This window comes from Euleptes europaea, chromosome 1, assembly GCF_029931775.1.
Source record: "Euleptes europaea isolate rEulEur1 chromosome 1, rEulEur1.hap1, whole genome shotgun sequence".
Classification (NCBI taxonomy): Eukaryota; Metazoa; Chordata; class Lepidosauria; order Squamata; family Sphaerodactylidae; genus Euleptes; species Euleptes europaea.
Window position 1 is genome coordinate 4,067,537 of NC_079312.1, and position 576,716 is coordinate 4,644,252.

Genomic DNA, 576,716 nt, shown 5'->3' on the forward strand with positions numbered 1-576,716 from the left:
CCGTTTTTGCTGTGTGCTCACGCCAGGGATGGTAAAATGACCCCACTGATCTTTCTTTTGACCACAGTGTTGGCCTGGTCTTAATTTCCTAGACCACAATGAGGACCTCTTTCCCCTCTCCTTTGCTTATCCCCCCCGCCCTTCATTATTCAAGAGAGGCAGCATGCTGTCGTGGTTAAGAGCGATGGACTCTAATCTGTAATTTCACCCAGGCAGGAAAAGAGAAACTTGGAACAACTGTGTTGCTTTGTGGTTGACGGTGTCCATTGTCTATTCTTTCTCTTTTGTTGTCTGTGGCAATGTTTGTTACTGTACAAATGGTGACTCTGCTGATGTACTCAGCTTGGAATTTTGAAAGAACTAAGAAAGTTAGGAGGAGAACACTCTAAAGACTGTTTGAGCTTAACCCCTGAGCATTTACAAAATGCAAACACAGCCATTACCAAGCAAAGCAGAAATCTCTTCCTATCTTCACACCAGGTTTTTCTTTCTTTCAGCAGGAGGTCTGTGGGAGTCAGCAAATGAAACAAAAGAAACCCCAGTGATGGAGAAAGAGGATACATCTTCAGATGAGAAAGATAAGTTTGAGTATTTGGATGCACTGAGGAAGGAGAAGGGAAAACACTCACCTAAAGGGAGGAATTATTTCAGTCTATTACATGGGGGTAACTCTGTACTGCAAAAAATATACCAAGGAGACAACAGGAATGAGCGCACTGCAAGCAGAGAAATTTTCCCTGAAAAATCAGTTATTGATTTGCAATGGAATACCTCTAACAGAAAGAAACAATATAAATGTGTGGAGTGTGAAAAAAGCTTTAGGGGAATGGATAGTCTAACTTTTCATCAAAGAATTCACGCTGGGGAGAAACCATATAAATGCCCGCAGTGTGGGAAAAGCTTCAGCCGGAAGGATAGCCTAACTTCCCATCAAAGAATTCACACTGGGGAGAAACCATATAAATGCCTGGAGTGTGGAAAAAGCTTCAGTCATAGTGGATACCTTACTTCTCATCAAAGAATTCACACAGGGGAGAAACCATATAAATGCCTGGAGTGTGGGAAAAGCTTCAGTCAGAGTGGAGGCCTCACTTGTCATCAAAGGATTCACACAGGGGAGAAACCATATAAATGCATAAAGTGTGGGAAAAGCTTCGGATGGCGTATTCAGCTTACTTCCCACCAAAGAATTCACACAGGGGAGCAACCCTATAAATGCCTGGAGTGTGGGAAAAACTTCCGTGACAGGAGAACACTAATTTGCCATCAAAGAATTCACACAGGGGAGAAACCATATAAATGCCTGGAGTGTGGAAAAAGCTACTGTGTTCGTGGAAGCCTTACTTCTCATCAAAGGATTCACAGTGGGGTGAAGCCATATAAATGCCTGGAGTGTGGGAAAAGCTTTAGTCACAGTGCATACCTTGCTTCCCATCAAAGAATTCACAGAGAGGAGAAACCATATAAATGTGTAGAGTGCAGGAAAAGCTTCAGATGGAGTAGTCAGCTTACTTCCCACCAAAGAATTCATACAGGGGAAGAAACCTATAAATGCCTGGAGTGTGGAAAAAGGTTGACTTCAAGTGAGAGTCTTAATTTGCACCAAAGAATTCACACTGGGGAAAAACCATATAAATGCCAGAAGTGCGGGAAAAGCTTCAGATGGAGTGACAAACTTACTTCCCATCAAAGAATTCACAGAGGGGGAAAACCATATAGATGCCTGGAGTGTGGGAAAAGCTTCAGTCGGAGTGGAGGCCTTACTTCTCATCAAAGGATTCACACAGAGGAGAAATTATATAAATGTATGGAGTGTGGGAAAAGTTTCAGATGGAGTAATCAGCTTACTTTCCACAAAAGAATTCACTCAGGGGAGGAACCCTATAAATGCCTGGAGTGTGGGAAAAGTTTCCGTGACAAAGGAACACTAATTTGCCATCAAAGAATTCACACAGGGGAGAAACCATATAAATGCCTGGAGTGTGGAAAAAGCTTCAGTGTTCGTGGAAGCCTTACTTCTCATTATAGGGTTCACAGAGGGGAGAAGCCATACAAATGCCTGGAGTGTGGGAAAAGTTTTAGTCACAGCAGAAACCTTGCTTTCCATCAAAGAATTCACAGAGGGGAAAAACCATATAGATGCCTTGAATGTGGGAAAAGCTTCAGATGGAGTAGTCAGCTTACTTCCCACCAAAGAATTCATACAGGGGAGGAACCATATAAATGCCTGGAGTGTGGGAAAAGCTTTCGTGAGAAAGAATCACTAATATACCATCAACAAACTCATACGGGGGAGAAAACATATAAATGCCTGGAGTGTGGGAAAAGCTACAGTTTCCGTGGAAGCTTTACTTCTCATAAAAGAACTCACACAGGGGAGGAACCACATAAATGCCTAGAGTGTGGGAAAAGCTTCAGTCGGAGAGGAGGCCTTACTTCTCATCAAAGGATTCACACAGGGGAGAAACCATATAAATGCCCAGAATGTGGGGAAAGCTTCAGATGGAGAGGAAGCCTTACTTCTCACCAAATAATTCACACACGGAGGAACCTTATAAATTCCTGGAGTGTGGGAAAAGCTGCCATGACAAAGGAACACTAATTTACCATCAAAGGATTCACAAAACTTCAGTCAGAGTGAAAACCTTACTTTCCACCAAAGAATTCATGCAAGGGAGGAACCATATAGCCTAGAGTGTGGAAAAAGCTTCAGTGTTCATGGAAACTTTACTCCTCCTGAAAGGATTCACATGTGTGAAACTGTATAAATGCCTGGAGAGTGGGGAAAGCTTCACATGTAGTAATCAGCTTAATTCCCAGTGCAGAATTCACAAAAGGGAGAAACTACCGTATATAAATGTCTAGGCAGATCATGAGAGGGAGGGCAGGATGGGTTTCATCAGTGCTTGACTCTTGTGGCCCTATCTTACATGCCCAGGTAAATGCTGATCACCACTTTGAGGTCAGATCACCACTTTGAGGTCAGGAAACAATTTTCCTCCAGGCCAGATTGGCTTGGTATCCTGGAGGGTTTTTTTTGCCATCTTCTTGGCATAGAGTAGGGGTCGCTGGGTGTGTGTGTGTGTTGGGGAAAGTAGTTGTGAATTTCCTGCACTGTGTAAAGGGTTGGATTAGATGACCTTGGAGGTTCCTTCTAACTATGATTCTATGATTGTGGAAAAAGCTTCAATGTTCGTGGAAGCCTTACTTCTCATGAAAGGATTCACACAGGGAAGAAAGCATATACATGCCTGGAGTGTGGGGGAAAATTCAGTCACTGTGACAGTCTTACTTCCCATCAAAGAGTTCACATGGCAGAAGCTATAGAACTGTGAAAAGACATTTAATCAAATGAACTGGATCACATAATTAGAACGTATCATAGAATCATAGAGTTGGAAGGGACCACCAGGGTCATCTAGTCCAAATTTACAATTACTTCCCCCTCCACATCCCCAGTGACCCCTACTCCATGTCCAGAAGATGGTAATAAAAAAACCCTCCAGCAGCACAAAATGGCTTCTGAAAGTGGCGGATCCAGCCACAAAATGATTACAACAACTTAACTTCAGTAACACAGTGTCTATCTTTGTGCTGAGGTGGCAGCTGCTGCCAAAGCAACTCTTTAAAATACTGCATAGCCAGTCAAATCTCCAATAGTCAATGACTGAGATTCCAATGCTACTCCCTCAGCATTTTAACCACAGGGAGTCATCATACTGGCCTTTGCAAGCGGGCAACATTTCAGACTCCCCCAGGCTAACTAACTGGCAGTGGCAAGCATCCTGTATAGATAGGGATACTGTCCACTCTTCTCCTCGCCTGCAGGGAGGAACACAGTTAACGCAGAGAAGCAATGCAACACAACAAGGACAAAGAGATCATGAAGAAAGACACAGTTCAGTCCTGACTTGCAAAATCCACCGGGGGTGGGGAGAGGAATGGAGAAAAAGGCCACACACCACCCTAGCCCCTTGGGGTTATGATAATCTTCTATGAAGGTCACCACATGTGGTCTGATGTTCTTCAGGCACTGAATTTAAAATATGTGCTAGCAGTGAAACAAAACCATGTTCTCATAATATGAACCAGTGTGGTGTAGTGGTTAAAAGTGGTGGGTTGGAGCAGGGAACTTTAATCTGGAGAACCGGGTTTGATTCCCCACTCCTCCACATGAGCGGTGGATGCTAAACTGGTGAACCAGGTTGGTTTCCCCACTCCTACACACAAAGCCAGCTGAGTGACCTTCGGCCAGTCACAGCTCTCTTAGAGCTCTCTCAGCTCCACCTACCTCACAGGGTTTCTTTTGTGGGGAGGGGGAGGGAAGGTGATTGTAAGCCAGTTTGATTCTTCCTTAAGTGGCAAATAAAGGCGGCGTATAAAAACCAACTCTTCTTCACAAAAATAGAAGAGATAAAAATATACTAATGCACACAGATCCTGGTTTCTTCTGGTTAAGGTTATGATACATCGATTCTATAGGAAAACAAAACTAAATTTAAAAAGCCTTTTGCAATAGAAAGACACACAAGGCTTTATTCTTATTGAATTATCAATTTAAATGATAATAGCCGTTTTCAAGATGTATTCTAGTCTGCCTAGTGAAGTTACTCCTACTCTTTGATAATTGTGATGATTATGTTATTTAGCTAAGATTGAGAAATTTTAGGAGACCTGACTTTTACTGCATTTTATTGGATCATTTTTTCTCTGTACTTGTAGGATTAGTTGAACTTGCCTAATAAAAACAGCATGCTTCATTTCCAATAACATGGTTATCTCTATGATGTTTTTTTTCCAATCTGCTGAGAAAAAAATCTGATGTTTGACCTCTAACATTTCATTGTGCTGCAAGAGATGAGTCTCTCTCAGAGTGCCCTGCGTAGTAGGAGTAGGGTTGCCAATTTCCGGTTGGGAAATTTGGGGATTTGGAGATTTGGGGTGGGGGGCCTGAGGAGAGGGGGCTTTGGGGAGGGGAGGGGAGGGACTTCGATGAAGTATAAAGCCATAGAGTCTACCAAGTTGGCCATTTTCTCCAGGCTGGAGATCAATTGTAATAGCAGGAGATCTCCAGCCACCACTTGGAGTTTGGCCACCCTAAATAAGATCCTAATGGATGATTCTGCATCTGAATGAGGCATTCATTTATTTGTTTGTTGCATTTATATCCAGTCCTCGTTCCTGGCAAGCCAGGCTCAGAGCGGGTCACAACACAATCATAACATTTTAAATTCCCAAGAGCTGAGTTCAGCGCAGATCCCTTGCTGGGTGGGGATTACATAATGCACCACAATGATGTCAGCATTAGAGACCACTGCTCTTTCCTGACGTTTCGCCAGCAGCTGTGGCAGGCATCTTCAGAGGAGTAACACTGAAGGACAGTGCCTCTCAGTGTCAAGTGTGTAGGAAGAGTAATATATAGTCAGAAACCCCTTTCTGACTATATATTACTCTTCCTACACACTTGACACTGAGAGGCACTGTCCTTCAGTGTTACTCCTCTGAAGATGCCTGCCACAGCTGCTGGCGAAACGTCAGGAAAGAAAATACCAAGACCACGGTTACACAGCCCGGATAACCTACAAGAACCAATCTCCTAACCAAATTTCGCTCTGCTGCTTCTGTCTTTTTCCCTTGGGTCACCTGTAGCCATGCCAGATGCCACCCACTTGTTTTGTATTAACTAGTGGAATACTGAAAGATCGTATTGACGTTTCTAGCCCTCATCAAGGTTGTAAACCTGCACTTCATAACACTGCCTTCTGAAATCCTAGACACCGGAAGGGATGTGAAAGAGGACTCTGTACTGCAGTCCTTACGCGAGAGGCTTTTGAATTCAGCGCCTTGTGGTTTTTCAACACTTGCTTTTCAATTTGAGGGTTTCTTTTTCAAAGTGACCTTTTCCTTTGGTGTCAGAAGTCTTGAGGGGGGTCCTGTGAATGGAAAGGCAAAGCCGAAGATCCCACTGGGGAAAAATTAAAGGAGAAAGCCAGCCGAGCCTCGCCTTCCTGCCAAAGCCATCAGGACAGGCTCCAAACCCAAGACTTAAAACCTCTTTGCAGTCAGGCAACCCCACCACCCATGACTTCTCATTTTCCCCCTTTTCCCCTGCACCCCCCACCCCTCGGCTGGGGGAAATCGTTATTGACTTGATGTCGGGCGGCTTTTGTCTGTCCTTTTCTGAGATGCTCCGTCTGCATTTTCTCTCCTGGGTCCCCCTTGGACTGGGGAGAGGCTCTCCGAGGGTGAACGAGAGAGGCAGCCAAATTCCAAATTGGGTGGGGGGAGGAGACGACCACCGGAAGGCCATGTCCGGTGTCCTCCCCCCTTGCCCCCAGCCGCATGTCCCGGGCTTCGGCTCCAATGGCTGGGCGGGCATCGGCCGGGCTCCAAGACGGTTCGCGAGCGGAGACTCTCCAAGCTCCTGCCCTGAAGATCTTGTGGGACTCTACGGTGCCCCCAGCCCCAAACTTAGCCGGTGAGCTCAAGGGGGCTTTGGGAGTGGGGTGTGGTTTGTTGCAATGCAAGAGGGAAAGGAGGGGGAGGCACCACCTGGCGAGAGAGAGAGAGAGCCCCCCATCCTCCTTCCCCAATAGGTCCCCCCCTTCATCAGCGAGATACCTTCAGTTCCTTTGTGCAGAGCCAGGAGGTCCCTGCAAGGGATGGAGAGGGAAACTCGAACCCGGCGCCTTTGGATGTTGGTCGGGGCTCAAGTGGCTGCAGGTTCCTGAGGCACATTTAGGAAGGAGAGGCCTCGGAAGGACAGAGAGAAGAGGTGTGTGTGTGTGTGTGGGGAGCTGGGGCTGAGATTCAGGCTGTGGGGTGGGGGGAGAAGGAGGGAGCAGATGCAGGAGGGGCTGGTGGAGAAATTTGGGGGGGGAGAAGGATGGGGCACATGCAGAAAGGGGGGAAGAGGTGGGGTCCGAGGGTGAGATTTCGAGGAAAGGTTGGATGGGGCAGGTGCAGGAGGAGTTTGGCAGCGGGTTTAAATGGGGGGAGGAGAGGGAAAATGTTGGGGTGCTGAGGAAAGATCTGGGGGAGATGGGAATGGGGGTGTTAAGTGGGAAGGCGGACTGTGACCCTGCAGGCTCCAGAGACCCACACAAAAGAGAACCTAAAGAGTGGAAAGGGGGGTATTTTGAGGATGCCTTCCTGCTCAATGAATGTCCTTTTGACTTTGGCTAATGGATGCAGGTGTGTTAGTCCTTTTCCATGCAGGCGATTTGCTCCAGGTTTGATGCTTTTGAGAAATGAGGGGTATTTTTTTGTGCTTCCCCACAGCATTCGTGGAGCATTCTGGTGCCTCCCGGAGTTTCCCCTGGCTTTTCTCCCATCTTTTCCAAACCTGCTTTGCTGTGAAGTTGAGTTTCCCAAGCACACAAACCTACTCCTTAGGTTGCCCCTCCCCCCCAGTTCTTCCTCTTTCTGTTTGCAATCCCAGTTCTGCGAGGCGTGGGCCATTTTTCTACTCTACTGGGAATGCAGAAAGGGGCGTTTTTCTTCCAAGCCCCTGTACATTAATAACTGTGATTCCTTCTTTGCAGTCTGTAGGAAAGAGACACAGTCCCTGTCCGACACGTGTGTAAATTTGGGCCTCAGGCTCATATCCAGGAAGAAGGGCTGGCAGAGGCCTGAGGTTGGGGAGAGAACTGCATGAATTCCGGCACTTTTCTCCTGCTTTCTCCATGCATGGATTGAAGGCAGCTTCACTTGAGACTGCGGGTGAAGGAACACGTTTTCCCTTCTATTGAAATATCCCTGACACAGGAAAACATCATGGCCAGCGTAGGCAGAGAGGCCAGGAACTATTCCTAGGAGGGCTAGTTTTCTCAGCGCGGGGACATTTTCATTCCTAGCTGGCATCTCACACCCGTCACCTGAAATCAGGCAGTCCTTCCCCTCCCCTCAGGGCTCTGCCACCCACTGCATTCCCAGCATGTTCTCCTAGTTGTGTGGGGCAGGCGAGGAGGTCTTGGCTTCCCTAGGAGGGGAGAAGAAAGTGGTGTGGCTTCAGGCAGGGTCAAGGAAGACTCACTGCCCTGGAGTGGATTTGCAGAGGTTGAGAGGAGGCTCTTTCTGGAGGGGAGGGGGACAGATGAATAAGGAAGGTGGGAGAGTTCCCCCTTATAGAGTGGCTGGGAGAGACTTCCAAGCCTTCCTAGATCAAACGGAGTCTCTTGAATTGCACCCTAAAGCTAATCCGGAAATATGTTCCCTGAAGGGGCTGGCAAAGAAGATGTGCACCCCAAAAAGGTTTTTTCCCCCTCCCCTCTTTCTTTCTCTCCTTCTCCCAGGCAGCAGAGAAAAGACAGCCTTGATGCCTTCTCTACCATCTCCTCCACGTGGTGAAGGGAAAAGAGCCACCATGAAGCCAACTGAGGTACGTTGGTGGGTGGGTGGGTGGGGGTCTAGTGGGGACGTGTGGGGAGGATGGCAGTGATGCCTTCTTCTCTGTTGCCAGGCTCAGAGGATCGGGATCCTTCCCCTTGGTTCCGGCGCTGCAAGATGTGGAGGTTGCCCACTGGGGAGGCAGGGAAATGGTGCCACCCCTGTCTGGCATGGCACCTGCTGAGAAACCCAAGCAGGAATCATGAAAGAATCCGGGGCTGTGAATTTCCCACATAAAATGGTTTAGACAACTCTGGCCTCTTCCCCACAAGGCTGCTAGACCCCTGAGACTGAGGACAGCCCTTCTGCCCCCCAAATGCCCCCAAGGTGGGCTGGAGGGGGGGCAAAGGTCCCTGGGACAGATTACCTGATTTGTTCTCGTTCTGGGGATCTGCATCAAACTCAGTTCTTGGAGAGGCGAAGGGAGCTGCGCAACCACCCATTCGGGCTGTTTAAGATACATTATCTGAGAAAGACATTTAATTGTGCTGCAGGGGATATTAGAGGTCAGGTGTCAGATCTTTTGCCAGCACAACAAACAGAGAAGTTGGGGCTAATGATTTTAATTAAAATAGAGCAGAACTATACTAAGCAAAGATAAACAGGTGCAAACTAATCATACATGTCCATAAAAAATGCATGCTATAAAAGTCATATCTCTTTAACATTTCTCAAATGTAACAAAATCCATAAAAATCTACTGACCAAGCCCGTCAATCCTTCTTCATTTTACTAGACCTCACCCTAGTTTGGCTATGGAGAGCTCTTGGCTTTGGCTCAGAAAAGAGCCTGTGCCTTTAAGAAAAATGGGGGGCAAGCCCCCTAGCTTGAGTGTAGGGAGGAACTTGGCTGAGGTCCAGGAAGAGAAGTAGCCAAGAAGACAAAGATTGGCATATGATTAAAATCATGAACATGCGACATCCCTGTGGGGATCTTTTGGTTGCTCTCTCTGCTGGTCTTTACTGACTCTGTCCTTGGTTTTCCTCCCATGCACCAGCTTTCCAGGGATGTAAAGAAATGCTTCCCTCTTCTTCTTCTTGCAGGGCGGGGTGTCCTTTGAGGAGGTGGCTGTGTACTTCACCCAGGGGGAGTGGGCCCTGCTGCGCCCCGCGCAGAGAGCTCTCTACAAGGAAGTCATGCTGGAGAATTATGGGACCGTGGCCTCTCTGAGTGAGGATCCTTTTGTCTTTTGCTGACGTCCTCTTGCTGTGTGGAGTGACTTTAAGGTGGTCCTTAATGGGGAAGGATGTGGTCAGGGAGTCTTCCCTGGGCCCAGTGGCTGATCTCTGCCACCCTCTGTGTTCTTCCCTGGCTTGGAACTGCTGAATTGATGTGCTCACAAGCAATTTATAAATTTTTGTGTGTTTTTTCATGATCAAAAGAACCTCAGATTGCCAAACCTGACCTCATTTTCTGGCTGGAGGAAGAGGAGGAACCATTTCTCTTCGCTGCTGATGAAAGGGCAGGATTGGCAGGTACCTGCTTAGATATCTGTCGTGGGACTGTGCATTCTCTACGTTTCCTTTCCATGGGCTGGTAGATTTCCACAGCCTTTTTTATCCTCACCATTTGAGTTTCTCCTCCAAAGAGCTTGGCTGGGTTGTGAATGTGGAAATGGTGCCTCTAGATCTTAAACCTATGGTGTTAGGTGACTTCCTTCTACCAACTCAGATCACTCCCTCCGCCTAGCCGAGAATTGTCCATTCTGAGTGGTCTTTCAGGCTTGGGTGTTTCTCAGCCCCTTTCCACCTGAGATCCCCTTAACTGGAGATGCCAGGCCTTGATCCGGGGATGCTGTTCCTGCAGTGCCAGTTGTGTTTCTCTGCAGACCTGACCCAAAGCGGTTCTCATGTGAACACATTTCCCCTCAACACTACTACACAGAGCAGTGTTGTAAGTGATTCAGAAGTCTTTAGCAAATACAGTATGCCAATATAAAACCCAGTCTCTTCCAGAGGAAATCCTGGCTTTCCCCGCGTCTTTTAAACCCTAGCCATGATTTCTCTCTTCGAAATAACAGCCTATTGCATTTGTAGAAGGGGTCTTAGCGAGAGGGGGGGCCTTCTCAGCAGATCCTGGAGTGGGGAAGGGGATGGGGGGGCAGATGAATTGGTTGCTCTTGTGGGAGGCAGGAGTGCTTCTCATTTCAGCATTGGTGCAAGATTGATAGCTGCCCCTCTTTTTGCAATTCAAGGTGAATTGAAAACAAATTCTCATCCTCTTTTTGAATGTAAACTTGATCCTTTAGTTTTTCCCATTCCAGCTTTCTTCCCTTTTTATTTGCTTAAAAAAGGGGTGCTAGAGCTAACGCCTTTGGGGAGGGTGCCCTTCTGAGGATGGGTCATTCCAGCCCTGGTGGGGAAACTATGTGAAAACAACCTTGCAGGCCCTTTTTTGCCACTGGGAATGAGGGATTGATGCTGCTGGCATTGATTTCAAGTTTCTAGACCTCAGCAAGGAGTTCACCTGTTTCCAGCCTTTATCCCACTCAATAACTTTTGTTGTTTCGCAGAGCTGCCTCCATAGGCCTCTAAGAGGTTTACAGTTTGCTTGCCTGAAACAGACTCTCCTTAATAGTATCATAATGTCCCCCTTTTACTTCTGCCAATGCAGAGATAAGGGAAAATTCTTGGAACCCCTCTGGTTAGAGATATTCTCCAGAATGCAGGATCATGAGAATGAGGCCTTTTTTAAGTGCAGAGACAAAATGACACCCGTTTCAGAAAGAGAACTGTTTATCATACAGAGTGTAGCATATGATGGGTGTGCAAAAAAGAAACAGTTGAACAGCATAAGAGTATACCATGTGAGCATAACAAAATCCAAGATATAAAAATGTGTCTGTCTCTGCACACTTTACTTACCTCTGTGCTGTTTAAATACAGTGACCAAATTTAAAAGGATATTGCAGAGCTTGAGAAGGTAAAAAAAGGAGCAACTAAAATGATTAGGGCTAGAGCAACTGCCCCATGACGAGTGGTTAAAACGCTTAGGGTTGTTTAGCTTGGAAAGAAGGTGGCTAAGGGGAGACATGATAGAGGTCTTTAAAATTATGCATGATATGGAGAGAGTGGACAGGGAGAAGTTTTTCTCCCTCTCTCATAATACTAGAATGTGGGGTCATCTGCTGAAGCTGGAGGGTAAGAGATTCAAAACAGATAAAAGAAAGTATTTCTTCACACAATACATAGTTAAATTGTGGAACTCTCTGCCTCAGGATGTGGTGATGGCTGCCAGCTTGGAAGGCTTTAAGGAGGGAGTGGACATGTTCATGGAGGAGAGGGCTATTCATGGCTACTAGTAAAAATGGATATTAGTCATGATGTATACCTATTCCCTCATGATCAGAGGAACAAACTATTATATTAGGTACTGTGGATGGAATACAGGCAGGAGAATGCTGCTGCAGTTGTCTTGTTTGTGAGATTCCTAGAGGCACATGGTTGGCCACTGTGTGAACAGACTGCTGGACTTGATGGACCTTGGTCTGATCCAGCATGGCCTTTCTTATGTTTTTATGTTCTTAGGTGTGTGGGGGTCATTAGCTGAACCATCTGAGCATCTCAGGATGCAGAAAGAGGATGTAGATTCAGATGACAAAGTCCAACTGGAACATTGTGATGCACTGAGGAATGAGGAGGGAAAGCGAAAACACTCATTAACTTCCCACCATAGGATTTATATGGATGAGAAACCATATAAATGCCTGGAGTGTGGAAAAAGCTTCAGTCAGAGTGGATACCTTACTTCTCATCAAAGAATTCACACAGGGGAGAAACCGTATAAATGCCTTGAGTGTGGGAAAAGCTTTCGTTGGAATGGAAGCCTTACTGTCCATCAAAGAATTCACACAGGGGAGAAACCATATAAATGCCTGGAGTGTGGAAAAAACCTCAAGCGAAAATATTTATTAACTTCCCATCATAGGATTCATACAGGTGAGAAACCAATTAAATGCCTAGAGTGTGGGAAAAGCTTCAGGCACAGTTCGAATTTTACTGTCCATCAAAAAATTCACACGGAGGAGAAGCCATATAAATGCTTGGAGTGTGGAAAAAACTTCAAGCGAAAAGATGTATTAACTTCCCATCATAGAATTCATACAGGTGAGAAACCATTTAAATGCCTACAGTGTGGAAAAAGCTTCAGTTGGAAAAAAAGCTTTAGGCAGCATCGAAGAATTCACACAGGGGAGAAACCGTATAAATGCCTAGAGTGTGGGAAAACCTTCAGTTGGAATGAAAGCCTTAGTGAGCATCAAAGAATTCACATAGGGGGGAAGCCATATAAATGCCTGGAGTGTGAAAAGAGTTTCAGGCACCATTCAGCGCTTGCTTCCCATCAAAAACTTCACACTGGGATAAAACCATATAAATGCCTGGAGTGTGGAAAAAGTTTCAGTCAGAGTGGGCACCTTACTTCCCATCAAAGAATTCACACGGGAGAAACCATATAAATGCCTGGAGTGTGGGAAAAGCTTCACTCAAGTTGGAAACCTTTTTGTCCATCAAAGAAGAATTCATAGAATGAAGAAACCATGTAAATTTCTGGAGTGTGGAAAAGCTTTCAGTAAGAGTACACACCTTACTTCCAGTCAAATAATTCACACTAGTGAAGCTGTATAAATGGCTGGAGTGTAGAAAAGGCTTTACTCATAGTGGAAGCCTTTCTTATATTCCATAGTTAAGTATAATTAGATAAAAGGCTTCAAAGATAAATAGCCAAATTTTGAGAACTTGCAAACCACAGCCTAGCTCCACCACCAGCCTCAATTGTTCACTCCCCTTGGGCATTCTGTGTAGGAAGCGAACCCAAGGGCCAGATCACTTATTGTGCCAGAATCCCCAGCATCCACTGCAACACCCAGCAACCAGGGAGGGGTTACTGCTGATGTCCCCCAGAGTGGCAGAGAGGGTGTAGCCGTACCCCCCCCCACACACACACACAGCTCCTTGACCCCCGTTCTTTTCAGAGCTAGAGGACAGGGAGGAAACAAATAGTGAGTGGGAAACCATAATATAGGCCTGTGATGTAAATAAAGTTAAAGATGCCTGCAGTGTCTTGGGAAGTGTCAGCCCCAGAGAACTTCCCCCCTTAGAAATGTATGCCTATCACTCCTCCAAGCAACCTCCTCATAGTGGTTGGTCTCGTGGCTCAAAATCCGCCCCTGAAAGGATCCCCTTTGCGCTCTGTACCTGGCTTAGAGTACTTCGCCCAGTTATGACTCTTCTATGTGGCAGTGGCTGAGCTAGTCCCACTGTACAAGGGAAGATTGAAGGCCCCACCGACTTCTTCTGTACAGTGAAGTTTTTCAGGGCTGATCCAAGTTACCATAGAGGAAAACCATAAATGTTGTCTAATTCATCGAGCAAGCTAACGAGACAAGGAAATGACAGTGAAAGAAAACCAAATTGTGTTGACGCAAAATTGGAACACTCACAGAACGAATCCTGGTTCTGGGTTTTCATAGCAAATTCTTTTCTTCAGCACAAGCTTTAGGTGCATCCCTTCTTTAGGACGACACAACTCTGCAAAAACCTCTTTCCCAATAGGGAAACATCCAACACTTCATTTTAAAACAAATTGAATGGACATGGACATACTTTATTAGTGGCAAATAATAGTCCTTGCCCTCCTTTCATCTTGACTCATGAAACATTGATTTTGCTGTCAGCCTGTTTTTGCCCTTTTATTATATTTTTGTCAACTACCCCCCTCCCCAATTACCCTTTGAACCCTTCTGACTTTTATCATTGTAGTCACTTTTCAATAAGCTCCCCCTCCATGTTTTAAGTCAGGGGTGGGGAACCTTTTTTCTGCCAAGGGCTGTCTGGATATTATAGCATCATATGCGGGCCATACAAAACCATCAACTTAAAAATTAGCCAACCAAGCCCCAAGCAGGCAGCTGCCCCAGATGACCCCCCCCCCCCGGCGCGGGCAAGCAGGCAGGCAGGCATCCCACCTGTGGTGCGCTCGCCAGGCTTCAATCTTTCTGAGCGAGAGATCTGCCAGGACCCACAAAGAGCCAGACCAAATGGTTCCCCGGGCCTTAAATGGCCCCCGGGCCTGAGGTGCCCCACCCCTGTTTTAAGTAGTCCCACTCTCCCCAATTGTTTACAGTTTCACAAGGTGTAATTGGTCACAGTTTAAACTTTTACCACACCACTTACACATGATACCAATTTCCTTGGTCACAGCCACTGTAGTTTATCACTCTCCAGCCTCAGCTGCAATCTCCCTGCTAGCATTTTGACAGGTGGCTGTCCACTATGCAAGACACGATGCTGGACTAGATGGACCACTGGTTCTGTCTTATTTTTTTTCCTCCTTCTTAGCTACCACCCTCATACTAAGAGCAGAAGGATGAAGGGTGTTTAGTTCTTGCCCTTCGACCGGCATCTCTGGCTATACCCAGATCTTAATACAGGAGAGGAACCATATGAATATGGTTCCTTAAGTGGCAGAGAAAGTTGGCATATAAAAACCAACTCTTCTTTTTTACAAAAATGGAAGAGAAAAAAATAAACTAAATTTAAAAAGCCTTTCCCAATGGAGACACACACAAGGCTGTATTTCAAACTAATTGAATTATCAATTTAAATGAGAACTGTTTTCAAGATGTATTCTAGTCCACCTAGCGAAGTTACTCTTAGATAATGGTGATGCTTATGCTATTTAGCTAAGATTGAGAAATTTTAGGAGACCTGACTGTTATTGCATTTTATTGTATGCATTTTTTCTCTGTGTATTTGTAGGATTAGTTGCACTTGCCTAATAAAAACAGCATGCTTCATTTTTGATAACATGGTTATCTCTATGAATTTTTTTGTTCATTCTGGTAAGAAGAAAATCTGATGCTTGACCTCTAATTTTTCATTGTGCTGCAAGAGTTACGTCTCTCTCAGAGTGCCCTGCGTAGTAGGAGTAGGGTTACCAGCTCCCAGCTGGGGAATTTGGGGATTTGGAGATTTGGGGTAGGGTGGGGCCTGAGGAGGGGTGGCCTTGGGAAGGGGAGGGATTTCGATGGGGGGTATAATGCCATAGAGTCTACCTTCCAAGTTGGCCATTTTCTCCAGGCTGATCTGTGTCTGTTTTTTTACAGAGGCCTCTTCGGGTGTTTTTACTTCCTCACCCACCTTGTGAGGTAGGTGGGGCTGAGAGAGTTCTAAGAGAACCGTGACTGGCCCAAGGCCACCCATCTGGCTTCATGTGGAGGAGTGGGGAATCGAACTCGGTTCTCCAGATGAGAGCCCACCACTCTTAACCACTACACCATGCTGGAGAGATGCTGCTGTTCTCTGGGAGCTCAGAAAAGGTGCCACGGGTTGTCCTGGTAGCAGAAGGCAAAGGGGTGTTCTCAGTGTCCCTGGCATAGAAACTGGGCACTACAGACCTGATACGACAGCCATGGCAGCAGCCAGGCTGCTGCGTAAAAGCCAGGAGCCAGGCAATGGGGAAGAGAGCCTGACAGAACAGCTGCCCACAGAACGTCAGGTGGCAGAAAGTCCAGAAGTGAATCCAGAGCAAGGAGGGCTCTGGAAGATGCCAGGCTGGGTACCTGACGTGGGGGGAAAGAGTGGTGTGGGGGCACAAGGACAGATGAGGCCAGAAGGTCCCTTAGAGGCCAGAAGGTCCCAAAGCCGTGAAGGACCCCGTTAAGTCCTGCCCTATATTCCAGACTCCCCACCTTCTCCCAGCCCACCCACTGGGGATGAGTCTTTTGCCTGGAGTGCTTCTGTCTTTTTCCCTTGGGTCATCTGTAGCCATGCCAGATGCCACCCATAAAGATCGTCTTGAAGTTTCTCATCAAGATTGCAAACCTGCACTTCACTTGAGTGTTACCCCACTTTGTATTCCCAGCCATGTACAAAGAGTTTGAAAATGTTATAAAAAACATCGCTTTAAAAGGGTTTTTTGATACAACGGCTAATAAATGGTTGGAAGACGTCTTCACAGCTAATGGGGCCAAACAAAGTGCGAACAGTCTTTTTTACAACGTTTTCAAACTCTTAATACATCGGTGGGAATACATAGAAAGTGTGAACAGTCTTTTTTACAACATTTTCAAACTCTTAATACATCGCTGGGAAAACACGCGCGGTAACAAAGCCTTCTGAAATCCTAGACGCCGGAGGGGATGCGAAAGAGGACGGTGTTCCAGTCCTCAAGCAAGAGACTTTTTAATTCAGTGCGTTGTGGTTTTTCAACACTTGCTTTTTAATGGGGACGTACTAAAACGAACGACAGGCGAGCCCATTAGAAACAACGGGAGAGGCTGCACAGCCCATTTAAGATAACAGGAGCCTGGAGCGTCCATAGCCTTGAATGGGCTCCAGAGTTGCAAAGAAAATGTGGAATGGGTTTTCCAGCGAAGTCTCTAAGCCCAGATACACGGCTCTGGTGGTTTCTTTTTCAAAGTGACCTTTTCCTTTGGTGTCAGGAGTCTTGGAAAGACCCTGTGAATGGAAAGGCAAAGCCGAAGATCCCACTGGGGAAAAATTAAAGGATAAAGAAAGCCCAGCCCAGCCTTCCTGCCAAAGCCATCAGGACAGGCTCCAAACCCAAGACTTAAAACCTCTTTGCAGTCAGGCAACCCCACATCCCATGACTTCTCATTTTCCCCCTTTTCCCCTGCACCCCCCACCCCTCGGCTGGGGGAAATCGTTATTGACTGGATGTCGGGCGGCTTTCGTCTGTCCTTCTCTGAGATGCTCCGTCTGCATTTTCTCTCCTGGGTCCCCCTTGGACTGGGGAGAGGCTCTCGAAGGGTTAAAGAGAAGAGGCAGCCAAATTCCCAATTGTGGGGGGAGGGGACGACCACCGGTGTGTCCTCCCCCCTTGCCCCAGGCGCGTGTCCTTGGGCTTCAATGGCTGGGCGGGCATCGGCAGGGCTCCAAGACGGTTCCCGAGGGGAGACTCCCGCCCCGAAGATCTCCTTGTGGGACTCTACGGTGCCCCCAGCCCCAAATCTAGCCGGTGAGCTCGAGGGGGCTTTGGGAGGAGGGGGGTTGCAATGCAAGAGAGTAGGTGAGGGTGCATCACGAGGCGAGAGAGAGAGAGAGAGCCCCCCATCCTCTTTCCCCAATGGGTCCCCCCCACACACACAATGCACCGGTGAGAGATCCTCGGCTCCTTAGCGCAGAGCCAGGAGGTCCCTGCAAGGGATGGAGAGCGAGACCCGAACCCGGCGCCTTTGGAGGTTGGACTGCAGGTTCCAGAGGCACTTTTAGGAAGGGAGAGGCCACGGAAGGAGGGAGAGAAGAGGAGGGGAGAAGGGGGCGAGAAGGAGGGAGCAGATGCAGGAGGGGAAGGGACTGGTGGAGAAATTTGGGGTGGGAGAAGGATGGGGCACATGCAGAAAGGGAAGAGGTGGGGTCTGAGGGTGAGATTTTGAGGAGAGGTTGGATGGGGCAGGTGCAGGAGGAATTTGGCAGGGGGTATTAAGCGGTGGGAGGGTGGGGCAAATGTTGTGGGGGTGCTGAGGAAAGATCTGGGGGAGATGGGAAGGGGGGTGTTAAGTGGGAAGGCGGACTGTGACCCTGCAGGCTATGGAGACCCACACAAAAGAGAACCTAAAGAGTGGAAAGGGGGGTATTTTGAGGATGCCTTCCTGCTCAATGGATGTCCTTTTGTCTTTGGCTAATGGATGCAGGTGTGTTCGTCCATTTCCATGCAGGAGATTTGCTCCAGGTTTCGTGCTTTTGAGAAATGAGGGTTGTTTTTTTCCTGCTTCTCCAAAGGATTCGTGGAGCATTCTGGTGCCTCCCGGGGTTTCCCCTGGCTTTTCTCCCATCTTTTCCAAACCTAGTGAAGTTGAGGTTCCCAAGCACACAAACCCACGCCTTTGTGTGCTTGGGTTGCCTCTCCCCCCAGTTCTTCCTCTTTCTGTTTGCAATCCTAGTTCTGTGAGGCGTGGGCCATTTTTCTACTCTACTAGGAATGCAGAAAGGGGCATTTTTCTTCCAAGCCCCTATAGATTAATAACCACGGTTCCCTCTTTGCAGTCTGCAGACAAGAGACTCTATGCAATTACTAGATAGCAGGTGTGTAAATTTGAGCCTCAGGCTCAAATCCAGGAAGAAGGGCTGGCAGAGGCCTGAGGTTGGGGAGAGAACTGCATGAATTTCAGCACTTTTCTCCTGCTTTCTCCATGCATGGATTGAAGGCAGCTTCACTTGAGATTGCGGGTGAAGGAACACGTTTTCCCTTCTATTGAAATATCCCTGCCACAGGAAAACATCTTTGCTATCTGGCAATTGCATAGAGACAGCTATACAGATGTTGAGAGAATATTGTGCCAGCAGGAGGCGCGCTTTATCCACCTATTTAAATCTATTCATCCCTCTGGCTTAAATTCAGTATTGGAACTTTCTTGTTATTTATAAGTATAATTTCTGAAAGGTATATAATTGATTGAACATATTGTCACAAGGACTGTACATTTACCATATCTTTAATGGACATATGATGCATAGTATTGTAGATAATTATCACAACATTGTTTATCATATCCCTAAGGGACATATGATGCATAATATTGTAAATATTTGTCATAATGTTTGTTTAAACCTCAGGAAGTTCAATGTGATAGTTGAAAAACAATGGGGTTGCTGAACCTAGGTGAGATCAATAGTAGCGCTAGAATATTTACCATAATATTCAGGAGCCTTTTTAGGCAATTGTTTTATAGCTAATACTTACCATAATATCCAGAAGCGTTTGTTGGGCAATTGTCCTGTAAGTATGGAAAGATAACAGCAACATATTAGTATTAGGAATAGACACTAAGTTTTAAAAGGATACTTACCTAAGAGAATATAGTAGTATATTTACTACACCTGTTGATGCTCTTTAATGTATATATACCAAGGTAGAGACTTTGTAAGTCACATGACTACAAGTCTATTGTCAAGAACTGCGAAATTGCGGTCAGGTAAGATGACATACATGGGATTGTTATTGGGAGTAACTGTTAGACTACGGGGAAGTTTGTGAAAAAATTTTTATGGATGGCAATAATTCATTATTATTATTATAGATGGCAAGATATATTTAGGTCTGAAGAAGCAGAAATTTATACCCGAGAAACAAGATTAAAACCCAGGATCTTGTCACGCTTCATGGAGCAATTTGCGCCTTGTGAATAATGTCAAATGGAACAAATCTTCTGTGAGCATTATACATCTTCATCAGCAGTTTCTGTATAAGCAAGTGTTAACAGCAACGCGGAGCTCCAGAGGGCATCTCACAACGTGGTGACTTGCGGCAGCCGGCTAGAGAAATATTTTGTTCCAAATTCCCTGGAGTTTTAAGAGCCTCACAGTGGAAAGTCTTACAAGTCATTCAGTTGGGAAGATCTGTATTTATGATATATGGTTCTAAGTTGTACTGTATTGTTATAGATATATTATTTACTGTATGTTCTACTTCACAAGTGGTATAGTTTGTATTTTATAACTCAATAAGATAAGAAGAACTGAAATACAGAAAGAAATTGCATAAAGTGGCTGCGTGTTGATATGTATTTTCCTTTGGAAATTTACCCACTGCATTCCCAGCATGTTCTCCTAGTTGTGTGGGGCAGGCGAGGGGGTCTTGGCTTCCCTAGGAGGGGAGGGGAGAGTGTTGTGGCTTCAGGCAGGGTCAAGGAAGACTCACTGCCCTGGAGTGGATTTGCAGAGGTTGAGAGGAGGCTCTTCCTGGAGGGGAGGGGGACAGATGAATGAGGAAGGTGGGAGAGTTCCCACATATAGAGTGGCTGGGAGAGACTTCCAAGCCCTCCTAGATCAAATGGAGTCTCTTGAATTGTACCCTGAAGCTAATCCGGAAATATGTTCCCTGAAGGGGCTGGCAAAGAAGATGTGCATGCCAAAAAGGTTTCTTCACCCCCCCTCTTTCTTTCTCTCCCTCCCAGGCAGCAGAGAAAAGACAGCCTTGATGCCTTCTCTACCATCTCCGTGTGGTGAAGGGAAAAGAGCCACCATGAAGCCAGCTGAGGTACATGGGAAGGGGGGGGTCCACTGGGGAGGTGTGGGGAGGGTGGCAGAGATGCTGCATTCTCTGTTGCAAGGCTCAAAGGATCGGGCTCCTTCCTCTGACTTCTGGCGCTCCAAGATGTGGAGGTTGCCCACTCGGGAGGCAGGGAAATGGTGCCACCCCTTTCTAGCATGGCATCGGCAGAGAAGCCCAAGCAGGGCTTTTGAAAGAATCCTGGACCATGAATTCCCCACGGAAAATGATTTAGACAACTCTGGCCTCTTCCCCACAAGGCTGCTAGACCCCTGCGACTAAGGACAGCCCTTCTGCCCGCCCAAATGCCCCCAAGGTGGGCTGGAGGGGGGGCAAAGGTCCCTGGGACAGATTACCTGATTTGTTCTCGCTCTGGGGATCTGCACCAAACTCAATTCTGGGAGAGGCGAAGGGAGCTGCGCAACCACCCATTCGGGCTGTTTAAGACATTATCTGAGAAAGACATTTAATTGTGCTGCAGGGGATATTAGAGGTCAGGTGTCAGATCTTTTGCCAGCATGACAAACAGAGAAGTTGGGGCTAATGATTTTAATTAAAATAGAGCAGAACTATACTAAGCAAAGATAAACGGGTGCAAACTAATCATACGGGCCCATAAAAAATGCATGCTATAAAAGTAATATCTCTTTAACATTTCTCAAATGTAACAAAATCCATAAAAATCTACTGACCAAGCCCGTCAATCCTTCTTCATTTTACTAGACCTCACCCTAGTTTGGCTATGGACAGCTCTTGGCTTTGGCTCAGAAAAGAGCCTGTGCCTTTAAGAAAAATGGGGAGCAAGCCCCCTAGCTTGAGTGTAGGGAGTAACTTGGCTGAAGTCCAGGAAGGAAGCAGCCAAGAAGGCGAAGATTGGCATATGATTAAATTCATGAACATGTGACATCCCCGTGGGGATCTTTTGCTTGCTCTCTCTGCTGGTCTTTACTGACTCCGTCCTTGGTTTTCCTCCCATGCACCAGCTTTCCAGGGATGTAAAGAAATGCTTCCCTCTTCTTCTTCTTGCAGGGCGGGGTGACCTTTGAGGATGTGGCTGTGTACTTCACCCAGGCGGAGTGGGCCCTGCTGTGCCCAGCCCAAAGAGCTCTCTACAAGAAAGTCATGCTGGTGAATTTTGGGAATGTGGCCTCTCTGGGTGAGGATCTTTTTGTCTTTTGCTGACGTCCTCTTGCTGTGTGGAGTGACTTTAAGGTGGTCCTTAATGGGGAAGGATGTGGTCAGGGAGTCTTCCCTGGGCCCAGTGGCTGATCTCTGCCACTCTCTGTGTTCTTCCCTGGCTTGGAACTGCTGAATTGATGTGCTCACAAGCAATTTATAAATCTTTGTGTGTTTTTTCATGATCAAAAGAACCTCAGATTGCCAAACCTGACCTCATTTCCTGGCTGGATGAAGAACCGTTTCTCATGATTGCTGATGAAAGAGCGGGATTGGCAGGTAGCCGCTTAAATATATATCGTGGGAATCTGCATTCCCTACGTTTCCTTTCCATGGGCTGGTAGATTTCCACAGCCTTTTTTATGCTCACCATTTGAGTTTCCTCCAAAGAGCTCGGCTGGGTTGTGAATGCAGAAATTGTGCCTGTAGGTCTTAAACCTATGGTGATAGGTGACTTCCTTCTATGAACTCAGATCACTCCCTTCGTCTAGCCGAGCATTGTCCAATCTGAGTGGCAGAGGCTTTCAGGCTTGGGTGTTTCCCAGCCCCTTTCCACCTGAGATCCCTTTAACTGGAGATGCCAGGTCTTGAACCGAGGATGCTGTTCCTGCAGTGCCGATCGTGTTTCTCTGCAGAGACCTGACCCAAAGCGGTTCTCATGTAAACACATTTTCCCCCAACACGCATACACAGAGCAGTGTTGTGATTCTGAAGTCTCTAGCAAATACAGTGTGCCAATAGATTTCTCTCTTTGAATTAACCGCCTATTGCATTTTATCTGGAGCAGCCTGCTGGGAAGCCGATTTAATACCCCAAAATGGGCAGAAGGGGTCTTTGTGGAGGGGGGGGCGCTTCTCAGCAGACCCTGGAATGGCACAGGGGATGGGGGGGGGGGGCAGATGAATTGGTTGCTCTTGTGGGAGCCAGGAGCGCTTCTCCTTTCAGCATTGGTGCAAGATTGACAGCTGCCCCTCTTTGTGAATGTAAACTTGATCCTTTAGTTTTTTCCTATTCCAGCTTTCTTCCCATTTTTATTTGCTAAAAAAGGGGTGCTGGAGCTAAAGCCTTTAGGGAGGGTGCCCTTCTGAGGATGGGTCATTCCAGCCCTGGTGGGGAAACTGTGGGAAAACAACTTTGCAGGCCCTTTTTTGCCACTGGGAATGAGGGATTGATGCTGCTGGCATTGGTTTCAAGTTGCTAGATCTCAGCAAGGAGTTCACTGTTTCCAGCCTTTATCCCACTCAGTACCTTTTGTTGTTTCACAGAGCTGCCTCCATGGGCCTCTAAGAGGTTTACAGTCTGCTTGCCTGAAACAGATTCTCCTTATTAGTATCAGAATGTCCCCCCTTTACTTCTGCCAATGCAGAGATAAGGGAAAATTCTGGGAACCCCTCTGGTTAGAGATATTCTCCAGAATACAGGATCATGAGAGTGAGGCCTTTTTAAAGTGCAGAGACAAAATGACACCAGTTTTAGAAAGAGAACTACTTATTATACAGAGTGTAGCATATAATGGGTGCACAAAAAAAGAAATAGTTGAACATCATAAGAGTATACCATCTGAGCAACCAAAATGATCAGGGGACTAGAGCAACAGCCCTATGAGGAGCGGTTAAAGCACTTAGGGCTGTTTAGCTTGGAAAGAAGGTGGTTAAGGGGAGACATGATGTCCTTAAAATTATGCATGATATGGAGAGAGTGGACACGGAGAAGCTTTTTTCTCTCTCTCTCATAATACTAGAACGCTGGGTCATCTGCTTAAGCTGGAGGGTAAAAGATTCAAAACAGATAAATATTTTTTCACACAATGCATAGTTGAATTGTGGAACGCTCTGCCTCAGGATGTGGTGATGGCTGCCAACTTGGAAGGCTTTAAGAAGAGAGTTGACATGTTCATGGAGGATAGGGGTATTCATACTACTAGTCAAAATGAATACTAGTCATGATGCATACCTATTTCCTCCATGATCAGAGGAACATGCCTACTATATCAACTGCTGTGGTATACAGGCAGGAGAATGCTGCTGCAGTTGTCTTGCTGCTGCAGTTGTCTTGTTTGTGGGCTTCCTAGAGGCATGTGGTTGGCCACTGTGTGAACAGACTGCTGGACTTGATGGACCTTGGTCTGATCCAGCATGGCCTTTCTTATGTTTTTATGTTCTTAGGTGTGTGGGAGTCATTAGCTGAATCATCTGAGCATCTCAGGATGCAGAAAGAGGATGTATATTCAGATGAGAAAGACCAATTCGAACATTGTGATGCACTGAGGAATGAGGAGGGAAAGCATCCATATAAAGGGAGAAATACTTCTGGTCTTGTATCAGAAGGAGAATCTCTACCGCAAAAAATCTACAAACAACAGAATGGGAATAAGTGCACTGCAAGCAGGGAAATTCTTAATATCCAATGGAACACCTATGGCGGAAGAAAAATCTATAAATGCCTGGAGTGTGAGAAAATATTCAAGCGAAAACGCTCATTAACTTTCCATCACAGGATTCATACTGGTGAGAAACCATTTAAATGCCTGGAATGTGGGAAAAGCTTCAGTCACAGTTCGAATTTTACTGTCCATCAAAGAATTCACAGGGAGGAGAAGCCATATAAATGCCTAGAGTGTGGAAAAAACTTCACCCGAAAACATTTATTAACCTCCCATCATAGGATTCATACAGGTGAGAAACCATTTAAATGCCTCGAGTGTGGGAGAAGTTTCAGTTGGAATAAAAGCCTTAGTGAGCATCAAAGAATTCACACGGGGGAGAAACCTTATAAATGCCTAGAGTGTGGGAAAAGCTTCAGTTGGAATCAAAGCCTTAGAGAGCATCAAAGAATTCACACAGGGGAGAAACCATATAAATGCCTAGAGTGTGGGGAAAGCTTCAGTTGGAATAAAAGCCTTAGTCAACATCAAAGAAATCACACAGGGGAGAAACCTTATAAATGCCTAGAGTGTGGGAAAAGCTTCAGTTGGAATCAAAGCCTAAGAGAGCATCAAAGAATTCACACAGGGGAGAAACCTTATAAATGCCTAGAGTGTGGGGAAAGCTTCACTTGGAATAAAAGCCTTAGTCAACATCAAAGAAATCACACAGGGGAGAAACCTTATAAATGCCTAGAGTGTGGGAAAAGCTTCAGTTGGAATCAAAGCCTTAGAGAGCATCAAAGAATTCACACGGGAGAAACCATATAAATGCCTGGAGTATGAAAAGAGTTTCAGACAAAGTTCAGCGCTTGCTTTCCATCAAAAATTTCACACTGGGCTGAAACCATATCAATGCCTGGAGTGTGGAAAAAGTTTCAGTCAGAGTGGGCACCTTGCTGTCCATCAAAGAATTCACTCGGGGCAAACCGTATAAATGCCTGGAGTGTGGAAAAAGCTTCACTCAAGTTGGAAACATTTTTGTCCATCAAAGAAGAATTCATAGAAGGGAGAAACCATGTAAATTTCTGGAGTGTGGAAAAGCCTTCAGTAAGAATACACTTTACTTCAGTCAAATAATTCACACTGGTGAAACTATATAAATGGCTGGAGTGTAGAAAAGGCTTTACTCATCGTGGAAGCCTTTCTTATATTCCATAATTAAGTATAATTAGATTAAAGGCTTCAGAGATAATTATCCAAATTTTGAGAACTTGCAAACCACAGCCTAGCTCCACCACCGGCCTCAATTGTTCACTCACCTTGGGTATTCTGTGTAGGAAGCAAACATGTGCCACTCTTCAAGGGCCAGATTGCCCACTGATCTAACACCCACTGCAACACCCACCAACCAGGGAGGGGTTACTGCTGATGTCCCTCAGAGTGGCAGAAAGGGTGTAGCCAACACAACACCCCCCACAGCTTCTTGACCCCTGTCCTTTTCAGAGCTAGCAGACAGGGAGGAAACAATTAGTGAGTGGGAAATCATAATATAGGCCTGTGATGTAAATAAAGTTAAAGATGCCTGCAGTTTCTTGGGAAGTGTCAGCCCCAGAGAACTGCCTCCCTCAGAAATGCATGTCTATCACCCCTGAAGAAGTGAGCTGTGGCTCACGAAAGCTCATACCCTGCCAGAAAATATGTTTGTTAGTCTTTAAGGTGCTACTGGACTCTTGCTATTTTCTATCACCCCTCCAAGCAGACTCCTCATAGTGGTTGGCCTCATGGTTCAAAATCCACCCCTGAAAGGATCCCCCTTGTGCTCTGTACCTGGCTTAGAGTATTTAGCCCAATTGTGACTCTTCTATATGGCAGTGGCTGAATTAATCCCATTCTACAGGGGGAGATTGCAGGTCCCACTGACTTCTTCTGTACAGTGATGTTTTTCAGGACTGGTCCAAGTTACCATAGAGGAAAACCATAAATGTTGTCTAATTCATCGAGCAAGCTACCAATACAAAGAAACGACAGTGAAACAAAACCAAATTGTGTTGACAAAAAAATGGAATAGAGAAATGTATGCAAACCCACAGAAAACGAATCCTGGTTCTGAGTTTTCATATCAAATTCTTTTCTTCAGCATAAGCTTTAGATGCACCCCTTCTTTAGGAAGACTCAACTCTGCCAAAACCTTTTCCCAATAGGGAGACATCCAACACTTCATTTCAAAACAAATTGAATGCACATGGACATACTTTATTAGTGGCAAATAATAGTACCAGACGGCCAGTATAGAAATAAAATAGATAACATAATTGGAAGCAGAAGATGGAGAAGCTCTATTCTCTCGGCCAAAACAAGACCAGGAATCGACTGCAGTACAGATCATGAATTGTTAATATCGAAAATCAAGATAAAGCTTAAGAAAAACACCAAAAAATTCATAGCACCAAAATACAATATTCCTGAAGAGTTTAAAGACCATTTAAGGAACAGATTTGCATTACTGAGTTCAAGTGACTATAAACCTGAAGAACTATGGGGGGAAACTAGAGATATTATCAAGGAAGAATGTGCAAAGACTATTCCTGTAGCCAAAAGAAATGAGAAAATTCGATGGATGTCTGAGGAAACTCTTAAAATTGCCAAAGATAGATGAGAAGCAAACGTAGAAGGTGACAGAAACAGAATCAAAAGTCTAAGTGCAACGTTCCAGCGACTCACACATAGAGACAAAGAGACCTATTATAATAACCAGTGTAAAAAAATAGAAGAGAACAACAAAAAAGGAAGGACAAGAGATCTGTTCCACAAGATCCAAGAAATCAAAGGGAAATTTGAAGAACTATACAGAAGAGATGAAAGGATAACAGATTCTTTCCAAGAAGAATCTTTTGAAGAAGAACCTACAGTTTTAGAAAGTGAAGTGAAAGCTGCACTGAGAGCAATCGGGAGAAACAAATCACCAGGAGCAGATGGGATATCAATACAGCTATTCCAAGCCACAGAAATGGAGTCCATCAAAATCTTGACAACAATATGCCCACAGACTGGAAACGATCCATTTACATTCCAGTTCCCAAGAAAGGAGACATTAAAGATTGCAGCAACTATTGGACCATTGCATTAATTTCTCACGGAAGTGATGCTCAAAATCTTACAGCAAAGGCTGTTACCATATATGGAACGAGAAATGCCTGATGTTCAAGCTGATTTCAGAAAAGGAGGCACTAGAGATCATATTGCAAATATACGCTGGTTACTGGAGCATACGAGAGAATTTCAGAAGAAAATCAGCTTGTGTTTCATAGATTACAGCAAAGCTTTTGACTGTGTGGATCACAAAAAGCTATGGCTGGTTTTAAAGGAAATGGGTGTGTCTCTACATCTGATTGTTTTGATGTGCAACCTGTACTCTAGACAAGAGGCCACAGTTATAATAGAATATGGAGAAACGGAATGGTTTCCAATTGGCAAAGGTGTCAGACAAAGATGTATTTTATCTCCCTATCTCTTCAATCTATATGCAGAACATATAATTAGGAAAACTGGATTAGATTTAGATGAAGGTGGAGTGAAAATTGGAGGGAGGAACATTAATAATTTGAGATATGCCGACGACACTACATTATTGGCAGAAAATAGTGAATATTTGAAACGACTACTGCTGAAAGTTAAAAGAGAAAGTGCCAAAGCAGGACTACAGCTGAACATCAAGAAAACAAAAGTAATGACTACAGGAGAATTACACAACATTAAGGTTGACAATGAGGAAATTGAAATTGTTGAAGACTTCTATTCCTTGGCTCCACCATCAACCAAAAGGGAGACTGCAGCCAAGAAATCAGAAAGAGATTGAGACTGGGAAGGGCAGCCATGAAGGAGCTAGAAAAGATTTTGACGTGTAAGGATGTGTCACTGGCCACCAAGACTAGATTAATTCATGCCATCGTATTCCCTGTTACTATGTATGGGTGTGAAAGCTGGACAGTGAGGCTATCATATTTTGGTCACGTCATGAGACGACAAGAGTCACTGGAAAAGACAGTCATGCTAGGAAAAGTTGAGGGCAGCAGGAAAAGAGGAAGACCCAACAAGAGATGGATTGACTCAATAAAGGAAGCAACAGCCCTCAATTTGCAAGATCTGAGCAAGGCTGTCAAAGATAGGACATTTTGGAGGACTTTCATTCATAGGGTCGCCATGAGTCAGAAGCGACTTGACGGCACTTAACACAACACACACACACAATAGTCCTTGACCTCCTTTCATCTTGACTCATGAAATAATAATTTTGCTGTCGGCCTGTTTTTGCCCTTTTACTATATTTTTGTCAACAACCCCCCAATTACCCTTTGAACCCTTCTATCTCTGTAGTCACTTTTCCATAAGCTCTCCCCTCCATGTTTTAAGTAGTCCCGCTCTCCCCAATTGTTTGCCGTTTCACAAGGTGTAATTAGTCACAGTTTAAACTTTCACCACACCACTTACACATTGTACCAATTTCCTTGGTCACAGCCGCTATAGTTTACCACTCTCCAGCCTCAGCTGCAATCTCCCTGCTAGCGTTTTTCGCAGAGATGCTCCTTATTCGTGAGGGAACCTTCCTTCTCATGAGGCCATCGCCCTTAACATATAACACCAGCCACAACTTAAATCTTGTGCATAGACGCCACACTCGTGACTCTCTCAGTAACTTTGATCTTGCCTTTTTCTCTATCACCTTTCTTTCTCTGACATTTTTTTCCTCCCCTATCATTCTTTCTCTTCTCTTCCTCATTTCCCGCTCAGCTTTGTGATCGCCATCTGTATGTAGGGAGGAAAGGAGCCATACTAGCCCTTCTGTCTTTATGCACCCCTTCTCTTTTATTCTCATATATGTCATTCTGATAACGCTCACCCTCTCTTCAAACCAGAAAGCCATACCATCTCCTTTCCTCTTACACAGCCCTCATCAGTTATACCATTGTAAAGTAATGGGCTTATCACTCCTCCAATAAGGGTAACTTGTCCTAACAGAACAGAACAAGAAACAAAGCCCTAACAAGCTCCCATTTCCCTGAGCTTCATACCCACATTATCAGGTCCTGAGGAGGGGTTTAAGGGCCTATTTCCTCAGTGATGATATCAAGTGTTCATTACTTTCATTGTATGTGTGCATGTCAACCTGTGTATTCTCTGTACGTCCATTTAGCTATGTTTGAGAAATGTTACAAGAGACACTGTCCTTCAGTGTTACTCCTCTGAGGATGCCTGCCACAGCTGCTGGCGAAACGTCAGGAAAGAAAATACCAAGACCACGGTCACACAGCCCAGATAACCTACAAGAACCTATGTTACAAGACCTGTTTTTTATTGCATGCATTTTTTCTGTAATTACAGAATTAATTTGTACCTGCTTATATTTATCAAGTTTTTGCCTAAGGAAAAAAAAATCATGCTTTAGTTTAAATAAAATAATTAACGTCTGAGCTGTAATATTTGGCCAGATATTTAATGTCTGACGAATAATCTTTCATTGCGCTGCGAGAGATAAGTCTCTCTCAGAGAGCGTTTGCCTTAAACAGACCTAAGGGGAGATGGATTCTGCAGCAGAATTCAGCTAACGAGGCTTCAACTCTCCAAGAGCTGAGTTTAGTGCAGATCTCTAGACAGGGTTCAAGTTAAATAATTCTTGACAATGATTTCAGCGCTGGATAGGGAAATGAACATTAGTTGAAAAAAATTGCAACCCCTTCACGGAGATCTGTCTGAAACTGCTTACATCTGTGCCTGCCACGTTAGCCTACAGAGCTCCTGCTTTTCTTTTGCCACAACAGCACGAGTCAGGCAGGGCTGCTGAGAGCCCCCATGGTTCAAACACACTTGTCTAATTTTATAACTTCTATACAACATACATACATATGTTGAATTGGCAGAAGAATTGGTTTTATACCCCACTTTTCTCAAAGCAGCTGACAATCGTAATCCCTTCCTTTCCCCACAACAGGCACCTGGTGAGGTAGGTGGGGCTGAGAGAGTTCGGAGAGAACTGACTGGCCCCAGGTCACCCAGCAGGCTTCACGTGGAGGCATGGGGAACCGAACCTGGCTCTCCAGATTAGAGTCCACCACTCCTAACCACTACACCATACTGTGTGCCGAAATGGGCTGTCATTCACAAGGACTTCAGATCACAATTAATGTTTACTAAATACATCAGTAAGAAGGTCTATTTAAGCTTACCCTTGTACCTTTAGCTAGCAAAAAAGCAGAGGCGAACTGATTGTGTAGTAGTGTTGGGTGAGAAGGACAGGGATAATTGGGATTGATTTAACTGACATTTTCTAAAAAGATTATTTCATTTGTCATATTACATGGAGCTTAATGTCTACAGTAGCAAAGTTGTGTTGACAAACAGATATTAGATGTCCCATCTACACAACTACAACCCACGGCCTGAACAGTGATTAAAATGTAATTCAATTTGGGGGGAGGGAGAAGGAGTTCTAACTTCTGTTCCATAACTGTAATCATTAATACAGATTAACATCCCATTACCATGCATATAAATCAAGGGGAGGATCCTTGTACTACTTTGATGGATCATAGGGAAATATTAACACGCTCACACACCAGTTTCTTTTCATAATATTAACAAGGGTTTGCTGCTATGCTATGCTACCATTAAGTATATTCTAAGTTGCCAACCAAGAATGAGAAGGAGTTGAGACCAAGACAGATAAATAACAGGGGGATTAGAATGGGAGAGAGTGAAATGGAGGCATATCATGAAGGAAAGAGAGCAAAATGAAGGAAGAAGGAAATTGTGGAAAAGAGGGAGAGAAATTAGGAAAAGAGAAAAGGTTTTATTTTCAACAGCATACTCACAAGACTACCCCTTTGCATGATCTAGCTGAGCAGACAAAACAATGGAGCTGGGTAGAAGGAAAGGAATTACCCTGGGCATGTAAGAAAGGCCACAAGAGCTAAGCACTGACACCACCCTTCCTGCCCTCCCACTCATGATTTGCCTAAGTTCACAGAATCTAGCCTCTGCTTAACAACCTTCAAAGAAGGAGAGCCTACCACCTCCTAGGGAAGCCTGTTCCACTGAGGAACTGCTCTAGCAGTTAGGAAGTTCTTCCTAATGTTCAGCCAAAAACTCTTTTGATTTAATTTCAACCCGTTGGTTCTGGTCTGACCTTCTGTGGCCACAGAAAACAACTCCGCACCATCCTCTCTATGACAGCCCTTCAAGTACTCGAAGATGGTTATCAAAGCACCTCTCAGTCATCTCCTCTCCAGGCTAAACATACCCAGCTCCATCAACCTTTCCTCCTGACCCCTCACCATCTTCGTTGCCCTACTCTGGACATTTTCCATCCTGTCAACATCCTTCTTAAACTGTGGTGCCCAAAACTGAACACGATACTCTAGGTGAGGGTTAACCAGAGCAGACTCAAGTGATATCATCATCACTTTGCGTTGCCTTGACTATACTTCTGTTGATACAGCCCAAAATCGCATTTCACCTCTCATATCACCTCTCAGTCATGTCTACCTCACAGGGCTAGTTTTACCAATTAAACTTTTAAGAAGTTTGGAGGCTTTGCTCCTTTGGCTTTTGACTGCTTGGGATATAGAAAAGGAGCTGGTGGTGGCTACCATACTGAGGTGTGAGGATTTATACCCCAGATTTTGTTAATTTCATGAACGAGAACTCACTGGCCGGGTTGTCCTGTGGCTTCTCCACATGGCGAAGTGCAACCTGGGCCCCATGGCTCATCAAACAGACCTCGATTGTTTCATGGTGAAAATGGCCGCTTTTCAAGGTGGACTCTGTGGCATTATATCCCACTGAAGACCCTCCCCTCTCCAAACCCCTCCCTCCTCAGGCTCCACCCCCAAAATCTCCACGGATTTCTTAGCCCAGTGCAGGCAACCCTAGATGTGACTGAACTACGATTGCCTTTTAGCTTCTCAGGTGTTTGTTGACATGTATGTGTTTGGGAAGGTGCAAAATGATCTAAGGTTAGTAGTTACTGTAATTGAGGGTAATGGACAATGGAAATTCAAATCAATATAGGGTATACTTGTTTCCTTCTTGGATGCCTTGGAGACCAGAGATATTGGGGAGGAGGTGATAATTCAAGAAAACCCTTCTCCTAGAGCGCCTTCCCTTTTCTGTTCTGGGCTGAGAGGGGAAAGGAGAAGGATGTGGACAGCTCTGGGACAAGCTCCAACAGCAGTGGATCTTGTCCCTCTCTGGGTCCCCAGTTTTGCTGACGGTTGCAACCAGCCCCGAGAGGCTGGTTTTGAATCCTGGGGTGCTCGCCCTCTGTGGCCAGGGGGTTGCTCCCCTTCTGATGCTGAGGGGCAGCTGCCTTTCCCTCCACAGCAGGTGACCTTCTAGCCCAAGGCCCTCTCCCTCGGCTGCTCCCTGCTGCAGTTTGCTTTATCTCTGCTTTTCAGGGGAGTTGCCCATCTCAACCACAGCCTCCCGTTTTAATATCAGCGGTTGTGCCATAGTGTAAATGGGTCAAACTTCTAGACTAATCCAAAGTTGCTCAAGACACTGACTTATATTGAAAAAACACTAAAATTATGCAATGTATAATGCCTCTAGCTACCATAAATATTTTAAAACATTCAGCATAGACAAAATGCAGCAATGTTCTTGCATAACGGCCTCATACAGGACAATCCACTGGCCAAATGGAAATGAAGATATTGTAATCTTGAGAGGTTCTTTTTGTACGTACAATTTGTTAAATAAATGAGTTGACTTTGTGGAGAGTAATCTCAGCCCAGCCTTTAGATATTAGATTACAATTAATACCAGAAAATATTATAAATGAATAATTCTTCAAAAGTGGAAAGCAATGGCTGCATCATAGTGAAATATGAGCTGAAGTATATATACACTTAGGTGGTTTGGGTAACAATAGGTTCAGGACAAAGGCACTTTACCTTGTGGTTCAAGGCACTTTACTCAAAAAGCAACTAAATTGTGGACTCCAAGTAGACATAAGGTAAAGGTCCCCAGTGCAAGCACCAGGCCATTCTTGACCCATGGGGTAATGTCACATCCCAACATTTTCTAGGCAGACTTTGTTTAAGGGTGGTTTGCCAGTGCCTTCTCCAGTCATCTTCCCTTTACCCCCAGCAAGCTGGGTTCTCATTTTACCGACCTCGGAAGGATGGAAGGCTGAGTCCACCTTGAGCCGACTACCTGAAACCAACTTCCGTTGGGATTGAACTCAGGTCGTGAGCAGAGCTTTGGACTGCAATACTGCAGTTTACCACTCTACATAGCTGTCTATAAAAGGGGACTAGACCCATGCATGGAGGAGAGGTCCATCAATGGATATTAGCCATGGCGACTAAAAGGAACTTCTGTAGTCAGGGACAGCAAACCCACGAAAATTAGTGTTAGGAGCCTTTGTACCCCATTGTTGGCCCTCCAGATTATGTGGTTGGCCACTGTGCAAGACAGGATGCTGGACTGGTCCTATCCTGCAGGGCTCTTCTTATTTTCTTCCTCCTTCTAAGCTACCACCCTCATACTAAGAGCAGAAGAATGAGCGGTGTTTAGTTCTTGTCCTTCGACGGGCATCTCTGGCTATGCCCAGGCCTTAAGTACCTGTAAGAGGAGAAACAAACTCAGCCAGACCTGAACTCGGCTACTGATAGCCAGCTAGCAGCGTTTTCCCCCACTCCTTCTCCTCTGCCAGTCGCAGTCTGCCAGCCAAGCTCTAGTACATCCTTCCCCCAATTTGCTCTGGGGGCCAATTGCAGACTGGATCTGCCTAGTGGCTACGATTTAAAAGGGAATGCCATCTTGTTTTATTATAATATGAAGTATGGAATTTTAAAGTATATTTTAATTGATGTTTTACTATTATGTTGTGGCCTGCTCTGAGCTCAGCTTGCCGGGAATGAGGGCGAGATATAAATCTAATAAATAAATAAATAAAATACTGAAAAACAGCCAGGTTGATGAAAAATGCCAAACTGAGGCAAGTATAGTGAGGTAAAGCAGATTTGGGAGACCAAAGGGTTTGCTTTCCTCCCTTGCACTTTGGTTTGGGGAGAGATAGCCTCTCTTCCCGCCATCCGCACATTGGACCAGCCTGAAGGGAATGAAGGAAAACACCTGCTACCAATTTGGTCACACCTCCCTGTGCCTAGGGAGAACGGACACGAGGACATCAATCCAGGCCTTCAAGGTAAAGGGTTCTGACCACGGCACTGCTTCAACAGATGACCAGATCCACTTCTAACCCTAGCCCAAAGATCAAATCCAGCATGTGTCTCGGGAACTGCTTGGTGTCCTGCTGGGTTGTAGGGCCTGTTACAAACTGGGAGAACCCCAGTGCCACCATGGAAGACACAATGTCTGAAGCCTGTCTCCCCAGTTCTAATGGTGTTCAGCAGCTCCTGAAAGCCGTCAGCCTTTAATCTCCAGGCCACCCAGCAAACTGCTGAAATTGCTGCAAGGGTTCCTACACATGCCTGAACCTCGGCCGTAAACACTCAGCAGTTCCCAGTCTCCCCCTGCAGCTAGATAGTAACTCGGCCCCATTTGATGATGTAAGAATAAGAAGATGTTTGCAGGGGAGGCAAGCGGATAACCCCCAACTGAGTCCGGTTGCACCAGCAGTAACCAGTTCTTGCAGAAAACACCCAGTTCAGTTCTTCTGAATTAGTCACAGGTCTCAGTTGCTTACAATGCTGGAAGGCCATCTGCCAGTCATCCACCTGGAGGAGCCTCCGGAGCTAATCCCTGACTCTCACTGGGGAAAACCTCCGGAACTCCAGTGCTGCTGAGAGCTGGTTTCTAACTTTTATTTGGGGGCCTCTACCGATGATAGACCTCCGGGGTTAGTCTTCTGGTCTCATCCAGGACTAACTACCAAAGGCAGGCACTGCTCCAGCAGACAGCGTCCGATCCAGTCAGACCAGCAAGGCAGCACTGAGTCCTTCTGACTAGATGGAAGTCAGCCAGGCTATGGTGCTATCAGACTGTGAGACCTCTAACAATTCCCCTGCAGTTCTCATGCAATTCAGGGGTAGATGATAACCTTATTTCTTGCTATTGCATCGAGGGACTCCAACTCCAGATACTGCTAATGTTATAACAGTCAAAGCAAAAAACTTAAATTTAGGGACAAAAATACCAATAGGATGGCAGGAGCTCTCACTCGCTGCTTCTACCACAGTGCCATCTTGGAGATGGGTGTTGCAGTCGGTTTTGAACAGATGATACAAATTCATTAGCAGAAAAAGACCAGCTCTGATATTCCCACCACCATCATTACCCCTAGACAAGCTGCTCTTGGAGAGCAAATGGTGAAACTGAGCATGGGCCAGATTGAGGTAGCATAGGAAACAAATTTGAAGGCTGGCTGGAACACATGAGGAAGTAATTCATGGGAAGCCACAAGCAGATAGCCGTTGGTCTCTTCTCACATAGCGGTCTTTCCTGCTGTGAATGCATAAAAAAGGAAGCTCAGTAAGCATCATGGAACTCCTGAGGGAAGATCATTAGAATCAAAGAACTGGATAGGGAAGCCAAGGTCACCAGGGCCACCTGTCAAGAGACGGGTTCACCTAGCAGACTCTGGTCAATCAAGAAGCATTGGTTCAAGCTTGGGCCTTAACCTCGGATTCTCAAAGAGTGAGATAAGGAAGATGGGAGACTGACACAGGTGGCCTACGCATTTCATCTCGTTAGTACAAGGACCCATGGGTGGGAGACAGTCCTTGCTTAATAAGGCCCTGCCAATGTGGGTTGTTTTGCTTAAAGGTAGATCCTTCATTCTACTCAATGTCCTTTGTCTAGATTACATCTACCTTTGGGACATCTCTTGATTCTGGGTGGGCCATGTTATCTGGAACACCTGAGACCTCCAATGCCCCTCCTCCCCAGCCCTTTCCTTATTTTCACTTGCATACATACATCCCTCCCACACCAGTTCAGGTGTGACTGCATGGTTCACCCAAAAGCCATTGGAGAACAAAGGCAAAATCAAGAACCCAGAAGATCTTCACAGAGGCAGATGCAAAACTCTGGACTGACCCCTCCAAATGCATTTTGGGAAGCGCAGTAAAAGGGTTCATCTTCACTGCTCTGACCGGTCATCATAGTTATGTCAATTCCTGTCCTCCCCTTCAGTGTGAAGTCCACGTAAATCAGCAAAATAAAGGTGTTTCTATTTCCAGGAGGCAGCCCCACTCCGACTCACATACAGAGCACCCTTTGGGCCCCTGCCCATTTCTGGGGGTCTTGTAGACCAGACTTTGCCATTTTATCCTGGAGCCCCTCAGTTATCATCTGCCACATTTCTCCCAAGCCAAGACATCCATCTTTTGAAGACCTCCATCTAAGGAGAGTTTTTTAGACGATCAAACAGATTTTGCAGGTTTTTTTTAAATATGTACCAATGACCTCCCTAATATAGTAAATACTCACACAATGGGTTTGCATCAATTAACAATATCATTTCCAAAATCCCAAGAAAACACTAAACTTCAATGGCACTTTAAGAATACAATAAAACTATCCAAGAAAATAATTCTACAAGAGACATGAAAACGACCTATGAATACTTGTACAGTTCAGTAATAGACCGACAGATAACCGGCCTGTAATCAACAGATACTTCAAGGACAGAGTTGGTCACTCACTTGGTGGCACTCTACAGGCTGCCTGGTAGTACCTTCGCCTTCTCCCTGAAGGACAGAATCAGAAAGAAATATCCTAAAAATAAGAGTGGCTTTTCAATGGAACTGATTATTGCAGGGGGATCTCTCCCCCCCCCCTCACTGGAAGTCTTCAATAAGAGACTGAACAGACACCATCCAGGGATGCTCCAGCTTTGGGTTTCCTGCACCGTACAGGTGAATTGAACTAAAAGGTCCCTTCCAACTCTAGGACTATGACTAGGCCAAGGGCTTCCAGATGGAAAGAATTAGAAAATTGGTGTCAGAATTGGTGCAATATTCAAGCTGCTAAAAGGATAGGTGGACGGGGAAGAGGACCCTCCCCCAACTCCCCCCCACCCCCATGAACATATGCTTACTCACAGACTCCTCGTTATTATTGAGAGTTTTGTTTTTAATTTGAAAACAAAAATGATAGAAGGCATACATGGGCCCAGCCATAGAGAGCATGACTTGGATTGTGAAGGTTCATGATAAGTTCTGCGTCAACGGCCACATACTGCATGACCCTCCACATGCTGCCCAACCTATAAGGGGAAATATGGCAATTGAGGGTACTGCCAGATTTGAGGGTGCCAGGAAGCCAGTGACATCAGCATGTTCTCCATAAGAGTATCCCACAAAGGGAGATGCACACACAAGCAGAAGTATCCAAAAGTTACTCATGGAAGTAGAAGACGATCCCAGCCACAAACAGACCTGCCACCGCTCCCGTGAGGACCCCCACAATGAGCACCACCTTGGACAATCCTGAAATGGGAAAAAAGAACAAAAGGATTGTCGTGAGCCCCAAAACATCTTCCCATGTGTCCGAAAGGCGGGACATACACAGAATTAGGTAGGGGGGGAAAGAAAGCAGAATGTGCCCCCAGAGAATAGGAAAGGTAGACCTGGAAGCTTCCAGTGCCTCTCTCTTTTAATTAATCCTTTGGTGACTTTTTCTATACATTCCAATTACAAACTATATAGAAGAAGAAGAAGAAGAAGAAGAAGAAGAAGAAGAAGAAGAAGAAGAAGAAGAAGAAGAAGAAGAAGAAGAAGAAGAAGAAGGAGTTGGTTTTTATATGCCGACTTTCTCTGCCACTTAAGGGAGAATCAAACCGGCTTACAATCACCTTCCCTCCCCCTCCCCACAACAGACACCCTGTGAGGTAGGTGGGGCTGAGAGAGTGTGACTTGCCCAAGGTTACCCAGCTGGCTTCCTGTGTAGGAGTGGGGAAACGCATCCAGTTCACCAGATTAGCCTTCACCTCTCATGTGGAGGAGTGGGGAATCAAACCCAGTTCTCCAGATCAGACTCCACCGCTCCAAACCACCGCTCTTAACCACTACACCACGCTGGCCCTGCCCCCAAGGGGGAACTTTGGAGAGGCTAGAAATCAATGGCTCAGCCTCCCCCCACCTTTTCTAGCTTGCAAGGCAGTCAAGAAACTGGGGGTAAAAATCACTTTAAAGAGAAATAAAGTACCGTAGCAGTTCAAGAGGCCCAGGCAAGAGTAGAGACGATTTAAGGCCAACAACAGAATAAAATATATACCTTTCTCTGTGTTTATGGACTATATGTCAAAACAGGGAAACTGTTATCAAATGGATGAAGTAGAAGAGTCTTCAGAAGGAAAAACTGTTACGGTGGAGATTTCAATGGAGTGACGAAGGTTAAATTAGAACATCTGATAATACTGCTTCCAGATCTCTTCCAAAGTCTTCTCAAAACTCAGTCAAGAAAGACATTTTATGAAGGTTCAGTGATGTATGTATCCAAGGCAAAAATAATCTACCTTTTATTCTGTGCCAAATAATATTTTAGGGTATATTTCTGGTTCTCCCAGAAATAATGGCACAAATTCAGGATATTTAAATCGGGCCCAAGACTTTTGCAGTTTGTGACCCCGTTACAATTGGGTGGATGCTCAAAGGGATTACCGTAGGCTGACAATTGGGTATGTGGTAGGGTTGCCAACCTCCAGGTGGGAGATGATCTCTTACAATTACAACTGATCTCCAGACTATATTTATTAAATCCTGAGAAAACTCCCTGAGATTTTAGTTCATACAGCCATTTTCTTTATTTATTCATGATTTTAAAATATGGACCACAATAATTACAGAAAGGGTGAACAAGGTTATTTCTAAACTGGTAAACCAGTTCTGCCTTTTTGTTACTTATGAAGGAGTAATAATCTTTACTTTATGACAACACATCCAGCCTGAACACTGATACATGTGAACATTCCATGACTTTGAATACATGTGAACATTCTATGACAACTAAGATACATGTGAACATTCTATGCCAAACTAATCTCATATCTTTTTTTTGAAAGAGTGACAAGTATGGTAGATGAAGGGAATGCTGTAGATGCAGTGTGCCTTGATTTCAGTAAAGCCTTTGATAAAGTCCCCCATGATCTTCTTGAAACAAAGCTAGTAAAATGTGGGCTGGACACTGCTACTGTTAGGTGGATTGGTAACTGGTTGACCAACCAAACCCAAAGGGTGCTCATTAATGGCACAACTTCATCCTGGGGAGGAGTGACCAGTGGGGTACCACAGGGGTCTGTCTAGGGACCGGTACTATTTAATATTTTTATAAATAACTTGGATGATGGAATAGTGAGCATGCTAATCAAATTTGCAGATGACACCAAGTTAGGAGGGGTAACTAATACCCCGGAGGATAGGGTCAGAGTTCAGAATGACCTTGATAGACTGGAGAGCTGGGCCATAAGTAATAAAATGGATTTCAATAGGGGGAAGTGTAAAGTACTTCACCTAGACAGAAACAACATAAAGCACAGGTACAGGATGGGAGGTAGTCGGCTTGACAACAGTACATGTGAAAGAGATCTGGGAGTCTTAGTGGACCACAAACTGAACATGAGTCAACAGTGTGATATGGCGGCTAAGAAGGCCAATGCAATTCTGGGCTGCATCAATAGGAGTATTGTGTCTCGATCAAGGGAAGTAATACTACCACTGTATTCTGAATTGGTCAGACCTCTCTTGGAATACTGTGTCCAGTTTTGGGCTCCACAATTTAAGAAGGATGTTGACAAGTTGTAGCGTGTCCAGAGGAGGGCGACCAGAATGATCAGAGGTCTGGAATCCATGCCTTATGAGGAGAGACTTAAGGAGCTGGGTTTGTTTAGTTTGGACAAGAGAAGGTTGAGGGGAGACATGATAGCCATGTTTAAATATTTGAAGGGATGCCGTGTTAATGAGGGAACTAGCTTGTTCTCTGTTGCTCCAGAGACTAGGACACGGAGTAATGGATTTAAACTAAGAGAAAAGTGATTCCACCTAAACATTAGGAAGAACTTCCTGACAGTGAGGGCTGTTTGATGGTGGAATGTGCTGCCTCGGAGGGTGGTGGAGTCCCCGTCTTTGGAGGTCTTTAAGCAGAGGCTAGATGGCCATCTGTCGGGAGTGCTTTGATTGTGGGATCCTGCATGGCGGGGGGAGAGTTGGGGTCACTGGGGATGTGAGGGGAGGTAGTTGTTAGTTTCCTGCACTGTGCAGGGGGTTGGACTAGATGACCCTGGTGGTCCCTTCCAACTCTTATGATTCTATCACACCAGCCTAGCCTAAAGCCTGTAGGAAATAGAGCTTTAGCCCATTTGAAGCAAATATAATTATGTACACAAGTTTATTGCTTTTAAGTGAGAATAGAGACAGTGCATTTGAGAATGAACGCAGCAACCCCTCAGCCTCAGACAATGTCATAATCACTGCAGCCGATATGCCACACCAAGCATAGGCTATAAATGAATTCCATTATCTTTTAAAAAGATTACCATGTTGATTGCAAACACAGCTCATTTACAATTTTTTTGTATTTTGTATTTTTATAATATAAAAACAAATACAATAATAACAAGAAAATAAAAAGAAATTACAAGAGTATCAATTATACAAAGTTATAAAGTTCAACAAAGCCAAAAAATACCCTTTTGACCCTCCACCCCTTAAAAAGTGACCCATCACCTGACTTCCGCAGAAGTGTCTAAACAGTTTTGAAAATTGTTAATAATAAAGGTGGTTCTATTCCACAAACCTGGAAACAGGCAAATATAGTATTAATACCAAAATTGGATACAGATTTATTGGAAGTTAAGAACTTTAGACCTATTTCATTATTAAACAATGATTATAAATTATTTGTTGATATTTTAGCCACAAGCTAAAAAAAATACGGTATTAAATGAGTATAAAAATAAAATCAACCCCAATTACCATATATGCTCGGGTATAAGCCGACCCGAGTATAAGCCAACCCCCCAAATTTGAGGGCAGAAAAGGGAATTTCTTATTGACCCGCGTATAAGCCGAGGGTCAATAAGAAATTCCCTTTACCGGCAATGCTGCGCTCTAAAATGGCGGCCGCCATTTTAGAGCGCAGGGATGGTCTCGCCCCTGCCCCAGGTTGCCCTCCCGCCAGCCTCCCGGGCCCTCCCGACCCACCCCGACCCACCCCGACCCCAGTGCCATCCAAGGGGGGGAGGGGGAAGATCCCCTGAACCCCCTACTCACCGGGAGACGCGGCGAATCGGCGGCAGCGGCGCAGCCATCCTGTGCCTGCAGGAGGCCCCCCCAGGCCGCTGCCGGCCGCAGGGAGCGGCGCAGGCGCGGCGGCGGCGCGGCCTGGAGGGTCCTCTTGCCGGCCCAGAAAGGCTGCTGCCAGCTGCAGGGAGCGGCCTGGGTGCGGCAGCGGCAGAGGCGCGGCCTGGAGGGGCCTTTTGCCGGCCCAGGAAGGCTGCTGCCGGCTGCAGGGAGCGGCGCAGGCGCGGCGGCGGCGCGGCCTGGAGGGTCCTCTTGCCGGCCCAGAAAGGCTGCTGCCGGCTGCAGGGAGCGGCCCGGGTGCGGCAGCGGCAGAGGCGCGGCCTGGAGGGGCCTTTTGCCGGCCCAGGAAGGCTGCTGGGTGCGGGTGCGGCGGCAGCGTGGCCCTGAGGGGCCTCTTGCCGGCCCAGGAAGGCCACTGCCGGCTGCAGGGAGCGGCCCGGGCGCGGCGGCGGCATGCCCCTGAGGGGCCTCTTGCCGGCCCAGGAAGGCCGCTGCCGGCTGGGGAAAGGTGCGCGGGCCCGGCGGCGATGGCAACGGTAAGTTCCCCCCTCCCCCCTCTACCGTATTGACCCGCATATAAGCCGAGGCCGGCTTTTTCAGCCCTTTTTTTGGGCTGAAAAACTCGGCTTATACGCGAGTATATACGGTAGTTAGGGGGGGAAATCCCTCTAAATCCAAGCTTATACAGTTAGAAACTGGAAGCCACGGCACAGGATTAGGTGGCACAACAAACAAGAGTTGAAGGCAGCAGAAACTCTTTGCGTGGGATAGCTGATCCCCAGAAACTCTTGAGTAGACCCTCTTTGGTCTCTTCTTATGCTTCAGGCACAGAAACTAAAAAAAGCAACAAAATGAGAGCTTTGAAGTCACCACGGAATTGTCAACATGCATCAAAATCAGAGGGTGGAACACAAAGGCAGTCCTACCTAATGTTTTGCTAAAGCAGGGGGCATCTCAGCCACACAGATCAGGCCACAAGCAGAGAGCAGGTGCCAAAAATGGACCGACTGAATAAAGGGCAGAAGTCGTTTTAGTGAGGAAATGACTCCACAGCTCCACAGTTACTGACAATGGCTATAATTTCGTTGATGCTCAGAGGCTACCCTAAAAGGTTGCAAGACTCTGTTTTCAGGTGAAAAACCAGCCGTGAGCAGACTTTGCCAAATTGCAAATGGCTGCTGGCCTATCAGACAACTAACTGTTCTTGCGAGAATGCAGAGTGCTCATGGGACTCAGAAGATTCTGGAACTGAAATCCTAGCATTTCCCAGCAGGTAAGGGCAGTGACAAAACAACAGGAATTCCTTTTGTGAGAGGAAAAGGAGGAGTCTCTCTCTCTCTCCACTAGCCATAGGAAAAAGAAAACCGAATTCTGGACTCATTCCCCTCTTTTAGGAGCTTCTGGGTCTGCCGTCCCTGATGATAGAAGTGTTATCTGAGTTTCATGTTGGAAACTTCATTTCCAGGCATGTTGGGGCCTGATTTGGATTGGGGCCATAGGAGACCAGGAGCCTTTAGCTTCCTGCCACACTGTTTGCCTGATCTGAAATGGCCCCAAGTAACTCTTCTGTGCGTCCTAATTGGGCCAGCGCGTGTCTGGAAATTAAATTCCAAGCACAGAACTCTTAGAACAAATCTATCAGCAGGAAAGAGTTGGAAACTAGGAGCTTAGGCTCCAACACTATATGAGTTTTTTTGAAAGATATTTTTCTTTTGCACCTTCGTTAGTGAATGTTTTCTTGGCAAATAATTTTCTTCCAATGACTTTTAATTAATTTTTTGTTTTTACAAAGTCGGTGTTCATTCTCCTCCCATATACATGCCTAACTTGGTACATGCTAAATTTGGTGGGGAGACACCTCCATCTTGATTTTTTAAATTATTAAGATAGATTTAGCTCCTGACAACTGACCCCACACTCAGAGTAAATGGAAGTGGGAAGCCAGCAAAAACCAGTAGAACTTCAATGTTTATTTGTTTGTTTAATTAACAGGAGGACTACAACCGATTTCTATCTGCTGCTGTTGGAAGGTTAAAGGTTTAGGTTCCCTGGAGGTGTAGAGAACAGGGCTGAAATAACACACATAAACCCTCTTAAAATCTGGGCACATTTCCCACAGAGTCTGTCTCAAGAAGGGTCCCCCATTTCCAAGACTGGTACCAACTGACACCCCTGCCATAACACACTTACCATTGCTGGAGGTGTCAGACCCCTGGTCACTTCCTGCAAAAGTGGTGAGGGGGGAAGAGTTAAAATCACTTGGTTAATTGTGGAGAAGGCACTCCGAACCCTTCAGCTCTGATACAAACACCACACACCCCTCCCCATGGTTTTTAGAGGTAAAAAAGCACATGCTGCAGAAGATCTGATCCTGGATCCCTAACAAAACATATAATCTGACCCAGATGAATGGATTCCAAAGGCGTACCAAAGGGTGGGGAGGGGCTGTGGCTCAGGGTTGAGCCTCTGGTCCCAGGTTCAGTCCCCAGCATCTCCAATTATTTATTTTTTATTTAACTCAATTTATACCCCGCCTTCTCCCAGGAAAGATGGTAGGTGATTTGAAAGTCCTCTGCCTGAGACCCAGGAGAGCCGCTGCCAGCCAGAGTAGACAAGACTGACCGTGATGGGCCAAAGGGTCTGGTTCAGGATAAGGCAGCTTCATGTGAACAAAGAAATGGACAGAGATTCCTGCAGAATAACCAATTTACTTGGAACCTGCAGCCAGAGGTCATTCTGATTTGTGTGCACACCCCACAGGGCCCTCTTTTCTTTTTTCCAGCCCCTTGTCCCCAGCCTCTTTTTCTCCCCCAAACCCACCCCCCATTCCTCAACCTCAAGGTAGATTCTCCCGCAACTCCCACTGTCTCAAATCCATGTCTTGCCTGTTTCCTTGGTTCCAAACCCAAGGTCATCACCATCATGAAATCTCCCTGGACTCCAGGCCCTTTCTCTCCCCAACCTCCAGGCCCCTCTATCCATGTCCTCCTTTCCTGCCCTGTGGGACTCTTTGTCACTTTTGGACTTCTGACATCTTCCTGCAGCTAACTATTCATTTTTCTTACAGAAGAGCCACTGTTTGACAACATAAATCATCAATACATCTAATTCTCAACACGGCCCCATGTTGAGCTATGTTCAACCCCCTTCTGCCTGTTCATGTGGACTCTAAAATGACGGGAGGGAGGGGTGACTTAGTCCTAAAGCTGCACACGGCATCAGAAAGGGGGGGCTTTTTGTGGCCCCTTCTGTGCCCAATGGGAAATTCCCTCTCAGAGTCTCATTTCTGCCTCTGGGGCTTGATCTTCCAGGTTATAACTCTCCATCCTGAGTGTTAAAAGACCTTGGAAGGTATTTTAAGGCTGGCTTTTTTTCTCCTCTCCCCTTTTGGATGAAGGTAGTTTTTACAGGTCATGTTTTACTGCTTGGTGTTGTTGTAAACTGCCTGGAGCACATTGTGGGGTAGGCAGGACAGAGACACCTCAAAAGCCTTTATTTCCTTTTCTCCTGTAGTTTGCCTTCTAGGCTGGCTCTCTGTAGTCCCTGCCTGGATCAGGAGCGACCTGGCTGTAGATGGACTGAGACCCCCCCCCTTCTTTCCCTGGACCACTTAAGTGGGTAGGGAGGGCTGTGAGTCTGTCATCTGATTCTTCAATGGACCCCTCCCCCACCTGCCCCCAGCTTCTGTGCTGAAGAAACACCCCAGTGAAGAAGGGACAGGACTCACTTGCTGTTGCTTTGTAGCCCTTCTTTTGCCGTTTTTCTGCAAAGAAAGAACCAGGAAATTACAGTCAGCAGGGGCACCCAGAGACCATTCATCCACACCCTGTACAGTGAAGCCGGCCCATTGGGTTCTCACCCCCCACCCACCCGCAGGTGTCCTCCGGTCCCCCTTTAACCAACTTCCACAAGTCTCCCCAGGCTATTCTTGGTTAGAGAGAACACAGATGCCACTCGTTTACCCTTACAGAGGAACAGAGAAATGACCCCCCTCAAGCATCAGAGCCAGAGTCATGACTAGACCCCCCCCACACACACACACACACACACAGGCAGGAGACAACTGTTTAGAGACACCGGGGAAGAAGGGAGAGGAGCAGTCAGACCTCCTAGAATCATAGCATCAAAGGGCAATTCCTTTTTACAGTGAGAAATGGAAACCAATGAGTCTTCACGATTCAACAACAGCATTTCCGAGAATTCTTAAAATATATACAGTTGTCCTTCCTTCAATTGTGATGCGGAATTAAAACAATTGAAACAATCCTTTTTTCTAGTACACGTGCCTATTTAAAACTGTTGGGAGACTTAGGGTCTCCAAGGTGGTGAACAATCAAAACACAGGAGTAGCCAGCTTTAAAAGGGGATTAAATAGGTTTATGGAGAATACCTCTATCAGTGGCTACTGGCCATAGTGGCTCAAGGGAACCTCCACATTCAGAGGCAGTAAACCCCTGAATACTAGTACTAGGAGGCAAAGTCATGGGAAGACCTTGGACTCTGTGCCCTATTGTTGGCCCTCCAGAGGAACTTTAAAATATTTATAACGATTAAATAAAACATATAACATAGAGACACAGTACAGGGAGGAAGGCCAATGAGAGGGAACACCAGACACTGAAGTCTGTGGGGCTTCATTAATTCCCAGTGGGTTTAAGTTCTGGAGGAAAATCCGGCCAAGGGGCAAGATGATCCCATTTGCCTTCTATCACCCTGAAAGGTAGGTTTTGTAGGTTTTCCATGAGAGTTTTATTCCACTCTCTTGTGTAGAAACCCCCTGCCTCTGCCTCATGGGGGTGGACCAGATGACCTTCATGCCAGAAGAAGGAATTCCAGCCAGGGCTGTGGGGAGACCAAATTCTGGGCCCCTCCTTCCCCTCCCCTCTGTCTGAGGCACTTGAGGCCTGGGGGGAAAGGCCTGCAACCTGCCCTACTGTTGACATGTTGGGTGGGAGATTTTAGTGTTGGTTTCTTGTCCTGTCCTATCTGCTTAGTACGACTTTTGCTGTGATCTGGCTGGGGTCCTGCCTTGCAAGAGAAAGGTGGGTAGAAGCATTTCAAAATATACTAACAAAGAGTTACCCAGTCCATGTTCAAAATGCCAGGATGTGGGGCAGGAGTTGTGGGTGCCCCTCAGATCTGCGAGAATCATCTGCCGCTGCCAGGGGCCCTCTGTCTGCCACCCCACAATCGTCAGTGGGGATGTACTGCAACAATCACACAGATACAGAAACACACTCTGCCCATCCAAGGCATTTCTTGTTTACTTACTCCTGTAGAAGAGGACCCCAATCCCCAGCAGGTTGACAGCCAGGACCAGCCCTCCAAGGATGCCCAGAGAATGCCCCAAGTTGGATGCTGAGGATGAAAGGGAGGGGAAACTATCATTATTCCGACTGGCAGCAGCTCTCCAAAGCTTCTGGTAGAGATTGTCCTGCCAAAGGATCTTGGGCTGTTGGAGGAGGCAGGTGTTGTCTTTAGCAGCCAGCATGGTGTAGTGGTTAAGAACGGTGGTTTGGAGCAGTGGAATCTGATCTGGAGAACCGGGTTTGATTCCCCACTCCTAGACATGAGTGGCGAACTGGATTTGTTTCCCCACTCCTACACATGAATCCAGCTGGGTGACCTTGGGCAAGTCACAGTTCTCTGAGCTCTCTCAGCCCCACCTATCTCACAAGGTGTCTGTTGTGGGGAAGGGAGGGCGATTGTAAGCTGGTCGGATTCTTCCTTAAGTGGTAGAGAAAGTTGGCATATAAAAACCAACTCTTCTTCTAGAACTTTCTGCGTCCAACACAATCCACACACAGCTCCTGCCCCTACGTCACCAGATATCAGCCCCCAGAGCCCCCCTGGACTTTCTGCCACCAGTTCCTTTAATATGGGGGAGCAAGCAACTGGCTAGTACCCCATATACTATACAGGGTCCTACTGGGGGATGCCATTATAAACTGTGAAACTGCTAAGGTGTGTCTGCGGGGTGTCTTTTCCTGGAGTCCCTCCTTCCTCCTGGGCAAAAATCCCCCTTCCACACTCTGCCAGCCCCCCACTCCCAAGGAGGCCAGCTTGCCTCCCCACTCGGTCTCTCACTTGGATCTTCATAGGCCAAGTCCAGGGGCTCCAGCAGGCCGTCATGTTCCACCCGGCACCGGTAGCGGTCTCTCTCCCTGGGGTCCACTTCGATGCTGAGCCAGGTGTGGTAGGTACCGTCGGAGTTGGGGAAGACACCCCCCGTGAAGGTGTCTGGTTTCCGGTCCTCCCCATCCTTCATCCAGGTGACCTCAATCTCCCTGGGGTAGAACCCGTGGGCTCGGCAGATGAGGGACTCCCGGCCATCGTAGCCTGCCTTGCGAGCTACCTTCGCTGTTGGAGCCTCTGTGGAAAAGGTAACACTGGTTTGTATTAACAGAGGACAATCTTTTGAGGCTGTCAGGATGGAGGGTGGCACTGAAGGGTCCCCACGGGGTCATCCAGTCCCACCTCAAAGGTTGGATGTAGCAAACCTTCAGCATCTCCAAAGGATGCAAAACTCCACAGGAGGGGATTCTGCAACCTATCTCAGCATCTTAGTCATACTTGGGAATGGTGCTCCTTTGATTTGGTTCTTTGGTACCTGCTTCCTGTATCAAGCCAGCATTCCCCCATGCCCCCATTTCCGTGTTCCCCGTTTAGCCTTGAAGCAGATAAATAGCCGGAGTGACTTGAGAAATCCATTGTTAACTGTTCCAATGAGTTATGGATCTCTGGTTCTATGCCCAGAAATCTCTCAGGACAGAACACTACAGCAACGGCTCCTTTTTGGAAAGTATAATTCTATGCTCAGAGGAATGTCCTGCTGTAGCTGGTACTTAGCAGGCGATGCTCCAGAGTCCTGTATTTGCCTGTGTACACATATTCTCTGTAAGATGGTTAACACCCTGTGACACGGTTGAATCTCTCAGATCTTAAATTCAGCAAAAGCTCTCTCTCTTCTCTGCAAATCTCTGGGTAATAATCTTAGAAATTTCAATTAATTTCTAAATTCAATTTAGGTAGAGGAGAAATGTTATGTATGCTCATCAGTTCTTAATTCCTATGACAATTGCCCAGACTCCTCCATACTGAGCTGTCACAATTTTTGACATCAAAAGCTACAATCTTCTCAGGGAGGGTGGAAGGGAGTAAAAGGCAGGTGCACACAGATCCTCCAGATTTTTTACACATAGGGAACCCCCCTCCACACAGACACTCCCCCACAAACTGACCAACTATGCATCAACTCGGGTGTCCTTAGACTGGATCCTAAAAATCACGGCTCTTACACTCCATGCTGCTACTGGAGTGCAAATACATGGAACCTCTCATTTTGTTCAAGCAACCTTCTAAAATCTACTGCCAGTTCAAAGAACACACCCAAGTTCACAGGCTACACCTGAGAAATTATGGGAGGGGGTTGTGGCTCAGTGGTAGAGAATCTGCTTGAGATGCAGAAAGTCCCAGGTTCACTCCGCGGCATCTCCAGTTACAGGGACTAGACAAGTAGGTGATGGGAAAGACCCCTGCCTGAGACCCTGGAGAGCACCTGCCGGTCTGAGTAGACAATACTGACTTTGATGGACCAAGGGTCTCATTCACTATATGGCAGCTTCATGTGTGTGTTCAATACTTCATGGTACAAACACTATATGGTGCAAAAACAAGGATCCAAAGCCTCATGGAACCTCATGATTTTTTGAAGGAATCATCTGAAATAAACTTTAGAATTACAAATTACATCCATCTCCACTGAGTGTTCTGGGGGGAAAACAGAGATCCAGTGCTTTGTGGCTCCTCCACAGATCAAAAACTTGGATCCAAGGTACGAATCCTCATGGATCTTCACCGTTTTTCCATGAAGTCCCACAAAACTCACTGCCAGATTACATACCACATCCATTTCCACAGACTGCCTAGCAATCAGCACAGGTCCACCACTCTGCCAAACCCACTCAACAAATAAAACATGGATTCAAGTCACGGATCCTCCCGAATTCATATGATTTTTACAATGAAACATTAAACAACAAATTGCTTTATGGAACATTTACATTCCAAACTCTAACTAACGGGCCTTTTAAAAAATATTGCAAGAGGATCTTATAAATTTTGCAGAAGGCAAAGTTATTCTAGCGGGTGACTTCAATAGTGTTATGAATAAACGGATGGACAGGTTGCTCAAGAAATCAGACACTCCTACTCTGCCTTATATGTCTAGTAAAGCATTCAAGGTATTGATGTTAATAGATATTTGGAGATTGTGTAAGAAAATTAATAATATGATAACTGTAATCCAAGATGAAAAGGGAATAAGAATAACACCTCGTCCATAAACAAGGAATGAATTCATCTTGTATTACAAAAATTATGTGCATCACAGGAACCTGCTGAGGGCCTGTGTGGCCCTTCCCCACTCTATGATTCTGTGATATTGGAAGTCGGATAATATTCCCCAATAGAAGAATGAATCATGAAATGTAAAGAAACCTTTTTGGTAATCAAATGGGCAGTCTTAGAAAGAGGGAAGGGTATATCTCAGCTAAATAGAGTTTGGCAAACTCCTTTGTGGCTATCACCAAAAGAAGCCTTACTTAGACAGCAAATGATACATGAAAACAGATGGATAACATACCAGGATTTACACAAAACGATTGTAAAATGAAAAAGAGAAGAAATAATGACAGAGGAATTGGTTTCTCTATGCAGGGGATTCTGCAGCCTGTCTCAGCACTTTGTCAAACCTCTGAAACTACAATTAACAGTAAATTCTATCACAGAACCACAGTTTCAAAGGGAGCTTTACTCTCGAAAGCTCACACCCCGAAAATCTGGTTGGTTTCTAATACGCTGCTGGGCTTAAATCTAGCTCTTCTACTGTTAAAAATGCATGTTATGTATTTCTTATATGTGTTTTTTTGTGTGGCGGTTGCTTCTATTGGAATTTATTTTGGTTCTTTGGTACCTGCTTCCTGCAACAAGCCAACATTTATCCCTGTCTCAGTGTTCCCCATCCGGCCTTGAAGCAGATAAACAGCCGGAGTGACCTGAGAAGTCCACTGTCAACTATTCCAATGAGTTATGTATCTCTATGCCCAGAAATAACTCAGGACAGAACCATTCAGCAATGGCTACTTTTTGGAAAGTATAATCGTATGCTCAGAGGAATGTCCTGCATTAGCTGTTACTTATCAGGAAATGCATCAGAGTCACATGTTTTCCTGCGTAAGCATGTTCTGTGTAAGATGGTAATACCCTGTGACACAGTTGAATCTCTCAGATTTGCCCCCCCTTCAAGAAATCCTGGAGGCTGGAAGGGGGTGGGGGGAGAGGGTCTTTTGGCACCCGCCTACAGCCAAGCCCCTCCCCCCCACACACAATGGATGTGCCTTCCCTCCTGCTATCTGCAGTCCTTCTTTCCTTCAGACCCTTGGCCTCCCAAGCACTAGGGGTGGGGTGGGGGACAGAGGGAAAGGGGATGACCAATCAAAATAAATTAGAAAGGCGTTGTTTCAGTTGAGAGGGGAGAACATGGGCCTATCCCCCCCCCGCCGTACAGGCTTTTCCACATGCCTGCCCAGCTCTGGGGCTGCATCCTCACAGGGCAGAAGGAAGTGGTACTCGTCTTTAAGTGCTCGGCCCCCCTTCCAATAAATCCTGGAGGCTGGAAGGGAGTTGAGGGAGAGGGTCTTTTGGCACCCACCTAGAGCCAAGCCCCTCCCAGCCCCTCCCGCACACACAATGGATGCCCCCCCACCCGCAGGCTCCTCACCTGTCCTCAGTAGTGTCTCCTTCCCATAGTCCAGGTACCTCCGCAGCCACTCCACACATTCCTCCTCCAGGTAGGACTTCCAGTATATGGTATTACGGGCATCAGCATCCCAGTTCCTCTTGGTCTGTAGGGCCTGGGGCACGGGGGCCGTCCAGGTGAGGGTCTGCATGTCAAAGGCGATGAAGTCCTCCCCATCGTAGGCGAACTGGAGTTTCCCTCCCGTGGGCTGCCTGTCCGGCCCCACCTCACAGCCGTACATGAGCTGCAGGTTGTGGAAGCCTGGAAGAGACAAGCAGAGATGGGGGAGTGGGTGTGTTGGGGATGTTTGTGGGGGGCATCTCTCCCTACCCAAGAAAGGAAAATAATATGGGGAGTGGGGGCTTGAAGGATCTTCAGAAAGGCAAACCCCTCCTATTGGGGTCTTACCCCCTATTCCCAAAGTGGCTGCCCTGAAGGAGCTTCACATACCCCCCCTCCTCAGGGACCTGCTTCTTAGGAGAACAGATTGGGGGGGGTGTGATTTCTTGAAAAAGCTCCACACAAATCATGGGGGGGGGTGTTCAGGAGCAAATGTCTCTCCCCTCCAGTCTGATTGAATGTGGTTTCTGTACACTTGGGGGGATTTCCTAAGATAAAAAAGGATATGGGGGGTGTCACTGGCTTCAATCATGTATAGGAAGGGGAAGACCCCTTACGCCTCCCTGTTTAGGGTCCTCCAGTGGATTCCGGAGGAGGGTCTCTCTTCCTTACACCAAAGGGATGCTTTTCTCTCTTGCTGCTCCCTCCCAAGGAGGAAGTGAGGGGATGAGAAAGAGTCTCAAAGTTGCTATGGGCGCAAAGGTAGCCCCTCAACTATCTCTGCCCCACTGCAGTATTGCCCCCAATATCCCCACTACACCACCTTCCTGGGTGCAAAAACTCACCCCAGAATCCTCTACAAGCACCAGCCATGACCGCCGCCCCCCACATGCTATCATTAATGGCACAAAAAATAAACCATGTCTTGGCACTTAAACTGAATTTAGGTCTTGCTACCGGCCTTCCCATTCCTCAATTAAGGCCACAATCCTCTGCACTGCACTTTTTTGGGAGGCAGATCCGCTGGGCTTTCTTCTAAGTAGACAGTTATATATTCTTGGCCTGAACCAGTTGACTCAACACAGTCAACCTGTATGATCAAGTATTACACCTCATTAATCAGACAGAGCTAAAGATTCAGGACAAAACCAGACGCAAGATTAACCAGTACTGTATTATTGCTAGAAACAAACCCGTTAAAGTACTCAAGAGGTATTTATTGCTAAGCTGATCTTGATGTGGGAAATGGCTTCCCAATATGGAGCAAAATCCAGGGGGGGCTTCAGAAGAAGCCCTGCTGGAACAGACCAAGGCCCATCAAGTCCAGCAGTCTGTTCATACAGTGGCCAACCAGGTGCCTCTGGGAAGCCCACAAACAAGACGGCTGCAGCATCATTATCCTGCCTGTGTTCCTCAGCACCCAATAGGCATGCTCCCCTGATACTGGGTATAACAGGTGTGCATCATGACTAGTATTAATTATGACTGGTAGCCATGGGTAGCCCTAAGAACATGTCCACTCCCCTCTCTTAAAGCCTTCCACGTTGGCAGCCATCACCACATCCTGGGGCAGTAGAGTTGCCAGCTCTGAGTTAGGAAACACTTGGAGATTTTGAGGGTGGAGTCTGAGGAGGGCAGGGTTTGCAGAGGGAGGGTACTTCAATGCCATAGAGTCCAATTACCAAAGTGGCCATTTTCAGGGATGCAGCAGTTAAAGGGAGAAATCTCTGAAGAGGTCAATTTAAGGAGTGGGGGGAGAGAATAGCCTCGGGAGGACTCCAGCCCTGAAAAATATTACCATATTGTTTCACTGCAAAATTAAAAACCACTTGCTTTCAGGGTAGATGGCCTGCCAAGGGATCCCACCCAGAAATACAAATGGAAAGGAGAAATGCTGGAAAGAGTTCTAGGTGCCAACTGGCAGGTCTGCCTTCCCTCTTTCAGAATGAGAACTCTTCTGAAGAATTCAAGCCCAGGGTTGGATCATATTTGGTCTCGGTGTGTGTGGGAGGGGTGGGGGGTTCTTTTCAAAATGGCAAACTCTTGATGTACAGTAAGATTAAAGGTGAAACTAATTATCTGAACAGTAATTACTAAGAAGCTTTGTTAGGGAACAAATGGAATATATATATATATTCCTTTCAATCGTCTTCATATTTTGGCAGGGCTTCTATGCAACTTATTAAATAAAAATTTGATGGCTGGATGCCCAGGGTTTGGTATTTGGTACAGTGTCACAGTTCTTGCCAGAGAGAAAGTACAGAGAAATTTCCAGCGCTTTATTAAGGGGAGGGAGATATTCTCTGGCTGCCCTCTCCCCACTCACCTCCACTGCTCTGGTTGAAGCGATTCCGCATGGTTGCCAGGTCTGTTCTGAACAGCTCCTCATTACCCTGCAAGATCATGCTCTCCTCCTCCCAGTACTTGGAGTCCACCTTACTCATCCAGGGGGCGATGGGTTCCTTCTTGTGGGTGTGGCTGTCATAGCGAGCGATGGGCTGGTCGTCCACATAGCCCACAGTCATGAACTGGGGAAGCCCCAGGCTGGACTCAGACAACCCCGTGTAGAAATTCCTGAAGGAATGCGAAGTGGAGCCTGGAAGTAGAAGAAGAATTGGGTTTTTTTATGCCGACTTTCTCTACCTTTCAAGGAGAATCAAACTGGCTTACAATCGCCTTCCCTTCCCCTCCCTATAACAGACGTCTTGTGAGGTAGGTGGGGATGAGAGAGTTCAGAGAGAACTGTAACTAGCCCAAGGTCACCCAGCTGACTTCATGTGGAGGAGTGGGAAAACCAACCCAGTTAACCAGATTAGCATCTGCAGCTCATATGGAGGAGTGGGGAATCAAACCTGGTTCTCCAGGTTAGAGTCCACCGCTCTTAACCACTACACCATGGGGCAACAGAGAGAAAGGGGGCAGAGTTAAGGGGACTTTAAGTGATAACTCTCCCAGACTCACAGGGTGTCTGTTGTGGGGAAGGGAAGGAGACTGTAAGCTGCTTTGATTCCCCTTCAAAGGTTTAGATAAACAGGGTATAAACACGAACTCTTCTTCTTCCTCAAAGGGGTTCTTCCAGCCCTTGGGAATTAAAAGGGCACCTCCCAGGTTCTGGCCCAGAAAGCGGTTCTGGAAGCCTAAAGCAGTGTACTTTCTGCACTGCGTAAGAAGAGTACCCGAGCTGGATCCAACCATTAGACAACCTGAACCATCACCCCCTTCCTAGTAGCCGCCACTGGGATGCCAGAAGGGAGCTCCCGCACACCTGCAGGCTGCTCCTCCCTAGCACGCTGCAGTCAGTGTCATTCTCATTTTGAACCCGGACGTCCCAGCCCTAGAGCCTTATCTACTTCTCCATGTGTGTTACCCTCTTTCCAATCCACCTATTACCCTTGCGACTTCTGGTGGCAGTGAGTTCCACAAGCCAGGCACTCAACGACTAAGGGAGCAACACTCTGGACTGTCCGAGATTCGCTCCCCATCAGTCTCCTAGTCCAGGAGCAAAGCTGCGGCCCACTTTCTCTCCCATGTGTGTGTGTAAAGTGCCGTCAAGTCTCAGCCGACTTATGTGTGTGTATTAAGTGCCGTCAAGTCGCTTCCGACTCATGGCGACCCTATGAATGAAAGTCCTCCAAAATGTCCTATCTTTGATAGCCTTGCTCAGATCTTGCAAATTGAAGGCTGTGGCTTCCTTTATTGAGTCAATCCATCTCTTGTTGGGTCTGCCTCTTTTCCTGCTGCCCTCAACTTCTCCTATCATGACTGTCTTTCCCAGTGACTCTTGTCGTCTCATGACGTGACCGAAATACGATAGCCTCAGTTGAGTCATTTTAGCTTCTAGGGTCAGTTCAGGCCTGATTTGATCTATAACCCACTGATTTGTTTTTTGGGCGGTCCAAGGAATCCGTAACCCTCTCCTCCAACACCACATTTCAAAGGAATCTATTGTCTTCCTATCAGCTTTCTTCACTGCCAAGCTTTCACACCCCATTTTGGGGTTTTCATGGCAAGAGACTAACAGAGGTGGTTTGCCAGTGCCTTCCTCTGCACAGCAACCCTGGCCTTCCTTGGTGGTCTCCCATCCAAATAGTAACCAGGGCTGACCCTGCTTCGCTTCTGAGATCTGGCGAGGTCAGGCTAGCCTGGGCCATCCAGGTCAGGGCTTTCTCTCCCATGGACGCACTTTTATCAATTTCTGCCCCCTCGACTGTTTTTCCTCCTAAACCAGTGGTTCCCAACCTTTTTTTGACCAGGGACCACTAGGACTTTTTTGTTCGGTGCAGGGACCCCAAAGTTCAAAATAAAAATTCTGAGAATTGGAAAATAAACTTTAATCATAACTGTGAGTGAAACATTAAACTTAGAATTATATTTGAATATATATATATTTATAATAGAGAACTTTTAATTGAAAATATTAATTTATTATGGGTTTATAACTTTGTTTCGCGGGCCTTAATTTAGTTCTCACGGACCCCTGGGGGTCCACGGGCCCCTGGTTGGGAACCAGTGTCCTCAACGAAGACGATCCCAACTTTTTCTCCTCTTCCCCCACTCCCCCACCCCCCAGCAGGCGTTCCGTTCTCAGGCAAAAGGAAACATCAGACTACCCCCAGACCCCTGCCCCGGAGTCGACACTGAGCTCAGGGGTCGCATTTTTTTTTTGGGGGGGGGCCCATTTGGGAGAGGCGTCCATCCTCTCCCAGTAACCCCTCCGCGCGCAGCAGACTTTTGCCAGGAACTGTAGAAGACGGGGAAACGACGCGGCCTCGGCCCGGCCCCGAAGCGCTTACAAACGCCAAACATTAAAGAACTTTGCAAAGAGCAAAGCCCAGCCCCGTTTGGAAACCAAGGGAGGTTCTTCTACACCCCCCCCCCAGCTTTGCGCATTACCCCTGTGCAAATTCAACCCCCTCCCCATATGGGGGATTTGGGCCCCCAGGGACTCACCGGAGGACCCCATCAGCAGGAGGACGACGCCCCCCAGGAGCCAGAGCCCCCGCACGGACCGGTTCATCTTGAGTCAGGGAACAGCTTGTGGGGAGGAACGCGGAACGAGAGCTGATTGGCTGGGGGAGATATTTTTCCACCAATAGGTGCAACGCACTCCGAATTGGTCAGTAGTCGCTGGGCAGACCCGCCGCCGGCAGCCGGGCGCTTGCGGGAAACCGAAAGTCGGCTCTGAGATGGGCTGGGCTGGGCTGGGCTGGGGAGGGGTTCCCCCTTGTTGACTCTTCGTATAGGCGGGTGGGGCTTCCGCGGTGAGGCTGCAGGAGGCCGTGCAAAGGTCTTTGTGCCGGGGGGGCGGGGGGGAAGGAAGCAAAGCCTTTTGCAAACCCTCGGTAAGGTTCAGGGCCGCTCGTTGCATGGGCAGCGCCGAGCACCTCCAGGAGGGCGGCCGCACCACCAGTCACCAAGCAGGCTGGACGAAACCCGCATTTCCCCCGCGGCCAGCAGGGCAGGCAAGCGGCCGGTGCGGAGCGGCGTTTCTTGGCTGTGCAGCTTTACAGCGGCAGGGAGGTCGCTTGGGGGGGGGGGTCTTGCTTCAGGAGAAGGTCCGCCAAAAGAGCTGCTCTGGGCTTTTTGCTTTTTAAGCATTTACTGCCCGGGATTCCCCCTACCCCTCTAGCCAGCTTAGCTTCATATGTGCAGCTCTTTCCAGATGTATATTCCAACCATTTGAAATTATCTCCCTTTGCTCTCCCCACCACAGTAATTCCTCAAGTTAAAGGCAAGATACATACCATACCCTCATTAGCACATTATCTTGATACTTACAGGACAATGATTAGCACATTACTTTTGCAGGACAGTACTCAGCTCAAACCCAACCCCTTTCTGACTATATATTACTCTTCCTACACCCTTGACACTGACCTTCAGTGTTACTCCTCTGAAGATGCCAGCCACAGCTGCTGGCGAAACGTCAGGAAAGAAAATACCAAGACCACGGTCACACAGCCCGGATAACCTACAAGAACCAATTAAAGGCAAGAGTCCAGGAGCACCTTAAAAGACTCACAAAAATATTTTCCAGTAGGGTATGAGCACTGCAAACAGTGAGCTGTGGCTCACGAAAGCTCCTACCCTACCAGAAAATATTTTTGTGAGTCTTTAAGGTGCTACTGGACTCTTGCCCTTTTCCACTACTGCAGACAAACGAACACGGCGACCCACTGTGAATTATCCTCAAGATAACATTCCCTCAAGTCAGTATCCAATTGCCAAAGCCAACACCTGTAACGTTTGGTCCCTTTCTGAGACCCCTCGTATGTAACACCTGTAATGGCACCTCTCTGGAGCGCTTTGAGGTGACATTTGTTGTGCTGCCTTTCTTAGCGTTTCCTACTTATTTTCGCAGCCATCAAAGACTCTCGCCTGAGACTCCGTCTTCAAGTACTTGAAGAGGGTGCCGAGTTGATTTCTGTTGCCCCAGAAGGTTGGAACAGAACTAACGGGTTGAAATTAAATCAAAAGAGTTTCCATCTAGACATTAGGAAGAACTTTCTAACAGTTAGAGCGGTTCCTCAGGGGAACAGGCTTCCTCTAGAGGCGGTGAGTTCTCCTTCCCTGGAGGTTTTTAAGCAGAGGCTACGATGGCCACCTGTCAGCAATGCTGATTTTATGACCTTATGCAGATCATGAGAAGGGAGGGCATCTTGGCCATCTTCTGGGCATGGAGTAGGGGTCACTGGGGGTGTGGGGGGGAGGTGGTTGTGAATTTCCTGCATTGTGCAGGGGGTTGGACTAGATGACCCTGATTGTCCCTTTCAACTCTATGATCCTATGATTTTTTAGCTGGACCCAAAGAACAGGATATTTTATTTGTATTTGGTAGAACAACATCAAGAAGACAAAACATCAATAGGACAAAAATAATGACTACAGGAGAATTACTCAACTTTAAGGTTTACAATGAGGAAATTGAAATTGTTCAAGACTTTCTATTCCTTCACTCCATCATCCACCAAAAGGGAGACTGCAGCCAGGAAAGAGAACGCATGTGTGGGCAGGTGTTGGGGATCTACGAGGCCTTCACCCCTTCTTCTGGCTCCATTTTCTTCCACCCATTCAGCACTGCAGCAGAGACACGTTAGGTGGGCCACACCCATTGCCAGCTCCATGCCTTCCAAGAGTTGCCAACCCTGCCTGCTTCTATGCAATCTAAGCCCAGGGAATGAGTGTATAAGAGTGGGGGGAGGGAGGGTCTTCCAGTTCTGTGGGGCTCTCTCTTGAGCGGCAGAGGCCAGAGCTGGCTGGGTCAGTCGATTCCTTGCATGCATTTTTTTTAACCTCCAAAGAATCATACATGATTCCATATGGTCACGGCAACTGTGGGGATCCTGCAGGCAAAGTTGGAAACATTTATTTATTTACATTTATTTATTTATTTATATTTTAATGCTGCTTTCCCACCCCATCAGCGTTCACATGGCAAACATAAAAACTGTTAAAAAAGGAGTCTCAAAGCGGTTTATAATCACTTTCCCTTCCCCCCATACACTACAAGCATCTTGTGAGGTAGGTAGGGCTGAGAAACTTCAGAGAGAACTGTGACTGGCCCCAGGTCACCCAGCAGGCTTCATGTGATCCCAGGGAACTGATCCCAGTTCTCCAGAATATAGTCTGCCACTCTTAACCACTATGTCATGCTGTTCAAATGTCCCCCCCCAGAACATTAGAACAATTAAAAATACATTTAAAATAGATAAATAATTCAGTTAAATACACATACAACACAAGAAGGAGGGTCGGTAACCATTACTGGGGACATGCCAAACAAACAAAAAAATCGATCAAGCTAACAGGAGGCACTAACAGGGAATTCTGTGTGGGGGTTTGGCAGGGGAGTGCAGGAAAGACTGAACTGCTTCCAGTATGGATCGAAGCAACATGGCTAGTGAGGGAGCAGAGATAGTGACCTGCAAAGTCTGCACCATGTTTGTCTTCTTACCTGAGGGTAATGGCAATTACATTTGCAGCAAGTCTAAGTTGGTAGCCCCACTGGAGGAGAAGATACAGGGACTTGAGACACACTTATCCACACTCAGTTTCATAAGGGAAGGAGTTCATGGACAGAATGCATGAAGCACTCCTGAAAGGGAAAAAGGAGAAGGAAGAGGAGAAGGTATTTCAGGAAATGGAGGTGCGCCCAATACAGGAAGAGGGCATGTATTGAGCAGGAAAATCAGGAGACATTCTGAGCTATTGCTAAGCAATTGGTTCCAGGATCTTCCTATAGATACTGGTTCTGGATCACTGGAACAAGGACAAAATTCTCTAATAATAACTCTTTCAACATTTCAGGCTGAAGCTCTGTTTAGGAGGCCTTTTAGAATGAACATATTGTTTAAAAATGTTTTCTTGCATTTTCTTGCATATAGGGAATATCTTTTTGCTGTGGCAGTAGCTGCTGCCAAAGCAACTTTTAAAAGAAGTTTAAACAGAAGCCTTGCTGGGCAAAAGCTCTCTGGCCCTGCCCACTTTCTGAAAACACTTGGTACATGCCAGGAAAAATGTTGGCGGCCACCATGATGCCTATGGGCACTATGCTTGGGGACACCTGCTCCAAAGTTTAAAAACATTAAAACATCAGCAGCAATGCCACAGCAAGCCAATAGGAATAAAGTAGCAGATGAGAAAGGGGGGGGGGAACCACAGTAAAACTAGCTGAGGGTGTGTGGGGGGAACTTAACGGAATGACTGTTGCTACTGATTACCATTTCTTTGCCTTGACCGTTTAAAAAAAGTTTTTAAAACCCTGGCTGAAAGAGGCCAGCTCCCCTCCCTCACTCCAATTTTTTAAAAAGGCTATCCGTGGCAGGGAATGGTGGCTGCAAGGGAGACCGTTCTGCATAGTTCTTTCTCCCTTCTGCTGTGAAAGTCTGAGTGGCAACAGAACATCCACGTCAGTTTTCCCCTCACTTTCCTTGCCTCAGCCGTCCATTTTTCATGCTCAAAAAATTGTAATAGGTATAGCTCTGTCGTTGTTATGCCATTATAACTATCTTCTGCAACAAAACACCAGTTCCCGGCTTTCAGGCTAGAGGAAGAAATTATCTAGCCTTTTCTTTGCAGAGATAAGGAGACGTCTGCCGCCCTAATGCTAGACCTATGAGCATTTTTTTCAAAGCCTGAAAAACAGCCCTGTAGTAGCAGGGGGGAAACAGGAGCCACAGAGGGCTGAGGTAAGGAATATGGTGCCAGAGAGGGCAGGCCCTGAAAAAAAAAACACCTTCCCATCCACACAGCATCCAAAGGCACTCTTGGTTACAATCTCTTCCTCCCTCCCCCCAAAAAAACCATATAAAATGAGGTTTCGGAAAGAGTAAGCAAGGGACAGCTGGAAACATGGTGAACAGTTTGGGGAAAGTTGGGGCAAACCTCTGGAAAGACTCTGGGGAGGGGGGGAATCCCCTCAGCAAGAGCGGGAGAATAGGGCTGAGGAGCCGGTCCCAGTCTCCTCTCAAAAGTCGGATGCTGCTATCTCCCGCTTCTGGGCAGTTCCGGAGAACCTCCCCGAAGCCGTCAAGAGGAGGTGGGGGGAGGCTCTTCGGCAGGAGCGGGGGGGAGAAGCTCTCCCGTCCCAGGCGACGGATGAGAATGGTACCCATAAGGACAAACACTACGTCCCCCTGGAGCTGCGGCGAGAGGTATTGGAATGGAGCCACAGTTCCAAAACGGGGGGGGGGGCATTTCGGGTTTGTGAAATCCTTGCACCTAGTAAGAAGGCAGTTCTGGTGGCCGGGGATGTGCCAGGACATCGATGTGTTCATTAAATCTTGTTCTGTGTGTGCGACAAACAAGCGCTTGATGGGGAAGCCCCCGGGATTGCTAAAGCCCCTAGAGACTCCAGAGGTACCCTGGCGGGTGATTGGGATGGATTTCATAACCGACCTCCCATCTAGCCAGGGGAAGACGGTTCTGTGGGTGATCACGGATATCTTCTCTAAGCAAGTTCATCTCGTTCCGTGTGAAGGAATGCCATCTGCACACAAACTGGCTCGCTTGTTTGTACACCACATCTTCAGACTGCACAGCTTTCCGCAGAAGGTTGTGAGTGACAGGGGGTCCGTGTTCGTGTCAAAATTCTGGAAAGCGTTTTTAGGACTTGCGGGAGCCATGGGGGTTGCCTTTGATGGACGATCCTTGGAGAACTGGAGGGTCAGTTTGCGATTCTCCACCAAAGCCACCAAATTTATCCATTCCTCTACTGACTCAGGGTCTCCCAAGGTTAAGCAGCCGTCCAGCACTTCCCAGCGTAGTCCTTTGCGGAAGTGCTGGACCTTGGTGGCTTCGCTCCACTCCGTATCTTGCATGATAGCGATAAAAAGTCCTGTGCGTACTCACTCACTGAGCGGGTCCCCTGTCTCAAACGACGCATGGCAATCTTCGCCTTCTCCCCCCTATGGGGATCCTCAAAATGGTGTCACAGAGCAGACAAAAATTCCTCTAAGGATTTCAAAACCCTGGGCATAGTTTCTGCCCCCGTCACTGCCCATTCTACCGCCTCTTTCTCCAGAAGGCTGATCACGTACCTGACCCGAGCTTCCTCCGAGGCAAAAGTCTCTCCTTGGTCCTTCATGAAGCCGAAGACGGAGTAGGAAATGGGGCAGCTGTGCACTGGATCCGTCAAAGGACACTTTCAGATCCCTGGCAGTAGGGCGTCTGGGCGTGGGTGCCTCCCCACAGATGAGCGGTTCCGTAGTGGGCTGCGAGCTTGCTTGGGGTTGCTGCAAGGATTGTCTGAGCTCACTCACAGCCCCCATAACAGCAGCCAAGTCCCTCTGCAGAGTCTCCAACTGAGTCTGCAGGTCCCGGTTCTGTAGAACCAACGTCTGGTTCTGTCCGCGTAGCAGAGTAGCCTCCTCTGCGGTGAGGACTGGAGTGCGGGCGAGCAAGGGCTCCTTCCACCACTCTCCAGGAGCGACCTCCCAGCTTCACTCTTCCCCTTCTCCATACCAAGCGGTTAGCGGTCCTCGGTATAACTCGCCCCATGGTTCCGATGGTGCCCATTCGCCGGTTACGACCCTCTGTCGCTGTCCGGCTTCCGAGGACAAGAAGGTCCACGTCGGCCTCCCAGGGACATCGGTAGGCACGGGCGGGCGCTGTTCCTGGGTCGCTTCTTCCCGGCCAACCTCAATATCAATGACGGTCTGCTGGAGGTCCTCTCCCGTGGCGAGTGGATTTGAGGATTGGGCAGACATACTAATACTAATTCCTAACACAAAATAAAAAAGAAGGCTGGTGATTCTAACCTACTGTCAAACTCCAGGACCTCGTTGCATCTCAGGAATAATAAACTTCACTCCAGACGTTGCAGAGAGTTTAAAAGTTTTATTAAGAAAGCAAACGAGTTCAATGGTCTATACAACTTAAGGTTAGAATAACGACAGGGATTTTACAGATCAGCTTTATAGGATGCACACACTAGAATTGTTTACACGTAATGGCTTTGAAATGCAAAACATCAGAGTTCTCTCAAACTTCAAGAGAGAGAGGGTTCCGGCAAAATCACACCTTGAGATCAGAGCAGATTTACAATAGGAAGGCTACTTTGAAATGGAGACATCGGAGCCTCTGGCCATACCACCTTTCTCCCAAACTGAAGAGACTTTCCCACGGGACCAGAAGGTGTGTGTGTGGGGGGGAGGACACGGAGCTTGCTATCCGGGGCTCGATTGCGTGCCCTCGCTGACAGCTATCTTAGACTTGATTCTCACCAACAGGGAAGAACTGCTCGATGAGGTTAAAGTAGTAGGCATCCTGGGTAGTAGTGACCACGTACTCTTGGAATTTACAATCTTGGGGAGAGGAAAACCTGTACGTAGTCAGACATGTAGGTTGGACTTCAAAAGAGCAAATTTTAACAAACTTAAATTTATGCTAGGTAGAATCCCATGGTCAGAAATACTTAAGAAGAAGGGAGTTCAAGAAGGTTGGGCGTTTCTTAAAAATAAAATACTGAAGGCGCAATCCCAAACCATTCCTATGAGAAGGAAAAATGGGAGGAGCCTAAAGAGCCCAGGGTGGCTCCATAAACAGCTTTTTAAAGAGTTGAGAAATAAAAAAGACTCATTTAGGAAGTGGAAGGAGGGCCTTATAACCAAAGAGGAATATAACTAGCGCTTGTAGGGAGAGTGTTAGGAAAGCTGAAGCTCAGTATGAACTTAGGCTAGCGAGAGATGCTAAACGCAACAAAAAAGGGTTCTTTTCCTGTGTACAGAGTAAGATTTAGAACAAGAACAAGATAAGCCCATAGCGTGGACCGGAAAGTGACATTGTAACAGGAGATGAGAGAGGGCAGAACAACTCAATTCCTACTTTTCCTCAGTCTCTTCTCATGAGGGAAGCGGTGCTCAACATGGCATAAACAGAACATGTGATGAGGGAAGGCAATTGCAGCCTAAATTGGCATTGGGGTAGTGCACAAACACCTGGTTTCTTTAAATGAAACAAAATCCTCTGGGCCAGATGAATTGCCCCCAAGGGTACTCCAAGAACTTGCTGATGTAATTTCGGAACCTCTGTCCATTATTTTTGAAAAGTCTTGGCAAACAGGTGAGGTGCCAGAAGATTGGAGGTGGGCAAATGCTGTCCCTATCTTCAAGAAGGGGAAAAAGGAGGATCCAGGAAACTATCGACCCATCAGCTAGACTTCTATACCAGGAAATGTGTTCGAACAAATCATCAAACAGTCAGTCCTTGAGCATTTATAGTTTATCTAGATTTCAGTAAGGCTTTTGATAAGGTTCCACATAGTATTCTAGTTGACAAATTGGGAAAAGGTGGGTTAGATCCTATTATTGTTAGGTGGATTGCAACTGGTTGACGGATCGTACCCAAAGAGTGCTAGTTAATGGTTCCTCAAATGCATAATTATAGGATGGGGGAGACTTGTTTGAGCAGTAGTGCGTGTGAAAAGGATCTTGGGGTCTTAGCAGACCAAACACTGAACATCAGTCAGCAGTGTGATGTGGTAACTAAAAAGGCAAATGCAGTCTTGGGCTGCATCAACAGAAGTATAGTGTCAGATCACGCGAAGTGATGGTATCACTTTACTCTCCTCTTGTTAGACCTCAACTAGAGTACTGTGTTCAGTTTTGGGCACCACAATTTAAGAAAGATGTAGACAAGCTGGAACGTGTCCAGAGGAGGGCAACAAAGATGGTGAGGGGTCTGGAGACCAAGTCCTATGAGGAAAGGTTGAAGGAGCTGGGTATGTTTAGCCTGAAGAGGAGAAGACTGAGAGGGGATAAGATAACCATGTTCAAATACTTGAAGGGCTGTCATATAGAGGAGGGTGCCAAGTTGTTTTCTGTTGCCCAAGAAGGTCGGACTAGAACCAACGGGTTGAAATTAAATCAAAAGAGTTTCCGTCTAGACATTAGGAAGAATTTTCTAACCGTTACAGCGGTTCCTCAGTGGAACAGACTTCCTCGGGAGGTGGTAAGCTCTCCTTCCCTGGAGGTTTTTAAGAAGAGGTTAGAATGCTGATTCTGTGACCTTAGGCAGAGAGGGAGGGCATCTTGGCCATCTTCTGGTCACTAGGGGGGTGGGGGGGAGGTAGTTGTGAATTTCCTGCATTGTGCAGGAGGTTGGACTTGATGGCCCTGGTGGTCCCTTCCAACTCTATGATTCTATGAACATCTCCTTAGGGCTCAGGAATTTTTTTCTCCCTCCAGGCTATTTGGGAGTCAATACAATCAACAGTCCAAAAACTAAACTGAAGCAAAGCATAAGTGTTAACATGACTCAATAAATAATGCAACCAGCAGTTCAGAAACTGAGCTGAAAAACTGAACTTGTCAATAAATAATGCAAAATTACACAGTAATGCAACCAGCAGTTCAAAAACTGAACTGAAAAACTGAACATGAGTCAATAAATAATGCAAAATATTGTCGAAGGCTTTCACGGTCAGAGTTCATTGGTTCTTGTAGGTTATCCGGGCTGTGTGACCGTGGTCTTGGTATTTTCTTTCCTGACGTTTCGCCAGCAGCTGTGGCAGGCATCTTCAGAGGAGTAACACTGGCGAAACGTCAGGAAAGAAAATACCAAGACCACGGTCACACAGCCCGGATAACCTACAAGAACCAAATAATGCAAAATTACACAGTAGGATCCTGCTTATCGGCAGGATCCAGCTTATGCAGTACAAACATACCTCGGGCATATTTCAGGTTAGGTTCCTGAGCTCCGCAATAAAGCGAATATTGCAATAGAGCAAGTCACATGAATTTTTTTGTTTCCCGGTGCATGCAAAAGCATTATGTCTAAAAACAATGTACTGTAATAGTAATGAAAAAGTTTGAAATATTGTGAGAATTACCAAAATGTGACACAGAGACACCAAGTGAGCACATTCTATTGGAAAAATAGCACCGATAGACTTGATCGAAAATGCAATATCTGCGAAGTGCAATAAAATGAGGTATGTCTCTAGTATAGACCACTATCCAAATAACTGTGAATCATTTTGTACCGTGCTTCCCCCAAGGCCTGCATAGAAATGCCCTCTTGAATAACTGAGTTCGTGCATAGTTCGCTGAAAGCCAGGAGAGCAGGAGCCTTCCTGACCTCCTCAGGCAGGTTGTTCCGCAAGCTGGGGCCACAACGGAGAAGGCACTTGTACGGGCAGTTGCTGATTTTGCCCATTTGCAGGCTGGCACCCGCAGAAGGCCCTGCTCAGACAAGCAAAGCTGTCGTGGCGGAGCGCTGGGAGTGACGCAGTCCCGCAAATATGGGATTCCATGTGGTGAACCAGGTAGAGCGCTGGACGCCATTGCCTGAAGGAAAGAGGGAGAGGGAATCAGATTCACTGGGGGAGTTTCTGGGGAGGGGGCTCCAATCGCCATGGCCCCTTTTACACTCCCATTTCCCCCCCACACAAACCCTCCTTCCCCATCAGTTAATGTGACATTAAACATAGAAATCAACCATCACATGGAAATAAACAAAAGTATGGAAAATCTTTTTACTTCTCCATTCCCCCCAGAGGCAAGTACAAGGGGGCTGACAGAGCACCCCTTCCATCTTTGAGATGGGGGTCCCAGCTCCCACATACTTACGTGAGACGGAGCAATCAGACCCCTGGTCACCATCACCTGAAGGAAGGAGAGAGAGGGTCAGGTCCACTGTGGGGAGGGGCCCCCCAATCGCCACAGCCCCCTTTGCACTCCCATTTCCCCTCACACAAACACTCCTTCCCCATCAGTTACTGTGGCATTAAACATAGAAATCAACCATCACATGGAGACAAAAGTCTGGAAAATCTTTTACTTCTCCATTCTCCCCAGAGGCAGGTACAAGGGGGTTGACAGAGTGCCGCATCCATCTTTGAGATGGGGGTCCCAACTCTTGCATACTTACGTGAGACGGAGCAATCAGACCCCTAGTCACCATCACCTGAAGGAAGGAGAGAGAGGGTCAGGTCCACCGGGGAGGGCCCCCCAATAGCCACAGCCCTTTTTGCACTCCCATTTCCCCCACATACAAACCCTCCTTCCCCATCAGTTACTGCGCTATTAAACATAGAAATCAACCATCACATGGAGACAAAAGTCTGGACAATCTTTTACTTCTTCGTTCCCCCCAGAGGCAGGTACAAGGGGGTTGACAGAGTGCCCCATCCATCTTTGAGATGGGGGTCCCAACTCCCACATATTTTCGTGAGCAATCAGACCCCTGGTCACCATCACCTGAAGGAAGGAGAGACAGGGTCAGGTCCACTGAGGGGGGACTTGTGGGTAGGGGCCCCCCAATCACCACAGCCCCTTTTACACTCCCATTTCCCCACATACAATCTCTTTTCCTATCAGTTAATGTGACATAAAACTTGCAAATCAGGCATCACATGGAGATAAACAAAAACCCAGAAAAATCTTCTACTTCTCCATTCACCACAGAGGCAGATAAAAGGATCAGGATTTGAGCCTGTTGTTCAAACCAAAGCCTGCAGTTTGCTAAACAACGAGTGAGGTGGTGGATGGGAGGAAGGGAGTGTCCACACACCTGGCTATTCTGAGTGTGGATTTGGGCTTCAACAGGAAAAATGTCCATATTCACACAGGCTTGTGTCTGGGGTAAATGATCTATGACCAAAGGAGAAGGGGGGGGTCCCTGAAAACCATATCACTCTGCTGGGATCTTGGCAAGCTTTTCTCCAACAGGATCCACAGACATGAAGACCCCAGACCCCTTCAGCCTCAGCAGGGAATCTGTGCGACCCACCCCTAGGACTGCAGGCCCTGCCTAATAGATTTCCCTCCCTCCTATCCAGTAGTCCCTACCCATGCAGAAACAATAGTTCAAGAGAGGAGAGTCACTCACTCGATGTAAATGTGTAGCTGCTCTTTACTCGTCGTTTCACTGCAGGGACGGAATCAGAAAGTCAGAGCTGGAAGGGACCCCAGAGATCATCCAGTCCCATCTACAATGACTAAGGACCCTCCCTGCCAGAAGCTTCCCCACCCCCACCCCATCTCTCCCCCAACAACCTCTAAGATAAGGAAAACCCACCAAAACTGAGTAGCATCAGGAAGCCCTTTCCCCTCCCCTTCAGCATACCCTTATTGTCCAAGTTGGTCCTTCCCTCCTTTGGGAGCTCAGCATCAAACGTGGGGGGGCGTGGCTTTGAGAGGGCAGAAAAGGGACGTCTTTCAGCCATCCATGGAGAGGAATGTAGACTCTTCCAAGTGAGACTGGGCTGGCTCCCCAGGCAAGAGACTGAGCCCCTTAACATGTGTGACAGATGGGCAGGGGCCGTGACTCAGTGGTACAGCATCTGCTTGGCATGCAGAAGGTCGCAGGTTCAATCCCCGGCATCTTCAGTTTAAGGGACTAGGCAGGTAGGTGATGGGAAAGACCTGTGCCTGAGACCCTGGAGAGCCGCTGTCGGTCTGAGTAGACAATACTGACTTTGATGGGCCCAGGGTCTGATTCAGTGGAAGGCAGCTTCGTGTGTGTGATGTGCAGTCAAGTCACAGCTGACTAATGTTGACCCTGTGGGATTTTCAGGGCAACAGAGGACGGTGGTTTGCCATTGCCTGTCTCTGAATAGCAACCCCGGGCTTCCTTGGTGGTCTCCCATCCAAGTACTAAAAGGATGTCAGTGCCAGGAGAGGGGATCCACATCAAGAATCACACATACACTTTGCCCCATCAATGCTTTCCCTGTTTACTTACTCATGTAGAAGGTGACCCCAGCTCCCAACAGGACGAGAGCAACCATAACTGCCATGACAATGCCCCAAATGAGCCCCAAGTTGGATGCTGAAGGGAAAAGATCATTATTCAGACTGGCAGCAGCTCCCCAAGGCCTCAGGCAGAGATTTTCCAACCAGACAATCTCAGGTTGGTGGGGGCGGCAGACATTGCATGTAGAAATTTCTGTGCATAACAACACATCCCACACATAATTCCTGCTCCCCATCCACAAGAGATGGGCCCTCAGAGCCACCCTGGACATTTGCCCCCAGCCCCTTAACACAGGGGTACAAGCAACTGGTCAGTACCCCCAAACAAGCACAGGGGACTATTGGGAGATGCTGCTCTAAATTGCAATGTTGCTGGGGGGGGGGGGGCTTTTCTCCCTCCCTCCCATGACAAAAAATGTAAAACCTTACTAGAGCTAAAGAAGAGCCACCTAGAGCATCCAAGATCTTGGGCATCTGGGGTTTACATCACAATGACCCATTCATTTCCACTCCATATTGGACTATCCTGACAGACTTAATCCCTTTTGGACAAAGGACAATCTGGTTTGGACCAGACCATTGATTCATCATGGAAGTTCAGATGGGGGTGCTTGATGGGAGTGGGACTAAATTTTATGCAGCTCTGCTTGGTAACAGCAGCCTCTGACATCAGAGAGGGGGCTTTGCTTGGGATTTGCTAAATCTGCTTGTTAACTAACAGAGGAGGCTGGCTGAGGTCCAATTCCATTGACCATAAATATCTGTACATTTAGGATTTTCCCTTGTCTTCAGTTTTCTGTCTTCAGTGGAAACTGAATCCACAGGAGGTTGAGTAGGGGTTATGGTCTCCTTCAACTTCTTGTTGCTGCAAGGAACTCTGCTCTTGCTCTGAGGAACCTGCTATGGACTAGGTAGGGTGTACTTAGCTGAGTCAGTCCAACTTTATTACTTTTTAAAAAAATCTCTGTGCTGTACGTTGTATGTCTTCCCTGTATTTTTTTTTGCTTTGCCCTCTTTCCACCACTTTTTTGAATACAGCCACCCTTTCCCCTTTTTCTTAAATCTCTTTTACAATAAACCTTTTTTTTTATTAAGACTTTTTTTGGCTTCACTTAGTACAATGTATTTCTCTGGGATACTACTCTGAATCTCTTCCCTACATGCCACACTGCACAGACGCAACCTAGTTTGCTATAAGATATTTTTTAGGGTTTCTACTCGGTTGTCTGCTATTGCTCTAGTACTGGGTCAGAAGGTGACCTTCTCAGCAGGTGAATCTAGATGCCCTCGGGAGGTTCCTGTTTGGTGGCAGCCGGTTACCAGGGTGCTTTCCAGGGAACCCCTGGTTTTGGGGAGTTTCTCAGCAATGAAATCCCCCTCCCCCTTCCTTCCATACTACCCCCTTGCTCAAAAAATCACCTTCCACGCTCTGCCAGGCCCCACCCCCAAGGGGGCCACAGCCTCCCCCTTTTCAGCCTCTCACCTGGCTTCTCCCAGGCAAAGGCCACAGGCTCTGGAAAAGCATCATGTTCCACGTGGCACTGGTATCTGTTCCTGTCCTTGGGATCTATGTTGATGCTGAGCCAGGTGTGGTAGGTTCCATCTGAGTTGGGGACGACACGCTCCGTACTGTTGAGCTGGTCCTCGTCCCTCTTCCAGGTGACCATGATCGCTTTGGGGTAGAAACCGTAGACACGGCAGATGAGGGTCTCCTGGTCATCGTTGCCCTTGTTGCGTGCCACCTTCACCCTTGGGGGCTCTGTGGAAACGGCACCATTAGTCTGTGTTAACAGAGTATGTAGCCTGCTGGAGGGGGGTTTCTGACTGGTTCTCTTTGTTGTTTTATCTACCTGTAGCTAGCTGAAGGTGATTGATTGATGAGGGGTGTTGATTGCTGAGGGCGAGCCGAAGGGCGAGAGCACAAGAGCACCAGGGCTCTTGCCCTGGGGCTCTTGGCCTGGGGGCGCTGTAATATTTTTTATGTGCTGAGGGTTTTACTTCTTCAAGGAGAGAGCCTTGAAAGGAGGTTTGCCAGGGGAACTATCAGAGTAGCCTAGGAAAGAAACTTCAGCAATTGATCACAACACTGTGGCTAGTGAGGGATATGAGGCAGTAACATGCAAGGTCTGTGCATGTTTGTCTTTTTACCTGAGGGTAAACAACAGGAGCAGGAGAGTAAGGAATCTGAACAAATGGAGGTACAGACAACACAGGAGGAGGATGCATGGAAGAATGTGGCCCACAGGAGTAGGAAAATCAGGACACATCCTGATCCTCTCTTGCTCAGCAGTTGGTTCCAGGATCTCCCAATAGATACTGATTCTGGACCACTGGAACAAGGGCTATCCCCCCAAAGCGTGAAAGAAATTTCTCAGGCTCCTGCGCATGAGAGGACTCGATCTTCCGCCCCACAGTTTAGGAAGAGGCGTGTTCTCGTAATTGGGGATTCCCTCCTGAGAGGGGTAGAGTCTAAAGTATGCCGACCTGATTCGTCCCGAGAGGTCTGCTGTTTACCGGGTGCACGCATCCAGGATGTGACGGAAAGGGTAGGAAGACTCATCAAGCCCACAGATTATTACCCTTTCTTGCTTGTTCATGTGGGAACAAATGATATTGCCCGGCATAGCCCAGAATGTATTAAAAGAGACTACATGGCTCTGGGTGAGAAGGTGAAGGATTTGGGGGAGCAGGTTGTGTTTTCGTCAGTTCTGCCTGTTGAAGGTCGTGGCTTAAGAAGGGAAAGACGAATACTACAAATTAATGACTGGCTGCATAGGTGGTGTCGTCAAGAAAGGTTTGGATTTCTGGACGATGGCTTATGCTTTCGAGAAAAAGCCCTTCTGTCAGGGGATGGTTTACACCTCACGAGGGTAGGAAAAAATGTGTTTGGTGAGAGCCTTGCACACCTGATCAGGAGGGCTTTAAACTAAATCCTATGGGGGAGCGAGACAACAACTTAAAGCCTTGTATGCTGATAATACCTGGAGACGAGAACAATAAAGATTTGCAGGGAGTGGCATGTATGCAAGGAAACATAAACTCACAGGTAAGTACAGAAACAAAAACCTCGGGCACATAAACCACAGATTCTGATGCTTGTACACTAATGCGCAGAGTATGGGAAACTTGCAGGAAGAACTCGAAGCCCTAATACAGGAAGGGGATTTTGACCTAATAAGCATTTCTGATACTTGGTGGGATGTCAGTCATGATTGGAATATTAAGATTGAGGGGTACAACTTGTTTAAAAGGGATAGACTGATAAGGAAGGGGGGAGGAGTAGCACTGTATGTCAAAGATGTGTACACTTGTGAAGAAGTACATGAATCTGAGCATGGTAGTGCAGTCGAGACTCTATGGGTAAACATAAAAGGGTGTCAGCGAGGGCATCCAGTCAGGCCACGGATAAGCAAGCCCCGTCCCCTTCCCACCCCCCGTTCTCATTCCTTTGCTTGCCAGACATTAGCATTTCAATAAAGATCAAAAAGCTGTCAAAAATGTGCATTCAACCACAGCCACTTGTCCTTTCTCGGATATGTTATATCCCCTCACGGTTTGACCATGGACCCTGAGAAGGTTCAGGCGGTCTGGGAGTGGGAACCCCCCAGAACTCACAAGCAGGTTCAGCAGTTCTTGGGGTTCACAAATTTTTATAGTGATTTTATCCAGGACTTTGCCAAAATAGCCTTACCGATCTACTTAAAACCAAGGGGAAGGGGCAGGAGGCTACCTTTGCGCAACCTTGGTCTGACTGGTGTCAGGCGGCATTTGAGACTCTAAAGAGGCGCTTTACGTCCGAGCCTGTTCTGGCTCACCCAGATTGTTCAAAGCCGTTCACCCTTCAAGTTGATGCCTTGGAGAAGGCAATGGGAGGTGCGCTCCTTCAGAGGGACGGCCATGGGGTACTTCGACCCTGTGCCTATTTTTCAAAGAAATTCTCCGGCCCAGAGCTAAACTGGCCGATAGGGGAAAAGGAAGCCATGGCTATTAAGCATGCCCTTATGGTATGGCAGCAGTTCCTGGAGGGGGCGATTGAACCTTTTGAGGTCTGGACAGAACACCGAAATCTCGAGGCTATATTGGGTCAGCGGAAGCTATCGGCTAAACAGCTGCGCTGGACGGACTTTTTTCTCCAAGTTCCGTTTCAACATTAAACACATGCCCGGGAAGGAAAACTGCCTGGCCGACAGGCTGTCCCGAATGCTGCAATATGAATGTAGAGTCGACCGGCTGGTGGGATCCCCTTTTACCCGAGAACACCTGGGCTTAACTCCGGGGGGGAGGGTAGCGCAGGAGTTCTAACCAGAGCCCAAACCCATACAGCGGCGAGGGAGTCAGTTCCAGGCTCCTCTCAAGAGAGGGCTGCCCCTACCCCCTCATCCCCCGTAGTCCCAGGGGATCTTCCGGGGGCAGTCACAGGGGAGGAGAGTCCTCTCAGCAAGAGTGGGGAGATAGGGTGGAGCCGGTCCCTGATTCCCCTCAGGAGTTGGTTGCCTCTACCCCTCGATCCTTGGCAGTCCCGGAGGACCTCCCAGAGGCCGCCAAATGACGATGGGGGGAGGCTCTTCAGCGGGAGCAGGGGGATAAGTCTCTCCCATCCCAGGTACTGGACGGGAATGGTGCCCACAAGGATAAACACTACGTCCCCAAGGACCTGCGGCGGGAGGTGTTGGAATGGTGCCACAGTTCCAAAACGGGGGGGGGGTATTTCGGGTTTGTGAAGACCTTGCACCTAGCTAGCCGACAGTTCTGGTGGCTGGGGATGCGCCAGGACATCGATGTTTCATTAAATCTTGCCCAGTGTGCGCGACAAGCAAGCGCTAAATGGGAAAATCTCCTGGATTATTAAAGCCCCTAGAGACTCCAGAGGCACCCTGGCGGGTGATCGGGATGGATTTCATAACTGACCTCCCATCCAGCCAGGGGAAGATGGTTCTGTGGGTGATCACAGATCTCTTTTCGAAACAAGTTCATCTCGTCCCATGCGAGGGAATGCCCTCTGCACACAAACTGGCTCGCTTGTTTGTGCACCAGATCTTCAGATTACACGGCTTTCCACGGAAGGTCATGCGTGACAGGGGGTCAGTTTTCGTGTCAAAATTTTGGAAAGCATTTTTGGGACTTGTGGGTGTGCAACAGGGTTTGTCTTCGGCCTAACACCCGCAGACGGATGGGCAGACCGAAAGGGTTAACACTGTAATAGAATGTTACTTGCGCTGTTTTGTTAATTACCACCAGGACAATTGGGTCGACCTGCTGCCCTTGGCGGAATATGCGGTACGCTCTGCAACTGGTCTAAGCCCTTTCAAAGCGGTCTACGGAATGGAATTCGGGCCCTTGGGGGCCATACCCCTCCCGCCGGGCGGCGACCCCCCCCCGAGGTGTCAGTGTGGGCCAACACAATGAAGAACACTTGGCCCTGGCTTATAAAAAATTTGGAGCAGGCAAAAGAGAGATACAAGGCGCAGGCAGACAAACACAGGGCGCCTCAATGGGAATTAAAGGTCGGAAAGAAGGTTTACCTCTCCACCAAAAACCTCAGGTCTTTACGTCCGTGCCAGAAACTGAGTCAAAAATTTGTGGGTCCGTTCCCAATCTCCCGGGTCATCAATGAGGTTACTGTGGAGTTGGAACTGCCAAGAACCTTACAGGGGGTGCACCCGGTATTCCATGTGAGTCTGTTAAAACCCTTTGTACCGGCACCTGAATGGCACCCCGAACCCGCCACTGCCACCCCAATTATGGTGCAAGGGGAACAGCACTTTGAGATCTCCAAGGTATTAGATTCTCGGGTGCGAAGGGGCCAGCTGGAATATTTCGTGCATTGGAAATACCTGAATTCCAGCCATGATGAGTGGGTGTCCGCTGTACACGTAAAGGCCCCCACCGTGGTAGTGGAATTCCATCGGCTCTATCTCGCCAAACCGAGGAGTTCCAGGGAGGGGTCTTTGGGGAGGCGGAGTGTCAGCAAGGGCATCCAGTCGGGCCATGGATAAGCAAGCCCCATCTCCTTCCCACCCCCCGTTCTCGTTCCTTTGCTCACCAGGCATTAGCATTTCAATAAAGATCCGCTGTGAGATCTCTGGCGCCTGGAGCCCAGAGATCGCCCGGTCGTTTGCTAGTCAATCTCACCAGGAGGTTTAGTAGTGGGCAATCAAAGGCGAACACTTCCTTGTTGTCACCTTGTATCCTTTCACATTCAAAACAACTCTGCTGCACCTCACCCTTTCATGTCCTACCGTCGATGTAATCAATTGTATTGTATGTTCCCTATAAAGATGACCTGTAGTTCCCCGTTCTGTATTCTGACCTTAAGTTCGTATAGACCTACTGAACCCATTTTGCTTTCTTAATAAAAACTTTAAACTCTCTGTAACGTCTGGAGTGCAGTTTACTATTACTGAAATGCAACGAGGTACTGAAGTCTGACAAAGGAATAAGAAATCGTTATATTCTCGTGGGGGTCTGCTATTGACCGCCAAACCAGGCAGAGGACTTGGATGGGACGCTCCTAGACCAGATCACAAAGTTCTCAAAGAGACAGGACATGGTGGTCATGGGAGATTTTAATTACCCGAATATCTGTTGGAAGTCCAACGCTGCTAAAAATGCAAGATCCAATAAATTCCTGACTTGTCTTGCTGACAACTTCCTATTCCAGAAAGTGGACAGGGAAACAAGGGGATCTGCTATCTTAGACTTGATTCACACCAACAGGGAAGAACTGGTGGATGAGGTTAAAGTAGTAGGCACCCTGGGTAGTAGTGACCACGTACTCTTGGAATTTACAATCTTGGGGAAAGGAAAACCTGTAAGTAGTCAGACGTATAGGTTGGACTTTAAAAGAGCAAATTTTAACAAACTTATGCTAGGTAGAATCCCATGGTCAGAAATACTGAAGGAGAAGGGTGTTCAAGAAGGGTGGGCATTTCTTAAAAATAAAATACTGAAGGTGCAATCCCAAACCATTCCTATGAGAAGGAAAAATGGGAGGAGCCTAAAGAGCCCAGGGTGGCTCCATAAACAGCTTTTTAAAGAGTTGAGAAATAAAAAAGACTCATTTAGGAAGTGGAAGGAGGGCCTTATAACCAAAGAGGAATATAAACAAATAACTAGTGCTTGTAGGGAGAGGGTTAGGAAAGCTAAAGCTCAGTATGAACTTAGGCTAGCAAGAGATGCGAAACGCAACAAAAAAGGGTTCTTTTCCTATGTACAGAGTAAGAGTAAGAACAAGGACAAGATAAGCCCATATCGTGGACCGGAAAGTGACATTGTAACAGGAGATGAAGAGAGGGCAGAACTCCTCAATTCCTACTTTTCCTCAGTCTCTTCTCGTGAGGGAAGTGTTGCTCAACATGGCATAAACAGAACATGTGATGAGGGAAGGCATTTGCAGCCTAAATTGGCATTGGGGTAGTGCACAAACACCTGGTTTCTTTAATTGAAACAAAATCCTCTGGGCCAGATGACTTGCACCCAAGAGTACTCAAAGAACTTGCAGATGTAATTTTGGAACCTCTGTCCATTATTTTTGAAAAGTCTTGGCAAACAGGTGAGGTGCCAGAAGATTGGAGGCGGGCAAATGTTGTCCCCATCTTCAAGAAGGGGAAAAAGGAGGATCCGGGTAACTACCGACCCATCAGCTAGACTTCTATACCAGGAAAAGTGATCGAACAAATAATCACACAGTCAATCCTTGATTATTTAGAAAGGATGGATCTGATCACTAAGAGCCAGCACGCGTTTCTCAAGAATGCTGTAGACATAGTTTATCTAGATTTTAGTAAGGCTTTTGATAAGGTTCCACATAGTAGTCTAGTTGACAAATTGGGAAAATGTGGGTTAGATCCTATTATTGTTAGGTGGATCTGCAACTGGTTGACAGATCGTACCCAAAGAGTGCTAGTTAATGGTTCCTCGTCCACTTGGAGAGAAGTGACTAGTGGAGTTCCTCAGGGATCTGTGCTGGGCCCTGTGTTGTTCAACATCTTTATAAATGATTTGGATGAAGGAATAGAGGGGATGCTTATTAAATTTGCAGTTGATACTAAATTGGGAGGGGTAGCAAATATGGTAGAAAGAGCCAAGATGCAGGATGATCTTGACAGGCTGGAGAAGTGGGCTAGAACTAATAAAATGCACTTCAACAAAGACAAATGTAAAGTTCTGCATTTAGGTAGGAAAAATCAAATGCATAATTATAGGATGGGGGAGACTTGTCTGAGCAGTAGTGTGTGTGAAAAGGATCTTGGGGTCTTAGTAGACCAAACAGTGAACATGAGTCAGCAGTGTGATGCGGTAGCTAAAAAGGCAAATGCGGTCTTGGGCTGCATCAACAGAAGTATAGTGTCCAGATCACGCGAAGTGATGGTATCACTTTACTCCGCTCTGGTTAGACCTCAACTAGAGTACTGTGTTCAGTTTTGGGCACCACAATTTAAGAAAGATGTAGATAAGCTGGATTGTGTCCAGAGGAGGGCAACAAAGATGGTGAGGGTCTGGAGACCAAGTCCTATGAGGAAAGGTTGAAGGAGCTGGGTATGTTTAGCCTGAAGCGGAGAAGACTGAGAGGGGATATGATAACCATGTTCAAGTAGTTGAAGAGCTGTCATATAGAGGAGGGTGCAGAGTTGTTTTCTGTTGCCCAAGAAGGTCGGACCAGAACCAACGGGTTGAAATTAAATCAAAAGTGTGTCCATCTGACATTAGAAAGAATTTTCTAACAGTTAGAGCGGTTCCTCAGTGGAACAGGCTTCCTCGGGAGGTGGTAAGCTCTCCTTCCCTGGAGGTTTTTAAGAAGAGGTTAGATGGCCATCTGTCAGCAATGCTGAAACTGTGACCTTAGGCAGATGATGAGAGAAAGGGCATCTTGGCCATCTTCTGGTCACGAGGGGTGTGTGTGGGGGAGGTAGTTGTGAATTTCCTGCATTGTGCAGGGGGTTGGACTTGATGGCCCTGGTGGTCCCTTCCAACTCTATGATTCTATGTCTTCTGAGGCTGGCAGGGTAGAGACTTGCCTTGAAGGGATCCCATGTGGTCATCCAGTCCCACCCGATGTGCCAAACCTGCAGCATCTGCAAGAGACCACGGAAGTGGATTCTTCAGCCTACACTTTGAAACTACATGGTGCTTCTGAGACTGGCCCAGTGACTTCCCTCAGAGTTTTGTGGTAAATATCCTTTCTTAATCCACATTTCTGTTTTTCCCCCTAAGTGATCTATAATATTCACTTCGGTGAACCAAGCAAGAAACACACATATATACACACACCTCAGAAATACCAAATAAGGCCGTCTGAGATCTACTAACCAGCCTGGTCAGCATCAAAGAGCCAGGAAAAAAAGGATGCATCCAGAAATTTTAAAAATTACCAACGCCCTGCTGGTCCAGGGGATGGGGCGGGGGACTGGTCATTTCTGTAGGACTGGGGCAGGGAAACTGCAGGGAAACCTGCAATGTGAAAGCCCCGTTGCTGCTGTCCTTAAAAATTCATGAGCATCCATGTTTTGCTATGTGCTTTCTTGTGTGATGGCAATAATTTTATTATTTATTTATTTACAAAATGTGTATCCTACCTTTCTGCCCTTAAATGGGCCACCAAGGAGGCTAACAATATAAAACACAGGTAATAAAATCACATTTTAAAACCATTAAAACCAACAACCCAACACACAAAATTAGATCCAGATGGGTGACCGCCATAGACGTCAAATTAAACAAGTTGGGTTTTACACCCCTAGCTTTACTTCAGTTAGGGTGGGAACAAGCTAAGTTAATTATATCCCAAAGGATCAAAGACATCGAGAGACAAACAGGTCTAGCAAGGGCGCCTCTATTCACTGCACCCCTCCATACTAAATACATCCTAGAACCAGCAGCCTATCTCCACTATCTAGAGATAAATAATTACAGAAGGACCTTTACCCTGGCCAGATGTGCAGCCTTACCATCTGCTTTGCTTGAGGGGAAATATAAGAAGATACCCTGGGAAGAGAGATTCTGCCCCTGTAAATCAGGGGACTTAGAAACTGTTGAGCATGCCCTCCTGAACTGCAATTTCTATACATTACCCCATTTGAAGTTTACTGAGCCCCTATTATTAAAGGAGTCTCTGATAGGATGGAGAAACTTTTGAAAAAACATAACCTACAAACCGTGTTTAAACCCACCAAGAAAATACAACAGATGCTACGATCAGCAAAAGACAAAAGAGACCCCCTCACCTCTGCAGGAGTATATCGTATACCTTGCAGCTGTGGACAAATTTACATTGGGACAACAAAACGCAGCATACAAACAAGGATAAAAGAACATGAAAGATACTGCAGACTTGGCCAACCTGAGAAATCAGCAGTGGCTGAACATGGACTGACACAAACAGGACACAGGGTCTTATTCCAAGACACTGAAAGACTGGACAATTCTACCAACTATTTTGTCAGATTGCACAGAGAAGCCATTGAAATTAATAAACATCAGCACAACTTTAACAGAAAAGAAGAGAGTTTAAGAATGAATAAGGCTTGGCTTCCTGTCCTGAAAACCTCCAGACTAACAAAGACTAGTCAACAATAGCCATGCAGATTAGCTTTGGATTTCACATATTAACAGATCACTTCAGGATACAATGGTTCCATATTAACACACCACACCCTCATTAGCACATTATCTTGATACTTACAGGTCAATGATTAGCACATTACCTTTGATACTTTTTGCAGGACAATGATTCAGCTCAACCCAACCCCTTTCTGACTATATATTTCTCTTCCTACACACTTGACACTGAGAGACACTGTCCTTCGGTGTTACTCCTCTGAAGATGCCTGCCACTGCTGCTGGTGAAACGTCAGGAAAGAAAATACCAAGACCTCGGTTACACAGCCTGGATAACCTACAAGAACCAATGAACTCTGACCATGAAAGCCTTCGACAAAATTAAAACTATTTAAAAGGCAGACGTCAAATACATACAAAACAGCTATTGAAACATTGGTTATGAAGGAGGGATCACTGAGAGAATGCTGGCAGAAGGTAGTAACATGAGGGGGAGACGAGTCTTCCTGGGGAGAAAGACGGTTTCTGGTGCCATGACCAAGAAAACCCTCACCCAGGTTGCCACCCAAAGCAGGGCCTCCAAAGAGGACCATAGTAGTTTGATGGGTTAATGAGGGAGTCGGTGGCCCTTCAGGCTCATTGGTCCAAAACCATACTGGCCATGATCAGTGGCTGGATGGCCATCTGTCGGGAGTGCTTTGATTGTGGGATCCTACATGGCGGGGGGAGGGTTGGGGTCACTGGGGATGTGGGGGGGAGGTAGTTGTTAATTTCCTGCATTGTGCAGGGGGTTGGACTAGATGATCCTGGTGGTCCCTTCCAACTCTATGATTCTATGATTCTATGAAGTTCCAAAATCCAAAGATTTTATGGTGTTCTCGGGGGATAAGGTTGCGAGCTGTAATATGACGGTGGAGTTATGTGGTTTCCATGTAAAAATCATATGGATTTGGGAGAATCCTTTTAAAATCATACAGCTTGCCCTTCCAGGGAAAAATGGCTATGGGGAAGGCTGATTGCTCTCCACTTAACCCTCTTTAAAACTCTAAAACCCCCCCCCACATTTGCACCTATTTTTCCTGCCTTGTGCCTGAAGATGGGCCAGACCCCTAGCCATGGGGGTAGAAGGGACTGGAGGGAAGCAGGCAGAGGAAAAGGGGATAATCAATCAAAATAAATTAGCAAAGTTTTATTTTAATATAGGGGGGAAACACTGACGCCTCGCCCCACACACATACCTACCTCATCCAGGCGCCTGCCTGGTTCTTGGGTTGGATCCACCCACAAGGCAGAAAGGGGTAGCAGAGTCTTGAGGTGGGCACGGCAGACTCTACCATATTCACAGGTGGGGGGCAGAGGAGGAATAAGTGCTCAGTCCGCCCCCTATAAACATCCTGGAGATTGGGGTGGGGGAGGGAGAGAGCTGATGCCCCAGGCAGGGTCTTTTGACACACGGGAAGCGTCCAGACATGAGCCCCTCCTGCTTACCTGTCCTCCGCAGGGTCTCGTTCCCGTAATCCAGATACCTCCGCAGCCACTTTATGCAGGTCGTCTCCAGGTAGGACTTGTGGTACTGTGGAGCAGCCTGGAGGTCATCTAGCTTCTGCATTAAGATTTTGGCCTGGGGCATGAGGGCTGTCCAAGTGACGTTCTCCATGTTGAGGGACATGCAGTTTTCCCCATCATAGCCATACTGCCAGGACCCCCCTCTGGGCTGCCCGTCTGGCCCTACCTTGCAGCTGAACATTTGCTGCAGGGTGTGGAGACCTGAAAGAGATATGTTGTGGAGGGTATGTTGCCCCTAAGCATTTCTCCTCTGTTCTAATCTCGCTGATTACAATATGCATTGTACCTCTGCATCCTGACTCCTTTCTTTGCAAACCCCTCCCACCTTCTGACTGGAAAACAAGGGCACAGGAATCTCCATTCCTGCTTGTCTCTGATGAAGGGAGCTTTGACTCTCGAAAGCTTATATATCCTGGAAATCTTTAAGGTGCTACTGGACTCAAGTCTCATTCTGCTACTGCAGACCAACACGGCTACCCTTTGAAACGATCCCCCCCTCCCCGATTTCTCTTGCACTTGCTTCTCAGCAGACTATCATTTATATTCTGAAAGTGTCATGTGACCCTGAACCATTTGGCTTGAACCATTTGACTCAACGCAGGAAATACTTACTTCGGGCAAACAGTAAAGTATTAAGCCCCAACAATAATCAAACAGAGCTGGTGGGGCTTAAAAGTTAAGGACAAAAGTAGAAGCAGGACTAAGAAATAGTGTATTATTGTTGAAAACAAATCCATTAATGTACTTGGGTGTTCCCCTGACCTGGATGGCCCAGGCTAGCCCAATCTCATCAGATCTCAGAAGTCAAGCAAGGTCGGCCCTGGCTACTGTTTGGATAGGAGAATTCCAAGGAAGTCCAGGGTCGTGATGCAGAGGCAGACAATGGCAAACCACCTCCAACCACCTTACTTGGCCTGGGACCTTCAGACCTATGGGATTGCCTCTCCTGGTATATCCCCCCTGAGAGCATTATGCTCGATGAACAGCAACTTACTGGTGGTCCTAAGCCCACGGAGTGTGCGGCTGTCCTCAGTGAGGGCCAGGGCTTTTTTGGTACTGGCAGAACAGTCTTCCAAGTAACATCAGGGCCCTGTGGGACCTAAATGAATTCCTCAGGGCCTGTTCCGCCAGGCCTACAACTGAGGGCAGCGCAAGTTCTTTCTCCATTACTATCATTGCTGGCTTCCCCATCCTCCCCCCAACTTGGTTTGGGGGGGTCCACTGCCTGACCCGGTTTTCCCAGTACCTACAGAATCATAGAATCAGAGTTGGAAGGGACCACCAGGGCCATCAAGTCCAACCCCCTGCACAATGCAGGAAATTCACAACTACCTCCCCCACACACACCCCTCGTGACCAGAAGATGGCCAAGATGCCCTTTCTCTCATCATCTGCCTAAGGTCACAGTTTCAGCATTGCTGACAGATGGCCATCTAACCTCTTCTTAAAAACCTCCAGGGAAGGAGAGCTTACCACCTCCCGAGGAAGCCTGTTCCACTGAGGAACCGCTCTAACTGTTAGAAAATTCTTCCTAATGTCTAGACGGAAACTCTTTTGATTTAATTTCAACCCATTGGTTCTGGTCCGACCTTCTTGAGCAACAGAAAACAACTCGGCACCAGTACTTGAACATGGTTATCATATCCCATCTCAGTCTTCTCTTCAGGCTAAACATACCCAGCTCCTTCAACCTTTCCTCATAGGACTTGGTCTCCAGACCCCTCACCATCTTTGTTGCCCTTCTCTGGACACGTTCCAGCTTGCCTACATCTTTCTTAAATTGTGGTGCCCAAAACTGAACACAGTACTCTAGTTGAGGTCTATGATCCATGACAATGAATGGAGCGGGTGCAGAGGAGACCAAGCCCTATGAGGAAAGTCTGGGAGACTTGGGAATATTTAGTCTGGAAAAGAGACGGTTGAGAAAGTTGACATGATTGCTCGCTTTAAGAATTGGAAGGGCGGTCACTTAGAGGAAGGCAGAGAACTGTTCCTTTTGGCAGCAGAGGATAGGACTCGCAGTAGTGGGTTTAAATTATGGGTGGAAAATTACTGGCTGGATATTATGGGAAAATTTTTTTACAGTAAGAGTTGTTCAACAGTGGAATTGGCTACCTAGGGAAGTGGTGAGCTCCCCCTCACTGGCAGTCTTTAAGCAGCGGGTGGACAAACAGTTGTCAGAGATGCTGTAGGCTGATTCTGCATTGAGCAGGGGGTTGGACTAGATGGTCTGTATGGTGCCTTTTAACTCTATGATTAGATGATTCCATGATTTTACATGGCCTTTACTTCCAACCATCATGGCTTTCGGCAATAAGTTTACTTCTGTCTTTTAATTTAAATCCAAGAACAAAACCCACATAATGCCTTTTATTCAGACCAGATAAGTGCCGGTAGTTGTAATTTTTGAAGGAAAACATGTCATTTGTGGTTTCGCTAGTATCTAAGATGGAATTAATATGATCAATAAAGAGCTTTTTCAAGATTAAATATAAATGTTAAAGGTCTCATTTATAAAAAGTAATTCTGTAGTTCAAGTGGGAGGGGGCAAGTGTCAGACTAGTATCTGGGAGACCCGGGTTCGAATCTCCACTTGTGCCATGGAAGCTCGCTGGGTGACCTTGGGCCAGTCACAATCTCTCAGCCTAGCCTACCTCATAGGGTTGTTGTGAGGATAAAATGGAAGAGGGAAGAATGATGTAAGCCGCTTTGGGTTCCCTTTGGGGAGAAAGACAGGATATTAATGCAGTAAATAAATAAATAACTCTGTGAAGTGCAAAGGGAGGGGGCTTCTCTCTTGGGTGGAGACCCCTGCCCCCTCCTTTCCCCTTCCTCCTAAGCAGCAGCCCCTCTCCTTTTCTTGCGCTGGGGAGGAGGAGATGCTCTGGCCGCCCCCCTTCCACTCACCTGTGCTGCTGTTCTGATCCTGCAGAGATGCCAACAGGGCTCTGAACCGCTGCTCATTGCCCTGCATGATCGGGCTCTCCTTGGCCCAGTACTGGGGTTCGTCCTGCTCCACCTTCCGCATCCAGGGGGCAATGGGCTCTTTCCTGCGGGTGCGGCTGTCGTAGTGAGTGATGAGCTGGTCGTCCACATAGCCCACAGCGATGAACTGGGGCAGCCCCGGGCTGGGCTCAGACACTGCTGTGTAGAAATTCCCCAGGGAATGCGAGGAGGCTGGAAAGGGGGCAAGTAAGAGGGAGAGAAAGGGGGCAGAGTGGGTTTTTAGTTCTGTGTTTGCAACTCTTGGTGCTTTATTTGCCAATCCAGTCACTCACAGTGATGACATCTAAACAGAGGCACCCCAAAATTAGCTTTGGACTATGTGGAAACGGAGCCCTGCAAGTAGGGTTGCCAACCTCCAGGTGGTAGCTGGTGATCTCCCGCTATTGCAATTGATCGCCAGCCGATAGAGACCAGTTCCCCTGGAGAAAATGGCCGCTTTGGTAATTGGATTCTATGGCAGGAATGTCAAACATATGGCCCCTGGGCTGGAACCGGCCCTTTGAAGGCTGTGATCCAGCCCGCGGAGCCGAGCCAGCTCCCCTCCCCCCAGCTGCAGAGGTTTTTTTGCCTCTGCGGAGGAAGAAGCCTCCATAATGGTATCACTGACAGTCCTTTCTGGCTGGAGTGGAGGTTGTGTTTGTGTGGGAAAGGAGGGGAGGGGAGGGGCATGAACTATGCCTATGGGGCAGAGAGTCGCATTTAGTAAAAGAAGCCTGTCCTGAAAGCTGGGAGGAAAAAAAAAACGGAAGCGCCTGGTCTGCCCTCTTTCCTTGCCTGCTGGAAAGCCTTCCCTATGACCAGCTGTTTGGTAGGTCAGCTGTTGGGCGCGGTATCGGGGCTGAGCCTCTTGCAAGCTCCCAACTTCACGTGGGTAAGGTGCTTGCTCTGCAGCTTGCTAGGCTAGAGAGGAAGTTTGTGCTGGTTCCCCCCACCTTGTTTGGGAGATCGATCTGAGCTCAGCTTGCAGGCTCCTAAGCCCATGTGGGTAGGATACTTGTACTACAAAACATCTTGCTAGACTACAGGAAGTTTGTGCTGATCACCCCCCTTGTTGTTTGGGAGAGCGATCTAAATGCTGCTTGCAGGGTCCCAAGTCCACCTGGGTAGGGTACTTGTACTACAAAACAGCTTGCTAGACTACAGGAAGTTTGTGCTGACTGCCCCCCTCCGTTTTTTGCTTTTTGAAATGCTTGCAGAAAGTGTTGTTTGGGAGAGCCATCTGAGCACCGCTTGCAGGGTCCCAAGTCCACCTGGGTAGGGTAGTTATACTGCAGAACAGCTTGCTAGGCTACAGGAAGTTTGTGCTGGTTTCTCTACTGCAGAATACCTTGCTAGGCATTTATTATAAGCAGTTTGATTTAAATTTGGTTGTCAGCTGCTTCAGCTTTAATGAATAAATAAATAAATCAACCTAGAGATGTCACTAAGTTTAAAGAAACCCAATTCCATTTTTTGAAATAAATGTTTCACATGAAAATGTGCCATGGAGTTTGTAATCCAGAGTTTCCCAGATCAAATAGAGAACAGTGAAATTGTAAATCTGACCCAATTTGTTGTTTCTGTTCTGCAGATGTTGTGCAATGAACACATAAAAGGAGGAAAATCAACAAAATTACCTCTTTGTTTTCTTTTTAGATATGGAGGTTATTATATAGTATGATGCTTCTGAAAACATGAAAAGAGGATTGTGGATATCAGTTGTTCAGGTGCATAAAGAATAATAATAAATTGTAATGTGTGTTTGCAAATGTTCATTTTATCATACTGAGACCAACTCTTTCCTATGGTTAATAAAGGAAGCACACCAAAGGCAAAATGATAGATGTGAATTTGCTGTTCAGTACCCTGGTACCTAGCATTACATTATGGTATTTATTTACTTGTTTTTTGGGGAGCCTGCAAACAGAGCTCAGATTGATCTCCCAAACAAGGTGTGTGTGTGTGTGTGTGGAGGGAGAACCAGCACAAACTTCCTCTAGCCTAGCAAGCTGTTCTGCAGTATAAGAACCCTACCCAGGTGGACTTGGGACCCTTCAAGCAGCATTCAGATTGCTCTCCCAAACATCAAGGGGGGGGGGGGACGGACCACAAACTTCCTCTAGCCTAGCAAGCTGTTCTATAGCAGGAAAACCTGCACAAACTTCCTCTAACAAGCTGTTTTGCAATACAAGTATCCTACCCACATGGGCTTGGGAGCCTGCAAGCAGAGCTCAGATCGATCTCCCAAACAAGGTGGGGGAACCAGCACAAACTTCCTCTCTAGCCTAGCAAGCTGCAGAGCAAGCACTTACGTGGAATTGGGAGCTTGCAAGAGGCTCAGCCCCGATACCGAAACACCTAATATATTCGGCATGCTCTTCTGATACTGTAGAGAATAGGAATGCAGCATGACTAGTATTCATTATGACTAGTAGCCATAGATAGCCTTCTCCTCCATGAACATGTCTGCTCCCCTCTTAAAGCCTTCCAAGTTGGCAGACACCACCACATCCTGGGGCAGGGAGTTCCACAATTTAACTATGCGTTGTGTGAAGAAATACTTCTTATCTGTTTTGAATCTCTCTCCCTCCAGCTTCAGCAGATGACCCCGCATTCTAGTATTATGAGAGAGGGAGAAAAGCTTCTCCCTGTCCACTCTCTCCATACCATGCATAATTTTATAGACCTCTATCATGTCTCCCTCAACCACCTTCTTTCTAAGCTAAACAGCCTTAAGCGTTTCAATCGCTCTTAATAGGGCAGTTGCTGTAGCCCCCAGATCATTTCGGTTACCAGCGCGGTGTAGTGGTTAAGAGTGGTGGTTAGGAGCGGTGGCCTCTGAACTGGAGAACACGGGTTGATTCCCCACTCCTCCACATGAGCGGTGGACTCTAATCTGGTGAACTGGGTTGGTTTCCTCACTCATAACCATGAAGGCAGCTTGCTGACCTTGGGCTAGTCGCAGCTCTCTTGGAGCTCTCTCAGCCTCACCTAGCTCACAGGGTGTCTGTTGTGCAGAGGGGAAGGGAAGGTAATTGTAAGCTGGTTCGATTCTTCCTTAAGTGGTAGAGAAATTCGGTATATAAAAACAAACTCTTCTTTTTCTCTGTACCTTCTCAAGCTCTGAGATACCCTTTTTTAGGTGTGATCAGAACTGCACACAGTATTCCAAGTGTAGTCTCACCATAGATTTGTACAAAGGCAGTATGATAGCAGCAGTTTTCTTCTGTATTCTTTGTCTAATTGTGGCCAGCATGGAATTTGCCTTTTTTACAGCAGCCGCACACTGGGTTGACATCTTCATCTAGCTATCCACTACCACCCCAAGATCCCTTTCTTGGTCTGTCGCTGCCAACATAGATCCCATTAGTGTATATGAGAAGTTGGGATTTTTTGCCCCAAGATGCATCACTTTACACTTGCTCACACTGAATCTCATTTGCCATTTTAATGCCCATTTCTCCAGTTGTGTTGGGGATTAATACGAAAGGGACTGAAAATAAAACATCCATTATTATAATGCCCCTGTGTAGATCTATGGTGTGGCCTCATATGGAACACTATATACAGTTCTGGTCACCATATCTCAAAAAGGACATGGGAGAGCTGGAAAAAATACAGAAGAAGGCAACCAAGATGTTTAAGGGGTTGGAACACCTTCCTTATGAGGCTGGAGAATCGGAGACATTTCAGTTTATAAAAGAGATGACTGGGGGGGGGGTCATGATATTGATTTATAAAAATATGCATGGGATGCAGAGTTGACAAAGAACTTTTTCTCCCTCTCCCAAAATACTAGAACTCAAGAGCATTCAATTAAGCTGATATGCAGTAGATTCAGGATGACTAAAAGGAAATATTTCTTTACACAGCAAATGTTAAAAAATGTGACATTCGCTGCCAGTGAATGAAGTGATGGTCACGGATAGAACCATCCTTCACAAATCTGCTTGAAAAGTGGATTAGACAGATTTGTGAAGGACAGTTCTATCAGTGGCTATTAGCCCTGGTGACTGAAGGGAACCTCCAAGTTCAGAGGCAGTCAACCTCTGAAATCTCTGTGCCAGGAGGCAATATCAGGGGAAAGCCTTGCCCTCTATGCCCTGTTGGCTGGCCCTCTCGGACAACTGGTTGGCAGCTGTATTTGACAGGATGCTGGACCAGATGGTCTTATGCAGCAGGGCTCTTCTTATGCTCTTACGGAACGGATCCCTGCGGTCTGGACATCAGTAGTAATTGCAATTCCAGGGGAATTCCAGTCCACTCCTGGAGAGTGCCAACCACACCGCTTTGTGTTCCTGACATGTGTCAAGATTTCCCGGCTCATCTCCGTCTCCTTGCCCAGCCGACAAAGCACATTGATACGGCAAAACAGGGGTTCGTGGGGGGAGAGAGAGACCTGCAGATCGTTATTCAAGAAAACAGTTTATTCTGGCAGCTGCGACCCAGAGCACTCTACCGAGTAAAAATCTCTGAGCCCCGATCATACTGAGGAAGGGATATTTATCCAAATTCAGGGTACGCTGATAGCATTCCAGACATAGAGGCGGCGCAGTACAGTTCAGTTCTATCCAGTTTCTCCTATCAATGTTTATAGTTCACTCTGACTCTCCATGACTCTTAACCCACTTCCTTAGCACACAGACATACAGGGATATTCTGCCCAGCAACAAGCCATTCCCTGGCTGTCCTAATACATTTTACAGAAAGGAAAAGAGATTATTACAAATTGCTAAATCAGTGGATCTTCCATAGTCAGGGGAAGTCTACCTTGCTGTCACATTCCCCCCTTATGATACAAGACATACATATAAGGCTTGTCAATCATTCCTGTATTCCATTTCATCATACTTTCTATCACAAAATACACATTCCAGAACCCTCTTATCTCAGTGAACCACTCACTCCACCACTCAATCGACTTCCCAATTCTCATTCTGACCAACTTTCTAATTCCCATCCTGGGCACAATTAATTCTGGTCATCCTATACAGTCTTAACAACTGATCTCACAAATACATCCCATCTCAAAATACGTTCTTGCCACTAAAATCCAACAAACAATTTCCACAATAAACCAGTTGTTGTCTTCTGAAACACAAAGGCCGTTACAATAGATCCAACAAACAATTTAACAGCATTAAGAAGCCAACTAGGCCTGGCAACATTACAACTTAAAGAATGGTAGTGTGTGGGTGCTTATGCAGACTCTTGTCAGTTGAAGGCAAGAGGAAAGTCAGAGAAAAGACAGAGGAAGGGGACATGTCCTCACGGCTAAAGGTGAGATTCTTGCACCTGCTTATGTACACAGGCAGTTGATAGGGCCACAGGTGAAATACCTTTTTCTGTGGCAATAATCCCAGGAAATTCCTGGAGGTCCCTAAAACAGCTTTATTGAAAAAAATCCAAAACTTAGGAAGGACAGTTGGAAGAAGCAGGAACACATTTGAACAAGATACATTAATGGAAGAACACACAGACTTCTAAGACATTGCAGAATGCATGATACATAGCAGCAACATCAATCCTGCATTGGTACATTTTATAAAACAACACCAACATCCCTTTATCCTTTCTTCAAACAAAGCATCCCAAAAATCAAAAGTCCTTTGTCAACTTTGAATGGAAACATACACAACCTTTCACATTAGTCATACAGTTGAGATCATTACAAAGAGAAACACCAGATAACTCAGGCAGTCTAGAATAGGCATGACTGCCACAGAATCAGAACTAAAAATCACCAGAGTCTTTCCACAGGAGCTGTAAAACAAATGAGTCTGAGACACAAACAGAAACAACTGAAGCCGCCCCCCTTTGCTACTGCAGGGCGGGGGAGACAAATCCACAGTCTCAGGCAGGAGGCAGGAGGCCCCTCTCGAATGACTCCCAGTCTAAGCCACAGGAACAATGTTAACATATAGATACAGTCATTTGCTGAAAAAAACTTCATCTGGTATCAGGAAAAATAGGGTACGTTGAAATATCTGGAACCAGACTGTAAAAGACAAAAATATCAAGAGCCTACACAGAGTGCCCTTAATGTCTATAGAGCTTAGCTGAAAAAGTAGAAAAGCACTGTCCTTCAGTGTTACTCCTCTGAAGATGCCCGCCACAGTCTCTGGCAAAACGTCAGGAAAGAAAACACCAAGACCACGGTCACATAGCCCTGATAACCTACCAGAACCAATAGAAAAGCAATGTCCAAAGGCAATGTTCATATCAAAGGTTTTTAAAGAAAGGAGTGGCTGGAAGTAAAACCTGGAAAACTCAAAAGACAATTAATTCAGTTATTGCATGGAAAAACTGTTGACATAGAGGGACCTCATAGAGGACTTCCCTCCCCCCTTCACCTGTTTTCTGACACACAGGAAACAGTGACGCTGTTATGCTCAAGAGAGCTGTTGACAGACCAAGTAAATATCTCAGAACCTAATAAGCAACCATTGTCACTTCGCCCAAACACTCAAAAATCTTCTTTGCTTGCTTCCGGCCATCAGGAGAACAGACCCCAAACCCAAAAGATGTTTCTCGTTGCTTGTGGGGTGGCAATTTCTGCAAAGTTCTTGCCAAACCTCATGAACTTTCCAAGCCTCCTCAAGCCTCAAAAGGGTGTTTTCCTCCTTTTTCAAGCACATCCCAGGTGCTGCACAGACCTTGCTGTCACAACATCAACCCCCCCCCCAAATGCAGGGCGGGGCGGACACCCCTCCTTTGCTCAGCGGCCTGGGTGCAAACCCTGCCCCCTCCCTCCTGCACAATCGTGGCCCCCACGCAAGAACTCACCGGAGCAATCCTCCAGCCAGGGGGCGACGACCCCCAGGAGGAGGGGGAGGAGGAGGCAGCGCCCCCTCCTCATAGGCATCAACATCCCCGGAGCGAGAAATCAGCCTCCGCGCTCCTCATCCTAGCAGCGCTTTCTGCAGGGAGTTGCACGGAGTTGCTCCCGAGTCCGCTCGGGATCGGCCCAGGGTTCCGGAGTAAGAGGCGTGATTGGCCGAGGGGTGAATTTCCCTCCAATCGGAAAGAGGCGCTCCGAAATTGTCAGTAGTCGCCGGGCAGATCCGGCGCCGGCAGCCTGAGCGCTGGGATGGGGAGCGAAAGTTGGCTCTGGATTGGGGAGCCTCGCCGGGTTTCGGGAGGGGGAGCCCGGCGGGGGGAGGGTTTCCTTTCCGGGCACTGAAAAGTCAACCCTACGGCGGCGCCTGGTACGTGGGGCCTGAGACAAACGGGGCTCAGGTGTGACCTGGTGCTCGCATCGCGTCTCGTGTGAACGGGGCTGCCGCGCGTGCAAAGAGGCTCCCCTGCTGGGTGGGCGCCGTAGACGGCAGACGTACTGTCGGGTGCCCTTTGAGGGTAGGGTTGCCCGGTCCCTCTTTGCAACCAGCGGGAGGTTTTCGGGGGGAGAAGGGAGGGACTTCAACGTCAAGGAGTCCAAGGAGCCCCTCTCCCCCGAGCCGGCATGACTAACATATCACATAACCACAAGCAGGCCCAAGACAACACGCGAAATGCGCGGAACTCTGCATTGCTCGCGTGAATTTCAGGGGTGGCATCCACACGCGCCTGCCTGGGGCGTGTCATCCCTGCAGCTCGTCGATGGAAAAGCCAAAAGCCGCGTCCCAGGCAAAATTCTCTGGCCTGGTGTCATGGGCGAACGCCTGGGGGCACCTCTTCTGGTGCAAACTTGGAAGACTGCCTCCCCCTCCCATCCTATCCCTAGAGCAGTGATGGCGAACCTTTTAGAGGCCGAGTGCCCAAACTGCAACCCAAAGTGCCCAACCCAAACTGCAACCCAAAGTGCCCAACCCAAACTGCAACCCAAAGTGCCCAACCCAAACTGCAACCCAAAGTGCCCAACCCAAACTGCAACCCAAAGTGCCCAACCCAAACTGCAACCCAAAGTGCCCAACCCAAACTGCAACCCAAAGTGCCCAACCCAAACTGCAATCGCCAAGTGCCAACACGGCAACTTAACCTGAATACGGAGGTTTCCTCCCAGCTCGGCAAGGGGGGGGGAGTCCAGGGAAGGGGGGGCTTTGAAGAAGCCCTGCAGGCAGTGCGGAGCCCTTCAAATCCCCCGGCAGGGAGTCCAGGGAAGGGCTCCCTTCAAAGCCCCCGCGCGTGCCCACAGAGAGGGCTCGGCGTGCCGGACTTGGCACGCGTGCCATAGGTTCGCCAACACGGCCCTAGAGTAATAAAAAGAGACGAGAAGGGCCATTTAGAGTTTCCCTCTACATTAGGAAGAACTTTCTAACAGTTAGGCCCACTTTTCACGGAAGGTTTTGATGCTCTCTTGCCACGGACCAAAAAAAAAAAAAAGATTTTTTTTTTTTAATTGCCGCAATTTATCCCCGTCAATCTCGATGTAGTTTTGGTTTTTCATGGGAACAAAGGGCACAGCTCCAGCGCAAAAAACAAGCACCAGTCCCTCTGGTCTACATTTTTCTTCCACCCTCACTATGTTCTGCTTTTGGAACAGTCAGATTCCAAATTGGGGGGGGGGGGGCAAAGCAGCGCTTTCCTTAAAGCTTCCCTCTATTTTCTATACATGTGGAACCCATTGCCCTTTAATGACAGACAGGATTTTTTGGGGGGGAGGGGGCAGGAATTACATCCATGTGCCCAGAGAAGTGTTTAGCTGAAAGTGGGAATGGAGCAGCTCCAACCTGTGCCGATTCAAGAGGAGTGCCTTGGATTTACCGCTCTCTAGATGCACATTATCCCCATCTTAATTCTCAAAACTCTTCTTGGGGGCTGATTGTTGAGTTCTGAGAATTTGGATGGGAAAAAGGTGCATCTATAGAGCGGCAAATCCAAGGGAAAACCTCCCATGCATAAATGGCCACTGTAAACCTCTTGCATTAAAGCAATTCCCAGAGTATGTCCCCCCCAGAAGGCCCCTGGCTTGCTCGCCGGCCCTGATCCGGCCCCAGTGCATTGTGAGAGAGAGGAGGGTTCCTGGCTGGCGTGCCGGTCCAGATCCAGCCAGTGTGCATGGCAGGGGGGGGGGAGAGCAAAGAAGGCCCCTAGCTTGCGCGCCAGCCCTGATCCGACCCCAGTGCATTGTGAGAGAGAGGAGGGCTCCTGGCTGGCGTGCCAGTCCCAATCCAGCCAGTGTGCATGGCAGGGAGGGGGAGAGGAAAGTAGGCCCCTGGCTTGCGCGCCGGCCCCGATCCAGCCCCAGTGCATTGTGAGAGAGAGGAAGGATCCTGGCTAGCGTGCCGGTCCCAATCCAGCCAGTGTGCATGGCTGGGTTGTGCATGCAGATTCACTCATTCTGCCAGGACACCTGTGACTGATGAATTCTCAGTTCATTCAGTACCTGCAACAGTTAGGCACTTTTCAAACATATATAAAAAACAACAGCTTTGCCTGAGATTGAATAGCATCTCCAGCAGCAAGAGGTATGTGCTTAGGTATGAAGCCTGCTGTATTTGGGGAGGGGGGGGGCAATCACAGCCATCCTTTCTAAATGCTCAAGGACTGACTGATGATTTGTTCTAAAACTTTTGCAGGTACAGATGTCAAGCTGACAGGTTGGAAGTTATCCATATCCTCCTCTTTCCCCTTCTTGAAGATGGGGACATCATTTGCCCGCCTCCAATTTTCAGGCACCTGTTCTCCAAGAATTCTCAAAAATAATGGATGGAGGTTCAGAAATTAAATCTGCAAGTTCTTTTCGTACCCTTGGATACAATTCATCTGGCCCTGAGGAGTTACAGTGCATTCCTAAGGAAGTTACTCCAGTCTAAGCCCATGCATTTCAATGGGCTGAGACTGGAGTAACTCTCCTTAGGAATGTGCTACCCCATGGTGATTCTAGGCCGCAACTCCCTTCCCTCATCATGTGTTCTGTTTTTGCCATGTTGAGCACGTTTCCGTCACAAGAGAAGACTGAGGGAAACAGGAATTGAGCAGTTCTGGTCACCCACAAAATATTTATTTATTTATTTACCTTTCTCACTGAGACTCAAGGCAGGTTACAGAATTATAAGAAATAGTTCAATAAAAACCTGTATAATACACACTATAATCAATGCAATAAAACTGTATTGCACAATTGCCCAATAAATAATGCCATGGACATAGACTACGATAGACCCAAATAAAAATCCCTCTGAAACGAGCGATGCCCCCCCCAGTGTAAACAAGAACACAAAAACAGATTCTCTGTGGTCCCGTTTTTGAAATCTGGTCAAAATCCAGGAGAGCTCACACTAAAACTGGGTATTTCTGTTCTGAAGTAACAGGGACAAGAGATGAAATGGCAAATGGACTTATCTCAAGCTACCAGGCTGCAGAAATACAGTATGTGTGTGTGTAAAGAGCTGTCAAGTCACAGCCATCTAATGGCGACCCCGGCAAGGGGCTTTCAAGGCAAGTGAGAAGCAAAGGTGGTTTGCCATTGCCTTCCTCTGCAGTCTTCCTTGGTGGTCTCCCTTCCAAGCACTGACCCCGCTTAGCTTCTGAGATCGGGCTATACCATGCTGCCTTTCCTCCCTATAACAGCAGGATACTTCACACAATGGAACAGTAGAATGCATACAACAAACAGTGACACAAAAGTGGAATACCAAATGACAGAAACAGGGCCACATATATGTGGCGTAGTGGTTAAGAGCGGTGGTTTGGAGTGGTGGACTCTAATCTGGAGAACTGGGTTTGATTCCCCACTCCTCCACATGAAGCCAGCTGGGTGACCTTAGGCTAGTCACAGCTCTCTTAGAGCTATCTCAGCCCCACCTACCTCACAGGGAGTCTGTTGTGGGGAGGGGAAGGGATTGTGATTGTAAACCAGTTTGATTCTCCTTAAAAAGGTAGAGAAAGTCAGATAAAAATCAACCCTTCTTTGTCTTCTAAAAGAACAAAGGAATGAAAAGGACCTAAATTTTCACTGATAGTTAGTGACAATGCTCCTATTCCCTTCGTAGAAATGCCCTCTTTCCCCTTTCTGTTTTACCTAGTTTGTGGAATGACAGATGCGCGGAAGCCGCCCTGACCTCTCCAGGCAGGATATTCCACAAGGTGTGGGCTACAACAGAGAATGTGCTTACATGGGTGATTGCTGAACCCAACAAAAGTCTCAACAAGATGTCCTGATCCACAGAGTCAAAGCTCCCTTCATCAGACACAAGCAGGAAAGAACGTCTCTGAGCAGAGGGGAAATGCTTGGGGGCAGAAAATTTGCATCAATAGTGAGATAAGAATCCTATGTCCCTGTTCAGCCCTGAGGGGATCCATGGTTCAGAACTTGTGAATAAAGACCTGACATTGTTCTGCATTCTGCAGCCACCCCGAGTGAGCCAGTTAGAGACTGGCTGATAATTGGCCACATCCTTCTCCTTCAGTCCTGGGTTATAAAGCATTGGACAGATAACTGCCTCCTTCAGCAACTGAGGAAAGACACCCTGAGTTAGTTATTGGTTTATAATTGGGAAGGACCATGAATCAGTAGCAGAGCATCTGCTTGGCAGGCAGAAGGTCCCAGATTCAATCCCCGGCATCTCCAGTTAGTAGGTGTTGTGAAAGACCTGAGATCCTGAATAGCTGCTACCAGTCTGAGCAGACAAGACTGGCCTTGATAAGCCAAAATTCCAACTCAGGATAAGGAAGCTTCATGTGTTCATAATGGACATCAGGAGCTACATCATCTGCATCTTCCAAGCTTTCAATAACCAGGATGGATGAGGGTCAAGAGAACAACTGGTAGTCCCCACGGATCCCAACAAGATCCTGCCAGCATTCATTGCACTGACCAGGTTGATAAGATCATAATATGCCTGTAGCATTGTACCGCTCTTTTTGTAAGTAAAAAGACACAGAGATGTCTCTGCCCCTCTTTCTGTAGTCCAAAAGTGAATGAAACCGTATGGGAACATAAGAACAGCCCTGCTGGATCCGAGGCCCATTGAGTCCAGCAGTCTGCTCACACAGTGGCCAACCAGGTGCTATTAGGAAGCTGTCAGGCTTCAGTACCCCATTGCATTCCAGTAATATAAACTTCACTCCAGACGCTGCAGAGAGTTTAAAGTTTTATTTAAGAAAATGTGAACGTGGTCAGTACCCTTACAAACATAAGGTTAGAATGCCAAGGCAGAGGAGATCATCTAACTATATAGAGAACACACAAAAGAATTGATTACACGTAGGCTTTGAAATGTAAAAACATCAGGTTTCTTTGAAGCTCCTAGAGGTGCCAGGATTCTGGCAGAACTGACAACTAGAGAACCGATAGCTGATTTACAACGGGAAGGCTTTGAAGTGGAGGTGTTACAGTCCCCAGCCTTCGTCCCCTTTCCCATGAGATCAAGAGGAGGGGGGGGGGGAGAACATGGAGCTTGTTCATCCCGAGTGCCCTTGCTGACAGAAGCCCACAAGCAAGACAACTGCAGCAGCACCATCCTGCCTGTATTCCACAGCACCTAATGTAATAGGCCTGCTCCTCTGATCCTGGAGAGAATAAGTATGCATATAAAAACAGCACTTCTTCAGTGAAAAGTTTTTAAACAGAAACAGAACCAAGGAAGTCTCGGAAGATTGACCAATGATAGCCAGATGGAAGATTGACCAATGATAGCCATGGATGCTCGACAGGATATCATAAGCGAAAGCATCAAGGATGTGCAGAAGTTCTGAGTGAGGGTTGTGCATTTCCTGGAAAGTCCAGTTGGACCTCCTGGGGTCCCTCTCACATGCTGGTGGGAAATCACGCTGCAAAAACCAAAAAAGAGAGAATGAAGGTCTAAGTTCACATTGTGGAAATGGGGGAGGGGAGGACAGAATCAACTGGGAGGAATGAAAAGGCCACCTAGACCGACCATCTGCTTTGAGACCACCTGGAAGAGGAGCCCCCGTCATCTGCCAACCCCTGACAAATCAAGGCACCAACCCACAGGAAAATTGGGCATTGGGAGAGAAGATGCCCATGCCCATCAAGAGATGCTTGCAGAGCCAATACCTCCAGATGGGATTTCCAGGAAATGAGCCAAGCTACTTGTGGCCTTCAGGGTCACTGGCTAGTCCAAGCTGGAGAAGAAATCCACACCTGGCTCCCAAAACATGGCCTGCAGTCAAGACAACTATTCAACAGAAGCCATTTCCAGGTCCCCGCAGGCCCCCCCCCCTTACCATTGACAGAGCTGTCCGATCCCCGGTTGCTGGCTGCAGAAAGGAAAAGAGAAGGGGAGTCAGGATCTTTAACTATGTGGGCCACTGGGAGGGGGCCTGGCCCACTCTCGCCCCTATCTTTCCCCCTCCCATCATAAGAACATAAGAAAAGCCCTGCTGGATCAGACCAAGATCCATTAAGTCCAGCAGTCTGTTCACTCAGTGGCCAACCAGGTGCCTCTAGGAAGCCCACAAACAAGACGACTGCAGCAGCATTCTCCTGCCTGTGTTTCAAAGCACCTAATATAATAGGCATGCTCCTCTGATCCTGGAGAGAACAGGTATGCATCATGACTGGTATCCATTTTTATTAGTAGCCATGAATACCCCTCTCCTGTCCACTCCCCTCTTCAAGCCTTCCAAGTTGGCAGCCATCACCACATCCTGGAGCAGGGAGTTCCACAATTTAACTATGTGTTGTGTGAAGAAATACTTCCTTTTATCTCAGTGGGTAGCCGTGTTAGTTTGTCTGCAGTAGTAGAAAAGAGCAAGAGTCCAGTAGCACCTTAAAGACTAACAAAAATATTTTCTGGCAGGGTTCCTTTTATCTGTTTTGGATCTGTCACCCTCCAGCTTCAGCAGATGACCCAGCGTTCTAGTATTATGAGAGAGGGAGAAAAGCTTCTCCCTGTCCACTCTTTCCATAAACCATGCATAACTGTATAGACCTCTATCATATCTTCCCTTAACCACCATCAGTTCTAGTCATCATCTGCCGCTGCAAATCAACCCTGACCTCAAAGCAAAATTCTACTCCAAACTAAGTCCAGTTCTGCAACCTGCAATTTAAACAAATCTGGTTATATTGTTGTCTTTGAATTTATTTCCTGTGCTTTTGCAATTCTTGTGGGGGGAGGATAGGACAAGGTGTTATTCCTACCGCTGACTCCAGGGAGGGAGCTCTCATCTCCTCAGGGCTTTCCTTCTCTGTTTTCACAAGGCTCACCCTCTCCCCTTCAGATCCGGCTGCCTGGTTTAGCCGGATGCAAAACGAGGGTACATTTAAGACCCTGGAAAATCTGCTTTTCAAGTCACGCACAGGCAGGTGGTATGAAAATCTGGACTGACCCCTCCAAACGCATTGTGGGAAAGGCCGTAAAAGAGTTAATCTTTAGCGTTTTGAGCCAGTTTCGTACCATGTCAACCGCTGTCCTTCCTCTCAGTCTGAAGGCCTTGTGAAGTGCCAAAAAATAAGGCGGGGGGGGGGGGGAGCCCACAGTTGTTTAGATGCTGCTAATTCCAAGAAGCCAAGATATCCAGCCTTTGAAGACCCCCATTTTGGGAGAAGTTCTTACATGATCAACTGGGCCTTGCAGGTTTTTTTTCCAATCTGCCAATGTGTGTGTGGATGTGTGTTAAGTGCTATCAAGTCGCTTCCGACTCATGGTGACCCTATGAATGAAAGTCCTCCAAAATGCCCTATCTTTGACAGCCTTGCTCAGATCTTGCAAATTGAGGGTTGTGGCTTCCTTTATTGAGCCAATCTACCAATGCCCTCTCTAATATCATCAATTTCAGACAATGGGTTTTCAGTGCAACACTATTTCATAAAAAGCTCTCCTCAGATACCAATACCATCTTTAAAAGCCCTTACTTCCAAAAAAGCATTAGATTTTGGTGGCACTTCAAGAGGACTGTAATTTTATTCATGAAGGCACATGGATAATTCACACGGTCCCCTGCTACCTCACCACCACCTCGGTGCTGACAGATACTTCAAAAACAAAATTAGGCACTCACTTGATTGTGCTTTATGGGCTGCCTGGTAGCTGCTTTGCCTTTTCCCTGCAGGACAGAAGCAGAGAGTCAGAGCTGGGTGGTACCCCCAGAGATCATCCAGTCTCATCACTTGCATTGAAGTGAGCTCCTTGGACCCTAAACCCTCTCTGGGAGTTGCTCTCCTGATTTCTTCCTCCAGGGAAGGACAGCTCGGGAACTTCCTGACCAACTATTACTTGCAGAGCTAAGATGTTTTGCTCAGAATATGTTTGGCTCCAAACTGACCTCTTGGGCTCCGAAGTTTCCCTGAGAAAAGACTTCCCTGCCACCCCTGGAGAGAAGAAGCAAAGATCCGTCTGCACATCAGACAGAATCAGACCCCCAGCTAGGAGGCCCAGCAGTTTGGGCTTTGGGGACTCACGGTGAGATTGCCAACTGACTAGAGGAAACTGGCCTGGCCCCCATTCTTGTGCCTTGAACAACCTCTGGATCTGCAGACGTCAGCAGCTGATGTTTTCACACCATGGAAGCAAGCGTGAACCTCTGCTAGTGTTTGCGGAATAATCCACTTGCTGTTAAAAAGCACATCCATAGAAGCCAGCAGAAGAGGTGGCAACCCAAGATCATGCCAAGGGCTGGCAAGAGGAGGGAGCAGGAAAGTCCCACCATCACAGTTATGCCCCAAGGCGTTGGCTAACAGGAGAGAGGAATTCTCAACCTCTCCTCATCCAGAAACACAACTGCATTCTTGGAGTGTGAGACTAGGTCTGAGGCGATTGAACCTCCCCTCAGCTATGATGTTCACTGGGTGATCTTGGGAAGCCACAGTCTCTCAGCCTTACCTACCTCGCAGGGTAGTAGTGAGAATATTATGGAGAAGGGGAAGACAAGGTATTCTGAGATACTTGGAAGAAGGACGAGACCCAAATGGAATGGACCAATCTAGATTTTTTGAAAGATATTAGGAAATTATTTCATCCCCAGAGGTGGAGAATCCAGTTCTGAAGACCACAGACTGGACGGGCGACCTTTAGCTGCTATTGAAATTGGCATTTGGGGGAACAATTCTGGGGTTTTCCAGATTTGGGGGGGGGTCGCCTACCATGAAAGTGTCTCATGGAAAGGGGAAGGCAAAGCATTTACTTACGGATGTAGACAATGATCCCAGCCACGAGTGAGGCAGAAACTGCAATCCCCACAAGCACTCCAGCAATGAGCTCCATCTTGGATGAGACTGAAATGGAGCAAAGACCATGATGACCACAGAAAGCCCCCAAAGACTGGCCCTGTGTTTGGGTTAGGCTTGCCTCTGAAAAGGTGGGCACTGATTTGGTAGTGGAAACTGTTTATGCATTTGTTTATTTTGATTTCTAGCCTGCCCTCAATCCCTGACCAAGGCCGGGCTCAGGGCAGGTAACAACAAACTGAATACAATAAAGCAATAAAATCATAATACGTCTTCCAGTTAAAATGATTAAAACCTACAATGATAATTAAATATATTGATGGCCCTTAATCAACAATATTGTCAAGTCACAGCCGACTTATGGTGACCCCATAGGGTTTTCAAGGCAAGAGATGAACAGAGGTGGTTTACCACTGCCTGCCTCTGTGTAGCAGCCTTGGACTTCCTTTTGGGGTCTCCCATCCAAACACTAACCAGGGCTGGCCCTGCTTAGCTTCCCAGATATCATGAGATCAGGTTAGCCTGGCCCATCCTCGTCAGTACAGCCAGCCTCTGATGGGGATGAAAAGTGATGTCAAGTTGCAGCCAACTGAGAGCCAGCGTGGTGTAGTGGTTAAGAGCAGTAGTTTGGATCAGTGCACTCTGATCTGGAGAACCAGGTTTGATTCCCCACTCCTCCACATGAGCAATGGAGGCTAATCTGGTGAACTGGATTTGTTTCCCCACTCCTACACATGAAGCTAGTTGGGTGACCTTGGGCTAGTGACAGCTCTCTCAGCCCCACCTACCTCACAGGTTTTCTGTTGCGGGGAGGGGAAGGGAAGGTGATTGTAAGCCGGTTTGATTCTTCCTTAAGTGGTAGAGAAAGTCAGCATATCCCCGTAGGGTTTTCAAGGCAAGAGATGTTCAGGTGTAGTTTGCCATTGCCTGCCTCTATATAGCGACCGTGGACTTTTTTGGTGGTCTCCCATCCATATACTAGCCAGGGCCAACTGTGTGCAGCTTCCGAGATCTGATGAGATCAGGGTATCCTGGACCAGCCAGGTCAGGGCAGCCACTGAATTAGGTGGTCATAATTGGAGAAGGGGGAGGAGTGGAGTAGAAAGACTTGCGTGGGCCCCTGAAGAGCAGGAATGAGTGGAGAGGCCTTTTCATACACATTGTGGCCATCAAAAGAACAGACCCTACCACTTTGGAAAATGTGCAAGATGAGAAGAAAAGTGTTGCCTAAAATGGCTCCACTATATTGCCCAGTTCAGGAGTCCAAGTATAGGCAGTGTGGGACTATGTGGAATTTTTCAAAGTTGGCCCATGCAGAAGATTTCAAAGCCTGTGTCTTTTAAAAGACCTTTGGTGGAAAGTGCTGTCAAATCACTCCTAACTTATGGTGACCCTTGTAGGTTTTTAAGGCAAAAGATGTTCAGAGGTGCCTTCCTCTGCATAGAGACCCTTGTCCTTCTTTAGTGGCCTCCCATCCGAGTACTAACCAGGCCAACCCTGCTTAGCTTCAAAGATCTAGATGAGATCAGGGTAGCCTGGTCTATCCAGGTCAGGGCAGCTTGTAATGGTGATGGAAAGTTCTAGTCGGGTTAGTCTGGCCCATCCAGATCAGACCTTTAGGGCCCTTAAAAGGTAAGAACATAAGAAAAGCCCAGCTGGATCAGACCAAGACCCATCAAATCCAGCAGTCTGTTCACACAGTGGTCAACCAGGTGCCTTCAGGAAGCACCACAAACAAGACGACTGCAGCAGCATTATCCTGCCTGCGTTCCACAGCACGTACATGCTATTCTGATAGTGGAGAGAACAGGTATGCATCATGACTAGTATTCATTTTGTGATTGTAAGCCAGTTTGAGTTTCCCTTAAGTGGTAGAGAAAGTCGGCATATAAAAACCAATTCTTATTCTTCTTCCCTCCATTAACATGTCCACTCCCCTCTTAAAGCCATCACCACATCCTGAGGCAGGGAGTTCCACAATTTAACTATGTGTTAAGAAATACTTCCTTTTTTTGTTGTTTTGAATCTCTCACCCTCCAGCTTCAGCAGATGACCCCACATTCTATTACGAGAGAGGGAGAAAAGCGTCTCCCTATCCTCTTTCCATATACCATGAATAATTTTATAGACCTTATGAGGTTATAGGGGAAGGAAGGCAGCATGGTATAGCCCAATCTTGTCAGATCTTGGAAGCTAAGCAAGGTCAGCCCTGGTTAGTATTTGGATGGGAGACCACCATGGAATACCAGGGTTGCTGTGCAGAGGAAGGCACTGGCAAACCACCTCTAAATGTCTCTTGCCTTGAAAACCCCATAAGGGGTTGACATGAGTTGGCTGCAACTTGATGACACTTTACACACACACATGAAGTTATAGAGGCTGGGTTTGTTTTCCTTGTGTCCTCCTTCCTTAGTTTTCCTTCCTCCCTGGGTGGAAATTCAACTGCTACAAGTTGCCACCCCCAAACCTACCCCCACCCCCACCCCCGGTCAATCTCTCACCAGGCTCCTCCCAGGCCAAGTCCAATGGCTCCAGCAGGCTTTCATGTTCCACGTGGCACCGGTATCGATCCCTGTCCTTGGGGTGGATTTTGACACTCAGCCAGGTGTGGTAGGTCCCGTCCGAGTTGGGGATGAAACCCCCATGAAAAGTCTCCTGTTCCCAAACCTCCCCATCCTTGGTCCAGGTCGCATCAATCTCCCTGGGGTGGAAGCCGTGGGCTCGACAGACGAGGGTTTCCAGGCCATCGTAGTCTGCCTTGCGGACCACCCTCACCACTGGGGGCTCTGAGAAAGTGGCAACATCGAAACACGTTAAGACAAAATCTTTCTGCTGGCTGGTAGGGTGGCCAACAGGAAGGAACACACCTGTGGCCATCTAGTTTCACTCCTTGTTAGGAGATTGGATATGCCACATTTGGAGCATCACCAAACAGTGAAAAATCCCAAGGGAGGCAATTCCCCAGCAACTTCTTATACTTTGATAATACTCAGAATCAAAACTCTGTAGCTCTGGAACTTACCTGGTGAGATCTTCCAGAGTTTGGGGTGAATGTCACCAGGCTTCCAGCTAAGTTTGTGAATATGTATGAGGCTTATACTGAATCAAACCCATCAACTGTCAATCTGTGTAGACAATACTCACCTTGATGGACCAAGGGTCTGATTCAGCATAAGGCAGCATCACATATTCAAGTAAAAGAAGAAGAAGGTTTTTATATGCCGACTTTCTCTACCACTTAAGGGAGGCTCAAATCGGCTTACAATCACCTTCCCTTCCCCTCCCCACGACAGACACCCTGTGAGGTAGGTGGGGCTGAGAGAGCATGACTTGCCCAAGGTCACCCAGCTGGCTTCGTGTGTAGGAGTGGGGAAACCAACCTGGTTCACCAGATTAGCATCTGCCACTCATGTGGAGGAGTGTGGAATCGAACCTGGTTCTCCAGATCAGAGTCCACCACTCCAAACCACTGCTCTTAACCACTATACCTGGTCTTTTGCATCACTTCCTGCCTGGTCCTTCTAATGGGAGTTACCAGGGATTGAACATGGGGACTTCTGCATGCCAAGCAGATGCTCTGCCACTGAGCCACAGCCCCTCCCTTTGGAGGCAGGGCGAGAGTTTTTATAAAGTGACTGTTAGTTTGATGTGCCACAACCCACATTTCGGCCCCCTCCTCCTCTACACCATGTAGATCAATCTTGGAACTTCATGCAAGGGGAAGGGAGACTGTAGAGTGATTCCCATTTTCCCCATCAAGCCGTCATCAGCTGTCTCACCTCTCTTCAGCAAAGACTCCTTCCCATAGTCCAGGAACATCTGCAGCCAGTGGATGCATTCTTCCTCCAGGTAGGTCCTGAGGAAGCGACTGTGTGCCAAGTCAGCATCCCACTGCCTCTTGGTCACCTGAGCGGGCACCACGGCTGCTGTCCAGGTAAGGGTCTCCTTGTCAAAACTGATGTAGTCCTCCCCGTCGTAGGCAAACTGCTCATATCCCACCCTGTGCGCATCCTTGGTCAGCTCGCATCCACACATGTGCTGCCAGATGTGCAAGCCTGAAAGAGATCCCCGGAGGAGGAAGGACTGGATTACTGCGTCTTCCAATTCATTGGAACCAACCTCTTTTGAAAGAGGAATAATGAACTAGAAGAGGGGTCCCAATGTGCCGCTCATGGATGCCAGGGTGTCGATGACACATAGAATCATAGAATGATAGAGTTGGAAGGGACCATGCAGGCCATCTAGTCCAACCCCCTGCTCAATGCAGGATCAACCTATAGCATTCCTGACAAGAGTTCATTCAACTGCTGCTCGAAGACTGCCAGAGAGGGGGAGCTCACCACCTCCCTAGGCAGCTGATTCCACTGATGAACATTTACCATAAAAACACCATGGAGAACTTGGACTCAACTCACTGCAACAATTCTGAAAGCAGGAACATGTCCCTGAACATTGCTGCAATCATCTCCCATATACTTCCTTCAATATCACTTCCAAATAACCAGGATAGTTGGAAGTGATATTGAGGGAAATGATTGGGAGGTGATTACAGCAGTGTTATATTGACTACATAATAGATATTAAAAAGAAGAGGAAGACGAAGAGTTGGTTTTTATATGCCGACTTTCTCTACCACTTAAGGGAGACTCAAACAGGCTTACAATCACCTTCCCTTCCCCTCCCCACATTAGACACCCTGTGAGGTAGATGGGAATGAGAGAGCTCTAACAGAGCAGTAACTAGCCCAAGGTCACCCAGCTGGCTTAATGTGTAGGAGTGGGGAAACAAATTCGGGTAACTACTGACTCATCAGCTTGACTTCTATACCAGGAAAAGTGTTCGAACAAATCATCAAACAGTCAGTCCTTGAGCATTTAGAAAGGATGGATCTGATCACTAAGAGCCAGCACGGGTTTCTCAAGAATAAGTCATGTCGGACTAATCTTATCTCCTTTTTTGAGAAAGTTATTATCTTGCTGGATCAGGGGAATGCTGTAGACATAATATTGTCGAAGGCTTTCATGGTCAGAGTTCATTGGTTCTTGTAGGTTATCCGGGCTGTGTAACCGTGGTCTTGGTATTTTCTTTCCTGACGTTTCGCCAGCAGCTGTGGCAGGCATCTTCAGAGGAGTAACACTGAGGTTAGTCTGGGTTACCTCCAGACTAACAAAGACTACAGTCAACAATAGCCATGCAGATTAGCTTTGGATTTCACACATTAACAGATCACTTCAGGATACAATGGTTCCATATTAACATACCACACCCCCATTAGCACATTATCTTGATACTTACAGGACAATGGTTAGTACATTACCTTTGTTACTTTTTGCAGGACAATGATTCAGCTCAAACCCAACCCCTTTCTGACTATATATTACTCTTCCTACACACTTGACACTGAGAGACACTGTCCTTCAGTGTTACTCCTCTGAAGATGCCTGCCACAGCTGCTGGCGAAACGTCAGGAAAGAAAATACCAAGACCACGGTTACACAGCCCGGATAACTTACAAGATCCAGCTGTAGACATAGTTTATCTAGATTTCAGTAAGGCTTTTGATAAGGTTCCACATAGTATTCTAGTTGACAAATTGGGAAAATGTGGTTTAGATCCTATTATTGTTAGGTGGATCTGCAACTGGTTGACAGATTGTACCCAAAGAGTGCTAGTTAATGGTTCCTCATCCACTTGGAGAGAAATGACTAGTGGAGTTCCTCAGGGATCTGTGCTGGGCCCTGTGTTATTCAACATCTTTATAAATGATCTGGATGAAGGCTTAGAGGGAATGCTTATTAAATTTGCAGATGATACTAAATTGGGAGGGGTAGCAAATACAGTAGAAGACAGAGCCAAGATGCAGGATGATCTTGACAGGCTGGAGAAGTGGGCTAGAACTAAGAAAATGCACTTCAACAAAGACAAATGTAAAGTTCTGCATTTGGGTAGGAAAAATCAAATGCATAATTATAGGATGGGGGAGACTTGTCTGAGCAGTAGTGTGTGTGAAAAGGATCTAGGAGTCTTAGTAGACCAAACACTGAACATGAGTCAGCAGTGTGATGCGGTAGCTAAAAAGGCAAATGCAGTCTTGGGCTGCATCAACAGAAGTATAGTGTCCAGATCACGCGAAGTGATGGTATCGCTTTACTCCGCTCTGGTTAGACTGTGTTCAGTTTTGGGCACCACAATTTAAGAAAGATGTAGACAAGCTGGAACGTGTCCAGAGGAGGGCGACCAAGATGGTGAGGGGTCTGGAGACCAAGTCCTATGAGAAAAGGTTGAAGGAGCTGGGTATGTTTAGCCTGAAGAGGAGAAGACTGAGAGGGGAAATGATAATTATGTTCAAGTACTTCAGGGGCTGTCATATTGAGGATGGTGCCGAGTTGTTTTCTGTTGCCCAAGGTTGGACCAGAACCAACAGGTTGAAATTAAATCAAAAGAGTTTCCAACAATTAGAGTGGTTCCTCAGTGGAACAGGCTTCCTCGGGAGGTGGTAAGCTCTCCTTCCCTGGAGGTTTTTAAGAAGAGTTTAGATGGCCATCTGTCAGCAATGCTGATTCTGTGACCTTAGGCAGATGATGAGAGGGAGGGCATCTTGGCCATCTTCTGGTCACTAGGTGTGGGGAGGAGGTAGTTGTGAATTTCCTGCATTGTGCAGGGGGTTGGACTTGATGACCCTGGTGGTCCCTTCCAACTCTATGATTCTATAAATCCAGTTCACCAAATTAGAGTCTGCTGCTCATGTAGAGGAGTGAGGAATCAAACCCGGTTCTCCAGATCAGACTCCACCGCTCCAAGCAGGGAAGGAAAGGATTGAAAAGAACCCACACATATATTCTCCCTCGTTTTCTGGGAGACAGAAGCTCCCTCCCTCTACCTTCTGCCCTTGCAAGAAAAGAAGAGGGGAGAACTGTGCCCCACTCATTCTCCTCTTTCACCTCCACTCCGATTGTAGAGATTCTGGAGGTTCAGCAGATCTTTCTTCATACTCCGCTCGTCATCCAGGGCATTGTGGGTGTTCCAGTCCCAGAAGTGGGGGTCATTCTTCTCCACCTTCCTTATCCAGGGCACCCGAGGCACTGCCTTTCTCATGATGCTGTCATAGTGTCCAACAAGGTGGTCGTCCACGTATCCCACAGCAGTGAAATGGAACAAGTCCTGGTCAGGCTCCCACGTGGTTGTGCAGAAATCGAGCAGGGAATGCGAGGAGGAATCTGGAAGAGGCAGAGAGTCGGAGTTATAGGGCAGAGTGGGGTAGGCTGCAGTCTCTGCTTCTGCCTCTGAAAAAGGGCTGAAAGGCCAGGAAAAAAGAGGAATACCTTGTTTTTCTCCCACTTTTCAAACCTTGGTCATTGTACACTAAAAACTCAAGCACCTTCCTCTAAATTATCCTTGCCCATAAGGAAAGATGGCATCCTCATAATTCTGAGAAATAATTTCTGGAGTAGCCATCTTCTCCTTTCTCAGACCTAGAATGTACCTTTAACCCTGCCTTGCTGTTTGAAAAGAAGGTTGGGGTAGTGGCTGTGAACACCTTGTATTAGCTGCATCTGGTTTGCCAACTCTGTTTTCCAAGACTCAGCCAATCTGGCCACATTTATTCATGCTTCTGTAACCCCACAAATAGATTACTGTAATTTGCTCTCTGTTGGGCAGCCCTTGAAGATAACCTAGGAACTGCGGGTTGCCCATTTTAAAACAGCCACATTTGCTGCCTTACTGTTTCCAAGTTCAATTCAAGGTGCGGTCGTGACCTTTAAAGGGCTTCATGATCTGGGATCCACTTATTTGAAGGACCATCTGTTTCCATACATCCCTGTGCACCAATTACAGTCATCAAGATAACAACAAGACTTATGAGATGGGAGAAAGATGGGTGCCTTTTATGTAGATTAGAATTTTTATTAAGATATTTATAAATTTTATTGGACTAATGGAACGGTTTTAACTTTTGTATTCATTACTGTCTTTGATTGTTATATTTCGGTTGTAAGCTGCCTTGAGCCTGGCTTCTGCCAGGAAAGATGTGGGATATAAATCTAATAAAATAAAATAAATCAGTAAGAAGAAGAGAGTTGGTTTTTATACCCCGCTTTTTCTCTACCTTTATGTGTGTGTGTGTGTGTGTGTGTGTGTGTGTGTGTGTGTGTGAAGTGCCCTCAAGTCGCAGCTGACTTATGGCAACCCCTTTTGGGGTTTTCATGGCAAGAGACTAACAGCGGTGGTTTGCCAGTGCCTTCCTCTGCACAGCAACCCTGGTATTCCTTGGTGGTCTCCCATCCAAATACTAACCAGGCTGACCCTGCTTAGCTTCTGAGATCTGATGAGATCAGGCTAGCCTGGGCCATCCAGGTCAGAGCTTCTCTACCTTTAAGGAGTCTCAAAACAGCTTACAACTGCCTTCCCTTCTCCCCTTCCCACAACAGGCACCTCGTGAGGTCGGTGGGGCTGAGAGAGTTCTGAGAGAACTGTAACTAGCCCAAGGTCACCCAGCAGGTTTCATGTGGAGGAGTGGGGAATCAAACCCGGTTCTCTAGATCATAGTTCGCTGCTCTTAACCACTACACCACGCTGGCAGCCATCTGTTGGCTGTCCCACCACTCAGGGTGGCCAGTCTGGCATCAGCCTCAGCCTGGGCTTTTTCCATCACAGATCCAGCTCGGTAGAATAGGCTCCTTGAAGAGGTGAGAGGGCCCCCCTCTTTGGTGATTTTCAGGAGGCACTCCAAGGCCCGCCTGTTTGCCAGGGCATTTGATGGGTTATGAATATCAGGCCTCTTTGGGGGAGATACTTGGGGATTGTCATTTTATTTTTGGTTTTAACTTGTTCTGTTTTAATCATTCCTGTAAGCTGCCTTGAGCTGAAAGTAGAAAAGAGCAAGAGTCCAGTAGCACCTTAAAGACTAACAAAAATATTTTCTGGCAGGGTATGAGCTTTCGTGAGCCACAGCTCACTTCTTCAGATACAGCTAGAATGTGAATCCATCTGTCTTTAAGTAGAGGAGAGTGAATTCAGGCAAGCATTAGTATGTAAATGTTAACAATATGTAAATGTGAATAGCAGGCGGGAATAGCAGGTGGTATGCAGAAGAGTCTGTGATGTCCAGGGGAGAGATGGGTGTGGAGAAATCAGCATTGGTAATGAGCCATGAATGCAAGGTCTTTATTCAGCCCAGGTAAATGCATTGTCTTTAGTTTGAATATCAACGGCTACCCACTGTGAATTGAGCTGAAAGGAAAGGAAAGGCAAAAATATTTTAATAAATATGTCATAAACAAACCCCAGTCAGTAGCAGGGGGGCCCATAGACCTGCCAGTACATGGCAGGAAGTCACATAACACCACAGTCATGTGGCAGAAAGAAGCGAGACTCTGAGCCTACCTGTGCTAAAAATGAATGCTCTCCTGGGATGTGTGATCTCACCTGGCTGTCCTGCTGATCCTCTCAGAGCATGTGCCAAAGCAGCATGATCCGCTTGCTCAGCACTTCTGCTAGGGGTCCCGGGCCAGTAGGCAGGGCTTCACAACTGAACACCATTTTAGAAGATGGCAACCTTTTGTGCACCTGCTTTGTAGTGAGGGCAGGGGCGGTGGTGTTGAAATCCCAGTTCCTTTTTCAGAAAGCACCTGCATCATTTAGTCCATGGTCCCCAGTGTGGTGTCCGTGGGCGCTATGGTGTCCGCAGGCACCTTTCCTGGCACCTGACAAGTGTTTTTAGAAAGTGGGCGGGGCCAGGTGGGGCTTTTGCCCAACAAGGCTTCTGACCAGCTATTGGAGATTTGATTAGCTTTGCAGATTTTAAAAAATGTTGGTTTGGCTGCAGCTGCCACCACAACACAAGGATCTTCACTGTGTGACTGACGGTAAACTGCAGCAACCATTTTGCATCTGGCTCCACCTCCTGAGGCAACCATTTTGTGGCTGCGCCCATCACACTGTCCCAGAAGTACAAAGGTGCCCACAGGCTCAAAAAGGTTGGGGACCCCAATCTACTACACAACTAGGAACTCTGAATCAGAGATCAATTTCAGCCTCATCTGGAGGAACAACCCTAAATCTGACTCTCCCCCACAATGCAATGTGCCCCACAGGCAACTGGGCTGGGTACAAATCTTGCTTTCCTCCCCCTGAAAATGAGGGAGTGTAGCTCCTTGCAGGTACTTACCAGAGCAGCTCCCCATGAGTAAAGCAGCTACCAGGAGCAAGGGAAACCCCCAAAGCAGACCCATCTGACATCTGGACCCCTAGCATCCCCCGCCTGGCTATGATTGCAGAATGGTGGGAACCAGAGAAGAAACAGCTGACTGAGAGGATGGACTCTTGCAGGATCCGGGGACTGAGATCAAAAGGCTTCACCTCAATGGTTCTGAGAGGAGAATCAGCACCTGCGGGGATGTATAAAGTTGTTCAGGGTGCAATACAGAGAACTCAATAAGCAATACATTCAGGATAAGAAAAATGGAAGGCCCCTAAGACTAATCACACATTCAGGTGTACAGAGAGCAGGGCTTGAGAGGCAGATCCTCACTGGTGGGGATTCAATCTTCTTAAAACTTGGGTGCCAATCTCTCTTTCACATCCCCCCACCCCGCACGCAGTTCACACCAAGCCTCAAGTGGAGTTTGCCAGGCCGCATGTGCATGTTTGTATGTTTGCATGCTGGCTCAGAGAAAATAGCACACAGGGAGAGGTCCTGGCTCAGTAGAAGAGCCTCTGCTTGGCATGCAGAAGGTTCCAGGTTCAATCCCCAGAATCTCCAACTAAAATGGATCACTCACAGTGGGTAGCCGTGTTAGTCTGTTTGCAGTAGTCAAAAAGGGCAAGAGTCCCGTAGCACCTTAAAGACTAACAAAAATATTTTCTGGTAGGGTATGAGCTGGTATTTTCTGGTAGGGTATGAGCTGGTATTTTCTGGTAGGGTATAGATCACATAAGAGGTAAAGGGAAGGGAAGGCAGCATGGTATAGCCCGATCTCATCAGATCTTGGAAGCTAAGCAGGGTCAGCACTTGGAAGGGAGACCTCCGAGAAAGACTCTGCAGAGGAAGACCATAGCAAACCCCCCTCTGCTTCTCACTTGCCTTGAAAACCCCTTGCTGGGATCGCCATAAATCGACTGTGACTTGACAGCACTTTACACACACACACAAGAGGTTATATGAAAGAACCATATCTGAGACCCTGGACAGCCACTGCTGTTCTGAGTAGACAGACTGATCCTGCTGGACAGATGGCTTGATTCAGTATAAGGCAGCATTGTGTGTGTTTACCTGTGACTTGTGACCTGAAAAACAATTTAAACCTTTCTTGGGTTCTGCTTCAAGAGCTGGACCTGTCTGAACTTTCCCTGTTCTCATTCCCCTTGACAAGGGCACCCCAGCCCCATTTCCAGTTTAAGCCAGAAAGAGACTAATAGAAGTGGTTGGCCCTGCCTGCCTCTATGAAGCAACCCTGGTATTCCTTAATGGTCTCCCATCCAGATACTAACCAGGACTGACCCTGCTTAGCTTCCCAGATGTGATGAGTTCAGGCTAGCCTGGGCTATCCAAGTCAGGGTAGCCTCTGATGGTGATGGAAAGTGCAGCCTAAGGTGACCCCTCACGGGGTTTTCAAGGCAAGAGATGAGCAGAGGTAGTTTGCTACTGCATACCTCTGTGTATCGACCCTGGACTTCCTTGGTGACTGGGCTATTCTGGGCCATTCAGATTAGGGCAGACATTCAGAAGCCTGAATTGCCTGCCTCTGCATAGGGACCCAGGACTTCTTTGGTGGTCTTCCATCCGAATATTGTGCAGGGCTGGCCCTGCTTTGCTTCCCAGTTGTCATGGGGTCAGACTAGCCTGGGCCATCCAGGCCAGGGCGGATTTTTCTTAGTTTTAAAAACCAGCCAGGTCCCCGAAGAGGAGCGCGGGCGCCAAGCGCTGCTTCCCTGTCCAGCTTGGAAAGGCGATCGCAGGTGGGAGATGGGGCTGTCCCCTGTGGGCCCCCCCACAGCACGCCCCCTCCCCACCCTCTGCAAACAGGAAAGGCAATGCAGCCCACCCTCGCGCCCCCCTCCAGAGCGACTCACCGGAGCAGCTGCCCCCTAGCAGGATCGAGCCTCCCCTGGAGACGGGGCGCGGAGGGATGCAGAGACAGACCCGGCGGCGGGGTTGGCGCGCGGGACTCTCCCTTTGCAGCGAGACGTTGCCCCCTTCGGCCAGCTGAGCCTCGGAGCGGCCGCCCCCTCCCGAAGGAAACGCCCTCGCCACCCCAGCCGCGCCTCCCTCTGGCAACTAGGTGCGGGGGCTCAGGGCAAAGGAGGCGGCGCTACCATTAGGCGAACTAGGCGGGCGCCTAAGGCGCAGACCTCAGAGGGGCGCAGAACTGGCCTGGGGGGCACCATTTGAAACAGATTCCTTTCTTGGAAAAAATGCAACTGACAATTTATATATATATATATATATATATATATATATATATATATATATATATATTTAAGATAAGTACCACAACAGTGCTATGGAATAGAATTAATTATAATGTCTTATAAAAAGTTTTGTTCTTTTATTTTTTTTCCTACAAGACATCTGTTTTTGAAATTGGTTAGCAATGGGAAGGGCACAAGTAGCCAGCCTTGCCTAGGGCGCAAACATGACGGGCACCAGCCCTGCCTGCCCTCCAGCCAGGCCGGGGCATTCCTGTGCAGCCCTCCCGTGTGTGTGTGTGTGTGTGTGGAGGGGGGGAGCAGGAACTCCAGGCCCCACCTGGAGGTTGGCAACCACATCCTGATGCCAGGCGCTGGCAAACAAGCACGTTGCTGGGGATGCCCATTGGAAGAACGCCATGCGGTGAGCTGAGTTTGCAAGAATCCCTCCAACCGCAAAGAGTTTCTTCTCCCTGGACTTCCCCGCCTGTTTCTGCTCTGATTTCCCAGAAAAGGCAAAAGGGAAGTCGCTTGCACAAAAGGAGCCTGCCGGATCTTCAGCTACACGGGTAGGCTGTAGATCAATTGCAATTCCTTTCAAACTCCAGGCCCCACCTGGAGGTTGGCAACCACATCCTGATGCCAGGCGCTGGCAAACAAGCATGTTGCTGGGGACGCCCATTGGAAGAACGCCATGCGGTGAGCTGAGTTTGCAAGAATCCCTCCAACCGCAAAGAGTTTCTTCTCCCTGGACTTCCCCGCCTGTTTCTGCTCTGATTTCCCAGAAAAGGCAAAAGGGAAGTCACTTGCACAAAAGGAGCCTGCCCGATCTTCAGTTACACTCAGCTAAGCTGCCTTGGCTGGCACACCCAGCCTAGGTAGTTACTAACACACACAAAAAGCACATTGAGCCAATGTATTCGGTTATATTAACACATGTACTTAATAAAGCTATAAATCCTATACAATAGTACCTTATACTTCCTAAGCAACCCTTACCCAACTGCGGGGGCATCCTTTAACCTCGGTGTTTCCCAGCCTGTGGGTCAGGGCCCAAAAGTGGGTCATGAAGCCTCTGAAAGTGAGTTGCAGGGCAGGTCCCTCTTCAGGGGTTGCCAGGTCCCTCTTCACTACCAGCGGGAGATTTTTGGGGTGGAGCCTGGGGAGGGCGGGGTTTGGAGAGGGGAGGGACTTCACTGCCATAGAGTCCAATTGCCAAAGCAGTCATTTTCTCCAGAGGAACTGAGGTTGGCAGCCCTAGCCAGCCTTCATTCATGGCTGCCCCTTTCCTTTCCATTGGTCCCATTTGTACCGTGGAAATCAAGATCGGACCCCTGAAACAGTATCTTGTATGTCAGGAGTCCCCAATTATTTTGAGCCTGTGGGCACATCTGGAATTCTGACACAGCACGGTGGGCGCAGCAACAAAACAATAAGAACAACTCCAATGAATAAATTCAATACTGTCCAAACAAATGCAATGGAAAATATGGGATATATGAACAGATAAATTGGGCAAATAGAATATGAGTCTTCAGGATAGTTCTAAGCCAGTCCCCAGTAGAGGACACACTGGGTAACTGAGAAATGAACCACAAACCACCAAGCATTTCAAATACCCTTGAAACAAAAGGTTGCAAGCATGAGAGCAAATTTAATGCATGTCAGCCAATCTAAACCTAAATGCTAAGCCATTAATTGCCACTTTTCTGCCCATGGCTCCATTTCCTAGCAAGCTTTCAGAGGGTAGCCGTGTTGGTCAGCCATAGAACAGCCAGATTCGAGTCCAGTAGCACCTTCAAGACCAACAAGATTGGGGGCGGGGGTATAGGTTTAAGGCTTGTAAGCCAAATGTGTCCTGCCTGACTCTGGGGTGAAACCTGCCTGCACACATATGAATTTCTGATCATGTTATTTATTTAGTTTTTGTTTTGTTTCATTTATTTGTTTTACTTCATTTTATACCCTACTGTCAGGCCTTTCCTGCTCTGCAAGTGGAGGTTTGGCAGGCTCAGGCCAGAGGCCTTCACGTCTTTGAAGTTGGGGTTTGGCAGCCAGCCTTTGTCAAGGCCAGGTTCTGGCTGCTGGTCAAGGTAACCGGTGGTTTCACTGTGTATTGCTGTCTTCGCTTTGAATGTTTTACATTGTAACCCTTCTGCTTTACTTTCATTAACGCCCTCTCCTGCGTGAGAGGCAGTTGGCTTCTTTTAATCTGTCTTTTGCTCCTAATAAATTAGCATAGCTTAGGATCACCTGCCTGAGCGTGTCTGTCTATGGGAAGCTAGGGATAGACGCCACAGCTGACACCTACCTTTCTCCCCAATGGGGGACCCAAAGCAGCTTACATTGTGCTCCTCCTGACAAGTAAGTTAGGCTGAGAGTGTGTAACTGGCTTAAGATCACCTGGCAAGCTTACATGGCAAAGTGGGGATTTGAAGCTGGATCTCCCAGATACTAGTTCAGCACTTCAGCTACTACACCACACTGGCTGTCATGTGGCCCTACTACTGAAAAAAACTTTAGCAATCATTCCTTGGATATGCAGAGAAGACCTCCCAGATTCTAGCCCTAGCTCTAGAAAATAATTTTTGGTCTAACATCACTTGACTGTAGTTAATTCTAGAACAGGATTCAACAACTGTTGTTTTTAGTTGCTTTTCACATGGATGATATTTGACGTCATTCATCATTCTGGTAGCCTTATTTATAGATAAATAAAAAGTCTGAAATGTGGCCTTTCTTCATGGCTCCAGGCACTTAGAGATCACAATTTCAAACTTGTAAAATAAAACCCAAAATAACGCCCCACTTCCACCCCTCAAAAGATGCCGGCACTCTCTGCCTCATTTGCTCTGCCTTGGCTTCCTGGTAGCAGCTGTTTGTTCGGTTTCCCTGTTGCCCCCTGCTTGGTTGTGAGGTTTCCAAAATCTGGTTTCATACCATCTTTTTGATCACGCCAAAGTACCTTTGGATGTGTGAATGGAAATGCGCACGTTATGGCATGTCTCACTCATGTCAGTGCCATTTCTCTTGCCTCAGCCCCACCCCATCAAACCACTTTTAAAAAATCAGTAATTGCCAGATCTTAATACCACAGTAACATCATGTCAAAATATTTGTACAATCTACTAGTTCCCAGCAACCATTTTTTAATGTAATTCTCCAAAGTCTAGCCTTTTTTCCATTGTTAAGTTAGAAGGGGAAATGTTCGTCCTGTATCTTTTCACTTATAGCTCCACAATGAAAAGAGCTAAATACATTAAAAAAAGAAAGCTAGGATGTAATAGACTGCAGCAACAGATTGTCATATTCTTATTGTGGTATCACAATAAACTGTCAGTTACCGATTTTTAAAGAAAGTTGACTAGTGGTACAGTAGGCAACCATGGGGAAAGTGTAGGAAGAATGGATAGGTAGATACTTTATTACTAATTTCTCTAATGTTGGGGTCCCTCCAGGCCCGATTGGCCAGGGATCCTGGAAGGTTTTTTTAACATTGCCATCTTCTGGGCATGGGGTAGGGGGTCACTGGGAGTGTGGGGGGGGGAGGCAGGTGTGATTTCCCTGCATTGTGCAGGGGGTTGGACTAGATGACCCTGGTGGTCTCTTCCAACTCTATGATTTTATGATTCTGCATTCACAACCAGTGATGACAGCTGCATGAAGCATTGCTGTCATATCAAAACAAGGTACTTTGACTTCAGTCATTGCCCCAACGTATTTGCCCAAAGAGTGACCTCCTCCTGAGGCCTGATGGAGCATCATTGTCATATGGAAAAAGCAAATGCTTACTTCAGAGCAGGAGAACAAACTGACATCTGCCCCATTAATCCTTACCCAACGAGGTGGCAAATCAGTCTCCCTCCCATATGATCCCCCTGAAGAATGATCTCCCCCAGAGGTCTGATAGAGCCTTCCCCATCCTTAGGGTTACCAGGTCCATCTTTGCCACTGGCAGGAGGTTTGTGGGATGGAGCCTGAAGAGGGTGGGGTTTGGGGAGGGGACTTCAATGCCATAGAGTCCAATTGCCAAAGCGGCCATTTTCTGCAGGTGAACTGATCTGTATGGGCTGGAGATCAGTTGTAATAGCTTGAGATCTCCAGCTAGTACCTGGAGGTTGGCAACCCTATCCATCCTGCGGAAACAAGAAGCCCTTTCTGACAGACCCTAATATACTATAGGCAAGGAGCTGGGACAGGGATTGCGCAAAGAACAGTGGGGTTCAAGCTGGGGAAAGGGGGGAGAAAAAGATATATCTTGTCTGATTGTAAGGTTGCCAACTGCCAGGTAGTGAAGGAAAAATCAGACACCTCTGTACAATTACCAAAGGATGAGAAATTCAGTACAGGAATCCAGCCATAAATGATGCCAAATATATTCTGGCTAAATCTTTACAGTATGTGGTAATATAACCACCAACACCATATATTGCCAACAACAAGTGTATTTTTACTTATTTGCAGGATGTTTCAACAGGTAAGTACACAATTAATTCCTTTAACTAGTAAGTATTGAAGCAAAGTTCACCAAAAAATGTCCTTTTAAGGTGTATTTCTTTCTTTGCAGCACAGCAGGCTATTGAAGGAGAAAAAGTTCACTAGAAAATGTCCTTTTAAGGTGTATCTCTTTCTTTGCAGCACAGCAGGCTATTGAAGGAGAAAACGATCGTTTCGGAGCACGAAGCCCAATTGAATTTTGTGCCAACACCTAACTACTCCTCCTTTCAAACCCGCGTAGACCTCTTCAAAATGCTTAGACTTGTAAAAATAAAAGATCATTTCAAAAACAAAAATACTTCTATGACTCCTTTTCGCCCCAAATCAAGATTTATTCCGAACACTAGCAATCCCATGATTACTGCTTTCCAGACGGCAGTTAGCAGAGACGTTGAAAAGCTAGAGAGGAGACATATTCCTAAGTATTGTAATTTAACAAATACTGAGAAGGCTGCATTGGAGGGACTTGAGACAGATAATAATTTGATTATTCATCCCGCAGATAAAGGTGGGGCTATAGTCCTACAAGACAAAAGTGACTTTGTGGAGGAAATTATGAGACAGCTGGGACAAAATGAATATTATCAAAAAATTGCTAAGGATCCAACTAACATTGTCTCCGATTCGATCATTAAAGTAACACAAGACGCAGTGCAGGATGGCAGTATTGATAATACCACTGCTGAATTTCTGGTTAATAAATATCCAAGAATGCCAGTACTATATACCTTACCTAAGATACACAAGCCAGGGAAGATTCCACCGGGAAGACCTATAGTATCAGCATCACAGAGTGTTTTGGAGCCAGTGGCACAATATTTAGATTACCACTTGAGACAATTTGCAGTAGATACTGAATCATTTATTAAAGACACCACTGACTTTATTAGGTATATTGAGAACGTCCAGCTACCGGGGGATTGTATTTTGGCCACTGTAGATGTGGTGTCATTGTACACAAATGTCCCTTTAAGTGACACCCGGCGGATCATTGTAAATTTGTTGGAATCCCGGGTAGATCCAACTCCTCCCACTAAGTTCCTGATTTCCCTAATAGACATAGTGTTTAAGAACAACTTCTTTAGATTCGATAATCAATTGTATTTACAAACCGGGGGTATTGCCATGGGCTCGCCTGTGGCCCCGACCGTTGCAAATATTTTTATGGTCGATTTTGAGAACAGATTTATTTACAGCGACCACCCCTTCAAACAAGATGTGTGGGGGTATCGACGGTACATTGATGATTTGATATTCTTGCTTTCCCCCAATGTAGTTTTTGAACAATTTTTAGGCTGGCTAAATAGCTGTGCCAATATCCAGTTTACTGGGAAATCGGACAAGATGCAAATACCTTATTTAGACACCATTGTATATAAGGACGTTAACAACAGATTGGCAGTGACTTTATATAAAAAGAACACAGATAGGAATGCCTTGTTACATTTTCAATCATTTCATCCCAGGCATATGAGGGAGAGTCTACCTTATGGGCAATTTTTGCGTATTAAACGCAACACTACGAGTGTAACTGATTATCAACAGCATGCAGCAGCACTAGAAAAAGCGATAGATAATAGGGGCTATCCTTCAAATGTCATTCAAAAGGCCAGATGGAAAGCGGATGGCATGAGTCGTGATGCTTTAATATATAATAACCCCAGAAATAAAGGTGCTGATAAACCCTTAGCATTTGCTTTACAGCATAGCCATTTATCGGGACAAATCTCTGGCATTATAAAACAGCACTGGCATCTGCTGGCTGACATCCCCAGTTGTGAGGTCCTTCCTAAGATAGGATACAAAAGAACAAATTCATTAAAAGATAGACTGGTACATTCAGATATATACAAAGATCCAAAGAGACATTCAGTTGTGGGACACTTTAAATGCAATCAATGTCTCGCGTGTAACTTTGCCTTGGAGGTGAAGGAGTTTAAAAGAACGGACTCTGCTTTTAATTTTGAAATACGTTCTTTCTCTAATTGTAATACGAAATATTGTATTTATTGCCTCATTTGTCCGTGCCAACTTATTTATGTTGGCTCTAGCATTCGACCGATTAAAGCACGTATTTTGGAACACAGGTCCAGGATCAGGGCGGGCATAACCACAGCCCCGGTTGTTGATCATTTTTTAAAGTGTAAACATAATGAGAATGATCTTAGATTTTTTGTAATTTGGCGGTTACATGCTAGTAGATTTAATAAGAGTGACAATGAAAGAATTCTGAGACGCAAGGAATCCTATTTTATACATATTTTGAATACCATGGCTCCTCATGGCTTAAACTTGGAGAACGATTTGTCTTGCTTCTTGTAAAAATGTACTGTCACTTTAAAAATCATTCTCTGATGTAGGAACGACAGCTGCCACAAGGCTTGCACACCGGATGGCTATTTAAGGTACTAAATGCATTGCTGCAATAATGCCACAGGAGTCCTTACCTGGAGTGGAAGGAATCCAATATCTTACCCCTTTGGGGAAGAATTTTGCACTTTAATCTTGAATATGGTATTCAGCTGAAACCTGACATTATGAATGGTGATGTATAACTGCACGCAGTATATATTTTTGTAAGTATATGAAGTAATTTTGTATGTATTTAATTATTAACTGATTTTTAATTGTAGTAAATTATTACTTAACATAGAATGGATGATAAGAAGCTTGAGACTATGGAAAAGATTTATTTATTGTGTTGTATAGGAAGAACTGAGGAAGAATTGGGCTTCGTGCTCCGAAACGATCGTTTTCTCCTTCAATAGCCTGCTGTGCTGCAAAGAAAGAGATACACCTTAAAAGGACATTTTCTAGTGAACTTTTTCTCCTTCAATAGCCTGCTGTGCTGCAAAGAAAGAAATACACCTTAAAAGGACATTTTTTTGTGAACTTTGCTTCAATACTTACTAGTTAAAGGAATTAATTGTGTACTTACCTGTTGAAACATCCTGCAAATAAGTAAAAATACACTTGTTGTTGGCAATATATGGTGTTGGTGGTTATATTACCACATACTGTAAAGATTTAGCCAGAATATATTTGGCATCATTTATGGCTGGATTCCTGTACTGAACTGCCAGGTAGTAGCAGGAGATCTCCGGCTAATTCACTGGCTCCCAATCGGGGGTCCGTGGACCCCCAGGGGTCCCCGAGAACTAAATTAAGGTCCACGAAACAAAGTTATAAACCCATAATAAATTAATATTTTCAATTAAAAGTTCTCTATTATAAAAATATATATTCAAATATTATTCTAAGTTTAATGTTTAATTAACAGTTATGATTAAAGTTTATTTTCAAATTCTCTGAATTTTTATTTTGAACCTTGGGGTCCCTGCACCGAACAAAAAAGTCCTAGTGGTCCCTGATCAAAAAAAGGTTGGGAACAACTGATCTCCAGCCGATAGAGATCAGATCACCTGGAGAAAAATGGCAGCTTTGGCAATTGAACTCTATGGCATCGAAGTCCCTCCCCTCCCCAAACCCCGCCCTCCTCAGGCCCCGCCCGCACAATCTCCTGCCAGTTGAGAAGAGGGACCTGGCAACCCTAATTGTAAGGTTGCCAGGCCCCCCTTGGCCACTGGCAGGAGAGGGGCGGGTAGAGGTGCCAGATGCAGGTTGGAAAACTCCTGGAGATTTGGGGATGGAGCCTGGGGAGGAGCAGGGAATGCAATGCCATGGAGCCCACCCTCCAAAGCATCCTTTTTTCCCAGGGGAGCTGATCTCTGCTATCTGGAGATGAGCTAGTAGTAGAAAAGGGCAAGAGTCCAGTAGCACCTTAAAGACTAACAAAAATATTTTCTCAGTGGGTAGCCGTGTTAGTCTGTTTGCAGTAGTAGAAAAGGGCAAGAGTCCAGTAGCACCTTAAAGACTAACAAAAATATTTTCTGGTAGGGTATGAGCTTTTGTGAGCCACAGCTCACTTCTTCAGATACAGCTAGAATGTGAATCAATCGGTCTTTAAGTAGAGGAACAGTATGTAAATGTGAATAGCAGGCTTGATGGGATTAGGTGTGATATGCAGAAGAGTCTGTGATGTCCAGGGAAGAGATGGGTGTGGAGAAATCAGCATTGGTAATGGGCCATGAATGCAAGGTCTTTATTCAGCCGAGGTAAATGCATTGACTTTAGTTTGAATATCAACTGTAATTCAGCAGTTTCTCTTTCCAATCTCCCTTTAAAATTCCTTTGTAAGAGAACTGCTACTCTTAAATCTGCAACAGAATGTCCTGGAAGGTTGAAATGTTCACCCACTGGTTTTTGAATATTGTGGTTTCTGATGTCAGACATCACAGACTCTTCTGCATATCACACCTAATCCCATCAAGCCTGCTATTCACATTTACATACTGTTCCTCTACTTAAAGACCGATGGATTCCCATTCTAGCTGTATCTGAAGAAGTGAGCTGTGGCTCACGAAAGCTCATACCCTACCAGAAAATATTTGTGTTAGTCTTTAAGGCACTACTGGACTCTGGCCCTTTTCTACTACTGCGGACAAACTAACACGGCTGACCCACTGTGCATTATCTTCATGGAGATGAGCTGTCATTGTGGGGGGTCCTCAGGTCCCGCCTGGAGGCGGGCATCCCTATGTCTTGTCCTCTGCCTGGCTCAAGAGGAAGCCTTCTGCCAGGGCCACCCCCTGGGCAATGGTCTCTGGGCCTCCTGCCCTGACCCAGCTCTGCATCTCCCCGGGGGGCAGGAGGGCCAGGAACTGCTCCAGGACCACCAGGTCCAGCATCTCCTCCTTGCTGCGCCTTCCTGGCTCCAGCCACTGGCTGCACAGGTAGCAAAAGTCCTGGTTGCAAAAGTCCTGGTTGCAAAAGTCCTGGTTGCAAAACTGCCCAAAGATCTGATGCTGCAATATCTGCGCTGGAGGTGTTGTTGCAGCTCAGGGTTTCTTGGTGCGCAAAATATCTTCCTTCTTTGCAGCCTGGAGAGCAGCATGCAAGCCTTTCCGTGCTCCAGGGAGGAAGGGTTAAAGGGACAGAGAGAGTCCGGATTCCTAGAGAAGGAAGGAGGGATTGTGAGGTCAGTTCCGGACCAGGCTGCCTTCCTCCCTCCCTCCTCCTCCTCCTCCTCCTCCTCCTCCATCGCCGTTGCGAGCTCCTTGCCGGGCAGATCTGGTGAGCTGGGCGCATTTGGGCTGGGGCGTTTGGGTCTCTCTTCTGGATCTTGCAGGAACAGGAGGGGTTGCAATAGGGGAAATGCCAGGCAAAGGAGAGACCCCCCTCCCCTGCCCTAGATGGGGGCTTTGGGGGGAGGCAGAGGTCATCTGGCCTGCTTGGGGAGGCTGGCCCCTGGGGGAAATTGGCTAAGTAGCAGGGACCCTGTTTTCCCCATGGAGGGAGGGGGCATCCCACTGAAAACATTGCGGTCACAGATGATCCTGAGTTACACCTGCCAAGAGCCACCCCACGGGCCCCTGGACCCAAATCCCCCCCCCCCATAACCCTAATTCAAACCAAATATTGTAACAAAACCCAATCATAATGCACAGTGGGTCAGCCGTGTTAGTCTATCTGTGTGTGTGTGTGTGTTAAGTGCCATCAAGTCGCTTCCGACTCATGGCGACCCTATGAATGAAAGTCCTCCAAAATGTCCTATCTTTGACAGCCTTGCTCAGATCTTGCAAATTGAAGGCTGTGGCTTCCTTTAGTCTATCTGCAGTAGTCGAAAAGGGCCAGAGTCCAGTAGCGCCTTAAAGACTAACAAGAATATTTTCTGGTAGGGTAGGTGCTTTCGTGAGCCACCGCTCACTTCTTCAGAAAACCCAATCATGCAAACACATCTTTTCTTTGCAACCCCTCTCCCATCTTCCGGCGGGGACAGAAGGACTCCGAGATCTCCATTCCACCTTGTAATCTGACAAAGGGAGCTGTGACTCTTGAAAGCTCGTACCTCCCTCCCCCAAATCTTGTTGGACTCGACTGGTTTCCTATCTAGCGTTATTCTGCTGTGGCTCAGCTTGGTTCAATCCCCGGCATCTCCAGTTAAAGGGACTAGGCAAGTAGGTGATCCGAAAGACCCCTGCCTGAGACCCTGGAGAGCCGCTGCTGGTCTGAGTAGACAATACTGACTTTTTTTTTTAATTTTTTTAAATTTTTATAATAAAACATAAACACAAAAAAGAATAAAAAAAATAAAAAAATAATACATTTAAAAACAACAACAAAAAAACATGTTCAGCGCACGACTTATCCACTAATACAATATTCAATTCACTAAATTCCATCGTACCCTGAATCCAAATCCCACCCCCCACCACAGTGCCCTTCACCATTGGACTTCCGATGGAGTGTTATGACATTACCAAATATATCTATAATTATATCATATTTAAAATCATATTATACTATAGTTCGTTAACTATACTTTTAAAATCCGTTTTTGCCACTTTGTCCCAATATGCAGTAGCCTTTAACCATGTAAATTTAAATTCCTCCATGTCTTTACCATGTAAAAAAACTGTAATTTTGGCCATCCGCATATATGTCCATAATTTTTCTCTCCACTCTTTAATTGAAGGTTTATTTGTTTGCTTCCATTTTTTTGCAATTGTAATTCTTGCTGCGGCAAAACTGTATTGACATATGACTCTATCACCTTTATCTAAATCTTTTTTTGAAATACCCAATAAACAAAAGGCGGGATCTCTTTTAATTATTGATTTAGTCAAATTATTAGTTTCCTTCAAAACTAATCTCCAAAACCTCCTTATTTTTTTACAAAACCACCAAACATGCATAAATGTACCTGTTTCCATACCACATTTCCAACATAAAGTTTCGTCATTTTTCTTCATTTTACTTAACAATACTGGGGTTATATGCCATCTATAAAAAATTTTATACAAGTTCTCTCTTATTTCATTTGAAATGGTAAACTTAAATTCCTTTTCCCATAAGTTTTCCCATATTTCCAGATCCATATTATAACCTAAATCTCTCATCCATTTCAACATCACCGGCTTAATCCTTTCTTGTTCTAAATTTATTTCTATAAGTAATTTATATACCCTCCCTATCAATCCTTTATTGCCCTTAGAAAGTATAATCTCAAATTTGAGACAATACTGACTTTGATGGACCGAGGGTCTGATTCGATCTAAGGCAGCTTCATGTGTTTACTGTGAAAAGAATAATAATTGTGCATTAAGTTATAAACAACAAGGGAAAAGGGACATAATTATTTTTTTAAAGGTTTTTGCTTAATTTATGGTTTACACTGTGCAGGATATGGTGCAAAAATAAAATAAAAGATTGAGCAGAATCCGTAAAATTCCCCAGCCAAGGGACGAAGGCAGAATACTGCAGTGTACTATCAATTACCGGGGAATAAGCCCCACTGAATGAAGTGAAGACATCACACTCTCTCAAAAAATAGTCAACCGAAAAAGTATTTAAAGAGGCTGTGGCTCAGTAGTGTAGCACACCTGCTCGGTATGCAGAAGGTCCTCAGTTAAACCCCCAGCATCTCTAGTTAAAAGGATCAGATTAGGAAGCTCACCCTGAGACCCTGGAGAGCTGCTGCCAGTCTGAGTAGACATTACCGATTCTGATGGACCAAAAGGTCAGATTCAGTATAAGGCAGCTTTGTGTGTGTGCATTCGATGCTTAAAGGAGAAGGAAAATTGGGGAGATGTGAAAAATTGGTTGCATCCTCTGTGGAGAGGAGGCACATTAACCAAGTCCCACAAGGTTTCCCTGAGGTGGCTGTTTCCTCTCCTCACCACAGGAGGCTTTCAGTTTTTTTTAATATCCCTATAATATCATTATAGGGATATAATATTATAACAAATAAATGTACCATGCTCTCTGAATTTCCAGCTTTCATTTAAAAAAAGGCCCTAGCCCTTTCCATTGTGGAGTTATAAGGAGGAAAACGTATCTCTACAATAGAAAGGGTTAGACACTTAGTTTAAAAAAAAAACGAAATGTGGGAATTTAGAGAACCTGACACACATGTCTCTGCAATTTTATCCCCCCCCCTCCGTCCTCCCCCTTTGGCGGCTCTACCTAGACTCTGCAGATGGGTGAGTCAAGAGGTTTGCAGATGATCCCAGATCATTCAGGAGGGAGAAACGTAGAGTCAACTGCCAAGAGCTCCAATGAAGTTCATTATATAAATAAGCTGACATTTCACTAAAAGATGATAAAATATTAAGGGATAGGCAGCTAAAATGCATATCAACAATGAAACTGGGTCAATAGTTTGACCAAGTGCCAAAGGAATTGATGTGGGGAGGGAGTTCTTGGGCTGTGGTACCCACAAGAGAAGGCCCTGCCTCTTTAGAAAGTGGGGCTACCCAGTGCAGGACCTGCAAGGGTGATCACGGTTGTATTCATGAAGCTTCTGAACTGGTTTCAAAGGTAACATACAGAAGGCATTTTAGTAATCTATCCTGATCACTAATGTACACTAATGGGGTGTGAGCAAGTGGTGGTTTACCGAGGCAAGCGTCTTGAGGTCAGGTGGCTAAGTGAAAGCAAACATTGCTAGAAAAAGGGGTGGAATATGAACCAGCCAGTATTAGAATGTCTTCATATAAATCTCAGGTGCAGCTGCATTTGTCCATCACTACATGCAGTTGACAGACTGTAGATTGAAGACAGAAATAGAGAACGTCACTCACTGTTGTCTTAATTTAGGGGATTCCTTGTTTCAGAATAGGGTGATGGCCACAAGCTTAGAGGGCTTTAGAAAGGAGGCTAGAGAAATTAATGGGGAAGGCCTGATGATGGCTAAAGGGACCCTCTCTGTGCTGTCCAGTCTGGAGACTGTCACGGTTTGCTCACAAAAAATCTTGTTGTCTTTGCAGGACTTAGGAGCTCCACCCTGTTTGCCTGACCAGGCCCGAAAGGAGGAATTTGCAGCATAACGGAATCGAAATAATAAATAAATAAATACATCTGTTAGTCAGGCTGCAAGCTGATAAGATGGAAGAGTATGAATTATCTGGCCCTGAAGCAGGAAAAGGAGTTCACACTCTCCAGGCTATGAAGTATGAGGAATTCCAGGAAAGCTCCGCACCAAAAATTCTGAGCACCAATACATCTTGCTCAGATGCACAGCCCCAGAGCTTCAGGCACTTTCTCTGCCAGGAGGCCAAGGGCCCGCGGGAGATTTGCAGCAGACTCCATGATCTTTGCTGTCAGTGGCTGGAGCCGGAAAGGTGCACCAAGGAGATGTTGGACCTGGCTGTCCTGGAGCAGTTCCTGGCCGTCCTGCCCCCGGAGATGCAGAGCTCGGTCAGGGAATGCAAACCGGAGACCAGTTCCCAGGCGGTGGCCCTAGCAGAAGGCTTCCTCTTGAGCCAGGCAGAGGACACAATTCAGGAAGTGCAGGTGAGAAAGTTTCCTCCTGGGATCTCCAAAAGGGCTGAAGATGAAACAGACTATCTTAAACCCCCTCCCCTTTTTAGTGCTGACCCCCCCTGAAAATCAGCCTTGAAATATCCTTTGCTGTACCCCAATCCTCGTCTTTCCCCTTGTTTGTCATCTTTCTCCTTTTTTTCAGGGTCCGTCAAAAGGGGTTGCAGATTTCCCTGAGGCAGAGTGGATTCCATCAGATCCAAGGCAGAGTTCACTGTTCGGGGAAGTACCTTGGGATGTTGAAGGAGATGCCAACTCTCTGGGTAAGGATTAATGGGGCGGGTGACAGTTTGGTCTCTGATACAAAACTGGGTTTGGGGATAATCACAGCTAAGCACCAGGAAAGGGGGAAGCAGAATAAATAAAGGACAAGATCAGGTGGATGCTCTCGAAAGAAGTACCGCAGCCACAGTCTCCAGTGGAGGTCTTCCACATCACCTACTACCTGGTCCTTTTCACTGGAGATGCCGGGGATTAAGCCTGGGACCTTCTGCATGTCAAGCAGATGCTCTACCATTGAGCCACGGCTCCTCCCATACATCCAACGTGGAGACTTTTGGAGTCAAGATTCTCTGTGTAGAGAGGGTGTTTCCCTGCAAAAAGCTGAACTATAAAATGCAGGTGAAGAATAATGAATTCATTTTATTTGAGCCCTTGTCTAGCAGAGTATCTTCTCCCCCGTAAGCACTCTAGGGCACTTTCACACAGCCCAAATAATGCACTTTCAATCCACTTTCTGTGCACCTTAACTATCGTTTGCAAGTGGATTTTGCCAGTTCACACAGTAAAATCCACCTTCAAAGTGCATTGAAAGTGTAATGAAAGTGCATTATTTGGGCTGTGTGAAAGCGCCCTATGACTGCCTCCCCAGAATTCTGATCCCTGCTGCAAATACCCATCAGTTTCTGGCTCTGGCTGGTTTCCATAAAGAAGCAGGGCTTATTTTTTCGGGGGGTGGGGTGGCTGGCTCCAGAATTGTCCCTTTGCCTGGAGTTTAAGATTATTTTCTCCCTTAAAACTCTGTGCATGTGTATTATTGTTTCTTGTTTGCAAAACAAGTGGAGGACTCATCATGTGTTAGGAAGAGCTGGTGCGTTTGGCAATTTTCATGCCTCACGTTTGAGACTCTGACTGGTGGTATTATGCTAGCTACTGTTGATTCATCATCACTGTTTGGGTGGTTTTAAACAGTTTTTTTTTATGTCTACCAAACTGTTGTTAGAAAGGCAGTCTCGAAATAAATAAGTGGAAATACTCAGGCATGAAGATTACAGGCAGGATGAATAAGAACCAATAAATTCGGAATAGATCAGACACAGCCATAGAAATGTTTTCCCCTAGGAATCTGTATGAGCTTAATGAGTTACAAGCAGGAGAATCTGTATGAGCTTAATGAGTTACAAGCAGGAGAAACTTACAGGGCTCCAGAAGTGGGAATCATCCCCTGGTCTTCAGCCAGGCAATAAGCAGCAGCATAAATATCTTCCATCCTCTCTTCTCTCCCTCACAGGTAGTGGCAGGATACTGCCTGGTTGTTCTGGGCCTCCCCCTCTCTGTGGAAGAGCTAAATCATCTTCTGTGCAGCCAGATGAGGTAGGGAAGAGATCCTAGGGGAGAAGGGCTGGGAAAAACCCAGATACTCCCAAAGGATCCTACAGGAGAACTCCCACACACCTCACCTTCATTCTCTGATAAGACTGTTATGTTCATTATCTGCGAGAAGAAAACATTTCTCTCTTCTTTCAGAGTCTGGTAACCTTTGAGGATGTGGCTGTGTACTTCTCAGAGGAAGAATGGGCTCTCCTGGACCCGGACCAAAAGGATCTGCATAAAGAAGTCATGGAGGAGAACTGCAGGAATCTGGCCTTTCTGGGTATGCCTCCCTCTTTGGCCTTTTTTGGCTGATACTATTAGTAGGAATTTCTGCTTTCATTCCTTGGAGCTTAGTTTAGTTGTAGGTCCGTGTTGGCGAACCTATGGCACGGGTGCCACTTCCGGCACGCGCAGCCCTCTCTGCCGGCACGCGTGGTTCCTCCAAGCCGCTGGCCATTCCGGCTCTGCCCTGCCCCGGATGGGGGGAAATGTGCATCTGGAGAGTGGCAAATCCAAGGCAAAACTTCCTATACTTGAGTGGCCTCTTTCTTTCTCCGTCTCCCTCTGTCCTTTTCTTTCCCTATTTTTCTTTCTCTCCCTCGCTCCATTTCTTTCTCCCATTCTCTTTTTCTTTCTTTCTTTCTTTCTTTCTTTCTTTCTTTCTTTCTCTCCCTCCCTTTCTTCCCTTTCCCCCTCCCTTCCCTTTCTTCCTTCTTTCCTTCCTTCCTTCTTTCCCTCCAGAGGCTTCTCGGGCGCCCTCTGGGTCGGTGCAGGCGGAGGGGCGTGCAGTCCTTTTCCACCTTTGAAGTGCCCACAAGCCATCCTCCAAACACCTTTCCATTTGTCTTGATATGTAGAGAGAAAACACTAAAGAACTAGTTCCCAATCTCCAGGTACTAGCTGGAGATCTCCTGCTATTACAAGTGATCTCCAACCAATAGAGATCAGTTCCCCTGGAAAAAATTGCCATTTTGGCAATTGGTCTCTATGGCACTGAAGTCCTTCTCCAAACCCCGCCCTTCTCAGGCGCCACCCCAAAAACCTCCCACTCATGACAAAGAGGAACTTGGCAACCCTAGCCTCTCCCTCTGGGCCCCCTCTGGGGGTGGTATTCAGGTTAAATCGCCGCATTGGCACTCGGCGATAAATAAGTGGGTTTTGGATTGCAGTTTGGGCACTCGGACTCTGAAAGGTTCGCCATCACTGTTGTAGGTTGTAGTTGTAGCTATTTATACTGGAGACCCCAAGGACAACCTGTCTAAAACTCGAGTGATAGCAATAACATGCACATGAACTCACCTTTTTGGTAAATTAGCAGAGCAGCCAACAGCCAATCAGGATTCATGTAAGGGCTGGAGGAGCCCAATGGGATGGTAGAGTGAAAAAAGAAATAAAGTTTCAGTTAAATAGGGTTTGAATCTTCAGAGAGGGAGACTGGCGAGATCCTGAGTCTTCAGAGAGAGATTGGCGAGATCCTGACTCAAAGTTCAGTGTGAGCAGGCTATACAAATGAACATGTGGAAATAGAGTTTACGTCTCCAGAGTGTTCTATTAGAGAGGGCGATCTGATTGTGTAAATTTAGGCAGATTGTGAGAGGGAAGGGAGGAAGGATGAGCCAGTGCTCTGCTCTTGTAGTGGTCCTTTCCTACATGCCCAGGGTAATGCCAATTGTCACTTTGGGGTCAGGAAGGAATTTTCCTCCAGGCCAGATTGGCCATGGATCCTGGAGGTTCTTTGCCATCTTCTGGGCATGGAGTAGGGGTTACTGGGGAGTGGTGGGGGTAGCTGTGAATTTCCTGTGTTATGCAGGGGGTTGGACTAGATGACCCTGGAGGTCCCTTCAAGTTCTGTGTTTCTGTGGCTGTAAAATTTCCCCCACGATTTGCCTCCTCAGGGTGCTTTCAAAAAATGTTGGGCATCAGGTGCCACCTTCTGCCTGTAGACTGGATCTTGTCATTCACAGCATTTTCCCCTACTACATATTTAAAGTTCTGGAAGAGGTTTCCTTCCATTGTTTTGAACATATAGGGCATATATGAGACTCTTCAGAATGACTGGTTTTGAATCCCTGATCATTTATCATTACCAGAAGTGCTGGAAATACTCAGTGTCTCTTTTGGGGTGTGTGTGTTTAAATTCAAATAAGGATTTCAGGTTTCCAAACTGAGCTCCCCTGCTGGGGGGTTGAAGGGCCGCAAATGGTGAGACCAGTTCCTTTATTCCACCCATCCGGCAATTTTATTTATTTATTTAAAACATTTACTAGCCCACCCTTCTCCCATGCAGAACTCAAGGTGGCTTACAATATAAATAAAACATTTAAAAAACTCGATGAAAGCGATATAAATAATACAACAATTATAAAAACACACAAAAAGTCAGTTTAAAAACTCCAATCGGAACTGCCAATAAATGAAAACCAAAATAAATCAAGTACTGTCCTAAATAAAATTGTCTTCAGCTGTCTTGTGAAGATTGGCAGGTGCACCTCCCACGGGAGGGTGTTCCATTATTGTATAATTGCAATGAGTTGTTCTGGTAAAGTCTAGCTAAATGTCACGCACTTGAGACTTCAAAATCTTCTCAGAGAGGAAACTAGGGAATCGCTGTGGGGATCACTGTCAGCCTAGAAAGTGGGCAGACAATGTGGGGTGTGTGTGAAGAACACGAACCAATGGTGGCAAGAGGAGGTCTGTGTAACATCAGTCCATATTAAATACAGTTGAACGTATGAACCTGCAATTGAATCCTCTAATCCTGCATTGTCAACAGTGACCTTCCAAACTCTGAAGTAGAAAAGGGTCTTTTCCAACCATACTACTAGAAATCCTAGGACATGGGTATTAATGGGGCCCTGAAAACCTCCCAGTTGACTTGGTTTAGCATGTTCATCTTGGAACAATGCTCTTTGTATGAGGATAAAGTAGCTACTGTGTGTAAGACTTGTTGACATAGGCGCCATCTGAAAAATAGTATCTTGTTTGCATTTCAGTTGTGAAACTACAAGGTCAAAATAGGTTAATTAATTGGTGGAAAACTCAGTTTCTCTCTCTTTATTCCAACAGAGAGGGAGAGCAAGAGAGGAGGGAAACAGCAGAGAAAGAGATCTGAAGCCCAACAGCAAAGGAGGAAGAAATCCGTTGCTTCTGAAGATTTAAGTTTCCATGGAATTCCAGTTCAAGAGGAAAGTCACAGAGAACACAAATGTTTAGAGTGTGGAAAGAGTTTCAGTCGGAGAACACGCCTTAATTCCCATGAAAGAATCCACACGGGGGAGAAACCATATACGTGCCCAGACTGTGGAAAGTCCTTCATTCAGAAGGAGCACCTCACTTCCCATCAAAGAATACACACTGGGGAAAAACCATATAAATGCTTAGACTGTGGAAGGAGCTTCAGTTGGAGCTCACACCTTTCTTCCCATAGAAGAATTCACACTGGAGAGAAACCATATATATGCTCGGAGTGTGGGAAAAGCTTCCGTCAGAAGGGGGGCCTCACTTCCCATCAAAGAATCCACACAGGAGAGAAACCATATAATTGCTCTGAATGTGGAAAAAGTTTCCGTCACAGCTCGAGTCTTTGTGATCATGAAAGAAACCACACAGGGGAGAAACGTTATAAATGCTCTGAGTGTGGAAAGAGCTTCAAGAAAAGCTCAAACCTTACTTCCCATCAAAGAATTCACACAGTGGAGAAACCATATCATTGCTCAGAGTGTGGAAAAAGCTTCATTCACAGGTCAAGCTTTGCTTCCCATCGCAGAATTCACACTGGGGAGAAACCATATAAGTGCTCCGAGTGTGGAAAGAATTTCAGTTTCAGCTCAAACTTTTATTCTCATCAAAGAATCCACACTGGTGAGAAACCATATAAATGTTATGTGTGTGGAAAGCGCTTCAGCCAGAGCTCAAACCTTACTTCCCATCAAAGAATCTGCACAGGGGAGAAACCATATATATGCTCAGTGTGGAAACAGCTTCAGTCAGTGGTCAATCTTTCCTTCCCATTAAATCTTACACATGGGGATGAAGTCCTATAAATGCTATGAGTTATGGAGAGATCTTGAGGCAGAGCTCACACCTTAATTATCAAAAAATCTGCATAAGGGAGAAACCACATATTTGCTCAGGGTGGAAAAGGCTTCAGTCAATGATTAAGCCTGGCTTCCCATCAAAAAATCCACACGAGACAAATCCAAGCTGTAAATGCCTCCTAATATCTGGCTTTCTGTATTTGGGAAAGTAATAGACTTTGGCTTCTTTACTTCAGGGCTTCTTAAGCAATTATGGACTCTTTAGAGCTCTGTCAAAGCTACTTCCACAGTGATTTTGCCACTGGGACTCTTCCGTTTGCCTGAGTGCAGTGATCTTTGCCATTCGGGGGAGGGACTCTTTCCCTGCTGATTGCCCTACACATCTCAGCAACTTGCAGGGCTGCTGATTCAGTATCCTTCTTGCCCTGCCAGGTGGGTTAGGATTGTGTAGTTCAGTTTTGCTGTAGTTCCGTTCCACTCAGTCCTGGAGGACAGGAACCAGAATGCAATGCTTGTAGATGGCTGCTTTGGCCCTTGGCCTAGTTTTTCCTAACCCTGATGTTCTTTTTGGAAAGATGGCAATCAAATAACCTTTGGATACCATGTGGGCAGGCAGAGATAAATTTAGCAGATACTGCCCAAATCTGCATTATTTTCTATGCTTCAACCCCTAACTGCAGGGGCAGATTTGGCATTAAAATCATCAAGAAAAATCCCGGGGGTGGGATAGAGCTTTCCCCCTGCCCTGGTGCTCAGTAAGGAGGCAAGTAGGTAGGCTGCAACCATGGCATTTACTGCAAGGGCACTGCCAGGTAAAGGGGCTGGCTGGATCAGGAAAGGCAAATTGTGCAGAGCCAACATCCCTGCCTGTGGGTGCAGGATGTGACCAAGCCCTGCTGTTGTGAAAATGGGACTTGGAGTGAGGAGGAGCTGATGCTGCTCTCTGCCATGGAAGCAGGAGGCAGGTGCCTGCCCTAGTCAAGGTCATTCGGCAGCCCAACTGTGGTGGCTCCTTGTCATGTCAGCTGGGCTGCTCCTTACTAGGTGCCTCTTCATAGCCTTGATTTAGAATAGGCTGAAGCTTTTGTGACTCAACCTTTCCTTCCTATCCCTTCCCTCCAATAATCAATGATCTCTTTGCCATTCAGCAGTAAATTTGCTACTCTGGCTCTCATTCCTGCAGTTCACAGCAGTTCTGTAGGACTTGTAGGCTGGAGATAGGATTTAGAAGGCTCAAACCAAAGCAATGATTCCTTCATTAGGTGTTTGGGAGTTGATCTGCTAGCGAGGGGAATAGAGGCCATCTCCACTGGCTCTGATCCAAGAGACTCTTAATTCCAGACAAATAGTTGGAAAGGGGCTGGGAAACAAACTTCAAGAAGAGGGAAGGATCTGTAGGTCAGGAAAGAAAATTGAAGTATCTTTTTTCAAAGCACTACTTCAGTTTTCTGATTTTAGAGGGGCTCCAGAGAATAACCATATTTAGCTCCCTGGAAGAGAAACTAAGGTAACGTCAAAGAGCTAGGAAAAACAATGAGATTACTGGTGCATTATGTGCACAGATATGAGCCCTGCTTCAGCAAGGAAAGAGCAGGATAAAAATCTAATAAAATTAAAATAAAATCCAGTATCAGAAACCAGGTAACGCCAAAGTGACACAAAACAATATGCAACCTTTTGAGTTCTTGAGAACTCTCCAACAGGCTGGATTTGGTGTGTGTGTGGTAAATTTCAGGCGCCGATCTTCTTTTGCTAGTGCAAAATCTTGATATCATGGCCTGAATCATACCCCCCCCAAAAACACACACATCCAAACTGATGAAGACTTCTGAAGAACTCAAAAGCTTATGCTGTTTCGTGTTACTTTGATTAGTCTTAATAAAAGGCATTATGTTGTTCCTGTATTAGGAAGAAGGGTGGAAGTGACTAGTTAACTCAACTTCATTAGTTTATTTTACCATTCAGACATTTGCTCAGTTTTATGTTTTGGCTTCTGAAAGGGCAGATTTATATGTAGTAGCTTTTATGCTGTGGTGTTTGTATTGTGATATTTTATTGTAGACGTTATGAGCCTCTTTATGTAACACTGTTTTTTCTGATGTTACTTGCTGTTTTCCTTTTTATTCTTTTTATTTTTGTAACCCGCCTATTGACCTAGAGTACAGGCTTTAAATAAACAAGCATAAATGAGAAGAAGTCTTTTAATTAAACTGTTATTCTTACAGTACTCACATAAGAACATAAGAAAGGCCCTGCTGGATCAGACCAAGGCCCATCAAGTCCAGCAGTCTGTTCACACAGTGGCCAACCAGGGGCCTTTAGGAAGCCACCAACAAGTCGAGTGCAGCAGCACCATCCTGCCTGTGTTCCACCGCACCCAAAATAATAGGCATGCTCCTCTGATACTAGAGAGAATAGGTATGGAGCATGACTAGTATCCATTCGAACTAATAGCCATGAATACCCCTTTCCTTTATGGATATGTCCACTCCCCTCTTAAAGCCCTCCAAGCTGGCAGCAATCACTACATCCTGGGGCAGGGAGTTCCATAATTTAACTATGCATTGTGTGAAAAAATACTTCCTTTTATCTGTTTTGAATCTCTCACCATCCAGCTTTAGCAGATGACCCAGATGACTCACAAGAGCTGATAATCAGTTTAGAAGATTTTTGTGATGCTTGAATACTTTTCTGGGTTCTTTAGCAAATTAATACATTCCTGTACTCATTTTGGAAGGAACAATAAACCTCAACAGTCATTATCTGCCATTCCTTTAGCTGCCCTTGACCAGTAGTGCCTACTATTTCTGTGCCTTGGTTTTATCACCTTATTCTATATAAATAAAGGGCTATGTCTGTCCATCTGCCTATGGCAAGTATAGCTCCTCAGAAACTAAAGCCAGGTACCTCAAAATTGGCTTTAGGATGATCATGGGATTTGCAGTTCCAAACGTGAAAGGAACTGGAATGTCTTGGCTCAGCCAGTTCCCAGAAACCCAGCCTCAAAATTGGACATTGGCTTGAGGATGATCGTGGGAGTTGCTGTACCAGTCATGAAAGGGGTCAGAGCATCCTGGCTCAGATCGGCTCCTCTGCTTTTTGCACTGGAAGCAAACATTTCCTATAATGATAAGTATGTTCAATATATTTTGTTTGGCAAAAGGAACTGTGCTGTAAGTGGTATCAGTTAGAACACCTGGATTTAACAACTTGCAACATATGGAGTTTATTAATTTTATTGACATAAATAATTATGCATTTTTATATATGGTGTAACATATCTAATGATACATTAATTTGCATAACAATTATATTCAACCATTTTACATACATTGTGAACAGCCCTAATAACTAATCAACTGTGGTGAAGTACTGTAATCTTGCAGGTGCATCTTGATACTAGCTGGTTAGCTACTCCAGCAATACTGAAAGGCTAAATTTAATTCTTACTTGCAATTAAATAACTATAAGTCCACCATTTCATGTGCTGTACTGGCTTAAGAGTGTCATGCTAGTATCTGAGGTATTCAGGTTCAAATCCCCACTCATGCCATGGAAGCTCGCTGGGTGACCTTGGGCCAGACACTCTCTCAGCCTCACCTACCTCACAGGATTGTTGTGAGGATAAAATGGAGGAGAAGAGAATGATGTAAGCTGCTTTGGGTTCCCACTGGGGAGAATGGAGCGGTGTAAATAAGAAATAAATTTATGTCAGGAATAAAAGAGATCCTACATTTTCATCTTAACCAGCTATAAGCATCATGGTGTTTACTAGGCAGGCTGTCAATTTTTAATGGGATCATTTAAAGGATACTCTTTGATCTAATCCCTTCTCTTTACTTTGCATTGATTTTATACTGGGTACTGATTTAATCAGGTTAGATGGGATAAGAACAGGTTTATTAAAATAATGTTGGGATTAGTTCCGTTCGCAAAAGTATGCACAATTTATTTTTAGATGGGAGAGGGAGAGGGGGAAGTCGTTTTATTGTTAAATTAGCTATACTATTTGTTTCTTATTATTATTACTGTTGTTTTTAATATTGGATGTTGTTCCTATGTTGACATGTTAAATGAAGAAAATTAAAAAAAATGTTAAAAAAAGAGAGAGAGAGAGAGAGAGAGAGAGAGAGAGAGAGAGAGAGAGAGAGAGAGAGAGAGAGAGAGAGAGCGCGGCAAATCCAAGGCAAACCTCCCGTCCGAGGGAGGTAATCCTAGAGAAACTGCGAGGAGGGAGAGAGGGAGGGACGGATGCTGGGGTCACTTCCGGTCCCAGACCCCCCTCGCTTCCGCTTCCGCACCAGCTCCACCCCGGGCAGGACTGGTGAGCTGGGTGCATTTGGGCGCAGAAAGGAGAGGTTGCAATGGGGGAAATGCAAGGGGTGGGAAGGGAGGGGGGCGCGGGAGGGGGGGGGTCTCCTCCTGAAGAAGGGGTGGGTGGGTCCCTAGGTGGGGGCTTTGGGTTGAGGCAGGTGCTGTCAGGATGGGGGTGGGGAGGGGGCTCCTTGGGGACAGGCCTCTGGGCCACAATGGCTAAGGAGCAGGGAGCGGAGGGCAGGGGTAGGGAGGGGGGGTCCCGAAGGAATCCCCCTGCGATCCGGTGCGGTTTAATGCAGCCGTGAAGGATCTGGGGTCTGCACACAGGGCCTCAGATCGTCCAGAGGCGGACTTACCGCATTAATAAATCAAAAAGAAAATGCTGGCTTTGTGGCCGAATGGGAGGCACGGACAACGTACTGTGTAAATGAACTTAATTTGGGAAACATTAAGGGATATGTGCTGATCTAATTCAGATTTTTTTGAAGTAAGTAAGGTACTAACGTTAAAAAGCAGAGTTTAAGGCGATGATAAAGGTGGTTTATTTCAATGAATGAGACATTAAATACAAAGAGAGAAATAAGAATATCAAATGGACAGAGGGTGGGGAGAGGGGAAGTCGACTATATATTTGTTTAATGATAAGATAGAAATTGTTTACAGTATATACAGTATGGAATGATATAATAGAATGTAAATTAGTTTGAGAAATAATTTAAAAATTTTTTTTTTTTAAAAAAAGATCATTCAGAGGCAGAAGCGGGGAGCAAAATGCAAAGCACTCAAATGATGTTCAGCTTACACCTAAAGGGATGCATGCTGCGGTAAAAGCTCTTCATCCCACTTAAGAACATACAAAGAGCCCTGCAGAGTCAGACCAGTGGGAGTCCATGTAGTCCAGCATCCTGTCTCACACAGCGGCCAACCAGTTATTCTGGAAGGACCAACATTAGGGCATAGAGGCCAAGGCCTTCCCCTGGCATTGGGATTCAGAGGTTTCCTGTGGAGACCTTGCCCCTTGTGCTGAGGTTTTCCTCATCGGCACTCTGCTGGATGCTGCTGCCTTTTACAGAATCAAATCCTTGGTTCATGGAGGTCATAAAAACATAAGGAAAGCCAGGCTGGATCAGACCCAGGCCCATCAAGTCCAGCAGTCTGTTCACACAGTGGCCAACCAGGTGCCTCTAGGAAACCCTCAAGCAAGACGACTGCAGCAGCATTGTCCTGCCTGTGTTCCACAGCATCTAATATAATAGGCAGGCTCCTCTGATACTGGAGAGAATAGGTATGCATCATTAGTATCCATTTTGACTAGTAGCTATGGATAGCCCTATTCTCCATGAACATGTCCACTCCCCTCTTAAAGCCTTCCAGATTGGCAGCCATCTCCACATCCTGGGGCAGGGAGTTCCACAATTTAACTACACGCTGTGGGAAGAAATACTTCCTTTTATCAGTTTTGAATCTCTCACCCTCCAGCTTCAGCAGATGACCCCTGGTATTATGAGATAAGTCTTATTCAACCTGGCAGTGGCTGTCCAGGGTCTCAGGCTGAGGTCTTTCACATCACCTCCTGCCTGGTCCTTTTAACTGAAGATGCTGTAAAGATGGAGTAAACAATCGATGAAGGAAAATTACATCTCCACATCTCTTTCTCCACCCTATGGGTCGGGGAATAATCCTGGTAACACCCCTGATCAAGTAGAAGGTATAAAGACCGTAGGTGAGGGTGGGGTGGGCTTCTACCAACTTGGGGTCCACTCGCCCCTGGATCTAACCCTGCTGCCTTCAGGCCTTTAGAGGCCTACCTCTGGGACCTGGACTCCATGGGGCACATTCTCTTGTCAGCTTGAGCAATTTTTCCTAAGCTGTTAGATTTTTGTTTTTTATTTCTGTGGTCTTTTCTTCTTCCCACAGGAAAGAAGTATACCTTTCCAAGGCTTTCTTTCTAAGGGCCAAGGAATTCCAGGTCTGGACAGGCCTGTCTTTTAGTTCCTGGGCCACAGTTTCGGCACTTTGCCCTCCACCCCTAATATTTCTCAGGAGTCTGAGGGCTGACAGGCCCACAAGCTTGAGAGGGTCCTGCCTCTTCAACTCACCCACAATATATTTTGGTAGTGTATTATGCAGTAGAGTGCATAATTTGAATCAGTAACGCTTTGGAGGCTGCGTCTTCCTACTGATAATTGTATACCCACTGGGGTGCTGAGAACCCATAGGAACAGAGGTCGGCTACTTAATGGAGACTGAACTAACAGAGACCACAGAAAAATTGGGAAATTTAGGGAAAGGTTTTTTGGGGGGAAACTCATACAATTGTTTATTCTTTTGAAATTAGCGCTACGTGCTAAAATAGCATTGGGTGCGGAACTTGGCAGCTCTCACTCACTTCAATATTCTGTGTATTTGCAATTTTGTTTCTGAAAAACTAAGCAAAACATTAAAAAACCTTGCTCTATTTCGTAATGCCAGAAGAACACCACTAGATGCAATTGAAGGACAGCAGATTAAAGGCTGACCAGAAAAAGGAAATGTCACTCGCTGGGGTCTTAGCTGAGGGGATTCCTTGTCTTGGAATGTGGTGATGGCCACTGGTTTGGATAGCTTTAGAAAGGGGAGCTTTCATGCTCACCTGTATGAAGTCTGTCACTGATTGCTCGCAAACAATCTTGTTGCTATTACAGGACTCGGGAACTCCACCTGGTCCTTAAAAGATGAATTTGTAGCAGAAAAACCAGATCTTTTGGCTGGGTTGGAAGCTGACATGATATGATGGAAGTGCATGAATTATCTGGCTTTAAAGCAAGGAAAGGACCTCATAATCTCCAGGCTGTGAAGAATGAGGAATTCTGGGAAAGATCTGCACCGAATATCCTGAGTGGGAACACATCCAGCTCAGATGACCAGCTCCGGCACTTACGGCAGTTCCACTACCAGGAGGCCGAGGGCCCCCGAGAAGTCTGCGGCCGACTCCACCATCTTTGCTGTCAGTGGCTGAAACCAGAAAAGCACAGCAAGAAGGAGATGCTGGACCTGGTGATCCTGGAGCAGTTTCTGGCTGTCCTTCCTCCAGAGATGCAGAGCTGGGTCAGGGAATGCGGGCCAGAGACCACCTCTCAGGCGGTGGCCCTGGCAGAAGGCTTCCTCCTGAGCCAGGCAGAGGACAAGATTCAGGAAGAGCAGGTGAGAAAGTTTCATCCTTCCTCTCCCCATTCCCAACATCTTCAGGCAATCATCCAATAAAAATTAAGTTATTTCTTTAGTTAATTGCTCACTGAGACTCAAGAATTATTACAGAGAAAAAAAATGTGATCACACAGTATAAGACATCCAGTGAACAAGGCAATATGACTAGGAATCCAAACTTCAGTGATGGGGGTGAGCAGCAAACTGCCTTAGGCCAGGGGAGGAGTGCAGAAAGTAGGATTACGAAGGCCAAAGACCATATAGTCAAAGCCAGATTATGCCTCCAAGAATCCCTGTAGCGGACTATGGACAGTCCCCTTCCCTTTTGTTCCATTCTGCACATTTGGCGCCATGATCGTACTGTGGGAGCACTCTAGACCTCTCCTTCTCCCTCCCTTCACAGGCCTTTGCCTGCCTTCCTCTGGTCCTAACGCCTGTTCCCCTCTCCTTGTCTGTTTTTTTCAGGGGCTGTCAGAAGGAGGCACTGATGACCCCAAGAGAGAACAGGCCTCGTCAGACCCCAAGCAGAAGGCACTCCACGGGGTGATCTCCTGGGAGGGTGACGGAGGTGCCACCTCGCTGGGTAGGGATGAATCGGGCAAGTTATAGCTCTCCTTCTCTAAAGGAAGCCTGGCATTTGGAGGGCCCTTTTACGTTTCCTTGGAATCCTCACCTCACCTAGCTCACCTTCCAAGGGTGTTCCAAATGTGTTTGAATTCAAAAGTTTAAGACTTTGTACTTCCAAAGTGGAGGCTTTTTGAGCCAAGATCCTGTTTGGAGAGAGGGTGTTTCCATACAGGAAACTGAAACATAAAATGCAGGTGAAGAATAATAAATTCCTTTTATTTTAGCCTTTATCTCATTCATGGACCGCTTCCTCTGCCTTCCAATATTCCATCCCCCAAATTATGATCCATCAACAAAGTTCAGTGCTACTACTAGCTGCTGCTGGCAACAAAAACCAATGTGGTATAGTGGTTAGAGTGCCAGAGTCAGATTAGTGAGACCCAGATTCTAATCCACACTCTGACATTAATGTTTGCTAGGTGGCCTTGGGCCAGTCACACACACCCTCTGCCTAACCTTCCTTACAGGGTTGTTGTAATGATGAAATGGAGGAGAGGAGTACCCTGTAAGCCACATTGGGCCCCCACTGGAGAACAAAATGGGAAATACATGAAGTAAATAAATAAATAGGGTAGTTTTTATGAAAAAGCAGGGTGTTTGGGGTGGTGGCTCCAGAATTATCCCTTCACCTTGCGCTCCAGATAATTTTCTCCCTTGCAGTTCTCTCTCTGTGTGAAATTGCTTCTGTTTATAGTACAAATGAGGGTTTGATGATCTGTTAGGAAAGGTAGTTGGTTTCTCTTTTGGCAGTTTTTATGTCGCACGTTTGTGATTGTGACTGGCAGAATTGTGTTAACTGCTGTTGATTTAGCATTAGGATTTTGGTGTTTTTTAACTGTTCTTTTTATGTCTTCATTAGAAAGGCAGTCTAGAAATAAATAAGTGGAAAAGGTCAGGCATGCAGATCTAAAGACTGGACACATAGGAACCAATAAATTCAGAATATATCAGACACAGTCAAATAAACGTCTTAGCGGAGAGAGGACTGTATGGTTTTAAGGCATAATTGAGAGTAACCAGTGGGGCTCTAAAGGTGAGAATCAGCAGCTGGTCTTCAGCCAAGCAATTAGCATCAGCATAAATATCTTCCACCCTCTCTTGTCTCCCTCACAGGTGGTAGTTGGACACTGCCTGGTTGTTCTGGGCCTCCCCCAAAGTTATCGTCTGTGCAGCCAGATGAGGTAGGGAAAGAACCCTAAGGGAGAAGGGTTGGGAACACCCTGGGTGCCTCTGAAGGATCCTACAGAACTCCCAAACACCTTACCTTCATTTTCTGATGAGGCTTTTATGTTCATTATCTGTGCGAATAAAACCTTTCCTCCTTCTTCCAGGGTCTGGTGACCTTTGAGGATGTGGCTGTGTACTTCTCAGAGGAGGAGTGGGCTCTGCTGGATGCAGGTCACAGGGCCCTGCATCAAGAAGTCATGGAGGAGAACTGCAGGAATCTGGCTTCTCTGGGTATGCCTTCCTCTTGGCCTTTTGTTGACAAATACTGGAAGGAGGAATTTCTGCTGCTGTTGTTTATATCAGTGCAATGTAGAAATGTCCCTGAAGACACATGCATTAGACCCATGTTCCTTAGAGATCCGTTCATTCAGTAGTTATATTTATTGATATCTAGTCATCGTAGAGACCCAAGGGCAGCATATCTGAAACTCTAATAAGGGCAGCATATCTGAAACTAATAAGATAAGACACCCATAAACTTACTTGGAATGCTAAGGAATAATTGTTGTGCATCTCTTCACTCTTCCTCTGCTTTCCCCCCACACACCCCACTCTTCTGGGTTGGCATATTTGAGCCATCTCTTCTCAGGGACATGAAGCTCTTACCTCAGAGCCCTTCATGGAAGCTACATTAGATGCCTTCAGACTTGGATGCAGGAAGGTGCCCCCTAGATAGCCTTTGGGGTGGCCTCCTGATGGGGGTTTCCTTTTCCTGTTCTACGTCTAAGAAGTACGCTGTTTACTCCCCCCCCCCCAGGTTTGCCTTTGCAGAGTGATTTCAAAGCATACTTTGTATTATCTACAGTGACCTTCCAAATTCTCAAGTAGAAAAGTGTCTTTTCCAGCCACACATACAGATATCCTTAAAGAGGACATGAGAATTAATCTGGCCCTGAAAACCTCCTGGTGGGCTTAGCTTAGGATCTCTGTCTTCAGGCAAAATTGATTCTAGGTTATTTCATTGGTAAAACCTAAATTTCTCCCTTATTTGGTTTTTCTCTTTATTCCAACAGAAAAGGAGAGTAAGAGAGGGCAGAAAGAGCAGCGAAAGGAATCTGAAACCCAACTGCAAAGGGGGAAGAAATCAGTTGCTTCTGAATGTTACAATTTCCATGGCATTCCAGTTCAAAAAGAAAGTCATGGAAGAAACACAGGGAACAAATTCCCTTTATCTGCAAAATTCTCACTTGGTAAATCAAGCCCTGGTGACCACCAGAGAATTAGCAATGAGGAGCAACTACTGAAATTGTCAGAGTATAGGAAGAGTTGGAGCCTGAGCAACCATCTTATTTCACACGAAAGAGTGGGCACAGATAAAAAGCCACACAAATGTTCAGAGTGTGGAAAGAGCTTCAGTTACAAATCACGCCTTACGTACCATCAAAGAACCCATACTGGGGAGAAACCATATAAATGCTCAGAGTGTGGAAAGAGCTTCCGTCAGAACTCAAACCTTCTTTCCCATCAAATAATCCACACAGGGGAGAAACCATATAAATGTTTAGACTGTGGGAAGAGCTTCAGTTACAATTCACGACTTATGTACCACCAAAGAATCCATGCAGGGAAGAAACTGTATAAATGCTTAGAGTGTGGAAAGGAATTCGCTTGGAGGTCAGAACTTAATTACCACCAAAGAATCCACACAGGGGAGAAACCATATAAATGTTCCAAGTGTGAAAAGAGTTTTACTCGTAACAAAAACCTTATTTCCCATCAAAGACTCCACACTGGGGAGAAACCATATAAATGCACAGACTGTGAAAAGAGCTTCAGTTACAGTTCACACCTTACTTACCATCGAAGAATCCACACAGGAGAGAAACTATATAAATACTCAGAGTCTGAAGACAGTTTCAAGAAGACCATCCTAGCTAAAGATGAATGTTCAGATTATGGAAAGTCCCTTGAGGACTTTGAGACAGTGACATTTTTGGCATATTCTACAGTTTTTCCAGAATCAAGGTGTGTTTTCAGTCAGCTTTAGTGATGTTGGGGTAGAAGGGAGTTAAGGTCACAATGAAGAATCTGGAGTTGCAAAGATCTCCTATGAGGTCCTGGCTCTCCAGAAGGTTTCCCAGATGTCTTTGTGACCCCAGATTACCCTGCAACTTAAATCTTGGCATCAGCCCTGTGGTTGTCTTGTATCATGAGTTGTGGTTCTGTATGTTTATCTCTGACTTTTGAGGAATTTTTTCCATTTAATTATGTGAATGGAAGGGAGAGCAGAAGAGGACACTTAAAGCTGATCTGATAGGTTGGGTCACCTTTCATTGAATCCTAGAAAAACAGAGTTGGAATGGTCTTCCAGCGTTATCTAGTCCAACCCCCTGCACAATGCAGAAAATTCACAATTACTCCCCCACACCCCAGTGACCCCTACTCCATGCCCAGAAGATGGCAAAACAACAACAACAAAACGCCACCCTCCAGTATCCCTGGCCAATGTCCCTGGAGGAAAATTGCTTCCTTACTCCGAAGTGGTGATCGGCATTTCCCTGGGCATGTAAGAAAGGGCCCTGAGAGCCAAACACTGATGCAACCCTTCCTGCTCTTCCTCTCATGATCTGCCTAAGTTCACAGAATCAGCGTTGCTGACAGATTGCTATCTAGCCTGTACTTCAAAACCTCCAAGGAAGGAGAGCCTCCTGAGGAAGCCTGTTCCACTGAGGAACTGCTCTAACTGTCAGGAAGTTCTTCCTAATGTTTAGCCGAAAACTTTTAATTTAATTTCAACCTATTGGTTCTGGTCCAACCATCTGGGGCAACAGAAAACAACTCCACACCATCTTCTATATGAAAGCCCTTCAAGTACTTGAAGATGGTTATCATATTACCTCTCAGTTGTCTCCTCTCCAGGCTAAACATACCAAACTCCTTCTACCTTTCCTCATATGACTTTAACTCCAGACCCCTCACCATCTTCATTGCCCTCCCCTGGACATGTTCCAGCTTGTCTCCATCCTTCTTAAATTGCGGTGCCCAAAACTGAACCCAATACTCTAGGTGAGATCTAACCAGAGCAGAGTAAAGTGTTACCATCACTTCACAATCACATCTGCCTTTTTAGCTACCACATCATACTGCTGACTCATTCAACATATGGTCATCTAAGACCCTAAGATCCTTTTCACACACACTACTGCCAAGACAAGTCTCCCCGATCCTATAATTACGCATTTGATTTTTCCTACCTAAATGCAGAACTTTATATTTATCTCAATTGAATTGCATTTTATTAGTTTTAGCCCAGTTTTCCAGCCTGTCAAGATCATCCTGTATCCTGGCTCTGTCTTCTACCGTATTTGCTAACCCTCCCAGTTTAGTACTGCAGTCAAAAGCTCTACTCATGACCTGAGTTCGATCCTGACGGAAGTTGGTTTCAGGTAGCGGGCTCAAGGTTGACTCAGCCTTCCATCCTTCCGAGGTCGGTAAAATGAGTACCCAGCTTGCTGGGGTAAAGGGGAGATGACTGTGGAAGGCACTGGCAAACCACCCCGCAAACAAAGTCTGCCTTGGAAACGTCGGGATGTGACGTCACCCCATGGGTCAGGAATGACCCTGTGCTTGCACAGGGGACCTTTACCTTTACCCAATTTAGTATCATCTGTAAATTTAATATACATCCCCTCTATTCCTTCATCCAGATCATTTATAAAGATGTTGAACTACACAGGGCTCAGGGCCTTCCTGTGAGGAAGGGCCGAGTAGTCTGGAACTCCTCATTTTAGTAAAAAGATGGCTAAAGGGGTATATGATATAGGTTTATAGACTTATGCATGGGGTGGAGAAAGTGCTGTCCCATAGTACTAGATCCTGGAGGCACCCAATGATGAGCAACAGACCCAGGACAGACAAAAGGATCATGTTTCACTGTGGTCAACCAGTTACTCTGGAGGCCAACCAAAATGGCATTGAGGCTGGGGCACTCCTCTGATGTTTCCTCCTAGCACTAGTATTCACAGGTTTGCTGCCTGTGAATATGGAGGTTTCCTTTAGTCACCAAAGCTTGTAGCCATTGATTCAGGCTTGGACCAAGTTCAAGATCGAGCAGCCCTAGAATGTCATGCATGACCTGTTTGTGAGAATCACATGCAATCTGGTTGGTGTTAAGGGTAGTAGTTTGGCAATTTCCTCATGAACCTTGGGAAAGATGAGCCAGGAGTTGAGTTTAATTGGTTATAAGGGAAGCCAAAGAGAACAACCCAATGCTCAAAACAGAAAGATGCTGAATTAGGGGGATTCATGTGGAATTTGCGTAGTTTCCCTTAATAATCAAATAGGATTAGATAGATTCATGGAGAATAGGTCTATCAGTGGCTACTGCCTCCACGTCAACCTCTCAATCCCAGTGCCAGGAGGCAACATCACGAGAAGGCCTTGGCCTATGTGCCTTGTTTTTGGACCTTCAGAGGAACTGGTTGTCTACTGAGTGAGACAAGATGCTGAACTAGATAGACCCTCACTGGTCTGATCCAGCTGGGTTCTTCTTATGTTCTTATAATATGCCTTGTACCTTTGCATCCTTTACAAGCATTCTTTACAACATCTGACTGGAATAAAAGGACTTTTCTAGTCATGTCTGATGAAGGGAGCGTTGATTTTGATAGCGTATACCCTGAAATTCGTTTTGGTATCTAAGCTGCTTTTGGACTCAAATCTGTTTTACCCTAGTCTATGATTGTGACAGAATGACAAACAACAATTTGTTGTGAATGCAGAAATTTCTTACCCATGTGTGAATGGAGGAGCAAGGGTGGAAAGGGGGAGCTTTGGGACTTCTAAATTAATTCCCATAGTCCAAACACAGCCATGGGACAAAGGTTTGCAGTCAAGTGTGTGTGTGTGTGGCAGGGAGGGACAGAATTAGGCTGGATGCTGTGCTAGGAAAAGCATGCAATAAAACCACCCCAGAGGCGATGCTGAAATCATCTCAGTAGCCAGAGTTTATTGCGACAGAATCAAAGGGAGGAAACATCTTTGAAGGCAGTTGCATTAATTCCGCACCAGCTGGACTCCAGGAGGTCTCCTAATCCTTTCCCCTCACAGCTTCTTTCTTTCTGCCAAGAAGTCGCTAAACCAGAAAAGGAAAAAACATTTTCAGCCCACCTTTCTCAAAACAGACTCAAGGACAAATTACAAGAAGCGGGGCCTTCTCGGTGGTGATGCCACAGCCCTGCCATGTCGTCCCTCTTGAAATTCCCCTGGCCCCCTTCTTTGATACCACTGGGTTATCCACTGATTGCTTTCTTCTGCTTTTGACTGACTCAATGTTTCATTGAATCGCTGTTTAAAGTTTTGGGGTGCTGAGTTAAGATCTAGCTATGGTTGCCAACTCCCCAGGGGAAATTTCCTGGAGATTTTGCAGTGAAGGCTGGGAGGGAGGAGTTTGCGGAGAGTCCTAAGCGGTGTACAGTGCTAGAGAGTTTCAGTCTACCTTCCAAAGCTGCCATTTCCTCCTCAGGAACTGATCTCTGTAGCCTGGAGATCAGTTGTAATTCTGTGAGATCTCCTGTCCCCCACCTGGAGGCTGGCAACCCTCTATCTAAGTTTTTCTGTGTATAATTTTTGTTTTGCCTTTGAAGAATTTCCTTGATGTGTTGGTCTGATTATTGTTTCAAGGCTCTGGGAGCCAGCGTGGCACTGAAGTGGTTAGGGTGTCAAACTGGTACTGGGGAGAACTGGGTTCAGATCCCCATTCAGCCACAAAGTTCATTTGGGTGGCCTTGACACAGTTCTGTCTCTTAGCCTAACCTACATTGCAGGGTTGTTGTGAAGATTCAACAGAGGAGGGATAACCACATATTCTGCCCAGAGCGTTTTGGAGAAAGGCAGGGGGGTAAAAGGCATAAATGTGTTTTGTCAGCCCCTGTGAGGTTTAGGAGGAAAGGGGTGGAAATGTTTATTCATTCAGATTCTGTCTGGCTTTCCAAGGCTCTGAGATCAGCTTCCAGAAATAATTGAAAGGAAATGGAATTAAGTCATGATTTAAAACACTCTTAAAATGGACAGTCAACCAATTGCATGAGAGAAGTCAGGTACAGGTGAGGAATTCCAGGTAATCTCATGAAAGCCAAATCTGTTGAGGCCAAGAGGCCCATTAACACCTTTCCTAGCACCCGCCGGAAAATGTTTTCAGAAAGTGGGCAGGGCCAAGTAGTTCTTTTGCTTCTGATTGGCCACTGGAGATTTGCTGATTTAAAAAAATATATGTTTTTTTGGCAGCAGCTGCCACCATAGCACAAGGATCTTCACTGTGAGCCTGAAGGTAAGCTGCAGCAGTCATTTTGTGATTGCAGCCACCGTGTGAGTCAGAATTCCAAAGAAAAACCAGAACCAACTGGTTGAAATTAAAAGAGTTTCCGTCTAGACATTAGGAAGAATTTTCTTAACAGTTCGAGCGGTTCCTCAGTGGAACAGGCTTCATTGGGAGGTGGTAAGCTCTCCTTCCCTGGAGGTTTTTAAGCAGAGGCTAGATGGCCATCTGTCAGCTACGCTGATTCTATGACCTTAGGCAGATCAAGAGAGGGAGGGCATCTTGGGCATCTTCTGGGCATGGAGTAGGGGTCACTGGGGGTGTGTTGTGGAGGTAGTTGGGAATTCCCTGCATTGTGCAGGGGGTTGGACTAGATGACCTTGGTGGTTCCTTCCAACTCCTATTATTCTAGGTGCCTGCAGGCTCAAAAAGGTTGGGGACGCCTAGCCTAGACTTCCAAAGCTGGGTGGTGGTGGAGAGAGTGTTTGTTTTCAGTTTTGTTACCTGATCATTATGGAATTTGGTCCTTTTTTGGGGGGGGGGGAGAGAGCGGGATCAAAGTGATAGGTAAATGAGGAAAAAATCCCATGGCTAACTGCAAATTTGTGGTCTGTAGTCTGGGTCTGAAGGAAAATAAACCAAAGCCAAATGTTAGTTACCTTCCTTGGCAATGTAAACTCACCTGTGTGCCATCTCTGTGAACCTCTTTACCAGCAGCAGCCCCTGCAAAAGAAATGGAGAGACTTGTCAAAGGCAGAAGGAAGAGCGGACCCTCCTTGTCTCCTACTGTCAGATAGGGCTTCTGACAGCATGACACCTACTCCAGGTGCGAGGACACCTAGCAGTGTGCTGCAGTGTTTAACATCAGACAAGGACTTGAGCATCCAAGGTTCAGATCCCCACTCTGCCATGCTGCTCACTTTAATCTAGTCACTCTCCGCCTGACCTACCTCACAAGGTCGTTGTGAGGATAAAATGCAGGAGGGGATAACCATGGAACTCCTTGGAGGAAAAGCGGCTAAAAACGAGATCGATGGGATGCTTCCACAGGGAAACAATTCTCTGTGTAGCTCTTGTTGCTGCTGTGGACGCAGAGTCATTCAGAGTTGCAACAGAGCATCCCCATGCAAGTTTTCCCTTCACTTTCTTTACCTCAGCCCTCTGTGGCTGCCATTTCCTCCCCATGCCATTGAAGGTCTTTTTTCAGCCCTTAAAATATTGGTAATATTAGTAATAGCTTTGTCACCCTGACCTGGCTGGCTTAGGCAAGCCTGATGTCATCACATCTTGGAAGCTAAGTAGGGTTGACCCTGGTTACTACTTGGATGGGAGACCACCAAGGAAGAAGAAGAAGAGTTGGTTTTTACATGCCGACGCTGGCTGTTGGGTTCAGGGTTGCTACGTGGAGGCAAGCAATGGTAAACTACCTCTGAACATCTCTTGCCTTGAAAACCCTACAGGGTCACTGTAAGTCGTATGCAACTTGACAGCACTTTCAACCAGCAATAGCTCCATCATGGTGGTATTTAGCATTATAACAGTCAAGGCTCTCATACGTATTCCCAGCTTTCATTTCTTATTTAAAAAGTAAGTCTTTAACTCTTTTAAGTTATAAGAAGAAACAGTCAGTGCCTTTCCTGTTAAACATCACAAGGACTGAAAACCTGAAAAAAAGCCTTTCTCATTGGGTTTGTGGGGAAATGGCAGCTGTGAAGTCTGAGATAAAGGAAAATGGTGCTGGTAGGCGTAAGATCTAAAATCAGTGAGCCCTTTACCATCCAGAGGAGGCTTGACTTGATATTCCCCAGAAGTCAATAGCAAACCAGCTTTGGGAAAAACAGCAAAGCAAATGGAAAACCTAGAACCAGAAAAAGTAGAGGGTGCCACCATGTGGTTAATTTTGAAAACCGTCGTGAAGTAAGGAAACCACAGCAGAGCAGAACATCCATGTGGGAATCACTACAGATGGGGGTGGAGGCTCAGCATTGCTCACTGGTCCTTCTCTCCCTGATCCGTTTCTTTTCCATTCCCCATCAACTTACCACTGCAAAGGGCCATAGCATCCTGAAACAGAAGCAAAAAGAGAGGAGAGATCAGTTACTGAGGTGCAAAGCCTAATTACCCTGACCTGGATGGCCCAGGCTAGCCTGATCTCATCAGATCTTGGAAGCTAAGCAGGGTCTGCCCTGGTTAGTATTTGGATGGGAGACCACCAAGGACGTCCAGGGTTGCTAAACAGAGGCAGCGCAGTCCCTGGACCCAGCCAGTACAGTGTGTGTCTGTGTGTAAACCCCAGGTTTGTTCAGTCTAGGAAACACAGAAATCTCTGAATCTCAGAATGAAAATCAGTCTGCAAGACCTGAGCAAAGCTGATAATGATAGGACATGGAGGAGATTTGGAGATAACCATCTTCAAGTACTTGAAGGGCTGTCATACAGAGGATGGTGCCGAGTTGTTTTCTTTTGCCCCAGAAGGTTGGACCAACGGGTTAAAATTAAATCAAAAGAGTTTCCGCCTAGACATTAGGAAGAATTTTCTAACAGAGTGGTTCCTCAGTGGAACAGGCTTCCTCAGGAAATGGTGGGCTCTCCTTCCCTGGAGGTTTTTAAGAAGAGGCTAGATGGCTATCTGTCAGCAATGCTGACTCTATGACCTTGGGCAGATCATGAGAGGGAGGGCACCTTGGCCATCTTCTGGGCATGGAGTAGGGGTCACTGGGGGTGTGGGGGGTAGCTGGGAATTTCCTGCACTGTGCAGGGGGTTGGACTAGATGACCCTGGTGGTCTCTTCCAACTCTATGATTTTATGATTAATTCATAGGGTTGCCATAAGATATGATTCTATGATAAGATGGAAGCAACTTGACAGCACTTAACACGTATGTATGTATGTATGTATGCATGTATGTATGTATCAAAACATTTATATTCTGTCTTTCCTCATGGTTCAAGGCAGCTTCCAACAATAGTTAAGACATGTTCAATTAAAATAATTTTTTTAAAAAAAGCGAATCCCAAATCTCTCCCCCTCTTTTCTTAAAAGCCTTGGCAAACAAGCAGGCCTTGCAGTGCCTCCTGAAAATCTGCAACTAGGGTTCCCAGGTCCCTCTTCATCACTGGTGGGAGGTTTTGGGGGCAGAGCCTGAGGAGGGCATGGTTTGGGGAAGGGAGGGACTTCAATGCCGTAGAGTCCAATTGCCAAAGCGGCCATTTTCTCCAGATGAACTGATCTCTATCGGCTGGAGATCCGTCGTAATAGCAGGAGATCTCCAGCTAGTACCTGGAGGTTGGCAACCTTATCTCCAAGGATGGGGCCCCTCTCACCTCCTCAGGTAGTCCTTTCACAGAGCTGGAGCCACAATGGAAAAGGCCAGGCTCTGGTCAATGCCAGACAGGCCACCCTGAGTGGTGGGTTAGCCAGCAGATGGCTGCCCGGTGACTGCAATTGGCACACAGGGACACATGGAAGGAGAGGGTCCTTCAAAACCCACCCTTCATCCCCACCTCCAGTCAGGTACCCAACAGGTTAACAAACCTGTCATAATACTCTGCGCTTTGTTTCAGGTTGCTAAAATCCTCGTCTGACTACATTGCTTGTGAGATGTCTCATCCTTTTGATTGCCTTGACTTAGACTGTGTAATCCACCTTGAGTCTCGCTGAGACAGGCGGGCTATAAATAATGTTGAGAAAACACTCACCACGTCTGCATGGATTGTAACATGGGGGCCAGCAGGGAGGGCAGATACAGGGGCAACATCTAGAGGAGAGAAAGAGCAAAGTCATGACATGGTGGAAGCTGGAAAGGACTTTGTGGGATTCAGCTGGTCCTGCTCTGTCCCCAGCAAATCTGTGGCCCTTAAAGCACCCCTGGCCTGCCAGGTGTTCGCCCTGCCTCTGCTCTTGCAGCTTTTCCTGTTGGCCCAAGAGTTGCTCAGCTCCTAATATTTTCCCCAGAACTTATATTGTTTTAAATATTCCCTACATGCACCTTATATTGTCTTGCATTGGTTGTGGTGCAGTCATAAGACCTTGAGGAAATGCCCCCCCCCCCGGCTGGTTCACCATATGTCTTGGGGGGGGCACACCAGCAAAGGGCACCATGGCTCCAGTGGGCATCAGAGAACCTTCTCTACCCCTCCCCTTGGAGGAAGAACACACTCCTAACATAGGAGTGTGGGGGTCTCTGTCATCTGGAGATAAGCTGGAATTCCTGGAGATCTCCAGCCCCTACCTGGAGGCTGGCAACTCTATGACCCTCCCCACCAGCATCACTGCCAGCAAAGTTTTGAGAAGGCTGCAGCACACACTTGGTTAGGATTGCCAGATTTCTCTTTGCCATTGGTGGGAAGTTTTTTGGGGCGGAGCCTGAGGAGGGCGGGGTTTGGGGAGGGGAGGGACTTCAATGCCATAGAGTCCAATTGCCAAAGCGGCCATTTTCTCCAGGTGAACTGATCTCTATCGGCTGGAGATCAGTCATAATAGCAGGAGATCCCCAGCTACTACCTGGACTTTGGCAACCCTACACTTGGTCCTTGGGTGTCTAGGCAGTTGGCCAGGGCCGTAACGGGGGGGGGCAGAGGCGAGGAGGGCAGCTGCTGCCCTGTGGCATGCAGAGAGGCGGCAGAACTGCCCCTCCTACCCGGCCCGCTCCTCCTGTTGGTTTCCTGCTCTTAAAACCAGTCACACACAACGAAGCCACTCACTGGCTAATTTCCCAGACCTGGACAGCCCAGGCTATCCCAGTCTCATCAAATCTCAGAAGCTATGCAGCATTGACCCTGATTAGCACTTGGATGGGAGACCACCAAAAAAGCCAAGGGTTGCTACACGGAGGCAGGCGATGGCAAACCACCTCAGTTTGTCTCTGCCCTGACCTGGATAGCCAGTGGCGGACTGGCCAGAGGGTCAGCTTGCCCGATGGCAAGTGGGCCCCTAATGAAGAGGGCCACCTTAAACGTTGGACAATATGTTTAAAATGGTAATGACCTTTTAGTAGCTTGAAAATATAATAGATTTATTTAAAATTGTTTATTTAGTTTTTTTAATTAAAAATTCAATTATAACAATCTGCATTTACATTTAGTATCTACTGTATACTGCCAGTAATATGTACAATATATGTACACTGTAATTACTAAAAAATACATTTATTTCGCAAAAAAATTTAATTGTACCTTTTCCCCAGTTATGTATTTTTTGAAAAATTTATTTATTTCTAATAAAAATTAAATAGTTGTGGGTGGGCCCCCTTTGTCTCCTGGCAACCAATATTTTTAGACCCAGTCCGCCACTGTGGTTAGCTCATGTTGTCCTGATTTTGTCAGAACTTGGCTGCCATATTATTTGCCCATACTTATGCATTGCTTGGATGGTGAAGGCTAGCCTGATCTCATCAGATCTCAAAAGCTAAGTAAGGTCTGGTTAATACTTGGATGGAAACTACCAAGGAAGTCCAGAGCCCCTACAAAGAGACAGGCAATGGCCAACCACCTCTATTGGTCTCTGCCCTGGCCTGGCTTGGATGGCCCAGGTTGTTCAGATCTAGCTCTTCTATTGCAGACCAACAAGGCTACCTTTCTGATACTGGTGCTTTAAAAACTCAGGAGATTTTACTTCAGCAGACGTTCTCGTGGACTAAAGACCAATTGGTCAGGGGCAATGGAAAACGTATGCTGGAATCAAATCTTGTTAGCCTTTCAAGTGCTTTAAAGTAGACACCTTTAAAGCAGACAATCCCTGACGGAGCTTTTCTGCGATTGCAGAACTTTCTGCCCCACCTGTAACTTGAGGCTTTCTAGTCCGCAAGGACTTCTGAGGGGCGGCACAACACACAAACTAAGCACCTTGGCTGTGCTTACACCTGGCCACCAGCGCAGCGTCGTCGGCATCAGCATAACCTGAGGTGGGGCAGCTGCCAAGGTGGGGCTCACTGCTACTGACCCTTTGCCCACATGCCGGCCCTGCCACCAGCCTGTGTGTCCTCCCCCCATCTGCTTGGTGCTCCAGCTAGGGTTCCCAGATCCAGGATGGGCAACTCCTGGAGATTTGGGGATGAAGCCTGGGGAGGACAGGTACTTCAGTGGGGTACAATGCCATAGAGTCATTCCTCCAAAGCATCCATTTTCTTCAGGGGAACTGATCTCTGCAGTCTGGAGATGATCTATAATTCTGGGGGATTCCCAGGTCCCACCTGGAGGCTGGCATCCCCATTCCCAACCTGGAGTTGGCAAGCCTATGTGGGGTGGGGGATCCAGAAACAAGAGATCTAGGGTTGCCAGGTCCCTCTTCACCATCAGCGGGAAGTTTTTGGGGTGGAGCCTGAGGAGGGTGGGGTTTGGGGAGGGGAAGAAGACGAGTTGGTTTTTCTGTGCCGACTTTCTCTACCACTTAAGGAAGAATCAAACCGGCTTACAATCGCCTTCCCTTCCCCTCCCCACAACATAATTCACAGTGGGTAGCCGTGTTAGTCTGTTTGCATTAGTCAAAAAGGGCAAGAGTCCAGTAGCACCTTAAAGACTAACAAAAATATTTTCTGGTAGGGTATGAGCTTTCGTGAGCCACAGCTCACTTCTTCAGATACCTGAAGAAGTGAGCTGTGGCTCACGAAAGCTCATACCCTACCAGAAAATATTTTTGTTAGTCTTTAAGGTGCTACTGGACTCTTGCCCTTTTTGACCTCCCCACAACAGACACCCTGTGAGGTGGGTAGGGCTGAGAGAGCTCTAAGAGAGCTGTGATTAGCCCAAGGTCACCCAGCAGGCTTCAGGTGGAGGAGTGGGGAAACCAACCTGGTTCACTAGATTAGTGTCCGCCGCTCATGTGGAGGAGTGGGGAATCAAACCGACTCTCCAGATCAGAGTGCACCACTCCAAACCACTGCTCTTAACCACTACAACACGCTGGCTCTCACCACGCTGGGAGGGACTTCAATGCCACATCCAATTGCCAAAGTGGCCATTTTCTCCAAGTGAACTAATCTCTATTGGCTGGAGATCAGTAGTAATAGCAGGAGATCTCCAGCTAGTACCTGGAGGTTAGCAACCCTAAAGAGAGCTGAAGGAAGAGTTCAGGAAAAGGCAGAAGGGACTGAGGATCAGGAATGCAGGGGTGGGGGAGGTAATGGAGGAGGGTGCTAGGAGAGAGGAGCCTGAGAAACTGAGCAAAGAGCATCTGGGAGCTGACCTGCTTTGACGGCATGTTTCTAGTCCTCAATTTTGAAATTCGAGGGTATACCATTGCTGCATGACGTCTCCCTCTTCCTCCTGCCTCTTGCTTCCTTTGATGTTTTCTTTGAAAACGATCACGTTCCCCCCGCCCCGGGGCTGAGATTTCTCTGTGTGTTTCTTATACACAAGTCACAGGGCTTTTCTTGGGGCAGCAGTTTGGTGTCAGGGACAGGCTAAGAAAGCTCATGCAGAAAAGAGCAAACACATATCAGAGACATGCAATATACGGCCAAGGTATGAAGCACATGGAAGACAACCTGTGCCCATTTTACAGGTGGGGAAGACTGAGGCTGCTCCCAAGGACTCCCAGTGAATCCGAAGCAGAAAAACCTTTTTTTTTTTTTTTACAGCAGGGGCACATTGAACCTGGCAAAAAAGCACATAAGGGCATGGGAGGGTCTGTGTCTCAGTGATAGAGCATCTGCTTTGCATGCAGAAGGTCCCAGGTTCTATCCCCGGCATCCAGTTAAAAAGGACCAGGCAGTAGGTGATGTGAAAGACCTTTGCCTGAGACCCTGGAGAGCCACTGCCAGCTGGAGTAGACAGTACTGACCTTAAGAACACAAGAAGAGCCAGTGGTCCATTTAGCATAAGGCAGCTTCATGTGTGTTTGGAGAGGGGCTGTAGCTCACTAGTAGAGCATCTGCTTGGCATGCAGAAGGTCCCAGGTTCCCTTGGCATCTCCAGTTAAAAAGGACCAAGCAATAGGTGATGTGAAAGACCTTGGACTGAGCCACGGCCAGTATGAGTAAACACTACTGACCTTGACGGAGTGACAGCCTGATTCAGTTTAAGGCAGCTTCCTGTTTGTTCATGTGTGATCCTATAAGGACAATTCTAACCACAAATGCAAGCACACTGCCCTTACACACACAGCACTTTTGCCTACGAATAACACAGAGAAACGTCTTCACAAAGAAATAAAAAAGGAGTCCAGCGGCAGGCACCTTCCTACTGAGCTCACTTCCTCAGATGCATAGGAGGGTAAATCCACCAGGCACCATTTATACGCATGGATTTGGACTCCAATAGATCTGGGGAAATGAGCTCTGACTTGAATATTATTATTCTTCTTTTTAAATATCCTGGGCTTTTAAGGTGCCCCTGCACCCCTGCTTGATTTTACCGCTACATCCTAAACATGGCTACATGCCTGGGATCATTTTCACAAGGAGCGTGGGATAGAAGACACCTACCATTGCCTACCTCTCGGCTTCCCCTGGGCAGAACTCTACAGACACCCTCTCCCAAGATCCTGGCCGGGTTGTTTCTGACACTTGGCTCCTTGGTTTCCCTTACCTGGTACCGCAGGGACTCATCAGGAAATAGTCTCTTCCACGTCCTAGTAAGAAACAGTCTCAACTGACTTCTTCCACTTCTGACATGAGCACCCAGTGTCAGCTTAAATAGCTGGCCAAGATTGCATAAAATTCAGCCATACCCCTGACCAAGGAGAGATGGGAAGGGCTGGACTTGCTCTATATGCTGTCCTGATTTCTTTTTCTGGACAGAAAGAGGAAGTGACCATCTGCCCCCTTTTCCAGGGAAGGGAGGCTGCCCCTAGCATGCTCTTTAAAATGTGTGGCCGCCCTGTTGTGTGAATAGGGCAAAGTGCTTTGGTATGTGTGAGTGGGTGCCCAGAAAAATCATATTGAAGCAGAATATACCCTGTGCCCTGTTCCACACAACAGGACGACCATGCTTATCAAGAAGAACACATTACCAGCCAGCATGGTGTAGTAGTTAAAGTGTTGGACTAGGATCTGGGAGACCCAGGGTCGAATCTCCACTCTGCCATGGGAGCTTCCTGGGTGACCTTGGGACCATCACACACTCGCAGCCTAACCTACCTCACAGGGTTGTGGTGAGGATAAAACAGGGGAGAGGAGAATGGTGTAAGCTGCTTTGGCTCCCCATTGGAGCTTTGGCTCCCCATATATATATGGGGAAAATAAATAAATCACACATGATCACCTCTTATGCACGGCTGATTGTAATGACTGAAAAGGCCTTTTGGTATGGTACTGAAGAGAGAAGCTCTCTGTTTCCTTGAGGTATTTTGCCTGGAATTATCTGGGACCCTATCCCCCCAAAATTACTGGTTTGCGCCCACTAAACTCTAGTATCAATCAATCAATCTTTATTAAAAACAGTCAGGGAGCTGTTCCTGATGGCAGTAGAGGATAGGACTCGCAGTAATGGGTTTAAATAGTGGGTGGAGAGGTACCGACTGGATATTAGGGATTTTTTTTAAAAAAAACAGTTAAGTTCATCAGTCAAATTGGCTGCCTAGGGAGGTGGTGAGCTCTCCCTCTCTGGCCATCTTCAAGCAGCGGCTGGACAAACTCTTGTCAGAGTTGCTCTAGGCCAGTGACGGCGAACCTTTTAGAGACCGAGTGCCCAAACTGCAACCCAAAACCCACTTATTTATCGCAAAGTGCCAACACGGCAATTTAACCTGAATACTGAGGTTTTTGCTTTTTTTGCTGTACTCATTTTTGGCTGTTCAAGACTTGGAGTCTACAAAAACACACACACAAAAAAAATGAAGCACCCAATACAAATCTATCCCTATACCAAAAATAGCTAACACTATTAGTTAACGCTAAAGAAATGGATATTCCCTGAATCAACAATCTACGGCAGTGATTCTCAGCTGGGGTTCCTTTTGAATTTGCAGACCTTTTGGCCTGCTCTGAAAAAGGCATCTGAGTGCATTTCCTACCTTTGATTCACCTCTGCTGTACATGCGTTGGACCTATCTAGTCCAGCGCCTGTATCTCACAGTGGCCCACATCTATAATAAGGAGGTAACACATCCCCATCAGGGCTTGTAACCCGTGATGGACTTTTCCTCCAGAAATTTGTCCAATCCCCTCTTAAAGGCATCTAGGCTAGATGCCATCACCACATCCTGTGGCAAGGAGTTCCACAGGTTAATTACATGCTGGGTAAGTGGGTGTTCCTCTTTTATTAGGGGATTTCACTAAAAGGTGGGAGGCGCCACAAAGCCCGCTCTGTGGCCCAAGCTCTCTGCTTCCCTCCAGCTATGCCACGCTGTGAGCTATGCTCCCCTCCAACCTAGCTCCTCTCCAACCCCACCAAGGGAATCACCTTCGCCACAGACTCAACAGGCTGCCGTCCGCGCCGCACCCTCACGCCGCATGTGAGCCGCCCAGCATGTGAGCCGCCCTGCTGCATGTGACAGGGGAGGGAGGAAGCGCTCCCATTGGGCTGCTGGGCAGAGGGGGGGTGATGTGAGAAATGCCCTCAGGCACGCGTGGAGAGTGGGAGGGGAGCAGCCCAGCCCCGTGTCCCTCCGGCTTTCTAGCAACGAACTCAGGCGATGGCACCCGTGCCAACAGAGAGGGCTCTGAGTGCCCCCTCTGGCACGCGTGCCATAGGTTCGCCACCACAGCTCTAGGCTGATTCTGCATTGAGCTTGTGGCTTGTATGTAGGGTTGCCACAGGTCCCCTCCTGGCCATCAGCAAGGGATGGGGAGTGAGGTTATTAGATCAGGTTGGGATAGTCCTGGAGATTTGGGGATGGAGCCTGGGGAGGACAGGGACCTAAATGTGGTACAATGCCATAGAACTCACCCTACAAAGCCCCCATTTTCTTTAGGGGAACTGATCTCTGTAGTCTGGAGATAAGCTGTAATTCCGGGAGATCCCCAGGTCCCACCTGGAGGATGGCATCCCTACATGGCCCCTTCCAGCTCCATGATTCTGTGATTCTGTCTCTCTTTAGTTTAGTCCCCCTTTGAAATCTAAGGCTAAGAAACAGTGCAAAGCCCTTCATTTCCAATAGTCATTCCCATAGCAGGAGAGAGGCTGGGAGCACATTCGATAAGAGCTGGAGAACTGGGTCTTCCAATTTAGAGGTTATGTTCATGCTGGGGTGAATGATGAAATAGCCAGTCTTAGAACAGATGCCTTTGAGTTATCGAGATCTGCTTTCTAGCATCTGTAAGCTGCTCAAAGGGCATGCAGAGGGCAGAGAGGAATCTCACCCCAGCAATAGTCTGGATTCAGCTCTATTCGCCCTCTAAAATCCTTCTACATGGAGGACCTCTTGACAAGCCTCAGGTTCCTGGAGGGAGCCACGCAGGACATGGGGTCTGTGAATTTTTTTGGGACAGGAAGACCCCTTGTTACCCCCTGGACTTGGTGGGGAGTGAGTGGGAGTAGGGTTGCCAACACTCAGCTGGAAAATTTCTGGAGATTTGGGGGAGGGTGGGGTCTGGGGCAGGGTTTGGTGGAGAGGAGGGACCTCAGTAGGGTATATTGCCACTGAGTCCATCCTCCAAATAAGCTATTTTCTCCAGGGGAACTGAACTCTGTAGTCTGGAGATCTGTGGTAATCCCAGGAGATCTGTGTGTGTCCTCCATGAATTTGTCTGATCTCCTTTTGAAGGCAATTAAAATGGCCAGCCCCTCGGTCTCCAGGCCAGCCCCTCGGTCTCCAGATCATCCTCGTTGCTCTCTTCTGCACCCGCTCCATTCTGTCCACTTCCTTTTTGAAGTGAGGTCTCCAGAACTGCACACAGTACTCCAGGCACAGCCTGACCAATGTGGTGTACAGTGGGACTATGACATCTTGCAATTTGGATGTGATGCCCCTGTTGATACACCCCAAGACCGCATTAGCCTTTTCTGCCACTGCATCACACTGCTCACATTCAGTTTACAGTCCACTTGTAAACCTAGATCTTGTTCACACACACACACACACTGCTACCCAGAAATGTATCCCCCATCCAGTATCTGTGCTTCTAATTTTTGTTACCCAGATGCAGAACTCTGCACTTGACCTAGTTGAATTGCATCTTGTTCACATATTCTGGAAGTGAGGCTAATAGTAGCCCAATTTTAGGGCTACTGATCTTGAATACTGAAAGACTAACAGATTCCCCGGAAGCAGCCCGTTGGCAAAATGTGTAGGGAATTATTAGCTGTGCAATAACATATATGTTTTTTTCTTCACTTGTACCGTCAACCCTGACCTTATTTTTCTTTTAAAGGAGCCACATACTCCAAGGGAACTGATCTGTGTAGTATGGAGATCAGTTGTAATTCTGGGAGATATAGAGGCCCCACCTGCAAGTTGAGGAGCCCCCATGAAGGAGGCCCCACATACAGGGGAGCCCCCATGGAGTTCCTCCCCACACCAACCCACCCTGGGCTTTCTTGGCTTCCCAATCTACCTTGGACACAGGGCCTCTGTTCTCACTTGACACACCCAGTCAGGTACTCCAGATAGCATTGAGCATTTTCCATGCTGTTCCAAAGACATGCTGTGGCTAGGGGGAGACTACAGGGGCCGTGGCTCAGTGGAAGAGCTTCTGCTTTGCATGCAGAAGGTACCAGGTTCAATCTCCAGCATCTCCAGTTAACCAGGTCCAGACGGTACGTGATGTGGAAGACCCTGCCTGTGAACCTGGAGAGCTGCTGCCAGTCTGAGAAGACAGTATTGGCCTTGATGGACCAAGGGTCTGATTCAATTTAAGGCAGCTTTATCTGTGTGAGCATGGCATAGTGGTTAAGAGCAGCAGGCTCTAATCTGGACAGCTGGGTTTGATTCATCTTTTCTCCACTTGACGCCCGCTGGGTGACCTTGGACTAGTCACAGTTAGGGTTGCCAAGTCCCTCTCCACCACCGGTGGGAGATTTTGAGGACGGAGCCTGAGGAGGGTGGGGTTTGGGGAGGGACTTCAGTGCCATAAAGTCCAATTGCCAAAATGGTCATTTTCTCCAGGTGAATTGAGCTCTACTGGCTGGAGATCAGTCGTAATAGCTGGAGATCTCCAGCTAGTACCTGGAGGTTGGCAACCCTAATCACAGTTCTTTCCAAACTCTCTCAGCCCCACCTACCTCACAAGGTGTCTGTTGTGGGGAGGGGAAAGGAAGGTGATTGTAAGCCACTTTGAGACACCTTAAAGGTAGAGGAAAGCAGGGTAAAAACCCTACTCCTACTCTTCTTCTGTGTAGGGTTGCCATCCTCCAGGTGTCACCTAGAGATCTCCCACTATTACAGTTGACCCCTGGAGAAAATGGCTGCTTTGGAGGGCAGACTATGGCATTGTCCCTTGCTGAGATCCCTCCCCTCCCCAAACTCCACCCTCCCTAGGCTCCACACAAAATCTTCAGGTATTTCCCAATCCAGAGCTGGCAACCCTATCTGTGTACAGCAGGCAGAGAGATAATGCAGGGCAGTCACACACTGGGGCCAGTTTCTCCAGGTGAACTGATCTCTATTGGCTGGAGATCAGTTGTAATAGTACCTGGAGGTTGGCAACCTTAGTCACAGTTCTCTCAAACTCTCTCAGCCCCACCTATCTCACAGGGTGTCTGTTGTGAGGGGGGGAAGGCGATTGTAAGCCGGTTCAATTCTTCCTTGAGTGGTAGAGAAAGTCGGCATATAAAAACCCACTCTCCTCCTCCTTCTCCTCCCCAGTGGGGAGAAAGAATGGCGTATAAAATATGTAAATTCCTTTTCCTTTTTGTCAGCCTTCAACACAGGTACCCGTTTTGTAAAATCATTTGAGCATCACGCTGGTGCAGTCGGAAGGTGTTTAGACATGGAGTCAGCTCTTCATTCCAGCTCTCTCTCTCCCCCCACCCCATACTTCCCTTACGTCAGCTTGGAAACTTGCTGCTTCTTTCTGCAGAATTCAGGTTCAGGCAGATGTCCCTCGATTGTCTGCCCTGCGGTTGACCGCTGTCGATTCTCTTGCACAATCTGGCGCCTCCTTCCTCCTTCTCCACGACAAAGAGTTCTGCATTATTAGGAAGTCCCTCAACAGTCTCTCTCAGAGGAAGGCAGAGCTATATGCAAGGTTGAGACCTACGCCACCGGAGGGGGTAGAGGTGGGGGAGAGGACAGGGTTACCAGATCCCAGTTGGGAAATCTTGGAGATTTGGGTGATGGAGCCTGGGGAGGACAGGGACCTCATTGGGGTACAAGACTCCACCCTCCAAAGTGTTCATTTTCTCCAGGGGAAGTGATCTCTGTGGTCTGGAGATGAGCTGTAATTCCGGGGGATCCCCAATTGAGACATGACCTTTTAAAGAATGCTGGTTGAGCAGCAGCTGAAGACAAGACTGAAGTTGGTTCCCAGTTCATTCCCAGTTCCTTATTTGGGGACAATTTAAAAGCTCTGCACCCCAACATAAAGTCTGGACCACCACACATAACATGCACTCCCACATTCAGGGGACTCTGCCCTCCAAGAGATTATATGCTGATTCCTGGTCCAAAGCCCAATTCTTGTGCCAGCTGCTCCAAAATGGGGGTGCCCCCAGGACAAATGCACCTACAGACATTGGGGCCCAGCTGCACCCCCAAAACAATCTTTGGACCACCCCACATCACACATCCTTACACTCCGGAGACTGTTCCCTGCAGGAAGACATACAGTGGTGCCCGGTCGAACTACTGGTTCTGGCACCACCAGCTTCTATTTGGGTTGCCACCAAGAAGCCTGTATTGCAAAGAAGATTTGAATAAGGAACTGGAACAGCTACTTGCCCTCTGCACCCCAAAATAAGGGTTTGAGCAACACACATCATCCACCCCCACATTCAGGGGGTTCTGACCTCCCAGAGGACATATTCTGGTTCCTGGTCCAAAGCCCAGTTCTTCTGCCAGCTGCTCCAAAGTGGGGTGCCCCCAGGATAAATGCACAGGCAGACATTGGGGCCCAGCGGCACCTCAAATAGGGTTGCCAGGTCCCTCTTCACCACCGGCGGGAGGTTTTTGGGGTGGAGCCTGAGGAAGGTGGGGTTTGAGAAGGGGAGGGACTTCAATGCCATAGAGTCCAATTGCCAAAGCGGTCATTTTCTCCAGGTGAACTGATCTCTATCTGCTGGAGATCAGTTGTAACAGCAGGCGATCTCCAGCCACCACCTGGAGGTTGGCAACCCTGAAGGAAGTGTATAATTTCAATTTGTTTGAATTAATCCTAGCATGTTAGTCATTCACAAGATAATGAAATGAGCACCAAAAGTATTATTCTATAAAGGCACAACTTTATAAGATAATATCATCAACAAGTGGGTGAGGTCATTGGTAAATTGAGCTCCTGGGGTGGGCACATCACGGGGCTATACTGCATCATGAAATCTGAGAAGACAAAAGACTTCGAAATTGTATAAAAACTGAGATGAGAGGCGTGACATTTTGGAAGAGTCTTGTTTTTTTTGGCCACGAGGCTGACTTTTCCCTTGCTAGAAAAATAAATTTACCTCTTGCTTCTAAAACCTGAGTTGTCTCCGTTCTTGGTTGAATCTGGCCAGAGAGCGGGGTGGCTTTTTTGCATCCTACAACCCTAACCTCAAAACCCCCTTCCTCTCCCTCCACAACAGACATCTTGTGAGGTAGGTGGGGCTGAGGGAGCTCTAAGAGAGCTGTGACTGGCCCAAGGTCACCCAGATGGCTTGTTGTGGAGGAGTGGGGAAACCAACCCCGTTCACCAGATTAGCCTCCACCGCTCATGTGGAGGAGTGGGGGAATCAAACCCGGTTCTCCAGATCAGAGCCCACCACCGCTCCAAACCACTACCCAGTCCGCACACCACTTCTGGCACCACAAGCTTCTATTTGGGTCGCCACCACGAGGCTTGTATCACAAAGAAGATTTGAATAAGAAACAGATATGATATGAGCAGCTGGCAGCTGACTCAGGAAGGGTAATTTTGGATACGCCTTTCTGTCAGATAGTAAAGGGTGACTCTGTTCTTCTCCCTTCAGGGACAAGACCAGGGTAATATAGTTAGCTCTTGAAAGAATTCAGACCTTGAGAGAACTCAGTCAGCCTGTTCTAAGGACATTTGCATTTTGCAAGCTGTTTGCCAGGCTTTCCATTACACAAACCTCTGCAGTTTGGGGTTCAGTTTATATGTTGTGTTCAAGCTCTACGTGGAATTAATTCTGCACATGTACACAAAATGCCATAATGATGTCAGAGACCGTGGCACCTTCTTCTTTTGGGGGCGCAGAGGGCATGTAGCTCTTCCAGTTCCTTATTCAAACCTTTGGAGCAAAGCCACTCAGGAGACCCCAGGGTGGGTTGGGGGTCTGCACCTAGAGTTGCCAGCTCTGCATTGGGAAATACCTGCAGATTTTGGGGGTGGAGCCTAGAGAGGGTGGAGTTTGGGCGCGTGGGGGGGGGACCTCAGTGGGGCAATAATGCCATAGAGCCCACCCGCCAAAACAGCCCCTTTTTCTCCCGGGGGAACGGATCTGGAGATCAACTGCAATAGCGGGAGATCGCCAGGGGCCACCTGGAGGTTGGCAACCCTATCTGCACCCCGTGCAATGCCCGGTTTTGCCCCCCAGCCCCGCCCAGGGGCGCACTGAATGCCCCCTCTTGCATTCTCCCCTTGGGGGGCGATTCTGTCCGAGGGAGGAAGGGTTAAAGGGAGAGAGTCCAAAATCCTAGAGAAGCAGCGAGGAGGGATGGGGGGGCTCTTCCGGCTCAGACACCCCCCCCTCCCATGGGAATTTTTTGCATTTTTGCATTTTTTGCACCGGCTCCTTCCCTGGCAGATCTGGTGAGCTGAATGCATTTGGGTGCAGAGAGGGAGGTTGCAATGGAGAAGGGGGAGGCAGCAAAGGAAGGGCAGTGGGACTCCCCCCCTACTCTCCTGGACAAGGGGGATGGGCTCCTAAATTGGGACTTGGGGGGGGGCAGGTGCTGTCTGGACGGGTGTGGGGAGTGGGCTTCTTGGGGGACAGGCCTTTGGGCTAAAATGGCTACAGAGCAGGGAGCAGAGGGCAGGAATCAGGAGGGGCTCCTGGAGGAATCTGCATGAGATCCAATTCAAATAGACAACAAAAAAAGGGGGGGGGCTCAACCATACCAGTACCCTCAAAGGCTCATAGAATCATAGAGTTGGAAGGGACCACCAAGACCATCTAGTCCAGCCCCCCTGCACAATGCGGGACATTCACAACAACGTCCCCCACCCCCAGTGAACCCCTACTCCATGCCTAGAAGATAGCGGGGGGGCGGGGGGAAACCTTCCAGGACTGCTGGCCAATCCGGTTGAGCTGGAAATGATAAAATCTTAACAAATATAATTATTTTATAGTATTTTATCATTTCCAGCTCAACAACAGATATAAAAAAAACACTAGGCCTGGGAATCAGGGTACATGTAAAACCACCAGTGTGGATTGTTACAGGAATATTCAACACAGCTGATGATAGACATAATATAATTGACCAACAGACCATACGCTTTTTGGCCTCTTGGGCCTCCCTCAGTGGTCACATATATAAAACATGATTATTAAAAACAGATCCAGAAATTAGAAACCCTTATACCTTGTGTGGCCAGATGTAAAGTAGTAGCACCAATCATAGCTCTTTACGCGTGGTAACTTGTTGTAAAATTATCAATGTTTCCAGATGTGTATCATACCAACCAGTGACAAAATTTATTGTGTATGTGTGTTAAGTGCCGTCAAGTCGCTTCCGACTCATGGAGACCCTATGAATGATAATCCCCCAAAATGTCCTATCTTTGACAGCCTTGCTCAGATCTTGCAAATTGAAGGCTGTGGCTTCCTTTATTGAGCCAATCCATCTCTTGTTGGGTCTTCCTCTTTTCCTGCTGCCCTCAACTTTTCCTAGCATGACTGTCTTTTCCAGTGACTCTTGTCGTCTCATGACGTGACTGAAAGACGATAGCCTCAGTTTAGTCATTTGAGCTTCTAGGGTCAGTTCAGGCTTGATTTGATCTATAACCCACTGATTTGTTTTTTTGGCAGTCCACGGTATCCGTAACACCACATTTCAAAGGAATCTATTTTCTTCCTATCAGCTTTCTTCACTGTCCAGCTTTCACACCCATACATAGTAATAGGGAATACAAAATTTATTAGGTAATAATAAAATTGATAAGTTACCATGCTTAAAGAACTATGATTGGTGCTACTACTTTACATTCAGAGGATGAAGCAAAGAGCTCAGAAGATGTTCAGTTTACACACAAGGTGATGCCCACTTTGGTAAAAACGGCCCTTTCCACTTTGATTCCTTGTAATAATTTCTACCCCCTATTCTCCACCTCTATATCTAAAACTGGCTGACAAATCTCCAATAATATAATTCCTTTCATAACCTTTCACAACCAATAAAATCTGATTTTTAAAAAAAACCCTGAACAAGCATGTTTTTAAACATTGCACTAAAAGTTAGTAAGTTATTCAGGTCTGGACAACTGAAATGCACGTGGACAATAACAACATAAGAAGAGCCCTGCTGGATGAGACCTAGGGTTGGGAAATACCTGAAGATTTTGGGGCTGGAGCCTGAGGAGGGTGGGGTTTGGGGAGGGGAGGTATAATGCCATAGAGTCCACCTTCCAAAAACAGCCATTTTCTCCAGGCGAACCGATCTCTGTCGCCTGGAGAACGTTGTAATAGCGGGAGATCTCCAGCCACCACCTGGAGGTGGGTAACCCTAATCAGATCAGTGGTCCATCCAGTGCAGCATCCTGTCCCACACAGTGGCCAACCAATGACTTTGGAGAGCCAATAACAGGACACAGAGGCCAAGGCCTTTCCCTGATGTTGCCTCCTGGCACTGGGATTCAGAGGTTGACTGCTTCTGAATGTGGAGGCTCTCTTTAGTCATCATGGCTAGCAGCCACTGGATGGAAAAATGCACCATGAACCAGCCTAATCCCCTTTTAAAGCTGTCTATATATGTGGCCATCACCACATCATTTGGTAGTGAATTCCACATTTTCATCACTCATTGAATATTTCCTTTGTTTCCCAACAATTTCATTGGATGCCCCCAAGTTCTAGTATTGTGGGAAAGGGAGAAGAAGTCTCCTCTATCTACTTTCTCTACTCCATGCAGAATGTTATAAATCTGTATCGTGTCTCTCCTCGGTGTTGCTTCCTGTGGTGTTGCAGCAGCCCTTTCGGCAGGAGGCAAAACTGCGCATTCACTATTCAAACTACTGTTAACTATGGTGAGCGCAGGGAGTTCCAGGGCTGTTGAGCGGATCAAGCTGGTCCAGAACTCCTAACAAATTTATTAACCTCTATCATGTCCCCTCTTAGTCATCCTTTTTCAGAGCTGAAAAGTCCCAGACTCTTAGGAAAGGTGCTCCAACCCCTTAATCTCCTTGGGTGGCTGTCTTCTGTGCTTTTCCCAACTCTGTGATGTCTTTTTTTCAGATATGGCACCCAGAACTGCATATGGTGTTTCATACATGTGTAGAGGGACTTTACAGTGTTGTCTGTTTTATTCTCGGTCCCTTCCCTTATCACCTGCACCGTGGAGTTTCCCTTTTTCACTTCAGTGGCACACTGGGTTGACATTTGTATCACGCTGACCACTACGACCCAAAGGTCTCCTTCCCTCTGAGTCTCAGCAAGTTCAGAGCCCATTAACATATACCTGACAGTGTGATTTTTTTTGTTTCAATGTACAGCACCTTGCACACAGCTCCACTGAACTTCATTTGTCATATTGTTGCCTGCTCACCCCATAGGCTGAGTTCCTCCTGAAGCTCTTCACAATCAGCTTTGATTTTCACCATCCTGAATAATTTTTTTGTCACCTGCAAACTTGGTCACTGCACTGCTCATCCCCAGTTCCATATCATTTATGAACAAATCAGATAGCAAAAGCCCCCAAATTGATCCTTGTGGGACCTCACTGCTCATTTTTCTCCACTGCAAGAACTGTCCAATGTTTTGACCTAGTGCCAAAAAATGTAAAAGGCTCAGTGCAAGGGGAACAGATGCAGAGAGGGAGTTCTGGAGCCGTGGTGCCACAGAAGAGAAGGCTCTGCCTCTTTAGAAAGTGGGGATGACCTCTGTTGATTGAATAAGCAGTCCCAGTCCTTTCAGTATCCTGGTCTCAGGCCCTAAAGGACCCCAAAGTTATACAAACAGGACTTTGAAAAAGTCAGTGGCCAGTCAAGTTTAGAGTCAAAGAAAGCACCATGTAGAAAACATTGCAGTAATTGAGCACTGGCCACTGATATACACTGATGGTGTGTGAGCAAATGGTGGTGGGCTGAGGAAAAGATCTTGAAGTCAGGTGGACAAAAGAATGAAAACATTATTAAGAAAGGGATAGAAAATGAACCAGCCACCACCAGAATGCCTTCATATACATCTCAGGGAGTCAGCGTGGTGTAGTGGTTAAGGGCAGTGGTTTGGAGCGGTGGACTCTGATCTGGAGAACTGGGTTTGATTTCCCACTCCTCCACATGAGCTGTGGAGGCTAATCTGGTGAACTGGATTTGTTTCCCCACTCCTACACACAAAACTAGTTGGGTGACCTTGGGTAAGGTACAGCTCTGTTAGAGCTCTCTCAGCCCCACCTACCTCACAGGGTGTCTGTTGTGGGGAGGGGAAGGAAAAGTGATTGTAAGCCGGTTTGAGTCTCCCTTAAGTGGTAGAGAACGTCGTCGGCATATAAAAAACAACTACTACTACTACTACTACTCCTTCTTCAGCTGAATTTGGAATACAGTGCATACTTTCATGGCCCATTTCAAAAAGGAGGTTGTAGAGCCGGCAAAGGTGCAGAAAAGGATAGAAATGTGAAGGCCTCGCTCTTGCTTTGATATTGGGAGTATCTGAAAAATTACCTGTACAAAATTAAGCAAAACCTTTCTCTCCCTCTCCTGTAATACTAGAAGGCCATCACCAGATGCAAGTGACAGACAGTAGATTAAAGGCAGCCCAGAAAAAGAAAATATTTGCTATGGTCTTTAGGAGATTCCTTGTCTCAGGATGAGGTGGTGACCGCTAGTTTAAAATCACGGGAAAGACCTTGTGGTGGCTAAATGGAGCCTCTCTGTGCTCTCTGGTCTGGAGACTGTCTTAGTTTGTTCACAAAAGACTGTGTTGCCTCCACAGGAATTGGGAGCCCCACCCAGATTGCCTGTCCCGGCCTTAAAACTGAACAGACAATGAAGGTGCATGAATTTTCTGGCCCTAAAGCAGGAAAAGGACGTAATCATCTAAAGGTTGTGAAGAATGAAGAATTCTGGGAAAGATCTGCCCAGAGGTTCCTTAGTGGGGACACATTCAGCTCAGATGCAGAGCACCAACATTTCAGACACTTCTGCTACCAAGAGGCTGAGGGCCCCCGAGAGGTCTGCAGCCAACTCCACCATCTTTGCTGCCAGTGGCTGAAGCCGGAAAGGCACAGCAAGAAGGAGATGCTAGACCTGGTGATCCTGGAGCAGTTCTTGGCTGTCCTGCCCCTGGAGATGCAGAGCTGGGTCAGGGAATGTGGGCCGGAGACCAGTTCCCAGGCTGTGGCCCTGGCAGAAGGCTTCCTCTTGAGTCAGGGAAAGGACAGGATGCAGGAAGAGCAGGTGAGAGGGTTTCATCCTGAACACAATATGGAAAGTACTACCCTACAGAACATTCCTATTTGTTGAGTTAATTTCTCACTGAGATCCTCCGGTCCTAATGCCTGTTTCTCTCTCCTTGTCTACTTTTTCAGGGGCCTTCAGCAGGAGCCACTGATGACCCCAAGGGAGAACAGGCCCCGTCAGACCCCACACAGAAGGCACTCCACGGGGTGATCTGGGAGGGTGACGGAGGTGCCACTTTGCTGGGTAAGGATGAATCGGGCAAGTTATAGCTGGGTCTTCTTCTCTAAAGTAAGCCTGGCATTTGGAGGGTCCTTTTACATTTGCTTGGAATCCTCTCTGGGGAAAATGTTGGTTTCAAGCTTCTGTTGCAGTTTCCAAATGTCTAAAATAAAAGAAAGTTATTTTTTGATATGCATTTTATATGTTGGCTCAGTGGTTGACCACCCACATCACATGCAGAGCTTCCAGATTCAACCTCCAGCATCTCTGGATAAAAGGATCGTTATCTTCACCTGAGACTCTGGAGAACTGCAGCCCATCCAAGTAGGCAAAGCTGACCTTGATGGTGATGGTTGCCAACTTGGAAGGCTTTAAGAGGGGAGTGGGCATGTTCATGGAGGATGGAGCTATGCATGGCTACTCGTCAAAACGGATACTAGTCAGGATGCATACCTGTTCTCTCCAGGATCGAGGAGCATGCCCATTATATTAGGTGCTGTGGAACACAGGCAGGATAGTGCTGCTGCAGTTGTCTTCCCAGAGGCACCTTATTGGCCACTGTGAGAACAGACTGCTGGACTTGATGGGCCTTGGTCTGATCCAGCAGGGCTTCTCTCATGTTATTCTGGACCAACGGTCTGGGTCAACCTAGCTCACCTTCCAAATGTGTTCCAAATATGTTTAATTTCAAAGTTTGTCAGAGGCTTTTTGAAGTTTTTAAAGTTTGCTGGGTGACCTTCAGCTAGTTACACACACTTCCTTCCTAACCTACCTCACAGGGTTGTTGAGATTAGGGTCCGCTATTTGGAGAAAAGTGGGCAATAAATAAATAGGATAGTTTTCATGGAGGAGCAGGGTGTTTTAGGTGGTGACTCCATAATTATCACTTCACCTTGCACTCCAGATAATTTTCTCCTTGTGTCTGTCTGTCTGTCTGTCTGTCTGTCTGTCTGTCTCTCTCTCTCTTTGTGTTTTTGAAATTGCTTCTGTTTTATAAGACAAATGAGGGTATGATGATCTGTTTAAAAAGGTGGTTGGGCTCACTTTTGGCTGTTTTTATGTTCCCCGTAACACACATTTGTGATTGTGTGATTGTGCCTGGTAGGACAGAATCTGTATTACCTTAATGAATGAGGAGTTACAAGCGGGAGAAACTTACAGGGCCCTAAAAGTGGGAATCATCCCCTGGTTTTCAGCCAGGCAATAAGCAGCAGCATAAATATCTTCCACCCTCTCTTCTCTCCCTCGCAGGTAGTGGCAGGATACTGCCTGGTTGTTCTGGGCCTCCCCCTCTCTGTGGAAGAGTGAAATCACCGTCTGTGCAGCCAGATGAGGTAGGGAAGGGATCCTAGGGGAGAGGGGCTGGGAACACCCCAGGTGCCTCCGAAGGATCCTACAGGAGAACTCCCAAACACCTCACCTTCACTCTCTGATGAAGAAAACCTTTCCTTCTTCTTTCAGGGTCTGGTGTCCTTTGAGGATGTGGTCGTGTACTTCTCAGAGGAAGAATGGGCTCTGCTGGACCCGGGTCACAGGGCCCTGCACCAAGAAGTCATGGAGGAGAACTTCAGAAATCTGGCCTCTCTGGGTATGCCTTCCTCTTGGCCTTTTGTTGGTATACACTAAACACTGAAATTTATGCTGTTGTTAGTTTATATCAATGCACTGTAGGGCTGTGCTTGAGGACAGAAGCGTCAGACCCACGTTCCTTAGAGATTATCTGTTCAATAGTTAAATGTATTTCTAGCTAGTCTGGATGTTGACAAGTTGGGGGATGTTGAAGGATGTTGACAAGTTGGCACATGCCCAGAAGAGAGTGACCAGAACGGTCAAAGGACTGGAATCTATGCCCTATGAGGAGAGACTTAAGGAGCTAGGTTTGTTTAGTCTGGAGAAGAGAAGGTTAAGGGGTGACATGATAGCCATGTGTAAATATTTGAAGGGATGCCATGTTAATGAGGGAACTAGCTTGTTTTCAGTTGCTTCAGAGACTAGGACACGGAGTAATGGATTTAAACTAAGAGAAAAGTGATTCCACCTAAACATTAGGAAGAACTTTCTGACGGTGAGGGTGGTTCGACGGTGGAATGCACTGCCTCGGGGGGGGGGGTGTATGTGGAGTCCCTGTCTTCGGAAGTCTTTAAGCAGAGGTTGGATGGCCACCTGTCGGGAGCACGTTGATTGTGGGATCCTGCATGGCAGGGGGTTGGACTGGATGGCCCTTGTGGTCTCTTCCAACCTTGTGTGATTTTGTGATTTTAGTGATTTTAGTCATAGTAGAGACCCTAGGGCAGCATATCTGAAACTCTAATGGTAAGGCACCCATACACTTACTTGGAAATGTAAAAAAAAATTGTAGTATGTCTTGTTACCTGAAATGCTCCTTTAATTGGGGAATTAGCTGAGCACACTGTAACTTACAATATTTATATAGCGGGATGCAACCAACTATATCAGAGCCCGTATTCTGTGACCTTAGAATAACGACAGAGACAGGAAATTCCGAATTAAGAGAGTTTATGTTTTCAAGCGTTCAATGATGCAACACAAACATACAGAGAATCTAGGAGTTCAAAAAGGGAGGAGAGAGAGAGAGAATAGCCAAATTTGGCAGGAATATGTTGATGGCTATACGGTACCTGTCCTGAGGCAGAGGTGTCCTGAGTTCCAGTAAGCCAAGATAAATAATCAAATATGGCAGGGGAGGGGGGGATAAAAAGGGTGCAGGGGAGGTCCCCTGAGTGTTCGAGTATGGCTGCCCACACTGACAGAGCTACAGTCAGTATGAAGGGGCAAGACCTAAGGAGAGAGGTATGGACTTTCAGGAGATCTCAGATATACTGTTTTCTGGGGATGGGGGACGGTGATTGGATTACCCTCGTGGCTCCCAAGCTAAAACAAAAGGATTAACGACCGGCTGCCGGGGTGGTGTGCTGACCATTTGGAAATCTATTCTAAATCCAGTGACTTGTGCAACCCCAAGAGAAAACAGGGAGTCTCTCTGATTGGCTTTAACGATCTAACACAATAGGCACAATCTTGCTTCATCCGGAGCTCGTCACTTCGCATGGCCGGAGGAGTGATTCCTTGCAGTTATCTTAATGTCTGTCAATGGTTGATTAATCACTGCTGATGATGCAAGGGGGAGGGGGGGCGTAGATGCAGGCTACGTGCTCTTGCGCTTTCTCTGACATGGCTTCTGCTGGAACGGAGATGCACAGGAAAATGGAGTCTCTCTGGTTTGCTGGAGGGGTTGACCTGTCCTCGTTTTCTCAGCTGCTGGCGGCTCCGGATACACAGGAGCAGTTGTGTCAGTTTCACTGGTGCGCATGAGAGCCTTCCCGTAGCGTTTGAGGCAGGCGCGCGGCTGGAACGGGGCGCACACGTATGCTATTTGGGGTTGCCATGACCAGTCTGGGAGATTGGCACCCATTTGGTAACAGTCTTAACTTTTCTGATTTCCCCCCTGACACTCCACTCAGTACTGAATTGGCAGCATTGTGGCAGCTCTTCTCAGGGACAAGGAGCTCTTACCTTGGAGCCCTTCATGAAAGCTGCATTAGATGCCTTCAGACCTGGATGCAGGAAGCTGCCCCCTAGATAGCCTTTGGGGTGGCCTCTTGCTGGGGGTTTCCTTTTCCTGTTCTATGTCTAAGAAGTACGTTGTTCATTCCCCCTCCCCCCCCCCATGCGATTTGCCTTCCTAGAGTGATTTCAAAACATGCTGGGTAAGCAGAGGCCACCTTCTGCCTCAAGACCAGTGCTTCCCATTCACAGCATTAATCCCTACTGCACATTTAAATTCTGGAAGAAGAACTGTCCATTATTTTCCACTTATCAGGCGGGTGTGCGCTGTTCCAGAGTGGCTGGTTTTGAAACACTGAACATTTATCATCACCAGAAGTGCTTGAAATAATCATTTTCTCTTTGTGGGGTGTGTGTGTGTGTGTTAAGTGCTGTCACATAGCTTCTGGCTCATGGCAAGCCTATGAATTAATGTTCTCCAAAATGTCTTATTAACAGCCTTGCTTGGGGATGTGTGTTTCCATATAAATTATTTCAGGTTTTCAAAGCTGAGCTTCCCCCCACCCCTGGTTGGGGGAAGGGCAAAACCCAGGCTCTGACAAAGGAGGGCAATTGATGGGTAGCTAATCATCGGTGTGGCAGGTTCCTTTTTGGTGTATCTGGTGATGTTCTTCTGGTAAAATCTAGCAAAACGTTGTTCACTTGACACTGAGGAGGCTTCTTAGAGGAGAAACTGGGAAATGCATTGGTCAGCCTTGAAAGTGGGCTCAGTGACTGGTATATAACATGTGGGGGAAATGTTTGCGTAATACCAGGCCTTATTTACATGCCATCATATGAATCAGCTGCTGAACCCTGTAGTTTTGTGTTAGCTACAGTGACCTTCCGAATTCTCAAGTAGAAAAGGGTCCTTTCCTTTCCCCCTTAGAAGCTCCTTGATGCATAAATCTTGAACAGCATAATTCTAAATCTATTGTTTAAAGGATATAAGGACTTAGATAAATTTTGCCACTGCCAATTTAACCTTAGGATTGCTGTAACTTAATAAACAGGGTATTACCTCAGACACAGAGTTACTAGTCAAAGCCATTAAAGGGTCTTTTCCAGTCCTACACACAGATATCCTTAAACAGGACATGAGAATGTAGCCCTGAAAAACTCCAAGTGGGTTGGTTTAGGATGCCTGTCTTCAGGTAAAATCAATTCTAGGTTAGTTCACTGGTGAAAAGATGAATTTCTCCCTCATTTGGATTTTCTCTTTATTCCAACAGAAAAGCAGAGCAAGAGAGGGTGGAAAGAGCTGAGAAAGGAATCTGAAGTCCAACCACAAAGAAGGAAGAAATTAATTGCTTCTGAATGGTCCAGTTTCCATGGCATTCCAGTTCAAAAAGAAAGTCACAGAAGAAATAAAAGGAACAAATTCCCTGTACGTTCAAAAATCTCAACTGGTGCCCATCAAAGACCAAGAAATGGGGAGCAACTTTTGGCAGAGTGTAGGAAGAGTTGGAGTCTAAGCAACCATCTTATTTTACATGAAAGAGTGGACACAGATGAAAAGCCACACAAATGCCTGGAGTGTGGAAAGAACTTCAGTCGGTACTCAAACCTTACATCCCATCAAAGAATTCACACTGGGGTGAGACCATATCAATGCTCAGCCTGTGGAAAGAGTTTCAGTTGTAAGCAGAGCCTCACTACGCATCAAAGAATCCACACTGGGGAGAAACCATTTAAATGCTTAGACTGTGGGAAGAGCTTTATTCAGAAGGCACAACTCACATCCCATGAAAGAACCCACACAGGGGAGAAACCATATAAATGCTCAGAGTGTGGTAAGAGCTTCAGGAAGAAGACCAGCCTTACTACTCATCACAGAATCCACACAGGGAACAAACCATACAAATGCTCAGTGTGTGGAAAAAACTTTGGTCATAAAGAGAGCCTCACTTCCCATCAAAGAATCCACACTGGGGAGAAACCATACAAATGTTCAGACTGTGGAAAGAGCTTTACTCATAAGGAGACACTCACTTACCATCAAAGAACCCACACAGGAGAGAAACCATATAAATGCTCAGAGTGTGAAAAGAGCTTCAGCTGCAGTTCACGCTTTACTTACCATCAAAGAACACACACAGGGGAAAAACCATATGAATGTGCAGAGTGTGGAAAGAGGTTCACTCAGAAGGATAGTCTCACCTCCCATCAAAGAATCCACACAGGAGAGAAGCCATATAAATGCTTAGAGTGTGGGAAGAGCTACCATCGCAACTCACACCTTACATCCCATCAAAGAATTCATACAGGAGCGAAACCATATAAATGCTCAGATTGTGGAAAGAGCTTTGTCTGGAGGTCAGAACTTAATTCCCACCAAAGAATCCACACAGGGGAGAAACCATATAAATGCTCTGAGTGTGAAAAGAGCTTCAGTCATAACTCAAGCCTTGTTTCTCATCAAAGAATCCACACAGGAGAGAAACCATATAAATGCTCAGAGTGTGGAAAGGGCTTTCGTAGCAGCTCACACCTTACATCACATCAAAGAATCCACACTGGGGAGAAACCGTACAAATGCTCAGCATGTGGAAAATGCTACACTGACAACTCACGTCTAACTTCCCATCAAAGAAGCCACACTGGAGAAAAACCATATAAATGCTCAGAGTGTGGAAAGCACTTCAGTCAGAATTCAAGCCTCATTTCCCATCAAAGAATCCACACAGGGGAGAAACCATATTCATGTTCAGCATGTGGAAAGAAATTCCGTCAGAGCTCACACCTTACTTCTCATCAAAGAATCCACACAGGGGAGAAACCACATCCACGCTCAGCTTATGGAAAACCCCTTGAGGTCTTTGAGACACTAACCTTCTTGGCATGATCTACAGTTTTACCAGAATCAAGGTATGTTTTCAGTTACCATTAGTGATGTGGGGATAGAAGGGATTTCAAACCACATTGAAGAACCCAGATTTTCTAAGCTCTCCTGTGAGGCCTTGGCTCTTCAGATGGTCTTCTGGATGTCTCTCAAGGCCCGAGTCTGACCTCAGACCAACCCTGCAACTCATATCTTGACCACAACCCTCTTGTTGTATGTTTGTCTCTGAGTTTTTCCAATGGAATACAGATTTACAGTGCAATCCTAAAGAGAGTTACTCCCGTCTAAGCACATTCATTTCAGTTAGCTTAAACTGCAGTTACCCTGTTTAGGATTGCACTATTAGGCCTGTTCATAAATGATAGGTGCATGAATAGCTACTAGCTGTGGTGACAAAAGAGAACCTTTATATTCAGTGGTAGCAAACTTCCAAATACCAGTGCCGTAAGACAACGTTAGGGGAAGGGCAACTGGTTGGCCACAGTGTGAAACAGAATGCTGGACCAGATAGACCACTGGTCTGGTCCAGCAGGGCTCTTCTAAGGTTCTTAATTGTGACTTATTCTCAACTTACAACAGACAGGGAGGGCAAAGTAAGATTTCCAGTTGGGCAAAGAGGAGATTCCCCCCTCCTATAATTGATTGGTAGTTGGGAGACTTCACTCTTCCTGCTGTGGGTGCCAAGTCCATTTCAAGGTGCTGCTGGAAGTGTTGGCATTGTTTGAAAAACCTGTTTGGCAGCATAATACACCACAGTAACCAGATCTTTTCTTCCCAGGGAAGGCCGCAGCCGGCTAACAAGCAGAAGCTGGTAAAGGGCACTCCTGGCCACAGCTGCTCAGTAGGTGGACCCAGTAGGCCTGGGTCCAGGAGCATACCCAGGCCTGTTCCTTCAAGGGGAGTGCAACCCCATCTAGAACTGGATACTCCTTAAATCCTGAGTCTGTCTTTCAGCCCAAGGAGCCTCAGAGGTTGAGATGGAAATTATAAAATGATAAAATCTTATAAAATAATTGTATTTATTAAGTGTACACAATAGATATGATAAAAAACACTAGGCCTGGAATACAGGCTCCATAGAAAACCACCAGTGTAAACTGTTACAGAAATATTTAACACAGTTGATGATGTATACATAATATAAATGGCCAATAGACCATATGCATTTTGGCCTCTTGGGCCTTTCTCAGTGCTCATATATATAAAACATTATTAAAAACATAACCAGAAATTAGAAACCATTATATCGCCTGCATCCCTGCCACCCTTGCTAGCTGGTAGCCCAAATCTCTCCTTACACTGCTAATTCCATCTTGCTACTTTTCTTCTTAAGATATTCTATTTAGAAATAGTGATTACAAGTTTCTCATACATATGCATACCTTTTGGTGCTCAACCAACATTCCCATCTTTTAACCATATCTTCACTTCTGTGAAGGTGGACATTCCTGCCATATGTAAGGTGCTTCAGCACTTCTGCCTCAACAGATAATATCTATTAGTAATGGGTTAGACAGCTTCTGATCTACACAAGGCCCTAAAATTGTGGAGAGCCCGCATGGTTTAGTAGTTAAGAGCAGCAGACTCTAATTTGGAAAACCAGGTTTGATTCCTCACTCCTCCACATGAAGCCTGCTGGGTGACCTTGGGCCAGTCACAGTTCTCTCAAAACTCTCTCTGCCTCACAAGGTGCCTGTTGTGAGGAGGGGAAGGGAATGTCATCATAAACTGCTTTGAGACTCCTTAAAGGTAGAGAAGAGCGGAGTGTAAAAGCCAGGCAAGTGGAGGGCATTCCAAAGGCAAGGTGCTACCACTGAAAAAGCCCTGAATCTGGTTGCCCCCTGTTCCATTCTCTGCAGGAGTGGGGTTCACAGTACAGTGCAAGAGGAAGCGTGCCCTACAAAAAGCCTGGCCCAAAGCTATGTAGGGACTTATAGATAAGAACCAGCACCTTGAATTGTGCCTGGAAACAGATGGGTGGCCAATGCATAAAAGCCCCTTCCGGCTGAAAGGAAGGCAGGCAGGCTGGGGTGGAGATGCCAGAGCTGTGTGTCTTTGAGAAATGCAAGGACTTGCAGACAAAGAAATATCTGGGCTGAGCAAGTCCTGGTCTGAGGGCCCCTGTGATGCAGTAGACCAGGTGGGGATAAGCAGGGACGGGTCTGGTCAGTGCATGGACCAGACCCCCTTCCAACTCTACAACTCAACTGAGAGCCATGACAAGAAAAGGGGAGAGGGAAGGAAAGTTGAAGAAGGCACTCTTTACATAGAATCATAGAGTTGGAAGAGGCCATACAGGCCATCTTGTCCAGCCCCATGCTGAATGCAGGATCAGTCTAGAACATCCCTGACAAGTGTTCGTCCAGTCTCTGCTTGAAGATTGCCAGTGAGGGGGAGCTCACCACTTCCCTAGGCAGCTGATTCCTCTGCTGAATTACTCTTACTGCAAAAAAAAAAAAAAATCCTGATATCTAACTGGTACCTTTCTGCCAGTAATTTAAACCCATTATTGTGAGTCTTATCCTCCACTGCCAACAGGAACAGCTCCCTGCCCTCCTCCAAGTGACAGACCTTCAAAGAGAGAAGGTGGGAGAGGAGGCAGTTTGCAGCTTTCTAGGGAGACTGTCAGGCAGAGGTTCAGTTTCCTCACATCAGTTTATTCCCCCAACCCAGTCTTTGCCCCTGGGCGGCCAGGCACAGGTGTTAATGCATAGAGGTGTCCCCCAATTCTCCTCTGTGAAATGGGAATGTTTCTGCAGTCTCTGCCCCTCCCCCCAGTTATTATATTTATTATTATGTTTGTTATCTTAATACGTGCAATGGATGAGAATTCCATCTTGGTTACAACCTGAATCAATCCCTCTCTCTTTCTTGTAACCCTTGACAGTGACTGAGATCCAGCATTACTCCCCACAGAAGACATGGGACCTCACAGCTCCTATTTGGATATGTGGATTAAAGAGGACAGAGAAGCCCGGGGTCTCACTCAGTGCCACGCATCTTAAACTTCATCAGGTGCTGGTGTTCTGCAACCATAATGTGACTCTGTTTGGAAAAGCAATGTGGGGAGGGGCTGTGGCTCAGTTTGTAGATCATCTCCTTGGCATGCAGAAGGTTCCAGGTCCAATCCCCGACATATCCAGTTAAAGGGACTAGGCAGGTAGGTGATATGAAAGACCCCTGCCTGAGACCTTGGAGAGCTGCTGCCAGTCTGAGTAGACAATACTGACTTTGATGGACTTATTCAGTATAAGGCAGCTTCATGTGTTCATCCACAAGTAGGTGATATGAAATATGGAAAAATGGAGAGCAATCTGGGAATTTACATGGAAAGCTACAGTTTGCAGCACCATGCTTTAAAGGTGTTGGTTTTAAAGCTCAACGTTGCTTGGGACCAAGGTAGCTGAGGGACTGTGTTCCCCCATACGTTCCTGTCAAGGAACTAAGATCACAGGGAGAGGCCTTCTTGACTGTCCCATCATAAGAACATAAGGCCCTGCTGGATCAGACCAAGGCCCATCAAGTCCAGCAGTCTGTTCACACAGTGGCCAACCAGGTGTCTCCAGGAAGCCCCCAAACAAGACGATTGCAGCAGCACTATCCTGCCTGTGTTCCACTGCACCCAAAATAATAGGCATGCAGCATGACTACTATCCATTCTAACTAACAGCCATGAATACCCCTCTCCTCCATGAATATGTCCACTCCCCTCTTAAAGCCCTCCAAGCTGGCAGCCATAACCACATCCTGGGGCAGGGAGTTCCACCATTTAACTATGTGTTGTAAGCCGGTTTGATTCTTCCTTAAGTGGTAGAGAAAGTCTGCATATACAAATCAACTCTTCTTCTTCTGAAAGCCCTGTTGAGGCTGGACAGGGTAGGATTAGCATAAAATCAGATATAATCAAGGAAGGTGCCACATGAAACATGATAAACGGAACTAATTAACATCTGCAAAGAATGGGTCAGGCGGAACTATTAGCTGCCAACTTCAGTTTCCACACTCAGTACAAGTGTTAATAGCTCAGAATAACTTATCCTTTATGAATGCTAATTAACACACTCACTTGGGAAGAACACCCACTGAGCACAGTGAGACTTACTTCTGAGAAAGCATGCTTAATATGGCACTGTTAATGTCTGCCCAAAGTTGTGCACTAGTTCCCTTCAACTGTATAGAATAAATTATGTCATGTTCTTCATTCTGATGTTTTTAGATTGTTTAGTTTCTATGATGGTGTTTGGCAAAATCCCTGGAGCTTTGGAGAGAAGAAGAATAAATAACCACAACTGATCATTATAAGAAGAAAATCACCTCTGCAACACCTTGGATGCTGCAAGGTGTGGCATCATGCGCAGGTGTGTGGTGAGAGAAAACATGTTTTCAGTAACTCCCCAAAGTGACTCCACACTCCAACGTGGGTCAGCAAGGGGGCAATGAGCTTGGCCTGAACTTTGCTGAAGGAAGAACTTTTTGAAAGATAAAAGCAAAAACTGAGACATTCTTTTGGGACGTGTCTAAGTGACCGCAAAACGTGGTAACAACTCCCAGAGGGGTGGCTGCATGAGTCAGTTTCAGGGAAAATAAGCAAGTATTTGGTGGTACTTGGAAGACTAATAAAATTTCGTTCCACCATAAGCTTTTGTTGCCTAGAGCCCCCTTCATCAGACACAGGAAGGAGGTCCTCACTTAAGAGACAAATAAACATAAAAATAAGGAAGAGTTTAGATGACCCCTGCTGCATCAGACCCGTGACCCATTTAGTTTAGCATCCTATTTCACACAGTGACCAACCAGATGCCCCTGCAGGCCCAACGAAGAGGACCGAGAGACCAAGGCCTTCCCCTGATGTTGCCTTCTAGCATTGGGTTTCAGGGGTTTCCTGCCTCTGAATATGGAGGTTCCTTTTACTCTTCCTGAAATCTTATCTTACCCTGTTTTAAAGCCATCTATGCTGTGTAAAGAATTATGAAGATACAGCTACCAGAAATGCATACAGTATTCCAAATGAGGCCATACAATCACTGTGTACATGGACAGATTACTCCTAGGAAAGTCTTAGGATTGCAGGCATAGAAATATAAAATTTCCAGGAACTTTGATTACCTTGCAAGCATCTATAGAGCTGCCATTATTCTCCCTGCTTTTGGAAACTCCATGCTTTTAGCATGCAACCGTAGACAGCAAGAGGTGTCTATCCTCCTGCCTCCCTTTGCACGCATGTTCAGCCGAGCAACAGAATGGTGACTAGGGTTGCCATTTGGTCACTGGCATCCAGAAGGAGTCTGGAAGGGCAGGGGAGAGATTGACATAGTGTTGGGTAATGCCATGACAGTGCCGGAAGTGATCCCAGAGTGTTGCACGACACTCTAGTAGTTTCCCAGATCTCTATGGTTTTTACGATAGAGATCGGGGGAATTCCTAGAGCATTGTGCAGTAGGGTGATCTCTTTCTGGGTTTCTTACTGGAAATGACATTGTGGTGTTGTGTGACACCATCCCCCCTCCTTTCGATACTGATTCTCCTGGTGTGCTACTCACAGTCTTTCCTGACCGCTATACCTTGTAACTCTCCGTACCCTTTCCGGGTGACATGACTCTGATGTCATGTGACTTCCTGTTATGTGCTTGAAGTTCATCCAAATGCATACACAACCAGACCTGAGTTTGGAAAATTTTGTTCAGGTCTCTTCAGAATTTGTTTTTACATTTGAAAAAAAATCAGAAAAATATCAAGGGGTGGGGGAAGTCAGGGGGATAATTTCCTTTTCTGATTTTTTCCAAATTTATTCTACCTGCTGCTATCTCTTCATATACATAATCCAAATTATTGAGAAATAATTGTAAATGGCAAGGCCAAAAAGCTATTAAATGCCAAAAAAATAGAGGGTGTAATATAATATTACTACAAAATGCAAATCATAAAAAGAACAAACAAGTTGTCATCTGGGCTGGCCTCCCCACCCCCACCCTTAGTTTTATCAATTATGCGGGGGCCCTAATTGCTCTGCCAGGCCCCCAGTGGGTTTATACTAATTACGCACCATCTTGTTTTATTTATTAATATTGTTATATAGTTTTAATAGTTTTGATGGATGATGTTTTTATGTATTTCTTGCTGCTTTTTATGGTCTTGTTTGTATTTCTTGCTTTTATGGTCTTTGTATTTTTTGATTTGTTGTTACCCACCCTGAGCCCGGCCTTGGCTGGGTTTTGAGGGCGGGATACCAGCCCAAATAAATAAATCAGTATTTGGTGTTATCATATGCCAAGCTATTTAATACCTGTAATGGCTGAGGAATCCCAGACCCTTGTTTAGACCTTGGGAAATAGTGTCAAGGTTCTCAGTGAATTAAAAACCAATCGTTTCATGCTGGAATCTCCCTTGGAAGTTCTTCGGTTGGAAAATTGTGACATTTTGGTCAGCCTCAGACTGTCCATTCCTGCTGTTGTGAATGTTCTCTCTACTTCTTTTGCTAACATTTGAATTTGATATAATTACGTCACACCCTATATTTCTTTTGTTTCATGGATTTTTGACTTATTTTTCTCCATAGCTATATGAATGTGTGTTTATATGCATCACTGCCAAGTGAATCACTGGGTGAAGGCGGGCTTTGTATTTAAGGTGCAACAAGACATCTCTTTATTTTGAACACAATGTGGATTAATTATTTCTGAACATTAAACACCAATGAAATAGCCTTCTGCTGAACCCAGCCCTTAATGCCAGCCTCCAGCCCAATCCCATCTGTAGTGCTAAGGAGTGGTTCTCCAAGGATTTTGGTAGAGGAGGAGAATGCATGCCTCTGCCTTTTTTCATAGTTGGGCCTTAAAACAGGCTGAGGCGTTGGATGGCTGTAATCGGTCCCTGATGCTGCTTCCACAAAAATCACTGCTTTGTTTAGTTAAAAAAAGCAAGGATTTGTTTTTTTTAATAAAACCTGCCAGAAGAACTGAATGACATTTTTGGATGCGTTTCCTAGCCTAGTGGATCAGGCAATGCTGATGACATCATATACCATGATTTCACCAAGGCATTTGACTACGTTCTGCCGTGACAGCTAATGGTATTGTCAGATGGATGCACAACGGAACATCAAATTGTACTTAAAGAATGCTTCCTGTGGCATAACATTTAATCTGGAGCGAGGTCTTGAGGGTCTTCTTGGGGCCCTGTACTCTTCACCTTATTCATCAATAATTTAGATGAATAGTTAAGGGAATCCCAATCCTGTTTAAGGGAGACATCAACATAGGGACATCAAATGACATAGAAGACAGAAATAAAATGCAAAATGGTCTAATGAACTGGAAACCTAGCAAAATGATATTTGACAGAGAAAAAGAAGGATTCAAATGCACAGGTATAGGATGGGAAATGTCTGGCTCAGCATTTTGTGTGTGTTAAGTGCCATCAAGTCGTTTCCAACTCATGGCGACCCTACGAATCAAAGTCCTCCAAAACGTCCTATCCTTAAGAGCCTTGCTCAGATATTGCAAACTGGCTTCCTTTATAGAGAGAATCCATGTCTTGTTGGGTCTTCCTCTTTTTCTGCTGCCCTCAACGTTTCCTAGCATGATTGTCTTTTTCAATGATTCTTGTCTTCTCATAAAGTGACCAAAGTGCAATAGCCTCAATTTAGTCATTTTAGCTTCAAGGGTCAGTTCCTGCTTGATTTGATCTATAACCCACTGATTTGTTTTTTTGGCGGTCCACGGTATCCGTAACACTCTCCTCCAACACCACATTTCAGAGGAATCTACTATCTTCCTATCAGCATAAGTACGGGGGAAAGAATCATGGAACTGCAACAATCCCAAGCTCAGTCAGCAATGTGACGAGGTTGCCAAAAAGGCCAATGGGTTTTCAGGTCTCATTAAGACAAACAGGGTTTCCGAGCACATTCCTAGGACCAGTGGAAATGTTACTTGAGGCACCATCCAAGTGGTGCCCAAATCAGTCTCCAAAGAATATACCCCTGACACCACCCCCACCCCTGAGCAAACATGGTTCTGCCCAAAGTGCCAGGAGCCATTTGGACACGATATTGTCAGTGGTGGGGAATCATAGAGTTGGAAGGGACCACCAGGGTCATTAAGTCCAACCCCCTGCACAATGCAGGAAATTCACAACTATCTCCCCCCCCCCACACCCCTAGTGACCAGAAGATGGCCAAGATGCCCTCCCTCTCATCATCTGCCTAAGGTCATTGAATCAGCATTGCTGACAGATGGCCATCTAATTTCTTAAAAACCTCCAGGGAAGGAGAGCTTACCACCTCCCGAGGAAGCCTGTTCCACTGAGGAACTGCTCTGTTAGAAAATTCTTCCTAATGTCTAGACAGAAACTCTTTTGATTTAATTTCAACCCTTTGGTTCTGGTCCGACCTTCTTGGGCAACAGAAAACAACTCGGCACCCTCCTCTATATGACAGCCCTTCAAGTACTTGAACATGGTTATCATATCTCCTCTCAGTCTTCTCCTCTTCAGGCTAAACATACCCAGCTCCATCAACCTTTCCGCATAGGATTTGGTCTCCAGACCCCTCACCATCTTTGTTGCCCTCCTCGGGACACGTTCCAGCTTGTCTACATCTTTCTTAAATTGTGGTGCCCAGGGAAGAAGGGCACAGTGGGACAGTGAAATGGTTGGGAATGGAAGGGTCTTAAAAACATTTCCCATTGCATTTTGGCATGCTTTTGGGCTGAGCTCCACACTCTTCCCTTCTCTTGAAGATCAGCTGGTCTCTTTAGGCACGATCAGGAATTTTTTGCATCTCTATGTTATTCACTGGCACAATCAACCTTTTTGCATCACATTTGTTGTTTTTGGTTATACAAATCAGACTCAGCCTGAGGGGTTGATGAGGCCCTAACTGTTGAGGTTCTGGAACTGACGTATTCATCTGCTACCATTCAGAGGGATAGGATCGTTGGTTATGGCTTACTGAAATTAAGGATGAGTCATGCACACACACAAAAAAGACAAAGTCCTTTGTCTTAGTAAAAACTAATCTTTACTAGATTAACTCAAGGGTAGTGTTCACTGGGAGTAAAACAAATAATCCTTTCTACATGGCTAAGTTTCCTAACCTTGCCAGAAGCTGGCAGGTACTAAGCTTACACACGAGTAGGCATTCTTGGAGAACAAGATTGCCTCTCCATCCTTTCAGGTTGGTATCAAAACTCAGGCTGGATACTGCTTTCTCTTCCAAACAAAGGATGCGAAAGCAGTGAACATGCAGATTGCTTGTGTACGTGACTTACAGGCATGATTGCAATGGTTACTCTGCTGACCATTTGGCTAACTAACACATTACATCATTTCCTTGAACTGGTCAGCATCTATACATTCATTATTAACCCTTGACTGTCTGACATGTAACAAAGCTCGCTACCTAATGCCCAACACTAACTGGGATTTGCAACATATGTGTGGGGTAGGGGGTGCATTGTTTAATTAGATTGGCATGCCCTCAGAGGCATTCAAGGCAAACACATGGTCTGTGGCCATGCTGAGCTTGGATTGTGCATATATAAAGTACCATGAAGTCGTTGCCAACTTACGACGACCCCCTCAGTATTCAATGCAAGTGAGTATTTATAACATCATTCGAGGGCCATACAAAATTATCAACTTAAAAATTAGCCGACCAAGCCCCAAGCAGGCAGCTGCCCCAGATGACCCCCCCACACGCACAGGCAAGCAGGCAGGCATCCAACTAGTGGCGCACTCAACCACCTGGTGGCGCAGGATGGTCTGTTGCACCAGCTGGGCGTAGCCGTCCAGCTGCACGCCAGAGTTGCTCCTGCTCCGCATGGTCGGGGCCAGATTCTACAGCTGGCTCCCGTTACCGCCACCTGCAGGGATGAAATGAGGACACATTGGCTAAGAACTCCCCCCCCACCGTGCATTCTGGCCCTGCCCCCTTTAACCCCTCCATTGTCACCACTTCCGCCCCAAGCCCTCTTGTAGTACAGAGGGAATACGTTTCTCCATGGCCTGGGTGGGAAAGGGTTAACACAGTTTCTTGGGCGGTCCTAGCAGCTCCATAACTTCTGCAAGGGGGGAAAAAAGGTTCGTTTTCTCAGCAAAACAAATTCCCCTCCGCCTTGAACAGAGGCTATTCCTGTCTGCGGGAGGGGGTGGATCACCAGTCTTCGATCCTTCTGAGCTAGAGATCTGCCAGGATGCATGAAGGGCCAGACCAAATGATTTCGCGGGTCTTAAATGGCCCCCGGGCCCGACGTTCCCCACCCCTGGACTAGAGAAATATTCTGTTCATGGTCTATGGCCATGTTGGGCTTGGAACCAGAGTATGTTGACCAAATAGAGCATGTTGTTTGGAAACCCATACAAAGAAGGAAGTCTTTTTTTTGTTATTTGTTTTGTTATTTGTTAAGATTGTGATTAATACTGTGGGTGAATTTTAATCATTGGGCAACCCTCCTTGGAACCGTCAATAAATTCCCCGTCAATACACTCTAATTTAACTCATCGATTTTGTGAAGTGTTTTCATTTTTGGGTACCGGGACATTAACAGATGGATTTTCCCCGCAGCCTCCATTTCTCCTTCTACGGCAGGCTAAGCAAGTTTATGCATCCACTGCGGTGAAATCGGGAGGGATGAGAATGACTGGTGCCTTTGCTCGAGACCTTTGGGAGCGATTCTTATGAAGGTCTTCAGGAAAGGGCAGGCCAAGCTCATCTTTCCCTTCAGTTCAAACCAGTTTTCCTGCCTGGGTAGGGTTGCCAAGTCCCTCTTCACCACCGGTGGGAGGTTTTTGGGGCAGAGCTTGAGGAGGGTGGGGTTTGGGGAGGGGAGGGACTTCAATGCCATAGAGTCCAATTGCCAAAGTTGCCATTTTCTCCAGGTGAACAGCTCTCTATCAGCTGGAGATCAGTTGTAATTGCAGGAGATCTCCAGCTAGTACCTGGAGGTTGGCAACCTTATGCTTGGGGGCTTCCCTGGGGCATCTGACTGGCCGTGGCTAGAAACAGGATGTGGGCTAGACAGATTTTGATCCAGCATGGTTTCTTCTGGGGTCTCCCTGACTCGTCTAACAATATGGAGTCACTCTGGTGGCATCTCGCAAACATGTTTCCCCCCGGTTGTGCACAGAATGACAGAAAGTCTACAAGAAAGTTGCATAAGCAACTCTTCCCTTATAATTATCAACATCATGGCGATTTCGTTTTTCTGCTCCTCTTCAGGGAATTCTACAGAAAGAACCTTCAAAAACAATTATGTAACCATCAGGGTCAACAGGAAAACACAACCATGTATTCTGGTGCATAAATACCTCCTTTCAACTCCAAGATTCTGGGTTTGGATTTCGGGCCAGAGTGAACGATGCGGCTGTGTGCTTCGATATTCTCCCCTCCAGATCTGCAGCCTTGGATCTCGAGCTACAGACTCTGCTGCCTGGGTCTAGAAAGCCAAGCCTGGCCCCTGCTGCTTGGCTGGGTCTGCCAGTGAGGGGCAGGCGAGAGGGAGGGGTCTGTTGGGGCCAGATCCAGAATGCTGGTGCTAGTTCTGGTGTTGGTTCTGCTGTTGATGCCCCATAACGTGTTCTGTCTCAAGCGGAAGGCAAAATGCCTATTGAAACTGACCAGGGATGATAATGATCCCCTGAATTATTATAGGCCAGGACAGGGGTCTGCAAACTGCAGCTCCTGAGCCGCATGCGGCTCTTTGGCCCGTTGAGTGCGGCTTTCCAAACTTGGTTCGGAGTCCCTGCTCTCGCGCCCGCTCGCGCCGGCAGCCAGGCTGCGGAGTTGGCGCACCTGAGAGAGAGCGTGAGAGAGAGAGAGCAGGCTAGCGGGCGCGCTGTCTCCCCCCCCCCCCCCCGCCGTGGAGAATGGCTGGGTCCCCCTTTCCCTTTTCCTCTAGCCACGCGATTGCTGGGCGGGCGGCTCGGCGGTTCCTGCCCCCCCTGCCTGCCTATTAGCTGTTGGGCGGGGCAGGCTTCCTTTGGTAGACCTGGCCATTTGGCTGAGTCCCATTGGGAGGCCATGTCTGCCCACTGGCTTTCTTGGCAATAGACCTGGACTCCGAGGAGGGGAGTAAGTCCCCCTTCAGAGGCCAGGTCTACCAATTGGCTTCTATGGGCCTCTGGAGGCCAGGTCTACTGCCAAGAAAGCCAATGGGTAGACCTGGCCTCCCAATGGGACTCAGCCGGAGGCCAGATCTACCAATAGGCTTTTATGGAGGTAGACCAGGCCTCCAGACGAGGACTCCAGACGGGGAGGGGGAAATGGCAGGGACTTACAATTTAATTTTTATCAATAAATAAGATCACTATTAAGTATGATATCAAGTTTTATTCAGTGTACCTATAGTTTAATTAAGACTTAAAACTTTAATTAAAGTTTATTAAGTTAATAAACAGTGTACCTACCTATATAGGTACCTACCTATATTGTCGAAGGCTTTCACGGTCAGAGTACATTGGTTCTTGTAGGTTATCCGGGCTGTGTGACCGTGGTCTTGGTATTTTCTTTCTTGACGTTCGGAAAGAAACGTCAGGAAAGAAAATACCAAGACCACGATCACACAGCCCGGATAACCTACAAGAACCAATATATAGTTTAAGTTTAAGAAATTTGGCTCTCAAAAGAAATCTTCGATGATATTTTGAAATCTCAATCGTTGTACTGTTGATATTTGGCTCTTTTGACTAATGAGTTTGCCGACCCCTGTAGGGAAACCTACTAGGGCCTTTGATAGGTCCAAATGAAACTCACCAGCCCCAGAATATTTTCCAAAAGAGGGGGGGGGGGAGACAGAGACAGTAATTTCACCAGGGACAGCAGTAAGAAGAGCCTGTGAAATTTGGATCAACTGGAACTGCATTAAACACATTACCATAGATTACTTACTGATTAATTTGGGTAATGGGAGGCTTGTGAAAGGAGATAGTATTCATATAAACATAATGCGAACCTATGATACCACCAATGACAAGGTCTCCTGGTGGAATAATTCTGTCTTACAGGGCAAAGCATATTCCATTGCCACCAGGGTCATCTAGTCCATCCCCCTGCACAATGAAGGAAATTCACAACTAGACCTCAACTAGAGTACTGTGTTCAGTTTTGAGCACCACAATTTAAAAAAGATGTAGACAAGCTGGAAAGTGTCCAGAGGAGGGCAACAAAGATGATGAGGGGTCTGGAGACCAGGTCCTATGAGGAAAGGTTGAAGGAGCTGGGTATGTTTAGCCTGAAGAGAAGACTGAGAGGGGATATGATAACTATGTTCAAGTACTTGAGGGGCTGTCATATTGAGGATGGTGCCGAGTTGTTTTCTGTTGCCCAAGGTCGGACCAGAACCAACGGGTTGAAATTAAATCAAAAGAGTAACTGTCTAGACATTAGGAAGAATTTTCTAACAGTTAGAGCGGTTCCTCAGCGGAACAGGCTTCCTCAGGAGGCGGTAAGCTGTCCTTCCTGGAGGTTTTTAAGAAGAGGTTAGATGGCCATCTCTCAGCAATGCTGATTCTGTGACCTTAGGCAGATGATGAGAGGGAGGGCATCTTGGCCATCTTCTTGTCACTAGGTGGGGTGGGGGGGTAGTTGTGAGTTTCCTGCATTGTGCAGGGGGTTGGACTTGATGACCCTGGTGGTCCCTTCCAACTCTATGGTTCTATGAACTACCTCCCCCCCAAATTCCCAGTAACCCCTACTCCATGCCCAGAAGATGGCCAAAAAAAAAAAGAAAAGAAAAATCAAGGATCCCTGGCCAATCTGGCCTGGAGGAAAATTGCTTCCTGACCCCAAAGCGGAAATTGGCACTACCCTGGGCATGCAAGAAAGGGCCACGAGAGCCAAACATTGAGGCAAACCTTTCTGTCCTCCCTCTCATGAGTTATGCTTGCCAGTCAACTGTCGCTTCCAATGCAAAAATGGGGGGGGGGGCTGAGGATTGTGTGGGCAAGGATGTTCCAATTCCTTTCATGCTTGGCACTTCAAAATTATAGCGGACTTTAATCGGGAGAACTGGGTTTGATTACTCACTCCTCCACATGAAGCCTGCTGGATAACCTTGGGCCAGTCACAGTTCTCTCAGACCTCTCAGCCCATGCAGAGGCAGGCAATGACAAACCATCTTTGAAGGTCTCTTGCCTTGAAAACTCTTCGGGGTCACCATAAGTCAGCTGTGACTTGAAGGCACACACACAGGGCTTTATCTTCTAAGCGTTATGTCAACCACAGCCTTCAGTTTGCTATACCTGAGCAAGGCTGTTAATGCAAGGCTGTTTTGGAGGTTAATTCATAGGGTTATCATAAGTCAGAGGTGACTTGATGGCACATAACACACACACTTGCAAATGACAGATGGCACATTATATTTATATAGAAGATAAGTTATGCCTGCCACAATCAACCATAGCTTCCACCGCAAATGGGGGGTGTCTGAAAATAACTGGGGCCAGAAAGGTCCAATTACCTTTGTTTGGGGTACAGCTACTCCCATCGTCATCCTTAGAGTCCAATTTTGGGACATCTCGTTTTATTTTCCAATGTGTTATGCCTGTCACAATCAACCATAGCTTCCAATGCAAAACATGGGGAGGTTGGGATAGGGGATTGCATGGACCAGGATGTTCTGATTGCTTTCATGTTTGGCACTGCAACTCCAACCATCATCCAGAACCCAATGGTCAATTCTGAGGTGCTTACATTTATTTTCTGAGGAGGTATGCCTGACCCACACAGACAGAGCTTTTCATTCATACAGAAGATTTATTTACTTTATTTCTAGCCCACCTTGATCATGGAGATTCAAGATATATTACAGAATCAAAACAATGTCCATATACAGCATGAGATACTCATTGAACCTTGCAATAAGACTAGGCTTACAGAATTACATAGATAGAATTCTTCTGGACAGGGCAAGCTCAAGAGTTTCCTGTATTGTTTCAAACTCCTTTATAAGAAAGGTCAAAACTTGTGGTTACAGTAGTACAGATTATTCACATGAAGGGACCCTCCCTGGCAACTGTGGCCACTGTGAGAAACAGGATACTGGACTAGATGGACCACTGGTCTGATCCAGGCCTCCTCTTGTGTGCTTAAATACAAGAGGTCTCAACATTCTTAACTGGAACACTCAGCTCCCTGATGACAAACAGTGTAATCCATAGAATTCACATCAGGTTGGAAGGCACTCACCCCACCTCCACCCCATGCACAGTCATATCTGAAGATCATCTTTCCCCAGTTGAAGAATTCTTCTTCACAACTAAATTATCCAGTGTTCCAAGGGAAGTCCAAGGAAAAGCACAAAATAACAGTCTAATCTAGAGGTCATTGAGGTAAGCTTGAGACTTCAGCAGAACAAGAAGTCAGGGAACCAGCCTAAACTTTGAAAAAGGGAAGTCTGAGCCACTGCTGATAATGGAGAATGCAATACTTAAGTCATACCCAGGAGCCCACCTGCTCTTTCACACTAAGTGGGATCTTCTGCTATCCATCTAGTCTACTCAACAACGTGACTTAAGTTTGGTCTGGAAGTACTCATCCCCACCCAGTTCTCGTACTGACCAAAATGCATGTGCAATTACTGAGGCTGAAAAAGAGAAACAGAGTTGTGTGTCACTCACATATTGACAGCTTAAATGGAGTAGGGGTTAAAGCGTTGGGCTAGTATCTTGGAAACCAAGGTTCAAATCTCCACTCTGCTATGGATGCTTACTAGGTGACCTTGAGCCAGTTATGGAACCAGAGTTGGAAGTGGCCATATAGACCATGTAGTCCAACCCCTTGCTCCAAGCAGGATCAGCCTAGAGTCGTGTTGGCGAACCTATGGCACGCGTGCCCAGTTTGGCACTCGTAGCCCTCTCTGCCCGCACGCACAGGTAAGTGGCTCGTCCGCCCCCTCAAGAGCCTCCTGTCCTGCACTTCAAAAGGCCTCCCGGGTCGTCTGGGCCCCTCCCTCTCTCAGCTGATCTGCAGACGGCTCAGCTGTTCCTCCAAGCCGCTGGCCTTTTCGGCTCTGCCCCGCCCATCTCTACCTCGGGTTCCCGGCGTGCGTGGTTCCTGCCTCGTGGTTCCTGCACTGCGCGTGGCCGGCTGGGGACGAAGGCATTGAACTTGGGCTGCTGGTGATGGGAGGCTGTCTGGGGCTGCCGGCAGGAAGGGTGAGTGCCGCGCCGGGAGAGGGGCTGCTGCTCTCTGGCCCCCTCGATCCCCCCCTTGCTTCTTCCCTTCCTTTGCATCAGGGGGCCCGCCTTCTCTGGAGAGAGGAGCCTTCCAGCCCGTCTGCTTCCCCCCCTCCCCGGGGATTCCCTCCATTGCAGGGTTTCTCTGGGGCTTCTTCTTGGACATTTATGCATGGGGGGGGGTCCCCCCTTGGAAGAAGAAGCTCCTCGTTTCTTTCTGGGCGAAAACGCACGTGAGGTTTTGCCTTGGATTTGCCGCTCTCTAGGTGCAAATTTTTCCCCATCTGAGTTCTCAAAACTGCACGGGGGCTTATTGTTGAGTTCTGAGAATTTGGCTGGGGCAAATGTGCTTTTGGAGAGCAGAGTTTTGAGAATTCAGATGGAGAAAATGTGCATCTAGAGAGCAGCAAATCCCAAGGCAAAACCTCCCATGCATAAATGGCCTTTCCTTTTCTTCTCGCCCTCTCTCTTGCTCCCTCTCCCCCCCCTCCCCGGCTCTAACCAAGCTGCTGGCAATTTTGCATTGTCCCCCCCCCCCCGCATCCCTTTTTTGCAACACCCCTCCCCGCCTTCTGACTGGGATAGAGGGGCTCGGGGTTTCCGCTTCTGCTTGTATCTGAGGAAGGGACCTCTGGCTCTCCAAAGAGAGAGGCTCTTTCTTGCCCGGGAGGTTTTGCCTTGGATTTGCCGCTTTCTAGGTGCACAATTTCCCTGTCTGAATTCTCAAAACTACATGGAAGCTTATTGTTGAGTTTTGAGAATTCGGATGGGGGAAATGTGCATCTAGAGAGCGGCAAATCCAAGCCAAAACCTCCCATGCATAAATGGCTAGATCTCTCCCCCCCCCCCGCAAATCTTTGTGGTCTCTAGGGTGCTGCAGGACTTGAACCAAACTATGCATGACTCCAAATGTGCGGGAATGCCTAAACTAAAACCTCAGTATTCAGGTTAAATTGCTGCATTGGCACTCAGCGATAAATAAGTGGGTTTTGGGTTGCGGTTTGGGCACTTGGTTCGCCATCAGGGGCCTAGAGCATCCCTGACAAGTGTTTGTCCAGCCACTGCTTGAAGATTGCCAGAGAAGGGGAGTCACAACCTCTCAGCCTAACCTACCTCACAGGACTGTTGTGAGGGCAGAATGGAGAACTGGAGAATACTGGAAGCCACTTTGGTCCCCATTGGGAAGAAAAGTGGAATTTAAATGAAGTAAAAAATAAAAATAAACATTGATCACACCACATTCCATGCCTCTGAATTTCTCTCTCTCAGATCTTTGGTGCAGGCATTAAAATGCATAGGCAGTAGAATTCGATGATTCCTGCAGGTTGGAAATCTCCCATGGCCTTCCTCCTAAAAAGGAGTTGAATTACAAAAGCAGAACCCCGAACTCTAAAAAGTGTTCCTGAAGGATATCATACTTGATAGTCCAGAAAGTCACTGAGAAGTCCAGCAGAAGCAGCAAGGTCATGTTTCTTTTTCCTCTTCCAAGGCAGTTTCCTTCTAAACACCATGCCTGAATTGTAACAAGTTTGGTCAGCTGCCTACGAAAACATTTTTGGTTGGATCCTACAAGTTTTTCTACTCAATATTTTGGTGGTTAAACAGGTTCCTTCACCTGTAGAAAGGCTGATGGGGTTCATAGAATCACAGAGTTGGAAGGGACCATCAGGGTCATCTAGTCCAACCCCCTTGGATGATTCTTAGTTGGCATGACCAAGAATGGCTGATTTCACATCAGCCCACAGTTGTTGAGGACATCTGACCTAAATATGGTTTGCTGAAGAAGAGTCTAATGTCTCCCTCAGTCAGCACACTGGATCGATTTCTTTCAATAAAGTTGCATCAAAGCTAACCCAGTTAGTCACCTTTCCACATCTAGATTTGAGAAGTCAGGATACACAGAGATCAAGAACACATTTAGTGGAATAAACTTGTCCAAGTGTCTTGTCTGAATCAAGTGTAAGTGTGGGTCTTTCGATGGGTACGAAGCCTGGCCTTTTGACTGAAGGCCATTCCACACACTGAGCATTTAAACGGTTTCTCATCCGTGTGGGTCCTTTGATGGTTAGTAAGGGTAGGCTTGTGACTGAAGCTCTTTCCACACTCTAAGCATTTATATGGTTTCTCTTCTTTGTGGGTATTTAGATGAGTATTAAGATTGGCTTTATGACTGAAGCTCTTTCCACACTCTGAGCATATATATGGCTTCTCCCCTGTGTGGGTTTTCTGATGAGAAGCAAGGTTGGCCTTCTTACTGAAGCTCTTTCCACAATCTGAACACGTATATGGCTTCTCCCCTGTATGGGTTTTTTGATGGGAAGTAAGGTTAGCCTTCTGACAGAAGCTTTTCCCACATTCCAGGCATGTATATGGTTTTTCCCCTGTGTGTGTGTTTTTATGGCTAGTAAGGTGGGCCTTCTGATTGAAGCTCTTTCCACACTGTAAGCATTTATATGGTTTCTGCCCTGTGTGACTATTTCGATGGCTAGTAAGGTTGGTCTTCTGACTGAAGCTCTTTCCACAGTCTATGCATTTATATGGTTTTTCCCCTGTGTGGATTCTTTTATGGATAGTGAGGTACTCCTTCTGACAAAACCTCTTTCCACACTCCAAGCATTTATATGGTTTCTCCCCTGTATGGATTCTTTCATGGATAGTGAGGTATTCTTTCTGACAAAATCGCCTTCCACACTCCAAGCATTTATATGGTCTCTCCCCTGTGTGGATTCTTTCATGGATAGAGAGATACTCCTTTTGACTGAACTGCTTTCCGCACTCAGGGCATTTATATGGTTTCTCACCAGTGTGGGTCCTTTGATGCTTATTTAGGTTGGCCTTCTGTTTGAAACTCTTTCCGCACTCTACACATTCAAATCTTTTCTCTCCTGTGTTGACTTTTTGATAGATAGTGAGGTACTCCTCCTCACTGAAGCTGTTTCCACACTCTGAGGATTTACATGGTTGTTCATCAATTTGAACTTCTTGATGTCCAGTAAGGCTGTCCATCTCTCCCTAGCCCTTTCCCACAGAAGTAACAGGTTCTGTCCTCCTGTTCCGCTTGCTTCAGCTCTCCTTTTCACCCTGTCTCTGTAGGAACAGGAGATAAATCAGATAAGGCAGGAAACAATGAACAATCATAATTAATTCTCATTTTGAATAAGAAACTGGAAAACACTAAGTGGGAAGGAAGACCTTGCCATGATTTCAATACTCCTTTTCACTACTGTTGTGACAAACAACGCAGTGTGTCTTACAGAGCACTATACTTGGAAGTTTTAGGTTTACTTCCTTAATAAATTATTTGCTTTCCATGTAAAAAGTCACACAAAATAAGTTTTTGCCTTGACTGCTGCACTGCCTGACAGTTGTAGTCCCTAAAGCAGGGGTGTCCAAACTTTTTTCAAAGAGAGCCAGATTTGATGAAGTGAACATGCATGAGGGCTGACCATTTTGCCTGACATTCTTAATTAAATTAATTAAATGCAAATTAACTATTTTATGCAAAGTTTATTGCAAACAGCATACTTATTATGCCCATAACCACAGACTGCACCACAAAAACCATGGCTACATTCCTTCCTTTCCCCAAAACCCCTTTAAGCTCACTGGACGCCCCCCAGCTTCTAAATCTCCAACCTTCCTTCTGGAGGGATTGTAAGCCATCCTTAAGGGTAGAGAAAGTGGGCATATAAAAACCAACCCTTCTCTTATTCTTTCCTTCTGACCTCTTTGCTCTCTGCTTGGGGCTTTGACCTCCGGAATGAACACGGGTGTCCTCTGCAGACTCGGCCCCGTCTGAACGCGCCTCATTTCCAAACACGATACATGCCAGGAGTCATTTATTTCCCCCACCCCATCCCTTCTTTCAAAGCAGCCACTTGCCTTGGAGAGACCTGCTGGGGGTCTGACTCCAAACACTTCCCAACCCCAAACCCAACCCCTTCTCCCCCTGCCTTTCCTTGACTCACAATCCCCCCACTCAAGACCCATCCAGTCTCTCCCCTCCTCCCTCCCACCCACCCTTGCAAATCTGGATCCCTCGCGAGGTGTCCGCAATGCAGGGAAGGGGCTGCATCTCACCCCCACCCCAGTCTTCTGCAGAGAGGAAGGAGGAAAAAGGAAAGCCAGACGGAGCAGCCCCCCACTCCCAGGCTTTTCGGTGTTTGTGTGTGTGTGTGTGTGTGTGTGTGGGGCTGTCTTTCCTCTCCCGGATTGGGGCCAGCCTCTGACCTCCCTTGTATTTCCCTTCCCCCCCGCCACCTTTCCCACCCTCGAGTCCCCCCCCCAACCCATCCTCAGGATCCCCCTTGACCCACTCGGGAGGAGCTGCTGCTGCTTTTCAATGCGTCAGAACAACAAAGGCCGCGTCCCCACGCGCGGGCTCTGGGTAAGAAGGAAGTGGCCTCTCTAGGGTTTCAGACTCGCTGGCCTTAATTCTGGGGGTTGGGGCTGAGACAGCCAATTTGAGGCGACCCTCCGCCCAAGCGTCGCCCCCTCGATTGGGGATGCAAAGCACAGGTGCAGCCCCCATGTGCCCTCTTTTCTCTCTCTGCAAAACAGGCTGGGGGGCTGTATTAAACTGGCCCAGGGGCTGCAATTGGCCCCCGGGCTGGACTTTGGACATGACAGACAGACAGAAAGAAACCTCTGATACAAGACAGAGAAAAAAATGTGCAAAGCACCAGAGGTTACAAGGCATTTATCTAATAACTTGTAGCTACTCCAATTTTTTTCAAAATAGTAGTAACAACAAAGGTTCAAATAAATTGCAAAACATATATCATAGTAGACGAATAATGAGAAAACGCAAAAAGCAAGTGTTGATAATATAACAGAACCACAACAGTGACAGGTCTGCTGGCTAGTATCCAGTTTCGATACCCTTCTTCGGGGCTGTAACTATAGCTATCATCAGAAATGAGGTAATTATCCTTTATGACACATAGGTAATATGAGACAATGAAGCCATAAATTCAATTAACACATACAGTGTAGATGACTATGGGCTAAAGTGGAGCACATTCCTGTCCACATGCTTACTGACACTTTAAAAAAACTCTAAAAGGTTAGTGAGACAGGATCTACCTTTACAGAAGCCATGTTGGGTTTTGTTCAGCAGGGTTTGCCCTTCTATATGCTTGACAATTCTATCTTTAATAATGTTTCAATTAATTTACTTGGAACAGACGTTAAGCTAACTGGCCTGTAATTTCCTGGGTCCCCCCTGGAACCTTTTTATAAATGGATCCACAATTCCATTTTTTTTACTGCTCAAAAACCAACAGGTCATAAGTAAAAAATAAAATACATATAAAACAAACAAAATGTCTAACATTCATTTCAGTTATTTTTATAAATGGGTGTTACATTAGCCATTCTCTAGTCCTCTGGTACAGAGGCTGATCTAAGGGACATGTTACATGTCATTGTTAGGGGTTCAGCAATTTCCCATTTGAGTTCTTGAAGAACTCTAGGGTGAATACCATCTGGCCCCTGTGACTTGTTAGTATGCAGTTTGTCAAGATGTTCTAGGACCTCCTGCCTTGTTACCACTATTTGCCCCAGTTCTTCATTCTCCCCTTCCCAAAACCTTGGTTCAGGAGAAGGTATCTGCCCTATATCTTCAACAGTGAAGACAGATGAGAAGAATTCATTTAGTTCTCAGCAACTGCTTTATCCTCCCTTAATGTTCTTTTATTCCCATTGTCATCCAATGGTCCAACCGCTTCCCTAGCTGGTTTCCTAATTTTAATGTACTTAAAGAATTTCTTATTGTTGGTCTTGATGGGTTTAGCGATATGTCCCTCAAAATCTTTTTTTTTTTTGCATCTCTAATTGTTTGCTTGCATTTCCTTTGTGTTTTTGTTTGCCTCGTTTGGGCAATCCTTCCAGTTTCTGAAGGAAAACTTTTCTTTTCTAATAGCTTCCTTTACCTTTCCCGTTAACAAGCGGTAATAAGACCTCTTGGACTTATTACCACCTTCCCTGACCTGCGGTATACAATCTAGTGGAGCCTCTAGTAATGAGGACTTGAGTAACCCCCAAGCCTTTTCCAGAGATTTAACCCTCCTAACTGTTCTTTTAAACTTCCTCTTGACCAGGTTTTTCATTTTAGAGAAGTTCCCTCTTTTAAAATCAAAGGTAATTGTGTGAGATTTCCCAGGCACTATCCCACAAACATATAAATTAAATTTGATGCCACTGTGGTCACTATTGCCAACTGGCTAAACACCATCCACATCCTGCACTACGTCACTGGCAACACCACAGAGTATTAAGTCCAGGATCACCTCCCCTCTGGTTGGGTCTGTGACTAACTGTTTGAGGGCACAGTCATTTAAGATGTCTAAAATTTTTATCTCTTTGGCTTAATTGGAGCATCCATTTATCCAGTCAATAGGAGGGTAGTTAGAGTCTCCCATTATTACTACTTCATCACCTTTGCATGCTTCCCTGATTTCATTCTCCATCTCTAGATCACCCAGAGACTTTTGGTCAGGGGGCCGATAGAACTTCCCCAGTACTAAATTACCTTTGGGGCCCGGAATTGTCACCCATAAGGATTTCTTGGACGAGTCTACTCTTTATTTTCTAGTTTATTAGATACTATGTCTTCCTTGATATACATAGCAACACCCCCTCCAATATGCCCTTCCCTGTCATTTCTATGGGGTTTGTAGCCAGGGATGACAGTATCCCACAGGTTCTCTCCCCTCCCCAGTTCTGATGAGTTATGCCTGCCACAAACAGAAAACCTGAGCTTCCTTTGCAAATAGCAAGAGGGATGGGAATTTGTCGCAATAACCTGGGCAAAGATGTTCCAATTCCCTTCATCTTTGGACCACCAACTCCCACAAGTATTCTGAAGCTGGTGGCCACTTTTGAAACTCCTAGCTTTATTTGCTGCTTAATTATGCCTGCCATAAACAAACAACTCTAGCTTCTATTGCAAACAGTGCAGAACGAATAGGGTGGGGTTTCTGGACATAACTTGGTTCAGGACGATTAATCACCCCTCATTTTTGGCACTATCTGACTTCCTTCTTTCTAGCCGCTATTTCCACATAGGGAATACATTGACTATGTGATAACTCATCGTTTTACACAATTATCATTGATCCATGGCTTTCATGGTCCAGAAATACAGAAGTCTGCATTGTAAATGAATCATTGCAGAGGCGAGATTAAATAATTTAAATATTTCCTCATCATCTGCTGTGAGAAACTGTGTGCGTTAAGTGCCAAGTAATCACTTCCGACTCATGGCGACCCTATGAATTAATAACCTGCAAAACATCCTACTGTTAACAGCCTTTCCCAGGTCTCGTTAAGTCCAATGCACCTCTGCTTTCAACTTACAGCTTAGTGAAAACGTCTCCTTTCCCTCTTCTCAGAAGGTTGAGGTAGGTTGATGGTGGAGGTTTGGTGGGGCCTGAGTTCCACCAGGCTAGTGCGAGAGCTGCAAAAAAAGAATGAGAGCCAGCGTGGTGTAGCAGTTAAGAGCAGCGGACTCTAATCAGGAGAACCAGCTTCAATCCCCACTCAATCCCCACTCAATCCCCATGAAGCCAGCAGCCCACGTGGAGGCCGGCTATTTATTTACGTAATTTATTTTTTAAACTTCTAGCCTGCCACCCCCGGCCAAGGCCAGGTTCAGGGCAGGTAACAACAAAATCCCAGTTACATACATTACATTAAAACATTTAAAATGATAAAGAATAGTGAAATTCCAGCATTAAAACCCCAAGATGGCACACAATACTTCCGGCACCTGCTGTGCCAGAATAGGAGACAGGCCACCCTCTCCAGCATAATTGTACTAACTACCAGACAGAATATGGGGGGGGGGGGGAGGTAGGAAGGCCAGCATTGATGACACCTGCGGTTGTCCTCAGTTATAGGCCTCATTATTTGTTCTCTGAGTATAACTGGAATACTTTCAAACAGAAACGTTTAGTGCAGAATTAGCATTTTAATGGCTGCAGTTCTGCCAAAGTTCAAGAACAGTTAACGCAGACTACTTGCTTGACCTGGTCCCATGGCTTTACATAATAGTTCACACATAACTCTGAAGGGTTTGTAGTTGACCAGATTCCTAGATACTGAACTACAGCCTAAGCCCAATTAAGGCCAGAAGATGCAGATATAGAAATCTGCTCATCACCACTAATGTTAAGTCCAATAAGCCTCTGCTTTCAACTTACAGCCCTCACACTAGCCTGGTGGAATTCACTGTCAAGTGAGACCCAGGCCCTGCTGGACTTGTAAGACAGAGATGTTCTACTGGGCCTATGGTTGAGGGAAGTGATGGTTTAGATCACCTGGAGTCCCAGCTAGACCCTCCCAGGAATTGTTCTCCCCAGTTGGTTGGTTTCTGCACAGTTGAGGAATACTGAAGACCCCTTCTTTTAAACTGTTAATTTTTTTAGAATTATTGCTAAATCCGGGTTTTATAATTTTACATTAGTTGTACGATTTTATAAATGATAAAATGTTGTCAGCCGCTCTGAGCCCAACTTGTTGGGAGAGAGCAGGATAAAAGTCAAAGAAACAAACACTCAGAAACATTCTTGGCTGTACAAATTCCTGCAATTTTTTGTGTTGTTCTAATTACTTCTGGCAATGGTTCTATGCTTATTGCAAAATGCAGCGCATATAGTGTGCACAGTTGTCTTGTTCCTCTAAAAAGAGGAAATGCATTTGATACTATACTTTTTTTTGTAAACAGGCTCTTGGATGGGAGTAAATTGCTTTTATAGCTTCTAGAGAAGTGCTAGGAATATTTTAACATTCAGAGAGTTTTGAATAAAAAATTCCACCAAATACATAAAATGCTTTTTCAGCATCAATAAAACTTAATGCTGTTTTCTCTTGCTTTATAAACATTCTAGTTAGAATTGTGATAGCCCTTCTTGTACTGTCAGACAGTGATCTGCCTGCTGATAATCCTGACTGGGTTCTGTGAATGTAATTACCAATTACAGTATCTGACAAAGGGAGCTTTGACTCCTAAAAGCTTATAGTCCCCCAAATAGTGTTGGTCTCTGAGGTGCTATTGGACTCAAATCTAGCTGTTTCTATTGCAGAACACCCTCTGAAACAATTATGGCATTTACTCTTTTAGCCAAAATACCATTGAATCTCTTATAATTGACATCTCTGGAGAGCTCTGAGTTGCATCTATGTAGTCCTTTAAACTACTCTAAGCCTAGTGATTGTTTCAGCTAAAGGGCGTAGTATTCTTTCTCTCACTTTGCCACCACCCCACACATTTTCTCTCACTCTTCCCTCTTTTTTCTTAATTAAGCTAAACCATCGTAGATTACATTTAAGGAAGGCTGTGATCACCTTATAGCACTGTCTCTTTTGGGTGATAATGAGGTGCACACTCTGAAAGTAATGCCAGCCTGGTCCAGGGCTGTATATTATAAGGATGTTCTATGATTTGGTTTGGGTAATATGCATTTGCTTTGGTTAACTGAATAGCTACATTTGATTATTTTTTTTTTAACAAAAAGAATTATTTTAACTACACCCCTTGGATGTGTATTTATACATTTCTACACATAGTTTAGCAAATCTTAGGTTGCATTTCCCCCCAATCATCATACATACCCAGGCTGACACTAAATGATTAGATGTGTATTTGAAATTTTATGTGTGCAAAATATATTGTACTAGACCACTGAAGAAGGTCTGAGGGCCGTAACGTGTATGGCAAGTGGTTTTAGACTATCGACCCTGTATCTGTTGCCATGTGGGTTTTTAGTATATGCATAAGCGCTTTTTAATAAAATATATTTCATCATTTTATTTAGATCTTGTTTCACCCATCATTTTGGGTACCCAACTTTGTTTTTAGGTTGGGTCTTTCCCCCCTCTGTTTTATCCAAGCAATATTGGCCTACTTAGTAGAATAAGGCATTCTGAAGATTTGCTATTAGTTCTCCAACATGCCATCTTTAAAATTAATTCACAGACTAAATAGGTCCCTGGTTTGACAAAGAGTGCTATGAGCTTAAGAAGCATGTGAATGGATTTTACTACATTTATATGAAGTATAATCTCAGGGTTTTGGGTGGTCATTGTATTACCAACTTTTAAAAGATTAGGAAAGTTATCACTGAGAATGGAACACCGAGCTGAAACGGAAGGATGGCATTTCCTCAAAAACAGATCACCATCCAATCCCTCTAAATTATTTTGGCACCTGACATCTGGTGCTTTAAAAAGTCATTCAGGTCCCTTAGATGGCTACAATACAGTCTGCATATGGGAGAAACATCTTTGTCCAATGTTTAATGATCACAGAAACTTTGGGACCAGAACTGCTCTACCATCTTGGAAGGATGCCCTCAACTGGAAAAGCTGATAGCCCATCTGGGATTGTGGAAGGCCCTGGGTCCAGCTGGTATTCTCCGAGCTACTGAAATTTTGGAGGACATTAATTTATAGGGTTGCCATAAGTCGGAAGTGAAACACACACACACACAATCAAATCAAATCCAATGTCAAGTGGTGGGTGACGTCTGTTTTTATGGGGTTTTCTGCTGTCAAATCTCAGCTGACTTATGGAGACCCCATAGGGTTTTCAAGGCAAGAAACGTTCAGGGGTGGTTTGCCATTGCCTGCCTCCGCATCACACCCCTGGTATTCCTTGGAATTCTCTCATCCAAATACTTGCCAGGGTTGAGGATGAGAGTATGTGACTGGCCCAAAGTCACCCAGCAAGTTTCCATGGCAGAGTGGGGATTCAAACCTGGGTTTCCCAGATCCTAATCTGAAAACTTAACCACTACACCACACTGGCTCTCTCGACTTCTCTTAGCTCATATTAAAAACTCCGGCAGAGTGCCTAAAATCCGGGCCAAAGAAATAATTATACTCAATCTAGGAAACAGGAAATAAAGAAGATATTGTCGAAGGCTTTCACGGTCAGAGTTAATCGGTTCTTATAGGCTATCCGGGCTGTGTGACCGTGGTCTTGGGATTTTCTTTCCTGATGTTTCGCCAGCAGCTGTGGCAGGTATCTTCAGAGGAGTAACACTGAAGGACAGTGTTACTTTAGTGTTACTCCTCTGAAGATGCCTGTGCTTTCTTCAGCTCTCAGCCAGCAAAGAAAACACACTTGACACTGAGAGACCCTGTCCTTCAGTGTTACTCCTCTGAAGATGCTTGCCACAGCTGCTGGCAAACGTCAGGAAAGAAAATACCAAGACCACGGTCACACAGCCCGGATAGCCTACAAGAACCAAATAAGATATTGCTAATGAACAACTAATCGGTCTCCTTTCTGTAAGGGGGAAGTTCTATGCAAACTGGGAGCCAATTCTGGGAAAAGAGAAAATGGGTTTTAGCCTCAGAGCACTGATTGGAGAGCGCCCATCTGAGGAGAAATACAGGAATTGAGGAGGGCAGAAACTGTTTGCAGTTTTTTATTGATCTCAGGTCAGCTTTGGGCCAAATTCCAAGGGAACTGGGCTGGATGAAGCCTACAAAATCTACACTGGAGAGCATATTGCTTCACTTTCTATGGTGTATTGAACACCTTGGTTCAAGTTTGCTTTACTAGTAAAAGACCCCCTCACTGTTTATTTATTTGCGTTATTTATAACCTGCCTTGGCTCAGGTTATTTTGAGGGGGGGAAACCCTTGTGCTTTTGATGATGGAAGTTAACACTTGCTGCTTGTGGCAGGCATAACTCCTCAGAAAATAAAGCTAGGAGTCTCAAAACTGGCCACTGGTTTCAGAACTATGCCAGCTGCAATCGCCAGGATGACAGGAATCAGAACATCCTGGCCCAGATTAGTTCCAGAATATCCACCTGTTATTTGCAATGGAAGTGATGGTTGATTCCCTAGAAGCCTGGAAAGTGGAGGCAGCACAGACAGAGAGGGTGAAGGATCTCCCTTTCTTCACACAGCAAACCTTCAAACACTTTGCAAAATAGGAGATCTTCCCTGGAATGCACATGGGCGTAATACTGCACAGTAGGGACCCCCAACCTTTCAACCAAGCAGGCAACTTTGGAAATCTGACACAGGGTGGAGGAGGCAACCACAAAAACCATCTCCACAGGAGGTAGAGTGAACCACAAAATCAGGGACAGAGGTTATACATAATTCCGATTGAAGCTCTTCAGCATTTTAGGTAGAAGCTTTAACAGGATGCTTTTAAAAACAAACATGTTGTTTAAAAATACAGTCTTACGCACACAAGCGTACATATTGAGCTAGCTAAGAAACACTCATCTGGCAGTATCTGGCAGATCTCCAGTGGCCAATCAGAAGCTCTCCTGGACAAAAGCCCCAGCTAACCCTGTCTCCCTTACAAAAACACTTGGCAGGCACCAAAAATGGTGTCAGTAGGCACCATGTTGGGGACCCAACTCTACAAGAAGCAGCCATGGAAGCTGTAGACCCTACACCACTGTATTGAAAACACTTGTTATTATAAGAAAAAAACATGGCCAAGCTACAATTTGTGGGTTAGCCTACGGAGCCCACAGGGCTCCTACAAAATAATACTGTGAGGTCATGGATCTACAAGATTAGGACTGACTCCCAGGACCGATAAATACAAGACAAACACATCATAAACTTACCTCAGATGCTGTTAAAAGGGATGACGTGTGCTTCCTTCAGCTCTCAGCCAGCAAAGAGAATGGTGCGTCCCGAAAGGGATTTTGAATAACTGGATCCTGTTTGCCTCAAATGAGATGGGCCTCTATCGATTGTGTCTTCGACGCAGAATGCAAATGCCGCACTGCTGGCAAATGACTGTGAGCCTGTCAGCATCCATACGAACATACATGAAGCTGTCTTATACTGAATCAGTATTGTTTATACAGTATCTGTATAACCTGTATAAACAATACTGAATCAGTATTGTTTATACAGGTTGAGTATCCCTTATCCAGAATTCTTGGGACCAGAAGTGTTCCATATTTTGGATCATTCCGTATTTGCATGTACTCAATGAGATATTTGGAGATGGGATCCAAGTCCAAACACAATATTCATTTATGTTTTTATACACACTTTATACACATAGCTTGAATGTAATTTTAAACAATATTTTAAATAATTTTGTGTACATTAAATTGTCAGAAAACAAAGGTGTAACTGTCTCCCCAGAATAACTGTATCAGCTGTTAAACAACAGCAAGAACAAACTAACAACAGCAGGTTTTCAGTCTCCACCCAGGATGCTGGGTATACTGTATTTTTTTTTTTAGGTGAGAAGAAACATCAGAAGCTTTGATGTTTTGGAGAACATTTTGGAGAACATTTTGGAGAAGACGTTTTGGAGAACATTGATAAATGTGTGTGCGCGTGTGTTAAGTGCCATCTAGTTGTCTCCGTCTCATGGCTACCCTATGAATCAATACCCTCCAAGATGTTGTAATTGTTAACAGTCATGCTCAGGTCTTGCAAACTGTTGGCCGTGGCTTCCTGTATAGAGTCAGTCCATCTCATGCCTGGTCTTCCTCTTTTCCTGCTGGGTCTTCCTCTTTTCCTAGCATGATTGTTTTTTTCCAGTGACTCTTGTCTTCTCATAATGTGACAACTACAATAGCCTCAGTTGAGTAATTTTAGATTCTAAGGAAAGCTCAGGCTTGATTTGATGTAGAACTGGGGCAACAGGGCTGTTTGATTATTTCCAAGTCCTTTAAAAAAAAATATCCCCAATAACCCCATATGCTGCCTTCAAAAACTCAGGGTCTCTCTCCTGCTCAGACACGAGGTGCCCTCCCCACAATCCGAGTGAATGCCAATTTGGGGGCTTGAACTGCGCTGCTTTACACACACTGACACAGTGTGGAAAGAAAAGCTGACTCCAGACGAGACGGAGTGCGGTTTGCCGATATGGGGCAGTTTCCACCTTAAAAGAGCTGGAGGGGGGGTAGGGTTGCCAGCCTCCAGGTGGAAACTGGAGGTCTTTTGCTATTATAACTGATCTCCGGATGGCAAAGATCTGTTCCCCTGGAGAAAATGGCTGCTTGGAAGGGTGGAGTCTATGGCACTGGATTGTGATGAAACCCGAGGGTTTCGGATTTATTTGAACAAGCTATAGCTTAGGGCCCCACTCTCTTGCCCCCCCCAAAAAAAATTTAAAGGAAAAAAACTGATGTACATTTCTAAAAAATAAGATAAAAAACAAATAAAAGAAAACCTACATACAGCAACATACATACAGAGAAACTGCTGAATTACAGTTGATATTCATACTAAAGTCAATGCATTTACCTGGGCTGAATAAAGACTGTGCATTTGTGGCTCATGACCAATGCTGATTTCTCCACATCCATCTCTCCCCTGGACATCACAGACTCTTCTGCATATCACACCTAATCCCATCACGCCTGCTATTCACATGTACATACTGTTAACGTTTACATACTAATGCTTGTCTGAATTCACTCTCCTCTACTTAAAGACAGGTGGATTCACATTCTAGCTGTACCTGAAGAAGTGAGCGGTGAGCGGTGGCTCATGAAAGCTCATACACTGCCAGAAAATATTTTAGTCAAAAAGGGCCAGAGTCCAGTAGCACCTTAAACACTAACAAAAATATTTTCTGGTCGGGTGTGAGCTTTCGTGAGCCACAGCTCACTTCTTCAGATACAGATATAGAAAATATTTTGGTTAGTCTTTAAGGTGCTACTGGACTCTGGCCCTTTTCGACTACTGCAGACAGCAACAGGGTTTTGTGTGGTGTAGCCTCCTACGATGTAAGCAATGGCCCCCGCAATTTCTTGGATAAAATACATATTTTGCTATGTGCAAATGGCTTTCGAGACCTGTTAGGTCCCTAAATTACCCTACAGCATATATTCAACGCAAAAAAAACAGCCACAACGTGTTGTGGACAACGGGCAGCTGGACATCTAAAAGCCCCCCCCCCATTCCCTTCAATAGCTTAGGGCCTTCTCCAACCTCAATCCGGCCCTGCACCCCCTCCCCAAACCCTGACCTCCCCAGAGCTAGCCACCCGGGGGGGGAGGGGGCTTTTAGACTGGGCTGCTCAAGGACACCCCCCCCAACTATGAAAAGAGCTGCAAGAGGGGTTTGCATTTGGACCCCCCCCCCTTCACCTCCACCCCCGGCCTGCCTTTGCCTCCATGCACGACCCCCTCCCCCATTTCCTTGCATTGCAACTCCCCTTCCCCCAAATGCATTTGTAGCTCACCTGGCTGGGGGGGGAGAGGGAGGGAAGGAGGGGGCGGCGGCCGCTGCTCCGCGTGAGAAAAGGCCAGCCTACTCGCAAAGGTCGTGGGGAGACAGGAAGCTCCCGCCCCGCCTTGGTCGCTGCCCTTCTAGGAATGCAGACTCGCTCCCTTTCCTCCTTCGGAGGACCTTCCCCCGCCCCCCTCCCCTCCCCTTAGCCAGAGATCGCCCATTGCGGGCTGGAGAGGGGCGGGGGCGTTTTGGAGGGCCGGAGCTGGGCTTGGCGCTGCTGCAAACTATATGGACCTGTATGCATGCATAGATTCTCCTTCCCCCCCCCCCCAAAAAAAACCCCAATGCAGAAAATTAAATTTTGCAAAGAAAGTCAAGCACCGGAATAGAAATCAGTATTATTCCCTCCCCTTCCCGGCCGTCTCGCCGTTAAATTATGCATTCATTGCATAATTAAATTATTCGTTGCATCGTTAAATTATGCATTCATTGCATAATTAAATTATTCGTCGCATCGTTAAATTATGCATTCATTGCATAATTAAATGATTCATTGCATCGTTAAATTATGCATTCATTGCATAATTAAATGATTCATTGCATCGTTAAATTATGCATTCATTGCATAATTAAATGATTCATTGCATCGTTAAATTGTGCATTCATTGAGCCTCCTTTTCCAAAACTCCCCAGTGCAGAAAATTAAATGTTACAAAGAAAGTCAAGCACCGGAACAGAAATCAGCATTATTTCCCCCCCCCGTCTAACCGTTAAATTTTAGATTCATAATTAAATGATTCATTGCATAGTGAAATTGTGCATCCATTGAGCCTCCTTTTCCAAAACTCCCCAATGCAGAAAATTAAATGCTACAAAGAAAGTCAAGCACCGGAATAGAAATCAGCATTATTCCCCCCCCCCCGTCTAACCGTTAAATTTTGCATTCATAATTAAATGATTCATTGCATCGTTAAATTGTGCATTCATTCATTGAGCCTCCTTTTCCAAAAATCCCCAATGAAGAAAATTAAATGTAAGTCAAGCACCGGAATAGAAATCAGCATTAACCGCCCCCGCCCCCAAGTTAAATTTTTGGCACTCGGCTTCCTAAAGAGGAAGGAAATGGGCTGGGGGATCAACAGTAGAGTCACTTTCCGGCCTCTCATCCAACCCCCTCCCCCCATGCACTTTTTCCTTTGCACTTACTAAATTCTCCCTTGCACTTAGTTTGGGAGACTCTATAGTAAGATCAGAAAAAGGGGCACGGTTTGGGTATTTTTTCCAAAGTAGAGCAAGGATTTCAGAAATTGCTGTGAGATCCTGAACACTTTTAACAGAAGATGGAGATTCTCCATGCCCAGAAAATGTGCTGTTTGCACAGGAGAGGCAAAATAAAACAAAATGTCTGGTGGCTCCTTAGAGATTAACAACATTTATTTCAGCATGAGATTTCATGCCCGGTTCTTCAGATATGTGAAGGGGAGATCAAACCAAGGGTTCTTGTTAGGGGGAAGATTTCCAAGTGGGGAGGAGCTGAAGCCGAGAGGCTTGATGTGAATTCGGGAGAAAATAAAAGGGCTGCACCTGTCACTGAGAGAGGAAAATATATTTTATAACTCAGCTAAAAATTCCCTAAAATTATATGACAGATTTCCCCTGAAGCCTGTTGGTGATACTATTTTGGATCACTCTGGTCAGGCCTGATTCAGGTTCAGGTGTGCATTTAAACCTAGTTAGCTTTCCTATACTGGATCATGTAACTGTTAGCCAGAGGTTCGCTATAGGTTCCTTCTGGGTATAGTACACAAGCAAATACTATTAGTGGGGAACTATTAGAGAGTCTTTGCTTCCATTCTAAGCCTGTTTATTAAAGCATAAGTATTGCATTCTTAACAGCCACTAAGTCCACAAAGCATTATACCATCCATCAATATCACATGGATAATTAATTCACAGTGGGTAGCCGTGTTAGTCTGTCTGCGGTAGTAGAAAAGGGCAAGAGTCCAGTAGCAGCTTAAAGACTAACAAAAATATTTTCTGGTAGGGTATGAGCTTTCGTGACCCACAGCTCACTTCTTCAGATACAGCTAGAATGTGAATCCATCTGTCTTTAAGTAGAGGAGAGTGAATTCAGACAAGCATTAGTATGTAAATGTTAACAGTATTGGTTCTTGTAGGTTATCCGGGCTGTGTAACCGTGATCTTGGTCTTGCTATACACAGTCCGGATAACCTACAAGAACCAATGAACTCTGACTGTGAAAGCCTTTGACAATATTTTGTTAACAGTATGTAAATGTGAATAGCAGGCGTGATGGGATTAAGTGTGGTATGCAGAAGAGTCTGTGATGTCCAGGGGAGAGATGGGTGTGGAGAAATCAGCATTGGTAATGAGCCATGAATGCAAGGTCTTTATTCAGCCCAGGTAAATGCATTGACTTTAGTTTGAATATCAACTGTAATTCAGCAGTTTCTCTTTCCAATCTCCCTTTAAAATTCCTTTGTAAGAGAAGTGCTACTCTTAAATCTGCAACAGAATGTCCTGGAAGGTTGAAATGTTCTCCCACTGGTTTTTGAATATTGTGGATTCTGATGTCAGACTTATGTCCATTTAATCTTTGTATAAGAGACTGACCTGTTTGTCCAATGTAGATTGTGGAAGGGCATTGCTGGCATGTGATGGCATAAATCACATTAGAAGAAGAGCAGGAGTATGAACCTGAGATAGTATGGCTGACATTGGTGGGTCCAGAGATGATGTTCCTAGAATCTATATGAGGGCAAAGTTGGCACCTTGGTTTGTTGCAGGCCTTGGTGCCAGAGTCCATGTTCCTGTTAAGTAGTTTATCATCATGGGTGAGAAGTTGTTTTAGGTTAGCCGATAAGCAAGAAAGGGATGCCCCCCCAGTGCTTCAGCGAGGGAAGTGTCACAATTCAGCATTGGTTGTAGGTTCTTAATAATACGTTGGACTGGTTTTAGTTGGGAGCTAAAAGTGACAACCAGAGGTGTTCTGTTGTCATTCTCTCCGGGCTTATCTTGTATGTGGTAAGTTGTGCCTGGGTATCATTCTGGCCTAATAAATAATTAAGAGAGAGCAATTGCATGACTCCATAAGAGTTTCTTATCCTAAAAGTGAGCAGGTCACAGGCAAGGAAACCTCTTCGGAGAAGATCAATACAACTTTCCCTATTAAATGGATTTTAAAATCATCTCCTAACAATGGCTGACTGTCCCACTTGATAAGGAGACACATTCCTGGCTAACCCATTGTCATATAACTTCAAATACCGGACAAGATTATCTGTACTTAAGATAACTTTTAAAAATATATAACAAAGGTTAGTTCATTCTCTATTGTTTTGCTTAACAAACTCAATTTAAAATAATAATTACAGATTTCTCATACATATGAATATGTTTTGGCCCTCAATAACATATCCCTTCCTTGAATCATCATTTCTGTCAAGTTGGACATTCTTGCAATTCTCCGACACTTCTGCATCTGGGTGTCAACAAATTGTCTCACTGATAATGTTTTCTTTTTTCTTTTTGATGTGAAGTCACAGCTGACTTACGGCGACCCAGTAGCATTTTAAAGGCAAGAGACGTTCAGAGGTGGTTGGCCATTGCCTGCCTCTGCATCACTACCCTTGTATTCCCTGATACATGAAAGAGCCCCGGGGCGCAGAGTGGTAAGCTGCAGTACTGCAGTCCAAGCTCTGCTCATGACCTGAATTTGATCCCAACGGAAGTCGGTTTCAGGTAGCCGGCTCCAGGTCGACTCAGCCTTCCATCCTTCCGAGATTGGTAAAATGAGTACCCAGCTTGCTGGGGGTAAAGGGAAGATGACTAGGTTAAGGCACTGGCAAACCACCCCGCAAACAAAGTCTGCCTAGTAAACGTTGGGATGTGACGTCACCCCATGGGTCAGGAATGACCCGTTGCTTGCAAAGGAGGCCTTTACCTTTACCTTTAATCTTCACAAGGCCATATGATTGTTGGCACTCTGTCTTCTTTTTATTGCTGATCAAGGCTATTCTATTCTGGGTCTCTAGACTCCCTTCTTGGCATGCTTCTCTGAGAAGCTAGGTTTATTCTATTTATGCGTGCCACAACATATTCTCTGATCTTCTTAGTCAAGTCCAGCAACTGTTCCCTTATATTTCTGGCCATATCTATGACAAAATGTGTAGGGAATTCTTAGCTGAGTCGCAAAATATTTTTTCCTTTAATTATACCATTGGCCTTGGCCTTATTTTCATCTCTTGATGTGAATTCAGCCACGGATCTTTCCAGTGTATTATATTTTTATTATATTTCAATCCTACTTTTCTTTCTAGTTGGGGACCTAGAATCATAGAATGGAATCATAGAGTTGGAAGGGGCCATATAGGCCATCTAGTCCAACCCCCTGCTCAATGCAGGATCAGCCTAGAGAATCCCTGACAAGTGTTGGTCCAGCCGCCGCTGGAAGACGGCCAGTGAAGATAAGTGACCATTCATGCCATTCCCCTCTTTTCCACTTAATTCTCACAACAGCAACCTAGTGAGGGTAGGTTAGGCTCAGAGGTAAGAAAACCTGAGATTTAGTCAAAATCCTATCACAGATTGTGATGAGCCCAAGGTCACCTGGCAAGCTTCCATGGCTGAGCAAGGGATTTGAGCCTGGTCTTCCAATGCATTGCACATGTGTCTGTTAAGTGCTGTCAAGTTGTAGCAACTTATACTGACCCCTGGTGGGGTTTTCATGGCCAATGATTAAGCAGAGGTGGTTTGCTATTGACGGCCTCTGCAGAGTCTTCCTTGGAGGTCTCCCTTCCAAGTACCGACCCAGCTTAGCTTCCAAGCTCTGGTGAGATCAGGCTATACCATTCCACATTCTATACCATTCCACATCCCAGACTAATGCAATAGGAGAAGTATAATACATCAGATCAACCGGGATTCACATTTAGAGCCCAGTGATCCAATACCCCAGTAAACAGCATTTCACATGTTAACCCATGATTGAGCTTCTTTTTCCTAATCCATTATTTCACTTTAAATATTTTGTTGCTATTGAGACATAAATGAGACGTTTTCAGTTCCTTTACTAAAAAATTCCTGATCCCAATTTTCTTCTGGAAGACCCACATCAGATATTCATTGACTGTTGTAATTCTTGAGTCGTAACACATCGTAGTAGATCAGGCAATTCACTCCAAGATGTTAGGTGTGATACAATTACTGCCATGCTGGATATGACAGAACTGGAAAGAATGGACTAAGAATCAGATGCTACCTTCACTTTGACCTTCACTTTTGGTCATTAGATGTTCCTTGGTGTTCAGGTTGGGCCTAAGGATGACGATGTAGCATTTGGGAATGAAGATGCAACCCAGCAGGCCAGCGCTGGAGGCCAAGATGGAGAAGACCTGCACAGCTACCATGTATTTCCCCCTCGTGCTCAGGTAGGTGGGAACAAAGGACACCCAAACACTGCAGAACACCAGCATGCTGAAAGTGATCAGCTTGGCTTCATTGAAGGCCCCAGGCAGCTTCCTGGCCAGGAAAGCCACCATGAATGAAATTGCGGCCAAGAAGCCTATGTAGCCCAAAGAACCATAAAACATGCCGACAGACCCTTCGTTGCACTGCAGTGTGATCTGTCCAGGCTGGGAGTGCATGTCAGAGTCTGGGAAGGGAGGGGAGATGCTTAGCCAGATGACGCAGAGGCCAACTTGAATACTAGAGCACAATATGACGATGGAGTTTGCCAGACTCTTTCCAAGCCACTTCCTAATCCCGCTGTTGGGCTTGGTAGCCATGAAGGCCACCACTACCGTGATGGTTTTGGCCAGCACAGAAGCAACGGCAACGGAGAAGATAGTGCTGAAGGTGGTTTGTCGGAGAAGGCAGGTCACTTTCCTTGGCTTGCCCATGAACAGAAAGGAGGACAGAAAAGAAAGCAGGAGGGAGATGAGAAGAATGTAGGTGAGGTCTCGATTGTTGGCTTTGACTACTGGTGTATCCATGTGTTTAATGAAGATTCCTAACACAAAACTTGTAATTATGGACAAGAGCAGGGCAAAGAAAGCTAGGCTGATCCCTAAGGGTTCTCCATAGGACAGCATTGTTACAGCCTTGGGGACACATTGAGTTCGGTCTTTGTTTGGATGCTGATCTTCTGGACATTTCTTGCAGTGTTCTGAATCTGGAAAGGCCAAGAGTAATTTGAACATCAGGAATATCTGCCTTACATCTACAATAATCTTTGTGTTCTAATATATGCTGGAGAATGATATATCAAATGTCCAGACTTGACAAAGATTGGTATCCCTCCATGTTCAGGGATAATGTACCTCTGAACATAAGTTCCTCAGGAGAGGGGTTTTGGCTTCTGTGTCCAGTTTGTGGGCCTTCTCCATCTGTCTGCTAGCATCTGTGAGAAAGTAACAAATAACATGGACCATCATTCAGGACCTGACATTGTGCAGACAGATAGAGATGGGCCAATTTTCACTGGTAGATGATGGTTTTCAAGCCCACCCTTCAGTCTAAGGAGGAGAATACACTTTGCCTCCTTGACTTCCTCTCTCTCTCTTCCTCCCAAGGCCATTTCATTGGCGTCACTCACCTTCCTGTGTGGAGATTGTCCCTTCTGAGCAGGGAACACAGTCATAGCAGCAAGATGGCTTCCCTTCCTGAACCTTCTTGATGTTTCCCGGGCGACATCTCTCAGAACACCTTGAATGGGGTGCAGACTAACCAGAAAGGAAAGCATCAGAGAGGAGAAAAAATTAGCATTTTTGTGGGTGCAAACATGTCACATCTGATAAGTACATAACATGGCCTTGGGTTGCCAGTCCCCAGATGGCGCTTGGACATCTTCAGGAATTACAACTGATCTGCAGATGACAAATATCAGACTACTCATCTCCAGACTACAGAGGTCAGTTCCCCTGGAGAAAATGGTTGTTTTGGAGATGCCCTGCTGAGGTCCATCCCTTCCTGAATTACACCTTCTTGCAGGGTCTACCCCCAAATCTCCCAATCCAGAGTTCGTAACCCTAACCTCTGATCTAAAGCCTGGTTTTACCACTTGTGAGGGGAGAAAGGGGTATCGTTCCTCATTTGGCAGCTGATAAAAGTGAGGAGAGGGTAGGTAAGAAGGTGGTGAGGGGAGGCGTTTGAAAAATTTATTTATTTTGGATGTAGGATGTCAGGCCTCCCAGAGCAAAAATATGGGGAATGGGGTTTTCTGGGGCTTGCGCAAATGAGGATGTTCCAGTTCCTTTCTTATCTCGTTTTGCAACTCTCACAATCATCCTCAAGCGAGTATGCAATTTTGACCCTGATGGGTGTGTGTGTGTGTGTATGTGTATGAGTTACGCCTGCAATAGTCAACCATAGTTTCCAGTACAAATGGGGGATGTCTAAAAATAACATGGGCCAGGATGTTCCCATTACTTTTGTTTTGGTCACAGCAACTCGTAGAAAGTGGAAATAGTGGGGGAGAGAAAATGAGATGACCCCCCACACACACACAAGTCTTTGAGATTTTTCATTTGTTTAAATTTTTTCCTAAAACCCTTGGGAGAGATCATAGATAATTTTTGAATTGGCTGTCAGGAAATCAAATAAACAAATAATCTGTTAGCAACACACAGCTTGGTTTTTCTTTATTCAGACCATGCTGTGCTGATGTAGCCATCTTGAGCCAGTGCCTGGATGCTATGGTTAAATGGCTAAGGGGGAATGAGTAGATTAGGGATGCCAGCTCCAGGTTGGGAAATACCTGGAGAATTTAGGGATGGAGTCTGAGGAGGGTGAGGTTTGGGGAAGGGAGGGACTTCAATGCCATAGCATCCAATTGCAAAAATGGCCAATTTCTTCAGGGGAGCTGATTTCTATCACCTGAAGATCAGTTGTAATAGCAGGAGAACTCCAGGCACCACCTGGAGGTTACAAAAAAAAGAGGGGGGGAGAGAAAGTTCATGCTGAATGAGGCTAATAGCAGAAAGAGAAAAGAACAGCACGGTGGCCAATTATGCTATTAAAGATATATTTTAATGCAACAATATTTTACACAAGATTTGTGCCAGATATCAATGAAGAATAACTACTAACAATACATGGGGCATATTGAATATACACACAATGAACACAGTGAACAGTCAATAAGAATGGATTATATATCTATAGTCAATGCAGCATTAATATTACAATACATGCTTTCAAACGCACTTTGTGCCCATAACAATTATTACAAAGGCAATATGCCAAAGAGAAGTCCACTGTACATCACTGCATAATTATCCGCAAGGTCCACTATGCAACATGGGATAAGTTCAGTAATTGAATAGATCACCAGCAAAAAGGAATGGCCATCTTCAAAGTCCTTTTTGAACCGTTTCTGCCTCAGTTGCAGCTAGCGGAGTGAAACTGACAAGAGCTCCTTATAGGCATTGTCTTGTGGAGCCAGTAGTGCAATAGTACCTAGGAGCAGTTTTCCAGTAAGGTCTGGCAGGAAAGGTTTCCATATGGTACCTTCGTTTAACAATGGCTTTGAGCATTGAGGGTTTGGGGAGGGGAGGGACTTCAATGCCATAGAGTCCAGTTGCCGAAGTGGCTGTTTTCTCCAGGTGAACTGATCTCTATTGGCTGGAGATAAGTTGTAATAGCAGGAGATCTCCAGCTAATACCTGGAGGTTGGCAACCCTAAACCCTACCCATTGTGCTCACCCTTGCTGACAGTGAAGAGGCCAGGGGTGTCATAATCCCAGGCCTGAAACTGAGGAATGGAGTAGCCTCAAGGCAGCCTTTCCCTCATACATGCACTGGCCTCCGACCTTGGTGTAAATTTTCCCTCTGGGACTCCATTTCCCAGATACCATCCAAGCCTGGGACTGGTCCTGGTGGAATTGGGTTGCCAGGTCCCTCTTTGCCACCGGCGGGAGGTTTTGGGGGCAGAGCCTGAGGAGGGCAGGGTTTGGGGAGAGGAGGGACTTCAATGCCATAGAGTCCAATTGCCAAAGTGGCCATTTTCTCCTGGTGAACTGATCTCTATCAGCTGGAGATCAGTTGAAATAGCAAGAGATCTGCTACTACCTGGAGGTTGGCAACCCTAAATTGGAGGGGAAAACACGAGCCAAAGAGACCGAGGCTTGAGAGAGAGAGAGCATATAAAATGGGGTTCAGGGAGGGAGGGAGTTCAGTCCCTGAAGCAGTGGGGAGTGAACTGAACTCTCACCCCAAGGGAGGTGTGTGTGTGAATCTGAGTGAAAAGGGATCACGTATTGAAACAGTGTTAGGAATCTAGTCAGATATCTGCACTAAGGAACTTTATTGATTTCCAGCTGGATTCTTCCCAGTTTTGCCCTGTGCGTTTGTAGTGTATCCTATAAGGCTATATAGTCCATCTTCCAAAGCAGCTATTTTCTTCAGGTGAACTGATCTCTGTTGTCTGGAGATCAGTTGTAATCCCAGAAGATCTCCAGCTACCACCTGGAGGCTGGCAACCCTACCTGTGTCAATGTTTGAAGTGGGATTTACTATGGGGCCAGGGAGGGTTCTCCAAGGAAGGTTGCCTACTCCAGGTTAGGCAATTCCTGGATATTTGGGGGTGAAGACTTAGCAAAGCAGGGTTCAGGGAGGGGAGGGACCTTAGTGGGATATAATGCCATAGAGTCCATCCTCCAAAGCAGACGTTTTCTCCACGGGAACTGATCTCTGTCATCTGGAGAGTGCTTGTAATTCTGGGCAATCTCCAGGCTCCACCTTGCCAGGATTTCCATCTCTGTTGCTTACTGCTTCCCACTGGTGCTCAGCTGGGCAGCAGGAAAATAAATGGGGGCCCAAATTGGGGGGGGGTGTCCAGCATGATGGCATCACTTCCAACATGATCCAGAAGTGGCATCATCTTGCCAGGTGACATTCAGCCATTTGCCCAAAATTCTATGGTTAAACCATTGGATTTTGGACAAGTGCTATAGTGCCATGCATGACATGATGATGTTGCTTCCAGGTTGCACAGTGTCACAGATATGGCCAGAAATATAGAGGAATAGTTGCTGGAGCTGACCAAAAAAATCTTAGAAAATGTCTCTCTGCAGAAAAACAAAGCTACCCTGGCTTCCCAGCTGGAGCATGCCAAAACAGGAGTTTAGAGAGACAGAACAGAATAGCCTTGGAGAGGGACAAGAAGCAAAGTAGTAACACAATTATATATCCTTGTTTAGAATAGAAGCTGTCTATCAATAGATATTATTTGTTGAGACCACAGTGCTAAGAACATCTGAGTAGGGTAGGAATATCCAACTTCACAGAAGTGGAGATATTGTTCAAAGATGGAAATCTTAGTTGAGGACAAAAAGATATTCATATGTAGACACTGTTAAAATAAAAAAGTAGGAAGAGTGAACTAACAATTTTAATATTTTAAAGAAGAAATTTCAAGTATAGATAACATATGGTATTTGAAGCTATAAGATGATTAGTTAGCCAGCAATGTGCACCCTGAACTTGTGGGACTGTTAGCTATGTTAGGAGATGATATTAAAATCCAATAAATAGGGGAATTTGAATTGATCAAGAGGTTCTTCTCAGAAGGAGGTCCATATTTGTGACCTGCTTACTGTTGGGGTGAGATACTTTTATGGACTCATATAATTACTCTCCTTTAATTATCTATGTAACAAGGATGGATAGATGCTATAATGTTTTGTTGATTTACTCGTCAGTATTAAGATAGCAATAATTATGTTTTAATAAAGCTTAAAATACAAGCAGGGAGATCTTCTAATAGTATTACCTGTATATTATACCCTTAATGAACCTAAAAGATTACTGAGGTATACCTCTGTGGGAAGGAGCCCCGTGGCGCAGAGTGGTAAGCTGCAGTACTGCAGTCAAAAGCTCTGCTCACGACCTGAGTTCGATCCCGACGGAAGTCGGTTTCAGGTAGCCGGCTCAAGGTTGATTCAGACTTCCATCCTTCCGAGGTCGGTCAAATGAGTACCCAGCTTGCTGGGGGTAAAGGGAAGATGACTGGGGAAGGCACTGGCAAACCACCCCGCAAACAAAGTCTGCCTAGAAAACGTCGGGGAGGTCGGTCAAATGAGTACCCAGCTTGCTGGGGGTAAAGGGAAGATGACTGGGGAAGGCACTGGCAAACCACCCCGCAAACAAAGTCTGCCTAGAAAACGTCGGGATGTGACGTCTCCCCATGGGTCAGGAATGACCTGGTGCTTGCACAGGGGACCTTTACCTTTACCTTTTTACCTCTGTGGGAAGTAGCAATGTCTAGCCTGAAAAGGAATTGAGAAGAAGTCCCAGCAGGGGGCGGGCAAGTGGTCAGCTAGTTAGGACTGTAAGGCTAGAGACCTTCCCACCCTTTTCACACCTCTTGTCTGTCCTTAGACTGATATTCTTAGGTCTAATTTCCTGCTTCTTCTTGGAAGACATTCTATCCTCTCTCTCCCCCCTTAACTACTTAGACAGCTAGAGGCTCTCAGCTTTCCTATCTGAAATTTAGTTCCCCAATAAAGAACGAGTCTGGCACTTCTTTGCCAACAAAAGTTATGGTTGCCCAGACTCAGTTAAACTGATTAAAATCAAGCACCTTGAAAGCCAGAGTTTGACTTCAGCAGAAAAATGTGAGATTTGTGTTAAAGCAAAAAATGTCAGACCAATCTTTTCAAAGGCTCAGAGAAATGGGAGAACACAGTGTCCTCTGTAGTTAATATACAGCAATATACAGTGAACCTTTTAAAACACACATCCCATCGGGAACAGATATCTGATGACTTTTATAGATGATTTTTCGAGATATACAGTGACCTACTTTCGCAGAGAGAAAAGCCAAGTATTAGACAAACTTAAAGCTTACATTGCTTTGGTCAGCCACAGGTTTCAGCACATGCCAATAGCCCTATGTACAGATAATGGAGGAGAGTATGTGGGAAATGAGGTGAAGCAATTTTTGACAGAATGTGGAATAGAACATTATCTGACCATGCCATTCTGTCCAGACAGGAATGGCCTGGCAAAAGAAAGAACAGGTCCTCACTGAAAGGGCTAGATGCATATTGCATGATGCAAAATTATCAGAAAAATATTGGGAAGAAGCTGTCAATACTGCAACTTACCTGCAAAACAGATTACCTACCAAGGGTACAAGTATCATGCCTTAGGAACATTGGTATAGGTATAAACCCAGTATGAATAATTTAAGAATATTTGGATCAAAGGCAATTGGCTACATTCCAAAGCAGAAGGGATCAAAGATGGATCTTAGAGCTAAAGGGTTTTTGGAGGATATGCATTGGGAGGCAAACGATACAGAATCCTTGACCCAGAAACAAAAATAGAATCATAGAATAGAATCATAGAGTTGGAAGGGACCACCAGGGTCATCAAGTCCAACCCCCTGCACAATGCAGGAAATTCACAACTACCTCCCCCCCCACACACACACACCTAGTGACCAGAAGATGGCCAAGATGCCCTCCCTCTAATCATCTGCCTAAGGTCACAGAATCAGCATTGCAATGATCAAAGAACGTAGAATAATTTGAAATGAGATGTTGGAGGAGAGTTTTATGGATACAATGAATCACCAAAAAGACAAATCAGTGGGTTCCAGATCAAATCAAGCCTGAACTCTGTATAGAAGCTAAAATGTCTAAACCGAGGCTATCATACTTTGGTCGTATTATGAGAAGACAAGAGTCACCTTAAAAGACAATAATGCTAGGAAAAGATGACGGCTGCAACAAAAGAGGAAAACCCAACATGAGATGGATTGGTTTAATCAAGGAAGTCACGGCCTCCGTTTGCAAGACCTGAGCAAGGCTGTTAACATAGTACGTTTTGGAGGTCATTAATACTTAAGGTTACCTAAGTCAAAAGCAGCTTGCCAGCACATAACATAAACACAATGTAGTAAAATGAAGCCAATAGATTTCCTCACCTGGTTTAACTGCTTGGGCCACAGAAGGGCATCCTGGTCAATGGTTATCTTTAGGTCTGAGGATTCCTGTCTCTCTACACTCCCCACAGTCACTCCAAACAAAGATCTATTGTGAAATCCTGTCCATTTCACAATATCAAAATTCACTGCCATGTCCCCATTCTCACCCAAATGCACTTCACCCTTGGAAGTATTGTAAAGAGGAACGTTTCTCAGGAAAGTGTGAATCTAGAGGGACAGTGAAAACATAAGCATTTAGGCTTCGGGAAAACTCAGATATTTCAGGACTGATTATTTAGAGGTCTAATCTCAGTGCAAGAGCTTCATTGCTTAGTAATACTTGCAGTGAGGTATCAGACACTGTAGCAGTGCAGATCACTCAAATGCAGAAAGCCACAGATTTCAGGCATCATTCAAGGGCATCGAATGGTCATTATTCTTTGGATTATCTGGCGGAGGGACCAACAGGCATGAGTCCTGGACTACTTGCCAAATATCTGTCTTAAGAGCTGAACTCTATGGACCAATAACTTTGCTGCATTATCTGCACTAGCAGTAGGGAATGTTATGGTCCAAGAAGGGATATGTCAGTGGCAGCCTCTATTGCAAGATTAATTCTGTTAGACAGGAGAGGGAGTTTTGAGGAGGGATTTTGGTGCCATGGCAAAGACCAGGAACCTGTGCAGCATCCCAGTCAGGAAACAGGAAGGGCTAAGTAAAAATACAGAGAGCTCCCCTGCCTATCTCCCATAGAGACAGACAGGTTCTCTCCCAGCAGTGAGGCATAACAAAAGGTCATGAAAGAAAACAGGAATTTCAGCCAGAGGCAAAGAAAGTCTCATTTTGACTAACAAAAATAAATTGGTCTTAGGCGCAGATTCTACGAAGTAAGCATGGCCATTCAGTTCAGTTCAGCTTATTTACAGTCATTTGACCAGCAAGTTAAGCATGGCTATTGAAAAAAGGAGGGAATCTGTGTTGGGGGCGGGGAGACACAGGTATAGCTATCACATCAGCATCTGAATACAAGATAACAAATGTTAAAATAAAATGATCAAATTAATTTTCAATTGAGCTTATTTAAGAGAGTTAAAGAATACCTGCCATGGCTGAACTCTAAGGTCTCTGGAAAAGATTTGCTTCGATTTGCGTGAATATGCAGTGTGTAAGGCCCGTGCTACAGCCAGGACAGCTTTAAAAGTATAGGAGTGGTCTACAGAAAGGATATTTTTGACCCCATCCTGGGATAGAGTCTCCAGGTTTTCTTTCTCTCTGCATCTTACTTTGCTTTTCACAGACAATGCAGGCTTTGAATAGCCACAATCAAACACTTTTCTCCCAAAGTGCCTGACAGCATTACGTAAGCTATGATCAGATTTTATTCTTATGGTTTTGTGGATGGGGAAAGAAAAAAAGCCATGGATGTGATCAGAGGATACAATATCGACAGGTAATTGGCGGCTGATGTCCCATAAGGCTGCTGCGATCCAGACCTTCCCCACAGGAGAGTTTATGCTACTTTCAACTGAATGATGTATATGGAAGAGGAACATTGCAAAATAGTGTGGCTCCTCATAGTACACGAGTACAGTGACATTTCTCCACAACTGAAATGCTTTGGAGGACAAGAAGTACCTTTTCACTTTGTCACGTTCAATTTCTAGTGGGATGCTCAATGAGAAGGCAGCACAAATGCCCTTACGGGTGACCAGAGGGGGAAAGATTCTCATGAACCGTTCGCCGTTATCAGAGTTTGTAACAAGAAGACCAATCCACGTCCATTGGAAATGCACAAGCAGTTGGATAATCCCCAGGTACTGTTGTTCCTCTTTAGGAAGCATCCGGTAGAAAAAAGGGAACTGAGTGGGATCATTAAGAACATGGGAAGCAAACCCATAACTGACCTAAGGAGGAAAAGAAGAGATGGGAGTTTCAAAGTGGTTTACAATCACCTCCCCTTCCCCTTCCCACAATAGGTACCTTGTGAGGTAGGTGGGGCTGAGAGAGTTTAGAGAGAACTGAGACTGGCCCAAAGTCACCCAGCCGGCTTCACGTGGAAGAGTGGGGGTTGAGGAATCAGACCCGGTTCTCCAGATTAGAATCCACTCCTCTTAACCACTACAGCACCATTCTTAACTTCTCCAGAGAGGTTAAGTGAAATTAAAATTAGCACTCTGCTAACACTTACTTGTGGAATTTTGTAGATGCCCATCATATTTGCAATCTGGATGGAGATTTCCGACTCCGTCCCTTCAAGAACAGCCGACAGGGTCTTCTGCCTTCCACAGTGATAATTTGGAATATTCTGTTGCCCTGTGGTGAGCAGGTCTAACATCCCATCATAAGTCATCCTTACATTGAAATAGTTACCATAGATGTCATAGCCCAGGGTGACATTGGGCAAGATCCTAGGATTGTGATTGATCTCCTGAGTGGCAAACAAGAAGGGCAGGATGGTCTGGTAATCTGGGGTTGTAAAACTGCAAAAAGAAGGAAAGTGTTTTGATTGAAAACTTCAATTCAAATCTCTGTGGGGTTTTTTACCCCATGTAGAACAAACCCATTGGTTTTATTATTTGAACTAGTCTCGTTTTTATCTCATTGTCAGTGTTGTAAACATAAAATAAATATTCAGAAGTTCCATTGAAAAAGCAGCTTTGAGGCAGAAAGTTTTGGTGTGCCTGAAATGCCTCCTCTCCAATCACATCACAAAGGCACTTTTAGACGCCAAGACTTACCTGCAGGATCATTTCTCAGATGTGAAGCAAAAATCCCATGTTCCGCTGCCAGAGAGGAACATATCCACAACATCTCCATATTCACATCCAGAATGACTGCCTTCATTCAAAGCCTCCCCCCTCCCCAAGATTCTTCCCTCCCTGCTGAAAGTTGAAGGCATTACTTCTGCAATTGCCTACCCTTTACTGGTTCCCACTCTAAGTCACATTTGCAGACTTAACAGGCTATTTCGTGGGGGACCTCAACGAAAAATCAACATTTTGCATTGAAGCAGAACCAAGGAAGAATGGTCTGAGCAGCAGTCTATATCTGATCACATGGCTCAAAAGGCAAAGAGGGATTTATTCTTTTGGTTAAGGTTCCCCCTAGTGAAACCTACTATCACCTGTAATAGCTCTAAGTAAACTTCACCAGCCCCAGAGTTTTTTCCTAAAGATAAAAATTAAACAGAGACAATTTCACCGGGGATAGGAGTAAGTGGATCCTGTGAAACCTGAATCAAGCGGAGTCACAGTAAATACAGCACCACAGATTACTTATGTAATAGTTGTGATAAAGGTAGGTTCATCAAAGGGGACAAGATTCAGAAGAACAATCTGTGTACTCACAATCCCACCAATGAGGTGGTTTCCTGGCCTATAATAATTCAGTGGTTCATAATAAAAGTTGAACAGATTCAGTGGGCACTTTGCCTTCAACATGCCTGAGACAATATTGTAGGGAAGCAGCAGCAGAACCAACACCAGAACCATCACCAGCATTCTGGATCTGGCCCCTACAGACCCTTCTGTCCTGCCTGCCCCTCAACGACAGACCCAGCCAAGCAGCAAGAGCCAGGCTCTGCTTTCTGGACCCAGGCAGCAGAGTCTGTCGTCTGAGAGCCAAGGCTTCAGATCAAGAGGGGAGGAGACCAAAGCACACAGCAGCATTATTCACAATGGCCTCAAATCCCAGACCAGAGTGCTCAGCTTCCTTTTTGGGTATTGCTCTTCCGACAAAACTGCCAAAGTAATTCTATTGCCTGACAATACCAAAGCTCAGAAGAGCTTTTACTTTGGCAAGAATGAATGCCCTTCCTTTGGCCGTTGTGAAGGGCAGATATTAAAAAGTGCCATCCTCAAACAAAACATATTGATGCTCATGGCTGTGGCGAGAATTCTTTTATATTGGTTTGGGTTAAGAAAAAACATTTTTATATTACAATCTATAGCTTAAGAAGCCTGTGACTGACCTCTGCCTTAAAGGGCACCGGAGATGGCATTTGGTAGGAGCAGATTAAAACAAAGCACACTAGTTGCTTGCAATTATGTTTTAGGGGGAAGAAGGTCATTTAGACTGGTAACAAGCTATCTGTTAGATTGGGGAAATTTGCTTAGGTACACAGGCTTCACAAACAAACAGTTGACAGAGACCCTTTTGAACTAAGTAACTTATTTGGGAACAGAAAAAAGAAAAACAAACAAACAAGATAAAGCCATGATTTGTGAAAACTCATCTCCTGAGGTATTTTACAGGAGGTGGTCGTTTGAGACCCCTTTCTCACGGCTCAACTTATAAAAGGCTAGTCCAGTTGCCTAGTCCCTCGTCCTTCCACGGAGAGACCACAGACCCATTGAATGGTTGCCATCTCTGTCTCTCTCTCTCTGGAAGTGACCCAGAGGCCTCTGTAACTGTTTGTCTGTACGTCAACTTGTGTGTGGGTATGTTAATTTATGTCTTATATATTTAGTCAAGTATTATTTTTCTCTTTGCCTTACAACCTTTGTAAGTTCAATAAACCTATATGCTTTACTGCTATGTGTGTGTGGTCTGAGACTGTCCTAAGTACATGGTCGGTGTTTCCTATTACATTCTCGGGCTTTGCTTTGGTAAGAGGCAGGCAGAGAAAATCCAAACACAACGAACTTAAAAATTCTCGCTTCAATGGCAAAGTTGAAACTATTGACCATATGATCATGGAGTGTCCTATATTTAATCAGCTGAGGTCCTGTTTAATGCCTTTATTTAAAAATATGGAAATGTCCAACGAGGCATCTAGCAGTATGAGGGTGTAGGTGACATGGCTATTATCCGATACAAATAATTCTGTTACTCTGTGGCAAAATTTATAGGGGCAGTAATTACATACCAAAAGAAAAACATTAAGTAAGGCATTTTATTCCTTTATTTTCTGCTCAAGGCTCTAACTGTATGAGCAGTACTAGAAGGTAGACAGACAGACAAACAGACAGATAACAGCTCCAAGTGAACCTCACCAGCCCCAGAGTTTTTTCCAAAAGAAAAAATGAAATAGAGATGGTGATTTCACCAGGGACAGGAGTAAGTGGAACCTGTGAAACCTGGATCAACCAGACTCACAATAAGTACCTCACCACAGATTACTTACGTAATAGTTGTGACAAAGGGAGGCTCATCAAAGGGGACAAGATTCAGAAGAACAGTCTGTGTACTCACAATCCCACCAATGAGGTGGTCTCCTAGCCTATAATAATTCAGTGGTTCATTATAGTTGACCAGATTCAGTGGGCACTTTGCCTTCAACATGCCAGCGATGACATTGTGGGGAAGCAGCAGCAGAACCAACACCAGAACCAGCACCAGCATTCTGGATTTGGCCCCTACAGACCCTTCTGTTATGTCTGCCCTTCAACAACAAACCCAGCCAAGTGGCAGGAGCCAGGCTCTGCTTTCTAGACCCAGGCAGCAGAGTCCGTAGCCTGAGAGCCAAGGTCTCAGATTGGGAAGGGAGGATATCGAAGCACACAGCAGAAGCATTCACGCTGGCCCCAAATCCCAGACCAGAGTCACAGGAGATATTTATTCAACTGAAGAACCAGCCGTATTTTGCTCTTGATTCTGATGATTAATGTAATTGATTTTGAAGGGTTTTCTGTAAGACTCCCTTGAGGAGGAGCAGAAAAAGAAATTGCCAAGAAGTTGGTAATTTTAAGGGGCAGAGTTGCTAATCCAATCATTTCTTGTGGACTTTCTGTCATTCTGTGCACTGATGGAGAAACGTGTTTGCGTGAAGCCACCAGTGCAACTCCATACTGTGAAATGAATGAGGGAGGGCAAGGAAGGAGCCATAATGGATTAGGCCAATGAGAGTCCGTCTAGTCCAGCATCCTGTTTCCATCCATGGCCAATCAGAGAAGCTCCCAAGCAGGAAAACTGGTTTGAATTGAAGGAGAAGATGAGCCCGGCCTGCCCTTCCTGAAGACCTTCATCAGAGTATCTCTCAAAAGTCTCAAGCAACAGCCTCAAATCTTTACACTTTAGGGGCTGCTTAAAGTAGGCTGGCCTGTCCTGGAGGCAGCAATGTTGGCTGTGGGAAAAATTCAGTTCTCATTACTCCCATACCCCAAGACAAAAACACTTGACAAAGTGCACGGGTTAAACGAGAGTTTAGGCATGTCGATTCAAGAATCCCTCTGATTTCCAGCCTTAATGCAAGTTTGCAAGAAGAGCAGACCTCCGTGAAACATGAGATATTTGCAGATCTACTTTTAATAGTATCTGCCCAATGTAATTTGTAGTTAATAAGAATTTTCAGCTTGCAATAAATTGTGAGTTGTAATATGTAATGTAAAAGTAATGGCTACTGGAGAATTACACAACTTTAAGGTTGACAATGAGGACATTGAAATTGTTCAAGACTTTCTATTCCTTGGTTCCATCATCAACCAAAAGGGAGACTGCAGGCAAGAAATCAGAAGGAGATTGAGACTGGAAAGGGCAGCCATGAAGGAGCTAGAAAAGATTCTGAAGTGTAAGGATGTGTCACTGGCAACCAAGATCAGGTTAATTCATGCCATCATATTTCCCATTACTATGTGTGGGTGTAAGAGCTGGACAATGAAGAAAGCTGATAGGAAGAAAGTAGATTCTTTTGAAATGTGGTGTTGGAGGAGAGTGTTACGGATACCAAAAAAAAAAAAAAAATCAGTGGGTTTTAGATCAAATCAAGCCTGAACTGACCCTAGAAGCTAAAATGACTAAACTGAGGCTGTTGTACTTTGGACATATTATGAGAAGACAAGAATCACTGGAAAAGACAGTCATGCTAGGAAAAGCTGAGGGCAGCAGGAAAACAGAAAGACCCAACAAGAGATGGATGCACTCTATAAAGGAAGCCACAGCCCTCAATTTGCAGGATCTGAGCAAGGCTGTTAAGGATAGGACACTTTGAGGACATTGATTCATAGGGTCGCCATGAGTCGGAAACGGCTTGACGGCACTTAACACACACACACACAATATGTAGTGCATTTACCCCGCCGAGGAAGGTGAAAGCCAAAATGCCTTTGGTGTTCTGGATAAACTGACTGAAAAAACACATGTTGGTCATTCTTGGCAAATTAGTAAAGTGATAAACACTCATCATATTATTGTCGAAGGCTTTCACGGTCAGAGTTCATCGGTTCTTGTAGGTTATCCGGGCTGTGTGACCGTGGTCTTGGTATTTTCTTTCCTGACGTTTCGCCCGCAGCTGTGACAGGCATCTTCAGAGGAGTAATACTGAAGGACAGTGTCTCTCAGTGTCAAGTGTGTAGGAAGAGTAATATATAGTCAGAAAGGGGTTGGGTTTGAGCTGAGTCATTGTCCTGCAAAGTATTAAAGGTAATGTGCTAATCATTGTCCTGTAAGTATCAAGATAATGTGCTAATGAGGGTGTGGTATGTTAATGTGGAACCATTGTATCCTGAAGTGATCTGTTAACGTGTGGAATCCAAAGCTAATCTGCATGGCTATTGTGGACTGTAGTCTTTGTTAGTCTGGAGGTTTTCAGGGCAGGAAGGCTTCCAATACCTGGTGCAAACTGCACCTCCATTCTTTGGGCAGAACCATGCTTGCTCAGAGGGGTGCCAGGGGGGTATTTCTTTGGAGACTGGTTTGGGAGCCACTTGGATAGTATCTCAGGTAACATTTCCACTGCTTCCAGGAAAGTGCTTGGAGACTCTGCTTTTCTTAATGCATCTTGAAATCACATTGGCCTGTTGGCAGGTTCATCACATTGCTGACTCAGGAGTGTTGCCGTTCTGTGATTCTTTCTCCACGTGAGTCAGGTATTTCCAATACTATACGTATGCCTTTGAGGCCTTCTGCAGAGCTTTGCATTCTTCTCTGTCGAATGTCATTTTGCTAGGTTTCCAGTTTATTAAGGTCATTTTGCATTTTTATTTCTGTCTTCTAAGTGGTTTTGTCTTTGGGGTTACTTCCAGCATTTTCGTGGCATTGCCCAACACTGTTTATGTAAATCTCCTCCTCTCCAGACTCCCACCAGTTGCCGGTGACCAACTAGTAGCTCAAGTCACCATTGTGTTGCTCCACCGAACATGTATGCAAAGGGGGCAGACATCTCTATCCTTACATACTAGAAGCCTGGTGTTTCCAAACACAGGGAGAAAAATGGCAGCTCTATAGATGCTTGTAAGATAATCAAAGTTTCTGGAAATTGTATATTTCTATCCCTATATTCCCAAAAAGACTTTCTTAGGAGTAATCTGCCCTTGTATAGAGTGATTGAGTGGTTTCATTTGAAATACTGTGCAAATTTCCGGTCGCTGTATCTCCAAAAGGCAAAAGGAAATAAATCTTTACATGGCATAGATGTCTTTAATGGGGTCAGATAGATGCCTGAAAGAGTAAAGGGAACCTCCATGTTCAGAGGCAGTATACCCCAAACCCAATGCTAGAAAGCAACATCAGGGAAAGGCCTTGGCTTCTGCATCCTGTTCATCAGCCCTCCATGGGAACTGGTTGGTCACTGTGTGAAACAGGATGCTGGACTAGATGGACCACAGGTCTGATGCAGCTGGGGTCATCTTATACTCTTCCATATTTTTATATTTATATGTCTGCTAAATCAGGACCTTCTTCATTGGTCTGATCAAGGGGGCTCTAGGCAATGAAAGCTTATGGTGGAACGAAATTTTGTTAGTCTTTAAAGCATTGGGGAGGGTCCATGGCTTAGTGGTAGAGCATCTGCTTGGCATGCAGAAGGTCCCAGGTTCAGTCCCCAGCATCTCCAGTTAAAGGGACTAGGCAAGTAGGTGATGTGAAAGACCTCTGCCTGAGACCCTGGAGAGCTGCCGCCGCTCTGAGTAGACAATATTCACTTTGATGGACCAAGGGTCTGATTCAGTATAAGGCAGCTTCATGTGTTCATCTATGTGTTCACCACCAGATTCTTGCTTATTTTTTCTGCAACTGACTGATGCAGCAACCTCTCTGGAAGTTGTTACTATGTTTTGTGATCATTTGGACATGTCCCAAAAGAATGTCTCAGTTTTTATTTTTATGAATTTCTTCCTTCAGCAAAGTTCAGGCCAAGCTCGTTGCCCTCTTGCTGACCGAAGTTGGAGTGTGGAGTCACTTTGGGGAGCTCTTGAAAACATGTTTTCTCTAACTTTGCACCTGTGCATGATGACCTTGGAGCAATCAGAGGGTTGCAGAGGTGATTTTCTTATAATTATCAGTTATGGTTCATTCTTCTTCTTCTCTCCAAAGCTCCAGGGATTTTGCCAAACATCATCACAGAACATAAAAAATATAAACATCAGAATTAAGAACATGATGCAAAACTTGTCAGATCCTGGAAGCTAAGCAGAGTTGGACCTGGCTAGGATTTGGATGGGAGACCAACAAGCAATACTAAGGTCGTGACACGGAGGCAGGCAATGGCAAACCATCTCTGTACATCTCTTGCCTTGGAAACCCTACAGGGTCACCATAAGTCAGCAGTGATGTGATGGCAAAAGGAAAAAAACACCCCCTGTCCAGCCTCACCAGTTAATGCTTTCAGTTGGTGAGGCCTGATGAAGTGAACAAGCTGCTAAGGAGCATGTGGTCCACTACATGTTGGCTTAACCTTTACCTCTCACGGCTAATGGTATCATGCTCGACTGGGTTGGGGGACTGGGTCAAGGAGGTTAAAAAATCAGCCTCTCCGTGGGAGGGAATAGTTTTGACTGCTTGCAGAAAAGATCTCAGGACTCGACTCGCCTAAACTACCACCCAGTAGCTAACATTCCATTCTTGGACAAGGTGCTCGAATGGGTAATGCCTACACAGCTTCAGGCTAACTCACAAGAGGCAAATTTCAAGCTGGACCCATTTCAAGGTGGATTAAGGTTAAAGGTGGATTAAGGCTTTGGTTAAAGCAGAAAGTGCCAAAGCAGGTTTACAGCTGAATATCAAGAAAACTACTGGGGAATTACTCGACTTTAAGGTGGACAATGAGGAAATTGAAATTGTTCAAGATTTTCTGTTCCTTGGCTCCATCATCAACCAAAAGGGAGACTGAGACGAAGGAGTCAGAAGGAGATTGAGACTGGGAAGGGCAGCCATGAAGGAGCTGAAAAAGATTCTTAAGTGAAAGGATGTGTCACTGAGGACCAAGATCAAGATAATTCATGTCATATTTTTTTCCATTACTATGTATGGGTGTGAAGGTTGGAACATGAAGAAAGCTGACAGGAACAAAGTTGATTCATTTGAAACATGGCATTGGAGGAGAGTTTTACATATACTGTGGGTGGCCAAAAAGATATTTAAGGGGGTTCTAGATCAAAGCAAGCCTGAACTGTCCCTAGAAGCTTATATTACTATACTGTGACTATCATACTTAGGTCACATTATGAGAAGTCAAGAATAACTGGAAAAGGTGATAATGTTAGGAAAAGAGGAAGACCCAACAGGAGATGGATTGACACAATCAGGAAAGCCATGGCCCTTAGTTTGCAAGACCGCTAATGATAGGACATTTTGGAGGTCATTCATTTTTAGGGTTGCCATAGGCTGGAAGTGACTTGTCAGCATTTAACACAGACACAATATTCTTTCGGAGAACCACCAAAACTGCACAAGGAATGAATCCGCAACTTCAAGGAGCTTTCTTCTCCAAGCTCCCACTGAAACCTCTATAAAGTACGGATTTGAAATCCTAATGCATGAATGTTAAAGTCCCCAGTACATACTCCTTATTGGTTCTTGTAGGTTATCCGGGCTGTGTGACCATTGTCTTGGTATTTTCTTTCCTGACATTTCGCCAGCAGCTGTGGCAGGCATCTTCAGAGGAGTAACACTGAAGGACAGTGTCTCTCAGTGTCAAGTGTGTAGGAAGAGAAATATATAGTCAGAAAGGGGTTGGGTTGAGCTGAATCATTGTCCTGCAAAAAGTATCAAAGGCAATGTGCTAATCATTGTCCTGTAAGTATCAAGTTAATGTGCTAATGAGGGTGTGGTATGTTAATATGGAACCATTGTATCCTGAAGTGATCTGTTAATGTGTGAAATCCAAAGCTAATCTGCATGGCTATTGTTGACTGTAATCTCTGTTAGTCTGGAGGTTTTCAGGACAGGAAGCCAGGACAGGACAGGTCTGGAAAACCTCCAGACTAACAGAGATTACAGTCAACAATAGCCATGCAGATTAGCTTTGGATTTCACACATTAAACGAATAACTTCAGGATAGAATGGTTCCATATTAACATACCACACCCTCATTAGCACATTATCTTGATACTTACAGGACAATGATTAGCACATTACCTTTGATACTTTTTGCAGGACAATAATTCAGCTCAACCCCCCCCTTTCTGACTATATATTACTCTTCCTACACACTTGACACTGAGAGACACTGTCCTTCAGTGTTACTCCTCTGAAGATGCCTGCCACAGCTGCTGGCGAAACGTCAGGAAAGAAAATACCAAGACCACGGTCACACAGCCCGGATAACCTACAAGAACCAATGAACTCTGACCGTGAAAGCCTTCGACAATATTTTTACATACTCCTTAGTTCATTACATCAACTAGAGCTTTGTGCCAAGCAGAGGCGAGTGTTTTGGTCGTCACAGTGCTGCACAGGCACAACAGGAGATATCGCGGCACACCACCTGACTTCCCAAGATGACTGTGGTCCTCCACCATTTGACCCAAACGTTCTTGGCTTAGGAGTAGTAGAAGGACTGGGCCCTTCAGTGAATTTGATTCAATTTCGGGGGTTTTCAGCCCCAGGAACTTATTGTTGACAGATAGAAAATTAAGCAGTGAGAGGCTGTACTTTGGGGACATTATTTGCCAATGTGCAGTGAACAATGTCCTAAAAGGAAGAAGTTGTAGAGCTACTTTTCTGTGTATTCTGCCCCCTGAAAGTGCCATTGGGGTGGAACATTTTTTATGTTGGGGATTCTCAGAACCAGCTGAAGGATGCCTAGAGGGAGGGAGGGGGGTGTTGATGCGTAGGCCTGGCTTACACCTGTGTAACTTGAGATCCAGGAACTGACTTCCTTGTCAACAACTCTCATGCTGCCCTTTCTGGGAAATCAGGTGAGAAATGCTACAAGGAAGTCCACTGAGAAGAAATCATTCCCAGTGAAGGAATTCATGCAATTCCTGTACGGTAAATGGATGGCATTCTTCTAATGCATGTCCTCCTTAGGAATACCATCGTTTCCAACGTCTGTCATCACGATAATGTTTTTCTCTTCTTACATTGCATTTTCGCTGACCATCACAGATGGGTCCCCTCTTGGGTTTCCAACCTCCAGGTGGTGGTGTCTGGAGATCTTCAGGTGACAGAGATCAGTTCACTTAGGTCACTTATGTATGGGAGGTTTTGCCTTGGATTTTCTGCTCTTTGGATGCACATTTTCCCCATCCAAATTCTCAAAACTCTGCATGGGGGGCTTATTGTTGAGTTTTGAGAATTCAGATGGGAAAAATTTGCATTTAGAGAATGGCAATTCCAAGGCAAAACCTCCTATGCATAAGTGGCCCTGGAGAAAATGGCCACTTTGGAAGGTGGATTCTATGGCATTCTACCCAATGAAATCCTGCCCAAGCCCGGCTCTCCTCATCCTCCAATTTCTCCAGGTATTTTCCTATTTGGAGCTAGCAATCATAGTCCCCTCTCCTTTACCACAATCCCAGGTGCGGGGAGGGATGTGGGTCCCTCTTTCTTTCTTTCTTTCTTTCTTTCTTTCTTTCTTTCTTTCTTTCTTTCTTTCTTTCTTTCTTTCTTTCTTTCCAGGACAGTCAGGTGGAGGAGGGGCGCTGCAAGGAACTCCTCGAAACTCAAACTGCAGCCTTCCCCCAGGAAACCCCCAGCATGCTGCGGGCTGCTTCGGTCCGCCCCCCCACTCTGAATCCCCTGGCAGCGCAGCAACAACAGGCGGCCAGCTGATCCGCCAATAGAAAAAAAAGGGCTCCGCGGTTGCCGGGTAGATCTCTCCTGGCGAAATCGAAAGCTGTAGGCCCGTGTTGGCGAACCTATGTCACGCGTGCTGGACTTGGCATGCCGAGCCCTCTCTGTGGGCACCGTCGCGTCTGCCTTCCCTGGACTCCCTGCCGCCCAGCTTGGGGGCTTTGAACAAACATTAATTGTTCAAAAGCATGCCAAATGCAAACTTTTACCTTTCAATAAAAAGTTGTTTGTATCATTGAAAGCTCTGCTATTGTGTTTTTCTTTTAAGGCAAAAGATGTTAATAATGTATGTGTTGTTTTTTCTAAACTAAAACCTCGGTATTCAGGTTAAATTGCTGTGTTGGCACTTTGCGATAAATAAATGGATTTTGGGTTGCAGTTTGGGCATTCGGTCTCTAAAAGGTTCACCATCACTGCTGTAGGCAACCTGTGACTTGCGATCTGCCCAGCAACCGCTGGCTCTAGTGGAGCTTTTTTAAATTATTATTGGTGGGTGATAATTGGCGAGGGAGGGTCATGCTATTTTGTAGCAAAGAGGATTCCAGCTGCGCGGGTAAGACATGCAACCGTCGGAGCTCGCTTCGCGTGGCGCAATTTTAGTGAGTATCGGGGGGATGCAAATATTTGGGGGGGTGCATTGCATTTTTTTTTTGATCTAGCACCTACTGATTGGTCTTCTTGGTGGTCCAGGGCATCTGTAAAACACTCCTTCCACACCACATTTCAAAGGAATCAACAAAATGCCCTCCTGAACCATTCCATTTTACACATCATTTTTTCCCAGAATGACAAAAGTGGGAGAGCCTTTCTGACCTCCACAAAATGGGGGCCACAGCCCGAGAATGTATGGGGTACGGGCAGTTGTTGATCTTCCCTTTTGCAGGGCGGCCCCTGCGCAAAGCTTCTGCTAGATGAGCAAAGCTGTTGTGACCAGGTGTTGCCTGGACTTTCCTGGAGTTCCAGCCGGTTTCCCTGAGGGCGGGATGGAGTAAGAGGTGATACCATATTCATGTTGTAGTGGTGCCATGAAGCAATGGATGCATGATTCTGTGGTCAGGGGCATGATATGGGATTTAATAGTGAGTCCGGAGGGGTGACCTAGGGCAAAAATTCTGAGGATCTGTGTTTTGGAACTGCGTTTTTGCGCCCTCCTGGCATCACCAAGCGGTGGATGAGTGGTTTTTGTGGTGCTGCCCATAAACTTAAGTCATGCGCTACAACGTGATGGTGGTTTTATTTTGTTTCACTAAAAATCATATGAATTCATGTACGAGGTAAAGGTCCCCCGTGCAAGCACCAGGTACATTTACTAGGCAGACTGGCCACTTATGCATGGGAGGTTTTGCCTTGGATTTGCCCCTCTCTAGATGCACGTTTCCCCCACCCAAATTCTCAAAACTCAACAATAAGCCCCCATGCAGAGTTTTGAGAATTCAGATGGGGAAAATGTACATCTACAGAGGGGCAAATCCAAGGCAAAACCTCCCGTGTGTAAGTGGCTTTTGTTTACGGGGTGGTTTGCCAGTGCCTTCCCCAGTGTCAGACTCTAGGACTCTGTTGCCTTTCAATAATCATCAACTTTACTCCAGACGTTTGCAGAGAGTTTAAAGAGGGTTTATTTAAAAGGGAGAGTACAGTAGTCTTAGGAAGGCATAATGTTAGAATAGCGCAAAATCATTTGGAGGGCATTTTTATAGAGTACACAAGCTAGAAATGTTTACAAGTAAACGCTTTGAAATGCAAAACATTAAAGGTTCCTCAACACCAAGAGATAGAGAATTCACACCTTGAGATCAGAGCAGAATTACAATCGGGAAGTTACTTTGAAATGGGGATTTATAGAGCCTCTGGCTATTGCACCTTCCTTCCTCCCTGGAAGACTTTCTCACGGGAAGGAAAGATGAAAAGAAATTCACGGAGTTCGCTATCCAGGGTTCGATTGCATGCCCTCGCTGACACTCCGCCTCCCCAAAGCCCCCCCCCCCGGGTTTCCCGGTTTGGCAGGGTAGTGGCGATGGAAATCCGCTACAAGGGTGGGAGCTTGTACGTGAACAGCGGACACCCACTCATCGTGACTGGAATTTAAATGTTTCCAACGCACGAGATATTCCAGTCGCCCCCTCCGCCTCTGAGAATCTAACACCTTGGAGATCTCAAAGTGCTGTTCTCCCTGCACCATGATGGGAGTTGCAGCTTCGGGCTCGGGGTGCCATTCTGGTGCCCGTAGAAAAGGTTTTAAAAGACTCACGTGAAACACCGGGTGCACCCCTTGTAAGGATTTGGGTAGGTCCAACTCCACAGTAACCTCATTGATAACTCGGGAGATAGTGAACGGTCCCACAAACCTTTGGCTCAGTTTTTTGCACAGGCGTAAAGACCTGTGATTCCTGGTGGTACACCGCATTAACCCTTTCGGTCTGCCCATCTGTCTGAGGATGATAGGCAGATGACAAACCCAACTATACACCTACAAGTCCTAAGAACGCTTTCCAGAACTTAGACACGAACACGGAGCCCCTGTCACTGACCACCTTCCTCGGAAATCCGTGTAGTCTAAATATGTTGTGCACGAATAATCGAGCCAGTTTGTGAGCTGATGGCATTCCTTCGCACGGCACGAGATGAACTTGCTTAGAGAAAAGATCCGTGATTACCCACAGAACAGTCTTCCCCTGACTGGATGGGAGGTCGGTTATGAAATCCATCCCAATCACTTGCCAGGGTGCCTCTGGAGTTTCTAGGGGCTTTAGTAATCCCGGGGGCTTTCCCATCAAACGTTTGCTAGTTGCGCACACAGGACAGGATTTGATAAACACCTCGATGTCTTGGCGCATCCCAGGCCACCAAAACTGCCTTCTTATTAGGTGCAAGGATTTCACAAACCCGAAATGTCCCCCCATAGTTGAACTGTGGCTCCTTTCCAATATTTCTCGCCGCAGCTCCCTGGGCACGTAATGTTTGTTCTTACAGGTACCATTTTTGTCCGTCACCTGGGATAGGATTCTTCCTCCCGCTCCTGCTGAAGAGCCTCCCCCCACTTTTTCTTGACGATCTCCGGGAGGCTTTCTGGAACTGTCCAGAGGCGGGAGACAGCAGCATCCGACTCTTGCAAGGAGGCGGGTACCGGTCCTTCAGCCTGGTCCCCTCGCTCTACTTGGGAGAGTTCCCCCCCTCCCCAGGGGTTGTGGTCGGAAGTTCCCCGGGGACTGCCGGGGGTGAGGAGGCAGGAGCGACCACCTCTCGAGGGGGACTCGAACTCGAGTCTTTTGCCGCCGCGCGGCTTTGCGCTCTGGTCAGAACTCCTGCGCTATTCCCCTCCGGAGTCAAACCCAGGTGCTCCCGTGTGAAAAGAGAACCCACCAGCTGCTCAACCTCTCATATTGCGGCATGCGAGACAACCCGTCTGCTAGGCAGTTTTCTTTCCCGGGCATGTGTTTGATGGTGAAGTGAAACTTAGAGAAAAAGGTCGCCCAGCGCACTTGTTTGGCGGACAGCTTCCGCTGACCCAAAATTGATTCAAGGTTCCGGTGGTCCGTCCAGACCACAAATGGCTCGGCCGCCCCCTCCAGGAACTGTCGCCAAACCGTGAGTGCATGCTTAATTGCCATGGCCTCTTTTTCCCCAATCGGCCAGTTGAGTTCAGGACCAGAGAACTTCTTAGAAAAATATGCGCAGGGTTTAAGTCTCCCTTGGTCATCCCTCTGAAGGAGTGTGCCTCCCATCGCCTTGTCCGAGGCATCTACCTGCAAGGTGAATGGCCTGGAACAATCCGGGTGAGCCAGAACAGGTTCAGAGGTAAAGCACTCCTTAAGAGTTTCAAAAGCCGCCTGACACCTGGCGTTCCAAGGCACCTGGTATTGTGCAAAAGTGGCCTCTTGCCCCTTCCCTTTGGTTTTAAGCAAATCAGTAATTGGCAAAGCTGTTTGAGCGAAATCCTGAATAAAGCTTCTGTAAAAGTTAGCGAACCCCAAGAACTGCTGAACCTGTTTGCGAGTTCTGGGAGGTTCCCATTCTAACACTGCCTGCACCTTCTCCGGATCCATAATTAAACCTTGAGGAGATATCATATAACCGAGAAACGACAACTGGTCCTGATTGAACGCACATTTTGATAACTTAGCATACAAATGATTGTCCCTTAAACGATGCAACACCTCCCGCACCAACTCCCTGTGCTCTGCGGGGTCCCTGGAGTAAATAAGCACATCATCAAGATAAACTATAACGCCCCGAAATAGGAGATCGTGTAGGACCTCATTAATTAACTGCATGAAGCACGATGGCCCCCCAGACAGACCGAAGGGCATTACCATAAATTCAAACAAACCATAACAACAAGAAAAGGCTGTCTTAGCTTCGTCCCCCTCCTTGATCCGGACTCTGTAGTAGGCTTCCGCCAGGTCAATTTTCGAGAAAACACAACCCTCCTGTAACGCACTCAGGAGGTCTGGGATTAAGGGAATGGGGTAGGCGTTAGTTTCTGTAATCGCGTTAAGCCCCCTATAGTCTACGCACAGTCTGAGATCAGATGTACCCTTCTTCTTCACGAAGAAGCAGGGAGAAGAAAACGCAGCCTTGGACGGCCGTATGAAACCCCGCTTCAAGTTCTTGTCCAAAAATTCTCGCAGCACTGCTTTCTCTTGAGGACTCATGGAATAAACTCGGGCCTTGGACGGTTTAACGTCCTTAATCAGTTTGATGGCACAATCCGTTGTGTGATGAGGAGGCAATAAGTCACAGTCCGTCCCCTCAAATACATCTGCAAAGTCACTATATTCCGGGGGCAAAGTGGGCGCTTCCAAAGCCGCGGCACTCCCCCCTTCGCCTTTGGGTAAGTCGTCCCGGCTATGTCTCTCGCACTGGGGAGCTCTAAACACCACCCGCCTTTGTTCCCAATCAATGCTCGGGTTGTGCCCCGCCAACCAATTGATACCGAGAACCACCGGGTAGGAAATCTTAGGAACTACCGTGAAGTGGATCTGTTCCCAGTGGTTTCCCACCCCCAACCACATCTTGCGAGTGCGCAAATGAACCGCCCCCCCCGCAGGTCACTCCCATCCATTTGATGGAAATGTAAGGGCTGGTCCAGTTCTCGAGTCCCAATTTTCAGACGTTCTACCACTGCCTGATCAATTAGGGTCTGGGAGCACCCGGAGTCCAAGATAGCCACGACAGCCACAGGTTCCCCCCCCCCCCGGGGATTTCGTAACACAACAGGTATCAGCAATGTCTCTCCCTGGTCACTCACCCTATACGGAGCAGGTTTGGTTTCTTCCGAGGGTGCCCTCCGTGCTGGTTCCCTCACAGAAGGCCGTCCTCGTTTTTTGCCGGCGAGGGACTTCTGAAACTACCTTGGGTACAACGGTTGTGGAGATCCAATGAGGTTTCTGCTTGCAGGGCCACCGTTCAGTGGCGACCGTTCATCCCCTCCGCTCTCCTGTGCTCCAGGTTCCGAGGTGGTGTCGACTCCCGCTCTTGGGTCACCCTGTTGCTCGTCCCTTCTGTCGACGTGCTGGTACATTTCGCCGCAAAGTGGCCCATCTTCCCGCACTGGAGACATGCTCCTTCTCTGAACCGACGCGCCCTGTCGAGACTGTAGACCCCTCGATGTCTTCCCTCTCGCCACAGGCCTGCTGCGTTGTCCCCTCTCGTGGGAGGGATAGGGGCCGTCTTCGAAGGACGATCTTTGGAGAACTGGAGGGTGAGCTTGCGGTTCTCCACCACGGCCGCTAAACTTATCTACTCCTCCACCGACTCTGGGTCTCCCAAAGTCAAACAGCCATCCAGCACTTCCCAGCATAGTCCTTCACGGAAGTGCTGGACCTTGGTGGCTTCGCTCCACTCCCGTATCTTGCACGACAAAGATAAAAAGTCCTGTGCATACTCACTCACTGAGTGGGTCCCCTGCTTCAAACGACGCATGGCAACCTTTGCCTTCTCTCCCCTGTGGGGATCCTCAAAGCGGCGTCGTAGAGCAGACAAGAATTCATCCAGGGATGCCAAAACCCTAGCATAGTTTCTGCCGCCATCACAGCCCACTCCACCGCCTCTTTCTCCAGCAGGCTGATCACATACCTGACCCGAGCTTCCTCCGAGGCAAAGGTCTCCCTCTGATCCTTCATGAAGCCAGAGATTTGGAGTAGGAAGTGGGACAACTGTGAGCTGGACCCGTCGAAAGATACTTTCAGGTCTCTGGCCGTAGGGCGTCTGGGCGTGGGAGCCTCCCCAACAACGAGCGGTCCTGTAGTGGGCCGCAAGTCCGCTTGGGGTTGTTGCGAGGACTATCCGAGCCCCCTTGTCGCGGTTTGGGCCGTTAAGTGCCTACACTCTTAGAATGTACCATTTACTGAGAAATGGAGTTATCTTATTCAGCGAGACACCACTAGACCGGAATCAATGGTTCCTAGAAACATGTTATTGTTCCTAGGACATCTCTTGAACACGCCAATAAATTTATAATAATGGACAAGAGTAGAAGTATATATAAAAAACACATTTATTTACATTATACAATATATGCTTTCTGGTTGCAAAGCCTTAAAATATCATATAAGGATAGACATCATTAGTCTTAAACATGTTTATGTAGCAAGTAATCATTCACATTCTCTATGCCTCCATAAAGGAGTATTTTAGTCAGAATATACTCATAAAGTATCCTTAGTGTAATGCACCTTCATTCAGAATATAAGGTTACAGAAATCCTGTCAAAATATGGTTAATTCTTTGGAGAAAGATTTGGTTAGAAGCATCCTAACTTAAACCATTCAAAACATCATAACATTTCTGTACAGAAGACACACTATACCTTGTTGTGTCATCTGTGTCATCTGGAGTCCTTTAAAGACTTCTATTAATATCCTTAACTGATCATCATTAAGATCAGGCATTGTCTATGTACATGCTATGCATGCTCTTTCTAGTTTTAGACAGCAATGCTGAATATATAAATACTATGTGTTAGCTTAAAGCTATTTACAGTCTCTTTGACTGTGCCAATCTGTGTATGTGCATTGTGCATATCTCACAGAGTACAGAAAGTCTCCTTTCCCTTCTCTGGTCTCTTGCTCTGAGGAGGTTCAGAAGTCCCTCTGTTAAGTAGAGGACGTTCTGACACAATCTCAGAGATCTAGCTATTATCCCTGTATTCAGGATGCTTCTTAGCATTGGTAAGCCAAATAGGCTTAGTCTGTAAGAATCCATAAATACAATGGACTCTCAGTGTTCCAATACATGGAAAGATCACTGCACTTAGATTCCTATTCAAAGAATAGGAATTCTAAGGGTCTCTATCCTCTTCTAGGAATAGAGCAGTCTCACAAGAAGACTGTAAGTAAGATATGTTGAAATATCCAGATCTTGATATTTCAAGATATCTCTGAAAACTTCTGTCCACGCAAGAACAGAGTTTCAATGTTTTACATCTCAAGCCTTTTGAGATGGAGGTACTACGCCAGACAGCTGCAGTCTGCCAGCCATAGAACTCTAAAGTGCCAGCTGGACTGTGGCTGTTATTTATACAATTTCTAGACCCATTAAGAGTGAAGAGTGTTCCTTTTCCCCTCTTCCTTAGCTCACAAAAGGGTACTTTTATTTTCCCTTTCTTATCCAATACCAGGAGCTTAGTGGTTTCTTCTCCTGTCTTATGTCCTTATATGGATTTCCTTCTCTTTCACTCCTCTGTGCCTAAAGTATAAACCCTTATTTCTGAGTTACATGATCAAGTTACATATTTAATTTCTATACCATCCTCTTCGTTAGGACTATACGCATTAAATGAGACTACTTAGAAATCTGTAGCACAACGTTTAACCATATAACTCATGAAACATAATTTTAGCTGACATTGTCACTTTGCAAAGTGTTTTGTTTACATTAGTTAGCAGGTTTGCATCTAGCAAGGTTACAGTAGAACAAGGAAGCATATTACTCTTATCTTGAGAGAACTTATAATGCCTTTAGGCTATATTTTAAGCACAATTACAACTATTAATGCACTCTTAGTACATTAAGATATCTTAAGACCTTGAAAAGGCCATTTAAGATACTGACATCTGGCAGCTAAGTCAGAAAGATGACTTTTACGCTGCCCCTTCAAGGGCAAGCCAGAGTAACTTTAGTAGTTAGCTTTGATAGAGCTAACCTTGAGAGTAGTCAGTCAGCCTGACACAGAGTTGCCTGTCAGCATGACACACTTTCATTTATACATTACACAATCCTCTGTATGTGTATGATGTGTTTAAGCTCTATATGGAATTAATTCTGCCCATGTTCACAGAAATACCATGATTATGTCATAGCCCGACACACCCTCACTGCCCCTAGAACAGCTGCCAGGTCCCGCTGCAGGGTGTCTAGCTGGGTCTGTAGGTCCCGGTTCTGTAGGACGAGCATCTGGTTCTGTCTGCGTATCAGAGTGGCCTCCTCTGCGGTTAGGGTAGGGGTGCGAGCGAGCGTGGGCTCCTTCCACCTCTCCCCCTCTCCATACCAAGCGGTCAGTGGTCCTCGGTATAAGTCGCCTCCTGGTTCCGACGCTGCCCTCTGCCGCTGCCCGGCTCCCAAGAGCCGGGGGTCCACGTCAGCCTCCCAGGGACATCGGTAGGCCCGGGTGGGCGCTGCTCTGGGGTCGCTTCTCCCCGGCCAACCTCAATATCGACGGGAGTCTGCCGAAGCTCCCCTTCCGCGTTGAGCGGAACCGAGGGTGGTGCAGACATCCTAATACTACTTCTAACACGAAAACAAAAAAGGTTGGGATTCTAACGTACTGTCAGACTCTAGGACTCCGTTGCCTTTCAATAATCATCAACTTTACTCCAGACGTTTGCAGAGAGTTTAAAGAGGGTTTATTTAAAAGGGAGAGTACAGTAGTCTTAGGAAGGCATAACGTTAGAATAGCGCAAAATCATTTGGAGGGCATTTTTATAGAGTACACAAGCTAGAAATGTTTACAAGTAAACGCTTTGAAATGCAAAACATTAGAGGTTCCTCAACACCAAGAGATAGAGAATTCACACCTTGAAATCAGAGCAGAATTATAATCGGGAAGTCACTTTGAAATGGGGATTTATAGAGCCTCTGGCTATTGCACCTTCCTTCCTCCCTGGAAGACTTTCTCACAGGAAGGAAAGGTGAAAAGAAATTCACGGAGTTCGCTATCCAGGGTTCGATTGCATGCCCTCGCTGACACCCAGTCATCTTTCCTTTGCCCCCAGCAAGCTGGGTCCTCATTTTACCGACCTCGGAAGGATGGACGGCTGAGTCATCCTTGAGCCGGCTACCTGAAACCAACTTCCGTTGGGATCGAACTCAGGTGGTGAGCAGAGCTTGGACTGCAGTACTGCAGCTTACCACTCTGCTCCATGGGGCTACTTATGAATTCATGAGGATCCGTTTAAATAATTTGGACCCATTTAAAATGATCTAGACTCAACTTTTTACCCAGTCCCCCTGGAGACTGGCATCTGGACTTTGCCCTGCTTTGCCCTCCACAGTCTCAGGTGTGCGGAGTGGCACTGCCCTTTCTGGGAAACCAGGTGACCTCTCCGAAGAGTCTTCTTCAGACACCACAAGGCGTCGCTGCATCCCCGCTTCGGAGCCTGAAGGCTTGTGCACCTGCGGAACTTCAGGACTCGTGGAGCGCAGTTGGGGCGCTTGGCTTTCAGGGGCAGGATTAACGAGGGGCTCTCGCCAAGCCCCCCCCCACAGTCTACCCCGTTCTCCCGCTTGTTATTCTCTCCGCTATTTCCTGAACCGTGAAGGTCTCATTTCAACTGGGGGTGGAGGGGGTGAGATCTCGGTTAGTCTTGGAATGAGCCCCCCCGACGTGTAGCAGTACAGGGGGGCTCTTAAGAACGCACCCCACTTTCCCCTTCCGCGGCTCAAACCAGGAGGGGTTTGATTCTTGCAAGGGGTTTGCGTGCGCGCTGCAGCTGAGCATTGCATGTCGGACCCATTGCCCTCTGCAAATGGGAGACCCTATTTAATCCCTCCCCCACCCCCCAATTCCTTACAGGAGAAAAAGCGGGGCAAAGTTCTTAAGGCTTCGGAAAGTGAAATTGAAACTTTGCGACCTGGTAAACGCCCATTCCCTCCCCCCTTATAAAGTGGTGCAGGAAAGCCCTCCAGAGGTGTTTCCAGTAAGTAACTTTGGTGTCTGTGGCCATTTATGCCTGGGAGGTTTTGCCTTGTATTTGCCACTCTAGATGCACATTTTCCCCATCTGAATTCTCAAAACTGCATGGGGGCTTATTGTTGAGTTCTGAGAATTTGGATGGGGAAAATGTGCAACTAGAATGTGGAGGTTTTGGAGCTTCTCCAAATTAGCCTCTCCAAATTAGGAGCTGATGGGGGGGTGGGCATCTGTAGTGTGGGCATGCAGTGCTTTGCTGTGGCAGGAATGCAGGGGAGGGGCTGGGATTTTTCCTGGCAGGAAGACCACCCCTCCTCAAAAGAAACAAACCATGCTGGAAGGGGAAAGTGGGGTGTGTTTTTGAGGTTAAAGAAATTGCCCCCCTCTCATTGTGAGCCTCTGCCCCCCGGGCCCCTCCGCCTGCGTCTGGACGGGGGGGGCGCAGGCGGCCGGAAACCCCCCCCAAGGAGCACCCCGCCACCCGCAGCCAGCACCAGCAGGGGCCCCCTCAACACGCCCCTCGCAGGCAGAGGGGCAGGAAAACCCTACCCCCCTCGTTTTCTCAGCCCGGAAGGGCCTGCCACGCGCCTCCAGGGAAGCTCCCTGGAGGTGCGCGCAGGGTCTTCAAACAGATCTGTGCCTCCCGGCCGGGAGGCACAGATTTATTTGAAAAAACCCCCAGCCCTGCCGGGAGACCCCTAGATCCTTGGCAACCCCCCCACCCCCTTCCCCAGAGTCCCGGCGAACGGGGCGGGGGGTCTGGAAACCCCTGTGCCCAGCCAACGCTGGCTGGGCACAGGGGTTTGGCAACCCCCCCCACCCCCTTCCCCAGAGTCCCAGCCAACGCTGGCTGGGCACAGGGGTTTCCAGACCCCCCGCCTCGTCTGCCGGGACTCTGGGGAAGGGGGTGGGGGGGGTTGTCAAGTCCCGGCAGGACTGGGGGGGAGGCTTCAAATAGATCTGTGGAGGGGAGGGTTCAGCTGAGATGTTAGTACCTTGTCTCTGTAAAGGGCCTTTTTAAAATAGCTGCACCCTGGGACCAAGTTCAGAATTAGATATATAGGTGAGTCAGCACAGCGCTTAACATTCTGTAAGGGGGGGGGAACAAGGTTGATGTTTGAAAAGGCAGATGGAATTGGGTGAAGAGAGTCAGTTTGATGGTAAGGGATGAGAAGCTGACAGAGTAAGCAGGGATAAAAAGAAAAAAGGCAGAGCAATCAATGTGGTCATACCTACCTAGGAAAGCAGAATGGAAGAAACTGAAGACGGGCGGGCCCCCAAACTGAAGACGGGAGGGCCCCCGACAAACAGCTGAGCTCCCCGTCCAAACTGAAGACGGCCGGGGGCCCCGACAAAGAGCTGAGCTGCGGCTGCAGCTCAGCTGAGAGAGAGGGAGGGGCTTGCCCCAGTGCAAGGAGAGGAAGGGCGCCAGTGCAGGCTTGGGGAGCATGGGTTTGGGGAGAAGGAGCACCGCAACACGGCAACACGCACAGCCCTAGGCAGACGCAAGGGCTCCGCACGTACCCACAGAGAGGGATGGGCGTGCCGCTTGCGGCACGCGTGCCATAGGTTCGCCAACACGGGTCTAGGTAGTATTTTATATGTTGTGTTTCGTGGAGCTTTTTTATCTAATTAAAGTGAGGAATATCACCAGATTTGCCTGTGTTTGGCAAGCAGTCTCTTGCCGGTGTTTTAATTTAATTTAGCTTATCTTTTCCTTTTATTTTCCTGTTATTTTATATTTCTGTTTTATTTTTATTTTCTTCTTAACCTTCTTTTTGATCTTTTGAAGTTCCTAATTTACTTCACCCTACCTTTGGGTGGTGAATCAGCCTGTAGGTAGTAGTTAACAGCTAATAGCAGTGTAAAATGTAGAAACAGCCAAATTAAGATATTGTCGAAGGCTTTCACGGTCAGAGTTCATTGGTTCTTGTAGGTTATCCAGGCTGTGTAACCGTGGTCTTGGTATTTTCTTTCCTGATGTTTCGCCAGCAGCTGTGGCAGGCATCTTCAGAGGAGTAACACTGAAGGACAGTGTCTCTCAGTGTCAATTGTGTAGGAAGAGTAATATATAGTCAGAAAGGGGTTGGGTTTGAGCTGAATCATTGTCCTGCAAAAAGTAACAAAGGTAATGAGCTAACCATTGTCCTGTAAGTATCAAGATAATGTGCTAATGAGGGTGTGGTATGTTAATATGGAACCATTGTATCCTGAAGTGATCTGTTAATGTGTGAAATCCAAATTAAGCCAAATTAAGGCTTGTGTCTGTGTGTGTGTGAGAGAGAGTGTTTGTGTGTGTGTGTGTGTGTGTGTGTGTGTGTGTATACACACACCGTTGGCCTGGCCACAGATTCCACCATCCCTGCTGAAAGCTAGGCCAAACTCACATGCTCCTTCCATGACCCAAGTCACGCTATGGAGCCATGTTGGTGAGTTTATGCAAACATGTTTTCTCTCTCTCTTCCCCTTGTGCACAAACCCAAAGGGAGAGTCGGAAATGTCACAGATGATCTCCTGTGGAATTATTCAAATCATGGTGATTTATTTTTCATCATCCCAAAGCTCCAGGGATTTCTCTGAAGTTCAGCTTGGAAACCAGTCAGGTCAACATCAGAACCAAGGGCAAGATGATGTAATGTCTTGCAACAGGTCTGGAAATAGGTATATATAAACTTCTTGTTACAATGAGTTCAGGGGATGAGATGTGTTGGGGTTGAGGACTCTGATGGTGTGAAGCTTGAGATCATCCCCTTTCCACCTGACTAGACTGAAGCAACACTGCTCAAGTGACTGAAGCCTCCGTCATCCCAGCAGACCCTGCAACTTTTTCTGTCAGTCTGTGAGAGGGACCTAGAATGATCCTCCAGCTACTTCTGCTGCTGCTGCTTAGAGCATGCATGGTGTGGGGTGCCAAATGCCCACTGACTGTGACAATGGATGAAGTAGAACCAGTTAATATCTTCCGACCTGGAGACCACGTCATCGCTGGACTCATCTTTGTAGGAAATACTACACTTCCCTTACGGACCTTCAGGGAGCCTCCCTTTGTCAAAGCGTATCAGTAAGTCAGTCCTTGGTGAAATTCTTAAAGGGATATGATGAGGCAGAGTTTTGGTTTTCTTCTTCTTTATAAGTGACAGTGTACCTCTGACACTTGGCCTCTGTGACACTTGGCCTCTGTATCCTGCGTCTACTAAATATTGAGTACATCTTGCTAAGTGTTTTTTAGTGGCAATTATAGAATAATGCATCATATAATGTGTCATCAAATTGGCAAAGAAAGAGATAGTTTGGGTGAGCTCACTACCTCACTACCACAGCTCTTTGAAAGCCAATGTCAGGTAGTTAATCACAGCAAAATAAATGAATAACCAGCAAAGAGCCTCCAGCAGAGAGACTTGTGAGATCTGTCCCTCAAAGACTGGCTGATACCTTTTTGTCCATAATGATGGGCAGAGATCTTCTTGATTCAGCATGATTAAAGCCCAATCCAATGCAGGTTTAGTGGAGAGTAACTCATGTTGGGGGGACTTTGGTTTGAGCAAACAGAGATCAGGCTGCCGGTTACTACTTTAAAGTATGTCTTTCACCTGAAATCTCACAATGTCCTTGTGTACCAGTACCCCAAAATAAGGACACCAGAATGGGTGTCAACTGCTTTATTTATGCCTTAAATGTGGCTTCTGGCCTGAATAGGCAATTCCCACTTCCCTAGATTAGCAACCCTAACTGTTTAGCAATGGAAGCTGCTGCAATCCTAAGCAGAAGTTTCTGGATTTCCACACATACCCCAACAGTGGGTTACCAACCAAAACGATACTGTGTGGTACATCATCCAGGTGCTGAGACTGGAATCCCTTTCTCCTCTTGGCTGCCACAAAAATCAATATTGTAGAAACCACAAAGGCTCAAGTCAATGGCCCAACAAGACAATATTACATGTATTTTTTGTTTGCAGAACCCCACTGATGTTGTGGCACCTCCTCTCCTTCTCATTGGCTATACAGGAGATCAATCAGAATCCCAGGCTCTTACCAAATAATATCACCTTGGGCTATACTGTCTACGAGAATGTTATCCTTTCCAGGCTGACCTATAATGCTTTGCTAGGCCAGCTCCCCTCTGCCCACGAGCCCATTCCAAACTACAAATGTGGCAGAAAGAATAATCTGCTGGCTGTTCTTGAAGGGTTCGATTCTGAAATCTCAATCATGGTTTCAAGCTTGCTGAGCACTTACAAAATCCCTCAGGTATGACTTGGGGAGGGGGCCAATATCTCAGAAGAAGGCGTTGGTGGGCACCTATATGTTTCGTGCATATATCAACTTGAGTTTTTGGGCGAGCAGAGAGGGGTTTGAGAGAGGATTTACTTCTTCTTGTTGTTCATAGAGATCACTGTTCACATGAGCTTCATCACTTTTTGAAACACTGTTTGTTTACTTGGGGAGGAGCAGTTTCACAGCAATGCAAAAAGGGACTGTCTTTCTTAGGTGACCTGTATGAATTGGAGAGGGGGCAATCTTTCCGAAGAAGACATTGGTGGATATCAAAATGTTTCTCATACATATCAACATTTGGTCCCATATGCCATTATGACATACCGGGTGCTGGGACAGGCCTATCACCCTAAGTCTTCAAACGTTATTTCTGGGGTATGTGCCTTAGTGAGGGTTACACACCTAAGGCAAAACCTGTTCCCAGTTTCTGACACTGGGAGGTTGGGTCACCACTGAAAGGGACCCCAGAGTATGTCACATCTGACTCAGACAGGTTCTGGGCTTGAGATAAACCCTGCCCTTCAAGAGTTTCCTTTTATCATCATGAAGATTCATGAGGCATTTTGCTCTTTATTGACATTTGTTTACAGTGAAGAAACCAAAATATGTCCTTTTTCATTAGGTCAGTCATGGTTCTCCTTTGGCAGTTCTTCAGGACAAAGCTCAGTTTCCTTTTTACTACCAAATGGCCCCCACAGGAAAACCCCAGTACCTGGGAATTGTCAAATTGCTCCTGTATTTCCAATGGACGTGGGTTGGTCTTTTTGCTCCAGATAATGATGAAGGAGAAAAGTTCAGGAGCACCATGATGGCTCTCATGCTCAAAAGCAGCATTTGTGTTGCCTTCTCACAGAGCATCCCTGAAAGTACTATCATGATGAATTTTTGGTCAGAGGAAAAACGTGGGCGCATGTTTTCTTTTCTCAGGAAGGGCCAATTGAATGTAGTTGTTTTCTATGGATACGTTGAACAGGTATTGGCTCTTGAACTAATCATACAAAAGATTCATTATACCACAAAAGTAGAAGCTGGTATAGTTTGGATCACCATCGGTTTGTTAGACTCCCTTATGAGCATGGCTTGTTCTGTGACTTCTGCTAAGCTCCCGATTCATGGATCTCTCTCCATCATGAGACAGACAAAGAAAAGGATGACGGATCACTATGCACAAGTATGTAGCCCACTTATGGTGGAATTTACACAGAAAGCATTTGATCCTTTCCATTCAAAGTCTGTTTTGTCTGTGAGAGGCCTCGGGAGATACAGAGAGAAGGAGAAGCTAGAGGCCAGACCCTGGGAGGCCCTTAAAGAACATCTGCTTACCAGGGCTGTCAGTGTTTACACCTCTGTCCAAGCAGTGGCACATGCATTACATGCTGCATACTCCTCCAGATTGGAACAGATAATGAGAGTGCATGGAGACAGACTGGGACATCAGCGAATCCAGGCTTGGCAGGTATCCATTTCCGCTGAATTAAGAATAATAAGCAGCAGTTTTTCGTAGGAAGGTTTATTGTCGATATAGACTGAGGTGGTTCTAAGAGAGCATTTCATACGTTTCTTAAAACAAAAAAATTCTGATTATTAGTCAATGTCCTTTTTTTTTTGCTCCCTTTGATGAATTTAAGAGACACCCACCCCTCATTAACTGTCCCCAGGGGCCTTATTTCCCATCCTTCTTACTTCAAGGGCACTCTCCTCCTTTCCACACACAGTTCTTTTCCTGACTGTGATGAAAGCTGATCTAAGAGCAGCCCGATTGGGCTAGTGTCCACACAGGGGCATGAGGTAATGTCCAGTATGAGAATACCTTATGGTTGTGTGATTAAGTACTGGATGTTTTTCGGATGGGTGTAGGTCAGACAGGGGGTGGCTCAAATGTTCCTGATTACTTGGCACTGAGCTGGAGGGTACATTAGATTTGAGAGGGATTACCTGTAACTTTTCTGAATAGCCCTTGATTGCTGATGGGACTAAAAGTCTTTCTTTCAGTTCCAGATGTCTGCAAGGAGTTCATTCAATATGTGGGGGAGGCTTGTCACAGCCCTGTACTTATAGGCCATATAGAAGCATATAAGAACATATGCAACAGATGAATTTGTAGCATTTTCCTATTTAAAGTTTTTTGTAAAGCCTTTTAGAGGCTTGATGCACTTTAAACTGGACAAGCCTGGACATGCCTGGGCAAGAGACTCATTTTCCTATTCAAGAAACAGGTCAGTGGTTCTAGCTTATGGAAAAACTGTTATCACTGTCTTTGTGTTGAAACGCTGGAAAAGTCCCTGAGAATGGAATGTAAACAAAGTGGTTGTTAAAGAAAGTGCCCTGTGGCCTGCCACTTTTGGCCCCATGGGGGAATGGCTCCCTGGAGAAATGGGTAACAGCAAAATAACCCACCAATCGTGGTTACATAAAACAGCAAAAGAAACACACACACACAGTACTTTTGGGTATAAAAATGGCCACAGCTTTTTATTGATCACAACAGAATGCAGCATTGGCGTAAAATCATGAGGTCAGATCCAAGTATCGGATCACCACACCTGTCATCCGATATATCGAAAGCATCGATAAACGGCCCAAACGGCTTGTTGGGCAAACCACCGGAGTAGCACTTAGATGGCCCCACCAGGACGGGAATCTGTGTGGAGCCAGTGCCACCTGGGATAGGAGCACCGAACACAAACCCCGCAGCTGGGCAACGGTGTTGTACTCCATCCCAAGACCCCTTATGGGGATCCCCACAAACGGGAAGGAAAGGCACATCTTCCCATCTTGGATCAGACCCCATGCAAAAACGCCAAAGAGCAGGGTTACCACCCTGCTCCCACCAACACTCCTACTGCTGTGACCAACAAAGTAGAGAGCCCTGAATATCGTGCAGCCACATGTCCTGACCCCAGTCAGACAGGTGCACTCCATCAGGGCGATACAGCTCCGGCATCCGGAATGAAATGTCAGTGTGGCGAATGACTGCACCCCCAAGTGACTCAATGAAGCGGCCGATGGCCCGGCACACCTTCTTCCTGGCAAAGTCCACTCTGTCTGGCTCTTCCGCATCCCGCCACACCCGCCTCTCCAACAGTTCGGACCAAAAGAGCCGGGTGCCCGGCAGCTCTGAATGCAAAGCACCAACATCCTTAGTAATCCGTGAGCTCAAGTCCAAGCCTGGCCATGCCGGCAGGTCGTTTTCTCCCAACTGAATCACTATGGCATCAGGAACCCCAAAGTGCTCCACGTTCATCCTCACTGACGACGAAAAGGAATCCCAGCACATCCCACGTTGTCTGATCCATCACACTGTCAAAAACCTCTGCAGCCCCAGCGCTCCCCCCCATCCAGATGATTTCGCATAGCACCCGGCCCAGTGTACTATGCCCCAAGATCCAAACCATCCTTCGGCGCCCTAAAACAGAAAAAGCAACAAAACATTGCCAGGAATGATTCCAGAAGGGTCACTTATGTAGGTATGTTTGAAAGGCCCTGGACTTCCAATGCCCGATTGAGCAAATAGCTTCCCTGGACAAACCGGAATCCAAAGCATAGGAGGCTGCCCCGATCCGGAAGGAATGAGTCCCAAATTCCTTAGGGGGCAACCCTGCCGCCCTGAGACAGGAGCAGACCACAGCCATGAATTGGTACCTGGTAAGAAAAGTACCATTTGCATGCAAGAGAAGGGGACCGGCGATGGGAGGATGAACCCATAGGTAAGCCCATAGTGTGGACACAGGGCAACACCGCCTGCCCCGTCATGGCATGAAGAGACACAGTCGCTCCCCGCCCGGACTGATCGGTCTTCAACCTCCTCACCCTGATGGTGAGTGAGGACTCACTGATCATGACATCCGCCCTCTTGATGGCACGCCCTGAGACATCCCTAGTGGAGGCCGGAATAAGCTCGCTGCAGCGGAAGGCGCTGTAGAAGGCCAATACGAAGGCAGCGGTGAACAGTTTTGTCTCAAAGGCTTACCAACATAGTGAAGGGAGGTGACTCACCAGTTGGCAGAGAATGGGGAAAGTTATAGGGCGCCTTGCATCAGGTGGACGGGGGGAGGCCCGCTTCCAACCCTTTATTGCCCGCTGTTTGGTGAATGCCCGGCAGGGGTCCTCGTGGCCGTACACCTTACTAAAAAGGTAATGGCAGCCGTGTGTAGAGACATGGTCTTGGGAGCCAGGCCCTGTAGCCTCATCCCCGCCAAGTATCTAAGGACCGTGTTCTGCTGTACAGGCTAGGGCTGTCGATTCGGTTCATCCCAAACTGAAAAACAGCCGAATTTCCCCTGATTCGGTGGTTTTTAGTTCGGATGGAACGGAACTCAAAAAAGGCAGGAAAACGGGGAGCTGAATTCAGGGAATTCAGGGTGTTTGGCGAATAAATTCAGCAAATTCGGGGTTTGGCGCAGCAGCCTAATCGTCAGTTAGTAAGCAGCATTCTCCTGCAGCCAATCGGTGGCCAAGCTGGGTCTTCTTCTGGCCAATCAGTTTGAGTGATTGAGTGCATGAGCCCAGCTGCTGCACGGCCCGGGAAAAGAAAGAGAGAGAGAGTATCTGTTTGTGTGTGAGAGAAATCCCCGTGGGTGGGGTGCTTGTGCACATTTGCTCCTTTCCGTGGCTGCTGCAGGGGGCGCATTTTTGGGGGTAGAGATCCCAAACTTTCAGCGGAGCTTCAAAGGACCCTTCTTGCGAGACCCCCCAAGTTTTGTAAACATTGGGTCAGGGGGTCCCGAGATATGGGGGCCGAAAGGGGTTCTCCCCTTAATGTGCATTTTTATTCCATTTAAAGCACAAATTTGCTCCTTTTCGTGGCTGCAGGGGGCGCATATTTGGGGGTAGACCCCCCAAACTTTCAGCAGAGCTTCAAAGGACCCTTATTGTGAGACCCCCCAAGTTTTGTAAGCATTGGGTCAGGGGGTCCCGAGATATGGGGTCCCCCCCTTTTCCCTATTGGGATGAATCGGATCAGCCAATCCTGTGTGCATCTCGAGAGCGGCAAATCCAAGGCAAAACCTCCCGTGCTTAAATGGAATCGTATTGGATTATCCAGTCCTCCCAGTCCCTCCTGATGGAACAGAAGACATCCACAGTAAGACCCCTTTTGGGGCTTTAATCTATAATTTTTCTCCTCTGTGTGTGTGTGGGGGGAAGCAGAGTCTGTGTGTGTGTGGGGAGGGAGCAGTTTCTGTGGATGGGGAGGAGCCAAAGAATGCATTTGCCTGGTCCCGAGTCCGATGCAAAAGGGGAAATTCCACCACCTCCTGCTCCTGATGCTTAGCTACCATGCCTCTGTCCCTTTCCATGGTTTGCAAACTCCCAGGCATCAGGTGTTGCTTTACAGGTTTGCAAACGTGTTGCTTTGCATGGTTGTGTTGCTTTGCAAACTTCTTCTGTCCCTTTCCATGGTTTGCAAACTCCCAGGCGTCAGGTGTTGCTTTGCATGGTTGCAAACGTGATGGTTTGCATGGTTGTGTTGCTTTTCATGGTTTGCAAACTTCTTCGCACCTGCCCCGCCCTTGCTCAGTTGTTTGTCGGGGCTGGGAGCTTTGAGTGGGCGGCAAGCTCTGCTAATTGCAAATGCACATTAAGGAGGGGGACTCCTTTCGGGGCCCATATCTCAGCTCCCGCTGATCCAATCTTTACAAAACTTGGGGGTTATTGCAAGAAGGGTCCTTTGAAGCTACGCTGAAGGTTTGGGACCTCTAACCGATCTTATGAATGAGGGAAAACCTGAGGACACAACTGAAGCCCCCCCTCAAACCAGGGAGAGAGAGACTCGAGGGGGCACACACACCCCAGGCAGAACGGGTTAAAGCCCCCTTTGGCTTACCCCACCCACCCACAGAAACTGCTCCCTCCCCCCACACACACACAGACTCTGCTTCCCCCCCACACACACAGAGGAGGAAAATTATAGAATAAAGTCCCCAAAGGGGTGTTACTGTGGCTGTCTTCTGTTCCATCAGGAGGGGCTGGGAGGACTGGGTAATCCAATATGATTCTATTTAAGCATGGGAGGTTTGCCTTGGATTTGCCGCTCTGGAGATGCATACAGCATCGGGTGATCCATTCATCCCAATAGGGAAAAGGGGAAAGCCCATATCTCAGGACCCCCTGACCCAATGTTTATAAAACTTGGAGGGTCTCTTAAGAAGGCTTGTCTGAAGCTATGCTGAATGTTTAGGGGCTGCACCCCCAAAAATGCACCCCCTGCAGCCACGGAATGAGAAAAGGGGGAGCCCATATTTCTGCCCCCACTGACCCCATCTTTACAAAACTTGGGGGGTCTCTTAAAAAGACTTGTCTGAAGCTATGCTGAAAGTTTGGGGGCTGCACCCCCCAAAAAAAGCGCCCCCCTGCAGCCACGGAAATGGAAAAGGGGAGAGGTAAAAGGGGTGGAGCCCATATTTTGGGACCCCCTGACCCAATGTTTACAAAACTTGGGGGGTCTCTTTAGAACGCTCATCTGAAGCTCCCCTGAAAGTTTGGGGTCTCTATCCCAAAAAATGCACCCCCTGCATCCACGGAAAGGAGCAAATGTGCACAAGCACCCCCCCACGAGGATTTCTCTCACTCTCTCTCTCTCCCCGGCCGGGCCGCGCAGCAGCTGATTCCTCCAGTACTTAATCCTGACTGATTGGCCAGAAGAAGACCCAGCTTGGCCACCGATTGGCCGGGGGAGGAGAATGCTGCTTACTGACGCCCTGAATTTGCCGAATTTATTCGTGAACTCCCAAACTCACTGAATTCGGCTCCCCCGTTTCCCCGCCATTTTTGAGCTCGGTTCGTCTTGAACTAAAAACAGCCGAATCAGGGGAAATTCGGCTGTTTTTCGGTTCAGGCCGAACCGAATCGACAGCCCTAAATTAAATACTCCCTGCAATATTATGTGTCTCCAATCGTCCACAGATCGACAGGGAAAGGGTCCGGGTGAGGATGTGCCTCCGGGGCTAACGTTTGGAATCTTGCCTCCTGAAATCGAGATAAAGCATCTGCAACCTGCAATTAATGCCTGGGATATGCTTGGCTGTAAAGGAGATGTTATGCGTGAGACAAGCCAATACAAACCTGCGCACCAGGCGCATCACCCGCTCAGAGCGTGAGGAGTGACGATTAATAACACGCACGACCGCTTGATTATCACACCAGAAACGGACCCTAGAATTGGATAAGTAAGGGCCCCAAATGACGACTGCTACCAGGATGGGAAAAAGCTCCAAGAATGTTAAATCCCTAAGGACCCCCGTTTCCGCCCACAACTGAGGCCATTGCTGAGCACACCACAGCCCCTTAAAATAAACCCCAAACCCGATGCTGCCGGATGCATCTGAGTGAGCTTGCAACGAAGGACTGACCTCCATGGAAGACTGCCATAGGGAGATCCCATTGTATACCTCCAGAAAAGTTTGCCACACTGAGAGGTCAGCTTTTATGCCCTTGGTTAGCCTGATCCGATGATGGGGGAACTGACCCCTGCGGTGGCCCTGGCGAGCCTGGCACAAAAGGCCCGGCTTGGACGAACTACCCTACAAGCAAAATTTAGATGCCCCAAAAGGACCTGTATCTCTTTCAAGGTGCATTTTCTCCTAGCCAAAAACAAGAAAAGAAGTGCCTGCAAAGCTGCCAGTTTGTCCTCCAGCAGGCTGGAAGTCCCGGCCACCAAATCCAAGAGGATGCCCAAATACACCAGTTTAGTGGCGGGGCCTTCCATCTTTTCAGGAGCCAGGGGAACCCCCAGCTCCTCTGCCAGCTCCCCGAATACCTTCAGACTGTCTGCGCAAGATGTGCTCCTGGGGGAAACAGAAAAAAGGAAATCATCCAGTAATGGGTAACCCAAGATGTACCCGCCTTCATCTTAAAGGCCCACTCGATGAAGGTGCTAAATGTCTCGAAGGCTGCGAATGAAACAGAACAGCCCATCGGCATGGCCTTGTCCACGTACCAAGCCCTGTCGAGCTTGAAGCCCAGCAAGCAATGGTCCCGTGGGTTCACCGGCAGTAACCGGAAGGCCGACTTGACATTGCATTTTGCCATGAGGGCCCCTTTGCCACAGGACCTAATGATACTCACAGCCTGGTCAAATGATGTGTACCGCACAGAGCAGAATTCGTGGGGGATGGCATCGTTTACCGAAGCGCCCTTGGGATATGACAAGTGATGAATTAATCGATACTCCCCAGGGGTCTTTCTGGGTACTACACCTATCAGGGAAATCCTGAGATTGGGAAACGGGGGGGGGGCAGAAAGGGGCCAGCCACCCTGCCGGCCACACATTCCTTCTTTACTTCAGCAGCAACCACGTCCGGCAACTCCCGAGCGGAGCGCAAGTTGGAGGCATCAAAAGGGGTGCGAGGGCCTACAAAGGGAATCCTGAAGCCTGAAGAAAAACCTTCCCACAGAAACCATGCCACTGACTGGTCAGGATACAGCACCAGTAATCTCTTTAGGGGTTGCAAACGCACAGGGGTTGGACACAGGAGCAGAGGGCCTACATCCCATCAGCACTATTTACTAGCACCGGAGGCATCAGCTGCAGTGGCTCCGGAACCGCCATCCTTCCTGCCAGCATTTGGGAGGGGGCGGGTCCGGCGAAAGGGTCTGGCTGTTATGCTCCCTGTTACAGGACAGCCTAGGGTGGGGCCCAAAACAACTGTTGCAGTCATATCTGCAGCGTGGCCAGCGGCACTTGCCCTGGTTATACTCCCAACACACCCGCCGGTTGGAATCTCTAGGGCCTGCCCTGTTTGGCCACTGGCCATCGGTCCCACCCTCGTCTTGGGTCCTACCCAGTGAAACCATGCCCTCTCTTTCATGAGGTCCCACCTCATGTGCTGGCTGTGCGAGGCCCTTTTCCTAAATGCCTCATCATATTTGATGGCAGCTGCCTCACCCACCAGCTCCCTGGCGTCTAACACATTAGCCATGTGGTTTGTTAAATGCCAGGCACGTTCTGGGTATGCAGCCTCTACCACCCCCCTAAAAACAGCATACCCTGCCATCCAGTTAAAAAAGGTATGCTCTGCTACGCCGGCCTTGCCCCTTGTCTTACAGGGTAGAGGTCCATCCTTCCCGTCATCCAAATCAGACTTCAGCAGCGAGAAGATATTAATGTAGTATCCATCCCGGATCCTTTCTCTAACTTTCCTGGATAGATGAATGCTGGGGGGTTCCTCCAAGTCTAAGAAAGCAGGTGAGGACTGCCCCGGACAGGACTGTGCTTCCGCTACCCACCCAGCCAAAGGGGAAGCCTCCTGGTCACCCAACTGGGAAGCCCCGGAACCCGTGCTGCCGTGACCCAATAACACCCCACCGTATGAGAAGAGTCCTCATCAGAGGATTACTCACCCGTCGACGACTCGTCCGAGGTAAAGTCCCTGGTCTGTCGAGTTCTGCGTCTCTGCCACCCTGTTTTTTTCTGGGACCTCAGGAGCCACCACCTCTGGAGCCGCTGTGCCCTCAGACAAGCTGGAAGATTGCTCCCATCGCCTCCGCACTGGCCCGGTCCCACGCGCCCCAGTGCTTGTGGAGGGGGCATAATCCAAATCAGAATCAGCAGGCGCCTGCGGTCCCTGGGTCCCTATCCATCCTTTCCATCAACCGGGCTACAGTGTCGGTTAACCCAACCAACATATCTGATGGCCGCTGCCTGTTAGATGCCCTGGCCAAGAAGGCACCAGCAGTGGGAACCTGCCCCCGCTTCCCCAAGACTGACACAGATTGGGACGGCCCGGCAGGAGTCTTGGCCGCAGCAGCTTTCTTGGAAGACCTGGCAGGAGTTTTGGCCCTTGCAGCTTTCTGGGGCAGCTTGGCAGGAGCCTTAGCCCCTGAGGGCTTGGCCTGTGGAGGGGCCTTGCCCTTTCCTTGAGAAGCCGCGGCCTTGTGTTTGGCCACATGGGCCTGTTTAGGAGGCATGTGTGCATTTGCAGTAGCAAATTGGCTCTACAAGGAACGGTGGAAGGCAAGCACAGCCAACTAATTCAACCAAAGGGCACTCAGACACCCACAATTCCCAAATAGTAGCTGCAAGCAGTATGTGATGCAATATACCCTATAATTGACTACCCTTCAGAATCAAAGCCAATTAATTAATGCCCAGAAGTTAATCGCTTGCAAAGCAGCTAGCAATCAACTGCTGGAATCCCAATTTAATACCTTGAGAATCAGAGCCAATCAATCAATGCCAAGAAGTTAATCCCTTGTGAAACAAATGCAGTCAATCAGTCAATGAATGCAGTCAATTATAGCAGTCAGAATCAATGATGCCCGCATGAATCAATGCTCATAAATTTATGCCACCCGTACAAAGCAATTCCCCCAAATCAAATGAGGAGACAGAAATCTCAGTCATGAACTGTGAATCAGCAGCCCCAAGAGTAATGCACTGTAGAAATATCTACCCAAGAATTGGGGGGGGGGTAACTGCTGGGCAGTGGGGGGGAGGTTATCGCAAGGCAGCACAGGCGCCCCGGCCAGAAAAGTGGGTCCTTTAAAACCCCAGGAAGAGGGGGGGGGCGCAAGCCACCCACGCACGGCAGTACAGCCTATAGCTTTTAACCCAAGGAGCACAGATCCAATATAAGGGGGGGGCGCAAGCCACCCACGCATGGCAGTACAGCTGCTTTAAAAAGCCCAGGAGCACAGATCCAATATGAGGGGGGGCGCAAGCCCACGCATGGCAGTACAGCCACTAGCTTGAAAAACCCAAGGCACAGATCCAATATGAGAAGATGGGGGGTGCAAGTGCACCTGCTGCGCCACTGTAGCACCTGAGCAGGAAGGGAAACCCGACTGCCATTAACACTGGCTATTTGCCCATCCACACACTGGAGCCCTCAGAAAGCTGTAGCTCCTGTTCCTCTGCAGTGCCGCTGAAAGAGGATGGTGACCAGCTGCGCGCCGCTTTTCAAAGGCACAGAGGGAGGCCGGGGGTCAGGCCGCCACCTGACATCATTCCCCCAAGCCTCCCTGATCGCCGGAAGACCATGGGGCCGGCGAGGTCTCGCGGGACAAGTGGCGCCCCCACCCCGCCCTTATGGCACACATCTTCTCCCTGGAGCCGCCCGGGTAAGTTCCACAATGCCTGACCTGTTAATTCAGGTCGGGTTTCTTCTCTTATAGCTTTTAGCTTGTGACTTCAAAGCATACCTTGAAGTTTAGAGTATTACCCTTGATGGGCTGTGAGAGACCGAGTCAGCTACAAGAGAAGTTCATGGTAAAACATTGCAAATGACATTACCTAATGGTGTTGTATAAATATTATACTGGGTTTAAGATTTAAATAAAAAAGATTTTAATAAAATTTTGAAAATATATTCATTTTTACCCTGTTCTTTAGGAGATGAAGATGTTGGTAAAACTAACCATTATAGAAGTATAACAAAGCTATAGAGTGACTGTTTAGTATATGTGGTTATGAGCAGCAGGTGACCTGCTGGAAGAGGAACTTCTTATATGGTAATGTCCAAGGAGTATGTGGCCAAATGAGCATGCGGTTGCGTGCATCTCAGAGTGCATCTCACAGAGCAGAGCAGATAAAACTGCTCTTGAAAACATATAAAAGAGGGACAAGATAGGCAGACAAGTTAGAGATTTCTAACAGGTTAGAACTCCCTGGCCTGAGGATTCTCTCCAGATCTCCATCCCTTGCGTGGGATGGAGGCTCTTAGAGCTACTTGATCCTTTCAAGGATTGAGGGTTCTTATAGCTTTCCTGTCCTCATGGACTGGAGGAGCTTAGATCCTTCCAAGTCTTTGTGCAGACATGGAAGTTCTGAGAGCTCTCTAGTTCCCTTCTTACAGCTCTCTCCATCCCTGTGCGGGCTGGAGGCACTGAGATCTCCTTAATCCTTCCATGGATTAAGAAGTTTTCAGTAAGATCTATCCAGCCCTTGCGTGGGCGCTCCAGTCCTTATGGACTGGAAGTTCTTAGACTTCCCTACCCTCTGAGCTAGGAGGTCTTACACAGAACTCTTTAATCTTGGCATGGATTAAAGGTTCATGGAGCTTTCTAGTTCTTGCATGAACTAGGGTTCATACACAGATCTTTCTGATCTTTGCATAGATCAGAGGTCTCTCAAACAAATGGAGAGGCTCATAGCCTCAGCCCTTGCATGGACTGAGAATACCCAGAAATTTCTCTAGTCTTTGCATATACTAGAAATTCTCAGAGACTCCAACAACAAAAGGAGGGTCTTAGAAATCTACCCAGTCTTAGCATGGACTGGGGACTCTCAGATCTCTCTAGTCCTTATGGACTGGAGAGTTTCAAAGATGACATGTTTGGGTAAAGTACGCCTACGTATTCTTACGATATTCTAGATACTTTGAATTAAGATACTTTTAACTAAATCAGATCTTATTTGCTGAACTAATGGAAGTTCTGAGAGCTCTCTAGTTCCCTTCTTACAGATCTCTCCATCCCTTGTGCGGGCTGGAGGCACTGAGATCTCCTTAATCCTTCCATGGATTAAGAAGTTTTCAGTAAGATCTATCCAGCCCTTGCGTGGGCGCTCCAGTCCTTATGGACTGGAAGTTCTTAGACTTCCCTACCCTCTGAGCTAGGAGGTCTTACACAGAACTCTTTAATCTTGGCATGGATTAAAGGTTCATGGAGCTTTCTAGTTCTTGCATGAACTAGGGTTCATACACAGATCTTTCTGATCTTTGCATAGATCAGAGGTCTCTCAAACAAATGGAGAGGCTCATAGACTCAGCCCTTGCATGGACTGAGAATACCCAGAAATTTCTCTAGTCTTTGCATATACTAGAAATTCTCAGAGACTCCAACAACAAAAGGAGGGTCTTAGAAATCTACCCAGTCTTAGCATGAACTGGGGACTCTCAGATCTCTCTAGTCCTTATGGACTGGAGAGTTTCAAAGATGACATGTTTGGGTAAAGTACGCCTACGTATTCTTACGATATTCTAGATACTTTGAATTAAGATACTTTTAACTAAATCAGATCTTATTTGCTGAACTAACCATGTTACAGATTTCTGTAACTGTTCTATTTTCTAAATGAAATATTATTACTGTTTTAAGGTTTGAAACTCATATAGAGGTATAAAATAGAAATTGCTCTAAAGATTGCTTGTAACATGAAACATGTTTAAGACTCATAATGTCTGAACTTTTGTAACGTTTAAAGACTTATGCATACACTTATGCATACACACTACAGTATGTTAAGACTGTACATACATATACATATTTTACATATTTTTTTGAAATTATTCAATAAAAAGCTTACTCTTGTAAGAAATTAGTTGAGTCCTGCTTAGTAGCTGTCTAACTGAATAAGATAACATACTTCTTCTCAGGAAGGGGTCAATTCTAAGAGCAGAGGCACTCGAAAGGCCCTGACCCGCTTCAGGCTGTGCTTACTCCCATTGTTTCATCAGTTCCCTGCCTTAAGTGCCAACCTTGGTCCTATATTTCTTGATGAAATACCAGGCAGCAGGGGTCAGGCCTAACCTAACCGTGCTGCCAGATAGATCAATGAAAGTTGAACTTTCCACATAGCCCAGTGAGAGGTGAGATTGTTGCATATCTCAGTGATGGTTGAAGGAGATGATTCTTAAAATGGGCTTTCCATATGTAAACCAGAAATCTTGCTAAGCTTCTAATCAAAGTAAGGAGACTGTCCGTGTTTTTAATGTTGGTGAATAGTTTGGAAGAAATCTGTTCAGGTCCAGGGAGGGCCTAGGGTTTCCATCCTCCAGGTACTAGCTGGAGATCTCCTGCTATTACAACTGATCTCCAGCCAATCAGGATGTGATGATGGCTAGTCAGGATGCATACCTATTCTCTGTAGTATCAGAGGAGCATGCCTATTATATTAGGTGCTGTGGAACACAGGCAGGATGTTGATGCAGTCGCTTTGTTTGTGGGCTTCCTAGACGCACCCGGTTGGCTGCTGTGTGAACAGACTGCTGGACTTGATGGGCCTTGGTCTGATCCAGCATGGCTTTTCTTATGTACGTTTTGGCCACGTCATATACAGAGAAAATGCCAAAGCCTGAAGGCCCCAAATGGATAAAATTATGACCAAAAAAACCCCAAAATCTCTATTCAGCTAGAAAGGTGGATTTCAGTTCTGTCAGGCTGTGGCCCTTGGTCTGCGGCAGAACCCCTGGACTTCAGTCGGGTAGCACCTTATAGAATTTGGGGGGTATGAACTATGGAGATTCAAAGCTCACTTTCTCAGATACAAGTAGGAATGGAGATCTCTGAACCCACTGTTAGATTTAAGGGTTCAGGGACCTCTGATCCTATTGTATCTGATGAAGGGAGCTTTGTTTTTCACGAGCTTATACCCTGGAAAGCTTATTGGTCTCTAAGAGGTTACTGGACAAAAATATACCAAATTATTTAAAACCAATTGGCCCCAATTTTAGATTTAAAAGTCTGCAGATTTAAAAAGCCCATCCAATTTAAAAGAAACAGGTTTTTTTAAAAAAACACATACCATTGAGACAAAACCAGAAGATTCATTAATTTGAGGAACTAATATTCTGAGGACTCCAGAATATTCATGAATATCAGAGGAAATCTATGATTGTCTAGAGTCACCGGTCATCCGTATCCATGTTGGGAAATTCTCGTAGATGTGGGGGCAGTGCCTGGTCCCAGACAATTTCGTAGAGAGCCAACGTTGTTCCCGTTCCAGTGCAAAATGAGCGCCTGTATGCAAATGAGCATTTAAGCATAAGTTCATTATAGCTTTGGATGCATATTTAAAAGTGCTGTTAAATAATGAGCTACTGATAGGGCAACAGCCTTATCTTTACCAGATAGCAAATATATACAAAAATAATTGTTTGAACATACTGGAAAGTATGAGATCAATGGAATAATAAAAGAAGACCTTAGAGGAGACTATAAATCAGAATTGAATATAAAATGGGTGTTTCTGTCTTTGCCTTTCCACACAGGCAGACTCTCTGTTCAATTGGACTATCTGAGAATCTGCCAAATTATTTGTTGAGGGGTAAGACGTTATGTGTGGCCAAGAAGAAAAGTCTATGAAAGGTTAGAATAGTTAAGAATTCAATAACCTGGAAGCACTGGACAAAATGGGGTGCTCCATCCCCAGAAAGAGGGCACAGATTTCCTTTTTGCATGTCTACATAATTCAAGAGGGTCTTTTTGTTCTAAATCTGTAAGGGTCTACTGGTATTTCCACTTCCAACTTATATTTATAGACTGGCCTTGATTCCATTTCCTTGTTAGGATGGAAAGCAATGGTAAAATTCAGATTTTTCCTACTAGACCAGGGTTTTCTTCCTGATGTTTTCAAATGGTCTGAGCTTGACCCTTTTGTGTCTTCTTCCACGAAGGCAGTAGATGAAAGTCTTTCAAGCTTACAGATTCCCTATCCAAGTTTTCCCTCAGACCCCCTTATAGTTATGAGTATATAATGAATTAATCAGAGTCCCCTGTATTCTAAATGCCGCTGTTCTCTCTCTGATTCTAGCTTCATCATTATCTGAGAAAATTACAGTTTTACAACACTTCTGTGGATCGAGTGGATTTGGATGAAAATGGGGACCTGGCAACTGACTTAGACATTGTGAATGTGATGGTGTTTCCCAATGGTTCCACCCAGATTGTGAAAGTTGGGAATATAGAAAGACAAGCATCTGGAGAGATAAAGTTGACCTTTGATCATCATGCCAAGGTGTTTCTTACGTGGTATAATGAGGTGGGGAAAATCAATTTCTTTCTACTCCTCTGAAAGTCATAAATGGTTTGATAATCTGACAGTACTATAGATGAAGAAAGAAGATTCCTTTGAAATGTGGTGTTGGAGGAGAGTGTTACGGACACCGTGGACTGCCAAAAAAACAAATCAATGGATTATAGATCAAATCAAGCCTGAACTGACCCTAGAAGCTAAAATGACTAAACTGAGGCGATCGTATTTTGGGCACATTATGAGAAGACAAGAGTCACTAGAAAAGACAGTCATGGTAGGAAAAGTTGAGGGCAGAAGGAAAAGAGGAAGACCCAATAAGAGATGGATTGACTCAATAAAGGAAGCCACAGCTTTCAGTTTGCATGATCTGAGCAAGGCTGTCAAAGATAGGGCAATTTGGTAGGCAGTGATTCCTAGGGTCGCCATGAGTCGAAAGCAACTTGACGGCACTTAACACACATACACACACACACACACCACACACACAATAGAAGAAGAAAGAAAGAAAGAAAGAAAGAAAGAAAGAAAGAAAGAAAGAAAGAAAGAAAGAAAGAAAGAAAGAAAGAAAGAAAGAAAGAAAGAAAGAAAGAAAGCTCATACCCTGCCAGAAATTTTGTTAGTCTTTAATGTGCTACTGGACTCTTGCTCTTTTCTATGTAAGAACAATGTAATTGTTATGGATCTTTCTTTGGTTTCTTATGCAGGGATGTTTCCCTCACAATCACATGGCTACTTTGGGTCTTCTTTTGATTATGCATGTATTTTCCAAACCTCAAAAGTCGCCTCAGTATCCTCATGCGTTTCATCCATGTTTTTAAATGAATTCAGAAAATGTGGGGGAAACGTGCTGAATTCCAACGAAGCCCTAAAGCAGTCCGGCAGTGATCTCTACGCTAACTACCCATGCATAAAATGCCATTATTTAAAAAGTAATCAAGGTGGTTTGATATCAGCAGAAGAAATGCAACAATTCATCCAATCAAATGCTTTATAAGACCTATAAACCATATGATTATCACATGAATCACTTCTCATTTCCCCCAATAATGCTCCTTGTCTTGATGCTTAGAGCCTGCCTGTATCCAGGTGCACCAAAAGCTGCCTCCCTGGGCAAGTGAAAGTGGTCCTGGAAGGAAAACCCATTTGCTGCTATGCCTGTTCTCGGTGTGGAGAAGGAACCATCTCCACTCAGGAAGGTGGGTGATTGAGGAAATGGGTTATGGAGCAAAGAATCAGTTTAGTATTTTCTGACCATTGTTTCAGGAATGTGTAACCATGGGTCTCTGGAGTATTGGTAAATAGTGGTTATTGTGAAGAAACATTCAGCATCACAATCTGTTTGTGTGGTCAATGGCATTCATATTTGTCAGCATAATCACAAGTGATATGGTCCGTAGTTTTCAGGGTCAATATTGATGGGCAAGTCGGGCTTGACGGGAGACTTGGAGAGCCCAACAGTAGGCCTTAGAACTTTCTCTCAGAACCTGCTGCATTCTCCTGGGATTTCACGGCAGCCGAGCAGATGTCCCACGGTAGACCAGTTAATGTCTCAGACATTTTACCTGGGAGAATATATGCCTGTGAGGATATAAGGGGAGAACTCCATGTATGTTTTTTATACTCTTGCGATCTTATGTCAAAATGAAGGGTGTAATACATACGTCATGATTTTCTCCTTGGCTTACGTTCAGCTCTGGATCTCTTCTAAAACATTCAGCCTGAGCTGGAGATCTGTCTAGCCATCAGTACTTTGACTGCAGCTCTCCCTTGTCTCAGTTCCTTAATCGATTTTGGTGCATAGCCTCCATCACCCCTTCTGGATGCACACCTTAACGTGGTGAGGGGGTTTGTGTGTGTCAGGGAAGCTGAGAGCAATACCGTAAGGGGTCTAGACTCTATCAAGAGACTAAACTCCTAGCAGAGTCACTCAAGACGGAATGGTCACAGCTGAGACACCAGACAAAGATGCATCCACTCCCTTAAGGGATCAATGGCCACATCCGCAGAAGAGAACAGGCAGTTCCAATGGGGATGGGGGTAGAGGAATCCCTGAAGGTTAGCTACTGGGCAGCAGCAGTAGTGGAAGGTGGCACTGGCGGAGGACCTTTTGTAGACAACGGCAGTGCCACTATCGCTAACCCTGGTTAGTACTGCGCAGAATAAGGCACTGGTAAATGACTTCTGGCCAACCTTTACCTTGAAAACCCTATGATGAGGCAATCCAAAATGAAAAAAAGATATAGTGCTGGAAGATGGGAACCCCCAGGTTGGATGGCACTCAATTTGCTACTGGGGTAGAGCAGAGGACAAGTACAAGTAGCACTGTTCTTACTGATGCAATTGGACTAAAGCCGAAAGGACATTCAGTCCTTTGAAATGTGGTGCTGGAGGAGAGTGTTACGGATTCCGTGGACTTCCAAAAAAAAAAAAAAAATCAGAGAGTTGTAGATCAAATCAAGCCTGAACTGACCCTAGAAGCTAAAATGACTAAACTGAGGCTATTGTATTTTGGCCACATCATGAGTCAACAAGAGTCACTAGAAAAGACCGTCATGCTAGGAAAAGTAGAGGGCAGCAGGAAAAGAGGAAGACCCAACAAGAGATGGATTGACTCAATATAGGAAGCCACAGCCTTCAATTTGCAAGATCTGAGCAAGGCTGTCAAAAACGGGGCATTTTGGAGGACTTTCATTCATAGGGTCACCATGAGTCAGAAGTGACTTGATGGCATTAAGACAACACACACACACACACACAGCCTCCATCATGTCCTCTCTCTGATCTGGTGCAGAAGGACAGGGGTGGAGTGAAAATTGGGGTCCACCTTCATCTAAATCTAATCCAGCTTTCCTAATTATATGTTCTGCATATATATTGAAGAGAGAGGGAGATAAAATACATAATTGTCTCATCATAGGGTTTTCAAGGTAAAGGTTGGTCAGAAGTCGTTTACCAGTGCCTTCTTCTGCGCAGTACTAACCAGGGTTAGCGGTAGTGGCACTGCCGTTGTCTACAAAAGATCTTCCACCAGTGCCACCTTCCACTACTGCTGCATCTTTGTCTGGTGTCTCAGCTGTGACCATTCCGTCTTGAGTGACTCTGCTAGGAGTTTAGTCTCTTGATAGAGTCTAGACCCCTTATGGTATTGCTCTCAGCTTCCCTGACACACACAAACCCCCTCACCATGTTAAGGTGTGCATCCAGAAGGGGAATTGTTTTCTTAATCCTACATTTAGTAACATTCCCCCCGCTTCTGTCCTTGGAGTTAAAGCAAAAAAATGCAAGAACCCTCATCCCCAAATCAGTCTTTAACCAGAAACAAATAGATAAAGGTAAACAAAAATTAAAGGCAGAGATTTTAAATCAATGAGGGAGATTTAAAAGAACTGTACTGATTAAGAAGAGTTACCGAGATTATGCCAACAATGACCTACTTACAGTAGAAAAGAGCTGAAGCAGATCAATTGCTGTGATAAGTGGCTGTTCCTAGATCTTGTATTTCACTAAGAAATCTTGCTTAACCAGCCACCTCAAGCAATGTTATCTTGCTTAACCAGCCACCTCAAGCAATGACACAACTTTGAATTGTTAAAATTCTTTTTTAATGTAAATGCTTCAATAATATTATTAAAAAGGTTAAAAACTCACTAATACATATGAAAAGTAAATTACTTGAGAAAATCGAACAGATTCTAACAAAACATCACAGATCTGAAATACAGTAAAAATTACAATGAAAAATGCAGTAAAATTACATACCCTTCAGTGTGTTATGCCAGGGATGATTCTTAATCAGATAGCATGCAAGCAATGTCTGGCAAAGAATATCCAATCTCCCACAATCTCCAGCCCCTTTACATACCCTTCCAGAGGTCACTGAATTAGCAAGAAATTGTTATGGAATAACAATTATCAATGAGACAAAACTTCCCCTAACAAACATCCTTCCCAAATTTGGATCTCATGTCAGACAAACAGATAACATAGGAATAACACCCAAGCATATTTCCTTTCTCAAAATAAATTCCCAGTATATAAATGATTCAGCTCAAACCCAACCCCTTTCTGACTATATATTACTCGTCCTACACACTTGACACTGAGAGACACTGTCCTTCAGTGTTACTCCTCTGAAGATGCCTGCCACAGCTGCTGGCGAAACGTCAGGAAAGAAAATACCAAGACCACGGTTACACAGCCCGGATAACCTAAAAGAACCAATAAATTCCCAGTGTTCCCACTTTTATCTTCAAGGCTTCTTAACCACAACAGACAAAAAAAGTTATTTTTCACATTTGACTTGAAAGCAAGAAGAAACCACGAAATCAGACTTCTTTTTCACGACTTTGTATTATCAACAACCTTGACAGGCTATTCCCACATATTGTATCTGACCTTGTTCTGTGGTTTCTGTGGTCCAACATCCTGTCTCACCAACAACTTATTTTTCACAGGTGTCTGCCTTTCTGCAGGCTCGCTTTTCAAGCATTACATTTTACCTTGGATTTTAAATCCAGGCTGCACTTTGTCAATCATCTATACCATTAACCATAAATGTATTGAAAACCATAACAAAGAAAAAGGTCCATTAGCATCTTAGACTAACAAAATTTCTGGTAGGGTATCAGTTTTTGTGAGCCACAGCTCCCTTCTTCAGATATTGCCAGAATGTGATTCCTTCTATCCTTAAGTAGAGAGGAGTGAATTAGACACGCAATACAAATGCAAATGTCAAAAGCACGTAAATGGCATTTGAAGGTGTGATTGGATTACGTGTGATATGCAGAGGAGTAGTAGGTGTGGAGAAAGTAGCATTGGTAATGAGACAGGAATGCCAGATCTCTGTTCAATCCAGGAGAATGCATTGTCTTGAGCTTCATTGTTATTTGTAATTCAGCAGTCTCTCTTTCTAATCTCCCTTTGACATCCCTTTGTAAGAGAACTGCTACTCTTAAAACAGCAACTGAATGCCCTGGAAGGTTATAATGTTCCCCCCACTGGTTTCTGAATGTTGTGGTTTCTGATGTCGGACTTATATCCATTTAATCTTTGTCACAAAGACTGGCCTGTGTCCAATGTAGAGGGTAGAAGGGACTCCTGTCTAATTCACTCTTCCCAACTTAAGGATAGATGGAATCACATCCCATCTGTCTCTGAAGAAGTGAGCTGTGGCTCTCAAAAGCTCATCCCCTTCCAGAAACTGTGTTAGTCTTTAAGGTGCTACTAGACTCTTGCTCTTTTCTACTGCTATGGGCAGACTATCACGGCTACCCATCATGATCAATGATCTATTTATTTATTTAGAAATTTTAACCTCTCTGGAGACCTCCTTGAGACAACTCACAAATAAACATAACTAACATGATTAAACATCCATGTAGGAATGATCCCTTAAAAAACAACCCATCAAGGACACGAACACACCATCAAATACCTTGCAGCCACCTCAAACAAGATTAATAAAATGAGCCTCAGCCTCAAAGCAGAACATTAAATAATTTGAAAAGATGGACGGAAGGGTGGACTGGAAAATTAACCCACCCTGGAAATTGTCGTCCTCATTGCCAAGAATGACTAAATGACTAAATGACTAAACTGAGGCTGTCGTATTTTGGTCACGTCATGAGACGACAAGAGTCACTGAAAAAGACAGTCATGCTAGGAAAAGTTGAGGGCAGCAGGAAAAGAGGAAGACCCAAGAAGAGATGGATTGACTCAATAAAGGAAGCCACAGCCGCCAATTTGCAAGATCTGAGCAAGGCTGTCAAAGATAGGACATTTTGGAGGACTTTCATTCATAGGGTCGCCATGAGTTGCAAGCGACTTGACGGCACTTAACACACACACAAGAAAACAATTGCAACCTGACACATAGGGTTTTATGGATTTAAATGCAGTCCTCATTATTGTGGATATGGAAGAGATGTACTTGATGCTGAAGTCCCTCTTCTTCTTTCCAGATGCAGACCGTTGCAGCAAGTGCCTAGAAGATCATCACCCCAACGCGGGCCACACTCAGTGCATTCCCAAGGATATTACTTTCCTATCTTATGAGGAAACATTGGGGATTGTCCTTGTTTTCTTGATTCTGTTCTTGTCCATAGTCACAGTTCTTATTTTAGGGATCTTCATTAAATACATGGATACTCCCATAGTGAAAGCCAACAACCGAGACCTCACCTTTATTCTGCTTGTCTCCCTCCTGCTTTCCTTTCTGTCCTCCCTTCTATTCATTGGTCAGCCAAGGATGGTGACCTGCCTTCTCCGACAAACTACCTTCAGCACCATCTTCTCTGTTGCTGTCTCTTCTGTGTTGGCCAAAACGATCACTGTGGTGGTGGCCTTCATGGCCACCAAGCCAGGAAACACAATGAGGAAATGGCTGGGGAAGAGGCTGGCGATCTCTATCGTCATTTTGTGTTCCACCTTTCAAGCAGGCTTCTGTGCTATCTGGCTGGGAATCACTCCCCCGTTCCCAGAGTCTGACATGCACTCCCATCGAGGACAGATCACACTGCAGTGCAATGAAGGGTCTGTGGCCATGTTTTATGGTGCTCTGGGCTACATGGGCTTCCTGGCTGCGATCTCCTTCACGGTGGCTTTCCTGGCCAGGAAGCTTCCTGGGACCTTCAACGAAGCCAAGCTGATCACCTTCAGCATGCTGGTGTTTTGCAGTGTGTGGCTGTCCTTTGTGCCCACCTACCTGAGCACGAAGGGGAAATACATGGTAGCCGTGCAGGTCTTCTCCATCTTGGCCTCCAGTGCTGGGCTGTTGGGTTGCATCTTCATCCCCAAATGTTACATCATTGTAGTGAGGCCTGATCTCAATTTCAAGGACCATGTCATGATGAAAAGTAAAGGTGGGAGTTGAACCTTAGTCCAGTGTTTTTCATTTTTGCAGTTCTAACCACCATGTTGACAGTAAACTTGTCTCACTATTGAACTCCCTGAGATGCTACTGAAGAAAAGTTCCTTCACGTTTGTTAAGTCCGCGTGGGACTTAACAAGGTTAAGGACACACGAGGTCAAGACGGAGTTCCAACAACAACGCTTTACTGTAGAGAAGAACAGAACTAGAGAACAGTGTAAAACGGTCCCCCTTATATGCCCCCCTGGCCGCCTGCGGCCACTCCCCCCCTGATCCATATTAGGGGGGAAACAACCCCGGGTTGCCAATGGCACGTGCCGGCTTAGGGCCATTGGCGTGTGCCGGCTGAGGCCGGCTGTGGCCAGTGGCGCATGCAGGCTTAGGATCCTTCATCGGGCCTCAAGCTCCTAAGGTTCCCCCTGCATATCGGCCTAACTATATACATACGTAACACCCCTGCCCCCTAAGTCCGGACAATGCAGGAACACACAAAGTCCTCGAGGTGTCTTGGTCATGCTCGTACTTGCTGAGAACGGCGCGGCGCTGGAATGGGTGCTGTCGGAGTGGGCGCTGCCTCTTGTGCGGTGGTTGCAGGTTCGGCTACGCTTGCCGCTGGAAGTCCTTCCTCGGCTTCGCATGCCGGCGGTCGCTCCGGGGTGCACTCGGCTTCCACAGACTCACTGAGCTCTGGCTCCGTGGCTCTGGGCAGTGCCGGGGTTTTCGCAGTGGTGGCAAGGTCAGGCACGTCTGCCAGGCGGCAGCGCAGCTGGTCGATATGTCGCCTTAAGACGTGACCTTCTGGTATGAGACCGGGCAGGTGGCTTCCTGGACCGTGGCCAGGATCCAGGCTGGCCCTGCTCCGTAGAGTCGGGCGTAGACCAGGTCGTCTGGCTCTACAACCCTCGGGGTGGCTGTTGAATCCTTTTGGGCCAGACACTCTGGCACGTGGTTGGGGTGCAGCCGGTTGAGCAGGGTCTTTGGCCGTCTGCCCATGAGTAGCTCGGCCGGGCTCCTGCCAGTCACGGAGTTTGGGGTGATGTGCTGGGTTTGTAAGACATTTGCCAGCCTCGCGTCCCAGTCGCCGTGGATGATGCGGCCCAGTGCATCTTTGGTCGTGCGCACCATGTGCTTGGCCTGGCCGTTGGTGGCAGGGTGGAACGGAGCATAGGTCATGTGGCGAATTAAGTTCTGTGCCATAAAGTCCTTGAATTCGGCCGACATGAATTGGGCCCCGTTGTCTGAGACCACCATGTCTGGCATCCCATGCATTGTGAAGAACTGGCGGAGCACCCGCACAACTTCTTGGGCGGTCATGGAGGTGACGGCCACCACCTCCAGCCACTTCGAGTACGAGTCCATGACAACAAGGAACGTCTTGCCCTGGAACGGCCCCACGAAGTCAACGTGGATGCAGGACAATGGATCTGTGTAAACAATCTGTGTATTAACCACAGTTATACCAAAAAATCAGCACAAGGGCTCTGCTTTTAAACATAAGATTATATTCACCAATTACAAGTTGCAAGTTTCCCTTATTCAAGTAGCACTATATACATTAAAATCAGAATAAAACATTTAAACAAGATAATACAAAGTGTTCAGTCACACCATTCAATTTCAGAATCAGTTACTCAAGTGTAAGCTGTAAAAGAGTCCATTACTCAAGTGTAAGCTGCTAGAGAGTCCAAATGAAATTCAAAAACAAACCAAGGTATAAATCATGCTGTGGCTGTCTTCCTGCAGCCAAAGGACAGACCAAGGTGTAAATCATGCTGCAGCTTCCTTCTTGCAGCCAAAAGTCAGGGATTCTGTATGGCTTGTGAGCATCAAAGTTCAAAACAAAAAGTCATACCAGAGTTATCCCGGTCAAGAACACCACAAATTAGAACAACATAAAGTCCAACTCAACGACACCCTAGGTTGGTGCTCGTTTCGTATGCTTCATCAGTAAGTTGGCTTTCCTTTTGGATATTTATCTGAATTCTTTGTGGGAAATTGCCCACGTTGTGTTATTCAGGTATGAAACCTCTGTGAAGAAAAATAAATTTATATTGCTTTTATACTACATTTCTTACTATGCAATGGTGTTCAATAGTATAATTAATGCTGTTAATTTTAATTAGTAACACATTCTCATTGCTAAATTGTAACAATCCCCCATTATACAATAATGTTGTTATTTTTATCATTACATTGCATTGCATAATTGTGTGGTCCCACACATACCTTAATACATTGTTTGATGACCAAATAAGGTTCTGTCAGTGTGTTATGTTCTACACCTCATACAATTAAATAGCATTATACAAGGGGCCATTGTAAGTAACAGCTGCTGATGATTACTGTTTCATCTTAAAGGTATATCAGGCTAAATAAAGTATTTATTCATTGAATGGCTTTATAAAAAGCAGGATAGATCAAATTCAGTGTTGAGACCTGCAGGCATCAATGTTTAAAACAGTTGTATAAAGTACATTTCCTTCCTGAGTAATATATTTTTATATCTTGAGAGGCAAAGGGTTTGGGAATATATTGCCAACTGACAAAGAAAAATAAATCAGGGTTAGAGTGACCATTATTAAGATAATGTGACACAAGTGGTGCGTCTGATAATTTTGTGCGAATCCTGGCCCTGTGTTCACCTATGCATAATTTGAGGGGCGGGACGTGGACCCTATGTACATCAAAGAACATGGACACAGAATTCCATAAATGACATTCTGGGACTGGCAGTTAGTAAATCCTTTTAAAGTAAATTTGAAGTTGGATGCCAAAGAACTAATCTCCTTAATAGGCAAACTGAAAACACAAGAGGAACATGATCCACACTTAAAGTGCCCCTAACATTGATGATTGGTTAAAACAGACTTGATGCCACCTAAGAAACCTATCTGTTTTTGAAAGAGATGGTTTTCCTCATTCCAAAAATAGGAAGATTTTTACATTCTGGTATGTCCTTGAGAATGTGCCAATGTCTGTTGACTATTTTCCTTATATCATATGTTAGATGATTATATTCAAGTGAGGCAAAAATGCGTTTATCTTTAGGTGTTGTTTGTCTGGTGTTATTCAAAAGAGATTTCCTGTCTCTCTTCCCATGCCATCTTGTAAGACATCTGCTGGATATCCTCTGTTTTTAAAGGTAGTTTTCATCTCTATAGCTGCTTGTAGAAAATCTTCCTCACGAGTAGCATTCAACAATTGGCTGAAGGGAAGATTCTTCCCGAGATGTAATGGATGGTGGGAAAAGAAATGTAACCCTGCACCTCTGTCTGTGATTTTCTTGAAAGGTTTCACTGCCACTTTGTTTTGTTCCGTTTTATAAACTGTCACACCCAGAAAGGAAATGTGGTCATTGCTGTGATTCTCTGTGAATTTTAAATGTTCTGAAAGAGTGTTGATCCAGTTGTAAAAGTTCAAAAAGTGCTCTTCCTTGTCAAAAATGGAAAAAAAATCATCTATGAACTGGTGGTAAAAAAGTGAGCGTGCAGAAAAAAAATCATGTTTGTATACAAATTCATTTTCAAAATTAATCATGAATAAATTTGCCACCGAGGGCGCACAGGCTGCCCCCATTGCAACCCCTTTCTTTTGTAGATACAGCTGTTCCTTGTATCTAAAAAAATATTGTCAAAAATAATATCTAAAAGAGATAACAAAAAATGAGTGGGAGGGTGTTTAGATTGTCTTCTGTCCAAGGTGTCTTGTATGATTGATCTTGCCTCCTCCAATGGAACATTCGTATACAAGGCACATACGTCTAATGTAGCAAGCGTTGCTGTAGCTAGCAGATGGAAATCCTCAATTTGTGTAATGAAATCCTTGGTGTCCATTATGTAGGAGTTGGTATTGCAGGTGAAGGGCTGCAAGAAAGAATCCACATATCGTGAGATAGGTTCTGTTAAACTGCCAATAGCTGAAATGATTGGTCTTCCTGGAGGATTGTCTAAAGATTTGTGAATCTTTGGCAAAGAGTAAAATATTGGAATTCTTGGATGTTATTGTCGAAGGCTTTCACGGTCAGAGTTCATTGGTTCTCGTAGGTTATCCGGGCTGTGTAACCTTGGTCTTGGTATCTCGGATGTTGTACAATGAGATTCAATGTGTGAAATCCAAAGCTAATCTGCATGGCTATTGTTGACTATAGTCTTTGTTAGTCTGGAGGTTTTCAGGACAGGAAGCCAAGCCTTATTCATTCTTAAACTCTTAAACTCTCTTTTCTGTTAAAGTTGTGCTGATGTTTATGAATTTCAATGGCTTCTCTGTGCAATCTGACAAAATAGTTGGTAGAATTGTCCAGTCTTTCAGTGAGCAAGTATCAAAATAGACCTAACCGATCTTATGAATGAGGGAAAACCTGAGGACACACTGAAGCCCCCCCTCAAACCAGGGAGAGAGAGACTCGAGGGGGCACACACACACCCCAGGCAGAACGGGCGAAAGCCCCCTTTGGCTTCCCCCCCACAGAAACTGCTCCCTCTCCCCACACACACAGACTCTGCTTTCCCACCCACACACACACACACACAGGAGAAAAAGTATAGATTAAAGCCCCCAAAGGGGTCTTACTGTGGCTGTCTTCTGTTCCATCAGGAGGGGTGGGAGGAGGACTGGGTAATCCAAGACGATTCCATTTAAGCACGGGACGTTTTGCTCTGGAGATGCATACAGGATCGGGTGATCCATTCATCCCAATAGGGAAAAGGGGAAAGGGGAAAGCCCATATCTCGGGGGGCCCTGACCCAATGTGTACAAAACTTGGGGGGGGTCTCTTAAGAAGGCTTGTCTGAAGCTTCGCTGAAAGTTTGGGGTCTGTACCCCCAAAAATGCGCCCGCTGCAGCCACGGAAAGAGAAAAGGGGGGAGCCGATATTTCTGCCCTCAGTGTGGATTAGATCCACTGGACCTGCTGATGCAATGTGTAGCAATGACTTGCACCAGCAGGGTGAACTGGATGAAACCAGATATGGCCAGTAGTATGAAGCAATACTGCAGGTGGGATAGACATGTGACTAGGCATGGGATATGTATAAAAGCAGCACAGCCTCAAAGGCTTATTGTTGGGGTGGAATACAGACTAAGCCGGAGGCGCTGGTCGATTGTATATAGAACTTTGGAACTGCACTGTGAATAAACTAGCATTTTTGTAGTAGCTACCGTCTGGTGGAGTTTCTTGGAACACCTGGCTAAACCCGCTGAACTTGCGATAGTGGACAGGGAACTAAAGGATCCCCAGAGCGTGCAGCCCCACTCCCTCCCATGCACATCTGGGGGGCAAGCATCCCTCCTCCTCCTCCTCCTCCTGAAATTACCCCACATCAAGCCCAACCCAGGATAAAATCTCCTCTTGGGAGGGAGCAGTGCACCGAGGCCTGAGAAGTGCTCTGGGTGGCTCAAGACAATGAGCCCGGCCAGAAATTTCTCTGCATCCTCCATGCAGTTCTTAGGAACCACAAATGGTATTTCTCGGCATAGAGACAGGGAGGGCTCCGCATTCAGTGACTCCACGTTAGCTTCCGTCCCTCCTCCCCTTCTGAACCGCAGGATCCCTCCTTAGACTCCTTGGGGCTAAAAGGACGAGGATTATCTGGGGTGGGGAAAAAGGGTCGAAGCCCGCCTTTCTTGTCCGCAGTTTGCAGGGAAATCGGAGTGAGCCTCGCTGGGTCAACAGATGCAGCCCTTCTGGCGGGGTGAAGCAAACTCAGCCCAAATAATGCACTTTAAGTCCTGGATAGGGTTGCCAAGTGACGGTTAATAGCAGAAGATCTCCTGCTAATTCAACTGATCTCCAGCTGATAGAGATCAGTTCACCTGTAGAAAATCGCCGCTTTGGCCATTGAACTCTATGGCATTGAAGTCCCTCCCCTCCCCAAACCCCACCCTCAGGCTCCGCCCCAAAAATCTCCTGCCGATAGCAAAGAGGTGTTGTGGACAGAGAGTATTACAGGCTCATATAGCCAGGAATCATATAGAATGTCAATTTGAAAATTGTAAATATATATATTTTATAATAGAGAACTTTTAATTGAAAATATTAATTTATTATGGGTTTAGAACTTTGTTTTGCGGACCTTAATTTAGTTCACGCGGACCCCTGGGGGTCCATGGACCCCTGGTTGGGAACCAGGGGTCTAGACGTTTGGGAGTTCAATAGCAGACATGCTGCTGGTCTGCCTAGAGAATCTCCCCAGAAGCATGGCACCCCCAGAGGTATGATGAACTTGATATATCTACTGTATTTCCACTGTGGGTAGCCGTGTTAGTCTGTCTGCAGTAGTAGAAAAGGGCAAGAGTCCAATAGCACCGTGTGTGTGTGTGTGTGTGTGTGTGTGTGTGTGTGTGTGTGTGTGTTAAGTGCCGTCAAGTCGCTTCTGATTCATGGCGACCCTTAAAGACTAACAAAAATATTGTCGAAGGCTTTCACGGTCAGAGTTCATTGGTTCTTGTAGGTTATCTGGGCTGTGTGACCGTGGTCTTGGAATTTAATTCTTGGAACTAACAAAAATATTTTCTGGTAGGGTATGAGCTTTCGTGAGCCACAGCTCACTTCTTCAGATACATTTCCACTGTATTTCCACTGTAACTCTTACTTAAGATGATCTGCTTATACTTTGAAATATTCTGTTAAGATTTTTCCTGACGATGTAACTGTAATTGTAACTGGCTTGAATTATGTTTGAAACGGGTGTCCCTTATGTCCTGATCCCACATTCTTTTATATTCTGAAGTATTTACAATAAAAAGGAATTTTTCTCGGAAAAGTTCAAAGCTTGTAGCTCTACTTATGGGGCATCTGGTTAAGCAAGGTAACTTAGTGAGATGCAAGACCTGGAAACCTATTTGCCTACACCGCTCTGACCGCGACAGGGGGACCTGGCCGCAGCAACCCCCTGGATCCACTTCCAACGCCCTTTGAAGGTGGATTTTACTGTGTGAACGGGCAAAACCCACTTGCAAATGATCGTTCAGGTGCAGCGGAAGTGGACTGAGAGTGCATGATTTGGGCTGGGTGAATAGCCCCAAAGAGAGGGTCTTTGGGGGCTTCTAGAGAGACACCCCAAGGGATAGATGGAAGGAGCCTCGGTTCCTAGAGTGGCCTCAACAAAGAACACCGCCTGACTTGCAACAGCCACTTCCGGCTGCATTGTGCGGGTGGGTGAACCACCGAGGAGGAGGAGGAGGAGGAGAGCACCGGGGGACATTAAAAAAAAAAAAAAAAAAAGGTAAGCAAGAAGAGAATATTTCCTTTGCAAAAGATCTCCTTGGTGTAGACAGTGGGAGAGTCGGGGGTGCGTTGGGGGTGTTGCAAAGACTCCTGCAAAATCTCTCTCCCCCCAAGACTCCCATGTGTGTGTGTGTGTGTGTGTGTGTTAAGTGTCGCCAAGTCGCTTCCGGACTCAGGGCGACCCTATGCATGATCCTGACCGCACTATGAACGGACCCCCCACTGCTTGTCGCAGGGGTCGACCTGCGCGGTCCCGCGGCGCGCTCGGATGGCCCTGCCGCACCTGAGCCGAATTCAGCGCTGCATTTGCAGCGGCCCCACCTGCGCTTCCCCCCCCCCCGCGCGCCCTTTCTTTTAACACTCCAGGCTGGCAGTTGAGCTTCTGTCGGCGCCTCCTCTGCTCAGACCCCTACAAAATGTGCACAAGCGCGTAGCAATTGGGAGGAGCCGGGCGGGATTTGCACGAGGGAGGGAGGGAGGGCGAGGAGGCCAGATGGGGAAAATGGGCATCTAGAGAGTGACAAATCCAATGCAAAACCTTCCATGCATAAATGGCCAGAGGCCATTTATGGAAGGTTTTGCATTGGATTTGCCACTCTCTAGATGCCCATTTCCCCCATCTGAATTCTCAAAACTCTGCATGGCGACTTATGGTTGAGTTTTGAGAATATGGATGGGGGGGAAAGTGCATCTAAAGAGTGGCAGATCCAATGCAAAAGCTTCCATGAATAAATGGCCTCTCTCTGGCCATTTATGCATGGAAGGTTTTGCCTTGGATTTGCCACTCTCTAGATGCCCATTTTCCCCATCTGAATTCTCAAAACTCTGCATGGCGGCTTGTGGTTGAGTTTTGAGAATAGGGATGGGGGGGAAAGTGCATCTAAACAGTGGCAAACCCTTGCATGAATTAATGGCCTCTCTCCCCCCCCCCCTGCTGCCCCCTTCCTTCGGAATCTGCAGCCCCAGCCGGCGCAGAGCTCATTTAAGCCCCAACCAACCCCGCCCAAGGGAAAGGGGGAGGGGGCATAAAGATCTATATGCAAAAGGTGAGCAAGAGGAGAGGGAGGGGTTTGGCAAGGCTGTGGGTGGGTTTCCGGCTGCTGGCAGGTGTGCAAAGGCCCTTTCCTTTCCTGGAGGAATCCCCGCGCGGAGAGCGGCCATAACCACAACTCTCCAACTTTCCCTGCAACTTCTGGTTTGTTTGTTTTAGTTCACTGTAGGCACGGTCAGCCGCCTGAGAAGTTGTTGTTGTTATTGTTATTGTTATTATTATCAACATTATTATTATTATTATTATCATCAACATTAATATTATTATTATTATTATTGCTGTTCAAAGGCTGCTCAAAGCAGGAAATGGTTCCGATCTTCCCCTGGGGGTTTTGCACCGGGAGGAAAACGGGGTGGGGGGAAGAGTGCGGAGAAGGAAGAGGGAACGCGGCTCTCAAGGGAAGAGTGGGTGGGGGGGAATCAGCAGAACAAGCCTCACTCGCAGCCTCGTTCATAACAACGGAAATAAAAGGGGGCTTTGGCTGGAGAATGAATGGGTGGCTTCTTTGCAAGCTTCAAATAACCATGCTTGACGATCCCTTTTGCAAAAAGGAGAGGGAATAACGACCCAACATTAATTCAAGTGCATTTAAAAAAAAAAAAAAAAAACCAGCACAGAAAATGGCCTCGGAGGGGAGGGGAGGGGACTGGGGCTCTTGATGGGATTAACCAGGGGGGCTCTGTTTCTCCCAAAGAGGTTTCCCATTTCCTCTCTAGAAGCTCCTCTTCCCTGGAGCCCTTCCTGGAATCTCGTCTCTGCAACTTCTCCTCTTTGTTTCTGCGCTTTCTTTCGGCTCAGAGTTGCCAGCTTTGGGTTGGGAAAGACCTGCAGATTTTTTTGGGGGGGGGTGAAGCCTGGGGAGGATGGGCTTTGGGGAGGGAACCCAACAGGGCGCCACCCTGGAAAGCAGCCATTTTCTCGGCAGAAAGTGATCTCGGTCATCTGGAGATCAAATGTAATAGTGGGAGAGCTCCAGGAAACCCCTGGAAGTTGGCAACCCTAATTCGGCTGCTGTCTTGCAAATTCTCTTTTGGTATTTTGTTCCAATCCTTCCTATCAAACTGGCGTGGTTGTGGGGTAGGCATGAGAATTGGTTTCCCATTAGCCATTAAAAAGCTGAGAAAGGTCATAGGAAAAGCCAGAAAGTGCTGCTGGTTACTTACTGAAACCTTTAGTAGTGTAATAGAAGCAAAGAATATCCATGCTCTCCTTCCTTTTGAAAGGAAACTATAAGCCTCTGCTATATATTTGCAGTTTATATGTGTAATTGGGTTTTATGTTGAATGATTCGGCATATGTACACCAATACCATCGTTCATGTGCTCCAATATGTCAAAGTCTGTAACAGTACCTTTTGTGGCAGGGTGGGGATTCGAACCTGCATCTCCCAGACCTAATCTGATATTCTAACCGCTGCACTACTTGCTCCCTCCTGCTCTTTAGTCAGTCATTCCAGTGTTTGCCTATCGTAGCAATATTAAACAGGAGTTTGGAAGACTAACACCCTTGATTCTAATATGAGCTTTCATGAATAAGAGCTCACTTCTTCAGATGCAGATGTCACGTGTATGTGTGTGTGTTTGTGTGTGTATAAAATCTCAGTGCAAAGATCAGTGTTGGCTTCTCTGGAAGTCACAGATCTGGCACTTGTCTTTACAGAAGAATCTGGCAGCGGAGGAAGGTGATCTGCTAGTTCAGGTGGAGACTCTTTGGAGCGGAAGGGAGGATGAGGAGAGAGCCGGACTCAGCTGTCCCTGAATCTAGAAAAGGCCTTGATGCAACCATAGCTGGGAGCAGAAGGGAACTATGTGAAGGAGCCATGCAGAAGAGCCTGGAAGACAACAACATCCTCCCTCCAGATGCGCATTACCAGCAGTTCAGGCACTTCCCCTACCAGGAGGCCGAGGGGCCTCGAGAGGCCTGCAGCCAACTCCACCATCTTTGCCACCAGTGGCTGAAGCCGGAAAGGCACAGCAAGAAGGAGATGCTGGACCTGGTGATCCTGGAGCAGTTCCTGGCCGTCCTGCCCCCGCCGATGGCGAGCTGGGTCAGGGGATGCGTGCCGGAGACCAGTTCCCAGGCGGTGGCTCTGGCAGAAGGCTTCCTTCTGAGCCAGGCAGAGGACAGGAAATGGGACCAGCAGGTGAGAAATTTTCATCTAGGTAGTGTGAGAGCACATAGGATAAGATCAAAGATCCCCTTGAAATCGATGATGATTTGCTGCAACTTTTTGGAAACCACCTTTTGTCTGTCTTCCTCTTCCCTTTTTCACCAACCTTCTGTTTCACGTATCCCCACTTCTGTTTCAGGTGCAGGAGAGGATGGCGCAGGACTCTTACCGCAGGCCAGCTTTTCCAGGTAAGATCAGAGTAGGTGTCGTTCCCACTGCAGGGCCGCCTTGAGCGTAGGGGGGCTGCTCTCATCCCCCTCACCCCGGGTCCTGTGTGGGAAAGATGCTCCACTCCAGCCTCTCAGTTTAGACATTCCATTTGAGGAAGCAGAAACCAATAATCTGTTAAAAATCTCAGTTAGGATAATTGGACAAATACAGTAGTGGAGTTGGACAGAACTGCTTGCAAAGCAGCCCCGGAGAGGGTGATATAATGGATACATTGGAGGATGGTAAAATCTTTTAATTCGAGAGCTTTTTGCTATCCATTTATCAACAGGGCAAAGAGTGTCCAGAGCTGACAAACCTAAGAAGGATGGTGCTAAAAGGGACAAATCTGATATATATATATCATCAGACAAGTTTTATAAATTTGGGAATTTGATACTGCATTATATTTTTATTCATATTATTTAATTTTATATTGGGATTAGTGTGTATGTTTATATATAGATTTGTTTGTATACATGTTGTAAGCTACCCTGAGGCTTGTTTTGGCGGGGAAAGAGAGGATAAAAATCTAATAATAAACTGCAGTACGTGACATTATTAATAATACTAACATGATTTTCATTTCTACTCTGCCTTTCTAACTGGGACTCTCAAGGCAGAATATATGTATGATTAAAAAAAAACACATTTGGTGAACAGAGTAGATGAGAATGTCAGGCATCCAGTGGATTCCAAGATAGGACCACAGTATTAGATTCAATAAGAATATTTCAATTTAACAACACAGAATATTTGGAAGATGGAATAAAGCACTGGAAGATTGAATAAAGTGTTTGGGCTAGGATTGTCGACTGGGGTGAAACCTGAAAGAAGGCATGCAAACAGAATAAAGATGGCATCTCTCACCAAGTCATCTCAGTACCATGTCAAGAGGGTAACTGCTGGTCCTTCAACTAAAGCAAGGCTGCCTTTTTCTGGATGAGCTAATAGTCTTTCCACATGGAAGGAGGTTCTAGGATTTGGTGGCTGTTTTTGTGTCCTCCTTGACCTCTGCCAGTTCCTTGCGTTGCAGAGTTCTTCCTTCTTATATCTGAATTCTGACCCATCAGACAAACAAATAGTTTTGTATATGATAACAGGACCAAGACTAGATTTGGCAAAAGCGTGGAGGCAAAAAGTGTAAGAGAAATGAGGATGCAGGCACAGTTGTGATCATGAACAGAGAGAGGGAAAATCTAATCCCCCCGCTAAAGAAGTGTAACACAAAGAGCTTGGAAAGTATAGAACACCTTCCATTGACCTTCTTATTTTTCCAGGTGATGGCATAAAGCCAATGATCCCTTCTTTGCCATCTCTTTGTGATGGAGAAAAAGTGGCTTCTGTGCAGCCAGATTGGGTAAGTGTGGACCTCTGGATCATGCCCTTGGGTGTCTCTCTGCCGTTCCCTAAGCCAGGAGGAATCTGTCTCCATCTCTTTCCCTCGGCTGCTATTTATGCTGCTCACTGGATAGAAAATGAAAACATCTGATAAAAGTTTGACCCCTGAGATCAAATATCCAATATAGTCCTTTTGGAATGCCCCTAAGAAGTGGAAGGGTTGTTACAAAGGAATTTCTTCTCTCTCTTTCCAGGGTCTGGTGACATTTCAGGAGGTATCTGTTCAGTTCATGGAAGAGGAGTGGGCTCTGTTGGATCGAGACCAAAGAAGGCTTCACAAGGAAGTCATGGAGGACAATCATGAGAATGTGGCCTCCCTGGGTAAGACTCTCATTTCCTTTGATTCAGAGATGCTGAAGGCAGAAACCATTCCTTCTAAGAAGGACCCCAGCTCTGTCCTGAATAGCCCAGATTAGCCTGATCTCAACAGCTAATGGAAGCTAAGCAGGGTGGTTCCAGGGGGGTACTTGGATGGGAGACCACCAAGGAAGTCCAGTGTCACTATGCAAAGGAAGCTCTATGTCAAACCACCTCTGTCCGTCTCTTGCCTTGAAAACCCTACAGCTGTTGACAGCACTTTGCACCACCACCATCACCAATAAGGATCCTTGTAGGGCTCTTCCAGTGTAGACTCTGAATAGGGGAATGTAGACGATATAAAGGCAGGCAAGGGAGTGGGTTCTGCATACTTACTGGACTCCGGTAGAATTAGTGTGGAAGCGAAAATATTGGTTTGTAAAGGAAAACGTCTACGACAGAGGAGGAAAGTCCACCCTCACCCCCTGACTACCCATTGGGGACTGAGCAACCTCATTGTTCCTCAGGGGTGAAAATCCATTGAACGGAGGGCAGGAGGGGGATTGGCCAAAGTAACAGTTTGTGGGATGTCAATGAGGCCTTTCACATTTCTTCTTCTTTGTATAGAGTTATATTCCGCCAGTTTCCTTGTGAGTTCTTGAATCTTTTCCCAATTGGCGTCTGCCTTCTGGTTTGCTGTATCTGCCGTTAGTTTTACAGCAGCCATGTCGACATGAATTTGTTGTACTTCTGTCTGGACAGCCTGAATTTTTGTTAGGATATTTTGCTCCATCAAGGTTAACATCTCTGACAGCTCTTTAAAATTCCTTGCCGCCATTATTCTTCAGCTGTCCGACTGTTATCTGTAACCGGTGCAACAGACACAAAGCTCACCCATAAATCTTCAACCTGCTATTTTCAAAGTTACTCTTCGCTGTAAGCACCTCCGTACTTTCAGTTTTCAGTTCTTTTTGCAAAACCTTAGGTTGTCAGTAGGTCATAAATTTTACAAAGAGACGGAGTGAGGAGTGAGGTTTAAGACGTCTTATCCGATTGAGCACATGCGCAGCCCCCCCCCCTTGGGCCTTTCAGAGCAGCCATGGAAAGAAGCATTTGAACTGATAACAACAACAATAATACTATTTGTATAGAGCCCTCAATATGCATTTTCCAAAGCTTGAAAAGACCTTTGCTTACATAGAGGACATTATACCCTTCCCCGGGACTTGAGGAGGATCAGTGTGAGGCAGAGGAGGCAGAAGGGATGAATTGGGGCCCTTCTACTGTGTTCATTCCTGTTACACTCGTGTAGGCTTAGACATGGCTCCAGATTCAGTCAAACGAGATGGCAGAACCCTGAGGTAACAAACAACTGGATTTCAGCAGGTGAAGTTCAGCTCTATGTCCTGATGAGCTTCACTTGCAGAATTCCTGCCTCTGAAGCTTCTCTGTTTCAGTTGGACAGGTGCATTTTTCTTATTCTAGGCTGGAGGGAAAGGGTAGCTCTATATACACTCGAGTCTGGTTTAAACATCTGAATATTTCTTAGAGTTGGAATGTCTGGAAGTCACTGGTCTGTTTCTTTCCCCTGAAGAAGGACTTCTGCTTCTCAAGTCTGATTCCATGTCCCAAGTGGAAGTAGCAAGAGATCCACTTGTCCAAGACACAGAAGAAACAGAGAGATCAGCAGGTATCCTCCTAATTGTGTGGTGGAAGCGGGTAGGACTTCTCTTGGGCTAAATTTCACCAGTTGGGGAACAGAGGGATTTCTCAAGAGGCAACAACCCGAGAATGGCCAGGAAAGCTTTCTTAAGTGTGAAGCTAATAGAGGAACAAAATGCTGGCTGGTTTGTACCTAGGAATGACTGGAAATGTTTATTGGGTGCTCAGCTTTAAAACACATTTATTTGCTGTCTGTTCACAAAAAAATAGCATAAGATCCTAAATACTGTCTAAACCATCAGTTTAAAAATCCAGGGGCACAAGAAGAGCATAAAAAAGTCACAGATTCTTCTAAAAAATTTCCTGAGAATGATCCTTAAATTTAAAGAAGACCCTAAAACAGCTAAAAAGCCCCGTGGCGCAGAGTGGTAAGCTGCAGTACTCTAGTCCAAGCTCTGCTTACGAGCTGAGTTCAGTCCCAACTGAAGTTGGTTTCAGATAGCCTGTTCAAGGTTCACTCAGCCTTCCATCTTTCCGAGGTCAGTAAAATGAGAACCCAGCTTGCTGGGGGTAAAGGGAAGATGACTGGGGAAGGCACTGGCAAACCCCCCCCCCCCCCGTAAACCAAGTCTGCCTAGTAAACGTCAGGATGTGACGTCACTCCATGGGTCAGGAATGACCCGGTGCTTGCACAGGGGACTTTTACCTTTACCTTGAATCACAGAATCTTAGAGTTGGAAGGGACCTTCAGGGTCATCAAGTCCAACCCCCTGCACAATGCAGGAATACCTCTCCCCCCCACACCCCTAGTGACCAGAAGATGGCCAAGATGCCCTCCCTCTCATCATCTGCTTAAGGTCACAGAATCAGCATTGCTGACAGCTGGCCATCTAACCTCTTAAAAACCTCCATGGAAGGGGAGCTTACCACCTCTCGAGGAAGCCTGTTCCACTGAGGAACCGCTCTAACGGTTAGAAAATTATTGTCGAAGGCTTTCACGGTCAGAGTTCATTGGTTCTTGTAGGTTATCCGGGCTGTGTAACCGTGGTCTTGGAATTTTCTTTCCTGACGTTTCGCTACCAACATACACTTTCTGCAAGTGTAATTAATGTTACCCTCAGGTAAAAAGACCAACATGCCACAGACCTTGCATGTTACTGCCTCAGCTCCCTCACTAGCCACAGTGCTGTGTGATCCATTGCTGAAATTTCTTTCCTATGCTACTCTGATAGTTCCCCTGACAAAACACCTTTCAAGGCTCCCTCCTTGAAGAAGTAAAACACTCATCACATAAAAAATATAGAAACTAATCAGTAGCTTACAGGGCCCCTGTAAAACAGCTAAAAAGATAAACCTTTAAAACGGCTAAAAAGAGCTTAGTTAAAGCCTAGTTGGAAAGAAATGTTTTCACCTGGCTAGGTCAGCTCCAGGCAAGTTTTAAGGAGGGGACATTCCCCAGATGAGGGGCCACCACTGGAAATTACCAGTCCCCAGTCACCACTTGTCTCAGCTCTGCAGGCTGGGCTACAGAACACAGGGATTGGGAGGCCAAACCTTTTGGGGAGTGGAGAGAATGGTGAGCTTTATAAGTTTGGGGCACAAATTGAGTCTCCTTAGTTCAGGTGTAAAGCTCTGCTCCAAACTCACTGTCCAGTGAATGCAGTCAGTTCTGTGTTCGAATATAGAAAGAGATTTGCTAGAGGTACCTCTAGTCCAGCCTCCTGTTTCACACAGTGGTCAACTAGAGTCCCTGGAAGTTTCTCAAATAGAGGAGCAGTTCCAAAGCATCCCTCTTTAGAGAGATACTGCCTCTAAATATGGAGGTTCCACTGACTACCTTGTCTCTGCTAGAACTACCCACCAGCTAATTCATACATGGCTGGATTTGTCTCTCCTTTAAGTGATTCCAGTTCTTTCATTATGAAGAGCGGGTAATGACATTCTTTACTTGATTTTTGCCTTTGCTTGAAGGTCTTACAAGTAGTTTATCTTTATTGCAGCGACTGATGCCCAGAAAAAGCCCAAGGGTGAACCACAACGCCTACGATTTGCTGAAAAACAGCAGAAGAGAAATACTGGAACAAAAAGGAAGAGGGGGAAGGAATGTTCTACTTCTCAAGCAGCAGAATCCCAGGTGCTTGGTACACACTGGAGAATCCACACTGGGGAGAAACCTGATAAATGCTTGCATTGTGGAAAGAGCTTTGCTTCAAGTCCAGAGCTTACTGCCCATCAACACATACACAGTGGGGAGAAACCTTATAAATGCTTGCAGTGTGGAAAGAGCTTTGCTTCAGGTCCAGAGCTTACTGTCCATCAAGGCATACACAGTGGGGAGAAACCTTATGTATGCTTGCAGTGTGGAAAGAGCTTTGCTCAGAGGTCAAAGCTTACTGTCCATCGGCGTATCCACACTGGGGAGAAACCTTGTAAATGCTTGGAGTGTGGAAAGAGCTTTCCTCAGAATTCACATCTCACTGCCCATCAATGCATCCACACTGGGGAGAAACCTTATGTATGCTTGCAGTGTGGAAAGAGCTTTGCTCAGAGTTCAAACCTTACTGTCCATCAACGCGTACACAGTGGGGAGAAACCTTATAAATGTTTGCAGTGTGGAAAGAGCTTTGCTCAGAGTTCAAACCTTACTGTCCATCAACGCATACACAGTGGGGAGAAACCTTATAAATGCTTGCAGTGTGGAAAGAACTTTCCTGACAATTCAAGCCTTACTAAACATAAGCATATCCACACTGGGGAGAAACCTTATAAATGCTTGCAGTGTGGAAAGAACTTTGCTGACGGCTCAAACCTTACTAGACATCAGCATATCCACGCTGGGGAGAAACCTTATAAATGCTTGCAGTGTGGAAAGAGCTTTGCTTCAAATCCAGCGCTTACTGTCCATTGGCGTATCCACACTGGGGAGAAACCTTATGAATGCTTGCAGTGTGGAAAGAACTTTGCTGACAGCTCAAACCTTACTAGACATCAGCATATCCACACTGAGGAGAAACCTTATAAATGCTTGCAGTATGGAAAGAGCTTTGCTTACAATTCAAACCTTACTAAACATCAGCATATCTACACTGGGGAGAAACCTTATAAAAGTTTGGAGTGTGGAAAGAACTTTGCTCGGAGTGCACATCTTACTTTCCATCAGCGTATCCACACTGAGGAGAAACCTTATAAATGCTTGCAGTGTGGAAAGAACTTTGCTGACTGCTCAAACCTTACTAAACATCAGCATATCCACACTGGGGAGAAACCTTATAAATGTTTGGAGTGTGGGAAGAACTTTGCTCGGAGTGCACATCTTACTGCCCATCAACGTATCCACACTGGGGAGAAACCTTATCAATGCTTGCAGTGTGGAAAGAACTTTGCTGACTGCTCAAACCTTAGTAGACATCAGTATATCCACACTGAGGAGAAACTTTATAAATGCTTGCAGTGTGGAAAGAGCTTTCTTCGGAATTCAAATCTTACTGCCCATCAACGTATCCACACTGGGGAGAAACCTTATCAATGCTTGCAGTGTGGAAAGAGCTTTGCTCAGAATTCACATCTCACTGCCCATCAACGTATCCACACTGGGGAGAAACCTTATGAATGCTTGCAGTGTGGAAAGAGCTTTGCACATAGGTCAAAGCTTACTGTCCATCAGCGTATCCACACTGGGGAGAAACCTTATAAATGCTTGCAGTGTGGAAAGAGCTTTGCTCAGAATTCACATCTTACTGCCCATCAACGTATCCACACTGAGGAGATACCTTATAAATGCTTGCAGAGTGGAAAGAGCTTTGCTTCAAGTCCAGAGCTTACTGTCCATCAACACATAAACAGTGGGGAGAAACCTTATAAATGCTTGGAGAGTGGAAAGAGCTTTGTTCGGAGTTCAGAGTTTACCGTCCACACTGGGGAGAAACCTTATAAATTATTGTAGTGTGGAAAGGGCTTTGCTTGGAGTTCAGAGTTTAGTGTCCATCAATGCATCCACACTAGGGATAAACCTTATAAACGCTTAAGAGTGGAAAGAGCATTGCTCAGAGGTCACAGCTTAACACCCATCAACAAATTCACACTTGGGTAACCATAGCCGTTTTTGGATTGTGGAAAGACCTTTCCTCGGAGTGACAGGCTAATTGTGCATGAATGAATCCACAACAGAGGAGGAGCGACATCATCGCTTGGAACGTGGATGGAACCATAAGTGTGATGCCAATTTTGCAAGATCTTCAGTTTTGTAAGATGCCAGGCATCTTAATCTAGACTTTTGGTGCTAAATTCAGCATTAGCTTGCTGGGCTGGAAGTAAGAATAATTGTTAGTGTCATTTTCTTTAAAAGAAACTTTTTTAAATGGTTACTGCTGGAGGAGAAAAAGGAATCTGTGAAAATACACACAGTAGGCCTGGGAGCGTTTGGTCACTGAGCTGATAATTATAGTAAAAGGCCTTTCTCCATTGCCCAAAAGAGAGAGAGAGAACAGATTCAACCGTGATACAATTTATGTTGTCATCTTTGCATTGATGGGCAACAGGATGAGAATATTATAAATTCTCCTGCTTCACTTCTTAAAAAAACATCAGAAAAATGCCTTTTTTTGCTCAGTACCAAGTTAATTTAATTGTATATGAGTATGTGGCTAAAATAATCTGTTTTATGGTACTGAAAACTGTATAAAAATGGTTAAACAATTCTTTTGGGTGTGAATAAGCGTGTCACAGGTTGTTGTGAGCTTTGGGACCTAACTGCTCAGTACACTATTCCAACATTGTGACAAATAGACATGCATTGAGGATTCATAGGGGCATGGGCCTGATTTGAACATGTATCGGTGAAACGTTAGAAAGAACTTCATGACCGTTAGATCAGTTCCTCTGGCTTCTCTGCGAGGTGGTGGGCTCTTCTTCTTTGGAGCTTTTAAAGCAGAGGCTAGATGGCCATGTGACTGAAATGCTGATTCAGTGGACTTAGGTGGTTCATGAGAGGGAGGGCAGGAAGGGATGAGTCAAGTGTTCGGCTCTTGTGGCCCTGTCTTACATGCCTAGGATAATGCCAATCACCACTTGAGAGTCAGGAAGGAATTTTCCTCCAGCCAGGTTGGCCGTGGATCCTGGAGGATTTGTGCTTTCCTCTGAGCATGCAGCAGGGGTCACTACGGAAGTTGGGGTGGGGGGAGGTAGTTGTGATTTGCCTGCATTGTGCAAGGGGTTGGACCTTGGAGGTCCCTTCCAACTCTATTCTTCCATGTTTCAAGTGAGGCCTGGATTATACAGCTGTTGAACTGGTATTGGTTATGGCATGTTCAGTTCTCCGCTGAAATGTTTGGAATATAATTTATTACAAAATGTGAGTTATTTGTCCTACCTCGTGAAGACATCTTATAGAGGGGTGCCACAGACCTTGTAGGGTTAATAGATTATCTGGTTTAGGAACAGGTTCTCTGCCCTGCTTGCTCCTCTCGCCAGAATTAGTGATCGTTTGACTAGACTGTGCAGTTCTGCCTCCTGCCAAGAGAGTTGCAGGATGAACTAATGGCCTGTGCATCCATCCTTTTTGCCAAACTATTCAAAATTTAATAATAACAAACATGATACCCCACCTTTCTCCCCAACGGGGACATTTGGAAAACTGAGTGCTGTTCTGGTCACTGTATCTCAAAAAAGACATCGGAGTGCTGGAGAAAATAGAGAAGAGGGCAACCAAGTTGGTTGGGTGGGGGGCTTGGAGCACCTTCCCTGTGAGGAAAGTCTTCAGATTATGGGACTTTTCAGTCTTGAAAAGGGCACCTGACAAAGGTTTTTGAAATTATGGCCAATTTGAATCTCTTTGTTTCAGTGTGGTGTAATGGTTAAGAGCGGTGGTTTGGAGCAGTGGAGTCTGATCTGGCGAACCGGGTTTGATTCCCCCCTCCTCCACATGAGTGGCAGAGGCTAATCTGGTAAACTGGGTTTGTTTCCCTACTCCTACACACGAAGCCAGCTGGGTGACCTTGGGCAAGTCACATTCTCTCAGCCTCACCTACCTCACAGGTTGTCTGTTGTGGGGAGGAGAAGGGAAGGTGATCGTAAGCCGGTTTGAGTCTCTCTTAAATGGTAGAGAAAGTCGGCATGTAAAAACCAACTCTTCTTCTTTCTTCTGGAAGCTTCTGTTTTCTTCCTGTGACTTCCATGGGTGTTTATCTCCAGGCTACTGTAAGTCACCTGAAATCCCACTCTGAATTCCCCCATGTGTTAGGAAATTGGGGTTTGCATACATGCGCGTGGAGTGAGGTGTTTCTCCTGCTTCTCCCTGCCTGTCTGCCACCACCTAGACTATCCTCCTGTCTGCTTGTAAGCCCTTGGCCCAATCTGAACCAAAACCACATCAGAGACAGTCAGGTCCAAAGAAAATGGTTTTACTGGTCAAATAGGTTAACAGAGCACAAAGAAAAGGTGACAGCAATGGAGCTTGCTGGCTTGCACTTGGTAATATAAAAGCATGAAAAAAGCAAGAGATTACAGAACACAAACAGCGCTGTGGTTCCCACAGCTTCAGAGAGTTCAGGTATGCATAACAGTCCTTGAGAGCTGGTCAGTAGAAAACGAAACTAACTGAGATACAGGCCTGACATTCTGCCCCCCTTAAGGCCCCCCCCACCTTGCAAGGGGGACGGTTTGTCAGGGTAGGCGGTGTGAAAGGCGTTCACTAGGTGTGGGGCGGAAACATCCCGTGCACGCACCCACTCATCGTAGGCAGGGGGGAAGTGCTTCCAGCGAATTAGATATTGCAGGGATCCATGTCGTATACGAGAATCCAGGATCTTTGACACTTCAAAATGTTCCTCCCCCACCCCCCACCATCACGGGTTGCTCAGGAGGCGGTTCCGGGTGCCACTCGGAGGAAGCGACATGAGGCTTGAGGAGACTGACATGGAAGATTGGGTAGATACGTCTCAAGATTTTAGGTAGGGTCTGTTCCACAGTGACAGGGTTAATGATCCGGGCAATGGGATATGGCCCTATGTACTTGGCACTGAGTTTGTGGCAGGGGCGAGTGGATCGCAGGTTTTTGGTGGAAAGAAACACCAAGTCTCCAATTTGAAAGTCTTTGCTGGGAGAGCGATGTTTATCTGCTTGAGCTTTATATTTGCGTTTGGCTCTGTCTAGGTTTTTTACCAACCAGGGCCATGTGTCGCGGAGAGCATGTGCCCAAGAGGCTACGTCAGGATCCCCCTCCCCCTCAGTTACTTCCATAGGGGAAAGAGGACCGAAGTCTTGACCATACACAGCATAGAAAGGGCTGAATCCTGTAGATTGATGTACAGCATTATTGTAAGCATATTCAGCAAAAGGCAACAGTTCAACCCAATCATCTTGGTGGTAATTGACATAACAACGTAAATAACATTCCAGTACAGCATTGACACGTTCAGTTTGCCCATCCGTCTGGGGATGATAAGCACTAGATAGACCCTGCTTCACCCCCACCAATTTGAGAAAAGCTTTCCAAAATTTAGCCACGAAACTACTTCCGCGGTTGCAGATTATCTTGTGCGGGAAGGAATGTAAACGGAAAACATGTGACACAAAGAGGCTGGCCAACTTGGGGGCGGAGGGAACACCCGCACACGGAACCAAATGTACCTGTTTGGAAAATAAATCAGTAACAACACATCACAGTTTTGCCCCCACTAAGTGGGAGATCAGTCATGAAATCCATGGCAATCACTTCCCAGGGTCTGCTGGGAATTTCCAGTGGTTGTAGCATCCCGGGGGCTTGCCTTGAGACGGTTTGACCGTGGCACAAATAGGACAGCTGTGAACGAAAGAGTCCACATCAGAACGCATCCCCCCCCCCCACCAAAACTGTCTGCGCAATAAGTGAAGGGTTTTCAGGAACCCAAAGTGCCCCGCAGTTTTAGCTCCATGGGCCAACTGCAGGACTTCTCTTCGAAGTATTTTAGGCACGTATAATTTCGAGTCTCTGTACCAACAACCACCTTGTTCAAGCAAACCTTGGGGTAAGGTCCGAGCCATGCGTTCGGCTAAGCATTGAGCACGAAGGGAGTCCAGAAAGGAGTTGGAGAGGATCACCCCCTCCCCCCGCAGAAGAGGGTGGATCAGGAGCTGCTGGCGATTGAGTGGGGGGGAATGGTTGCTGCGGAACGCCGGGTACAGGCGGCGCAAGGGGGGCCGGCGAGGGAGCCGACTGGTTAGTGCTGGAGACTCTTGTCGGCCACTGTGCGGTCTTCAGGCTGGAGCAGAGTTTGGGAATGGGTCTGCACGGCTAGTACGGGCAGAGCTCCTCTGTGTGCCGGGGTGAATAAAGAGTCGATCAATCTTTACTGGGTATTGAGGCAACCTGGATAGGGCATCAGCGAGCACGTTTAGTTTCCCGGGCACATGTTTAAGAACAAAACGGAATTGAGCAAAGAAGTCCGCCCAACGCTGTTGTTTTGCGGACAGTTTATGGGTCCCCGTGAGGGCAGCTAGATTTTTGTGATCGGTCCAGACCTCAAAGGGGACCCTAGACCCCTCCAGGAATTGTCTCCACAGAGTAAGGGCATGATGGACGGCTGATGCCTTTTTCTCCCAAATGGGCCAGTTCAGCTGGGCATGTGCAAACTTTTTCGAGAAGTAAGCACAGGGGTGAAGGAGACCGTCCAGTCCCCTTTGGAGAAGAGCCTCCCCCCCCCATGGCTACATCAGACGCATCGACCTGTACAATAAACATTTGGTTTGGGTCCGGATGCCGTAGTACAGGTTCAGAAGTGAAAAGCCGCTTGAGGGTTACAAAGGCAGATTGACATTGATCAGTCCAGAGTATTTTGGCATTGGGCAACATAGCAGAAACCCCTTTACCCTTTGTTTTTAGGAGGTCAGTGATTGGTAACGCCACTTGAGCAAAGTTGGGAATGAAACCATGGTAGAAATTAGCAAAGCCCAAAAACTGTTGCACTTGCTTGCGGGTGGAGGGAGGAGTCCAGTCCAGTACCGATTGGACTTTAGCAGGGTCCATGCTAAGACCTTAATGAGAGATTACGTATCCCAAGAAAGCCACTTTCTCTTGGTGGAATTCGCATTAGGCAGCTTTGCATAGAGCTGGTGATTACGCAGACGTTGCAAAACTTCTTTGACTAGAGCAACATGCTCCTCCATGGATTTTGAATAAATGAGGATATCATCCAGATAAACTACCACGCCGCGGTAAAGTAAATCATGGAGGATTTCGTTAATGAGTTGCATAAAGACCCCTGGGGCCCCTTTCAATTCGAAAGGCATCACAAGAAATTCATACATCCCAAAACAGCTAGAGAAGGCTGTGAGGGGTTTGTCCCCCTTACGGATACGGACTCGATAATAAGCTTCCACCAAGTCTAATTTGGAGAAAACGCGACCCTCTTGTAATTGTCCCAGTATGTCTGAAATCAACGGTATGGGGTAGGCGTTGGCTTGGGTAACTGCGTTGAGCTTTCGGAAGTCAATGCATTAACGTAGGTCACCCTCCTTTTTTCCGGACAAAGAACGCGGGGGCTGAGATGGGGGCGTTCGATGGCCGAATGAACCCTCGAGCAAGATTTTTATCCAAAAAGTCTCGTAACACTGCGTTCGGAAACGCTCATAGGGTAAATCTTGCTCTTAGTCAGTGTGCAGTCTTTTACCACCTCAATTGCACAGTCTGTGGTACGGTGGGGGGGGCTAAGCATCGCATTCTTTAACATCAAAAACATCCGCAAAGTCTCGGTACACCGCGGGCAAGGGTATCGGCGATGAGGCATCGGAGGTTAAAGCTGGAGCGGGTGGAGGCACAACCGTGACCTCGAGTCGGTGCTGTTCGCACTTGGGATTGGCAAAGGTAATAGTGTCAGCTTCCCAGACTATATAGGGACTATGGCCTTTGAGCCAATTAATTCCTAACACAACTTCGAACCGGATGGGGGCTATGGTAAAGTCTATTTGCTCCCAATGGGACCCGATACCCATCGCCGCTCACCGTGTGCGATGATCTACTGGTCCCCCCTTGAAATGGCTCCCATCCATCAGGGCGAATTGGACGGGAGCCGGTAGAGCTTCGGACTTGACTTTCAGGGCTGCAAACGTGGCCTCATTGATTAAAGTATGGCCGCAGCCAGAGTCTATAAGTGCTTTAACATGTAATTGGGGACCCCCTTTATAGTGTTGTAACACTACGTCCACATAAAGTGTTTTCAACCTCACTCACCATGACAGGAGCTTTGGGTTTAGCAGGAGATTCTGCAGGGGTCTGTGGAGACGCTCCATTCACCACAGACCGTATCCGTTTTTTGACAGGTCAGGAGGGGTTTCCAGGTTCAAAGCTGGAGAATTCCATTGGTTATCTTCGTCAGAAGAAGGAAGGCTGTCCCCCATTGGGGCACTTGTAATCCGGGACCCTACGGGGTCGCTTGGTGCAGGAAGGTTGGCCGATTCCTCAATGTGAAGTGCAGAGGGTGTGGGCCGTCCCGGCGCTGCGCTGCGGGTGGCCGCGGTGCCTCTGCGTTGAGGTCGTCCTCGAGCTCGAGGCGGTATGCTGGGGCGAGTGGTCTCTGGGCGCTGAGGACAAGCCGCTGCAAAGTGGCCCAATTCCCCGCAAACGAGGCAAGCCCCCCCCTGAAACCGAGTTTCGCGATCCAGAGGTGGCCGCGTAGGTTTTCGCAGGCTGGAAAGCAACGCTTTCGATGGGGTTTTTTGGGTGCTTTTGTCTCTGTTCCGTTGCCTGACCAGGGAAATGAAACGTCAGCGGCTCTCGACCTCCTCAGCTAGTAAAATCCAATCCTCCAGGGTCTCGGGATCACCCCGCATATATGACCAGTTCAGGATGTCAGGGTGTAAGGCTTCCCTGAAATAATGAATGAGGGTGGCCTCAGGCCAGTCCACTATTTTACTGGCAAGTCTCTGGAATTCATTTGCAAATTCTCGGACTGGAGAGGGGCCCTGTCTGAGTTGTAACAGTTCTGCTTTGGCCCGTTCCCCCATAAAGAGGTCCTCAAACCGTCTCCGCAAGGCAAACATAAAATTGTTGAGGGAGCGGATGGATCGGGACCTAGTGTCAAATTGGAGGACCATCCAGTCAGCGGCTTTCCCTGTCAATAAGGAGGCTACGAAACAAACTCGGCTATCCTCCGTGGGAAAGTATCGCCCCTGTTCTCTCATGTAACTGTCCACTTGATGCAGAAAACAGGGCAGGGTCTCGAGCGACCCATCATAGGTCATTTTCAGCCGAAGCTGTTTCCATTGGCCGGGCATGGGCTGTCCCGGTTGCACAGGTGCCCCGGGAATCGGTAGAGCCGGGGCTCCAGGGGCCGGCGGTTGGGCTGGCGGCTGAGCGGGTGGCTGGGCTGGTGGTTGAGCCGGTGTCCCTGGGCCAGGGAGAACAGGTTGTGCTGGGATCGGTTGGGCCGGGGCCGTCAGTGCCTGCTGTAAGCATTCATTTTCCCAGAACAAGCGTTCCATTTGATCCTGGAGGCGATCTACATGATCGTTTAACTCCCGGTTTTGGAATATTGTCGAAGGCTTTCACGGTCAGAGTTCATTGGTTCTTGTAGGTTATCCGGGCTGTGTAACCGACCACGGTTACACAGCCCGGATAATCCCGGTTTTGGGCTCGTAAGAGGTGCACTTCGTCCTCAGGACCACCCGTACGACGTGCTCGACTGGTCCGCAGACCAGTGGACCAATGGGAGCCGTCCCCATACAAGTCCTCCTCGTCAGAGTTGTCAGAGTCCTGAAGACGTTCTGCGAGGCGACGCGCGCGTTGGGTAGTGCGGGTCGGAGCAAAGACCGGAGAAAACGGACCCAACAAGGGGCCGGTCCACACAGTGTCTCTGGGGCGTACATCCGCTCGCGCCCATTCGGCAGCCAACTGCTGTTCTCTCTTCCGTTCGGCCTGAGTTTTGGCCGCCGCTTCTGACGCCTTTTGGTCCGCAAGAGCCTGATTGGCTTCGAGCTTCAAGGCGGCAGCCATGGTAACGATCGGCAGGAGCTCCTGCTCCAAAAGGGCGAGGAGCGGTCCAGATTCTCCGCCAAGCAGCTGTTGGACCTGGACTGCTAGTGCAGGTGCCCCAGCCCCGAAGGTTGGGGTCAACAACTGTGTTAGATCAGCTACCGTGGCATCGGTAGACAGTCCCACGAACAGTAACGCTGTTTGGACAGCAGTCCGTTGTGCCTCTGCTTGACATTCAGCCACATTTGGCACCAGTGAAACACCTTCCGGCGCTGGTCCCGCCATGGCTTGGGATATGGCAGGGCGGATTGGGGACACTGCCAAAGGTCGCTGTTGAGCCTCCTGCAAAGTCAACCTCGCCAACAAGCGAATTAAGGTGACCAGGTTGTCCTGGGCAGCATGTACTTCATCCAGAAGCCCGTCCAGGATCAAAAGGTCGTGGTAGCCGTCCTGATCCGAGTCCTCAGTGGTCCAAGGTTGTGCAGCGGCTAGCGACTGCCACTGGCCTCGAATAAGTTCCACTAGGCGGTTGATTTCCGCATCAGTCCGTATTGCTTCTAATAACACATCCCGCAGGAGGGTAGGGTCGTCAGGGCAAGTCGACGACCCCAGCAACAGGGCCCAGTGGTCCAAGTCCTCCAGGGTCTCACTAGGCGGCTCATAAAAATTGTGAAGGGATTGCTGTCACAATGTAAGCCCTTGGCCCAATCTGAACCAAAACCACATCAGAGACAGTCAGGTCCAAAGAAAATGGTTTTACTGGTCAAATAGGTTAACAGAGCACAAAGAAAAGGTGACAGCAATGGAGCTTGCTGGCTTGCACTTGGTAATATAAAAGCATGAAAAAAGCAAGAGATTACAGAACACAAACAGCGCTGTGGTTCCCACAGCTTCAGTGAGTTCAGGTATGCATAACAGTCCTTGAGAGCTGGTCAGTAGAAAACGAAACTAACTGAGATACAGGCCTGACACTGCTACCACCTTAACTAAACTAGTTCCTGTCTGTTTACCAGCAGTTGGGGGCTCAGTTAGAGTCTCTGTGTGCATGAGAGGATGGCTGCTCCGAGCTCCCACTCCCCTTTCTCTGGGCATGCTTGAAGAAGTGAACAGGTGTTCAGGTGAAGGTCTTTGAATACAGTCCGAATTTTTTAAAAAGACCAGACCTTTATTTACTGCTACAGAGTTGTAGGATCTGGAGCATCAGCACATAGGGAAAGACTTTCACAACATAAAGACTATAGGGATCTAGGGAAATAAAACACATGAAGCTAATCTAAATTTCCCAGAGATAAGGGAAGCCCTCTTAAAGCCTTCCAAGTTGGCAGCCATCAGCACATCCTGGGGCAGGGAATTCCACTATTTAAATATGCATTGTTTGGGGGGAAAATGTTCCCTTTACATCCCAATTGTGGGATGGGCATCTTGGTTTGTCATGGGATGGAAATGCTCGGGTGGGGTTTGGGGAGAAACCTAAGGAAGAATGTAAAGTGCCCCGCCAAACCAGCCAGTTACTCCAGGGACCACAGCTCAGTGTTAGAACACCTCCTTTGTGCTAGAAATGCCAAATCAATCCCAGCAAACTTAGAATCCTAGCGTTGGAAGGGACCACCAGGGTCATCTAGTCCAACCCCCTGCACAATGCAGGAAATCACAACTACCTCCCACCCCCCACACCACCAGTGACCAGTCATCATCTACCTAAGGTCACAGAATCAGCATTGCTGACATGGTACTACTATATCGCATAGATTTATTTGGCCTCTTTTTCTGTTTATAAAATAAACCATTTTTTGTTTAAGGGTCTTTCCCCCATTTTACTAATTGTTGATCTGCCTCTGTATTGTGGTATGCATAGGCTAACAAGCCCAAGTATAAAGGTTCCCTGAAAACATGTGTTCTGTTCAAGCGGAGTGGGGTGGGGGGAGAAAATGCCACAGTACATTTTAGCCCTAACACAAGTATACCGATTTGGGTAACAAGTCACAAGTGTTATAACTGATCAGAAGAGTGGGAACAGTGTATAGTTTCTGTGCAGAAACTGAAAACCAGGCAAGTGGGAGCCTTCCTCATCTCATCAGGCAGGCCATTCGGTGGGCCAAATACAGAGAAGGGACTTGGATGGTCAGTTATTGATTTTGCCCATTTGCAGGGTGACGCCCGGTCACCTTTTCTGGAAAAGAACATTGCGGGGATGGAAAAGGTGCAGAAGAGGGTAACCAAGATAATTAAGGGGTTGGAAGAGAGGCTGAAGAATCAGGGTCATAGGGCAACTGCCCTATGAGAAGCAGTTAAAACATTTAGGGCTGTTAAGTTTTCCACCTGGAAAGAAGGTGGCTGAGGGGAGACATGATTGTCTATAAAATTATGCATGGTATGGAGAGAGTGGACAGGAGAAACTTTTCTCCCTCTCATAATACTAGAACGCAGGGGTCATCTGCTGAAGCTGGAAGGTGAGAGATTCAAAGCATAAAAGGAAGTATTTCTTCAACCAACACATAGTTAAACTGTGGAACTCTGCCCCAGGATGTGGTGATGGCTGCCAACTTGGAAGGCTTTAAGAGGGAAGTGGATGTGTTCATGGAGGAGAGGGCTATTCATGGCTATTAGTCAAAATGGATACTAGTCATGATGGACACCTATTCTCTCCAGGATCAGAGGAGCATGCCTATTATCTTAGGTGCTGTGGAACACAGGCAGGATAAAGCTGCTGCAGCCGTCTTGTTTGGGGCTTCCTAGAGGCACCTGGTTGGCCACTGTGTGAACAGACTGCTGGACTTGATGGGCCTTAGTCTGATCCAGAGTGGCCTTGCTTATGTTCTTATACTATTTTCCGTTAAAAAAAAAATGACGACTTAAGAGGGGACGTGATAGGGGTTTATAAAATTATGCTTGGGGTAGAGAGAGTTGAGAAAGAGGACTCCCCCCCCCCCGTTCCCTAAATACTCAAACTCTAGGGCATTCAATGAAATTGATGGGCAGTAGATGGGCAGTCAGAAAAAAGGAAATACATCTTACCATTATGAATGATTAAAATCTGGAATTCACTGCCAGTGGCTGTAGTGATGGCCACGGGCATGGACGGTTTTAACGGGGGATTAGTCAGATTCATGGGGGATAGGTCTAGCAGTAGAGAGCCAGCATGGTGTAGTGGTTAAGGTGTCGGACTAGGATCTGGGAAACCCAGACTCTTCCATGGAAACATGCTGGGTGACCTTGGGCCAGTCACACACACTCAGCCTCGACCCTGTCAAGTAGTTGGATGAGAGACCTCCAAAGAACACCAGGGGCACAATGTGGAGGGCAGACAAACCACTTCTGAATGTCCCTTGCCTTGAAAACCCTACGGGGTTGTCATAAGTCAGATATGACTTGACTGAAAATAAAAAGGTCTATCGGTAGCTACTAGCCATGGTGGTTAAGGGGAGCCTCCATATAGAGAAAAACCTCTGAATACCAGTGCCAGGAGGCATCGTTGGGAAAGGCCTCAGACTCTATGCCCTATTTTTGGCCTTCCAGAAGAACTGGTTGGCCACTGTGTGAGACAGGATGTTTGACTAGATGGACCCTCAATGGTCTGATCTAGCAGGGCTGTTCTTCTAAAAGTGGGAAGCACAATGACCTAGCATGATGTCCTTCAAGATCTGAGGAAGCCATTTTGTGTATGGAACTGTGGCATGGGAGAGGAGGGGCTCCTGTCTCCACCTGACAAGAAACTGAAATGGGCAGAAAGATATAGAATCATAGAGCTGGAAGGGACCACCAGGCTCATCAAGTCCAACCCACTGCACAATGCAGGAAATTCACAAAAACCTCCCCCCCCCACATCCCTAATGACTGGAAGATGGCCAAGATGCCCTCCCTCTCATCATCTGCCTAAGGTCACAGAATCAGCATTGCTGACAGATGGCCATCTAACCTCTTCTTAAAAACCTCCATGGAAGGAGAGCTTACCACCTCCCGAGGAAGCCTGTTCCACCGAGGAACCGCTCTAATGGTTAAAAAATTCTTCCTAATGTCTAGACGGAAATTCTTTTGATTTAATTTCAACCCGTTGGTTCTGGTCCGACCTTCTTGGGCAACAGAAAACAACTCGGCACCATCCTCTGTATGACAGCCCCTCAAGTACTTGAACATGGTTATCATATCCCCTCTCAGCCTTCTCCTCCTCAGGCTAAACATACCCAGCTCCTTCAACCTTTCCTCATAGGACTTGGGTCTCCAGACCCCTCACCATCTTTGTTGCCCTCCTCTGGACACGTTCCAGCTTGTCTACATCTTTCTTAAATTGTGGTGCCCAAAACTGAACACAGTGCTCTAGGTGAGGTCTGAGCAGAGAATATTTACGTAGCTGTTGAGGGCTACAAATATGCCAGGTGCTGCTCCAAACTAATGTAACGTAGGTAAATAATTCCCTTCCAGGGGTCGTGGCAGTTCCTCCAAATACAATCACTAGGATTGCCAACCTCTCCTGCTGTTACAACTGATCTCCAGCTGATAGAGATCAGTTCTCCTGAAGAAAATGGCCGCTTTGGCGATTGGACTCTATGGCAATGAAGGCTCTCCCCTCCCCAAAGCCCATCCTCCTCAGGATCCGCCCCAAAATCCTCCCGCCAGTGGCGAAGAGGGACCTGGCAACCCTAACATTCACCCCCTATGCCTTGATTGCATCTTCGATGGATTTTAAATCATAGAATAGAATCATAAAATAGAAGCAGCGTTGGCAACTCTCGGAAGGCACGAAGCTGGCAGAGGGTGCAGCCCACCTGTTATGTCTCTGCTGCAGTACTAAGTAGGAGGGTGGGAAGAAAATGGAGCCAGAAGATGTGATGAAGGCCTTGTAGATCTTTGACACACACACACTCCCTTTAGGATCAGCATGACTTGGAGCCTGGGTTACCAACTCCCTGGAGGAAAAAAAAACCATCCTGTCCCCAGTGTTTCCACCTGCTCTCAGCCTGCAAAGAGAATGATGCTACTTACATGGGCTTTTGAGTGACATTCAGGCCAGGCTGAGCATTGTGTTTTTCCTCCCGGGCCCTCTGTTTGTTCCTTCTTCCCAGACCCATACAAAAAACTGGTGCTGTAAACTCACCCAGCAAGCAAACTAGAGGCCGTGAGCCTTCCAGTATCAAGGGCTGGCATGCCAAAGAGTCTGAAGATCTGGACCTGGATTTTTTTTCTTTTTTCCTCCTTCCTTTTTTAATGTTTGCCTGGTGCAGACTAGTTCTGATGAGCTCCAAAAGCTCACATAATGTTTTGTGCCATTTGGGTTGGCCCTAGTAAATGACATCTATCAATCTCATCATCTTCTACCTACCTACATTGGCCCTCAATAGTACGCCAAAGTCTCTACCCTGATTCTTTAGGGGATAGGATGATTCCAGCTGTGTCGGGAGGCCTCATAACCAAACACCAGTTAAGGATCTGGATCACTCAGCCAGAATCCCCAGAGATGCTAGAGATACCTGGGTTTTTAAGTACCACAGTCTACAGCGGCTGGGCAGGTGTGGGGTGTCAATTTCTCTCAGAAAAATAACACGGGGGAGAGGAAGGATAGCCCCCTCCAGTACATGGCCCTGATTCAGCTGAGCCCCCCCCCCCAATTCTCAGAGAAGATATCCTGGGATCTGATCGTGCACTTTGATCCCCAAGACAGATTTCAAGTGTGTTGACATTCCTGCCTCTCAGAAACTGGCTCAAACTTTCCTTTTTTATTTCTCAGAAAGCACCTGATGCTTTTTTTTTGGGCCAGGATAGGGATCAGAGGGAAAGGGGGGCAGAGAGGAGATTTTTGCTGTTGCTTGGCCTCCCTCCTGCTACTTCCTTGCATTCTCCACCCCAAAAATCTCCAGGTATTTCCCAAACCGGAGCCGGCCACCCGACTTTGCAAGCAAGGAGAGAGAAGCAAACAAATGGCAACTGTCCAGTTGAAAACATCAGGATAAATAAAATGGCAGGTTTTCCCTGTCTTTGGGGTTTGGATTTTGCCACGGGCCAGTGCGGCTACCTATGTCTTTTGACCAAGGAGAGGAGATTGTCTCTTGATAGGGAGAAGGCCCCTCTCATGCCTGGGCCCAGGGAGGGGGGTATCTCAGAAGTGGTTTCAGGACTTCCTCCTGATCATAGAATCATAGAGTTGGAAGGGACCACCAGGGTCATCTAGTCCAACCGTGCAGGAAATTTACAATTACCTCCTCCCCCACACCCCCAATGACCCCTGCTCCATACCCAGAAGATGGCAAACATGCACACACACAACACAACACCCTCCAGGATCCCAGGCCAAACTGGCCTGGAGGGAAATGGCTTCCTGACCCCAAATTTCTGACCAACTGGGGGAGGTGGGGTGCCTTTAGATGTGGTAACGAACCCTGCTGACTTTTCTAAAGCTCAGCTGGAGGGGAGCAGAGTGCCAGGGAATTTGCAGCACAAAAACAAAGCACCCGGACTGCTATTAGCCAGGATCATGGTGTAATAAGGCATAAGTTTTCCTTTTAAAACTTTAAGTGCGTGTGAACATAAGAAAGGCCCTGCTGGATCAGACCAAGGCCCATCAAGTCCAGCAGTCTGCTCACACAGTGGCCAACCAGGTGCCTCTAGGAAGCCACAAACAAAACGACGGCAGTAGCACCATCCTGCCTGTGTTCCACAGCACCTAATATAACGGGCATGCTTCTCTGATCCTGGAGAGAATAGGTATGCATCATGACCATTAGCCATTTTGACTAGTAGCCAAGGATAGCCCTCTCCTTCCTGCAAATGTCCACTCCCCTCTTAAAGTCTTCCAAGTTGGCAGCCATCACCACATTTTGAGGTAGGGAGTTCCACAATTTAACTATGCGTTGGGTGAAAAAAATGCTTCCTTTTATCTGTTTTGAATCTGTCATCCTCTAGCTTCAACAGATGACAGTAAGCTAACTGGCCTGTAATTTCCTGGGTCCCCCCGGAACCTTTTTTATAAATGTGTGTTACATTGGCCATTCTCCAGTCCTCTGGTACAGAGGCTGATCGAAGGGACACGTTACATATCTTTGTTAGGAGTTCAGCAATTTCCCGTTTGAGTTCTTGAAGAACTCTAGGATGAACGCTGGGATGAACTCTAGGACCAGATGAATACCGTCTGGTCCCTGTGACTTGTTAATTTGCAGTTTGTCTAGATGTTCTAGGACTTCCTGCCTTGTTACCACTATTTGCCTCAGTTCCTCATTCTCCCCTTTCCAAAATCTCTGTTCAGGAGAAGGAATCTGCCCTGTATCTTCAACGGTGAAGACAGATGAGAAGAATTCATTTAGTTTTTCAGCAATCGCTTTATCCTCCCTTAGAGTTCCTTTACTCCCATTGTCATCCAATGGTCCAACTGTTTCCCTAGCTGGTTTCCTACTCCTGATGTGTTTAGCAATATGCCCCTCAAAATCTTTTTTTGCATGTTATCGCTCCTAGGACATCTCTTGAACACGCCAATAAATTATAATAATGGACAAGAGTAGAAGTATATAAAAAACACATTTATTTACATTATACAATATATGCTTTCTGGTTGCAAAGCCTTAAAATATCATATAAGGATAGACATCATTAGTCTTAAACATGTTTATGTAGCAAGTAATCATTCACATTCTCTATGCCTCCATAAAGGAGTATCTTAGTCAGAATATACTCATAAAGTATCCTTAGTGCAATGCACCTTCATTCAGAATATAAGGTTACAGAAATCCTGTCAAAATATGGTTAATTCTTTGGAGAAAGATTTGGTTAGAAGCATCCTAACTTAAATCATTCAAAACATCATAACATTTCTGTACAGAAGACACACTATACCTTGCTGTGTCATCTGTGTCACCTGGAGTCCTTTAAAGACTTCTATTAATATTCTTAACTGATCATCATTAAGATCAGGCATTGTGTATGTACATGCTATGCATGCTCTTTCTAGTTTTAGACAGCAATGCTGAATATATAAATACTATGTGTTAGCTTAAAGCTGTTTACAGTCTCTTTGACTGTACCAATCTGTGTATGTGCATTGTGCATATCTCACAGAGTACAGAAAGTCTCCTTTCCCTTCTCTGGTCTCTTGCTCTGAGGAGGTTCAGAAGTCCCTCTGTTAAGTAGAGGACGTTCTGACACAATCTCAGAGATCTAGCTATTAGCCCTGTATTCAGGATGCTTCTTAGCATTGGTAAGCCAAATAGGCTTAGTCTGTAAGAATCCATAAATCTGATGGACTCTCAGTGTTCCAATACATGGAAAGATCACTGCACTTAGATTCCTATTCAAAGAATAGGAATTCTAAGGGTCTCTATCCTCTTCTAGGAATAGAGCAGTCTCACAAGAAGACTGTAAGTAAGATATGTTGAAATATCCAGATCTTGATATTTCAAGATATCTCAGAACTACTGTCCACGCAAGAACAGAGTTTCAATGTTTTACATCTCAAGCCTTTTGAGATGGAGGTGCTACACCAGACAGCTGCAGTCTGCCAGTCATAGCACTCTAAAGTGCCAGCTGTACTGTGGCTGGTATTTATACAATTTCTAGACCCATTAAGAGTGAAGAGTGTTCCTTTTCCCTCTTCCTTAGTCCTCAAAAGGGTACCTTTATTCCCCTTTCTTATCCGATATCAGGAGCTTAGTGGCTTCTGCTCCTGTCTTATGTCCTTATATGGATTTCCTTTCCTTTCATTCCTCTGTGCCTAAAGTATAAATACTAATTTCTGAGTTACATGATCACGTTACATATTTAATTTCTATACCATCCTCTTCGTTAGGACTATACGCATTAAATGAGACTACTTAGAAATCTGTAGCACAACGTTTAACTATATAACTCATGAAACATAATTTTAGCTGACATTGTCACTTTGCAAAGTGTTTTGTTTACATTAGTTAGCAGGTTTGCATCTAGCAAGATTACAGTAGAACAAGGAAGCATATTACTCTTATCTTGAGAGAACTTATAATGCCTTTAGGCTATATTTTAAGCACAATTCCAACTATTAATGCACCCTTAGTACATTAAGATATCTTAAGACCTTGAAAAGGCCATTTAAGATACTGACATCTGGCAGCTAAGTCAGAAAGATGACTTTACGCTGCCCCTTCAAGGGAAGGTGCTCAGCTCTGTCCCTTCAAGGACAAAGCCAGAGTAACTTTAGTAGTTAGCTTTGATAGAGCTAACCTTTTTTTTAAAAAAAAATAAATTTTATTGGTTTTTTAAAACTATAAATTCTCCATAATTTTGACAACAGTGTAAAAATAATATCACAATCACAATTATATTGAATGTTGTCTTAATTACCATTAAACATAAAGAAAAATAAAGCGACTTCCCCATCACCTCCATCTACCTCTTAATAAAGTGTTATTATCCTTCGTTAACATATACTGATCCTAGCATTAATTTCATTCTAAAGTTTCATGTTATATATAATTTTACATTTTGGATCAGAATAAAAAGTAACCTTCCATTATTCCCAGATCTTGTACATTGTTACAGTGATTCCTTCAATTCTCCCCTCTAGTTTCTCCAACTCCACCAGTTCTAACAGTAAAATGATTTAATCCCTTTATTCTGAAACCTTTGTCCCTTTCTATTTGGCTACCTCAAATTGCAGCCATTATAACATAAATTTAATCATACTAAACAACATTCTCTCCGGTATTTTGGGGATTCCTGTTTAATCAATCTTATTTCAGTGTAAATCATATCCCAAATCCATATCAAAAGTCCACCCATTCCAATATACCTTTATATCAATTGATAATCTATATAAGGAGGACTTATTTTTATATTCCCAAAATGATGTCTTAATCTTAATTCCACTACATCATTAATAGCCATGCCACCCGTCCACACTATCAAAGCCTTTGGATCCAGCAATCATGTTTAAATCAATCCTTTAACCATGGTCTAATACTTCCTTCTGTAACTGAAATAGGCCAGTCAGGTATGGGAACAGGATTTCTTTGTTCTCTCTCATTTCCTCAGACAGGGTACGTATCCAAAAATAACTCTTTCTGGGCTTCATCTCCATCGTGGCTTCAATCTGTATTCCTTGACCTGCTCTCTTCTTCCTTATATCCACACGTCGTTCCATGACTTTTTTAAATGAAAAGTCCATTTCTTGTATGTCTGATCTCTTTATCGCCGGCTGGTTGCTTTCTTGAACTTCTGTCTTCTTCTTTGTATCCTTGTATTCTTCCATGACTTTTTGGGCAGAAGAGTCCATTGCTTGTATGTCTGTATTTGTGGTCATCGTTTGAATTTTCAAGACTTTTATGTCTTCTATAACCAGATCCAACTTCTGATTGCATACCTGTGATGATTGGTCAAGAGTCGTCATCATTGAAATCAGTTGAGCCATCTGTGTTGAAATCTGTTTTAATTGTTTAATTGTCGCCTCAGAATGTTTAGCAAGCATGTCCTGTACTTTTTTTTCCATGGTTGAATTCTGTAAAATTCCCTTTGATTTCATAGGAGCAGGGCTATGTATTAAGCCAGATCAGGGGGAGGTTCCAGAATATGTAACTTAATTAAAAATTTGCTGGTCATCTAGCAGGAGTCCATCACATATAGTTGATAGAGAATACTTCATTGACCAACTTAATATCTTTTTCGGGTTGAAAAAATAAGTATTTAAACTTAAAAAGAAAACTTTTTTAAAATTGAAAATACCAACGAGTTTCCAGACGCTCTAGATCGGCTAAGCCAGGAAGTATTTCAGGAATTGCCTCATCGTGGACCTTCTATCGTCTCTTCTCTATGGTTATTACCTTCAGGAATGGTTTTGAAGTAACACGAGTAAGACGAATTTCCGGTCCTACGACCTTCTTCCTGTTGATTTTGTAGAGGAGTGGAGAGGGGTGTTGGGTAAAGCACAGAGTCTTCCGGTCAAAGAATCCTCTTAGTTGTAGACGTGGCTGGAGGGCCCCATGCAAATTCTCAAAGATTTCTCCCTCCCCTTCCTTTAAGAACGCGTCGGATTGGCAGATCTTACGTCAATCATTCAGGCTCGTTGTTTTAGTTAAAGTTGATCAATTTGATAAGGCTCTTGCTACTTTGTCTGATGGATCTCATACAGCAAAATCATCCAGTTCAATTAAGGGAGAAAAGCGGTTACCAGGAATGTTTTCTTCAACCCCCTGTTATTTGATAACGCCAGTGAAAGACGAAGGGTTCTTATCTACTCACTTGGGCGCCCGGAGGTGAGGCTTTAATCTTGATATAGTCCTTATGATGTTTATAGGGTGCTGGAGGGTAGAGTCTAAAGCCGAAGTTGCGCGCTGGCGATTTCAATCCCTTCGTGCCCACGGGACCAAACGTCTGAAACTCCGGGGGACTTAGTAAGCTCCCTCGGAGTATTCAGGAGGTCAGACCGCATATATGGCTGCAGGGAATTCCTGCCTCTCAGCCCACTTGCAAGGGCTGGGTTGGGGTGCGGTAAAACACCCCAAATTACACGCAAACTTGGATTCTCTCCCAGGAGCTCCTGGGAAGACGTAGCACTCAGCCCAGCTCAGCACCGGAAGTTCGATAGAGCTAACCTTGAGAGTAGTCTGTCAGCCTGACACAGAGTTTAGCCTGTCAGCATGACACAGACTTTCATTATACATTACACAAACCTCTGTATGTGTATGATGTGTTTAAGCTCTATATGGAATTAATTCTGCACATGTTCACAAGATACCATGATCATGTCAGGGCCTGTCATAATGGTAAAGTCCAAATATAGCACGGAATAAATATCAGACGCAATGGGCTTCCGGTAAAATCCTCATTTTAACGGAAGCCCATTGCGTCTGATATTTATTCCGTGCTATATTTGGACTTTACCATTCTGGATTGTCTATCATTGTACACCTGACTTATTCTTGTACACACTCATTTTGTATTCTAATTGTGTATTAACTTACCGGCTTAGGGTCAATGGCACATGCAGGCTTAGGATCCTTCGTCGGGCCTCAAGCTCCTAAGGTTCCCCCTGCATATTGACCTAACTATATACATACGTAACACCTTTGCCCCCTAAGTCCGGACAATGCAGGAACACACAAAGTCCTCGAGATGTCTAGGTCATGCTTGTACTCGCTGAGAATGGCGGGTGCTGGAACGGGTGTTGTCGGAGCGGGCGCTGCCTCTTGCATTGCAGTTGCAGGTTCAGCTGCGCTTGCAGCGGGAAGTCCTTCCTTGGCTTCGCATGCTGGCAGCCGCTCCAGGGTGCGCCCGGCTTCCACAGACTTGCCAAGCTCCGGCTCCGCAGCTCTGGGCAGTGCCGGGGTTTTCGCGGTGGTGGTGAGGTCAGGCGCGTCTGCCGTGCGATGGTGCAGCTGGTCGATGTGTAGCCTTAAGACACAATCTTCTGTGGTGGCGTCCCAGTATGAGACAGGGCCAGTGGCTTCCTGGACCGTGGCCAGGATCCAGGCTGGCCCTGCTCCATAGAGTCGGGCATAGACTGGGTTGTCTGGCTCTACGACCCTCGGGGTGTCCGTTGAATCCTTGTGAGACAGACACTCTGGCGCATGGTTGGGGTGAAGCCGGTCGAGCAGGGTCTTTGGCTGTCTGCCCATGAGTAGCTCGGCTGGTCTCCTGCTGGTCACGGAGTTTGGGGTGATGTGCTGGGTTAGTAAGACGTTTGCCAGCCTCACGTCCCAGTCACCGTGGATGATGCGGCCCAGTGCGTCTTTGGTCGTGCACACCATTCACGCGGCCTGGCCTTTAGTGGCAGGGTAGAACGTAGCGGAGGTCACGTGGCAAATTAAGTTCTGTGCCATAAAGTCCTTGAATTCGGCCGACATGAATTGGGCCTCGTTGTCCGAGACCACCGTGTCTGTCAGCCTGTGCGTTGCGAAGAGCTAGCGCAGTACCCGCACTGCTACTTGGGCAGTCATGGAGGTGATGGCCACTACCTCCAGCCACTTCGAGTACGAATCCACAACAACGAGGAACGTCTTGCCCTGGAATGGCCCCACGAAGTCAACGTGGATGCGGGACCAGGGCGTGCGCGTTGATTCCCAGTGCTGGGTTGGTGCGTGCGGCATTTCCGGTCGTGACTCCTGGCAGGGCTGGCAACGCTTGACCCATTCCTCCACTGCGGCGTCGATGCCCTGCCACCACACATAGTACACGTAATTGTGGAACTTCTTGAAGCCAGCCATGCCGGCGAGTGCCTCCCGGTCAATCTGGGCGTAGTTGCGCTCCGCCAAGGAGAGAGTCCGGGAGTAGAATGCAATCGGGGCCTCCCGACCATCTGGCAACAGGTGGTTCAGGACAGCGCCGATGCCATAGGGCGAGGCATCTCTTTTTTTAATATATATTTTTATTGTTTATAATATAAAACAAAACAAACATATAAGAAAAACAAAAGAGTACATACAAAATATTTTAACTACTTAATATAATAAAAGATTACACAATTTGAAGTACCCTTAAAAAACCCACCACCCACCTTAAAACAGTGACCCATCACTAGACTTCCGGATAAATGTCTTAACATTAAATTTTAATCTTAACAATAATATAAAGATATAAACATTTATCTCTATAACTCATTAACTAAAAAAGTAAGATTCATTTTTGCCAGTTTGTCCCAATATGTGACGGCCTTCGCCCATGTTTTCTTAAATTCTTCCATATCTTTTCCATGTAGGAAATCTGTTAATTTGGCCATCCACATATACATCCATATTTTCTCTCTCCAGTCAATAATTGAAGGTTTATTTATTTGCTTCCAGGTTTTAGCTATTATGATTCTTGCTGCTGCAAAACTATATTGACATATGACTCTATCACATTTATCCATTTTGTCTTGAGGAATTCCCAATGAACAAAAAGCCAGATCTTTTTTTATTTTAATATTAAATTATTAGTTTCTTTCAGAACTTTTCTCCAAAAGCTTTTAATTTTTTTACACAACCACCAGGCATGCTTAAAGGTTCTCTTTTCAGTTCCACATTTCCAACATAGGTCCGAGCCTCCATTTTTCACATTGCTTATCAACACAGAGGTTATGTACCATCATTTTATATAAATTCTCTCTGATTTCATTGGTAATTGTAAATCTATATTCTTTTTCCAAAGGTTTTCCCAAATTTCCAAATCAATATTGTATCCTAATTCCTGCATCCATTTTACCATCACTGGTTTAATCCTTTCTTGTTCCAAGTTTAATTCAATTAATAATTTATATATTTTTCCTAACAATCCTTTATTTCCCTTACTTAATATAATTTCTAATTTAGATTTATTTTTACTAAATCCCTTCAACTTGTCTTTGCATTAATTTCTAATTCTGAAAGCAAGTTTATTTGATTAAATGTTTTTTCATACTCCAAACATTTCTATGGCTTCTACCATGAATTCTTTGATGGGAGGTAAGACTGTCACGCCGAGTGAAGCTTTTTCCACACTCCAGGCATTTATATAATTACTCTCATGTGAATCCTTTGATGAGAAATAAGCCTTCCATGAACACTGAAGCTTTTCCCACGCTCTAGACATTTATATGGTTTCTCCCCTGTGTGAATTGTTTGGTGGGATCTAAGGAGGCTACTGTCACGGAAGGTTTTCTCACACTCCAGGCATTGATATGGTTTCTCCCCTGTGTGAATTCTGGCGATTGTTAGGAAGAGAGGCAGGGGACTCTTCTGGCAGGGAGGGCATGACTCAGTCAGTTTATACAGGTAGGTGGGGCTGGATGATCACTGGGGGTCCCTTCCAGCTTTGACTTTCTGATTCTGTCTCTGCAGAGAAATGACGACCAGAGGATGGCTGCAGATCAACATCAGGTGAGTGACTCTACTCTCTTGAAATAATGTTTCAGCAGCGGGGGATGGACTACGGGATAGGAGGGAAGGGAATCGTTTAGGCAGGCCCTGCAGTTCTGGGGGAGCCGCGTTGGACAGATTCCCTGCTGAGGCTGAAGGGGTTTAGGGTCTTCATGTCTGTGGATCCTGTTGAAGCAAAGCTTGCCACGATGCCGGGAGTGTTGACATGTAAGACTGCACATGGCAAGCAGATGGAAAAGATCTAAGTGACAGCCAGGTGATTGGTGATGTCACATGACAGCTCATGACTGAGCAGAAAAACTGGCTTGCACTGGACTGAGCTAGATGGTCCTGGAGATAAGGCAGCCAATTGTGGCTGGCAGGTTGTGCCAGTAATGTATATAAGTGTAACATATATGTATTTGGGTGTGGGTTGAGAGAAGTGGTTGCTTTGCGAAGCACTTTGACACTGTGAAATAAAATACCACTTTTGTAGACGTGCTGACTCTGCGGTATTCACTCGCCTCTGAGGTGCCAGAAACTTCTTCCAAACAACAACAGGGAGAGGGTTCCTTCTATCCACCACCTTTCATTCCTTGTCTAGAGAGCTGCAGGCTTTGGTTTAACGCCAGGCTCAAATCCTTCTGTGGGAAATGGAGAAGATTTTCCGGGCTTCCATTTCTCCTTGCGATGGTTGATTTGTATGCTTTATGTCAGGTCAACTGATGGGGAAAGAGGGTTTTCGCAGGGGAAACGAGAGTGCAAACGGGACCATTGTGATGGCACAAGGCCCTCTCCCCTCAAGGCCCTCAGTGAACATGATTCCCTCTTTCTCCTTCCGGAGATAGGGTCCGGATGCCTGACTGCTCCAGCAATGGTAAGTATATGGGAGTTGGGTCCCCCATCTCAAAGATGGAGGGTGCACTCTGTGAACAGGATTGTTCATGCCTCTGGGAGGAATGGAGAAGTAAAAGATTTTTCAGGCTTCTGTTGGTATCCATATGATGTTTGATTTCTATGTTTTATGTCACATTCGCTGTTAGGGGGGGAAGGGTTTGTGTGGGGGTAAATGTGAGTGCAAAGGAGGCTGTGGCAATTGAAGACCCCCTCCTCTCATGACCCCCAGTGAACCTGACTCCCTCTCTCTCCTTCCTGCAGGAGAGAGCAGCCGAGGGTCTTACAGCTTCAGAAATGGTAAGTATGTGGGAGTTGGGACACCTGTCTCAAAGATGGAGGAGGCACTGTCAGCCCCCTTGTACCTGCCTCTGGAAGGAATGGAAAAGAAAAAGATTTGTATATTTTATGTCCCATTAACTGATGGGGAAAAGGGTTTGCATGAGGGGGAATGGGAGTGCCAAGGGGGCCGTGGCAATTGAAGTCCCCTCTCCACAAGCCCCTTCCGATCCCGGTGCCTCATTATGCCGCCTCTGGTAAGTATGTAGGACCCCCGTCTCAAAGATGGAAGGGGCAGTCTTTCAACAGGATTGTATCTGCCTCTGTGGAGAATGGAGAAGTAGAAGATTTTGGAGGGGCTTCTGTTTATCTCCACGTGATGCAAAAGGGGCCATGGTGACTGGAGCCCCTTCCCTACAAGGCCCACAGTGAACCTGACTCCCTCTCTTTCCTTCCTTCAGTTGATAGGTTCTGGACATTTCACCCCTCCAGAAATTGTAAGCATATGGCAATTGGGAAACCCATCTCAAAGATTTATTCATTTATTCGCTTTGTACACTGCCCTTTCCCTGCAAGGCTGGGCTCAGGATGGATTCCAACATTAGAAATACACATTGGCCATTTATGCTTGGTATTTTTTCACGCTGAACCACCATTCCAGAAGTCAATGCAAAGCCAGCGTATACCTGCTTCGCATTTCTTAAGAGCCCCTTTAATGCGACCTTTTATTTGCCCCCTCCATTCAAGGAAGCATGAAGAATCACAGCCACGGGTTAGCTATGCAAACAACTATTGCAAATGGCGATACAAACAAAGGAGCAGGTGAGCGTGGGGATGGAATTTGTTTGACTTTCTCCTCTTGCATCGAGACCATGAATAAGCATTTTAAAGGTCAAATTTAAAAAAGGAACTTAGAGCAAGCATCAAAATTGACCCTGCATAAATGGCCATTGAAACTCAATCCGAACTCCAGTTTCCAGTGTGTGAAGTCAGACGCTTTCTGATTCAGCTCTATGCTGGGGAGTTACATTTTACTTTATTTTATCTTAGTTCACTTCTAGGTTGTTTTATCTAGGTTTTTTTCTAGTTTTTTTTTTTTTGCTGTTTTGTTCTTTTAAATTGGTTTTATCCTTTTTAATTGGCTGCTCTTTTTAATTACAATATACCTAGCCTAGCAGATGACTTGCTTTTTCTCTCCCACTCCCTGTAGGGGAGAGGCAGCCTTTTTAATGAGCGATGTTGCTCATTTTGTTAGGTTTTTGCTCAGATTGGTCTCATTCAAAGTGGAGATTGTAGGGGAGGTTATTCAGTATCGGTCAAGGTAGTATTTTATATGTTGTGTATCGTGGAGCTTTTGTTATCTAATTAAAGTGAGGAATATCACCAGATCTGCCTGTGTTTTGCAAGCTCTTGCTGGTGTTTTAATTTAATTTAGCTTATCTTTTCCTGTTATTTTCCTGTTATTTTATATTTCTGTTTTATTTTATTTTTTTCTTCTTAACCTTCTTTTTGATCTTTTGAAGTTTCTAATTCACTTTACCCTACCTTTGGGTGGTGAATCAGCCTGTAGTTAATAGTTAACAGCTTATAGTAGTGTAGAATGTAGCCAAATTAAGGCTTGTGTGTGTGTGTGTGTGTGTGTGTGTGTACACACACCGTTGGCCTGGCCACAATTCAGCCATCCCTGCTGAAAGTTAGGCGAAACTCACATGTTCCTTCCATGACCCAAATCACGCTGTAGAGCCATGTTGGTGAGTTTATGCAAACATGTTTTCTCTATCTCTTCCCCTTGTACACAAACCCAAAGGGAGAGTCGGAAATGTCACAGATGATCTCCTGTGGAATTATTCAAATCATGGTGATTTATTTTTCCACATCCCAAAGCTCCAGGGAGTTCTCTAAAGTTCAGCTTGGAAACCAATCAGGTCAACATCAGAACCAAGAGCAAGATGATGTAATGTCTTGCAACAGGTCTGGAAACGGGCATATATAAGCCTCTTGTTCCAGTGAGTTCAGGGGATGAGATGTGTTGGGGGTGAGGAGGACTCTGATGGTGTGAAGCTTGAGATCATCCCCTTTCCACCTGATTAAACTGAAGCAACACTGCTCAACTGACTGAAGCCTCCATCGTCCCAGCGGACCCTGCAAGTTTTTCTGTCAGTGTTTGAGAGGGACCTAGAATGATCCTCCAGCTACTTCTACTGCTGCTGCTGCTGCTGCTTAGAGGCTGCATGGTGTGGGGTGCCAATTGCCCACTGACTGTGACAATGGATGAAATAGAAACAGTTAATATCTTCCGACCTGGAGACCATGTCATTGCTGGACTCATCTCTGCCGGAGATAATACACTTCCCTTACGGACCTTCAGGGAGCCTCCCTTTGTCAAAAATAATGCACAGTGGGTAGCCGTGTTAGTCTGTCTGCAGTAGTAGAAAAGAGCAAGAGTCCAGTAGCACCTTAAAGACTAACAAAAATATTTTCTGGCAGGGTATGAGCTTTCGTGAGCCACAGCTCACTTCTTCAGATACAGCTAGAATGTGCTGTATCTGAAGAAGTGAGCTGTGGCTCACGAAAGCTCATACCCTGCCAGAAAATATTTTTGTTAGTCTCTAAGGTGCTACTGGACTCTTGCTCTTTCCCTTTGTCAAAGTGTATCAGTAAGTCAGTCCTTGATGAACTTCTTAAAGGGATATGATGGGGCAGAGTTTTGGTTTTTTTCTTCTTTGCAAATGACAGTGTGCCTCTGACACTTGGCCTTTGTGACACTTGGCCTCTCTATTCTCTGTATCCTACTAAATATTGAGTACATCTTGCTAAGTGTCTTTTAGTGGCAATTATAGAATAATGCATCATATAATGTGTCATCAAATTTACAAAGAAAGAGATGGTTTGGGTGAGCTCACTACCTCACTACCACAGCTCTTTGAAAGCCAATGCCAGGTAGTTAATCACAGCAAAATAAATGAATAACCAGCAAAGAGCCTCCGAGTCCAGCAGAGGGACTTGTGAGATCTGTCCCTCAAAGACTGGCTGATACCTTTTTGTCCATAATGATGGGCAGAGATCTTCTTGAATCAGCAGGATTAAAGCCCAGTCCAATGTAGGTTTAGTGGAGAGTAACTCATGTTGGGGGGACTTTGGTTTGAGCAAACAGAGATCAGGCTGCCGGTTACTACTTTAAAGTACGTCTTTCAGCAGAAATCTCACAATGTCCTTGTGTACCAGTACCCCAAAGTAAGGACACCAGAATGGGTGTCAACTGCTTTATTTATGCCTTAAATGTGGCTTCTGGCCTGAATAGGCAATTCCCACTTCCCTAGATAAGCAACCCTAACTGTTTAGCAATGGAAGCTGCTGCAATCCTAAACAGAAGTTTCTGGATTTCCACACATACCCCAACAGTGGGTTACCACCCAAAAGGATACTGTGAGGTACATCATCCAGGTGCTGAGACTGGCACCCCTTTCACCTCTTGGCTGCCACAAAAATCAATATTGGAGAAACCACAAAGGCTCAAGTTAATGGCCTAACAAGACAATATTACATGTATTTTTTGTTTGCAGCACCCCACTGATGTTGTGGCACCTCCTCTCCTTCTCGTTGGCTATTCAGGAGATCAATCAGAATCCCAGGCTCTTACCAAATAACATCACCTTGGGCTATACTGTCTACGATAGCATTATCCTTTCCAGGCTGACCTATAACGCTTTGCTAGGCCAGCTCCCCTCTGCCCACGAGCCCATTCCAAACTACAAATGTGGCAGAAAGAATAATCTGCTGGCTGTTGTTGAAGGGTTCGAATCCGAAATCTCAGTCATGGTTTCAAGCTTGCTGAGCACCTACAAAATCCCTCAGGTATGACTTGGGGAGGGGGCCAATATCTCAGAAGAAGGCGTTGGTGGGCACCTATATGTTTCGTGCATATATCAACATGACTTTTAGGCGAGCAGAGAGGGGTTTGAGAGAGGATTAACTTCTTGCTGTTCATACAGATCCCTGTTCACATGAGCTTCATCACCTTTTGAAACACTTTGTTTACCTGGGGAGGAGCAGTTTCACAGCAATGCAAAAAGGGACTGTCTTTCTTAGGTGACCTGTATGAATTGGAGAGGGGGGCAATCTTTCCGAAGAAGACATTGGTGGATATCAAAAAGTTTCTCATACGTATCAACATTTGGTCCCATATGCCATTATGACATACCGGGTGCTGGGACAGGCCTACCACCCTAAGTCTTCAAACGTTATTTCTGGGGTACGTGCCGGGTGACTTAGTGAGGGTTACACACCTCGGGTTCCGACACGAAGGGGTCATCATTAAGGCAAAACCTGTTCCCAATTTCTGACACTGGGAGGTTGAGTCACCACTGTAAGGGACCCCAGAGTATGTCAGATCTGCCTGAGACAGATTCTGGGCTTGAGATAATCCCTGCCCTTCAAGAGTTTCCTTTTATCATCATGAAGATGCATGAGGCATTTTTCTCTTTATTGACATTTGTTTACAGTGAAGAAACCAAAATATTTCCTTTTTTCATTAGGTCAGTCATGGTTTTCCTTTGGCAGTTCTTCAGGACAAAGCTCAGTTTCCTTTTTGCTACCAAATGGCCCCCACTGGAAAACCCCAGTACCTGGGAATTGTCAAATTGCTCCTGTATTTCCGATGGACCTGGGTTGGTCTTTTTGCTCCAGATAATGATGAAGGAGAAAAGTTCAGGAGAACCTTGATGGCTCTCATGCTCAAAAACAGCATTTGTGTTGCCTTCTCACAGAGCATCCCTGAAAATGGTGTCATGGTGCGTTTTTGGTCAGAGGAAAAACGTGGGCGCATGTTTTCTTTTCTCAGGAAGGGCCAATTGAATGTGATTGTTTTCTATGGATACGTTGAACAGATATCGGCTCTTGAACGATTCCTACTAAAAATTTATACAAAAGTAGAAGCTGGTATAGTTTGGATCACCATCGGTTTGTTAGACTCCCTTATGAGCATTGCTTGTTCTCTGATTTCTGGTCAGCTCCCGATTCATGGATCCCTCTCCATCATGAGACAGACAAAGAAAAGGATGATGTCTCACTATACACAAGTATGTAGCCCACTTATGGTGGAATTTATACAGAAAGCATTTGATCCTTTCTATCCAAAGCCTGTTTTGTCTGTGAGAGGCCTCGAGAGATACAGAGAGAAGGAGAAGCTAGAGGCCAGACCCTGGGAGGTCCTGAAGGAACATCTGCCTCCCAGGGCTGTCAGTGTTTACACCTCTGTCCAGGCGGTGGCACATGCATTACATGCTGCATACTCCTCCAGATCGAAGCGGACGATGAGGGTGCATGGAGACAGACTGGGACATCAGCGAATCCAGGCTTGGCAGGTATCCATTTCCACTGAATTAAGAATACTAAGCAGCCGTTTTTCGTAGGAAAGTTTATTGTTTATTAAGGGGGGAAAGCCGACAGGAGCTGAGAAGCATCCGGTTAGGGAAAACTCAGGGCTTATGGACAAAGGGAGAATTGCTTCAGATTGCCCACATAGGAATTACTTAGACATGAAAGGGAATGGAAAAAAAATGATGGATAGCCTCTTAAAGGTGCCCAAAGGCACATGCCAGGCAAGTCGAAAGAGAGAAACAGTGTGAAGGTGTTTCTATGCTAATGCTAGAAGCCTCCAAGCAAAAAAGGGGGAATTAGAGTGCATTGTTTTAAGAGAAAACATAGATATAGTGAGCATTACAGAAACCTGGTGGAGGGGAGAGAACCAGTGGGATACAGTCATCCCTGGTTACAAACTGTATAGAAATGACACGGAAGGGCGTATTGGAGGGGGTGTTGCTATGTATATCAAGGAAGGCATAGTGTCTAATAAGCTAGAGATCATAAAAAGGGTTTTAACATGTTCTGTAGGAGATGAAGATGTTGGTAAAACTAAACATTATAAATGTATGACAGAGCTACAGACTGACTGTTTAGTACTGATATGCCTCTGTATTATTGTATTAATTCCCAATGACAATAACACAGTAGGAGGTTGATAGTTCAAAGCAGTTAGTTTATTAGGCCCAATATACACACCGGGTGAGAATTGCCCCAAATGCGCAGGACAATTCACACACCAGAACAAAGGATTGCAACAACGTTTATAACTTTTGGTCAGGGGTGTTACATAATGCGTAGATACACAAGGATCCAGTAATGGATACATTTGGATTAGCATATCCAATTAGAGAACCGTAGGCATTACAACTTGAGCCTCTGGTAGAATCGAAACTACGCCCCTGGTAGCTTCAATCACTAGTGGGCCCCTTCCTGGGTCGATCTGTACCAGGCACTACTAGAATCTTCTGTTCTGGCAGCTCATAAGGGCGTCTGCCAGACTCGCTAACTTAGTGATCACACAGGAGTGAATAGGAACCAAAGAATAATACTTGACCCCTTATACCTGGGGTATTGCCATTATATATGTGTGCAGAATATGGAATTGTGCTAGATGCTAACCCGTATACCCCGGGCTTAGCATCTTTATAAGTGCGAGTATGCGGACTGAGCATAAAAGCATACATTTCCAATAATAATGAAGATTATAGGCACTTCAGTATATGTGGTTATGACCAGCAGGTGACCTGCTGGAAGAGGAACTCCTTATATGGTAATGTCCAATGAGTATGCGGCCAAAGGAGCATGCGGTTGCATGCATCTCAGAATGCATCTCACAGAGCAGATCAGATAAAACTGATCTTGAAAACATATAAAAGAGGGACAAGTTAGGCAGTCAAGTTAGAGCTTCCTAACAGGTTAGAACTCCCTGGCCTGAGGATTCTCTCCAGATCTCCATCCCTTGCGTGGGATGGAGGCTCTTAGAGCTACTTGATCCTTTCAAGGACTGAGGGTTCTTATAGCTTTCCTGTCCTCATGGACTGGAGGAGCTTAGATCCTTCCAAGTCTTTGCGCAGACATGGAAGTTCTGAGAGCTCCCGAGCTCCCTTCTTACAGATCTCTCCATCCCTTGTGTGGGCTGGAGGCACTGAAATCTCCTTAATCCTTGCGTGGATTAAGAAGTTTTCAGTAAGATCTATTTAGCCCTTGCGTGGGTGCTCCAGTCCTTATGGACTGGAAGTTTTTAGACTTCCCTAGCCTCTGAGCTAGGAGCTCTTACACAGAACTCTTTAATCTTGGCATGGATTAAAGGTTCATGGAGCTTTCTAGTTCTTGCATGAACTAGGGTTCACACACAGATCTCTCCAATCTTTGCATAGATCAGAGGTCTCTCAAACAAATGGAGAGGCTCATAGCCTCAGTCCTTGCATGGACTGAGAATACTCAGAGATTTCTCTAGTCTTTGCAAATACCAGAGATTCTCAGAGACTCCAACAACAAAAGGAGGGTCTTAGAAATCTACCCAGTCTTAGCATGGACTGGGGACTCTCAGATCTCTCTAGTCCTTATGGACTGGAGAGTTTTACAGATGACATGTTTGGATAAAGTACGCCTACTTATTCTTATGACATTCTAGATATTTTGAATTAAGATACTTTTAACTAAATCAGATCTTATTTGCTGAACTAACCATGTTACAGATTTCTGTAACTGTTGTATTTTCTAAATGAAATATTATTACTGTTTTAAGGTTTGAAACTCATATAGAGGTATAAAATAGAAATTGCTTTAAAGATCGCTTGTAACACGAAACACGTTTAAGACTCATAATGTCTGAACTTTTGTAATGTTTAAAGACTTTGTAACCATCTTCATGCATACATACTACAGTATGTTAAGACTGTACATACATATACATATTTTACATATTTTTTGAAATTATTCAATAAAAACTTTACTCTTGTAAGAAATTGGTTGAGTCCTGCTTATTAGGTATCTGAGTAAGATAACATACTTCTTCTCAGGAAGGGGTCAATTCTAAGAGCAGAGGCACTCGAAAGGCCCTGACCCGCTTCAGGCTGTGCTTACATCGTTGCTTCATCAGTTCCCTGCCTTAAGTGCCAACCTTGGTCCTATATTACTTGATGAAATACCAGGCAGCAGGGGTCAGGCCTAGCCTACCAGTGCTGCCAGATAGATCAATGAAAGTTGAACTTTCCACATAGTCCAGTGAGAGGTGAGATTGTTGCATATCTCAGTGATGGCTGAATGAGATGATTCTTAAAATGGGCTTTCCATATGTAAACCAGAAATCTTGCTAAGCTTCTAATCAAAGTAAGGAGACTGTCCGTGTTTTTAATGTTGGCAAATAGTTTGGAAGAAATCTGTTGAGGCCCAGGGATGGCCTAGGGTTGCCATCCTCCAGGTACTAGCTGGAGATCATAAGAATCTCTTGAAACATGTGTTATGCTTCTTTCACTCTTACAATAATAGAAACAGTCAAAAAGGGCAAGAGTCCAGTAGCACCTTAAAGACTAACAAAAATATTTTCTGGTAGGGTATGAGCTTTCGTGAGCCACAGCTCACGAAAGCTCATACCCTACCAGAAAATATTTTTGTTAGTCTTTAAGGTGCCACTGGACTCTTGCCCTTTTTGACTACTGCAAACAGACTAACACGGCTACCCACTGTGAATAATAGAAACAGTGGAACTCTTTGAAGTCATGCTGTGTCTCCAATGTATTTGAAGTGATTTTCATAATTACCAGCATTGAGTGTGCTTACAACGGCGGTCTCCATATTTGCCAGCAAACCGGCAAACTGATGAAGGTTACCCGAAACGCGTCTTTGCCACAGACCGTTCGCCCATGACCTGCTGCCCTTTCTGTTTGTTCGTGACTATTTTTGGTGGCAGCACTCCTTGCCAATTTGGATTTTAGTGCAGCTTGCCACATGTGAGGGTCTCTGTCTTTGTGTCTCTGCTTTCCATCACCTGCGGTGTTATCAGTGAACTCGTAAAAGCAGTTCACACCTTCTGGTCTCAGGCGCCAGGCCTGATGGCCCATGTATCTTCCCCCCCGCTGTTCTTCCTGCCAGTACTCCCTCAGGCCGGTGCGGCCTTGGAAGTGTGATAGCCGCACCAGACTTCCTGGGATCCGTCTGATGTTTTGTATTATGCCAAGCTTGTAACTTCCCATAACAATAAGTGTGAACCCCAGTGCCCCAGTGCCCTGGAGTCAATATATTCTGTAAACCCGTATAGCCCCTCACTTGCAACTTTCTACCTGTGCCTGTCTCATCTCCTGAAGGCTTCAATAAATCTATTGTTTCTGTATCAACGTCTGAGCAACTGATTTGGAGAAGCAAACTCAGAGAGGGGGATCTCTCACATTAAGTTGCAAGTCCTTGCCTCTCGGACTGCAGCTGTACCGCTTTGGACAGAATGTCAGCCGACGAGGACACCACCCCTAACCCCGATGCCCCCAAGGAACCGGACGAGCCGGAGAAGCCGGACCCGAAGGAGGAGGGAGCCAAGCCAAAGAAACCGAAGGGTCGCGCACCCGACCAAGATCGGGACGGACGTCCCCGGGGGCTTACTTATTGGCTGGACTCTCCCAAGGGCTGGTCGCTCTCGCGGACTGCGGCGAAGGATCGCCGGTTGGCCTTCCCCAGCACGGGACTCGAAGGGGACCCGGCCCGCAAAGAGGCCCTCATGGAGGAAGAACGAAAGCAGTGGCAGGAAGACCGCCGGGCTATGCAGGAGCAGATGGAGATCATGCAACGCGTAATGGGTGAGATGGCCACGACCCTAGATGCGCTGAAGTTGCAACCTCCAGCCGGTGCTCCCCCAGACGGGGCGCCGGTAGTTCCGCCCGCAACCCCTGCCCCCCCGGCCCGTCGGGACCTGAAAGTCACGTATGACGGGTCGGGAGACCAGTTGACCTTTTTTATGGTCCAAGTAGACATTTTTATGCGGGAACAAGGCCGAACCTTCGTTTCTGAGGAGTCCCGGGTGCAGTACGTGGCTTCCTTACTGCAAGGGGAGGCGGCTGCCTGGATGGTGTTGCAGTATGAACTCCGCTCGCCGGTGCTGCGAACCCTGGACGAGTTCATGGTAGCACTCCGAAGCCGTTTTGAGGACCCGACTCTGGGTGAGCGGGCTAAAGCCTCCCTGATGCAACTGCGCCAAGGGACTAAGTCGGTGGCGCAGTATGCAAGTGAGTTCCAGTCACTGGCTAGCCGAATTCTGGACTGGAGTGAAGCTACCTTGGTACAATGTTTCAGGGAGGGTCTCAACCCAGACCTCCAACATTGGGCCTTCATGCAAGGGAACCCCCCGGATGTGGAAGGTTGGGTTCGCCATGCTGCTGACATCGAGAATCGCAAACAACTCCTGAACTTGTCCAAGCAACGGCTTGGGCGAGACCCCAGGCCCCGAGGTGACCGTGGCCGGGAACTCCGGCAAGGGGGTGGCGGGGGTCTCTCGGCCGCGGAACGCCGCAAGCGGTTCGAGGCCGGCGTCTGCCTGATCTGCGGGGGAAAGGGTCACTTTGCATCGCAATGCCCCTCTCGCTCAGGCCGTCCGACCCCCCCCCGCCAAACCCAGGCCGAGCCGACGAAACCGGCCGCCGACAGCCAGCCTCGCCGCAGAAGTGGACCACTGAGCCGGCGCTCCGGCGCACCCTCCGCTCTCCACGCGCGCCCCCAGGATGGGGCATCCGACTCTACGGTCCCATCGGGGTCCCGGATTACAAATACCGTCTTTGATTCGGACGGCTCCCCGGAAGCCACCACCCCGTCCCCCTCTTCCAGCGAGGAGGAAGAGTGGGAACAGCCGGCAAAAAACGCCGTCGGTCTGCTGTAGAGGGGGCTCCGCAGCAGACCGTCCCTATCGTTGTGCAAGGAGCTCCACCGATGGTAAGCGCCCAAGAGGACAATGTATTTGTGCGTGTTCATCTGTCCCTACCCAAAGGGGGTCCCCCGTTAGAGGTCCCCGCGTTGGTCGACTCGGGGTGTGCCCGCACCATGATAAATGAGGAAACTGCCAAGAAGTTGGGTGTCCGGCGCAAGCGGCTTCCGGGACCCCTCCGTTTTTCCCAAATGGACGGGAGTGACTTTAAACGGGGCCCTGTGACCCACAGAACTGCAGCCGTGATTATGTCCGTGGGGGAACATTGGGAACGGTTGTATTTCACCATCGCCCCTATTGTAACCCCTGTGGTGTTAGGGATGAACTGGTTAAGGGGACACAATCCCTCCATTGATTGGGTTAAACGGGTGCTTTCCTTCCCCGAAGACCCCTGTGGGTTGCATGACAAGGAACGGGTACTCAGAACTCCAGCCGCCGCACTGGTAGGGTCCCCCGCCCCAGTCTCTCCTCAATTACCCTCTGAGTACTCGCAGTTTACTGATGTTTTCGATGTTAGAGAGTGCGACGAACTGCCTCCCCACAGAGAAACGGACTGTGCCATCGAGATTGTAGGGGAAGGCAAACTGTCTAAGGGAAAGGTTTACCCCATGAGCCCTAGTGAAAAGACTGTATTGCGAGACTATCTGGATGTCAATCTGGCGAGGGGTTTCATACGCCCCTCCAAGGCTCCTTATTCAGCCCCAGCTTTCTTTGTAAAGAAAAAGACGGGAGATTTAAGACTGTGTATTGACTTTCGCAGACTGAACGCAGTCACCCAGTCTAATGCTTACCCCCTCCCTCTTATTCCTGACCTTCTAGCACAATTAAAGGAGGGCCGAATCTTCACCAAACTGGACTTGGTAGAAGCCTACCACCGCATTCGCATCAAAGAAGGAGACGAACCCAAAACGGCCTTTTCCAGTTGTTTTGGGATGTTTGAGTACCTGGTCATGCCGTTCGGACTTTCGGGGGCTCCGAGTGTCTTTATGCAATTAATTAATGAAGTTTTGCATGATTTACTGTTTCGGGGGGTGGTGGTATTTCTCGATGACATTCTTATTTACTCTGAGACCATGGAAGAACATGTGCGCCTAGTGCGAGAAGTGCTCCAGCGGCTGCGGGAGCACAAACTGTATGCTAAGGTGTCCAAGTGTGAATTCCACCAACCTTCTATTACATTTCTGGGGTATGTGATTTCCCACCAAGGGTTGGAAATGGACCCCGCCAAGGTCCAGGCGGTGCGGGACTGGGAAACCCCCACTACCCGCCGCCAACTTCAACAGTTTTTGGGGTTTGCCAACTTTTACCGGAATTTCATTCCCAACTTTGCCCAAGTTGCGCTTCCCCTCACTGCCCTGTTGCGTACCAAGGACAGGGGGGCTAGCGCCGCACTCCCCTCAGCCCGTCTGCAATGGTCTCCCCAGTGCCAGCAAGCTTTTGAACGTTTAAAGCTACTTTTTTCATCCGAACCCGTTTTGGCTCACCCGGATTGCACCAAGCCCTTCGTGGTGCAGGTGGATGCCTCGGATGTAGCCATGGGCGGGGCCCTATTGCAGAGGGATGAGGGGGGACGGTTGAGGCCATGCGCCTACTTCTCCAAGAAGTTTTCCCAGTCCGAAATCAACTGGGCCATTTGGGAGAAGGAGGCAGCAGCGGTCAAACATGCCCTTACCATATGGAGACACTTCTTAGAGGGGGCCGAGCTGCCGTTCGAAGTGTGCACAGATCACAAGAATCTTGAGGCTCTCAAGGGAGCTAGAAAACTCAATGCCAAACAAATTCGGTGGGCCCAATTTTTTGCAAAATTCCGGTTCACCCTCAAACATGTCCCTGGCAAAGAAAATGCCCTAGCTGATGCTTTGTCACGACTTCCCCAGTATCGCAACGATTTCGATCGCCCCGTCGACTCCCTGTTCACTCCCGAACAGCGAGGGGAAGTCCCTGGCTTGGCCGTCACCACCCGATCCCAAGCCCGCCAACCGGAGACCCCCCCTACGCTCAAAGGTATCCCGGAAGCATTCCAACAGCGACTCCGGGACGCCTCCTTACAGGAGGAGGAGCACCATCTCCTCCCCACTGGCTTGGAACGAACCAACACTTGGTGGGTGCAAGGGGGGAAACTATATGTCCCATCTTCCCTTCGCAAAGAAGTATTGGGACTTGTACATGGGGCCAGGCTAGCGGGTCATTTTGGTTTCATAAAAACGCTTCACCTGGTTCGAAGGCAATTCTGGTGGCCCGGTATGAGATCTGATGTAGAGTTGTATGTGCGCAGCTGCCCCACCTGCGCCACAGCCAAGAAACGGATGGGAAAACCCCCGGGGCTTCTCAAACCGCTTGAGAACCCCTCCCGTCCCTGGGAAGTCATCGCCATGGATTTTATCACCGACCTACCTCCAAGTCGGGGGAAAACGGTTCTCTGGGTTATCACAGACCTCTTTTCCAAACAGGTTCATTTCGTTCCATGTGCAGGTCTTCCTTCAGCCCAGGGCTTAGCTAAACTGTTCATCACGCACGTCCTCAGGCTACACTCGATCCCGAGGAAGGTCCTCTCCGACCGGGGGGTCCAGTTTGTTGCCAAATTCTGGCGGGCTTTCCTAAAGTTAATGGGAGTGGAGGAACAGGGCCTTTCTTCCGCCTATCACCCCCAAACGGATGGTCAAACGGAACGAGTAAATGCGGTAGTAGAATGTTATTTGCGTTGCTATGTAAATTTCCACCAGGACGACTGGGTCGACCTGCTGCCATTTGCCGAATATGCGTACAACAATGCGCCTCATTCCTCTACCGGCTTTAGTCCCTTCCAAGTTATATACGGGACGGATTTTGGCCCTTTCGGTTCTGCCCCCGTCTCGCCAGAGCTCCAGTCTACCCCTGATCTTCAGGAGTGGATTCAAGTGGTTAAATCCACCTGGCCATGGTTGCTCAAAAATCTGGAAAGGGCAAAAAGCAAGTACAAGGAACAAGCGGACAAACACCGGTCTCCGGGATGGGAACTCAAGGTGGGGGAGCAAGTCTATCTGTCCACCAAAAACCTCCGCTCTCTTCGCCCCTGCAAAAAACTGAGCGACCGTTATGTAGGACCTTTCCCCATTACCAGAGTAATCAACGAGGTTACCGTGGAACTGAGTCTCCCTAAGACTCTCAAGGGAGTTCATCCAGTCTTCCATATAAGCCTCCTCAAACCTTATGTAGCAGCTCCCCAGTTCCACCCCCCTCCCGCTCATGAGATTCCTACCGTAGTAGGAGGGGATACCCATTTGGAAATATCCAAGGTTTTAGATTCCAAATGGAAGAAAGGGAAACTGTTTTACTTTGTTCGCTGGAAAAACCTTGGCTCCGCTCATGACGAATGGGTGGCCGCACCCCACATGGCAGCTCCTCGCTTGGTCCGAGAATTCCACCTCGCTTATCCCGATAAGCCTCGTCCTCTCGGAGGGGGGCCTTAAGGGGGGCAGAATGTGAGGGTCTCTGTCTTTGTGTCTCTGCTTTCCATCACCTGCGGTGTTATCAGTGAACTCGTAAAAGCAGTTCACACCTTCTGGTCTCAGGCGCCAGGCCTGATGGCCCATGTATCTTCCCCCCCGCTGTTCTTCCTGCCAGTACTCCCTCAGGCCGGTGCGGCCTTGGAAGTGTGATAGCCGCACCAGACTTCCTGGGATCCGTCTGATGTTTTGTATTATGCCAAGCTTGTAACTTCCCATAACAATAAGTGTGAACCCCAGTGCCCCAGTGCCCTGGAGTCAATATATTCTGTAAACCCGTATAGCCCCTCACTTGCAACTTTCTACCTGTGCCTGTCTCATCTCCTGAAGGCTTCAATAAATCTATTGTTTCTGTATCAACGTCTGAGCAACTGATTTGGAGAAGCAAACTCAGAGAGGGGGATCTCTCACACCACAATTGGAAAAATCAAGCCCCTTAGGGCTGTTTGTAATAATCAAGCCCTTTACGGCTGTTCTATGTACAGTTATTTGTTTCCTTATGCATTTTCTTACCCGTTTTGGTTTTTTTCAGTTTTAAGCCCTACGAGGCATTTGCAGGCGTGGATGTTCACGCATTACCTGTGAGTGTATGTTCTGTTTGCTTTGTTGCTTGCTCTATTAATATTACAGTAAAAATTGATGTTGATTCTACAAATAGGCATTTTTGTACATTTTCTATTCATTTACCTTTGAGTCTCGTGCTGCCTTCATATTTAGCTTATACTATATCAGCACAGGTTTCCTGTTTCCTGAATCCTCCAGGTACTAGCTGGAGATCTCCTGCTATTACAACTGATCTCCAGCCGATCAGGATGTGGTGATGGCTACCAACTTGGAAGGCTTTAATAGGGGAGTAGACATGTTCATGGAGGAGAGGGTTATCCATGGCTACTAGTCAAAATGAATACTAGTCAGGATGCATACCTATTCTCTGTAGTATCAGAGGAGCATGCCTATTATATTAGGTGCTGTGGATCACAGGCAGGATGTTGATGCAGTCGCTTTGCTTGTGGGCTTCCTAGATGCACCTGGTTGGCTGCTGTGTGAACAGACTCCTGAATTTGATGGGCCTTGGTCTGATCCAGCATGGCTTTTCTTATGCATGTTTTGGCCACATCATATACAGAGCAAATGCCAAAGCCTGATGGCCCCAAATTGATAAAATTATGACCAAAAAATCCCCAATATCTCTATTCAGCTAGAGAGGTGAATTTCAGTTCTGACAGGCTCTGGCCCTCTCGGTCTGCGGCAGAACCCCTAGACTTCAGTCTAGGTAGCACCTTATAGATTTTGGGAGATATGAACTATGGAGATTCAAAGCTCACTTTCTCAGATACAAGTAGGAATGGAGATGGAAATCTCTGAACCCACTGTTAGATTTAAGGGTTTAGGGAACTCTGTTCCTATTGTATCTGATGAAGGGAGCTTTTCTAGGAGACTATAAATCAGTCTTGAATACAAAATGGTGTTTCTGCCTTTGCCTTTCCACACAGGTAGACTCTCTGTTCAATTGGACTATCTGAGAATCTGCCAAATTATTCGTTGAGGGGTAAGGCATTATGTGTGGTTAAGAAGAAAAGTCTATGAAAGGTTGGAATAGTTAAGAATTCAATAACCTGGAAGCACAGGACAAAATGGGGTGCTCAGTCCCCAGAAAGAGGGCGCAGATTTCCTTTTGGCATCTCTACATAATTCAAGATGGTCCTTTTGTTCTAAATCTGTAAGCGTCTACTGGTATTGCCACTTCCAACTTATATTTATAGGCTGGCCTTGATTCCTTCTCCTTGTTAGCATGGAAAGCGATGGTAAAATTCACATTTTCCCTACTAGACCAGGATTTTCTTCCTGATCTTTTCAAATGGTCTGAGCTTGACCCTTTTGTGTCTTCTTCCACAAAGGAAGTAGATGAAAGTCTTTCAAGCTTACAGATTCCCTATCCAAGTTTCCCCTCAGACCCCCTTATAGATATACAATGAATTAATCAGAGACCCCTGTGTTCTAAATGCCGCTGTTCTCTCTCTGATTCTAGCTTCATCATTATCTGAGAAAATTACAGTTTTACAACACTTCTGTGGGTCGAGTGGATTTGGATGAAAATGGGGACCTGGCAACTGACTTAGACATTGTGAATGTGAGGGTGTTTCCCAATGGTTCCACCCAGATTGTGAAAATTGGGAGTATAGAAAAACAAGCATCTGGAGAGATAAAGTTGACCTTTGATCATCATGCTGAGGTGCTGCTCACGTGGTATAATAAGGTGGGGAAAATCAATTAATTTCTTTCTACTCCTCTGAAAGTCATAAATGGTATGATAATCTGACAGTACTATAGATAAAGAAAGAAGATTCCTTTGAAATGTGGTGTTGGAGGAGAGTGTTACGGATACGGTGGACTGCCAAAAAAACAAATCAATGGATTATAGATCAAATCAAGCCTGAATTGACCCTAGAAGCTAAAATGACTAAACTGAGGCTATTGTATTTTGGGCACATTATGAGAAGACAAGAGTCACTAGAACAGACAGTCATGGTAAGAAAAGTTGAGGGCAGGAGGAAAAGAGGAAGACCCAATAAGAGATGGATTGACTCAATAAAGGAAGCCACAGCTTTCAGTTTGCATGATCTGAGCAAGGCTGTCAAAGATAGGGCATTTTGGTAGACAGTGATTCCTAGGGTCGCCATGAGTCGAAAGCAACTTGACGGCACTTAACACACACACACACAATAGATAAAAGAACAATGAAAGAAAAAAGCTCATACCCTGCCAGAAATTTTGTTAGTCTTTAAGGTGCTACTGGACTCTTGCTCTTTTCTATGTAAGAACAATGTAATTGTTATGGATCTTTCTTTGGCCTCTTATGCTGGGATGTTTCCCTCACGATCACATGGCTACTTTGGGTCTTCTTTTGATTATGCATGTATTTTCCAAACTTCAGAAGTCACCTCACTATCCTCATGCATTTAATCCATGTTTTTAAATGAATTCAGAAAATGTGGGGAAACATGCTGAATTCCAACGAAGCCCCAAAGCAGGCCGGCAGTGATCCCTACACTAACTACCCATGCATAAAATGCCATATTTAAAAAGAAATCAAGGTGGCTTGATATCAGCAGAAAAAATGCAACAATTCATCCAATCAAATGCTTTATAAGACCTATAAACCATATGATTATCACATGAATCACTTCTCATTTCCCCCAATAATGCTTCTTGTCTTGATGCTTAGAGCCTGCCTGTATCCAGGTGCACCAAAAGCTGCCTCCCTGGTCAAGTGAAAGTGGTCCTGGAAGGAAAGGCCATTTGCTGCTATGCCTGTACTTGGTGTGGAGAAGGAACCATCTCCACTCAGAAAGGTGAGTGATTAGGGAAATGGACGTCCCTTGGGTTATGGAGCAAAGATTCAGTTTAGTATTTTCTGACCATTGTTTTAGAAATGTGTAACCATGGGACTCTGAAGAAGAGAGTATTGGTAAATAGTGGTTATTGTGGTAAATATTGGCTTACGTTCAGCTCTAGATCTCTTCTAAAACATTCAGCCTGAGCTGGAGATCTGTCTAGCCATCAGTACTTTGACTGCAGCTCTCCCTTGTCTCAGTTCCTTAATTGATTTTGGTGCATAGCCTCCATCACCCCTTCTGGATGCACACCTTAACATGGTGAGGGGGTTTGTGTGTGTCAGGGAAGCTGAGAGCAATACCATAAGGGGTCTAGACTCTATCAATAGACTAAACTCCTAGCAGAGTCACTCAAGACGGAATGGTCACAGCTGAGACACCAGACAAAGATGCATCCACCCCCTTAAGGGATCAATGGCCACATCCGCAGAAGAGAACAGGCAGTTCTAATGGGGATGGGGGCAGAGGAATCCCTGAAGTTAACTACTGGGCAGCAGCAGTAGTGGAAGGTGGCACTGGCGGAAGATCTTTCGTAGACAATGGCAGTGCCATTACGGCTAACCCTGGTTAGTACTGTGCAGAAGAAGGCACTGGTAAACGACTTCTGACCAACCTTTACCTTGAAAACCCTATGATGAGACAATCCAAAATGAAAAAAGATATAGTGCTGGAAGATGGGACCCCCAGGTCAGATGGCACTCAATCTGCTACTGGGGTAGAGCAGAGGACAAGTACAAGTAGCGCTGTTCTTACTGATGCGATTGGACTAAAGCCGAAAGGACGTTCAGTGCTTGACATGAATAGATGCAAAAGGAAAGTCAGAAGCTGTTCGACGCATATAGTAGGAACATGGAAAGTGAGAAGCATGAATCAGGGTAAGCTTGAAATTGTTAAACAAGAAATGGAACATATGGACATTTCAGTCCTGGGAGTAAGTGAATTACAGTGGACTGGATCAGGACATTTTCAATCAGAAAATTACAAAGTGTTTTATTCAGGGAATGACAAAAAGAGAAGTAATGGTGTCGCTTTAATAGTGAGGCAAGATGTAGCAAAGGCAGTCAGGAGCTATAATGCAAAGTCTGACCGAATAATATCAATCAGACTTCAGGGAAAGCCTATCAACATAAGCATCATTCAAGTTTATGCCCCAACTACAGATGCGGATAAGGAAGAAATTGAAAGTTTTTATGCCAGTGTTCAGGAAGAAATTGATCACACACCTAAACAACATATGCTGATAATCATAGGTGATTAGAACGCAAAAGTAGGAAACAAAGCAGAATCAAATGTTGTTGGCAGATTTGGGCTAGGAGCACGGAATGAAGCAGGAGAACGCCTCGTAGAATTCTGTGAAGACAACAATCTGTTCATTGCAAACACATGTTTCAGGCAACCAAATAGATGATAGTATACATGGACATCACCAGACAGCCAATAGAGAAATCAAATAGATTATATAATTGGAAGCAGAAGATGGAGAAGCTCTATTCTCTCGCCCAAAACAAGACCAGGAGCTGACTGCGATACAGATCATGAATTGTTAATATCAAAATCAAGATAAAGCTTCAGAAAAACACCAAAACATTCATAGCACCAAAATACAATCTAAGCAATATTCCGGAAGAGTTTAAAGACCGTGTAAGGAACAGATTAGCATTACTGAGTTCAAGTGAATTTAAACCTGAAGAACTATGAGTGGAAACTAGAGATATTATCAAGGAAGAATGTGCAGAGACTATTCCTGTAGCCAAAAGAAAAGAAAAACCTCGATGGATGTCTGAGGAAACTCTTAAAATTGCCAGAGATAGACGAGAAGCAAAAGTAGAAGGTGACAGAAATAGAATCAAAAGTCTAAGAGCAACGTTTCAGCGACTCACTCGCACGTAGAGACAAAGAGACCTATTATAATAACCAGTGTAAAGAAATAGAAGAGAACAACAAAATAGCAAGAACAAGAGATCTGTTCCACAAGATCCAAGAAATCAAAGAGAAATTTAAAGCACGGTTAGGCATGCTGAAAGATCAGCATGGAAATACATTAACTGAACAGGACAAAATACAGAAAAGGTGGGAACAATACACTGAAGAACTATACAGAAGAGATGAAAGGATAAAAGATTCTTTCCAAGAAGAACCTTTTGAAGAAGAACCTACAGTTTTAGAAAGTGATGTGAAAGCTGCATTGAGAGCAATCGGGAGAAACAAATCACCAGGAACAGATGGGAGATCAATAGAGCTATTCCAAGCCACGGAAACGGAGTCCATCAAAATCTTGACAAGAATATGCCAACAGATATAGAAAATAAAACAATGGCCCACAGACTGGAAACAATCCATTTACATTCCAGTTCCCAAGAAAGGAGACATTAAAGATTGCAGCAACTATCGGACCATCGCATTAATTTTTAATGCAAGTAAAGTGATGCTCAAAATCTTACAGCAAAGGCTGTTACCATATATGGAACGAGAAATGCCTGATGTTCAAGCTGGTTTCAGAAAAGGAAGAGGCACTAGAGATCATATTGCAAATATATGCTGGTTTTGGGAGCATACAAGAGAATTTCAGAAGAAAATCAGCTTGTGTTTCATAGATTACAGCAAAGCTTTTGACTGTGTGGATCATGAAAAGCTATGGCTGGTTTTAAAGGAAATCAGTGTGCCACTACATCTGATTGTTTTAATGTGTAACCTGTACTCTGGACAAGAGGCCACAGTTAGAACAGAATATGGAGAAACGGAATGGTTTCCAAATGGCAAAGGTGTCAGACAAGGATGTATTTTAAAATATTGTCGAAGGCTTTCACGGTCAGAGTTCGTTGGTTCTTGTAGGTTATCCGGGCTGTGTAACCGTGGTCTTGGAATTTTCTTTCCTGACGTTTTCGCCAGCAGCTGTGGCAGGCATCTTCAGAGTAGTAACACAGTAGTAACAGTGTTACTACTCTGAAGATGCCTGCCACAGCTGCTGGCGAAACGTCAGGAAAGAAAATTCCAAGACCATGGTTACACAGCCCGGATAACCTACAAGAACCAAGGATGTATTTTATCTCCCTGTCTCTTCAATCTATATGCAGAACATATAATTAGGAAAACTGGATTAGATTTAGATGAAGATTGAGTGAAAATTGGAGGGAGGAACATTAATGATCTGAGATATGCTGATGACACTACATTATGGGCAGAAAAGAGTGAAGATTTGAAACGACTACTGTTGAAAGTTAAAAGAGAAAGTGCCAAAGCAGGATGACAGCTGAACATCAAGAAAACAAAAGTAATGACTATAGGAGAATTACACAACTTTAAGGTTGATAATGAGGAAATTGAAATTGTTCAAGACTTTCTGTTCCTTGGCTCCACCATCAACCAAAAGGGAGACTGCAGCCAAGAAATCAGAAGGAGATTGAGACTGGGAAGGGCAGCCATGAAGGAGCTAGAAAAGATTTTGAAGTGTAAGGATGTGTCACTGGCCACCAAGACTAGATTAATTCATGCCATAGCAGTGGAAAAGAGCAAGAGTCCAGTAGCACCTTAAAGACCAACACAGTTTCTGGAAGGGATGAGCTTTCGTGAGCCAAAGCTTACTTCTTCAGACACAGATGGAATTTGATTCCATCTATCCTTAAGGAGGGAAGAGCGAATTAGACAGGAGTGCCTTCTACCCTCCACATTGGACAAACAGGCCAGTCCCTGTGACAAAGATTACATGGCTATAAGTCCGACATCAGAAACCACAACATTCAGCAACCAGTGGGGGGACATTTTAACCTTCCAGGGCCTTCATTTGCTGTTTTAAGAGTAGCAGTTCTCTTACAAAGGGAGATTAGAAAGAGAGACTGCTGAATTACAAATAACAATGAAGCTCAAGACAATGCATTCTCCTGGATTGAACAGAGATCTGGCATTCCTGTCTCATTACCCATGCTACTTTCTCCACACCTACTACCCCTCTGCATATCACACGTAATCCAATCACACCTCCAAATGCCATTTACTTGCTTTTGACATTTACATTGCTATTGCGTGTCTAATTCACTCCTCTCTACTTAAGGATAGAAGGAATCACATTCTGGCAATATCTGAAGAAGGGAGCTGTGGCTCGCAAAAACTGATACCCTGCCAGAAATTTTGTTAGTCTTTAAGATGCTAATGGACCTTTTTCTCTGTTATGGTTTTCAATACATTTATGGTTAAAGGTAAAAGATTTTTTTATTATTTTCCATAAAATCATACATAAGCTTTTCAACAAAAACTCAAAAATAAATCCATAGACATTTGTAACAAAATATAGTGTTGAAAATACATCATTATTAAGTAATTAAATAAATGAAATCTTCCCCTTCATCCTCCTCCATCTTTCTATTTACTTGTTTAGTCTTTTGCATTTAGTATTCTAATCTTAATGTTATTTTATATTATATCTTACAATAATTTTCTTATTGCATACCAATTTCTTCATTACAATCAAGGAAAAAACATTATATATCATTTACAAATTTTAGTTATTGAATATTATATGTAATAATTAAGAAAATTTTGAAATAAACTATTCAATATAAAGATAAAATTTAAGTATTACAATTTTTTACTCATTATCAATAAGTGGATTAGAACAAAGAATAACCTTGCAAAATATTGTCAAAGAGTTTAAGAATGAATAAGGCTTGGCTTCCTGTCCTGAAAACCTCCAGACTAACAAAGACTACAGTCCACAATAGCCATGCGGATTAGCTTTGGATTCCACACATTAACAGATCACTTCAGGATACAATAGTTCCATATTAACATACCACACCCTCATTAGCACATTATCTTGATACTTACAGGACAATGATTAGCACATTACCTTGGATACTTTTTGCAGGACAATGATTCAGCTCAAACCCAACCCCTTTCTGACTATATACTACTCTTCCTACACACTTGACACTGAGAGACACTCCTTCAGTGTTACTCCTCTGAAGATGCCTGCCACAGCTGCTGGTGAAACGTCAGGAAAGAAAATACCAAGACCACAGTCACACAGCCCGGATAACCTACAAGAACCAATAACCTTGCAGTTTCCCCATATAAGTTTCAGTTTCCCAGTAAGCCCTCCATGCCTCCCATTCGCCCATGAACTGAGCATTTTCTTTTTAATTTACCAAAGCTGTAAGTTTTGCCATTTCTAACATCTTTTGTATCCAGTCATTTTTGTCTGGGGTCTCAATAGATTTCCATTTAGCTGCATACATCAATCTGGCAGCTGTGGTTGCATATATCAGAAATGATCTTTGAGTTATAACAGAATCTGGTATCATACTTAGAAGCATCATCTCAGGTGTTTTAGGTACATTGTTTTGTATAATCAACCTTATTTCATTATTGATCATGTCCCAAAAGTTTTTTGCTTTTTCGCATGTCCACCACATATGACGGAATGAACCTACTTCTTTGTTGCACTTCCAACACTTTGAGGACATCAATTTGTAGGTCATTGCCAGTTTTTTTGGTGTTAAATACCATCTATACATCATTTTGTAAATATTTTCCCTTAATGATTGAGATAATATAAGTTTCATATCTAGTGACCAGAGTCTTTCCAATTTATTCAGTGGTATATCATGACCCAACCTTTGTGCCCAACTAATCATAGTGGGCTTTGTTCGTTCTTGTTCACAGTAAAATTCTAAGAGTAATTTGTACATTTTAGAAATTAAATGATCATTTGAGTCCATCAAAAGTTTTTGAAAGATAGATTTGTTTTTTGAAAACCCATTTTTAAGTCCTGTATAAAAACCGAGTTTATTTGATGATATTGAAACCAAGTCAGATCATCCTCAATCTCCTCATACTCTTTCAGAGTACATTTATTTTATGTTACAAATTGAACTGGTCTTAATGGTCGCAGAGTCAGCATTTCTTGCGGCGAAACCCATAGTGGTGTCTTGGGTTCTAATTTTTTTATATATTTTCGCCAAATTTTTAAAAGGGAAGATTTAACTCTATGTTGTTGAAATGATGCATGCATCTTGATTTTCTCATACCATAAATAGCCATGCCAACCACTTCTGTTATCAAATCCTTCTAAGTCCAATAAACGTGTATTAGTCAACTTCATCCAGTCTTTAAGCCATACTAACGCACAAGCCTCAGCATATAACTGAAAATTAGGGAGTGCTAAACCACCCCTTTGTTTTGTATCCACCAAATATTTATAAGCAATTCTTGATTTTTTCCCTTGCCAGATGAAATTTAACAGGTTTTTAACCTTTTAAATAATATTATTGAAGCATTTATATTAAAAAGGAATTTTAACAATTCAAAGTTGTGTCATTGCTTGAGGTGGCTGGTTAAGCAAGATAACATATTTTAGTGAAATACAAGATCTAGAAACACAGCCACTTACCACAGCAATTGATCTGCTTCAGCTCTTTTCTACTGTAAGTAGGTCATTGTTGGCATAATCTCGGTACCTCTTCTTAATCAGTACAGTTCTTTTAAATCTCCCTCACTGATTTAAAATCTCTGCCTTTAATTTTTGTTTGCCTTTATCTATATGTTTCTGGTTAAAGACTGATTTGGGAATGGGGGTTCTTGCATTTTTTAGCTTTAACTCCAAGGACAGAAATGGGTGGGAGGGAATGCTACTAAATGTAGGATTAAGAAAACAATTGCAACCTGACGCATAGGGTTTTATGGATTCAAATGCAAAACTCATTATTGTGGATATGAAAGAGATGTACGTGATGCTGAAGTCCCTCTTCTTCTTTCCAGATGCAGACCGTTGCACCAAGTGCCCAGAAGATCATCACCCCAACGCGGGCCACACTCAGTGCATTCCCAAGCACATTACTTTCCTATCTTATAATGAAACTTTGGGGATTGTCCTTGTTTTCTTGATCCTGTTCTTGTCCATAGTCACAGTTCTAATTTTAGGAATCTTCATTAAATACATTGATACTCCCATAGTGAAAGCCAACAACCGAGACCTCACCTTTATTCTGCTTGTCTCCCTCCTGCTTTCCTTTCTGTCCTCCCTTCTATTCATTGGTCAGCCAAGGATGGTGACCTGCCTTCTCCGACAAACTGCCTTCAGCACCATCTTCTCCGTTGCTGTCTCTTCTGTATTGGCCAAAACGATCACTGTGGTGGTGGCCTTCATGGCCACCAAGCCAGGAAACACAATGAGGAAATGGCTGGGGAAGAGGCTGGCGATCTCTATCGTCATTTTGTGTTCCACCTTTCAAGCTGGCTTCTGTGCTATCTGGCTGGGAATCACTCCCCCGTTCCCAGAGTCTGACATGCACTCCCATCGAGGACAGATCACACTGCAATGTAATGAAGGGTCTGTGGCCATGTTTTATGGTGCTCTGGGCTACATGGGCTTCCTGGCTGCAATCTCCTTCACGGTGGCTTTCCTGGCCAGGAAGCTTCCTGGGGCCTTCAACGAAGCCAAGCTGATCACCTTCAGCATGCTAGTGTTCTGCAGTGTGTGGCTGTCCTTTGTGCCCACCTACCTGAGCACGAAGGGGAAATACATGGTAGCCGTGCAGGTCTTCTCCATCTTGGCCTCCAGTGCTGGGCTGTTGAGTTGCATCTTTCTCCCCAAATGTTACATTATTATAGTGAGGCCTGACCTCAATATCAAGGACCATCTCATGATGAAAAGTAAAGGTGGGAGTTGAACCTTATTGCACTGTTTTTCACTAGTCCCGAATCATGGAGGCAAACACTTAACACCATAGCAATGGCCACAGCTAATTTCTTTTATATTATTGTGATTCTGTGAGACCTCTAAGCATCACCTAGAGATCAGCAAACCTACTAATTTTCAAAACTAGAGGAGTCATCTCTGCTTTTCAAGGCTATTTGATCTTCTGTTCCTTTCATTCCTCTTTACAGCCTCCAATATACATTTGGCTAGTTAGAAACCCATTGTATTGTAATCTGTAGATGAAACAACAAAGTAATTCTTATTAATCTTACAGGTTTTTTAAAAAGCCATCCCTGTGTCTAGCTCAGGCTTGGGGAACCTTTTTTCCACCAAGGGCCATTTGGATATTCATAACATCATTCACGGGCCATACAAAATTATCAACTTAAAAATTAGCCGACCAAGCCCCAAGCAGGCAGCTGCCCCAGATGACACACACACACACACTGGCGCGGGCAAGGAGGCAGGCATCCAACCAGTGGCACACTTGCCCACCTGGTGGCACAGAATGGTCTGTTGCACCAGCTGGGCGTAGCCGTCCAGCTGCACGCCGGAGTTGCTCCTTCTCTGCATGGTTGGGGCCGGAGTCTACAGCCGGCTCCTTCTACCTCTGCCTGCAGGAGTGAAATGAGGACACACTGGCTAAGAACACCCCCCCCCCACATGCGCGCTCTGGCCCTGCCCCCTTAACCCCTCTATTGTCACCATTTCCGCCCCCAGCCCTCTTGTAGAACAGAGGGAATACGTTTCTCCAAGGCCCAGGTGGAAAAGGGTTAACACAGTTAATTGTCAGTCCTAACCGCTCCATAGCTAACAACTCTTTTGCAAGGGGGAAAAAAGGTTCCTTTTCTTGGCAAAACAAACTCCCCTCCGCCTTGAATAGAGGCTATTTCTGTCTGCGGTAGGGGGCGGATCACCAGTCTTAGATCCTTCTGAACTAGAGATCTGCCAGGACCCACAAAGGGCCAGACCAAATGATTTCATGGGCATTAAATGGCCCCCGGGCCTGACGTTCCCCACCCCTGGTCTAGCTATAGGGAAGAGAAAAGCAACAATTCTTTAAATCTAAAGTTTTATGAAAATATAAAAATAGAAACACTTCTCATTTCCCTAGATAATTCTCCTTATCTTAATGCTTTCTGCTTAGATGCTGCCTTCTTCCAGGTGCACCAAAAGCTGCCTCCCTGGAAAAGTGAAAGTGGTCCTGGAAGGAAAGCCCATTTGCCGCTATGGCAGTTCTCTGTTTAAATCTTAATGCTTTCTGCTTAGATGCTGCCTTCTTCCAGTTGCACCAAAAGCTGCCTCCCTGGAAAAGTGAAAGTGGTCCTGGAAGGAAAGCCCATTTGCCGCTATGGCAGTTCTCTGTGTAAAAAAAGAACCATTTCCACTCAAGAAGATGAGTGATTGGGGAAAAGGACAGACCTTGGAGTCAAGAGCAGAGTGTGTTTTCTGCCAGTTCTTTTACAAATACGTCATCTTGGATTCTTCTTTCTTTTTAAATTTTAAATGGAAGAGGCCACTGAGTAAATTGTGTTGAGTGTAGAGAAGAGTTCAGCACCACCATTCTTTGGTGCTCTCAAGAGCATTCATGGTTGTTAGCACAATCCCAAATGGGCCAATTCTTAATCAGCAGGGTCAGTGCTGATGGCCAAACCAGGCTAGGCTGGAGACATGGAGGGCCCAGTTTGTACGCATTGTAACATTTCCCCAGAATCCTCTGCAATCTCTTGTGATCCCATGAGAGATCTGCAGATGTCCCTTGGTAGACCAGTTGACATCACACTGGGAGATTGCGAGCCAGTGGTACTTCACTACATTGTTTAGAGGATGTTTTGGGAGAACACCAGATATGTCTAACCAAAGGGTGGTATCCATGTGTAAGACCTATGGCATGATTCTTTCCTTGGCTTACTCTTAGCTCTGCATTTCTGCAGGAGAACTCATCCTCATGCTGAGTCTGTGGTTCGTCTAGTCATCAGTATTTTGACCGAAGCTCTCCTGCATCTCTGGCAGATATGCATTTTTCTTCATTGACTATCTTTGCTCCACCAGGTCCTCTGATCAGATTCTGCAGACTGTGTAGGGGCCATATGGGATGACTATTTCCAAGGCCAGTTTAGTTCCCCAGCCTGCCCTTGGTCCTGCACTTTCACTTTTTTGAGGCTGCTGAAAGGTATCTTATGTCAGCTCTAGCCCCATGACAGTTTCATGAATAAATTCCATGAGATGCTTAGTCCAAGAAATCAGGTTTATTCAGAAAAGTCAACAGGTTTCAGAAGCCTAAAAGTAAAATGGACTCTAATGCAGGCAATAGGCAGATACAGAACATGTCTAATAAAACGAAGAATGATAACATGGCACCATGGCAAAAAAAAACCCCCCCAACAGGCAACTCCCAGAGCGCGAAGTCTAAACACAGAATCAGGCGAGACCTTGAGCGAGGAACATAACGGCAGCTGCTAATAACCACAGCATACCATTCCCAGGACCTGCTCCTGACATTCTGCCCCCCCAAAGGCCCCCCTCACCCCCCAGGGGCAGGCTTGTGAGGGTAGGCGGCATGAAAGTCCCAAACTAACTGGGGGGGTGGAGACGTTCCTGGCACATACCCACTCATCCTGCGCGAGACCAAAATGTTTCCAGCGAACTAAATATTGAAGGGTACCCCGGTGAAACACATTAAACACATCTACAAAGTCTTGGTATTGGGGGGTAGTGCTGGCGGACCAGAGGCCTCCGAGGCCAGGGCAGGGATTGGGGCATTGACGGTTTTAACTGCCACCTCGTATCGGTGTTGGTCGCACAGTGGGTTGTCAAACGCCAATGTTCCTGCTCCCCAATCGATAGTAGGGCTGTGATCCTTGAGCCAGTTTACTCCCAGCACCATGTCGTATCGGACATTGGGTACTATGGTGAAGTTAACTTGCTCCCAATGATGGCCAATCCCCATCGCCACCCCAACTGTGTGCCGATCCACCGCCCCCCCTGAAATCGCTACCATCCATTTGGGTGAAATGGACGGGTGCAGGCAACGGCAGCGATTTCACTTGGAGCACTTTAAAAGTGACTTCATTGATCAAAGTGCAGGTGCACCCTTAGTCGACTAAGGCTTTAACCCTTAGTTGGGGACCCTTCTTATAATGTTGCAAAAGTACATCTACATACATTGTCTCTTCCACTGCACTCACCATCAAGGGAGCTTGAGGTTTCACAGGAGGTCCTGCTGTTGTCTGCAGTAGCGCTCCCTCTACCGTAGACACAACCCGTTTTTTGGCGACTCAAGGGGAGACTCCAGGTTAAGGGCAGCGGCTTCCCAGTGGTCACCCTCATCCGATGAAGCAGAACTGTCTCCCGAGGGGGACAGCAATTGTAATCCTGGACCCCGACGGGTCCGCAGGCGATGACTCTGGGGTTGCCTCTTCGACGTGAAGGGCTGGGACGCCCTCCGTCCCAGAGCGATGCTGCGCTCGGCCACGGTGCCTCGTCCTCGAGCGCGTCATCCCCCTTGGGGAGTCCCGTCTGGCCATGGCGGGTGTTTCGGCCGCTCCGTGCGTAGCGGGCAGGTTGCAGCGAAGTGCCCCACCATGCCGCAAACGAGGCAGGCTCCCTTCAGAAACCGCGAAGCACGGTCAGGCACAGATTGAGCCTGCCTCTGCGGCGTGGCTGGAGCGGCGACTCTGGGAGCGTCCTTGGCTTGACGGTGGGTAAGGGTGATGAACTGGGAGGGGTTTAAAGACCCCCTGCGCACCTTCAGGGAGCTTCCCTGGAGGCGCGCGGGGTGCCCTTTAAATAGATCTGTGCCACCCGGCCGGGAGGCGCAGATCTCTTTGAAGGGCACCCCGTGCGCCTCCAGGGAAGCTCCCTGAAGGCGCGCAGGGGGTCTTTAAACCCCTCTGCGCTCTCTGCGCAGAGAGCGCAGAGGCGCTTGTCCGGTCCCCCGCCAGCCGGGAGGCGCAGATCTATTTAAATGGCACCCCGCGCACCTCCAGGGAAGCTCCCTGAAGGCGTGGGGGGGGGTCTTTAAACCCCTCTGCGCTCCCTGAAGGCGCGTGGGGGGCCCTTTAAACAGATCTGCACCTCCTGGGATCTCTTCAGATCTCAGAAGCTAAGCATCTGTGACCTTAGGCAGATGATGAGAGGGAGGGCATCTTGGCCATCTTCTGGTCACTAGGGGTGTGGGGGGGAGGTAGTTGTGAATTTCCTGCATTGTGCAGGGGGTTGGACTTGATGGCCCTGGTGGTTCCTTCCAACTATGATTCTATAAGCAGAGTCAGCCCTGGTTAGTATTTGGATGGGAGACCACCAAGGAATACCAGGGTTGCTGTGCAGAGGAAGGCACTGGCAAACTACCTCTGTTAGCCTCTTGCCATGAAAAACCCAAAAAGGGGTTGCCATGAGTCGGCTGCGACTTGAAGGCACTTTACACACACCCCGTTAAAATGGATAGTAGTCATGACGTATGCCTATTCTCTCCAGGATCAGAGGAGCACGCCCATTATCTTAGGTGCTGTGGAACACAGGCGGGATGCTCAGGGCAGGATTAAGGTTTGATGAGGCCCTAAACTATTGAAGGTAAATGGGGCCTTTTATATGTCCAGCTGTCCGTGGTCAATAACAAATTGTCGCTGTTTTTTGTGTTGAATATATGCTATATGGTAATTTATGGAACTAATAGGTATCTAAAGCCATTTGCACATAACAAATTTGCGGGGGGGCTGTAGGCACCCTGTATATAGAAATGAGCAAACCAGTGATATTTTAGGGAGCAGGCTAGCAGGCGGGGCCCATTACTTACATCATAGGAGCCTACACAACACAAAACACTGTTGCTGTATGTAGTTTTTATTGTATTTGTTATTTTATCTTATACTTTGGAAATGTACATCCATTTTTCCTTTAAATTTTTTTGGGGGGCCCAAGAGAGTGGGGCCCTAAGCTATAGCTTGTTTAACTTTTACGTGAATCCGGCACTGAGGATGCTGCTGCTGCAGTCATCTTGTTGGGGGGCTTCTGGGAGGCCCCTGTGTGAACAGACTGCTGGCCTTGATGGGCCTGGGTCTCATCCAGCAGGGCCTTTCTGAGGTTCTTATGAGGATCCACCCCAGCTCTGGGGCCCCCTCTCCTCCTCCAGGACTCCCTCCAACCCACCCACCCCCCCAAGAATCTGAGAAACTCACTCGAGTAACCAGCAGGACATGCTTTATGGCTCAACATGCGCGTGTAGTGAAGAAGAAAAATCAACACTATTGCATGACACGGAAGAGACGGTTTCCAGGGACAAGAACTGGGTTTCCAAAGACGGCAACAGAAAGGGCAGAGGGGCGACCATGGGGGAGTGCTGGTCCCCCACCCACTTGCAGAGGCTTCGCGACCCACTGTGGGTCCTGGCCCCCGGGTGGGGAAACACAGCGTTGGAGGGCCTTGGCAAGAAACAGTGGTGGTGGGCAGGGAAGCAAAGGATCCCCAGCGCGTGCAGCCCCACTCCCTCCCATGCACATCTGGGGGGCAGGCATCCCTCCTCCTCCTCCTGAAATGACCCCACATCAAGCCCAGCCCAGGAGAAAGGCCCCTCTTGGGAGGGAGCAGAGCAACGAGGCCTGAGAAGTGCTGTGCGTGGCTCAAGGCAGTGAGCCCGGCCAGAAACGTCTCTGCATCCTCCATGCAGTTCTTAGGAACCACAAATGGTATTTCTCGGCATAGAGACAGGGAGGGCTCCGCATCCAGCGACTCCACGTTAGCTTCCCTCCCTCCCTCCCTCCGTCCCCTTCTGAACCGCAGGGTCCCTCCCTGGACTCCTTGGGGGCCAAAGGACGAGGGTCGGCTGGGGTGGGGGGGGGAAGGGTCGCCGCCCCTCTGCTCTTGGCCGCAGTTTGCAGGGAAACCGGAGGGAGCCTCGCTGGGCCAACAGATGCAGCCCTCGGGCGGGGCGGGGCGGGGCAAAAACTCAGCCCAAATAATAATAGTAATAGTAATAGTAATAGTAATAGTAATAGTAATAGTAATAATAATAATAATAATAATAATAATAATAATGCACTTTCAATAATGCCCTTTGAAGGGGGATTTGACTGTGGACGGGCAAAACCCGCTTGCACACGACCGTTAAGGTGTAGCGGAAGCGGACTGAGAGTGCATTCATTCATTCATTCATGCATTCATTCATTCATTCATGCATTCATTCATTCATTCATTCATTCATTCATGCATTCATTCATTCATTCATTCATTCATGCATTCATTCATTCATTCATGCATTCATTCATTCATTCATTCATTCATTCATTCATTCATTCATGCATTCATTCATTCATTATTCGCGCTTCTTGCATAGCACTCAAAGAGAGGGGGGGTCCTTCCTTTGGCCTCCTGGAGAGAGGCAGCCGAAGGGTTAAATGGAACGAGTCTCCATTCCTAGAGGGGCCTCCACCAAGCAGCCCGCCTGACTTGCCACAGCCACTTCCGGCTGCATTGGGCCGCCTGGCTGGGGAGTTGCCAGTGCGGCGGGGGGGGGGGAGGAGGACAGCACGGGGGGGGGGCTTTAACAACAACAACAACAACAACAACAAGTAAGCAAGAAGAGGATATTTCCTTTGCAAAAGATCTCCTTGGTTTAGACGGTGGGAGAGTCGGGGGTGCGTTGGGGGTGTTGCAAAGACTCCCCGCTTAAGTGGATAGGAATTGTTAGAGAAACGTTCATTTAATGGTATTTACTTTATTTGCAGCTCTCCTTTCTCACTGAAACGCAAGGTGGGTTACGTGGTTTTAAACAATGCAATCAGATAGCAGGAGAGATCTAATAAACTAGGGATATGAAAATTAGATACAATGCAAAAAAAAATCCCCCCCAAAAAACTCCTGTGTGTGTGTGTGTTAAGTGCCGTCCAGTCGCTTCCGACTCATGGCGACCCTATGAATGAAAGCCCTCCAAAGCGTCCTGTCCTGTCCTCAGGTCTTGCAAATTGAGGGCTGTGGCTTCCTTTGCAGAGTCCATCCACCTCTTGTTGGGTCTTCCTCTTTTCCTGCTGCCCTCCACTTTTCCTAGCATGACTGTCTTTTCCATGAAGATAATGCACAGTGGGTCGCCGTGTTAGTCTTTCTGCAGTAGTAGAAAAGGGCAAGAGTCCAGGAGCACCTGAAAGACTAACAAGAATATTTTCTGGCAGGGTAGGAGCTTTCGTGAGCCACAGCTCGCTTCTTCAGATATCTTCAGAAGTGAGCCACAGCTCACTTCTTCAGGTATCTGAAGAAGTGAGCTGTGGCTCACAAAAGTTCATACCCTGCCAGAAAATATTCTTGTTAGTCTTTAAGGTGCTACTGGACTCCTGCTCTTTTCCAGTGACTCTTGTCTTCTCATAATATGTCCACAGTGACCAATAGCCTCACCTTACTGGCTTGATTTGATCTAGAACCCACTGATTTGTTTTTTGGGCAGTCCACAGTATCCGTAACACTCTCCTCTCAACACATTTCAATAATATTCTCTTGACGTGATTAACCGGGGGGGGGGGGGCTCCATTTCCCCCAGAGAGGTTTCCCATTTACTCTCTGGAAGCTCCTCTTCCTTGGAGCTCTTTCTGGAATCTCGTCTCTGCAACTTCTCCTCTTTGTTTCTCTGCTTTCGGATTAAGAGTTACCAGCTTTGGGTTGGGAAAGACCTGCAGATTTTTTTTTGGGGGGGGGTGAAGCCTGGGGAGGGTGGGCTTTGGGGAGGGAGCCCAGCAGGGCGCTACCCTGGAAAGCAGCCATTTTCTCGGCAGAAAGTGATCTTGGTCATCTGGAGATCAAGTGTAATAGTGGGAGAGCTCCAGGAAACCCCTGGAGGTTGGCAACCCTAATTCGGCTGCTGTCTGCAAATTCTAGTAACATCAATTCTCTTTTGGTATTTTGTTCCGATCCTTCCTGTCAGCCTGGCATTGTTGTGGGGTAGGCCTGGCTCCAAAAGGCCTGCGGGTTTTCTTCTTGCTGTGCTGGAAGAATAACCTTGGGATTTGGGGGGGGGGGTGTTCCCCTCTCCACTCATCTATGGCTGACTGAGGACACATAATTCTGTCTTTTTACTCCTGCCAGCAAACCTTCTTTTCTGGGTGACTTCTGTGGCTGCCCTTTATAGTTTACCAACACATTTATCAAGCCATGGGTGACCTTTTCAGAAAGATCGAATGAAGTGTTTGGGCTAGGATTGTTGACCGGGGGTGAAACCTGAAAGAAGGCATGAAAACAGAATAAAGATGGCGTCTCTCACCATGTCATCTCAGTACCATGTCAAGAGGGTAACTGCTGGTCCTTCAACTAAAGCGAGGCTGCCTTTTTCTGGATGAGCTAATAGACTAGCCACATGGAAGGAGGTTCTGGGATTTGGTGGCTGTTTTGGTGTCCTTTTTTATCCCCTGTCTGTTCCTTGCATCTTCCATTGACCTTCTTATCCTTCCAGGTGATGGCATAAATCCAATGATCCCTTCTTTGCCATCTCTTTGCGATGGAGAAAAAGTGGCTTCTGTGCAGCCAGATCGGGTAAGTGTGGACTTGTGGATCATGCCCTTGGGTGTCTCTGCCGTTCCCTAAGTCAGGAGGAATCTGTCTCCAACTCTTTCCCTCGGCTGCTATTTGTGCTGCTCACTGGATAGAAAATGAAAACATCTGATGAAAGTTTGAACCCTGAGATCAAATATCTAATATAGTCCTTTTGGAATGCCCCTAAGAAGTGGTAGGGTTGTTACATTATCTGTGATGGCAAAGGAGTTTCTTCTCTCTCTCTTCAGGGTCTGTTGATTTTTCAGGAGGTATGTGTTCATTTCACTGAGGAGGAGTGGGCTCTGTTGGATCGAGACCAAAGAAGGCTTCACAAGGAAGTCATGGAGGACGATCATGAGAATGTGGCCTCCCTGGGTAAGACTCTCATTTCCTTTGATTCAGAGATGCTGAAGGCAGAAACCATTCCTTCTAAGAAGGACCCCAGCTCTGTCCTGAATAGCCCAGACTAGCCTGATCTCAACAGCTAATGGAAGCTAAGCAGGGTGGTTCCAGGTGGGTACTTGGATGGGAGACAACCAAGGAAGTCCAGTGTCACTCTGCAAAGGAAGGCTATGTCAAACCACCTCTGTCCATCTCTTGCCTTGAAAACCCAACAGGTGTTGACAGCACTTTGCACCACCACCATCACCAATAAGGATCCTTGTAGGGCTCTTCCAGTGTAGACTCTGAATAGGGGAATGTAGACGATATAAAGGCAGGCAAGGGAGTGGGTTCTGCATACTTACTGGACTCCAGTAGAATTAGTGTGGAAGCGAAAATATTGGTTTGTAAAGGAAAACGTCTACGACAGAGGAGGAAAGTCCACCCCCACCCCCTGACTACCCATTGGGGACTGAATGACCTCATTGTTCCTCGGGGGTGAAAATCCATTGAACAGAGGGCAGGAGAGGGATTGGCCAAAGTAACAATTTGTGGGATGTCAATGAGGCTTCTTCTTGGGCCTTTCAGAGCAGCCATGGAAAGAAGCATTTGAACTGATAACAACAACAAGAATACTATTTGTATAGAGCCCTCAATATGCATTTTCCAAAGTTTGAAAAGACCTTTGCTTACATAGAGGACATTACACCCTTCCCCGGGACTTGAGGAGGATCAGTGTGAGGCAGAGGAGGCAGAAGGGATGAATTGGGGCCCTTCTGCTGTGTTCATTCCTGTTACACTCATGTAGGCTTAGACATGGCTCCAGATTCAGTCAAACGAGATGGCAGAACCCTGAGGTAACAAAAAACTGGATTTCAGCAGGTGAAGTTCAGCTCTATGTCCTGATGAGCTTCACTTGCAGAATTCCTGCCTCTGAAGCTTCTCTGTTTCAGTTGGGCAGGTGCATTTTTCTTATTCTAGGCTGGAGGGAAAGGGTGGCTCTATCTACGCTCGAGTCTGGTTTAAACATCTGAATATTTCATAGAGTTGGAATGTCTGGAAGTCACTGGTCTGTTTCTTTCCCCTGAAGAAGGACTTCTGCTTCTCAAGTCTGATTCCATGTCCCAAGTGGAAGTAGCAAGAGATCCACTTGTCCAAGACACAGAAGAAACAGAGAGATCGGCAGGTATCCTCCTAATTGTGTGGTGGAAGCGGGTAGGACTTCTCTTGGGCTAAATTTCATCAGTTGGGGAACAGAGGGATTTCTCAAGAGGCAACAACCTGAGAATGGCCAGGAAAGCTTTCTCAAGTGTGAAGTTAATAGAGGAACAAAATGCTGGCTGGTTTGTACCTAAGAATGACGGGAAATGTTTATTGGGTGCTCAGCTTTAAAACACGTTAATCCTAAATACTGTCTACTCTAAACGATCAGTTTAAAAATCCAGGGGGACAAGAAGAGTGTAATAGAGTCACGAATTTTCCTCAATATTTTCCTGAGAACGCTCCTTAAATTTAAAGATTTAAAATTTAAAGATTTTAAATTTAAAATTTCCTCAATATTTTCCTGAGAACGCTTCTTAAATTTAAAGAAGACCCTAAAACAAAAAAAGCCCCGTGGTGCAGAGTGGTAAGCTGCAGTACTCTAGTCCCAGATCTGCTCACAACCTCAGTTCAACCCCAACGGAGGTTGGTTTCAGATAGCCTGCTCAAGGTTGACTCAGCCTTCCATCCTTCCGAGGTCGGTAAAATGAGTACCCAGCTTGCTGGGGGCAAAGGGAAGATGACTGGGGAAGGCACTGGCAAACCACCTCATAAACAAAGTCTGCCTAGGAAATGCTGGGATGTGATGTCACCCCATAGGTCAGGAATGACCCGGTGCTTGCACAGGGGACTTTTACCTTTACCTTAGAATCATAGAGTTGGAAGGGACCACCAGGGTCATCAAGTCAAACCCCCTGCACAATGCAGGAAATTCACAACTACCTCCCCCCTACACCCCTAGTGACCAGAAGATGGCCAAGATGCCCTCCCTCTCATCATCTGCTTAAGGTCACAGAATCAGTATTGCTGACAGATGGCCATCTAACCTCTTCTTAAAAACCTCCATGGAAGAAGAGCTTACCACCTCCCAAGGAAGCCTGTTCCACTGAGGAACCGCTCTGTTAGAAAACTCTTCCTAATGTCTAGACGGAAACTCTTTTGATTTAATTTCAACACGTTGGTTCTGGTCCGACCTTCTTGGGCAACAGAAAACAACTCAGCACCATCCTCTGTATGACAGCCCCTCAAGTACTTGAACATGGTTATCATATCCCCTCTCAGTCTTCTCCTCCTCAGGCTAAACATACCCAGCTCCTTCAACCTTTCCTCGTAGGACTTGGTCTCCAGACCCCTCGCCATCTTTGTTGCCCTCCTCTGGACACGTTCCAGCTTGTCTACATCTTTCTTAAATTGTGGTGCCCCAAACTGAACACAGTGCTCTAGTTGAGGTCTAACCAGAGTGGAGTAAAGCGATACCATCACTTCACGTGATCTGGACATCACATTAACTTCTGTTAATGCAGCCCAAGACTGCATTTGCCTTTTTAGCTACTGCATCACACTGCTGACTCATGTTCAGTGTTCGGTCTTAAGACCCCAAGATCCTTTTCACACACACTACTGCTCAGACAAGTCCTCCCCATCCTATAATTATGCATTTGATTTTTCCTAACTAAATGCAGAACTTTACATTTGTCTTTGTTGAAGTGCATTTTATTAGTTCTAGCCCACTTCTCCAGCCTGTCAAGATCATCCTGCATCTTGGCTGTGTCTTCTACCAGATTTGCTACCCCTCCCAATTTAGTATCATCTGCAAATTTAATAAGCATCCCCTCTATTCCTTCATCCAAATCATTTACAAAGATGTTGAACAACACAGGGCCCAGCACAGATCCCTGAGGAACTCCACTAGTCACTTCTCTCCATGTGGATGAAGAACCATTAACCAGCACTCTTTGGGTACGATCTGTCAACCAGTTGCAAAGCCACCTAACAATAATAGGATCTAAACCACATTTTCCCAATTTGTCAACTAGAATACTATGTGGAACCTTATCAAAAGCCTTACTGAAATCTAGATAAACTATGTCTACAGCATTCCTCTGATCCAGCAAGGTAGTAACTTTCTCAAAAAAGGAGATAAGATTAGTCTGACATGACATGACAAAGATATGTAATATGCCCCTTCGATCAGCCTCTGTAGTAGAGGACTGGAGAATGGCCAATGTAACACCCATTTATAAAAAAGGTTCCAGGGGGGACCCAGGAAATTACAGGCCAGTTAGCTTAACGTCTGTTCCTGGTAAATTAGTGGAAAGCATTATTAAAGATAGAATTGTCAAGCAAATAGAAGGGCTAGGTCTGCTGGGCAAAACCCAAAATGGCTTCTGGTCCTGTCTCACTAACCTATTAGAGTTTTTTGAAAGCGTCAATAAGCATGTGGACAGGAATGAGCCTGCGGATATTGTGTATTTGGATTTCCAAAACACTTTTGACAAAGTCCCCCACCAAAGACTGCTAAGCAAACTTTATAGTCATGGGATAAGAGGACAAGTGCTCTTATGGATTGAGAGCTGGCTGAAAAATAGGAAGCAGAGAGTAGGAATCAATGGTCAGTTCTCACAATGGAGGGATGTGAGCAGTGGGGTGCCTCAGGGATCTGTGTTGGGACCGGTGCTTTTCAACCTGTTCACCAATGACCTGGAGTTGGGGTTAAACAGTGAAGTAGCCAAGTTTGCAGATGACACCAAATTATTTAGGGTGGTTAAAACAAAATCGGAATCTGAAGAGCCCCAGAAGGATCTCTGCATACTGGACGAATGGGCATTAAAATGGCAAATGAGATTCAATGTGAGTAAGTGTAAAGTGATGCATATTGGGGCAAAAAATCCCAACTTCACATATACACTGATGGGATCTGTGCTGGCAGCGACAGACCAAGAAAGGGATCTTGGGGTGGTAGTGGATAGCTCAATGAAGATGTCAACCCAGTGTGCGGCTGGCAAATTCTATGCTGGCCATAATTAGACGAATAATAGAAAATAAAACTGCTGATATCATACTGCCCTTGTACAAATCTATGGTGAGACCACACTTGGAATACTGTGTACAGTTCTGGTCGCCACACCTAAAAAAGAATATTACAGAGCTTGAGAAGGCGCAGAAAAGAGCAACTAAAATGATTAGGGGACTAGAGCAACTGTCCTATGGGGAGCGGTTAGGATGCTTAGGGCTGTTTAGCTTGGAAAGAAGGTGGCTAAGGGGAGACATGATAGAGGTCTATAAAATTATGCATGGTTTGGAGAGAGTGGACAGGGAGAGGTTTTTCTCCCTCTCTCATAATACTAGAACACAGGGTCATCTGCTAAAGCTGGAGGGCGAGAGATTCAAAACAGATAAAAGGAAATATTTTTTCACACAACGCATAGTTAAATTGTGGAACTCCCTGCCCCGAGTTGTGGTGATGGCTGCCAGCTTGGAGGGCTTTAAGAGGGGAGTGGACATATTCATGGAGGAGAGGGGTATTCATGGCTATTAGTTAGAATGGATACTAGTCATGCTGCATACCTATTCTCTCTGGTATCAGAGGAGCATGCCTATTATTTTGGGTGCGGTGGAACACAGGCAGGATGGTGCTGCTGCACTCGTTTGTGGGCTTCCTAGAGGCACCTGGTTGGCCACTGTGTGAACAGACTGCTGGACTTGATGGGCCTTGGTCTGATCCAGCAGGGCCTTTCCGTCACATCCTGGATGCGTGCACCCGGTAAACAGCAGACCTCTCGGGACAACAAGTCAGGTCGGCATACTTTAGACTCTACCCCTCTCAGGAGGGAATCCCCAATTACAAGAACACGCCTCTTCCTAAACTGTGGAGCGGAAGATTGAGTCCTCTCATGCGCAGGAGCCTGAGAAATTTCTTTCACGCTTTGTGGGGGATAGCTCTTGTTCCAGTGGTCCAGAATCAGTATCTATTGGGAGATCCTGGAACTGATTGCTGAGCAAGAGAGGATGAGGATGTGTCCTGATTTTCCTACTCCTGTGGGCAACATTCTTCCGTGCATTTTCCTCCTGTGTAGCTTGTACCTCCATTTGTTCAGATTCCTTATTCTCCTGCTCCTGTTGCTCGCTAAAGAGAGCTTCATGAGTTCTGTCCATGAACTCTTCACCTTCCTTTAAAAAATGGAGTGTGGACAAGTGTGTCTCAAGACCCTGTATCTTCTCCTCCAGCAGGGCTACCAACTTACACTTTCTGCAAGTGTAATTAATGTTACCCTCAGGTAAAAAGACAAACATGCCACAGACCTTGCATGTTACTGCCTCAGCTCCCTCACTAGCCACAGTGCTGTGATCCATTGCTGAAGTTTCTTTCCTAGGCTACTCTGATAGTTCCCTGACAAACCCCTTTTCAAGGATCCCTCCTTGAAAAAGTAAAATACTCAGCACATAAAAAATATAGAAACTAGTCAGTGGCTTACAGGGCCCCTGTAAAACAGCTAAAAAGATAAACCTTTAAAACGGCTAAAAAGAGCCTAGTTAAAGCCTAAAAAGAGCCCAAGTTAAAGCCTAGTTGGAAAGAAATGTTTTCACCTGGCTAGGTCAGCTCCAGGCAAGTTTCAAGGAGGGGACATTCCCCAGATGAGGGGCCGCCACTGGAAATGACCAGTCTCCAGTCACCACTTGTCTCAGCTCTGCAGGCTGGGCTACAGAACATAGGGCTTGGGAGGCCGAACATTTCGGGGAGTGGAGAGAATGGTGAGCTTCATAAGTTTGGAGCGCAAATTGGGTCTCCTTAGTTCAGGTGTAAAGCTCTGCTCCAAACTCACTGTCCAGTGAATGCAGTCAGTTGTGTGTTCGAATATAGAAAGAGATTTGCTAGAGGTACCTCTAGTCCAGCCTCCTGTTTCACACAGTGGTCAACTAGAGTCCCTGGAAGTTTCTCAAATAGAGGAGCAGCTCCAAAGCATCCCTCTTTAGAGAGATACTGCCTCTAAACATGGAGGTTCCACTGGACTACCTTGTCTCTGCTAGAACTACCCACCAGCTAATTTATACATGGCTGGATTTGTCTCTCCTTTAAGTGATTCCAGTTCTTTCATTATGAAGAGCAGGAAATGACATTCTTTACTTGATTTTTGCCTTTGCTTGAAGGTCTTACAAGTAGTTTATCTTTATTGCAGCGACTGATGCCCAGAAAAAGCCCAAGGGTGAACCACAACACCTACTATTTGCTGAAAAACAGCAGAAGAGAAATACTGGAACAAAAAGGAAGAGGGGGAAGGAATGTTCTGCTTCTCAGGCTGCAGAATCCCAGGTGTTTGGTACACACTGGAGAATCCACACAGGGGAGAAACCTGATAAATGCTTGCAGTGTGGAAAGAGCTTTCCTCAGAATTCACATCTTGCTGCCCATCAACGTATCCACACTGGGGAGAAACCTTATAAATGCTTGCAGTGTGGAAAGAACTTTGCTCGAAGTTCAAACCTTACTAGACATCAGCATATCCACACTGGGGAGAAACCTTATCAATGCTTGCAGTGTGGAAAGAGCTTTGCTCAGAGTTCAAAGCTTACTGTACATCGGCATATCCACACTGGGGAGAAACCTTATAAATGCTTGCAGTGTGGAAAGAACTTTGCTGACAGCTCAAACCTTACTAGACATCAGCATATCCACACTGGCGAGAAACCTTATCAATGCTTGCAGTGTGGAAAGAGCTTTGCTCAGAGTTCAAAGCTTACTGTCCATCAGCATATCCACACTGGGGAGAAACCTTATCAATGCTTGCAGTGTGGAAAGAGCTTTGCTTCAAGTCCAGAGCTTACTGTCCATCAACGCATACACAGTGGGGAGAAACCTTATAAATGCTTGCAGTGTGGAAAGAGCTTTGCTCAGAGTTCAAAGCTTACTGTCCATCAGCGTATCCACACTGGGGAGAAACCTTATGTATGCTTTCAGTGTGGAAAGAACTTTGCTCAGAGTTCAAAGCTTACTGTCCATCAGCGTATCCACACTGGGGAGAAACCTTATAAATGCTTGCATTGTGGAAAGAGCTTTCCTCAGAATTCACATCTTACTGCCCATCAACGTATCCACACTGGGGAGAAACCGTATGAATGCTTGGAGTGTGGAAAGAGCTTTGCTCGGAGATCACAGCTTACTATCCATCAGTGTAGCCACACTGGTGAGAAACCTTATGAATGCTTGCAGTGCGGAATGTGCTTTGCTCAGAGTTCAAAGCTTACTGTCCATCAGCGTATCCACACTGGGGAGAAACCTTATGTATGCTTGCAGTGTGGAAAGAACTTTGCTGACAATTCAAACCTTACTAAACATCAGCGTATCCACACTGGGGAGAAACCTTATAAATGCTTGCAGTGTGGAAAGAGCTTTGCTTCAAGTCCAGAGCTTACTGTCCATCAACGCATACACACTGGGGAGAAACCTTATAAATGCTTGGAGTGTGGAAAGAACTTTGCTGACAGCTCAAACCTTACTAGACATCAGTATATCCACATGGAGGAGAAACCTTATAAATGCTTGGAGTGTGGAAAGAGCTTTGCTCAGAGTTCACATCTTACTGCCCATCAACTTATCCATCCTGGCGAGAAACCATATGAATGCTTGGAGTGTGGAAAGAGCTTTGCTCGGAGTTCAGACTTTACCATCCATAAACGCATACACAGTGGGGAGAAACCTTATAAATGATTGCAGTGTGCAATGGGCTTTGCTCAGTGTTCAGAGTTTACTGTCCATTAGTGCATCCACACTGGGGATAAACCTTATAAACGCTTAGAGTGGAAAGAGCATTACCCATCGACAAATTCACACTTGGGAAACCATAGCCATTTTTGGATTGTGGAAAGAGCTTTCCTCGGAGTGACAGGCTAATTGTTCATGAATGAATCCACAACAGAGGAGGAGCCACATCACTGCTTGGAATGTGGATGGAACCATAAGTGTGATGCCAGTTTTGCAAGATCTTCAGTTTTGCAAGATGCCAGGCATCTTAATCTAGATTTTTGGTGCTAAATTCAGCATTAGCTTGTTGGGCTGGAAGTAAGAATAATTGTTAGTGTCATTTTCTTTAAAATAAACTTTTTTTAATGGTTACTGCTGGAGGAGAAAAAGGAACCTGTGAAAATACAGTAGGCCTGGGAGCGTTTGGTCACTGAGCTGATAATTATAGTAAAAGGCCTTCCTCCATTGCAAGAAAGAGAGAGAACAGATTCAACAGTGATACAATTTATGTTGTCATCTTTGCATTGATGGGCAACAGGATGGGAATATTATAAATTCCCCCGCTTCCCTTCTTAAAAAAACATCAGAAAAATGGCTTTTTTTGCTCAATACCACAGTAATTTAATTGTGTTTGAGTATGTGGCTAAAATAATTGTTTTATGGTACTGAAAACTGTATAAAAATGGTTAAACAATTATTTTGGGTGGGAATAAGCGTGTCACAGGTTGTTGCGAGCTTTGGGACCTAACTGCTCAATACACTATTCCAGCGTTGTGACAAACAGACATGCATTGAGGGGCATGGGCCTGACTCAGAACATGTTTTGGTTAAACATTAGAAAGAACTTCATGACCGTTAGAGCAGTTCCTCTGGCCTCTCTGCAAGGTGGTGGGCTCTTCTTCTTTGGAGCTATTAAAGCAGAGGCCCGATGGCCATGTGGCTGCAATGCTGATTCAGTGGACTTAGGTGGCTCATGAGAGGGAGGGCAGGAAGGGATGAGTCAAGTGTTCGGCCCTTTCTTACATGCCCAGGGTAATGCCAATCACCATTTGAGAGTCAGAAAGGAATTTTCCTCCAGCCAGATTGGCCATAGATCCTGGAGGATTTGTGCCTTCCTCTGAGCATGCAGCAGGGGTCGCTGCAGAAGTTGGGGTGGGGGGAGGTAGTTGTGATTTGCCTGCATTGTGCAAGGGGTTGGACCTTGGAGGTCCCTTCCAACTCTATTCTTCCATGTTTCAAATGAGGCCTGGATTATACAGCTGTTGAACTGATATTGGTTATGGCATGTTCAGTTCTCAGCTGAAATGTTTGGAATATAATTTATTACAAAATGTGAGTTATTTGTCCTACCTCATGAAGACATAGAGGGGTGCCACAGACCTTGTAGGTTTAATAGATTATCTTGTTTAGGAACAGGTTCTCTGCCCTGCTTGCTCCTCTCGCCAGATTTAATGATCGTTTGACTAGGCTGTGCAGTTCTGCCTCCTGCCAAGAGAGTTGCAGGATGAACTACTGGCCTGTGCATCCATCCTTTTTGCCAAACCATATTCAAAATGTAATAATAACAAACATGATACCCCACCTTTCCCCCCAAAGTGGACATTTGGGAAACTGAGTGCTGTTCTGGTCACTGTATCTCAAAAAAGACATTGGAGTGCTGGAGAAAATAGAGAAGAGGGCAACCAAGATGATTGGGGAGTGGGGGTGGGAGCACTTTCCCTGTGAGGAAAGGCTTCAGATTATGGGCCTTTTCAGTCTTGAAAAGGGGACCTGACAAAGGTTTTTGAAATTATGGCCAGTTTTGAATCTCTTTGTTTTAGTGTGGTGTAGTAGTTTAAAGCGGTGGTTTGGAGCGGTGGAGTCTGATCTGGAGAACCGGGTTTGATTCCCCACTCCTCCACATGAGTGGCATAGGCTAATCTGGTGAACTGGATTTGTTTCCCCACTCCTACACATGAAGCCAGCTGGGTGACCTTGGGCAAGTCACATTCTCTCAGCCTCACCTATCTCACAGGTTGTCTGTTGTGGGGAGGGGAAGGGAAGGTGATCATAAACCAGTTTGAATCTCCCTTAAATGGTAGAGAAAGTCGGCATATAAAAACCAACTCTTCTTCTTCTTTCTTCTGGAAGCTTCTGTTTTCTTCCTGTGACTTCCATGGGTGTTCATCTCCAGGCTACTGTTAGTCACCTGAAATCCCACTCTGAATTCCCCCATGTGTTAGGAAATTGGGGTTGCATACATGCACGTGGAGTGAGGTGTTTCTCCTGCTTCTCCCTGCCTGTCTTCCACCACCTAAACTATCCTCCTGTCTGCCACCACCTTAACTAAACTAGTGCCTGTCTGTTTACCAGCAGTTGGGGGCTCAGTTAGAGTCTCTGTGTGCATGAGAGGATGGCTGCTCCGAGCTCCCACTCCCCTTTCTCTGGGCATGCTTGAAGAAGTGAACAGGTGTTCAAGTGAAGGTCTTTGAATACAGTCTGAATTTTTAAAAAAGAGACCAAATCTTTATTTACTGCTACAGAGTTGTAGGATCTGGATCATCAGCACATAGGGAAAGACTTTCACAACATAAAGGCTATAGAGATCTAGGGAAATAAAACACATGAAGCTAATCTAAACTTCCCAGAGAGAAGAGCATAAGACTAGCCCTCTTAGAGCCTTCCAAGCTGGCAGCCATCAGCACATCCTGGGGCAGGGAATTCCACTATTTAAATATGCATTGTTTTGGGGAAAAATGTTCCCTTTACATCCCAATTGTGGGGTGGGCATCTTGGCTTGTCATGGGATGAAAATGCTCGGGTGGGGTTTGGGGAGAAACCTAAGGAAGAATGTAAAGTGCCCGTCTCTTATTTCTTATAAAAAAACTTCACTCATCTACAACTTGCCAGGTAAAATATTCTTCTAAAGGTGACCTTATTGATAAAATTCCTTCGAACAAGGGTGTGTAGCAAGGCTGCATCCTTGCTCCCCTTCTTTTTAACTTATTTCAGTCAGACCTTGCTTGCTCTTTAGATCCATCAATGGCCATCCGCCAAAATTAGGAGGTAAAGCCGTACCTCTTCTTTTATACTCTGATGATACTGCCATTTTATCCTAGTCCAAGATTGGCCTCAAACGATACCTTGGGGCATTTGAAAATTATTGCCATCTAAACGTTCTTAATATCAATTATTCTAAAACTAACATCTTGGTATTTTCTAAGAAGTGGTCCCCCTTTACCTGGTGTATAGGTAAGGCCAAAATACATCAGGTGAAGAGTTTTAAATATTTGGGCATTACCTTCAACTATAATCTGAAATGGGTAGTACACAGAAATAGAGCTGTCAAACTAGGGAGAATATCCTTGAGCCAATTAAAGACATTCTTTTTCTATAAGGGCAACCAATTTGTCCCTGCCGCAGTTAAGGTATTCAATTCCAAAATCTTACCTCGGATCTTATACGGAATTCCAATTTGGATCAATGCCTTTAACCGCGATCTGGAATCCTTTCAAGGAAACTTTTTTAGACAAATTCTGGCTTTTCCACGATGTGTCTCTTATTATGCAATTTATTCTGAGTTAGGCCAAAGTTTGTGTGAAACAAAGGCTTGGCTAATAACTATTCGTTTCTGGCTTAAATTGTATTTCAGATCAGAGTGTGGTTCTCTTTTATCACTGCTGCTGAAAGAACTTCATAACACTTCCTGGGACCGCATAATCTTGGCCAAAATAAAATCTACTGGAGTCTCCCTGGAAGACTTGGGCTCAACTTCTGAGGCTCACATTTTTAAAATTGTTAAGCAACGCTTCTTAGATATAGAACTGCAGAGGCTACATCACACTCAACCCCCGGTTTGCTCCTCTGCTGCGCTGGGTCTTATGAACAAAACGGACAGTATTCTCTATTATTTTTATAATTTGGACATCCCCTCCCTTCGCAGAGCCTTCTCTCTTGCCAGGGTCAACGCCTTCCCTTCAAGGATGTTGTATGGAAGGTTCCATCAAATCCCAATACAGGAACGGCTTTGTACCTGTGAGTCCAATTCCCTGGACACGATTGACCATATACTGCTTGACTGTCCCCTATACCAAATATCCCGTGAGAAAAGGCTTAAAAATTGGATACATCCAAAATATTATCTATCCAACAAAGCAAAATGTCAACTACTACTAAATGATTCTGCTCCAAAGATTACTGTAGATGTTGCCAATTTTCTGCTGGAAGTGATGAAAATTCAAAAGCTTGCAACCTTTGATTTTTGAGCTCATCTTATTGATACTAGGTTTTATGATTATCTTGTAACAACTGTAACTGTAACAACTGTAGTAGTAATTATGCCATTAAAGGTTTTTCAATTGAATTGAATTGATGTAAAGTGCCCAGCCAAACCAGCCAGTTACTCCAGGGACCACAGCTCAGTGTTAGAACACCTCCTTTGTGCTAGAAATGCCAAATCAATCCCTGCAGAGACTCTGAGCTGATCCAAGTGGGTTGGCAACCCTTCTATAAACAGAGAAGCCAGGAACTTCACCGCAAACTCCTTCAGTGGCTGATCATGACTCGCTTGACAACTGCCAACCCCTGTGAGCCAAATACTTGATCTCTTTCCCTGTTGAAGTATCAGGCTGAAGTGTTTCACAACACCTACCTCAAAAGGAGTGCAGAATCAGAATTGGTGGGGATTGAACCTGGAACCTTTTGCAACCCAAGCAGGAACTCTGTCACTGACCCAAGGACCCAGATTTGTGCCAAAGAGGGAGTGTGGGATTGTCAGCCAGCTCCCTGAAACGGTGCCATTTGCTGAGTCCCATACTTGAAAAGTTAAGTGAGGGGACATTTTTTACACTCTCAGTGCAAAAGGGGGGGAAAACCCCTCCACAATAACAACAAAGGATTTTTCAGGTTTGCTTGCTCCTGAAACGTATTATCCTCATATTCCAGTGCCAGTGACTCCCCCCCCCCCATTCCCTAAATACTCAAACTCTAGGGCATCCAATGAAACTGATGGGCAGTAGATTCAGGTCAGAAAAAAGGAAATACATCGTCACATTATGAATGATTAAAATCTGGAATTCACTGCCAGTGACTGTAGTGATGGCCATGGGCATGGACAGTGTTAACGGGGGATTAGACCGATTCATGGGGGATAGGTCTAGCAGTAGAGAGCCAGCATGGTGTAGTGGTTAAGGTGTCGGACTAGGATCTGAGAAACCCAGACTCTTCCATGGAAACATGCTGGGTGACCTTGGGCCAGTCACACTCTCAGCCTTGACCCTGTCAAGTAGTTGGATGAGAGACCTCCAAGGAACGCTAGGGACATGATGTGGAGGGCAGACAATGGCAAACCACTTCTGAATGTCCCTTGACTTGAAAACCCTACGGGGTCATCGTAAGTCAGATGTGACTTGACTGAAAATAAAACCGTCTATCAGTAGCTACTAGCCGTGGTGGTTAAGGGGAGCCTCCATACAGAGAGGCAGAAAAACCTCTGAATACCAGTGCCAGGAGGCATCGTTGGGGAAGGCCTCAGACTCTATGCCCTATTTTTGGCCTTTCAGAAGAACTGGTTGGCCACTGTGTGAGACAGGATGTTGGACTAGATGGACCCTCAATGGTCTGATCTAGCAGGGCTGTTCTTCTAAAAGTGGGAAGCACAATGACCTAGCATGATGTCCTTCAAGATCTAAGGAAGCCATTTTGTGTGTGGAACTGTGGCATGGGGAGAGGAGAGGCTCCTGTCTCCACCTGACAAGAAGCTGAAATGGGCAGGAAGATATAGAATCAGAGCTGGAAGGGACCACCAGGGTCATCAAGTCAAACCCCCTGCACAATGCAGGAAATTCACAAAAAATCTTATGTCATCTGCAGAATGTCCTTTTTCCACAAAGTGCTCTAGGGCGCGTGTTCGCGCAAAAATATTGGAAGCCCCCTTAACAGGGCACTTTCTGGAAAAAGGACATTCTGCGGATGACATAAGATTTTTTGTCCTGTGGAAATACAAACAACAACTCTATAAATCACAAGACATAAATAAAATATTACACCGACAAGAGATGAAAATGATATTTTTATTTAAAACTTTGGCCCCTGCTGGCCTTAACAATGAGTTCGATATGGCGTGCTTTCTGTGACTTTAAGACTGAAAATAATCCAATTCAGCTGGTCTATGCTTGCGTTTACATTTAATTAGAACAATGTGCCGTGAGCAAGTAACTTCTCCGTAGGATTGAGAACCCATGTAGGTCCGTTCAGCTTATACAGTGGTAAGATATATTTTTTGCTGTTATTATTATTGCTATGTATTTTGATGAGATTAGTACATGCATATGTATATGTCATTACAGAGGCTTATATGCCCTATATATAATACATGTATACTGAGAAGACTGACTGAAGAAGCAACGGTTTTGCGAAACGACAACCGATCTAGAGGGGTCGTCTCTTTTTGTCTTCCTTGGCTCAACGGCGTTTCTGCCAGTACCTTGCAAACTTCGTTCTGACTTATCATTTGGGGTGCAGTAACCCATATTTCCTTTGAATTACTTTAGTGGGGTGACATTCCGCCCTTGTTTGGACTTTTGCAGTGGGGTGCCACTACCTTCACTTTCACGGACTTACCACCTTGGACTTGGGTGATATTACCCCTTTGGGGAATTGTTTATTTTCTTATTATATGCTAATTGTTATATCAATTTATAATGCTTTGTGATTTATTCAGTCAGTAAAACACATTGTGCTGTATAGAGTGAGCCTCGTGCTGTATTGTTAGTTGCAACTACCTGGAGGTTGGCAACCCTAATGATGTTGTGGGGAAGTAAGGGGGAGGAACTCAGTTCCCAAAAAGCATCAAACCTGGAAGAAATATTGTCAAAGAAATCATCCACGTGGAAAAGGACTAAGACCCTTGCTTCCATTTCCATAAATAAAAGGGCACAGCGTTGATATTCAGCAGGAAGGTTTCCTCAAAATACCTCCCTTTCCACTCTTTAGGGTCTCTCTTGTATGGGTCTGCAGAGCATCAAGTGCCCCAGTCCGTCTCCCCAGCTCCCACGGCCCCTTTCTTCAGCACCCCCCACTGCATCGGCCCCATCCTGCCCCACGCCAGATCTCCCCACTTAATAGCTCCCACAGCCCCTTTGTTCAGCACCCAAAGAATCGGAAGGACCACCAGGGTCATCTAGTCCAACCCCCTGCAGGAAATTCACAACTACCTCCCCCCACTCCCACTCCCCCCACTCCATGCCCAGAGGATGGCCAAGATGCCCTCCCTCTCATCATCTGCCCAAGGTCCTAGAATCTCTCCCCTCGCACACCTGCCCCATCCACCCTCCCCCCCCCGAAATCTCACCCTCAGCCCCCACCCCTTTCCCCCTTCCTGAATCTGCTCCCTCCTCCTCCCCCCCAATTTCTCCACCAGCCCCTCCTGCATCCGCTCCCTCCTTCTCCCCCCACCCCTAATCTCTTCCACAGCCCCCCCACCTCTTCCCTCCCTCCTTCCAGATGTGGAGTCTCGCTCTCCATCCCTTGCACGGACCTCCTGCCTCTGCACGAAGGGGCCGATGCATTGGGGAGGGGGACCCATCGGGGAAGGAGGATGGGGGGCTCTCGCTCTCTCTCGCCTCGTGGTGCGCCCCCGCCCCCTCCTTTCTCTCTTGCATTGCAACGCCCCCACTTTCCCCCTCCAAAGCCCCCTTGAGCTCACCGGCTAGATGTGGGGCCGGGGGCAGGTTGGAGACCCCGAAGATCTTCAGGGGGGGAGCTTGGGGAGCCTCCCTTCCGGGACCCTCTTGCAGCTCGGCCGACCCCCGCCCAGCCATGGAAGCCCAAGCCCGGGAAATGCGGCTGGAGGTGGGTGGGTGGGTGGGTGGGGGACACGAAGAGGCTTTCCCCCGTCGTCAGCCCCCCTCCGCACATTTGCCTCACTAGGACTGTGATTAACTCTCTCTCAGACACACACACACACATTTCTCAATCATACCTAAATACATAAGCATTACAATTCTCTAAGAGTAGGAAGAGCTTCAGGCTAGGAAAAGTTGAGGGAAGCAGGAAAAGAGGAAGACCCAACAAGAGATGGATTGACTCAATCAAGGAAGCCACAGCCTTCAGTTTGCAAGATCTGAGCAGGGCTGTCAAAGACAGGACATTTTGGAGGACTTTCATTCATAGGGTCGCCATGAGTCGGAAGCGACTTGACGGCACTTAACACACACACACACAGGAATAGCTTCACTATTCCTATTTTAATTTAGTTTTGTTTTCCTACAAAATCGATGTGTCTCAAACTTAAGCTGAAGAAAATCACTTGTGGTGAAAACCCAGCACCAGGATTCACAGGCTGTCTGTGCTAGTGTATTTTTTTGTTCCATTATTGTGTTATGAGACCTTGGTTTTGTTTCATGACTTGCCCAATTTTTAAATGCACACGGTCATTCTTCGGGGTTAAAACAGCTGAAGGGACAGAAGGATATTTCTTCTCTTGCCCAGACTTTTCTGTAGATGTGATTTTCTTCTGAAGACTACTTTGGTGGTGGAGGAAAGCGCCACCAAGTCGCAGCCAATTCATGGTGACCCCTCATGGGGTTTTCAAAGGTAAAAGATGTTCAGTGGTGGTTTGCCATGGCCTGCCTCTTTATAGAAGAAGGAGAGTTGGCTTTTATATGCCGACTTTCTCCACTTTTTAAGGAGAATCAAACCAGCTTACAATCTCCTTCCTTCCCTCTCCCCACAACAGACACCTTGTGAGGTAGGTGAGGCTGAGAGAGTTCCGAGAGAACTGTGATGAGCCCAAAATCACCCAGCAGGCTTCATGTGGAGGAGTGGGGAAACCAACCCGGACCACCAGATTAGAGCACAACGCTCATGTGGAGGAGGGGGGAATCCAACCTGGTTGTGCAGATTAGAGCCCACCGCTCTTAACCACTACACAACATGGGCTCTCCTTGGTGGTCTTCCATCCAAGTGCTAATCAGGGTTGACATCTGCTTATCGACTAACATCTGATGAGATCAGGCTAGCCTGAGATATCCAGGTCAAGGCATCGCCTACTTTAGACTACTTAAGTAAATCCACGTACCTTTACAAAGTGTGCTTTTTGTTTCCATAGTCTTTACGGGGGGGGGGGGAATTGCCTATTGACAATGCACCACATTAAAACATGCTTATATAATTTTAAGGGTCTTCATTTTGCTGCTATTTTTCTACAATTTGATCTTTTGGACAGATTGTTTTGTTTTGTTTAGGTATCTCATTTGTTTTTATGTAGGATCAATGAATGGTCTGATAAGGGAAGAATAATGACCTCCTGTGGGAGGGGGAAGGAACTGGTTTAGGGGGAAAAAAATCAGTAAAGAAATGTAAAATCTTACAGATCCATCATCTTTAAATCTCCATTAATTTCAAAGGAATATTTTGATTTGTGTTTTGGAATTTTTCTGAAATTGATTTATCAATGTGCTGTCAAAGAGGCAACTTTGCTTTGAATTGTTTGCTTGTTCAGCTGGTTCTCAACATTTTTTGCTCCATTCTCCCCTTTCACCGTTGTCCAGAATATAATTCCCCCCTTCCCAAGATAGTCATAAACCTTATTGAATGTCACTGATTAAATTAAAATCAGTTTTACAGATTGTACATAATCTACAGGACACCACATTTTGATGACTACTGGTCCCCATTCCCCCACCCTGGAACCCTGAAATCCCCCCGGGGGGGGAATTGCCCCCCTTGTTGAGAACCCATGGGCTAGTAACTGAGTTGTTTTGTGAACCCAATTAAAACCCACCCACCCCCAGGAATCATACATTGCCTTAATCATTGTTAAAATAGTATATACACTTATTGGAAATGGTCAGCAAAAATCACAGGTCATTTTACATCTTACCTTTGTAAGATTTTTCTTGATACTACAGGTGTCATTTCAAGGATGGGGCTTTGAATGGCAAGGGCTGCCACTATGAAAGAGTTGGTCCAAGAGAAGACATGTATGCAGTTTCAAAGGGGGGGGGGAGGTCTTTGGGTCCAGAGAACAGCTGGAATCTGATGAGCCATACATCTTGGTGGTGCATATAAGTGGATGGTGAGGATGTTCTGGTTTGTAAGGGTGCTAAGTGGCAGTGATTGGTCCTCAGAGTGCAGCGTGCAAAGGTTGTGAAGGGGCCCATCAGTCCAAATAAACTGGGGTGGATGCCTCCATTACCTGGGCCATCCCCTCCCCCCTTCTACTGTTTGTACGGACGAAACATCAGCTGTCCATGGCGGGCCTGACTCTGGCTTCTTCCCTTGAACTAGGGCCACAGTTGTGCTAGCCCAATGCCTTTCCACTGGGCCATACTTATCTTTGCAAGGTCCCTGCCTCGCCCCATATGGCTGGGGTTGACAGGAAGGCTGCAGTGGAATGCCTCAGACCCAATGGCGCTGCTACTCAGGAGGCTAGGTGGTATGGGCACCAGTCTGGGGTGTGGTGGCTGGGGACTCTGCCTTGTTTTGCTGGCAGTTACACCATTGTTATGAGAATTGGGGGGGAGGGCACTTTGGCTGACTATCCCTGCTCCCCCCCCCCCCCGTGGCTTGGGCCCACAGCACATCAGCATCTTTCCCTGGAGGAGTATGGGGATAGGTGCACTGAAGACTCTGTTGGGGGTGCTACCCTATGTTTCCCTGATGTCTACCGTGCCTCTGCCTGGAAATGAGACATGACTCAGGACACTGAGATCAGTAGTGATGGCATGCCATAGGGCAGGGGTGGGGAACGTCAGGCCCGGGGGCAGTATAAGGCCCACGAAATCATTTGGTCTGGCCCTTCGTGGGTCCGGGCTGATCTCTAGCTCAGAAGGATCTCAGACTGGTGATCTGCCCCCTCCCGCTGACAGGAATAGCCTCTATTCAAGGCAGATGTGAGTCTGTTTTGCTGAGAAAAGGAATCTTTTCCTCCCCTTGCAGAAGAGTCATTCGCTATGGAGCTGCTAGGACCACCCAAGAAACTGTGCTAACCCGTCTCACCTGGGCCATGGAGAAACGTATTCCCTCTGTACTACAAGAGGGCTGGGGGCAGAATTGGTGACAATGGAGGGGTTAAAGGATGCAGGGCCAGAATGGGGTGAGTTGTTAGCCAGTGTGTCCTGTAGAAACTGGCCCCAACCATGCAGAGCAGGAACAACTCCGGCGTGCGGCTGGACGGCTATGCCTGGCAGGTGCAACAGACCATCCTGTGCCACCAGGTGGGCGAGTGCACCACCGGTTGGACTCCTGCCTGCTTGCCCATGCCGGGGGGGGGGGGGGTCATCTGCCTGCTTGGGGCTTGGTCGGCTAATTTTTAAGTTGATAATTTTGTATGGCCCACAAATGAGATTATACATATCCAACTGGCCCTTGGCTGAAAAAAGGTTCCCCACCCCTGCCATAGGGTCTGCCCTTTGAGGTACCATTTGTTCCAGCAGAACTGGTCTCTGTGGTTTGTAGATCACGCATAATTTTCAGCTAATTTCAGGCCCCACATGGAGGGTCTGTAACAACCCCAAACGGAAAACATTCTCAGTATGCAACCACTTACATGCTAATTATTTTATGTAACACTCCACTGCTCAAAAGGCATTACCTTAGTCTATACAAAAGTCTATACAATTCCAACTGAATAATCCAACGTACAAAATAATATTACAGTGGGCTGTGCCCGATATAACGATGTCAAGACAGATGTAACGGAGTATACAGAACTTGTTGGAAGCAATATATATCCAAATGTCCCTTGTAAACAACTAAACAAAATTCTTGCCGTTATAGTCCCGTGTCGTGTTGGTAATTCAAAGACCTGAGTCGGTCTCGTGATCCTCTGTAATATTTGCCAGGAATACACTGAAAATGTTCAGAGAATCTTTCCACTTTGGGGTTGTTACCCAGTCTATCAGTACGCTCTATTTTGCTTGTACCCCACGTGGAGGGTGGCAACCTTCTGTGATCCGTGTTGCTCACTGGAATCTCGCTGACATCACAGGCCTCCGTTATGGTTTCACAGTCACTTTGTCTTTCTTCCCAGTGGGCGGATCAAGGGGCATGGCTACATCAGCAGGTGGGTGATGGCTTTGCCCCTTTCTGCCACTCAGAGGGACGTCATTACGAACCACTGAATGGTAGGTGTCACCGGGGTTGCTAGGGACTCCACAGCATGCTCACTGTACAATCTGGGTCTTGAAGAGTGGTGCATGTTTTCCCTCTCCCCCAGAGAATGCCCATGGGGAGCTAATCATTAGGGCTGGAACCAAAGCAGAACCATGCTAGCTGTGGCAGGCAGAGTCCCCAATGTGGTGCCCATGAGCGCCATGGCACACAACAACTTTTCTGGCACCTACCAAATGTTTTAAAGAAGTGGGTGGGGCCAGGTAGGGCTTTTGCACTGACCTCTCAATGAATACTGGAGATCTAATTGGATATTCAGATTTTAAAGAGTTGCTTTGGTAGCAGCTGCCACCTCAGCACAAAGATCTACACTGTGTTACTGAAGTTGTGGCAACAATTTTGTGGCTGGATCCACCACCTTCAGCAGCCATTTTGTTGCTGCACTCACCATGCCATGTCAGAATTCCAAATGTGTCCGCAGGCTCAAAAAGGTTGGGAACCACCAGTGCAAAGTTTTGACTTTTATTTTCAGAAGCATTTTATGAACTTACACTGAAATATATATTTTTAGAGTGGGTTACTGCATTAATTTCTAATTTTGAAAGCAAGTTTATTTGATTAAATGATTTTTCATACTCCAAACACTTCTATGGTTTCTACCATATGGATTCTTTGATAGGTAGTAAGACTGTCACACCGAGTGAAGCTTTTTCCACACTGCAGAAATTTATATAATTACTCTCATGTGAACCCTTTGATGAGAAATAAGCCTTCCACAAACACTGAAGCTTTTCCCACACTCTAGACATTTAAACGGTTTCTCCCCTGTGTGAATTTTTTGGTGGGATCTAAGGAGGCTACTGTCACGGAAGGTTTCCTCACACTGCAGGTACTTATATGGTTTCTCCCCTGTGTGAATTATTTGATGGGAAGTAAGGGTACTACGATTCCTGAAGCTTTTTCTCCCCTGTGTGAATTCTTCGATGGCACCTAAGGTGGCTACTGTCACGGAAGGTTTCCTCACACTGCAGGCACTTATATGGTTTCTCCCCCGTGTGAATTCTTTGATGGGAAGTAAGACTTTTACCCTGACTGAAGCTTTTTCCACACTCCAGGCATTTATATGGTTTCTCCCCTGTATGAACTCTTTGATGGGATCTAAGGTGGCTACTGTCACGGAAGGTTTTCCCACATTCCAGGCATTGATATGGTTTCTCCCCTGTGTGAATCTTTTGGTGATAAGTAAGGCTTCGACAAAACATGAAACTTTTCCCACACTCCAGGCATTTATATGGTTCCGCCCCTGTGTGAATTCTTTGGTGGGAATTAAACTGAAAACTCCATCTGAAACTTTCCCCACACTCCAGGCATTTATAGGGTTTCTCTCCTGTGTGAATTCTTTGATGGGAAGTAAGACCTCTACCCTCACTGAAGCTTTTTCCACACTCCAGGCATTTATATGGTTTCTCCCCTGTATGAACTCTTTGATGGGATCTAAGGTGGGTACTGTCACGGAAGGTTTTCCCACAGTCCAGGCATTTATATGGTTTCTCCCCTGTGTGAATCTTTTGGTGAGAAGTAAGGCTTCCACGAAAAATGAAACTTTTCCCACACTCCAGGCATTTATATGGTTCCACCCCTGTGTGTATTCTTTGGTGGGAATTAAACTGAAAACTCCATCTGAAACTTTCCCCACACTCCAGGCATTTATAGGGTTTCTCTCCTGTGTGAATCCTTTGATGAGAAGTAAGGATTCCATAAAAAACGAAACTTTTCCCACATTGCAGGCATTTATATGGTTTTTCCCCTGTGTGAATCTTTTGATGAGAAGTAAGGACTTTACGAACATGGAAGGTTTTTCCACACTCTAGGCATTTATAAGGTTTTACCCCAGTATGAATTCTTTTATGGGATCTAAGAAGGCTAGTGTCACGGAAGGTTTTTCCACACTCCAGGCATTTATATGGTTTCTCCCCTGTGTGAATCCTTTGATGAGAAGTAAGGCTTCCATACACACTGAAACTTTTCCCACACTCCAGGCATGTATATGGTTCCTTCCCTGTGTGAATCCTTTGGTGGGAAGTAAACTGAATACTCCATCTGAAACTTTCCCCACACTCCAGGCATTTATATGGTTTCTCCCCCGTGTGAATCCTTTGATGAGAAATAAGGCTTCGACTCATTCTGAAGCCTTTCCCACACTCCTGGCATTTATATGGTTTCTCCCCTGTGTGAATCCTTTGATGAGAAGTAAGGCTTCGACTCCGACTGAAGCTTTTTCCACACTCCAGGCATTTATGTGGTTTCTCCCCTGTGTGAATTCTTTGATGGGATCTAAGGTGGGCACTTAGACGGAAGGTTTTTCCACACTCCAGGCATTGATATGGTTTCTCCCCTGTGTGAATCCTTTGATGAGACGTAAGGCTTCCATAACCATTGAAACTTTTCCCACACTCCAGGCATTTATATGGTTCCTTCCCTGTGTGAATCCTTTGGTGGGAAGTAAACTGAATACTCCATCTGAAACTTTCCCCACACTCCAGGCATTTATATGGTTTCTCCCCCGTGTGAATCCTTTGATGAGAAGCAAGGCTTCTATGATCATGGAAACTTTTCCCACACTGTAGGCATTTTTTTGATTCCTTCCCTGTGTGAATTCTTTGGTGGGAAGTAAACTGATTATTCCATCTGAAACTTTTCCCACACTCCACGCATTTATATGGTTTCTCTCCTGTGTGAATTCTTTGATGAGAAATAAGGCTTCGACTCCGACTGAAGCTTTTTCCACACTCCAGGCATTTATAGGGTTTCTCCCCAGTGTGAATCCTTTGATGAGAAGTAAGGCTTCGCCTTCGACTGAAGCTTTTTCCACACTCCAGGCATTTATGTGGTTTCTCCCCTGTGTGAATACTTTGATGGGATCTAAGTTGGGCACTTAGACGGAAGGTTTTTCCACACTCCAGGCATTTATATGGTTTCTCCCCTGTGTGAATCCTTTGGTGGGAAGTAAGGCTTCCATACACACTGAAACATTTCCCACACTCCAGGCATTTATATGGTTCCTTCCCTGTGTGAATCCTTTGGTGGGAAGTAAACTGAATACTCCATCTGAAACTTTCCCCACACTCCAGGCATTTATAGGGTTTCTCCCCCGTGTGAATCCTTTGATGACAAGTAAGGCTTCGACTCATTCTGAAGCCTTTCCCACACTCCTGGCATTTATATGGTTTCTCCCCTGTGTGAATCCTTTGATGAGAAGTAAGGCTTCGACTCCGACTGAAGCTTTTTCCACACTCCAGGCATTTATGTGGTTTCTCCCCTGTGTGAATTCTTTGATGGGATCTAAGGTGGGCACTTAGACGGAAGGTTTTTCCACACTCCAGGCATTTATATGGGTTTTTGCCTCTGTGAATTCTTTGACGGGATGTAAGGCAATCCTTCCGTCCAAAGCTTGTTCCAAACTCCACACGTTTATGTAGTTTCTTTCTGTTAGAGATGTTCCATTGCATATTAATAACTGATTTTTCAGGGATTTTTTCACTGCTTCCAGTGGGCTCTTTCCTCTTGTCTCCTTGGTATATGTTTGGCAGTTCAGAGTTACTGCCCTGGAAAAGACTGGATTTATTCCTCCCTTTAGGTGGGCGCTTTCCCTCCTCCTTCCTCAGTGCATCCAAATATTCAGACTTCTCTTTCTCATCTGCATATGCATCCTCTTTCTTCATCACTGGGTGTTCCTTTGTTTCATTTGCTGATTCCCACAGAGCTTCTCCTGAAAGAAAGAGAAACCTGGTGTGATGATAGGACACTTTGCCGAAATATCCGTGGAAGAGATTTCTGCTTTCCTTGGTTATGGCTGTTAGCATTTTGTCAATGCTCAGGGGTTAAGCTCAAACAGTCTTTACAGAGATTCCCTTACTTTCTTAATTCTTTCAAAATTATTCTTTCAATATTGGCAGAGTCACTATTTGTACAGTAACGAACGTTGCCAAAGACAACAAAAGAAAAAGAATATACAGTGGACGCTTGCCACCTCAAAGTAACTCGGGGAAAGCCAGAATAGCCCACAGACTGGAAACAGTCAATTTACTTTCTAATTCTGAAAAAAGGATAATTCACAGTGCTACTGGACTCTTGCCCTTTTCTACTTCTGAAAAAAGGAGACATCAAAGACTGCGGCAACTATCGGAGCATTGCATTAATTATTCATGTGAGTAAAGTGATGGTCAAAATCTTACAACAAAGACTGTTACCATATGTGGAATGAGAAATGACAGATATTAAAGCTGGATTCAGAAAAAGGAAGAGGCACTAGAGATCTTATTGCAAATTAACAGTGTTTAATTCATAGGGTCGCTATGAGTCAGAAGCGACTTGATGGTACTGAACACACACATGTGACAGACCTTTAGAATCGCTTGCAACACTGCTCTCAGCTGGGAGAAGTGATAAAATATATTAACATGAGAATAGACTGTCTGGAGTTGCTTTGGGCCATGTCTCCACAGCAAGGCATCTTGTGGATGAGAGGCAGGGGGGTAAGAGATGCTGTAACAGTTACGGTGACGGAAGAACACGATTGGCATTTCTGTGCTTCTCTGGAGAGAGAATGCCATTGACAGCCAAAAGGGAAAACACGCTAGCTCTTGGATACGTTAGTACCTATTGATAGGCAGGTCCATGTTTGGGCAGGCTAGACTTTCTATTCCTTGGCTCCACCATCAACCAAAAGGTTGACTGCAGCCAAGAAATCAGAAGGAGATTGAGACTGGGAAGGGCAGCCATGAAGGAGCTAGAAAAGATTTTGAAGTGTAAGGATGTGTCACTGGCCACCAAGACTAGATTAATTCATGCCATCGTATTCCCTATTACTATGCATGGGTGTGAAAGCGGGACATTGAAGAAACAAAGATAATTAATTAAGAGTGTTGGCACATTTCCTTATCCACCTGCCTTGGCTGCTCAGCATGCTAAAGTCATGCAGGAGTGAGTGAGAGTGAGTGAGTGCGTGGGAGTGCTAGAGAGAGGGTACTAAGTGGTTCCCTTTCTCCTTTTGTTTTGTTTAGTTGCTGATTCCTGAGTGAGGAGGGCAGAGCATAATTGCTGGGGGAAATTGCTGGCTCCACCCTCTGCTGTAAGCTATTGAGGGGTAGGGCTGAGAGCTCTTCATTGGCCTGTGGCTCTTAGCCTGGGGGTCGTGTCTGGGGGCCTTGAAACAAAGTTTGTACTTGTAGTTTACTCTGAAACCGGGAGAGTCGTGAAGCTTTTAGTAGGGTTACCATTGAGGGAGTGTGCAAGAAACCATACCGTGTCTGCAATGAATCAAAGCGGAATGGCTGGTGAGAGAGTGGAGGCAGCGACGTGTAAGGTTTGTGGAATGTTTGTTTTCCTACCTGAAGGTAACTGCAATTACACATGCAGTAAGTGTAAGTTGGTGGCTCTACTGGAGGAGAAAGTAAGGGGACTTGAGGCACGCTTGTCTACACTGCAGAGTATAAAAGAGGGGGAGGAGTTCATGGACCAAACTCTTGAAAATCTCTTGGGAGGGCAAGAAGAGGAGGAGGAAAGCCAAATAACTCAGTGTAGGGAGGGGACCCACCTCAGGAGGAGAACATGTGGAAGAATTTTACCCGCAGAAATAGGAAAGTCAGGAGACATTCTGTTCCTCTGCTGCTTAGCAGTCGGTTTCAAAACCTCCCTAAAGATGCTGAGCCTGGATCATTGGATCAAAGGTTCAGCACCCAGTCCTCTCTGGTCTCTCTGGTCCGTGTGAATGACAGGACTCAAACCTCTGCTCCCCAATGTAGGAATAGGCGAGTGTTGGTTACTGGGGATTCCCTACTGAGAGGGGTAGAGGGTCATGTGTGTCGACCGGACTTGTTGTCTCGAGAGGTGTGTTGTCTGCCAGGGGCGCGCATCCAGGATGTGACGGAAAGTCTGGATAGAGTTGTTAGACCCATGGATCATTATCCCTTCCTTCTTATTCATGTGGGAACAAACAATACTGCCCGGCACAGCCCAGAAAGTATTAAAAGGGACTATACAGCTTTGGGTACAAAGGTGAAGGAACTGGGAGCACAGTTGTGTTTTCTTCAGTTCTTCCTGTAGTAGGCCGCGGATTAGGAAGAGAACAAAAAATTCTCGAAATAAATGAGTGGCTGCGTCGATGGTGTCGCCAGGAAAGGTTTAGTTTTTTGGACCATGGCTTATGCTACCTGGATAATGCTCTTCTATCGGGAGATGGCTTGCACCTCACAAAGGTGGGCAAAAATGTGTTTGGCCACAGCCTTGCAAGCCTGATAAGGAGGGCTTTAAACTAAGAAGAAGAAGAAGAATTGCTTTTTATATGCCGACTTTCTCTGCCACTTAAGGGAGAATCAAACCGGCTTACAATCACCTTCCCCTCCCCACAACAGACACCCTGGGAGGTAGGTGAGGCTGAGAGAGTGTGACTTGCCCAAGGTCACCCAGCTGGCTTCATGTGTAGGAGTGAGGAAACAAATCCAGTTCACCAGATTAGCCTCCGCCGCTCATGTGGAGGAGTGGGGAATCAAACCCGGTTCACCAGATCAGGCTCCACCGCTCCAAACCACCGTTCTTAACCACTACACCATGCTGGCTCTTCTAAATCTTCTGGGGGAGCGAGATGTAAATACTGATGACTTGGTTTACGGGGTGGAAGGAGTGGGATCTTTAGGTGGGAGTGACCATGTTCTCCTGGAGTTTGTGATCCAGTAGAAAGGAGAAGCAAGAAATAGTCAAACATGTATTCTAGACTTTAAGAAAGCTGATTTCAAAAAATTTAGGGAATTACTGGGTGTGATCCTGTTGGTGAGAATATTGGATGAGAAGGGAGTACATGAAGGATGGGAAATTCTTAAAAGGGAGATAGTGAAGGTGCAATTTCAATCAATTCCCATGAGGAGAAAAAAAGGTAGAGGTTTGAAGAAACCAGGGTAAATGTCTAAAGAACTTTTGGTTGAGATAGGATTTAAGAAGGGCATGTACAAGAAATGGAAAAAGGGAGAAATCAACAGAGGAATTCAAACAAGTAGCCAACACATGTAGGGAGAAAGTCAGGAAGGCTAAAGCGCAGAATGAGCTCCGGCTAGCCAGGGAAGTTAAAAACAACAAAAAAGGATTTTTTGGTTATGTCCATAACAAAAGGAAAATCAAGGTAACGATTGCGTCATTGCGTGGAGAGGATGGTGAGTTATTAACAGGGGAGGCAGAAAAGGCAGAATTATTTAACAGTCTTCTCCCAAAAGGGGAATAGTGCTCCACCTGGGAATAATGGAGCACAGGATGCAAAAGGGGAATTACAGCAGAGTATAGACACTGAGATAGTACGGGAATACCTGGCTACTCTTAATGAATTCAAGTCTGCGGGGCTGGACGAACTGCAACCAAGGGAGTTAAAAGAACTGCTGAAGTGATTTCAGAACCACTGGCAATAATCTTTGAGAATTCATGGAGAACAGGAGAGGTTCCAGCAGACTGGAGGAGGGCTAATGTGGTCCCCATCTTTAAAAGGGGGGGGGAAAGAAATCCCAAACAATTATCGCCCAGGCAGCCTGACATCAACACCAGGAAAAATACTAGAGCAGATAATTAAACAGACGGTCTGTAAGCACTCAGAAAGAAATGCCGTGATCACTGACAGTCAACATGGGTTTCTCAAAAACACGTCATGCCAAACTAACCTCAAATCTTTTTTTGAAAGAGTGACAAGTAGGGTAGATGCAGGGAATGCTGTAGATGTCGTGTACCTAGATTTCAGTAAAGCCTTTGATAAAGTCCCCCACGATCTTCTTGAAACAAAGCTAGTAAAATGTGGGCTGGACACTGCTACTGTTAGGTGGATTGGTAATTGCTTGACCAACCGAACCCAAAGGGTGCTCATTAATGACACAACTTCATCCTGGAGAGAAGTGACCAGTGGGGTACCACAGGGGTCTGTCCTGGGATTGGTACTATTTAATATTTTTATAAATGACTTGGATGATGGAATAGAGAGCATGCTAATCAAATTTGCAGATGACACCAAGTTAGGAGGGGTAGTTAATACCCAGGAGGATAGGGTCAGAGTTCAGAATGACCTTGATAGACTGGAGAGCTGGGCCATAAGCAATAAAATGGATTTCAATAGGGAGAAGTGTAAGGTACTTCACCTAGACTGTAACAACATAAGGCACAGGTACAGGATGGGAGATAGTTGGCTTGACAACAGTACATGTGAAAGAGATCTGGGAGTCTTAGTGGACCACAAACTGAACATGAGTCAACAGTGTGATATGGCGGCTAAGAAGGCCAATGCGATTCTGGGCTGCATCAATAGGAGTATTATGTCTAGATCAAGGGAATTAATACTACCACTATATTCTGCATTGGTCAGACCTCTCTTGGAATACTGTGTCCAGTTTTGGGCTCCACAATTTAAGAAGGATGTTGACAAGTTGGAGCGACCAGAATGGTAAGAGGCCTGGAATCCATGCCTTATGAGGAGAGACTTAGGGAGTCGGGTTTGTTTAGTTTGGAGAAGAGAAGGTTGAGGGGAGACATGATAGCCCTATTTAAATATTTGAAGGGATGTCATGTTGATGAGCTTGTTCTCTGTTGCTCCAGAGACTAGGACACGGAGTAATGGATTTAAACTAATAGAAAAGCCACAGTGTCCCAGGATCAAGGCCTGCCATCTTTACTTAAAGGGATCACAGCAGAAACCGGGCTGGGAAATACTCTGGCCTGAAAGCCTCTGCTTTTCAGGGCAGACAATGCTTAGTTCAGCTTGGCAAAAGGCATCTGGCTAGGCAGAAACAGAAGTTCCCTGTTTTCATATGCTCAAGCCCCACAGGCCCCATTTCAGCATCCACATCTCATCCATGGAGACGTTCAGACTGGGAGGACAAAGAAGGCCGCCTAAGTCCCTTGGAAAGAAGTGCAGCCCTTGGAAAGAAGTGCAGGGAACACCCAGTCCACAACAGACCTAAGCAGTTACCTTCCAGGTCCTCCTCTTCTTCAGAGCCCAGGAGAAATAGCTCTTCCTCTTCTTCCAGACAGGATATGAGATTAGGTTTGCCCATCTGAGGTCCTTGTATCGGGGGGGGGGGGGGAGAACACATTTCTAAATCTTCTTTGTGCACATAAATTCAGCAGTCCCAAGAGAGATTAACTCTGTTCCTCCAGAAATACAGAAGAAGGAAGAAGTAGGAGTGGGGTGGAGTATTGAATGGGGCATTCATTCATCTGGCACTGGCAGTTCTCTGCTTACTCTTTACTCAGGTCAGCATGAAATGTCAGCTGTGGGGGCGGGGAGGGGTAGCAGAGAAGGCAGCCCCATCTTAGCCCAGGTAGGGCAAGGCCCCGACTGGACGGAAGCCCCTCCTTAGAACACCCACCTTCTCCTGACCTGGTATCTCTTGGCACCTCTTCCAATGTCATCTCAGGGGGTCCAGGAACAGGACTGCCAGACAGGGCCCCCCCCCTCTCTGCAAGGAGAGCCCAGACTCCCTCCCGCAACAGAGGAAAGACCATGGAGGGTGGCAGAGATCAGCTACTGTGCCCATGGCCAACAGCTCGACCACCTCCTTCCCCACTAAGGACCACTTAGAAGTCACTCCACACAGCAAGAGGAAGTCAGCAAAGACAAAAACATCCTCACCCAGAGAGGCCACATTCCAGAAATTCTCCAGCATGACTTCCTTGTACAGAGCTCTCTGGGCGGGGCGCAGAAGGGCCCACTCCCCCTGGGTGAAGTGTACAGCCACCTCCTCAAAGGACACCACGCCCTGCAAGAAGAAGAAGAAGAGGGAAGCATTCCTTTATGTCACTGGAAAGCTGGTCTGGGGAGGGGGCAGAAACATACAGTCAATTAATACTGCCAATTAAGAGCAGCACAAAGAGGATTTGAGAAGAGCCCCGTGGAGATATTGGGCTTCCCCCTCCCAGCGCTCCTGGGGGCCTCTTGAGGCCGCAGGGGTTGTCCTCATTGGCAGGGGGCTGGCAGCCTTGTGGGGGAAGAGGCCACAGATGTCCATATGGAAAGGACCAAATGGTTTTCTGTGTGAAATTTATGGTCTGGTATTGTTTCCATAGTCCCTGCTTGGGCTTCTCTGCACATGCCATCCTGGACAGGGTGACCACTTCCCAGCCTCCCCAGTGGGCAGACTCGACATCTTGCAGCGCCAGAACCACCAGCCAGGAGCCCGATCCGGTGAGCCTCACAACACAGAAGGGAGCAATCCTGCCCTCCGCTGCACATCTCCCATACCTGAGTTGGCTGCATGGCGACTCTTGTCCCTTCACCACACAGAGGAGTCAGCACAGCAAGCGTCCAGGGTGTCTCTCTGCTGCTGCCTGGGAGGGAGAAGAAGAAAGAGGGTGGGAAACCCTTTCTTGTACGAAAACATTTTCTGTGCCAGTCCCTGGACTGAACCTCTCTCCAGATTGGATTTGGGGCACAAGTCAAGATCCTGGATTCAAGAAATGAAGGCACGAGGGTTTGACCCAACAACTCCCTCTCCGTTCAGCCACTCCATAGGGAGGAGGAGGTCCCACATTTAACTGCTGATTAAGGAACCAAAACAGAAACACACACACACATCCAGGATAAGGGGGGGAGATGGCTGCTATAGAGGTGGGGCCTGGGGGGATTTGAAGAAGCAGGGGGAATTAGTCCAGGCATAGTTACAGATTTACACTTTGCAGCAAAGTCAGTTTGGGAAAGGCAGGAGAAAAGGCAGAGGAAACTCCCAGATGCTGCATGATGCCAGCTCTGGGTTGGGAAATACCTGGCGATTTCTGGGGTGGAGCCCGAGGAGGGCAGGGTTTGGGGAGGGACTTCCATGCCATAGAGTTCAAATGTGAAAGCGGCCATTGTCCCCATGTGAACAGATCTCTATCGGCTGGAGAGCAGCTACTACCTGGAGGCTGGCAACTCTAATGATACTGTGGGGAAGTAAGGGGGAGGAACTCAGTTCCCCAAAAGCATCGAACCTGGAAGAAATAATCCACGAGGAAAAGGACTAAGACCCTTGCTTCCATTTCCATAAATAAAAGGGCACAGCGTTGATATTCAGCAGGAAGGTTTCCTCAAGATACCTCCCTTTCCACTCTTTAGGGTCTCTCTTGTATGGGTCTGCAGAGCATCAAGTGCCCCAGTCCGTCTCCCCAGCTCCCACGGCCCCTTTCTTCAGCACCCCCCACTGCATCGGCCCCATCCTGCCCCACGCTAGATCTCCCCACTTAATAGCTCCCACGGCCCCTTTGTTCAGCACCCAAAGAATCGGAAGGGACCACCAGGGTCATCTAGTCCAGCCCCCTGCACCATGCCGGAAATTCACAACTGCCTCCCCCCACACCCCCTCCCCCCACTCCATGCCCAGAAGATGGTCAAGATGCCCTCCTAAGATCTGCCCAAGGTCCTAGAATCTCTCCCCTCGCACACCTGCCCCATCCACCCTCCCCACCACCGAAATCTCACCCTCAGCCCCCCACCCCTTTCCCCCTTCCTGCATCTGCTCCCTCCTCCTCCCTCCCAAATTTCTCCCCCAGCCCCTCCTGCATCCGCTCCCTCCTTCTCCCCCCACCCCCAATCTCTTCCACAGCCCCCCCACCTCTTCCCTCCTTCCAGATGTGGAGTCTCGCTCTCCATCCCTTGCAGGGACCTCCTGGCTCTGCACGAAGGGGCCGATGCATTGGGGAGGGGGACCCATTGGGGAAGGAGGATGGGGGGGCTCTCTCTTTCTCTCTCTCACCTCGTGGTGCACCCCCGCCCCCCGTCCTTTCTCTCTTGCATTGCAGGAATTTTACAACTACCTCCCCCCACTCCCCCTCCCCCCACTCCATGCCCAGAGGATGGCCAAGATGCCCTCCCCCTCATCATCTGCCCAAGGTCCTAGAACCTCTCCCCTCGCACACCTGCCCCATCCACACTCCCCCCCCGAAATCTCACCCTCAGCCCCCCACCCCTTTCCCCCTTCCTGCATCTGCTCCCTCCTCCTCCCTCCCAAATTTCTCCACCAGCCCCTCCTGCATCCGCTCCCTCCTTCTCCCCCACCCCTCATCTCTTCCACAGCCCCCCCCACCTCTTCCCTCCCTCCTTCCAGATGTGGCGTCTCGCTCTCCATCCCTTGCACCGACCTCCTGCCTCTGCACGAAGGGGCCGATGCATTGGGGAGGGGGACCCATCGGGGAAGGAGGATGGGGGGGCTCTCGCTCTCTCTCGCCTCGTGGTGCGCCCCCGCCCCCTCCTTTCTCTCTTGCATTGCAACGCCCCCACTTTCCCCCTCCCAAGCCCCCTTGAGCTCACCGGCTAGATGTGGGGCCGGGGGCAGGTTGGAGACCCAGATGAACTTCAGGGGGGGAGCTTGGGGAGCCTCCCCTCGGGGACCCTCTTGCAGCTCGGCCGACCCCCGCCCAGCCATGGAAGCCCAAGCCCGGGAAATGCGGCTGGGGGTGGGTGGGTGGGTGGGGGACACGAAGAGGCTTTCCCCGTCGTCAGCCCCCTCCCCACATTTGCCTCTCTGGGACTGTGGCTGACTCTCTCTCTCTCTCAGACACGCACGCACACATTTCTCAATCATACCTAAATACATAAGCATTACAATTCTCTAAGAGTAGGAATAGCTTCAGGCTAGGAAAAGTTGAGGGCAGCAGGAAAAGAGGAAGACCCAACAAGAGATGGGTGGACTCAATCAAGGAAGCCACAGCCCTCAGTTTGCAAGATCTGAGCCAGGCTATTAAGGATAGGATGTTTTGGAGGACTTCCATTCATAGGGCCGCCATGAGTTGGAAGAGACCTGACGGCACTTAACACGCACCCACAGGAATAGCTTCACTATTCCTATTTTAATTTAGTTTTGTTTTTCTACAAAATCGATGTGTCTCAAACTTAAGCTGAAGAAAATCACTTGCGGTGAAAACCCAGCTCCAGGATTCACAGGCTGTCTGTGCCCTAGTATATTTTTTTTGTTCCATTTTTGTGTTATGAGAACTAGGTTTTATTTCACTGCTTGCACAATTTTTAAATTCACACTGTCATTCTTCAGGGTTAAAACAGCTGAAGGGACATAAGGATATTTTTTCTCTTGCCCTGACTTTTCTGTAGATGTGATTTTCTTCTGAAGACTACTTTGGTGGTGGGGGAAAGTGCCATCAAGTCGCAGCCAATTCATGGTGACCCCTCATGGGGTTTTCAAAGGTAAATGATGTTCCGAGGTGGTTTGCCATGGCCTGCCTCTTTATAGAAGAAGGAGAGTTGGTTTTTATATGCTGACTTTCTCCACCTTTTAAGGAGAGTCAAACCGGCTTACAATCTCCTTCCTTCCCTCCACCGCTCATGTGGAGGAGTGGGGAATCAAACCTGGTTCTGCAGATTAGAGCCCACCGCTCTTAACCACTACACAACATGGGCTCTCCTTGGTGGTCTTCCATCCAAGTGCTGCTCAGGTTTGACATCTGCTTATCGACTGACATCTGATGAGATCAGGCTAGCCTGAGACATCCAGGTCAAGGCATAGCCTACTTTAGACTACTTAAGTAAATCCACGTACCTTTACAAAGTGTGTTCTTTGTTTCCATACTCTTTACAGGGGAAGGAAATTGCCTATTGACAACGCACCACATTAAAACATGCTTATATAATTTTAAGGGTCTTCATTTTGCTGCTATTTTTCTACAATTTGATCTTTTGGACAGATTGTTTTGTTTTGTTTAGGTATCTCATTTACTTTTATGTTGGATCAATGAATGGTCTGATAAGGGAAGAATAATGACCTCCTGTGTGTGTGGGGGGGAGAAGGAACTGGTTTAGGTAAAAAAAAACATTTCAGTAAAGAAATCTAAAATCTTACAGATCCATCATCTTTAAATCTCTATTAATTTCAAAGGAATATTTTTATTTGTGTTTTGGAATTCTTCTGAAATTGATTTATCAATGTGCTGTCAAAGAGGCAACTTTGCTTTGAATTGTTTGCTTGTTCAGCTGGTTCTCAACATTTTTTGCATCATTCCCCCCTTTCACCGTCCAGAATATAATTCCCCCTTCCCAAGATAGTCATAAACTTTATTGAATGTCACAGATTAAATTAAAACAAACTATAATTTTACAGATTGTACATAATCTACAGGACACCACACTTTGCTGAATAGTGGTCCCCACCCCCTCCTGGAACCCTAAAATCCCCCGGGGGGAATTCCCCCCTTGTTGAGAACCCATGGGCTAGTAACTGTGAGCCAAAATAAGATCCCCCACCCAGGATTCATACATTGCCTTAATCATTGTTAAAATAGTATATACACTTATTGGAAACGGTCAGCAAAAATCACAGGTCATTTTATATCTTACCTTCGTAAGATTTTTCTTGATAGTACAGATGTCATTTCAAGGATGGGACTTTGAACAGAAAGGGCTGCCACTATGACAGAGTTGGTCCAAGGGAAGACATGTATGCAGTTGCAAAGGGTGGGGGGGAGGTCTTGGGGTCCAGAGAACAGCTGGAATCTGATGAGCCATGCATCTTGGTGGTGCATATAAGTGGATGGAGAGGATGTTCTGGTTTGTAAGGGTGCTAAGTGGCAGTGATTGGTCCTCAGAGTGCAGCGTGCAAAGGTTGTGAAGGGGCCCATCAGTCCAAATAAACTGGGGTGGATGCCTCCATTAGCTGGGCCATCCCCTCCCCCCTTCTACTGTTTGCAGGGACGAAACATCAGCTGTCCATGGCGGGCCTGACTCTGGCTTCTTCCCTTGAACTAGGGCCACAGTTGTGCTAGCCCAGTGCCTTTCCACTGGGCCATACTTGTCTTTGCAAGGTCCCTACCTTGCCCCATATGGCTGGGGTTGACGGGAAGGCTGCAGTGGAATGCCTCAGACCCAATGGCACTGCTACATTGCCTGCACTCAGGAGACTAGGTGGTATGGGCACCAGTGTGGGGTGTGGTGGCTGAGGACTCTGCCTTGTGTTTTGCTGGCAGTTGGACCATTGTTAGGAGAATTGTGGGGGGGCTTTCGCTGACTACCCCTGCCCCCCCCCAGTGGCTTGGGCCCACATGTCCTTTTCAACACATTGGCATCTTTGCCTGGAGTATGGGGATAGGTGCACTGAAGACTCTGCTGGGGGTGCTACCCTATGTTCCCCCTGATGTCTACCGTGCCTCTGCCTGGAAATGAGACAGGACTCAGGACACTGAGATCAGTAGTGATGGCATGCCATAGGGCAGGGGTGGGGAACATCAGGCCCGGGGCCATATAAGGCCCACAAAATCATTTGGTCTGGCCCTTCGTGGGTCCGGGCAGATCTCTTGCTCAGAAGGATCTAAGCTTGGTTTTCTACCCCGTCCCGCTGACAGGAATAGCCTCTACCCAAGGCGGATGTGAGTTTGTTTTGCCGAGAAAAGGAACCTTCCCCCCCCCCTTGCAGAAGAGTCATTCGCTATGGAGCTGCTAGGACCGCCCAAGAAACTGTTAACCCTTTCCCACCTGGGCAGTGGAGAAATGTCTTCCCCCTGTACTACAAGAGGGCTGGGGGCAGAATTGGTGCAATGGAGGGGTTAAAGGAGGCAGGGCCAGAATGGGGCAAGTTTTTAACCAGTGTGTCCTAATTTCACCCCTGCAGGCAGAGGTAGCAGGACCCAGCTGTAGAATCCAGCCCCAACCGTGCAGAGCAGGAGAAACTCCGGATTGCGGCTGGACGGCTATGCCTGGCAGGTGCAACAGACCATCCTGTGCCACCAGGTGGGCGAGTGCACCACTGGTTGGACTCCTGCCTGCTTGCCCATGCCAGGGGGGGTCATCTGGGGCAGGTGCCTGCTTGGGGCTTGGTTGACTAATTTTTAAGTTGATAATTTTGTATGGCCCGCGAATGATGTTATAAATATCCAAATGGCCCTTGGGTGAAAAAAGGTTCCCCACCCCTGCCATAGGGTCTGCCCTTTGAGGTACCATTTCTCCAGCAGAACTGGTCTCAGTGGTTTGTAGATCAGGCATAATTCTCAGCTAATTCCAGGCCCCACATGGAGGGTGTGTAACAACCCCAAAGGGAAAACATTCTCAGTGTGCAATCACTTATATGCTAATTATTTTATGTAACAATCCACTGCTCAAAAGGCATTACCTTAGTTTATACAAATGTCTATACAATTCAAACTGAATAATCCAACATACAAAATAATATTACAGTGGGCTGTGCCCGATATAACGATGTCAAGACAGATGTAATATACAGAACTTGTTGGAAGCAATATATATCCAAATGTCCCTTGTAAACAAGTAAACAAAATTCTTGCCGTTATAGTCTTGTATCGTGTTGGTAATTCAAAGTCGGTCGGTCTCGTGATCCTCTGTAATATTTGCCAGGAATACACTGAAAATTTTCAGAGAATCTTTCCCCTTTGGGGTTGTTACCCAGTCTTTCTATCAGTACATCCTATTTTGCTTGTACCCCACGTGGAGGGTGGCAACCTTCTGTGATCTTTGTTGCTCACTGGAATCTCGCTGACATCACAGGCCTCCGTTATGTTTTTGCAGTCACTGTGTCTTTCTTCCCAGTGGGGGGGATCAAGGGGCATGGCTACATCAGCAGGTGAGTGATGGTTATTACGAACCAGTGAATGGTAGGTGTCACCGGGGTTGATAGGGACTCCACAGCATGCTCACTGTACAATCTGGGCCTTGAAGAGTGGTGCATGTTTTCCCTCTCTCCCAGAGAATGCCCATGGGGAGCTAATCATTAGGGCTGGAACCAAAGCAGAACCATGCAGGCAGAGTGTAAGCCAGGAGTCCCCAACGTGGTGCCTGTGAGCGCCATGGCCCACAACTTTTCTGGCACCTACCAAATGTTTTAAAGAAGTGGGTGGGGCCAGGTAGGGCTTTTGCACAGCAAGGTCTCTCACTGAATACTGGAAATCTGATTGGCTATGCAGATTTTAAAGGGTTGCTTTGGCAGCAGCTGCCAGCTCAGCACAAAGCTCTACACTGTGTTACTGAAGTCAAGTTGTGGCAACATTTTTGTGGCTGGATCCGCCACCTTCAGCAGCCATTTTGTTGCTGCACTCACCATGCCATGTCAGAATTCCAAATGTGCCTGCAGGCTCAAAAAGGTTGGGAACCACCAGTGCAAAGTTTTGGCTTTATTCTCAGAAGCATTTTATGAACTTATACTGAAATATATATTTTTACAGCGGGTTATTGCATTAATTTCTAATTCTGAAAGCAAGTTTATTTGATTAAATGTTTTTCATACGCCAAACATTTCTATGGTTCCTACCATATGAATTCTTTGATGGGATGTAAGACTTGTTACACTGAATGAAGCTTTTTCTACACGCTAGGCATTTATGTAATTACTCTCATGTGAATCCTTTGATGAGAAATAAGCCTTCCACGAACACTGAAGCTTTTCCCACACTCTAGACATTTATACGGTTTCTCCCCCGAGTGAATTTTTTGGTGGGATCTAAGGAGGCTACTGTCACGGAAGGTTTTCTCACACTCTAGGCATTTATATGGTTTCTCCCCTGTGTGAATTCTTTGATGGGAAGTAAGGGTTCTACGATCCCTGAAGCTTTTTCCACACTCCAGGCATGTATATGGTTTCTCCCCTGTGTGAATTCTTTGATGGGACCTAAGATGGCTACTGTCACGGAAGGTTTTCTCACACTGCAGGCATTTATATGGTTTCTCCCCCGTGTGAATTCTTTGATGGGAAGTAAGACTTTTACGCTCACTGAAGCTTTTGCCACACTCCAGGCATTTATATGGTTTCTCTCCTGAGTGAATTCTTTGATGGGATCTAAGGTGGTTACTGTCACGGAAGGTTTTCTCACACTGCAGGCATTTATATGGTTTCTCCCCTGTGTGAATTCTTTGATGAGAAGTAAGACTTCTACGATCACTGAAGCCTTTTCCACACTCCAGGCATTTATATGGTTTCTCACCTGTATGAATTCTTTGATGATAAGTAAGGCTTCCACGAAAAATATATCTTTTCCCACAAACTAGGCATTGATATGGTTCCTTTCCTGTGTGAATTCTTTGGTGGGCAATAAGCTGACTACTCCATCTGAAACCTTTCCCACATTCTAGGCATTTACATGGCTTCTCCTCTGTGTGAATTATTTGATGAGAAGTAAGGCTTCGAATCATTCTGAAGCTTTTCCCACACTCCAGGCATTTAAATGGTTTCTCCCCAGTGTGAATGCTTTGATGAGAAGTAAGGCTTCTATGATCACGGAAACTTTTTTCACACTCCAGGCATTTATAAGGTTTCTCCCCTGTATGAACTCTTTGATGGGATCTAAGGTGGCTACTGTCACGGAAGGTTTTCCCACATTCCAGGCATTGATATGGTTTCTCCCCTGTGTGAATCTTTTGGTGAGAAGTAAGGCTTCCACGAATAATGAAACTTTTCCCACACTCCAGGCATTTATATGGTTCTGCCCCTCTGTGAATTCTTTGGTGGGAATTAAACTGAATACTCCATCTGAAACTTTCCCCACACTCCAGGCATTGATATGGTTTCTCTCCTGTGTGAATCCTTTCATGAGAAGTAAGGCTTCCATAAAAAATGAAACTTTTCCCACACTTCAGGCATTTATATGGTTTTTCCCCTGTGTGAATCTTTTGATGAGAAGTAAGGACTTTACGAACCCGGAAGGTTTTTCCACACTCTAGGCATTTATAAGGTTTTACCCCGGTATGAATTCTTTTATGGGATCTAAGAAGGCTACTGTCACGGAAGGTTTTTCCACACTCCAGGCATTTATATGGTTTCTCCCCTGTGTGAATCCTTTGATGAGAAGTAAGGCTTCCATACACACTGAAACTTTTCCCACACTCCAGGCATTTATATGGTTCCTTCCCTGTATGAATTCTTTGGTGGGAACTAAACTGAACATTCCATCTGAAACTTTTCCCACACTCCAGGCATTTATATGGTTTCACCCCTGTGTGAATCCTTTGATGAGAAGTAAGGCTTCGACTCATTCTGAAGCCTTTCCCACACTCCTGGCATTTATATGGTTTCTCCCCTGTATGAACTCTTTGATGAGAAGTAAGACTTAAACTCAGTCTGAAGCTTTTTCCACACTCCAGGCATTTATGTGGTTTCTCCCCTGTGTGAATTTTTTGATGGGATCTAAGGTGGCCACTTTGACGGAAGGTTTTCCCACACTCCAGGCATTTATATGGTTTCTCCCCTGTGTGAATCCTTTGATGAGACATAAGGCTTCCATAACCAATGAAACTTTTCCCACACTCCAGGCATTTATATGGTTCCTTCCCTGTGTGAATACTTTGGTGGGAAGTAAACTGAATACTCCATCTGAAACTTTCCCCACACTCCAGGCATTTATATGGTTTCTCTCCTGTGTGAATCCTTTGATGAGACATAAGGCTTCCATAACCAATGAAACTTTTCCCACACTGCAGGCATTTATATGGTTCTTTCCCTGTGTGAATTCTTTGGTGGGAAGTAAACTGATTATTCCATCTGAAACTTTTCCCACACTGCAGGCATTTATATGGTTTCTCCTCTGTGTGAATTCTTTGATGAGAAGTAAGGCTTCGACTCATTCTGAAGCTTTTCCCACACTCCAGGCATTTATATGGTTTCTCTCCTGTGTGAATTGTTTGATGGGAAGTAAGACTTTTATGCTCAATGAAGCTTTTTCCACACTCCAAACATGTGTATGGTTTCTCCCCTGTGTGAATCCTTTGATGGGATCTAAGGTGGCCACTTTGACTGAAGGTTTTCCCACACTCCAGGCATTTATATGGTTTCTCTCCTGTGTGAATCCTTTGGTGGGAAGTAAGCCGATTATTCCATCTGAAGCTTTTCCCACACTCCTGACATTTATATGGGTTCTCCCCTCTGTGAATTCTTTGGTGGGAAGTATGGTAACCCTTCCGTCCAAAGCTTGTTTCAAACTCCACATGTTCATATAGTTTCTTTCTGTTAGAGGTGTTCCATTGCATATTAATAACTAATTTTCCAGGAAATTTTTCACCAGTGGGCCCTTTCCTCTTGTCACCTTGGTATATTTTTTGCAGTACAGAGTTACTGCCCTGGAAAAGAGGGTGCTTTCCCTCCTCCTTCCTCAGTGCACCCAAATATTCAAACTTCTCTTTCTCATCTGAAGATGAATTCTCTGTCTTTATCACTGTGTGTTCCTTTGTTTCATTTGCTGACTCCGACAGAGCTCCTACTGAAAGAAAGAGAAATCTGGTGTGATTATAGGACACTTTGCCCAAATATCCGTGGAAGAGATTTCTGCTTTCCTTGGTTACGGCTGTTAGCATTTTGTAAATGCTCAGGGGTTAAGCTCAAACAGTCTTTAAGAGTTTCCCTTACTTTCTTAATTATTTCAAAATTCCAAGCTGAGTACTTTGGCAGAGTCACTATTTGTACAGTAACGAATGTTGCCAAAGACAACAAAAGAGAAAAACTATACAATGGACACTTGCCACCTCAAAGAAACTCGGTTGTTCTCTTTTCCTACCTGGGTGAAATTACAGGGGGGAGTTTTGGGGGGCAGGAGATGTCAGGAGAAGGGCACCCTTTAAGAGATGGACAGCCATTCATGCTTTAACACTCATAGCAGAGGTCTGAAGAGAGGTAACCAGCCAGAAGGAGAAAAAGGTAATCTAACGAGAACAAGAAGGGATCAAACTAAGAAGTTATTTCTCTCCAACATCACAGAGAAAAGTTTTAGATCTTGGGAACGAGGGATGTATTTTTTAAAAAAATACTTTCTCTGCGCTCAGATGTCCTGGAGGGTGGGTGGGGGTGGCTTGGAGGAATTTGGGAGGGTGATATTGTCGCCACCACTGGCCCCTGAGATGATTGTCTAGGGTCACCTTGTGGATTGGACACAACCTGTGTTGGCTGATTCTTCTACCAAGACTCTGGTTGCTAGCTGAGAGAATGCAATTCTAATTCAATCCAGATGGCAACAGCAGAGAACCCCAGTTGAATCAGAAGGTTTTCATACCCTGCTTTTCTCTAACTTAAAGAGTCCCAAAGGGGCTTACAATCACATGCCTTCCTCTCCTCACAACAGGCACCTGGTGAGGTAGGCAAGGCTGAGAGAGTTCTGAGAGAACTGTGACTGGCCCAAAGCCACCCAGCAGGCTTCATGTGGAGGAGTGGGGAATCAAACTCATTCTCCACATTAGAGTCAGCTGCTCTTAACCACTACAGCATTCTGGCTCTCTTGAATAAGTAAAGGAGAGGGGAATAGCTGGAAGGAGGTGAAATCTTCATTGTGGTCTAGGATGTTAAGACCAGGACCAACATTGTGGTCAAAAGAAGGATCAGTGGGGTCATTTTACCACACCTGGCATGAGCATACAGCTAAAAAATGAGCTGGGAATTGGGGCATGAACAAATTTAGCTGCTGTACAGAAGATGAGAATTCAAAGGCTTGGTGTTTGGACACATTTTCCAATGTCTTGCTTGGGAGTGTGGTCATGTGACAGACTAGATAGTGTTGACCGATCTGTGGCTTGTGACAAACAGGTGGAGAACAGACGTTCACCGGGACAGTGATTGACAGAGAGTCAACAGAGACTGCACTCTGTCCTGATGGCTTAAGGAATGGGAAATCTCTGGTATTTTCTGCCCTGGAATTTATGGAAGGATACACACTGGCTTTCAGCAGGGGGCAGCCAATCCTTCAGGGGTTCTTTTGCGTAGCAAAGGCAGTGAGAAGACACCAGCATGAAGTCCAGTGACACACCATCAAATGGCCAGATGAGAGATGACCGGCCAGATGAAGAAAGTAACTGGGATGATGTTAAACTGACAAACAAGACTAGAAAGAGGTGATCTACTTTCTGAGATCTAGCAACCTGAGACCAATGCCAGCAATATAAATCCCTCTTTCCCTGTGGCAAAACAAGGCCCTGTAGGGTGGTTTTACTATAGTTCCTCCCACCAGAACTGGGATAACCTTTCTTTCTGTCCTAAGACGGACAGCCTACAATTTGGGAACGTAAAACATATCCTCTCTTCTAACATGCTGTGGGAAGAAAGCTGGAACAAAAAAAAATTAAGCATCAAATTGACATTCAAAAACAGAATTCAGCTTGGGAAATGATTTTGCTCTCAGTTCACCCTGAGTCCCACAAAGAGTGGCAGCTGTCACTCATCAATTCTTGTTGAAGGGAGAAGCAGTTCTGCCTCCCACCAAGGGAAGCTACACACCTGGAGCCTGCGGCATATCCCTCTCAGACCTAGGCCAGCCTGGCTGACCTGCTGGACCATGACTAGTCTCTTCCCATCATTCCCTGCCCCTCTGGGAAATCTGCCTGGGAGCCGCCATCCTGCTAAGACCCCTTCTACACATTCCTTGGGGTACGAAATTAGCTTCCTGGGTGGATGATCTAGACATCACGCAACTGGATATTAATCAGAACAGACGAATCCTGGCTAGGGTTTCAAATATAAGGGGAAAGCCAGGATTTCCTCTTCAAGAGGCTGCATTTTACACTGGCACACTGTATATGCCAGAACCCCTCTTGGACACAGACCTTAATGTGGTAAGGGGGTTTGTGTGTGTCAGCAAAGCCAAGAGGAATATTGTAACGGGCCAAGACTCTGTGAAGAGGCTAAACTCCTAGCAGTATCACTCAAGGCAGGATGGTCACAGCTGAGAAACCAGACTAAGATGTATCCACCCCCTTTCAGGATGAACGGCCACACCAGCAGAAGAAAACGGACAGTTCCAATGGTCATGGGGGCGGAGGAATCCTTGAAGGGCAGCTACTGGGAAGCAACAGTAGTAGAAGGTGACACTGGCAGAGGATCTTTTGTAGACAATGGCAGTGCCACCTCAGCTAACCTTGGTTAGTTCAGTGCAGAAGAAGGCAATGGTAAAACTCTTCTGAACATCTCATACCTCGAAAACCCAGTGCTGAGACTGCCCCCCCAAAAAAAGATATAATGCTGGAAGATGGAACCATTAGGTCAGATGGCACTCTATCAGCTAATGGGGAAGAGAGCTGAGAACAACTACAAGTAGCGATATTCTTAATGATGCAACTGGACTAAAGCCGAAAGGATGTTCAGTTGTTGACGTGAATGGAAAAACCTACAGTTTTAGAAAGTGAAAGCTGCTCTGAGTGCAACAGGGAGAAACAAATCACCAGGAGTAGATCACCAGGATATCAAAAGAGCTATTCCAAGGCACAGAAACGGAGTCCATCAAAATCTTAACAAAATCTTAACCTGGTTGGCCACTGTGTGAACAGACTCCCAGACTTGATGCGCCTTGGTCTGATCCAGCAGGGCTTTTCTTATGTTCTTAACGTGCCAACAAATATGGAAAAGAAAACAATGCCCCATAGACTGGAAATGGTCAATTTATACTCCAATTCCGAAAAAAGGAGTAATCAAAGACTGCAGCAACTATCAGAGCATTATATTAATTTCTCACATGAGTAAAGTGATGGTCAAAACCTTACAACAAAGACTGTTACCATATGTGGAATGAGAAATGCCACATATTCAAGCTTGATTCAGAAAAAGGAAGACGTGCTAGAGATCTTATTGCAAATTTACAGTTGGTTAATTCATAGGGTCACTATAAGTCAGAAGCGACTTGATGGTACTGAACACACATGTGCCAGACCTTTAGAATCACTTGCAACACTGTTCTGAGCTGGGGGAAGTGATAAAATACATTAACATGAGAACAGCCTGTCTGGAGTTACTTTGGTCCATGTCTCTGCAGCAAGGCATCTTGTGGATGAGAGGCAGGGGGGCAAGAGATTCTGTAACAGTTATGGTGATGGAAGTACACCATTGGCATTTCTGTGCCTCTCTGGACGGAGAGTGCCATTGACAACCAAAAGGGAAAACACGCTAGCTCTTGGATATGTTAGCACCTATTGATAGGCGGGTCCATGACTGGGCAGGCTAGAGCCCCAGGAGTTGACACCCACACTAAGGACCAAAGGGACTAAGTGGGGAGGGGTCTGAAAAGAGGAGTGTCCTTTTGTTTGGGGATCTCTACTTTTTTGTGATGCTCTCTGCTTTTTGATTGCTGAGAGCAGCACACTCGATTGTGCAGTTGCAGAGAAGGATGACAGAGGGCATTGATCATAAAGATGTTTGCAGGGGGCATCAGTCAACCAACAAAGACCAGATATGTCATGGATCGAAGGAACCTAGTTAGTAACCTTTCTTTTAATTTGTTTAGTGTGCCTAGAACCCTTAGTTTGTGCCTTGTAGAAACAAAGATGATTAATTAAGAGTGTCGGCACATTTCCTTATCCACCCGCCTTGGCTACTCAGCATGCTAAAGTAATGCAGGCAACACCACGGGAGTGAGAGGAGCCAATTTTACCCAGAGTAGTGGCAGCGAAAGGAAAAAGGAAGGCAGGACAGCACCTATCTTCACTGCACACTAGCTTTGTTTGAAGGCACAGCGTCCCAGGATCAAGGCCTGCCATCTCTACTTAAAGGGATCACAGCAGAAACAGAGCTGAGAAACACCCTGGCCTGAAAGCCTCTGCTTCTCAGGACAGACAATACTTAGTTCAGCTTGGCAAAAGGAATCTGGCTTGGCAGAAACAGAAGTTTCCTGTTTTCATATGCTCAAGCTCCACAGGCCCCATTTCAGCATCCACATCTCATCTAAGCTCTTTGAAGGAGAAGCTCAGACTGGGAGGCCACCAAAGTCCAACAGCCCTTGGAAAGAGGTGCAGACAACACCCAGTCCCATACTGACGTAAGCAGTTACCTTCCAGTCCCTCCTCTTCTTCAGAGCCCAGGAAAAATAGCTCTTTCTCTTCTTCCAGCCAGGATATGAGATCAGGTTTGGCTGTCTGAGGTCCTTGTATCAGGGAAAAAATGAACACAATTCTAAATCTTCTTCGTGCACACAAATTCAGCAGTCCCAAGAGAGATTAACTCTGTTCCTCCAGAAATACAGAAGAAGGAAGAAATAGGAGTGGGGTGGAGTATTGAATGGGGCATTCATTCATCTGGCACTGGCAGTTCTCTGCTTACTCTTTACTCGGGTCAGCATGAAATGCCAGCTGTGGGGGGGTGGGAAGGGGCAGCAGAGAAGGCAGCCTCATCTTAGCCCAGGTAGGGCAAGGCCCCGATTGGAAGGAAGCCCCTCCTTAGAACACCCACCTTCTGCTAACCGGGTATCTCTTGGCACCTCTTCCAATGCCCTCTCAGGGGGTCCAGGAACAGGACTGCCAGAGAGGCCCCCCCCCCTCTCTGCAAGGAGAGCCCAGACTCCCTCCCGCAACAGAGGAAAGACCATGGAGGGTGGCAGAGATCAGCTACTGTGCCCAGGGCCAACAGCTCAACCACCTCCTTCCCCACTAAGGACCACTTTGAAGTCACTCCACACAGCAAGAGGAAGTCAGCAAAGACAAAAACATCCTCACCCAGAGAGGCCACATTCCAGAAATTCTCCAGCATGACTTCCTTGTACAGAGCTCTCTGGGCGGGGCGCAGCAGGGCCCACTCCCCCTGGGTGAAGTGCACCGCCACCTCCTCAAAGGACACCACGCCCTGCAAGAAGAAGAAGAAGATGGAAGCATTTCTTTATGTCACTGCATTTCTTTATGGTCTGGGGAGGGGGCAGAAACATACAGTCAATTAATACTGTCAATTAAGAGCAGCACAAAGAGGATTTGAGAAGAGCCCCGTGGGGATATTGGGCTTCCCCCTTCCAGCGCTCCTGGGGGCCTCTTGAGGCCGCAGGGGTTGTCCTCATTGGCAGGGGGCTGGCAGCCTTGTGGGGGAAGAGGCCACAGATGTCCATATGGAAAGGACCAAATGGTTTTCTGTGAGAAATTCATGGTCCGGTATTGTTTCCATGGTCCCTGCTTGGGCTTCTCTGCACATGCCATCCTGGACAGGGGTGACCACTTCCCAGCCTCCCCAGTGGGCAGACTCGACATCTTGCAGCACCAGAACCACCAGCCAGGAGCCCGATCCGGTGAGCCTCACAACACAGAAGGGAGCAATCGTGCCCTCCCCTGCACATCTCCCATACCTGAGTTGGCTGCATGGCGACTCTTGTCCCTTCACCACACGGAGGAGATGGCACAGCAAGCATCCAGGGTGTCTCTCCGCTGCTGCCTAAGAATCATAGAATCATAGAGTTGGAAGGGACCACCAGGGTCATCTAGTCCAACCCCCTGAACAGTGCAGTAAATTCACAACTACCTCCCCCCACACACCCAGTTAGGAGGGAAAAGAAGAAAGAGGGTGGGAAACCCTTTCTTCTACGGAGACATTTTCTGTGCCAGTCCCTGGACTGACTCTCTCTCCAGATTGGATTTGGGGCACAAGTCAAGATCCTGGATTCAAGAAATGAAGGACCGAGGGTTTGACCCAACAACTCCCTCTCCACTCAGCCATTCCGTAGGGAGGAGGAGGTCCCACATTAAGGAGGGAGATGTTCCCCTCCCTTCCTCGAAATGCCTCCTCTCAACCTCACCAAATTGTGGTTAATAATTACTGGGGCACTGGGGGGAAACACCCCTGCCTGAAAGACTCTGCCTGCCGGAGTGGGCAATACATGGCTAGGCATAAGGGCCACAAGACCTGGGAGAAGGAAGTTACCTGTTTTCATAAGTTCAAGATCTACAGGCCCCATTTCAGCATCCACAACCCTGGACAGACCTAAGCCGCTGCATGCCAATCCCTCGTGTTGATCAGAGCCCAGGAGAAACAGCTCATCTTCCTCTACCAGCCAGGATATGACGTCAGGTCTGGCTATCAGGGGTCCTATTTATAAGGGAGGGAAACACAAAATTAGACCTCTTCTGTGAGCATATAAGTTCAGCAGTTCCTAGTGATGTTGACTGACCCTCCAGAAATACACTACAGACAACTAACAAGTGGGGACCTGTGAGAAACTTGCGGGAGTGGTTAAACACTTAGGGATGTTTAGCCTAGAAAGAAGGTGGCTGAGGGGAGATATGATAGAGGTCTATAAAATTACGCATGTTTTGGAGAGCGTGGACAGGGAGAAGTTTTTCTCCCTCTCCCATAATACTAGAACACGGGGTCATCTGCTTAAGCTGGAGGTTGACAGATTCAAAACAGATAAAAGGAAGTATTTTCTTCACACAATGCATAGTTAAATTGTGGAACTCCCTGCCCCAGGATGTGGTGTTGGCTGCCAACTTGGAAGGCTTTAAGAGGGGAGTGGACATGTTCATGGAGGAAAGGGGTATTCATGGCTATTAGTTAAAATGGATACTAGTCATGCTGCATACCTATTCTCTCCAGTATCAGAGGAGCAGCCTATTATCTTAGGTGCTGTGGAACACAGGCCGGACGGTGCTGCTGCCGTCGTCTTGTTTGGGGGCTTCCTAGAGGCACCTGGTTGGCCACTGTGTGAACCGACTGCTGGACTTGATGGACCTTAGTCTGATCCAGTAGGGCTTTTCTTATGTTGTTATGTTCTTATCCCGTTCCCCTCACCTTTGCTTCCTCCCCTCTTCCCCCACTTCTCTCAGTCTCTCCCTCTTTCTTCCTCCTGCCAACCTTTTTCTGACTCTTTCACTCCTCCATGCCTTGTCACGCTCTCTTTGTGCCCCCATCCTCCTCCCAACCGCCCACCTGCACCCCACCCCCCAGCAGCAGCAGAGATTGTAGTGGCTCTCCTGCTATCCTAACAGATCTCCCACCTATAGAGATCAGTCCCCCTTAGGGCTGCCAGCTCCAAGTTTGGAAATGCCTGGAGATTTGGGGGTGGAGCCTTGGGAGGGTAAAGTTTGGGGAGAGAAGCAACCTCAGCAGGGCATCATGCCAAAGACTCCACCCTCCAAAGCAGCCATTTTCTCCAGGGGAACTAATCTCTGTCATCTGGAGACCAGTTGTAATTCCAGGAGATTTCCAGCACTCACCTGGAGGTTGACAATGCAGGTTCCCCTGGAGGAAATGGCTGTTTTGGAGGGTGGGGTCTATGGCATTATACTCCTCTGGGGTTCCCCCCTCCTCAAACCCCACCCTCCCCAAGGAAAAAGGTTTTACCCTTTCTGCCTGTGCTGGCCATGATACTTTTCTGGGGCAGGGAGATTTTAAAAGAGTGGAAAGAGGGGAAAAGTGAAGCTAACCTGAATCGGCGCATGGAAAAGGCAGGAGAAAAGGGTCTGAATTAATGCTGTCCACACCACCACATCACCTCTTTGCCAGCTGTTCCTCCTGGACATGTGAACCAGGCCTGAAATTCAGATGTATATACGTGCTGCGAAGGGCCAGTGTCCCTGGCCTGAGGATCCTAAAGTGATCCTGCAACTGTGCTTAATAATCTCTACGTCCGTGGAGGGAACCCACCCCCTTCCCCGCTTCACAAATGTTTAGCAGAGTAGAAAAAGAGCCCCCAAAGGATGTGAGATTGACCAGAAGGAGAGATAAATTTGGGAGGGGGAACAATTTAAGGTATTTTCCACAAGAGGACAGGATAGTGCGATTCTGCCATTGCTGCTGCTGTGCAGATACAGTTCAGAGGCAAATGGGGATTTCCCTTCTTTCTCCCTGCCCAGACTCCCTGCACTGGCCACCGCACCCCCATACGCCACGGGGGCTTTTCCAGGTTTTAAACCTCGGCAGTGGAGTAGTATTATATCAGTCCAACCAGATAGACTCATTAGAATCACAGAAACATAGAGTTGGAAGGGACCTCCAGGGTTATCCAGACCAACCCCCTGCACAACGCAGGAAATTCACAACTCCCCCCTCCCACTCCTCCAGGGACCCCTGCTCTATGCCCAGAGGAAAGTCAAAAACCTCCAAGACCCCTGGCCAATCTGTCCTGGAGGGAAATGCCTTCCTGACCCCAAAGTGACTGAGGAACCGCTCTAACTGTCAGAAAGTTCCTCCTAATGTTGAGCCAAAAATGATACAACAATATTTAACTGCTGATTAAGAAACCAAATCAGAAACACATGCGCACACACACACAGGGCAAGGGGGGGAATTGGCTGCTCTAGAGGTGGGGCCAGGGGGAATTTGAAGAGGCAGGGGGAATTAGTCCAGGCAGTTACAGATTTACACTTTGCAGCAAAGTCCGTTTGGGAAAGGCAGGAGAAAAAGCAGAGGAAACTCCCAGATGCTCCATGATGCTTAGAGTTGCCAGCTCTGGGTTGGGAAATACCTGGTGATTTCTGGGGCGGAGCCGGAGGAGGGCAGGGTTTGGGAAGGGGCTTCAATGCCATATTAAAATGCGAAAGTGGTCATTTTCTCCATGTGAACGGATCTCTATCGGCTACAGAACAGTTGTACTAGCGGGAGACCTCAGACTACTACCGGGAGGTTGGCAACCCTAATGATGCTGTGGGGAAGTGGGGGGGGGGACACCAGTTCCCAAAAGCATCAAACCCAGAAGAAGTCACTCGCATGGAAAAGGACTAAGACTCTTGCTTCCATTTCCAAAAATAAAAGGGCACAGTGTTGATATCCAGCAGGAAGGTTTCCTCAAAATACCACCCCCTTTCCAATCTTTAGTTTAGGGTCTCTTTTGTGTGGGTCTTCAAGTGCCCCAGTCCGTCTCCCCAGCTCCCACGGCCCCTTTCTTCAGCACCCCCCACTGCATCGGCCCCATCCTGCCCCACGCCAGATCTCCCCACTTAATAGCTCCCACAGCCCCTTTGTTCAGCACCCATAGAATCGGAAGGGACCACCAGGGTCATCTAGTCCAGCCCCCTGCACCATGCAGGAAATTCACAACTACCTCCCCCCACTCCATGCCCAGAGGATGGCCAAGATGCCCTCCCCCTCATCATCTGCCCAAGGTCCTAGAACCTCTCCCCTCGCACACCTGCCCCATCCACCCTCCCCCCCGAAATCTCACCCCCAGCCCCCCACCCCTTTCCCCCTCCCTGCATCTGCTCCCTCCTCCTCCCCCCCAAATTTCTCCCCCAGCCCCTCCTGCATCCGCTCCCTCCTTCTCCCCTCACCCCTCATCTCTTCCACAGCCCCCCCACCTCTTCCCTCCCTCCTTCCAGATGTGGAGCCTCGCTCTCCATCCCTTGCACCGACCTCCTGCCTCTGCACGAAGGGGCCGATGCATTGGGGAGGGGGACCCATCGGGGAAGGAGGATGGGGGGCTCTCGCTCTCTCTCGCCTCGTGGTGCACCCCCCCTCCTTTCTGTCTTGCATTGCAACGCCCCCACTTTCCCCCTCCAAAGCCCCCTTGAGCTCACCGGCTAGATGTGGGGCCGGGGGCAGGTTGGAGACCCCTAAGATCTTCAGGGGGGGAGCTTGGGGAGCCCCCCCTCGGGGACCCTCTTGCAGCTCGGCCGACCCCCGCCCAGCCATGGAAGCCCAAGCCCGGGAAATGCGGCTGGGGGTGGGGGGTGGGGGGGTGGGGGACAGGAAGAGGCTTTCCCCGTCGTCAGCCCCCGCCCCACATTTGCCTCTCTAGGACTGTGGCTGACTCTCTCTCTCTCTTTTTCACACTCACACACACACACACACACAACAGAGAGCATCCCCCCCCAGTCCGAGGAAACAAAATGCAGAGCATCCCAGAAAAGGGCAGATCAATATGAGCCAACGTCAGATCAATTAGGATGTCCCAGTCAAGGGGCGGGGGGGGGGAGCAAACCATAATGAGAAATATAAAGAAATACAAAGCGAGAAAAAAAAATCTCGGATAACCATGGGATGTGGGGTTGCCTGACAGTAAACATATTTTAAGTCTTTTTTTTTTTTTAGGCCTGTCAGCTGCCTCGCTGATCTCTTTAGCAACAAGGCATGGGCCGTTGTTGTTTTTTTTTTAATTTCTTTTCTTATTTCCAGTTTGATCTTATTTCAGAACATCGGAAAAGCCCTGCCGGATCAGACCGAGGACCATCACGTCCAGCGGTCTGGTCTGTTCACACAGTGGCCAACCAGGTGCCTCCAGGAAGCCCCCAAACAAGACGATTGTTTGTACTCTTTGCAAACTATATAAACTACTCATTAAAATTATTTACACGCTGGCGTTCTCAGCAGCGTCTGGGGGAGTCTACAGGATGCTGCACAAAACCTAGCCGTTCCTACTCTGTGTGTGTAAGAGCCGTCGAGTCGCTTCCGACTCATGGCGACCCTATGAATGAAAGTCCTCCAAAATGTCCTATCTTTGACAGCCTTGCTCAGATCTTGCAAATTGAAGGCTGTGGCTTCCTTTATTGAGCCAATCCATCTCTTGTTGGGTCTTCCTCTTTTCCTGCTGCCCTCAACTTTTCCTAGCATGACTCTCTTATCATGACGTGACCAAAATACGACAGCCTCAGTTTACTCGTTTTAGCTTCTAGGGTCAGTTCAGGCTTGATTTGATCTATAACCCACTGATTTGTTTTTTGGGCAGTTACTATAGAATGGTATAACCAATGATGGCTGCCTAAAAGGAAAGGAGACGGTCTGCCTTTCTGGTTTGAAGAAGTTGAATGTTATCAAAATGGCATATATGAGAATAAAGGAGAGGGAATGCATAAATAGAGGAGAATGGCTAGTATGGCTCCATTTCTCCCAACCTACAGATGGCAATCAGGAAGTTGAGAGGGGAATGGGGAAGAGAAGAAAGAGAAAGAATGATTGGGGAGAAGAAAACCAATGTCAGAGAAAGCGAGAGGTGACAGAGAAAAAGGCAATCTGAGTCAAAGTGAGTGAGAGAGCCATGAGAGTGGAGCCTATGCATAAGATTTAAGTTGTGGCTGGTAAACGTTTTTATACATTATAAGCAATGGCAACATGAGAAGGTTCCCTTTTTTCCTCCAAGGGCCATTTGGATATTTATAACATCATTTGCAGGCCATACAAAATTATCAACTTAAAAATTAGCTGACCAAGCCCCAAGCAGGAAGCTGCCCCAGATGACTCCCCCCCAGCGCAGACAAGCAGGCAGGTATCCAACCAGTGGAGCACTCGCCCACCTGGTGGCACAGGGTGGTCTGTTGCACCAGCCGGGTGTAGCCGGCCAGCAGCACACCGGAGTTGCTCCTGCTCCGCATGGTTGGGGCCTACAGCTGGCTCCTGCTACCTCCACCCACCTGTGCACTCCCCCCCCCTGTGCAATCTAGCCCTGCCTCCTTTAACTCCTTCATTGTCGCCCCTTCCACCCTCAGCCATCTTGTAGTACAGAGGAAATATGTTTCTCCACAGCCGGGGTGGGAAAGGGTTAACACAGTTTCTTATGTGGTCCTAGAAGCTCCATAGCTAACGGGGACTCTTCTGCAAGGGGAGGGGGAGGTTCCTTTTCTAGGCAAAACAAACTCACATCTGCTTTGAATAGAGGCTATTCCTGTCCGTGGGAGGGGGCGGATCGTCAGTCTTAGATCCTTCTGAGCTAGAGATCTGCCAGGATCCACAAAGGGCCAGACCAAATGATTCTGCGGGCCTTAAACCATTCTTCACCCCTGGCATATAACAAGATTGAATTTTTTTGTTGTCTCTGCTGGTACTACTCTGCTGTAGTGACAGGCCCTTTGTGTGGGACGTGCAAGGATTGTGAAGGGGCATGTCAGCCCAAATGATGGAGGTCTGCTGAGTACGGGAAAAACTGGCTTTCCATGGTTAGCCAGACACTGGCTGCAAATCAGGTCCACAAGTTATGTGCTATCCCAGGGCCTTTCCATTGGACCACAGATGACTTTGCAAGATCCCTGACTGGCCCCATATGTTTGGGGGTGATACCAGGCCTACTTAAGATTTGAGGGTTTTCCTCCTTCCTGTGTGCTCGGTTGACCAGGTGATAAGGGTTACTAATCTTGGGCATGGTGGCCAGGAATTTGAGACCAAACTTCTGTCTTGTGTTTTCCTGCCAGTAAGGCCAGTGCCAGGCTTTGTCTTTGGGCTGACATTCCTGTCCCCCAGTGGCTTTGACCCATGTGTTCCCCTTGATGTATGGGAACCTTTCCCCAGTGGACTATGGGGAGGTATTAAAGTCTTTGCTGGGGTGTTACCCATGTCTGCAGTAACCCTGTCTGGCAGAAGGCTAGTAGGCAATGGGTTGTGACTTGGACATTCAGCTAGGGTTACCAGCTCTGTCTTGGTAAATTTAGAGATTTGGGGCAACGCTTGGAAAAGGCGGTGTTTCTATTTCTGCCACTCCAAGCTATGTCACAAGGAACTACTCTGGTTGGTGGGTGTTGCTGTGGATGCAATGAAATTCCCAGAGACATGAATATAATTTCAAGGGTTCTGCAAGGGTAGAAAGGTTGAGAAACACTGCTCTAGGCATTTATATGGTTTCTCCCATGTGAGTTGTTTGATGGGAAATAAGGTGGTGACTCCAACTGAAGCTTTTCCCACACTCTGGGCAATCATATGGTTTCTCCGAGTGAATTATTTGATGGGATCTAAGGTGGCTACTCTGATTGAAGCCTTTCCCACACTCTAGGCATTTATATGGTTTCTCCCCTGTGTGAATTCTTTGATGGGAAGAAAGGTTGCTACTCTGACTGAAGCTTTTCCCACACTCTGGGCAATGATTTGGTTTCTCCCCTGAGTGAATTCTTTGATGGGCTCTAAGCTGGCAGCTGTGACGGAAGGCTTTTCCACACTCTAGGCATTTATATGGTTTCTCCTCTGTGTGAATTCTTTGATGGGAAGTAAGGTTGCCACTCTGACTGAAGCTTTTCCCACACTCTGGGCAATCATATGGTTTCTTTCCTGTGTGAATTCTTTGATGGGCATTAAGGTTGCTACTGTTTCTGAAGCTTTTCCCACACTCTGGGCAATGACGTGGTTTCTCCCTAGTGAATTCTTTGATGGGCTCTAAGCTGGCAGCTGTGACGGAAGGCTTTTCCACACTCTAGGCATTTATATGGTTTTTTCCCTGTGTGATTTGTTTGATGTAAAGTAAGGTTGTTACTCCAACTGAAGCTTTTCCCACACTCTGGGCAATCATATGGTTTCTTCCCTGAGTGAATTCTTTGATGGGAAGTGAGACTTCCATTATGAATGAAGCCTTTTCCACACTCCAGGCAATGATATGGTTTCTCCCCTGAGTGAATTCTTTGACGAGATCTTAGTTGGCTGCTCTGATGGAAGCCTTTTCCGCACTCTAGGCATTTATATGGTTTCTCCCCTATGTGAATTCTATGATGGGATCTTAGTTGGCTGCTCTGATGGAAGCCTTTTCCGCACTCTAGGAATTTATATGGTTTCTCCCGTGTGAATTCTTTGATGGGAAGTGAGACTTCCACTTTCACTGAAACTTTTTCCGCACTCCAGGCATTTATATGGTTTCTCCCGTGTGAATCCTTTGATGCGAAGTTAGTAAATATTTTTGCTTGAAGTTTTTTCCACACTCCATGCATTCATATATTTTCTTTCCGTTATTAGTGTTGCATTGGATATTAAGAATTTCCTCTCTTGCAGTGTGCTTATTCTTATTCTGTCCTTTGTAGATTTTTTGCTGTAGAGAGTCATCCCCCTGGACAAGACCAGAAGTATTTCTCCCTTTATATGGATGCTTTTCCTCTTCGTTCCTTAGCATATCACAATATTCCAGTTTGTCTTTTTCAACAGAATATGCATCCTCTGCCTGCATCCTGGGATGCTCAGATGGTTCATCTAATGACTCCCACACACTTCCTGTTGAAAGAAGAAAAACCTTTGTGATGATGACCACTCCAATGAATAAGGTAACTGGGGTGATTTTAATATGAGCAAGTAACCTGGAAACAATACTTTAATTTGGCCTTTGAATTTAAACAGCACAGAGGTAAATTAAGTGTGGTGAGACGGTGCATTTTTACATATTGGATTTTCTTATGCTCTTACAATGATAAAATAATAGAGTTGGAAAGGGCCATACAGGTCATCTAGTCCAACCCCTGCTCAATGCACACTCAGACTAAAGAATATCTGACAAGTATTTGTCCACCCACTGCTTGAAGACTGCCAGTGAGGGGGAGCTCACCACCTCCCTGGGGCAGCTGATTACAGTGCTGAACTACTCTTACTGTAAAAAAAAAGTAGTATTATGTTGTCCAACTGGGATGTTTTTGTGTGTGTGTGCACCTAATATGTGCTTCACTCTGTATGATAAAAAGTTACCTTTCTGGAACAGGTGTCATTTGGTCTCTGCACTTGGGCTCCTGCATTGTGGAAAATATCTCTAAAAGGTGGGGTTCCAAGAATTTCCTCTCCACCACCTCAGGACTATGCCAGCCCTTCCTCCTGGATATGAGCCTGTGGCTCAAATTTACACACATGCCAAAGAGGGACCGTGTCTCTTGTCTGCAGACCCAAAGAACTGTGGTTAATAATCTGTAGGTGCTTGGAAGGAAAACACTCCATTCTGCATTCCCAGTAGAGCAGAAAAACAGCCCACGACTTTCAGAACTAATTGCAAACAGAAAGAGGAATAAATTATGGGGGGGGGGGAATCTAAGGTGTAGGTTTGTGTACTTGGGAATGTCAACTTCACAGCAAAGCAGGTTTAAAAAGATGGGGGAACGGCCAGGGGAAACTCTGGGAGGTGCCAGAACGCTCTACAAATGCTGTGGGGAAGCAAGAAAAAAAATCTGTTTCCCAAAAGCATAGAACCTGGAACAAATCTCCTGCATGGAAAAGGATGAACACACTTGTATCCATTTCCCAAAGGCAAAAGAGTACAACGTTGATATTGAGCAAGGAAGGTTTCCTCAAAATACCCCACCTTTAACACTCTTTAGGTCAGGGGTGTCAAACATGCGGTCTGGAGAGCTTTTCTCTGGCCTGCAGAGCCAAGGAAGTTAGCTCCCACACCCTTTCTGGGCTTCTCTGGGGAGGGGCTCCACAAGCACAGCCAGACGCCTTCCCTGTAGTCTTTTTTCCTTTATCTCCCTCCCTCCCTTTCTCTCCCTCCTTCTTTCTCTCCTATTTTACTCTTTCTATCTCTCTCTTTCTCCCTCTTTATTTGTTTCTCTTTCTCTCTTTCTCCCCTGTCTTTCTGGACTGGGGGAGGGTTGCAGGCTCACCAGTCAAGGCAGCCACCCCCAGTTTAAAATAAAAAAAAATTAATACCAGGGACTAGAGATACAAACTTTACAGAAGACACATGCAAAGTCAATTAGTGATATTATTTTTTTACTTAATTTTTTTACTTAAGACTGTTAGATAAAAGAAAAACTGTAAGAAAGTTATTGTTGTAAGCTTGTTTTCTGAGTTAAGTATTGATGTGGTAAACGGGGGTTCGTGGGGGGAGAGAGAGACCTGAGATCGTTATTTCAAGAAAACAGTTTATTTGCAGCTGCTGACTCAGAGGCCCTAATGGGCAGAAATCTCTGAGCCCCGATTGTACTGAGGGAGAGGTATTTATCCAAATTCAAGATATGACAACCCATCAACATTCAGGGTAAAGCTGATAGCACTACAGACATAGAGGCGGCAGTAGAGTAACAGTTTCACCCAGTTCTTGTTATGGTTTACTGTAACCCTCCGTGACTCTTGCCCCAATTCCTTAGCACACAGACATACACACACAGAGATATCCTGCCCAGCAACAAGCTATTCCCTTGCTGTCCTAATACATTTCAATACATTTACAGAAAGGAAAAGAGATTATTACCAATTGCTAAATCAGTGGATCTTCCATAGTGAGGGGAAGTCTACCTTGCTGTCTCAGTATAAAGCAATATCATTATTTGACTTTGCCTGTGTCTTTTACAAAATTTGTATCTCCAGTATCTGGCATTACATTTTATGGCATTTATTTATTTATTTACACACACATGGCCCAGCCCGGCCAAGTGACATTTGTCATATTCAGCCCTCCTAACAAAGGAGTTGACACCCATACTTTAGGTTTTCTTTTGTGTGGGTCTCCAGAGACTGCAGGGCCACAGTCCGCCTTCCCACTTAAACCCCCCTTCCCAGCTCCCCCAGTTCTTTCCTCAGTACCCCCACCACATTTGCCTCCTCTCCCCCCTGAATCCCCCCTGCAAAACTCCCTTGGCCCGTTTCTTCAGCACCCCTCCAGCACCTGTCCCATCCACCCTCCCCCTAAATCTTTTTTTTTTAATCTTTTTTTTAATTTTCTTGATTTAAAATGTCAACATATAATAATGTCAACTCATCCAATGTTAAAAAATGCTAATAATACTAAAAAGTCAAATAATATTGCTAAATTAATCACAAATTGACTTCCCCCTCTCCCTCTTCCATCTAAAAATAAATTGTATAAACTTTTGCTAACGGAACTAATCCCAATACTATTTTAATTAATATATTCTTATCCTATCTAACATTATTAAATCACTACCTAATATAAAATTGATAAAAAGTGTAGATAAGGGATTAGATTAAAGCACCCTTCCCCTAAATCTCACCCTCAGCCCCCCCCACTTCTTCCCCCCTTTTCTATATCTGCCACCTCCTTTCCCCCCCCCACCTCTTCCCTCCCTCCTTCCTTGGCATCTCCTTCCCAAATGAGCCTCTGGAACCTGCAGCCACTTGAGCCCCGTCCAGCCTCGCTCTCCATCCCTGCTGCAGGGACCTCCTGGCTCTGCACTAAGGGGCCGAGGGTCTCTCATTGGGTGCATTGGGGGAGGCAGGCCCATTGGGGGAGGAGGATGGGGGGCGCTCTCTCTCGCCTCGTGGTGCACCCTCGCCCCGTCCTTTCTCTCTTGCATTGCAACGCCCCCACTTTTCCCCTCCCCCCCCCCAAGCCCCTTTGAGCTCCCCGGCTAGATCTGGGGCCGGGGGGGGGGAAGCACCTTAGAGACCCACAAGATCTTCGGGAAGGGGGCTTGGGGGGAGAGAAAAGGCGGAGCATCTGAGGAGAGGGGAGACAAATATGACCCCACCTCAAGTCAGCTGCAAAAGGGGAGAATCAGGCAGACAAGCAAAATAAATCTTTCATGGGCCAAGATGAAAGGAGAGCGCGGCCTGTTATTTGCCGCTAACAGTGTGTCAATTTGCATCCTTTTAAAATGAAGTGTTCAATGTCTCCCTATTGAGTTTTTTTTTTTTTTTTTGCAGAGTTGTGTTGGCCTTGGTTGTAAACATCTGCTCTGTACGGTCAGTTTCTGTTTTACCTGGCATGCTAACCATACATAAAATTTATTTGCAGTGTTGTGTCTTCCTACAAAATGGATGCATCTAAAGCTTACACTCAATAATAGTAATTCACAGTGGGTCGCCGTGTTAGTCTGTTTGCAGTAGTCAAAAAGGGCAAGAGTCCAGTAGCACCTTAAAGACTAACAAAAATATTTTCTGGTAGGGTATGAGCTTTCAATAATAGTAATAAGAGTTGGTTTTTATATGTGGACTTTCTCTACCACTTAACGAATCATAGAATAAGAGAGTGGGAAGGGACCACCAGGGTCATCTAGTCCAACCCCCTGCACAATGCAGGAATTTCACAACTACCTCCCCACGCACACACGCACACACCCCTCATGACGGGCAACAGAAAACAACTTGGCACCATCCTCTATATGACACCCCCTCGAGTACTTGAATATGGTTATCATGTCCCCTCTCAGTCTTCTCCTCCTCAGGCTAAACATACCCAGCTCCTTCAACCTTTCGACTTGGTCTCCAGACCCCTCACTATCTTTGTTGCCCTCCTATGGACACGTTCCAGCTTGTCTACATCTTTCTTAAATTGTGGTGCCCAAAACTGAACACAGTACCCCAGTTTAGGTCTAACCAGAGCGGAGTAAAGCGATACCATCACTTTGCGTGATCTGGACACTATACTTTTGTTGATGCAGCCCAAGACCGCATTTGCCTTTTTAGCTACCGCATCACACTGCTGAGTCATGTTCAGTGTTTGGTCTACTAAGACCCCAAGATCCTTTTCGCACACACTACTGCTCAGACAAGTCTCCCCCATCCTATAATTATGCATTTGATTTTTCCTACCTAAATGCAGAATTTTATATTTATCTCGGTGTAAGCTCTAGTCCTGCGGCAAACCCATAAACAGACTTCAGCAGACGGCAAATCCACAAAAGCAGTTTTATTGGTTAAAATCGACAGGTATCAGAAGCCATATTTAAAAGGACACTAGTAAGGGTCAAAGGTAAGGCACATAGCATATATGGGAGAGCAAAAGGAGATAACCGGTTACCCACGCAACCCCCCCCCCCAACAGGCAGGAAGGAGCACTCAGCAATTCCCACAGTATGGGAATCTATGAAGACTAAACACGGGGCTTAGACTGGCCTTGGACAGAATAGCACAACAGCACCAGGAAGCAGCACAACAGCACTACCACATACCATCCTCATGGCCTGCTCCTGACACTCTGTTGAAATGCATTTTATTGGTTTTAGTCCAATTCTCCAGCCTGTAAAGATCATCCTGTATCCTGGCTATGTCTTCTATCGTATTTGCTACCCCTCCAAATTTAGTATCATCTACAAATTTATTAAGCATCCCCTCTAATCCTTCATCCAAATCATTTATAAAGATATTGAACAACACGGGGCTCAGGACAGATCCCTAAGGCACTCCACTAGTCACTCCTCTCCAAGTGCATGAGGAACCATTAGCAAACACTCTGTCAACCAATTACAGATCCACCTAACAGTAACAGGATCTAAATCACATTTTCCCAATTTGTCAACAAGAATATTATGGGGAATCAAACCGGCTTACAATTACCGTCCCTTTCCCTCCCCGCAACAGACACCCTGTGAGGTAGGTGAGGCTGAGAATGTGTGACTTGCCAAAAATCACCCAGCTGGCCTCAGGTGTAGGAGTGGGGAAACAAATCCAGTTCACCAGATTAGACTCATTAGACTCTGCCGCTCATGTGGAGGAGTAGGGAATCAAACCCGGTTCTCCAGATCAGAGTCCATTGCTCCAAACCACCACTCTTAACCACTACACCATGCTATGAAAACCCAGGACCAGGATTCGCTTTCTGTGAATTTGCATACATTCTTATGATTCCAATTTGGTGTCAACACAACTTGGTTTTGTTTCACTGGTTTTCTTGCACTCCTAGCTTGCTCGATGAATTAGGCAACATTTATGGTTTTCCTCTATGGTAACTTGGATCAGGAGCAGTTGGGATATCAGTAGAGCTATTCCAAGCCACAGAAGCGGAGTCCATCAAAATCTTGACAAGAATATGCCAACAGATAGGGAAAACAAAACAATGGCCCACAGACTGGAAACGATCCATTTACATTCCAATTCCTAAGAAAGGAGACAACAAAGATTGCAGCAACTATCGGACCATCGCATTAATTTTTCATGCAAGTAAAGTGATGCTCAAAATCTTACAGCAAAGGCTGTAACCATATATGGAACGAGAAATGCCGGATGTTCAAGCTGGGTTGAGAAAAGGAAGAGGCACTAGAGATCGTATTGCAAATATATGTTAGTTACTGAAGCATACGAGAGAATTTCAGAAGAAAATCAGCTTGTGTTTCATAGATTACAGCAGAGCTTTTGACTGTGTGGATCACGAAAAGCTATGGCTAGTTACATTATTGGCAGAAAACCGTGAAGATTTGAAACGACTACTGCTGAAAAAGAGAAAGTGCCATAGCAGGACTACAGCTGAACATCAAGAAAACAAAAGTAACGACTACAGGAGAATTACACAACTTTAAGGTTGACAATGAGGAAATTGAAATTGTTCAAGACTTTCTATTCCTTGGCTCCACCATCAACCAAAAGGGAGACTGCAGCCAAGAAATCAGAAGGAGATTGAGACTGGGAAGGGCAGCCATGAAGGAGCTAGAAAAGATTTTGAAGTGTAAGGATGTGTCACTGGCCACCAAAACTAGATTAATTCATGCCATCGTATTCCCTATTACTATGTATGGGTGTGAAAGCTGGACAGTGAAGAAAGCTGATGGGAAGAAAATAGATTCCTTTGAAATGTGGTGTTGCAGGAGAGTGTTACGGATTCCATAGACTGTCAAAAAAACAAATCAGTGGGTTATAGATCAAATCAAGCCTGAACTGACCCTAGAAGCTAAAATGACTAAACTGAGGCTGTCGTATTTTGGTCACGCCATGAGACGACAAAAGTCACTGGAAAAGACAGTCATGCTAGGAAATGTTGAGGGCAGCAGGAAAAGAGGAAGACCCAACAAGAGATGGACTGACTCAAAGGAAGCCACAGCCCTCAATTTGCAAGATCTGAGTAAGGCTGTCAAAGATAGGACATTTTGGACGACTTTCATTCATAGGGTCGCCATGAGTTGGAAGCGACTTGATGGCACTTAACACACACAGCTTGGATCAGCCCCCCAAAACATCATTCCCCAATAGAGGCTTACATATGTGGTTAGAATGTCCAAGGGTTAAACTTTTTGGGGAAATGATTTTGAAGAGAATGGAACAGCTTTTTAAAATCAAGATTAATTTGGATATAGACGTGCTATTTATCAGTGCAGTGGAACAACAATAACTGGAAATGCCCAGGAACTCTGTAAAGCTATGATCCTAGCAGCACAAGCTACAATAGCAAAAGGTTGGAAAGAAGCAAACAAATGGACTTTTGAATGTTGGAATGATTATTTATATGAATATATACAATCAGATATTGTTGCACAATTGACTAAAAACTCACCATGGGATAGCAAAATAAGGGAAATAAAGGACAAGTGGTCTCTGTACTTGAATTGGATAAAATGCGAGGAAGTCAACCCTAATAAAACTAAGAAATTGAGAAACATGCTTCTGGTTAAAGATTTCGGTGTGCAAATGTTGGGTGGAGGGAAAAATGTATAACATAGTATGGATTTGAAAATAATATATAACCTAATGATATTAATAAAAAAAAACAGAACACAAGGGGGTTTCTTTAAGGGGCAGACTGTCGCTGCAAGGGCAACCATTATGAGGCTGCTCAGAGGGGTGATAGACATGTACTTCTGAGGGGAGTAGTTCACTGGGTCTGTCACTCCCTACAACACTGCTAGCAAATATTTTGTTTTATAATTTTTTTATTTTTGAAAAAAAATTCAAAAAGAGTGATATACAATATTCAAAATTTATTCTTTTCCTTCCTTGGCACCCAGGATATGTTGTGGTAAACTCACTAATTTATTCAAAAACTGACTATTAAAATAATATTGAATGTTTTCAATACGTTTTTCGACATTCTTCTCTTCCTTTCTTCTCAATGCACAAACTCAGTTATAACCCAAATAGGGTTGTGATAAACATAATAACAGTGAGACATAACTATATATGTAAAACTGCAAGTGGCTATATGATTTAAGAGTATGATTTAAGAACACTGTTAGCACCGTTGACTTTATTAATATGGTCACAGACCTGCAAAAATCACAAGACTGCTGGCATCTGATAAGCAATGCGTGTTCTTGGGGCAAGAAGGTCACTGCTGGTATTGGCGGGGCCCTTTGCATGTGGCATGCAAGGAATGTTAAGGGGCATGTCAGCCCAAATGATGGATGTCTACTGCGTAGGGTGCAACATTGGCTTTCCATTGCTAGCCTGACTCTGGCTGTAAACCATACTTCATTTTGGAATATAAGTAAGACTTCCGCTATGACTGAAGCCTTTTCTACACCTTAATGAAACTTTCCCCACACTCTAGACATTTCTTGCTTTCTCCACTGAGTGAACTCCTTCATGGGAAGTACGATGCCCCCTCTCACGGAAGCCTTTCCACACCCCAGTCATTCATATGGTTTTTCCCGAGTGAGTTCTTTGATGGTGAGTACGGCTTCCAGTCTCACTGAAGCTTTTTCCACACTTCAGGCATTGATATTTTTTTTCTCCATTGTGTGAATTTTTTGATGGGAAGTAAGGTTTCCCCTATGCCTAAACGTTTTCCCACACTCTAGGCATTTATATGGTTTTTCTCCTGTGTGAATTCTTTGATGAGAAGTAAGGGCTCCACTCGAACTGAAACTTTTCCCACACTCTAGACATTTATATGGCTTCTCCTTTGTGTGAATTCTTTGATGCAAAGTAAGGTTTGAACTCATACTGAAGCCTTTTCCACATTCCATGCATTTATATGGTTTCTCCCCCGTGTGAATTCTTTGATGGGAAGTAAGGTGTGCACTGTGACGGAAGGTTTTCCCACACTGCAAACATTTATATGGTTTCTCTCCTGTGTGAATTCTTTGATGGGAAGTAAGGTCTCCACTTGTCCTGAAGCCTTTTCCACACTCCATGCATTTATATGGTTTTTCCCCGGTGTGAATTCTTTGATGAAAAGTAAGGGGTCCACTCATACGGAAGGTTTTTCCGCACTCTAAGCATTCATACGGTTTCTCCCCTGAGTGAACTCTTTGGTGGGAAGTAAGGTTTCCATTTGTACGGAAGCCTTTTCCACACTGCAAGCATTTATACGGTTTCTCCCCTGTGTGAATTCTTCGATGGCGAATAAGGGCTGTCATCCTACCGAAGCCTTTTCCACACTGCAGGCATTTATACGGTTTCTCCCCTGTGTGAATTCTTTGATGGGAAGTAAGGTCTCCACTTGTCCTGAAGCCTTTTCCACACTCCATGCACTTATATGGTTTTCCCCTGTGTGAATTCTTTGATGGGAAGTAAGGGCTCCATTTTCACGGAAGGTTTTTCCGCACTCCATGCACTTATATGGTTTCTCCCCAGTGTGAATTCTTTGATGAGAAGTAAGGGTTCCATTTTCACGGAAGGTTTTTCCGCACTCTAAGCATCCATACGGTTTCTCCCGAGTGAATTCTTTGATGAGAAGTAAGGTGTGCACTTTGACGGAAGGTTTTTCCGCACTCTAAGCATTCATACGGTTTGTCCCCTGAGTGAATTCTTTGATGGGAAGCATGGTATCCACTGTGACTAAAGCTTTCCCCATGCTGCAGGCATTTATATAGCTTCTCCCCTGTGGGAATCATTTGATGGCAAGTTAGTGTATATTTTTGCTTGAAGGTTTTTCCACACACTAGGCATTTATATATTGTCCTTCTGTCACTGGTGTTCCATTGGATATTAAGAATTTCACCACTTTCAGTGCGTTTATTCCTATTTTGTCCTTTGTAGATTTTTTGCAGTACAGAGTCACCCCCCTGCACAAGACCAGAAGTATTTCTCTCTTTATATAGAAGTGTTCCCTTATTCCTCAGTGCATCACAATATTCCAGTTTGTTTTTCACATCGGAATATGCATCCTCTTTCTGCATCCTGAGATACTCAGATGGTTCATCTGCTGACTCCCATGCCCTGCCTGATGAAAGAAAGAAAAACCTTTGTGATGATGACCACTCAGATAAAAAAGGTGAGAGTATTTTAATCTGAACAATACGTTAATTTGGCCTTTGTATTTAAACAACGCAGAAGTGAAGTGTGGTGAGACATTGCATTTTTACATATTTTCTTATAGAATCATAGAGTTGGAAGGGGCAATACAGGCCATGTATTCTAACAGCCTGTTCAATGCAGGATCAGCCTAACACATCCCTGACAAGTGTTCGTCCAGCCACTTCTTAAAAACTGCCAGTGAGGGAGAGCTCACCACCTCCCTCAGAAGTCAATTACACTGCTGAACTACTCTAAAAAATATGTAGTCTTATGTTGTCCAACTGGTTTTTTTTTAGTGTATCCGGTGTATGCTTCTCTCTGTATAATAAAGACTTCTCTTTCTGAAACTGGTGTCATTTGGTCTCTGCAAGGCCTATGGAGGCAGCTCTATGAAATGAGAAAATGTATTGAATGGGATAATGGCTGGAAACAGGTTAACTCTTTGCTGAGATCTAGCAACTTTAGGCCAATGCCAGCAGCATAAATTCCCCATTCCCAGTGGCAACAAGAAGCCTGCAGGGTTATTTCTCCATGGTTTTCCCCACCAGGACTGGAACGACTCATCCTCAGAAGGGCACCCCTCACATGAGAGTTGCTTTGGGTCAGGTCAGGAGTTGGTAGAAGGAAGTCACCTATTTTCATAGGTTCAAGATCTACAAGCACCACTTGAGCATCCCAACCCAGCCAACCTCTTTGGAGGAGAAACTCAAATGGTGATTATAAACAAGGCCAAGTGAATCCACCAGCCTTTCGGAAGGAAAAGCAGGGAACACACAGTCCCGTGACAGACATCTGAGCAGCTACCTGTCAATCCCTCCTCTTCATTGGAGATCAGGAGAAACGGTTCTTCCTCCAGCCAGGAGATGAGGTCAGGTTTGGCAATCCGAGGCCCTTTTAATTAGGAAAAACACACACAACACATTATACCTCTTCTTTGTGCCCATGAATATAGCCATTCCAAGCCAGGCTGACTGTCCCTCCAGAAATACACAACAGGCAAGTAATAGGGTTGGGGTGGAGTACAGTATGGGATCAAGAATCATCCATCTTGTGTTATCCTGAGACCCTGGAAGAGCATGTGTATATGGCCAGACACACATGCACACCCAAATATGGGCCTCGTGGAATGTGAGCCTCTGTATACATGGGTGGCAGATTGGTGCAGTATTTCCCCACAAAATAGTGGGACAATCCTTTTATAAGGGGTGACTTTTATTAAGAATATCAGCCATTATGGATCGGATCAAGGCCCATAAAGTCCAGCAATCTGTTCACACAGCATCAAGGGACAGATTGAAGGCAAGACAGAAAGGAGAATCTTAAAGGCTATATCTATTTTGGCAGAAATGCCACCATTTCTAAGATCTTTGATGATTTAAGGCGTCCAATTATGACTCACTCATGGCTACTCCATGAGACAGATGCGGGGTTGTGTACATGTCCCCGAAGAACATGAGAGAAGGAAGGTGCAACAAGAGAGGGAAAGAGAATGAAAGAGCATGCACAGAGGAAGCCTGGGAATCCAAAGAGGGGGAGAGTTATGCGGGAGACATGGGGGGAAAGGGGGCAGACAGGAGCCAGGGGATCTGGAGAGAGACATCAGCATGCTCCCTGGCAGGAACCAGGGGTGGCATCAGAACAATGAGAACAAAGAGTGTGGGGCCACAGTGAGAGAAAGAGGGACAAACTAAGAAACAGGGAGGGAGTAGATCAGAGCTGCTAATCCTGAAGAGCCCATGGTGACTCCTTAGAGCCAGCGGGTTAGATGGAAGAACCTGTCCTGAAGTGAATTGTTGAGTCCCAGACCCGATAAACTTAATTTCTCATATTTTACGGGGGAAGGGGGGTCCTGTGAGAGTGGAATCAAATTACATGGTCCTATTTGCTAGTTTCAAGATTCAAGAAATTTATTTCCTTTGCTCCTATCTGTTTGGAACAATGCTTAATTCAAAAACAACCATTGAATACTTGCTTACAGATGTGTCAGGAGATGAGGTTTTCCCTTTATAATTAACTCAGGAAAGAGAAGAGGTTGATCACTTGGATCAGTTAAGAGATTTAGCTTACGAAAATCCCTATCTTCTGCAGTATTTCTCCTTCGTTCCCACAAAAACTGCCAAAAAATGTTTTGTGGCTGGAAACTGAAAACATTTTAGCAAGTCTGGATTATTTGCTTTTAGAACAGGCTTTCTTGCAGAAAACTCATTTTGCATTTTGAAGTATTTTGGCAATTCTTTCCTGAGTCTGATCAAGTGGCCTTTTCCCCTTTGGGCATTTTTTCTCTGAGAATGAAAGGATGGTGGAAGCTATTTTCTGGAGCAACCTGAGTCCCTAGACAACTACAGGACCAGGACAAAAAGATCCTTACCCAGAGAGGCCACGTTGCCAAAATTCTCCAGCATGACTTCCTTGTACAGAGCTCTCTGGGCTGGGTGCAGCAGGGCCCACTCCCCCTGGGTGAAGTGCACTGCCACCTCCTCAAAGGACACCATGCCCTGAAAGAAGAAGAAGAAGAGGGAAGCATTTCTTTATGTCACTGGAAAGCTGGTCTGGGGAGGGGGCAGAAACATACAGTCAATTAATACTGTCAATTAAGAGCAGCACAAAGAGGATTTGAGAAGAGCCCCGTGGGGATATTGGGCTTCCCCCTCCCAGCGCTCCTGGGGGCCTCTTGAGGCCGCAGGGGTTGTCCTCATTGGCAGGGGGCTGGCAGCCTTGTGGGGGAAGAGGCCACAGATGTCCATATGGAAAGGACCAAATGATTTTCTGTGAGAAATTCATGGTCCGGTATTGTTTCCACGGTCCCTGCTTGGGCTTCTCTGCACATGCCATCCTGGACAGGGGTGACCACTTCCCAGCCTCCCCAGTGGGCAGACTCGACATCTTGCAGCACCAGAACCACCAGCCAGGAGCCCGATCCGGTGAGCCTCACAACACAGAAGGGAGCAATCGTGCCCTCCCCTGCACATCTCCCATACCTGAGTTGGCTGCATGGCGACTCTTGTCCCTTCACCACACGGAGGAGATGGCACAGCAAGTATCCAGGGTGTCTCTCCGCTGCTGCCTAAGAATCATAGAATCATAGAGTTGGAAGGGACCACGGTCATCTAGTCCAACCCCCTGAACAGTGCAGTAAATTCACAACTACCTCCCCCCACATACCCAGTTAGGAGGGAGAAGAAGAAAGAGGGTGGGAAACCCTTTCTTCTACGGAGACATTTTCTGGACTGACCCTCTCTCCAGATTGGATTTGGGGCACAAGTCAAGATCCTGGATTCAAGAAATGAAGGCCCGAGGGTTTGACCCATCAACTCCCTCCGCTCAGCCATTCCATAGGGAGGAGGAGGTCCCACATTAAGGAGGGCGATGTTCCCCTCCCTTCCTCGAAATGCCTCCTCTCAACCTCACCAAATTGTGGTTAATAATTACTGGGGCACTGGGAGGAAACACCCCTGCCTGAAAGACTCTGCCTGCCGGAGTGGGCAATACATGGCTAGGCATAAGGGCCACAAGACCTGGGAGAAGGAAGTTACCTGTTTTCATAAGTTCAAGATCTACAGGCCCCATTTCAGCATCCACAACCCAGGACAGACCTAAGCCGCTGCCTGCCAATCCCTCGTGTTCATCAGAGCCCAGGAGAAACAGCTCATCTTCCTCTACCAGCCAGGATATGACGTCAGGTCTGGCTATCAGGGGTCCTATTTATAAGGGTGGGAAACACAAAATTAGACCTCTTCTGTGAGCATATAAGTTCAGCAGTTCCTAGTGATGTTGACTGACCCTCTAGAAATACACTACAGACAACTAACAAGTGGGGACCTGTGAGAAACTTGTGGGAGTGGTTAAAACACTTAGGGCTGTTTAGCCTGGAAAGAAGGTGGCTGAGGGGAGATATGATAGAGGTCTATAAAATTACGCATGTTTTGGAGAGCGTGGACAGGGAGAGGTTTTTCTCCCTCTCCCATAATACTAGAACACGGGGTCATCTGCTGAAGCTGGAGGTTGACAGATTCAAAACAGATAAAAGGAAGTATTTTTCACACAATGCATAGTTAAATTGTGGAACTCCCTGCCCCAGGATGTGGTGTTGGCTGCCAACTTGGAAGGCTTTAAGAGGGGAGTGGACATGTTCATGGAGGAAAGGGGTATTCATGGCTATTAGTTAAAATGGATACTAGTCATGCTGCATACCTATTCTCTCCAGTATCAGAGGAGCAGCCTATTATCTTAGGTGCCGTGGAACACAGGCAGGATGGTGCTGCTACAGTCGTCTTGTTTGGGGGCTTCCTAGAGGCACCTGGTTGGCCACTGGGTGAACCGATTGCTGGACTTGATGGACCTTAGTCTGATCCAGTAGGGCTTTTCTTATGTTGTTATGTTCTTATCCCGTTCCCCTCACCTTTGCTTCCTCCCCTCTTCCCCCACTTCTCTCAGTCTCTCCCTCTTTCTCCCTCCTGCCAACCTTTTTCTGACTCTTTCACTCCTCCATGCCTTGTCACACTCTCTTTGTGCCCCCATCCTCCTCCCAACCGCCCACCTACACCCCCCCAACAGCAGCAGAGATTGTAGTGGCTCTCCTGCTATCCTAACAGATCTCCCACCTATAGAGATCAGTCCCCCTTAGGGTTGCCAGCTCCAAGTTCGGAAATGCCTGGAGATTTGGGGGTGGAGCCTTGGGAGGATAAAGTTTGGGGAGAGAAGCAACCTCGGCAGGGCATCATGCCAAAGACTGCACCCTCCAAAGCAGCCATTTTCTCCAGGGGAACTGATCTCCGTCATCTGGAGACCAGTTGTAATTCCGGGAGATTTCCAGCACTCACCTGGGCTTGACAATGCAGGTTCCCCTGGAGGAAATGGCTGTTTTGGAGGGTGGAGTCTATGGCATTATACTCCTCTTGGGTTCCCCCCTCCTCAAACCCCACCCTCCCCAAGGAAAAAGATTTTACCCTTTCTGCCTGTGCTGGCCATGATACTTTTCTGGGGCAGGGAGATTTTAAAAGAGTGGAAAGAGGGGAAAAGTGAAGCTAACCTGAATCGACGCATGGAAAAGGCAGGAGAAAAGGGCCTGAATTAATGCTGTCCACACCACCACATCACCTCTTTGCCAGCTGTTCCTCCTGGACATGTGAACCAGGCCTGAGATTCAGATGTATATACGTGCTGCGAAGGGCCAGTTGTCCCTGGCCTGAGGATCCTAAAGTGATCCTGCAACTGTGCTTAATAATCTCTACGTCCATGAAGGGAACCCGTCCCCTTCCCCGCTTCACAAATGTCTAGCAGAGTAGAAAAAGAGCCCCCAAAGGATGTGAGATTGACCAGAAGGAGAGATAAATTTGGGAGGGGGAACAATCTAAGGTATTTTCCACAAGAGGACAGGATAGTGCAATTCTGCCATTGCTGCATTGCTACAGTTCAGAGGCAAATGGGGGTTTCCCTTCTTTCTCCCTGCCCAGACTCCCTGCACGGGCCACCGCACCCCCATACGCCACGGGGGCTTTTCCAGGTTGTTTTAAACCTCGGCAGTGGAGTAGTATTATATCAGTCCAACCAGATAGACTCATTAGAATCACAGAAACATAGAGTTGGAAGGGACCTCCAGGGTTATCCAGACCAACCCCCTGCACAACGCAGGAAATTCACAACTCCCCCGCCCCCACTCCTCCAGGGACCCCTGCTCTATGCCCAGAGGAAGGTCAAAAACCTCCAAGACCCCTGGCCAATCTGTCCTGGAGGGAAATGCCTTCCTGACCCCAAAGTGACTGAGGAACCGCTCTAACTGTCAGAAAGTTCCTCCTAATGTTGAGCCAAAAATGATACAACAATATTTAACTGCTGATTAAGAAACCAAATCAGAAACATATGCACACACACACACACAGAGGGCAAGGGGGGGAATTGGCTGCTGTAGAGGTGGGGCCAGGGGGGATTTGAAGAGGCAGGGGAAATTAGTCCAGGCAGTTACAGATTTACACTTTGCAGCAAAGTCAGTTTGGGAAAGGCAGAGGAAATGCTCGCAGATGCTCCATGATGCTTAGAATTGCCAGCTCTGGGTTGGGAAATACCTGGTGATTTCTGGGGCGGAGCCGGAGGAGGGCAGGGTTTGGGAAGGGGCTTCCATGCCATATTCAAATGCGAAAGTGGTCATTTTCTCCATGTGAACAGATCTCTATCGGCTAGAGAGCAGTTGTACTAGCGGGAGATCTCAGGCTACTACCTGGCGGTTGGCAACCCTAATGATGCTGTGGGGAAGTGTGTGTGTGTGGGGGGAAACACCAGTTCCCAAAAGCATCAAACCCGGAAGAAGTCACTCGCATGGAAAAGGACTAAGACTCTTGCTTCCATTTCCAGAATTAAAAGGGCACAATGTTGATATTCAGCAGGAAGGTTTCCTCAAAATACCACCCCCCCTTTCCAATCTTTAGTTTAGGGTCTCTTTTGCGTGGGTCTTCAAGTGCCCCAGTCCTTCTTCCCAGCTCTCCCGGACCTTTCTTCAGCACCCCCCACTTAATAACTCCCCATCCTGCCCCACGCCAGATCTCCCCACTTAATAGCTCCCACGGCCCCTTTGTTCAGCACCCAAAGAATCGGAAGGGACCACCAGGGTCATCTAGTCCAGCCCCCTGCACAATGCAGGAAATTCACAACTACCTCCCCCCACTCCATGCCCAGAACATGGCCAAGATGCCCTCCTTCTCATCATCTGCCCAAGGTCCTAGAACCCCTCCCCTCGCACACCTGCCCCATCCACCCCCCCCGAAATCTCACCCTCAGCCCCCCACCCCTTCCCCCTCCCTGCATCTGCTCCCTCCTCCTCCCCCCCAAATTTCTCCCCCAGCCCCTCCTGCATCCGCTCCCTCCTTCTCCCCCCACCCCTCATCTCTTCCACAGCCCCCCCCCACCTCTTCCCTCCCTCCTTCCAGATGTGGAGCCTCGCTCTCCATCCCTTGCACCGACCTCCTGCCTCTGCACGAAGGGGCCGATGCATTGGGGAGGGGGACCCATCGGGGAAGGAGGATGGGGGGGCTCTCTCTTTCTCTCTCTCGCCTCGTGGTGCACCCCCCCTCCTTTCTCTCTTGCATTGCAACGCCCCCACTTACCCCTCCAAAGCCCCCTTGAGCTCACCGGCTAGATGTGGGGCCGGGGGCAGGTTGGAGACCCCGAAGATCTTCAGGGGGGGAGCTTGGGGAGCCCCCCCTCGGGGACCCTCTTGCAGCTCGGCCGACCCCCGCCCAGCCATGGAAGCCCAAGCCCGGGAAATGCGGCTGGGGGTGGGGGGTGGGGGACAGGAAGAGGCTTTCCCCGTCGTCAGCCCCCGCCCCACATTTGCCTCTCTAGCACTGTGGCTGACTCTCTCTCTTTTTCACACTCACACACACACACACACAACAGAGAGCATCCCCCCCAGTCCGAGGAAACAAAATGCAGAGCATCCCAGAAAAGGGCAGATCAATTAGGATGTCCCAGTCAAGGGGCGGGGGGGGGGAGCAAACCATAATGAGAAATATAAAGAAATACAAAGCGAGAAAAAAAAATCTCGGATAACCATGGGATGTGGGGTTGCCTGACAGTAAACATATTTTAAGTCTTTTTTTTTTTTTTTTAGGCCTGTCAGCTGCCTCGCTGATCTCTTTAGCAACAAGGCATGGGCCGTTGTTGTTTTTAAGTTTCTTTTCTTATTTCCAGTTTGATCTTATTTCAGAACATCAGAAAAGCCCTGCCGGATCAGACCGAGGACCATCACGTCCAGCGGTCTGGTCTGTTCACACAGTGGCCAACCAGGTGCCTCTAGGAAGCCCCCAAACAAGACGATTGTTTGTACTCTTTGAAAACTATATAAACTACTCATTAAAATTATTTACACGCTGGTGTTCCCAGCAGCGTCTGGGGGAGTCTACAGGATGCTGCACAAAACCTAGCCGTTCCTACTCTGTGTGTGTGTTAAGAGCCGTCGAGTCGCTTCCGACTCATGGCGACCCTATGAATGAAAGTCCTCCAAAATGTCCTATCTTTGACAGCCTTGCTCAGATCTTGCAAATTGAAGGCTGTGGCTTCCTTTATTGAGCCAATCCATCTCTTGTTGGGTCTTCCTCTTTTCCTGCTGCCCTCAACTTTTCCTAGCATGACTCTCTTATCATGACGTGACCAAAATACGACAGCCTCAGTTTACTCGTTTTAGCTTCTAGGGTCAGTTCAGGCTTGATTTGATCTATAACCCACTGATTTGTTTTTTGGGCAGTTACTATAGAATGGTATAACCAATGATGGCTGCCTAAAAGGAAAGGAGACGGTCTGCCTTTCTGGTTTGAAGAAGTTGAATGTTATCAAAATGGCATATATGAGAATAAAGGAGAGGGAATGCATAAATAGAGGAGAATGGCTAGTATGGCTCCATTTCTCCCAACCTACAGATGGCAATCAGGAAGTTGAGAGGGGAATGGGGAAGAGAAGAAAGAGAAAGAATGATTGGGGAGAAGAAAACCAATGTCAGAGAAAGCGAGAGGTGACAGAGAAAAAGGCAATCTGAGTCAAAGTGAGTGAGAGAGCCATGAGAGTGGAGCCTATGCATAAGATTTAAGTTGTGGCTGGTAAACATTTTTATACATTATAAGCAATGGCAACATGAGAAGGTTCCCTTTTTTCCTCCAAGGGCCATTTGGATATTTATAACATCATTTGCAGGCCATACAAAATTATCAACTTAAAAATTAGCTGACCAAGCCCCAAGCAGGAAGCTGCCCCAGATGACTCCCCCCCAGCGCAGACAAGCAGGCAGGTATCCAACCAGTGGAGCACTCGCCCACCTGGTGGCACAGGGTGGTCTGTTGCACCAGCCGGGTGTAGCCGGCCAGCAGCACACCGGAGTTGCTCCTGCTCCGCATGGTTGGGGCCTACAGCTGGCTCCTGCTACCTCCACCCACCTGTGCACTCCCCCCCCCTGTGCAATCTAGCCCTGCCTCCTTTAACTCCTTCATTGTCGCCCCTTCCACCCTCAGCCATCTTGTAGTACAGAGGAAATATGTTTCTCCACAGCCGGGGTGGGAAAGGGTTAACACAGTTTCTTATGTGGTCCTAGAAGCTCCATAGCTAACGGGGACTCTTCTGCAAGGGGAGGGGGAGGTTCCTTTTCTAGGCAAAACAAACTCACATCTGCTTTGAATAGAGGCTATTCCTGTCCGTGGGAGGGGGCGGATCGTCAGTCTTAGATCCTTCTGAGCTAGAGATCTGCCAGGATCCACAAAGGGCCAGACCAAATGATTCTGCGGGCCTTAAACCATTCTTCACCCCTGGCATATAACAAGATTGAATTTTTTTGTTGTCTCTGCTGGTACTACTCTGCTGTAGTGACAGGCCCTTTGTGTGGGACGTGCAAGGATTGTGAAGGGGCATGTCAGCCCAAATGATGGAGGTCTGCTGAGTACGGGAAAAACTGGCTTTCCATGGTTAGCCAGACACTGGCTGCAAATCAGGTCCACAAGTTATGTGCTATCCCAGGGCCTTTCCATTGGACCACAGATGACTTTGCAAGATCCCTGACTGGCCCCATATGTTTGGGGGTGATACCAGGCCTACTTAAGATTTGAGGGTTTTCCTCCTTCCTGTGTGCTCGGTTGACCAGGTGATAAGGGTTACTAATCTTGGGCATGGTGGCCAGGAATTTGAGACCAAACTTCTGTCTTGTGTTTTCCTGCCAGTAAGGCCAGTGCCAGGCTTTGTCTTTGGGCTGACATTCCTGTCCCCCAGTGGCTTTGACCCATGTGTTCCCCTTGATGTATGGGAACCTTTCCCCAGTGGACTATGGGGAGGTATTAAAGTCTTTGCTGGGGTGTTACCCATGTCTGCAGTAACCCTGTCTGGCAGAAGGCTAGTAGGCAATGGGTTGTGACTTGGACATTCAGCTAGGGTTACCAGCTCTGTCTTGGTAAATTTAGAGATTTGGGGCAACGCTTGGAAAAGGCGGTGTTTCTATTTCTGCCACTCCAAGCTATGTCACAAGGAACTACTCTGGTTGGTGGGTGTTGCTGTGGATGCAATGAAATTCCCAGAGACATGAATATAATTTCAAGGGTTCTGCAAGGGTAGAAAGGTTGAGAAACACTGCTCTAGGCATTTATATGGTTTCTCCCATGTGAGTTGTTTGATGGGAAATAAGGTGGTGACTCCAACTGAAGCTTTTCCCACACTCTGGGCAATCATATGGTTTCTCCGAGTGAATTATTTGATGGGATCTAAGGTGGCTACTCTGATTGAAGCCTTTCCCACACTCTAGGCATTTATATGGTTTCTCCCCTGTGTGAATTCTTTGATGGGAAGAAAGGTTGCTACTCTGACTGAAGCTTTTCCCACACTCTGGGCAATGATTTGGTTTCTCCCCTGAGTGAATTCTTTGATGGGCTCTAAGCTGGCAGCTGTGACGGAAGGCTTTTCCACACTCTAGGCATTTATATGGTTTCTCCTCTGTGTGAATTCTTTGATGGGAAGTAAGGTTGCCACTCTGACTGAAGCTTTTCCCACACTCTGGGCAATCATATGGTTTCTTTCCTGTGTGAATTCTTTGATGGGCATTAAGGTTGCTACTGTTTCTGAAGCTTTTCCCACACTCTGGGCAATGACGTGGTTTCTCCCTAGTGAATTCTTTGATGGGCTCTAAGCTGGCAGCTGTGACGGAAGGCTTTTCCACACTCTAGGCATTTATATGGTTTTTTCCCTGTGTGATTTGTTTGATGTAAAGTAAGGTTGTTACTCCAACTGAAGCTTTTCCCACACTCTGGGCAATCATATGGTTTCTTCCCTGAGTGAATTCTTTGATGGGAAGTGAGACTTCCATTATGAATGAAGCCTTTTCCACACTCCAGGCAATGATATGGTTTCTCCCCTGAGTGAATTCTTTGACGAGATCTTAGTTGGCTGCTCTGATGGAAGCCTTTTCCGCACTCTAGGCATTTATATGGTTTCTCCCCTATGTGAATTCTATGATGGGATCTTAGTTGGCTGCTCTGATGGAAGCCTTTTCCGCACTCTAGGAATTTATATGGTTTCTCCCGTGTGAATTCTTTGATGGGAAGTGAGACTTCCACTTTCACTGAAACTTTTTCCGCACTCCAGGCATTTATATGGTTTCTCCCGTGTGAATCCTTTGATGCGAAGTTAGTAAATATTTTTGCTTGAAGTTTTTTCCACACTCCATGCATTCATATATTTTCTTTCCGTTATTAGTGTTGCATTGGATATTAAGAATTTCCTCTCTTGCAGTGTGCTTATTCTTATTCTGTCCTTTGTAGATTTTTTGCTGTAGAGAGTCATCCCCCTGGACAAGACCAGAAGTATTTCTCCCTTTATATGGATGCTTTTCCTCTTCGTTCCTTAGCATATCACAATATTCCAGTTTGTCTTTTTCAACAGAATATGCATCCTCTGCCTGCATCCTGGGATGCTCAGATGGTTCATCTAATGACTCCCACACACTTCCTGTTGAAAGAAGAAAAACCTTTGTGATGATGACCACTCCAATGAATAAGGTAACTGGGGTGATTTTAATATGAGCAAGTAACCTGGAAACAATACTTTAATTTGGCCTTTGAATTTAAACAGCACAGAGGTAAATTAAGTGTGGTGAGACGGTGCATTTTTACATATTGGATTTTCTTATGCTCTTACAATGATAAAATAATAGAGTTGGAAAGGGCCATACAGGTCATCTAGTCCAACCCCTGCTCAATGCACACTCAGACTAAAGAATATCTGACAAGTATTTGTCCACCCACTGCTTGAAGACTGCCAGTGAGGGGGAGCTCACCACCTCCCTGGGGCAGCTGATTACAGTGCTGAACTACTCTTACTGTAAAAAAAAAGTAGTATTATGTTGTCCAACTGGGATGTTTTTGTGTGTGTGTGCACCTAATATGTGCTTCACTCTGTATGATAAAAAGTTACCTTTCTGGAACAGGTGTCATTTGGTCTCTGCACTTGGGCTCCTGCATTGTGGAAAATATCTCTAAAAGGTGGGGTTCCAAGAATTTCCTCTCCACCACCTCAGGACTATGCCAGCCCTTCCTCCTGGATATGAGCCTGTGGCTCAAATTTACACACATGCCAAAGAGGGACCGTGTCTCTTGTCTGCAGACCCAAAGAACTGTGGTTAATAATCTGTAGGTGCTTGGAAGGAAAACACTCCATTCTGCATTCCCAGTAGAGCAGAAAAACAGCCCACGACTTTCAGAACTAATTGCAAACAGAAAGAGGAATAAATTATGGGGGGGGGGGAATCTAAGGTGTAGGTTTGTGTACTTGGGAATGTCAACTTCACAGCAAAGCAGGTTTAAAAAGATGGGGGAACGGCCAGGGGAAACTCTGGGAGGTGCCAGAACGCTCTACAAATGCTGTGGGGAAGCAAGAAAAAAAATCTGTTTCCCAAAAGCATAGAACCTGGAACAAATCTCCTGCATGGAAAAGGATGAACACACTTGTATCCATTTCCCAAAGGCAAAAGAGTACAACGTTGATATTGAGCAAGGAAGGTTTCCTCAAAATACCCCACCTTTAACACTCTTTAGGTCAGGGGTGTCAAACATGCGGTCTGGAGAGCTTTTCTCTGGCCTGCAGAGCCAAGGAAGTTAGCTCCCACACCCTTTCTGGGCTTCTCTGGGGAGGGGCTCCACAAGCACAGCCAGACGCCTTCCCTGTAGTCTTTTTTCCTTTATCTCCCTCCCTCCCTTTCTCTCCCTCCTTCTTTCTCTCCTATTTTACTCTTTCTATCTCTCTCTTTCTCCCTCTTTATTTGTTTCTCTTTCTCTCTTTCTCCCCTGTCTTTCTGGACTGGGGGAGGGTTGCAGGCTCACCAGTCAAGGCAGCCACCCCCAGTTTAAAATAAAAAAAAATTAATACCAGGGACTAGAGATACAAACTTTACAGAAGACACATGCAAAGTCAATTAGTGATATTATTTTTTTACTTAATTTTTTTACTTAAGACTGTTAGATAAAAGAAAAACTGTAAGAAAGTTATTGTTGTAAGCTTGTTTTCTGAGTTAAGTATTGATGTGGTAAACGGGGGTTCGTGGGGGGAGAGAGAGACCTGAGATCGTTATTTCAAGAAAACAGTTTATTTGCAGCTGCTGACTCAGAGGCCCTAATGGGCAGAAATCTCTGAGCCCCGATTGTACTGAGGGAGAGGTATTTATCCAAATTCAAGATATGACAACCCATCAACATTCAGGGTAAAGCTGATAGCACTACAGACATAGAGGCGGCAGTAGAGTAACAGTTTCACCCAGTTCTTGTTATGGTTTACTGTAACCCTCCGTGACTCTTGCCCCAATTCCTTAGCACACAGACATACACACACAGAGATATCCTGCCCAGCAACAAGCTATTCCCTTGCTGTCCTAATACATTTCAATACATTTACAGAAAGGAAAAGAGATTATTACCAATTGCTAAATCAGTGGATCTTCCATAGTGAGGGGAAGTCTACCTTGCTGTCTCAGTATAAAGCAATATCATTATTTGACTTTGCCTGTGTCTTTTACAAAATTTGTATCTCCAGTATCTGGCATTACATTTTATGGCATTTATTTATTTATTTACACACACATGGCCCAGCCCGGCCAAGTGACATTTGTCATATTCAGCCCTCCTAACAAAGGAGTTGACACCCATACTTTAGGTTTTCTTTTGTGTGGGTCTCCAGAGACTGCAGGGCCACAGTCCGCCTTCCCACTTAAACCCCCCTTCCCAGCTCCCCCAGTTCTTTCCTCAGTACCCCCACCACATTTGCCTCCTCTCCCCCCTGAATCCCCCCTGCAAAACTCCCTTGGCCCGTTTCTTCAGCACCCCTCCAGCACCTGTCCCATCCACCCTCCCCCTAAATCTTTTTTTTTTAATCTTTTTTTTAATTTTCTTGATTTAAAATGTCAACATATAATAATGTCAACTCATCCAATGTTAAAAAATGCTAATAATACTAAAAAGTCAAATAATATTGCTAAATTAATCACAAATTGACTTCCCCCTCTCCCTCTTCCATCTAAAAATAAATTGTATAAACTTTTGCTAACGGAACTAATCCCAATACTATTTTAATTAATATATTCTTATCCTATCTAACATTATTAAATCACTACCTAATATAAAATTGATAAAAAGTGTAGATAAGGGATTAGATTAAAGCACCCTTCCCCTAAATCTCACCCTCAGCCCCCCCCACTTCTTCCCCCCTTTTCTATATCTGCCACCTCCTTTCCCCCCCCCCCCACCTCTTCCCTCCCTCCTTCCTTGGCATCTCCTTCCCAAATGAGCCTCTGGAACCTGCAGCCACTTGAGCCCCGTCCAGCCTCGCTCTCCATCCCTGCTGCAGGGACCTCCTGGCTCTGCACTAAGGGGCCGAGGGTCTCTCATTGGGTGCATTGGGGGAGGCAGGCCCATTGGGGGAGGAGGATGGGGGGCGCTCTCTCTCGCCTCGTGGTGCACCCTCGCCCCGTCCTTTCTCTCTTGCATTGCAACGCCCCCACTTTTCCCCTCCCCCCCCCCAAGCCCCTTTGAGCTCCCCGGCTAGATCTGGGGCCGGGGGGGGGAAGCACCTTAGAGACCCACAAGATCTTCGGGAAGGGGGCTTGGGGGGAGAGAAAAGGCGGAGCATCTGAGGAGAGGGGAGACAAATATGACCCCACCTCAAGTCAGCTGCAAAAGGGGAGAATCAGGCAGACAAGCAAAATAAATCTTTCATGGGCCAAGATGAAAGGAGAGCGCGGCCTGTTATTTGCCGCTAACAGTGTGTCAATTTGCATCCTTTTAAAATGAAGTGTTCAATGTCTCCCTATTGAGTTTTTTTTTTTTTTTTTTGCAGAGTTGTGTTGGCCTTGGTTGTAAACATCTGCTCTGTACGGTCAGTTTCTGTTTTACCTGGCATGCTAACCATACATAAAATTTATTTGCAGTGTTGTGTCTTCCTACAAAATGGATGCATCTAAAGCTTACACTCAATAATAGTAATTCACAGTGGGTCGCCGTGTTAGTCTGTTTGCAGTAGTCAAAAAGGGCAAGAGTCCAGTAGCACCTTAAAGACTAACAAAAATATTTTCTGGTAGGGTATGAGCTTTCAATAATAGTAATAAGAGTTGGTTTTTATATGTGGACTTTCTCTACCACTTAACGAATCATAGAATAAGAGAGTGGGAAGGGACCACCAGGGTCATCTAGTCCAACCCCCTGCACAATGCAGGAATTTCACAACTACCTCCCCACGCACACACGCACACACCCCTCATGACGGGCAACAGAAAACAACTTGGCACCATCCTCTATATGACACCCCCTCGAGTACTTGAATATGGTTATCATGTCCCCTCTCAGTCTTCTCCTCCTCAGGCTAAACATACCCAGCTCCTTCAACCTTTCGACTTGGTCTCCAGACCCCTCACTATCTTTGTTGCCCTCCTATGGACACGTTCCAGCTTGTCTACATCTTTCTTAAATTGTGGTGCCCAAAACTGAACACAGTACCCCAGTTTAGGTCTAACCAGAGCGGAGTAAAGCGATACCATCACTTTGCGTGATCTGGACACTATACTTTTGTTGATGCAGCCCAAGACCGCATTTGCCTTTTTAGCTACCGCATCACACTGCTGAGTCATGTTCAGTGTTTGGTCTACTAAGACCCCAAGATCCTTTTCGCACACACTACTGCTCAGACAAGTCTCCCCCATCCTATAATTATGCATTTGATTTTTCCTACCTAAATGCAGAATTTTATATTTATCTCGGTGTAAGCTCTAGTCCTGCGGCAAACCCATAAACAGACTTCAGCAGACGGCAAATCCACAAAAGCAGTTTTATTGGTTAAAATCGACAGGTATCAGAAGCCATATTTAAAAGGACACTAGTAAGGGTCAAAGGTAAGGCACATAGCATATATGGGAGAGCAAAAGGAGATAACCGGTTACCCACGCAACCCCCCCCCCCAACAGGCAGGAAGGAGCACTCAGCAATTCCCACAGTATGGGAATCTATGAAGACTAAACACGGGGCTTAGACTGGCCTTGGACAGAATAGCACAACAGCACCAGGAAGCAGCACAACAGCACTACCACATACCATCCTCATGGCCTGCTCCTGACACTCTGTTGAAATGCATTTTATTGGTTTTAGTCCAATTCTCCAGCCTGTAAAGATCATCCTGTATCCTGGCTATGTCTTCTATCGTATTTGCTACCCCTCCAAATTTAGTATCATCTACAAATTTATTAAGCATCCCCTCTAATCCTTCATCCAAATCATTTATAAAGATATTGAACAACACGGGGCTCAGGACAGATCCCTAAGGCACTCCACTAGTCACTCCTCTCCAAGTGCATGAGGAACCATTAGCAAACACTCTGTCAACCAATTACAGATCCACCTAACAGTAACAGGATCTAAATCACATTTTCCCAATTTGTCAACAAGAATATTATGGGGAATCAAACCGGCTTACAATTACCGTCCCTTTCCCTCCCCGCAACAGACACCCTGTGAGGTAGGTGAGGCTGAGAATGTGTGACTTGCCAAAAATCACCCAGCTGGCCTCAGGTGTAGGAGTGGGGAAACAAATCCAGTTCACCAGATTAGACTCATTAGACTCTGCCGCTCATGTGGAGGAGTAGGGAATCAAACCCGGTTCTCCAGATCAGAGTCCATTGCTCCAAACCACCACTCTTAACCACTACACCATGCTATGAAAACCCAGGACCAGGATTCGCTTTCTGTGAATTTGCATACATTCTTATGATTCCAATTTGGTGTCAACACAACTTGGTTTTGTTTCACTGGTTTTCTTGCACTCCTAGCTTGCTCGATGAATTAGGCAACATTTATGGTTTTCCTCTATGGTAACTTGGATCAGGAGCAGTTGGGATATCAGTAGAGCTATTCCAAGCCACAGAAGCGGAGTCCATCAAAATCTTGACAAGAATATGCCAACAGATAGGGAAAACAAAACAATGGCCCACAGACTGGAAACGATCCATTTACATTCCAATTCCTAAGAAAGGAGACAACAAAGATTGCAGCAACTATCGGACCATCGCATTAATTTTTCATGCAAGTAAAGTGATGCTCAAAATCTTACAGCAAAGGCTGTAACCATATATGGAACGAGAAATGCCGGATGTTCAAGCTGGGTTGAGAAAAGGAAGAGGCACTAGAGATCGTATTGCAAATATATGTTAGTTACTGAAGCATACGAGAGAATTTCAGAAGAAAATCAGCTTGTGTTTCATAGATTACAGCAGAGCTTTTGACTGTGTGGATCACGAAAAGCTATGGCTAGTTACATTATTGGCAGAAAACCGTGAAGATTTGAAACGACTACTGCTGAAAAAGAGAAAGTGCCATAGCAGGACTACAGCTGAACATCAAGAAAACAAAAGTAACGACTACAGGAGAATTACACAACTTTAAGGTTGACAATGAGGAAATTGAAATTGTTCAAGACTTTCTATTCCTTGGCTCCACCATCAACCAAAAGGGAGACTGCAGCCAAGAAATCAGAAGGAGATTGAGACTGGGAAGGGCAGCCATGAAGGAGCTAGAAAAGATTTTGAAGTGTAAGGATGTGTCACTGGCCACCAAAACTAGATTAATTCATGCCATCGTATTCCCTATTACTATGTATGGGTGTGAAAGCTGGACAGTGAAGAAAGCTGATGGGAAGAAAATAGATTCCTTTGAAATGTGGTGTTGCAGGAGAGTGTTACGGATTCCATAGACTGTCAAAAAAACAAATCAGTGGGTTATAGATCAAATCAAGCCTGAACTGACCCTAGAAGCTAAAATGACTAAACTGAGGCTGTCGTATTTTGGTCACGCCATGAGACGACAAAAGTCACTGGAAAAGACAGTCATGCTAGGAAATGTTGAGGGCAGCAGGAAAAGAGGAAGACCCAACAAGAGATGGACTGACTCAAAGGAAGCCACAGCCCTCAATTTGCAAGATCTGAGTAAGGCTGTCAAAGATAGGACATTTTGGACGACTTTCATTCATAGGGTCGCCATGAGTTGGAAGCGACTTGATGGCACTTAACACACACAGCTTGGATCAGCCCCCCAAAACATCATTCCCCAATAGAGGCTTACATATGTGGTTAGAATGTCCAAGGGTTAAACTTTTTGGGGAAATGATTTTGAAGAGAATGGAACAGCTTTTTAAAATCAAGATTAATTTGGATATAGACGTGCTATTTATCAGTGCAGTGGAACAACAATAACTGGAAATGCCCAGGAACTCTGTAAAGCTATGATCCTAGCAGCACAAGCTACAATAGCAAAAGGTTGGAAAGAAGCAAACAAATGGACTTTTGAATGTTGGAATGATTATTTATATGAATATATACAATCAGATATTGTTGCACAATTGACTAAAAACTCACCATGGGATAGCAAAATAAGGGAAATAAAGGACAAGTGGTCTCTGTACTTGAATTGGATAAAATGCGAGGAAGTCAACCCTAATAAAACTAAGAAATTGAGAAACATGCTTCTGGTTAAAGATTTCGGTGTGCAAATGTTGGGTGGAGGGAAAAATGTATAACATAGTATGGATTTGAAAATAATATATAACCTAATGATATTAATAAAAAAAAACAGAACACAAGGGGGTTTCTTTAAGGGGCAGACTGTCGCTGCAAGGGCAACCATTATGAGGCTGCTCAGAGGGGTGATAGACATGTACTTCTGAGGGGAGTAGTTCACTGGGTCTGTCACTCCCTACAACACTGCTAGCAAATATTTTGTTTTATAATTTTTTTATTTTTGAAAAAAAATTCAAAAAGAGTGATATACAATATTCAAAATTTATTCTTTTCCTTCCTTGGCACCCAGGATATGTTGTGGTAAACTCACTAATTTATTCAAAAACTGACTATTAAAATAATATTGAATGTTTTCAATACGTTTTTCGACATTCTTCTCTTCCTTTCTTCTCAATGCACAAACTCAGTTATAACCCAAATAGGGTTGTGATAAACATAATAACAGTGAGACATAACTATATATGTAAAACTGCAAGTGGCTATATGATTTAAGAGTATGATTTAAGAACACTGTTAGCACCGTTGACTTTATTAATATGGTCACAGACCTGCAAAAATCACAAGACTGCTGGCATCTGATAAGCAATGCGTGTTCTTGGGGCAAGAAGGTCACTGCTGGTATTGGCGGGGCCCTTTGCATGTGGCATGCAAGGAATGTTAAGGGGCATGTCAGCCCAAATGATGGATGTCTACTGCGTAGGGTGCAACATTGGCTTTCCATTGCTAGCCTGACTCTGGCTGTAAACCATACTTCATTTTGGAATATAAGTAAGACTTCCGCTATGACTGAAGCCTTTTCTACACCTTAATGAAACTTTCCCCACACTCTAGACATTTCTTGCTTTCTCCACTGAGTGAACTCCTTCATGGGAAGTACGATGCCCCCTCTCACGGAAGCCTTTCCACACCCCAGTCATTCATATGGTTTTTCCCGAGTGAGTTCTTTGATGGTGAGTACGGCTTCCAGTCTCACTGAAGCTTTTTCCACACTTCAGGCATTGATATTTTTTTTCTCCATTGTGTGAATTTTTTGATGGGAAGTAAGGTTTCCCCTATGCCTAAACGTTTTCCCACACTCTAGGCATTTATATGGTTTTTCTCCTGTGTGAATTCTTTGATGAGAAGTAAGGGCTCCACTCGAACTGAAACTTTTCCCACACTCTAGACATTTATATGGCTTCTCCTTTGTGTGAATTCTTTGATGCAAAGTAAGGTTTGAACTCATACTGAAGCCTTTTCCACATTCCATGCATTTATATGGTTTCTCCCCCGTGTGAATTCTTTGATGGGAAGTAAGGTGTGCACTGTGACGGAAGGTTTTCCCACACTGCAAACATTTATATGGTTTCTCTCCTGTGTGAATTCTTTGATGGGAAGTAAGGTCTCCACTTGTCCTGAAGCCTTTTCCACACTCCATGCATTTATATGGTTTTTCCCCGGTGTGAATTCTTTGATGAAAAGTAAGGGGTCCACTCATACGGAAGGTTTTTCCGCACTCTAAGCATTCATACGGTTTCTCCCCTGAGTGAACTCTTTGGTGGGAAGTAAGGTTTCCATTTGTACGGAAGCCTTTTCCACACTGCAAGCATTTATACGGTTTCTCCCCTGTGTGAATTCTTCGATGGCGAATAAGGGCTGTCATCCTACCGAAGCCTTTTCCACACTGCAGGCATTTATACGGTTTCTCCCCTGTGTGAATTCTTTGATGGGAAGTAAGGTCTCCACTTGTCCTGAAGCCTTTTCCACACTCCATGCACTTATATGGTTTTTCCCCTGTGTGAATTCTTTGATGGGAAGTAAGGGCTCCATTTTCACGGAAGGTTTTTCCGCACTCCATGCACTTATATGGTTTCTCCCCAGTGTGAATTCTTTGATGAGAAGTAAGGGTTCCATTTTCACGGAAGGTTTTTCCGCACTCTAAGCATCCATACGGTTTCTCCCGAGTGAATTCTTTGATGAGAAGTAAGGTGTGCACTTTGACGGAAGGTTTTTCCGCACTCTAAGCATTCATACGGTTTGTCCCCTGAGTGAATTCTTTGATGGGAAGCATGGTATCCACTGTGACTAAAGCTTTCCCCATGCTGCAGGCATTTATATAGCTTCTCCCCTGTGGGAATCATTTGATGGCAAGTTAGTGTATATTTTTGCTTGAAGGTTTTTCCACACACTAGGCATTTATATATTGTCCTTCTGTCACTGGTGTTCCATTGGATATTAAGAATTTCACCACTTTCAGTGCGTTTATTCCTATTTTGTCCTTTGTAGATTTTTTGCAGTACAGAGTCACCCCCCTGCACAAGACCAGAAGTATTTCTCTCTTTATATAGAAGTGTTCCCTTATTCCTCAGTGCATCACAATATTCCAGTTTGTTTTTCACATCGGAATATGCATCCTCTTTCTGCATCCTGAGATACTCAGATGGTTCATCTGCTGACTCCCATGCCCTGCCTGATGAAAGAAAGAAAAACCTTTGTGATGATGACCACTCAGATAAAAAAGGTGAGAGTATTTTAATCTGAACAATACGTTAATTTGGCCTTTGTATTTAAACAACGCAGAAGTGAAGTGTGGTGAGACATTGCATTTTTACATATTTTCTTATAGAATCATAGAGTTGGAAGGGGCAATACAGGCCATGTATTCTAACAGCCTGTTCAATGCAGGATCAGCCTAACACATCCCTGACAAGTGTTCGTCCAGCCACTTCTTAAAAACTGCCAGTGAGGGAGAGCTCACCACCTCCCTCAGAAGTCAATTACACTGCTGAACTACTCTAAAAAATATGTAGTCTTATGTTGTCCAACTGGGTTTTTTTTAGTGTATCCGGTGTATGCTTCTCTCTGTATAATAAAGACTTCTCTTTCTGAAACTGGTGTCATTTGGTCTCTGCAAGGCCTATGGAGGCAGCTCTATGAAATGAGAAAATGTATTGAATGGGATAATGGCTGGAAACAGGTTAACTCTTTGCTGAGATCTAGCAACTTTAGGCCAATGCCAGCAGCATAAATTCCCCATTCCCAGTGGCAACAAGAAGCCTGCAGGGTTATTTCTCCATGGTTTTCCCCACCAGGACTGGAACGACTCATCCTCAGAAGGGCACCCCTCACATGAGAGTTGCTTTGGGTCAGGTCAGGAGTTGGTAGAAGGAAGTCACCTATTTTCATAGGTTCAAGATCTACAAGCACCACTTGAGCATCCCAACCCAGCCAACCTCTTTGGAGGAGAAACTCAAATGGTGATTATAAACAAGGCCAAGTGAATCCACCAGCCTTTCGGAAGGAAAAGCAGGGAACACACAGTCCCGTGACAGACATCTGAGCAGCTACCTGTCAATCCCTCCTCTTCATTGGAGATCAGGAGAAACGGTTCTTCCTCCAGCCAGGAGATGAGGTCAGGTTTGGCAATCCGAGGCCCTTTTAATTAGGAAAAACACACACAACACATTATACCTCTTCTTTGTGCCCATGAATATAGCCATTCCAAGCCAGGCTGACTGTCCCTCCAGAAATACACAACAGGCAAGTAATAGGGTTGGGGTGGAGTACAGTATGGGATCAAGAATCATCCATCTTGTGTTATCCTGAGACCCTGGAAGAGCATGTGTATATGGCCAGACACACATGCACACCCAAATATGGGCCTCGTGGAATGTGAGCCTCTGTATACATGGGTGGCAGATTGGTGCAGTATTTCCCCACAAAATAGTGGGACAATCCTTTTATAAGGGGTGACTTTTATTAAGAATATCAGCCATTATGGATCGGATCAAGGCCCATAAAGTCCAGCAATCTGTTCACACAGCATCAAGGGACAGATTGAAGGCAAGACAGAAAGGAGAATCTTAAAGGCTATATCTATTTTGGCAGAAATGCCACCATTTCTAAGATCTTTGATGATTTAAGGCGTCCAATTATGACTCACTCATGGCTACTCCATGAGACAGATGCGGGGTTGTGTACATGTCCCCGAAGAACATGAGAGAAGGAAGGTGCAACAAGAGAGGGAAAGAGAATGAAAGAGCATGCACAGAGGAAGCCTGGGAATCCAAAGAGGGGGAGAGTTATGCGGGAGACATGGGGGGAAAGGGGGCAGACAGGAGCCAGGGGATCTGGAGAGAGACATCAGCATGCTCCCTGGCAGGAACCAGGGGTGGCATCAGAACAATGAGAACAAAGAGTGTGGGGCCACAGTGAGAGAAAGAGGGACAAACTAAGAAACAGGGAGGGAGTAGATCAGAGCTGCTAATCCTGAAGAGCCCATGGTGACTCCTTAGAGCCAGCGGGTTAGATGGAAGAACCTGTCCTGAAGTGAATTGTTGAGTCCCAGACCCGATAAACTTAATTTCTCATATTTTACGGGGGAAGGGGGGGTCCTGTGAGGAGTGGCTGTGCACTTCACCCAGGGGAGTGGGCCCTGCTGCATCCAGCTCCAGATAGCTCTGTACAAGGAAGTCAAGCTGGAGAATTTGGCTACGTGTCCTCTCTGGGTGAAGGATCTTTTTGTCCTGGTCCTGTAAGTTGTCTAGGACTCAGGTTGCTCCAGAAAATAGCTTCCACCATCCTTTCATTCTCAGAGAAAAAATGCCCAAAGTGGGGAAAAGGCCACTTGATCAGACTCAGGAAAGAATTGCCAAAATACTTCAAAATGCAAAATGAGTTTTGCTGCAAGAAAGCCTGTTCTAAAAGCAAATATTTGCTTTTAGAACAGGCTTTCTTGCAGAAAACTCATTTTGCATTTTGAAGTATTTTGGCAATTCTTTCCTGAGTCTGATCAAGTGGCCTTTTCCCCTTTGGGCATTTTTTCTCTGAGAATGAAAGGATGGTGGAAGCTATTTTCTGGAGCAACCTGAGTCCCTAGACAACTACAGGACCAGGACAAAAAGATCCTTACCCAGAGAGGCCACGTTGCCAAAATTCTCCAGCATGACTTCCTTGTACAGAGCTCTCTGGGCTGGGTGCAGCAGGGCCCACTCCCCCTGGGTGAAGTGCACAGCCACCTCCTCAAAGGACACCCCGCCCTGCAAGAAGAAGAGGGAAGCATTTCTTTACATGACTAGAAAGTTGGTCCATGGGTGGAAAAGTGAAGAAGCTAGTGACAGTCGATTAATACTGGAAGAGCAGCACAAAGAGGAGGCGAGAAGAGCCCCTTGGAGACATCCCCCCTCCACTCCTTGGGACCTCTTGAGGAGTTGTCCTCATTGGCAGTGGGGTGGCAGCCTTAAGGGGGAAGAGGCCACAGATGTCCATATGGAAAGGACCAAATGGTTTTCTGTTAGAAATTCATGGTCCAGTATTATTTCCATAGTCCCTGCTTGGGCTTCTCTGCACATGCCATCTGTGACAGGGGTGACCATGTCCCAACCTCCCCAATGAGCAAACTCAACATCTTGTGGTGCCAGAACCAAGAAGCCTGATACTGTGAGCCTGGCAACAGAGAAGGGAGCAATCCTGCCTTCCGTTGCACATCTCCCACATGACACCCCCATACCCGTGTTGGCATCATGGTGGCTCGAGTCCCTTCACCACACGGAGATGGCAGAGGAAGCACCTAGGGCGTCATTCCGCTGCTGCCTGGGAGGGAGAAGAAGGAAGAGGGTGGGAAACTTCTATGGAGACATTTTCTGTGCCAGTCCCTGGAGTGAACCTCTCTCCAGATTGGATTCGGAGCACAAGTCAGGATCCCGGATTCAAGAAATGAAGGCCTGAGGATTTGACCCAACAAGTCCCTCTCCTCAGACAGCCATTCTGTAGGGAGGAGGAGGTCCCACATTATGGAGGGAGATGTCCCCCTCCCCAAAATGCCTCCTCTCAACCTCACCAAAACCCCTGACCGTGCCTGAAGCTACACCTCTCCCTCCTCCCCTCTGAGGGAAGCCAAGACCCCCCTTTTCTGCCGCACACAACAAGGAGAACTTGCTGGGAATGAGGCAGCAGAGACCTGAGCGAACTGGATGGGATGCCTGACTCAGGGCTTCAGATGGGAGACACCAGCTAGGAATGACTATCTTCTGGCACAGAGAAAGGTAACCCTCCAAGGAAAAAGTTCCCACCCTCTCTGCCGGCATTGGCCATGGTGCTTTTCTGTGGCGGGGACATTTTACCAGAAGCCAAAACGTGTCCAACCCCCTGCCCAATGCAGCATCAACCTAGCGATTCCCTGACAATCTCCAGTGGAAAGGATCACTTAGTAGGTGATCTCTGCCTGAGACCGTGGAGAGCGGCTGCCGGTCTGAGTAGACAATGCTGACCTCCATGGTCCAAAGGTCTGATTCAATATAAGGCAGCTTCATGGGTTTCCCCACCCAGCCATTCTAATTCCGTTTCCAGAAATGAAAGGGCACAGCGTTGATATTCAGCAGGAAGGTTTCCTCAAAATAACCCCCCTTTCCACCTTTTAGGGTCTCTTTGGTGGGGGTCTTCAGCGCCTCCAGGGCTCCAGTCCGTCCTCCCACTTAACACCCCGACCTTCCCAGCTCCCCCAGGCCTTTCTTTTTTCAGCACCCCTCCCTGCACTGGCCCTATCCTGCCCCACCCTAGATCTCCCAACTTAGTGACCCCCTCCCAAGGTCTCTTAGCCCTTTCTTCAGCACCCCTCCCACACCTGCCCCATCCACCCTCCCCAAGATCTCACCCTCAGACCCTCAACTGCTTCCCCCCTTTCTGCATCCTCCTCTCACCCCCTCTAGAATATGCTTCCTTCCTCCTCCCCCCCCCCGAATCTCACCCACAGCCCCCCCCCCGGTATCTTCTCCCTCTTCTTCCTCGGCCTCTCCTTCCCAAATGTGCCTCTGGAACCTGCAGCCAAAGGCGCCGGGTTCGAGTTTCGCTCTCCATGGATGGGAGGGGCTCTCACTCTCCCCCTCCCCTCCTTTCTCTCTTGCATTGCAACACCCCCCTCCCCTTCCAAAGCCCCCTTGGGGCACCTTAGAGGCCCGCAACATCTTCGGGGCGGGAGTTTGCAAAGTCTCTCCTGGGATATCCGGGCTTTGTAACCGTGGTCTTGGAATTTTCTTTCCTGACGTTTCGCCAGCAACTGTGGCAGGCATCTTCAGAGGAGTAACACTGAAGAACAGTGTCTCTCAGTGTCAAGTGTGTAGGAAGAGTAATATATAGTCAGAAAGGGGTTGGGTTTGAGCTGAGTCATTGTCCTGCAAAAGTAATGTGTAAGACAGGACAATGATTAGCACATTACTTTTGCAGGACAGTACTCAGCTCAAACCCAACCCCTTTCTGACTATATATTACTCTTCCTACACACTTGACACTGAGAGACACTGTCCTTCAGTGTGACTCCTCTGAAGATGCCGGCCACAGCTGCTGGCGAAACGTCAGGAAAGAAAATACCAAGACCACGGTCACACAGCCCGGATAACCTACAAGAACCAATGAACTCTGACCGTGAAAGCCTTCGACAATATCTCTCCTGGGAGTTTGCAAAGTCTCTCCCAGTCTGGGAGCTGGGCCGACCCCCGCCCAGCCATTCCAGCGGAAATGCGGCTGGGGAGGGGGAGCAGGAAGAGGCTTTCGTCCCCCCCTCCCCACAGTTGCCTCTCTAAGACTGTGGCTGACTCTCTCTCTCTCTCTCCCTCCCTCCTCGGAGAGCCCCTCCCCACTGCGAGGGGGACCCAGGAGAGAAAATGCAAAGAGAGCATCTGAGAAAAGGGCTGACCAAATATGACCCAATGTCAGATCCATCACGATTTCCCACAGCCAAAGGGGGGGGGGGGGAGAGAGAAGACCATAATGAGAAATATATATATATATATATATATATATATATATATATATATATATATATATATATATATATATATATATATATATATATAAAATGAGAAAAGTAAAAGTAAATCTCTCTATGAAGATAATTCACAGTGGGTAGCCTTGTCAGTCTGTCTGCAGTAGTAGAAAAGTCTGTCTGCAGTAGAAGAAAAGGGCAAGAGTCTAGTAGCACCTTAAAGACTAACAAAAACATTCTACTAAATCTCTACTATATTTCTACAATATCTCTACTAATATATTTCTACTATATCTCTACTAATATTTCTACTAAATCTCTCTGATAGTCATGGGATGTGGGGTTGCCCGATTGTAAAAAGACTTGGGAGCCTTGGTTTTGGAGCCCGGCGGTTATCTCGCTGATCACTTTAACAACAAGGCAGGACTCGAGTTTCTTCATCCTTTTATTTTTTCCCCCCCAGTTTGATCTTTTTTAAAAACATAAACATAAGAGCGTAAGAAAGGCCCTGCTGGATCAGACCCAGGCCCACCAAGTCCACTAGTCTGTTCACACAGTGGCCAACCAGGTGCCTCCAGGGAAGCCCACAAACAAGACGACTGCAGCAGCACCATCCTACCAGCGTTCTACAGCACCTCGTATAACAGGCCTGCTCCTCTGACCCTGGAGAGAATAGGGATGCATCATGACCAGTAGCCATTTTGACTAGTAGCCATGGATAGCCCTCTCCTCCATGAACATGTCCACTCCCCTCTTAAAGCCTCCCAAGTTGGCAGCCATCACCACATTTGGGGCAGGGAGTTCCACAACGTCTTTATTATTATTATTATTAATTTTTATTTTATTCGTGTTCTACCCTGCCCTTTCCCAGACCTAGCTGGGCTCAGGGAGGCTCAGAACAGTATAAAATTAATAGTTTATCAATGCAATAAAAACAACACATAAAGTATACATATCAATATAAATTTTAACATCTTAAAATTGATGCCCAAATAATAACTCCCCCTGTCAATTTTGCTTTTACATTCAAAGGGTCCTCCTCAAGACTCCTGACAGCAAAGGAAAAGGTGACTTTGAAAAGAAACAATCCTTAAGAGCAAATCGAAAAACAAGCATTGGAAAAACCACAACGTTGAATTAAAACACCTTTTGCTTACGGACTGCAGTACAGAGTTGGTCCCATCTGGAACACCGTCTTCTTTCACATCCCTTCTGCCTTCTAGGATTTCAGAAGGAAGTGTTATGAAGTACAGGTTTACAACCTTAATGAGGACTTGAAACTTAAATACAATCTTTAAATATTCCACTGTGTGTGTAAAGTGCCTTCAAGTCGCAGCCGACCTATGGCGACCCCTTTTGGGGTTTTCATGGCAAGAGACTGAGGTGGTTTGCCAGTGCCTTCCTCTGCACAGCAACCCTGGTATTCCTCGGTGGTCTCCCATCCAAATACTAACCAGGGCTGACCCTGATTAGCTTCTGAGATCTGACGAGATCAGGCTAGCCTGGGCCATCCAGGTCAGGGCAAATATTCCACTAGTTAATACAAATCATGTGGTGACATCTGGCATGGCTACAGATGACCCAAGAGGAAAAGACAGAAGCAGCAGAGCAAAATCTGGTTAGAAGTTCTGCTGACTCCAGGAGGAAGACTCATCCCCAGTGGGTAGCTGGGAGAAGGTGGAGGGTCTGGAATATAGGACAGGACTGTTAAGGGGGTTCTTCACCGCCTTGGCCCCACAGATCTCAGGGTCCTTTCTGGCCCCATCTGTCCTTGTGCCCCAATAACAGTCTTCAGGTTGCCCCCTGCTGGCTGTTCCCTCACCTCAGGTACCCTGCCTGGCATCTTCCAGAGCCCACTTCGCTCTGGATTCACTTCTAGACTTTCTGCCAGCTGAGGAGCTGGGGGGCAGTCTTTCTATCAGGCACTCTTCTCCATTGCCTGGCTCCTGGCATTTATGCTGCTGCTACTGCTTGTGTATAAGGTCTGTAATGCCCTATTTTATTAGTTTTAGCCCAAATCTCAAGCCTGTCAAGATCATCCTGTATCCTGGCTCTGTTTTCAACTGTATTTGCTACCCCTCCCAATTTAGTATTGTCTGTAAATTTAATAAGCATCCCCTCTATTCCTCATCCAAATCACTTATAAAGATGTTGAACAACACAGGGCCCAGGACAGATCCCTGAGGCACTCCACTAGTCACTTCTCTCCAAGTGGACGAGGAACCATTAACTAGCACTCTTTGGGTATGATTTGTCAACCAGTGGCAGATCCACCTAACAGTAATAGGATCTAAATCATATTTTCCCAATTTTTATCAAGCATCTCTTCTGGCTCCAGTTGGGAGAACGGCTGCCTGATGAGCACAGGAACTCCCACCATTTTATCATTCCTCAGAATGTTTCAAGCGGAATGGTTTAAGATGGCATCTTAGTAAACACTGTGGTGTTTGGTACTGCTGCCCACATCTCTAGCATCCATGCAGGTGGTCATTCAACAGGGAAGGATCCTGGGAGGTTGACAATCCTGGTACAGGATGGGCTGGCTCCAATGGTCACTGTGCATCTCATCCCTGTACCCCATGGCCAACTTCTCACTGGTTCAGCCTGGTTTCTGCTCTTTCCTGGCTCAGGCAGCCATCTGTCTAGCAAGCACCCCCCTCCCCAATAGGCATGCAGAGACTGGAAAAAATCCCCCAACTCCCCATGGCTTCCTGGAGCAGATTCCAAAAGCACAGGGGCATCATTTAATGTGTCATGTTCATATTTGTGCTATATTTCAGCCCTGTTTTGATCTCTGGTTGGTTCCAGATCTTTTTGGACATGTCAAATCTGATCCCATTGTCTACTGGATGTCCATCCTGTTGATTGCATTGACTTATTATTTATTATTATCTTAGATTTATATACATTTATACACACACACATACATCCCACCCTCCCCAGCCGAAGCTTGAGTCCCAGTGAGAAAGGCTGAGTATAAATGACATGAATACAATAAATACTTGTGAGAGGGAGTGTGATGTTTGGAATCTGTATTATGTGCCTAACACTTGCTACCAACAGATTGTACTTCCTTCATGTGTAGGAGTGGTGAAACATATCCAGTTCACTAGATTAGCCTCTGCCACTCATGTGGAGGAGTGGGGAATCAAACCCGGTTCTCCAAATCAGAGTCCACTGCTCCAAACCACCAGTCTTAACCACTACACCACGCTGGCTCCCCTTGTGCCTGCTTTCTGCAGCTGTGGAAAAAGGAAAGCAGCGGCTTAGTAGGCAGACATGGTGGCAGACAGAAGTGGTTGGAGACTCCTGCAAGGGAGGGTGATTTTCCACCAGAAATGTTCAATTGCCTCTCCAATGCTGAAGCCATTGTGCTGCATTATGCACCCCCAGGTAGGGATCCACATTGAACTCAGCCCATCAAAGTCACTTCTCTCCCCAAAGCCGGCCCAACCCCCCCCCCCCAAATCTCCAGGTTTTTCCCAACCTGGAGCTGGCAACCCTAGTCTTACTGCACAAGGTCTCAGAGAGAGACTTATCTTTAAAATGAAGAGAGCTCTTTTTATTAGGCAAATGTAAGTACAGAGAAAAAAATGCGATAAAAAAGCTAAATACATAAGCATGACAATTCTCTAAGACTAGGAGTAGCTTCACTAGGTGGAATAAAATACATCTTGAAAACAGGTATTATGATTTCAATTTTTAATTAAATTAGTTCTAGATTAAAGCGTTCATCTTCGGTCTTCTGGTGCAGGCCCACATTGGGACCGCACCTGGGTGCAGGCCTGCCTCCGGACTATTTTTCTAACTCTAAGCCCATCGAGGGGATGCCCCACCCAGGAGCAAGTGACAGTTTCAGCAGGAAGCCAATCCACTTGTTCCTAAAGGGAAGGGGTATCCCCTTGATGGGCTTAGAGCTAGAAAAATCCTCCGGAGGCAGGCCTGTGTGCAGGTGCAGTCCCAATGTATGTTTGCATCAAATACCTCAATAAATAGCAGTTACAGGTAAGTGCAAAAATGATTAATGCACTGTATGGTTCCTGTAAAAAAATAAACCTTAATTTGGTTCACAGAATAACTCAATTACTATCCAAACAAGCAAACAACTCAAAGCCGAGCTGCCCCTCTGACAACACATTGATAAATCAATTTCAAAAAAATTCCAGAACACAGCCCAAAACATTCATAGAATGAGAGTTGGAAGGGTCCACCAGGATCAACTAGTCCAACCCCCAGCACAATGCAGAACATTTGCAACTAACACCCTGCTACACCCCGAGACCCTTACTCCATGCACAGAAGATGGCAAAAAACAAAACAAAAATCCCTCCAGGATCCCTGGACAATCTGGCCTGGAGGAAAATTGCTGCCTGACCCTAAAGTGGTGATCAGCATTTCCCTAGGCATGTAAGAAAGGGCCACAAGAGCCAAGCACTGATGCAACCCTTCCTGCCCTCCCTCTCATGATCTGCCTAGGCATTTATATGGTTCCACCCCTGTGTGGATTCTGTGGTGGGAAGTAAGGCTGTCACTCCACCTGAAGCTTCTCCCACATTCCATGCGTTTATATGGTTCCACCCGTGTGGATTCTGTGGTGGGAAGTAAGTTGATTATTCCACCTGAAGCTTTTCCCACACTCCAGGCATTTATATGGTTTCTCCCCTCTGTGAATCCGTTGATGAGAAGTAAGGTTTCCATGAACAGTGAAGGGTTTCCCACACTCTAAGCATTTATATGGTTTCTTCCCTGTGTGAATTATTCGGTGGTAAATTAGACTTCCTCTGTCACTAAAGCTTTCCCCACATTCCAGGCATTTATACAGTTCCACCCCTCTATGAATCCTTTGGTGGGAAGTAAGCTGACTCCTCCATCTGAAGCTTTCCCTACATTCCAGGCATTTATATGGCTTCTCCCCTGTGTGAATCCTTTCATGAGAAGTAAGGCCTTCTCTCCGACTGAAGCTTTTCCCACACTCCAGGCATTTATTTGGTTCCTCGCCTGTGTGAATTCTTTGGTGGGAAGCAAGGCCCCCACTCCAAATGAAGCTTTTCCCACACTCCAGGCATTTATATGGCTTCTCCAATGTGTGTATTCTTTGATGAGCAGTAAGGCCTCTATGATCCCTGAAGCTTTTTCCACACTCCAAGCATTTATAAGGTTTCTGCCCTGTGTGGATCATTTGATGAGACGTAAGGGTTCTACGATCACTGACGCTTTTGCCGCACTCCAGGCATTTATATGGTTTCTCCTCAGTGTGAATCCTTTGATGAAAAGTAAGACTTGCACGAACACCAAAGCATTTCCCACACTCCAGGCATTTATATGGTTTCTCCCCCGTATGAGTTTGTTGATGGTATCTTAGTGCTCCTCTCTCACGAAAGCTTTTCCCACACTCCAGACATTTATATGGTTCCTCTCCTGTGTGAATTCTTTGGTGGGAAGTAAGCTGATTACTCCATCTGAAGCTTTTCCCACACTCTAAGCATTTATATGGTTTCTCCTCTCTGTGAATTCTTTGATGGGAAGTAAGGGCATCACTCCGACAGAAGCTTTTCCCGCACTCCAGACATTTATATGGTTTTTCCCCTCTGTGAATTCTTTGATGGGAAGTAAGGCCATCACTCCGACTGAAGCTTTTTCCACACTCCAGGCATTTATATGGTTCCTTCCCAGAGTGAACTCTTTTATGCACACTAAGATTTGAACTGTGACGGTAGCTTTTTCCGCACACCAAGCAATTAAATGGTTTTTCCTCACTGATAATTTTTTGATGGGAATTTAGGCAATGTTTCTGCCCAAAGCCTTTTCCACACTCCACACGTTTATGTACTTTCTCTCTGTTAGAGGTGTTCCATTGAATATTAATAACTGATTTGTAAAGAAAATTTTCCTGGCTCACAGTGTCCTCTTTCCTCTTGTCTCCTTGTAATATTTTTTGCAGTACAGAGTTACTGCCCTGGAAAAGACTGGATTTATTCCTCCCTTTAGGTGGGTGTTTTCCCTCCTCCTTTTTCAGTGCATCCAAATGTTCAAACCTCTCTTTCACATCTGAAGATGTATCCTCTTTCTCCATCACTGGGTGTTCTTTTGTTTTATTTGCTGACTCCCACACAGCTCCTACTGAAAGAAAGAGAAACCTGATGTGATAATAGGACACTTTATCCAAATATTCATGGAAGAGATTCCTGCTTTGCTTAGTAATGGTTATGTTTGCGTGTTGCAAATGCTCAGAGGTTAAGTTCTAACAGTCTTTAGGAAGTTCTCCTCCTAGCTTTCTTAATTCTTTCAAAATTCCAAGCTGAGTACGTTGGGAGAGTCGCCATTTGTACAGTAATGAACATCGCCAAAGAGGACAAAAGAGAAAAGAATATACAATGGGCACCTTCTGCCTCAACATAACCCCATCGTTCTAAGTTTCTCTTTTCCTGCCCGGGGGAATTACAGAGGGAAGTGTTTAGGGGCAGGGGATTTGGGAAGAAAGTTACCCTTCAAGAGGGACAGCCATTTGTACTTTAACAAAAATGGCAGACTTCTGAAGAGAGGTGGCCAGCCAGATGGAGAAAAAGGTAATCTAACGAGAACAAGAAAGGATGAAACTAGGAAGTTATTTCTCTTTTAACTTCACAGAAGTATGTATAGGATCTTGAGAAAGAGGGTTTTTTGATTTTCTCTGCACTCATATGTCCTGGTGGGCAGCTGGGGGTGGCTTGGCGGAATTTGGGAGGCACCTTAGATGATTGTCTTGGGCCACCTCATGGATTGGCCACCCCTATGTTGAGGAGCCACTGTAACTGTTAGAAAATTCTTCCTAATGTCTAGACGGAAACTCTTTTGATTTAATTTCAACCCGTTGGTTCTGGTCTGACGTTCTGGGGCAACAGAAAAAACCTTGGCACCATCCTCTATATGACAGCCCTACAAGTACTTGAAGATGGTTATCATATCACTAGCAACACTAGTGATCACTAGCAACACTGCTCTGTGCTGGGGGAGGTGATAAAATACGTTAATGTGAGAACAATCTGGAGCTGCTTTGGGCCATGCCTCTGCAGGAAGGCACCTTGTTGTGGATGAGAGGCAGAGGGGCAAGAGATGCCCTAAAGGTTACGGTGACGGAAGAACACCATTGGCATTTCTGTGCCTCTCTGGACAGAGAGTGCCTTTGACAACCAAAAGGGAAAACACGCTAGCTCTTGGATATGTTAGCACCTATTGATAGGCGGGTCCATGTTTTGGTGGGCTAGAGCTCCAGGAGTTGGAACCCAGATTGGCTAAAGACCCTAGGACCAAGCGGGGAGGGGTCTGAAACGGGGAGCTGCCCTTTTGTTGAGGGTTCTCTGCTTTTTTGTGGTGCTCTCTGCTTTTTGATTGCTGAGAGCTGCACACTCGATTGTGTGGTTGCACTGAAGGATGATGGAGGGGAATGATCATAAAGATGGTTGCAGGGGGCATCATGCAACCAACAAAGTCCAGATATGTCATGGATCGTGAGTACCTAGTTAGTAATCTTTCTTTTGTTAATTCTGCCTAGTGCACCTAGTACCCTGAGTTCGTGCCTTGTAGAAAACAAGATGATCAATTAAGGGAGTCGGCACATTTCCTTATCCACCTGCCTTGGCTCCTCAGCATCCTAAAGTAATGCAGGTGACACCACAAGAGTGAGAGGAGCCAATTTTACCTGGAGTGTTGGCGGCGAAAGGAAAAAGGCAGGACAGCGCCTATCTTCACCGCACACTAGCTTTGCTTTGCAGGCACAGCGTCCCAGGATCAGGGCCTGCTGTCTCTACTTAAAGGGGTCTCCGGATAAACAGGGCTGGGAAACACCCTGGCCGGAAAGCCTCTACCTCTCAGGGTGGAAAATACTTGGCTCAGCTTGGCAAGAGGGATCTGGCTTGGTAGAAGGAAGTTGCCTGTTTTCATATACTCCAGCTCCACAGGCCCCATTTCAGCACCCACATCTCATCCAAGCTCTTTGGAGGAGAAGGTCAGACTGGGAGGACAAAGAAGGTACTTGGAAGGAACCGCAGGGAAAACCCTGCCCCACCACAGACCTAAGCAGCTACCTGCCAGTCCCTCCTCTTCGTCAGAGCCCAGGAAAAATAACTCTTCCTCTTCTTCCAGCCAGGATATGAGATCAGGTTTGGCCATCTGAGGTCCTTTATTCAGAAAAAAAGAACACAATTCTAAATCTTCGTGCACATAAATTCAGCAGTCCCAAGACATATTAACTCTGTCCCTCCAGAAATACAGAAGAAGTAAGAAATAGGAGTGAGTTGCATTCATTCATCTGCCACTGGCAGTTCTCTGCTCACTCCTTACTCAGGTCAGCGTGAAATGCCAGCTGGGAACAAAAGGGTGGCAGAGAAGGCGCTGGAGCTCCCTCCACAGCCCCATCTCAGTCCACGTACGGCAAGGCCCAGACGGGAGGGCAGCCCCTCCTTCTCCTGATCTGGCAGACCTTGGCACCTCTTTTGCTGTCCTCTCAGGGGGTCCAGACACAGGACTGCCAGGAAGGGCCCCCCTCTCTGAAAGGAGAGCCCAGAACCCCTCCGATGTCAGAGGAGGGATCATGGAGAGAGGCAGAGATCAGCCTTTTGGCCCAGAGCCAACTGCCCGCCTGTGTCCTTCCTCTTAAGGGACTTACTCCCAACAAGAAGGAAGTCATCAAAGAAAAAACATCCTCACCCAGAGAAATTACATTCCAGGAATTCTCCAGCATGACTTCCTTGTACAGCGCTCTCTGGGCTGGGAGCATCAGGGCCCACTCCCCCTGGGTGAAGTACACCGCCACCTCCTCAAAGGACACCCCGCCCTGCAAGAAGAAGAGGGAAGCATTTCTTTACTTGACTAGAAAGCTGGAGGAAAAGCCAAGAAGCCAGGGACAGTCGATTATTACTGGAAGAGCAGCACAAAGAGGAGGTGAGAAGAGCCCCCTGGAGACATTGGGGTGTCCCCCACACACGCTCCTTGGGGCCTCTTCAGGGGTTGTCCTCATTGGCAGTGGGCTGGCAGCCTTGTGGGGAAGAGGCCACAGATGTCCATATGGAAAGGACCAAATGTTTTTCTGTGAGAAATTAATGCTCCAGTATTGTTTCCACGGTCCCTGCTTGGGCTTCTCTGCACATGCCATCCTGGACAGGGGTGACCCCGTCCCAGCCTCCCCAGTCGGCAGACTCAACATCGTGCAGTGCCAGAACCACCAGCAGGAGCCCGATCCTGTGAGCCTCACAACACAGAAGAGAGTAATCCTGCCCTCCATTGCACGTCTCCCGTGTGATACCCCCCATACCTGAGTTGGCTTCATGGCAGCTCTTTTCCCTTCACCACACAGAGGAGATGGTGGAGGAAGCACCCAGGGTGTCTTTCTGCTGCTGCCTGGGAGGGAGAGGAAGAGAGAATTGGAAACCCTTTCTCCTACACAGCCATTTCCTCTCTCCAAATTGGACTCGGAGCACAAGTCAAGATCCTAGATTCAAGAAATGAAGGCCTGAGGGTTTGACCCAACAACTCCCTCCCCTCAGACAGCCATTCTGTAGGGAGGAGGAGGTCCCACATTATGGAGGGAGAGGTCCCCCTCCCCGAAATGTTTCCACTTGGCCTCATCAAATCCATTCCTGTGCACTGCATCCGTAACCATGCCTGAATCCACACCTCTCCCTCCTCCCCTCTGAGGGAAGCCAAGGCCCCCTCACCTGCCCCACACAACAATGTGCTGGGAATGTGGTGGCACAGCTCTGAGTGTACTGGATGGAATTCCTAACTTGGGGCTGCAGATGGGAGACGCCAGCTAGGAATGACTATCTCCCCTCACAGTGAAAACTAGCTCTCCAAGGAAACGGTTCCTGCCCTCTCTGCTGGTGCTGGCCATGATGCTTTTCCATGGCAGGGAATTAATGCCTCTCATGCCACCACCTCAGGCCTCGGCCGGCTCTTCCTCCTGGATATGTGGACCAGGCCTGAGCCTCATATTTAAGCACATGCCAGACAGGGACAATGTCTCTTCCCTGCTGATGCATTTGATCTCCTCAAACTGTGGTTAATAATCTATTGAGGCATTGGGGGAAAACACTCCTTCACCCTGAATAAGATTCTGCCTCCCACCGTGGACACTACTGGGCTAGGCATAAAGGCCACAAGACCTGGAAGAAGGAAGTCAGCTATTTTCATAAGTTGAAGATCTCCAGGCACCTTTCAGCATCCTCAACCCATCAAAGCTATTTTGAGGATAAACCCAAACTGTGAGGAGAAAGAAGGCCACAGAAATTGACCAGCCTTTGGAAGAAAATGCAGACCTCACGCAGTCCCAGGACAGACCTAAGCCACTGCCTGCCAATCCCTCGTGTTCATCAGAGCCCAGGAGAAACAGCTCATCTTCCTCTACCAGCCAGGATATGACGTCAGGTCTGTCTATCAGGGGTCCTATTTATAAGGGAGGGAAACACAAAATTAGACCTCTTCTGTGAGCATATAAGTTCAGCAGTTCCTAGTGATGTTGACTGACCCTCCAGAAATACATTACAGACAACTAACAAGTGGGGACCTGCGAGAAACTTGCGGGAGCAGCTTTCCCGTTACCCTCACCTTTGCTTCCTCCCCTCTTCCCCTACTTCTCTCAGTCTCTCCCTCTTTCTTCCTCCTGCCAACCTTTTTCTGACACTTTCACCCCTCCATGCCTGTCACGCTCTCTTTGTGCCCCCATCCTCCTCCCAACCGCCCACCTACACACACCCCCACAGCAGCAGGGCTTGTAGTGGCTCTCCTGCTATCCCAACGGATCTCCCACCTATCGAGATCAGTCCCCCTTAGGGTTGCCAGCAATCAGTTCTCCAGGGGGACTGATCTCTGTCATCTGGAGACCAGTTGTAATTCTGGGTGATTTCCAACACTCACCTGGAGGTTGGCAACACAGGTTCCCCTGGAGGAAATGGCTGCTTTGGAAGGTGGAGTGTATGGCATTATACCCTTCTGAGGTCTCTTCCCTCCTCAACGCACCCCCCCCCCACACACACACCTGTCTGTGGTATCCGTGGTATCTGTGGTAACACTCTCCTCCAACACCACATTTCAAAAATCTAATTTCTTCCTGTCAGCTTTCTTCATTGTCCAGCTTTCACACTCATACATAATAACAGGGAATATGATGGAATGAATTAACTTGATCTTGGTTGCCAGTGACACATCCTTACACTTAAGAATCTTTTCTAGCTATAGCCACTGGTGTGTGTGCATTAAGTGCCGACAAGTCGCTTCCGACTCATGGCGACCCTATGAATGAAAGTCCTCCAAAATGTCCTATCTTTGACAGCCTTGCTCAGATCTTGCAAATTGAGGGCTGTGGCTTCCTTTATTGAGTCAATCCATCTCTTGTTGGGTCTTCCTCTTTTCCTGCTGCCCTCAACTTTTCCTAGCATGACTGTCTTTTCCAGTGACTCTTGTCGTCTCATGACGTGACCAAAATACGATAGCCTCAGTTTACAGCATTCTTATTAAATTTTCTTTGGCAGAGAGGTTTACTGAAAATTTTAATCCATTTCTTAACACCAATGTCAACCAAATCCAGACTCTCAGTGGTATTGACACAAATGCTGTGTCTTGATCTTTCTTTATCCATTGAGTTATCCAACCTATTCTAGCTGAATACTGACACTTTTATATATTGGAGATTCCTAAACCCCCTCTGACCATCTTGTCCTGAGCGTCCGGAATGCTAATCCTGGGTCTCTTATAACCTCAAATAAATTTCCTCCTGTATTAGTATTGGACCATTCCAAAACAAGAAGATCCATCCAGTTAATATTAACATTTTAATTACATTTATTTCATCTAACAACAATAGCTTTAAATGTGGCCAGGAAGCTAGTTGGTTTTTAATTTCCTTCACACAGACAAAGCATCCCATGACACCTAACCCAAGGCCCTCTCATGTGCTCCACCCACAGGACTGCCAGGCTGGGGCTCCACTTCTGCAAGGGGGCCCAGGGCCCCTCCCACTTCAAAGGAAGGATCATGGGGGTGGCAGAGATCAGCCACTGGGTCCAGGGAAGATACTGTGACCATGTCTTTCCTCTTAAGGGACACCCTACCAGCCAGAGGGAGACAGCCCAAGAGAAAAGGATCCTCACCCATAGAGGCCACGGTCCCATAATTCTCCAGCATGACTTCCTTGTACAGAGCTCCTTGGGTTGGGCTCAGCAGGGCCCACTCTCCCTTGGTGAAGTACACAGCCACCTCCTCAAAGGACACCATGCCCTGCAAGAAGAAGACACAACAAGAAGACACAACTAGAAAGCTGGTCTGGGTGTGGGTGAAGGAACATACAGTCAATGCTGGAAGAGCAGAACAAAGAGGAGGGGAAAAGACCCCCGTGGGGACATGTGCCCCCTCAGCCCAATTTGGGAACATCTTGGTGCCGGAGGAGCTGTCCTCCACTCCAGAGGGGTAGCGGCCTCGTGGAGATGAGGCAAGAGATGTCCAGACGCTAAAAGAAGAGTTGGTTTTTATATGCTGACTTTCTCTACCACTTAAGGAAGAATCAAAACAGCTTACAATTACCTTCCCTTCCCCTCCCCACAACAGACAGCTTGTGAGGTAGGTGGGGCTGAGAGAGCTGTAAGAGAGCTGTGACTAGTCTAAGGTCACCCAGCTGGCTTTATGTGTAGGAGGGGGGGAACCAACCTGGTTCACCAGATTAGCCTCCGCCGCTTATGTGGAGGAGTGGGGAATCAAACCCGGTTCTCCAGATTAGAGGCCACCGCTCCTAACCACTGCTCTTAACCACTACACCACTCTGGCCAAATTGTTTACCGTTGGGCTATTCATGGGCCACTATCGTTTCACAGTCCCTGTTCGGACTTCTCTGCCCATCCCATCTGAGACGTGTGTGTGTGTGTGTATGACCATTTTCATTCCTCTACGCTGGGCATCCTTGACATTTTGCTGCGGCAAAAAGCAAAGGATAGGCCAGGCAAGCCCGATGTTGTCAGATCTCGGAAGCTATGTAGGGTTGGCCCTGCCTGGGATTGAGATGGGAGACCTCCAAGGAATACCAGAGTCGTGAGGCGGAGGCAGGCAATGGCAAACCACCTCTGTACGCCTCTTGCCTCGAAAACCCCTCAGGGTTGCCACAGGTCAGCTGTGACTTGACACCGCCGTCAGAAGCAAGAGGCAGCAGCCCGATCCTCTGACCCTTGCGTCAGAGAAGGAACCATCCCTGCCCGCCCCCAACTGCTTGTCTCCCCAGTGACACCCCCTTACTTGGGCTGGCTGCATGGCATCTCCAGTCCCTTCACCACACAGCGGAGAGACGGTGGGGGATGCACGCGTGATGGTCTTTTCTCTGCTGCCTGGAAGGGGGGGGGGAGAAAGGGGGTGAGAAACAGACAAAGAAGGTTCCAGGTTCAATCCCTGGCATGTCATAGAATCATAGTCAGAAGGGGCCATACAGGCCATCAAGTCCAAACCCCCTGTCCAACACAGCATCAGCCTAGAGCACCACTGGCAACCTCCTGTTGAAAGGATCTGTTAGTAAGTGATCTCTGTCTGAGACCCTGGAGAGCGGCTGCCAGTCTGAGTAGACAATACTGACCTCTATGGACCAAATGCATGATTCAATATAAGGCAGCTTCACGTGTGTCCCATTCCGGGGCAATGAGTCCCCTGATCCTGCCTGAAGTGACATCACACCCTCTTCCACTCTGAGGGAAGCCAAGACCCTCCTGCCTGCCCACCCCACCCCCCGATTTAGGAGAATGTGCTGGGAATGAAGTGGGAGAGAGTTGCAATTGGCAATACCCTGGGCATGTAAGAAAGGGCCACCACAAGAGCCAGCACCAGCTCATCCCTTTCTGCACTCCCTCTCCAGAAGGATCTCTGCATACTGGAAGAATGGGCTTTAAAATGGCAAATGAGATTCAAGGTGAGTGAAGTGTAAAGTGATGCATATTGGGGCAAAAAATCCCAACTTCACATATACACCGATGGGACCTGTGCTGGCAGCGACAGACCAAGAACAGGATCTTGGGGTGGTAGTGGATAGCTCAATGAAGATGTCAACCCAGTGTGCGGCTGCTGTAAAAAAAGGCAAATTCCATGCTGGCCATAATTAGATGAGGAATAGAGAATAAAACTGCTGATATCATACTGCCGTTGTACAAATCTATGGTGAGACCACATTCCTCCTAATGTCCAGCCGAAAATGATACAATAATATTTAACTGCGGATTAACAAAACCAAAACAAACAAGGGGCAAGGGGGGGGGGGGAATGGCTGCTTTAGAGGCGGGGCCAGGGGAATTAGAAGTGATAGCCGTAGAGGCATGGTTGCAAACTCTGACTTCGCAGCAAAGTCAGATTGGGAAAGGCAGGGGAAAAGGCAGAGGCAACTCCCAAATGCTCCATGATGCTGTGGGGAAGTAGGGAGAAAACCCACTTCTCAAAAGCGGCAAGCCTGGAGCAAATTGCCTGCGGCGTGTAAAAGGACTAAGACACCTGCATCCTTTTCCAGAAATAAAAGGGAACAGCATTGATATTCAACAGGAAGGTTTCCTCAAAACACACACACCCCTTTCCACTCTTTAGGGTCCCTTTTGTGTGAGTCTTCGGAGCATCAAGCGTCTCAGTCCTTCCTCCCACTTAACACCTCCCTCCCCAGCTCCCCGGGACCTTTCTTCAGCACCCCCCTGCATTGGCCCCATCCTGCCCCACCCCAGACCTCCCCACTTAGCAACCCCCTTCCAAGTTCCTTCGGCACCCCCACCTGCCCCCTCCCCCCAAAATCTCACCCTCAGACCTCCCACCTCTTTCCCCCTCCTGCATCTGCTCCCTCCTTCTCCCCCACACCCCACCTCTCCCTCCTTCCCAAATGGGCCTCTGGAACCTGCAGCCACTTGAGCCCCCTCCTGCCTCCAAAGGCGCCGGGTTCGAGTCTCGCTCCCCGTCCCTTGCAGGCTCTGCACTAAGGGGCCGAGGGTCTCTCATTGGGTGCATTGGGGGAGGCGGGCCCATTGGGGGGGGGAGGATGGGGGGCTCTCTTTCTCGCCTCGTGGTGCACCCCCCGTCCTTTCTCTCTTGCATTGCAACGCCCCCACTTTCCCCCTCCCCCCCCCAGCCCCTTTGAGCTCCCCGGCTAGATCTGGGGCCGGGGGGGCACCTTAGAGACCCACAAGATCTTCGGGAAGGGGGCTTGGGGGGTCTCTCCTCGGAAACTCTGTCTTGGAGCTCAGCTGACCCCCGCCCAGCTGTTGACCCGGAAGCCCGGGAAAAGGAGGCGCGCGGGACCGGAAGCGGCTTCCCCCGTCGCCACCCCCCCTCCCCACGTTAGCCTCTCTAGGACCGTGGCTGACTCGCTCTCTTTAACCCTTGGAGAGCGCCTCCCCACTGCAAGGGGGCCTGCAAAGAGGGAAAATGCAAAAGGAGCATCTCAGGAAAGGACGCACAAAAGTTGCCCAGCAGCAAACCCATCACGATTTCCCACAGCCAAAGGGGGCAGGCAATATTGGGCTTATTTCATTGGGAAAATGAGAAATACACTCTATTTTTCCCATGCATTTTCCATATATATATATTGGGGATCGTCTTATGCACGGAATATTCGATATTGATCGCTTAATTTTGGGTTCAACAAAATAGGGGCCGTCTTATACATGGAGGGGTCTTGCGTGTGTGTGTAAAGTGCCGTCAAGTCGCAGCCGACTTATGGCGATCCCTTTTTGGGGTTTTCATGGCAAGAAAAATACGGTAAATTGGTTCTTGCGGGTTATCCGGGCTGTGTGACCGTGGGTCTTGGTATTTTCTTTCCTGACGTTTCGCCAGCAGCTGTGGCCGGCATCTGCAGAGGAGGAACACTGAAGGACAGTGTCTCTCAGTGTCAAGTGTGTAGGAAGAGTAATATATAGTCAGAAAGGGGTTGGGTTTGAGCTGAGTACTGTCCTGCAAAAGTAATGTGCTAATCATTGTCCTGTCTTACACATTACTTTTGCAGGACAATGACTCAGCTCAAACCCAACCCCTTTCTGACTATATATTACTCTTCCTACACCCTTGACACTGAGAGACCCTGTCCTTCAGTGTTACTACTCTGAAGATGCCTGCCACAGCTGCTGGCGAAACGTCAGGAAAGAAAATACCAAGGCCAGGGTCACACAGCCCGGATAACCTGCAAGAACCGATGAACTCTGACCGTGAAAGCCTTCGACAATACGGTATATTTTTAAAATCTCTCTGATAGTCATGAAACGTGGGGTTACCTCTGTGTAAAGTGGTTTTAAGTCCTGGTTTTGGAGTCTTCTCAGCTGCCACCATGATGGCTTTACCGGAAAGGCAGTGTTATGGGCTGGGCTTTCTTTATCCTTTTCCCCTAGTGGGATCTTCCGCTTTGCCTTTCCATTCAAATGGCCCTCCTCAAGACTCCAAAGGAAAAAGGGAAGGGTCACTTTGAAAAGAAACCCTCCTTAAGAGCACATTAAAAAGAAAGTGTTGAAAAAGCACAACGTGTTGAATTAAAAATCCTCTCCCATAAGGACTGCAGTTCAGACTCTGGAACACCGTCCTCTTTCTCATCCCTTCCGGCTTCTAGAATTTCAGAAGGCAGTGTTATGAAGTGCAGGTTTACAATCTTGATGAGGGCTATAAATTTCAAATGCGATCTTTAAATATTCCACTCGTTATTACAACACATGTGGGTGACATCTGGGATAGCAACAGATGACCCAAGGAAAAAAAGACAAAAGCAGCAGAGCAAAATCTGGTTAGGAGGAGTTCTGCTGACTCCAGGCAAAAGACTCATCCCCAGTGGGTGGCTGGGAGAAGTGGGAGGGTCTGGAATATAGGGAAGGACTGGCTCCACAGATCTCAGGGTCCTTTCTGGCCCCATCTGTCCTTGTGCCCCAACACCAGTCTTTAGGTTGCCCCCGGCTGGCTGTTCCCCCATGTCAGGTACCCTGCCTGGCATCTTCCAGAGCCCGCCTTGCTCTGGACTCACTTCTAGACTTTCTGCCAACTGAGGTGCCAACTGAGGCACTTGGGGTGCCAAAAAATCTTCGGCTGGCCCGGTTCGCTGCAATCCCCACTCCACCCCGCCTACCAATTCAACACACCCTGCGCTGAGTGAAAGGTATTTTTTCCTTCCCAGTTGCAATGTGAAGCAAAGATTTTGGCCTTCACATTTCTGGTGTACTGTGCTGTCAGGCATGGGGGAATCATCGTGGCATTCACAGAAGTCAGTCTTACTTGCAGTGTGTTACAGTTTCAAAATCAATAGTTATACCACACTGGGTTATGTTTTCTTCCTCTGATTGAAACCAACCAATCTGTGTAAGTCCTCAGTCTTGCCCCACCTATTATGAATCAAATCCTTTCCCAAAACTGGCACATGTTCTATATATATTATTTCCCAACTTCACACACATGTGTAAACTCCAGGGGATCTTTCATGCCTTCTAGTGAGAGAGGAAACTCACTTGGGAAACATTTATTTGCTTCATTTGTCTTCTGCCTTTCTTGTTGAGACTCCGAGTGGATTACAGAGTTGTAAAGAACAATGCAAAATAGGAACACTATATATCCATGTTGGTGAACCTATGGTACGCATGCCGCAGCAGGCAATCCGAGCCGTCTCTGTGGGCATGCGCGGACTCGTCAGCTCTGGCTAGGGCTGTGCCGCGTTGCTGTGGTGAGGGCGCTGAGGGCAGTGCTCCTTCTCCCCAAGCCCATGCTCCCCAAAATCAGAATGGGTTGTGATGCCGCCTGCACAGCCTTCTTGCTGTGCCCCCAACGAGAATAATTAGGCTCAGAACTGATCTGGTTTTATGATCATTTTCTCAATGGCGTGAGCTCAAGAGCCAATGAGAAAATGAAAGTAATTTAATGGTTGATTAATTGCTTGGTCAGAATGCTGACTCACTAATTGACATTTTCAGGTGATGAAGCCTGCAGAACTCCCTGCAGCTGAACATCGTCATGATGGCTGACCAATTAGTTACCGTGACAACGTAAGGCCTTGCATTCCAGAAAGGGGAGAGAAAGGTTTAACGAGAAGCAGCTGGTTGCCTATCTTGTTCCCTCCCCAGAAGCAGCTTTCAAAATGGAACTATTTTGCTGGTCTAAAATCCCAATAGCACAAAATTCATAGGCCTCTAGGCCTGAACCAAGAGAATCATGAAATCCAAGAAATTGAGAGACCTCAACTTCTTGACAGGTATATTTTGCCCTCCCCAACAAGGTAGTCAGTTCAGATCTTCCCCTTAACTCTGTCCTGTCTCTCTCGTGTGTGAGTTCCACGGAGCTCCACACCCCTTCCCCCCCCCTCTTCTGGTGACTTGGCTGGTTCAATTCTCCGGAAAATCCCTCTCCCAGACAACGTTATACTTTGTTTTGTATCCATAAGCCACGGATTTTGGACATCCTCTCTTCTAGATTGGTAAAGTATCACCCAATTAATAACTTCCTCAGATGTCTCTAGTTCTACCTACTTTATATTCTTAGTTCCTTGTATGAATGTATTTGCATTGAATGAATGAATACATAAACATCTTTTAATCTGGAAATCTCTGGTCTGTCTTTATTCTGAGAGTCATTGAAAACAACCCTCTTAAACATTGGGTGATCTCGCTAAATACCATCACATTTTGGGGTAGGGAGTTCCACAGTTTAACTATGCCTTGTGTGAAAAAATACTTCCTTTTATCTGTTTTGAAAAAAAATACTTGAATCTCACACCCTCCAGCTTCAACAGATGACCTCGTGTTCTAGTATTATGGGAGAGGGAGAAAAACGTCTCCGTGTCCACTCTCTCCAAACTATGCATAATTTTATAGACCTCTATCATGTCTCCCCTTAGTCGCCTTCTTTCCAAGCTAAACAGCCCTAAGCGTCTTTATGTTAGACTCAGACACAGATGGCAAACGAGAAGAAAAATCAAAAAGGGAAGAGGTGGGGGAGGGAAATGGCAGAGTTCAGGCCGGCTTGGAAGGACCCGTCTCGCTCTCACCTTCGCCTGCAACCTGCTTGAACCCGCAAGTGCCCAAGACTCAGGACCCCCAATCTAATGGAGGGGGGTGTCTCAGAAAATCATTCCGAGGCACCTGATTTTGGATCTGGCCAAAGATCCTCGAGAGTGGTTAGCAAAGTTTACCCCGCTTGTCGGCCATCTTCTGCTGAGATCAGGAAATTTGAAATTGATTGCATGTTTTGAAGAAACAGACTTCAAAATTCAGTGGGAAGAGCTGGAAATGACACCTGACATTCAAGGTGGTGAAGTTTTCAAAGCACCGGGCATGTCAGAGTCAATGGAGTTAAAGCTGCTTTTCATGGCTCAGAGGTGATTGCCCATTACCTGAAAATGGCCTCTCATTGTTTTGATGAAATTCTCTTGAAGTAGAAATATGGTTGCTCACAGGTGATAAAGCTGGGGGGGGGGTGTTATATAAGAGCCCTACTGACATCCTGGCTCTGTGATGGAAATGTGCTCTGCACATGGCAGGCAGATGCACTCTCTCAAACCTATTCCAAAGATTTGCACATTGTACCCCAGGTGATCAAGGGGGCGCCTTTCAAGAAATCTGACAGAAGATGGCAGCTCAAATTGGGGTGTCTCAGCTGAGGAGAAAACAGGGGACTTACACTGAGCATTCAAAAACGATTTTCCTCTGTGTGTGTTCTTTGATGCTGTTTAAGATTGCCTCTCAGACTGAATCTCTTTCCACACTCTGAGCATTCAAAAGGTTTCTCCCCTGTGTGGGTTCTTTGATGCTGTTGAAGAGTGCCACTGTGACTGAATCTCTTTCCACACTCTGAGCATTCAAAAGGTTTCTCCCCTGTGTGGGTTCTTTGATGCTGTTGAAGAGTGTCTCTGTGACTGAATCTCTTTCCACACTCTGAGCATTCAAAAGGTTTCTCCCCTGTGTGGGTTCTTAGATGCTTTTGAAGACTGCCACTGCGACTGAATCTCTTTCCACACTCTGAGCATTCAAAAGGTTTCTCCCCTGTGTGGGTTCTTTGATGCTGTTGAAGACTGCCACTGTGACTGAATCTCTTTCCACACTCTGAGCATTCAAAAGGTTTCTCCCCTGCGTGGGTTCTTTGATGCTGTTGAAGTGTGTCCCTGTGACTGAATCTCTTTCCACACTCTGAGCATTCAAAAGGTTTCTCCCCTGTGTGGGTTCTTAGATGCTTTTGAAGACTGCCACTGTGACTGAATCTTTTTCCACACTCTGAGCATTCAAAAGGTTTCTCCCCAGTGTGGGTTCTTAGATGCTTTTGAAGACTGCCACTCTGACTGAATCTCTTTCCACACTCTGAGCATTCAAAAGGTTTCTCCCCTGTGTGGGTTCTTAGATGCTTTTGAAGACTGCCACTGTGACTGAATCTCTTTCCACACTCTGAGCATTCAAAAGGTTTCTCCCCTGTATGGGTTCTTTGATGCTCTTGAAGAGTGCCACTGTGTCTGAATCTCTTTCCACACTCTGAGCATTCAAAAGGTTTCTCCCCTGTGTGGGTTCTTTGATGCTCTTGCAGAGTGCCACTGTGTCTGAATCTCTTTCCACACTCAGAGCATTCAAAAGGTTTCTCCCCTGTGTGGGTTCTTTGATGCTCTTGCAGAGTGCCACTGTGTCTGAATCTCTTTCCACACTCAGAGCATTCAAAAGGTTTCTCCTCTGTGTGGGTTCTTTGATGCTCTTGAAGAGTGCCACTCCTACTGAATCTCTTTCCACACTCAGAGCATTCAAAAGGTTTCTCCCCTGTGTGGGTTCTTAAATGCGTATGAAGATTGCCACTCCGACTGAATCTCTTTCCACACTCTGAGCATTCAAAAGCTTTCTCCCCTGTGTGGGTTCTTTGATGCAGCTGAAGATCACCATTGCGACTGAATCTCTTTCCACACTCGTATCGTTTCTCTCCTGAGGGAATTTTCCTCTTGGAAATAACACTCATGTTCTTACTGAAGGTCTTTCCACCGGCCAGACTTCCATTTTCGTTTTCCCTGGAGCGGATTCCCTGATTAGCCCGGTGTCCTTTGTTCTTTCTTGTTTTGGTTGACCTTCCTTCTTGGATTGGGATTTCATGGAAGTTCCCTTTTTGGGATGGAATGGGCTTATCCCTCCTCTTTGCGTGGCTTCCCTCCTGCCTCTGTGGTCCATCTCCATCCTCGAAGTTTCCTTTGGCACCTTGATTCTTGTTTTTTTCCAAAGAGAACCCCTGGTATCCCTCAAGCAGCTCATCTACATTTGCTGTTGGAATAAAGAAAGAAGTCAAGCCAGTACCTACACAAGAAGGCAAGCCACCCATCAGGCACTGCTCACTAATGGGTGTGCATTTCCTTTATCAGACCTTCATTCCCCCCCAACCCCGTGCCAATGATGACCTTCTTTCTCCCCCACCAGAACTGTTGGTCACACCTTATCTCCAGCCAGACCTCCCAGGTCAGCAGTTTTTATATTCTGCCTCCCCTCCCCCTACTCCTCATATGTCCTTTTTCCCTTAAAGTGGCCAAGAATTGTTTCCCCACTGTTCACATTTGACGTGTCGTGCAGCTGTTTCTGTGGCTTGGAATAGCTCTAAATTTGTTCACCTCCTGTGTCATCAGATATGGGGCTGCCGTCATCTGATGTCTGAACTTCTGTGAGGCTATGAAACCAGGGGACCTTGCGACGTCATGCTGTCTCTCAGTGTCTTCCACTCTCTGCCTTATTACTTTTCTAAACTGATCTCCCCTCAGTGTCAATAGATCCTGGGGTGAAAACCCTAGTTTTCTTAGGTTTAATTGCACCTCCTTGATTTGGACTGATATGTGTCCAGACGAATCATTGCAAGGAGGCCAGGTTTTTGTAAACTGTATTTAGTTTGGCCCACATGTAAAAGGACATGAGATGGATTTTAGCTTCAATTCTCATCATGCCTGTCTCCAATCGTATCATAGAATTGGAGACACATCTCGGTACTTGTAGAATACCGCGTAAGAATTTTGACTGCACTTTTCCCAAGGCCTTCGATGTCATATCTGTCTAATTTCCATTTCCTAATTTTTGGGCACTTCCCAAAAGACTTTATTTTGGTTTTAGGGTAATTAATTTGGAGATGCTGGGTTTGACAGTATTCGGAGAATCTGTTTAGCGCTCTCCTCAGACCTACCGGGGTTCTAGACAGCAACACTGAGTTGTCTGCATATAACAGCACTGGAATATGTCAGTGGGCCAGTTTCGGGGGACGAAAGTTTTTATTGTTCAGATAATCTGCCATATAATTTATATAAAAATAAACAACAAAGGGGCTAAAAGACAGCCCTGTCTTGACTCCTTTTTTTGTCCTAATTGGGTCTGGGGAGATGACCTTTTTTTGCTTCTAACTTTTGCCATAATTTAGGCCTTGAAACTGAAGCAAAGGCTGCTTTTAGAGCAATGAAAGCTGCATGCAGGGACGTAGGACCCTTTGAAGTATATTTTTCACTTAGATACGGCAATAGCAGGCAGTGGTCAGTTGTGGATTTACCTTCTCTAAAGCCCGCTTGTTCTGGCACTATGACATCTTCTTGCTCCAGCCAAATAAGGAATTAATCCAGTAAATGTCTGAAGTAGAGTTTACTAACGATACTTAAAAGGCTAATAGGCCTAGAATTTGCAGGATCTTTTTTGTCGCCCTTTTTGAAAATAGGAACCACTATTGCCATATTCCACTCCTTTGGGATTCGGCCTGTTTGGTTGATGTAAGTAAATAGGGTTGCCAGAAAAGGGGCCCACCAGTCAACGTTTTCCTTTAATAATTCAGGAGGGATACCATCAGAGCCAGGTACCTTGCCATTTTTTAACCGTCCTATGTGTATAGTTAGTTGTTTAAAACCTTTTGTTATTGTGCTGCTCCTTGCTTCATGAACTTTTTTGCTTTCTATAACGATCACAAACTTTTGAATAAACCTCTAAAATGTACCCTTGTTGTGGTTTCTGGCTTTAACAGGCTTCAAGCTCTAAGTGTTTTGTTGAATTGGGGTCCGCTTACTGAACTCAAACCCTTTACTTCTGTAGCTTCCCCTTGCTGAGAGGCCTACTCTGCAAGGTGAGTGCTACTTGCTAATTTGGTACCAGCAGGCAGCCTCTGCCTGGGGCTAAACTGGTTGAACAGGGGCTGGTGGCAGATTACCAGCTGAGCTCAGGGGATTTCTGTGCTCAGCGTTTGTCTGAAAGTAGTTTTGCTAGCCACCTCAAGCGAGCGACCAGGTGCGGAGGCTCCTGTCTTCCTCGAAGCTTCCCTCTGAAGAGACCTCGCAGTCCTTCTAAGGTGTTGGTGATGGAGCCCCAAACTCCTATTTACATTTTTTAGGACTCAGAAACCTGTCTTCTGTATCGAGAACATTTTTTATACCACTCAACCTGAAAAGTGCTCAGAACGGCATGCACTCTCTTCTCTTTCTCTCCATCCCAGAACAGGGAAACAGCACATGGCAGGCAGGAATTCAGGTTTTTAAGGCTAGAAATGTTTGGAGGTGAGTGGCCGCTGTGTGGGCTGACAAGAGCCCAGGGTCGCCCATCAGGCTTCATGCTGAGGAGTGGGGAATTGAACCCGGCTCTCCAGATTAGAGTCCGCTCTTAACCACTGCCTCTACCGGGGTTCTTACTGGTGGTGGTGGAAAGAGCTGTCAAGTCGCAGTTGACTTAAGACAACCCTGTAGGGTTTTCAAGGCAAGAGATACTCAGAGGTGGTTTGCCATTGCTTGCCTCTGCATGGCGACCCTGGAGTTCCCTGGTGGTCTCCCATAGAAATCCTAAACAGGGCCAGCCCTGCTCAGCTTCCAAGATCAGGCCAGCCTGGGCCATCCAGGTCAGAGCTGGGGTCCTTCTGAGAAGGAAAGACTTCTGCCTTCAGCACCTGTGAATCAAGGGAAAGGAGAGCCTTACCCAGGGAGGCCACATTCTGACGATTGTCCTCCATGACCTCCTTGTGAAGCCTTTTTTGGTCCGGATCCAGCAGAGCCCACTCCTCCTCGGTGAAACGAACACACACCTCCTCAAAGGATACCAGACCCTGAAAAGAGAGAAAGAGAAAACCCTCTGTCTTCAAAAATAATGTAATTCTTCTCCTTCTAAGTGTAATCCAAAAGGACGATAATAAGATGTTGATGTTCAAGACTCAAACCTCCATCAGACGTTTCCATTTTCTATCCAGCAAACAGCAGAAATAGCAGTAGAGGGAAAGGGACAGAGAGAGATTCTCCTGGGCCTACAGAGGGTGGGGGAAAGCACCCAGGGGCATCAGCCCTATTTCCGAACATTACCCAGTCAGGTTGAATGGATGCTGCTTTCTCTCTGCCAGAGGGAGACGGCAAAGAATCCACCGTCGGTCTTATGGCACCACCTGGAAGGATAAAAAGGTAGTTGTATGGCAGTCTATGATTTCCTAATACTTTGCATTTTAGGTCCAATTGGGGAAATAAGATTCTCCCTGTATTGGCTCATGGTCACAACTATCTTTGTAGCCTTATTTTGCATAATCGTTTGCTTCCACACTTTTGACAAATCTAGTCTTAATACCGTTATCATATACAAAACCGTGGTCTGTCCAGAACTCACAAGGAAGGCTAACAGGCCCTTCTAAACCCACAGGCAGAACTACAGTGACTAAATCTCACAATGGTGGGCAAGAACAGGACATGTAGGAAAAGGCAGCCTTGCGACTGGTGGAGGACCAAGGAGCTTCCCCTCTTGACGTCCCAGCTGGGCAACTCATTGAGAGAGGCCACTGACCCATCCTCCCCATTAGAGTCACCTCACTTCTTTTGGATTTCCCCCCAGGCTATGGCCCTAGCCCAAATACATTATTGCATCTTACTGAGAATCTTTGTTAAATTCAAATATCTCCCCTTCTAATCAGCTGATTACCCGACATTATAGCATCTAATCTGCTTACTGACTGACTGAAGCGTCTTTTAATCATTCGTGTATTCTGCCTCGAGTCCCAGTTAAAAAGGCAGTATAAAGGAACCTCCTATTATACATAATATTAAGTATATAATTTTATTGATTATAAGGATCGTGATAAGGCCAGTGATATCATACTGCCAAACATGGGGGAGACCACTTTTGGACAAGACTTTTCGTACCCTGGCACTCAACGCCTAGTCAGACGGAACATAGTTTTGAAAGCACCCGAGTGCCGCCTTCCACCCCATCCTTTCGAGGTTTCTCAACTCTGGACACTCCTTGCGTAGTTGAAAACACGGAAGCAAAAAGCTCTTGCCTTAAAAGTATTGGAAGTTACTACAGTCTAAGAGCTCCTGAAATCTTAAGATATTGTCCCCCTTTTTATTGGCCCAATGCACTATTATCGCAATTTCTGACATTAACTGTTATCATTTGAGTTTGGGGGGAGTTTTGCCCTCAACCACCTGACTGTATTCGTCCAATTATCCTGCAGTGAAATTATACCGATTCTAGGTTTTTATTTCCCCAGTCTTAATTTGTAAACTGAGAAGCTGGATCAGAGCCTCTTTCCCACACAGGACAAAAGGGGGGGGCGCATCAGAGCAGCCCACCTACACTTGAGGAGGCCATGCAGTGGGAACGACATCCCTTTCAATCTTACCCAGGAAAGCCGCTCTGTGGAAACACTCCTGAGTGATCTTCTCCTGCACCTGAAACAGAAGTGGGGATCCCAGAAAGGGGAGGCTGATGAGAAAAGGAAGAGGAAACAGGCTAAGATGGGTTTCAAAAACGTGGGGCAACCCATGATGATCTTAGGTCATATCCTTTGCCCCCACCCCCCAAACACACTACAAAGATTAATTCTTCTCACCTGCTGGTCCTGATTCTTGTCCTCTGCCTGGCTCAAGAGGAAGCCTTCTGCCAGGGCCACCGCCTGGCAACTGGTCTCTGGCCTGCATTCCCTGACCCAGTTCCCCATCTCTGGGGGCAGGACGGCCAGGAACTGCTCCAGGACCACCAGGTCCAGCATCTCCTTGCTGTGCTTGTCTGGCTTCAGCCACTGGCAGCACAGATGGTGGAGTTGGCTGCAAACCTTTCGGGGGCCCTCTGCCTCCTGGTAATGGAGCTGCCAGAATTGCTGCACATCTGGAGGGAGGAGGTTGTCTTCCGGGCTCTTCTGCACGGTTCTTTCCCACAACTCCCTTTTGCTCCCAGCCTCAGAGGCATCAGGATCCTTCCTTGATTCTGAGACAGCTGAGTCCGGCTCTCCTCTCATCCTCCCCTCCTCTCCAAAGAGGCTCCACCTGGACCAACAGATCACCTTCCTCCTCTGCCAGATCCTTCTATGAAGGCAAGTGCCGAATCTCCCACCTCCTGCAAAGCAAAGACTGATTTTTGGACTGAGATTTTGGGCGAAAACACATGGTCGTTTTATCCTCCTTTAATCCCTGTTTCAGCCAGGATTCAGCCAGGATCGAACGCATGCGTTTCACCAAATGTGCATTCGATCCTGGCTAAAACAGGGATTAAAGGAGGATAAAGCAACCATGCGTTTTCGCCCTCTGTGTGAGTTTTTGTGTAAAAAGGACACCCACGGCTTAATGAAAGCATGGCTAAACCAGACAGGCAAGATTCCTGAAGCGATTCTCCAGCCAGAGAACACCGCCTGGGACCAGGAGCAGGGGCCCAATTCATACACTGGCTGAAAGCTGCAGACAGGGAATAAAACACAGGATGGAGCCACTTAAGCTTCCCAGAGGCACTAGATGGCCCCAATCCTGCCACAGACAACTGCAGAAGATCCCAACAGCAGCTGGGCTTGTTCATAAAAATCAGCGGAGCTGCGCAGGAGCCAGAGAAGAGGAAGGAAGACCTGATTTTAGACTCTGAAAGGGCCCCCTGATGGGTTTCCTGCCTTTTCACCAGCTGTGCAGACGACACATCTAAATATGGCAACAATCCTGAAGAGCGTTGTATGCAGAACAAAAACCAGGCTTTTGAAGGGGCACCTTTAAAATACAGAGTTGATCTTTATAAGGTGTTCCTGGTCTGGAAACTGTCATTCATTTTAGGCCACTCGAGGATCTGTCTTCTTATGCTCTGGCGGGAGGAGGGGATGCTGGATTTTACTTAATAACTAAGGATCTTTTAGGTTATTATTATATTTTGTTTTTTAAGCCACCTCAGGCAGGTTCCCTGCAGAGGCAGCACCAAAAATTCTCTAAATAAATCAATATGCTAACAGCAAATTCGGCCAGATGTTTGGATACTGAACTAATTACTGGAGCATTGAATGGGCAAGATGCCCATTAAAAGCTGCAGGCGAGTGGGGGGTACAGCTCCTTTCTAGGTGTACTTTGGCCTTTGAGGGAGGGGCACCCTGGGGCCAAGCCTGAGCTGGGGTTGCATCTCCAGATTGGGATTTAAGGGGTAGAGCATGGGGAGGGTGGGGTATGAGGAGGGGAGGGACCTCAGAGGGGTACAATGCCAGAGACTCCACCCTCCAATGCAGCCATTTCCTCCAGCGGAACTACGGTTGCCAACCTGCAGGTGGGGCCTGGAGATCTCCCAGAATTACAACTGCTCTCAATGGCAGAAGTCAGTTCCCCAGGAGAAAAATGGCTGCTTTGTAGGGTGGACTCTGTGGTATTACCTGCTACGGTATTTCCCCCCCCCCACAAACCTCGTCCTCCCAGGGTTCCAACCCCCCACCCCCACCCCAAATTTCCAGGAGTTTCCCATCCTGGAGCTGGTAACCCTAAGGGGGAACTGATGTGTATAGCCGGGAAATCTGTGATTCCAAGAGATCTCCAGGTCCCATCTGGAGGTTGCCAACCCCAGAAGGAAAGAAGAAAGCAGGAAAAGGGGAGGGGGCAATGAGAGGTTTCTTGCACATCCCCCTGCAGGTTCCCATTTGGGAACCAACACCTATTCCCACCCCCAGAAAACCCCCAGGAAAGATTTGCTGGCTGGAGTAAAAAAAAAAAAAATGACAGAACCGCGTCTTCACTAAAGCCAGTGTGGGGAAAAGGAACAACCCCCCCCCCCCATCCCAAGTTTGCTTTTCCGGAACAGCCAGAAGAAAAACCCTGCAGGCCTTCTGGAACACCCCCCCCTGCCGCCGCCGCCCCCCCACCACGAAGCCAGGCTGATGAGAAGGATCGCAAGGAAATGCCAAAAAGGGAGGGGCGATTGTTAAACCCTGCTCGCCCCATACAAGAAAGCGTTGCTGTCCTCACTCGATAGATGCACTTTTTCCCCATCTGAATTCTCAAAACTCTGCATGGGGGCTTATTGTTGAGTTTTGAGAATAGGGATGGGGAAAAAGTGCATCTCAAGAGTGGCAAATCCAATGCAAAACCTTCCATGAATAAATGGCCTCCGGCCATAAAGAGTGGCAAACCCAATGCAAAACATTGCCGAAGGCTTTCACGGTCAGAGTCCATTGGTTCTTGTAGGTGATCCGGGCTGTGTGACCGTGGTCTTGGAACGTCAAGAAAGAAAATGCCAAGACCACGGTCACACAGCCCGGATCACCTACAAGAACCAATGCAAAACCTTCCATGAATAAATGGCCGGAGACCATTTATTCATGGAAGGTTTTGCATTGGATTTGCCACTCTTTAGATCAGGGGTGGGGAACGTCAGGCCCGGGGGCCGTATAAGGCCCGCGAAATCATTTGGTCAGGCCCTCCATGGGTCCTGGCTTATCTCTAGCTCAGAAGGATGCTGCCCTGCCTGAATCTCTTGGGCCCAGCCGGGGACGGCAGAGCTCAAAAGCAAGTCGCTCTACGTGGCAGACACTTCGAGCCGTCTCCGGTCGTGCCTCTTGGCTAAATGTCTGACCAAATACAGCAGGCTAATTTTTAAGTTGATCATTTTGTATGGCCCGCGAATGATGTCATAAATCTCCAAATGGCCCTTGGCAGAAAAAAAGCTCCCCCACCCCTGCTTTAGATGCACTTTCCCCCCATCCCTATTCTCAAAACTCAACCATAAGCCCCCATGCAGAGTTTTGAGAATTCAGATGGGGAAAACGGGCATCTATCGAGCGGCAGTGCGAACCCTTCCAGGAAGAAACCAGGTCTCTCGACCTGGCGCCTCCTCCCCAGCCGGAGTTTTGCAGAGAGGAGCCGTCGAATGAGCCCGCAGCCGAAAAGAGCCGCCGCCCGTGCAGAGAGCGCGGAGAGGCCGGACTGCAGAGGGAAGAAGAAGAGGAGGAGGAGGAGATCCCAAGAGAGCAGGCGGGGGGAAAGAAGGGGGGGCTTTGCGAACGGAGCCTGGACGTTATGGGGGGGGTCTTGTTGCTGCACTTTGGGGTCTCCTTGGGGGGGGGGGGTGAGCCCTGCAGGGCTCCTGGCAAAACCCCAAATGCAAGACCCCCCAAATGCAGCCCCTCCGCTGGGCTGCAAGCCGGGGAGGGGTTTTGCAAAAGGAAACCTCGTTTCTCGTCTTACCTCCTCTCGGGTCTCGTGCCCCCCCCCCAATCCTCAGACTGACCCTCCGCACTGGGCAAAGAAAAGGGACACCCCCCCCCCCCGCTCGCCTCGCCCGGCCAGCGGCTGCGCCTCGCTCCGGTTGGGTTGCAAAGGGCGGCGGAAAGGGGAGATCCGGATTGGGAGACTTTTGCGTCTGCAATGGTGGGGAGTGGGCTAGGTCCCGGCCCCGAGGAGCACCAATGAGAATGCCCTCTGGCGCAGCGTCATCAGTCTCCTGGCAGAAGCCCCAGCAGCAGCTGCTCTCGCCTCTGAGCCCACCGATGTCACAGGGGGGGATCTGGCCCAGGGGCTACCCCCCAGGGGGGTCCCACTCCTTTTCAGATCCTTTGGAATTCATGCCGAAGGTTGGTGGGCCCAACCACAAGATGGCTGCCCCGGGAGGCGGAGCCACCCACTTTCGAAAAACAAGCGATGGGCACCTGGAAAGTTGTTGGTGGGCGCCATGGGCACCACGATGGGGAACCCTGTGCTACCCCCTGGCAAGGGCTTCATCCCACATTACGGAGGGGCTTTTGCTCACTCGTGGAAGGGGGGAGTCCTTGAGAAGGGTGGGGGTCTCCCTGCACCTTGAGCTGGTCAGTTGACCGAAGTCCTTGGAACTCCCACCCACTTCGAGGGGTTGTGTGTCTGTAGGGAGAGGGGGAATCCCTCCAGCCTCTTACCCCACTGGACGGTGATGGGGTTGGTCAGCCTGCTGTGCCCCACCTGGCAGGCATAGACATCCCCCTGCTTGGGCACCGTCTCCAGCATGGCCTGGGCAAGGAAGGTCCAGTCTCCGTTCTGGACCGTATCCGCATACCCCACCCCCTCTGTCTGCTCCTGCCTGTTCTTCAGCTACTTGATGTCCACCTCCGAGGGGTAATATCCTGCCGCGGTACAGAGGAGGAGAGTGTGGTGGGCCAGGGGCTCCGCCTTGGTGGGGGAGATCTTCACCATGGGCTGAACTGGGGATGGGAAGAAGAGGGGAAAGCTCAGAGATGCAGGAGAGCCAGAAAAGCACAGACAGGTTGAGAGGAGACACGTTTCTCTCACCCACCAAGGTAGCTGACAATCCACTCAATCACCTTCTGGTCAAACCCGTCCAAAGAGACACACAAACGCGCCCCTCCCCCCCACCCCATCTTCTTCCCAGACACTAAGAGTTGCTTGTCAGGATCAGACCCACATCTGGCCCCTCCGGCCTTCTCTTTCCGATGACAGTCAGCCTCAGGACTCCCAGAGAAGCCCCTGCTGGGTCAATCTGAACTCTCTGGCAGCTCCATTGGAGAAGGGAGACCCGGCCGTGGCTGCAGCTGCTGAAGACGTTAGTGGAAATTCGCTGGACCATTCAAGGGGACCTCTCCCTAAATTCTCCTTTGGCTCCTGCTTCAGGGTCCCTTCTACAAAAAAGGAGAGGTTGAGTGTTTTCTTCTTCCCTCTGAAAAGGAGGTCTTCTCCCTTTGCTTCTCCCCAGCATCTGGTGCTCGGAGTAGACTGCCTCTGCTTCAGTGTTACTCCTCTGAAGATGCCTGCCACAGCTGCTGGCGAAATGTCAGGAAAGAAAATACCAAGACTACGGTCACACAGCCCGGATAACCTACAAGAACCGATGAACTCTGACTGTGAAAGCCTTCGACAATATTAAGAATAAAGATCTTGCTTTATGCCCTCAGCTGGCCTGATCCTAGTTGGCCTGTTGCTAAGACACATGCCCAGGTACTTCTGTAGCTAGTACATGCTCACAAGCACAGAACTTACTCACGCCTGGGGTTCCTTGCACTAATGAGACGGAATGTGAGTGCCAGCCTCCCTAGTGGTCTCGGACCTTGAAGCTTCCAGGCCTAGGGTCTCCTGCTATTACAACTGATCTCCAGATGACGGAGATCAGTTTGCCTGGAGAAAATGGCCACTCTGGCCATTGGACTCCATGGCATTGAAGTCCCTCCCCTCCCCAAACCCTCCCCTCACCAGGCTCCACCCCAAAAACCTCCGGGTATTTCCCAACTCGGAGCTGGCAGCCCTACTGGGATGGGCAAGCAAGAGGGCTGCTGACGATGGGGAGCATGCACCGGTGCCTGGCAGGCATGAGCCAGGCCAGCTTGTTGTAATCAAAGACATAGAAGTTCAGATGCATTGGGGTGATGGCGTTTGCTGTTTAGGTTTGGCTGGCACCCCACGCTCAAGTGAAGACAGCAGAGTCAGCATGATATGTATTATTGTATACAATATGTATTATTGTATCAATTTCCAATGACAATAACACAGTAGGAGGTTCAAAGCAGTTTGTTTATTAGGCCTGTCGATTCCTCTTTAGGTCAAAAGTTGCCAAGTGTTTTCCTAAGAAAACCCAAAACACCCACTGGGCTCCAGAATTCCTCCTACAGCACAGTATAGGTAGGTCTGCCACCAGCTCTCAGTTCCAAAAGGTTTAGCCTTAACAGGGAGGAGCTGAGAGCAACTCTTCCCCAGCTACCGGTAGTTTCCAAAAGACCAAAAAGACCGCTCCAGTCCTGCAGAGTAGAGGCTCTGTCAGGGGAGGTTAGCTGTCGGCAAAGTTACAAAAGGTAGGTGGTTTCCTCACACACACTTAGGCACTTAGATTTAGCCCTGAGGCCCAGAAAGGTTTCACAGACTTCAAGATAAAGTCCCAAACGTTTATTTTAAAGAAATGTGCTCATTACAGAAAAGGAAGATATTCGTGAGGCAGGTAGCATAAAACAAGAAAATTTAGCAATCTCTAACTTCACAGTAAATTCTTGGTTCAGGCAAAATAGGCAGAGCTTGCAAGAAAGTTACAAAGACAAAGACTTTATTAACATACCATATTAACATACCATACCCTCATTAGCACATTATCTTGATACTTACAGGACAATGATTAGCACATTACTTTTGCAGGACAATACTCAGCTCAAACCCAACCCCTTTCTGACTATATATTACTCTTCCTACACACTTGACACTGAGAGACACTGTCCTTCAGTGTTACTCCTCTGAAGATGCCTGCCACAGTTGCTGGCGAAACGTCAGGAAAGAAAATTCCAAGACCACGGTTACACAGCCCGGATAACCTACAAGAACCAACAAAGACATTAGTTTATTCAAAGTTTCCAGAGTCCAAAAGCAAGGTTTGTTTCCATCAAGCAGTTTCAGTAATGCACGGTTTTCCCTTAAGGGGGACAAGTCATGGAAGTTGAGGACATGCCTGCATGTCCCAGCTCCATGGGTTTGGATCAGAACAGGGTACATATTTATCTCTTCAATCTCATCAGGTGATGGCCAGTCACCCAATGGAATATCTGAGAACACAATAAGCTTGTTAATTATTTGGCATGTCATCTCTATGCCTTTGAAGCTAAGGATGAATTTGCATTTCTGCAGCAATGCAAAACATCTGGGCTCTTTCAGGCTCTAGAGATGCCAGGCCTCTGGCAGAATTGTCACCATGAGAACAGATAGCTGATTTACAATAGGAAGGCTTACTTTGAAGTGGAGGTATTAGTGCCTCCGGCCTTCATACCTTTCCCCCAAACTGAAGTGACTTCCCACGGGAATGGTTTACGAGAGAGCTGTTTCGGTCATTAGCTCCCAGAGTTTTGATATTAAAACATAGCAGGCCTAAGCCTAGACCAATCTTTGGTAACATAAAAGAATAGAAAGAAAAGAAAGGCTACTTTTTTTTTTACAAGGCCCAATATACACACTGGGTGAAAATTGCCCCAAATGCGCAGGACAATTCACACCAACATCAAAGGAGTGCAAGCACGGATATAATCTTTGGTAATGGGAGGTACAAAGGCGTGATACATGGTGTCAATACATAGAACCAATAATAGATATTTAGGGATTTGAATACCCTATTAGAGAATTGGAGGCGTTACATAGAAGTGGTGATTTCATACTTACTAATGAGCAGTGAAGAAATAATGGCTTGAAGTCTATGATCTGTTCATTCTTTGGTTTAGCTCTACTCATGAAGCCATTTATTTGTAGCTACTCTTCTGAAGGATGGAACAGAGAAAGCTATGTTGACACAGTAAGGAACAAAGGGTTGTTTGCAGAAATTGTCAAGGCCTGGTCTGCTCAGTTAATAGTCAGGGCCTGTGACACCACGCTGGCATCATTTTGGTCAAAAGAGGATCTTATGCAAAGACGCACACAAGGACATTCCTCATCTATGTCTATGTTCTGCTGCTGATTGGTTGGATAAAACCCATTTTTTTGCAGCTCCAGTTTCTGACCTGTGCAGCTGGACTTTGACCCCTTCTAAGCACAGCTGTTCTTGTACCCGGAGGACTGCTTCACGGTTCTCACGGTCTCCTCGCTAGCTCAAGTTCATGGGACATGATATTGCTAGTTGCATATATTCTGCCCACACAGGCACACTTTTTGTTTAATCTGTATTCTCTTGTTCATTCTGTGACTCCCCCTCTGTCCTCCTTTTTATCTGCTTGTTCCCTTCTTGCACAAGGTGTCTTCCTTGAGCCCGCCTCTTTAGGTGGGGACAAACCATCTCTCCTAGTTAGTGACCCTTTGTTTTCTTAATTTATAAACTTTTGTTTCTTCAGCTGAACCCCTTCAACAGTCCATGAATTCCTGAACCCCAGAAACAGCTCCACCCATTCATTCCTGCTATCCCTTGTGCCTGGTTTTTGCCCGTAGAGTCATAATTTTATAAACCAGTCAGTGAGATGAGCGGACCATAAATAACAATATATAAAATCTCAATCAATAAAATGGGCAGATTATAAATTACAATGAAATTCACATTACTCCTATCTAAATTCCACAGAAAGATATTTATGTATATTTGAGTACTTCTAAAGACACATTCAGATTTGGTTTAACTCTTTTGTAGTAAATGATGCATGGGCTCTACCTTTGTATAAATACCATATATGTAAATGTCCTTTTATCCCTTAAGTATCTGTTGAAATTTTGGCCATTATCACTTAATGCCAACATTTCCTCAGCCAAGATTCTCTTGATGGGGTTTCTTTGTGCCACCAGATTCTAGCTATGAATGATCTGGCTGTCATTTTAAGGTTCCTTAATAAACTTCCATTATTTCTTCCCATTCTTTTCCATTGGGCTCAACTAAAACAAATCTGGTTTTTATAGGACGTGACAGTCCAAAATCTCAGTAATGATTCTACTTATTTCTTCTGAGAAATTCGTCATCTCAACATGAAAAGCCTAATGTCTCATAGAGTCCAATAAAGACAATTAGGAGGAGGTTACAATCAGTTCTTTATTTAGCTAAACAACAGAGCTGGGGTGAAATAGCCCACAGTTAAGATGCAGGGTACTCACCAGAGAAACAAAGGAAAGTCAGTATCATTTATGCATTCGCTTGGGCCAGGCCCATGGCTGCTGACAAGCAGATTGACATAGAAAAGCCCCAATCACACTTTAGGGATATACTTTACTTTGATTAGACTATCCTATAGATTTTGCCTGACGTTGTTTCTAGGCAGCTCTAGGTCTTGTGATCTTGGAAGTAACTAGATACCACATTCCTCAACGGAAAGGTAATTCTGAAGATACGCTGCTTACCGGTGAAAGCCTGTATCAGACACAGACAGCGTGAGCTGGCTGATTCATGGCCCCCCCGATGCCAACCTTCCCAAAGCTTCCATGTGTGCGGTATGAATACACAGTATTCCAAACCTGCTTTTATACTTTAGGCCTAGCTTTTCCAGAAGAGCAATTATGCAAACTGAACACATAAGCATACAATAATGATTACAGGCATTACATTTCCCCCTCTTTTACTTGTTACCTTTAAATTTTTTTAAAGCGTGGGAGTGTGAGGGGGCTAGGGGTCCAGAAAGGCGCACAAGCTCCTTTGGGACAGCAGGTTAAACTGAACAATTTGTGCTGAGAGCAACTGTAGGCATGAGAGTTTGAGCTAGTTTATGCAGAACCTGAGGGCAGGTGATGTAGGTAGTAGCAGACAATAAAACAAAAAGGATTAACAAGCAACCTGCTATACAGACATATTAAGAACTTTTCACAAAGTTTTAGCTTGTACTTGGCATACATTATCACAGACTTGCACCTGTAATATTATTTATTGTTCCTTTAGAGTATTAACTGAATGTTACGGGCAAAATGTCTTTAAGTCCACATTTGTCCTGGTAATGATGAGTAGAAAACCCTGTGCTGTTGATATTCCCACAATTTCTTTAGTGCATCTGTGTTGATGGGTTTAAGTCAATAGTCAGTTTTTGTTACCGCAGGGTTGACCGGCATAGGACTTTGTCATGTATACAGTTAATGTCTTGATGTATAGTCTGAAAGATGAAGATGTTAGGCGAATAATCATATTAAAAGCAAACACGATTGTTGTTGTGGTTTCACAAACCTGTTGAACATTAAAACTGGATCCCTTTATAACTGTTGGAGTTAGTGTCGATTGATTTTTGAAGGACACAATGATGGTTTTAGGGCCTGAGATGCTTATTGTTGGATTTCACATCAGGCATCTAGGGTACTTTTTCCAGTGATTAGCATGTGTTTACGCCATCTTTTCTGCGACTTTTGACCGCTGTAAAAGGTAATTGAGCAGTACTGGACACATGTGCTTTACCTCCATTGCTGGCCATTAGCTCCACAGAATTTTGGATAAGTATTCATCTGCCTGGAAGGACATCACATCTGGCAAAGACCCTCAAGTGTTTGTTTAGGCGTTGTAATTACTTGACCTATATTAAGAGAGATAGTCCAAAGAAACATTTTTGTTCAACAGTAAGAAAGTTCAAGCCTTACTTTGAAAGGGAGTCCGTCCCTGTGAATGCTGGACAAAAGTCAGAGCAATAATGAAGAGGCTGGAGAAAGAGATTCAGGCACTGAAAACCACGTTTTCTGACTTAGGAAAAACATCTTTGCACAGGGGCTATTGTCTTTGATGGAGATCCTGAAATAAACGTAAAGGTACCTGAATGTCATACTTCTGGCATTCAAGGTTGGATGAAGGTTATTTTAAGCAGGTGTTATTTAGTCCACTTGTGGGGGTTAATGTCCAAAAACAAACTTGCTTTGGTGTCTTCTGTCCACGATTCATTCTTCTTCCTAGAAATAAAAAATCTTCCAGCAATTTAAAAACTGTAGCAGTGAGTAATTTGTTAATTGTGCACATGTTAGGTCCAAACAGAGAGTCCCTTTTTAACTAAAATAATGAGCTTAATGCCGGTACTTGTGACTTATTGCAATTAGAGAAATGTGTGCGTGCTTAATGTAGACTTAAGTGAAAAGAACAGAAAAAGGGAGGACGGAGGGGTGGTTGTTGACATGCATTTATATACATGGGTGTCACATTTTAAAAAATATTTTTGGCACCTGTTTATGTATGCAGGGCCAGGTTATAGTGCCACAGGTAAAGACCTTTTAATAGGGCCACTTTATTTCCCCCCCCCCTTTTCTGGCGGCTTGACATTGTTGTCAAGTATAGGGTGATTTTAGGAGATTCCCTAAAACAGCTTTATTTAAGCGTCCCAGAGGTGGACAAACTTAAGAGAAAAAGGGCAAGAGTCCAGTAGCATCTTAAAGACTAACAAAAATATTTTTGTTAGTCTTTAAGGTGCTACTGGACTCTTGCCCTTTTTGACTAATGCAAACAGACTAACACGGCTACCCACTGTGAAACTTAAGAGAGATAGTTTGAAGAAGCACAGATTTAGTAGGAGCCTTATTGGGCTACGGTGAGCCGGCAATACAAGTAAACAAAAAGCATCAATTAAAAAAACATATACAGGTTATAGGACAGGATAAAATGAATGGCAGGAACAAGTGAGAAATTGCAGATTTTTTTAAAAAAACTTTTTGCACATTGCCTCGGTAAACATAGAGTAAAAAAAAAACAGAATAAAAATAACGTGAATAAAAATATGCACTAATATAGGTACAACATTTAAAACAGTATTGTTTGAAGCAGTAACTGGTAAACTATGAGTGCAGAGATAAAAAGAAGGATCTGTTGCGCCCCCCCCCTTTTCTTTGTGTCGGAGAAAGGGAGAGGCAAGTGTAGTATTGCTGTTAGGGAGTTTGAAATGAAGCAATGGGTGTAAACAGAAGGGAAAAACAAATGCACACAGAAAATCAGGAGTTTGAACAAACACTCATAATATAAAAAATAAAACACAGTATAGAATATATTACGAAAGAAAGAAGTGTGGATTGCAGATTTAAAGGACACAGGACATAATTGGTGCCATCATTATAATATTTGAAATAACACACCTATTAAAACAGAATGAGCGTTGCGTTATTAAAAAATGAAGAGGTCATTTTACATATGGTAACCCTACAAAATTAAAAGAGGGAAACAAAGAATGATGAGAACATAAAATAACAATGTCAATGACTGTTGGTTGAAAACAGCAAAAGGTTAGGGAATAGGAGAGCTGTAACATCATTTTAAACATTTGAGAATAGACAACAAAATGCAGAAGGAATACAGAGCAGCAATTATTAAAAAAACATACATGGAAGTTTGGAGAAATTAAAAAAATAGCCAAGATTACCAGTTGTATACAATGTTGGAATGAAGATGTCCTTTAAAACCTGTAGGCAGTTTGATTTCCAACTGAAATAATATTGTGGGTACCTGCTTGAAAGACTGAAGGCACCATTTTTAGTAGCACTGTGAACATGAACATGACTATGAGAACAATGGGAATATTTTGGCGTCACTATATATAAGAACATTGAAATAAGTTTAACACTTACATTGCATGTTGCAAGGCTGAGTCTTGTGTAACGAAAACAAGCATTTGACCCACACAGTTTCTACATTCTATATACAATACACAACTTGCCTATTAAGTTTTTGATTTCCTTTGTTTTCATATTTATATTGCTACACTTTTTAAACATCTTTATTTAGCAACCAGCCTATCTCTTTTCTTCATCACATACAAAATTCCTTCATGTGCTCCACATCACTGCACCAAGGCAATCAAGCTATTTAATCACTTCCTTGTGCTTTGAATTTAAAAATTACTTACACCACCCTTTTAAACACTTATCAAACCAAGATCCATCAATTATAACAGTCTGTCATTAATACAGCCTTAACTCTTGTCACATACACATACAGCCACCTTTTAAAAACTTTACTTGTAACATTCTTGTATTTCATCTTTTATTTTTATTTCTTCTTCTCTCACTGCACACATTTTAAACATAAATAGGCTTTTTCTGTTTAGCATCAGAACAGAAGCGCTTCGAAGCAGCTTAAAGCTGACACCTTTAAAAACTTCAGCTTGTTATTAGAAGCCTGCGTTCTTTTATTTATTTATTTAAGCAGTTACTTAATTGCAGCTCCCCTGTGAAGGAGAACTGTTAGCAAAAGACAATAACAAGACACACCCACACACACACACACACACACAACAATTAACAAAAAAAGGACAAGACAACACTAAACATTTTTATTTACCCCAGAGCAGAAAGAGTATCAGGTTTCCAGACAAAAAAAAAAGGGGAAGGGGGGAGAGAAAGATGGAGGCTGTGTAATTCGATTTTTGGAGAAACAGAACTTTATTTGGAAACACACAGCCATTTACGGGAGGGAAAGAGGTTTAAGTGGCAAGTAGATAAGAAGGAGAAATTTATGAGGAGGAAAGTTTGTCCTTCGGAAGTTTACAATGGACCTACTCGGTAATAAACATCACACACACACACACAAAAAAAACTTAGGAGCTTGTAAAAACTCCTTTGCAACCTTAATATGCATTTCAGTACATCGGAGCACCTGTGGTTCCTTTGCTTTAACTAAAGGGGCTCGTCAGCCTAACATGATTGACCTCTCTTCATCTCTTGAAAGAGCAGAACATGTTTGCCTTATTCTCGTTAAAGCTTCCTCTTACGGGGGGGGGGGGTTGGAGGCAGCACACTCACACAGACAGTAAAAATCAGCTGCCTTCATTCATACACACACATGCATGCTCGGTTTTATTTTATTTTTCCATCATACTTACAACAGATTGTGATTCCAGCCATTCACTCCTTTCCACGCAGTGTAACCTCCGTCAGCGGGCGTTCGGGTGGGCTTGTTCAGAGTTGCCACCTCCGGGGAAGCAAGCCGAGTTCCCTTCAGCACAAAAGCGGCTGAGTGCGCACAAGGGAGTCAGCCCCCCCCCTGGAGGGGTTTTCTCTGTGCCCACCTACTGAAGGCAAGAGGACCCTAAAAGCGGGTCTCTTCCCCATTATTTGGGTGTTAAAAATACAGGGGGCAGCCTTACAGCTTTTGCCCCACCTGGGGCGCCATATGAAAAGCCTAATCGTCTCATAGAGTCCAATAAAGACAATTAGGAGGAGGTTACAATCAGTTCTTTATTTAGCTAAACAACAGAGCTGGGGTGAAATAGCCCACAGTTAAGATGCAGGGTACTCACCAGAGAGACAAAGGAAAGTCAGTATCATTTATGCATTCGCTTGGGCCAGGCCCATGGCTGCTGACAAGCAGATTGACATAGAAAAGCCCCAATCACACTTTAGGGATATACTTTACTTTGATTAGACTATCCTATAGATTTTGCCTGACGTTGTTTCTAGGCAGCTCTAGGTCTTGTGATCTTGGAAGTAACTAGATACCACATTCCTCAACGGAAAGGTAATTCTGAAGATACGCTGCTTACCGGTGAAAGCCTGTATCAGACACAGACAGCGTGAGCTGGCTGATTCATGGCCCCCCCGATGCCAACCTTCCCAAAGCTTCCATGTGTGCGGTATGAATACACAGTATTCCAAACCTGCTTTTATACTTTAGGCCTAGCTTTTCCAGAAGAGCAATTATGCAAACTGAACACATAAGCATACAATAATGATTACAGGCATTACAAACACAGTCCTATCAGACGTGAATTAAGGTGTGTTTGGCTAAAGAACAATGCCAGCACAAATCACAACCAGATTCTCTCATTTATTAATCCTATCTAGGGTACAATACCATCTGTACAATTATTTTCTTGGCTGGACCAGAACCACCAGAAAGGAAGGGGAGGGGAAAGGGAGGCAAGCAATGATATACACCTTTGCTGTCCTCAACCATAGATCTGGCAGGACATCTTGGTCTTACAGACCCTGTGGAACAGTATTAAGTCCCATAGAGCCCTGGTCTCACTTGAGAGAGAGAGTTCCAGCAGGCCAGGGCCAGGGCTGAAAAGGCCCTGGCCCTAGTTGAGGACAGCTGAACACTCTTTGGGCTGGGGACCACTAGTAAGTTGTTATTTGCAGAGCATAAAGCTTTCTTGGGGGCATACCAGGAGAGATGGTCTCGTAGATATGATGGTTCCTGACCCAGGATGCTGGCTGCATCCTGGAGTGTCTCTGTATGTAAGCCACTAAGGTGCTCACAGGCATCATGGATGGTAAAAAGGGGGGGGGAGAAAAGAAGGCGGGGGTGACCCAGTGGCCCCTGCTAAACAAGGGGGGATGGCAGTAGCTTTAGAGGACAAAGCAGGTTTCTTTTGTTGGCAAAATTGTTACCCCACAAAATAGTAATGTAGCAGCTTCCTACCCCATCTGGGGAAGTAAAATCAGCCTACTGAGAGGAGGGGAGAGTTCAGGGGGTTGGGCTAGATGGCCTGTATGCCCCCTTCCAACTCTATGATTCTTTGAGACCAGAAGGGATGGAGGTGAAAACGGTGGGGGAGAGAAAAGCGAATTCAGCTTTGGACTGAGTGTGAAAGTAGCCTATGTGGGAGAAGTATGCGGCTGCTGTGAAAAAGGCAAATTCCATGCTGGCCATAATTAGACAAGGAATATAGAATAAAACACTTTGCTCCAAAATCTTGATATTATCATTGCTGCAAAGTACCACAACAGCTTCTGTCCATAGCAGTTATGGTATGAACGAGGCCCAACAGCATGGCATTCTTAGACAATATGTCACATATATTTAATTGCAGGAAAGCAATCATGTACTGGCACCTCTTGTCCTTCTCGTTGGCCAACCAGAATCCCAGGATCTTACCCAATAATATCATCCTGGGCTACATCATCTGGGAGAACACTTTCCATCCCAGGATGACCTATAATGCTGTGGTAGGCCTGCTACTGGCTGTTCTTGAAGGGTCCATCGACATTTCAACCCTGTTGAGCACCTATAAAATCCCTCAGGTATTGTCAGACTCAGGGTTTTGTCCTCGGTGTCCCTCAAGCAAAAAGCACTCAGGCAAGACTCTGAAACCGGTTAGGCTTTATTTGGGAGCAATATTGGACAAAGTCAGAAGCCGACTGCCACTCCAGCAGAAGGAGGCTACTAATGGGGGAATAGGGCTAGAGTACAGGGTTAAAATACATTGCAGAGTGTTACACAGGCCAGTAGAATCTATGATAAGCGTTCTCAGGGTAGAAAGTCATAACAAGGCATAACAAGGGTGTGCAGCTGTGGTAAACAGGATGGGCACACATACCACACCACTAGGCAGAAAGAAATATTATACAAAGTGTGAGAACCAGAGGCACGTGACCGGGGCCTTGTCACCAGACAGGACCTGGAGCAAAGTCAGGCCAATATAATAGGCATGCCCCTCTGATACTAGAGAGAATAGGTATACATCATGACGAGTATTCGTTTTGTCTAATAGCCATGGATAGCCCTATCCTCCATGAACATGTCCATTCCCCTCTTGAAGCCTCTTAACTTGGCAGCCATCACCACATCCTGGGGCAGGGAGTTCCACAATTTAACTATGTGTTGTGAGAAAAAATACTTCCTTTTATCTGTTTTGAATCTCTCATAATCTCCAGCTTCAGCAGATGACCCAGAGTTCTAGCATTATGAGAGAGGGAGAAAAGCTTCTCTCTGTCCGCTCTCTCTCTCTCTCTTTTCAATTTATGTTTTATTATTTTCAAAAGAATAAAGGAGTCAACATAAAAGAAAAGGGATGGGGGAAAATAGGGCATTACAGCAGTGCTCCAAAAATATTATAAATATTATATCTACTGTTCAGTATATGTGTGTAGATAGATATAGATAGAGATATATAAAATTCTTCTCTAGGTCTTATGTTTACTAAATTAGTTAGTTTCGCCATCACTGCATATTCTGCCAATTTGTTTTTCCATTTTCCAAGCTAAACAGCCCCAAACGTTTTAACCACTCCTCATAGGGCAGTTGCTCTAGCCCCCTGATCATTTTGGTTGCTCTTTTCTGCACCTTCTCAAGCTCTGTAATATCCTTTTTTAGGTGTGGTGACCAGAACTGTACACAGTATTCCAAGTGTGGTCTCACCACAGATTTGTACAAGGGCAGTATGATAGCTACTGGGGAAGAGCAGAGGACAAGTTCAAATAGTGCTGTTCTTAATGATGCTATCGGACTAAAGTTGAAAGGATGTTCAGTGGTTGATGTGAATGGATGCAAAAGGAAAGTCCAAAGCTGTTCAACACATATAATATTCAATAAAGGAAGCCACAACCCTCAGTCTGCAAGATCTGAGCAAGGCTGTCAAAGATAGGACATTTTGGAGGACTTTGATTCATAGGGTCGCTATGAGTCGGAAGCAACTTGACAGCACTTAACACACACACACACCGTATGTTAGCAGCAGATTTATTCTCTATGCCTTGCCTAATTATGGCCAGCATGGAATTTGCCTTTTTCACAGCAGCCGCACAATGGGTTGGCATCTTCATTGAGCTATCCACTACCACCCCAAGATCCCTCTCTTGGTCTGTCATTTCCAGCACAGATCCCATCATGGGATTTTTTGCCCCAATATGCATCATTTTACACTTGCTCACATTGAATCTCATTTGCCATTTTAACTCCCATTCCTCCAGTTTGAAGAGAATCTTTTGGAACTCTTCAAAGTCTGATTTAGTTTTAACCACCCTAAATAATTAGATGTCATCTGCAAACCTGGCCACCTCGCTGTTCACTCCCATCTCCAGGTCACTGATGAATAAGTTGAAAGAGTCTGCACTCACCTCCACATCCCCCCATGCACCCACTTTGGGTGTTGCCTCAAAAATGAGTGTGTGTGTTTATGGTGGGAACCCAGGACAGCCACGTCCAGCAGAATGCCTCGTATCATGCAAGGGGACATACTCGCGGGAAAGGGAACCTAGGAGTGCTGGCAATGATTCCGGGTGTGGGTGTGATATGGCCACACTATGGAGCCATGTTGGTTTCTCACAAACACGTTTCCTCCATTTCTGCACCTGTGTGCAAAGAGAAAGTCCAGGACACTGCAGATTTTTTTCCTTGTAATTATCAAAATCATGGCAATTTTCTCTTCCTCTTGCCAAAGCTCAAGGGATTTCTCCAAAGTTCAACTTTGAAACCAATAACATCAACATCAGAACCAAAGCACAAGGTGATGTAATGCCTTGAAACATGTCTGGAAAATTTGCTGCATAAAAGCCTCTTATTCCAGTGAGTTCAGGGGAATGAAATGTCTCTCTCTGTGTGTCTGTGTAGGAATCTGATACTACAATGCTTGAGATCATCCCCTTTCAATATGATTAAACTGAGGTAATAACTGCTCAAGTGACTGAAGCCTTGATCTTCCCAGCGGTTCCTGCAGCTTCTAATGTCAGTCTTTAAGAGAAGATTCCAAGCAAACCAAGAAAGGTCCAAGCAAACCAAGAATGATCCTGCAGCTGCTTCTGCTACTGTCCCTTATACCCGCCAAGTCAGGGAGTGCCAAATGCCCACTGACTGTGACAATGGATGAAATAGAACCATTTAATTTCTTACGACCAGGAGACCACCTCATCGCTGGACTCCTCTCTGCAATAGTTGCCAATGTCACCTCACACACCTTCAGGGAGCCTCCCTTTACCAAATGGCAGCGGTAAGTCAGTCCCTGGTGAACCTTTTAAAGGTACATGATGGGACAGAGTTTTAGGTTCTTTCATATTTACAAACAGCTGTGGGCGGCTTTGCTTTGATCTCCTGCATCCAATTGAGTAAATATCGCTAAATGTCCTTGATGTGCAAGTGTTGTGGAATAATGTGCCCTCTCATTGGAGAAGAAAGAAATGGTTTTGGACAGCTCACTATCACAGCTCTTTGAATGCCAATGCCATGCGAGTGTTCACAGAAGAGGCAAAGAGCCCCCAGCAGAGTGACTTGTGAGATTTGTTCCTCGAGGAGAAATGAATTACCTGATAGCTCTCCTTCCATAATGACAGTCAGGGCTCTTCTTGATTAAGAAGGATTAAAACCCAATCCAATGTATGCTTAGTGGGGAGTAACTTGGCATCAGTGGGACTTACATCTGAAAAAAACAGACATAAGATCAGACTGCCAGGTACTACTTGAGAGAACATCTTTTGTGTTCAATTTCACAATGATCTTTTAGCTAAGGAGCAATTGAAACTGATTCAATCCTAAAAAGAAGTTTCACTATGTACACAGGTACCCCAGCGTTGACTTACTGCCCAAACTGATACTGTGTGGTGCACCATGTAGGTGTTGTGACTGGCACCCCAGGTCACCTTCCTGGCTGTCACAAATTCACACAATTCCCCAACGGAACAAATCTCTTATATTATCATTCCCGCAAAGCACCACAGCAGCTTCTGACCAACCTGGACAAGGCGTGAACAAGTCCCAAGTTCACGGCATCTTTAGACAATGTGTGTGTGTGTGGGGGGGCTGCCATCAAGTCGCTTCTGACTCATGGTGACCCTGTGACTCAAAGTCCTCAGCTCTTGCTCAGCTCTTGCAAACGGAGGGCCAGGGCTTCCTTTATAGAGTCAATCCATCTCGTGATAGGTCTTCTCTTTTCCTGCTGCCTTTAGACAATATGACATGTATATTTTCTTGCAGGACAGCAGTGATGCCATGGCACCTCTTATCCTTCTCGTTGGCCATTCAGGAGATCAACCAGAAGCCCAGGCTCTTGCCTAATAATATCACCCTGGGCTACACCGTCTATGAGAACACTTTGCAGCCCAGGGTGACGTATAATGCTGTGCTAGACCTGCTACCCTCTGGCCAGGAGACCATTCCAAACTACAGATGTGGCACACAGAACAATCTGCTGGCTGTTCTTGAAGGGTCTCTGTCTGAAATCTCCATTGACGTTTCAGCCCTCTTGAGCACCTACAAAATCCCTCAGGTATGAATTAAGGAGAGGGCCAGTTGCTCTGAAGAAAACAGATCCATAACAGCTTTAAGGAGAGCTGAGAAGGGTTTGACAGAAGAGGTCTTTCTTTTATGAGCAAAAAACGTTGAGAACAACTAGCATGGCATAATGATTGCAAGGTCCATCTGGATGTCTCTCCATCCATCAGTCAGCAGCAGGTCAAGTTGTGGCTGGGGTGGAGAAGTAGGGAAATCTAAATAGAATTACTTGTAAAGCCTCATCTGAGCCAAAGTTATTTGGTGAGGGAGACATTTGTACATCAATTTGATTTGCATTTTCCCCCAGATACATATTAGGGTTCTTGTCTATCTAAAACTTGAAATATTATTTCCAGACGATGTGTCTAATGAGCTGATGAGGCTTAGAGACCTTGGGACCTTGCTGGGTCACCACAAGGGCAAAATCTGTCCCCCATTTCTGGTGCTGGGACATTTAGTTCCCAGTACTCCACACTGGGTGAGATCTGTGTCGGATATGGTCATGCCCTGAAACTATCCTAGCCATTCAAGGGTTTCATTGTATCTTCATAAAGGCATATGAGATGTTTTGCTATTTACTGACCTTTTTTTATTAGATGAAATAATCCAAATATGTCATTTTTAAAATTAGGTCAGTCATGGTTTTCATCTGGCAGTTCTTAAGGATAAAACCCGGTTTCCTTTTTTCTACCAAATGGCCCGAAGAGAAGAAGCCCAGTACCTGGGAATCGTTAAACTGCTCCTGCATTTCAGGTGGACGTGGGTCGGTCTCTTTGGTCCAGACAATGCTTATGGGGAAAAGTTCAGGAGCACCATGACAGATTTAATGCTCCAGAGCAGTATTTGTGTTGCCTTCTCACAGAGAATCTCAAAAATTGATGTGATTTTTTCTGATTGGTCAAAAGAAAGAACACGCCACATTTGTTCACATCTCATTCAAGGCCAAGTCAATGTATTTGTTTTCTTGGGAGATGTTCCACTTATATTAGCTCTCGAAGTATACATACAAAGGATTGAAGATTACATGAAAGTCACTCTGGGTAAAGTTTGGATCACAACCCTTTTGTCAAACTCCCTCTTGAGCTTGGCATGTTCTGAGGTTCCTCCTGAGTTCATCATGCATGGATCTCTTTCCTTCATGACCCAGACAAAGAAAAGGACAATATATCACCATTCACAAACATGTAACCCTCTTATCAAGGAGTTCATGGAGAAGGCATTTGAGACTTTCTATTCAAAGCCTACTTTGTCTGTGAGAGGCCACCTGAGATACATAGAGAAAGAGAGGCTGGAGGCCAGGCCCTGGGATGTCCTTAAAGAATATCTGCCTCCCAGGGCTTTCAATGTTTACACCTCTATCCAGTCAGTGGCACATGCCTTACATGCTGCATACTCTTCCAGATCTGAGTGGATGATGAGGGTGCATGGAGACAGACTGGGACATCAGCAAATACAGCCTTGGCAGGTATCAATTTCCACTGAATTAAGAATAATATTAATCAGGGTTTGTTTGTTTGTTTGAAAGGTTATTGTAGACCCAGACTGGGGTGGTTGTGAGACAGGGCTTTGTAAATTTTTGAGGCAAACTCAGTTTCTGACTCTCTTGGTGGATGTCTTCTTTTTTGCTCCTTGCAGTGAATTTAAAAGACACCCACCCCCTATGAATTATTCTTGGTGCCCTGTTACCCATCCTTCTTACTTAAAGTGCACTCTCCTCCTTACTGTGTGCATTTCTGTTCCTCTGTGCTGGAGTGACTCTGTGCTGGAGTGACTGGGCCCGCAAAGCAGAACTAGGTTCTGCTTTCCAGTACTGTCTCATTACAGGGTTTTTGAGATAAGAAATGATTAGAAATGGTTTACCATTGCCTTCTTCTGTGCAGTACCTACCAGGGTTAAGTGAAGTGGCACTGACATTGTCTATGAAAGATCCTCTGCCTGTGTCACCTTCCACTACTGCTGTTGATTAGCAGCTACCCTTCATGGATTTCTCTGCCCCATCACCACTGAAACTGTCTGTTCTCTTCTTGCTGATGTGGCCATTGATCCTGAAGGGGGTTGGCGCATCTTAGTCTGGTTTCTCAGCTGTCACCATTCTTCCTTGAGTGACTCTGCTTAGAGTTTAGCCTCTTGACAAACCCCCTCACCGTGTTAAGGTGTGCATATGGTTCAAATATCTAAATAAATAAAATTGGAAATGTCAGAATAAAACCACATCTAAAATGAGTTTTAAGAGAGTTTCCTGTGTTCTAAATGCCTCTGCTGTCTCTGTGATTCTAGCTTCATCCCTTCTTGAGACACTTTCAATTTTACAACACTTCCATGGGTGGAATGGATTTGGGTGAGAACCTGGAACCTGACTTAGACATTGTGAACATGGTGATATCACACAACAGTTCCATCTGGAGAGTGAAAGTTGGAAGTATAGAAAAGCAGGACTCCGGAGAGACCAAGCTGACCATTGATCAAGATGCCATTGTATGGCCCAGCTGGTATAAGCAGGTAGGGAAGCACCATTCATTTCCTTTTAGTCTTGAAACATATAATAATCTTTAAATGAAATAACAGTGTGATTCTTATGAGCCTTTCAGGGTTTTTTTTTTAAACAAAAGCCATTAAGATGGGTAGCTATAAGCACAGGAAATGCAACAATTAAACAAATCAAATATGGGTCCGAATATGGGATGGAAGGACAAACAGTATGGTGGTTGGAATCTTCTTCAAACCGCTCGACCAGGACGAAGAGGTGGATGCTGCTCTCCTTGAGGAAGCCACAAGGGGCTTGGGCATACTCCACATAATATTAGCCAACAGTCAAGAATTGGTGGATGGGGTGAAGGTGGTGGGGACCTTAGGGGGAAGTGAACATGTCCTCCTAGAATTCCTTTCGTGTGGGGGACCAACGAAGTTCATAGCCACATGTGTCTGTTAGATTTTGGTAGGGCAGACTTTAATGACCTCAGAGGCATGATGAGAGTTAATCCATGGGCAAGAACGCTGGAAATGAAGTGAGCAAGTGAAGGGTGTGCTCTCCTTAAACAAGAACTCTTGCAAGTTCAAGCCATCACTATTCCAACAAGATGGAAACATGGTAGGAGATCAAAGAAGTCCATATGGATGAACAGAGAACTCCATAATAAGAGAGAAAAAGGAAATGTTCAAGAAATGGAGGCAAGAATATAGCTCTACAGAAGAGTGACTGCTAGTTGATGGGTGCTGTTTGTCAGACATCAGAGAAGCCAAAGCTCAGCATGAGCTGAGGCTGGACAGGGCACTCCAATACTGGATGAAAATGGAGAAACTCTGATGGAGGATAGAGAGAAAGCAGAAAGGCTCAATGTTATTTTACCTCAGTTTTTTCGCTAATGAAGAGAACAGGCTCATATAGAGATGGTAGTAGTTATGACCCGGCATCCGGGCTGCTGGTTGACATGGACAAAGAAGTTGTTGATAGGCATCTGACTGCATTGGATGAGTACAAAACCCCCAGGCTAGATGTTACACACCTGAGAGTGCTCAAAGAACTTTCTTGAGAGCTTGCAGAGCCTTTGTCCACCATCTTCATGAACTCCTGGAGGATGGGAGATGTGCCACAAGGTTGGAGGAGTGCAGATGTTATCCCCATCTTCAAAAAAGAGGGGAATGATGACCCAGGAAACTACAGGCCAGTCAGTCTGGCCTCTGTCCCTGGGAAGATACTGAAGCAGATTTTAAAGGGATCAGTCTGTGAGCATCTAAAGGACAATTAGGTGATCTGGTGATCTGTGCTGACATCACCAACAGGTCCTGCCATTTGTCACCAACAGGTCCTGCCAGACCAACTTTGTTTCTTTCTTTGATTGAGTGATGAGCTTACTGGATTGTAGGAATGCTGTCCATGTTGATACCTGGATTTCAGCTTTCAGCAGGGTTCCCCATGATGTTCTGATGGGTAAACTGGAGGACTGTGCACTAGACTCTAGGATAGTGAGATTGATAGGGAACTGGTTGCAGAACTGCATTCAAAGCGTAGTTGTCAATGACATTTCATCTGAATGGAGGGAGGTGTCCAATGAGATGCCACAGGGCTCTGTTCTGGGCCCGATACCTTTCAATATTTTTACAAATGATCCAGATGAGGGAGTTAAGGGAATACTCATTACATTTGTAGATGACACCTAACTGGGAGGAGTAGTGAACACACGGAAGAGAGAGATAGAATTCAAGGCGATTTGAACACACTGGAAAAGCAGGTGGTGGATGTAATCAAGATGCAATTCAACAAGGATAAATGCAGAGTTCTACATCTGGGTAACAAAAATGAGAAGCACACATACTGGTTGGGGGAGCAGTCTGAATATAATGTGTGCAGTTCCAGAAGCCTCACTTCAAAAAGGAGGTGGACAGAATGGAGTGGGTGCAGAAGAGAGGGCCGAGGATCTGGAGACCAAGCCCTACGAGTAAAATCTGGGTGACTTGGGAATATTTAGTCTGGAAAAGGGGAGGATGAGAGGTGACATGATTGCTGTCTTGCAGTATTTCATAAAATCATAGAGTTGGAAGGGACCACCAGGAAATTCACAACTGCCTCCCCCCAGTATACTTCTGGACACTATACTTCTGTTGATGCAGCCCAAGATCACATTTGGCTTTTTAGCTACCGCATCACACTCTGACTCATGTTCAGTGTAGCGTCTACTAAGATCCCTAGATCCTTTTCGCACATACTTCTGCTAACACAAGTCTCCCCATCCTTTAATCATGCATTTGATTTTTCCTACCTAAATGCAGAAATTTACTTTATCTTTTTTTAAATGCATTTTATTAGTTTTAGCCCAGTTCTCCAGCCTGTCAAGATCATCCTGAATCCTGACTCTGCCTTGTACCATATTTGCTACCCCTCCCAATTTATTGTGATCTGTCAACCAGTTACATATCCACCTAACAGTAATAGGATCTAAACCACATTTTCCCAATTTTCCACAAGAATATTATGTGGAACCTTATCAAAAGCCTTACTGAAATCTGAAAGGTTGTCACTTAAAGGAGGGCAGGGAGCTGTTCCTGTTGGCAGCAGAGGATAGGACTCGTAATAATGTGTATAAGTTATGGGCAGGAAAGTACTGGCTGAATATTAGGATTTTTTTTTTAACAGCAAGTGTTGTTCAGCAGTGGAATCAGCTGCCTAGGGAGGAGGTGAGCGCCCCTTCACTGGCAATATTCAGGCAGTGTCTGCGATGCTTTTAAAAGGCTGATCCTGCATTGAGCAGGGGATTGTACTAGGTGGCCTGTACGGCCCCTTCAAATTATATGATTCTAAATTTTTTATAATAATATAAAAATATGATTACCACATAAACCACTTCTCATTTCCCCAGGTACTGTTCCTTATCTTTATGTTTAGGTGCTGCCTTATTCCAGATGTACCAAAAGCTGCCTCCCTGGATATGCAAAAGTGGTCCTGAAAGGAAAACCCATTTGCTGCTATGCCTGTTCTCCATGTGGAGAAGGAACCATCTCTACTCAGGAAGGTGAGTGATTGGAGAAAAGGACGTCCCTTGGGGTATGGAGCAAAGAATCAGTTCGATATCTTTTGACCATCGTTCTAGAACCTTGTAACCATGGATTCTTCTACCTATTGATTCTGCCTTAAGTGGTAGAGAAAGTTGGCTTATAAAAACCAACTCTTCTTCTTGTTCAATTTTAAAAGAACAGACCTCATAGGGAGAGTACTGAGTAAATTGTTATGAATGTGAAGAAGAGTTCAGCATTGCAATTTTTTTGTGCATTCATGGGCATTCATGGTTGTTAGCACAATCAGAAAGGGTGTGGTCTTAATTCATAGGGTCAATACTGAAGGGCAAATTAAGCTTGACTGAGGACTTCGAGGACTTGAAGGACCCTACTGTATGCATTATAATTCCCCCCAGAATTATCTGCAGTCTCCTGTAGGGTTGCCAGGTCCCTCTTCACCATTGGTGGGAGATTTTTGGGGCGGAGCCTGAGGAGGGCGAGGTTTGGGGAGGGGAGGGACTTAATACCATAGAGTTCAATTGCCGAAGTGGCCATTTTTCTCCAGGTGATCTGATCTCTATCGGCTGGAGATCAGTTGTATTAGCAGGAGATCTCCTGCTACTACCTGGCAGTTGGCAACCCTAGTCTCCTGGGATCCCATGAGAGATATTCAGCTATCCTTTAGTGGACCAGTTGTTGCTACACAGGTTATATAGCTGGAAGATTTTGAGTCAGGTATTACTTCACTTGGTTGGTGTGAAGATATAATGGGGAATGCCAAGCATGCCAAACTGAAGGGAGGCATCCCTATGCAATACACATCACAAATGTTTCCTTGGATTACCTTTTGCTCTGTATTTCTGGTAGAACACCCAGACTTATGCTGAGTCTGAGCTAGCCATCTGTGCTTTCACTGCAGCTCTCCCGTGGCTCAATCAGTTATGCATTTGTGTGCAATGGCTGCCTTCAGGAAGGGGCCGTGGCTCAGTGGTAGAGCCTCTGCTTTGCATGCAGAAGGTCCCTGGTTCAATCCCTGGCATCTCCAGTTAAAGTGACTAGGCAAGTAGGTGATGTGAAAGACCCCTGCCTGAGACCCTGAAGAGCCACTGCTGGTCTGAGTAGACAATAGTGACGTTGATGGACCCCAAGGGTCTGATTCAGTATAAGGCAGCTTCATATGTGTTCATGTGTTCACTCCATGAAATCTTCTGATCAGTCGTAGCGGGACTGGGGAGGAGTCCACTAGGATGACTATTTCCAAGGCCAATGTACTTTCCCAGCATGCCCTTGGTTCTGTCTTTTCAACTTACTTATGGTCTGCTTTGAGCGTGAGGCCTGCTTTATTGTTTGAGGCTGTTGAACATTTGATAGTATTTTATGGCTTGTGTTATTATCAATCATTCACATATTGTTGTTTGTCTCATTTTATTGAACTATATTTTTCTTTGTGAGCTTCCTCAAGCAAGTCTCCAGAAAGGTTGAAGTTTCTAAATGAATAAATATATTTCATTACTGTTTAAATCTCTGTTGTGGTTTTTAATGGGTATTAAAATGAATGGGTATTCATTTAGAAATTTTTAATCTCTCTGTGTAAATCCTTTTAATCTCTCTGTGTGTAAACCTTTGTTTAGAAACTTTGTTTTTTTAAAATTTTTGACTTTATTTTTATCTGGTTAATGCAGTGGTTGGCAAACTCACCAGTCAACAGAGCCAAACATCAACAGCACAACAATTGAGATTTCCCTTGAGAGCCACCTAGGCTTCGCCCCCTTTTCCCTCAACCCGAGGCTATAAAGATCCCTTCCCCTGCACCTCTTCCTCTCCTTGCCAGGAGAGGTGTCTCAGAGGGCAGGGGCCTTGTCGTTGCCTTCCCCTGGCTCTTCTGCCCGTCCTCAGCCCATCTTGCATGGGTTGGGTCTTTCCTTCAGGCGTCTCCTCTCTCTGCCTGTTCCCCCCACCATCCCGCCAACCGTTTCCCGGTGTGAGCTGGGACTGGAGCCGCGCCGACCCCTCTGCCTCCCCGGCGCCTCCCTCCGCCATTGCACTCCCCCCTCCGCCTGCCAGCTGATGGGCGGGCTGTTCAGCCTCTCTCCGGGGACCTGGCTGGCAGACCAGCCTGGGGGCCAAGGGCCATCGCGGCCACTGCAGAGCCCCGTCAGCCGGGTGTGGTCTGCCTGGACCGGTTCTCCCACTTGCCAGCTGACGTGGGGACAATCCCACCGGTTGCGGGGACCCCGAGACCGCCCTCCCCGGGCGCTGGGAGGCGGCTCTAGCCGGCTGCCACTTGCCACCTCTCCAGGCTTCTCTCCAGGCGAGTGGGGGTCCGAGGGCTCTTCCCCCCTCCCCTGTGGGTTGGCGCTGGAACCGGGGTTGGGCTTGATGGCCCGGGAGCGGGCGGGCTGTGACCGCGCACGCGCGGGGGAGCGGAGCCCCAAGCGGGAGAGGTACCGCCGCCTGTACAGAGGCGTCTCGGAGGAGGAGGAGGGAGGGGCGGCCGTCACAGCAACAGGAGAAGCGCCGGCAGGAACCGCGGCTGCCCAGGCCCCGGGGGAGACTAAGCAGCAGGCATGGCACCCAGGGGCAGAGCCGCACCCAAGGGGCCGAAGAGCCGAATGCGGCTAGCGAGCCGCTGTTTGCCGACCACTGGGTTAATTAATTGATTTTTTCCTGTTCTTACAAGTTCTTCCCTTCAGTTGAAGGAGAGATGGGGCAAGGAATGTCGTAAATGCAGATTTTAAAAAATTTCACATTGATGCATTATATAATCGAATGTGGTACTCATTATTCTGAATGTGAATGAGATTTACATGATTCTGAAGTCATTCTTCCTGTTTCCAGATGCAGAACATTGCAACAAGTGCCCAGAAGATCAGCATCCCAACACAGACCACACTCAATGCATTCCCAAGCACATTACTTTCCTATCTTATGGGGAGACTTTGGGGATTGTCCTCATTTTCTTGGTCCTGTTCTTCTCCCTGGTCACACTTCTAATTTTAGGAATCTTCGTTAAATACATGGATACTCCCATAGTGAAAGCCAACAACCGAGACCTCACCTTTATTCTTCTTGTTTCCCTCCTGCTTTCCTTTCTGTCCTCCCTTCTATTCATTGGCCAGCCAAGGATGGTGACCTGCCTTCTCCGACAAACTGCCTTCAGCACTATCTTCTCTGTTGCTGTTTCTTCTGTGTTGGCCAAAACGATCACTGTGGTGGTGGCCTTTATGGCCACCAAGCCAGGAAACAGGATGAGGAAATGGCTGGGGAAGAGGCTGGCAAACTCTATAGTGATTTTGTGTTCTGCTGTCCAATTTGGCTTCTGTGGTATGTGGCTGGGTATCACTCCCCCTTTTCCAGAGTCTGACATGCAATCCCATCATGGACAGATCACACTGCAGTGCAATGAAAGGTCTGTTGCTATGTTTTATGGGGTCCTGGGCTACATGGGCTTCCTAGCTGTCCTCTCTTTCACGGTGGCTTTCCTGGCCAGGAAGCTTCCTGGGGCTTTCAATGAAGCCAAGCTGATCACCTTCAGCATGCTGGTGTTCTGCAGTGTGTGGGTGTCCTTTGTGCCCACCTACCTGAGCACGAAGGGGAAATATATGGTAGCCGTGCAGGTCTTCTCCATCTTGGCCTCCAGTGCTGGGCTTTTGGGTTGCATCTTCATCCCAAAATGTTACATTATTGTAGTGAGACCTGATCTCAATATCAAAGACCATCTCATGATGAAAAGCAAAGGTAGAATTTGATTCTTAGTTTTGCAATACTAAGCACAATATTGGCAGTAAACTTGCCTCACCCGAAATTAGCCGTTTCGATAATTTTTGGGCTTTGGCTTTACCAAATGACAAAATCTGGCCGTCTTCCCAAAGCCAAATAAGCGATTCCCAAAAATCGGCTATTTGCCTTTGGTGAGAGGTAGGGTGCTTTCTTCCATTTTTTTTTTTACAGGTTTTGTTAGGGCCCCATAGTTGGGGCCCTTTTGAGGTAGGGATTGTGTAATCGGAGCCAACTTGGTCTGACCAACGATCCAATCTCACAACCATCTGTTCATTGCCATTCAGTGGGTTAATCTGGATAAAGCATAAGGGTTGTTTAAAAGACGGGGCTGATCAGCCCCTCCAACTAAAAAGCGCCAGCTTCAACAGCTACTCACATCACCAGGCTTCCGAAGGAGACTTCCTCACCCGCACGGATGAACAATCTCCTTCAGACAGCCTTTGCGGTTGGGACTTCGGCTGGCTCAGATATCACCCCCCCCCATGAAAACTTGCTTTCAAAAAGGTCACACCTGAGGAGGGGCTTCGTTTCTCTGCACCATGACCATCTCTTCAAATCAGATTTTTGATGACTATAATAAAGGACTGTTCACAGGATGTCATTTGTCCCCAAAATAAATGTTTTATGTGCCTTGGTTTTATTTTTATTTATTTTTTTGCATTTAAGACTTTCCCCAGATTGGAAGCTCATTTACATGGACATCATGCTATGCACCCCAGATACGAAGGGAGCCCCCAGACTTGGAGGTGCCAGCCTACCAATTGGCTCTTTCTACCAGTCCTCAGCAACACTGAACATCTGAACCTGAAAACCGATGGACAGCTTGGCTCGCAAATGCCTGGAGGATGGGGGCCCATAAAATTGGGCACCCTGTCCCAAGGTTCACGAAACTTTGGTGTCTGTCTAAGGAGAGTCCCTTACAGCTACTCTGCATATACGGGGACTCTACCTCCAAACATGCCCCCACAGGAGCTTCAAAAAAATCTCCATAGAGTATAATGGGCCCAATTTTGGGGGTAAACCCAGAAATAAAGCTGAAATACAAATTTACTGGTATGGGTATTCAGTTTATTCCAGGTTTACAAAACAAAAACTGGGCCCAACAAACCCAAAATGTACCGATTTTTTTCCCATGACCCTCGTTAGGGGTTACATACAGGTAGGTTATTTGTGTAACAGGTGTTTTAAGATTATCACAACAAATTCATTAATTCGGGGAACTAATTTGCAGTTCTCTTAGTTATTTCTCACAGGAAGGGCATTTAATAGCCCTGTCTGAGGACAATGGAATATTCTTGAGTATCAGAGAAAGGCTCTGGATGATCCACAATCACTGGTCATCCATTTATGGTATTGACCAACTTAGAGGGTTGCCCAGTCGATGTTGGGAGATTCTTGGAAATTTGGGGGGGAAAGCCTGGCTCGGATAACTTCACAAACAGCCAGCACAGGGTAGTGGTGAGTGTGTTGGACTAGAGCACTGGTTCCCAACCGGGGGTCCGTGGACCCCCAGGGGTCCGCAAGAACTAAGTTAAGGTCCGCAAAACAAAGTTATAAACCCATAATAAATTAATATTTTCAATTAAAAGTTCTCTATTTTAAAAATATATATTCAAATATTATTCTAGGTTTAATGTTTAACAGTTATGATTAAAGTTTATTTTCAAATTCTCTGAATTTTTATTTGGAACCTTGGGGTCCCTGCACCGAACAAAAAAGTCCTAGTGGTCCCTGGTCAAAAAAAGGTTGGGAACCACTGGACTAGAGTTTTGGAGACCCAGGATTGAATCCCCAGTATCCCACGAAACCTAAGGCTAGTGACTCCTTCCTAGCCTGTTATGACCACAGAGAAAGCCACTGTAAGTCAGTTTTGGTCTCCTATGTAGATGGAAGTGTGGTATAAATGGTGTTCTGGAGGCATTTTGGCCTCAAAAGGTTAAATAGATGTGTGCTATTTGAGTTAATTTCTAAAATATTGTTCTGGAGTGTCTTTAATGCATCTCACTGGGTTTTCTTTTTACATAGTATTGTTTATTTAATGTGTGATCCTACCCATTTTGTGGTGTTCTGGAGGCATTTTGGCTGGGGAACTCTTAATAAATGTGTGTGATGTCAGTGTTTTGAATTTTAAAATATTGTTCGTTTAATGCCTCCCACAGTTTTGTGTGTGTGTGTATGTGTGGTACTATAATTTATTTAGCATACATGCTACTTTTTGGGGTTCGGTTTTCACTTTAGAATCATAGAATTTCAGAGTTGGAAGGGACCACCAGGGTCATGTAGTACATCCCCCTGCACAAAGCAGGAAATTCACAACTACCTCCCCCCCATACCCCCAGTGACCCCTACTCCATGCCCAGAAGATGGCCAAGATGCCCTCCCTCTCATGAACTGCCTAGTCATAGAAACAGCATTGCTAACAGATGGCCATCTCGCCTCTGCTTAAAAACCTCCAGGGAAGGAGCACTTACCACCTCTTGTGGAAGTCTGTTCCACTGAGGAACTGCTCTGTTAGAAAATTCTTCCTAATGTCTAGATGGAAACAAGTTTGATTTAATTTCAACCCATTGGTTCTGGTCCAACCTTCTGGGGCAATAGTAAACAATCACCTCAGGCTGTCATCATCATTAACTCCCAAGGGGAAGACAGAACACTGATAGAATGGTGATCTTGCTTACATACAACAGAACATACATTCAAGTAAAGGGCATAATGCAGAAACAGTAGCACCTTCTATCTAGGGTCCCCGGTGTTGTCCCCCACCCCATTTGCATTCCAGTGAGCTAGAAATCTCAGAAATATGCTGGTCTGAAGCAGAGCGAGTGCTTCTATTGATGGGGGAAGTATTCCAAAAGGGAATTTCCAGTGTGCTTCTACTGATGGGGGAAGTATTCCGAAAGGGAATTTCCAGTGTGCTTCTATTGATGGGGCAAGTATTCCAAAAAAGGATTTCCAGTGTGGTCACTCCTCTGCGCATGCTCTCTCTGCAAAAACACAAACTTTTCATAACTCATCAAAGGATAGAACTTTTCCCTTAAATACTTTGGTTATCCATGTGGTGCAGTGCCCTTGTAAACTTGTGTATGTAGGCTGTTCTTCGAGACCTGTCAAGATCGGTATCTGTGAGCAGAGAATCTGTATTAGCATGTATGGTGGTGGTCTGCTAAAGGTATCTTTTGTATTTCTGCATTGCTGATGAAAAACCCTTAGATGGAGAGATTTCTTTCAAAGTTTCCCCCCCCCCTCAACCCCTTCCCCCGTTACTTAGCTGATGCACACATTCCACTGGTTGATTACATCATCTGTTCTCTACTTCAGAAGCTAATATTAGCATCTGATCTGGGGACCTTATTCAGATTTCTTTTACTGGTTGTCACAGAAACACTCACTGGAAGTTGTACAACCAGTAGCAGGTTTGTTTGGGTGAACATTGAATTAGCAAGAGCAATTTTTTGGGGTGGGGGTCCACTTTACAGTTATGTATGAGTGAACATCCAATGAAAAATTCTGTAAAAGTAGCAAGGTTTATGTCTATTTGGATTAATGCCGTCTGTAAAAATTCTGTTTTGGCACAGCATGGTTGCCTCACGTTGAGAATTACCTTTAAAAGAGTTCCTGAAAGGAATAATACAGGATTTTGTAATCATCATCATCATTTTATTTGCAGTGATAGACAATCAAACAAATTGAATCTGCATAAATGAATAATAAAGAGTAAAACAAGTACAAAATTAGTCGGTTTTTATATGCCGACTTTCTCTAGCACTTAAGGGAGACTCAAACTGGCTTACAATCACCTTCCCTTCCCCACAACAGACACCCTGTGAGGTAGATGGGGCTGAGAGCTGTGAATAGCTCAAGGTCACCCAGCAGGCTTTGTGTGTAGGAGTGGGGAAAAAAATCCAGTTCACCAGATTAGCCTCTAACACTCATGTGGAGGAGAGGGGAATCAAACCCGGTTCTCCAGATCAGACGCCACCGCTCCAAACCACTGCTCTTAACCACTACACCATGCTGGCTCCCTGTCCTAAGCACATTAAATTAAAATATAAATGCTTAAAAATGGGGGGGGAGTAGATGTATATAGCTAATTAATATCAAGTAGAACAAATGCTGTATATTATTAAAATAAGAATGCTTAATAATAGCAAGGAGGACGTTGATTCATAGGGTCGCCATGAGTTGGAAGCGACTTGATGGCACTTAACACACACAATAATAGCAAAAGCTTGGTTGAATAAATCTATCAGAAAAAAACATATATTAAGTATGTAGATATATACAGTATGCTCAGTACACATTCTCTATTTCTGTGTATATCAGGGCAGATCTCAGTAGGAGTACCCATTAATAAAAAATTTAAAAGGTGAAGTAATTAAGAATCTACAGTAAGCACCTTAGAGCTGATTCCCTAAGAAATATGACAGACACACACACAACTAAGAAAGGGAAAAGGAATGGGAAAACAGGCAAGGATAAAGAGGAGAGAGGTCAATGTTAACTGATCCTAGGTGAGTGAGATGCTGAGAATTTCGGAGAGTCTGTGCAGCAGAAGTCCAATGAGAGGGGGTGGGGGGGCGTTGCAAAGCAATTGCAGAAGTATCGTTATATAGGGGAAACCTGCCACACCCTTTTCACAGGCCTGGGTTCCTTCTTTTAGTTCCAGTTTCTCATGAGAAAGCACTTTTCCATGATCATGATTGGTTCAAGAAATAACATTTAAATTTGATAGCAGCATGTTTTGAAGTTACTACCCTCAATAATCAGGGGGAAGAGTAGGACATGACACCCAACATTTCAAGATGGGGAGGTTTTCAAAGCACCAGGTGTGCCTAAGTCGATCAGGTGTTAAGGCTGCTCATAGGTGATTGCCTATTAAGTGGAAATGGTCTCGCATTTCTTTGATGTAATGCTCTTGAAGTAGAGATATGGTTGTACACAGGACGTAGAACTAGGGAGGGGCTATATAAAAACCCTAGTGACATCCTGCCTCCATAATGGAAATGCGCTTAGGACATGGCAGGCAGATGGACTCTCTAAAACCTATCCTAAATACCCACCCATCATACTTTAGGCTTCCAACGGGATGCCCTTCAATAAACTGGGAAATAGATACCCTTGAAGATGGCCACAGCAACTGAATCTTTTTCCACTTTCTGAGAATTCAAAAGGTTTCTCCTGCGTGGGTTCTTTGATGCTGCTGAAAACTGCTACATTGATGGAATTTCTTTCCGCACTCAGAGCATGCAAAAGGTTTCTCTCCAGTGTGTGTCCTCAGATGCCTTTTCAGATGGCCAGTTTGCCTGAATCTCTACCCACACTCTGGGCATTCAAAAGGTTTCTCCCCTTTAAATTAATACATCAACTGGTATAAAACGGTGGAATTTATATTTTTGCTTAGTAATAATTTTTAACACTGATAGAAAATATCCTAGTAGTAAATATAGCAGGGATTCAAATAATTATGCTTCAGGTGGTTGTTTTACCTTGCTTATGCTTATGTTTTTTTCTCTCTCCCCCCCCCAATATCCCATTTTAAATTTTTGTATCCTACATTTAAAAAACCAATAATTTTTTTTTTAAAAAGGTATCTTCCATGTATTGATACTTTGATGCTCTAGAAGAGTCCCACTGTGACTGAATCTCTTTCCACACTCTGAGCATTCAAAAGTTTTCTCCCCTGCATGGGTTCTTTGATGCTGTTGAAGGGTGCCACTGCGACTGAATTTCTTTCCATGCTCTGAGTACTCAAAAGGTTTCTCCCCTGTGTGGTCTCTTTGATGCTCTTGACGAGTGCCACTGCAACTGAATCTCTTTCCATACTATGAGCATTCAAACGTTTTCTCTCCTGTGTGTGTTCTTAGATGCCTTTGAAGGTGGCTACTGTGACTGAATCTCCTTCCACACACTGAGCACTCAAATGGTTTCTCCCCTGTGTGGGTTCTTTGATGGTCTTTAAGAGCACCACTGTGACTGCATCTCTTTCCACACTCTGAGCATTCAAAAGGTTTCTCCCCTGTGTGGGTTCTGAGATGTGTTTGAAGATTGCCACTGAAATTGAATTTCTTTCCACACTCTGAGCATTCAAAAGGTTTCTCCCCAGTGTGGGTTTTGAAATGCATTCGAAGACTGCCACTCAGACTGAATCTCTTTCCACACTCCGAGCATTCAAAAGGTTTCTCCCCAGTGTGGGTTCTTTGATGCTCTTGAAGATCGAAAGTGCGATTGAATCTCTTTCCACACTCTGAGCATTCAAAAGGTTTTTCCTCTGAGTGGTTTCTTTGATGCTGTTGAAGAGTGCCAGTGCGACTGAATCTCTTTCCACACTCCGAGCATTCGAAAGGTTTCTCCCCAGTGTGGGTTCTTTCATGCCGTAGAAGAGTGCCACTGCGACTGAATCTCTTTCCACACTCTGAGCATTTGAAAGGTTTCTCCCCTGTGTGGGTTCTTTGATGGTCTTGAAGATCGCCTCTGCGACTGAATCGCTTTCCACACTCTGAGCATTCAAAAGGTTTCTCCCCTGTGTGGACTGTTTGATGTATATGAAGATCGCTACTCTGACTGAATCTCTTTCCACACTCTGAACATTCAAAAGGTTTCTCCCCTGTGTGAGTTCTGAAATGTCTTTGAAGTTTGTCACTGCCACTGAATTTCTTTCCACACTCTAGGCATTCAAAAGGTTTCTCCCCAGTGTGGGTTTTCAAATGTATTCGAAGACTGCCACTCAGACTGAATTTCTTTCCACACTCCAAGCATTCATAAGGTTTCTCTCCTGTGTGTTTTCTTAGATGCCTTTTTAGATGGCCAGTTTGACTGAATCTCTTTCCACACTCCAAGCATTCGAAAGCTTTCTCCCCTGTGTGGGTTTTTTGATGCTCTTGAAGATCGCGACTGCGACTGCATCTCTTTCCGCACTCCGAGCATTCAAAAGGTTTCTCCCCTGTGTGGGTTCTCTGGTGCTCTTGAAGATGGCTACTGCGACTGAATCTCTTTCCACACTCTGAGCACTGAAAAGGTTTCTCACCTGTGTGGGTTCTTTGATGCTCCTGAAGAGTACCACTGCGACTGAATCTCTTTCCACACTCTGAGCATTTAAAAGTTGTCTCTCCTGTGTGTGTTCTTAGATGCGTTTGAAGGTGGCCATTGCGACTGAATCTCTTTCCACACTCCAAGCATTCAAAAGGTTTCTCCCCTGTGTGGGTTCTTTGATGCTCTTGAAGATGGCCTCTTCGACTGAATTTCTTTCCACATTCTGAGCATGCAAAAGGTTTCTCTCCTGTGTGTATTTTTTGGTGCACAAGGAGCTGTGATCTGTATCTCAAGTACTTTCCACACCGAAAGCATTTATGTGCCCCTGTTATACAATGTTTTGGGAAAAGTGCATTACCTTTCCTTCCCCAAGAGAACATCCTTCCACTTTCTGTGCAGATAAATGGTTTCTCTCCTGAATGAATTGTTTGATGTTGAAAAAGGTCTGATTTCTGTGAAAAACTCTTGCCAACGTCTGAGAAGTTATAAGGTTTCTCTTGTTTATGTGTTATTTGATGCCTACGGAGCTCTGCTCTACAAAGGAAGCTCTTGCCATTCTCCAAGCATTGATGGGTCTTCTTTCCACTGCGTATTTGCAAATGGATACCATATTGGGCCTGATCTGAGAAGTTCATTCTACACTCCGAGCGCTCATATCCTTCCTCCACCATGTGGCTTCGTTCATTCCCTTGGCCAGGAATAGGTTTATCTTTCTTCTCGATCATGTGACTTCCTTTCTGCCTCTTAGGTCTGCCTTGATTCCTGAAGTTTATTTTCACATCTTCATTCTTCACTTTATCTGACAGTAGCTGATGCACTTCCTCATCACCCTCATTCCATTGATCATCCCCTGCTGGAATGAAAAGAAAGATTCCATTAGCACCCTCAGAAGATCAGAGCATCCACACGCAAAACATTTCAGCGGCTTTTTCCTGCTGAACATTGAAGGGTACATTAATAGATACTTTAAAGGGACATGAAAGCCTGCTGAATCAGAATGGCTTGGTTTGCAGTCTATCAATGTATATAACTCCTCACTGGAGTGAATTGTATGATGTGAAGGGCTGATTTCCAACTGACGGTCTTTCCACATTTTACGCAATCATAGGGTTTCTCTCCTGAGGGAATTTCTTAGAAATAACACTCAGGTTCTTACTGAAGGTTTTTCCAAAGACCACACTTTCATTTTTATTGTCCCTGGAGTGGTTTCTCTGGTTAGCACAAAGGCCTTTGTTCCTTCTTGTTTTGGTTGACCTTTACACTTGGACAGGGATTTCATAAAAGCCTCTACCTTGGGATGGAACGGGCTTATTCCTCCTCTTGTCTGTGTGGCTTCCATCCTGACTCTGTGGTGCATCTCCATCCCTGAAGTTTCCTTGGGAGTCGTCATTGTTGGCTTTTTCCAAAGAGAACCCCTGGAATCCCCCAACCGTCTCCTCCATATGTGCTGCTGGAATAAAGAAAGATGTCCAGTCAGCACTTAACAAGAAGCCAAGCCACCCATCAGGCACTGCTCATTAAAGGGTGTGCATTACCTTTATCAGACTTTCATTCCCCCCTCCCCAATATTTCCACTGGTCACACCTTATCCCCAGCTAGGCTCCCCAAGTGAATAACTTTTATACTCTGGCTTCCCCTCCACTCCCCATACTCCCCACATGCACTTTCCCCCCTTAAAGAGGCAAAGAATCATTCCACCACTGTTCATGTTTGACTTGTCATGCAGCTCTTCTGATTCTCTTCTATTGACGATTAAATAGAAGAGAAGGTTTTTATACCCTGCTTTTAATACCCTAAAGTCTCACACAGCGGCTTACAAATCACATTCCTTCCCCGCCCCCACAACCTTGTCTTCTCCAGATTCAGCAGCTGGTCCCCTACTTGTCTCATACTGACCTAGCTATGGTGATCCACAGGCTTGTCACCTCTAGGCTACTGTCATTCACTCTATGCAATTCATAGTGGTTACTCTAAGACAGGGGTGGGGAACCTTTTTCCTGCCAAGGGCCATTTGCATATTTATAACATCATCCAGGGGCAATAGAGTCCAATTGCCAAAATGGCCATTTTCTCCAGGGGAACTGATCTCTATTGGCTGGAGATCACTTGTAATAGCAGGAGATCTCCAGCTAGTACCTGGAGATTGGCAACCCTAGTTCCTTACTGTTTTCTCTCTACATGTCAAGACAAATGGAAAGGTGTTTGGAGGGTGGCTTGTGGGCAGTTCAAAGGTGGAATAGGACTGCACACCCCTCCACCCGAGGGTGCGGGAGAAGCTGCTGGAGGGAGGGAAAGAAGGATGGGAGGAAGGGAGGGAGAAAGAAATGGAGCGAGGGAGAAAAAGAAAGAAAAGTAGGGAAAGAAAAGGACAGAGGGAGACAGAAAGAGGCTGGGAGGGGGCAGCTGTCAGCGGGGCAGGACGCCGAGCCTCCGCAGGAAGGGAAGGGTCTCCAGGTGCCCCGTGTGCTGTGGGCTGTTCTGCACGCACGCCCCCCACTTCTCTGCTGAGGGGGGAGGAGGCGGGGGGGGGGCCGTGTGTGTGTTTGGAAAAAGCGGGAAGCCTTTTCTGTCTCTGGCCATTCATGCACGGGAGGTTTTGCCTTGGATTTGCCGTTCTCCAGATGCACATTTTCCCCATCCGGATTCTCAAAACTCTGCATGGGGACTTATTGATGAAGGGGGGCTCCTTCCTACCCACTTGCGAGGGGGGATGTGGGGGTGGGGCACAGCTTCAGTCTTGTGAGAGGCGAGCGGGGTGGGGCAGAGCCTCCTTCACTCCCACCCGCCAGCCACGCCCCTCCGCTCGCACAGGCCCAGAGGGCGCCAGAGAAGCCGCCAGCCATGACGAGTGCGGGCGCTTGGCTTCTGTTCCCCACTTGCCCAGCCATCTGCGCACGCTCCAGCAGCGGCAATGGTGGCGGCTTCTGCGGGAGAGTCCACGGGCCCCACCCCTGCTCTAAGACATCCTATCTTCACTGTAGACACCCATATTTTGCCCCTGCGATGTAATCAAAGGATTATCGCTCGTCAGAAACTTATTCGTCCAAGCCCCTTCACTACCAAAACGCATATCCTTTATCGGGGTACAATGGTCTTGGTCCAAACTGTCATATAGAAGTTACAGCTGAAAAGGACATGTAACGGCCTTTCACCTGTAGGCCATAAAGAGCATATAGAAATGTATAGAATTCATAGAATTTTCCTATTTTTGGACTGTCCTATTTCTTATTAATTTCTATTAAGAGGTTTGTCTTTCTCTAGTAAGGCTGGAGAAGGCAGACAGGCAGAGACTTTTCCCTATAGGAACCACAGGGAAGCATGAAGAGACCTTGAAGCATTAAAATGTTTTAAAATTTAGCATCCAGGAAAGCCTCTGTAACTAGGCTACAGCTGTGATATTTTCCAGCCTAAAATACTTTTAGCTTTAAGGTCAAGTCTGTCCACATTTCGGTATGCTTTCAATCACAAGGTCCCATCCTACAGTACTGTGAAAAGTGTCTAAAGAATGTCTCATTGAGAATAATGCAATGATATTGGATTTATAAACTATAAGCATTAAATATAGTTTAATAAACTCAATACATGAACAAAGTTAGTAAATAAACAGTGTTATGTAAGATATGTAATTAAGTCCTTTCTTAAGATTCTTATTGTTTGTTTAAGAGAAGAAACATGGTAAAGCACGCTTATAGAAATGCTATGTATTTTGTATAAAGATGAATGATCCCGAGATTAGAATCTCTACAAGTATATAATACTATGATCACAATTTATGACAATTTGATGTTGAGATTAGACTGCTAAAGACAATAGTAATTGTCAATGTTAATAATGGATGACTTCTACAGTCAGCCACAGCCTTCTGCAGTTAGCCATAGACTTCCTTGGCTGGAAGAGGAAGTCCTTGCTACAGGAAGCCTCAACTAGATGGCTCGAGGATAGCAGTAATCTCGAGTACTAAATCTCCATGGATATTGACTGCTTTAGAGATGGGAAAAGAAGCAAGAATTTTCTGCATTCCTATTATTTAATTAATATTGGAGACACATAAATATGAGAGCAGAAAGGTAGAAAAGATCAGATCTCCTCAGTGCTTGCGTGCACTGAGGGTTCTCACACAGAGCTTTCCAGTCCTTATGGACTAGAGGTTCATAGAACTCCTTAGCCCTGGGGGTTCTCACAGATCTCTCCAGTCCTTGCGGGGGCTGGAGGTTGACAGAGCTCCTCAGTCTTTGCGTAGACTGAGGGTCCTAGAGGGGTAAAACCCAGGCTATTTAATTTGCCTTCTATGGCAGTGATCCTTTTGACCTGAAGGTGTCTCTCAGAATCAGTTGAAGGAGACCCCTAGGGATAAAATTAATTTTTAACCACAAGTAAAGAGAAGATAAGCAGACCCTCACCTCGACTGTCATCCTGTCAGTTTCTAGACAAGCCACAGAATTTGGCATGAATTTTGGTAAGTGGAGGATTGCTCCAAGAAACTTAGATTGCACCCGCTTGGTAGAGGTAAAGAATGAAGGTGAGGGGCCATGATGCATTTAATACAACATCTACACTAGTGTTTTTGCTTGAAAAAGCTTAAGGGTGGCCGGCACATAATGTGCCCTTTGTCCGAAGAAAATTACGGAGCGGGCAGATCTCTCACCTAGATTAGCAACATTGGTGTTGTGGGCATGCCTAGTGCCGGAGTCCTGAATTATAATTCCTAAGTATTTAAATCAATTCACCTGTTCCAGCCTTTGTCCATTTATGCTCTACTTCCTATAAATGGGATGTTTACCAAAGGCCATCATATTAGTTTTTTAGTAACTGTTCATTAGGCTTTCCTTCTCAAAGAACGCAGCCACCCTTGCATTCTACTAAGCCCAACCGGGGTCCTGGAAAGAAGCCCAGCATCATCAAGTGTAGTGCTTTAATTACTAGTTCTGTCCACTCATCCCCCCCCTCCCTGAGGTACTGGTGTTAAGTTGAACAGCAGCCGCTGTAGAAACAGCTCTCCCTCCAAGGAATTAATATTGGTGCCACTGAATTAAGATGATCTTCAACTCAGCAATATTTAAACTGTTTTAATATGCTTTATGTTTGACTGTATTTTAATGAATTTAAACCTGACGTTAACTGCCCTGATCCTCGCTTTGCTGGGGGAAGGCAGGATATAAATAAAAGCTTATTAATATTATTATTATTATACTTGCCCCTGGGCCAGCCAGGCTGTTTGGGTCCCTCTACCTGGCCCCATGGCGCAGAGTGGTAAGCTGCAGTACTGCAGTCCAAGCTCTGCTCATGACCTGAGTCCGATCCCAACGGAAGTTGGTTTCAGGTAGCCAGCTCAAGGCTGACTCAGCCTGCTATCTTTCCGAGGTTGGTAAAATGAATACCCAGCTTGCTGGGGGTAAAGGGAAGATGACTGGGGAAGGCACTGGCAAACCACCCCATAAACAAAAAAGTCTACCTAGTAAACGTCGGGATGTGATGTCACCCCATGGGTCAGGAATGACCTGGCCCTTGCACAGGGGACCTTTACCTCTACCCGGCCATGCTGAAAATTGCTTTCGCTGCCACCCCACCATCTCGATGCTCCCTAAAGGAAGCAAGAAACAGGGCAGGTGTCAAAACAACAAACTGCTGTTCAAACCTGACATTTCGTTAGCAGCTGTGGCAGGCATCTTCAGAGTAGTAACACTGAATGACAGTGTCTCTCAGTGTCAAGTGTGTAGGAAGAGTCAGAAAGGGGTTGGGTTTGAGCTGAGGACTGTCCTGTGTACTGTCCTACACAGCCCGGATAACCTACAAGAACCAATGAACTCTGACCGTGAAAGCCTTCGACAATATTTTGCTGTTCAAATTTTGATTCACACATTAGCCCAGTGGCACAATCCCAATGGCAGCAATTTGCTCCTCTGGGACCTATGAAAGTTTAAGAAAGATGTAGACAAGCTGGAACGTGTCCAGAGGAGGGCAACAAAGATGGTGAGGGGTCTGGAGACCAAGTTCTATGAGGAAAGGTTGAAGGAGCTGGGTATGTTTAGCTTGAAGAGGAGAAGACTGAGAGGGGACATGATAACCATCTTCAAGTACTTGAAGGGCTGTCATATAGAGGATGGTGCCGAGTTGTTTTCTGTTGCCCCAGAAGGTCGGACCAGAACCAACGGGTTGAAATTAAATCAAAAGAGTTTCCGTCTAGACATTAGGAAGAATTTTCTAACAGTTAAGAGTGGTTCCTCAGTGAAACAGGCTTCCTTGGGAGGTGGTAAGAGCTATTTTCCTGGAGGTTTTTAAGCAGAGGCTAGATGGCCATCTCTCAGCAATGCTGATTCTATGAACTTGGGCAGTTCATGGGAGGGTGGCCATCTTGGCCATCTTCTGGACACTGGGTGTGTGTGTGTGGGGGGGAGGTAGTTGTGAGTTTCCTGGATTGTGCAGGGGGTTGGACTAGATGACCCTGGTGGACTCTTCCAACTCTATGATTCTATGAAAGTTCCTTACCCAGAGAGGCCACGCTCCCGTAGTTCTTTGACTTCCCTGTGGAGCGCTCTTGGGTCCGGATTCAGCAGGGCCCACTCTGCCTGGGTGAAATACACAGCTACCTCCTCAAAGGAAACCGGGGACTGAAAGAAAAAGCAGATTTCCTCGTCAGAGATCATGTCAGGCACAAGTGACACTCTGGAAGGGGGGGTGTTCTAGGAGGGTCTAGGATGGAGATCTTGGCATGTGTAACAGTAGTGGAGTTCAGAGCCTCTTGCCCAAGCCCCTTAACAACAATTGCAGGAGAAAAGCCCCCCTCAGAAAGGAGGGGGGACCCAGGCTGCCCCCCGTTCATCTCCTCTACCTGGACTGGAGGTACAGTAGCTGTTTCCACACCTCTGCAAAGAGAATGGATCAACACTGTCTCTTCACTGCCTGCGAGGGAGAGAAAAGTGGAAGAAAGGGTATTACCACAACTTCCTGTTTTGTTTGCTTGCGTGAATCGTGCTTCACACACTCACACACACACACACACCCATTCCTAGGGCTGTAAGCCCTATGTGGCTCAAAAAAATTGTAACACTTTGTAATAAGTTGTGGGAGAGGCAGAAGAAAAGCACAAGGGGGCTGTAAATTAGTCTTGGGGTCCTCTAAATGCTGCTGATACGTTTCAGACTCCCTTGATACTTGAAACTTGTTCTGCGAATGCTGGAGCTCTAAAGCAAGACAGCATTTCTGCCGGATCAGACCAAAAGCCCAGGCAGGCTCTTCTCTCACCAGCTAGGGACCTTGCACATGCCCCTGAGTCCCTGCTGGTGGGAGGAAAAGAGGGAGGTGAAAATGACGTAGCATGGCACCTCGCTGTCACATCCAGCAAAACAACCAGATGTGAATTGAGCACATATGGAAACTCAGGGTAATGTCAACGAGTGTCCAGAGCACCTACTGCAGGGGTGGGGGACATCAGGCCCAGGGGCCGTTTAAGGCCTGCGAAATCATTTGGTCTCACCCTTTGTGGGTCCTGGCAGATCTCTAGAAGGATCTAAGACTGGTGATCCGCCCCGTCCCGCATTCAGGAATAGCCTCTATTCAAGGCAGATGTGAGTTTGTTTTGCTGAGAAAAGGAACTTTCCCCCTTCCACACCCCCGCAGAAGAGTAGTCAGCTATTTAGTTGCTAGGACTGCCCAATAAACTGTGTTAACCCTTTCCCACCCAGGCTGTGGAGAAACATATTCCCTCTGTACTACAAGAGGGCTGGGGGCAGAAGTGGCAACAATGGTGGGGTTAAAGGGGGAAGGGCCAGAAAACACGGGGGGGAGGGGAATTCTTAGCCAGTGTGTCCTCATTTCACCCCTGCAGGCGTAGGTAGCAGGAGCCAGCTGTAGAATCCAGCCCTGACCATGCGGAGCAGGAGCAACTCAAGTGTGTGGCTGGACGGCTACGCCCTGCTGGTGCAACAGACCATCCCGTGTCACCAGGTGGGAAAGTGTGTCACCGGTTGGATGTCTGCCTGCTTGCCCGCGCTGGGGGGCGGTCATCTGGGGCAGTTGCCTGCTTGGGGGTTGGTCGGCTAATTTTTAAGTTGATAATTTTGTATGGCCCGCAAATGATGTTATAAATATCCAAATGGCCCTTGGAAGAAAAAAGGTTCCCCACCCCTGATCTACTGATCCATTAATTTCACATCCAGGTTTTCGGCCAGAAGCAATATCAATATGACATCACATCCACCCAAGCCCCTCCCCTCAAAGCTGCTGGGCTATTCCGGCATCCTATTTCTTATAGTGGCCCATCTGATGCCTCGCTAAGCATCAGCACCAAACACATTTGCCCACTATTCCTGGCCCCTAGCAACTGGTTTTCAGAGCTATGCTCCCCTTCACGTGCAGACTCCGTTTATTCCCAATATTGCAGAGCTCAGACGAGTTTTGTCTGCCTTTTCTTCTGAGCCTCCTTGAGTCCCTCTAATGGAAAAAAAGCTGGGATACAAATAATGTAATCAATGTGAGGAATGGCTTCCATTAATTTATCTAATCTACAGTAGCCAACCTCCAGGTACTAGCTGGAGATCTCCTGCTATTACAACTGATCTCCACGCCTGTTGTGTGGTTGTTGGTTTTTGCAGAATTACAATGATTCTGCAATAGCATGCCAGTTCCATATATTTAACTTTTGTTGTGCTGAAAGATGCTGACAATAGCCAGCCCCCAAATAAAAACCCCAATCTCAACTTGGACAGTTGAGCAAAACTGGTGCCTTAACTGGGTTGTCAACCTCCAGATGGAGCGTGACATTTCCCCAAAATTACCACCAGGTGACAGAGATCAGTTCCCCCTGGAGAAAATGGCTGCAATGGAGGGTGGACTCGATAGCATTATAACCCACTGAGCCGCCCACCCCCAGCCCCGAACCCAGCCTTTCTCAGCATCTACCCCCAAATGCCCAGGGATTTGCCCTCCAGGAGTTGGCAACCCTATGAGCACCCTGGCTGAGAAAGATGCCAGCCTTCCTCCCTAACAAGATGTAAAAGCTTATTTTCCAACGACTTACTTCCAAGTAAACCTCCCAGGATCTGGCTGCAGGACTTTTCCCCCAGTGCCGCAAAGCCCTTCCTGTTCTCTTGGGCAGTGCAGAAGCAAACCCTTCCACCCCCACAGGGAAAAAAACCCTTTCATCTTTTCGTCTCCCCCACGACTTGTTTGGCCTCTCTAGCAAAAGGCTCCTGTCCGTTCAACCCTTTCAGTGCTGCAGAGAAATTATTAAAAGCTTCCTGTCCTTTCCATCAGGAGCAGTGCTCACACCAGGGGAGGCTGGACTGGACTTCAGCCGGGCCGCCATCAGAGATGCTTGAGGAGCTCCACAGGGCTGCCGTGGAGTAACCCTGCAAATGGTTGCGTTCCCGGGGTAACCCATCCAGTTCAGCTATCTCAGAGAATGGCACTGTGGAGTGGGGAGGAGTGTGCCTTTCCCCCCCTATGTGGAGTACCCCAACTCTTTACCCCCCCACCCAGTGGACTCAGGAGGGAAGGCAGCACGGTACAGCCCAATCTCGTCAGATCTTGGAAGCTAAGCAGGGTCAGCCCTGGTTAGTATTTCTGGATGGGGGAAGACCAGGATTGCTGTGCAGAGGAAGGCACTGGCAAACCACCTCTGTTAGTCTCTTGCCATGAAAACCCTCACTTGTTCCCCAAAGAGCGGGCTGCATTTCTTCCTGAGCTGGAAGGAAGGAAGGAAGCAAGGAAGGGCCTGCTGGTGCCAGGATGGCAAGAAGCAGGAGGGGCGGAAGGGAAGGGGGCTCCCCCCCTGAACCCCTGCCCCTCCTGAAACTTGATCCATCAGCCCCCTCCCCAGTCAAAAAAGGGCTAGAAGGCCCCTTTTCTAGTCACCTCTCCTGTGGGAGGGTCTTCGTTTCTCGACTCTTCTTTCTTTGGCGACTTCTTGGTTTTGCACAAAGAGGCTCTGTCTGGCCCAGGAAGGTGGGGTGTGAGAAAGGGGGGGAAGGGGGCTGTTCCCCTCTTCTCTGTCCCCCCCTTTTTCCTCTACGCTTTGGGTCTTGCATAGCAGTCTCTGAACCTACATTCCCCCCATCCCCAAAGCCGCTTTCAGCTCACCAGACCCCTCCCAGACATTCAAACCTTCCTTCTGTAGGGAGGGAGCAGGAAATACTCCCTCCCCCCCCCCACACACACACACGTTTCTCTCTGGGACTGGGGGCACTCTCCCTGCAAGTATGCCCGGGGTCTTCTGTCCCCCCCCCCCCGACTGAGCCAGGAAATACACTTCCCTCCTCTTGCCCCCTCTTTGCTCTCTGCTCGGGGCTTTGCCCTCCGGAATGAACACGGGTGTCCTCTGCAGACTCGGCCCCGTCTGAACGCGCCTCCTTTACATGCCAGGGGTCTCTTTCACATCCTCCCCCCCCTCTCGAAACAGCCCCTCGCCTGGAACCTGCTGGAGGGGGGGGGTTCTGACGCCAAACACTCGCCCTCCCAACGCAGCCCCCTCCTCACCCTGCCTTCCCTTGACTCAGTGACCCCCCCCCAAAGGAATCAAAAGGCCCCCCCACCCCGGACCCTCCCCCAGACTCTGCGCTCCTCCCTCCCCCCCAGCCTGCAAACCTGGATCAATCGATGCAGGGAAGGGGCTGCATCTCCCCCCTCCGCCCCCCCACTTCCAGCCTTATGCAGAAAGGAGGGAGGGAAGGAAGAGGAGAGCCGGGCGGAGCCGTTCCCCAGGGGGGGGGGTTTTGCAGGATTGGGACCCACCCACCTCTGACCTCGCTTCCCCCCCCCTCCCCACCCTCGGGACCCCCCTTGACTCACTCGGCAGGAGCGGCCGTTTTCCTGCCTCAGAACCACCACAAAGGCCGCCGTCCCGCGGGCGGACGGCGGGAAGGACAGGAAGTGGCCGCTCTAGGATTCCACGCTCGCTGCCCTTCTGTGGTCTCCTTGGCTGAGGATACAAACCCCAGACTGCAGACTTTGCAGTTGCTCGGGGGGGGGGGGAGAGAGAGCGGCGGGGCCAGGAGGAGGGGGAGGGGCAGAGAAGGAATCGCGGGAGGAGAGCAGAAGCCTCTGGGGGAAGGGGCGGACTCCACTCCCCCCCACCACAGCCTTGAATTACCTCTGGCCAGAGAAGCTGTGGCCCTTGCTCTCTTCCCCCCCTCCTTTGAAGCCCCTCCCCGAGCAAGATCCAGCCCACCTGTTCCCTGACACAGATTCACCAGGCTTCCTGGAGCCTCGAAGGAGACAGGAGTCCCAGCTCTCTATTCAACCCAGGATGCATTGCCTTGTGCTTCATTATTAGTTGCAATTCAGCTCTCTCTCTTTCTAATCGCCCTCTGAAATCCCTCTGTAGGAGAACCGTGGCTCTTAAATCAGCAACTGAATGTTCAGAAAGGTTAAACTCTTCCCCCCCCCCCCCACAGGTTTCTCAGTGTCGTGGTTTCTGATGGACTTATGCCGATTTAATGGACTTATGTCCATTCAGTCTTTGTTGCAGTGACTTGCTAGTTTGTTCAATGTAGAGGGTAGAAGGGCATCGCTGGCATGTGATGGCATAATAACATTAGAAGTTGAACAGCAAATGGACTTAAGGCACTCTGTTTGCAGGAGAAAATCATGTGTATGTTTGTGAATATACTTATGCACTAATGCGTCCTGTATCCATCCAGCTATTTCTTTCTTGATCTTCCCTGTGGGATTTTCACTGTACTTTGACAGATGGAAACCGGAAGCCACTGCAAGAGGCAGGATTAAGTGGCAAAACAAACAAGAGCTGAAGGCAGCAGAAGCTCTTTGCATGAGATAGCTGATCCCCGTAACTTTTGAGACCTTCTTTGGTCTCTCCTTATGCTTCAGGTACATGAACTAAATCACAGTGGGTAGCCGTGTTAGTCTGTCTGCATTAGTAGAAAAGAGCAAGAGTCCAGTAGCACCTTAAAGACTAACAAAAATATTTTCTGGCAGGGTATGAGCTTTCGTGAGCCACAGCTCACTTCTTCAGATACAGCTATCTGAGGAAGTGAGCTGTGGCTCACGAAAGCACATACCCTGCCAGAAAATATTTTTGTTAGTCTTTAAGGTGCTACTGGACTCTTGCTCTTTTCTAGTACATGAACTAAAAAGGGGATAAAATTAGACCCTTGAAGACACCATGGAATGGTCAATTTGCATAAAAATTAAAAGGGGTACAAGCACACAGAAAACACAAGATAAGAGCATACACGGGTACAGGATCTAAAGGTAAAACAGATAGAGGGAAGTTTTATATCTACCTCTCAGAGAAGGACGACATCCAGGGGAGCAGCTGGTTGGAGCGATCAACAGCTGGCATCTCTCGCTAAGAAGAAGCCGCACAGCAAATTATGGGGCACAGCATCTGGATCCAAAATGAAGGACAAGGTACCACAGCAAATGGTAGCTATACTTATACTAAATTTTTGCCCTGGAGCAGGGTGACTTCACTGTAATAGGAAGAAAAGGCTGAAGAGTCTGGAGCTTCTCATTTTACAGTACAGACCACTAAGGGGAGGCATGATGTTTATAAAATTATGCATGAGGTGGAGAGAGTTGACAAAGAGAAAAAATTCTCCCTCTCCCAAAAGACCAGCACTTGAAGGCATCCAATGAAGCTGATGGGCAGAAGTTACAGATGGAGAAAAGGAAATCTTTATACAGCAAGGGATTAAAATGTGGCATTTTCTGCCAGGCAATGTAGTGTGGACCCCAGGAATAGACAGCTTTCAAATGGGATTACACAGATTCACAGAGGATTGTTCTATCAGTGGCCCCTAGCCGTGGTGGCTAAAGGGAACCTCCACTTTCAGAGGCAGTCAACCTCTGAATCCCAGTGGCAGGAAGGAACGTGAGGGGAAGGCATCAGCCTCTGTGCCCTGTTGTCCCCCCCCCCCCGAGGAACTGGTTGGCCAGTGTGAGACAGGATGCTGGACTAGACGGACCACCGAACTGATCCAGGAAGGCTCTTCAGATGTTCTTATATTTTGCTATGGCAAGACCATCTCAGCCACGCTCCCAACTCCCATCAGGCCACAAGCACAGTGCAGATGCCATGCCGAACAAATGTGTCCAAATGACCACTCAAGCAAGCAAGTCATACAAACACATGATGGTTCCTTCTACCACATCAGAACCTTGGTCCATCAAGGTCAGTACTGTCTACTAGGACTGACAGTGGTTCTCCAGGGTCTCATGTTAGGTGTTTTTTCACATCACCTCCTATGTGATCCTTTTCACTATAAATGCCAGGGATTGAACCTGGGACCTTCTGCAAACCAAGAACCTTCTAACAGTTAGAGCGGTGGAACAGGCTTCCTCGGGAGGTGGTGAGCGCTCCTTCCCTGAAGGTTTTTAAGCAGAGGCTAGATGGCCATCTGTCAGCAATGCTGATTCTATTGCCTTAGGCAGATCATGAGGGGAGGGGGCATCTTGACCATCTTCTGGGCATGGAGTAGGGGTCACTGGGGGTGTGGGGGGGAGGTAGTTGTGAATTTCCTGCATTAAGAACGTAAGGCCCTGCTGGATCAGACCAAGGCCCATCAAGTTCATCAGTCTGTTCACACAGTGGCCATTGTACAGGGGGCTGGACTAGATGACCCTGGTGGTTCCTTCCAACTCTATGATTCTATGTTTATGGGGTTGCCAACTCACACAGGGCAAATTCCTTGACAGAGTGATGTAAGCTGCATTGGGCCCCCACTGGGGAGAACAGAAGGGTTTAAAGGAATTAAGGAAATAAATATTGGCAATAGCCCCAAGTGACTCTTTTGCGAATCCTGATTGGGCCAATACATGTTTTGAAATCAAGTTCCAAGTACACAACTCCCAGAGCAAATCCACTGCGCGACCTGGGACAGACCAAGGAAACCAGGCATTGTTTCCTGCACCAGGATGAACAGGGATCCAGGGGACGAGGGGTGGCCTTCATGGATCCCAAGATCTCATCAACGTTAACAGTGTGAGCTGGATTCAAAGGATCCCTAAACGGACCGGGCGTCCTAGAGTTTCCTAGCGTCTTGTCTCCTTTTCTACCAGGCTCCGAATCAGACCATCTCTGGCTGGGTCTAACGGGGCGGGGGGCTTCCCATTTCTAGGAGAAAATAACAGTCCCAAAGCAGAAAGGGGCCTCTGCTGCCAGCCCCCCTCCTCCTTTGAGACTCCAGTCGTAGAAAAGAGCAAGAGTCCAGTAGCACCTTAAAGACTAACAATCTATATCTATATCTAGATAGATATAGATATATAGATGGCTGTGGTGTATGTGTGTGTATATATACACACACATATATATATGGATATGCCTGGGGGGGGGAGTCTGCCCCTTCCCCCAGATGCTTCTGCTCTCCTCCAGCGATTCCTTCTCTGCCCCTCCCGGTCCTCCTGCCTCTCCCACCCCCCAAGCCCCTGCAAAGCCCCTTTGGCGCAGAGGGAGGGGCGTCTGTGTTGTGCGTCCTCCACAGAGGGGGGGGGGGCGCGCAGGGGCGGGGGGCTGCCTCTGCTCACCGCCTGGGCCCCGCAGAAGGGCAGCGAGCGTGGAATCCTAGAGCGGCCACTCCCTGCCCTTCCCGCAGTCCGCCCGCGGGACGGCGGCCTTTGTGGGGGTTCTGAGGCAGGAAAACCGCCGCTCCTTCCGAGTGAGTCAAGGGGGGTCCCGAGGGTGGGGAGGGGGGGGGGAAAGCGAGGTCAGAGGTGGGTGGGTCCCAATCCTGCAAACCCCCCCCCGGGGGAACGGCTCCCTCCGGCTCTCCTCTTCCTTCCCCCCTTTCTGCATAAGGCTGGAAGTGGGGGGGGGCGGAGGGGGCAGATGCAGCCCCTTCCCTGCATCGATTGATCCAGGTTTGCAGGCTGAGTGGGAGGGAGGAGCGCAGAGTCTGGGGGGGGTCCGGGGGGGCCTTTTGATTCCTGGGGGGGGGTCACTGAGTCAAGGAAAGGCAGGGTGAGGAGGGGGCTGCGTTGGGAGGGCGACTGTTTGGCGTCAGACCCCCCCACAAGCAGGTTCTTTCCAGGCGAGGGGCTGTTTCGAGAGGGGGGGGGGAGGATGTCAAAGAGACCCCTGGCATGTAAATGAGCCGCATTCAGACGGAGCCGAGTCTGCAGAGGACGTCCCGGAGGGCAAAGCCCCGAGCAGAGAGCGGACAAGAGGAAGGAAGTGTATTTCCTGGCTCAGTTGGTGGTGGGGTGGGGACAGAAGACCCCGGGCATACTTGCAGGGAGAGTGCCCCCAGTCCCAGAGAGAAACGTGTGTGTGGGGGGGGAGGGGGCGTTTCCTGCTTCCTCCCTACAGAAGGAAGGTTTTGAGTCTTCCGGGCTGCTGCAGGAATGTCTGGGAGGGGTCTGGTGAACTATGGCTTTTGGGAGGGGGGGATGTAGGTTCAGAGACTGCTATGCAAGACCCAAAGCATAGAGGAAAAAGGGGGGGGAGGACAGAGAACAGAGGAAGAGCCCCCTTCCCCCCCCTTCTCACACCCCACCTTCCTGGGCCAGAAAGAGCCTCTTTGTGCAAAACCAAGAAGTCGCCAAAGAAAGAAGAGTCGAGAAACTAAGACCCTCCCACAGGAGAGGTGACTAGAAAAGGGGCCTTCTGGCCCTTTTTAGACTGGGGAGGGGGCTGATGGATCAAGTTTCAGGAGGGGCAGGGGTTCAGGGGGGGAGCCCCCTCCTCTTCCGCCCCTCCTGCTTCTTGCTATCCTGGCACCAGCAGGCCCTTCCTTCCTTCCAGCTCAGGAAGATATGCAGCCCTCTCTTTGGCTCTTTGGGAAACAGGTGAGGGAGAGCCCCCCTCCACTCCACTCCTCCCTATTGAAGTTCCGGTCCTCTGACTTGTGGGCTGCTTTTCTACTACCCTGGGTGCACCTGAGGGGGAAGGGTGTTGCGTACAGGCAGGTCTGAGTCTCTGCTTTCCACACAGCAATGTATCGGTGCTGAAGGAAGCAGAGCTTGACGCGTATTTTACTCTTGCCAGGAGGGCCTGGCAGCTCCTTAATAAGGACAGGAGCAGTATACTCACAATACAGGAACAAGGTCACAGACAGACACAAGCTCCTCGCCTTTAAGGTCTTGGCTGCAGGCCACGGCTTTCTTCCAAGTTCAACACCACGGCAAACCGGACTCCAAATGAAGCTTCTCAAGATAAGAGACAGGCGGCATGCAATAACATTTGCTCCCACAAGGCACGTAACGGTCAGTCTTGCTTATATTGCCTTCGTGACTCTCCAGGTGTTTCAGCTCAACTGTCGGCTTCAGACTCTGATTCCTCCTGCGCCAACTTACGTCTTTTGTCCAAAATCCGGGCTGATTTTCTCCTTTGCTGCAATGCCATTCTATCTTTTACTCTTCTTCTCTCCACTGGTGGAGGAGACCCTGAAGGTGAAAAGCTTTCTCTTCCCTGGTTTCTTGTTTCAGCCGGCTGGTCTTCTGGCTCAGAGGCCCGTCTTGCTGTTCCGGTGTTATCTCTTCAGAGGGAGTGAGGGCTTGTTCTGCCACCTCTTCTTCTGAAGAGTAATTCTCAGGCTGACTCACAACAAAGGGCTCCCTCCTGCTGCAGGAATGTGTGGGAGGGGTCTGGTGGGCTGAAAGGGGCTTTTGGGAAGGGAAGGAATGTAGGTTCAGACACTGCTATGCAAGACCCAAACCACTGAGAAAGGAAGAGGAGAGCAGTGAACTGGGAGCCCCCCCACCCCGTTCTCACACCCCATAGTCTAGTTTTAGCTCCTGATTTGTGGCCATGGTCATGATGTGTAATTTGGTAGTAAATCTGGAATGATTCGATGAAAAAATAGTGAGGATTCATGTAAAGAAAAAAATCACATGATTTCATGAGGTTCAGTTTTAAATTAATCTAGATCCCACTTTTACCCAGCCCCCTTTTGCGCCCAACTTCAACATAGTTGCAGCATTTCTGTAATCTTTTTGGTCCAATTCCTGTCTGTAGGGCACCCAAAAAGGGTGTGGGTTGCAGGGGGGGGGGATCCTAGGTGTGTAGAAGTGGGTCCTGAGCATGCATTTCACCCTCCAGGAGCCATGGAAAATGGAAAGCCACAGAGCATTATTTTGGGGGGAAAGGACAAAGGAGGAGGGGGTGTGGAGACGGACACCCCCTCCCAGTCAATGATATTATGAGCTTTTCAGGGCTCTGCCTCTTCGTCTCCACATCAGCTCTGCAGATGGATTTTTTAGGATCTGCTCCTAAAGAGACTGACTCCCCCCCCCACACACACACACAAATACACAAAAGGACGTTTTGTGGCAAAGGCGGCAGAGACCCTTATTGTCTTTGTGTAACCCTGAGATGGCTGAACCGGATGGGTTACCCCAGGAACGCAACCATGTGCAGGGTTACTCCGTGGCAGCCCTGTGGAGCTCCTCAAGTATCTCTGATGGCAGCCCAGCTGAAGTCCAGTCCAGCCTCCCCGGGTGTGAGCACTGCTCCTGATGGAAAGTTCAGGAAGCTTTTAATAATTTCTCTGCAGCACTGAAAGGGATGAACGGACAGGAGCCTTTTGCTAGAGAAGCCAAACAAGTTGTGGGGGAGACGAAAAGATGAAAGGGTTTTTTTCTGTGGGGGTGGAAGGGTTTACTTCTGCACTGCCCAAGAAAACAGGAAGGGCTTTGCGGCACAGGGGGAAAAGTCCTGCAGCCAGATCCTGGGAGGTTTCTTGGAAGTAAGTCTTTGGGGGATAAGCTTTTACATCTTGTTAGGGAGGAAGGCTGGGATCTTTCTCAGCCAGGGTGCTCACGGGGTTGCCAACTCTCGGAGGGCAAATCCTTGGACATTTGGGGGTAGATGTTGAGAAAGGCTGGGTTCAGGGCTGGGGGGGCAGCTCAGTGGGGTATAATGCTATCGAGTCCGCCCTCCATTGCAGCCATTTTCTCCAGGGGGAACTGATCTCTGTTACCCGGTGGTAATTTTGGGAAAATTTCACACCCCACCTGGAGGTTGACAACCAGGAGGGAGGGGTCTGGTGAGCTGAAAGGGGCTTTTGGGAGGGGGAGGAATGCAGGGCCAAACCATTGCGAAAATAAGGGGGGAGCAATATCTTGATAGGACAGCCACATGGATGGTTATGCAAACGTCCCAGTGCTCTGTCCATTGTCTATTGCAGTGGCAATGATGTCATACCCAGTGTAAGGAGACTCCTGTTAGCTATGTCATCCGGCGCTTGTAGTTTTTAGGCCTGGGAAAGTATTTAGCTGATTGTCGCGAGAATTTTTATGTATTGAACATTAGTTCATATTAAAAATATTAGTTTATATTAAATGAGTTTGGGTAAAAAAATAACCACATGCATACCTTAACATTATAACCTATAAGTCACACGAAACCTGACAAAGGCTTTCAGAAAGCAGCCCTTTAGCTGACTTTTCCATTAGGTCCCTGACCTTAGAAAGTAACAGGAGATTTGCATTTCTAGCAGTTAATCACCCACAGCACATCAGATGCCCCAAATTTATGTTTATAACACTAAGGTCATTAAAACAGACAACAAATTATCTGTCCACTTAAGGGAGGAGATTGTTTTGGAACATCGACTGATGGATAGGACAATCAGTTAACAGAGCCGGACACTGAAAGAATTATTATGGAACAAGATATTTCTAAATAATTTGTCATTATTTGTGGAAACTCATTTCCTAAAGAATGTGACAGGGAGGGGTCATTTGAGACCCTCTACTCACTTCCAACTTATAAAAGGACTGTGCAAATGTCCAGTTTTGTCCTTCCACGGAGAGACCACAGACCCTTTGAATGGTTGCCATCTCTGTCTCTCTCTTTGGAAGTGACCCAAAGGCCTTTGTTACTGTCTGTCTATCTGTGTCTATTACTTAACGAAATATATATACGACAGAAAGTATTGGCTTTCCCTATGTCATATTCTTTTGTAAATCCAATAAAGCTGCATGATTTACTTTATTTGTTCTGTGTGCTGTTTAATAGGGGCTTGTGTGCAAGGTTAAATTCTCTGGTTGTGCCTTGGTAAGTGGCAGGCAGAGGAGTCCAAAAAATAAAGGGCTCAAGGGGGAGAGAACTTTAAAATTTCTCCCCACACTGATGTTAGCTGGGAAAGTTTGGGAAATTTATTTTGATGAGACAGCTTATGGCCTTCTACCTAGCTAGTTCAGAAATGTATTCATCATGTGTTAAAGTGAATAGATGTGTTTGTGCTGATTTTGCTGATTACAATAGCCAACCAGGTACTTAGAAATAGCCACATGATTGTGTTAAGTGACTTCAGAGATTACTCAGATAGATACGTTTTAATTATGCATGCTTCTGAAGACCAAATCAGATTTTCTTGGACTGGAGCTCAGCAGTCAGAGATTGAAGGACACCTGCTTGTTAAGATCTTTTTGGCTTATTTGATAATCCTTAAGAGCAATGAACAAGAGACTGAACTCTGATAATGTTCTAACAGACAACTACTTTTGATATGTATTAAAATAATGTTAGGAGATTTTGTTGCAGCCATGAACCTAAAAATATAGATATAGGAACGTATAGAGCAGGAGAGTTTGTATAATTTTCCTATTGAAATTCCTAGTTCAGAGGCTTGTTTTTCAGAAGGGAACAAAACCAAAATATTCCTTTGCTGTGTCTTGCCAGAAAACACTTTTACACTATCTGTCCTTGACTGATAGCCCTCTTAGAAAGGCTCTTGTTTCTGAGGATATTCAGAGCCACCTTGAAGCCAGCAAGGAGGCTTCCAGGATGTTCTCCACTGAAATGCAGGCAGCATCAAAGTGTTTTTGACTTTTTCTCTTGCACTCTGGTAATGTGTTACTAACTATGACCTAATGATGTAATGTAATCATATAACGTGAGTTTTAAGGTTTCAAAATGAAAGAAACGTCTTCTAAGATAAAGGAATGATTCCTTCTGACCATAAGATTCAGAAGATGGGAATGCAGGTAAAATCAGCCACTACATACGCACAGCAGAGACACAAACTGAATGTTTAGTTTATAGTTACGGTCAGCAAATGACCTAACAGGAAATCCTTATAAGGTAAGCGCAAAAGACTTGTGGCCCAGAGGACATGTGGTGCGCACAGGTATCAAGGTATATCTCAAGATCAGATACAACCAAATACTGTCAAGGGTAGAGAAGGATACTGATCTTGAAAGATATAAATGAAGGAATTTCCTAGCCAAGAGTTAGAGTTCCTGACAGGTTGATACCCATTGGCCTGAATGGATCTCTCCATCCCTTACCTGGGATGTAAAGACTTTGGACCTTGATTCTTGCGTGGATTGAGGCTCTTAGACCTTTCATCTAGGTTGAGACTTTCTTGCCTAAAAAGTCTCTCTTAAGTGTTTAGTCCTTGTGTGGACTGAATACTTACAGATTTCTCCAATATTTACAAGTCTTTTCATAAGACTGGATAACTCCCTAAACTGAGGATTCTCTCTAAGATATCCAGCCCTTGCAAGGACTGCATGTCTGGACTAAGTGCCCACAAACGTCTCCATCTTTTAAATAAACTCTGACTTATAGATCTCTCCATCCTTTGTATGGAGGCACTGAAAACTCCTGAATACTTGCAGGTATTGGGAAGTTTTCACTAAGATCTATCTAGCCTTACATAGGCATTTCAGTCCTTGCAGACATGCATGAGTCAGAGATCTCTCTAACAGAGGCTTCTGAACTCAGTTCTTACACAGAACTCTTTTAACATTGAGATAGCTTTCAAGTTCTGACAAGGCTACAGATGACATGCATACACACATAGATCTCCCTGATCTTAGCATAGATCAAAGGCCTTGCATACAAAAGGAAAGACTCATAGACTCCGTCCTTTCATAGGCTGAGAAACCTCAGAGATTTCTCTATGGTCCTGGCATGGACTGAAAATATGCTGTAAAAGCTCAGACCTTCAGTTCTAATATGAACTCATGAAATTAGAGATCTCTCTGACTATTGCATACACCAAAGATATTTAAAGACTAAAATAACACATAGAGGACCTAAAAGGCCTATTCATCCTTAACATGAATTGGGAACTTTCAGATCTCTCTAGTCCTGCCGTACTGGGGAGGTTCACAAATGGGTAAAGTATGCCTACTTATCATAGCACTAACCATTTTTCCAAGATTTCTGTAACTGTTATATTTTCTGAATGAAATATTATTATTGTTTTAAGGTTTGAAACTCTCATATAGAGGTATAGAGATTGTTTAAGATTGCTTGCATACATGAACATAGGCCTGTTGAATTAAAAAAAATTCGGTATAATTCGGATTCGGCCGAATTCGGCCAGTTTAGATTCGGGATATGCTGAAGTCTGAACTCCCCCGCTTCGGGTCCGTGCAATTCGGCACGAATTCAAAGTTCGGGGAAAAATTTGGCCGAATAAAGCCATTAAAAACACAACCGCTCCTTTCCGCGGCTCGGGGAGGGGGCATTTTTGGGGGTAGAGGTCCCAAACATTCAGCAGAGCTTCAAAGGACCCTTCTTGCAAGACCCCCCAAGTTTTGTAAAGATTGGGTCGGGGGGGCTGAGATAATGGCCCTGAAAGGGGTCCCCCCCACCCTTAATGTGCATCTCTGAGCAGAGCTTGCCGCCCACGCACAAAGCTCCCAGCCCCGACAAACAGCTGAGCTACAGGGGGGCAGGTGCGAAGAAGTTTGCAAAGCAACACAACTGCAAAGCAACACCTTTGCAACCATGCAAAGCAACAACTGACACCTGGGAGTTTGCAAACCATGGAAAGGGACAGAGTGTCAGGTCCCAGGCTGGGCTAGGAGGCTGGGTAGTCGTGCGGTCCAAGGTCGAGTTAGTGGAGATCAAAACAGGAGTCCAAAGGTGTCCAGAAGAAGAGTCGTTAATCAAGCCGAGGGTTTGGGTGCCAGGAATTCAAGCCGGTCAGAGAGAGGGTCAGGAGCCGAAGTGGATGCGAAGCAGTCCGGAAACTGAATCGTTGCTTCCACGGAGAAACCTTCTAACAGCCTGGGATTATATGACCCTCCGGTAGTGTGCTCATTCACCCCATCAATTCCCTAGCCTGGCTCCTCAGTATTCAGGGCTTTGTGTCCGTCTATACTCCCGTGCCTGCTTGCGACGGGTAGCTAAGTCTTTGCGTAATCTTTCCCGAAGCCTATCTAACCGTGGGGGTGAATCTTCTATCCTTGCCGGCTGACTCTCCTCATCGTTAATCATGAGAGGAGTGGGAACTTCTGACTCCGACGGAGGCAAACTGCCAACTTCAGAGGACAGAGGGTCCGGCCTCTGCCTCTGTTACCAACTCAACCGGGATCTGTGTCTGTTCAGTATCTAGATCCCTGCTGCTCACGACACAGAGGCAGCTAGCTATGCATAATGAGCAGGAGGGGTGGAATTTCCCCTTTTGCATCGGACTCGGGACCAGGAAAATGCATTCTTTAAGTCACCATTTGAAAACCAGTTTTGAGCAAGCATCAAAATAGACCTAACCAATCCTATGAACGAGGGAAAACCTGAGGACCCACTACTGAAGCCCCCCTCAAACCAGGGAGAGAGAGACTCGAGGCGGCACACACACCCCAGGCAGAACGGGCGAAAGCCCCCTTTGGCTTCTTCCCCCCCACCCACAGAAACTGGTCCCTCCCCACACACAGAGAGACTCTGCTTTCCCCCCCACACACACACAAAGGAGAAAAATTATAGATTAAAGCCCGCAAAGGGATCTTACTGTGGCTGTCTTATGTTCCATCAGGAGGGGCTGGGAGGACTGGGTAATCCAATACGATTCCATTTAAGCCCGGGAGGTTTTGCCGCTCTGTAGATGCATACAGGATCGGGTGATCCATTCATCCCAATAGGGAAAAGGGGAAAGCCCATATCTCGGGGGCCCCTGACCCAATGTTTACAAAACTTGGGGGGTCTCTTAAGAAGGCTGGTTTGAAGCTATGCTGAATGTTTGGGGGCTGCACCCCAAAAATGCACCCCCTGCAGCTACGGAAAGAGAAAAGGGGGGAGCCCATATTTCTGCCCCCACTGAACCCATCTTTACAAAACTTGGGGGGTCTCTTAAGAAGGCTTGTCTGAAGCTATGCTGAAAGTTTGGGGTCTGTACCCCCAAAAATGCGCCCCCTGCAGCCACGGAAAGGAGCAAATGTGCACACGCACCCCCCACGAGCATTTCTCTCTCTCCCCGGCCGGGCCGCACAGCAGCTGATTCCTCCAGTACTCAATCCTGACTGATTGGCCAGAAGAAGACCCAGCTTGGCCACCGATTGGCCGGGGGAGAATGCTGCTTACTGACGGTTATGCTGCTGCGCCCCGAATTTGCCGAATTTATTCATGAACTCCTGAACTCGCTGAATTCGGCTCCCTCGTTTTCCCGCCATTAATGAGTTTGGTTCATCCTGAATTAAAAACCGCCGAATTGGGAAATTCGGCTGTTTTTCGGTTCGGGCCGAACCGAATCGACAGCCCTACATGAACATGTTTAAGACTCATAATGTCTAAACTTTGTAACATTTTAAGACTTTGTAACCATCTATGTGCATATAAGATTAAATAAACCATACAAACATTTATATCTTTTTTCATATTTTTGAAGCATTTCAATAATAAAGCTTACTTGGGCAAGAAAGCAGTTGAGTCCTGCTTAGTAGGTGTCTAACTGAATAAGATAACATACTTCTTCTCAGGGTCAATTCTAAGAGCATAGCCACTGAAAAACACTGACCCACTTCAATTTAATTGCGCTTGCCTGTAAAATTACATTTTGTGTAAGCTCAATAATTTTAGTTCTCTATTTTATACTGTCTTGTTTACATGGAAGTAAGTCATTGGGAGAGACTACTGTGGCTTTGGGTAGCCATCCAAAGCCCTGAGGATGGATTGACGCAAAGTAATCAGACACAAGCTTGTAGCATCTTTAAAGAACCTAACAGGCATTTCTAAAAAAGCTTGGTATGTCTTATAACGAAATGATATTACAAACCACAAGTGGCTATTTTGTTCTGATCCACTGTGTGTCTTCATTTCCTTTTGTTTTCTTTCTGGCACGTTGCTATCTGTCTCTTCCCCCTCCCCCACAGGGAGAAGCCTCTCTTCACAGCCAAGTGAGTAAACAGATCTGTTCACAGTCAGAGGTCACCCAATAGAAGGGGAAGGAGATGGAAGAGCAGAATTCGGAAGGACCTGAACCTGGCAAGAGAGCAAGGAAAGGCCTTCAGCTCATCCAAGCTGGGAGTGGCATTGAATCCTGGGAGAGAGTGGTGCCAGAGAACTGGGATCAGGAGCCCGAGAACTCAGTACATTGCCGACACTTCCGGCGGTTACGCTACTGTGAGGCTGATGGGCCCCGAGCGGTTTGCAGCCAGCTCCATGGACTTTGCAAACAATGGCTGAAGCCAGAGAAACACACCAAGAAGCAGATCCTAGACCTGGTGATCCTGGAGCAGTTCCTGACCATCCTGCCCCAGGAAATGCGGCTCTGGATCAGAGGATGCGGGCCTGAGACCAGTTCCCAAGCGGTGGCCTTGGCCGAAGGTTTCCTCCTGAGTCAGGCAGAAGAAAAGAGGCAGGCAGAACAGGTAAGGGCTTTTCTTTCCGGGTATTTCAATTCAAGCAACAATATTTGACCTTACCCTAAAGGTTCCCTGCCTGATATTTGTCCAAATGTTAATCTTCCAAATGGGAGATTTAACATCCTGCCTCAGTAGCCACTGCTTCTAGGGAATTTCTTATCCCTCCAGATAATGCCCCAGGATTGGAGGAAAACCCTATCTGCTGATAGAAAGGAGCACAGTCTGGGAGTGGGGCTGTATCCATTCCTTGGTGTCTTCCCTTCCATCTCTTACCTATCTCCCTCACTGCTGTTTCAGAGGTGCGGTCCATCCATGAAGATGGAAGCTAAGTTTTGTGAAACAGAAAGTACTCGGTTGGAGGAAGGGCAGCGGACCTGGGACCCGGCGTGTGCCAAAGATGCCCTCTCACGCAGTAAGGACTCATTGTGCCTGGATGGGATTGGGGCACCTGGTGAATCAAAGAATAGAATCATTGAGTTTGAAAGCACCACCAGGGTCATCTAGTCCAACCCCCTACACAATGCAGGAAATTCACAACTACCTCCCGCCTGCTTCATTCCCAGAATATGGCCAAGATGCCCTCCCTCTCATAATCTACTTAAGATCATAGAATCAGCATTGCTGACAGATGGCCATCTAACCTCTTCTTTAAAACCTCCAGGGAAGGAGCACTTACCACCTCTCGAGGAAGTTTGTTCCACTGAGGAACCGCTCTAACTGTTAGAAAATTCTTCCTAATGTCAAGATTAAAACTCTTTTGATTTAATTTCAACCCGTTGGTTCTGGTTCAACTTTCTGGGGCAACAGAAAACAACTCGGCACCATCCTCTACATGACAGCCCTTCAAGTACTTGAAGATGGTTATCATATCCCCTCTCAGTCTTCTTCTCTTCAGGTTAAACATACCCAGCTCCTTCAACCTTTCCTCATAGGACGAACTCCAGACCCCTCCCCATCTTTGTTGCCCTTTTCTGGACACGTTCCAGCTTGTCTACATCCTTAAATTGTGGTGCCCAAAACTGAACACAATAGGTGAGGTCTAACCAGAGCAATGTAAAGCGATACCATCACTTCACGTGATCTGGTCACTATATTCCTGTTGATGCAGCCCAAGATCACATTTGCCTTTTTAGCTACTGCATCACACTGCTGACTTCTGTTCAGTGTTTGGTCTACTAAGATCCCAAGATCCTTTTACACACCCTACTGCTAAGACAAGTCTCCCCCATCCTATAATTATGCCTTTGCTTTTTCCTACCTAGATGCAGAACTTTACATTTATCTTTGTTGAAGATATCTGCCTGAGACCCTGGAGAGCCACTGCCGGTCTGAGTAGACAATACTGACTTTGATGGACCAAGGGTCTGATTTCCTTTCCTTTATCCCTTAGAAGCTCCTTGATCAATTGATCTTGAGCAGCATATAACTAGTGTTGGAGGGATATAAGGACTGAAACAAATCTTGCCACTGACAATGTAGCCTTGGGGTCCCTATTGCTTAGTAAAAAAGGCATTATGTCAGTCACAGAGGCATTGGATTTGTATGTTAAAAGGGGGGAAATATAGTGCAATCGAAGTTCCTCGTAAATGTGGCATTCCAAAAGGGCATGAGCTAATGAGTCAATAGAGCCAGAAGAGCAAAGGCAGATCCTGTCTGAGTATGGTATATTCAGAATTCTGCCCTGCATTACCATAGAAGGATTAGCATTCAATCTAGCCAAGCAAAAAGCTCTACAAAGACGAGGAGTTGTCAGATAATATGTATAGACAGGTAGACCACGTGGAGGGGAAGGGTCTGATTTAGTATAAGGCAGCTTCATGTGTTCACTTTATTGATTTTAGCCCAATTCTCCAGCCTGTCAAGATCATCCTGTATCCTGGCTCTGTCTTCTGCCATGTTTGCTACCCCCCATTTAATAAATAAATTTAATAAGTATCCCCTCTATTCCTTCATCCAAATCATTTATAAAGATGTTGAACAACACAGAGCCCAGGACAGATCCCTGAGGCACTCCACTAGTCACTCCTCTCCAAGTGGAAGAGGAACCATTAACAACCACTCTTTGGGTGCGATCTGTCAACCAGTCACAGATCCACCTAACAGTAATAGGATCTAAACCACATTTCCCCAATTTGTCAACAAGAATATTATGTGGAACGTTATCAAATGCCTTACTGAACCTTATCAAACGCCTTAGTGAAATTATAAATTATGTCTACAGCATCCCCCTGATGCAGCAAGGTAGTAACTTTCTCAAAAAAAGGAGATAAGATTAGTCTAGCATGACTTGTTTTGAGAAACTTGTTTTGGCTCTTAGAAATCAGATCCATTCTTTCTAAATGCTCACGGACTGACTGATGATTTGTTCAAAAACCTTTCCTTGTATAGAAGTCTTCTGGCACCTCACCTGTTTTCCAAGACTTTTGAAAAATAGTGGAGAGAGGCTCAGAAATTATATCAGCAAGTTTTTTGAGTACCTTTGGATGCAGTTCATCTGGCCCTGAGGACTTTGTTTCATTTAAAGAAACTAGGTGTTTGTGCACTAACCCAATGCCAATCCTAGACTGCAAATCCCTTCCTTCATCATGGGTTCTATTTACTGCCATGTTGAGTACCGCTTCCCTCGCAAGAAAAGACTGAGGAAAAGTAGGAATTGAGCAGTTCTGTCCTCTCTTCATTTCCTGTTAAAATTTCACTTTTTCATCCCTGCAGTGGGCTTATCTTGTCCTTGTTCTTACTCTTACTCTGTATATAGGAAAAGAACCCCTTTTTGTTGTGTTTAGCATCTCTTGCTAGCCTAAGCTGATTCTGAATTTTAGCTTTCCTAACACTCTCCGTACAAGCTCTAGTTATGTTGATTCTTCTAGGTTATCCGGGCTGTGTGACCGTGGTCTTGGTATTTTCTTTCCTGATGTTTCGACACTGTCCTTCAGTGTTACTCCTCTGAAGATGCCTACCACAGCTGCTGGCGAAACGTCAGGAAAGAAAATACCAAGACCACGGTCACACAGCCCGGATAACCTACAAGAACTCTGTAGGTTATGAACTCTGACCGTGAAAGCCTTCGACACTAGTTATGTGTTTATATTCCTTTTTGGTTATAAGGCCTTCCTTCCAATTCCTAAATGAGTCTTTTTATTTCTCAACTCTGATCCTGCAGAGATGCTGCCATGTTTTTGATCTCCACCATTCACAGGACAGGTTTCAAGTCTCACAGAAGTCTGAAATGTGTCAGCAGCTTTTTGAGCTCCCGAGAGTCTCATTGTTTCCTTGTGCTTCTCTTCCGCCTCTCCCACAATTTACTACAAAGTGTTACCAATTTTTTTGAGTGTACATAGGGCAAGGTTTCACACCTTTGGAATGGGGTGGCATAAAACATGCTTCACACAAGAAAACAAAACAAGAAGTCAAGCCTAATACCCTTTCTTCCACTTTTTTCTCCCTTGCAGGCAGTGAAGATACAGTGCTGATCCATTCTCTTTGCAGAGGTGTGGAGACAGCTGCTTCTCCTCCAGTCCAGGTAGACAAGATGAGCTGGGGAACCCGGCCAAGGTACCCCTTTCTCCGGGGGGCTTTTCTCCTGCAGTTGTTAAGGGGCCCAAGCAAGAGGCTGTGAATGCCACTCCTTTTACACATGCTGAATTCTTCATCCTGCCCCCTTCCATAGTGCCCCCCCCCAGAGATTTGCCTTGCATTTTCTCTGACGAGGGAATCTGCTTTTTCTTTCAGTCTCCAGTTTCTTTTGAGGAGGTATCAGTGCATATCACTGAGGTAGAGTGGGCCCTGCTGGATCCGGACCAAAGAGCTCTCTACAAGGAAGTCATGCTGGAGAACTACAGGAGTGTGGCCTCTCTGGGTAAGGTGCCAAAGGTGCAAATTGCTGTCATTGGGATTGTGCCATTGTGCTGATGTGTGAATCAAAATCTTAAACATAAATATGTTGTTTTGAGGCCTGCCCTGTTACTTGATCCCTTTTGGGAGCCTCAAGATGCTGGGGTGACAGCGAAGGCAATATTCAGCATGGCTGGGTAGATCACTCTCATCCATCTGATGGAAATGCAAGGGCTGGTCCAGTTCTAGAGTTCCGACCTTCAGGCGTTCCACCACAGCCTGATCTGTTAAGGTCCGGGAGGACCCGGAGTCCACGATAGCAACAACAGTAATAGGTTCCCCTCCCCGAGGGTTCCGCAACACAACAGGCAGCAGTAAAGTTTCCCCCTGGTCACTCATCCTACTCGGAGCCAGTTTGGAATCTTCCGAGGGTGCACTCCGTGCCGACTCGTTCACAGAAGGCTGTCCTCGTTTTTTGCCAGCGAGGGGTCTCTGGAGAGGCTTTGAGGGCTAAGGCTGTACGGACCAGATGCCGGTTCCACTTGCAGCGCCGCCGCTCCACGTCGGCTGGCTGTCCCCTCTGCTCTTCTCCGATCCAGGATCCCAGTTGGGGTGGTTTCCCGCTCCCGGGGCGCTCAGTTGCCTGACAACTCCGCCGATGAGCTGGTGCATCTCGCCGCGAAATGGCCCATCCTCCCGCACTGGAGACATGCTCCTTCCTTGAAACGGCACGCCTTTTCCAGGCTGAAGCCCCCTGGGTTCCTTCCGTCTCGCCGCGGTTCCGCTGCATTGCCCTCTTTGGCGGGACCCTCGGGGGGCTCCTTTGATGGGTGATCCTTGGAGAACTGGAGGGTCTGCTTACGAGTTTCCACCAAGGCCACCAGTTTAATCCATTCCTCTACCGACTCTGGGTCTCACAGGATCAGGCAGCCGTCCAGCACTTCCCAACGCAGTCCTTCACAAAACTGCTGAACCTTGGTGGCCTCACTCCGTACCCTTATCTTACAGGACAGGGATTGAAAGTCCTGGGCGTACTCAATTATGGAGCGGGCACCCTGTTTCAAATGCCGCATGGCAATCTTGGCCTTCTCTCCCCTATGAGGGTCTTCAAAACGGCGTCGCAGAGCTGACAAAAACTCATCCAGGGACCTCAAGACCCTGAGCATAGTCTCTGCTGCCGTCACTGCCCATTCCATTACCTCTTTCTCGAGTAGGCTGATCACGTACCTGACCCGGGCTTCATTCGAGGAAAAAGTCTCCCCTTGGTCCTTCATGAACCTGGAGACTTGGAATAGGAAATGGGGTAACTGCACGCTGGATCCGTCAAAGGACACATTCAGATCCCTGGCAGTAGGGCTCCTGGGTAAGGGCACCTCTCCACAGACAGGTGGTTCAGCAGCGGGCAGCGAGCTGGCTCGGGGTTGCTTGGAGGGCTGTCTGAGAGCCCTCATTGCCCCCAAAACTGCAGCCAAGTCCTTCTGCAGAATGCTCATCTGTGCCTGTAGGTCCCAGTTCTGTTGAACCAGCACCTGGTTCTGTCCATGTAGCAGGATGGTTTCCTCCATGGCAATGGGGGCTGGGGTGACTGGAGCGTGGGTGATCGAGGGTCCTTCCAACCATTCCCTAGGAACGACCTCCCGGCTCCGCTGTTCCCCCTGGTTGTACCAATCGGTTAGCAGTCCTCGGTACAACCTGCCCCAAGGTTCCGACACTGCCGTTCGCAGGCCCCGATTCTCCGTCGCTGCGTGGCTTGCATGGGTAAGGAGGTCCACATCGGCATCCCTGCTGCTCCGGGGTCGCTTCTTCCAGGCCAACATCAATATCAATGACGGTCTGACGGAGGTCCTCTCCCGCGGAGAGCGGATTTGAGGATCGTGCAGACATATTAATACTAACTATTCACTAAACACACACACACACAAATCAACTAAAATAAAAATAAAAAGGAAGGCTAAGGAAAACTGTGATTCTGACCTACTGTCAAGATTTCAGTACCTCGTTGCATATCAGTAATAGTAAACTTCACTCCAGACGGTGCAGTGAGTTAAAAGTTTTATTAAGAAAGCAAAACGAGTTCAGTAGGTCCATACAAATTTAAGGTCAGAATACAGATGGGGGAAATACTGGTCGTCTTTATAGGGAACATACAATAGAATTGATGACACATAATGGCAGAACACAAAAGGATGAAACGTCAGGAGAGAAAATTCCAAGACCACGGTTACACAGCCCGGATAACCTACAAGAACCAACAAAAGGATGAGATGCGGCAGAGCTGTCCTGAATGAGAAAAGATACAAGTTTACAATAAGGAAGTATTTGCTGGTGATTGCCCATTAAGAGACATACTGGTGAAATTGACTAATAGACGACCGGGCGATCTCTTGGGCTCCCAGGCATAGTCCTGCAGCTCCAGCTAGCTCACAGCGGATTTCTATTGAAAGGCTAATGCTGAGCAAGAGAAAGAAAGAGCACGGGGTGGGGGGGTAGAGAATGGAGCTTGCTTATCCGGGGACTGAATGGATGCCCTGGCTGACAGTAAGGAACTTTCATAGGTGCCAGAGGAGCAAATTGCTGCCAATACAATTGTGCCTCTGGGCTAATGTGGGAATCAAAATTCAGTGACAAAATTTGAACTGCCATACATTTGTTTCTTGCTTCCTTTTGGGAGCCTCGAGATGGTGGGGTGGCAGCGAAAGCAATATTCAGCATGGCCAGACAGAGGGACCCAAACAGCCTGGCTGGTCCAGGGGCAAGTATAATAATAATATTAATAAGGTTTTTTTTATATCCTTTCCTCCCCAGGCAAAGCTAGGATCAGGGCAGTTAACGTCAAGTTTAAATTCATTAAAATACAATCCAACATCAAGGATATTAAAACAGTTTAAATACCGCTGAGTTGAAGATCATCATAATTAAATGGCACAGATCAGACCAAGGCCCATCAAGTCCAGCAGTCTGTTTGCCAACCAGGTGCCTCTAGGAAGCACCCAAACAAGACAACTGCAGCAGCACCATCCTGCCTGTGTTCCACAGCACCTAATATAATAGGCATGCTCCTCTGATCCTGGAGAGTATAGGTATGCATCATGACTAGTATCCATTTTAACTAGTAGCCATGAATACCCCTCTCCTCCATGAACATGTCCACTCCCCTCTTAAAGCCTTCCATGTTGGCAGCCATCACCACATCCTGGGGCAGGGAGTTCCCCAATTTAACTATGCGTTGTGTGAAGAAATACTTCCTTTTATCAGTTTTGAATCTCACCCTCCAGCTTAAGCAGATGACCCCGCGTTCTAGTATTTTGAGAGAGAAAGAGAAAAGCTGCTCCCCGTCCACTCTCTCCAAACCAGCACTACGTCTGCCCACAACACCTATATTGCTAATCTCGGTGAGAGATCTGCCCCCTCTGTAATTAGTTGTCTCCGGACAAAGGGGCACATGTGCCAGCCACCCTTAAGCTCTTTCAGGCAAAAACACTAGTGCAGATGCTGTATGAAGTGAATCATGGCCGTTCACCTTCATTCTTTACCTCCATCAAGTGGGTGCAATCTAAGTTTCTTAGAGTGGTCCTCCATAATTCATGCCAAATTCTGTGGTTTGTCTAGAAACTGGCATGATGAAGGTCGAGGTGAGGGACTGTTTGACTTCTCTTTACCTATGGTTAAAAATTAATTTTCTCCCTAGGGGTCTCCTTCCACTGATTTTGAGAAACATCTTCAGGTCAAAATGGATCACTGCCATAGAAGGCAAATTAAATAGCCTGGGCTTTTCCCCTCTAGGACTTCTACCGCTGGGCTGGAAACAAGCGAGGCAAACTATAAAGCAAAGAGTTAAAAATACTGGATGCCAAGAGGACCTTTCGAGATCACTGACATTTTTGTCATCCTATCACTCTTGCACCAGGAGCCTTTATTTGCTAGAAATAAACAGCTATAGGAGGGCTTTCACATTGGCTAAGTGCTCAGCCTTACCGTCTGAATCATAGAATCATAGAGTTGGAAGGGACCACCAGGGTCATCTAGTCCAACCCCCTGCACAATGCAGGAAATTCACAATTTCCTCAGGAACAAAATACTGTGTGTCTGCAGTGAAGGTAGGATGTCTTAGAGTAATCTCTATGAATTACATAGAGCGAATTACAGTAGTCTAGCTGTGGATCACCATAGCTAGGTCAGTTTGAGGCAAGTAGGAGACAAGCTGTTAGACCTGGAGAGGACAAGGTTGTGGGGGAGGGGAAGGAATGTGATTTGTAAGCCATTGTGTGAGACTAGTATGTTAAAAGCACGGTATAAAAACCTCTTCTATATAATCATCAACAGAAGAGAATCAGAAGAGCTTCATGACAAGTCAAACATGAACAGTGGGGGAATGATTCTTTGTCACTTTATGAGGGAAAAGTACATGTGGGGAGTATGGGGAGTGGAGGGGTAGGCAGAATATAAAAGCTACTCTCTTGGGGGACCTAGCTGGGGATAAGGTTTGACTAGTGGAAATTTTTGGGAGAGGTGAATGAAGGTCTGATACAGGAAATGCACACCCTTTAATGAGCAGTGCCTGTTGGGTGGCTCGGCTTCTTGTTAAGTGCTGACTGGACATCTTTATTCCAGCAGCATATATGGAGGAGAGGGCTGGGGGATTCCAGGGGTTGTCTTTGGGAAAAGCCAACAATGATGACTCCCAAAGAAAGTTTGGGGATGGAGATGCACCACAGAGGCAGGAAGGAAGCCATGCAGACAAGAGGAGGGATAAGCCCATTATGTCCCAAGGTAGAGACTTTCATGAAATCCCAGTCAAGAAGAAAGGTCAACCAAAACAAGAAGGAACAAAGGCCTTTGTGCTAACCAGAGAAACCACGCCAGGGAAAATGAAAATGAAAGTGTGGTCTTTGGAAAACCTTCAGTAAGAACCTGAGTGTTATTTCTAAGAGAAATTCCCTCAGGAGAGAAACCCTCTTTATGATCTATAACGCATCCTTGCTACGGCTGGGCCCTGGATCGGAGCTTGGGCTGCCGCTGCAGCAGTGAGCTCAGCTGACATCTTCCCTCTCTTGACTGCTCTTGGGGTAAGAGGAGAGGCTGTTGCTGGCTGGCCGGCCGTTATGCTCATCCGGCCGATGCTCCCAGAGGCTACTTTCCTCCCTGGGAAGGTGAGTGGGGCTGGGGGCTGCAGGCCTGGGAGGCCAGGATGGGGGCCCATCCCAGGAAGAGAATAAACTGTTTAAAATTAACTGCTGTCATACTTCAGCAGGAAAACGAGTGACATAGGAAGATTTGGTATCTTCTCCAAAGTTATAAATAAAGATTTAAAATCAACCACAGGGTCCAGACGCTCAGCACTAGAAGTGTGGAGTAAATGGCAGCCTTTATGGCTAGGGAGGACCTCAAGATGGGCACTGCTAGAGACCATGTATCGTGAGACGAGGGAAAGTAAATGGTGGGAAATCCTAAGGTCAAAAGGATACTATAGATTGGGAGATATGTACAGAGGAGGAACCCTAAAACCTGTACAGGAGATAGTAGAAGAGATAGGTAAGCAATACTGGTTAAAAATAACAGGTCTCTAGAAAATGGTTAAAAAGATTAATGAAAAAGGGAAAATATGGATAGAGGAACCAATGGAAGAAATATACAAAGAAATGCAAAAATCAAAATAAGGATTAGCAGGAAAAATTCATAGGAAAATGATATCAAACAAAGATAAGACAATATCATATTTACAAAAAAGTTGGAATAAGGAAGGTCAGATATCAGAAAAGACAGTAGGTAAAATTATGACAGGATTAGAGGAAATTAAAGTGATTAAATGTAATGAGTTGGAACATAATTTTTTTACAAAATGGTATAAAACACCAGCGCAATTAGCTAACGTGATTCCGGGATTGAGCCCCATGTGCTGGCATTGTAGACAATCTAAAGGATGGTTCTCCCACATGTGGTGGGAATGCCCAGAGGTTAGGGATTTTTGGACAAAAAAACTACAAATTATAAGGAGAATATGTAAAGTACCCTTAACTATAGATTTTAATCTAATGTTAATGAGTATAACAGGAAACCTGGCAGTAAACAAGGGGGATCAAGCCACATTTAAGGGTATGATATTAGCAAGCAAAGCAGTTATTGCTCTGGGATGGAAGGACAAAAGCAAATGGACTGTAGAAATCTGGCACAATTATTTGTTTGAATTTATATAGTCGGATATAGCCAAGAAGTTGCGCCACAAGACTACATGGGAAGATAAGAAATTTGTGTGGGCGCTAACAGGATCTCTCTTTTCGTTCCAGCAGGGGATGATCAGTGGAATGAGGGTGATGAGGAAGTGCATCAGCTACTGCCAGATAAAGTGAAGAAACAATTTGAATGCTCAGAGTGTGGAAAGTGATTCAATCAAACTGGCCATCTAAACAGGCATCTAAAAACACACACAGTAGAGAAACCTTTTGAATGTTCAGAGTGTGGAAAGAGATTTACTAGCAGTGGCAATCTTCAAATACATCTAAGAACCCACACAGGAGAGAAACCTTTTGAATGTTCAGAGTGTGGAAAGAGATTTACTAGCAGTGGCAATCTTCAAATGCATCAAAGAACCCACACAGGAGAGAAACCTTTTGAATGCTCAGAGTGTGGAAAGAGATTCAGTCTAAGTGACACTCTTCAAAGGCATCAAAGAACCCACACAGGAGAGAAACCTTTTAAATGCTCAGAGTGTGGAAAGAGATTCAGTGCGAGTGGCAGTCTTCAAAGGCATCTAAGAACCCACACAGGGGAGAAACCTTTTGAATGCTCAGAGTGTGGAAAGAGATTCAGTTTCAGTGACCAACTTCAAAGACATTTCAGAATCCACACAGGGGAGAAACCTTTTGAATGCTCAGAGTGTGGAAAGAGGTTCAGTCAGAGTAGCCATCTTCATATACATCAAACAACCCACAAAGAGGAGAAACCTTTTGAATGCTCAGAGTGTAGAAAGCAATTCAGTCGCAGAGGCAACCTTCACGAGCATCAAAAAACCCACACAGGGGAGAAACCTTTTGAATGCTCGGAGTGTGGAAAGAGATTCAGTCACAGTGGCGCTCTTCTACAGCATGAAAGAACCCACACTGGGGAGAAACCTTTCGAATGCTCGGCGTGTGGAAAGAGATTCAGATACACTGTCACTCTTCAACAGCATCAAAGAAACCACACAGAGGAGAAACCTTTTGAATGCTCGGAGTGCGGAAGGAGATTCAATCGCACTTTCGATCTTCAAGAGCATCAAAGAACCCACACTGGGGAGAAACCTTTTGAATGCTCGGAGTGTGGGAAGAGATTCAGTCTGAGTGGCAGTCTTCGAATGCATTTCAAAACCCACACAGGGGAGAAACCTTTTGAATGCTCGGAGTGTGGAAAGAGATTCAATCGCACATTCGATCTTCAAGAGCATCAAAGAACCCACACTGGGGAGAAACCTTTTGAATGCTCCGAGTGTAGGAAGAGATTCAGTCTGCGTGGCAGTCTTCGACTGCATTTCAAAACCCACACTGGGGAGAAACCATTTGAATGCTCAGTGTGTGGAAAGAAATTCAGTTTCAGTAGCAAACTTCAAAGCCATGTCAGAACCCATTCAGGGGAAAAACCTTTTGAATGCTCCGAGTGTGGAAAGAGATTCAATAGCAGTGGCACTCTTCAAGAGCATCAAAGAACCCACACAGGGGAGAAACCATTTGAATGCTCAGAGTGTGGAAGGAGATTCAATCACAGTAGCAACCTTCAAAGGCATCTAAGAACACACACAGGAGAGAAACGTTTTGAATGCTCAGAGTGTGGAAAGAGATTCAGTCAGAGTGGCAATCTTGAAAATCATCAAAGAACCCACACAGGGGAGAAACCGTTTGAATGCTCAGAGTGTGGAAAGAGGTTCAGTCAGAGTAGCCACCTTCAAAGGCATCTAACAACACACAGGACAGAAAAGTTTTGAATGCTCATAGTGTGAAAAGAGATTTCGTCGCAGAGGCACTTGTCAAGAGCGTCAAATAACCGATACAGGGAAGAAACCTTTTTTTTAAAAAATATATTGGTTGTTTAAATATAGGATGCAAAAATTTATAAAGAGAAAAAAACAAACATAAGCAAGGTAAAACAACCCCCTGAAGCATAATTATTTGAATCTCTGCTCTATTTACTACTAGGATATTTTCTATTAGTGTTAAAAATAATACTAAGCAAAAATATAAATTCCACCATTTTAAACCAGTTGCTGTATTTAAAGGGGAGTTTTTTGAATGCTCAAAGCAGGTGCAGCCTTGCTCTTCTTGCCACTGGGGTACCCGGGGTGAAAGGGGACAGGAGGCTGCCTAACGACAGCTCCTCTCCCCGCCCCACCCCAGAAACGCCTTCTGGGATGCTGGAACGCAATTCATATGGCCCTGAGGACTTCATTTAAATAAACTAGGTTTTTATGCACTACCCCTATGCCAATCCTAGACTGTAACTCCTCTCATCATGTGTCCTGTTTATGCCATGTTGACCCTTTTTCCCTTGCAAGAGAAGACTGATGAAAAGTAGGAACTGAGCAATTTTGCCCTCTCTTCCTCTCCTGTTACACTTTAATTTTCGGTTCCCGCAATGGGCTTATCATGTCCTTGTTCTGATTCTTACTCTGATCATAGGAAAAGAACCCTTTTTTGTTGTGTTTAGCATCTCTCGCTATCCATTTTCCCTTCTCAAAGGAATAGTTTGTGATTGTGCCTTCAGTGTTTGGGTTTTAAGAAACTTCCACCCCTCTTGAACTCACTTCTCCATAAGTATTTCTGACCATGGGATTCTACGCAGCATAAGTTTAGATTTGTTAAAATTTGCTTTTCTACCGTCTGACCGATATGTCTAACTTCGTACAATTTTTCCTTTCCCCAAGATTGTAAATTCCAAGATTACATGGTCACTACTACCAAGGGTGCCTATTTCTTTAAGGTCATCAACCAGTTCATCCCTGTTGGTGAGAATCAAGTCCAAGATAGCAGACCCCACTTTATGTAAGTGCCCGCAAGTTCATGTTTCCTCACATACATGCCATTCCCTGAAAACCTTTATTGTTGTTGTTATTAATAATGTTGGGTTTTTTAGGGTACAAAAATTAAAAAGGTATAGGGAGGGGAAAAGGCGTGAACAGATAAGTTTCTGTGCCATGTTTGGTAAATACATTTCTTACATATTTTAATATCAATTCTGTTAAAATATAACATTCTGTTAAAATATAACATTAAAATATATAATGCTTCGTCTAGTAATCGATTGATAAACCCATTTTGAAATAATTTTACTACTTTAATAATAAATTCCGGAATATATCTAATCCCTATTTAGCATTCTAGTAATCTAATTCAGTAATCTATATTCAGTAGTTATGTCCATTATGTGTAACAGGTATATGACTTTAAGAATGTTACTCGCCAGAGGGTAATTAAATGTTTAACCTTGATTGGTGGGGGAGGTTTTTTAAGGCATTTGCCTCGGCTTGGAAAAAAAATCTTTTTTTTTTCTCGTTCGACAGCCTTTACTAGTTAGTGAAATTATTTTCTTTTGCTTGTTTTGAATGGAGAACGTTGCTTTTATCTTCTTGAAAATAAACCTTGTTTTATAAAATTAACGAGAGGAGCTGTGCATGTTGTCGGTGCGACGTACATTTGAGCCGCAAACTGCTTCCTAGGGAGCAGAAGTACAGTGTTATAGAGCAATAGGCTTTGGGGGTGGTCTGGGGATTGAATAAGTTGAAAACCTATCTAAGAGGGACACATTTCTACCTTGAGACAGACCATACCCCGATAACATTTATTCATAGGATGAAGGAGACAAACTCTAGAATTCTGAGATGGGCTTTGTCCCTGCAAGATCTATCTTTTGAAGTTACTCAATTTGAGGGCAAGATAATATTTTGGCAGATTCTCTGTCGAGGTGTTATATTGATTCGTAAAGTTTATTCATACTGTTATTTTGTGATGAATTTTTGTGAACTGTATCTTTGTATTCATTCCCGTAGGATCACCATTGATTCAACCCTGTTACTTCACATCTCAGAAGTTATGATTACAGAAAGCTCCCTAAATGTTATATAGCTGTTGTTTTTATCGCAGGAAAGTAGATACCTGGTAGATAACTGCTTTCTGCGTGGGAGGGGGGGTGTATGGAAGTAACAGGTATATGACTTTAATAATGTTACTCGCCAGAGGGTGATTAAGTGTTTAACCTTGATTGGTGGGGGGAGGTTTTTTAAGGCATTTGCCTCGGCTTGGAAAAAAAAATTTTTTTTCTCTTTCGACAGCCTTTACTAGTTAGTGGAATTATTTTCTTTTGCTTGTTTTGAATGGAGAATGTTGCTTTTATCTTCTTGAAAATAAACCTTGTTTTATAAAATTAATGAGAGGAGCCGTGCATGTTGTGGGTTCGAAGTACCCCGGGGGAGAACCAAAGGCCGATGAAATAAGGTTTGGACAAAGAAGAGCCTTCAACCTTGTAGTCAAACGGACTGTACCTTGCCCAGGGGGAGTCTGGAAGGGCTGTCATCAGCATTCCAAACCAGGACAAGAGGTTGCTGGCTCATACAATTGTCATAGAAAGGTTGCTATTTAAGTCCAAAATCATCTAATGGCTGCTTTTTTATTAAACAGGTTAGTTTTGACATTGTGGCAAAGTGAAATAAATTATGGATCCATTCTTTCTTTGGTGGAATCTTGGAGCTTTTCCAGTATGAAGCATACAGAATTCTTGCTGCTGTGGCTGCGTATTGGAAAAATTATCTTTGCATTGGACTTACTTGTGAAAGAATCACCCCCAGTAACATGTATTTGGGATTTAATTTAAAATGTACTTGAAGAATACCTTGAATTGTTTGATGAATCATCTTCCAGAATTGCTGACTTTTTTTACAAGTCCACTATTGGTGAAAGAAAGTCCCTTCCGTCTATGAACATTTCCAACAGTTCAGTTCATTTGTTTTAAGCATCTTTTGGAGGTCTTTTGGTGAAAGATACCATCTGTAGAACATTTTGTACCAATTTTCTCTGACCGCTTGAGAGTAGGAAAATTTAATACCTGTAGTCCACAGTGTTTCCCAAGTTTCCATACGGATCATTTCACCAAGATTTTGCATCCATTTAATCATATACACCTTAACTTGTTCTGAAGTTGTTCAATTGATAATAAAAATTGATATATTTTAGAGAGCAAGTGTTCTTGTGTCTTAGTTATTATTTGTTCAAAGGTCGTCAGTTTTCTCATTATTCCTTTTTTATAAAAGTCTGTCTTCAAGCTATGAATTAATCTATACTAAGTAAACCAAGAGATCTCCTGATTCCCGTTTGGAAGTTCCTGTAATGTTTTGATATTGTTCTATTGAGACGAGATCCTGATAGGTGAGAAAATCATTGCTTTTCCTAGTTGTTAAATCTTGTTACACTTCCATTGGTGACATTTTGGGGGTAGAAGGACTGACAATTTTTTTTTAGTAAGTTCCATGCCTTTAACAGATGTTCTCTGATGTTAGTGTCAGAAGTTTTCATTTCCACATTCGTTGTTCTATTTTTAATCTATACAAGAAAGTGAAACCCTCGATCAAGACCCGCTTTTTCAAGTCTTATTTTCTTGTCATCTGGGTGAAGTATCCAATCTGTTAAGGCCACCAATGATGCTGCTTGATGAGAAGAGTTTGAGATTTGGTAAAGCTAACCCACCTCTTTTTTTTTCTCCTTCAGTAATAGAACAATCCACGAATCTATCTAATCCCATATGAAAGCTGTCTATTCCTGGGGTCAACACTACATTGCCTGGCAGCAAATGCCACATTGTAATCACTTGCTGTATCAAGAAGTATTTCCTTTTCTCCATCTTTAATTTCTGCCCATCAACTTCATTGGATGCCTTCAATTTCTGGTCTTTTGGGGGAGAGGGTAAATTTGTCAACTCCACCTCATGTATAATTTTATAAACATCTATCATGCCTCCCCTTAGTGGTCTGTATTGTAAACTGAGAAGCCCCAGACTCTTCAGCCTTTTCTTCCCAGGGAAGGTGCTCCTCTCCAGTCTCCTAATCATCTTGGTTGCCCTCTTCTGTTCTTTTTCCAGCTCTGCAATGGCCTGAACTGTATTATAATAGTGGCCACTTTATTTTCAATCCCTTTCGTAATAACCCCCAACATACTGAAGCGGGTCGTGCTGTTCAGATGACAGGCTCTTAGAATGTATCACTTACTGAGAAGTGAAGTTATTCAGCCAGTCATCGAGTAAGCAGGACTCAACAACTTTACTTACTTTTAAAAAGCAAGTCTTTTTTTGGCATATTTCTAGTACAATATGTATAAATGCAGATTATCAAGTCTTTAACACTTCTATAAAAACTCTTGTCAAAGTACAATGTATGTAGGTACAATGTATGAGATAAAAGCAAGCAAGTCTTACATACTATTCAGTTTCAAAATCCAATTTCTAAAATATAACAGTCAAATTATTCTGATTCAGTTCAAAGTATCTAATTCACAAAGTCTAGAGTAATGTATTTAAGCCATACATACCAGTCAGCCTCTTCTTGAGAGCCTTTGGAAGGTTCTGATTCTCACTTCCTGTACAGCGTTTGGTCCGAGCGCCATTGTTTCCTGGGGGCTCCCAGGAGACACCAAGAGTCGTTTAGATTTGGAGTGCAAAAAGCACCCCAACTCGGTCCTAAACAGTGGATCGGGAAGCAGGAAATTCCCCTGCAGCCTTCAAGAGCGGTTTGGACTCCCATATTCTCTGAGAGAGCTTTTATTAAGCCTCTCAAAGATTTGGAAGCTGACCCCGCCGGCACATAGGGGCTACCATTGCCACGGACGACTCTTTGGATTTAGGCTTTGACCTCCTCTACACATTAACATCAAAGAATCTATGAAAAGAACAAGAAGCCTCACCTTTGGAAGTCAGAGTGAGTAAAAAGACACTTTTTGCCTTTATCTTGATTGAGAAGACCTGAATGACGATAAAAACACCTAGGAAAACCGGCGACTCCCTGCCCAGCATAACGAGACTTTTTAAATAAACAAATGCCATTAAATGAACCGACTAAGACCTTATCAACTTGATCAGTGAGTAGACGCAATAAAAGGGACTTTTGAATGACTTTACAACTACCAATTAAATGCTTTGAGGGGAGGGAGGGAGACGAAAACCTTCCCTCCCCCACTTCCAGTCCTCTCTGATTCAATCAGTCCAGCCACTTAAGACCGGAAGATAATAAGAAGGCTTTGTTACCATCGAAAAGACAGGGCAGATTGGAAGACTTGAAGTGAATCTCCCCGGTGTAACCATCAAATCGTTCCTACCACTTAACCACCGAGAGGAGACGACGCAGGGTCTATGATACTGCAGTTTCCTGTCTACTTTCTTTTCTTTATCTGTGCCGCTTTGAAGCGTAATTGAGGATATCTTGAAAATTACAAAGCCTGCTTCTATATAAGAATACAAGCAGATATGTCAAACAAGAGGATGGAAGAGATGTTACTCAAACAAATGGACATGTTTGCAGTGCAACAAGATTTAGTCTTTGAAAAACAACAAGCGCTCTCACATCAAGTATTTCAACTAGCTGAGGTGATGAATATCCTATTTAAATCAATTAATGAAAAACTGGACATAATAATTGAGGAGATCCACGATATGAAGACCCAAGATACGACAACAATTATGTCAATGGAAAAAAAAGATTCTATTAAGGAGATGACGATTGAATACTATGTGGAAATGGTGATAAAATCTGGAAAAAATGACAATGAATTAGAACAATTTATTCTTAAAGAGGTAGCTGCAAATGACCAGCTGGCAATGAGAGAGAGCAACATGAGAGAATTCAATACCTATACAATCTACTTGTCTGAGTTACTGCTGACAGGAGGAACATTATTATCCCAAGAAAACACTTTCTGGCAGCCAGCGATGGAGGGAGACATGACGAAGGATTTTACCAAGAAACTGCTGGAAGTTTTAACAAGAAGCCAATGGATACAATCACTGGGATCTTCATTTACATTTTCAGAGGCCAGAATTGCAGCTACTATACTGAAAAACGGGGGGTGGGGATTGGGAAATAAAGGAGGACTGGCAGATCCCCTCCCAAAACAAGATAATGGCTAAGATGATGGGGGTGTAAGGGAGGCACGGTGGATTTACTTTGATGAATTTCTAAATGGGAAAATTTGTTTATGTATTGATCTAATCCCTTCGTTATAGAATAATAGAATATTATAGAGAGACAATGATGATAATATTATAACTATGTAGGACTTGAAACTGCTTATAGAAGTAGTATAGATAGCTTAAAGTAAGTCTGTATGAGAGAAAATAAGGATTAGAAATTAATTTGAAATGCAAAAGTGTTAACCAGTAGAGTTAGTGATTGAAGAAGATGCGGGGAAGTCATATATAACAGATAGCATTGAATACTATAGATAACATATTCTCAGTAATAGCAATGAGCTTTTTTTGTTACAAGTAGTTACAACTGAATATATTGTTGAGATATGTTTATTTTTGTTGAATTGTAGAAAATAATAAAAATAATTTTAAAAAAGGAAGGTTCTGATTCTCTAGGCTTACTGTGGCTGTATTTATACTGTTTTAGAATTATTAAGAGTGAAGTGGGATTTTTATTCCCACTTACAGACAACATTTTTATCCATCAAGAGGGATACCTTTTATTCCCTCTTTCAGATAACATGAGCAATGCAGTAATGTCTTAGTTGCAGCTGTTCAGTTCCCCATGACCATATATGGGCTTCCTTTCCTTTCAGTCTATTTTGCTTAAAGTATAAACAATCATTTCTGAGTTTCATGATCACATTATATACTCAATTTTCATACCATTCTCATCATTAGTACAATACGCATTAAATGAGACCATTTAGAAATCTATTAACACAATATATAACTATATAAATCATAAAACACAATTATTGTTTACATTGCAACATGCAACCATCTGGTTAATAGAAAATATAGTCTTCAGCAAGATTTACAAAAAGTAAAGATTTTTCTGCTCTTAAGATATGAGGCTATAAGATAGCAGGGTTTTTCTGCTCTTAAGATATAAACAGCTGACAGCTGGTAGCTGAGTCAGGAAGGGAAATTCCAGATACATCTTTCTAATAGATGGTAAACGGTAATTCTGTTTTTTTCCCTTTAAGGGTAAGACCAGGGTAAAATAATTATTTCCTGAAAGGATTCAGTCAGCTTATTTTAAAGACATTTGCATTTTATAAGCTGATGCCAGTCTTTTCATTACACAAACCTCTGTAGTTTATGTTCAGTTTTATATGCTGTGTTCAAGCTCTACATGGAATTAATTCTGCACATGTACACAAAATACCATAATTATGTCAGAGACCGTGACAATACAGTTTGTCTTTTTCACTGCTGCAGCACACTAGGTTGACACTTTCATTGACCTATCTACTATGACCCCAAGATCTTTTCCCGTCTAAGTCTCAGCAAGTTCAGACCTCATTAGCCTATACAGGAGAGCCAGCGTGGTGTAGTGGTTAAGGGTGGTGGACTCTGATCTGGTGAACCGGGTTTGATTCCCCACTCCTCCATATGAGTGGAGGACTCTGATCTGGTGAACCGGGTTTGTCTCCCCACTCCTACGCATGAAGTCCTCTGAGTGACCTTGGGCGAATCACAGTTCTTGAAGTCCTTCGTGACTCCCCACCAGGTCATTACCAGGTACAAACCTCACACAATAGTAAAGATATTATCTCCTTTGCGTTTATGTTCATGCTCTCCTTGCAATAGGCCATCTTCTATGCCAGGGGTGGGGAACCTCCAGCCCGAGGGCTGTATGCGGCCCCCGAGGACATTTTTTGTGGCCCTCGGGAGCTCTGGGGCCCTGCCGCAGAGGGGGGGGCAGGGAGGCCCTCCCCGAGGGTGTTCCTAGAGCCGTGGCTTACAGGGGGGCTGCGGCACCCTTTGGACTTCTTCTCGCCGACTGTCGGCTGTTGGTCGGCGAGAGGGGATGGGGAGGGATGCTTCTCCCAAGGCTGCCCCCTACAGCCATGGCATGCAGGAACGCCGTGGCACATTGTAAGCCCCTCTCACTGCCTGTTGGCTGTTGAGCGGCGAGAGGGAGGGGGGAAGAGGCTGGTGGCTCCCAGCGGTAGAGCATGCGTGTGGGAGCCGATCGGGCTTTGGGGGGGGGCTTTTGTGGACTCTGGGGGGGAGGGCATGGAGACTGGGGCCTGGTTGCACGGGGCTCCGTGCGCCATCAGGTGTGTGTGTGTGCGGGGTAGGCTGGGGCCCGGTTGCACGGGGCCGGCGTGTGCGGGTGTGTGTGGGGGGGAAGGCTTTTCTCTTTTTCTGTCACTCTTCTTTCTCTCCCTCTTTCTCCCTCTTTTTCTGTCTTTCTTTTTCTCCCTCCGTCCTTTTCTTTCTTTCTCCCCCTCTTTCCATTTCTTTTTCCCTTTCTCTTTCTCCCTCCCTCCCTCCCTTTTCCTCTTTCTGTTTTCCTTCCTCCCTTGCCGATCGACTGCAGGCTGCGCCCCCCTGGTGCCTCGTTTGCTCGGGCCCACCGCTGGCTGCCCTCCCGCCTGGGAGGGGGGAGCGGGGGCGCCCTGCAGGCCTTCTCTGTGTGGTCTCTCCTGGGGTTGCCAACCTCCAGGTGGTTGGAACTCAAAGCAATAAAAGTACAATAATAAAGCACAAGGTTGCTAACAAAGATATATTCAAAAGTCAAGCCCACAAAGGGCAAAAGGGGAAAGAACCCCACAACAGAGCAACAAGGACAAGGTCCCAATACAGGTAAGGCACAAACTGCTCACAGTATAAGGCAATAAATACAAAGCATCCAAAAAGGTAAGTCTACAGTCCAGAAAATAGTATTAAACGCAATGGGTTCCCAGTGGTGTTCCCATTTCACAGATTTTTTCAAGCTTCGAGTTGATCCGTAGACAAAAACAACCAAAAGGTGTAAGGAATGTATCCCTCATTAGACAGCCGTCCTGGGATTAATGAGGGATACATTCCTTACACCTTACAGGCACAATATTTAAAAACACATTTCTGTTCCACCCCGTTCGCCTGGGGGGTTGGCTTCCATATGCAAATGCATTAGACTCGGATTGGTTGTTGTATGCAAATGGCTTCTCGGACTTTTCAAGTATGGGGGAGGTACTAATTAATTTTGTTTTTTGACTGTATCTGCATAGCTGGCCTCCACCGGGGCTAGCACGGGTTAGGCTGGTCCGCGGGAGAGGGGGAGACATTTCCATACAGCGCTAGGCATCCTGGGTGCATACATTCATACTTTTAAGAATAAAAACTCTTAAATAAAATGTCTGAGCTTGGCACTGGTAAGGCCATTCTTTGTTCCACATCGTGATGCACACCAGAAAAATACTTGGAGAAATGCTTGGTTAGGCACCACCACTAGAAAGTAGAGCTGCAAGACCAAGTTGGGTCGGGGCGCATTCCATTAGCTCTAAGCTAATCTTCCCGGTGGCATGTCCTCACAACCACTGGTACATGCAGACCCTAATCAAAATAAGCCCAAGTGGGCTTCTTTGACTTGCACTGGGGCTGCTCAGGTTTTGGACAGGCTTGCCATAAAGATAAAACCATGAGGTCTCTTCCTAACGGGGCGGTTCTGGAAGGTCAGGGTAGAATCGCCTCCTCGGGGGAGACTTCCACTATACTTTTAAAAGATAGAATCCAAAAAAAAAGAAAACGGGAGGCGACATTTCCTACAGTCATTACTTGGTACATTCCATGGGGAGAAGGCGAGAGGGGACATATGCCTAGAACAGAGCTGACCCGGTTCCCGGCGTTTTGACAGGTGTCAAGCGAAGGTGCTTTCAGTTAAAGAGATAGTACCGGTTTTTTAGACTGAAATAGAAGGTTGGCTTTCCAAGGGTATGTTTGTTTTTAGGGGGAGGGGGATCCCTGTGATCTTAAAGTACATGGTTCGGAAGCCCCTATCACTTGGGGTGGAGAGCTTCTTCACCCAGTGGGTAGGCTGTCCAAAACCTGGACAGCTCGAGTGCTTGCACCCCTCGCTCCAGCTACTCCACTATCACTCGAGCCACCATGGCGGCCCTCAGTCGGAAAGGCAGGAGTCCACCTTTACGGTGGTTGTGATGATATGCCACCTGCGGAACTATCCTACTAGTCCCTCCCTCTAATTTTTGCACCCGGGGTTTGCCACAAGCCGATAGGCAGCCCCACCTTGGAAAGTCAAAGATAGAATACACAGAACTGAACAAAAGAGGGAACTTGTTGTGCCTCCTTCCTTTGGACTGGTTTGCCTGAGGAGTGGGCTCGGCTCACGCCACTGAACCAAAACCCTGAGGTCTCTTCCTAATGGGGCGATTCTAAAAGGTCAGGGTGAAATCGCCTCCTCGGGAGGAGACCTCCCCAGTCCCCTGTACTTGTAAAAGACAGACTAAAAAGGTAAAATCTTCAATACACTTCCACTTGGTTTATTCCATGGGGAGGGGGGGAAGAGGAGACATAGGCCAGAGCAGACTCAGAGCAGACCCCAGTCTGCCCCAGAGGGTTTGGCTTATGCAAATTTCTGGCCCCGGGGTATGATGGGTTCCTGACCTCCAGGCGTTTTTGGCAGGTGTCAAACAAAGGTGTTTGCTGTTAAAAGAGACAGTAATTGGTTTTCGATCGAGAGAGTTGGCTTTCCAACGGCATGTTCGTCCTTAGGGGAAGGGGGATCCCTGTGATCTTACGGCGGGTGTTTCAGAAACCCTCGCTGCTTGAGGTGAAAGGCTCAGCCGTCAGCGGGTGAGTAGTCCAAACCAGGACTACTCTAACGCTTGCGCACCCCGTCGTGTTAACTGACATTTGGCTCCTTTCCGCCTCTGCTTGCGAAGGATCTGAAAAAGTCAAAGGCGTCTGCCTTTATGGTGGTCGTGTGATCATGATGGCATGCCATTCACGGAACTACCCTCCTGATCCTTCTCTGTAATTTTTGCACCCGGGGTTTGCCACCAGCCAATGGGCATCACCACCTTTGAAAGTCAAAAATAGAATACACAGAAGAACACAAAAAGAGAAAAGGAAGGTGAGGGAGCTCTGTCTTTCCCCTCCTTCTGTGACTTTTTGTAAGAGTTGGGTGGTGTGGTGATGAATGACCTCCAGCTCGCTGAGCTGCCTTTTTACCATGCAATGCAATGCATCTCTTGAGCGCTTCTGCCCAGCCTGCAGTTTGCAAATTGCAAAAGTGCAGACCCCTGTGGTCGAGTGTTGCTGCATGCATTGGTTTTGCAAACTCAGAGTCCCAGATGGTCTATTTCTATTCTTTGCAATGGGCATATAGGTGGGGGGACCCCTTCTGTGCTCCATATCTCACCCCCTGGCCCCCATCGTCACCAAAGTTGGGGGTTCTTTCAGGAAGGGCCACCTCAAGCTATGCTGAAAGTTTTGAACGTCCACCTCAAAAAATGCTCCCCAGAGCTGCGGAAGGGTGCGAATGTGTTATAAATGGTTTTATTCGGCTGAATTTTTTCCCAAACTTTGCATTCGCGCCGAATTTCACGGACCCGAAGCGGGGGAGTTCAGACTTCGGCATTTCCCGAATACAAACGGGCCAAATTTTGCCGAATCCGAATTTTACCCAATTTTTTTTTCAACAGCCCTAATGAGCAGCCACTGTGATGCAGTGACAAAAAAGGCTAATGCAATATTAGGTTGCATCAACAGAGGCATAACATCCAAATCACAAGATGTCATAGTTCTGCTGTACATTGTATTGGTCCGACCGCACCTGGAGTATTGTATGCAGTTCTGGAGGCCTCACTTCAAAAAAGATGTGGACAGAATCGAGTTGGAGCAGAGGAGAGCGACGAGGATGATCAGGGGCCTGGAGACCAAGTCCTACGAGAAAGGCTGAGGGAGTTGGGAACGTTTAGACTGGAGGAGGTTGAGGGAGGACAGGATTGCTCTCTTTAAGTATCTGAAGGGCTTTTACTTAGAAGAGGGCAGGGAGATGTTCTTGTTGGCAGCAGAGGGTAGGACTTGTAATAATGGGTTTAAATTGAGGGCGGAAAGGTACCTGCTGGATATTAGGAATTTTTTTTTTTACAGTTAAGAGTTGTTCAACAATGGAATCAGCTACCTAGGGAAGTGGTGAGCTCCCCCTCCTTGCATGTCTTTAAGCAGATGCTAGACAAACACTATCAGGGATGCTCTAGGTTGATCCTGCACTGAGCAGGGGGTTGGACTAGATGGCCTGTATGGCCCCTTCCAACTCTATGATATATTTGACAACTGTCGGAGAAATCTGAGCATGGTAGTGCAGTTGAGACTCTATGGGTAAACATAAAAGGAATAAGAAATAATCGTGATATTATGGTGGGGGCCTGCTATTGACCACCAAACCAGACAGAGGACTTGGATGGGATGCTCCTAGACCAGATCACAACGTTTTCAAAGAGACAGGACATGGTGGTCATGGGAGATTTTAATTACCCGGATATCTGTTGGAAGTCCAACACTGCTAAAAATGCAAGATCCAATAAATTCGTGATTTGTCTTGATGACAACTTCCTATTCCAGGGAAACAAGGGGGTCTGCTATCTTAGACTTGATTCTCACCAACAGGGAAGAACTGGTCGATGAGGTTAAAGTAGTAGGCACCCTGGGTAGTAGTGACTACGTACTCTTGGAATTTAGTCTTGGGGAAAGGAAAACCTGTACGTAGTCAGACATGAAGGTTGGACTTTAAAAGAGCAAATTTTGAGTGTTACCCCAGACTGGACCCAGAAATGGGGAAATTAGCTTTAAGAGGGTTCCAGAAAGGAATAATACAGGAGATTATAGTCTATAAACACCAGGGTATATCTTTGTAGGGGTGCCCCAAAAGCAAGAGAAAGTTATTATAAGTTGTAATTTTATTAGATACAAAATAGAATAAAAAGGAGTATAATTGTAAAGAACCTACACCGGTGATGGCGAACCTTTTAGAGACCAAGTGCCCAAACTGCAACCCAAAACCCACTTATTTATCGCCAAGTGCCAATTCGGCAATTTAACCTGAATACTGAGTTTTTAGTTTAGAAAAAAACAACTCATACATTAATATCTTTTGTCTTAAAAGAAAAACACAATAACAGAGCTTTCAATGATACAAACAACTTTTTATGGAAAAAGGTAAAAGTTTCCACTTGGCATGCTTTTGAACAATCGAGTCCAGCTCCTGTATCTCACAGTGGCCCACATCTATAATGAGGTAGCACATACCCATCAGGGCTAGTAACCCGTGGTGGACTTTTCCTCCAGAAATAAGTCCAATCCCCTCTTAAAGGCTTCTAGGGTAGACGCCATCACCACATCATCTGGCAAGGAGTTCCACAGGTTAATCACATGCTGGGTAAGTGGGTGTTCCTCTTTTATTGAGCATAGGGAGAGTAACTGGTCCTCTGCACCCCAGCAGTGTCTTTTCTGGTGGCTGTCTGCTGGTGTTCTTTTGCTTCTTTTTACATTGTGAGCCCCTTAGTGACAGGGAGCAGTTAGAAAAGTGAAATATAAACACTGTCAATAATAGTAATACAGTGCAAGATTGCATTTATTTTTTTATTAAGCCAACAGTATCCTAGTTGGATGGCTGCATCATGCTGTATTTCATGAACACTCACAGCTATGTGAAATTCTGTATACATTTCTTTTCCAATAGGACTGGAGAAGCAATTCTGTGGTTTACTGGTTCTTGTAGGTTATCCGGGCTGTGTGACCGTGGTCTTGGTATTTTCTTTCCTGACGTTTCGCCAGCAGCTGTGGCAGGCATCTTCAGAGGAGTAACACTGAAGGACAGTGTCTCTCAGTGTCAAGTGTGTAGGAAGAGTAATATATAGTCAGAAAGGGGGGGTTGAGCTGAATCATTGTCCTGCAAAAAGTATCAAAAATAATGTGCTAATGAGGGTGTGGTATGTTGATTCCTCTGAAGATGCCTGCCACAGCTGCTGGCGAAACGTCAGGAAAGAAAATACCAAGACTACGGTCACACAGCCCGGATAACCTACAAGAACCAATGAACTCTGACCGTGAAAGCCTTCGAAAATATTCTGTGGTTTACCTTTAAGATCATATAAAAATTAGTTTTGTGTGACGTTCTTACAGATAAGCCTCCAGCGGGCAACAAGGCAGGGCCAGTGGCACGTGGAGTGCTGGCACCACAAAGCCTGCACTGTGGTCCGAACGCTCTGCTTCCCTCCAGCTATGCCACGCTGTGAGCTATGCTCCCCTCCAACATCATCACGGGAATCACCTTCGCCTACAGACTCAACAGGCTGCCGTCCACGCAGCACCCTCACGCCGCATGTGAGCCACCCGCCTTGTAGAGGAAAATGCAGGAGCCTCCCAGTTTCTCTCTTAAGGTGGCCAAAGAGACACTTTTAAACAAAACGCTGACCCCAGGAATCCCCTGAGCTCAGCGGTAGTCACCACCAGCCCTTTTCAACCAGTTTAGGTTCAAGAGTTTGGCAAAAGTGTAGCATGTTACAAAAACATTACCCATTCCTAAAGCAATGATGCACATCAGTTCAGCATTCAATAAATGTTCCAAGAGTTCCGTTTGGCATATCCCTGCCCCAGGAATCAATTGATTGATAGTATCCGACATGCTGTCCGGGTGGCCAGACCACCACACGCACAGTTGTTTGTGTTCCTTTATTTTCCAGGATCTTGGGGGAGGGGGAGTTCAAACCTCACTGAGATTCCAGAGATGCCAACTGACCGAAGATTGATGACATCCGGCTTGCAACAGAAAACACCAAGGTGACAAATGCTTACAGAGCAGATCACCTGGGGTTCCCTGAGGCAGGATAAGAGTTAATTACGGGACCATTTGTTACTATGACAACAAGTGGTCCGGCAGATGGGGGAAGCAATTGCATTTTTTACCAATGTTAATTGAGCCGCATCCTGGAATGCCTTGCAGTTTGATTTCCCTAGACAGGCCAAAGGCCTGGACCAAATATTTTTCAGCAACAAGGAATTGGGGGGGGTTTCCCATTTCCTTGACACGCCTTACCCCAGACGGGAGGGAGGAAGTGCTCCCATTGGGCTGCTGGGCAGAGAGGCGGGTGATGTGAGAAATGCCCTGAGGCGCGCATGGAGAGGAAGAGGGGAGCAGCCCAGCCCCACGTCCCTCTGGCTTTCTAGTAACCAACTCAGGCGAACGCTGTGCTGGGGCGATGGCGCTCATACCCAAAGAGGGCTGTGAGTGGCCCACTCTGGCACTCGTGCCATAGGTTCACCACCACTGACCTACACTAAGCACCTCACAATTGATTCCCTAAGTCCTACGACATGCACACACGCACACAAAACTAAGAATGGGGAAAAGGGAGTAAGAAGCAAGGATAAGGATGAAAGAGGCCAAATATTACCAAAACCAAGGTGAGCCAGAGCCTGAGAACTGCAGAGAGTACAGTGGAAAATTAATCCAACGAGAGACCGTGTGTGTGTGTCCAGGTAACGGAGAAAATCTGGCATACCCTTTTCATGGACCCAAGCTCCCCCTTTGATAGAGAAACACAAGTGAAAGGTGTACAGATATTTGAAGATTGGAAAAAAGATATTATGAGGTTTCTCTGGGGTAAAGAAAGACATAGGATTGCATATAATAATTTAATAGAGTTAAAGGAAACAGGAGGATTGGGATTGCTAGATTTGAAAATGTATTATCAAGCAGCTTGCTTCACCTGGATTAAAAATTGGATTCTCTTAGAGAACCCGAAACTATTAGAATTAGAAGGATTTAACTTTCGATTTGGGTGGCACGCCTACTTATGGTATGAGAAGGAGAAAGTAAATAAAGAATTTAATTCCCATATTATTAGGAAAAAAATATTACAAATATGGATTCTTTTGAAAGTAAAACTCCGGGTTGGATTAACCCCATAGAAGCATTTATGAGAAGAGGAGCACATTTAAACTTGGATTGTAATAATTATAGAGAAATGATAGAATATAAAGATGGCACATGAGTGTTGAAATCACGTGAAGAACTTCAGATTAAAGATTGGTTTATGTACTATAAATTAAGGGATGTTTTTAATAAGGATAACAGGTTGGGTTTTAACCAAACCAAATCTAAATTTAAGATTATACTATTTAAGGGTAATAAAGTATTGATAGGAAGGATTTATAAAGTACTTATAGAAACGAATTTAGAGCAGGAAAGGATTAAACCAGTGATGGTGAAATGGATGAGAGACTTAGGTTACAATATAGATTTGGAGATATGGGAAAATTTGTGGGAAAAGAAGTTTAAATTTACTATTACGAATGAAATAAGAGAAAATTTATACAAAATGTTTTATAGATGGTACATAACCCCAGTATTATTAAGTAAAATGAAAAAAGATGATAAGGCTCTTTGTTGGAAATGAGGTACAGATATAGGTACATTCATGCATGTTTGGTGGTTTTGTAAAAAAAATTAGGAGGTTTTGGCAATTAGTTTTGAATGAAACTAATAATTTGATTAAACTAAAAATTAAGAAAGATCCCGCCTTTTGTTTACTGGGCATTCCAAAAAAAGATTTAGATAAAGGTGACAGAGTCATATGTCAATACAGTTTTGCAGCAGCAAGAATTACAATAGCTAAAAAATGGAAGCAAACAAATAAACCTTCAATTAAAGAGTGGAGAGAAAAATTATGGATGTATATGCGGATGGCCAAAATCACAGATTCTTTACATGGTAAAGATACGGATGAATTTAAACATATATGGTCAAAGGCCGCCGCATATTGGGATAAACTGGCAAAAACGGATTTTAAAAGTATAGTTAATGAATTATAGTTCAATGTGATTTTTAAGTAATGATTATTATAATAAAGTTTTATATATTGTCATAACACTTCGCTGGAAGTCCAATGGTGAAGGGCACAGTGGTGGGGGGTGGGGTTTTAGGGCACTATAGCATTTTATAAAGAGAAAAGAATAATGTATTAGCAGTGAACTAGTGCTCTGTTCATGTTTCCGTGTATTTTATGATTTTTGTTGTTAAAAATTTTTCTTTTGTTTGTATGTTTTATTATAAAAAGCAATAAAAAAATTAAAAAAATGATAAACATCCCATAGTTTGGTATGGCACTGGACTTTCATATTGTCATGATTGGTTCAAGAAATTAAGATGGATTTGACTGGGCAGGTTGAAGTAACTGCCCTCAAAATTTAGCAGTGTCGGAAATGACACCCAACATTCCAAGCTGGGGAAGTTTTCAAAGTAGTGGGTGTGCCTGGTAGGTTGGCTGCCTTGACGGCTCAAGAGATAATTACCCATTAACTTGAAATGGTCCGGTATTGCTTTGATGAGAGGCACTGGGGGGGGGGGGGTATGTAAAAGCCCTAGTGAAATCATGGCACTGTGATGAAAAGTGATCTGGACATTACAAGCTAAGGCACTCTCTCAAGAGAGACACTGTCCTTCAGTGTTACTCCTCTGAAGATCCTGCCACAGCTGCTGGGGAAACATCAGGAAACAAAATACCAAGACCACTGTCACATAGCCCGGATAATCTACAAGAACCAATGAACTCTGACCGTGAAAGCCTTCGACAATATTTTGCATTCTCTCAAACTTATCCCAAAAATACCCTTTGAACCTTAGGCTTTCAAGGGGATGCCCTTCAAAACAAATAACAGAAGATCAGGGATGAAATTGGGGTGTCTCAACTGTGAGAAACCAGGGGTCTTACACTGAGCATTCAAAAAAGCTTTTGCTAAGTGTAGGTTTTTAGATGCCGTGTCATATTGCCACTGTCTGAATCTCTTTCCACATTCTTGAGTATTTAAAAACTTTCTCCCGTGTGGGTTCTTTGATACTGTTCAAGATCACCACTGCGACTGAATCACTTTCCACACTTTGACCATTCAAAAGCTTTCTACTCTGTGTGGGTTCTTTGATGTTTTTGAAGACTCCGGGGCTCCAGCCTGATAGGTGAAAGAGATGTGATTCCTGTCTTAATGTAAGCACTTGTTCTATTGAAAACCACAAGCCACACCAGGAGACTTAATAGTTGAAAAGAGTTGGTTTAATGGTTTCACAAGCAGGCAGAGCTTAGAAATCCTAAGACAGGAATGGGGGGGAAATGGTATGCACTGGATTATAAAAGAACTTCAGAAAAGCAACAGCAATACAGTATCACGAGATAACCCCAGTCTAGCAATGCCACGGCTCCCACGGGCAGCCTTCAGCTTCAAAGGGATCAGGAATGCAAGCGTTAGGGCAACAGTCCTTGAACGGTCTGTGAAAAAACGAAACTATTTTAGATACAGCGAGCAGGCCTGACAGTGGCTCAGTAGGAGAGCATCTGCTTGGCATGCAGAAGATCCCAGGTTCAACCCCCGGCATCTCCAGTTAAAGGGACTAGGCAAGAAGGTGATGTGAAAGACCTCTATCTGAGACCCTGAAGAGCAGCTGCTGGTTAAGGTAGACAATACTGACTTTGATGGACCAAGGGTCTGATTCAGTATAAGGCAGCTTCATGCGTTTGGACTGAATCTCTTTGCACATTTTGAGCATTCAAAAAATTTCTCCCGTGTGGATTCCTTGATGTGTTTGAAGACTGCCACTTAGACTGAATCACTTTCCACACTCTGAGCATGAAAGGTTTCTCCCTGTGTGGGTTCTTAAATGCTTTTTAAGACTGGTGCTGTGACTGAATATCTTTTTTAACTCTGTGCATTCAAAGGATTTCTCCCTGTGTGGATTTTTTGATGGCTTTGAAGATGGCTACTCTGACTGAATCTCTTTCCACACTCTGAGCATTCAAAAGATTTCTCCCCTGTGTGGATTCTTTTATGTGTTTGAAGATTGCCACTTTGATTGAATCTCTTTCCACACTCTGGGCATTCATAAGGTTTCTCCCCTGTGTGGGTCCTTAAATGCTTTTTAAGACTGGCACTGTGACTGAATCTCTTTCCATACTCTGAGCATTCAAACAGTTTCTCCCCGGTGTGGATTTTGTTATGTGTTTGAAGACTTCCACTTAGACTGAATCTCTTTCCACACTCTGAGCATTCAAAAGGTTTCTCCCCTGTGTGGGTTCTGAAATGATACTGAAGACTGGCATTGTGATTGAATCTCTTCCCACACTCTGAGCATTCAAAAGATATTTTCCCATGTGGATTCTTTGATGTGTTTGAAGATGGTCTCTCTGACTGAATCTCTTTCCACACTCTGAGCATTCAAACGGTTTCTCCCCTATGTGGATTCTTTGATGTTTTTTAAGAGTGCCATTCTGAGTGAATCTCTTCCCACACTCTGAGCATTCAAAAGATTTTTCCCCTGTGTGGATTCTTTGATGTGCTTTAAGAGTGCCATTCAGAGTGAATCCCTTCCCACACTCTGAGCATTCAAAAGATTTTTCCCCTGTGTGGATTCTTTGATGTGTTTGAAGATGGCTACTCTGACTGAATCTCTTTCCACACTCTGAGCATAGAAAAGGTTTCTCCCCTGTGTGGGTTCTTAAATGCTTTTTAAGACTGGCACTGTGACTGAATCTCTTTCCACACTCTGAGCATTCAAATGGTTTCTCCCCTGTGTGCATTCTTTCATGTATTTGAAGATTGCCACTTCGACTGAATCTCTTTCCACACTCTGAGCATTCAAAAGATTTCTCCCCTGTGTGGATTCTTTTATGTGTTTGAAGATGGCCACTTTGATTGAATCTCTTTCCACACTCTGAGCATTCAAAAGGTTTCTCCCCTGTGTGGGTTCTTAAATGCCATTTAAGACTGGCACTGTGACTGAATCTCTTTCCACACTCTGAGCATTCAAACGGTTTCTCCCCTGTGTGCATTGTTTCATGTATTTGAAGATTGCCACTTTGACTGAATCTCTTTCCACACTCTGAGCATTCAAAAGATTTCTCCCCTGTGTGGATTCTTTTATGTGTTTGAAGATGGCCACTTCGATTAAATCTCTTTCCACACTCTGAGCATTCAAAAGGTTTCTCCCCTGTGTGGGTTCTTAAATGCCATTTAAGATTGGAACTGCGACTGAATCTCTTTTGACACTCTGAGCATTCAAACGGTTTCTCCCCTGTGTGCATTCTTTCATGTATTTGAAGATTGCCACTTTGACTGAATCTCTTTCCACACTCTGAGCATTCAAAAGGTTTCTCCTTTGTGTGGGTTCTTTGATGCACAAGAAGATGTGATCTGCATTTGAAATACTTCCAACACCGCAAGCATTTATGTGCATCCATTATACTATGCTTTGAGAAAAGTGCATTACTCCTTCCATGAGAGAACATCCATCCACTATCCATGCAGTTCAAGGTCTTCTCTCCTGAATTAATCCTGTGGTGTTGAATAAGATCTGATTTCTGTGAAAAGCTCTTGCCACATTCTGAGAAGCTATAAGATTTGTCCCCTGTATGTTTTCTTTGATGTCTAAGGAGCTCTGCTCCGCAAATGAAGCTCTTTCCACATTCCAAGCATTGATGGGTCTTCTTTCCACTGTGCATTTGCAAATGGATACCATACTGAGTTTGATCTGAGAAATTCATTCCACACCCCATGCACTTATATGCTTCCTCCATCATGTGGAGTAGTTCAGGGAAATCTTGCCCTTGGCCTGGAATGGGTTTATCACTCTTCTTGACCATATGACTTCCTTTCTGCCTCTTTGGTCCTCCTTGATTCCTGAAATTTTCTTTCAAATCTTCATGCTTCACTTTATCTGGGAAAAGCTGATGCACTTCCTCATCACCGTCATTCCACTGATCATCCCCTGCTGGAATAAAAAGAGAAATCCTGTTAGCACCCACACAAGGCGGTCTGATATTCCCATGAGGTTCCATCCACATGCAAAACATTTAACGGCCTTTTTCCTGCTCTACAAACCCTCTAAAGGGACATTCACACCTGCTTCTACAGAAAGGCTTGGTTTGTAGTCTGACGATTTATTCAGCTCCATAGCTGAGTGAATTATTTGATGTGAAGAAAGGGCTGATTTCCAATTAAACGTCTTTCGACACTCCATCCAAGCATATGGATTATCTCTTATGGGGATTTGCCTTTTGGAAATAGCATCCATGTTCTTACTGAAGGTCTTTCCAAAGGCCACATTTTCACTTTCATGCTCCCTGGAGTGGATTCTCCAGTTGGCATGGAAGTCTTTGTTCCTTCTTGTTTTGCTTGACCTTTCTTCTTGGACTGGGATTTCACGGAAGCCTCCTCCTTCAGACAGATTACACTTATCCCTCCTCCACTTGGCTGTGTGGCTTCTCTCCTGCCTCTGTGGTCCATCTCCATCCCTGAAGTTTCTTTTGGCGTCTTCACTTCGTTTTTTCCAAAGAGAACCCTTGGAATCCCCCAACCATCTCCTCTACTTGAGCTTCTGAAATAAAGAGGTCCAGTCAGCACCTATGCAAGGATCCAAGCCACCCAACAAGCACTGCCTAATGGATATACATGTCTTTTATCAGACCTTCCCCCTGGCCTAAACGGGCCATTGGACACATCCCCAGCCATAACTCATAGGTTAGCAGCTTTTATAACCTGCCTATCCATCCCATCCCCAAACTCCCTGTATGTACCTTAAGGTGGAAACGTGGCAAAGAAACTTTCTGCCAACGGTCACATTTGACTTCTGCATTCTTTTGAGTCTCTGGGTTGGACTAGATGGCCTGTATGGCCCCTTCCAGCTTTATGATTCTTTTATTCTACTACTGATAGAAGAGAAGTTTTGATACCCCTCTTTTCTCTAGCCCAAAGAGTCTCAAAGCAGCTTACAAATCACATTCCTGTCCCCTCCCAACAACAGGCATCTAGTGAGGTAGGTGAGGCTGAGAGAGTGTGACTAGCCCAGGATCACCCAGCAGGCTTCATGTGCAGGAGTGGGGAATCAAACCTGGTTCTCCAGATTAGTCTCCCCTATTCTTAACCACACTACCACTCCTCTACTCTTAACCACTACACCACACTGGTCTCCCCTACCTCAAGGCCTCCACAAGGGAGCAAGTAGCGGGGCAGTGCTCAAACCAATGTATTGCTGTTTAAAATGCTGTTCAAGCCTTTGATAAAGTCCCCCATGATCTTCTTGAAACAAAACTAGTAAAATGTGGGCTGGACACTGCTACTGTCAGGTGGATTGGTAATTGGTTGACCAACCGAACCCAAAGGGTGCTCATTAACGGCACAATTTCATCCTGGAGAGGAGTGACCAGTGGGGTGCCACAGGAATCTGTCCTGGGACCGGTACTAGTTAATATTTTTATAAATGACTTGGATGATGGAATAGAGGACATGATAACCAAATTTACAGATGACACCAAGTTGGGAGGGATTGTTGGGAAGTCGTTTTCAATTACTACACCCAATCTTTGAGGACAAAGAATGGCTACCTGTAAGCATCAAGGCCTCCCTCCTTATGAATGCGCAGGATCCACTAATAATTGAAGTGGTGGCAAGATTTTTACTGAGAGCAATTAAAGTGCGTGAAAGCTTGTGCAACTCATTAGGTAATTTTAGGGCTGCGAACTGAGTAACTTCTAATGTATTTAAACCTGCTTTAGTGCCAGTTTTATGGAGGTGATTCTAAACTGTTTTTATCATGTTTATATAGATGTTGTATAACTAATGCCAATAAAGGCTTCGTATTCGTGTAGCCAGCCCAGAGCCAACAGAAGGCAGCCAGCAAGGGACTGAGGCTCAGTCAGAGCTGAGCGAGGAAGCACAGCCTCCTCTGAGTCATGAGTCAGCAGACAAGTCATGCCCACACACACCCGAGCCCTGAGCCAGCAGACCAAGGGCAAGCAATGGTGCCCGGCCCTTCCAGCTCACCTACACCTTTGCAGCAACATAGGAAGAGACTGCAAATGGAACTGCGAAAGAGAAGATGAAGTGCTTGCCTCCAAAGGCGAAAGTAGCTGTTTGCCAATACTGGAGATGAGTCGTTGCAGGATGCTGACTGAATTAGTGGGAGCAAAGCATAAAAGGCTCTCAGGGGAATCTGTTGGGCGTGGCTGCAAGGTGTACAGCCAATGCTTGCCTGACGCTACACTGACGAATAGTCCTTGCTAAACCCCTGGCAACTGACCTTGGACTACAAGACACTGACTCCTGGAACCCTTCGTTCTCTCTGCTTCCAAGACGCTGCAACCTGACACCCAAAGCCTGCTAATCAGTACAGTTCCTTACCCAGAAAGGCCGTGCTCATGTAGTTCTCCAGCATGACTTCCCCGCAGAGAGCTCTTTGGTGTGGATCCAGCAGGGCCCATTCTGCCTCAGTGAAATAGACGGCCACATCCTCAAAGGAAATTGGAAACTGAAAGAAAACGCAGATTCCCTCATGCCAGGCAGAGACTGCACTCTGGAAGGGGCTGTTTTTAGAGGGTGCAGGATGGAAAGATTGGCACGTGTAAAAGAAGTGGCGGTCAGAGCCTCTTGCCTAGGTCCCTTACCAGCAACTGCAGGAGAAAAGCCCCCCTGAGAAAGGAGGACCCAGGCTGTGCCCCACTCTTCTACCCTACCTTGACTGGAGGTGCAGCAGCTGTTTCCATTCCTCCACAAAAAGAATGGATCAACACTGTCTCTTCAATTCCTGCAAAGGAGAGAAAGGGGGAAGAAAGGGTATCAGTCTCCACTTCATATTCTGTTTGCTTGTGTGAATTGTGCTTTATGTAACCCCATTCCCAGGGCTGTGAAAACCTGCCCTATGTACACTGAAAAATAATTGTAACTCTTTGTAGTAAGCAGTGGGAGGTGGGAGACAAGCAAAAGGAACCAATGAGCCTTGAGGGGCTTTAAATGCTGCTGACACATTTCAGACTTCTGTGATACTTGAAACTTGTCCTGTGAATGCTGGAGCTCGAAAACCTGAAAGTATCTGTGCTGGATCAGACCAAAGGCCCAGGCATGCTATTCTCCCAGCGGCTGAGCCCTCGCACACGCCCTTGAGTCCAGGGAGGTGGGAGAATAAGAGGGAGGCGAAAATGACGTCGCCTGGCACCTCATTGTCACATCTGGCCAAGATCCCACATGTGGCTTTAGTGCATCTGGAAACTCAGGGTAATATCAATGGGTTTTGAGAGCATCTACTGATCCACTAATGTCACATCTGGGTTTTCGGCTAGAGGCAACATCTGACCCAAACCCCTCCCCAAAGATGCCATCGTTCAGCATCCTATTTCCTACAGCGACCCATCAGATGCCGCAATCAGCATGAGAACACATTCATCCACTATTTTGAGCCCCTAGCAACTGGTTTTCAGAGATTTGCTACCCAGAACGTGCAGGCTCCATCGATTCACAAGATTGAAGAGGTCATCCAAGATTTGTCTACCTTTTGTTTAGAGCCACCTTGAGTCCTTCGAATGGAAAAAATGTGGGATATGAATACTGTAATCAATGTTAGCAATTGTCTCCATGAATTTTTGGTTGAAGAAGCGTTTTGGTTTTTCTCTGAGCAGAACTCTCTGCCCATCAGATTCACTTGATTCCCCAATCCCATCCAGGCACAATGAGTCCTTACCACATAAGAGGGCATTTTGGGCATGTTCCTGTGGCTGGGCTTGCTGCCGTTCCTCTGACGGAGCTCTTTCCACCTCACAGAACTTCGCTTCCATCTTCACGGATGGACCCCACCTCTGAAATAGCAGTGAGGAAGATGGATAGGCGATGAAATGGAAGACACCAAGGAATGAATCCTTCCCCACTCCCAGGCTCCATTCCTTTCAGCACGTGTGGTAGGGTTTTCCTTTAACCCTGGGGAATCATCTGGAGGGATAGGAAATTCCCTTGAAGGAAGTGGCTGCTGAATCAGGTTGTAAAACTTCCCGTTTGGTTGACTTAACACTTGGACATATATCAGGCAAGGAAGCTTTAGGATAAGCTCAGCCAAAAAATCACAGCAAGGTGGCCAAGCAATCACGCAATAAAGAAAAAAAACCTAAATAATCACGAATGCCACAAATATATTAGTATAACAATCAGCGCAAAGTCCTGACAAACAAATGTAAACAGGTAAACCAAGCATAGCGCCCAAATAACACATATGTAATAAATCAAAACAGTCCAATGGAGGTTCTCTCGAACTATATAAGAAATGATCCAAAAATTAAAGGTCTTATAATAGGAAACGAAGAACATAAAATTAAAAGTTATGCAGATGACGTTGTGCTAATCTGTCAAAATCCCGTACAAACACTCCCACATGTTTACAACCATATTATTGAATATGCAAAGTATTCCGGTTACAAACTCAATAAAACAAAGACGAAAATTATGACTTTTAATACAACAATTGATGAAGACAAGTGTATCGAAGAAGTTATTGGTTGTCAAATTGCCAAGGAACCAGTCAAATATTTGGGTGTTAATATATCTTCACAAAATAAGACACTTCTAAGGTCAAACTACTTGAAAATCTGGGGAGAAATAGAAAAGGACTTGAGTTTATGGTCTAAAATGAACATTTCTTGGTTGGGAAGGATATCGACAATAAAAATGAACGTACTTCCTAGATTAAATTTTTTATTTCAATTTTTGCCGATTGATATTCCTGACAGAACAATAGAAAATTGGCAAAAACAAATCAACCGATTTGTTTGGAATGGGAAAAAATCGAGAATTAGATTTAAAGTGCTACAAGACGAAAAGAAAAGAGGAGGATTGGCATTACCTAATCTTAAACTATATCACCATGCTGCCTGTTTAACCTGGATCACAGAATGGATAAAACATCCTAGAAGCAGACATGTCATTCTAGAACGTGCGGACCTTGGACAAGGTTTTCACAAAGTTTTGTGGGATTCTACAACAAAAATTCAAAAGGATAAAGCACCAGAAGACTGCGATGTTAAAATAGCGTTATTGAAAGTGTGGAAAAAATACAAGAAAAGAATAAGTCCTTCTCCACCATCTATAATGTCGGCAATCGAAGCCTACCATGATAACGTCAAACTGAAACCGGGTGTTTATTTTACTTACAATGAAATGATAGAGCCCACAGGAGAAATTAAGAGCCTGATCAAACTTCAAGAAAAATTTCAAAAATTGAATTGGCTGACCTACTTACAACTGAGGTCCAATTTACAAAAAGACTGTTTATATCCTCAGCCATTTCGCGAACTGACAGAATTTGAGCAATTAATATCCAAAAATGACTCTCACTTACTAGGAAAAATTTATAAGCTCCTCTTGAAATATGATACAGAAGAAGAACAAGTGAAAATCAATATGATAAAATGGATGCAAAACTTTGGAGAAATGATCAATATGGATACATGGGAAAAACTTTGTACTTCTGAAATGAAATACACTGTCTGTCAAGAAGTGAAAGAAAATTGGTACAAAACATTCTACAGATGGTACTTGACTCCTAATATGCTTTCCCAGATGACCACTCCTGGAAAAAGAGGCGCCTGCTGGAAATGTCAAGATACAGACGGTTCTTACTTTCATGTTTGGTGGACATGTCCAAAATTACAAATATACTGGAAAAGAATTCATCGAGAACTTCAGTTGATGTTAGATATGAAGTTAATATTTGATCCCAAATTTTATTTACTCAGTATAGTGCCACCAAACTTGCCTTTGAAATTCCATGACGTTTTTAAATATGCTACAACTGCAGCCAGAACGGTGCTGGTAAGAACTTGGAAACTAACTCATATACCCGAAATAGAAGACTGGAAAGAAAAACTGTTGGAATATGCTAGTATGGCTAAAATGACGTTTGAGTTAAACTTAAAATCCAGTGAATCAACAGAACAATTTGAGGAGAAGTGGGCGTCATTTTATACTTATGTGAACTGCAATTAATCTGAATGAAGCAAGTTGGTTTAAACATCTATAACAAGCTTTGTATTATTTTTCATGTTTTAATTAATTGCTAAGCAAAACTTAGATTATTAGACAAAAAATATTAATATGACATAAGTAGAATAACTGAATGGTATTTTGTAATTATGTTTTATTCAGAAACTGTTTCATAACACCGTATTGTTTTTATATATATAACGTTTCACCCTTCCCTTTTTTTCCCTGTTCCCTCCCAATTATATAAATAAAAACCTTATTAAAAAAAAATAAAAAAACAGTCCAAGGACTTAAAAGACATGTGGGAGTCTTCAAAAGACCAAGAAAGGACACGAAGTCTTGAAAGGACTTCAGAAAGACACTGACTCTATGGGGAGTTGTCAGGAGAACAAAGTGAGAGCCAATTAGGGCGAATAACAAAGTCAAAGCAGTCCTCTTAGGGAGATAAGCATATAGCAACAAGATAAGTACACTATGGTGTTTTGGTAAAGTGACTGTTTCTAATCCAATATTTTCATCAGCTGTATATCCCGTTGCCAAAGGAAATCACCTTAAATACTGTCTTACTGGGGATAAACAAATGAACACAAGAAGCTGCCTCCTACTGAATCAGACCCTTGGTCCATCAAAGTCACTATTGTCTACTCAGACCGGCAGGGGCTCTCCAGGGTCTCAGGCAGGAGTCTTTCACATCACGTACCTGCCTAGTTCCTTTAACTGGAGATGCTGGGGATTGAACCTGGGTCCTTCTGCATGCCAAGCAGATCCTCTACCACTGAGCCACAGCCCCATGCCAACAAACAAACACTAAAGTTTACATTTGCTTGTTAGGACTTTGAGCTGATTGGTATACTAATATATTTGTGGTATTCGTGATTATTTAGGCTTTTTCTCTTTATCGTGTGCTTAGGATAAAGTCAAACATCGTATCTTGAATTCGACATACCTGGAAAGAAAAGCCCTCACCTGTTCTGCCTTCTCCTCTTCCTGACTCAGGAGGAAACCTTCGGCCAGGGCCACCGCCTGGGAACTGGTTTCCGGTCTGCATTCTCTGACCCAGCACTGCATTTCCTGGGGCAGGATAGTCAGGAACTGTTCCAGGATTACCAGGTCCAGGATCTGCTTCTTAGTGTGTCTCTCCGGCTTCAGCCAGTGGTTGCAAAGTCCATAGAGCTGGCTGCAAACCTCTCGGGGCCCATCGGCCTTGTTGTAGTGGAACTGCCGGAAGTGTTGGCAAATTACTTCTGAGTTCATGGATTCCTGGTTCCAGAATTCAACACCATTCCCAACTTGGATGGGATGGGGCCCTTTCCTTGCTCTCTTGCCAGATCTGACTCCTTCTGGATCCTGCTCTTTTGGGTCCTGCTCATCCATCTCCTTCCTCTCCTAGTTGGTCGACCCCGACTGTGAGAAGATGCCTTTACTCACTTGGCTATGGCTTCTCCTGTGGGGGTGGGCACACACACAAAAGAGAGAGAATGGAGATACCTGGTGGATCAGCACAAAAGTATTTGTTGTGGTTTGTAATAGCATATGGCTATACTGCATACCAAGCTTTTTTAGATATGCCTGTTTGGTTCCTTGGGAACATTAACTGTTTCTGCCTGTCTAAAGATGTTACAAGCTTTCCTCTGTCCTAGGGGCTTTGGCTGGCCACTAAGCATATCAGCAGAGATGCCCACCCAGAGCCACAGCAGTCTCCTGCTAGCGTAGGGCAAGGGTAAATCTGACATTGGCACAGAGTGAGATTGCGTCAGGGGTGGGGTTTGTGCCTGGAACAGGGCTCAGTCGACTTCCTGAAGCCCCTCCAGGTCAGGGCACAAGAGCTGCTGGGATGAACAGGGGATGGGGGAGGCAAGCAACCCTGCTGAATGCACAAGGTTGCCTACTCCAGGTTGGGAAAGTACTGGACATTTGGGGGTGGAGCCTGGGGAGGGCAGGAGATGATGGCATAGAGTCCACCTCCCAAAGGAGCCATTTTCTGCAAGCGAACTAATCCACTGTAATTTCAGGCGACCTCCAGGCCCTAACTGAACATTGGCAACCCTACATCAGGTAGGTGGTAGATGGGTGGGAGCACCAGCCAAAATCCTTAGTGGGACCGGAACCTATGCCTCCTGTGACTGTGCCCTTGTGTTTCTCCCTTCTGTGTTGCCCAGGGGGTCTGTACCTCTCTTGCCTGGCAAAAGGGTGCTGCTTCTTTCACCCAAACTTTAGTGCTTTCTGTCACAGCTGGATAAAATGGCTGCATTGGAGGTAGGACGATAGCATTATACCCCACTGAGCTGCTGACCCCCGCCCCGTACAAAACCCAGCCTTTCTCAGAATTCACCCCCAAACGTTTTGGACAATGGGCCGGGGGGGGGGGGCGTTGTTCGTCCGGGAGGCTTAATCTTTCAGGGCTCTGCCCGCCCTAGACATCCCCAGCATTGAATGTGGGGATCTTTCATGTGGGAAGCTGAGGAGAACCTGGCTATCGGGCTGGTGTACCAGCTGCCCGATGCACCAGCAGATACCCTGCTGAGCTTGTTAGAGGCAGCGGCGGAAACTAATGGTTCTGGAGGACCACAACATCCATGCCAATGCCGCTCTTTCATCGCTAGCTTGGGACCTAGAATATTCCATGGCGGCACTGGGGTTCTCCCAATTTGTTTCAGGTCCTACCCATCAAGCTGGACATATGTTGGATCTGATCTTTGACACCTGCACCTGCCTACAGAACCTGGGTGTGATCCTTGATGCCTCCTTACCAACAGAAGCTCAGGTCAAGGCGACCCTCTTCCATCTAAGCCAGTTGGTGTCTAACCTCTCTCACCCTGACCTGGCCACGGTGACCCATGTGATGGTAACCTCCAGGCTGGATTACTGTAACTCCCTCTACATGGGGCTGCCCTTGAGACTGATCTGGAAACGCCAGCTGGCACAAAATGCCACAGCAAGGCGCCTTACTGAGGCCTGGCTGAGGGAGCATATCCAGCAAGTGCTTTGCCAACAGCACTGGCTCCAGCTGGAACACCAGATCAGTTGCAAGGCACTGTTTTTGACCTTTGTACCAGTGGGACTGCGCTCCTGGTAATCCCTCCCCGCCGAGAACATTATGTTCAACAAATACTAATCTTTTGGTGTTACCCAACCCAAAGAGAGATAGCTATCCTTGACCTGGGCTTGGGCTTTTTCGGCCCTGGCCCCAGCCTGGTGGAGCTCCCTTTGAGGTGACCAGGGCCCTGTGGGATCTTGGAGCTTTCCGCAGCGCCTGCAAAACAGAGTTATTCCACCACGCCTATGGTTGAGGACAGCCACGGCTTTCCATCTGTGCTGGCCTCCCTATCTCCCCCCAACTGCGTTATTGACTATCAGTCCAAGGTATGGGAATGCCGGCTGTTCGCAGGCTTTGCAGTGGCCCTGTACTCCAAAATGAGCGCCCGTTGTTTATTCTATGTTATGGGTGTTTTATGGGGCTGGAAGTTGTGGATTTTATTTGTGGATTTTAAGTGATGTGATTTTACTATATCTATTGTTATGGAATTTCTTGTTGTGGGGGAGAGCAGGGTATAAAACAAAATAAAGTAATAAAATTAATTATAAATAAATATGCACATCTGAATCCCTCCCAGTTCTTTGGCAATGCAGAAGCAAACCCTTCTGTCTCCCCCACTACTTCCTTGGCCTCTCTAGGCAAACTTTACCTGTTTCAGTGCTGCAGACATTTTTTGAAAAGCTTCCTGTCATTCCCTTATGGAGAAGCACCCAGACCTGGACGGACAGACTGGACTTCAGCCAGGCTGCCATCAGAGATGCCCGAGGAGCTCAACGGGGCTGCTGTGGAGTAACTCTGCACAGGGTTGCATTCCTGGTGTATCCTGTACGGTTCAGCCATCCCAGAGAATGGTGGTATTAAAATGACTATTTTCAGGTTGGGGGGGGTCTAAAAAAGGGCACTTCTTATATCATTGATTATAACTGAAGATCTAAAGGTGGCAACCCCGAACTGGGTGGAGGAGAAAGAGTGTAACTCCTATTTAATTCAAAGAGGGACATCAAAGAAATATTTTTTCCAATGAAAGTACTGAGGGAATTAAAATCTTTGACCATGTGATCCCACCACATGACACGTACTTTTATCAAAATAACAATAAGCAAACTTTAATTTTTTTCTTTTCTTTTTAAAAATAAGGTACAGTATCTAGAACAGCAATGAAGCATATAAAACAATAATTAACACGTACCAGTTCTGGCCTGTTTTCCGACTTCTGTCTAGCCGGTCCTGTAAAGATGCATAGACTTGCAGCTCTGCTCTGCTCTTGGTGTGTCGTCCGTCTTTTCTTTTCAGGAGTTTTTTTGTAGCCCTCAAATATTAACATGCAGCTTTATAAAAGGGCCAGAGTCCTTCTGAGGTAAGCGACCTGAAATGTCAGGGCCTCCACTCACTCTGGGAAGATTAATATAATATCCATTGCAAACCTTCACAACAACCATCACAATACAAACTAATAAGATAAACATAACCCCCCTTTCCCATAATCAGTATAAGAAATTATTATACCTAAACTATTAATGTGTAGTTTTATAATAGAACTCAAATCAAATGAATAAATAAAAATAAATAAATAACAGGTTGGAGTCCTTCTGAGGTAAGCTGCCCGCACCTTCAGGTCTTCCAATCACTCTGGGAAGATTGCACCTTTTCCCCCTTATGTGGAGTACCTCAATTCTTTAGCCCCCATCCCAGTGGTCTCAGAGTTACACAAGGAAAATAAGGGTCTCTGCTCCCTTTGCCACAAAGCACCCTTGGGGTGGGGGTGGGGCAGTTAGACTTTTTAAGAGCAGATCCTAAAAAATCCATCCGCAGAGTTGACTTGGACACCAAGGGGCAAAGCCATGAAAAGCTCATAATGTCCTGGATCGTGGGGTTAGGGTCAGGGAGTGCCCACTGTCTCCATGTCCCCCATCCTTTCTACTTTCTCTCCCCCTTAAATAATGCTCAATGGATTTCCATCTTCCATGGCTCCCAGAAGGTGAGAAGCATGCTCAGGCCCCACTGCTGGGGTAGTATGGAATGGGCAAGTTTGGCCAAGTGCAACTGTCACGGTCTCTGACATAATTATAGTATTTTGTGTACATGTGCAGAATTAATTCCATGTAAAGCTTGAACACAATATACAAACTGAACCACAAACTGCAGAGGTTTGTGTAATGAAGAGCCTGGCAACAGCTTGCAAAATGCAAATGTCCTTAGAACAGGCTGACCGAATTCTCTCAAAGCCTGAATTCTTTCAAGAGCGAACTAACTAAACCTGGTCTTGTCCTTGAAAGGAGAAGAACAGAGTCATTCTTCACTATCTGTCAGAAAGGTGTATCTGAAATTACCCTTCCTGATTCGGCTGTCAGCTGCTCATATCTCAAGAGCAGAAAAGTCCTGCTATCCTCAAACCTTGAGAAGGTCTACTGAAAGACCTCAAGGCTATAAGTGCAGTAAGCTTCTTGCTTTCTATAACCTTGCTGAAGGCTATGTTTCCTACTGACCAGAGTCTGACACAGTATAAATACAGCCACAGAAAGCCCAGAGAATCAGAACCTTCCAAAGGCTCTCCAGAAAAGGCTGACTGGTATGTTTGGCTTAAATACATTACTCTAGACTTTATGAATTCGATACTTTGAACTGAATCAGAATAATTTGACTGTTATATTTTAGAAGTAGGATTTTGAAACTGAATAGTATGTAAGACTTGCTTGCTTTTACTTCATACATTGCAAATACATACATTGTACTTTGACATGAGTTTTTATAGAAGCGGTAAAGACTTGATAATCTGCATTTACACATATTTTACTAGAAGTATATCAATAAAAAGACTTGCTTTTTAAAAGTAGGTAAAGTCGTTGAGTCCTGCTTACTCGATGACTGGCCGAATAAGATACCTCCACTTCTCAGTAAGTGATGCATTCTAAGAGCCTGTCATCTGAACAGCACGACCCGCTTCAGGCGGGCCTACTCCTCCCCACACGGCCTTCCTCCAGGCCAGGGTCCCGCCGCAGACCCCAAGTTCAGCCACCTCTCAATGTAGACCCCCCCCCCAAATCCAGCTCCCTCTTCACCCGGCCTTACCTTGACTCGCAGCCCCCACCCCATAAGAGGCCCCACCCAGACCCTCCCCAGCCCCTTCCTCCACCCCAGCCTGCAAATCTGGATCCCTCGCGAGGCCTCCGCGATGCAGGGAAGGGGCGGCATCTCTCCCCCCCCATCCCTTTGCAGAGAGGTTGGGGGGGAGAGGGGCGCAGGATGGGGCAGCCCCTGAGGCTCTTCGGAGGGGCTCTCTCGGATCGGGACCCGCCTCTGACCTCCCTGGCCTTTCCCTCCCGCCACCCCCCCCATCCCCCCTGGACTCACTCGGAAGGAGCTGACGGCGCTGCAAGGGCGAGAGCGACCAAGGCCGCTGTGGGAGGGCGGGCCGGAAGGAAGGAGGACCGGCTTTCCCCACCTCCACCCCCGGCGGCCCCTCTAGGACGTCGGGACTCGCTGGCCCACTCGGCAAGACGGGCTTTGCAGTTAGATGAAAATGTGTCCTTGATCTAGATTATATGTAAGAACAACTTCTCATGGTGGGAAAGACAGCGAGCAACCACAACAATAGAGCCTGCTGTCTAGAAACATTATTTCCCTCTGTATAGGAAACACACATTGTAAAATGTGGATGTTTTTTTCAGAATGACATGGCTTCGGGTTATAAAGTACGGTGCCTTTCCAAGTTTGAAAACTCAGCAAATGCAGTGTTGTTATTCAGGACCAAAAAAAAAAAAGGGGGGGGTGGACTGGTGAGGCTTTGCTAGGATTGCCAACTTTCAGGTAGCTATTACAATTGATCTCCAGCCGATAGAGATCAGTCCACCTGGAGAAAATGGCCATTTTGGCAATTGGACTCTATGGCATTGAAGTCCCTCCCCAAACCCCACCTTCCTCAAGCTCGGCCCCAAAATCCCCGTCGGTGGCAAAGAGGGACCTGGCAACCCTAGGTTTCGCTTTCTGCAAAAGGCACCTCCGCAAATCACATGTGCCCTCTTTATGATGGTCGGTGGGAGATGGGGTAAGGGGACAGCCATGGATGGCCCAGGCTAGCCTGATCTTGTCAGGTCTCAGAAGCTAAGCAAGGTCAGCCCTGGTTAGTATACCTGGTTAGTGTTTGGATGGGAGACCACCAAGGAATACAAGGGTTGCTGTGCAGAGGAAGGCACTGGCAAGCCACCTCTGTAAGTCTCTTGCCCTGAAAACCCTAAAAGGGGTCGCCATAAGTCAGCTGCGACTTGACGGCACTTTACACACACACACAGAAATAGAGCTGAGACACAATAAACTGCAATTTAAGAGGTCTTGAGGATGATGTATCCTGGAATTATATATATTCTAGAAGAAGCAGACGAAGATCAGGAGGAAGCAAGTGTGCTGAAAAAGTTACCATTCTAGGAGAAAAATATGGCCAAACTCCACCCCCAAAAGTATTGCAAGTACATCAAGCTATCAGGATGGCAAGCGGGTGGGGTCTAATTCATAATGCTTATCTTTTCAGGTTTTCCATAGCCCCCCCCCCCCCCCGCAAAGTAGTTGCTTTGCAACAATAAAAACCAGATTGACAACCTAAAGCGCAGCTGTTTACAGCGCTGGTCAAAAACACTTTTATCAGCTTGTATACAAACTCGCCCCTTAGAACTGCATGCCCAGGCAGACCCACAGTGGCTTACAAGAATGCCACTTGCCTTCTGCTGCCAGGACATCAGGAGGAGCCTTTTCCGTTCTCCTGGAGAACTGCAGCATCGCTCTTCGGCACCCTCCCCTGCCTGCAAACCGTTTCTCTCTCCACTGTGTCTTAGCCTGGAGGCTGACTCCCTGGGACTGGGCACCCCTGCCCTTCTCTCAGTCTCCCTCGTCCTTTGTGTTCTGAAGCTGGCGCTGCACCAGAGCCAGGAGACAAAAGGCAAGAGCCAGTGGGGCCTTAGCCTGTTGTCCATCACCTGTGGACCAGGGGCTGCCTCCTCCTGGAAAAGGTGGGGGGGGAACAAGGACATTGTAGGCCTGCGGATGGACCATAGCAGACGTGGCTTGTCCATATTTGAGCCTGCGTTTCAGGAACTAGGTCCCACATATCTACAAGACCACCTGATCTACTCATCGAAGCAAAGTGCATGCCTGAACAGAGGCATTGTCTCCTGGCTCCTACTTCCTTTAATAACCTGCCTGGTGAGCTCAGGAAGCCTTCCACGAGTTCAATACAATGTGCAAAATGGAAACCACACTTTTCTCTGTATAACACTACCCTCTTAATGAGAATATGATTCACAGTGGGTAGCCGTGTTAGTCTGTTTGAAGTAGTCAAAAAGGGCAAGAGTCCAGTAGCACCTTAAAGACTAACAAAAATAAATGGGAAAGACTATGGACTCGTGACTTAAAAGGTGTCTATGCCCAATCTTTAAGGGAGAACATTTACAAAATGATGTACAGGTGGTATTTAACACCTAAAAAGATGGCGAGGATTTATAACACAATGTCCCCTAAATGTTGGAAATGTAATACAGAGATTGGCTCATTTTACCATATGTGGTGGACGTGTGATAAAGCCAGAGAATTCTGGGACATGATTTATTATGAAATTAGATTGATATTGCAGAAGAACATACCTAAGTCACCAGAGATGATGCTACTTAGTATACCAGATAACATTTTAACCTAAAGAACTTTTTTTATTTATGCAACCACGGCTGCAAGACTGTTATATGCAGCTAAATGGAAAATGACAGATATTCCAGACAAACGGGACTGGTTACTGAAAATGCTAGAACTAGTGGAGATGGCAAAATTAACGGCTTTGATAAACCAAAGTGATAATGAACAGTTTAGGGGAGAATGGGAGGTATGGAGAATTTATTCTGAACAAGAATTACATCTTGGGAAAATAGAAGGTTACACATTGAATTGACCCATTATGCATCTTTTGATGACGATATTGGAGTTTTTTGTTTAATATTAGGGTCAACGCAATAAAAGAAAGAAATATACTAATCTATTTTGAAGCAGAGGGAGGTGATGGGGAAGTCATTGTTAAATTCATTACTATGTATTCTTAACAACATTACCGAGATATTAATTAATGATTACCATTATAACAGTTGTTAAATATATGTTAAATTTATTATTTTTAAAAATCAATAAAAAATGTATTTAAAAAAAAAGCTTGCATCAAGGGAACCCAGCATGATGTAAACTTTATCCTCATTTGCAATTACTTTCCCTCTCAGTTCCAGCTGCCAAAACAAATCAGCCAAACCTCTCAAATGCTCTGAGACAGGAATGTGAGGTGATTTATAAGTCCTGTATAATCGCCTCATTAGTGTTAGTATAGAGCCAGCAGCGTCTCTGCGATAAACTCCTTGCAAAGTCTCCCATGCTGCTTTTGCTGTGTTTTTGCTGGCAATGTATACTAGTTGGCCATCCCCCACAGTCACTATTAAGTTGGCAAGTGCCTTCTTATCTTTCTCTTGCCCTTCATCATAATCATCAGCGGGGTCCGGGCCACAACATCCCAATAACCTTCTCTCTTAAGGTAATGCTCAGTTCTTACCAACCATATAGAGTAGTTGTCAGCATTGAGCTTCTCCACTGGGATTTCAGATTGAGCCATCTTTCCCACTCAATCTCTCACTGTTTCAAAAAAGCCTCTGGACGTCCTGGAACTCAGCCGAGCTCTCACCACATGACTCCTGCGCAGTGAAGCAAATTCTGGGCCCATAACCCTGACGTGGAAGCAAGTGGATCAGGAGTTCCTCCAGGACATACCACCAGAAGTCTTGCTTTATAAGAAACAGTGTCTTTATTTACAGTGCACAGATAAAACATACCATCACGTACACTACTCCACTACTACTTCCAGGCTTCCTCCAAATAGGATAGTTGTATAGGTGTGTGTTACAGAATCACAGTTACATAGCCTTATATACACTCACTGCACCTGATCTGCATTAGGCCACCTGTGGACCTTCCCAAGCATTACATCAGCAAACTGCCCAGATCTGGATTACTGCAGTTCCCTTTGGTACCAGCAAGGCTATGGCTTCTGCTTGCATCATCTTTGACCTCTCAGATCTCCCAGATCTGACAGCTATCACACAGCTGTTACTGTCAGATTATTACAACCAACTTGATACTCTGACACTAGCTGCATGGCTCCTTGCTTAAATTATGAAAAGTGCACGAGCATGACAGAATATGCAAGTCTGTTCATATTAGCAATGACAAGTGATTTTAGATTCAGGGGATCTAAGTGTCAAGCTAAGCTGATGCAATAACCTGGAAAGCCCCTAGAAGGCCTGAGACTGAGTTAATGAGTTGCACCTGTAGGGTGACTCAGCCTGAAGTTGATGAGTTGCACCTGGAGAGTGACTCAGCCAGGAACACTAATTGCTGCCTGGAGATGGCATCTGTATATAAGTGTAAGACTCTGTGAGTCTAATGTCGGGAGATAGTGGTGGAAAGAGTGTGTGTATAGCACTGTAAATAAATAACTGCATTTTCTACAAGCTCTACTGGTACTGGTGGTTATTCCTGGGTGTTGGCACAATCTGCCAGCTCTCGCAACAGGGCTCTGGGCCCAGTTTGCTACGCCTCATGGGACTAGTGAGAGTAGCACAGCAGCATCCAGGATTCCAGAAGCCATAGAAGCTGTAGAAGCAGTGGGAGATTGAGTGGTGAGATTGCTCAATCTCAAATTCCCTTGGAGAAGCTGACCCAGGACAACTATGCTACGTGGTCGATGAGATTGGAACATTATCTCAAGAGGGAGGCTCAGTGGGGAGCCATAGAGCATGTGCCTGTAACTGAAGTGGAGCGGGAACGGGACAGTAAGGCTCTAGCTAATATAATTCTGTCAGTAGACAACAGTCAATTAGTCTACGTGTCAGGAAAGGCAAATGCCCGGGAAGCGTGGGAGGCTTTGAAGCAGGTGCATCTTCGGACTTCAGTTGGGACTATCCTCTCATTAATGAGGAGGCTGTACCGAAGTCATAAATCACCCCACACGCTGGCAGCCGAACACCTCAGGAATCTAGCAGAGATTTTCAGACAGCTAGAACTGAGGGGGAAGAATTACACACCAGAAGACCGAATGCACATTATGCTAGGATCCCTAGATGAAAGCTACCTTGTGCTGATAACATGTCTGGAGTGTATGGACGCGGCACGTTTAACGCCAGAGTACATGTCGGGGAGAATCCTTGAAGATGAAGCAAGACAGTGGGAGAGCCAGGATGAGATGGCCGCAGCCCAGGCGAGACCGCATCCGGTGATAAGAGCAGCTCATCAATCATCGCGGGAGACAGCAGCCCAGCAGTGGGAGGGTCACCCGAGAGAGGGACATCCCAGTCTACGCCGATGGCAACGCGGATGACAACGCCGATGACTTCGCCAAAGACACCAGGATGGGAGGCATTCATCTACCCTGCGCAGAGTTTGCAGCAGAAGCAAGCGTGTGGAGCTGGTCGGAGGAGCGGTGGCTTCAAGGAGGAACCGAAGGAGTGCGTGCTCTTTGTCAGGAAATGCTTCAGCTGTAGCTCAACGAATCACTTCAAAAGAGACTGCCCTAATGAGCTGGCCAAGAGACGTCAGCGTAAACAGACTGAACATTCCTCACATACCTCTGTAGTACTGGCAGAGGCTGGAGAAGCAAGCAGCCTCTGGCTAATTGACAGTGGAGCTTCCAAGGTTTTTGTTAACTCTGCTGCAATGTTAAACGCAAAGAAATGTTCTGCCAAGAGTCATGTAAGTTTGGCAGATGGGAAGCGTTTGGAGGTGGCATGTGAGGGGGAGGTGTTTTTTCCTGCGTTAAATCACACGTTCAAGTCTGTGCTGTGTATTCCAGGGTTTGAGAATAATCTATTAAGTGTTTCAGCCTTCACCCAGGCTGGGTATACGGTGGTGTTTCAGGACAAAGCCTGCCTGATTAAGAAAAATGAGGCTGTGTTGTTAAAGGGGCACATTAACAAAGATGTTTATGTGGTGCACAGTGGCTCAGAAGAGTCTAATGCGGTGGAAGCATTAAACCCTAAACCACATGATGGCTGCCAGCATCTCCTCCACAGGAGGCTTGGCCATATGTCATATTCTACTCTTAGGAAAACCCTAGAGGCATTAGGGGGTGAACTGAAAGTAAATAAGTGCAGCTCTTTCTTGGACTGCACAGTTTGCAAATCAGTGGAGGGGTCCAGTGGCAAAAGCCAGCAGCAGGGTTAGTAGCCAACCCCTAGAGCTCGGGCACATGAACCTGAGTGGCCCCTATCCAGACAGTGTGTCCAAGAATAAATATGCATTATGTGTGGTTGATGACAGGACCCGTTTTGGATGGATTTATCTCTTGAAAAATAAGAGTGAGGCTTGTCAAACTATCAAATATTGGCTTGCCAGGGTTGAGAGGCAATTAAACCTCAAAGTAAAAAAGATACAGTGTGATAGGGGTGGAGAATTCTTATCACATGCCCTGACTCAGTGGCTGGAAAGTAAAGGCATTGAGCAGAGACTTGCTAATCCAGGGGTGCCACAGGAGAATGGGGTCGCAGAGCACAGAAATCAATACTTGCAATCAATGATGCAAGCTCTGCTGGAAGACTCTCAGCTCAAACCTAGATTTTGGGGAGAGGCGATCAAGACTGTAAATTACTTAATCAACCGCTTGTGGACCTCAAGCATAAATGACATCCCCTATAAAGTGTTATATGGGAAGAACCCATCTTTAAAACATTTGAGGATTTTTGGGTCTAAAGCTTGGGTCAATATACCTTTGCATCAAAGAAGAAAGGGTGGCAAAAGGTCTAAACAATTACTTTTCCTAGGCTATCAGAATGCAGCCAAATCCTACAGGTTTGGAGATCCCCAAAATAAGATCACGTTCAGCAGATCAGCAAGCTTTGGGGAATCTTTAAACTGGCCAAGGCTGCATGGGGAGGAAAAGGAGCAGGAAACAGTGCAGTTGCCTTTAAGTGAACAGGCAGAAACCCAAGAGGTAAACTTTTCCCCACAGAGGACTCCCAGCAGGCAAGCTGCAAAGTCTGAAGATTCAGAAGGAGGGGAGGCGGGGGAAATGGTAGTCAGACGTTCTGACAGGACTACAAAGGGTGTAGCTCCTATAAGGTTTGGGTTTGATGAATACTGTGACTGTGCTAATTATGTGTCAATCCATGAACCTGCTAGTTACCAGGAAATTCTTTCTCTGGGAGATAAAGAGAAGAATTTATGGCTTGAAGCGATGGATGTGGAGATGGAAGCTCTGAAGGAGCATAAGGTGTTCACTCCCACATCACTTCCAAGCTGGCAATCAGTAATAGGTTGCAGATGGATTTTCAAGGGTAAAAGGCTTGCAAATGGTGCTGTGCAAAGAAAGGCCAGGCTTGTTTGCAAGGGATATAGCCAAAGAAAATACCTAAACTATGATGAATGCTTCAGTCCGACGATTCGGGCTGAATCTGTTAGATCTGTGCTGGCAGTAGCAGGGTTAAAGAATCTAGAGGTATGGCATTATGATATCAAGACTGCATACCTCAACACTCCATTAAAAAACAATTTTCATGGAGCAAATTCCCAGTTACAAGCTAAAAGACGGTGGCATGGTGTTAAAGTTAAACAAGGCTCTTTATGGTCTCCACCAATCTGCCAGGGAATGGTATAATTGCTTTGACAAAGCCATAAAGCAATTAGGTTTCACCCAGAGTGTGGCTGACTCCTGTCTGTATTCGAGAAGCACAGGGCAAAGCGTGTCATATCTGATTGTTTTCGTAGATGATATTTGTATGGTCACCAGTACAAAACAGGAACAATTGCAATTTCAGAAGGAGTTGAGCACAAAATTCAAGTTGAAATGTTTGGGACCAATCCAAAGTTATTTGGGGGTGGAAGTGACCAGAGACAAGGAGGGATTTTATTCTTTGTCTCAACCAAGAAAAATACAGCAATTGCTGGAGAAGTGGTATGTGAAAGATGAGACAGAAGGGCAAGAGGAGTGTGACAGAGACCTATATCAGTCTCTTGTCGGTAGCCTTCTGTATCTTGCTTGCTGACAAGACCAGATATCTATCAAGCTGTACACTGTCTCACTAAACAAAATATGTCTCCAAAGCAAAGAGACTGGAAGTCTGCTAAGCGGGTTCTTAGGTATTTAAAGGGCACCGTGGATAAGCAGTTAAACCTGAGGGCAGAGGGAGGAAGTCTGACAGTGTATGCGGATGCATCCTGGGCAGATGAGAAAGATTCCAGATCAACAAGTGGGTATATCTTGTTTCTGGGGAAGGCACCAATTCACTGGAAGTCCCTTAAGCAAACATTCGTGGCTACTAGCTCATGTGAAGCAGAGTATAGCGCCATTAGCGAGTGTGTGGGACAAATAGAATGGTTTGTGTTCTTAATGAAGGAATTGGGTGTAAATGTATCTCTGCCGGTACAAGTGTTTTCAGATAACGAAGCAACGCAAACTCTTGCTAACGAGCAGTCATTCCATGGCAAGAGCAAGCATGTCAAGATAAGGTATCAAAATGTGTCAGCTGCAATAAACAATAATCTGATAACAGTAATGAGATGTGCAGGTGTAAACAATATTGCAGATCTGTTCACCAAGGTGGTGGATTGCAACAGATTCTTGCAACTGTCAAAGCAAATATGACAAACTTGAGAAGGAGTGACAGAATATGCAAGTCTGTTCATATTAGCAATGACAGGTGGTTTTAGATTCAGGGGATCTAAGTGTCAAGCTAAGCTGATGCAATAACCTGGAAAGCCCCTAGAAGGCCTGAGACTGAGTTAATGAGTTGCACCTGTAGGGTGACTCAGCCTGAAGGTGATGAGTTGCACCTGGAGAGTGACTCAGCCAGGAACACTAATTGCTGCCTGGAGATGGCATCTGTATATAAGTGTAAGACACTGTGAGTCTAATGTTGGGAGATAGTGGTGGAAAGAGTGTGTGTATAGCACTGTAAATAAATAACTGCACTTTCTACAAGCTCTACTGGTACTGGTGGTTATTCCTGGGCGTTGGCACAATCCGCCAGCTCTCGCAACAGACCACCCCTCACCTCTCTCTTTCCGCCTCAAGGGAAAAAGGGTCTTTTTCTGGCTCTCTCTCAATACCTTTTTCTCTCTCTGTGTGTGTGTGTCCAACAGAGAACTCGTGGCTTTTAAAACCGGAAGCCTGGGCAGAGATAAAATAGCTCTCTTTTTTTTCCGACCGGGGGGGGGGGGATTCTAGCGGGAAAAATAGGCTCTTTCTCTCTTTCTGTCTTGGGAGCTGAAAAAATAGCAAGCAGGCTTGGGCTAGAAAAAAAACTGGACTTTAGGCTGCCTGTTCTGTAAGGGGGAAAACAGCTAGACAGGGGCTCTGAAACACGTTTTGCATAAGCACACTCTGTCCTGAAAAGAAACTCCTACTTAAAAAAAACCACTTGTTTGGGAATCTCCTGGCTGGAGGTGGTATGGGTTGAAATAACCACTCATAAGGGCTCTACAGCTCCACCGACATGCAGCCTGTAAAAAAAACAAGCTCTGCTCCATAGCCACTGATAAGCGGCATTAGCCGGCAGAGAAAGAGACATCTCCCCGCAATCACATGTTGGCCACGCCCCCTCAGTCACACCACACACACAACCCTGCAATTTTTGACAGCTGGAAGTCCTGCCTTCTTTCTGAGTTAAGAGAAGAGGTATGTATAATAGCTACTGACTTCCTTTCTGCCTGTTTGGTCCTCCTTGATTCCTGAAATTTCCTTTCAAAGCTTCATGCTTCACTTTATCTGGGAAAAGCTGATGCACTTCCTCATCACCATCTTTCCACTGATCATCCTCTGCTGGAATAAAAAGAGAAATCCTGTTAGCACCTACACAAGGCGGTCTGCTATTCCCATGAGGTTTCATCCACATGCGAAACATTTAAGGGGCTTTTTTTTACAAACC

The 576,716-nt window shown here is 46.2% G+C and overlaps 12 protein-coding genes and 3 pseudogenes across 12 annotated transcripts; 4 read left to right on the forward strand and 11 right to left on the reverse strand.

Moving 5' to 3' along the window:
* The first annotated feature begins 544 nt into the window (after positions 1 to 544).
* LOC130493465 (zinc finger protein 501-like) lies at positions 545 to 8,349 on the forward strand. Its single transcript, XM_056867218.1, has 4 exons — positions 545 to 1,079; positions 1,923 to 2,569; positions 6,339 to 6,478; positions 8,295 to 8,349. The coding sequence occupies exons 1-4, from the start codon at positions 545 to 547 to the stop codon at positions 8,347 to 8,349; spliced, it is 1,377 nt and encodes a 458-aa protein (XP_056723196.1).
* A 15,433-nt stretch (positions 8,350 to 23,782) lies between these two features.
* LOC130493466 (gastrula zinc finger protein XlCGF7.1-like) lies at positions 23,783 to 24,685 on the forward strand (the record flags this gene model as incomplete). Its single annotated transcript, XM_056867219.1, has 1 exon — positions 23,783 to 24,685. A coding segment is annotated over exon 1 (903 nt), but the record flags the coding sequence as incomplete, so codon positions are not given.
* A 12,618-nt stretch (positions 24,686 to 37,303) lies between these two features.
* On the reverse strand, positions 37,304 to 56,081 carry LOC130493467 (BOLA class I histocompatibility antigen, alpha chain BL3-7-like). The gene is made up of 8 exons (XM_056867220.1): positions 56,015 to 56,081; positions 53,391 to 53,660; positions 50,987 to 51,265; positions 47,293 to 47,577; positions 46,477 to 46,563; positions 44,933 to 44,968; positions 43,396 to 43,428; positions 37,304 to 37,395 (listed from the first exon to the last, which is right to left on the reverse strand). The coding sequence occupies exons 1-8, from the start codon at positions 56,079 to 56,081 to the stop codon at positions 37,304 to 37,306; spliced, it is 1,149 nt and encodes a 382-aa protein (XP_056723198.1).
* Positions 56,082 to 65,752: 9,671 nt separating this feature from the next.
* On the reverse strand, positions 65,753 to 90,241 carry LOC130493468 (H-2 class I histocompatibility antigen, Q10 alpha chain-like). The gene is made up of 8 exons (XM_056867222.1): positions 90,157 to 90,241; positions 83,293 to 83,562; positions 81,380 to 81,387; positions 80,308 to 80,620; positions 69,746 to 70,021; positions 68,252 to 68,338; positions 66,136 to 66,171; positions 65,753 to 65,853 (listed from the first exon to the last, which is right to left on the reverse strand). Exons 1-8 carry the CDS (start codon positions 90,239 to 90,241, stop codon positions 65,753 to 65,755), a joined length of 1,176 nt encoding a protein of 391 aa, XP_056723200.1.
* Positions 90,242 to 90,272: 31 nt separating this feature from the next.
* On the reverse strand, positions 90,273 to 109,677 carry LOC130493469 (major histocompatibility complex class I-related gene protein-like). Its single transcript, XM_056867223.1, has 8 exons — positions 109,614 to 109,677; positions 106,387 to 106,662; positions 103,225 to 103,500; positions 101,947 to 102,231; positions 99,407 to 99,493; positions 98,281 to 98,325; positions 96,502 to 96,534; positions 90,273 to 90,448 (listed from the first exon to the last, which is right to left on the reverse strand). The coding sequence occupies exons 1-8, from the start codon at positions 109,675 to 109,677 to the stop codon at positions 90,273 to 90,275; spliced, it is 1,242 nt and encodes a 413-aa protein (XP_056723201.1).
* A 17,809-nt stretch (positions 109,678 to 127,486) lies between these two features.
* On the forward strand, positions 127,487 to 353,288 carry LOC130493381 (zinc finger protein 208-like). Its single transcript, XM_056867101.1, has 6 exons — positions 127,487 to 127,604; positions 130,391 to 131,281; positions 142,044 to 142,547; positions 173,871 to 175,133; positions 285,607 to 287,169; positions 351,907 to 353,288. The coding sequence occupies exons 1-6, from the start codon at positions 127,571 to 127,573 to the stop codon at positions 353,286 to 353,288; spliced, it is 5,637 nt and encodes a 1,878-aa protein (XP_056723079.1). The 5' UTR covers positions 127,487 to 127,570.
* Positions 353,289 to 366,355: 13,067 nt separating this feature from the next.
* Positions 366,356 to 374,494, reverse strand: LOC130493476 (zinc finger protein 665-like). The gene is made up of 4 exons (XM_056867229.1): positions 374,410 to 374,494; positions 368,091 to 369,183; positions 367,503 to 367,838; positions 366,356 to 366,920 (listed from the first exon to the last, which is right to left on the reverse strand). Exons 1-4 carry the CDS (start codon positions 374,492 to 374,494, stop codon positions 366,356 to 366,358), a joined length of 2,079 nt encoding a protein of 692 aa, XP_056723207.1.
* Positions 374,495 to 382,743: 8,249 nt separating this feature from the next.
* Positions 382,744 to 395,704, reverse strand: LOC130493481 (zinc finger protein 345-like). Its single transcript, XM_056867235.1, has 7 exons — positions 395,590 to 395,704; positions 392,000 to 392,164; positions 391,035 to 391,163; positions 387,391 to 387,442; positions 384,299 to 385,054; positions 383,879 to 383,962; positions 382,744 to 383,374 (listed from the first exon to the last, which is right to left on the reverse strand). Exons 1-7 carry the CDS (start codon positions 395,702 to 395,704, stop codon positions 382,744 to 382,746), a joined length of 1,932 nt encoding a protein of 643 aa, XP_056723213.1.
* Positions 395,705 to 407,977: 12,273 nt separating this feature from the next.
* On the reverse strand, positions 407,978 to 416,819 carry LOC130493482 (zinc finger protein 664-like; annotated as a pseudogene).
* Positions 416,820 to 429,150: 12,331 nt separating this feature from the next.
* On the reverse strand, positions 429,151 to 430,264 carry LOC130493483 (zinc finger protein 345-like; annotated as a pseudogene).
* A 10,182-nt stretch (positions 430,265 to 440,446) lies between these two features.
* LOC130493484 (zinc finger protein ZFP2-like) lies at positions 440,447 to 452,181 on the reverse strand. Its single transcript, XM_056867236.1, has 7 exons — positions 452,127 to 452,181; positions 449,137 to 449,225; positions 448,005 to 448,131; positions 446,180 to 446,301; positions 444,581 to 444,694; positions 442,368 to 442,453; positions 440,447 to 441,599 (listed from the first exon to the last, which is right to left on the reverse strand). The coding sequence occupies exons 1-7, from the start codon at positions 452,179 to 452,181 to the stop codon at positions 440,447 to 440,449; spliced, it is 1,746 nt and encodes a 581-aa protein (XP_056723214.1).
* Positions 452,182 to 455,520: 3,339 nt separating this feature from the next.
* On the reverse strand, positions 455,521 to 466,036 carry LOC130493485 (gastrula zinc finger protein XlCGF57.1-like; the record flags this gene model as incomplete). Its single annotated transcript, XM_056867237.1, has 4 exons — positions 465,949 to 466,036; positions 464,853 to 464,983; positions 459,765 to 459,891; positions 455,521 to 456,776 (listed from the first exon to the last, which is right to left on the reverse strand). Coding segments are annotated over exons 1-4 (1,602 nt in total), but the record flags the coding sequence as incomplete, so codon positions are not given.
* A 30,165-nt stretch (positions 466,037 to 496,201) lies between these two features.
* Positions 496,202 to 499,093, reverse strand: LOC130493487 (oocyte zinc finger protein XlCOF6-like; annotated as a pseudogene).
* A 23,362-nt stretch (positions 499,094 to 522,455) lies between these two features.
* LOC130493488 (oocyte zinc finger protein XlCOF6-like) lies at positions 522,456 to 533,928 on the forward strand. The gene is made up of 5 exons (XM_056867238.1): positions 522,456 to 522,555; positions 525,593 to 525,663; positions 525,873 to 526,013; positions 528,173 to 528,209; positions 532,370 to 533,928. Exons 1-5 carry the CDS (start codon positions 522,456 to 522,458, stop codon positions 533,926 to 533,928), a joined length of 1,908 nt encoding a protein of 635 aa, XP_056723216.1.
* Positions 533,929 to 551,647: 17,719 nt separating this feature from the next.
* On the reverse strand, positions 551,648 to 558,553 carry LOC130493489 (gastrula zinc finger protein XlCGF57.1-like). Its single transcript, XM_056867239.1, has 7 exons — positions 558,460 to 558,553; positions 557,459 to 557,529; positions 557,127 to 557,253; positions 554,499 to 554,718; positions 553,103 to 554,339; positions 552,907 to 553,019; positions 551,648 to 551,651 (listed from the first exon to the last, which is right to left on the reverse strand). The coding sequence occupies exons 1-7, from the start codon at positions 558,551 to 558,553 to the stop codon at positions 551,648 to 551,650; spliced, it is 1,866 nt and encodes a 621-aa protein (XP_056723217.1).
* Positions 558,554 to 576,716: the final 18,163 nt, after the last annotated feature.

Coding starts and splice junctions, on each gene's coding strand:
- LOC130493465 (XM_056867218.1), top strand. CDS start 545: ATGGAGAAAGAGGATACATCTTCAGATGAGAAAGATAAGTTTGAGTAT. Junction 2,570..6,338: donor ACCTTATAAATTCCTGGAGT/GTGGGAAAAGCT, acceptor CCTTGCCCCCAG/CCGCATGTCCCGGGCTTCGG. Junction 6,479..8,294: donor CCCAGCCCCAAACTTAGCCG/GTGAGCTCAAGG, acceptor TCCTTCTCCCAG/GCAGCAGAGAAAAGACAGCC.
- LOC130493467 (XM_056867220.1), bottom strand. CDS start 56,081: ATGAACCGGTCCGTGCGGGGGCTCTGGCTCCTGGGGGGCGTCGTCCTC. Junction 51,266..53,390: donor CTTCAACCAGAGCAGTGGAG/GTGAGTGGGGAG, acceptor TGTCTCTTCCAG/GCTTCCACAACCTGCAGCTC. Junction 37,396..43,395: donor GTCTGACACCTCCAGCAATG/GTAAGTGTGTTA, acceptor TTCCCATTTCAG/GATTGTCCAAGGTGGTGCTC.
- LOC130493468 (XM_056867222.1), bottom strand. CDS start 90,241: ATGTTGATGCCTATGAGGAGGGGGCGCTGCCTCCTCCTCCCCCTCCTC. Junction 70,022..80,307: donor CGAGACCCTGCGGAGGACAG/GTAAGCAGGAGG, acceptor CCGTTTCCACAG/AGCCCCCAAGGGTGAAGGTG. Junction 66,172..68,251: donor TGGGGTCACCTTCTACATGA/GTAAGTAAACAG, acceptor TCCTTCCTTCAG/GTGATGGTGACCAGGGGTCT.
- LOC130493469 (XM_056867223.1), bottom strand. CDS start 109,677: ATGGGTCTGCTTTGGGGGTTTCCCTTGCTCCTGGTAGCTGCTTTACTC. Junction 103,501..106,386: donor TCTCTACAATCGGAGTGGAG/GTGAAAGAGGAG, acceptor GATCTCTTTCAG/GCTTGCACATCTGGCAGCAC. Junction 98,326..99,406: donor TGGGATCATTGTCTACATCC/GTAAGTAAATGC, acceptor TCTGTCCTGCAG/GGAAAAGGCAAAGCAGCTAC.
- LOC130493381 (XM_056867101.1), top strand. CDS start 127,571: ATGGAGGAGAACTGCAGGAATCTGGCCTTTCTGG. Junction 142,548..173,870: donor CCACACAGGAGAGAAACTAT/ATAAATACTCAG, acceptor ATGAAAAGCCAC/ACAAATGCCTGGAGTGTGGA. Junction 175,134..285,606: donor CACAGGGGAGAAACCACATC/CACGCTCAGCTT, acceptor AGAAACCTGATA/AATGCTTGCATTGTGGAAAG.
- LOC130493476 (XM_056867229.1), bottom strand. CDS start 374,494: ATGGGCAAACCTAATCTCATATCCTGTCTGGAAGAAGAGGAAGAGCTA. Junction 369,184..374,409: donor AGAAGAGGAGGACCTGGAAG/GTAACTGCTTAG, acceptor TCTTTCTTTCAG/GAGAAGCTCTGTGGGAATCA. Junction 367,839..368,090: donor AGTTTCAGATGGAATAATCA/GTTTACTTCCCA, acceptor TGGTTATGGAAG/CCTTACGTCTCATCAAAGGA.
- LOC130493481 (XM_056867235.1), bottom strand. CDS start 395,704: ATGGCTGGGCGGGGGTCGGCCGAGCTGCAAGAGGGTCCCCGAGGGGGG. Junction 383,963..384,298: donor AGTTTCAGATGGAATGTTCA/GTTTAGTTCCCA, acceptor TTTTTATGGAAG/CCTTACTTCTCATGAAAGGA. Junction 383,375..383,878: donor AGTTTCAGATGGAGTATTCA/GTTTAATTCCCA, acceptor TTTTCGTGGAAG/CCTTACTTATCATCAAAGAA.
- LOC130493484 (XM_056867236.1), bottom strand. CDS start 452,181: ATGGTGGCAGCTGAGAAGACTCCAAAACCAGGACTTAAAACCACTTTA. Junction 449,226..452,126: donor TAAAACCACTTTACACAGAG/GTAACCCCACGT, acceptor CCCCCCTTCCAG/GCAGCAGAGAAAAGACCATC. Junction 446,302..448,004: donor TGGGACCGTGGCCTCTATGG/GTGAGGATCCTT, acceptor CCTTATAAATAG/GACCCCTGATAGACAGACCT.
- LOC130493488 (XM_056867238.1), top strand. CDS start 522,456: ATGAAGATGGAAGCTAAGTTTTGTGAAACAGAAAGTACTCGGTTGGAG. Junction 522,556..525,592: donor CAAAGATGCCCTCTCACGCA/GTAAGGACTCAT, acceptor TCTCCCTTGCAG/GCAGTGAAGATACAGTGCTG. Junction 528,210..532,369: donor CCACGGTTACACAGCCCGGA/TAACCTACAAGA, acceptor TCAATCAAACTG/GCCATCTAAACAGGCATCTA.
- LOC130493489 (XM_056867239.1), bottom strand. CDS start 558,553: ATGGAAGCGAAGTTCTGTGAGGTGGAAAGAGCTCCGTCAGAGGAACGG. Junction 554,719..557,126: donor CATGAGCACGGCCTTTCTGG/GTAAGGAACTGT, acceptor TTTTTATTCCAG/CAGGGGATGATCAGTGGAAT. Junction 554,340..554,498: donor GAAGCATATAAGTGCATGGG/GTGTGGAATGAA, acceptor CAAATCTTATAG/CTTCTCAGAATGTGGCAAGA.